Source organism: Dromaius novaehollandiae, chromosome 3 (assembly GCF_036370855.1).
Source record: "Dromaius novaehollandiae isolate bDroNov1 chromosome 3, bDroNov1.hap1, whole genome shotgun sequence".
In the NCBI taxonomy this organism is placed as follows: Eukaryota; Metazoa; Chordata; class Aves; order Casuariiformes; family Dromaiidae; genus Dromaius; species Dromaius novaehollandiae.
The window spans coordinates 116,990,538-117,567,253 of record NC_088100.1 but is presented as its reverse complement, the minus strand read 5'-3'; the positions used below and the strand labels follow the sequence as shown (position 1 = coordinate 117,567,253).

At 41.5% G+C, this 576,716-nt stretch overlaps 6 protein-coding genes across 12 annotated transcripts; 3 read left to right on the top strand and 3 right to left on the bottom strand.

Annotated features, from left to right (window-relative positions):
• Positions 1–17,718: 17,718 nt before the first annotated feature.
• On the bottom strand, positions 17,719–37,752 carry YPEL5 (yippee like 5). 2 transcript variants are annotated; one of them, XM_026094706.2, is made up of 3 exons: positions 37,626–37,752; positions 21,487–21,659; positions 17,719–19,831 (listed from the first exon to the last, which is right to left on the bottom strand). In XM_026094706.2, the coding sequence occupies exons 2-3, from the start codon at positions 21,625–21,627 to the stop codon at positions 19,607–19,609; spliced, it is 366 nt and encodes a 121-aa protein (XP_025950491.1). In that variant the 5' UTR covers positions 21,628–21,659; positions 37,626–37,752; the 3' UTR covers positions 17,719–19,606. The 2 variants fall into 2 exon arrangements, with proteins under 2 accessions (XP_025950491.1, XP_025950492.1); XM_026094707.2 differs by lacking the exon at positions 37,626–37,752 and adding an exon at positions 22,011–22,757.
• A 38,816-nt stretch (positions 37,753–76,568) lies between these two features.
• Positions 76,569–82,244, top strand: LOC112980000 (ankyrin repeat domain-containing protein 9-like). Its single transcript, XM_064509916.1, has one exon. It carries the CDS (start codon positions 76,816–76,818, stop codon positions 77,704–77,706), a length of 891 nt encoding a protein of 296 aa, XP_064365986.1. The 5' UTR covers positions 76,569–76,815; the 3' UTR covers positions 77,707–82,244.
• A 48,280-nt stretch (positions 82,245–130,524) lies between these two features.
• On the top strand, positions 130,525–450,141 carry ALK (ALK receptor tyrosine kinase). The gene is made up of 30 exons (XM_064510188.1): positions 130,525–131,143; positions 210,851–210,970; positions 224,522–224,686; positions 277,604–277,805; positions 342,160–342,287; positions 369,684–369,815; positions 377,737–377,868; positions 379,382–379,482; positions 388,027–388,196; positions 397,584–397,678; positions 399,053–399,196; positions 410,282–410,444; positions 414,988–415,138; positions 417,694–417,825; positions 418,649–418,793; positions 419,646–419,828; positions 421,280–421,378; positions 422,442–422,594; positions 423,867–423,965; positions 425,813–425,999; positions 428,282–428,372; positions 429,325–429,389; positions 430,350–430,479; positions 437,068–437,165; positions 438,794–438,886; positions 440,619–440,720; positions 442,191–442,325; positions 442,832–442,922; positions 444,262–446,364; positions 449,195–450,141. Exons 1-29 carry the CDS (start codon positions 130,525–130,527, stop codon positions 444,964–444,966), a joined length of 4,830 nt encoding a protein of 1,609 aa, XP_064366258.1. The 3' UTR covers positions 444,967–446,364; positions 449,195–450,141.
• Positions 450,142–452,761: 2,620 nt separating this feature from the next.
• CLIP4 (CAP-Gly domain containing linker protein family member 4) lies at positions 452,762–486,369 on the bottom strand. Of its 5 annotated transcripts, none has more exons than XM_064509911.1 (18): positions 486,241–486,369; positions 484,893–484,937; positions 482,573–482,631; positions 481,850–481,996; positions 478,710–478,849; positions 477,717–477,810; positions 476,643–476,804; positions 473,107–473,225; positions 470,674–470,910; positions 467,491–467,626; positions 466,582–466,722; positions 463,342–463,425; positions 459,838–459,978; positions 459,288–459,401; positions 456,950–457,073; positions 456,128–456,192; positions 455,332–455,404; positions 452,762–454,672 (listed from the first exon to the last, which is right to left on the bottom strand). In XM_064509911.1, the coding sequence occupies exons 4-18, from the start codon at positions 481,980–481,982 to the stop codon at positions 454,351–454,353; spliced, it is 2,085 nt and encodes a 694-aa protein (XP_064365981.1). In that variant the 5' UTR covers positions 481,983–481,996; positions 482,573–482,631; positions 484,893–484,937; positions 486,241–486,369; the 3' UTR covers positions 452,762–454,350. The 5 variants fall into 5 exon arrangements, with proteins under 5 accessions (XP_064365981.1, XP_064365984.1, XP_064365983.1 ...); XM_064509914.1 differs by having other exon boundaries at positions 484,897–484,937; XM_064509913.1 differs by lacking the exon at positions 486,241–486,369 and adding an exon at positions 485,678–485,696.
• A 9,463-nt stretch (positions 486,370–495,832) lies between these two features.
• Positions 495,833–504,622, top strand: PCARE (photoreceptor cilium actin regulator). Its single transcript, XM_026094752.2, has 2 exons — positions 495,833–499,587; positions 504,356–504,622. Exons 1-2 carry the CDS (start codon positions 495,833–495,835, stop codon positions 504,483–504,485), a joined length of 3,885 nt encoding a protein of 1,294 aa, XP_025950537.2. The 3' UTR covers positions 504,486–504,622.
• A 9,255-nt stretch (positions 504,623–513,877) lies between these two features.
• On the bottom strand, positions 513,878–563,872 carry TOGARAM2 (TOG array regulator of axonemal microtubules 2). Of its 2 annotated transcripts, XM_026094757.2 has the most exons (21): positions 563,702–563,872; positions 546,322–546,453; positions 545,207–545,341; positions 543,371–543,664; positions 542,714–542,850; positions 540,965–541,143; positions 539,709–539,755; positions 537,652–537,842; positions 536,575–536,734; positions 535,439–535,600; positions 533,891–534,032; positions 532,527–532,632; positions 530,540–530,775; positions 529,153–529,311; positions 527,944–528,061; positions 526,862–526,965; positions 525,285–525,483; positions 523,872–524,088; positions 522,608–522,666; positions 518,238–518,324; positions 515,806–515,963 (listed from the first exon to the last, which is right to left on the bottom strand). In XM_026094757.2, the coding sequence occupies exons 2-21, from the start codon at positions 546,347–546,349 to the stop codon at positions 515,877–515,879; spliced, it is 2,847 nt and encodes a 948-aa protein (XP_025950542.2). In that variant the 5' UTR covers positions 546,350–546,453; positions 563,702–563,872; the 3' UTR covers positions 515,806–515,876. The 2 variants fall into 2 exon arrangements, with proteins under 2 accessions (XP_025950541.2, XP_025950542.2); XM_026094756.2 differs by lacking the exon at positions 522,608–522,666 and having other exon boundaries at positions 513,878–515,963.
• Between the last annotated feature and the right edge of the window lie 12,844 nt (positions 563,873–576,716).

Here is a 576,716-nt window from a genome sequence, read left to right as displayed (position 1 = left end):
ATGCAATCACGTATCAGTCTGATGAAAAATTTCTTTTTGTTACAAAGGAGGTGATTAGGCGATTTTAGAAACACACAGCAGGAGTGTTTCTGCAACTACAGCCCTACAGCAGCAATGGCAGGCGGTGCAGCAAGGGGGAATGTCCCAGACCACCTCTTTGGAAGGATACCAGCAAGAGGGGAATCACTGGCATGTGTGAATTAAATATGAGCAGATACCAGTTTTCAATCTTCGGATCACTGTTTAGATCAAAATTTCAGCAGATGTGAATATGGAATTCATCCTTTGGTTTCTAATGAATCTGTAATCATTTATGTGGGATCCAGCTGTGTTTGTGTACATACCCAATATCCAGAAATGACTGAAATCACCTCAGTATGTATAAGCTGCCTGATAATATTTTTGTATGTAATGTAACTTTAATTGAAAGGTATGATTTGAATCATGCAATGCTTTTAGAAGTGACACCAAAGTTTCTAGAAACTTTTATTCTGTGTACTAAATGAAGCCTAGTAGCATTTCGTTTAGGTTTTAAGCAGTTGTTGCAGGTAACAGAGCATCTAATTGTAACATCTGAAGTCCAATAGGTTTTACTAAACAAGCCTCCAAAGCAAGGTTTGCAGTATGTGACAAGAATGAACAAGTTACTCTTATTACCACTGCAATAACAGATGCAGCAGATCATTGTTGGTGGAAATTCCTCCGTCAGCTAATGAAATTTTGAATTGGGCTCTACACCCTAAAAGTATAATCCTGGCTGTCATAACAGTTTAGTTAACTGTGTAAATTATCCTGGCTACAAAATCAAATGCTAAGTAAACTGAGTAGTGGCTAAACACCAAAGCCTACAATGCAGGCCACCCTCAGACCTACACGAGGCAAGACCAGGTAGGAAAGAGCAAATGCCTCCAAGAAGATCGATTGCTCGGTCCTGATCAGGAGCCTTGAGCCACAGGAGGGTTTGCAACATCCTTGCTGGACTCGTGAATGATAGTTCATGTTCATGGACTATCAGAAGTGGGACCATAGGCCTATAGCCCACAAAACATGCTCTTGCTATTGCCAGCAACAGGCCACAGGCTTTGTACTAACTCCTCAAGGCCTCAGCACAGAGGCTTGTCAGCCTTGCTTTGTCTGGACTTGGCTTGCCAGGAGCTTTGTGTGGGCTTGTGTGGCTGTAACAGCAATCATCCAACATCCCAGTGATCCTCACCTGACTACGCTCCAGTAGTTAGCCTACAAAGGGCTACTAAGATGATTAAGGGACTGGAGCATCTCTCATATGAGGAAAGGCTGAGAGAGCTGGGACTGTTTAGCCTGGAGAAGACTGAGGGGCGATCTTATCAATGCATTTAATTATCTGAAGGGAGGATGTAAAGAGGATGGGGCCAGACTCTTCTGAGTGTTGCCCAGTGACAGGACGAGAGGCAACGGGCACAAACTGAAATACAGGAAGTTCTATCTGACTCTTAAAAAAAGAAAAAAAAAAAAAAAAAAAAAAAAGTTTACCGTGAAGGTAGTTGAACACTGGAACAGGTTGCCCAGAGAGGCTGTGGAGTCTCCATCCTTGGAGATATTCAAAAGCTGTCTGGAGAGGGTCCTGGGCAGCCTGGTCTAGGTGACCTTATTTGAGCAGGGGGTTTGGACTAGATGATCTCCAAACGTCTTTTCCCACCTCAACCATTCGGTGATTCTGTGAATTTTTGCTTTGCTTTATCTATGGGGGTCTGAAAGGCCTCTCATGGGCACCTCAGAATGAGCTGTGCTCAAAAAGGGCTCGCAGCAGCTCACTCTTCCTCCAGGCACCACACATTATCCCTGACCCTCAAGCAAAAATGCAGCGTAGGGGAGTACTGGCCACGGATGATAGCAGAGGCCTTGAATCCACAGGCACAGGGTGATACCGGCGGCCCCAGGGCTATAAACAACTCACCAGCGGGCGATTGCTGGTGTTGCTGGAGGAATGCGACCTTGGGGGCTGGGAACCACCACGCTGAGGGGCCGCACAGTGAGCAAGGAACAAGTCTCCGGGGTGCATAAAGCTCTCCAAAGACAGCTAGTGTGGAGGCACGGGACACCGGGGAGCAGCGGCAGAGGAGCAAGGCGAGGAGAGCCTTAGAAAAGGCATGGGTGAAAGCCCCAGGTAGACCATAGGGGAGGAGGAGGAGGAGGAAGAAGAAGAAACCCCCACCATCATCCTGGCAAGACAGACGAAGGGGCCACACCACCAGCGAAGGTCTCGGGGCGCTGTGACGCCTGCATCCCTGCTCCCTTCTCCTCGAGGAAGCCAGCACCGCCGAACCTGGGCCCCCAGGGCAGCGGATGGGCGAGTGCAATGCAGGGGAAGTGGTAGCAGCTGGAGGGTGTTTGTGTGGCAATTTTAACACTGATATTGTTAAGGTTTTTTTTTCTTCTACTCCCTTTCTCTCTACTGCTGCAGATGATATAGGCTATAATTGTTAGTATCACAATAAGTGGATTAATGAGAAATCTTTGATAATGCTGTTAAAACCTTTAATTAGGCTAACAATAAATTATACTGTTCCTCATATGTGGTGTGTTTCTCTGGCCCACTTAAACAGCATAAGTTATGGTGCAACAATCCAGGCTTCAGTAAGGGCATTATTTGCTAAGCTTAAATAATGATGTAGAGAAGGACTAGCATCCAATGGCAACCTGAGAAAACTGAGCCCAGGTGAGCTCCACCATGGGAACCACACACTGGTGTGAAGTAATCCTCCTCACCAGTGAGTTTTCTCATCTGCCCAAGTTCCCACTGGTCTTTGTGATCTTAGCTGACTAGAAAATTCAGCTCAGGATTTCTTGTTTTCTCCCTGCAGTGCTGCTAGTCCTTTAACATGTGATTAAGGGAGTCTCCTTCTCACAGTAAACATAAATCCATGAATTACCTGACTTCCAAAGCACAGTGTCATCATTTGCAGATTCACAGGTCACTGTACTTTAAAACCAGTGGGCACAAGCCCTGTCTCCCATATCAGGTCCTAATGGAGGGCATCTGTCCTGTTGTATCTGAGGATTTTTAATGCGTAGACAATATTGTTCATACATGCTGCAAGCATTTTGACTCCTCCATCCTCCAAAGGTTGTCCATTATGCTGAGGGAGACTGTCCATCACACAGGAACGGAGAGCAGCTATTAGCTGCAGTGAAAGGGAACCGGGTTGGGGAGGAGAGAGCAGTCCTTCTGCATCGGCCTTCCTTAGTCAGGAAAATAGATAATGCAGCCATCAAACTGTAATGCAGCCACCAAACTGCTACATCCCATATCTAGTACGCACGTTAATAAATATCTTCTAACAAACTTCTTGACTTCTCATTGTGAGCAAACCCAGTAACTTCTGCTGGTGCCCCCCAACCCTTAAGAAAGTCACCCTGGGGGCCAGAGCATTAGGTGGTGAAACTAATACAGCACCTTGAGCCACCCTGCACCAGCTACCATTAGAGACTGACTGTTCCTATTTTGCCTATGAAGAATGGGTTTGAAATGATTTGTTTTACCTCAGTGACCAACTTTTACATGCCTTGTCCTTCAGTATCTCATGTATAGCTTTCATCAGCTCACCGTCAGTGGAGATTCATCAAGGGCCAATGTCCCTGGAGCAAACAGAGAGACAACCCTCCGGCTGAGACAAGAGACTCCAGTTTGGGGGCAAGGGCAGAAGGGAAGCCAGAAGAGGGAGGAAGGAGGGGAGGAAGCAGCTTTTAATATAAAACATTAAAAAAAGAAAAAGCAATTATCTTTTTCACAGGCAGATCTCCAAAAATTCATGTTCCAAGGCAAGGCCCCAAAGCTGAGAAGGTTAGTATTTACAAAAAGGGCTAGTCTGAGAACAGCCAAATTTAATTTTCAGAGCAAGTACCCACACATCTTACTTTTTCCCGTGAGAACGAAAGGTACACACTGCAGCTCTACAAACCTGGCCCTAGATTTCCCGTATCAAGCACTGAAAACAGAGGCATCTACTATGCCTGGCTGCGGGTCGTCAGCCTGGACTAGCCTAGTGAGTCAGGCAGAGCCAGGGCATTAGACCCAATATGGTTTACTATTCTCCTTCAAGGCTACGTATAAACCTGTGCCTCTTCACCAGCTTACTCTGTTTGCTCGTCCATCCCTCAGACAATGATCTCCCCACAGGACTGCTGTCTTGAACTTACTTACACAGGTTTTTTCTCGCCTTACAGGGGGCTTTAAACTCCCCTTAATGCACAGCTTAACCACACTCGTCTCAGTGAAGCATGTCAATTTATCATCCAAATTCTTGCTGAGTTGTCTTCCTGACTAAAAGTCAGACTCAAAGTCAAAGTACTTGTTTCTTGCATATCTTGAAAGCACCAAGCATTATCACACACCCCTGCACACCCTGATCCATAACTCATTAAAATTCTTCCTTTCTTCTTTCATATTATTTCAGATGGGCTTTGACTAAAAAATCTGAAGCTATATTTTCCAAACTTTAAAATCCTGGCTTTAGTTCAACCTATTATCAGGTACAAACCATGAAACTAGCAACTAGTTCTGAAATTCTCTGAAATATGCATGTATCTGGAATGAAGGGTTTGATTCAAAGTTTTCAGAAGTCTAAATATCTATTACAGGAACGCTAAAATAGTCTCTGTTAGGTCTGACATATAAATCAATTCAGTACCTTCTGCCCAATTACAATGAAAATATCTTTTGAAAGAAGCAAGGAAAAAAAAAGAAATATTATTTACATGCAGTGGTGTTTGTTTCCTCTCTTCTTTTCTTTGGCAAAGATGACAGGGAAAAACACTGTGTGTGCGCTCCAGTCTTTGCCTCTTCTTTTTGTTCTTCTTTTCCTTTTGATGCCTGGATAAAAGGAAGTAAGAAAAGATGACTTCCATAGAAACACATGCTGCAAACGTTACAGCACAGCTTCTGTGTTTATTGTTCCACAGCACCTTCCATGCCTATTAAAGGCACTCTGAGATAATCAAATGAAAAGCATTGTAGAAATGCCATTCTTTAATAAGAATCCTTTGTTCAGTTTACAGATCCAAGCAAGTGCAGTGTCTGACAGTACAAGGGCAAGCTGCTTTCATACAGGCAGGCCCCAGACTGGCCATTTTTCCTGGTCAGATCACAAAGCCACATACAAATTGTTCTCCACTACATCTCAACTCTTTTAGATTTCCCATATCTTCTGTCTCACTGGAAACCAGTTTTTCTCCCCCTGAGGTGCATACACTTGCATTTTTCCAGGTAGAATCTCATTTGGTGATACTTTCCCCATGTTTCTAACCTCTAGATGTATTCCCAGAACAGGTAGCAGTGAAGGGAAAATAGAAGTTAGCATAAGGTAGGATAAAGGCAAAACAGGAGCTAGTACAAACATCTGGATAAAGCCCTCAGGTAAGGCTCATGCAATTTTTCCAATCCCTGCAGGAGCAAGCAGTGGCATAAACCCCTGGCTGCAGGTAACTCCCTGAAGGAATACTGTAAGTATTAAGAATCTTAGTAACAAGAGTCTAATCAATGTTTCTGTTCATTGTATTGATGAGTTCAGTAAACTAATCAATCCGGCTGGAAAAAGAACAGCAAGAACAAAAGCATGGAACTTGTTAAGACATTTCAACAACTTCTGTTTCTCTCCATCCCCTTTTTCCCCCTTTCCCCTGATATTCCCCCCCTTTTCCTCCTGTTCAGAGATATTTTTTGCAACTCCTTCAATTTACTTCAAATCTGGTAGAAAAGTCTACTTTTAGTGCACACCACAGATGTTTCAAAGGCAGTAAACTGACTCAAGCTAGTCTTGGGATGGAAACTGTGTTGTAGCTTTGTGTTGCTATGGCTTCTTTAGCCTACGAAATAATACTTGGAATATATAACTTCTAGGTCTTCCATAGCCCTCTCTTATTGCACAGAGGATGGAGGAAATCTGAAGCCAGAAAGGTGAAATGACTTCTCGGAGGTTGTAGAAGGCTGGTGGCACAGCTGGGCACAGCGCTAAGGCCTCTTCATTGCCATTAGGCTAGCCACCCTCATTCTGACTCTGCTTGATGCAAGTAGGATTTTCAACAACAAAATTTAGCCCAGTGTTGGGAAATGCTGATTCACTGAAACAGTCTGTGAGGACCTGCTGGGTTCAGTAAAGCTTGGCCGGGATGTGTTCCCAAGGTCCCTCGCAGAATTTCCCATCAGGATGATGCCCATAACGGCTCCCTCTTTCCACAGTGCAACATTCACAGTCTGTAGGTGGGACCTGGCTTTATAATAGAACCTAACTAAACATTTTAGGGTAAAGACTTTAAAAAAGTGCTTCTAAACGTAAGGTGACTGTGCTGACTGCAAGCTATTCTGATCGTATGCTTGTTTCTCACCTCCTTTGAGGGAAGAGAGGGGATAAAGGTAATCAAACCGATGTTCAATATTGCAGTGCAACCCTCTGCAGAGAGGGAGGCAATTTTTAAATTGATCCTTGTCAGATGTAGGCATTAAGTCACACTCACCCTCTGCGCAGACTGTGCATCCCAATTTTTCAAGTTAGAAGCTGGCCCCTGATCTTTCTGTGTTCTCCCCGATATTATTTTAATAAGATGCCAGCAAAAAAGAATCAGTCAAAACACACCTGCTGCTGCCTCCCTCCTCATTTGTATCTCAGCCTCGTTATGTCATCTGAACAAGAGGAATTCTCTTGGTCTATTTTAAGAAGGCAGCTGCTTTGGAAAGCTCAGAGTTTGACATCCTCAGCATGGAACCTTGGAAAAAAAAAACAAAGCTGCATTATATTTACTATAAATACCTCTTTAACCAACCACTGAGACTAACAGCATCTGTTCTGAAGCATGACATTGCAATAACAGTGCCTAACCGCAACTTTAGGAAGAACCTGACCTCAGTTTTATTTCAGAAGGAAAAGGCAGATCAAATATGAACTTGGGATCTGGCCTGAGAACCTGAAGTGACACAAGCATAGTTATCCCAAAAATTATGGGCTGCAGTCCAAGTCCAACAGATTATACTTCAAGTCAGTCACAAATGCTCGTCCTCCTTGAATGCCACAAGCACCTACTTCAGTCTCGGGAAGGTTACCTGAAGTTGTTCTGTAAGGACAAATCAGATCATCTTCATTAGCAGCTTTTACCAACAGGGATAATAAAATGAAGGTTGTCATGTGAAAAGCAGAAGGGTTTCCATATAAATAATAAGAAATAAGATGATTTTTACCCCGAGAGGAGCAGTAGGGAACCAGACTGGAGTAAGAAGCCATAAACAGGAACTAGAAACTATAATTTGTTTTTATAATCTTTGATTTCTTCAGTATTATTTTCTTGGGGTTTTTTACACAGGAAATCTGTTTCTTGTCTACTCGGTTTCTTTCTAGTGGTCATGTGATCACCTGGAGAACAAGCAGACATGAGGGAATTAAAAAAAAAAAAAAGTAAAGATTGCTGCAGAAAAAAAAACCCTTTTTTCCTAAACTTTTGAGAACATCTGTTTATCTTGAGGCACTGGTGCACTTACCAGGGAAAGGTTCTCCACTGTAAGGGCAGGGTGTCCTCTCCTTTTGAGTAGAGGTTAGAAGGGGGGGACTTGGCAAAGGCAAGAGCAGCAGGCAGAACCACATCTCTAGGCTGCAGTGTGGGTTGCAGTGATTCAGTGAATGGCCCGTCTGCTCCTTTTTGGCTCCCAAGTAATAAATAATTTGCAGGCTGCCAAATTTTGCTTCAGGTTTTACTCCCCAACATTTCTGGAGCTCAAAATATCCACCGAATTCACTGTATCCCTTGTCCGGTCATGAGAGAACTCTTCATCAAAATACAGGGTTGATAACATATGGCATGTGGCATGTACCCAGCCATTAACATTTTTCCAGCACAAACACTGATTATTACAAGAGGCACATCTCACTGTAAAGCTAATGAAGGAGAAGGGGGCGGGGGGGGGGGACATTGCAGATGCTCCCAGGAGGCGAGTTGACACTGAGCAGGTGAGCAGGGTTTAGACCACCCATGAGGGTCAGCTCAAGGATAATGCTAGAAACAAGTGCAACAGCATTTCCTTGGCAACAGAAATCTTCAAAATAGAGCTGCTGTGTGGAACACTGGTGCTTTGCAACGGAGCTGGACTCATGCCACGTGGATGTGCAAATGAATCCACGTATGCAGTAGATACTAGATTGTGGCTGGCATTCCTCTCTGGGATCTGGCCACATCAGATATCAGAGAAGCACAAAATACCCCTTATAAAACAAGTATGGAAGAGAGTACGCAAGGCAATCCACCCTCTGTGAACACATACTGTGAACACAGGACCGCCGAGCTGCAGCATTCTCTCTATTATTTCCTAGGTTGAGAGAGGAAAATAATTGTATTTCTGTGCGCAAGAGTCCCTGTCACTGTTTGCTTCTCCTGTAAACTACTTCTGTCACCTCCATCACACCCCACCAGCTGCAGGCAGGTTAACCTGAGATTTTGTTAAGGGTAAGCTGGTGATGATAATCAGAGATACTCAAACCACATAGGCAAAAAGCCCAGTCAGAAGTACTACATTTATAGAAGGAGCAATGGAAATGATCCTATGTTAATCTGAAAGACCTTCAGACTCAGTTTCAAAAAAGGGACCTGCAAAGGACTCCTGTTGAGTACTCTGGCACATTCTGCACCAATCTGACCTGCAACCCAGAAAAAAAAGAGTGAGAAAGCTCTACTTGGTGCAGTAAGAAACCATGTAGATTTGTTGAAGCAGAAAAAGGATGCAGAAATTGGCCAAGGCCAAGCAGAGAAAGTATATGGTGGGATACAGAGAGAGGTAGAGCCTGGTGAAGGTCAGAGTAGATGGGAAGAACAGGGTTTTCAAGAAAGAGGATGGTGGTTTGCAGGATGTCATCATGAAAAGTGTACAGTGATAAGAAGATGGAGACAAAAGACAGGAAAAAGTGCAGGAAGAAAGGAAGATTGCAGAACACTGAATTTGTTAATCTAAGAGGATTTACAAGGAATTACTCTGAAAGATAATTGAAAAATTATGCCATTTCATTGCTTGCTGTCATTTTAATTCAGCACCTGTCTGAGCCTTGCCAAAAGGCACAATTCTATCAAAATTATAAACCTCATCACCTTTGGAATAATATAACCCTAGTGACTACTGCCTGGGCGCACTCTGGTGCAGTCAGCCCCCTGTGATGGTGGTTTGTGCTGGGTGCACTGATGCACTGACTAGTTGCATTTGTGTTCCTTCATCAACAGAAACAGCATTAGCTCATCCTCTCCTGCAGTTTGCAATGAAGGTTTCAGTCACTCATGCCCTTTACTTGCTCCAGGCTAGTCTGGCTTAGGAAGGCCACTTTCTTGACTTCCAGAGCTCTTCTGACAGTCTCCCATCCTGGATCTCAAACAAATAATGCAGCTCTAGAAAAAGTTCTCTCTGGTCCTGTGTCTGGTAGATAAAGAGAGTTGTCCTAGCCCACTTCCACAGGTCCTCCCCCCAGGAACTTCTGCATACTCACCATAAAACACCTTTGCAGAGGCTATATCACTTTGTTATTGCACAGTCTAAACAGATGATGAAGAAGGGGTAGGTTCAAATTGTTTTTCTTCTTGACCAAAATTTCCTTCCAGAACTAAAAGCTGCCTTTTTGATCAATAAAGTGAACGAGGCAGCAAAGTGTTGCTGGACAGTCAAATGAAAAGATCAATAGTTTCTACAAAAACATCTCCATGTGGCAATTTTGTAAAGGAAGCTGAAGGACCACTTGACACCTTCAGGTTACACATCCTCAGTGTGTGTTCACCAAACAGCACTTCCCTGCCACCACAGAACAGCAATTTAATTAAGATTTTTAAGATTTCAGGGTGGGGGGGGGGAGGGGGGAGAGGGTCAATGCAATGTCAGAGTCACAAACTATAGGACCTCAGAACCATAGTGGTGACTCCAGGGGAATCATGTGAAGACTCTGAGCATCCTTATACAAAACTGAAGTAGTCATACTCATCTTTTTTTGTAAAAGGCCTTGAAATCTTTGGGTGAAAGCCTTATAAAGAAGGCTAGCTAATATGATTCACACCTGTCAAACCCAAACATGCACAGCATATGACATGCCATAAGGAAAACTGTGATTATTTGCTACAGTCCTTTCAAAACTGATCACATCCATTACTAAGCTCAGTAGCAGAGCCAGACACTGCTTTCACTTTATGCTACAGTGCAAAACCAAAGCTGTGAGCGGTCAGAGCATGGGTTTCATCTGAGCTGCCAGCTCTTAGACCTCAAACCAGGATGATGTCTTGTACTGCCTACAAAAAGAAAAGAAAATGTTCAATGTTCTTATAACAAACATTTCAGTCCAATCCTCTAACTGGTAGAGACAGGAAAATCTACAGCTAACAGAGCAAACTTATACAAAGCTCTCTAAAGAAGACCTGAAGAGGCATTCTTCAGAGAAACAGGTGTGTGTATATTCTACTCTGACCAAGGCTGCTGGGAATGAAGATTAGGCTTCAGTGAAGTCAGCTGATAACAAGAGAAAAAACAGTGTAAAGAAAAGAAGAATCAGGTCCACAGTGTTTCAAGCACTGATTATTTGGCAGCTAGTTCAGTGCTGGTAAAGGTCACTGAACTAACCCATTTCCAGCACAGTACCGTAAACTCTTGGTTTGACAAAATTAACAGATGGACAAAAACATGGGCCTCTGCTAGATTTTATAAAACTACCCACTTAAGACAAGGAAAACCAGATTTATGCAAGTATCCTGAAAAGAGGTACATGCATGAACATATGGCACAATATATAAAATGCAAAAATGTGTTTCTCTACCTCTCTGTCCAAACCGATGCACAAACCGATGCAGCTGGATTCTCCTCCTTTTTTTTCTGGCTCTGAAATGTCTGTGCAAGAAGTGACTCCTAAATTAAGGTTGCTTGACACTTTCCAGTATACAACTCTATTTTCAGCTAGTTATAATTTTCACCAAGCATTAAACATTTGGGCTGAAGTTTTCCATGCTGGAGGTCTGCTTCAGGATGGGTTATTATGTCCTAAAATAGTTCATCTAGAAATGGTTAGGCATTTCTGAAAACAAGGCTCAGGGGCTGTATATAATTTTACCTGTTTAAAACAAAAAGTTCATTCACTTTGTTAAAAACTTTTCTTGCCACAATACTTTGGGGCTGGGACTTGAAATTTGGTAGGGTTGTCACGTCAGTGACATGCCCTTTGGCCCTCTTGTGAGGCGCAGTTGTTGTTTGGGCATCTTCCGAGGAACATGTTAGTGCTCCAGCTCAGTTCTTTGTCCACACTGGGTACTTGTCCACGCGTAAGACCTCCCAAATGCAGAACAGACGAGCAGGGCCTTATCCATCCCCGTCTCTCCTGAGTGCTTGGGAAGTCTTTGCAACACCAGAACAGAGAATAGTAAGATCATTTCACTTGTGTTCTTCATGCTTCCCCAGCTGCCCAAGCAGCACAGAAGGGACAGAGGTAACACCCAATTTTAGAGGTGACACCGGTGTAAGCAGGCCTTGGCTGCTCTTTCCAACACCCCCAGCAGCTGGCCAGCACAGCTGTTTGCATGACAGCCCTGTGAATCAGATGAGCAAAACCACCACTGTCTCCCTCCCCGGTTCACCATAAGACCATACTATCAGCATTGCTGTTCCAGCACAGGGGTGAGGAGGAGCCTCTAGCAAAGAGCAGAGCCCTGCACCAGCAAATTGCAGCCTCTGGTGCCTTGCTGGGAGCAACAACATCATCTGCTGAAAACTCAGCAGGGATGCAAGGAGAAGGGCAGGAAGAGGAGAGAGGAACGAACGGAGGTGTGGGGAGAAGAGGTAGAAGTACAGACTGCAGCAGAGAGGAGTAAAGCACAATAGGACTGCACAGAGCAGGGAGGAAAGCGGCAGAAAAGGAGAGAAGCAGAGGAGCCAGTGATGAGTATCGCTTTCCCCAAGACACCTGGAGCACAACTCAGAATTTCTGAGCTTCAATCCTGCCAGAAAATAACTGCAAAACCTCTAGCAGAGCATCCTTTTCTATGTGCCCCTCACCCCATGGCAGACTACCACCAGTTTCTCTTTCAGCCTTTTGGCATAAAAATACCAATGCTGCTGAAGTGAGTTTTATGGGGGAAATAGCTTTCAGCATTATTTTTGTTTCCATAAAAACATTGCAAATTTTGTCCCAAACCTGCACTGGACCGAGTGTTAAAAGCTACTCGTTTGCTATGCATCAGGTTCATTTTGGCAGCCTGACAAAGTTTCCTGAAGCCCTCAGCTTACCTGCAGCCTGATAGAGCAAATGAAGCAAGATGAGACAGGCAGCAAGCTACCTCCAGCTTCACCTCCCTTCCTCAGAAATGTGGCACATGAATCATAAGGCATTTCCCTCCTTGACAGGGAACGCGGATGGGGCAAGAACCCTTCCCAACTCAGGTTGGAAGCAAGAGTCAGTCAAGCTATCTGGGCAGGAAATACAGACTAAAAACTCCATATCCCCACCTTCTCCTCTGAAGCCCCACATAGGCCAGGAAAGTCACCAGCTCCGGGCATCCAGAGAGAGACAGGGTGGGGGAAAAAAAAAAAAAAAAAAAAAAAAAAATCAACAGAACCAGAACCAGCATATGAACTGAACAGAGATCCCTATCCCATTCTGAGACCTTCTGTCAAATGAAAACCTCTAAGGCCTGGGTCTGACAACATCTGCTCAGCCCTCCTTCTGGATAACAAGTTTCCTCCGGCTGCTGTAAGTAGTAGTCAGCCTTGAAGCTTAAGTAGTAGCAGTCGCTGCTATAAATGCTTGGGGATCCCTGTTCAAATCCCATTCACGGAAGAGCCAGCAGTTACAGATGCTTAATCTGTCTTTTATTTTTGCCAGTTAAATGTACAGCAGAAAGTTGATTTCCAAATTACCTTTAGAAAAGCACCATTAAAAAGTCAAATAGTCCAATGTAAGGAATGGTAGAACAGAGGTTGTCAGAGCAAGTTTATTGCATATCTACAACAGGGGTAACGATGGTGCCATCTTTACTCCTGTCATTCCATATCCTTCCTGCCACTTTCAGCAGGCTGGATGTACACAAGGGCAGGATAACTCTGTGCAGCATGACCCTTTGGAAAGATGACTTTTATTTTTCTTAAAAGTGTTTCACTTTTTAACCTAAATCGTATTACTCTAATGTACTTTTGGCTACAGTAGAAATCACGCTGCGAAACTTCTTCCCAAGAATGGAGGCTTACTGCATACGCCACTAAGCTAATCCCTCCTCTGTGGGGAGACACGCAATAGGCAATCCATCAATCCCTTCTGAGTTGAAGTGACTGATACATCATGCTCGTACAGTGACACCAGTAGTACCTCCTAATATTGCCAGAAGCAGTCACTTCCCCAAATCCTTAAACTGAGCTAATCTGTAGGTAACATGCAAATCTCACCAAAGATTCATGCAGTCACGGCATTTTTGGATGCATTTCACCATGTACATCAGTGGGTACTGAACGAGCTAATGTAGGTTTTACTTTCCCACTAATCTCTAGAGCAAATACATTGCCCTAGGGAAGCCTAAGCAACTTCTTCTGGCTGAGGGTATGGGCAGTTGCACTCTGTGCAGACTAAAGCACATCGCATACGTATTTCCAGACCAAACCTAAGAAGGACAGGTCGGCTGGGGGGAAAAGATCTACTGGCCAAATGCTAGAAGCAGCATAGCCACAGAGGCTGCTTCTGCACTCTGTCTGTAAGGTGCAGCCAAGTTCTCACCACCTCCCTGAAAACAACACACTTTTTTGGCTGTGCACAGGAGTAAAGATACAACTCTGAAAAGTAACAAACATCCTCTTCTTCCTTCTGTACTTACCACCTGGTTATGCTTAGAAAAATAGCCTTCAGACTCTTACAAGGATGGGAGACTGTCATACTCAGGCTACAAAGACAGATGAAAGTCACCAGTCAGTTATTTGGCTAAGCACCCTTGCATAGGCTAGTCATTCTGCTTTCTATTCCCCCAGTAGGAAAGGAGTCACCTTATTTCATCCAAAGCATCTATTGTAATGTCTACCATTAGACTGTAAGAACTATGGCATGCAGTCTGCTGTAATTCAGTAAACTTACTGTTTCAAAAACTTGGAAATATTTACCACAATCAAATCAAAGGCTTCCAGTAGGCCCAAAACAAAATCTGAGATTTAAACATCCTGTATCTCAGTGTTAGGCAAGCACACGCTTCCCTCATGGGCTGAGTCAAAGAAAAAGATCCCAACATCCTTCTTTTCTCCACCTACCCCTGTCAAACATTTGGGAAATGTAAATTTATGCCATAGTTTTTTGTTCCTTCTCTGATTTTTACTTCTGTAAGAATTGCAAGTTTCTGATAACAAACACTTGAGACGAGAACAAAACCAGAGCCTATTTTGAAGGACAAATACATTCTAGTTCCCTTCACCCAAACACGAAGAGGCCAGAAACTCAGCTCTATACTTCCTGTTATGAATGTCCTACCAGTGATGACATTCAATGAAAGCTCTTCAAATTCTGCTTCTTCCCCTACTTATCAGAGGACCTTACAGATCCTCTACAATTCCTAAGTTGTTTCCACTTTCCCTGAATCCACACAAGTTGTAGAGATGAGTTGCAAACTTACCTCTAGAATTTCTTCAACCTCTGCTGTTTCTCGTAAGTAAGTTTGTCTAGTTTAGAAAGACTTTAATTCCACCCCCCCCCCCCCCCCCCAGTCTCTTATGTTTTCCTTCCTCTTTTATTTGAGTTTCTCTTCCACAGCCTGCCTTCCCTTGTATATAGCCTGGCCATTTCTTAGACAGGTGCCACGGTTTATTTTTGCAGTTACAAGTACAATCTCTGGGCCCCACCAAACTTGAACACAGCCATCCCTCAGAGCTGAGCAGAATACAAAGCAGACTGAGCAAACTGCAGAACCTGGGGCAAGCTGTAGCTATTTCAGGCCCCCGAGAAAAAAATTCCAAATTTAAGAGGCACAGACTGCTGTCCCTCAATCACCTCTCTTTTTTGAAACAAGGAGCTGCAGTGCGAGTCTCAGCAGATCACCTCCACAATAACATCAGATGCAAAGAGCTGTAGTTTACCTATGGAATATAACAATGCCCTGTTAAAAGGGTGTATAAGTTCTTCCTTCACATCACCTCTACCCAAGCAAGGGTGTTCAGTCAGGTATCATTCCCAAAAAACCTCTGCTTAGAGTTGAGGATGAGAGATGGTTAGGTCACTAACAATCATCCAGAACAGCCTTTACCAGTGAAAGGCTGGAACTACACTGCCAGCAATTTCACTAGCATATCAGAAATCCACTCAAATAAAAACAACCCTATTAGCAAACAGCAGAAGGCTAGAAAGCAAAGGTCAGATTTCTCCTCTTTTAATTCCCTACACCTACCAGAAATCCTTATACCAGAGAGACGTAGTGAGGAAACTAACAATGAGAGCAGGAACACCCTCACACTGTGAAAATCAGGCACATCAGGAGCTGTAGAATGTCCTGCCAAGTAATAGTCGTACATCAGAGCTGCAAAAAAAATAAAAAACACACTCTCAGACAAATATGGCATTTGAGACAGGCAGCCCATAAATATGCTCCACTGTGAGATGACAAGACAGACAGGAACTTGTTTTCTTCAGCTAGTGTTTCAGATTTCCAGGAAAAAACAAGGCTTGACAATATTTCCTTGTAATCAGGTCATACTCCTCCTCACCACTGAAGGTGATCTTTTGAAGTTATTGGGCAGTTTTAAGCACAGCTGATGAAGAGATGGGCCTCAGAATGGCTTGGTTGTTTAAACTTCTACAATAACAGGCCCTGGATAGGAGAGAAATCCTAATCAGTGCCCCAAGCAAAAAAGTCTCAAGTGTTTCACCCTTTATTAAGTACCAGGGAATCCACAAAACCCTCTTAAGATCCGTAGGAAACCGAGCTTCATTGGCTCTGCTGATGGATTTTTTTTGTTTTGTTAAAGTGAAGGCAGGCCCAAGAAATGCAACACAGTATTTCTCACTTTTGCAAAATGCTACAGCAAAGTCACTGCTGAGGTTTCTTTTAAAGTAGGTTAATTAATCAGCTGGCCTTTCCCAGGTCAATGCTTTAATTTTCCCAGTCACCCTCTTCCTTATATCCAGCAACTGTGTCCTGAACTGCAGTGTCATCAGCTCCTCCCATTTATCCCTTGGTGATCTGCTGGCTTTATTTCCCTACAGCTCTAGTAGAAAGCTGTAGAGATAGGTTTGCCCCGTAAGAATAAGCCTGCAACAGCTGACTGTAACCATCCCCAAAATTCAGTGCGGTGCTACCCTTTTAAACAGCCACAAGACATGCCATTTCAAAAGTTCTTTTGAACATCCACAGAAAACATAACCAAAGTGCTTTGCTTTTTCAACACCCACAGTGTCCAATCTTCTCATCCTCCCAAAGCTGTATTTTGCTAAAATGGAAGTCAGCACGTTTAACGAAGTATTACACTTCATACACTGACACAGCAAGTTCAGTAGGAGATCACAGCAAGGGATAATGTAATCTGTAAAACAGACGATAGTAGCAAAAGCAACAGCACAACCATTAGCCCAAGCTGGAGTCTAACCTTCAGCCCAAGCTGAAGTCTAACAGCACAAACTCTGGGGTCTTCATCTAATACCACGTGCCGTCATTTCACTGCTCCCTACTTTGCCAAGACGGCATAGACAGACTATCACATACCGTGCCCAAGTTCATTTTGTTGACACATTTTGCTGTGCCAGCTATCCCTTGTTTGGGAATCCAAGGCTACTGCTCTACTAGACAATAACATTAAAAGCCAAATAGCAATTCCTGCCCTGTTCACTAGCTGTACTGTAACTAATCGTCTTGTTCCCTACAGATAAGTTATCTGTACTCACACACAAAGCGTCTCAAGGAGGAGCAGTCAAAATTTAAGAGGCTGAACCCTCCCACAGAGTCATCAAGGTGATAGGGAGGGGAACAGCACATAACCTAAAAGAGCAATCCAAAGTCTACTTAACTGCATTTTAAAGCTGCAGTGGACTTGCTCCAGTCTGACAGGTTTTTAATTAATTGACATCAGTAGCATTCTTTATATCATAGGCTTCAGAGAAATTCATCTCCAACATCTCACTGCCTAAAGTTCTACCAAAATGAAGAGGTCAATGTAAATTTGAATAAGCCCCTCAGGCTGCATTATAGCAATATACTGATCCTTTGACCTCTGTTCTTCAGCTGGTTCATGAAGTTGATAAGCTATTAGTGCAGAAGGCTTCTCCCTAACAGACTTCTCCCTGTGTGCATACATGCAAAGAGAGACTGTCACAGAGTTCCAGAAATACAAATTCTCAGCTCCCAAGCAATTTCAGAAGCTAAAATTTTTACATTTCTTGCAGAAGCTGGACTTTTGTTTAGCTTGCTGTTTTTGCAAAGATAGAGAAAAAAGTTTGGCACCCAGCATCCCATTAAATGAGCAATTTCTTGTTTCTGTTTTCCTCTTTAAGATCAGTAAACTAAAGGTTTTCAAGTGTCCTAGTGCTACGCATGAAGCTGTACTTAGCACCTTCCAAAATCAGCAGTACACTCTTTGACCCTTTAGCCACCTATTCAAAGAGAGAACATCTCCAGCTTATCACTATACTGTAGAAACTCAATTATTTACTCAATTGAGACAATGGGACAGGTTATGTCATTCAGCTGACAGACTGTGCAAATAAAATAACTGAAAAAAATTGCAGATACCAATTCAGGACAAAACGTACTTTATTGTATTGTAATGTCAGAAGTACAAGAAGAGTACTGCAGAGGACCATGCTAATGGGACTTCTGGGGTTTGTGAGAGACAGAAGTACAAGATAATGGGGTTCTACTGTACCCAGTGCAAGAACTGATTCATTTGAGGCACAAGTACACTATTGTTTAAGCAGCTTGATTCAAGCACAGCTCTGGTATGTGATCTACTTTGTTTCCTTTCTACATGACAGTTCTATAGTAAAGCTACTTTTACATAAAATAGGCAGTAGATTCAAGTCAGGGGTGTCCAAATTGCCACTAGGCAACCAAAAATAATCAAGAAAAAAAACTCTGCATAGTCACCCTCCACATTTTAGCTATGGAGCTGTGGCTAATGAAGAAAAGTTATTCTGAAAAGTCAGAGCCCAGATCATTTTTTCCTCTTATGTGTCTCTGGGTAACTTATTTCACATCGACCACAATTTGTCTAAAGAGAAAAAAAAATGCATCTCTTTCATGAAAAATCATACATATCTAACATTCAAATTAATTGCAGCCCTTGAGATCTTAACTTATGGCTTAAGACACAATGAAAGTGTTTGGGCACCCTTGAGTTAAGTTAATGAAGAACATTTTTGCTAAAAGGCAAGCAAGATCACTATTTTAAACAGAGCTGACCTCTACAAAAAGAAAGCAGGAATCCAAGTCACTAGTTACAACTAGGCTTACATGTGCTGCTGCCCAGAAAGATAAAAATGTAACATCACAATGAAAAGGTTCAACAAGGTTGAAAGAGATAAGGGTTTCAACACCAGAAGCAGCATTTGAAAACAAGCTGTTTAAGTTAATCTTTTCAAGAGATGCAGATTGCATACTCAATGCATGAACAAACATGCTGGCAATCTTCTCCTTTTACACAGCAGCTGTGTTTAACATAGGAAGTTCTGGGTTTAAAGAAAGCTCCTTGAAGAAGAATTAAGATTTGCAATTGCCTGTCTACTTAATGAGATTAGTAGAGATGAAAAAAGAAAAAAAAATTACTACTGAAACAGTAGTTTCTCAGTGGATCCCTATCATTACAAACACAGCTTCTGATTTGTAAGCAATGCAAGACTAAACAGACAACTATTATTTTATATTATTACTATGCTTATAAGTTACATCAGTTAAAAGAAAAAAAAAAAGCCAAGCAGTTTTGCCCTATTTCAAAAAAAGTTTTCAATCAACACCACTTTACATGGTGAAGGGGACTTCACAAATAAATGAGGAATGGTGACATCTTTGGGTCAAGAACAACAAGAAATGATGGGCTCTGTGCTACCAATCAACCTCAACAAGAATATGGCACAAGGGCCAGCCCAAGCTGTACCAACACTGAACCTTTAGCACTCGGCACAAATTCGGATCTCTTCACTTAAGCTAGCAAATCAGGTGAAAAGATTGGGTAAAAAAAACAAAGAAAAAATTTAAGCCAAAAATTGGAAGATACTTTTTAAAAAAATCTGTAGTTTTAAAATAACTTTATACTGACATCAGTTTGTGCAAACTAAAAAAACCTCATTGATTTCTCTCTAACAAAAGAAATCTCCCCGATATTTTCCTTTTAGCCCACTGTATCTGCAGATACAATCTCAAATCTAATAGATGTAAATGCAAGAGAGAAAGTTACAGCATCTGCACAACATTCTTTCTACAAACAGCTGCTGGAGGGAAAGTAAAATATAAAAGGAATAAAGAAAGGAAGATTCCATCTGAAATTCTCTCACAATCTTTCCCACTCTGTAGTCCATGAATCCGACTCTGATGCTAAGGTGACAGTGTATGTAAGTAGATTTTTTTGTTGATTTTTATTATTTTTGAGTTTCAAATGAAGAAAACCTGAAAAGAGACTTGAGCCCCTTCAGGAATTGTCGGACGGAACATGCTCCTCAAATCCTTCGCTCTCTCGGACCAAAGCTCTTTCCAGGATAACACGGCCTTCCTTGTAGCGCTGGCTGTCTTCAGTGGCAAATTCATAGATCCAACCCAGTTTGCTGTTGCAGTTCTTGCAGCTCACATCTCGAACCATGTGGCGGCCAGTGAGCATGACCCGATCCTGAACTTCACTGTATTGCAGATTTACCACCTGATAAAAATACACAGAGGATGGGCAAAGCTTGAAAACAGTGGGCATGACTATCAATATTTTAAAAGAAATGTCCAAGTAAAGAGCCTGAGGCACTGCACATGAACTGAGAACTGAAGTGTAATAGTCTGCAGCCCTTGAAAATCCCCTGCTTGAGAAGGTAACACCCTAAAGATGCCCTTTACAGGGATGTATAACCCTCACTGTTAAACTGATGGACATGAGCTACTACCACAGAAGTTATGAATACTGCGTTCAACTTTGGGTCAGAAATTACTACTGTAATAGCTTATAAACTTCCCAATATTGAATTACTTTTAGTATCTCACATCCATTACTAGCACCTGATGTGACCACTTAGTTCCAGGTATCAGAATTAAACTATTAAAAAAGGGCATTTCTGAAAATTCTTGTAGCACTTTTGAAATTATTGTCTAAGAAAAGGGAAAGCTGAGTGGCTGAGAATACAGACACTACACATACACATTTATCTTTTTGCTATCTTGGCAATTTCAAATATACTTCTAACCTGTTTAGCAGCAAAACCACAGAACTAGGATGCATAACTGGCTGAAAAGTTGGTCTTAGAACTATATTCAAACTGTCAGACACATTGGGATCCTGCAAGATGGAGTGATACTGCTTGAAATTTTCCGTCTGACTGTGCCTGCTCTCTCCACTTCAGATGTATGCTCCTGCCCCCAGAAACAGAAGTATCGAACTTCTGTGATTAAAACCCACTAACAAAAAAACTGAACCCCAGGGTCCAGTGCTTATTGGACAAGAAAGAAGTCTGATTTATGGCTCTGTTTTATAGCTATGCAGCCTATCACTTACATATACATACTACCAACAGGGTTCAGCAAATACCAGAAAGGCAAGACAAACCATGGTTAACCAAAGCCATTACTGACGCCTACATCGACTCTGCCAATGCAGGCTTTCAAGGAAAAAAACCCAGAACGAAACACACCAATGATTACATGGCTAGAAACTTTATCAGAAAGCAAAGAAAGATCACTGTTTTTCAGTGAGTCTAACCAACAAGTCTACACTGAAGGGTTAATAAACAATGCCACAATTCACTAAGAATCATGACTTTCATATTTTGATCAATCAGTTCAATTCAATCAAACCTGATCAATAAAAAATATGAAATTATGTGTTCATACGAAAATATGAATCCACATGTTATTGCATGTAAAAGAGATTGTTTAAGTGGCCAAAATGCCATTAATTTCAACATGTTTTAGAAACACAACAAAATATAATCTAGATCTTTTATTCACAAAATGAGCACAAAGCCCTCTGAAACTCTTAGATAAATGAAAGCTATTCTCACCTTGAATTTGAGGTTCTTATTTCAGAACTTGTCTCCAAAGTTAAAACTGCCTGCATTTTGGCATGATGTGACTATTTTTACAATCCCCTTTGTAGTCTTTTAGTATTACAGATAAACTTAGATTGTTCACCATTCATAGTCAATGTCAAATTTGACTATAAAGACAGTGTAATAGAAAAAAAAAAAACTTCAAAATAATCATAATTGCACATTTTAGCCAAGCAGCATTTGATGACAGACTCATATCCCAAAAACTCATTTTTCGAAACCAAACGGTAGCTAGCTCCCTTTCAGCTTCTGACTTCTTACCAACCTTGTTAAAAAGGAAGGCTCTTCCTGTGGCCCCTGTAAAACGAGTAGAGATGAGCTCAGAACGATTGGTCAGAATCGTGTCACAGTTTGCACAGGAGAACAGGCGAGTGCCACCAATATGATCCAGGAAAATTCTTCCCATTTTCAGAGCTTACTTAAGTTTATATTCAAGACCTAAAAGCAAAAAGAAGAATCATATATATGTTAAAAAAAAAAAGCAGCCAAAAAAAGTACTTTGCAGAACATCCTGCAAAGTAGTTCAGCTAATGATTGCAGAGATACCTTCATGTATGAATTACTGAACTTACAGACTGCATTTATGCTTTCTGTTTTTCATCAAGGTTAAGATACACAGACCTTAACCAAAGCAAGAAGTTTTTTTCCTAAAACTGACTATCTTACCAGCAAGATGACACACCTAGATACAAGCTAATTACATTAAATGAGGAAAACATGAATTCAAACCCGTAAAACATATTTCAGACATTCAGAGCCGGGTCTCCTATAGAACCCTATGGTTCTTACACTGAAAAGCTTCCATTTCTTCCCTATTTTCTTCTCCTCTAACACTGAAATTCCATTCCTGTATATTCCCCGAAGACTCTCCCATCTTGTTGTCCGAAAAGCGGATTCGTTGCCCGGTGTGCAATGAGCCAATAATTACACACTCAGGAGAGACATTTATTTATTTATTTCAGAGTTGCGCAAGCCTGGGTGCTCGGTGGTCTCCCACAAATCGAGCACACCCCCCCAACTTTTCAGGTAGCATTTATACAATCAAATTTGCCATATTTGTGACTTCCTTCCTCTTATTGCCATATTTGTGACTTCCTTCCTCTTCTACACTGATTGGTTAATGATTTCTTCACATTTCCCTGGGTCCCACCCCTGCTTCTCAAGGTTCTGATCAATTAATTAACACTGCCCCAGCTGGGTCAGTAGGTGTTATCTTCCAAGGCCCTGAGGAAGAAGACATAATCCAGACCCCTTAATCATCACTGTTTTAACAGTGAGAGGAAGCTTTTTACTTCCCAAGGTCTTGGCGCCCAAACAGGCCTTATTTCTCAGCCTTGGCATCCTCCCTTCTGGAGAGTGGGGCACAGGAATGCAGACTGCTTGTAACTCCCTTATCTCTCCAGCCTGCACCAGCTCTGAGGCCTTTTCTTAATGAACTAGGAGCACGGCCTAAGGCTTCAGCAAATTTAGCTACTTATGCTAAGCAAGTGTGCAGCTACTCATGCTAAATAAATTCTATCTAAGATAGAAGTTATCCAAATCTACCTACTTCAAACATTCTTTCTGAGCTTCTCAGGGTTGTCTTGTAACAATTCCCCCCTTTGAGACTTATATGATCATTTTCATATTAGTCTCACTCTTTTAAAATCTTTCCCATATTAGTTTCATATAACACTTAGAAATACATTGAATCACTACATAAACGCATACAAAAACTACTAACACCAATCCTAAAATTGTTAAACATTTTTTAACCCATGAGCTCACATCAGGGAACCAGGAAGTCAACCATTTCCATATTTCTTCAATCCGAAAGAAGTATCATCTTTCTGAACCTCATGTAAGATTTCAGTCTGCTTCCAGATTTCATTTAGATCGGTAGAAATTCTCCCGCTTTGATCCACATATACACAGCAACTAGTATTTATTACTGTACATACTCCTCCCTGAGATGCCAATAACATATCTAGAGCCATTCGGTTTTGGGTACTTATTTTAGCAATTTCTGAAACCTCCTCTTGTAAAGCTGCAATGGCATCAGAGGTTTTATTCCCTATTTTTTCAATAACTGCTGAAATATTTACTATTGCTTTTTCAAGTTCACTCACTCCCAATTGTGGAAACAGCCACCTTACGAATGACTGAAACCTAGTAGGTCGATCTATTAAAGGATTATTGACCCTCTTTTGTCTCCTCATGAATGTTCTTAGCCAGGATTTTTGATATTTATTACTCAATTCTTTTCTTATAGTAACATTAGGGATTATTGCCCCTAAAGTACACGTCCCTGACCAATTAGGAGGTAGCACTTTTCGTGCCTTGTTCCCACACAACCAATACCATCCACTACCTTTCGGAACATGCCACCCATTTAGTTCCTTACTTGGCCATTTATAACCTATTTCAGGTATATGAGAGCAATTTTTATAACCTCCCACCTTAATGGCTCCAGTACAGTTGATCGGTTGCTTTCCATAGGGTACAGTTTTTTTCCCACCATCTATTACTATTATTACATCTTCGGACACATTGATAATAATCTCCTGTCACACTCTGGACTTCCCATTCCTGTTTGGTTGTTTCATTATATTTCGTTTGATCGCTATCATTTCTTATCTGTTTCATAAATTCCATAAAGGAAAAATTAAGAGGCACTCCAATTAGGGGGAAGCCCTTGTTGGAATGTTCAGGGAAGTGGGTACACACCCAGCAATCCTTCTGGTTAATTATCTTCATAGATTTCATAATTACTTCCAAATGGAGATTATGGCTCCAAAATCCTTCCTGATTCCCTTTAATTGTTTGGCTCAGGTAACTTAGAAAAACTAACCACCACATTTCTCCCCTGGTTATTTGGGAGAACATCATTTTTACACAGATACCATAGATACCGTAACAACAATATTAACCCTATTCCTAACAAACAGATTAAAGCAATTCTTTCCTGAATACAATCTAAATTTAAAACCGATTCGCTTCCAATACAACTCATATATCTTTATGTATTTTTAACTTTAGAGGTTGAACTTGTTCAGCTTTCCACGTCTCTCGAGGTACTGCTTTCACTCGGGTGTAGTGGATCCAGGAATCAATTCCCTGCAGTTTCACAGCAGTATTTGTTGTTAGCAGTACAAGATACGGTCCCCTCCACTTTTCTACCAATGGCTCGTCCTTCCAGGTCCGAAGATACACTTGATCTCCTTGCTGGAATGAATGTACAGGTGAATCTAAAAGTACAGGAGATCTTAACTGGATGTACCTACGGAGAGAAGTAGGAACCTTTGCCATAGACAAGAGATAATCACTTAAAATTTGATCGCCCTTAACGTGCATTTGAATTTCATTTCCAGTTAAATTTACAGTGTAAGGTTTACCATACAGAATCTCAAATGGACTAACTTTCTCCCTAACCCTTGGGGTCATTCTGATTCTTAATAATGCCAGAGGTAAAACATCAGTCCATTTCATCTGAGTCTCCTGACACAATTTTCCTACCTGTCTCTTAATTGTTTGATTCATTCTTTCCACTTTTCCACTGGATTGTGGCCTCCAGGGGGTATGTAAGTCCCATTTAATCTGTAGTATTTTTGAGATTTGCTGTACTATTTCTGCTATAAAATGAGGTCCTCTATCTGAAGAAAACCCTTCTGGTACCCCAAATCTTGGTATAATTTCTTTTAATAACATTTTTACTACCTCCCTGGCCTTATTGGTACGGCACGGGAAAGCTTCAGGCCATCCTGAAAAGGTGTCAACAATCACCAACAAATATTTATATCCATTACAATTTGGTAATTCAGAAAAATCAATTTGCCAGCAATCCCCAGGCATGAAGCCCCTTTTTACTTCCCCTGGGGGGGGCTTCTTCTGAAACACATTGGTCCATTTTCCCTCTGATAATTCCAGAGCCCAGGCTAAAGCAATCAGTTCTGCTTTCTGGGCTGATGTATTTGCTGGTAGTGATCTTGCTTTGATTTCTCCTTCCAAAGTGATGACAGCGTATCCAGCCCTTCTTTCTCCCTTTATTATAAATCTGCTCCCATTGGTAAATAATTCGCAGTCTGGATTCTGCAATGGAACATCTCTCAAATCTGGACGGCTGGAATATACTCGCTCAATAGTTTGCAGACAGTCATGAGCCAACCTCCCCCTTCATGAAATGGTAATAAAGATGCCAGATTAAGTGTATTATACACCTTCATGGTTACATCTTCTTGCTCAAGTATCACTGCCTGGTACTGCACCATCCTACTTGGGGATAACCAGTGATGCCCTTTTTGTTCTAAAACTGCTGCAACAGCATGTGGCACATAAACAGTCACTTTTTGTCCCAATGTCAATTTTCGTGCCTCTTGTATTAACAGCACAGCAGCTGCAACTGCTCTGAGGCATCCTGGCCACCCTGCACTCACTTTATCCAGCTGTCTTGAAAAGTAAGCCACAGGTATTTTCCAATTTCCTAAAGTCTGTACAAGCACTCCCAAAGCCTGGTGCCCTCTCTCATGTACATAAAGTTGTGTGGTTTTTTTTTTTTTTTTTTTTTTTTTTTTACAGGCAGGATTGGAGTATTGTACTCGGATTGACATTCTCGCAGCAGTCCATACTTTAAGAAATTATTAATCATAGGCTCCAGTCCAACACGGGCCTCTAACTTCATGGGATACTGTTTTCGCCTTACCGGTTTAGCTCCTTGTTTTAATTCCACCTTTACCGGTTCTGCACATCTGGCTCTTCCAGGTTTCTCCGTTGCCCGCACAAAAGGGATTACTGCGTCCATTACTTCAGAGGGAATTTCACTTGGTCCATCCTCCACCTGTTCGGAATCCAGCGCTTTCTGCAACACATATGCTTGTGCCTTCCAGGCATTACTTTGTGGAATGTGCACCTTAACTTTGTTTTGATCAAAGGTTATCTGTGCCCCCAGTTTATTCAGTAAATCCCTCCCCATTAGGGGTAATGGGCATTCTGGCATGTACAAGAATTCATGTGTTAACACTTTATTTCCTATTTCACATTTAATTGGTTGACAGAAAGGTTTGACCTCTCGCTTTCCCGTGGCCCCAATTACTGGCATAGAGAATTTACTCATTGGTCCCTTACAGCTATTTAGTACTGAGTATGCTGCTCCAGTGTCTACTAAAAATTTAACTGTTTCGTTCCCCAGCTTTACTGAAACCAGGGGTTCGGCTGGGGAATCCAGTTCCTCAACCCCCGGTCCCCGTCAGTCTGAATCCTCTGTACCGAACACGAGCAAATCTGCCTCTGGAACAGATGCAGACTGAGGTTTCCAATGATCTGTTTGTCTCTTCGGGCACTCATTTTTCCAGTGCCCCTTCCCCCTGCAAATTGCACACTGATCTCTCCTTAGCGGAATTCCATCTCCCAAATTCCCTCTTACTCTATACCCTCTTCTACGTCCTTGTCCTTTCGGAAAACTCCTTCCCTGAGAGGGAGTTTGTGCTTGGGCAAATGCAGCTGCCAAGATTGCAGCATTTTGCCTCTTATCTTTCAGTTTCTCCTTTTGTTTTTCCTTTCTCTCCACTTCTTCCCTATTATTGTACACCTTATCTGCAATTTCTATTAATTGCGATATCGACATCCCCGACATACCATCTACTTTCTGAAGCTTTCTCCTTATATCTGGTGCTGATTGTCCTACAAATAATGTAGTAAAAGTTATTTTATTTGCTTCGTCCTCGGGATCCAAGTCTGTCCATTTTCGGGCAGTTTCACATAACTGCTTGTAAAATGCAGAGGGATCCTCAGTCTTACCCTGTGCGACTTGATATAGTTTTGCAATATTTTTGGGCCTAGGCACTCCATGCTTTACCCCATATAGTATTAACTGTTGGTACTGTTTAGTCATTAACCTGCCTGCCCCTGTGTTTTGATCCCAACCCGGTTCCCGGGTCGGCATAAAACGGTCTGGTCCGTCTCTGGCATTTTGCCTTTCATTTTCCTCTTGAGCTTTATCTAATACCATTCTTTTCTCCTCAGGTGAAAGCAAAGTATTTAAAAGCACCTGTAAATCCTGCCAATCTGGATTATGATTTTCAATTATCATTTTAAAGGATTGATACATCTTTTCTGGATTTTCTCAGTACGACCCGGCAGACTCCTTCCAATTCATTAAATCTGTAGTTAAAAAAGGGACCTTCACATACACAGGCATCCCGTCTGGTCCGACTGCTTGACGCAGCGGGGCCTGAATCACGGGATTTTGTTGAGCCCGAGTAGCCCGAGTTCTGCCTGCAATCGGGCTACATGCCTCACTTCCCTTATTTCTGCTATTAACACTATCTTGATCTCTTTCAGGAGAGACCAATAATTGTACATCCTCTTCCTCATCACCCGCTTTTAAACATCTTTTCCCAATGCTACAAGCAGAGCAACACCGAGACATTTTCTCTTTGTTTCCCATCATCATTAACACATTTGAATCAGAAATCAACAGCTTACATTTTTTTCTAGTTTCATGATCATTTCTCAGAGAGAAGAACAAATCTACATATGGGACCTCATCCCATTTGTTCTGTCTTCTACAAAACAACATAAGTTGCAAGATTGTATTACAGTTTAGCGTTCCCATTTCTGGCCGTTTTTCCTCATCCTCCAGTTTATACATTGGCCACCACTGAGTACAGTATTCCTTTAATTTTCTCCTTGTTAAAGGATTCCCACCAAACTTTCTCCAATGTTTCAGGATGCATCCTAAAGGAGAACAGGAGGATACCCCCACAGATTGTCCTGTTCCCGTATTACCACCCTTAAAAGAACGTTCTTACCAATTACGCTTTCGTACACTCCAGTCGTCACTGTCCAAACGTGTACAAAGCTTACCTTTGGTTACCACAACCAATTACCCTTGTATCATACCCTCTATGCAATGTCTCTTAATAATTACTGCGTTGCACCTTTGAGTCGCTTACCTGTTCCGACCAGGGAGGGTGCTCACGGAGTCCCCGAACAAAACGGTCGGTGCGCGCTGGAGTCCGATGAGCAGTGTCTCCCCGCCGGAACTGGCAAGACGATCCGGGCAAGGCTTTACAGCGAGGTCCCATCTGGGTCGCCAGAAAACTGTTGTCCGAAAAGCGGATTCGTTGCCCGGTGTGCAATGAGCCAATAATTACACACTCAGGAGAGACATTTATTTATTTATTTCAGAGTTGCGCAAGCCTGGGTGCTCGGTGGTCTCCCACAAATCGAGCACACCCCCCCAACTTTTCAGGTAGCATTTATACAATCAAATTTGCCATATTTGTGACTTCCTTCCTCTTATTGCCATATTTGTGACTTCCTTCCTCTTCTACACTGATTGGTTAATGATTTCTTCACATTTCCCTGGGTCCCACCCCTGCTTCTCAAGGTTCTGATCAATTAATTAACACTGCCCCAGCTGGGTCAGTAGGTGTTATCTTCCAAGGCCCTGAGGAAGAAGACATAATCCAGACCCCTTAATCATCACTGTTTTAACAGTGAGAGGAAGCTTTTTACTTCCCAAGGTCTTGGCGCCCAAACAGGCCTTATTTCTCAGCCTTGGCATCCTCCCTTCTGGAGAGTGGGGCACAGGAATGCAGACTGCTTGTAACTCCCTTATCTCTCCAGCCTGCACCAGCTCTGAGGCCTTTTCTTAATGAACTAGGAGCACGGCCTAAGGCTTCAGCAAATTTAGCTACTTATGCTAAGCAAGTGTGCAGCTACTCATGCTAAATAAATTCTATCTAAGATAGAAGTTATCCAAATCTACCTACTTCAAACATTCTTTCTGAGCTTCTCAGGGTTGTCTTGTAACAATCTTAGTCAGCACTGGGAAATGAAGGAACACTGGGAAATGAAGCACTGAGAAGTATATTGAGTCAGCCAAAGAGTTACAGTTTAACTTTCCCAAGTCGCACCCTCCCCCTTTTTCTAAATATATCCTTATTTTGTCACTTCCCCTCAGCATGGCTTGATCTATCGCATATAAGCACACAGCAACACCATCCAAGATGCTTTAGTCTTTTAGCATAGCACACTGGGCTGTAGTATTTAACTGCTTAACTTAACTGCTGATGGAAAAACTTGACCCCACTGGTTTCATAAACATACCAACACAGATAAGGTCTAGATGCTATTTCACATAACAAACAGCCCACCAGAATCTTTACAATCAGACAGCTCTACCTACAAACATCTAAAGGTGTCTAATCTACATGTAAAATACTGGTGCCATTTACCCAAGCAATTTCCAAAGCCCCATTATTAGCATATCTCAACAACCTTTCTGACCAGAAGACGAAAGCTTGGAAAGTTTATAGCACCAGAACTGAAGTATCTGACAAATAAGGCTCTTTGCTGGTCAGGAAAATTAGAGTATCTCAACAGCTTTAAACCAACTAACATAAATTACTAAAAGTTAGCTACTGAGTAGGCATAGAACATATTAGACAGATGAAAATTTAAATCACCAAAGATGAAGTAACATGACAAGGAAATTAAATGTTGATGTCATTTCCATTTTAACCTCAGAAAAGTTTTATGACTAAACACTTATAGTTAAACAAGTTAAATATATCTCCATTTATGTTTCAAGTGTGGAATCAGGACAGAATATTTTCTGGTTTTTTTCAAGCACAGCAACACAAAGTAAATTTGACACACTGCAATATGAAAGTTGTGTGGGTTTTATTTTTCAAAGGAGGAGACAGTGTGCTGTTCATACAGAAATTCATCACATTCTGTACTCATCAAGTTGAGTATTCTATGTCAAATGCCTTGAGAAAGGCAGATATTTAAGTTAAACCCATTTCAAGTCCTAACGGATCCACTTCTTAAAGTTTGCTCTGGCATGCACAAAGCAAAGGCTAGAACATGCACCCACAAGTATAAAATTTAAAATAGTATTCTTACATTTAAAAAAATCATATAAATCACTGACATAAATAATGATATCCCAATTGCTTTATTTCACCACTTTGTTTTCTTACCATTTATTTGGCAATGAAAACTGTTCATAACATTGAATAGCACAATTTTAACACAAGTTCCTTGCATTCAGATTTTTTCCAATCACTTTCTATTAAGTCTTCTGTTTGAAGGACACACAAACCCATTGCTCTTCTTGAAGTAGACACATGAAACAAGTCTTGAGTTTGATAAAATATTTTGAACATTTTGCTGTGTGGGGGTATAATATTTCTTTGTGTCTCCACGCAGAATAGAGGAAGTATTCTTCAATTTCTTTTTGCATAATAACTTTCTAATATGGCTTTATCTTTCCAAGGTAGCAGGTGTGGGCAAAAGAAAAAAAATTAAAACAATAATGGTGACAGCATGGAAGAAAAATCAACTGACAGTAAGTGTGAATAATTGAATATCAGTAAAAGTCTCCAGCCAGAAGAAACCACATATGCAAGCAATAAAAGCAATTGTGTGGACAGATATGCCCATAAGGCATTTGGCCTAATTCCATATGCCATTCTTACTAGTTTGGGATAATGTTATTTTTATGTTGATTGTACTGTGGATTAAAAAAAATGACTAATTATAAGTTATTGTAAATGTGGCATCAACATCCAAAGGGATGTCTCTTTTAGGGTCAACCCAATGCTGACCTTGTTAGTCTTTTTAGAAGCTAACTTAGAGCAAGTACTAAAACATCCCTATCTTTTTACAAAGAGTAACACAAACACTAAGCCTGGTAAATCGTGAAAACAGATCCAGTACATAGACTAATCTAGCAAAGTATGCAAATTTCAGATATACATCTTAACACTTAAAATGCAAAGACATCACATATCTAAAAATGTAAGTCATGTTACTGCACCCTGAAAAGCAGTAACCCCAAGACACCTGGAAACAAAAAAGTTAAATAAAAAGTTAAATACTTCAGAACAGAGAGTATAGTTCTTGCAAATACAAGCAAGTTAAAAGTCAAAGTGACATATAAAGATTGTATTACTCCTGCATATGGCATTATACATAGACTGCAACCAAACTGCTGAGTCCCAAAGGTGTTGAAAATTAAAATAAATGCATAAAAAAAAATCCAAAGATTTGAGGGCTGAAAAACTTGCTCAGTAATACAAGGCGTAAAATGCTCAATTATCTATACCATCCCAAAAAGCTACAAGTAACCTAATCAAGTATCTAAACAACAAAGAAATTCCAATAAGACTTGGGTTCTAACAGAAAAGCAAAATGAGATTCACTTGATGGTAGCATAAACCTGGGAGAGTTCACTCTAAGGTTATGGCAGAATCTAATGGTTAGACCAACTGGTACTGAAAGTTTTCTACAGAACACAGTGCATGAGAAAGAGAATGCCTTTTTCAAAAAAAAAAAAAAGAAAAAAAAGAGAGAAAAGTTACACATTTAAAAGTTTAGAAAATGAAGTTCTACAATTTGCATTATAGCAAAGAGTCAAAGTAATTTTTTGAAGTCTCTTAAAATACAGTCAAAATTTAATTTAATCCCACTAGAACTTCTACCATTTAAAATAACCTCTGTGCTTATCTTCCCTATCACAGATTTCATCTAAAATAGATAATGACCTAGAATTCCTATCATTAGCTCCAGGTTCTGATTGTTACAGTATTTCAATGAATCCATAAGAATCCAACTGAAGTGTTATAAAACTAGCCACCTTTACATTAGTCTTTAGACCACTGCTCACAGTTGTAGAAGGTGGAAAAATAGGAAGTTACAGAACAGCTGCTGATAAGGCAACTTCAAAACGATGCATTTGATTGTGACTTTCGTAGCAAGCTAACAAGGAACATACACTTTTTTCCTCCCATACAAGCAAGAAAAATGAACTTCAGTGTGGGCTTCCCACCCCACCCCCCTTTTTTTTTAAGCCAAAAACCAGACCAGTCATGTAAGATCAGTTCAGAAGGTAGTTTGCTGTGGACAAAAACTGCTGCCCTCGCAACAATCCTGAATCCCATAAGGTATACTTAACACACACTGAAACAACACAGCAGAAGCTCAGCAGAACAAGAGAAAGCAATTTTCCATTGCTCCCAAGCTCCTATCCCTTATATACTGAATTGGTGTATGATAACCGTGTATTTTCTTTCCTCCAGCTTCCGCCTCCCATGTAAAACATGTGGGTGTCTATTTATGTTCACACATATATAAATGATCTGAAAAAAGCCACTTATAGGCAGCTTTTATAGGCAGTGGAAAGGCACTCTCAAATGAAAAAACCCAGAGAATTGTGAAAAATTAAAGCATTTTTAACATTTAAGATCCTCCAATTAGGGGGAGGAAAATACAAGAAGTGCATGTACCAAATTCAGCTATTCTTTATACTTAAAAACAGTGCAATTGGCTGAGATATTCTGCACTGGCTGAGAGCACCAGTCAAATTTCCTATTGCTATTCACAACCCCAGAAAGTGGCACTACCATATCACACCAATTCCATCATGCTGCTAGGAGAATTTTCCAAAAGCAGGGGACAGAAACCTCACAAAACCAAAGGCTGAAGAAGGAATAGATTTTTTTGGCCCATGATATCTTCTTCAAAGTCAACTAAATATTCTTTGCCAAATACACGACAGTGATGAAGTCCTGGTGATCCTGCACTCATGCAGATTCCCAAACACAAGTCTGAAAATTAAATTAATGGGTCTGGTGTAAAAAAAGGTAGATTTATTTACCTTCACTAATGAGATATAAAGCATCTACCACTTTCCATATCCACACAGTTCAAGGAAACAGGCACTTGCATGAACTGAAAGCAGATGTCACTGTGTTATTAGTCAGCATCTTGAACAACACTATCAACTTGCATCCTTGACAGTATCTTTAGCAGATCAATGATAGCTCATATCACCTGATCATTAAGGCTCGCTGACAGTACATTATTTTCACACCACAAACCTTGATAATGCTCCTCAGTCACACCGTATACATTTCCTGCCTGCATGCTTCTCCCAGAAAGCACACAGAAAGCACAATGGCTGTGTACTCATAGTATCTATTTCCAGTGCAGTGCTCCCAAACTGCCACCCATCTTTCAGTGCTTATTTTTACAACACTGAGCAGCAGCTGTCAAACAGCTGACACTTGGGAACTTAAAATTTCACCACTGTCTGCACACAGAGCTCAAGGCACCTGAAGTACTACTAGGTTTGTATTTGTACTACCTAATCTGCCTACCTTCAAAAGCAACAAACAACAAACTAACACAAAAAAATTATTTATTAACATTTTTTAAACTAACAGTCCCAGAGTGCATCTCCTGAAGACACAGAACCATCAATGGCTGGGAAAGCTGGCACCCTCTATATACACACTGGACTGTGGATATCTCAGACGTCTCAGCGTTGCTTCAGCACCATCTACTGCATCTCAAATCTACAACAGAAAACAGCTGCTAGTTAGGAGATACAAAGCTATGACAGACTCTGTTTCTCCATCTCGCTAACTAAAAACATTTACCTTTCATGGTGAGCCAACAATCACTATCTCCTACTTGAAAAATGGTGCTGTACTCCCCTAGGTAAGGTAACACACTCTGAAGATGGACTTACTCTGGAACAAGCCTCAAACTTCACCTCAGGAACAAAGCTTGAGCTTCACCTTCTCATCTCAGAGACAAACAAAAGAAGGAAAAGAATAATTAGCCCAGCTACACAAGATTACACATTAAAGAATCACTGGATGGGCAAAATAATAAAAATTGCTCTTTACCTCCTCTGGTGTCTGCTGCTCACAAACGGGGGTGAATCTGAAAATACACACCCAGCCAGTCTGTTAGCAGGACTGAGATTCAGCAGTGCTCCACTATGACTTCTGCAACCATTGAAGCAAGCAAGGCCCAACCTTTGGCCTCTGCCTACATGCAGAGTTCTTTATCAGAAAGCACTGCATGTAGCCAAAAGTGAAGAAAGCAAGCAAACTGGTATAGTACACCACATTCATTAGAACCATCCAGCTACTGTAGGAAAGTGTACAAGGAATTTAATACAGTCTAATGACCAAAGAGTCTTTGTCAAAGTAATGAATGCCATGCCCAGATGCAGTGCACCATGCCCACCTAGAGCAGGATGCCCTACATGACAGAACTGCATCAGTAAAGTTACAACAATTTTCTAGTGCAAACTGGCTCTTTCTCACGTAAAGTGAAAGACTGGCATAGGGATATTGGCATTTAAATGCGATAATATTATACTATATTGGTCTACGTTAATACTATACAGATTAATTTGTTTCAAAAGTTTACAGATAGCAGAGCAATACAGACAGATGCTCCTTTCTAATTAATACAGCCCCCATATCTGAGCTTCTCACACACTGTAACTGACATCCTCACAATACTCTTGCTAGATAAGATAAACAAGTATTACTTTACAAATGGTATCAGACTCGGATTAAGTTCCTTTCTCAGTACTACACAAGGAGTCCAAAGCTAGCAATTATTTCTGTCTCCTCAATTCCAGATTGCCTTTTCCTCCCTTAATTCCCCCAACTATTTAAGAAACCTGTATTTCCTGGTTTAGTAATAAACTTATTCTAATACTAATTTAGCAGATAAGACAACTTTAGTCTATTAATCTACTTGGCAACTTTCACAAAGTTGAACTAATTCAGATTTTCTGTTTTCATTAATTTTAGTATCCAAAGTATACAACTCTTCATCTGAAGACACCAAGATTTTAATGAGTCATGGAAAAAAAAACCAATAAACTTTAAATAAAATGGCAAAAAGACAATGACCATCCATATTTCCACACAAACAAACTACACCCACTGACAGAAAGGTTGTGAATATACCTAGTGCATTTCAGCAAGAAATTCTTATACCAACTGGGAAATTCCCAAATGCTCCAAAATTAAAGGAGCCTTGCTACCGAGCATTCACAATGTACAGGTAATTCATGTGTATTTTAAACAAGATTTTAAGTTAAACCTTGCTTAAGGGAGTCAGGCATTTTGGCAGGAACTGAGCATCTCAAGATTTCGACATAGGTCCTGTGTAAGTAAACAACCATTAACTGATGACCTAACTTGGGTAACACTACTTTAAACTTGTGATTACTACCAGCAGCAGGAACACTTAAAACAAACAAACAAACAAAAAAAACGGCACACATGTACAGCTCTCAGCGAGTCTGTCAGACGGCAAGTAACAAATCTCACCAGTTTTTGTCATCTTCTTTACTGGGCTGTAAGGTGCAGTTTCTTTTATCCTCACACACTTGGCAGCCATTTCTGAAACCTACCCATCATTATTATTAAAATTATATATAAACAATTAAACTTGTATTCTATAAGTTAAATACTTTGAAAACTAAGGCAGGGAAAGTAACAGATGACAGAAGCCTCCAAATAGTATTTTAAAGCCTAGTATTAGAGAGAAAAAGAAGAAGAAAAAGCAATGCTTAAAAGTGACAAAACAACACTTGAATTCAACTATACAGAATGAGCTTATACACATCAGGTTTATAATGACTGTAGTTATGTAACTGAAGCAGCAACATGAGGCAGTTCCCTCTCTTTCTGCTGTCAGTCGAAAATGTTAGTTACATTAATGGTTTATTATTGACATTAGTTATCAACATCAAAAGTTGTTCTGTAACACCTACCACTCTGAGCCAAGTCATGCCCTGTGTTTCTCTCTCATGAGTTTGTATACTTCATTTCTTTAACCATAACATTGTTTATTGTTTAAAGAAGATAAAGAAATATTAAATAAGTTCTATCACTATATTATTCTGAAATAATTTTTCTTAAATAAGCATGCTGCATTAATGGAAATCGTAACTTCTTCCTTAATCCAGGTGAGGTCTGTATACAGAATAACACAAAAACAGATGAGTCTTTTACATTCCTTTTTGCTCTAAAATCTCAAAGGGAATTCAGAGTGAAAAGTGCTTGCCAAGTATTTCAGTTTCCTGGGAATTCACATTTTCACAGGGAAATTCCATCCCAAAATATGATAAATGAAGCTGGATAATTTCTGAAAGAGCAGGAAGCATCTTCATAAGCAAATAACTACCATTTGAGTTCTGAAAATGGGCTTCCTGCAAAAGAGTCGCCTATCAGACAAGGACACGGGGCTTACTCAGGGCTGCTTCACAGATGAATAAATCTTCAAGAAGGGGTAAACAAATAACATGTTTTAATTGGCACGAGAGAAGGGACAGACGTTTGAAGCAACACAGCCACTTGCCTTGCGCCAGTACGGCAGCTATCTCCCCGCAGACCTGCACTAACAGGGCTCCTGGCAAGGGTCGAGAGACGGGGCGAGGGGGGGAAATACACGCATATTCGGGTAGCTGCAGGACTTGCGCCTGCCTTGACTGCATGAAGAATGCCCTATCTCAACGGCAGTCAGAGTTTGAGAAAATTAAAGCGACGAAGCACAGCCCTGGGATCAAATCAAGACAAGCGCTCTGAGAAGTACCACCCGCCGCCTCGCGCGGACCCAAGCCACCTCAGGAGCAGGCGGCGACCCGAGACACCACCGCGAGGCAGCGGCGGGCTAGGGGAGGGCCGGGAAACGGCCGGGTATTGTTTAACGGCCCCAGAGGCGCTACCGCCCACGGCGGCGACTACACGGAGCAGCTCGCACCGAGCGGCAGCGCCGGGGCGGGGGGAGCAGCGCTCCCCCCGCCCCACCTCGCAGCAGCCGTTGCCCCGCGCGGCCGCCGCACACAAAGCCCGGGCGCGCGGGGGCGGCGCCCCAGCTGAGCGCCGTCACGGGGGCGCGCGCAGCCAACCGGCGGCGGCTCGGCCCCCGGCGCCGCAGCCCGGCGCTCCCGGCAGCGCAGGCAACTTGACAACAAACAGGAGGAAACAGCTGACGGGAGGCCCCGCCGCCGCCGCCGTGAGGGGCGCCCCGCTCGCCCCCCCCCGCGCCCCGTCGCCGCCGGGGCCGCCTCGGCCGGGCCGCCGACCCCCGCCCCCGCTGCGTGGGGGGGGGGGGGGGGGCGCCGCGGAGGGAGCCTCGGCCCCTGTGCGCTGCTCCCTCCTCGCCCAGGCCCCGCACAGGAACCGGCCCGAAAAGTTGCCGCCGCCCCGTTGGGGAGGGAGCCCGCGGCGGCAGTGCGGGGCCGCGGAAGAAGTTGCGGCCGCTGCGGGGAGGGGGTGCTCGCCGCCGGGCCCGGGCGGAGGGCCGGGCAGGAAGGTTGGGCGGCGCTGGGAGACGCTGGCGGAGGAGGGGGGAATCGCTGCTTTGTTGCGGCGCCGGGGGAAGCGAGCGGCGCCGGGTGCTGCCCCCTCCGCGCCGCCCGACCGGAGCGGCTTCCCCGGAGCCCCGCCGCGGCCCGAGGTACATAGTGCCGCGGCCCAGAGCAGCAGCAGCGACCACCGCCGCCCCCTCAGCCGCCGCCGGCGACCCGTCCCGACCTCCCCGCGCAGGCGGGCGCTGCCGCCCTCGCGGCGCGGCGCGACGCGGCCCCCCGCCGGTTACCTGGCGCAGGGGAACGGCGGCGGCGGCGGCGGCTCCGTGCCCGGTGTCTTCCCCCCGCCCTCCACAGCCTCGACGCTCGGGCTCCGCGGCGCGGCTCCGCCCACTCCCGGCCACGCCCCCGCCGCACGTCAATCACGGCGCGCGGCGGCGCCCAGGCCCCGCCCCCGCGGCCGGGGAGGCGGCGGCGGCAGCGCGCTGTGGTGGTGGTGGCGGGGGGCGGTTGGGCTCGCGGCAGGGGGCCGTTGCCGGGCCTCGCCCTCTGCCGCCCCTCAGCGCTCGGCTCCGGCCGGGCAGGCCTTGCCGGGCCCCCGCCGCGAGCTCGGGCCTGAAGGGCCGCGGCCTGGCGAGGGGCGGCGGTTAGCTCGGGTTAGCTTAGGTGGAGCTCGGCGGCAAGTGCCAGCCCCATCCTGCCGCCGGGGAGTCGGGGCAGGGGTCTGGGGCCACACGACCCGAAATCTTTGCGGGGCGCCGTAAATACTGCCCGTGGCAGGGATGAAAGATCGGGGAAGAAAGGGGCGAGGTGTCTGTGGTGCCTCATAGCCGTTGGCTGCAAGCGTTAGCAGGTCACTGCCAGCTTCACAGGCTCAGCAGTGTACAGGTTGGATATGGTGTCAACCTTGCGAATAAATAAGGGCCTTTGCCAAAATACAATGGAAAAAACCCTTTGGGGTTGTTGGTTATAAAAGGTGCACTAATACAGTGCCCCTCACACCTTCTGTGTGGACAAGCCAAGCAATTTTACGTATTTTCTGGTAATACATATTCATTAGAGGAGGTGTTTTTGTCATGTGTGCCTACTGCTGGGTTTATCCATGTAGTATCACCACAGAAGCTGCTGTAATTGGAAGAGGAATGACTCAGCAGGGCTCTTCCTTCATTTTGCATCAAAGGCAAAGGGACATCTCTGTGAATATACAGCAGACAGCTCATGATCACATGCCCAGCTGCTCTTCAGCTTGTCTCCTCTTGCATGGACTCTTTTACTGTTAGAAACTGCTAGATAGGGAAGTGCATGGCTGTCTGTGTGAGGGTAAACAGTCAGGGATGGGTCAACATGAATAGTTACAAGCTGGTGTTTGCTTTGGGCATATCTCCAAAAATTCAGTTCTCTTCAGTACAGCTGGTTCTGGCCTGATCCTGAATAAAAGCTGAGCATTTACATTTCTCATTGAACTGTCTTTGATCTCATTGGCCTCTCCTTAGATTATGCAAAGGAAGTGAGAAGTATTGGAGCAATCTGTCAAACAGCAATCACCTCTTAGTAGCATGGGGACAACAAAAGTACTGAGAATATTAGACAGAAGCCACAAAGATCCTGCCTGTTGTCCCCTTTACCACCAGTAACTGGAGGCAATAACTGCTGAGTTGCCCAATTCATTAACAGGTTGGTCTGATCTGCTCTTTCACCTCACTCAATACATGAGCTTTGTGCCTAGTGGCTTTGTTTAGTCTTGTCACAGGAGTTATATGAAGGTCAATGTCTTAATCATCTGTGGAAAGCTGCTGTGTAAACAAAGACAAAACAGGATGAAAAAGAGGCAAAGTGACAGTGCTTTAGTCAGAGTCAACAACTAGGTTTTATCTGGGGACCTGCAAGCTCTCTAGCTCTGCTACTGAGGCAAGTGTACCTCCCTTGGCAAGTCAGTTCGTTATGCCTCATTTTCTCCTCTGTAAAATGGGGACAGTAATGCTCCCTGCCTTGCCAGACAGTTGCACATTTACTTAAGTAATGTTCACATTCTCTGAAGTCTGGGCACATGGAAGGGATACGCATCTGAATGATGCAACAGTCATACGAATATTATCATGAAAACAAACCTATGAATAGTACTAAATTCTTAGCAATAGGAAGGATAGCTGTACCAATCAGAAAGAAACCAAATTGACCATGAGACAAGCAGAGAATGGATTAGCCTTTGCTTGACAGATGGTGCTAGGGACTGATGTTTTTATTTCCCTTGTAAAGGAGCTTAAAGGGGGGGACAAGGAGGGTGAGGTAGGGCACATTTAGCAGAATGAAGCAGCAGGCTGTCACAGCTCCACCGAAAAATCCTGACAGTATCAAAAGCAATTTCCAATTAGTTCGTAAGGGACATGCTAAATATCAGCTACATGGGGAAAAACAGGAACAGCGATATTGTACCACATGGCACTTGTAATTTTCAAAGCAGCTTGAAAACATCCATTAATCCTCCTCTGACATAGGGAAAGGCAGTATAGTGTGCATCTTGTTCCTTCACTTTGCATGCCAGGTTTTGGGAAAACCCTGGGCCCATTCCACAGCTGATTCATATCCTAATAGCTCGAATGACTCTGGAGGAGCCAATCTCCTATGCAGGGTGACTAGGCAGAAAAGGCTGTGCTAGGTCTGGAACTTAATGAACCAGACAGAGGATCTGTTTGTGCCCAACAGCCTTAGTAGGGCCTGCCTTTCATATCTGTTGTATCTAAATCCAGTCTCTACAGCACTGTGAGTGGCACTGAAAGAAGTGTTTGTTTCTGTGAAAGTTAGGTGACTGAGAAATTCATCACAAACTCAGAGAGCAGCACAATAAAACCCAGACATCAACATACTGATCTAATTAAAACCTTTGGCAAAGCCTCAGCAGAATTCAGTGGGACCTGGCTTTGTCCCCCTGAATTAGTATCAGGACTCGGGGGCTCTTTGCACAGATCTCTCTGGAGGATGAATGTTACTGCTTACTAGTTTCACTTCTACTCAGTTTCCAGAACCACAAATAGTTTTCCAGTGCATGCATGAATTCCTGCATGGCAAAGCTGAGCCTACCAAAACAGGGATGGCTGGGATAGGACAGTGATTTTCCATTGCTAGTTCTCCTGTGCCCAGAATTTCTAACAGCAGAGAGGAGATAGCTGAAGTGCAGAGGACTCTCAGGCTGTGATCTCTCTGAGAGCCACCTTGACTCCTAAGTGTCCCCTGAACAAGTTCTTGAGATTGCCTCATCAAAGGCTGGTTCATTCACTAGCTGCCCATTATTTGAAAATGTCTGCTGATACCCGGTATTTTTCAGCAGAGGTGTGTCAGCCTGCAGCTTCATTCTAATAAAAGGAAGCCTGGTGACATGAAACATTTTTAATTTTTGTTTTTCCCTCAGCTGGCTGTTGACTCTAAGCACCCTCCAGATCATAGGCTGAAACCCATTGCATTTGGCTTAGCTGAAAGCTGGCGTGGACGCAGGTGCCATTTACAGGCACTTTTTCACATGGCTATGTTTTTCTAGGGGGAATTACTTCTACAGTTAATCTCAAGGTCAGAAGACTAAGATTGGTGATCAGAAGGTCTCTCCATGCCTTCTACATGATGGCAGTTTGTCTTGTTACCTTGCCACCATGCCCCATAGCTGTTGGCTGGGTTTTAAGAGGTGTTTTAAAACATGAAATTCCAAAGCATGCAGTAGCCAGATCCAAGAAAGGACTTAATGTCCAAAAAGGGACTTGGAATTTTTGTGCCATTATTAAGGTGCCCAGAATGGAGACAATAAGCAGGCTTGATGCCAGGGAATGCATAAAGCTCTCCTGAAGAACTGAAGCGTCATCGCTGTGAACGCCGCCATTCAGGGAGGCCAGAGGCATAAAGATGGCCCTGAAGCCAGTCCCTATTGCAATGAGTGTGAATCACTGCCATTCCCTAGTAAGGACAGCATAGTTTCAAAATAGTGTTGATACAAATGCATCTAAGATGGAACAGTGATTTTGCTCCCCCCCCCCCCCCCCCCAATTGCTGGATCTTCTTTGACAGTCTTCCATGGTGGCAGAAGATTACTGACATAAGGCAGGCTTCCAGATTGTGGTCAGATTGGCTATTATTTCTCCGGTATACAGGTTTTCATAAGCACTTTACCTAGTCAAGAGACAGGACTGTTCCATTCCTCCTTCCTTGAAAAGCTTAGAGGCCTGACCCTGCTGGATGGATCAAAAGAGGCTGGGGGGTAGAAGAAGCAGCTATGAGCGCTGTGCATTTGCGCTTTCTCTTGCTCCTGGTTCTCAGAAGAAAAAAAAATTACTGCACAGCGGCAATGCTCTGCAAGATCATACTAGTTAGCAATTTTTCATTTGGGCTGCTTTCATCAGATACCCAATACCTGGATGAAAGTCACCTGACTGCCACTTCCTCCACATGTAAAATCTTGGTCCCAATGCACACATACCCAAGTGGAAAGAAGATACAATGAGCTGGTGCTCCATTGACCCAGCTGGACAGGAACAGGGTAGGGAATAATATAGCTGTGACCTCCCATGTATTTTACATTAGGCAATTTCAAGTGAGCTTCCACATTGGACTGAGGAGATAGACAGCTGGAACCATTCCTCTAGCACAAAAAAAACACACAAAACAAAACACAAAAATACCACCATCACAACAACCATCTACCAGCAATGGAGATAAACACTCTGGGGGAAAGTAGCTACTCTAACGCACGTGAACTTCATCAGTCTGGGCTGCCTCTATTGTTTGTGAGCACTGGATGAAAACAAAGACAGATTGGGCTAGAAAGAGCCCAACACAGGGAGAGTCAAAGCACATACAGAATAGGACACATTTTAATGGCCAGGCTGGATCACTGATTTCTAATATAGTCAGAGGAAACTACTAGCTTGAAAATACATATACATGAAGCCCAGATGAACTCTTCTGATAACTGTTTTCTGGCTGCACTCATCAAGAAATCAGACTGGTCTGTTACTGCTGTCACTTCGAAGACATGAGAACAAGGAAAGATCTTCTCAGTGTTGTCTATCTTTTTCCATTTGCTGTTCTTAGAGCTCTGGGTATCGTTTCCCAGCTACAGTCAACACAGCTTTTCCTTGAAGGTCTTGAAGCTGATACAATATTGCTATTAGTCTTCTAACAGCACCACCCCCTTCTCAAGAGGTACACTTCTAGGTGTCAGAAGTGAACATATTTAAAGAAAAAGAGCCATCCCCACTCTAGACTTAATATTCTCTTTTGGCCATCATAAATAACAATCCTAAGATATTTAAAAAGGACACTAAATTCAAAGGGAGCAGAAGACAAGCAGAGCCTGGAGAGGAAGCAACCAGCCTACTTGAAAATTTGGGGGCAAACAGGATATGCAAGCCTACCCAGTAAGTAGCTTCCCCCATACCACTGAAACGGAGGGGGAGAGCCTTATTTTGTGATCTTAATGACAACCTAAGAATGCTTGGTTGTAGGCAAACATTACTGTGAAGGCAGATAATGCTGGGAAGAGAGCTTAGTGCATGCATGTCCATGCTTGAAACTCCAGAGTGCTCCAGGATGGAGACTCCTCAGAGTACAAGTGTCAGCTGTCCATTTTCCACTCAGCTGTAATCACATGTAGGTGGCACCATCTCCTTTAAGACATTGTTATAGCAAGTGAAACTTGCTGAGAGGAATCAGGACCCGAAGAGCGGGAAAACGCTTAGCTTCCATTTTGCTACAGCTTTAGAGCTCTGTGAAGGAGGCTATCAGCTCAGAGGCCAACTGAGCAGCTGAATAAACTTTAACAATATTTTTGACTCTTTGGAATGAAGTGGGTGAGGTAACACATGGCTTGCTGCAGGGCATTACTGAGACTGCCACAGAAGTGAGGAAGGCACTTCTTTCCCTCTCAGGTAACAATAATAATGAAAAGCTGGAAACTGGCTGCATGTCTTACATCTGAAATTAGATACAGCTATAGTACTCTGTATCATCTATGCAAAGATTTTAAAGTACTCCACAAAGCTGAGTACACAACAGAGTTCTCATTGCAGAGAAAAAATTGGGAGCACAAAGGCAAAGTGAATGATCTGAAACCCCTGTTTTGCCAGAGTGGGAATGGCAGGACTCAGCTAGGGGCATGAAGTGAGGAGTTTTCCATTTGTGTACTCTCCAGGCTCTGGTTTGGCTGAGATCCCAAAGGAAGTGTGTACTTGGTGGCTTTCCTTTGGTCAGGTGCTTATATCACAAAGAATGTAATGTTGCAATGTTCAGTACATGTGATTGGCCTTACACAGGACCAGCTCAGAATTAGACTAGCACTGGAGTTGTAAAGCAAGTCTGAGTCACTCATAAGCCAGTGAAATAGGTCAGCACCAGAAGAGTAAGTAGTATTACAAGTTTGAACTCAGATATGCTCATGAAGCTGAAGGAGAACAGCATACATGTTACCAGCCCACACTGTTCCTGACTTGATTTTCTTACTTCACTAGCACTGTGTGTGCTGGCAGATCACATTTGGCAGAGGTGAGCATGTTCTCTCCTCCAAGTTTTGCTAAGACATGGCACAAGGGGGATACCAGACTTCATAAATGATTATGCAGGTTGGCATCAACAGTATCCCAACAAGTAGCTGAGCTGCAGCAGTGTCAACTGGATGTGGATCCTGTACTCTCAGAGCATGGGATGGAGGGCACAGCATGGCACATCCTGCAAGAGGGAGCTTTTAAACAAAGAGTTGTACACTCCACACTATTTCAAGGGGGCACAGAGGAGGAACAGAGCAAGCAATTTGTCAATAAAGCATAGAAGACTGTTCCATCATCACTGTTACTGCATCATTATTAGTCAAGCTTGTAGGCATCTGCTAGCATGACAACTTTTTTTTTTTTTTTTTTTTTTTTTTTTTTTTAAGACATCATGTAGGTGTCTCACTCCCATTAAATTCAGAGACTTTGGCAACAGGGATGTAGCTCATGCTCCAGCCTTGGGCTGGAATGTGGGAGGCTAGATGAAGTGATCATCCCTTCATAAATCTAGCTAGCAGAAAGCAAATGTACTGTCACAGATGCTTTGTTAACATCTAGACTGGTTTGAAGAGACTTATTAGCCTGAATTAAGTAAGCAGTGTAATGTTAGATCTTAACCTTTAAAAACTAGTGTTAAAAGTGGTCTCTGCCTCATGCTAAATTCTGAACAGGCACAAAGGTATACTGCAAAGGTATGTTGTGCCTCCTTTATTGCATTCAGATACACTAATCTTGTAGCCATGCAAGAAAAAGCTACCAGCAAAGCTAAATAGAGTTTGATTTAGAGGAAGACTACAGCTGTAAGAACTGCAGACATGGGAAACAGCCTATGAAACTTGCAGCAATGAGAAGTTTACTGGAAGTACAATCAAATCCAGGCATGATTTGGGTGAGTGCAAGTCATCAGCAGGGGAGCTAGGTGTCTCAGATGTCACCTTTGTAGGCACAATGCAATTTGAAAAGCTGATGTCCCATGGGCTATGCCAGTATGGGCTCTCGTGTGTTATAAAGATCAATTTTTCTATAGCCTAGTTAGTAAGCCTCATGCTGCAGGTCTTGAAGGAGCCCTGAAAGCATATGACTCTCTTCATGTCCACACATACACTGTGGTTTAGTCCAGCTTAAGATACAGTCAGGCTCAAAATACACACTGCAGAGAGATGAAAGGCATGCCTAGCCCATTCCACCAACCCTCAACTGACTCACCTAGCAGCATTTGAAAAAGCAAACTCCAGAGGGGTAAGCAAATAAATCTGAAGAAACACTTAGCAGACAACAAAAGAGACAGTAACATGATGGGAGCCCAACCCCAAGATAAAAGAAGGAGCTGTGAACTGTAAGGTAGATGTATTCTCCTGGGAGCCTTTTCCCCAAATCTGCATGGACAGATCTGCATGAGTAAAGATGAAGTGCATTAGGTACCCAGACCTCCTTGTAAAGGATGCTAGACTGGAGTGTTTCCTCCATTAATTTAAATCAGAGCAGGATTAATTCCCAAATATTTGTCAGGGAGCAGCAAGGGCCAGCTGTTCCTAAAGAGAAGGCCAGCCAAGAACAATCCAAGTACAAGCAGTGTCCTCACCAGCAGAGCACAGCCCCAGAGGGTCTAAACACAGTAGGCAGAGCCAGGTGCCAGCAGCAGGGTCCATCAACAGCCCCAGGCACAGCAAGCAATGAACCAGGTCCAGGGTCCATCTAGAGAGTCCCAGCAGGAAACAAAGAACCAGAGACAGACTACAGCATGTACCCAAGGGGTCCACCCAGGAGAAAAGTTACCTGCAGCAAAGGTCTAAAGCCCACCCCAGAGGCAGGGCTGCAAACAGATACCCCCACAGCAGCACTTAAACAGGAACTAAGCAAGTAAGTACCCTGTCCTAAGCTTAAATAGAGCTTCTGGCCCATGGGCCAGGGTGTGGGGGAGGCCCCAGGTGAGGCTGGTCAGGGTGAGTAAGGCCAATTAGTGCCCTCAGTGGCCCTGAAAGTATTTTGGAGTTAAAATAGCACCACTAGAATAGGAAGCAGATGGTGGGAACAGGTTAATTTGAACTCCTCACAGTCAAGCACTCAAGTTGGTATTCCCTGATACCCCCCTGCCTTTTTTTTTAATTCAGCTATTATAATTTAATATGATCTTACTCCAGGGAAATGTATTGACCTTGAGCTGGTGGAATCTTGGGTTCAAATCTGGTCAGTTAATAAGAGAAATGTGTCTGATCTCATTCCAATTCCTTGCAGTTTTTTGCCCCCCCAAAATCATGCATACTATGGGCAGTTTCTAATTCACTTTGGGGAGATTCAGTTTAAGATAGCTCAGAACAAAGGAAGCCGGGAGGAAAAACATCAGCAGAACAGTATGGAAAAGCCAGGGCTGGGACGTTTTTAAACTTGACCGGCGATTGACCTGTGTTTTATTATTTTCATTTCTTCCCTGTACCAATTCACTAGTAATTTCACTGAGCCCTTCTGTACTTTTCCTTCCCTGCCAGTTTAAATCTGCAAGTCACACCTACTGGGGCTTGGGGTCTAGCTGTTTTTTTTTTTTTCTTGTTGCCTCGAACTGAGATCCTTGTGGTGTATAGGCAGTGTAACCACTTGTGACCAAAAGGAGCTGGCTTCTCATAGGTTGTGTAAGTCCTGAGCAAATGTATTTCTGTTCGGAGGATTTCCTATGGGCAGTTCCCAAAGGAATACAGCAATGCAATACTTTTCTACTAAAACTAGTAAGCAAGCAAGATGAATCCAGTAATGCTTACACAAAAAAGATGGGAACTGACGAAACAAATGGAATAGCTCAAGACTAGGGGTAAAAAAGCAGAATGACAGAGCCAAGAGATGGATTAAAAATAAATGGGTCAAAACCTGTTTGAAACATTGTGAAAAGCCTTTCCTAGCAATTTATTTCAGCACCTGCTAAGTCACTGAAAGCAGTTGAACCATGTGTCAGGCAGGTGAGTTTTCTCTAGTCTTTAATTACCCCACAGTTCCTGAAAGCACCATTAATGGCTATTGATAGCATATGAAGCATCGCACTGCTGCCTACCTTGCAACTTGTGGGACAGTGATGCATGCATAAGCCATGCTAAATTGCCATACAGCCATCCACAGGCAGCCCACATACTTGCATCTGTGCTAACATCGCTGTTACTAATAGTTGCCACTTGACGCTGAAAAATGAACATGGTGGGTCTTGGCTGGGGGGAGGTTCGTGTGCAGTGATTCACCACCTGTGCCCATGAGCAACACGTCAGTGAACAACTGGCAGCGAACAAGATGTGGTTGCTAAATGATCAATTTAGGTTAATCAAGACTTCATTACTCCTGGGTTTTTATTCTGGGTAACCTAGGAGGTTTCCTTTTGTGTGGCATATCTCTGTCTATGTTGACTCATCACACTTGAGGGCACATCATCCCTAGCCCTCCCTTGTAGCTATTAAGGCACTGCTATACCACTTATTTGTTTATCTGTTCCTCAGCTCTTTGGCCTACAGCCACAATCCGATCTTTTATTTGCATGTAGGCAGTAGTAAATTCCAATTCTGAGTTAGCTGTTGAACGCAGAAGGTCTAAGTAATGCTGGGACAAGGCTTAGAAATATATATTGAGTTGAAACCTAGAGAAATTTGTCTGATGCCACTGCTTAAAGTGAGTAAGTAAATTGAGCAAGCAATAAGCTGAAATAGCCTTGTGTCTAATCCATTTGGAAATAGCTTGAGACACTCTTTAAGGAAGGAGACCACCTTATAAAAGGGGCTCTTATGCATATGGCACTGTAATGTCAGCCTTTGTTGCCTCAAGCAAACTTCTGTGGGAGAGTTTCTTAGAGACTTGTTCCTCACTGTGCACTTGATTCTCTACTGCTTTGCTATCTGTGAAGACATTTAAGCCTTGGCTAAACTACGCTATCCTCCACTCCAGCAGAGTGTTGTAGAATTATAAATACCCAACATCAGACAGGCCAGTTTAGAGACCAATTTTTGGCTCGTGACAGCAGTTCTCAAATTGAGACCCACAGCATCAAGGATCAGCCAAATTCTTCCCTACCAGCTGAGCAGGACTCAGCTTTCCAAATAATGCTGCTCTTTTCCCTTGTTCCTAGAAACTACCATACACAAAATGGAAATGGAAGTAATTTCCTGATATTACTCTCCCTTTCGTTTTACATATGGCTAATCATTGTAGCTATAGCAAGACTGATGTGGAAGGGGAGAGGAGGCTATCTGTGCTATGATGAACAGGAGGCAAATTTCTGCTTAAATGAGCCTACACAAAGAAATGGTCCACAGAATGCAAGGATTTTGCTGTTGGTCCTGCAAGCAAATCACCCATAGAGCAATGTGTGATGGCAGAAACCCATCGGATCTTTACTATTTTTCCTATACAAACTCATATATTAAAACAGAAGGGAGGTAAAGGAATGGGCTGTATCTAGGCAAATAAGTTAGGAATAAACATCCTTTCAAGGTACAAAAGAACTATCCACAGATATCAGGTACAGTTAATTTCTCCTGCCTCCTAAGCTTGCTGTGAGTGCTTGCTCTCAGGGCCTGTGCTGTGCTCAGACGTGCGTTTTGGTAAACATAAAGGAAATCAATTCCAAGCTTCATTCATGGAAGTTTTCCAAATCTGTCCTATTTGAACCTTGACTGTGCAGCCTGAAGTACTCAGTGGGATTTGGGAACCAAGGCTAAATGCTTCAGGTTACATTTGTGAAGATACTGGAATACAGACGATAGACCACTTATGAGGCTAGTAAGGAAGGGGTTAATCTATTCCCACTCCCTAATGCATAGTCTGCAGTGGCCTGCAACCTATACACAGGGATTTGCAAGGCACTAGGGGCTGCACCAGCTGTGGAGAACTGATTAACTCATTGCATGCCCTCTATGTGAGAAGAGAAGCTGTGTGTAATTGCTACTTGATTTTTGCAGGGAGCCTTTTTTAGAATGGGAGCTATAATTAAGAGCTTAGATTAAATCCACCCTGATTGGAGAGAGAGAAGAGGAGAAAACAGCTGGGACTGTCTGGTACTTCAGGGATCTGTGCTTTATCCTTTCCTGAAGCTGAGGGAAGAAAACCTTAAGAAAACCAGACATTTATGATGGAGTTACCCTGATTTTGTTAAAGGCAAACAGAAGCTTTTCCTGCCATGATACAACTTGAATTCTGATAAGTGCTGATTTTAAAAAGGAATGATTCATAGATACTTATTTTTATTTAAAGAAGAATTGTTTTCGAGGGGATTTAAATTTTCCTTGAGAGTGTTTATAACTTAATGCCACAAAGCTGGTCTGTCACGTACCAACTGGAGGATAATACTGCCTAGAACAGAAGGAGGAACTGGCTAGTCTGGTTGCGCTGTCTGGATGGGAAGGAGCTGCAGACAGCAAGCAAACAGCCACGTGAAGCACTGCTAGAAGCAGCCTCAAGAGGTCACCTCTGTTGCTAGGCAGGATCGGCTAAAGCAAGCAGGGAAATGAAAATTAGTCTTGGAAAATAATTTCAGCTTTAATAATTCAGCATAGTACTGACATAGAGGCACGGATCTTTGAACACTGATTTTTATTATACTGGTGTCTTTGTGGATGCATCTTTCTTTCTTTTCTCTTGTGGCCCAGTTCCCCCTGAATGGTGACTGACTCTCAGTGCGAGCTCGTCATTTGCAATTGGCGTTCCTGCCCGTGGCTCCCTTAGTGTTCCCAGCAGCGCAACGAAACCACCTGGAAAATTTGGGCCAAAAAGCCTTGTGTGGACAGTTCTCCAGGGTGACAGTGCTTTTTAATTAACTGGCAGAAAATATTCGTACGGAAGGGTTGCCTGTTCTGTCTGAGGGGAGTGATCCCACCTGCATGCTATGATTTCTGCTACCTGTATAGTGGAAAAACCTTGTGATATTAGCCTTTTTTTTTCTTTTCTGTCAGCAGAGCTAAAAATACGCTTTTTGAAAAACACAAAGTGGTATCAGTTTGGATCAGGAAAGGGAGGAAACAAAGAAATCTGGGACCTACTCAGAGGGCATGCTGACACATTTACAAAGCGTTTTCAGTCACAGTGGTTCACAGGGAATATCGGGTTATGAAAATCATCATCATTTGTCCCGTAAGTAATTATTTGAGTGGATTAGTCACTATCTGACTTTGGCAGGGTTTCTCATTTTATTTCCAATAGGAGACTGCAATCTCCAATCCTGTCTGAGCTGCTTGTGGCACGCTGGCCAAGAAAAGCTCCGCGAGGATAATGTGGTGCAGTCTCCCCGGCTTGCCTTGTAGGCAGGGGGGCCAGGAGACTATTGAGTGGCATTTGGGGGGGGGGGAATAGATGGAGCGCTGTCAGCTCACATTAGCCTTGTACTGTTTGTGGTTTTTCCCTACAGCGAGAAGCTCCTGGGATTATGTTAAAATGTGAAAATCTCAGCTTTTTTGAAAAAAAAGCAAAAGAAAACATTTGCAGCTTGTAGAGTTATAGGGTCCTGAAATGAAACAAAGGTTGCTCACGTTGGGCTAGTGAGGTGGATCCTACACTGCCAGCAAAAAGCATGCCCCTTTGGAGCAGGGTGGAGGGGGCGCCTGCCCTCCAGGGAACGCGAGGCTCCAGCTGAGACAACGTGCAATGGCCTGCTGAGCTGTCTGATCAGCAGGGCTGCCTCGGCAGCAAAGCTTGGTAACCTTGTCAGTCATGCCAGAGAAAATCATGCCAGCTCAGGATTCAAGAGTCCAGTAAGAAAATAAACATATAGGAAAAAAAAACCCAGAGAATGTCCAATGTAATTAGTGATTTAATTCTTTCTGGACATTTCAGGTGGCTGAAATACAGATGTCTTCCAAAGCCTTCCTTTGGGTTACACTGGGGATGTCGCTCTCCTAGCCAAATCCTCTTCCAGACTCCCATATCAGCCACCCTGCACTCCCATGGGGGTCTGGAGCTTCCCACAGCACTGATTTTCCAAATGAGTTGAAGAAACATGATCAGGAGTAATAGCTGACGGACACGACTTAGAGTTTGAGTATGTTTGATCGTAAATCTTCAGACACCCTGAAAAAGTTTTGCACTCAGGCAGGCAAATAGTGCGCTTCAGTGACTGAAAGCTGACAGAAGTTCGTCATTCTGGCAGTAGTAATGCCAGGTACAGCTTTACGCAATGAACAGTTTCAGGCTCCTGAAGGATGCCTCTTCCTCTTCCAGTCCAGAAGAATATCCTGCAGCTGCTTAGCCTCCTCTGGACACAATGAACGTACGGAGGGACATTTCCTTACATTTTCTCCTAGGGCGTGGATACTTACAGGCTCCTAGCAAATTTGTAGTTCGGTGGTTCTGACTGTGAAAAGGCAGGAGTAATTCAGTGATACCCTGGCTATCTTACCTTTCTCTTTCAATAGCCCATGGGATTGGGACAGTGAAAATTGCTGAGCTGTAGGACATTCTCCCCTATTTCTCCAGCCCCAGGGTGGTCTGTGGTGCTGGTGGTTGAACATGGAACTGAAGTAATGCCCTTTTGGCAGTCCATGTGATATGAGTCTGGTGCTTCTCCTTCACACTCTCAGCAGATTTTTAGCCATCACACAAACACCATCAACTGCTGTTCGTGAAGGGGTTAAAGGGTATAGGAATCCCTCTTACTTGGAGCTGTGTTTTAACCATTTCAAAGTGTAATCACAGCTTGCACCATACAGTAAAGTGCTCTTGGTTACTCAGTTACTTTTTCATGCTTCCACTTTTCTGAAGGATAATCTTCAGATCCTCCCAATGCAATGACATAGACTGGCATATTTAATCAGCTCTGATCCCCTGAAGAAGCACTGGGAAACAGATCTAAAGACAAGAGCTGAGTGTGCAGCATTTGCTGACCATATACTACTATATTTTCTTTCAGACGGGGCTCCAGCAGTAGCCTGTATTTGCAGGCACAGAAATGGAAAAAACACAGACTGGGAGTAAACAGCATTCAAGAAACACATTGAGGTCTAGCATTCTTTATTTCAGCAAGGGAAGCAAAAGGAAGCAAAAGGAAAGAATGAGATAAGGATAGATGGCATCACAGGCTGTGGGGCAGCATGTCAATAGGCTCATTTGTCGTTTGCATTCCTGCAAAGAAGAATTTGAAGGAGGATAATTTGCAGATGTTTATAGATAAAATGATGGTGGCTGTAAGAAGGAAACACTTCGAGGAACTGACTGGTTGCTGAATCCCTCAATCAAGTGACTTCTGATGAATAACATAGTCCAGGGCTATGCCAGAGTTTGCATTGCTTCCACAGGAGAGAAATAACGAATAATGTTGCCTTCTCCCTTCAGCTGCTCACAGGGCTGCTCGCTTTCCATTTTGATGAGGATGAGCCATTGCTGTGCACAGCTTCCTCCTCCCCAGTTAGCCCGCAGAAACTCACTCTGCCTAAGGCTGCCAGGCAGATGTGCTGGGGAAAGGTTGAGCTATAGCAACTCCGGGACAAGTAAATCTATTAGTTCCTCAAGGGGACCAAGCAGGAAAATGTGGGCAATCAGGATACTGCCTACAGGGAGCCAGGAAAGCAGCTGTTTCTAAAGACCTTGTTAAAACCTAGATACCTTGGTGCAACACAAGCTGTGCATAAATTCTTAAATCTTAAATCTGAGCCTAGTTCTTTGGCAAGAGAAGCCCATCAGCCTCCTTAGAAATGTGTTTCCTATTCATTTTGACTGCCTTTCTCTTCTAGCCTCTTTCCCCCACAGATAGGCTGCTGTCCCTCTCCCTCTTTCCCTACCTTGAGGCCCCTGTCTTACTGACCAGCCTACCCTGCTCTGCCCTAAAGGCCAGATGCTGTTGGTGAATCTGCATGGTCTAGATGCTGCTAGGAGACAAAAACCCAGAGGCAAGCACCTTGCTACTTTGGGCGAATGAGACATTCATTTAGATTCTCCTGACTTCATGATATTTTGCAGGGATATAGTGATTAATGTTCATTGCATAACTAATAATTACATTCATTACCAATGTTTATTATTGAAATAATTGTGGTGCTTGGCTACAACATAATTCACAGTTGTATTCCAGCTCCGGTTGAGTTACCTTCTCTCGGATGCCTTCCCTCCGTGTGACAGAGAAGCAGAGTGGCAGCAGCTCTTCCGGGCTGGAGTCAGACCTGGTGAGGATGGTGGGGAAAGAGGAAAGGAGGAGGAGAGGGAATGGCACAGCTTGCCTGCCACATGGCAAAGTGTGCCCTGTGGCAGAGCTTTGAAAAATACGACCTGAATACATGGAGGAGAGCGGCTCAGCTGTCATAGCCAGGAGTGGCCGAGCACAGTTATTGCAATGTGTCATTGGGCCTGTGTGGCTTTGAAGCCAAAAGAGACCTGAGGCTGTAGCAAGCAGTTGCTATTTACAGGCGAGGCCATATTTGCTGTTCCAAAGCAGTAAGGGCTGTTCAGCCCAGTTCTCTAAGGCAATAAAGCTCATGCAGTCACGCTGTTTGTCCGTCTGTTACCCCTTCAGTTGCTCCCTAGTAAATTTGGATCCCATTGGCCAAGGTCAGCCAAATTTGACAGAGGGACAGTGGTCACTTCCCTCTGCAGACAGGTGGGTGGGTAGAGGCAGGAGAGATGATGTAGGAAGGCAGGGTGAACTCAGCCCCTTGGTTGAGACAGGCAGCAGCCCACTGTGTGTGAATCCTGGCTGGGCTGTCAGCCCCAGCTTGGCTCCCAGTCCAGTGCAGCTTATGCCCAGCCATAGTGGCTGGGGGAGACCTCTGCTAGCAGCAGGTACTAACTGTGTCTGGTGGGGAGAGTTTCCTTCCTAACCATTGCACAAGCCAGCTTAAACCCTTCAAGATGACATCTGATTAGCTTGATCTCCCTAAGGAAATATCTCACAGCTATTTTGTGTCTGGGTGATTAAAAGCATCCTGATAGGGGATGACATGGTATTAAAACCCTTATTTTCTTAAGAACCTGCATTTTGGATTGAGATTATTTTAAAGAAACCCCTGAGGGATGTCTTTTTACAAAGCAATCACAATTGTTATTATAAACAAATACCCCTATCACTCCATGGGTCTGACCTCACATCATCAGATAAACAGGCTTAGCATTCAGATGTCAATAGAGATTACTTTATATCTATCCATAGTGGTGACTGGGATAAAGTGATCTTTTCTGCAAATACAGTTTAGCCTTTAGGAAGTTGCTGCTAACTCATATGCAACCTCAGAGATGAGCAGGCAGCCACAGATGGGCAGCATGCAGTTTGCCTGTGCTAGTGAGCTATAGATAAAGGAGGAGCCTGCAGCTGCACATGCCTGTGTTCTGCTGCAGGTCAATATTTGTCCATACAAGTTTACTGAGTTTGCAAACAGCTGACCAACAAATCACAACAACAGACTGCAATAAAAATGCTTCGATGGCATGAGCTGTCACAAACTATCAAGACTCCCAGAAAAAAAGTCCAGTCCATTGTCTCAGTGGCATGCTTTTGATGCAGAAAGTTACCATTTGATACCATAGACTCAGAGAATGAAGAGTCAGAAGACAGCTCAGGATGTCACCAAGGTCAACTTCCTAGGCTGAGGCAGGAATAACTACTTCTAGATCATCCTTAACATTTTTAAACCACCCCAGTGGCAAAGATCCCACAGTCTTCCTAGGTAAACCACGTGCTTGTGATATTTTTCTTTTTAAAGAGAAGTCTGTTCTCATCTTCTGATCTACATCCTCCCTGAAGTACATCCAACTTCTGGCTTTGATTAGAAGCGGCCATATTCTCCAGAACTGCTCTCGCATGTCCTCATGACTTTCCTGGGCTGTAAATCTGACAGCCTCGATGGTTCTGAATATATCACTCTCCTAATACATTCAGGATGGTGAGTCACCTCCGATTCCAGACTTTTACAGATTTCTGACACGCTAATGAAAAGCCTTGGAGCATAGAGGCTATGGTACAGGGCAGGTGCTTGAGAAAACACCAGTTCCAGACTCCTTGCAACACTCCTGGGTTTTTGCATAACTGTGGCAGGCTGCCTGAATTTCCCTCTTTGTCCCCACATATCTCTGGTTCTTTCTCTTCCTATAACTAGTAGTAACAACTACTGCAGGGAGGGTGTGCATACAATAGCAGTTGGATGTCCATTACCAGCTTATTCGCTTAAAACCTCCCCAAGCATTTGGCTTTTTGCCACCGTTAGGGAGAGGGTAATGGACTGTACAGTTTGACTGTAGAGCCATTGACTCAGTAGAGCCATTCAAATGTCCAGTAAGTTTATTTGTTTGACTTAGAATAAGACAAAGTCTTCACAATTTGAATAGGAACATTAAAGTCCATCTAAGAGGCTACTCAAAAGAACAGTATGTTGAGGCACATTAGAGAGGAAGAGTATGGATCAGCTGGGTGGGAAGCCATGCAAAAGCAGAGAGGGTTAGAGAGCAGAGCACTGAGAAGGTCGAAAGGGGTGACCAGCTTACTGCCTTACCATCACCATTCCCTGCCATGGCTTTGCAGACTCCTCTGTCAGCAGCACCAAAACCAAATTTCTCATCTTTGCTTTAAAGGCCTTTTATGGCCTCTTCTCATGCAATCCAGAGGTCTCTATTCTGCAAAGGACACCAATCTCATTGGCCAGTTGCTCTTCTTTCCAACACACACCACTCCACAAATTCCACTCTGCCCCTGCAGCAAAGGAGCACCTCCTTTTAAACAGCATGGCACCACAACACCATGACATCACTTCAAAGCCATCCTATAAATCCTTCCCTAAAATTCTTCTGCCATAAACTCTATGGAAAACTCACTGAGAATTAGACTGATGGTACGCTGAATCTGGCGCCTAGCATGTTGCTCAGCTCTGACTCATTACTTATGAGTGTGGCCGATCTGTGAGCTAGCACCTTTCTGTTGTCTTAGGTCTTATATTGGGCTCATTTGCTGGCACATGGACCACCTTTCTCTTCTGTTTTTGTACAACGGGTACCTAAGTACAAAACTGAGGCTCTGAGCAGCAGCTGAGATGCAGATAATAAGCGATGGCCAGCCAGGTCATTAGAGCAAAATGGAGAGGGAATGGGAATTATTTTCGTGTCTAAAAGCTCTTGAAGTTTTGCTGATACAATTTCAGTATTATTTTTCATGGAACAATCCTGCTTAACCAAGATGACCCACCAGATATTTCCCATCTCTAATTTTAATGTGATTTTATGAACTGGATACGTTTGGCATGTCTTCTGGAAACATTAACCAAGGAGGTTAAAGAGGTCAGTCTCTTGGTTTTAAAGCATCCATTTAGTGAATAGATAAATGAATTGACTAAGTGCTGGCACATTTGTCATAGGGCTATTATACCTGAATTTTCTTCTGAGCTGGTTATAAGCTGTTGGTTAATGGAGTAGAATTAGATTTTCACAGAACTCTGTGCAGATAATTTTCTTCGAAAACATTTTGAAGAGCCTGGCTGTCCAGAATATGAGATGTGGTGTTCCACTGCTGTCTGATTGATTGCTCCTCAAACAGCAGGACTGCGGCTTCAAGTGGTAGCCTGTGGCTCCGCCATTAAAGTTTCTGTGCTAGCACAAGACAGCTATAATAAAGAGAAATGAAACATTAATATAGAACCAGCCTCCAAGCCCTCAGATCTGAACGTGACTGGACATTAAGGAAATCTAACATTTGATTTAGACCAGGGCTACTTGGCCTGGGGATCCTCAGGTCCAGAAGCACCACATCTTCAAATTCTAGGCGCAGCCTGTTTAACTTGAGCTCATCCATTGTAATGTGATGAATGCAAATACAGAAGAACACCAAGGAAACTCCCTCTCAACAGGACCTCAGAGACATCTGCAGTCATCTCAAACTGTATAAATATTAAGTAATATATAACCTCGCTGGACAAAACACTTTCTATCAACTATGTCAAAAGCTATATTGTACTAGCAGGGGTAGAAATGGGGAGAGATCAGTAGATTTAAGAGTATTTTCCCCCATTGTCCCCATATTTTTCCATAAATGTTTTCTTCTGAAAGGTTCCCTTCCTTTCCTGTATTCTAACATTTCCTTCACCCAGGCCAAGGAAGATAAACAAGGAAAACTCTGGATATTTCCAGGGTTATAGAGTGTTTCATCTCCAGAACACCATTATCTGAAATTGGCTGAGACACTTCAGACAAAAATAGTTCCCATCCTAACAAACAGTAAAGAGAACACAGGATAATTTCTAGTTCCTAACTGACAGGAGTCCACAAAATCACTACCAGGAAATTCGCTTTTTTAGCCCTAGTATTGGGGGCTGGATAAGCAATAGAAATATTCTGCAAAAAGTGAGGGGTAATTTCCTATACTCTTAGCAGAGCTTATTTGCCCCAGCAAGAGGTATATGAGATGGAAGGTGTTATTTCTTCTGTACATATCTCATCTGATGCCCTCCTCACTATTTTATCAAACAAAAATGGTCTTCCTTTTCCACTGTATATCTCTGATCCTGCATATGTTCATTACTGAGGTCTTGAATCTCACTTCCTGTCATCCTGTTTTGCTCATTTTCCCTTACTTGTTAAATTTTCCTCAACAAGTACAGTCTCATGATGCTCTTTGTGGTTAGGAGGAGCTTCCCAAATGCTCCCACAGATCTCACTTGTTACTCTCGGCTGAAACCCTTCTCAGAAAGCCAAAACGCTTAAACAAAAGCTGGAAGTGCTTAAGCTGACATGTGCTGTTCTCGTGTTCACTTGTCTGGTAGCTCCTGCTTGTAGCTCCCAGCTAGCCTGTGCTCAGGTTTTTCTCTGCCCTGGAGACTCTTTGGGACACTGTTGGCCATTTTGGTCTGAGTCCTTGCCTCAGCTAGCATGACAGGGTTCGGTACTCTGATTGGTACTCCTCTATTTTATGGAAATAAAATTAGTAACTATACGGTGAATAGTGAGCTGCCCTAGAACCATGGCCTTAACAAGTCCATTCATGCTGAAGTGCATGTGGACAGAGGCCCAAAATAGTTTACTAGTGCTTGATCAAAGGAGGCTGAGGCAACAGGCACCCTGCTTCCTAGCAGGGGCTCACTTATTTCACAGGCAACTGTCGTTGGAGGTCGGGGCCTATTATTTGGAACATAATGTGACTCTATCACTTCTGTTAAAACACAAACGAAGAACAGTGTCATCCCTGTGACACTGAGAATGCTCCGTTTGATGTGGAGCATTAATAACAGACAGTCTCACTGCAAGCTCTTAACGGTGTCAGTACAAAACAGGGGCACCAAGGAGGGGCTGTCCCCAGGTATCATATTAGATAGGTTGGCTCTGTCTAGACTGTCTCAGAAAGCCCTCACCACCTTTTGGGATCCTGGAAAATAAAGGTGTTCAGTTTTGAAATTGATACTCACAGAATCATACAAATTGAGACTGGAAGGGACTCTGCAGCTCTCTTGCCCAACCTCCTGCTCAGAGCAGGACCATCACCAGCAGCAGACCAGGGCAGCTGCAGCTTGGTCCAGTCACATCTTGAAAACCTCCAGGGATGGAGATCCCACAACCTCTCTGGGTAACCTGTCCCAGCACCGCACCACCCTTCCGGTGGAAAAATCTTCCCCAACATCCAGCCTGAGCCTCCCAAACTGCAAACTGCGGCCACCCGCTCTTGTTATATCGCCTCCTTGTGTCGTCTGCTGCTACTGAGAAGGATTGGGCTCTGCCGTCTTTATACTTCTCCATCAGGAGGTTGTAGGCTGCTCCCCTCTCAGTCACCTCTTTCCCAGCCTCAGCAAGCCCAGCCCCTCAGCCTCCGCTCAGGGCTGATGTGCTCGAGGCCCTGGGCTTGCCTGGCAGCTCCCCCAGGCCCTGCCACTTTCTCCACATCCCTCCTGACCTGCAAAGGGGAGCTGAGGCTGGACACAGCCACCCAGGTGTGGCCTCACCCCCACCGAGTGGGCAGGAATAACGATTTCTCTCAGTGCTAGTAGCCATGTGCCTCCAAACACCACCCAGTGTGCTGCCTACCCTATTTGCGATGGTTTGGTGTCCTCTGTAACCCTCGGGCCCTCTCCAGCAGGACCACTCAACCCACTGCCTCCCAGCCTGTGCTGCTGCAGGAGGGGCCCATCCCAGGTGCAGAGCGTCTCACTCCTCCTTGGGGGGATTCAGGAGGCTCCTGTTAGCCCAGTCCTCAAATCTGCCACGGTCCCTCTGGAGCAAAGCTCCACTGTTTGGTGTGTCAGCCAAGCTCCCCGTCCTCTCAATTTGGTGTTATCCACCTATTTGCCCAGCGGCTCATCATCTCAGTCACAGATGAGGACGCTGAACACTAGCAGCCCCAGTACTGACCTCTGGGGCCAACTCTGCTCATTGCTGGCTGCCACGGGACTTGAAGCCATTCAGCATGAGCCTTTGAGACTGATGGTCCAGACAGTTTTCAACCTGCCCAACAGGCTGTTCATCCCACAGGCTTCCTCACCTCCCAAATGATGTTGCTGGGGGAGATGGCGACTTAAGCCTTACTACAATCAAGGTAAAGTACATCTGCTGCTCCCCCTTTGCCCACACAGTCAGTCATTTGACTGGAAGGCCATCAGGCTGATGAACTACGATTTGCCCTTGATAAATCCATGTTGATTGCTCCCAATTATTTGCTTGTCCTTTACCTGTTTAAGAATGGATTTCAAGAGGACGCGCTCCATGTTCCTTCCAAGAATTGACGTGAGGCAGACCAGCCTAAAGTTCCCTGCATCCTCCATCTTGCCTTTCTTGAAAATGAGTGTAAAGTTACCCTAGTCATCAGTACTATCCCCCAGCTCTCAAGATTTTTGTAGATAGATATTTTTGTAGACTGCTCCTTAGGCTGCTTTCTTAGCCTCATCAATTTGCAGCTTACAGGCTTTCTGAGTGAGAAGTTGTTGTCAAAGTCCTCCACAAATATTTTTCTTCTAAGAATTTGTCTAGTTGCTTTTTGAACCTGTGTAAAATTTTGCATCTACAACATCCTGAGGAAAGGAGTTTTACAGATTACCTGTATGTTGTGTGAAGAACCACTTCCTTCTGTTTGTTATAAACTTGCTAAGCACTAGTTTCATTTCTTGTTCTTGTAGCACAAAATACAATGAACGATCATTTACTATTGATCCTCCCGCTGTCCTTCATGATTTTATAGATCTCCATACAAGTGATAACAAAAGAGGTGACAAAAGTATGCAAGTAAGAAGACAAGTGCTAAATTCTGCCTTTCTGTCCCTTTGTTCCATGCAGCGTGTGGCTCCTCACACTTAGTTTGAATGTCATCTTTAGAGACTCTGTCCCTTCTCCTTCCTCTTTCTGGCACTCCACCAGTAAATAGTAATTAGGAATAACTGAGGCTGTAAGCAACCATTTTCCTGCTCATTTACCTGTGTTGCTCTAGCAATTGCTTAATGGTAAACATATGCTTTACTGACATATTTGAGACAGCAATGCTCACAATTTAACTTATTGCCTTTGAAGGATATGCTAACACAATTTTCCTCTGCATTCCTCCAGGCCACAGAGTCAAGAACTGCCACAGGCAGAGGTGCTATCAAGAGCCTCAGCTGGATTATTATCTGAATTTCATTAGAATTATGAATAGTGGCACAGATGAAGTTGCCTGGGGAAAAAAATAAAAAAGACAATCTGTTAAAGAGCTTTAATTTTCTCTGAAAGATTGCTTTGACTCCTTGCTCTGCTAATCTGGTGTTTGTGTTTATGAGGATAGTATGCATCCTCAAGCAACAATTTTAATGTCCACTTGACATATGCTGTTTTCATGATTTAGAAGTCATTGATCTTGTGACTTCTTGTGAGTTTGGCATTCAGAAAAGAGCAGACCTGAAGGGAATGAGATACCCTGCATAATAGTAACAGAACCATCTGAATCCAGATTTGTCCCAGCAAGCAGGAGATGATGAGGCAGAAAGGCCAAGCAGCCTTTCTAGTGAAAGTGGAACAGTTGCAGGGATGACAGTTACCCTTGCAGGCACTTTTCCTGTGCTGTGAGCAAGCTTATTCCAAAGCAAACAAAACTGCATGTTTTTGGGTCATGAAGTTAAAGGTGATCTCTAGTAAATGCAATACAGAAGCATCCTGCTAGGGAGGCAGTCTTCACTCTGAGATTTGTTACGCTGCAGAGTCATCTCATATGGAGGAAAGCCCAGGAGACACAAGACAGCAGCCCAGACTCCTTGATAAAATCCTTTGAACTGATTGAGCATAAGGTGCTGTTGGGGTGATGATTGGGCTAGGATTTAGAAGAATGAGTTGGTTATGCATCAGACAATTCAAAAAGTGAGCTGTATCTCAGTTCATCTTCCTCAATGCTCTGGCATAGTCGCTCATCTAAAATTATTGAATGGCACCATCTTGTGGGCGTTTGAAGGCAATGATACTTTGACACGCTTTTTCTGTGTGTTAGAGATTCTGCAGTATTACATTTGAATAGTGGTGTCACTTTCTAAAAGATGGATAAGGTTGATTCGTTCTTGCCCTGTTAGTCAAAGACTAGGCAGTCACCAAGACTGTTTTTTTTTCCTGCTTGTTTTCTGCCAGCTGGCAGAAACAGGTCTTAGAGCTCAGTGGCTTAGAGCTTAAGGTTTCATGCCTTAACTGATTTTGCCTTTGTTAGTAGTCTTACTGGAAAACTGTAAACATAGATGCAATAATCAAAACTTTGCAAATATAGAGGAAATACATAGGAAAAGCCCTGAAATAGGTATTGAAGAAAAGGTCAGCTATCACTTATGCAGTGTCTCCTCTTCTTCTAAGATGAAATTCATCATAGATGTGGCAGCCAGTCTATGCATCGCAAAACTCACTTACCTCATGGAACTAAGGTGCAGCTGGAAAATATACTACATGTAGTGTTGTGTTTGTCTTTAGGGATTACCCTGGCAACCACAGCACATGTCTGTTAGTGCAATGTTTCTATGAAGCATTAGACATTTGGTCATGAATAGCCCATGCATTGCCAGTCCAAGACTTCCCAAAAAGCAATTGCTGCCTGGTGTGTGTTTCATACACCAACAGGATGCATGTATCATGGGCACGCAGAATTCCAGGATGTAAAGTAGCCCCTGATGAGAGGGTCAATGTGACTGCACTTATATGGAGTATCAAGTTTTTTTGTCAAGAGTATGGTTACCATGCATTTGTAAATCCCAGACAAACATAGCAGCTCCTTGAAATCTGCCTAGATAAGATTTTGGATAAGAAATGTTTGAATATCTCTCTGGATAAGAGAAAAAGAGAGGATGTTCCCCAAAAATGCATATTTTAGCCTAGATTACATCAAGGAAACTGAACAATCTCTTAAGAGCATCACAGGCAGTTGAACAGACAAATTCATTCAGTTTTATTACCTGTGATGAGAAACACAATAAAAACATAAATAAATTTAAAAATGGTTAAACTTCCCATTAAATTTTGGACTTTGGACTTTTGCTTACCCAACTGTGTCCAGGAATTTTCTAAGCATAGTTATGAAGGCAGGTCATGCTGGATTCAATGTTGTGCTGAAGACATACTCAGAATCTGTGGGCAAAGCCAAAAGTCCAAAGTCAAGAGGACCAAGAAGTGAGGAGGGAGTCAGGGAAAGGGACTAGAAAAGCTTGGAGAGTGGTTAGACAGGTTTCTGAGAGCAGGGTAGACGTGAGAAGGCATAAGATCAGTCAAAGGAAGGCTCTGAGCTCTGGTCATCCTAGAGTCCCTTGGGTATCTTTGTGCCGACGTCAGCCTGGTGTCTGCTGGCTGGTTCTTCCCCTGGAGCCCGTGAGAAGATCTGCTTCCTGAGTTTGTGTCACACAGGTAGGGAGCAGCTTGTTGCATGCTACAAATAACCTTGGTGATGAGCCAGGATCACACCATCTTAGGTGTTGTATGAGCACAGAAGGAAAAGACATTTCATTTCCCAGAGAGCCTGCAGCAAAAGTATAGACCAAGATGTACAGGTAGGGAAGCATGAGGATAAGAAAACAGTTGGATGGTGTGACAGGCAGTGATCTCAGCACATCAGCAGCCTAACTACTCCATCAAGTACTTTTTATAGCCATGACAGCAAAAGAGAGTTTAAAGTAGGGACCTGAAGGAGGAAAATGAGTCAATTCTAAAGACAGTTACGGGGATTTCCTCTTGCGTGTCCTGGACACGGCTGTTTGGGCGAAACGATGAAGACACTCATTCGAAAATTCAGGAAGTTGATGACAGCAGTGATCTTCCTGAGTCCATCAATCAGAGATGGATATCAATATTCAAATGTGGCATGGCAGTGGAGGGAAGAATGGGGATTTAAAGGCTGAAGAGTGAAGCAACAAACATTTGAAACCTCAATGAAAGGGAATCAGGGACCCCTCTAGTGGGAGAATCTGAGTAAGGCAATCACAGACATCAGCTGGGAAAATGATCTCTGCAGCTGTGTTCAGGATGCTCACAAACAGGGCAAGGTGGAGTTTGTCACAGCTAAAAGGATGCTCGAGCCTGGTCCTGAGCCTGGACTGCTGCAGACCCATGCAATTAACGTTAAGTCCCAATGGACCTCAGAATTTATATTCACTCACCACAAAAGAACACCAACTCCTTGAGACAAATGTTCAACGTATAAGAAAGGAACAGAATAATTTATCACAGGAAGAAAGCAGGAGAGACTGAGAACATTGGTAGGATTTTACAATTTGTTAGGTGATGATCCCAGATTGCCCTGAGAAATGGACCATGAAGCATAACAGAAAGTAAGACAAAAAGGGAGAAAAATCCAACAGTTTTTGCCAAACTAATTGCAAGAAAAATCATTCTTGACTCATATCTGGCAATAGGGTGAATCCTAAGCATTTGAGCAGAACATACCAATCATGCACATGGGAGACGTTAATACTGGTAGGAACAGCAGTGTATTTCACACCCATATCATTTTTCCCTTTTAGCCTGCACTCCAGAACTCTGTGGTTTTCATCCATCACTCATTAGGTGCTAGGGAAAGTCACAGACACACTGATACAATCATATTAAAACATAGCGTAACAGGTGGTGACTGAACGTGGCAACTTTGCACTGGCTGATCTTTAAATTACACTGCTATAATCAGAAGAGAAATTCCATACAGCAAGCAAACAAAAACAAAACCCAGCAGGTACACTGACGCAATTGCTTTCTCTGGGTGAAACTTTCCCTCTGAGCAGGTGAGCAGAAGGGCTGATATGTCCCTGAAGTCCTGCCCAGACCTCTGGGCTGGCAGCTCCACTGGCCACTCTGCTCACCAGCTGCACTGACTGTATTTCAGGTCTGCTGTGACACCGGCAGAAAGGTCATCCTATGCTTCAGGCATTGCCTGTCACACTAAATACTGAGGATCTTCTGCCAGCTGTGTTACAGATGTGCCACATGCCCACTAACTAATTACAGACTCCCCTGCTTTCAAGAACCAATTTTTCTTCGAAGTACCTCCATTTTGGAGCACCCACGCTGAGCCTTGCAAGCATGCTTGGAAATGCTAGAATTGGGCCCACTTCTTGTGTGAACCTGAGACAGCCAGAAGGACTTGTAGTGTGCTAAAAAATACATTGTAGAAATGAGGGAAACATTGACTGCCTCTGTTATTGAAGAAATCACTAACTCTGTTTCTGGCTCAGTTTCCAGTCTGTAAAGTGAGGGCTGATAGTAATTCTTCACTCCTATAAAGTGCTGTAGAGAAAAATCCATGGAGGCCCTGAAGTGCCAACCTACCAAAGATGGGTAACTGTACCAGTTTCATGGTAGAATTTGCCCCCGATATATAGTTGCATCAAATTTTCACAGTTTGCATATTCTCTTTTAGCATTGAGCTGCTACATTGGACTGACTACCAGCAGGGCTGTGACAGGAGAGGATGACTCCAGCTGCAGAACAAGCTGGCACAAGACAGTCCACTTATCCTGGCAGGAGCCATGAATATCAGGAAGACAATGCCTCCCCCCCCAATGAAGAGAAGTCCTCACTTTCACAGATGATGAAGATAATGCATATCGGCCATCTGTAATAGTTTAACACTTTGAATTTTATGATGCAGCAGCACATTCAATATTTCCACCTATTTATGTAGTGTTTTTAGGGCTGTATTTGACAGGCTTTAATGTAAACATGGCTTTGCTGGCACACAGACAAGATTTTTTTGGCATTGCTTTTACGGCGCCTTTCCATAGAATGAGTTGATGTGTGACTCATGTAAATTCAGATTTTTACTTGTAGCAGATGCGGCCCCTCAGTGTAAACCTCAGAACAGTTGGAGGGTTGCTGGGATTTCAGTTAGAAATCTTAAAGCCAATGGTTTCAAATCTGGGTGTATAAGATTTGATGCCTGCATCCATGATGGATGGCCTCATTTTCAGAAGGAATGAGTGCAGCCATTCCAGCAGAGCTGGCCAGGAGTATGAGTTTCTGTTTCACAGAGATTATTCCTATTTTAAGGATACTTTCAGGCCCCAGATCAAGATCTAAATCCCCAAATATCAACACTGAGAAATAAATAACATTTCATCCTGCCAACATGAAGGCTCTTTGAGATCCCCAGCTGCTGCCAGCATTTGGGCTGGACAGAGGGTAAGCCAGGACTTGGGAAGAATCAGGAGTCCCAGCTCTGGTGTCACCCACCTGCCTGAGCTGTCAAGGAGCAGGGGGTCTAGGAGTGAAGGTGCATGGGGAATCCTACTCCAGAGGCTGCCTAGTTCCTAAGTGCTCAAGTGCTCAGGAAGCTAGCTAACCTGAGAGCCCGTGGACCTGTCTCTGGGTCTTTGCAAGGCAGGGTTGTCCTAGGGGACCTCTGGGCTCCACAGCAGCCTGAAGACCAGAGAAAGGCCACAGGAGAAACCCTAATGGCTCTTCGGCCCTGCTAGGGTCAGACCTCCTCAGAGACTTCTCAGGAACTCATGACAGCAGAACTGTTTCCATAAACACATTCCAGTTTTGGTGAACCCTACTGAAGATCCCAGTATCTTTGAACACGCAGTCACAGTCTTCAGCCTGCCCTCAGCTGAGCAGACCTTCAGACAGCGAGGTGTATGCAAGCTGGCACAGGGCCCCCTGGTCTGGGACAACAGCCCTGAGATGAGGGAGGAGTTCCCACTCATTTCACACAGAGTGGTTACTGAAGAAGTGGTTACCTGAGAAGCCATGCAGGGGTCTGAATATACAAGTCAAGTCAGAAGCTCTAGGGTTATTTTCCCTGTCTTACAGCTACAAAGGTGAGGGTCTGCTGTAGGTCCTTCTAGCAGCTCTGTGTAGATGTCTCATATCCATAGGGCATCTCAAATGGCACTAGGTGCTTGTGTTTAGGGACAGCAGCCCCCTGTGAACACCCGTTCATTGCCAACGTAGTGAGCGATGTCAGTCAGATGAAGCAAAGGGAGGGCTACCTCCGGCACCTGCCGTAGTTTCACACCATCCACGATGCCAGGGAGAGGAACAAGTGAATATAGGCCATGGCCCTTCATTAGCCTGCACTATTATTAGGGTGGTGCCCAGATGAATTTTGCTGGCAGAGCTGTATCTCTCCTACTGCAAATTATCTAATATCCCATTAAGAAAAGAAGTCCACATTGATGTTTTGGTTTAATTTCAGTAACTTGCTGTTGAGATCTTGAAGGTGTGTCTGTAAAGGCCGTTTGACAAGAGTGACACAGATGACTTTAAAAATGAGATTGGGCAGGCTGCATTTTGTGAGGGGGTCAGGGTTTCTATCTTCTAGGTTTTTACCTAAAAACAAAACAAAAAAGAAAAAGCAGTTTGAGCTTGCAACTGAATTATGCGTACTGAAAATTTAAGTCATCTCTCCAGCAAAGATCTGAAAGGAGCTGATTTTTTCTGCCTCACCTTGCTTACCTTGTGCTAACAGCACTTTCATTATCATCAGTTATCAAGTTTATCAAAAGGAGACAGTTTTGTTCATTATGTGCAGAAGGCTTTTTAAACAGTTTATAGGAGTCATTAACTTAGATCCTCCAGTATGTTGGAGCAATTCTATATCCTTTAGGGCATTACTGCGGAATATTTCAGTTTGTTTAATAAGGCACATACAGAGTTCATTTTTCTGTCTTGAATCAACTCGATGTATTAAGCAGAGGAAAAACAGGCTTCAGTCAGTGAAAGGGTGGTTCTGACTGCATACAGTGCCAAATCTGTAGATTCCCCCTCAGTTTTCAATTCAACAGATATTAGCTGAGATCTCACTAAAGGCTGCTAAACACTAATATCTGTTCCAAGGTCTCTGATATTTGTAGTGTTTGTACTATCAGACTGGCTAGAGGTGCCCAGAATTATCTTCTGGGTGCTGATGAATGAGCACCAAGGCAGCCCTTCCTACAGAAATTTCCCAATCCAAACACATTCAGATGCAACCTCCAGCGATCACAATGCCAGTGCAAGCAACAACTTGGGCAGAGGGACCCCAAAGTCTTCAGTCCTCCATCCAGCTCTCTCACAAACACACAAACACACTTTGGCACCATATGTCATTGGACAAAACCATCGTACCCAGAGCATTTTTGAAGCATCAAAACACTTCTTTCAGCAGCCTTACAGAATTACCTACTTTCACACAATTTAATTTTGCTACTAATCCATCAGCTGTTGAGTGAATTCTCACTGGCCAACTTTACATATACATTAAATCATAGAGAAGAAAGAAACAGAGATGACCAGCTGCAGGTTAGCAGGATCTGAACTCATTAAATCTGCCAGTAGAAACAATTCATCTTTGTCACTGGCTGAGTCACTACAAGTGTCCTGTTCAGGGAATCCGTTATTCTAATACAATTCTTTCAACCAAGCATTAGAGGAAATAAAGTCCAGAAGGATTTTACTTGGACAAATATAGTTTTCAGGTATTTCCGAAGTGCTTATTGCTTATTGGACTGTGTGCTTAGATAACAAGCCCATTGCAGAAACAACAGCTGGAAACTACAGAGAAGCCAGTGATGAGTGATTATCTTTGACTCTTTGCATGAAATATATTATCTATGAGACAAGGAGATGCAAGGCCTAGAAACTCGCACTCTTGATGATCAACTTAACTTTGACAGTAACCAGCCTCTGAGGCCTCAGAGGACACTGCAAAGACTTCCTTTACAAATAATTTTGCAGTTATAGTACAACTGAACATTGTTCTTAATAGCTTCCAGCAGTTAACCTTGGGATTATAACCTGCAGGTTGTAGAGTTTAATAGAGCTGCTTGCAACCTGGATTTCTCTTTTGTAATAAATTCAAGAATATTATAATAAAAATGTGTTCCTATGTAAGGATACACTGGGGCCCACAAATGGCAGAGGGTTTGCCAGCTTCTGCAGATCTTGCTCCAGCTGAGTTTGCTTTGGGCATTTGGGTTCCCAGTCCCAGAATGGGAAATCCAAGTGCAAGGATCTCAGCTCTGCAAAACCTCAGCAGCTGTCAGGGGAAGACTTTCATTCCTTTTTGGTTCATGTTTTCTGTCAAAAGATCAAATGAAATTGATATGTTCCATGAAGTGGTTCCGTTTCTTAGCACCGACATTCCTCACACACAAATACACAGACAAGTTTCTGACAAGCTTTTGTCTGTAATATCTATAAAGCAGTAGCACTAAGAACATTCAGAAAAACTGGTCAGCGTTGTATTAGGAATGGCACAGCCATAAGATTTTATTTATTTGCCTATTTGTATGCTGGTAGAAACTCAGACTCCCATCTTTGGTGTCACATCAGCTGCTGTACAAGCAAAGAACAAAGGGCTTAATATTTGGGGGAGAAGAATCTCACTTTGGAATCTGCCAAGCATTTAACCTCATTGATATCCTGTAGCATTGAATTCCCCAGGTTAATTATGGGTTGTGTAAAAAAGCATTAATTTTCATCAGTTTTGAAAACTAAATGCTTTCTCAGTAGTTGTCAGCTTTGACACTTATGTAGAGGTGTAGCAAGACAGGGAATTAACACCTGTAATCATCATGAGAAAGGAAGAGGTCCAACAATATAAGGCTGTATCACAGTCTCATCCATTCACTGGGAAAACAGCATCTGGTTCATTGTATCTGTAGGCACAGATTGTCTGCTAATGCTTTTTGTTCTTTAACCAGAGCTCAGCTGACAGTTTTTTTTTTTTTTTTAATTTTTGGAATGGGCATGGTAATCTGGCTATTTATGTACTGGTTTTGACAGATGTAGCCTCAAAGTAGGACAGGAGCTGGGAACCTAAACAAATAGGCTACTCGGAAATAGGAGACACCAGGATTTTTGGCATGCAGGCACTGTGCATTCAGGTCTCAAAAGCATTTTCAAAGATGGAATAAAATAAGCCTTGTTGTTCTCATAGCTGATTAAACTGAGCTGACATCTCATCCTCCAGACACAAGTATATTATCTGATCTAACCTGTATTTGAAGGGATATATGACATTCAGTGAGAGTTAGCAACATCTTTATCCTTCCTTTGGAGTTATTCCAGGTATTTATTGAGTGCCTGCCCTTAGAAATGGGCAATCTCTCCCTGGGAGTTGACAGAAAAAAAGCATCTGATTCATGACGGGAGGGATCCTACCCTGACCTGCCAGTGGCACCTGACATTCACTGGGCTCTGGTGATCCTGCCAGCTGCTTGCAAGCAGTTGAAAACAGTTGAAAACTGTTGAAAATGCCCTGAAAACAGAGAGTTCAATGAGCCAAATAGCTGAGGCTGAGCCCTGGATCCCAGCTCTGTGAGAGCCCCATTCAGGACAACAGCAAGAGGATGCTACTGGCTGCACCTCGTTGTTCTGCGTGTCTTCAGCAGCACTCGGAGAAAGTTTGCTCTTACCTCTGGCAGCTCATTTGGGCCCTGCTCCTGACCTTTTCTCCTGGTCCAGCTCACTGTTTGCCCTAACCCCCGGTCACCTTGAGACCTCAGCATCTGCACCTCTTGTTCAGGCTTGTTCAGCGCACAGTGCCTGACTCTGCGGCACTCCTGACGCTAACTGAGACAGCCGAGAGAAGTGGTATTGGGAAAGGCTCAGTAGTCTCACATCCTTCATCTGAAGGTAAGGAGGCTGTAGTTCAGGGTTGGGGGGCACAGCTTTTATTATGCCACAGGTCTCTGCCTCTCAGGTGGCCTAGTGACACCCAGACAGTCTTCCACACACCTGTATAATGGGCTAGCGTCATGCAGCTATGCACGCTGCAGTACGCGTGTCAGACGAGATCAGGGTGGCTAGGAAAATAAGTGTTCTGCTTTCACCTTGGGTACAGACAGAGACCTACCCTGTATTTTATAGCTTATTTTCCTTAAAGGAAGAAGATGAACTAAAGGAGCAAGCATTCAGCAGAATTCAAGAAATGCTGTTAAAAACTTCTGCTAACAGTTGTGAGAGGCCTTCTCCAAGCCTGCAACATTTCACACGGCCATCTGAATCTCACTCAACTACTCTTTCCCAAACATGGAGGATGTAAGAAAAAATGTTAGGTAGATCTAGCTAACCACACTGTTTCAATACCAGAGATTTCCCATAAGTATCATATAAGAAACCAGGAAAAAACTGTAGTTCTACTTATAAATCATGCTGTGAAATGAGAGAGACAGAAGATTCTGTGTCAAGATCCATCTGAAGTCTTACACCTTCCTTGTCTCACAGTTGCAGAGATGCTATTGCATTTGCAGCAGGCTCCACTTTGTCACACGTGCATTGCAGGGGAGGGTCATCATCCAGTATTGCTCTCATGACATACTTCGTGTATCACTCTAAGCTCTTGGTGGCCCTAACCCACTATGAGCCGCTTCTGAAAAGCTTGCCCTACATCCATACATGCTCAGAGAATTTCCCACCTCAAGGGCTCTGTCTTCACCGCAAGAGTAAGAGCAGACACAGGCTGAGACTCACCAAGCCCTCCCAATTTGTGCATTTTCTGTGCGTGTTGTTTGGGGCTTGCTGTGGTACAGCTCAAGCTCAATACACCTGCATCGCGACTGGGAATTGAAGAGCTAGGTGACACTTGGATATAGCAGGCTAAGCCCATATTCCCAGACCCAATCCATGCAGACTGCAGGAAAAATACTGCGTCTGCCCAGTCCCCCCTTCATCTTGCAAGAGCTCTGGATCTTGGTCCAACATGCAGGTGAGTGTCTGAACGTAGCAGTGTATGTCTGGATTAGAGCAGTGCTCAACTGGCAGGTTATGTGAACATAATCTGAACATCCTCCATTTGTGTATGGGTGACTCTCTTATACACATTGCATAAGACTGTTGCGTTTTCAATAGTTATCTTTCACTTCCAGGCTTCTACAGGTAAATAACCATCTGGGGATTGATTCATTCTGCATGCAGCACATCAGCCAGTTCCATTACATGTTATTCAAATGCTTTCCAAACTGGTAAAGCTCTTTTATTTTCATTTGTGTTTATTTTCATTTCAACCCTCTAGTCACATATTCAGAGATTGTTTCATGCGCTGTTTGAATTCTGTCTGCCCGAGTGAAATATTCTGCAATTCAGGACAGGTCAGTTTGTAGGTTTTTCCATCTCAGAACATTGTTTTGTCAGCTGGTTTTATGAGAGCCATGTAGCAAGGTAAGCGTGTAGCAGGGTAGAAAAGAAACCCTCAGTGCTCAGTAAAACCAGTCTTCTGTATTGGCTATGCTGTTCCTGGCTCCTGACACAGGTAAACTGTTCACGGTTTTTTGGTTTTTTTTTTTTTTTTTTTTTTTTGGTAATTGGGCAGTTTCTTTACTATCCAACGCCTGCACTCTTTGATCCTGGTTTTATCAGGCCTTTTCAGTCATGTTCTTTTTCACTGTATCACTGACTTCGGCTCCACCCTTGTTTCCAGCTGAGTCTATCACTCTTCTCACAACCATGGCATTAAGGACATAAAGAAACCAGAGAGGCACAGCTGGGTGCTGCGCAATGGCATTAACTCATTATACAGCCTACCTGCAATGTGCACAGCTCAGGCTGGGCGGGATGAGAAGTGCAGGACACAATCTGCATTGCAACAAGGCTCACGGTGACTGGAGGGGTGTCCTCCACCACCTGCAGGTCACCTTTTTCTTCCAAGGGAGGAAGAGAGGCAGACAACATACTGAAAAGGAATAGGGCACTGAATGGGGAGACCAGGCTTCTGCACCCCCTCTTGCTCTGTGCTCTGGTAACAGATACCTGGCTGTCCCTTCACTTCTTTGCACGTCCTGTCAAGACCACCTGGGAGCCCAAGGTTGTCCCATGCCAATTAAGCTCACTGAAGAGAAGTAGAAAGGGAGCAAGAAATATTTCACTGCAGTTTTTGACAGGTGTTGGATCCTGGAGAAGGTCCCAGTCTTCCCCAAAGCCTTTTGTTCTTCTGTTTCCCAAGCAGCCTCTTCCTTGAAGTTTTTCACATGTGTGTCCAGACAAAAAATGTGGCAGGAGGGAGCTGAGCTCAGATGTAATTAGCTTCCAGACTGCTTGGGCCCTGTGGCATGCCTGCTTCTCTCTGAAAGTAGGGAAATGCCTCATTTCCATCAGGCAGTGAAACAATATACATGAAAGCACCACTCCTGGCCAAATAAGCAATTTATGCTCAGTTCCAATGACCAAAAGCTTCTGTTACTTTTGTGGATTTCCAGAAGGTTTCTTCATCCACTCTTGACCTCACACTGCTCCTCAGTTCTCTCTGAGCCTTTATGCAGACTGCCAGCAGGAAGAAATCACACAGCCGTGATGATATCCCCAAACCACATTCGCAGCAGTACGCAGGACACAAGGCCTTTCTGCTAAGGTTTGTTCCAGAACCAGGAAACAAAGCAAGCACTACTGTAACCCTGTATCCCTGCAATATAGTATTGCCACTGCTAGTAACAGGCCACCGGCTTTGTACTGAATTTGCAAAGCCTCCGGACTGGGGCTTGTCAGGTTTGCTTTTTCTGAACTTTTATCGGCTTCTATTGACAGCTGCCTCCGGTTTTGTTTTAACTTGGTTTAGCTCTAACAGTAATTTTTCTTCTGACCAGGTGGCTATGGCTAATTTGTTTTACTTTGGCTGTCATTGTATGGTACAACTATAGTTTTATACAGATAGCAGTAACAAGGAGTTATTCTGTGCAGAATGAGATATTTGCAACTCTAACATATGATGTAGCGTGGGCCCGGTATGATTGCAGAGGCCTGGAGAAGGAGGCAATGTAGAGGAGTACAGGCATGGGATGATGAGAGATGGGGCACAGGCTTGTCACTGGAAACCCCCCAGCTACAAAACACGTCACCAATGGCCAGTTAAAGAAATACAGACCTGGAACTGGGCAAAACTGGTTTTAGGGGTAACAAAGTGAAAAAAGAAATAGTATCTAGTGTACATAAAAGGCACCACATATAGGAAATTTGTATATAATGTTGAGCTGCAGTCCAGTGAAGAAAGAGCAAGGTGTAAAAGCACGTTAGCAAACATAAAAATGACCCAAAGTGGATTCTAGAGCGAGGAAGGATATAACATCAACATCATATTCCTCCCAGCAAAGGACTCCAGATACTGACAATTTGCACTAACACTCACAACACTACTAGAATGAGGCCACTGACCTTACGACACAGGAGAGCAGTGGAAGGGTGCACATAACACCAGGAACAGGAGTAGAAACTAAAAAGTTAACCATTTTAAACTTGCTATTATTATTGAAACTTTTTGTGCATAGAAGGGTTCTTTCTTTTTCTGCAATAATTAGATCTGGACTGGTAGTGATTCTTGGATCAGACCATTAAGATTTCAGTTATACTAACAATAAATTCTTGTCTTTATCTATCAGGTGTGTTTCTTCTTTGCCTATAAACACGATTTTGAGCATAGCACTATAAGAAGGTTCCCAAATAACTTAGAAGCAGATCGTATTTCTCACAGGTTCACAATAACCAAATAATTTTATGACCTGAAGTCACCATCATAACGTGAAAATGGCATCTACCCATGAGTGCTCCAGGGAGCGTCCTGGTCTCAGCTGAAATGGTAAATTGTGTTTCAGGTAAAATCAACTTTATTTTCTTTTTCAGTTACCTTCAGCGCTGTTATTGCTCCAAGGGGACATTCACTCTCTGAATCAAAACCAGTTCTGCTCACCCTCTGGACTGCAGTTTGGCTGAGAGGGAAGCCAAAGCAAATACCTTATGAGTTAGGATGTGTTATTTTTAGCCACTGATGAAAATTCGAAGATCTAAACAGAAACTCCCAAACTTAATTTTCTTCCAGTTCATCAATAAAAGCTTTCCAGGTGGATGTGGTACATTTCTAATGGATCTATGTCATTTTACAAATGCACTATGTTTGTAATAAAGTTCAGGAGAGAAGCATTAAGATCAAATATCCCATCAGCTCCAGTTTTCCTAAACTACTGGAAAAGATAAGAACAGGCCAAAGACAGGAGTCACCCCAGCAGGCAGTCCTCTGGTACGGCAGAGATCTGTACCACTGAACCACACACAGAGATGAGCAAACTGTATGAAGGGCTCCCATAGTTTTGTGCTGGGCTTCCTGGGCAGAATTACAGGATAACCTGTAATTACGGGGTGACCTGTAATACAGATGTTTTCAAGTCCTGGACACACTGCACCCATGGCACAGAGTTGACCAGTGTCCTTGGGGCCGTTCACAGAACATTTTCTGTTGCCTTTTATGTGTCTCTGCACGCATGCTAGGTTTGACATTACAGCCACCGCTCTGTGACCGAGGGCTGTCCCTGAAGGGGCCTGGCCTGCTTTTTTCCCCTCTTCTGGCTGCAGACTCCTGCCCTGTTCCCAGTGCCAGCCCCAGCAGTCCTGCAAACCGGCGCCTCCTGAGCCACCGCGCAGCAGCAGCACTGCAAAAGCAACTGGGCTCCGTGATCACCCTGCCCTGGATGGGAAGGGCTGTATCAGTGGCAGAACAGCTTTTGCTCAGATGATTGTCAGTGGTGACATTTAACACCAAAGAAGCCTGTGAGCCTGCCTATGCTGGCGTTCAAAGTACCATGGATTAGGTGTCTGCACCTCCAGAGCACTGCAATTCCCCTCTCAATGTACCAAGCACTAGCTTCCCTATATGTATATACCCTGAACCTGAATTTATCTATACACCTGTAGCAGGTGTTTAAGGCAGTGAGGGTTGGTTAGTGGCTGTAACACCTGGGCAAAACCACAGCAATTCCTGGTTCTGTGCCCAGGTCCATCAGCAGGCTGCTTTGTAAACTTGGGCTCTTTAAAGTGTGTGTGGGTATATGTATGTGTGTTTCTGCAACATGGGAATAACAAAGCCTATCTAATTCCTAGGGTATTGTCATCATTTAGTAGCAGTAGGAAAAACCTTGTGAGAACATTAGACAAAAGAGTCTGTCCACTCAAATGCTAATTCTCCTCTCTTTTGAGTGTTTAAGTTTACGGCACAGTTCAAGTTTCAGATGTTCTCAGTTAGGAACTGGAAAAACAAAATGTGTATGTCCAAGTGCTCAAGTAATGCCTGATCCACAGCATGCTGAAATCAATGGAAACTTCTCTGTGCACTTCAGTAGGCTTTGGATCTGGCCCTGAACATGCACATGATTTATTATGACCATGGGCACAAGACAGGTAATAACATATGCAAATGACTATTTAGAAGTATTTCCATGCATAGCCACAGTAATAGTGGGCTAAAACTGGGCATACAATTGCTCATTCTAACAATATGAAAACTGGCCCTAACATGAAATGTTTAAGGCATAGACTTGAACACCCAGGACTTTGGAAGATGGGAAGGTGTGCTAGATCTAGACCCAGATTTGTAAGTGACCAGACATGACTTGGAGATGTTCAAATTTGATATTTGAGTACTATGTGTTAAATCTGAATATATTGAATATATTGTTGCCTGCTTGCTAAATGAAAAGAGAAGTCTTGATTTGCTGTGTTTTGCCTGTTTTGAAAACAAAGCAGTGAGATATGTTACTGTAATCTGTTAATGTATATGATGCATGGAAGTCCTCCTTCCTCAAGCATAAGTTACAGCAAAAGGTGCTTAGTTCAATTGCTTTCTAGGAATTGAATTCTGGTCAGGTCTTTGTGCTTCATCCTGTAGGCAACTGCCTTGGTCCTCTGCATCTTACCAGGGCTTTACACAAGTCTGATTGCTTAAACCCACTTCCCTCCCCCATCACAACTCGATCTGACCCTAGTCCTGGAGCATGACATCTGAGAAATGCTTAGTCCAAGGCTCTCCATCAGCCGCTGTGGTGTGGCCATTAACCTTTTGTTTATGTACGTGCTGTGCAACGCAGAGGCACTTCAGCTCCTTCCTTGCTAAACAAAGGCGTTTTAACCAAGCAAAAGGCTTTACGACTCTGGGCATGGTTACTCCACGTCCTGTTAGACTCTTTCCTCTGTGGAGATTCATGTTGGGATCTTAAACATCTCCGATGCCTTACAGGCAATCCATTAACATCAGTGTCCCCTAATTGGCTAGCCATACCATTATTTATAAAATAGGGTTCCCTTCCTAACTCTACAGCTACCGAACCCTCCATTTCATAAGTATATAATCATCTGTATTATCAGCTGTGGAACATTTTACACTGCTACATATTTTTGACTATATAAAGAGCTGTGTGTGTGTGTGAATGACATACAAAAAAAAAGATGAATATTGATGTTGCACTTACTGCAATGTATGAGCTGATCTGGTTAGACACGAAATGCAGACAGAAAACTGCCTCACCTCTCAAGCTAATTTTAGTCTCTCCCTGTCTTCTCTCTAGCTGTGTGTGTATAAAATCACTCGCAGCCTGACAGCGTTTCAGTAACCTGTGCCATGCACAGAGCAGGATGTACTTACTAACCATCTGCTTGCATGGCATGGGTTAACCGAGCCTGTGGGATTGTGCTTACCTAAACAAAACCACTGCAGTGAGGGGAAAAACAATGAATGGGTGGAGATGATCAGCCCATGCATTCCAGCGAGTGCAGTCCAGGCAGCAATGACAGCCTGAAGGTTGCAGCAGCAGCGGGATCTGCATTCCAAGTGCTCACATCTCACCGTCTGGAGCGATTTGACGTGGAGCTGCTCTTTATTTGCTGAGCCATGGCCAGTAACCAGGCCAGCCTGCAGGACGATCAGAGCAGGCACTGCAAGTTCTTGTCCTACATGTTCTACCAGGCTGTGAGAGATCACAAGCCCGTGTGGATGCTGGAAGACATGAGAACTATGGAGTATTTTTACTGGGAGGAAAATGCCAGCCTAAGAACATACTCACCTTCAGAAGCCCTTCTCTATGCAGTGGTGCATAATCACCTGCCTTATGCTCAGTATCTGCTGTCTCATTTTCCAGAGGAGGCTCTCAAGGTGCCTGGGGAACACTTCTGCTACTGCCCATCCTCTGCCCCTCACTTGGCCATGGCGGTCACATATGACAGGAGAGATATCTTGGGGCTGATCATCAAAATTGCACACAAGCTCCCCAGCTTGAACTCCTACATCAACAGGACCGGCTGCTTTCATCTGGAAGATGGGAAAACCCCCCTGCATCTTGCCTGTGAACTGCTGAGGTCAGAGACTGTCCTCATCCTCCTGGGGAACGGAGCTTCTCCCAGGATAGAGGACAGCAAAGGGCTTACCCCACTGGACGTCATCCTGGAGCAGATGTGGGACTCCAAAGTCAATGTGGCATCGAAGAAGCTCTGCCTTGACTACCTCTTGCTATTCATGCCCAACCCACAGTTTAAGATGCGGAAAGTTCTGCAGGATCATCCAGACCACTGGACAGCTTTGCTGGGAGAAGACAAATTCAACAGCCTGGTGGGGAACACACCTGCTTCTTTATATCTGCAAGCTATGCAAACTATTCTCCAGACTCTGCCCCCCTCCCATTTTCCTAAAAGCATCCAGGAACTACCTATACCTCAGGCACTAAAGCCCTTACCATCCTATGGCAAAAAGCTACCGACAAAAAATGTGGTAAATGTTTTTCCTTGACTTTATTCGCTGGGTCTTGGATTTTCAAAGGCAACCTAGGGGAGCTGGTCATCTACCACCCTCTGCATTTCAGTGTGATTTTAGTACTTATCCTGTTAGGTTATGCTGGAAAATCCAATATTTTGTGACAAGATTTTAAATGTTTTTCTAATTGATTGCAGGCACGGCACTTTTAAAGGAAAAACCTTTCTTGTTTTTTGTTTTGTTGTGCATGTGAAGGGTTAACAGTAGTTGAGACTGTGTTATGTTTGTTTTTTTAGCTGTCAACTGATATCAGTGTATCTGAATTCCCAATATGATAACTGTATCCTGTGTAAAGTACCTGGGTAAAAGGAACCACTTGCCCAGTGGGATTTTCGAAAGATGTAACTATGGGACTGTGTTCTGCTAGAGCTAGGATAAATACCATACTGTACCAACAGGGTTGAAATGTCAGGTTTCCTTTCTAACAATGATCCAGTATCATTAAGTAATAACCCAAAAGTCCATGGCTGCTGCTGCAGAGACGTAGAGCCAGTTCTGCAGAGTACGTGATTTTAATGAGTTACTTTACAGTGAGTCACGGTGTAGAGTGTGTAAGTGCAGAGAGGGACAGGGAGCGTACATTCGTGTAGGGGAGTAACGACAGGCAAAAGAGCTACCAAAAGCTCCCCACTGTCTCAGCTGGGAGTGAGGGGGTTAAAGGCGATCCTGGCCCTGATGCCTCCACAGAATTGTGCAGTGGGGAGGGAACCATCTTCCCTGCTGTCCAGTAAAAAGATGCAAATCGGAGCAGGGCCAATGGAAGCCCTGTCTTTCATAAGTGACATTATTTACCCTTGACTTGTGTTTTAGGGGTGAATATATCTCCAAAAGAGACATCGCTCACTAACTTGATTTACCAGTGGGTCTCAGAGCTGCCTGGACTTGCTGGTTATCCTAAGCTGGGGTATGACGTTCTGCTGTTAGAAGTTGTCGTTTGTTGTTGATTTGAGTATTTTTGCCTCCTGGGTCCAGACAGAGGGTCTGATCCCAGAAAATACAAATAATTCCCGTCGCCTGCCCCATGTGTGTTTGCAGCTTTCCAGGACTGAGCTCTCCTAACCGGGCTGGGGCTGCCCAGGCAGGGCCCTGCCTGAGCAAGGCACTGGTCCTGCTCTCCTGGCCGTGCTCTGCACTGGTGGAGCAGCAGCAGGATCATTCCCTCCTGACTCCCTTTGGGGGACATGCTTTATTTGGGACCCAGATGTAAGCATAACCCTCTGCTCCACTGAGGTAGGGTAACCCATTTCCGCATATCCAGACTGAACAGCAGTAAAAAGATCACTCATCTCTTTAAATAAATTTGGAGCAAAAGGCCAAGGGGCAGCAGTCCCTTTTTGCGAGGCTCTAGGTAAGAGAGGATGTGCACCAGAGCTGTGTGTGCACATCACGCTGAACGGGGGAGTCGCTCCACGGGAAAATGGCTTGTGTCTCATCTGGCTGATTCTCTGCTTGTGTCCAGGCAGCTGTACCAGAGCTGTATGCTTTTACATTGGCCCCGGCAGCACTTCTCTGCCTCTCTGCGCACCAGGTACCTGCGGTACAAAGCTGGCTGCGGCCAGGTGGAGCTTTCCTGCAGGGCTGTGCAACACGCGGGCATGGCCAGGTGCCTCGTCCTCACACAGACAGCGGTCAGCCAAGCGGGACGGTCCTCCCGGACACCCCTTCCCACAGGCCGTGGGAGCGCCTCAGTGCCAGCACTGCCAGTGCTACTCTGTGTGGAGATGCAGACTCACTCCCATCACCCTGGGAGATGGAGAAAATGACAGCCCAGCCCTGAGAGTGGCAAGCAGGCCATGAAAGGGTTAATCTTTAAATCACACCTCCCTGGTGCTGCATTGCCCTTCCACCCTGACCTCTGGGGACTTGCATTTCTTTCCCCATCCCTGTCTATGCCATCTCCTGTGCCAGGGGAGGGTGTGAGTGGTGGGGGAGAAACACAGGGTAGACCTCAGGTGAGGATTTTGTAGAGGGGCTGTCTGCACGGCAGCCTCTGCAGCACGCACCGGCAGTCGGAGGCTGTCACAGCTTTGGGAAGCAAGACAGAGCCCAAGGCAGATTTACATAATAAGCAGCAGCTGAGCTGCTTCTGTCGCACTGAGCCGTGCAGGCTCTGTTCAGGCTCCCCAGCCATCGCCGCTCCTCACCCCGCAGCAGTCTGGAGATGGAGGCAGGGGATGAAGCCAGCGCTTGCTGCCCACGGCTGAGGAGAGGCTGGACAGCAGAGCAGCTACGCTGCCCCCATGGCGCCTGGAGAAGAGGGTATTGGGCTTGTCCTCAACAGCAATGCGGTATCTCATGGGGATGGCGCTGGGTGAGAGGCGGAGGAGGCTGGCGAGGGATATTATTAGCATGGTAATTAGGCCCCAGAGCAGATATTCCAAGGAAGGAGGGCAGGGAATTCGTCAGCCATCACTGTGCTGGCTTGCTACCATGAAGGTTTCCATGCTATAATGAGCTGCAGAAATGACAGGAGGGAGGGGAAGGCTGCTCGGATTACAAAGCGGTGGAGGCAGGTAGGGACTCCCCGCTTACTGAGGTGGCACTTTACAGTAAGCCAGGGGGATGTTCCCAGAGGGCTGGAGCAACCCACTGGGAGCAAGTGTGTCTAATATGGTGCAAGGATCACTTTTTGACTATGAAAGCCAGCGATCATTGCAAGGGTCGGTGTTTAGACTCTTGGGCTATTCAGGTGGCTTTGTAGCTGGCAGCAGGATGCATCATGTGCTTGCATTCATCCATGCGTGAGGTTACTCTATCTACTGGCCAGCACAGAGGATAAGACATCCACTCTCAGCAAGTGCTCAAAAAGCTCATGCTCTGGGTTGTATCTGTGTCTGCAATTACTGCCCAGAAGAAAGCTGCTGGCTGGTTGTTGGCCAACATGCAAAACCGATGGTGTTCTCCACCCAGTTTGCAACAGGCAACAAGCCACACTAGAAAAAAGCAGTCCAGATGCCTATCATTTCTCCTTTTACTGTCCATTTTAACAGGTGACCGAGCACTGGATGGGCCTTGGCCACAGAGCTACCATCTGACCTCGACATTCAGTCCTGCTGGGCCAGAGTTTAGGGGCATTAGCATTGTGGTGCTTCTGTTACAGAACGTCTCTTCCCATCATCTGTGGTGACACCAGTGCGGGGTGAGGTTTCCTCCTGCCGGAGCAGAGGGAATCTGTCACCTGAACCGGGTTTACTCCCCTTGCAATGACCTGCTGTTAGTTGGGGATCCCATTTGTCTTCCTGCCCACTACAGTGAAGTTACATCAGATGCAGCCAAATCTACCTCAGCCCCATCTTGGTTGATTTTTTTCATTCTTTTCAAGCCAGGTCATTAGCAAAAATAAATTCTAAATGTTTTCCACAGTTCCTGCAATCTGACAGACCACAGTCTTGAAAAATCCCTACATTTGCATGACAAATATGTTTGTGACTTTGTTCATTAAAAAGGGTGCTAGGTGCCGTGTAGTGATGTTTACATTTGGCATATAAACATACTGGTTAAGTGTAGTTAAGATCTTTATTTCTGAACTTGGGAAAAAGAATAAAAGTCAGAGAGAAAAGGAAGGGAGTAGTTTGTGTTAATCTTTGGATTACGGGTTAGCTCTGCAGGTTACACTTTGTATTTCAGTTTTGAAGAGTAGCACTGTAAAGATCTGACTTGTGTGTGCAGGCGTGTGTGTGTGTGTGTGTGTGTGTGTTCAGTTTTGATGAGTAACATTTCCGTGAGCACTGTGAGCGACTTTGTGCGTGTGTGTGTACGTGTGGGTGCACGTGTGCACATATACGTCTGTGTCTGTCTGTCTGCCCGCCCTCTCCTGGCAAAACTCATAACTGATTTACAATACTCGTACGCTACAGTGATCAATGCCTTAAGAAAGCAGCCTTTCAGTGAAATAAGTCTGTGTCCCAAGCATCATGCTACTAACAGGTAAGGACGTATCTTCTGTTGTAAAAAGGCAGCAGCTTTGCTCTTGAAATGGGTGTTTTATCCCTGAACACCAAGCACAAGGGCTTCTGCATGCCAACAGCCACAATCAGCCAGCCAAGAATTTGTGATAGTGGCCACATTTTATTCTTGATTTTTTTTTAAATAAGATCTATTAAACATACATCCTCATCTTTCTTTTCTCCTAGTACTTAAATGTGAAAGCAGACTTCTGCTTCTGGGCTGCCAGCAAAATTCAGCCACCTGTGACTTCCTAACCCTATGCTTCTATTTCTGCAGCACCATTAGCAAGAAGGACAGACCAGATTCAGATCTCAGTTACATCTCTTTACACCTGAAGTAACGCTTTTTAAGTTAATTGCACCACTCCAGGTATTTGCTGTACAAGAGAAAAACAGAAACTGGCTCTATTTGTGCACTATTTTCTTCAAGACTCCATAACTCTGATTTCAGCATATAAATAAACGTGATGCTTAATCCCTGAACACTTTTTTACATTTTTGGTATTTTGAATGTATACAGATATATATTTTCCATCTCTCTAACACTGATGGGCATTTCCCTATTCCCAGTTTCCTTGGCTTTTTGGGGGTTCAGCGTGACAGTGACAGATGCTGTTGTTCACTGATTAAGACTGAATGTTGCCATGCCCAAGTACAACTGAATGTTCATTGTATGATATGACTTTCTTATAAAGCCATACTTTTGTAATTTAGGTTTCTCTTTTTTTAGGAAAAAAATCTTCCATATAATTGTGTTTGTACATTACTTGCTGCATGATTAAAGATAAAAAGATTGCAACATGTACTGGGAATAAAATATATATGCATACCCTGATATAAATATATTAGCTGTGAGAATTATTTAATCTGGTTGTATTCCTGTAATAAACTTGCAGTATAAACTTGATGTGTCTTTTATTAGCCAGTTGGTCAAAACCACCCACCAGTATCAATTGCTTTTGCTTTGGCTGATTTTGATGTTTGATGATTTCATTCTGACTGCTGAGCCATTACTTCCAAAAACGTGATTGGAGGAACATAAGGTATTTCTTCCCAAACTTGCAATAGCGGGCTATGCTCTCCGAGGATGACCCCAAGCGCTGAGGTGAGCCCACGTTTCACAGATCTGCTGCAAGATGAGGGTGAGTCACAGGAAGGGGCTCAGCAGGGAAGGGTGATAATTGGTTTTGGAGATTTTCATCTTTAGGTTTGAGTTCAGCCCAAGGCAGCTTATGACAAAATTGTTTCCAGTGAATATCACAGTGCTAGCAGGTTCCTTTCTTCATCTGCAGTCAACAAGCTTCTTTCCTTCCTAATCTTTCTTTTCTTTTTTTTTAAATAAAGACAGACACCCGCAGGAAAGCAACCAGCACTGGCTCCGACTTCTCCTTCAGGCTCAGGTGCTTCCGCAGGTCCTCGGCCAGGTGTGCACCTCAGCCAAGCGCACACCTCGCACCCGCTGGGCCCCCCAGAGTAGTGACCCACCCACTTCTGCACGTAGGCAGAGCCCACCTGGCGCCTCCGTTGCCCTGCCCGCACCACCAACTCAAAACACCACAGCATTTCACATGAAGGTATCAAGGGCTTGCGCTTTTCCTGCCAACAGCACCCACAGCTCTCCTTGGTTACCACACAGTTAGCATGGCAGGCTGTCCTTGCATACTAAGCTATTGGTTTCCTGGAAGAACACAGAGAGGGAAATTGTTTCACTAATCCCACTACAAAGGCCAAGACTATCTCCTAGCCTTTGTACCGGGAGATTTATCCCCTAACTATTCCACTGCAGGAATGGGATGTGAAACACATTATCATGTGGTCCCCAGAGATGCAAGTTTTCTGGCTTATTTGCTTCAACCATTCTTTGGGGAAACTGTATTTGAGGATGAGGAGCTGATTCATTTTCCCTCATGCCCTGGCACCTCCGCTGTGGCTGATGCCAGAGGGGCCCGTGAGCAGCCGTGGTGGCTGAGAGCACCCCGGGCTGACTCACCGCTCAGTGCCAGCCTGCAGGCACCCTGAGGAAACTGCTGCTGAGCATTCATGACCAGGGCTTGACTGCAACTAGTGACGCAGCAATGAAAATCTGTATTTCCCATCAAGCTCCTACTTGATCTTTTTGCCCACTCATGTGTCTAGCCTGGTACATCCAGCCTTGGAAATGATGACAGTAAGACCTCCCTGGCTGCACATCACAAATCCTTTGCAGCTCACAGGCTCTCTACCCCCTGGCTAACGTCAGCAGTGGGTGGCAGTGACATACATCCCTCCAAGGCCAGGCTCCCAACCCTACCTTAGTAGAGAGATCACCACACCGCAACTCCTTTTTAGCTACGGGGGTCTCTGCACAGCTCTTCCCAGGGGCCTGCCAGCCCTCACAGGCCGTCAGCCCCCATTGTGGGGTTTCTCTGCCATCAGTATTGCTCCCCTGGCAGCAGTGATGAATGAGAACCGCTGGCCACCTTTTCAGGCTCAACACCGGCAGGCCTCTTCGCCTGTGGAAACCGGACTGGAGCAGCACTTCCAACGTTGCCATGTTACCAGTGGCCCCTGCACCAGTCAGTCTAGCAGGGGTGCAAAGGACGTGTTCATCTGGCATGGTTACCCAAGCCCAACTGAGGGCCAAGGCATTTTCTCCTCCCTGTTCGTCATTTGCAGGTGGGATCCCCATCCACTGAGTGCTTCACCAGATGCACCAGCACATGGACTTGACACCCAGGACTGGGTCAGAGAGAGGTTGTGGCCCTCATTTTTACTTATTGTATTTCAGCAGAAATATAGTAGTACAGTAGGCAATTCTCCTTGTTTCTCAGCTCTTTGGAAGAATCCAACCCAAATGTGGCTTCCATTTACATACCCTGCCTTTCTGTAAATAATTTGCTTTTGGTACAAGCCCAAAGGTGACTTTTTCATCCAGAAACGAGGCAGGCAGAGGTGGAATAGGCTCCATTCCACGTAGTACTTAATGTGGACGTGAACAAAGTAGCGTGGTGGCATCTTGGATACATGCAGTGTGGATGTGGACATGGTGGCACTGCCTGGGGCATGTTCACAGGCATACTGCTTAGGAGCGATTTAATGGGACCTGATCTTGATCTGATCAGACAGTGCAATCACTAATTCTCTCATTCAGGTCGTTTCACAACTGTAGTTAGTTGTAGCTCCCACACAGCAGCAGACAGCAAGACAGTTATTTAAATTGAGAGTGAAAAGTTAAGGGTATATTCCTCCGTGCTGGGGGTACGCATTCTCAGATTCAGCCAATGCAATGACAGAAATCCTGTCCACGCATCATTTAACTTGGAGAGCATGCCACTTGAGTGAGTTACCCCAAACATAGCTGATATGCTTGCGGCATCCCATGCTGGTTTGCTACTCAGCCCGTGGCTACCTGGCCAGCATAGCAGCAACGCCTCCTGGGATCACGCACTGCGTTTTGCTGCACCGCCACACAGCCGAGGATGCGGGTGACTGCGCACAGCCTTCACAGGGATCTAGCTCCTAAGACTCCCACAGTTGTCTGTAGCTCTCAGAAAGCTGCTCCAAAGCCAATAAGCCAGATTTCTCTGAGGGCTACTCCAAAAGGCTGCTTGAATTGGAAAATCAATGGTAATTTTCCAGAACGAGTCTCAGTTCCTCCTTTAATAAAATCTGCTCATATTCTGCCATGGATGTCTTGTGAAGCAGAGGGTTTTTTATTAGTGGGAAGGCTTTTGGTGAACCTCATGATTGCATATAGAGAGAAGATAACTGAGTATGTTCCGTATACCAGCTATGCCCACCCACACAGTGAGATAGGCAGATTCCCCTGCAGAGCTGAGAGGAGGAAGAATGATATTACATAGTTGTTAGACTCTCAAAAGGAAATCTGGGAGAAAAATAGATGAGAAGGATTGGGAGGGGGAGTATGGCTTTGAGGAAGCAACTCCTCCAGTTAAGCAGAAATAGGGAAAATAGTATGGACAGGAGGCTCTGGCAACAGGAATGAGAAGCCAGACAGGTGGTACTACTGCTTTCTGAGGCTGTTTTTAATTTAGGCAGTGGAAAATCTTGTTCTTTGTTGCCAAATTAATAGGGGAGATTCCTAATAATACTGAGCCAACCCCCTGTCCCCATCATGCTGTACATTATGTGCACATAAGAAATACAGATTATAACACTGCAAGCTTCTGAGATGGGAGAAGAAGAGGTTGACAAGCACTAGAAAAGGAAATAATCACTAAAGTTGACTGGAAATTGATGTTTCTGTTCCATCAGAAATGACAATATTGCAAAACAGGCTTCAATTCTGAATCAGAATGAAATTCAAAATACCAAGTTTTATATGAATTGAGTTTTACAAAGAAAACTTATACAGGACTATCAAAATATCTCTTAAAGAATAGCATAATTTTGATAATGTTGTAATATTTTGCTTTTTATTTTTAACATTTTATCATATATTACAGTCTCGAAGCATTATAAATAATGAAAGTTACATGCATTTAAATACTTCAATAATAGCAAAATTTTAAAAAGACAAAATTGAAATTTTCTTCATAAAGCAAAATATTCTGATATTTGAAACTCTTTATTCCGACTTTCTTCTATCAGAAATTTTGTCAAAATAAGAACATAAAAAACACTATTGAGTCAGACTGCTGGGTCCATCCAGCCCAGTGCTCTGTCTCCAAAACTGGCAATAGGAAAGGCTGTGTAAGGGTAGCACGTGAGTCTGGTCTCTTTCTACAGCCCGTTCCCTGCTTACTCCCTCAGTATCCACAGCTGTTCGATTAGGGACATTAGAGGGTCCTAGTCCTTTAGTAGCTCTCTATGGAACTGGTCTCCACCAATTTTGTCTAATTCCTTTTTGAGCCTGCTGGTACAGTCACATTCGCAACATCCTGGGGCAGCAACATACATTTATTTAAGCTTATCTGACACTTTTTTTTGCCCTCTCAGTTTAGAGAGGTCCTTCTGGTGTCTTTTTCTACCTGTGTGCTGTTTGCTTATCTGAAAGAGCCCAGTACCACTGCACACTCATAGATCTCATTGTTCACTGCCTCCTTTGGTTATCGATGAAGATGTCAAACTAAACTGCTTCCAGCACTGAATCCTGGGTCACACACAGCTAGCTTTTCTCTATATTGACCACTAAACCCCATCCTTTGCTTGCTATGCTGTAACCAACTTTCAGTCTATGAAAGAAGCTTTCCTCCTACATCAACTTTATTTCTTTAATAACATTCGGTGTGGAACCTTGCCAAAACCTTTTTGAAAATCCAAATACAGTATGTCCACTGGATCTCCCCTCTATGCTCTATCCTTGTAAGTTAGACATGTCTCTGACAAAAAATACAATTTTGATGAAAATGTATTTCCCAATAAAACCTGTTCTGACAGGACAAGTTAGAATTAAAAAGCATTGTCCATATGAATGACCTACAGATTTTTAGAACTTGTGCAAAATTTCTTTACAGAAGTATCTCCTCCAGCATGGAAGTGCTGTCCCATGCGAGTTGGAAGCTAGGAGCTGCTTAACTGAGCAAAGCAATACCATGCTGTAGTACCTCCCCAGTCCAGTTTTCCTTTTCAGTAAAGACTTTAAAGTCTAGATTTTAGGCTTGTAAAATGTAGCAGTCCATATCCCAGACCTGAAACCCACACTCCGTACATCTCTGGTCCCGGGACAAATACAGGGACAAATGCCTTTTCTACTTCTGCCTCTCTTTACTGATCTCATCTCAAAGCTCTCTGGAGGAAGAACATTGTTGCATTACATGTACACAACACCCAACATCATTAGACCCAGTTCATGCAACAATTACTTACAGGCTCTCTAGCAATGAAGTAACGCCACTGGAGCAGAAAATGAGCAGTTATAGGACAAAAAACTCTGTTCTTGTGCCTGGAAGGTGTTAGGCAGTAACACTGTAAATAGTCTTTCAAACTCTTATATATGAGTTTACAGATCCTAGAGAGATGCTATTTTCTGCTGTGATGCATATCTCTCCAGATACTAAACATCCCACCAATAAAGTTGATTGCTTGATGAAATCTTTTCCCTTGGACTACTCTTGTGGGGAAAACTCAAGTGTCCTTGATAGCTACTGCCTTTGGCTTGTTTCTGTACCAGGAGGCAGAGCACTACATGGTGATGGACATATAAAATTACATTCCATGCATAAACTGGGATTTAATGAAAGGAAAGCAGAAATGACAGGAAGAAAGAGCTCTGCTTCAATTAAGTTTCTGTTTAAAGCTGTGTTCCTTAGGCATTCAGAAATGCTTGCTCAGGCTTGCTCAGGCTTTTTTGCTCAGATCTAATGAGCTCAGGAAGGTGAAAGATAGGGCAGGTAACACAAGTTTGGGATTAGGGAGGCCAAGGCAGATTTCCCACAAAATTACCCAGCTAGCCTTTTCTACCAAATTAACAGTATTTTTGCCAAATTCTAGCAGTAGATTTGTCTTCTTTGACAAACCCAAACCAGGTTTCAAAAGGTCTGAGTTTTACTCCAAAACATATCATCCCTTGGAGTATAAAACATTAATTAAAATTTAAGGTGCCAACCTAAAGTTGTCTTTGCCCCTTCCTAGCCTCCTTTCATGGATGTTTAGATTTACAAAGACACTTCCATCAAGTCCTGAGCCTTTGCCCTCATCACTGTCTTTGTGAGAGAGGATTTGGGGGATGAATACCCAAACTTAAAGCTCTGATACCTACCCTGATACACAGTACTACATTAAAGCATATGCCAGCATCATGGATGATGTGACATTATTTCTTTTTCTTCCTCTCTCTTTTGCCCTCTGAGTAAGAAGATGCTGCCTCGGCCAGGCAGGACTTAGCCACCAGCAGTGTTGGGTTTTGCCATGTTTTGGCGTGGCTGTCGGCAAAACTCATCTAAGTCAGGGAGGCAACTCCTTGCCTTTAGGAAGATTGGGTCAGACTCTGTAAATCAGCAACACTAGCAGCTTTAGTCTGTAGTAACTATTGCTTTTTTCCTCAGTGTGGGATTTCATACCATCCTCAGTAATATATCAAAAGACTGTTGAACCTGGGAGGGCTGCTAATCAATGTGCTCCCACCAGCTACAGCAAGAAAAAAAGCTGTATTTTAAAATGGAAGCCATGCATAAGTTTTACACCACAAATACTTTAACTCTTTTTCTTTTTTTTTTCCCCATGGCTTTCACTGGAACGCTGTTTTTTCCTATTGCCTGATACGTTACACGGCTTCCTCAATTTTTCTGAAAGCCATCAGGCCCGTTGTGATCAGTCTTGGCATCACGAGAGCTTTGAAGCAGATCCACACAAACCTTCCCTCACACACACTCTTCACTGCGAGCGCCCCAAGGGCCCTGCGGGGCTTTTGAACTCCGAAGCCACCTTTTATTAGAAGAGAAAATAAAGCATGTAACTCATAAAACAGAGGACACTCAGCTGGGCAAGCCAGGATAAAAATAAGAGGAGATTATGAAAAACCCTCCCTTCCCCTCGGCTTGCTCTGGCTTGTTGGCTGTCCGGGCTGCGGCCAGGCAGAAGGCCGCCCAACGGCCGCCGCCCGCCTGTGCACGGGCCTCTCCTCAGGGCCAGCTTCGCACGGCACAGAGACGCCGCGACACGGGACAGGTAACTCTTAAACCAGCTTAGCGATGAGCGCTTCCACAAGCCATGATTATTATTTGCCTTTTCTTCATGCGGCTTTTAGGGTCTGCACGCGCAGACTCGCGACTCCCTGGGTGTCGCTGAGACAAGAAACCAGCCCGGCCTCGCCTCAGCCGCGCCGCCGCCGGCCGCAAGATGGCGCCGCGGCCTCGCTGGCGGGAGCCCGCCACCATGGCGGCTGCTCCGCAGCCCTGCCGGTCCGTGGTGGCGTAGCTTGCGGTCGCAGTATGGACGCCGAGGCCAGATCAGCAGAAACAGCCATAGGGTGAGGGCGCAGGTCGCGCACTGTCAGCCACCAAGGACTTGGGATGAATTTGGGCGAGGGAAGGGCTGCGCCCGGCGGAGCAGGTGGTGGCAGAGGGGCGGCAGTCGCCATTTCGGGCCTTCCGGAGCGGTGGTGGGCACCGTGGGCCCTGGCGGGGCACAGGGAAGGTGCCCGCCCACGCGTGGGCTCGTCCCCACGAGGGCCAGGACCTCTGCAGGGCCGTACCCCTGCGGTGCCCGATACAGAAGGGACAGGTGCCACTGAAGACACACGTAGCCATGTTTTGGGCACATTTGATTGAATATCAAATAGCTCCTAAAGCTTTACTTTTAGGTACTTTCAGGTAGTGGTAGCAGGCACAGTAGCCAAAAGTTTCAGCTTAGCAAAAAATCACTAAAGCTTTCAGGAGTTAGAGACTTCCGCTCAAAGGGTCTGTGCCTTTACTTTTCACTTCTCTTTGCCTCAAGGCTAATCAGCAGGCCTTGCAAACCAGAAGTAAACTGGTTAAAACTCAACTTTGTATGCCAAGCATAAAATAAAACATCTGTATATATCCCAGAAGCCTTCACAACCTCCTGTTTTATTAGTATGTCTAAAATAACTTTTGTTTCCCGACTCTAATTCCAGCCAGAAGCACTCAGATGATCCTCATAGGACTGTTATGTGTATTTCCAATTAAGCAATTTATAAGCACTGGCTTCAGAGAGCTTTTTGTTCTTAAGGAAATTATTTCTTCATTAAGCATAAAACAAGTCTTTCTTTACCCCTGCTCCATCTGAAAGCCCTTGTGCCCCCTTCACATAGGCTTTAAGTACTGAACTATGTAGAAGGAGATTAATCATCTTGTATCCCAACAAGGAGGCGAGACACCACAGCCGGGTCAGCCTCACAGGGAATAGGCTTTTCAGTGTTTGTTTTCAGAGAGAAGTAAAAGTCAGACAGACAAACACTTACTTGCAGGCTACTGCCTGTGCCAGAGGCAACCCACACAATCATGGGCCCTTCTGCAGTCTGACTGAGTCACGAAGAACTGCTGCAGATAAAATGAAGACAGCCAAGAGGGGGAAAAAAATCCCTTTCACAGCCAGCTAATGAGTAGAAGTTCCAAATTGTCTCGTTTTCCAGGCTGTGTACCTTAATTAGATGAATCATAGAATACTGAGGGTGGAAAACACAGGCCAAAGAGCTCGTAAGAGTCCACTTCATTCTTTTACACTGGCAGCATTATCTGCCTCCCTGCAAGGGAAGGATGTCGCTCCATTTTCTTGGACAGGAAAGTCATCTGGCTTAGTCATGATACTTTCTTCTTTTAAACATGAGGCATGGACCAGTGCAGAAAAATGAAGGGCAAACATGATGCATGACTGACTGTACTCCTATTCCTCTTCCAAAATCCAACTATTAAGATCACTTTCTGTAAAGGCACATACCAGCCCACTTTCTGGTCAAGGTCAGGCCCGTGACAAGACAGCATTAGCTGTGCTGAGCAGCAACACAAGGGGCCAGCTTCAAAGTGATGCCCCACCTGATAGTATTGGGAACTGACTCATAGAAGTCTCTTTGCTGTGGTAACAGGAAGACCTTATTAGCCTTGCACATTCCTGGGCCTCTGGGAGGAAACCCCCTTTTAATGTAAAAAATGGGCTGCACTCCCCTTATCTTTCTCTAAAAGAAATCTGAATGAGACAGCCTAATGAAGGGAGAGCTCTTGGATGTTTGAGATTGATATCTGGTATCTGGCAGTTTATAATGTCTTGGATGCAGACATGGATGAACTGGTAACAGAAAATGTAATTAGTACAGTTAGTAAACAGCTAAACTATAGCAGCAGGTAAGAGGCTAACACATCATGGCATGTAAGTCTGTATCTGTGCTTAGCTTGCACAGGGTAAGTGGAAAATGTGTAATGCATTTCAGTGGCACGAACAGCCCCATGTGGTTCTCCCAGGAATGGGCATGTAAAATGGCTCTGAGGGTAATGCAGCTAGTGGTGGTGCATTCAGCTGTGTAGTTCATCAGAGACACTGTGTAGCTCAGTGAAAGGACAGTCAGTTCAGAATGAACTTAAAACTTTGATGTTTCCTTCTCAATCTCTATATATTATTACATGACATACTCAGTAACACCACTTCTCATCTTTCTTTCTGTTACTGAATGGGTTTTTTTTTTAGCAGTACAAGGGAGAAATACATGGCTGTAGTTCCCTCAGCAAGGTCAGTAGTATCATGTCTTTTGGTTATTCTGGTTTTATAATGTCTCTTTCTGCCTTATAAGGAAATAGATTTTGAAGGGGGATTTGCAAGAAGATGGGGCAATACGTGTCATTGCACATGTCCCCTGGGACAGGGACAGCTCCACTGGCAGATGGGGAATTACTGATCTACAAGGTCGAGAAAATGGAGACATACTCTTATTTCATGGCAGCAAGAGAGAAAGGAAGACGATAGAGTGGAAAGCAAGTTATACTTGGTGCTGAGAGTCAGCACTGTTGTCAGAATGGAGGAGAGAACAGCACAGTAAATGTCAGAGACAGGTAAGAAGGATAATAAAGGGACTGGAAAGCAGAGATGTGTAGAAAATAATGCTGTAGTTGGAGGATAACACGAGAAGAGTATCAATGATACGATCATTATGCAGGGTATGAGACTGATTTGAAAGCTGTGCTCTGGGTTGACTGCAGTGTTAGAGAGGCCAGAAAGGGGGGAAGTAATGTAAGGCAGGAGGTGAGGTAAAAGTGGGCAAGAGCGTGAGCTGCATTGAATCTTAGAAACACTGCAAAAGGAGAATCATCAGGATTTAGGTATAGTCAAGTGTGGAAAAGAGTATGGAGAGTAACCAGAGCTGTCTGTTCTGACCTGAAGGATAAGGAACATTGCAGCATTCTTAGTTACACAAAATAAAGAGAGCAAGAGGAGACAATCAGAGAGCGCATTCAGGATTTAATTTTGCTTGGTGTTTAGTCAGCAGAAGACATGGGGGTGGTGATACTGCCAAAGCTGAGTTGGGGGAAATAGATTAGGAGCTGTGAGTCAGAAGTATGAGCTCACGGTGGCGTAGCTGATATTTGAAGCTGCAGAAGGAGTGAGGAAAGCTCTAAGGGGACATTTCTTCCTGCGCTTTACAGCTCAGAATCCCAGCAGAACACAAACAGTTCAACAGCCCTGAGTCATGGGAGACATGCAAGAGCATGTCAGAGGCAGAAAGGAGAAAGGGGAAGCAGGGGCCATATAAACTGATATGTGATCTGGAGCTGCAGGAATATTCCTTGAGTAGAGATAGGAATTTGAGAGAAAATGCCTCTCAAATTTAGATTGCTCACTGGAGATAGCACCCCTCTGGAGAATCTTCTGTGAGTAAAGTTTTAGGATGTGTGCTTCAGCTGCCGTAAAGAAGTCTCTTCGGTAGCCAAGCTATTCAGTATCTAACTGGATGATGCATAATAACAGATGGACCGTGAAGGCACTAGTCATATTCCTGTCTATAATGGCAGTCATTAAAATCTTTTCATTTAAATAGCTTATCTTTGTTTGCTTTCCAGGAATACTGTTGAAATCTCATGTGGTATCTGAATGCATTTTTCTCCCCTTACTCAAGCCTTTGTAAAAAGGGAAGCGCTTTGTGACATCTCCTCATTCTTACATACCTGCCTTAGTGACTGTGATAACAACATGCTCCTCTATTGCTCGGGAAACTAGCTTTGCATGCACTGTTTCATCTACTCCTTAATTTTTCCACTGGGGCGCTAAATCTGGACTAAGCTGAAATACTAGGACAATAATTCTTAATCCACTGTGGAACATTAACTGAGTGTTAAGACAGCGATTTGCTGTATATTATGAATGTGGCTCCATTTCGTTTCCTCTCTGGAGATGCTGATTCACTGATGGAGTGATGTTCTTCCAGGCAGGAAAAGATTAACTAGAGACAACAGACTCAGAAGTAATAAATAAGGCTGTAAAACAAAACTGCCTGATACATTATTTTAGAAGCCGTATATAAGCATGTCATCAAAGATGTGTTGTAACGCACACATGCAAGGGAGCAGAGTTAAGATGGTGCCTCTAATCTTAAATGTGCTGGTTTGCGAGGTTTCAGAGTTTACAACTGTGTATTTTACACCACATCAGTCCAGCTCTGGGAAGGAAGTTTGCATCTATTTAGCTACAGCAGCAGTGTTCTCCTTTCGTTTTTCTCTTAACCCTGTCAGCGTCAGAGTGTTCTTCAACAGACCACAAGCACCACGACCACTGGTTCACAAATGCAAAACAGACACAGGAGAAGAGGCAGGTCCCTTAGTTCTTGAGATAACAGAAGATCCAGTAGGAAGCAACCATACTTCCTGCTCTTCTCTCTTGCTTTTGTGTTTCTCTGGTCCAGAAAGAGCTGGGCTCATATTGTCCGCCTAGCTGTTGTCCATATTGTTGCTGGGAGCTTACTAGACTGCTCTTCTACAGGCCTGGGACAGGCAGCATGTTGGGAATATTGAATATAGGCAGAAGAAAGGGACTCGCTGGGCTCTGTTTCTGTCTTTCATGGACGATGGCCACATGGCATAAATTGTAGCAGTCTTTTGAGTATGCTAATCTACTTCAGGGCCAAAACTGGCCCATGCAAATTGTGAAAAACAGGCGGTTGTAACAGTTGTAATTGTCCTCTGAGTGGATTAAGGTACAGAAGAGAATCTGAGCTTGCTTATTCATTATGAGAAGCCACGTGGCTGTAGGGCTCAGTGTTAGCAAAGCAGCATGCTTGCCTGTTTTATCCTGAGCAAATAAATGTAAGAAAACTGATCTGTGGCTGCTAGCAGGTTACAAGAGAGTTAGGGTCTCCCTGAGTTTTCTCTATGTGCAGAACTCCACAGAAGCCCCCTGCCTGTGTCTGGGAACTACAGTCCATTCCCCCAAATCTAGGCTGTTAACTTGCTAAAGAAGACAGAGGAAAGGGTTTGATCCTTATTCCTATGGCCAGTCAAGGAGGTAGAATGCCCCATTTCCTCTTGATAGTGTACTGTGTAGCTGTGAAAGATCAAATCTCCAAAACATGCTCTGAGAGTGACCCTGCTCTCTCACCCTTCAGGTGAGGGTATTCCTGGTGTCCTGGCACATGGGTCTCTACTGCCCGCCCAGCTCTTCCCTCCTGCTGCAGGAAGAGTTGGATGCATATGCTGGTGACTCGCAGTGCCAGCCGTCTAGCTACGCACTTCGGGGAGCTTCACTGCTTCACTGCAGGGTCGTCATTGACATTCTTAGCACATTCCTTTCATTTCTTCCCCCTGGCATGGCAATTGATATTCCCTACAGTACTGCCTCATTTCTGATCAGGCTGTTCTTTACAATTTGCTTTTAAAGTTTTCCCCCACCAAAACTTGCCTAGTAAGAGCTTTTGTATAATTGCTGCTCAATATTCACATTTCAAGGCAGTATCAGTTCCTGCAGCTGGCTGCAGGCTTTCTTCACCTCCTGCAGTGTTAATCCACACAGCTACCTTAATTGAATAGTCCAAACACAGGAATAGGCTTTCTTTTCTCTTCTCAAAACAGCATCTTTCTTCCGCACTTTTTTTTTTTTTTTTTGCTTTTACTAATTCTGTTACCTCTGCAATAGATCTTCAAAACTCCTCTCCTAATTGAAGTGGGCTGCAGTATCTGCCAGAAGAATTTTTCGGTGTATATTGTAAGTGGTTGTCATATTTCCCAACTTTTACAGCCTTGAGGTAGGCCTGGCTGATTTGTGACCGCTGCCAGAGAGGTGGTTCTCATTTTCCTTCCCACTTAGTCACCTGCTTTAAATAAAAAACAGTTTGTTTATCTTCATCCATATGGGTTTGGAAGTCTTCAGCACCATACATGTCATTGGGCTCCAAGAGAAAGAAAGACAATAGATCAAACCACGCTCACTTTCCAAACTCTAGCTCTAAAGTTTCCCCCTGGACTTGAATTTCCTGGTTTTAGTTCACTTCTGAATGGCACTGATTTAAGCATTTTCTTTACTCCTCTCCCCAGATAAACAGTTCTCTTTTTTTCTATGGGGATTATCTATTTGTAAAGGTTCCTTGATACTCTGCCTACACTTTCCCGTCAGATCATTTTAGAATTCACGTATTTCTAATTGTTTCTCCCATTATGATGTTTAGGTTCTTGCAAACAATTTTGAAACATCTTCTGTCATTCTTACCTTTGGCATTGTTACTCAGCCAGGTTAGTGAGTTCTTTTTAATTTCCTCGCTCCAAGTGTTCTTTTTTTTTTGATTCTGGCAGATGATGTTCCTCAAGTTCAACCTCTTATCCTATCTGCCTCTGCCTGCCAGCATTCATAACCTTTTTCTTACAAATAGTTCTCAGCACTTTGCCAAAATGTCTTAATAAGAACAAAATGGGAAAAAATGCAAATGCTAATGACATTTATTGAACACTCCAAGAAATGATCCTCAGGTTCTTCTCTTGCCAAAATGTGTGTGATATGCTATCTTTTTGGCCTCTTGCTATGAACATAAAAATGAACTTCCTCCTTATTCTTTTGCTGTAATTTTAAAAGCTTTTATTCCAGATAGGTGGTTTAACTGTCTTTCTTGGCATATTCAACAACCTAGGAACCACTGGCCTATTTCTTTGATGATAAGTGGAAGGGTAAGTGGGTGGGGAGCAAGCTGCACGACACAGCATCTCTCTGGGTGGTCACAGTCATTTTTGTAGTTATGAGCCTGTTTGACTGTCTCTCTACCAGTAAACAAACTGAAGTCAACTGGCAAGGCACAACTAAACTCACGCAGCCTCCAAAACAAGGTAGCTGCATCCAGGTTGCCTGTTGGGAATGGTCTGTAGCCTGTGCCAACTCCCAAACCATGTACAGGTGTTGTCTGGAAGGGTGCTTGCTGACTGGGCCAGAACCATGCTGGGGCTATGCTAACACTTTAACAGTGTGGAGACTATGTGCCTGCTCAAGCCTGTGCCCAGGCCTAGTCTTTATGTCCTCTGGGTGAAGTGCACGCTGTGTTTTGTTCCTAAAAATTTTTCTGACGTGACTATGGGAGTCAGGAAAGAGGTACAAGATGCCTCTCCTTTGCTTCAGGCTCTGGGATTGAAGGCAAGGGGAACCTTTCCATTCCTGCAGGGAGGTAGGATTAGTTTCTATGGTACTGTGATAGAAGGCGGACATCGTGGAGGTATCTAAAATGTTACCTAATACTTTCCCTCCTTCTCATGTCTTTGCCAGACTTTGGAAAATTTTATCTAAGATTGTTCAGCCACGTAAAAGAATGAAACTATGTCAGATATGTTGATTCCTAACCTGGTTAAAAATCATGCAATGCTTTCACTTGGAAATGTTACTTCTTCCAAGACTGATAGAAGGAAGCATCTCCAATACCAGGCAAGCCCCTTTTGCTGTCTCCAGGAAAACATGAATTATTCAAGTCATAAGCTCTGGCTAATTGCAATTTGGTCTCCCTCAGCAGAAGCTTATTAGAATCTGGCAGTTAAATTTCTGACTGGTGACATCTGCAGTGAGCATCCTCCAGCTCTCCAGCTTCTCCGTGCCAGCTCAGCTGCTGGTTTGCAGCTCCGTGTTGCACCCTGCAGCTGGTGGCTCCTCCCGTGGAGAGCTGGAGAGTGGGGGACTGCAGCATGTGGAGTGGGGAGCAGGGCTAGCAGGCAGCAAAAGCTGGAGACTGTGCTAGAGCTTGAGGTTATGGGTAGGAGGGAGCTGTGGGGAGGGAGAAAAAGTGGGGAGAACACAGAACCAGAGTTTATATAGCCCCTAGTTTGTTCTTGTCCAGCATGGAGCCAAGCCAGGGCTTTCCTGAGTCTCCATGTTTCTTTGTTTGTTGGCAGATGTCTGTATTATCTGATGATGAAGTATGTATCGTATATCCTTCAAGTCTGCTGATTGAGTTTTTCCGTCATGAGGCTGATCCCTATGGATGATAACACATCTACTGCTACCAGTTACTTATTAGCCAGCATGGTAGAGATCTGTACTGGGGACCTAATAGGTTTCAGTTCCATTTGGAGGTCACTAGGGTTTCATATAATATCATTTATTTTCAATTAACATGGGAAGTGATTTAATAATTTCCAATAAATTGCTAGGTACTTAAAGTAGACCTGGCTGGAAATACAGATTTCTGTCCAACTGAAAAATGTTAACAGTTGCCATTTCACTTGAGACAAAGTAGAAGAAAGCTACTGTGTTTTTGTGGAAGTACATAAAAGCAAACTGACATTCTTCTAGTTTTTCTCTATGAGCTATCAGTGTCTTGGAAGGGTTAAGTGGCATAAAGAAAATGAGGTGATCCAAGATTTTATGGAAGAATGACTTGGATCTTATAGATGGCATAAGGCAGGGCTTAATCCAAAATTAGCATCCTGTATGGGTTAGTTAAAAGTGAACGAATGTGAGGAAGCTAGTTCTACTCTTCAACACCTCATTTAGCTTATCTTTAATGCAGATTGTCAATGCAACTCCTGTCATGAAAGCAAATCTCATTTAAAATGCATCACCTCTTCACACACATGTAAACCAAACAAAGAATGTGCTCTGACCAGATGAATTTGATGTTACTCAGCTGCAGAGCAAAGATAATGTGGATTTCAAAATACAGTCGCTGTTGATTTCATCTAGGTTTGCATTTTCTGGAAAATCTTTGTAAAGAATAATGTCACTCAGTTGACTATCTGAGTCCCTAATGAATGTGCAAGAATGGAGCGCTGTGAATCTCCTTTTGAACTGTGATAGAGCAGTATGATTATCTCTCATTTTACAGGTAGGAAAAATGACTCACTGAGGAAGTTGCAAGTTACGTGACCCAAATCAATTGATAGTGATTAAAGGGCAGACCTGGAACAACAGAAGCTCTGAGCCCACACTCTCTCTTCTACCTACGGCCTTATGTTCCCAAAGGTCCATATGTCCTTAGGCTGACAAACTCCTTGAGATTTTCTATGACTTTCTACTGAGTAGAAGTTCAGATAAAAGGAAACTCTAAAAGCAAATACTCTTTGAAACTGTATAAAAATGTAAAAAAACTATATTGTTCTTATAAATCATGACATCACATTATTATTCTCTTGGAGCAGTTTATGGAGCAGTAAAGTCAGAATTCTATACAGAGATGAAAGTCAGTATCTATCTCCATCCCTGCGCCAACATTAGCAGAAAATATTGCTAGACACTGCAAGCTAGGAAAGAAAGAAGAAGAATATTAACTAGAAGCTTTTCTCCATATTATAGTCCCATGTTACAAAACAAACAAGTATACAGTCCTTCTTTGTATGCTTACAGGACTTCCTTTCCACGAAACAAAGAAGCGGAGATTCCTGAGCATCTGGGGGGACAAAATCTGACAACTATAACATCGGGGATGCCTCAAGAGGCTGTGATCTCCCTCTCCCGCAAGGTGAGAAACTATGATAAAACACATTTATGTAGGGAGCTGGCATAGAAAGAATTGTATTCATGTTTTGATTGTATTTTAAAATGTATGTGTAGACAGCATTGTAAGGCCAGCAAACCTTTTCTTTCATATTTATGGTCCAAAAGGCAGTGTCTGTGTGACCGTTCATCCTCTACATATTTTCAAGGGCTGGTTTGAAACTCAGTCATGTCAGTGGACTTGATATCAGGCCCATAACCTGAATGGGAATAAAATATGAAATGAGCTGTTCAGCATATTAAATTTTCCTTCGTGTGTGGTACAGCCAGGAGATGGCAGTGCAAGCCTAGTTTACAACATATGAATTGCAGGCTACTAGGTATTTTTCCAATCTCGACTCTGGAAAGATGGTGAGCTGCTGCTCTTCTCCCACTTGCACCATTTGGTGGCAACTGCCTCCAAACCACTCACAGCATTTGCAAGGCTATTAAGAGGGTCCCAGAGAGCTTGCAGAGCTCTCTAGGAAATGCTGCCTGGTCTTTCTTTTTATTATTATCATAATTCTCTACTGCTGACTCAACTCTGGTGTTCACCAGCTGTTAGACCAAGCCACCAACCAATCCCTTCAGAGGCGAGCATGAGTCTTCTGTGTATATACATTCTTGCAAGCAGATGACATTGGCATTTGCCCACAACAGTAAGCGAATCATTAGAGCAAGTACTTGACAAGTGTTTATGTAGTATATAAATTATACTTACGTGTAAGTGCAGATTCTATCTCCTTTCTCCCCTTCTCTCTGCTTACTCCTTAGCACTCATAGCTGGAGGTTTAGCAAAAAACTGTTTTGTTTCCGATTACCTGGTGAGGTGATCAAAGACAACCAGTGTTTGTTCATTCGCAGCAGGAGGAACTGAATGGAAATTCCCATTCAGTGTCTGCATAACAATCCAGTGTCACAGTGAATAATACTGCAGGTGACCCACATGGAAAGCAGAAAGTGTGGAAGAAGGAAAAACAGATGAACAAAAAGAGAGAAAAAACATCTAGAGAATGACAAACTGGCCCATATCAGCTGGGATACCTTTTTTGTCAGCTTGCACTGTGATCTGATTCTTTTAAACTAAACAGCACTGGGTAGGGTCAGCACATGATGGGGCACCACTGGGGGGAAACCAGATGTCATACGGAAGTGTTGCTGATAATTTTGTGGTCTAAACTGTATGCCCTTATGAAATGACTCTTGAATAGGCAAGAGGCTTCAGCAAAATCTTTATCTTTTTCTTAAGAGCTGCTAGCTGGTAACAAAAAAAGCAGAGCTTATTAACAGAAATAAGTCCCAAGATCTGTGTGTTAGGTTTAATGGGCTGCATCAACCCCAGGATAGATATCTCTGCCTCCACAAAAAAAGACATCCACTGTCCTTTGCCTCTCAAGCAGATTTTTTTACACCCCCTTTTCTTAAGCAGCTATAAATGAGAAAGGAGAAGGGGAGTAATGGGAGAATGTAATAAGCCTTGCCTTTGGATTTGATCACCTTTAAAGAGAGACAGGGATACTGTGGGTCTTGCTGTTTTGAAGGACTTGAAAAACTGATAGATGACAGTAGAAATAGAAGAAGCTCATTCAGTTAAACAAGACTGCAAAAAGAATAGGTGATGCAGTGGTTTTTGAACATAGGATCAGACACAAAGGCAAGAAAAGCATGCATGAGGGAGAGGCAGGCAGTGTGGAGAGGTGAATAGATGATTCTTTGCACAGAAAGTACTGAAGTTATTATACTCTAAATTCTGCATTTATTGTCTGCGCCAAATGTCTGCTGATTTCAAAGGAGCAATGCAAGATAGAATCGGAAACCTAAATGGATGTAGTTGTCAAAGTCAACAGTAGGAACCACAGATAGAGATTTGATATCTTCTCCACGGTCCCGCCTCCAGTGATAGTTACTGCTAGGACTGGTCAGAAGAGGGAGGCAAACTGCATTTCTTCCAGTCCTTCTGCTAACAGTTCTCTTGTGTTTTAGATTTAAGAAAGGACCAGCTGTATAGCTGGGGAGAAATCACCAAAAACATCACCAATTTTTTCCCCAAACTTGTAAATTTTTAGCCAGCTACAGATTAGATCAACACTCTGAACACTCATGCAGGCGGTGCACCCTGCGGCAGCCCAGCTCTAGAAGATACTGTTTGAGTGAGAGAAGAGGTCACCTACCATGGCCCATGTGACCCCGGTAGTTCTGCTACCGCTATTAGTAGAGATAACATCTGAACGATGGACTTAATGTCCTCAGGCAACTGAAGCGAGAGCAGTTAGCACAAGTGGCCATACAGACTTTAGAGATTCTTGTAATTTCCTTTGTTCTTGGACTGGGCTGGAGTTAAATCAGCACCTACTACTGAACGGCTACGTACCTTGTGGTCCCTTCTCTGAGCCTTGCAAACACTTCTGTGCGTGTTACTGCAAGTCCTTTCACATCATGCTGAGGGTGGCAGCTGCCAAGAGGTCATGCATTACTCTAAGCCCCCAGGTCCAAACCTCTTATCTAAAACAATGACGTTTAGATTGGAAATGCTATTTTGATTCTCCTCTTTTTTTAGTTGCCACAGCCTTGAGGATGATGGCTTAGAATAGCTGGAATATTTAAAACCTCCGCCAAGCACTGTGCTGACAAAACAGCAATTTGTATGTGCTCAGTACTTCTGGCTAATCTCAGTACAGAGTCCACATGATGAATGTATCTTTTTATTTTTTTCCTTTCATCGTTCAACATATTAACTTGAGGTCATGCTCCACTGACACTTGCAAACAGCACCCGTCTCTGTCAGTCACAGCCATGCACAGAAGGAGCTCGAAAGGAATTAATTCTGTCTAATAGACATACCCTGCTTGCACATAGCCCCTCAGGGTGCGAATGATAGCATGAGGGACCGATGTGAAACTGGGGGAGGAGGGAAGAGGGGTTAGTCTACAGAAATGGAAACACTCATGTTTGAAATGATATCAGAAATATATAATGTCACAAATATTTAAGCTGTGGCTTGTTCTGAGAGACCTACAAAACCAAGTATTCGTGGCAAAGTCAGCTTCGTTTGTTTTGTATGGTTACAGTTTTAAAGTCCAGATAACACTTTGCAGTCCTGTGAACCAATGCAGAGTGCTTTGTATCCCTTCAAGAGACAGAAGTGGTGACTGGATGCAGGTCAAAATGGAGAGAATAGACCAGTTGTATCAAGAGTAATACGACTTTATTTCTTAAAGAAAAATTAATTTGGCAGCAGTAAATAAAGGTACTATTAATGAGAAGCCAATTACACTGCCAATGTGCAAAGTCATATAAACATGAAGTAAGGAAATATCAGAATTAAGGTCATCTGTGCAACTGATATCCAAAGGCAGACCCATCCTTCCTTCTTCTTTCCCCTTTCATTCCAGAAGCATCATGAGACTTCTTCCACTGGTGCAAAGCTAATTATTTTGGGACTGGGGGCAATTCCACATCTGATTAGCAAGAATGTGTTTTGATAAATTACCAGCAGTAATATCTTGCGTCTGTCTTCTCCTCCCAGAATCACGAAGTACTATATTGATATTAGATAAGGCCTCGTTGCACATGCACTGTAGGGAAATGCTTGTTTTGTATTTTATGGTCCAACACATTGAGGCTGTGGGAGGAATTACTGAAGATCACCACAGGCAATGTTAGACCTAGGATAGGAAGTCAGGATTCTCAGCTTTCAGTCTTGTATGCTACCCACTGTATGACGCTTTCTCTGACTAATGAGAAAAACTGTCCAGGGCAGAAAGGCTAGGAATATTCCATTCAGAAGACTAAGAAGAAAATCTGGCTGCTCTGACTCTTGCTTTGCATCACTTCGTGCCTTGAATACTAGGCTGCTTGGAAGGAATTGACCAACTGTTCTGTCTTATTCATGTTATGTGCTTGTCCTCAGAATTACCAAGAACTGTCTTAGAAAAATATTAAAGCTGAGTCATATACCAATAAAAGCAAATAAATTCACTTTGGCAGCTGCAGTAGTGAATTTAACTTACTCTTGCTGTGCCTAGGCAGAGAGTGGCATATGGTAGTGTGGTGATTTCATTTCATTTCAGAGTTTCTGACATATCATGAAGTTTCATCACATGCCTCAAATGGAGTTACTGGGAGAACAAAAGGATGTCTTTCAATATACTACAAACAAGGGTTTCTGTGTATCTTACTACATGAAGAGCCACCTATATAAGTGCCTTAGAGAAGTGAACAGGTGTTCTAAACCTCTAAATTCAATCTGTGTTAAGACCACTGTGTCTCTGATGCGTACAGGCAAGAAAACAGTGTTCTCCTGAGGCTGGAGCAGAGGTTGTGTGTGGATCCTCCTTCTGACTCTCTCTTTTGATAAAATGTTTGAGTGTGGGCAAAACACAGGTGTTGCCTCTATTTCCCCATACATTGAACAAAGATAGAGCCTATTCACTGATGCTGACTTTGAGATGGTAAAATGAAAGGTGACTTGCAAAGCAGTTGACAGGATTATTTTACTGATTTAAATCACAAGTTAAAAGATTATCTTTTCTTTTGAGAAGGATCCTAATTTTTAAGGCAATAGGCAACAAAAAGAAAGATGATTTTCACAGACCAGCGTGAAATTGTTGCATGCCACAATATTATTAGATGTCTTGGAAAATGGAGATATTAACTGTTTCAGCATAAGAACTGTACTGACTGTCTGACCATCATTAAGCTGATATTGCTCAGATGGTGTATTGTTCATAGCAATTTGGGTCTTGCTCATGTCTGACTCATGTCTCCTGCATTCTCATCGGGGATCTGTATTTCTTATCATTACGGCCTCCCAAGATACTGAACCTCCTGTATCTCGGCATGTGTGGGAGGCCTGGGATCAAACATCAGGGAGCAGTAGCAGTCACTGCCAGAGTTTCCTGACATGAAGATGTCAGCCAGTGCCCAGCTCTTGGGAGTCAAGGTGGAGTCTTTCTTCCAGCAGTTAAAAAATGCACTTAAGGGAGAGAAAAACAAACAAAAAACCAGAACAGAATGTGAGTCAGAATGGTGTAAACCTGTAGTTACAGAAGTTTTCCGTTCATCACATTATGTGTAACAGCCCTGCATCCTGTTTTATATTTCATGGCATGTAATTTTTAAATCAGCCCAGGGAAACATCCAGATCCGATACATTTAGGATGATAGGAAGTGGACACCAGTGAAAATGAAGTGAGTAGCCTTTCATTAGACAATGAGCGAAGTTCAGATTCAGGTTTAACCAGGCATTTTTCAGACCAGAATTACATGATAGTTCACAAATGTCTGTTTGAATAGATACGGCCAGAAATCATGACAAAAAGGAGTTAGGCAGGAGGCAAGTGTCTCTGTGGTCCTCAAGGGAGGTGTCCTTCAAGAATCATCATTCTCCAAGGAGATGTAGAGTGAGCCTTGGACAGTCAAGGCTGCCTTGTGGTGTCAGCCCAGAATCTCAGAAACCTGCTGTCATGAATGAGGAAGGCCCCTCCCTCGCAGCTTTTGCTGATATTCAAGGCAGTCTTAACATTAGGATGAGGCTGCGGACATTCTCCGTCCCTCTTCTGGAGGTGATATTAAAGTACGGAGAGCGGAGTCAGAGAAAGAGAGGTCAGTTTTCAGGAAGTCACTGAGAAAACGTGACACCAGAGTACAGTGGATTAAACAAGTCCTTTAGCATGTAACACTGGCCACCATGAATATGTGGTGATGGTTTTCTCTGCTGCTCTGCTTGCCTGTTACAGCAACTGAACAATACTGGCCCTGAGTTACAAATTTTCACAAAACATGTAAAGCAGTGGCTCTCTAAGAGAACTCTTGCCTGAATCCTCATGGTTCCTTTGATCTTTTCTGTAAGGATCCCATCTGCACCTCATCCAAGTCCTCATAAATTTCTAGATAGGTTCAGAATGCGTGACTAGATTATTTCCCTAATGTAGCTACATATATTATCAACAGTTACCTACTTGTTCTTTTAATTAGGCTAAAATTCACCAAAGAATGTGAAAAATTGCTTATCCCACTGAAAACAGAATTATATACTGAAAGCTCACAGCCTTCTCTTCAACTTCTGCATAAATATTTATATTGTGTATTTTTATGTTCTGCATTAAAAATGTGTCCATGAGAACATGTGCTGATTGTGAACGCCATGCCTGCCGCCAGTACCTGCTCCTTGAGCAGGTTAAATGTGGAAGCATGTTGTAATTGTTGAGCTGTGCAAACAGTTTATTTTCTGTTCTGCAACAGAATGGGTAAAGCAGGAAAAAATTGTTTTAGGTTGAGTTGACCCAGAGTGAAACCTGCCCAAGGGGCTTTAATTTTGAGCTTCAGTTGTGTATTGCAGAGAAGGTTCGTTTGTTAGTATTAACTTTTGAAAAGTAAGTGCAGCTAAATTTGGCCTTGAAAGATCCCATTGGGATGAGAAATAAAAAGATTTATATTAGAAAATGTCCAAATAAAAAGCAGCAATTTTCCCCTCATTCCTTTCTTTTTCCTTTTTTCAGTCATAAATGATTATCCTGAGTTCATTCAGAATTCACTAACAGCTGAGGTTACCATGACTGTCTGTTTTTCTGCAAATAAGCTCTTCATCCCAGATCTGTGGCTCAATTGTAGTGTTAAGGTTTGTCATGAGGGTGAAGCTAGAGTAGTATATCACAGACTGGAGAGCAGGCGTCTCCGGGAAGGGGGACTTTGGCTTTCACATACCAGCAGCGGTGTTGCTCCCTGTGTGGCACTGCAGGCAAAGGAAGAGGAATGTCACGCGCTGATAGTAGTGGGATAAAATTGCTTGGAAACCCTGAGCTATGGGTTGCCTTGTTGCCCAGCTGTTTGTAAAGCAAGCAGGTTTCTTCAATTACTTAGGAGAAAGTTGGTGAATTAACTGGACTTAAATCCTTGGATGATGAATATTGACCTAAGATCCAAGACGTCCTTGCAGCAGCTCACATTTCTGCATATCAGTGAAGTTAAACCAGAATGATGGACAAAGAAATGCCACGCTTTCACGCTTCCAGAAGCCTTGCAGAGTTTCAGACTCAGGTTTATCCTGACAGAGCCCTTGTTGTGAGCATGGCTACTCTTTGCTGCAGTTAATTCTTCCTAATCCAACAAAAAGGCATTGCATGTTTGAAGCTCCCTTGCCCTTGAAAGCCTTGTTACCAGGCTGCGCTGGCTCTGAGGAACAGCTGCTTTCGTTGAAGGCTGCGTGTGTTTGCCAGCAGGGCCATGTGCTGATCAAGGAGCCACTGAGGCAGTGATTGATTGACACAGCATCTCTGTTCCTCAGGAGGATCTCAGTGAAGCGACTCTTTTCTGTGAGGGACAAGGTTTGAATAAGCCTTGCTGTAATGAGTGCAGAAGGAGGCTAAATTCCCTTTTTTTCACACACGTTGTCATTCCATCACTTCACTTTGGACTTTACTGCAGTCATTATATCACACACTGGCATAAGCCAGGATGTGCTGGAGGGAAGCGGCTTCACTGGTAACAAGATGGTTTCTTTCTGGGATCTTTCAGAAGTGTTCTCTTTTCCTCACCTTCATTGAACTAGTTAATTAAATGGGGATACTGGAGTGGCCAGTCAGGCCACAGATTTGTATTACCATTATGGATTTTAGAAGGGAATTCATTTTCATGCACAAAGCCAAAGCAAGACTTTTGTACATAGGAGGCCCCATTTACTAAATCAGTGTAATAACCAAATATAAAAAGAGTGATATTACCTACCTTTACACAGAATAATATCTGACAGCTATTTTGGTGATGGAGACATGAAATGATATTGGAGCCTGTGGTGAATCTTCTCCAGGCCAAATGTCAGTGAAAGTATGAGGCATTGTGTGCCTAGCAAGGCCCTTAAGAAACACCTTGGAGACTAACATCTCTATTTACGCAGAGATGGTACAGCACAGCCTCACACTGTTCCTTTTCCCTGATTCCCCTCTGTCAGAGAAGAATTTTTTCTGGAAGGGAAAACAATAGTTCACTCTTAGTGGTCTTGGGACTGTGAATAAATTTTATTCATAATGATCTGGACAAATGATAGATGGAACTGGTTGAAATCCAGCATTTCACACATCCTTCAATTTATCACAACTGGAAGACTCTAGAGAAAACGTCAGAGCGTGTCTCACATAGGCCTACAGTCAGTACCCACAGACCCATGGGGGAAATTCCTTTCAGATGTGGGATTTGCCATCCACTGCTATTGTTGGGAGAGAAGCCAGAGTTGCTTCAGGTGTGATGCCATTTGTTCACAGAAGGATATATGCTGAGTTTTGCAAAAAAAGACTCGTGTTCTTTAATGACCATATTTCAGCCCCAAAATAGCATCAAATAGCACCAAAACACAATATCCATAACTGCATATCAGGACAGTAGTTCATAGCCAAAGGCACAATAGATCAAATTAGTCACAAAGAACGTTTCTTTGAACAGTGTCATGTCCTCATACCAAACAGGAGCAACCTGACCAAACTCACTAGATGTCCCGCACTAACAACTGGGTTTAGCTTTGGCAATAACCTTCAGAAAGAATATAATGCATGGGTGCTTCAGAAGACAGCACCAGACAGAGGGCACTCTGTTGAAATGCAGACATTTGGAAAATGCTCCCATCACTACCCACAGTTTCAAGGCTCTGCAGAATCCTTCTTCTCTAGTACGTGAGCTGAAAACATACTTCAAACATACATCAGCATCTTTGCATTCATTAAGGTACTTATGTAGAGGTAGGATCTGCACTTGAGTCTACCTTGAGGGTGTAATTGTGTGTTGCTAATGTAATGGCTAGAGCTGGTGATCCAAACGGCAGCATATGAAAGGTCAATATGCAGAATGCAAGGTTGTGTGGAGCAATTGGGGGAAAAATGGAGTCTGATTTAATAGTCAGAAGGAAAAGGGAGGGCAAGGACAGTGAATGAGTCTCGCAGGTTGACTTTTAAAAATGGGATCTGCAGAGGTGAGCAAAAAACCTTAAAAAACTCTGTTATATCTAACTAATGTCTTAGAAAAGAGGATAACAGATAAAAGAAGAAGGTAACAAAACCCACAGTCAGAGCCAAGCATTTATCTGATGCAAATGGGTGCAGATTTCAGTGGAGCTGTTCCCAGGTATATCAGCCCTTAAATCATCTTAGATGATGGCATGCCTAAAAAGGTGATTCATGGTATAAAGTTCTGATCTCAGATACCCGAGTGGGCATCCAGAGGTGATGTCTACCAAGAGTCTGCTGGCAGTGCACTGCACAAATGAAAGCAGGGCTTAACTCTTATATTCATGTTGCTTTTACAACCATGATTTGTATTTTCTTATATGCCATCTGACAAATCCATATGACTCTGGATTTTACTGACAATCGGAAAAATGTCAGAGAACCCAGTGGAGCACAGTTGTTACAAACATTTAGTTGATTTCTGACATAAATTTAAAATAGTATCATATCTTAACAAAAAAAGAAATCAGGCTAATTTTCTTGCCTTGGAATTCTCTAGTGGTCACTCTTCTGGTTCTGTCTCTGCTTTGGGATGTTCTTATTCACTATAATATAAAATGCCTTGGGCACTAACATGAGGTTCATTTCAGTGTCTGGTTACTTATTTAAGTTGTACATAGCTCTCATCCTCATAGCGTTTGAGTACATCCCTTGTTTAGGCCTAACAGGCCTAAGGCCTGTAAGGTAAGAATTTAAATCCTACTAGAACTATGCAACAAAAGGAAAATATATTGATCTTCTGTTGTCATTGCTGATTCTTCTTTTGCTTCTCTGCACATGTGAAAAATAAGTGTATTGTTTTGGAAAAGGAAGACACTATCCTGTAGTATTAACCCAATTGCTTGTCATTTTGGATGGGGCCATTACGGCTGGTATCGTATACATAGTCACAAGTTAATGTATCATGTACTACAAATTGACTGAAGTTTTTATCCTTGTAATGAGATAGAAAAGAGTGATATGGGTCTTTGACAGTGATAATAACATAACAAAGGAAATAGGCAAGACAGAGATAAAACTTCAGCACTTTGTCCTTGTGCATGCTACTCTTACTGATGCAGCTTTTAAACTACAAATGGCTTGAAGCCCATGGCATCACACTGATTTATGTCCCCAAAGATCTGGTCCAGTATGTTGCCGTGCATTTAAATGTTGCCATACTCCACTGAGGCCACAGAATGGCTAGCAGGATATGCTTCTCATGTAGGCAGAGTTAGTGAAGAGCTCTGAGCTTCCTCAGGTCACAGTTTTAAATACTGCTACCTGAATTTGGACCTCAAGAGGGAAGCAATTTACAGCTATTTGGAGGGAATCAAAATAGAAGTATCAGGCTATATTCTTGGTATACCTGGTCACGTTGAAGTAGTTCTCAGAAAGCCCTTATGCCCTACACAGTTCCTGTCTTGAGGCTGGGTACTAGTGAATTTGGTCTTGGGAGAGACTTGCTACAGTGGTCTCACAGTGGCATTTCAGGAAATAGGGCTGCAGGTGTGTTCAGAGGTGCCCAGGGCCACCCAGGACAACCATCATCCTGTGAAGATCCTGACTTTTTTATGGAAGGGGCCTGTTCATTCAGAGTCAGAGGCCTGATGTTCAGGACAGTCCATTTATTGTATTTGTTGCATGGGCCTGATCTGATGGTAAACCGTAATGAATTCTCTGTTACTGGCCATTGCAAGCACTCAGCAAAAGCGTAGAGCTGTCACTTCTGTTACAAGGTGCACAATTTCGTTTTGACATGTAAGAACATGTAAGAACTGACAGAAAAATGTTCTTTCGCTAGGGTGTTTCACATCCACTAAGAGCTCTAGTTAACCCTCCCCACTTGAATAAATATCTGGCAGGTGAAGGTGCCAGAGCAGTGTGTTCAGCTGGGCTATACAGCTCCTCGTCTTTCCGGGGGGGCACGGGTGTTTCTTGAGTACCCTGAGGTTGTCTTTATGGGTCATAGGAAACATGAAAAGGATTTTTCAGAACAAACAAAGCAAAGCCTGATGGGTTTCTTTTTCCTTTAGCTAGAAGCCTTTTCTTCTAAAGGAATCTCATCCAACAGGAGAGTAATCATAGCCATGGCACTGAGAGCAAAACAGCAAGGAATTTCCTGTACTTTTGTCTTTCCCATTTTCCACAAGTACAAATAGTTTCAATTACTTCCTCAAACTTTGATGAGTTTCACAGTGTGGCCAGTGATTAACTGCAAGGGAGATTTTTTCTTCCCTCCTTGACTTGTGCTTTCTGGTAACTGTTAAGCCATGCAACAGAAGTGCTGAATATCAGTCCTAGCTAATCACCTGCACAATAACACAACAAGGAGAAAGGAAGAGGCGGTGACAGCAACATCCCAGCTGAAATGCTGCAGGTGAAAGACTTTCCGTGTGGCCGGCCTCTGAGAGTGCTGTGTGGTGTGGACGGGCTGAGTCATGCTCTGAACACCAGAGCATGAGTAAGAAAATTCAGCCTCCCCCGAAGCTTGGTTTTCCCAGCAAGCTGACAGCATCAGCTCCCATTCCTCAGCCTCGCTCCCCTGAGTTGCTCTCTGCGTGATTTCTTCTGCGCAGGTCCTCTGGGCCCAAATAGGTAGTCTCATCCGCTCACAGCCAGGGCCTACTGGAGTCACCTGTCATCGTGACTCAACAGTAACTGTCATGAATTCAGTGTGACTAAGCACCAGTGGTAATAACACCAGAAATGAGAGCAAGGGAAGAGGCCTGCAGGAGGATCTCCCTCAGCTCCTCATACAATGTCCCCAGAATGCATGAATAAACACTGACAAAATGAGTGTTAGGGGAAGAGGGGAACGTTTTATGTGTGCTGGCCACAGTTTGCATGCTGAACTCTCACTGTTGGTTGATGTCCTATATTTGAAAGGCCCAGTGCTGACTGCTTCAGAGAAGGAAGTTCAGATCACTTGGGAATGGCCATGATATATAATGCCTTTCTAGCTGGAGTTTTCAAAGGAGGTAGATTCCTGCTGAATTATGAAAAGAGCTGGGCACCGGGTACCCAGACATCTATTACATGTGCCAGGCTGGCTGGAGGGAGGAGGCAGACCCTTGCCCTGTGGGGTTTTGTACCATGCCCTGAGCAATGCTGCTCTGAACCCAGTGGATCTGCCCTTGTGAAGAGCACTTAGGGCACTCTATTTATGCAAATCACATCCTCTAAACACAGTGGAGGAAGCAAGCTTTAACTCATTTGCTAATATTACTGTGAAGAAGATGATATTTTTTAGTCAAAGAGTTAGCGTTTCTTCAGTCAGTGTAAGGAGAAGACCACCTGTCTAGTCCATGTGGATTTACACTGCTCCAGTACTCCCCATGACTTCTTTGCCAACAAACTCTACAGGGAAAGAATAACAAACGGAGAGTTTTCAGTGAGTAGTTTAAAATAACAGTCAGAGGAGACTGCAGGATTCATGATCCAAGAAGAGGGCAGCATTTCTTAAATAACTTACTCACTTGGGTTTATTTGCTTAGTTCGCTGAAAGTAAATGTAGAGCCAGTGAAAGGTGCTGAGACCATATAGACAGAGTGCCAGACAGATGGCAACAGGGACTACAGGTCGCTCTTCCAGCTCACTTGACAGCTCTGAGACTTGAAGAAGGGGACCCTGGAGTAAGATCACCATTGTCTGGAGACCATGAAACTTTCTCCATCCATACCATCAGTGGATCTTGTTCTAGAGGTGAATTCTTTCTCAACGGCTCACCTAGCCACTCATCTTTGTGCTGACGCTGTTAGCTGGGTAGCAATTGCTAGAGCAGATGATAGGCTTGTGATACAGGAGTTCCCTGTGCTACTCTGTCCCATGTGGCACCCCTGCAAGTTAGGAAATTATCCTAATTCCCTTTGCTACTCTGTCCCATGTGGCACCCCTGCAAGTTAGGAAATTATCCTAAGTAGGAACCTGAGGAAAACACTGTAACAGTGCTACCTCTAAACCACTCCACCCTTGTTCGTTATAGGCATATTGAGTGGGTGAGCAGAGTAATTTCAGTGCACTGGTAATTTTCCTTGGCCTGTTGAACTGTTGCAAGCTTCCCTAAGCTATGCTGAGTATGAGGACAACAGAAGAATGACACATGGTCTCTCATGTAGCTCTCCCTTCTTCGATGCTTTCATTGCTTCCTCTGCAGCTCCTATAGGCCAAGACCTGGATTACGGCTTTACACTTGTTACAGAGCACCGACTCGCTATGTGGGTCAGAACGTGACACAGATTTCTTCAGAAAGAGTTTTTGTTTCTGCCTTATCTGTCATCCACCATGGAATGAAAATTAGGTCAATTTTTACCTTCCCTGGAACATTGCTTGTTTAAATGCAGTCTCAACTGAATACAGAGTTCTTTGCTTCTTGACCAAGCTATTCTGCAGAGTCACTTGCTCTACAGCTGTTGCATCCTGCCCCTACCTGGCAGCATTTCAGCATTATCTGGAGGAGGAAGCATCTGCCTGTGACAGCATTACACTGAGCTTTGGGATTCTCCCAAGTGGGAGTCATTGTATCACTGTATGGTGATATTATTAGCATATTTTCATCCAGCAACAGTCAATGTCAGATCGTTTCACAACTTGTTCAACAGGCAACAACAAAAAGACCAGACAAATGTCTTTTTACTTGACCTCTTTAATGCGATGTCATAGATCATCTGTGTGTTTAACAGCTCTCAAAACATTGATGCGCATGTGCTTACAAAATAGATATCTTCACACTCCTTTTTTTCCTCCTTCAAGTGCCATGAGAAATTATTTAAGGAAGTTTTAATGAAATGCATCTGTCACTTATGAAGATAAATAACCAGAGTATGGCTTTCCATTACTGGAAATGGCAGAATTAAATTAGAAAATTACAATCCTCAGCATCTTCCCTGACTTGTTTTTGCATAATGTGTTAGAAAATATGCCCACATAGGCAGAATGCTGCAATATCAATGGAGCATGTCATAAAACAAGACCCCTTTTTATGGTTGTTTTGTTAGTTTGCATTGGGGAATTTTCTCCTATGGATGATTTTTGGTCGTGTTTCTGTCAAGGAGGCCCAGTTAGTAAAGGAAACTTAACTAGAGTGGCAAATAGATAAACTTCTCCTTCTCTTCCAAAATCAAAGTTCTGGGCTTCTCTCTGCAGTGTTACATGGCCCCCCAGGCCAGCTGGAAAGACTGTGGCAGAGCGTATGATCAGGATTGCTTAATCGCGTAATTGCCCAAACTAGTGGATCCCCTTTTCCATGACCTGGAATAAAAATAGTGTTTCCATTAGAATCCTTGGGGCTGCAGTTTGGACAGTAGAAAGAAATATCAGATTCTGAGTCTTTAACAAACAAAAAGATATGAAATTGTCTTTTCAGACGGAATGGACTCGTTATTCCATCATTAGCAAGCTAGTCTTTTTGTCTGTAGAAGCACATTGTTGTTAATTGGTTTTGTTTTTTTAAGGGAAGAGTTAGACTCCTCAGAGTCTGGTCCATTTAGAGTAAGCTAGAATGTGATTCGCAGTCTTTAGCCATATTCCTTATCAAAACAAAGAGATGGCAATTCGTGTTGCTGAAATAAACTCACAGTGGGAATTCTCTTGTGTTTCTCACCTGTGCTTCCAGCTAGGAGTAGAGGATGCATACAGAATATTTGTGTCCCTCTGCCCTTGCACTGACTCCACAACTGCAACACACAGTTCTGCTCCCCACCTCCATCGCCCTCTGACTCACCCAGCACCCAGAGCAGCATTCCTTCCAGTCATTTTCCTGGTGTTCCACAGGGTTGCATATACAATTTACATTGAATTTGCTTTGCTTTTTGTCTCTCTTCCCTTTTTTATGGCATGTGAATTTTGCATTCTTTGTTGCAGAGAGAGACAGTTTCAGCAGAGACACAGCAGAGACATCACCCCTGCTTGCTACCCAAACTCAGGCTTCTTTCTAGGCATGTTCCTAATGAATCCTCATCCCTTACTTCTGAAATAAATGCTTTAACTACTGGGCTTTTATACAAAGGTGGGCACTGATGATGTCATGCCCCTCACCAGTTGGTATGTAGCTGCTTTGCTGGGCCCAGTGCTATCTGTTCATGTCAGGAGTGTTCAGCCAAGAGTCCTGCAGAAGTGAGGAAGGACTGCCAGAAATGCTTGCATCAGATCTTGGTAGTCAAGTGCAGATGCAAAGTTTGGTGTGAGCAGAGGATGTTCATGTAGCTAATGGACATAGCTGGCTTAAAAGGGAGAGAGTGAAATTCCCAATCATCTTTTTAAAAATTATCCTTTTTTTCCCAAGTAAAATTCATGTAGCTTTTGTTGTTCTTGCTAACTGCAATCTGCTAAGTTCCTGAAACTTCTCTGAGATCCCTGTGAGGGAAGAGAGGGAGGTGGGGGGCAGTCATCAGAGGCCCCAGTCTCTTGGCTACATTTGGGGTAATCCTAGGGATCACTGAGAACAGGCAAGCAGATAAAAAGTATGGGGTTAGGAAGATGGGCTTGTTGAGAGACGAGAGCTTTAAAGCCCCAGCTGCATTCCTTTCAGCCTCATCTTAATTGAACTGCTCAGATAACAGCAACCCTGCATGAAGTAAATGCTGGTTATCCTAGCTTTGACCTTCAGTAATCCTCCAGAAGTATGGATAGGGATGCACATTACTTCACTTTTTCTCTGACTATACGAAGGAAGAAATGTTCAGATTTGAATAGCCAGATGAACAGGAACGGCATAATTGATGAACAGGAACAGCACCAAAGAAACAGCAGAGACAACATAAGCACTGGTCAGCGTGGCAACTGCCTGGCCTCCAGCAGGGATCAGTATTTGGTTCCTGAAGAGAAGGCGACAAACCCCCATAACACTCCCAGCTAATTGTGGAATTTCATTTGAGCATTTACATCCCGAGGTGAACATGCCTTGCTGACCCTGATAGATGATGGATCATCCTGTGAAGCTTTGAAATTTGATTACCGTCAACTTACCTGGCATTGCTCTGCATGTTATTAGTAGTTACACAATGATCAAACTGTTGTAAAAATCCTGCCTCAGTATTTAACTCCATGACCTTCTCTGCAGCACATGCTACAGGTTGACTGCGTGCTGTGCACAGAAGCGTTTCATTTTAATTTTTTTTCTACATCTGATGCCCTTTAATTTCATCGAGTGACTGCTTGTTCTCTGTCCCTCCATGCAATCTGGCCAGAGGTGGGATGAGAATCTTCTTCTCTATGCCTCCTGCCATCTGGAACAGCCTTGTCTGTATTTCTCTGCTTCATTGGCTTTCCATCTCATTTCAAGTCTCAGCTGAAAACTTCTCCCTTCCCCCTCACTTCTGTTTTTCTGCTCTTATTTATCTCTGCAGCTGCACTATTGGTTTCTATAAAGCAGTTCAGAGATGGAGTTTGCATGACAGATAGAATTCAAAGTAAAAACTTAAACCTTTAACCCTTACTGAAACGCATATCTGTACTGGAGCGATCAGTGGGCTGCCGGTGTAAGCAAGACCTGAAGGACCAAGTGGACTTTCTTCTGGGACACATTAAAGGAAAAAGCAAAAGATTTTTCTAGAGCCTCCGTAATTGTAAATGCTAATATCAGCCTCAAAACACATGGGCTTCATGGACTATGGGAGTGCTGTAACAGAGCATGCTGCCCCAGCATGGACCAGGGACCCAGGGGCAGCCAGCAGATCCAGAAGAGAAATGTACTAGTGAGTGATCTGTAGGAAGCCACAGACAGGTTGTAGGAGGGCGATGGCCTTTCACAGCAGACTGACACAGGTCAGATAAGCGGGAACGAGATGCTGGGAGTAGTACCGAGAATGGGCAGAAAGACTAGGGTATTTTCAGGGAGGGATAAGAAGGGATGGAGTTTTGCTTAAGCTTTGTTTAAAACTGTGCCTTCCAAGAAGTTTCAGCATGGTGGTACTGGGACGGAGAATGAGTCCGGCTGCCTTACGAACATGCAGGCAGCTCATGAATGGAAAACACTACAGAAAACAGACCCTAAAGTGTGGACATGGGCTTCCTTTGCACTATGTACTTGCAGATGAACATGGAGGGGAGCTGCAAGGTTGACCAGGGAAGATGCAGATTGATCACTGCCTTGACAGAATGGTGCCTCTTTCCCTGTCCCACAGTGCTAAAAGCCCCCAAGATTTTGATTCAGTCTTGGATGCAAGGAGTAGGAAACAGCATTGCACATGCTGTGCGTGTTGCTTTTTGGCCATAAGACAATGATGATAAAATGAATGCTGGGGAAGGGGCATTCTTGCAGCAACTGGAACAACATTTTATCACCCTTCGCATTTCAAAGGGTTGAGAGTTGCAGCTAATCTGAGACTGGAAGGCAAGTCCGGCATTGTGTGTGCTATTCTGTGCACTGTGGAATAGCTGCTTGGCCTTACTCCACCAGCCCTTATCCAACACAGAACACTTTCCGCACTCTATCACAAATTTCAGACCCGCAGTGAAAGACTTTGAGCCACAGCCATCATCTACAACAGGACAGAAGCAAGAAATTGACTTTATCAACATTTGCTAAGATGTCTTAGATGAAATTCTCAGTTCGTCTTAGGTGGTGGACAAGTCAGTGCTCTTCTATGAAGGGCCAGACTAGGAGAACATTACCTACTGACATCCCATCTGGCAATCAGTGCAAACTCACATATGTGGAAAATAACATAACCAGAGTCTCTTGGGAGACTTTAACGCTTTAAGAAGTGCCTGTGCACCTGTCTCTACTTCTCTCTTCCTCTGTGGCTAATCCCCGATACTTCAGCGGAAAGGAAAAGGGGGAAAATGTCCACAAGCAAAACTATGGATGAAGTACAAAAAATTTCTTCGTGTCCCTGGCTGGTGATCAGTAGAAGCTCCAGAGCATGGAATAATGTTATGTAAATACATACTGTAAGCAGCACCTTCAGCAAATAGTTGATGAAATCTTTTTTCAAACCCACTTGGATATTCAGGGACTCAAAGCACAAGTTTAAATTGAAGTTCTTTGCCCATCACTGCCCTGTTTGAAAGGCTATTCCAAAATGTCATTTTTCAGTTGATTGGAAACCTTCCCCTAATTTCCAGTCTAAATTTATTCATGACCAATTTATATCCATTTGATCTTGTTCCAGCATTATCCTTTAGGTTAAATAACTCTTCTCCCTCCTTGATATTTACTCCTCGATGTCTCTATAAAGAGTCATTATCTCCCCTCTCTAGTCTTGTTTTGCTAGGCTAAACAAGCCAAGCTCTTTTTATTTCTTTTTGTAAGATAGATCTTCTGTTCCTGAACTCATCCCAGAAACCCTTCTCTGCACCTCTTCCAATTTCAGTTTATCTTCCTTGGACAGAGGTGACCAGAACTGCAGTATTTGAAACGAGGCCTCGCAAGTGCTGTATGTGCTACTTCTCTGTCTCTACTGAAAATGCCTTGCCTGATGTACCCCAGAATCACACTCACTTTTCACCATTGTATCACATTGACAACTCCTACTCATTGGGCACTAGGATGGAAGCAGAGGCACAGGTTTTCCACAGGGAGAGCACATTAGCTCTGTGTGATTTGCTTGGATCTCAAAGGATACATGTATTAGGAAGATAGAAGTTATATTTTCTTCTTTGGCAAATCTGTTCTCTTATGCAGAGCTGTTCCCAACAGAAATATTCTAGGGAAAATTCTCAGAGTGGAAATTTCCATTCTCCCTTCACATGAAAACAGCATGGTTTTAAATTGAAGACCAGACTCCTAAGAGAACCTAGTAAGCAAACACAAAGAGACAAGGCTATTTTGGACCTTGCTTTGCTGAAATGTGGGATTTTCTGATTTGTTTTAATTAAAATAACTTTAGAGAAAGATGAAAAACAAAGACATCTGAAGTCAATGGAAATGAAACAGTCTCAGAAGTCCTAATCTCCAAGGGCTTTGTCTTAGCTCCAGTATGAGCTGAGCTTGCTCTGCATCTCTCTGGATTAGGGCCTGAAGAAAGCAAACAATCTTTTCTGCCAAGGGCAGTGTCTTTTTTTTTTTTTTTTTTTTTTTTTTTTGCCAAAGTGCAGAAGGCAACAGCCTTAAATCATTTTTTAACTGGCAAATATAGAGGAAAAGTATGTGATCCTTTATTGGGGATGCTAACAGACATAATTATGTAAGGAGGAAGGTTCCCACTTTTCTGTTTTGTTTATAAAGTAATCAGGAAAGACAATGCTGAAACAGTGCTGTTCAGTGCAGGATTAAAAATTAGTTTCTTCTTGCTTTAATAGGATTTTCTTGTTTTCTTGGTTGGATGTCAGTCCAAGCCTTCAGTAGAGTCAAGCTGAATACTGAATGTGGTAGTTAAGAAATATTCCCTCAGCACTCCTATTAAACCATGTGAGCATTCTGTGTAGCCGGAGTCTACATTGACTTCTGAAAATAGGCTTGTTCACACTGGTTGTACTGAAATTTAATGCAGATAATGACGACATCTTTCAATCCTTAGAATTTGATCCCCCCTTTATGCTGCACACTTGAGAAGGAAACAACAGATCTAATTCTTCGTTATGCTGCACACAGGAGAGAGGCTGCTCTAACTTAGAGGTTGTGTCAATACTGAGTTAGAGGCTTTTCTGTTTGAATATTTCACTTGTTTAAAAATGCAGATTCAGGTCAGTCAAAATCTGACCATGAACTGATGTTGATATTAAATCTGTTGGCAACAGACATTTCTGAGTGAAGGCAAAAGTTGTTTATTTGCCATTTCCCAGAGGGAAGTGTTTCATTTAAACATCTACACTTAAGTTTTGAAGTGGGAAGACAAATAAAAACTACCTAAAAACAACCTGACATTTTATTTGATTGAAAATGATTGATAGGAAGAAGGGGGGAGGGGAATAAGGGAATTTTTCATGCTGGAAAACTGTTCTCTTTTTGTGTGCCTGTTTGTATCAGGTCTGAACAAATCAAATCACTTTTTGATGTTTTCATTTGGCCGATGCCCTTGATTCCTCAGGGCTGCCAGGAAGTCTTAGAAGAACTGCAGAATGGTCTACTGTGACCATACTTGCCCCCATGCTGATGTCTAGGGCTTTGAGGGGAAACCACAATTTCTTTTTAATAGACCTTGATGCATTTTCCTGACAGGAATTTGTTTCATCGCTCTTTGAATGCAACTAAGCCTTTTGGCATCCACAAAGCAATCTGGACAAAATGTTACCTGCGTTCAAAAAGCTATTGGACAAATTCATGGAAGGAAAACCAAAGCCCTGTCCGTCCTTGCTGAGACCCCTTTATGCTGCCTGAGTGACCTGGTGTAACTGAGAACCAGACCTATTGTTACTCCCAATGTCACTGTCTCACGCGACATCTCACACCTTTGCGAAGTACAATACAAATTAGTGCTTGCAGCAGTCTCCCAAGCATATACCATGTGAGAGTGATCTCACCTCATTTTCAAGACAGAGAATTAAGATTCAGCAAGATTAAGTGACTGACCGTTGTTACTTAACAAGTCATTTGCAAAATGTAAATGATTAATTGAAGCTCTTGTCTCCCTTTTCCCTGGCCAGCATGTTTCTATCACAGCGTAGGGAACAGAGCATCAGCAAACCTCTCCATCAGAAATCTGTAATCCTTTGCTGATGGCTTGCTTGGCAGACTCTGTGGATACTGAGGGACATTGTCCAAGAAGGGTGCACGGAAATTAATTGTCTCTTAATCCATTTTGAAGTATAGGTCAGCCTTTCCATGGCTGTGCTAAACCAGAGACAACTTAATCACCTAGAACAGCCAGTAAAACCTGGACAGTGTGGAGGTATTTCAGGCTCTCTCGATGAGGATCTTTCAGGGAAAAATAACATTCTGGCTGCCCTACAGATAGCTTTAACTTAAAAAAAAAAAACCACTATTCTAAAGTCTCAGCTCATAAACTCATGGATTTGTCTGTGACCTCTTTCCTTATCTTCTCCTACTCTTTCAACCTCTTTCTTCCTAGCTGCCCTGAATTCACAGTCTTTAAGCTTCCCAGAGTATGAAGCCAATTTTTAAACAGAGGAAAGCAAAGTAGAAATGTTAAGTGACTTCATCACAGAAAATTTAACAATAAAGTTCAGAAAATCCAGGCTCCCCCTCCTACATTTGAATCACCATATGGAATGATTAAATCATCATACAGGGATGATGTGGGCAGCAATGTTGGGCTGCTATTGATATGGTCCTGATAAAACTTGCTTTTTAGACCATTAATGAGACTCTCAGGTCTTCTAGTGCCATTTGGCTGCCTTTGCAGGGGAGTCAAAGTCACCCTGGTGGGTTAGGGTTTTCCTCCGCTAAGTTCTTACAGAGCTGGTTGACAATAATCCAGAAATATTATATAGTAACAGCTTTTTTGCCTAGGCCAGTCACTCATGTGAACACAAATGTACATCTGCTTGGCTCATTTGCAGAGCATTTTGTAGTGGATTTGCCTCTTCTAATACATTCTTCATCATACTGGAGAAACAGCCAGTTAATTGTTAACATTCCCCCACTGAGAGATTTAGTAAGTCTTTGTCTCCTTGATGCGAATTCATCGTATCAGAGTGTCAGAAAAGATGATCATCAGCACTCATTTCCTGCATAGCTTCAGAAATATCAAGACAAACTGCATGTATTTAAGGGTACATTTCTCAACGCTCTCAGGCTTTCCCACTGTCAACATCAGTAGCCATTTAGCTGTGCTACAAGCTTTCAGTGTTTTTCCTAACTCAGTGGAAGCAAATATTGATCATGACTAAGATAGTAATTGCATTCATTCATGGTAATAGATGGCCCATTGGCTGCACCCATTAAACCCTCTTTAAAGACAAAAAACAACCTTTATTGCCTGGTGAGACACAGGCTGATGTCACAGCAGATTGGAACCTATTAATAACAGTAAATTCAAGGGTTACCCTAGCTTGTTTATGCTTGTTAGAATTAATGCTTTCCATGGAATACAAAGATATGACTAAAAGGGGTATTCCAGACAGAATACTGGCGGGATTATGCAGCTTTTATAAAATACCCTTTTTAATTGCTAAGTATAGCTCTACACAGAGCTGAAGAACATTGTTCAAAAGAGCTGGTTCTTGATTAAACATTTTTTCCTCCATTACTTGAAAGATCTGGAAATCTCACAATTCTTTTATGCCGTGTCATTTTTGTCTGCCATAGGATCAAAAGGGATCACCTAATTCCTGAGTTCATTCAGAGAAAGGATGCATACAGTTTGTAAACTTCCTATGTCTACTTGAAAACTGGAAGCATTTACAAATATATATGTATGCCTGCGTGAAACATTTGAGGGGCTTTTGTAAGCCAAGACCTTCAAGATATTAACAAAAAGCAGCTTCAGACTGATAATAGTGGCTGGCATACTTATTTCAGAACCTCTCAAATTTCTGCAAACTGTCACCTTGGTACCTAGGTAGCGTTTTCATTTTTATGAGCATCCAAGCAGAAGCTTGTCAAGAAAAGAAGATGGGTACTCTAAGGGCGAGGCTAAGGTGTCCAGAACCTCTTTGATATATTATTCCAGACAGCGTGGTCTTCCCTCAGTCCTTGGCATCCCCAGCACTGTCAGGAAGAGAGTTGCTGAGCTTTCTTAGATTTGTTTCAGAGCACTATGCCCCAGATACCACTGTTTCTCACTTCGTGTATCTCACAGTGTCTGTGCAACACTTCCCAATTGGGATGGTGGGATTTCATAGCCATGTTGTACTGAGAAAAATGATGAAGCTGGTCTCTGGTTTCTTCAGCCTATTATTTGTACTGGATGTTATCTGAAGTCAGCTGATTCACTGAAGTTGGCAGGCATGTGGAGGGTACTCTTGAGAACAGTTTCCATTGAACTCAGAAATATACAGAACTTTGCTTTTTTTCTGGATATACAATGAAATAAACTATTTATTATGAGATCATTCCATTTTTTGAAAAAAAAGTGATTGTCAGCATCCTCAGTAACAGGTGACATCAGCAACAACTGGAAGCACAGAGTCACACCTCCGAGATGCTCAGCAAAGATCTCACTGACATCAATAGGAAAGGCATTTGTTCATTATGTATGACAATTAGGCCCCCAGCCAACATTTTCACATTTAAAGTGAGGAACTGCAGTCACTACGAAGTATCATGTAAATATTCCAAATGTGCCTGCCATGCCATTGCATTTTTCATATATGAGAGAAAGTCTTCTGCAGTTAAGCATTATTGTCCTTGTTATCCAACCTGAAGAGTTAGAGCAGTGGCAAATACAAAATGTGCTTTCCTAGATATTTGACTGGCTTGTCACATAGAAAGGCAATATCCTCGCTGCTGCTCTCTGCTGGAATTCCTGACAGTCTTCCCCTTGCAGCAGTGGAGGGGGACTTTACAGCCATCCGTTCTGTGCAGTCCCTGAGCTGTGGGGGAAGTGTTACTTCAGGAAATTAATGAGAAAAAGCACCCCCTAAATGCAGTGGGTTCATCTTCATTAGGCAGTTTGCTGATTCTGCTGTCAGCCCTAAATGTCAGCTTACCAGTGGACTGAGAAGTCTGCTCCCTAAAGTCTTTTGCATATGCCCTTACTGTTCATTATTTCCCTTGCAATGCCTGACTCAGCATTAAATTAGCCTCACAGACAGGAGGTGAATAGCTGTGACTACTTTTTGCTTTGAAATTGGGAAAAATCATGGTTCTGTGATAACATAACAAACATTACACAAAATGATCAGATGTATACACGTGCCTGAATTTAAGGTCATGGTAAACCTCTCAGAATAGGTCATTTTCACTCAGTTTGCAATAAAAGATGTGACCTATGACACTAACATGATAATCCCCAAACTCTTAATGCACTTGTTCCATTTGCAGAGAATGAGTTTTAAAAGAGTGCTACTGCCTGTAAGGAATTCATAATTTTTCACAAACTCCAGATGTGCCAAGCCACAAGCCTAGAAAGCAGACCTGTATTATTTTATTCAGAGCGGTGGTTCAGGAAATATCTCTATGTACATGTGAGGTAGTCTGGCTGATGCTCTGAAACAGCAAAAAACCTGAGTGCCTGGATTTTATGTGAAATGCATTCCAGTGCAGCTTGGCTACAGCATCTGGTGTTCCAAGAGTAGAAGAGCCCCAGAGAGGTGCTTCAGGAAGACCAGGTATTAACAGGAGCCTTGAGAGCCACAGAGCATAATGACCTGGAGAGAATTCAAAAGAATTTCAGGCACGTGAAGTTTGGACAAGAAAGAGGAAGGCAGTATGTGCCCGTAATCTTGTTAATTGAGTGACTAGCTGAGGGAGAAGGGATATGGCTATGCAAGAGAGACAGGTTCTGTGTTTCAGACCATGATCTCAAGAAGGTTTCTGAACACCTCAAAGCCTGAGAGCCCGTGACAGCAGTAAGGAAGTGGATGCAGAGAAATGCACACAATATTTTATTACATCCTTGCCTGGATCAGCATCAAAAGAGTGAATGTGCTTATAAGTCTTTGCATAAGTATGTCTGTGTGGTTTAGCCATGTTTAACCAAAATCCTGAAGAGGTGAATTATAAGCCAAGAGCAGCCACAGGGAAAATCCTAAAGCCATTAGCACTAGACCTGGGGACTCAGATAAGCTGAGCAGCAGGTTGCTCTTCCTGTGCGAGGTTTAGAGACTTGTGTCCAAAACATGTCAGAAGGAACAAAGGGCGCTGTAGCTCCCCTTGTTCAGCTCTGCTCTCTATTGAGATAAGCCTAATTAGGAAAGTGCAAGACCCAACTGTCAGCTGCCTGAGGAGTATACAGGCAGCAAGACCTCTTGCCAGTGTTTATTCTTGGGTGAGCACCATACTGCCTTCGCATAGAAAAGGGAAATGAAGTCACACCGACAGCTTTTCAGTGAGGTTTTGCTTCTGGGAACCGTGATTCATATCAGTCAGGAGAGGCCCAGGCTTAGAGTTGGACACATTGCTCTGTGGTGAAATGTCCGATTTTGTGATATAGCTCTGTTGAATTAATGCAGTCCATTGAGTCCTCTTGAAGAAGCTGCTTCCCAGGGACAGAGAGAATCCCAGTGTAAGGTCCTTCCGTATTTGTGAAACAGGAATGTTCCTGGCTTAAAATTTCAACCATCGTTTCAAATGCCATAAAATTAGCCTCTTCCCTCTTGTGAGCACAATTTACTTGAGGGCACTGAAGCAAAGAAAGTTCGTATTTGTGCCTGCATATTGCTCATTCAGGTGATCAGGGGAGAAATCACGCTGATGGGTGTTTTGCTTCATTGGTGATGTGTTCGATCCTACGCAGTATGAAGACCATAACATAGACTGCACAAATATGGTGCTTACCACCTTCCCTGTCTGTTTGTACTCGTATGCTTTATATCCTCTCTTATGCACACCAGCATCCAAATGGACGCACACGCTGCTGTAGGTTTAAAAGCAAACACCTGCATCTTTGCAAGGGGAAGCAAGCAGAGATTACAGGAAAAATAATGCTGTCCAGTGTTCCTGGGCTATTTTACATTGCACTAAACGTAAGATGAGATCTCTTTTTAAAAATGAGAATGTCATTTTCCCCTATTATGGATACAGTAGTTGATCTTACTCCATTTTCGTCCCAGAACCTGCTTTGTACAGTGGCTTTTCCCATTTTATAGCCTGACACATTTTCAGCATTGATTTGTTTGTTTTCCTTAATGGGCAAAAGTGTTGTACTGATGCATCCTGGTGCTGGGTGATATTAACAATCAGGGGTTCATGGCTGACACTTGAAAGTGCAGGCACTAAGTGATGGATTAAACTTGTCACTCAAAAGCTCCATCCTGCTTATATCTGTGACTTGCTCTGTCCTTGATAAAGATTCTCACCAAAGGAGAAAATATGCTTGAAGTATTCAAGAAGAAAAGCGATGGGATGAATCTGTATGAAGGTGAGAAGATATTTCACGCAAGTGATGACTCATCTGGTTTTATTTTCCATGTACAGCGCCAGGGATGTGTAAAAAGCTGTGACGAGGGGGATACCCAATGAAAAAGCAGCAGCTTGGCTGGAACTGAGCACCCAGTTTGCAATCAGGCTCTTAATTAGAACACAAACACTGTCAAATACTAACATTATCACCTATAATTGGTCCAACAGAAAGAAACACTAATTGTGACATTAGCAGCCAGAATGCTTTCAGGCAGGATCTCTGTTAAAATGCAAACACACTAATTGACATGATGAGGATGATGAAAAAAAAGAATATAATAAAGAGGCTATTATGCTTTATCTCAGCAAATGGCAGGCTACTTTAGAAACCCTCAGTATCCAAAGAAAGGGTAGGTAGCTTAAGGAAAGCAGTGAATGAAATAAAGAGCATTGTTGATTCACTGCTTTTGTCTCTGGGAGCCAGAGTGGCTACAAAATGATGAGCAAAAGCCAGAATCTACTTTCTGCCTCATTAGTGTAAATTCAAAATAGCTGCACTGAAGTCAGTAGAGTTACTTGAGATTTACACACTTTCAGATCTGGTCCATCAATTACAAGCTCTGGACCAGTCTTGCTCTTCTTGGGACCCTGGGTAGCAAGGCAGAGAATAATGAAATCAAGCGTGCCTTTCATAAATCACATGTAAGTTGATAGCAAATGCTCTGCCAAAAGCTAGGGTGGAAAGATTACCTAAGTAAAGGAATACGGGCTGAGCCTTGAACTTGATCCCTTTGGTCTAACACATCTGCCAGGCAGTTTAGCTCAGCAGGTTTAAGAACCAAGACCAGTCTTCTCCCCACCACACACAGAGGGACTATGGTCTGCTTCTCCATGACATGTGCTGTCCCAAACAAAATGTACGTTGCCGTGTCCCATTGCCAGTTTCCTCTTTATTCTTCCTGCCAGCCTGACATGCCTAGATACGGAAATTTTTATATGGGACTGATCCCCATCCGCAGTGCTGTCTTTGAAATGTTTGTTGTGTACGGACACTTTGCTTTGAAGCCTTGCCGTTATACCTTGGGTCTAAAATATTCCTGTAGCACAAATAAGCAATGACCTGGATTGGGAGCTCCTCGGGATGGGGGGAACAAAAATGGTGTTCCCCATCTGTTCTGTACATCTCTAGAAGTGTTGGTAACACTCAGTAACACCAATTTCTCCCCCAAATATAGTAGGAAAACACTGATTTTAAATACCATTTCTTTGCTTGTAGCTTGGCTTAGTTCCTTAGCAGTATTTCATCTCCCTTTTCTTTGCTCTAACTGTCCTGCTCAAATTGTTAACTCCTTCAGTCCTGTCTCCCCTTTTTGCTGGTGTGTGAAGGCAGTGTTGCCTAAGGAGTTGACACTGTTTACATCCTCAGCTAAGTCTTAGCAGAAATGTTAAAACAAAGCAATTGCTGATGCTTGCTCAGTCTACCATATACCCATCTTCTGCTTCTGGTACTGCAGTTTGCAAATCTTCTGGTTAATTTTTAGGCACTGTGATATTGCTCAGCTCTAATTTTTCCTAGTAATGTTTTACATGACGTTCTCACAAAGGTTTACTGGCATGTAGATATACTAAATTCACTGGACCTTTCCCAAAATGTAAACAGTTGCAATTAGAGCCCTAACAAGTAGTAAAGCTTGCCTGGCACAAATTTCATAAGGTTGGAGGTTTGTGAGCCTTTTATTGGCAGAATGTGCTTTCCAGGGGTGTCATACCTTCTGCTCTGGGATGCTGCTCTGCTTCCACTGAAGTGCCCTTTCTCACATATTCTCTTTCATTCTCTTGCTGGGACTGAAATGTAGACGTACCTATGTGACTCTTTTTCTCCTTTGAAAAGTTAGTGCTGTATTTAATTTTCCCCCTATCCTTTGAGACCGCCTTGGTTTTCCTCCACTCTTCAAAATTAATTGCCAGTGACATAGTCAATTCATTAGCTAAATTAAAACCCTGGGAAGCATATTGTCCAGGTCTGCTGATCCCAACCTATCAAAGAGTTGTACAAAGTATTTCCTTACCTGTCCTTCATTAGCAGCTGTATTGACCAGGCTTCTATTACTTCCCAGTTGTCCATACCACTCTTCTTGTTAGAGACCACTTAAAAAGGGAGAAAAAAGAGGCAGCACAGCAACTCCACCACTGCAGATCCCTCATTGATTTCCTTGCCTCTCTCTTCATTCATTAATGGGTCCATCTTCACTTTTTCTCTTTAGATGTATTAACAGCTGTTCCTATTTCATTTAATGCCTATTAATAAAGACAACTCTTTGATTCAGTTTTCAGTTCTAAGCTTCTTGTGATTCATGGTAAAGAAACAGGGTAATGCAGTGGGAAAAGAACACATCTATGTATTTTGATCCAATACCTGATTTCCTTGGGACCGTTAAATAACCTTCTTTTAGCTGCCATGACAATCTCAGGATCCTGCATTTTGTGCCCTTTTTTTTTTTTTCAGGCACACTCAAATTATTGCATTGAGTGCTGTGTGTGCTTTAGGAATGCTGCATTGCAACCCAAACGCAGGCAGAAGCCACCACCTCTTTGTCTTGTCCCCAGGCATCTCAGCATTTTTCTCGCACAGTCCCGTAGGGAACAACCCCAGAACAACTGGCATAATCACGTGGGTCCATACAGCACCCACACCACTGACACTGATCCGGAGCTTGGGTTATGCTTCAGGTCATATGTCGAAAAAGATAGGTTCTTCAGAGAGCAGATGTAGTAGCGCCTTTGTTTGTGTGCAGCGCCCAGACAATATTGCTGCTGTCCTGCGCCTATCACAGTAGATCTTGCTCTTCTTGTGTCTTCTCCAGCATCCTCCCACGAGGCAAAAGGAGAGACTTGGCATAGCGAGTCCTGGCAGGCTGCTATTGACCTGAAGACTGACCGTTGCTCAGTGGGCTCCGGAGAAACGGATCCCTGTATTCCTCAGTCAGGCACATCACAAAACCCCCCCTGTCCTGCTCAGCAGCCTTTTTGGCAAACACAGTAGAGAAGACAGAGTCTGAAGAGATGTGGTGACTGACCTCAACTCTAAGAGAGATACCACTGGAAAATGTGAATGGGCAGTGTGAAAGAAGGCTCTAGTGTGCCATAGCATATTTTTTATTTCATTCGGAGGAGAAATCAGAGAGTGAAGTTTCTCGTTACGCCGGTCTGACTCATCGTTGGGGCCAACTTTGACTTCCTAGTTATGATGAAGGTCAGTGAGATGTCTGTATAATTTCCAGGATAAAGAACAAAGCTGAGGCGATACGGTCCGTCTTAGCAGGATGTTAGGGATGAATGAATCAGTCAAATTATTCTGCTCCTAGTAGCTGAGTTGAAATCTGAACTGTGTCCTGGGCCTACCCTGTTAAAGTCCATGGGAGACTGACCATTCACTGAAAGGAGCGGAGCATTAAGCCTTGTTTAACTGAATCCTAGAGGAAAATACTAAGAACTAAAAATTGTAGAAATCCCATAGCAGAGACTTCATTTGATGGAAATCTGGTCTGCACAAGCAGGAAAACAGCCTATAATAAACTGTGAAAGAGATTTTTAGAACATTTTCTTCCTGTGCCCAGCATACCATTTTCTGCAGTAATTGTCCTTCTTTTTGAGAGAGACTCACTAGCATTTAATACTCATCCAGAGTAAGATGATAGTTCAAAATAATTTGGTGGATAGGGAAGGTTTGAGGACCTAGTTCTTAATCCATGAATATGCACATTTATAGGACTGTCCACTAGAGTAAAGGATGCTGCTGAATGAAAAGGCAGGTGGCCCATGATTACTTCAGTTCATTTAACATTTTTTTTCCAATAAGGATTCTGAGGTTGAGAAAATACAGGTATACAGATCAATTTGAAATACTTGGATTTTGTGTTACAGGACACTTAGATGTATTCAGTTTACAAAAAAGTAAAAATATGGCAAATTTCCCCCCCCCCCCCCCCACTCCGTAACTAAGGGGCATGATGCTGACTCTGAACAGGTGCCGAGTGGAGTGTTTCCAGCGGTGTTCCTCTTTTAAGAAAAGGAAGGCTAAGCCCCAAAGTATTAATAAAACTTAACAGTGAAGGACTAGGGTTCACCTACTGGGTAAGTGAATCTAGTGGATTGTAAAATAGCAAGAGCTATGGGGAAAAGAGGGTACGTCCAAAGTCCGTTAGCACCAGTTGGGACAACATCCGTCATCTTCGATGGGCTTGGAAGTAGGACTTCTTAAAACTGGATTAGACTGAATACGGCCTCAAAGTGCTTTTTTTGCATTAAGCATATTATATAACTATTCCTGCGATGATTGCTGTGAAGTTCCTTCTCTAACTCTTCTGTACAGAAAAGATCTTGGTTCTTTTTTCTAACATTGTGCCTGCAATTACCCTGTTTGGCACTACGATTATGGAGGGATTACACTGTAGTTCCACTCCACAGTATCTGTATATTAACGCTAATTTGATACAAGCAGAAGAATAACCACATGACAGAATAATTGCACTCTAATGATTATATAGTTAAAGTACCTGGATTATAAAAATATACATGCATTAAGTATCAAACTAAAGAGATAATAATAAGTCATTAATTCATATAGGCAACTTCCAGAAATATGAATGAGTTATGATTAGCTGTCCTAAGGCATAGCACTAATGTAATTACAGTAATTATACTGTATGTATTAAAGGTAAAAAGGGGAAAATTGTTGCATGAACCTTTCTTAAGGCTGTTGTTTTCATTCTGAAATGGAACATTTTTGTTCATTCTTTTAATAAGATTTATGCGCCAAGATTTCTTTTTTTCTCTCACTTTTTTTTTCTGCAGAGGAAAGCTATGCAGGGTTGTTTTGGGGACCTCAGTCTTTAAGGAGGGAAGGAAGGAGGGAAAAAAGGAAGGAAGGAAAAAGGGAAGGAGGGAGGAGGAAAGGGAAAGAAAAGGAAGGAGGAGAAGGAGGGAGGGAGGAGGAAAGGGAAAGAGGAAGGGAGGAAAAATGAACGGCTCTGTCCCTCGTTGCCTGCACAGAGAGAAAGAGCAGAGCGGCCGGGGCGGGCCCCGGCACCCCAGGGGCCGGCAGCGCCCGGCGGGGCCCCTCTCCCGGGCGGCGCCGGGCCCCGGCGCTGCCTGCCCAGGGCGCGGGGCCGCCCCTGCCGCCCGCCGCGACCGCGCCGCGGTGCCCCCGGCGCCGCGCTTCCCCGGCGCGGCGGCGCGGCGCCCCCGCCCCTCCCGTCGGGGCGAGCGGGGGCGGCCGGGCCATTTTTTCTCAATGAACTCGCCCCCCGCCCCGCTCCCGGCCTCCGCCCGCCCCGCCCCCGGTATATTTGCATAATGACGGCTGCCGGGGACGGCATTGGCTGCTGCCGGGCGGGCTCGGGCGTGATGTCAGCGCTCGCCGGGTAATGCCCGCGTTGTGGCGGGTAGTTGGAGCCGGTAAAGCCCGCGCAGCGGCGGCGGCGGCAGCAGCAGCAGCACCAGCACCGGCCTCGGCCTCGGCAGCGGTGGTCCCGGTCCCGGGCGCACCGGCCCCGCGCTCTCGGCGCGCACCAGCCTCGGCAGCGGCCCCAGCACCGCGCTCCCCGGCGCACCGGCCCCGGCCCCGCTCCCTCGGGGCGGGACGGGACGGGACGGGACGGGGCGGCCGCGCAGCACGGGGCGCCCCGAGCCCCCGCACGCGGGCGGGCGGGCCATGGCGGGGGGCCGGCTGCCCGCCCGCCTGCTGGCCGCCGCCTGCCTCGCGCTGAGCCTGGCGCCGGGGGCGGCGGGCCCGCCGGCGCCGCGGGAGAGCGCCGGCTTCTCGCGGCTGCAGCGGAAGAGCCTGGCCGTGGACTTCGTGGTGCCCTCGCTGTTCCGGACCTACGTGCGGGAGCTGGTGCTGGGGCCGCCGGGGCGAGCCGCGGCGCGGTGCCGCCTGCGCCTGGACTGCGCGCCGCTGCTGCGCGCCGCCCGCGGGGGGCTGCCGCGGGCCGCGCCGCCCGCCCGCCCCGGCGGCCCCGCCACGGCGCTGCCCGGCGGCCCGGCGCGGAGGCTGCGCCGCGCCAAGCAGCTGGTGCTGGAGCTGGGCGAGGGCAGCCTGCGGGACGGCTGCGCCGCCGAGCCGCCGGCGGGCCCCGGCGGGCCGGGCGGCGCGGCGCAGCTGGAGTTCAACCTCACCGAGCTCTTCTCCGGGTGGCTGCGCGCCGGTGAGGGCCGGCTACGGGTACGCCTGATGCCCGAGCGGCGGGCCGCCCTGCTGGGCAGGGAGCGCGGGCTCTCGGCGGCCATCCGCGCCGCCCGGCCCCGGCTCCTCTTCCACGTCTCGGCGGCAGGTGAGCCGCGCGTTGCATGCCGCCGCGCCCGTCCCCGCGCCCGTCCCCGCGGGCCCCGGCCGCGCCCTCTGCGCCCGCGCGTCGTCCCGAGCCGGTCCGGGGGCGCCGCTCCGGAGGCGGCCGCGGGTCCCCCTCGGGGCTCGCCCGCCCCGCGCGCAGCCCAGCGGCGCGGTCGCGGGGCCGCGTCGCGCGGAGAGCGCCGAGCGCTCGCACGGAGCGCGGGGGCTCGTCTGCGCCGCGCGGCCGCGAGCCAGACCCTCCACGAAGCTGCCCGTGGTCTGCGGAGAGCAAAATGGGGCTCTCCGAAACTTAAAAATGTCACCTTAGAGGGGCGAGCCGGCTCAAGTGCGGCAGGGGACTCCCAGGTTAGTGCAGGCAGACCTCGGGGAACAGCAAAAACATGCCCAAAGCGGAGCTGACCAGCAGATCGGCACAGCAGTGCTCATAGTGATACGCGACAGTATTATTTCTCCTCTGAAAGGTATCAGGTAATGGCTGACACACCGACACGTGCATGAAACTGGTGCTGCTATGAGTTTCATGTGTCTGGAACGGAGTTAATTTCTATCGTTTTGAAACCACAGAGGATCCTCAGTGAATGATGCTGTAGCAGACACATGTAGCTGAACAGACAAAAAGTTGCTCGTCTGCGGAGCCTGACTTAGCACTGGCATTTTTCTGAAGAAAGATTGTGGCTTAAGATCTTGGCTCCAGACTGCAGTTGTTTGCAGTCAGGGTACAGGGCAGCTCCGTTACCTCTAATCAAGTCTCTACTTCGGGCCAATAATCAAGAAAGCTTGCTATTCAGTGCATGCAATTTACCTTTAACGCTAGCTCTCACTCAGGCTCGCTCACTAAAAGAACGTAATACCTGGAGGACTGCAGGGCCAAATAATTTGTCACAGTGAATTAAGTTAGGTAGCTTTTCTGAAGCTGTATAGAATTCAATGGTGTGTTCCTGAGTAGCCACCTACTTAATGGACCAGGGAATATACTTAAGTAAATTCACAGGAGGTGAGACAAGTCAGTGCTGGGCTTTGAATGCAAAGTTGAAGCCACTGATTGCTGCTGCTCAACTGAAAAGCTGGGCCAGCGATTTGAGTAAGTGCAAGCTGAACCCATATCCACTCCTTGCTGCCCGGCGCTGAAATCAGAGCAGGTTGTTAGAGCAGGGTCTGCATGAACCAGTCTTATGCTTGCGGCTGGCGTGAGATACACAGGTTATCTTCCTGCACAAATGCTGGCAGGCAGAAGGCAGAGGTACTTTCTACCACAAGGTGGCCAGGTGAGGTCAAAACAGCCTACCTTCCCCTTGCAGCTGGTCTCACCTTGATACACTACAGCAAAAAAAATCCAAAAAACCACCAAAAACCTAAAACACACAGAAAAACCTACCTGCTGTTTGGGGCCTTTATTGTGAGTAGCACTTGTCTTGCTTCACTGTTTGACAGTTAAGATGTAGCTTTGTCTTTCAATGCTGGCTTAGCCACAGTGCTTTTAGCAATAGGGGAGCTGGAGAGCGTGCACTTGCCCTCTGTGAGGACCAAGGTGCATCGGTAACCCCGGCAGAGGGTATCCGGTGCTCTGGACCAGGTGCTCTGGTCTTAGGAAGTCAAGGCAGACGGAGCTTTAACCAAAGTTAGTAAACCCCCTGGCTTTGGATGTTGTCTTTGCTGTTGAGAAGAAATACATGTTTTTGCAGATAGATATCTAGTAGTTAGGTGTTTCCCTGTAAAATCATGTTGGAGACAAGGCTCTGCAGTCTTTACTGCAGTACGGTCATACAAAGTCAACCATAGGGGATGCAGGAGCAGGAGGAAGAGAGAGGGGAGAGGGAATATTGACCTCATCTACCTGTATCACAGTAATAACTACTCCTAGCAGATGTTCCTAATCTCTAAAAATCCGAGTCTTCTCTTGAATTTTACACCAAGGTTGCTAACATGCATAGGCTGTGCCACTATAAAATTATATTCTGCTTTTTTAGCAATGAAAACTTAGTGTACTTAGGCTATTACATGAATTTGTATTAGAGTTTGAACATGGGTTTGTTAAACACGTTAAAAATCCATTCTTTCCGCTTTGTGAAGCTAGTGCCTGTTTGAACACCATGTGTCACTGCCATACTTCAATTTGTGCCATATAGCCCTGCTGATAGCAGGACGTGCTGACAGGGTGATAACATCCAGCAGCCCGTAAGTGTGAGAAATCCAGCAATTATTAATGCCAGTGCAGCTAATGTGTGCAGGGCTTAGCTAAAGCCCTTCCTAAGGCATCTGAGCCTTGCCTTCATTGCTTAAGTTAATTGGAAATGGATTGCAAACAACACAATACTACCATCAATAATGTAAAGCTGCTTCACTTATTTTGGCATATTTAGCTTTTCTTTCTTTTTTTTTTTTTTTTCCTTGTTAGAGAGGCCCAGCATTGCAGTACTTCCCAGGGAAAGATGTAATTACCTTGCTAAATTATTTTGGCAAAATTATCCTCCCTATGAATGGAGATTGAAATATATTTTAGGATGAGAAAAAACTGCAAGAGGCTGAATGCCCATTGACTTTAACGGTTACGGAAGAGTTCCTTAGGAAGTGCTTTATTCTCTTTAACTGTTACACTCCCTGATGCTGACTTAAAGATATTAAACCAGAGTGAACTCTTTTCCTTTCTAACAACATGTTTGCACAAAGTGTAGTGTAATTTGCCTCAGCGTGTTACTGAACAATTAGTAAAAGATGTACTAACTGGCCTGCTGCTGTTTAACAGACAAACTATGAAGCTCACAGGAATTTCCATAGGGCTTTCTGCAAATATTCTCCATGCCAGATTTCTCTCATGCACTCATCCTTGTGGGAATGGAGTACTCTGCAAAAAAGAGCTTCCTATTTCAGAAGCTCTGCTTCCAAGCCCATCTACAATTTCTGTGTCAGCTTGGCCTTTCCAGAATTGGCTAAGAGACAGATTTCCTCTCTTGGAAATGCTTCAAGAATTAATACTGGCTTCCTCTCCTTCCCCTAGTGCTTCTCTGGGACGAAATCAAATTCATTTCAATCTTTTTGTGGAAAAACAAACAATAAAAATTGCACAAGAAGGGAGGGGCAAGCCCAGAGAGGATCACAGTGCTACAAACCTCCCATGTTTTAAGCAAGCCTCCCAGCTACCAGGTTGCTGGTGACATTGCTGTCATTTTCTTTGGTTTTGACTGGAAATTCCATCCCCCCTCCAAGGAAACCTTCCCCGAATCAATGTAATCCAAACCAGTACATTCCCATGGGAAACTGATCTGCCAGCAAACCCTTTCGTCAGAAGATCGGTGGCTGGCTTTGCTTCTCACTTTGTGGTAGGGTTTGTGATCGAGTGTCAAAACACAGTGGGTCTTGATAGCTGTGTACTCCCTGGGCAGGTTATTGAGCCTTCTTTGAAACACTCCTAAACTGCCTCTGTATTGCCACCAAAGAACTGTCCAGACATCAGCATCACATCTTGCACGGCTGTTCCTCTGCTGCTGGGCCTACAGTTACCCCCAGGACTTTAAGATCAAGTAGGGTGTTGCACATTGCACAGAGGTCTTGTGCAGACCTTCGTGATGGATCTCAGCCCAGAGATGGGGCAAACTGGGCACATGGAGGCTGCGTGAAGCCAAGGCAAGTGCTTGGTGTTAGCGCTGACTCCGTAATGACGCAGAACACTTGCCTCCCAACCAGTGGCATATGCGCTTTGTCATGTTCACATCACAGGTAACCAGCTCACTTACTGCAGGGCACCTGGGCCACAAATGTTGCTAAATAGGTTTCTTGTGAGTTTAATAAGCTAAAACGGCCATAAAATAACTTCCCATGAGAACTAATTGCTACTTGCATATGCAAAGGTGGGAAGACTACATTAAAAAGGGGTGTACAGGGATGAGGATGAGTCATTCCTCCTGGTAAAGGTCAGGGTACTTTCATTCATGAAATAGATTGAACATTCCAATTACGTTTCTTAAATAGCAATGCATAACTTTTCATCCGCTGGCTAGGGGAAATATTTCTCCTGCACCGTGGCCTTTGTCTAAAATTTTACTAACTTACGCATGTATTCTCCCTGCAATTGCATTCACTACATACCAACGCTATTATAATGCTGAGGTAATTAGGCTTTGCATCTTTAGGGTAGTGCTGCCATGCCCCTGAACTTGTTTGCAGGAAGGACCCTTCACCTAAAGAGTAGGAAGAATTCCAACCAAATGAAAAAACGTTTTTAAAAACTGACATAGAGTAAGTGGAAATCACGGCTCTAAGCTAAAATCTGACTGTAATAAAATCCATAGGATTCTTGTCATGTATTTCAGAGGCACTAGAATTTGATTGTGGTCTCTGAGCTGTATTTTCCTTTTGTTATTTTTTGTTTTTGTTTTTCTGCTCTCAAAGTTTGGAGTTGGGCCATGCTGAGCCAGGCCTGCTCAGAAAGCTGGTAGAAGACTTCAGTCACTTTCCAGTTGCTCTGTTTTTCTCTCATCCTCGATTGTGTATCTGACATCTGAGGTCTGATCTTGCTCTTCATAAAAATCAGTGGCAAAACTCAGTGGATAGGACTGAAGCACTACAGAGGAGCTTCTGGAAGGCTTTCATTTCAGTGCAAGTGGTTTCACTCTTTTCTGCTGGTGCTGGTGCTTAGCCTAGGCTTGTGGGCCAGCAGGCAGGGCTGGATGCTGCACCAGTGCAAAGCTCTACAGCAGGCCTGATTTGCACTTGCTGAGTTTGCTCTAGACATAAACTAGTGCAAACTGAGTTTTTCCTTTTCTACCCTTGGGTTCTCATGGCTGCCAGTGTATTAAATGCTGATTACCAGTTGCTAAATCATGGCTCACCCTAAATGTGCTTAGCAGCATCTTTCTCAGTCCTTCCTGCCCTATGTATTAGGTCTATAGTGCCTCCCTCCAGACCAGCAGACGCTGGTGCTCTCCAGAAATGCAGATTTGCTCAATCCGCAGTGCCAGTTCTTGAATTGTAAATGCCCCTTGAAGAGGCAGCCGATTGCCTAGTGATGGGTTTGACTGGCTTCGCGGGAGGCACCATCCCTGGCTTCCCTTCCTAGTCTGCCTGCCCCATTGCTGGCCAAGACTCTCACCTACTCCAGGAGCACCGCAGAAACTCATAGCAGATAACTCTTTTGACAAATGGTGCCCTGCTCACTATATACATGGTGACCGCAAAGATTTAAGGCTTTGCAAATTTGTTGGCAAGTGTTTGGCAGCTAATGTTAGAAATGACACTCAGGCTTTCAGTGGTTCGTGGAAAGCGTGCTGTCATCACTCAATATTCCCCATGGCTTTGCCTGGACCACAGTCAAGTAGCGATGCTGCTCTCTGATGGCAGTCAGGATTACACCATAATGTGTTTATGATTTCCAGGTCTGTTTTCTGCAGATTTCCTTTACTTTTAGGCACAGCTCATTGTTCTTATGAATGGTCTTATTCATAAGCTTATTCACTAAAATATCCACAAACAGATACCGAAAGGGGCACAAATACCAGTTTATTATGTTAACTTTTTTATTTGAATGAACATTTATGACACATTTTAAAAAGATATTTTCTCTAATCTTGCTGTGCTTTTATTTCCCCATCCGTAAAAACAAGGGCTATGTACCTACAGCAGAGGAGTGCACTGGGAGACTTTATTATAAATGCAGAGACATACTTAAAAATCAAAGGCAGTTTTGTGTTGTCTGATTGAATTGTATCCTAAGGTAGTCTGGTCATTTGGTTCACTGCACATCTCATATGAACATTACACGAGAAGAAAATATAATCTGCAAATTCACTGTTTGTGAATTAGCCAAAATAGGTAGAGAAAGTGAGGAGAGGTTAGCAACACCTAGTGCTTACTCAAAAATTTCACAGATAGCGTGAGCCTTGTCATAGCAAAGAAGGTATCACCTTTTCAGTATAGCAGTGCTAACTAATTTAGGGTGACACTGCTTTTTGGAGCCCAACTGAAGTTTTTCTTACTTAAGGTTTTTCTTCCCAGGCAGCAGCAAATTCAGCGCTGTGTCGAATTATCAGACCAAAGCGTCAGCTTCAGCTACCCCAAAATTAGAGTGCCAAGATGAGGAGAGCTACTTTTTGGCACAAGTGATCTACCTAGGGGCAAACAGCAGTTCGGGCTGCCTGCTTTCCAGATCTCTTCCTATCCACCGAACCGCAGCAGCTGCTTCCTGGGAAGCCGCTCTGAGCTCCACGGGGCTGTTCAGACCGCAACGCGGAGCTGAGAAAGGTCCTTTATGAAATGTGCCACATTTGTCTTGCTTCTCTAATTCAGAAAAATTTGGTTGGAGAAAAATGTCATGGAAGCATAAATGCAGATTTGATAAGTCTGACCTTTCTTTTCTTCCGAACAATAAATGTCAGAAAGCTTAAAATGACAAGCTGGAATGGCTGGAGGTTATTTATGTGTTTAAATATTTAGGCAAGAAACACATTTTGAGGCTAAAGTCTAATTTACATGAGTATTTTGATTTATGACTGAGACTGCCTAGTAGCTTCATGGTTGTCACTATCCTGCTCAGCATGGCCACTCAGAAATTTACTGTGACAGCGCAGATAGGACTTCGATATCTCTGCTTTCAGAAGCTATAAACTATGTCAGTGGTGCTGAAGGAGAATCCTCACTTGTTAGCCGTGCACGATCTACGGCATGTAGCTGAACTGTTCCAGCTGTATCTAGTAGAAGGGGCTGGTGGCCTGCTGGAGACAGACTCCAGAGTGTTTTCTAACAATAGGTATTTTAAAGAAAATGGCAAGCTATTGTATAAAAACAGACTCAAGCATGGAAAATTGCTTACTGAGTATGAAGTGGTGCTTGTCGTGTGAAAACTGCATCAGTTACTACTTTGTATTTATTTTACCTTTTGGCAAAGAGCTTCAGTGCTTTAGGGAGGGAGGTTGCAAGAATCAAATTCTGCTTTGACTTCCAGCGTTCTTATCTTGCAGTGTTGGGTCTGTCATTGGTGGGCATGGCACAGAGTGAACAGGGAGAATGGGAAGCTCCTGTGAGGAATTTGGATCAGAAGAGGGGGTTATACATATATATATATATATATATATGTATATACACAGTTCTGCCACTGATGTGCCATGAATTACTTCCCTCTGTGGCAGGTATTTCCTTTGTAAAGCAAGGGTAGTTTTGACTGCTTTTGAGCTCCATTGGTAGAAGGTGCTATTTTATTGCAGATTGCTATTACTTTTACTTTCTGAGAACCACAATAAGGACAATAAGATGCTGTTCAAACTCTGAAATTTCTGAAGTAAAAGCCAAAACAAGCAGCCTACCATGTTGACTTATTCCCACATCTGCAGTGCTAATCATAGGACTATTATTTCCTTCACTTCAGTGATAGCAAACCTTTGAAATTTAAAAGTGGTATCAATTTGCTTGGTGTTACAATGCATTGAGTTTTTGGTTTTGGCAAAACTATGTACTGTCCCTTTGACAATTAAAACACCCTCCTGTCTTGAAGCCAAATGGTCAAATATAGATACACCATTTGAATAATTTGCAAGGCTTTGGACAGCATTACTCGTAGACCCACAAAGCACAAAGGAGAGCAGGGAGGGCTGTTGCTCCCCTGCCCACACCAGCTGCCAAGGGTGCATTTAGCAGCTGCAGCTGGGTGCCAACACTGTTTGCAGCAAAAAGCTGCAAGTGTTGGCTGTAGCCAGCTGGTGGGGGCTGCCCAGTCCTGGGAAGAGAAAACCTCACAGAGACCAGGGGAGAAAGCCTATGATTGCTCATTTCCTGCTTCAGGTGTCAGAAATTAATAGTGAAGGTGGGATCTGAGACTGCTTAAAGCTTCAGAGGCCTGGCTGTTTCTTCTTCAATCATGAATGGTGGAGTTGAGATGCTGGGCAGGGGCTTTTCTTCTAGAAATGGTGGGAAGCCCCTTTATAAGCTTGTCTCTAGCAACTCTTCAGTTTGGTTTGCCAGTCTTAAAAGCTTTTTGGTGGTAGTTCAGTGGTTACACCAAGGCAGAAGAACTACCTTTCCTATCAGAAAGAAGGCATATGCTGACTCCATTTCAGACTTGGATTTCCCCTGCAGGTGTGCACTGAATGTGAGTAAAAAGCTGTGGGCTCTTTTCACAGGCTTCTCCCCATCTTCTTACTGATAAGCAACTCTCTTCAGTCTTGCACCTTACAAAACCATGCAATGAAAGACAATTGGGACTCTATCTCTGAGTTACAAGCTGGGCAAGGGGTGAGCAGATGACACTGTGTAAGGTGATTAGGTCAAGAGTAGAGAGCACTTGGTGGTGAGTTTGGAAAAAAGCGGGGATACCATACTGGTGAGGTGGGAGTGTGATATAATATGGCTCTGTTTGTGTTCTTGTACTGTGTATTTCTTAATATTTGGGAAGAGGTAATGCCCATCTACATGTGTACTCAGTGATGTGCATCAGTAGACACATCAGAAATGGTGTTTTTCTGCATTTCATAATCTTTCTAGCACTTCTACATCATTGGAGATTTCTTCTTAGCTCAGTTTTGAAAGCTCATGTAGTTCTGCTGAATGCAATTGCTGCCTGCAACATGCAGCTGAATATCTGTGACTTCACCCATTAGGAGTCCTTGGTAATCCCTCAAAGCTCTGCAAGTTGCAGCAGACCTCCAATTAGAGCTTGTGCATTGGCATTCTCCTGCTGTTTCAGCTTGCCCATTAAATAACAGGCTATCTCAGATGCATCAGAATGTCTGGGCTTTTTATAGCCTCTTTCATCTTAGATTCTCAAAGTACTTTAAGCCTTATCACCCTAGTGACAATGCTAAGCATTATTATATCCATTTTACAGAGAGATCATAGAAGCCAGAGATGGAAAAAGCATTATTTGATTATGTTAGACTGCAAGTGCAGAATATGGTTTTCCTTGTATAGAATATACTAAATACTGATGTTTCTCCTTGCTTCAGCCAAAAGGCCGAGAAAGAACAAGAAATTAGAGGTGAGAAGCTTGGTAACTCACTGAAAATGCTGCAGCAGTTATTGGCAAAGCTGTCTTCTGGTCCTCTCCACTCCAGACTGTGTTTGCCACTCTTGCCTTTCAAACAAATCTGGTTTTGTCACATTCCACCCTTACTGCAGTATTATTTGTATTTAACTGTATTTATTTACGTTTTGTGATCTGCTGATCCTCTCTCTATCTTCAGAAATTGCCCCATGGCATTTCTTTCCATTTGTAGGATGGTGTATGTCAGCATTAGAGAGCATGATGCAGTGGTTATTTCCCAGGGACATTTTATTATTGATGCTAATTAAACTTGAAACTAATGAGAAAGGATTACTTTTCAGGGCTGGTGAGGAGGCCAGAATAGTTGTTACAGGTTAATTATTCTTTTAAAAGACTTGGTTTAAGTAAAAATTCATTTTATCAACCTTTTCCCTTGCGTTGTGCAAGAGGCTTGTTTGAAGAGGATTGAAATATAATTGCTGCACTGACCTCATCTAGCGCTCAATCAGTAATCTCCTTCCATCAGCAAAAGGTTAATAAAACTCTTCAGGAAAAGGAATTCTGTGCCTTATCAGTGTGTTGATAGTTCAGAATGGGTCTCCCTCCAAGTATTTCCTATTACCCTTCTCCATGATTTCCTTGGCATACTTGTTACTCTTGAAAAATGCAGTATTCCTTAAAACTTCCCAGTTCCATGGCTGCTTTGCAAAACAGGTCCATTACGGAGGTGGAGAGTGGCTCTGCAGTCAAGGCTGGTTTGAGATGTGCGCTTAAGTCTTCTGACTCCCTTCTCCCTTAAATATTATGGTCAACTGTTAAAATCTCACCTTGCTTGAGAGGATGGTGAGGTGCCCATGTAATGATTAGTATTTGCTGAGTAACCAGGGACACATGTCCCCAGGATTGGCCTGGCCCTTGTCAGAGAGCTGCTCATGTCTCCTTCCCCTGTCACCTCCTTTGAGTGGAAAAGGTGCTCTTTCCCCGTACACCTCTCCCTGTTTCTGCCGGGTTTTCCTTTCCTGGTGTTGCCCAGGGTGAGGCTGCTGCAGCAGGCTGCTGGTGGACTTGGGGTGGGGGGCTGGAGACCCTGGCTGGAGGCTGCATTGCCAGGCCACTGCTCTCATCTGCTTGGGGCAGTGCTGCAGGTGTGGGAGGGCAGAGGAAGACAAGGCTCACTTCACGCAGGAGTGAAAGGCTCTTGGCTGGCGGGGAAGCAGCATGACTTGTTTTCTCTGGAGCAACGGCTGGTGGCAGGCTGCAGCTTTCAGAAGCCTCTTGGTTTTGGGGTGATTCCCTTACTAATCATGCGTTGCAGTCTGAGGCACAACGCAGCTTCTCAAAAAGGCAGCATTCACCAGTCCTGAGGTCAAGAGACAAGCTGCGTTCCGTCTGGGTAGTGGTATCGTGTCCAAAAATAAAGCATCCTCTTGAGTATCCCATTCATGCCACTGGACTGTGCAGGCCAGCCAGTAGGATTTTGGAGTAGCACTTGAACTGCCTAGTCCCTTGAAGTGATTACAGCTTTAAATCATGTGAAGACTGATAAAAAGCCTGATGTTTCCTTCTCTGCCTTGCCAGCCTATTGTCCTTTATCTCCTGAAAGAAAGCAGCATTAAGTTTTAAGACCTGATTCAATAACATTTTATGGATAATTATGACTGATATTAAGTCTTCAGCATCCAGTCTGTACTGAGACTTAATGTATTGAAGTTTATTACCAGTGTAACCTATCTTTTTACATCATTTGTAAAGCAGTATCAACTATACTGATAAGAGGAGAAAGAAATATCAATGGACTAGTTGCTCCTGTTTGTCTGCAGAGTGTTCATATGCATGTCACTTAATATAGCTAGCACGGGAGGAGTTTGCTGGTGAAGAGGTTTTATTTACAGAGTCTGTAAAACTGTGAAGTTATGCTGAATGAATGAATTAATGAACTGCAGCACTCCTGTGCTGGGAAAGGGAATCTGTTAGTGGATAGTCCCTGGAGATCATTCGATCCTCTTGCTTTTTAGTAGCAAGTGTGTGAATTCAGAGTTTTCAGAGATGCTATTTAGAGGAGAATTCCACACCTCCCCCTGAAGCTTATTCCAGTAATGGAAGTTCTTGAGTCTATGAAACTTCCTTAAACACCCTGTATAGGTGAATTTTTTCCTGAAGATTTCCAGATTCCCTGATCCTTGTCAAGCTGAACATGGCAGTATGTATATATGTCATGACTGTTTATGGAAATGGTCTCTGAACCAAACTGAAGACCAAGTTGAGCAGAAGAAAGCTGTGGTGGTTTCTAACTTGTGAAATGCTGTGTATAGTGGTCTCATAATTTATATTAGACAAAGGAAACTCACCTTAGTTTCCACACAAGGTCAACATGGGAAGTTTTATTGCATTTGCACCGAAAAAGTCACCTGAAGGAGCCAGGACTGTGTCCTTGCTCAGCTAAACCTTGTGATGTTCATGCATCATTAACTGTATGTGTACCATACCTTACAGTTGCTTTTCATTGCCTTGCCCTTCCTTCATAACTTTCTGCATAAGGAAATCTACCTCCCTGGTAAATTCAAATAAGATGCTGTCTGCTCATGTCCTTTCTGCCTTTTTGATGGGAAAGCAGAAGGGAATTCTAAAGTGCTTTGGGAGCTACCTGGAGGCCTTGCTTTGACATCTCTAAATATGTGAGTAATGGGGTGCTTAGAACTGATTTTACGTGTGATGGATGCTCAACAATAAGGAATCACAAATTGTGGGCAGCAGAGCTTGGAGAGGAGAGCTGCTCAACAAGATTAATGGGAGGGGAGACCTTTCTTGTAATGAAGGACACAGTTCAGGCTTGAATACAGACAATGACACACTAGATGGAGTCCTGAGGATTTGGACAGCTGGGTTTCCTCTGCAGGCAGCAACACTGTGCATTCGCAGGGCCCCTGCCTAGGTAGCAGAACAGCTGCGAGACGAATGCATTGTAACTCCCACTTCACCCACAGATGTGTGTGCAGACACATCCAGAGGTGAAGGGATCTTCTAAGGGTTGCCTGTCAAACTGGTGGTAGGCATGCAGGAGGAAAGCCAGGAATTTCTTCTTTTAAGAAATGCAGACTGAGCAGAAAAACAGGATGAGACTGAAATTGAATATAACTGGATCTGAGCACTGGAGGGTTTACTTTACAATCAAAACAATTCTTGCTAGTATCTTGGTAAGCACTTGATGTGAGATAAAGGCTGAAGTTGGTGAGAACAAGATTTTTGGGGAACCTGTGATTCCTCCTGGGATCTTACTAGCCAGACTCTTCCCTTAGGGTCATGACCTTGACAAACCATGCAAGTAAAATAAATAAAAGCTGGGTCCCCTTTCAGTTAGATAGTTAGTAAAAGCTTAAAGGTATATTTTCTTACTATTTAGAAATATTGTCAAATTTAAAAAAAACCAAATACATCAATATTTTGGTTGTAAATAATAGAAAACAGATAAAAGTGTAACTCACTTTTCCTTTCTAGTTACCAGTAAGTTGCAAGCTTTTAACTCAATATTGTGACTAAGGGGGTATGAGTAGGGAGCAGAATGAGTAAAATGTTAGTGGAGATAGCTATGAGATCATAGTTATGACTGCAACTTTTATTCTCTATCTTTGATGAGGATAATAGTGTGTGGAAATGAAGCCAGCAAACATGTAAAATACCTCTAAATATAGAGGAGAAAACAGCAAACAATAACTGGACCAGTAATCAGATGCAGAAGGCCTTATCTGTAAATACAGTGGCTTGAAAGATGGCAATGCTGGTAGATAAACATAAAGATGACTGTGAAGCAGAGAATAAATAGAGTAATATCCTCTAAACAGTAAAGAGCTGGAGCATAAGACCCTGGAAAGACATGCAGGACTTATTGCTTGAGAAGGATCCCTAAAGCTGTCAAGCAGATGTGCAGCTGGTAAGTGGCTGACTCTCTGGGATGTTGACTGAAATGGTGGGAAAAATAAATCAAAGGGGATTGCATTAGACTTACTGAAGGCAGTATATTACTTCGCTTTAAAGCATAGAGTCCTGTGGAGAAAGCAATGACTGTCATCCCATAAGAATGATCCAACTGAGTGGAGACAAGTCCCAGATTTAGGCCGTAGTATAGGCAGGGGTTTCTGTTCCTTACAGTCATAGTTTCCAGGTTTCCTTGAAGACCTGGGACTGGAGTTTGATGGAAAGCATAAGGGGCTGATCCTAAGCCTAGTGAAGTCAACAGCATCTTCCCATTAGATACCTGCTCCGCTCTCCTGCTCCCCAACGTGGCCACACTGGCAGGAGCTACCTCTCCTGCTCTGCTCTGTGAGTGAGCAGTGAGACACAGCATGTCTAGTTTTTTGTGTAAGAAGATTAGGAATTGCAGTTTGAGGGTTTGTTTTTGTTTTGGTTTTTTTCTTCCCCTCCAGTCTGGCACCTTTCATCCACCCTTAGTTTAAGTAGTGAGCAAAGAAAGATATTGGTGCTAAGTTTAGTGACCAAAACAGTTTTGCCTATGCTGTACTTACACTGGCCAAACGAGCACATGGGAGGTGATGGCCCTTGTTCTTGAAATCTCATCATCCTGTGGAAAGGACTTCTGGACCTAAAGTGTTGCACTGTAGCATGGTTGTTAGCCATTGAATGTGTCCTGCTATTGCCTGGCTCTTAGGCCACTGCCATCCTTTGGGTTGAGTGAACACAAGCGAAGCATCAGCCCAATAAGGGGAATGAAGATGTAAGAGCATCCTTGCATCCTAGTGCATGCAAAGACAAAAATATCAGCTCTCCAGGGTCCAGTGACAGGAGGAAAGCACTTGTCTGGCCCGTCTGAATATGTCCAAAAGAAAAGATGTGAAAGGTTCCGATGGACATCTCTTGAAGACTTTACATCCACTGTTTATTAAGCCTCGTATCTCTGAAGACCTAGTTTCAAGTTTTTACCTTCACTTAGAATTATGTTCAATTTACCCCAAGGAACTTTGCAGCATAGACAACCCAGGTGGTTTTCGTAACTGAGGATAAGTGCGCTTCCCCATCCTGCCTATGCAACACTGGGCATGCCTTCATGATAGGGCATTTACCCTGCTTTTAGGGCATGTTATCCCTGGTTTTAAATTAAAAAGGACAACAAATATGCCCTTTCTGCTCCATGAAAAAGGTTCTCAATATCTGATATTAACATTATTTCAAAGTGACTCTTGTCACTTCTGAAAGTAGGAAAGTCATTTATTTTTTAAATAGACTAAAGGCTTGAAAAGGGGAAAAAGAGGCAATATCTTTTCTGAAAAGAAAAAGTCAACTAACTTGAGATCTCCATGTTATTGGAGAACACTTCCTTCTACTTGAGAAGGAACTGAAATTGCCTTGTTCGTGCTTCTCAAATTGTTCAAAGATAGCTGTGATTGTCAAACCCATTTGTAAAGATAGAGTTGAATAATGTTCTCATCTCTTATCATGTCTTTTGTCATCACTCCAATCTCTTTCCCTAGAAACATTTGGGGATGGTGGAGTGGGGTTCAGATTAAAATGCTTATAGGAAAGGAAATAATACTGGGATCAGACTAGATTATACTGAAGTCACATCAACAGAATTATCAGAAAGGAGGGCAGGTGAAGTACCTAAAACATAATGAAAACACTTGTCCAAACTAGTGTAAAAGGCACTTTCATTTTAGCTATAATCTTCTGAGTTCAGGCTTAGAATAATTCAGAAATATTTTTTTCCCATATGATGTAGAGTAAAGGAGACTGTCCTCTCCCTCCTTTTTTTCCCCCCCATAATTCCAGACTCGTGCTACTATTGTTCCACTGCTCCCTTAGGACAACATTCTGGGAAATTTCTGCTTTATTCTTAGTTTTGATTTCATGGCAAGACCAAGACTTGCATCTCATGTGTGCAGTGTGAGCGGTTTTAGATGGTATAAATTTGGATTCTGCCTCTGAATTTTGGTGCTACTGCTCTAAGAAGAAAAGCTTTATGTGGTGATTTTTGAGCTGCTCCAGGCATGTCCCTAGCCTAGCAACTAAAGCCTGGTGCTCAAAGTGATTTGAGAACACAGTTCCCTGTCTAGAGTCTTGTCACTGACCTCCCAGTCCTGGTCACTGCTTCACTAAAGCTGTCTCTGGCTTCTTACGGACACTTCCATTATCCTGGCGTTATTGTGTCTCCTGAGCACAGAAATCTTCAAGGTCTGGAAACTCCTTGTTCTCCATGGTGTCTCTTGCCTCCCTGTAGTATCCATGATTGTCACAGATTGCTGGTGTCACACACATGGGGAGCTTCAGCTGTCCTTTCAGTGCATGCTGTATAGGATGGGAGGACTAGCTTGTGGAGCTAGAGTTTCACCAAGATTGTCTTGCAAAATCTCTTCTCTAAAAATTCTTCTGAGGTGCAGATAAAACGCTTTCTTCTGAACTGGAGCCAGAGCTGGAGCTAGAGCTGCAAGGGGGCAAGTTCAGCTCTAGTGATCTGAATCTCGCCTCTCCTCCATGCAGAGACCAGTGGTGTTTTATATTCTGGGCAAACCCAAGTGTCTGTTTGTTTAGTTTTTACCAGAAGAACTTTTTTTCCCCCTGCTGAGCAAGCTAAATGTGAACAGGAATCCCTTCCCAAAATTGCATCCTCTAATGAGGCTGCTTGTGGTGTAAGTTGCACCTCCCTGTGGCTGCCAATGTCATGACCTGGTCAGATACAGATCTGCCTTGATGGGATTTCCTCCACAGGTTCCTTCCCGAGTGCTATTTTTTTTATATTCCATTTCTGAACGTATAACTCTTCTCTCAAAGGCACTGAGTAAAAGCACCATGCTGCAGTTCCTCCAAATAGCACTAAATCTGTGACAAACCTAAAAGAGGTTTCACAGCAAGGTGATAAACTACTGGCTTGTCAACTTTTTTGCAGGCTAAATGGAAAAATGAGTCAGGCAGCTTTACACTTTTAAGTGGAGAGAGATAAGGGCAGTTTCAGCATTTCAAAATCGGCCATAAACATCCATAAAATGAAGGGTTATTTGTTTCTTAAACTGATGCCTCAATAGTGAGGGACAGATTTTTTTTACCACTTTTCATATGTTTATTCCTGTAATATCCAATGAAAGAAGATATTTACTAATACTTTAAACAGCTAAGATTTCATCTGTTAACCATTTTCCTTGAAGTGTAATTTATAAGAGTAATTTATAAGAGTTTATCTAAGTTGTTTGAGGTTAAAACAAGAAAGACTGAAATCTGGGAAAATGGCAAATTGCTAGACTTGAGAGTGGTGGAAAGTTAAGTTTTGTAAGCAATTTCAAGGTCTTTCATGATCTTATTTTTTCAGTAAAATAATGGCATTAACTAAATCTTGCTGAAGTAACATGAAATAGAGGTGAATTTGGCGCTCTCCTAAGGTGTTACGCTGAATAGGCTGTTCTGTGATCAGTGTCATTGGGTGACATCTCTGATGCCACAGGGAAGATAAGAAACTCTGACCTACTGTATTCTTTAATCTTTCATCTTTGGACTCTGCACACAGTTCACTTTGTTCTCTTCCTCCCTCTTTTGTGTATGATGTGATGTACCTGATAGTGCTCCGCAACCCCAGTTAAAATGAGTGGTGAGCAGCAGCCCCGTGTGCCTGCCAGCTCCATGTGTGGCCATTGCTGGTGGCACAGCCCAGCTTCACAAGGTCACTCGGGCTCTTCTGCCATCACCTGAAGCACCCATCTGCAGCATCGTGACACCTGGGGGTGGCAGATGATTGTGGATTTCCCCAAGACCTCTCCAGCAGGAAGGGATTTTTTTGAATGTACATGTCTGTAGATCAGGTTCTTGCCACACTGAAGACTATAATAAGTTTTGCCTTTGCAATTCCTTTGCTTTAAAAAAAAAGGTTTTAGCCAGATTTTTTTTTTCTCCCCAGTAGCTTGAGTTGTGCTCTGTTAGGCTGCCTAGTGCACATGTTCTTAACGTTGCTGTCCTGTTTTTTGTGAACACCAGCTCTTAGAAAACCCCTGTTGCTTGGTGTATTGCACTCAGATTTATGGCATTCTCCATAGCTGATTGCTCACTGTGTGCATCAGCAGAATAAGGCAGTGTGCGGAGCAAGGGACTTGTTAAGAGTGACAGATTTTTTTTTTTTGACAGCATCATTGAATCCCAAGTCATGTCCAAGTTCTCAAACTGCTTAAGGGCACAGTTTGGGTATCTGGCAGTTACACAGGGCTAGTGTTTGGTTCCCTTACTGAGCCAGCAGGTCAGCCCATTGATATGTGCCTGCTCTGTTAACACATCAGTTTAATATTTGTATTGCAGTACAGCACAGTTGAGAATTGAGCTATAACATGCAGGTTGCTAGGTAGATCCAGCAGTTGGTGAGGGAGCACAAGGTGACAATGAAACAATTCAGATTAGCAAGCGGAGGCATTGCAGCTGTTTGGGCACTCATTGCATTTCCCCAGATGATCCCGCAATGTCTGGTAGAAGCCAAGCAGTCTCTAGCCATAACAACCATATTGCAGTTTTCAGCTTTCTGAGCACTCTTCTCTGGTCTGTAGAGAACAGAGCATTTAAGGACCTAAGCCATTTCATCTTCTACGCTATCACTGTCAAATAAACTGTCATTCTGAAGTTACATTTCCTGGGTATATTTTTTCAGGAACAACTTTTCACATTAAGATCAGCAAAAGCTCTTTCTGGGAAGCCTGATTAAAAATACAGTTCCTCCCAGGAAAGAAAAGAATATTTTCAGCATCAAAAGAGATCACAAAATTATCATGAAAAAACGGAATGAATTTTGATCACACATTGCAGGAAAATAGGTAAAAAGTGGCCTCAGGGCATTCTGCTGTTTGTAAAGTAGTTTAGAGGGGGTTTTGAACAGACATCTGCTAAGAATATAACTGACAAAGCATCTGGGAGACATGAAGTGTCCTTTATTGGCCTCAAAAAAACTGATGAGGATAGCTAATTTTTTGGTGAAATTTATCTTTGTTTGTATATTAAAAGGCAACCACAAGTGGTGTTTCTTTTCCGATACTTGCTACTAACATGGATAGCTTCCAGCTCTGTTGCAGACCTTTATCTGCTAGGATCAGGCTGAGGCATTGGGAACTCAGTCCATGGAAGTGCAAACACTATTTCATATTTGTTCTCTTGAGCTGGGTCATGTTCTTCTGTGGTGGTATAATTAATTATACTACCTAACTGCCTACATTATGTTTGGGCCTTTACTCTGTTAAGAAAATAGAAGAAACTTCAGGATTTATCCTGAATTACTTCCTGATTATTTCCTGTTTCCCGATTTATCTCTAAGCTCTGCAGTTGGCCTTTTTAACATTGCACCAAGGGTTTGGAGGAGACAGGATACCTGTGGTTTTGAGTGTTACCTTCTGTATTGCATATGGCCAAAATTAGCCTCCATTTTTAAAAGAAGTTTCTAGGCTAGGCCTTTAGAGAAAAATGAACCTGGAAAAATCTTCATCATTTTGTGTTGGTATTATGAAAAGTTTGTGACACCTTAGTACTGAAGGCTTTTTCTGACTCTCACTTTTGTCTGTAACTAACCCCTCCTTTGTTTTCATCCTCAAACGTCCTTCCAGCTGCACGTATATTCCACAGGAATAGGAAATGTTTGTTGTTATTAGGCAACAATAATGATGATGCTTCCCCAAAGCCTCTGTTTTATCCACAACTTTAATAAAATATGTTTAGCATCCTAAGGTCTCTCTAACAATTCAGCTTGGAGTGGTTTTGGGCTCTTGCAGCACATACCTGGAAAGCAACAGTGACTGTCTTTCCAGTGTCTTTCATCAGTCATTTAAGATGAGTTGTGTAAAATCCAGCTGACCCTTCTATCATAACCAGGGGCAGATAGCTTTGAATTGTCATTTTGATAAATTTGGGAGTATTGGCAGTGCTATGGGCTAAGGAGGCAGGCATCTGAGTCTTTCAGCTGTCAGTGTCATCATGAAATACCTTAAGAGAGTGCAGGGAATGTGTCTTGGCTATTTGATAAATCTTATCTCCATGAATGAGTGGGTTTTGCATGGTTTCATAATCTACTGAATGCTATTAGACCATATCCTTTGTTTCAAAAATAGCTGTTTGAACAGGTCTCATATGATGAGGCTGTGTATTGTTTTTCCATAACCCCTTAGGTTTTCATGTCAATGAATGACTTTCTGTGGCGAATACCACAGCAAGGACTGACCTGTATGGCACATGCATGAGTTCAGTAATTTATCACATGATAAAAGCTAGCTTATTCTGGATGGATGCATCATTGTCTCTTCCCCCCCACTCCCAATGTTTCTTTGTAAGATATAATACAGAAGGTAGGCATAACACTTTTCATGGCAGCATCCCACGCAAAAATTCAAGGCTAGGTGAAATTTTGTTTCTTATACATGTAACAAAACAGAACACCATTTTTAGGGTCCTGTGTAATGCCTGCCACATGGTTTATATGGAGAGTCTATACTGATATTTTAGTGCTATCTTAGCACCTGTTGTGTTTTATCATTTTTCAACAACAAATATGTGACAGTTTCAGCACAAATCAAGCACTGAGTCTGTAGTGTCACAACACCATAGTTTAATTGAAACACAAATAGCAACAATACTTGAAATTAAAATAAGCATAGATGATAAAGGTCAGTTAGTGGAAGCCCAGTGACCCTTTTCTACCCACTGTAATGGGAGTTGACGAGGCTTTGAAAGCTAGTACCGCAGAACGTAGGTGACCCCTGATGGGTGCCATTCCTCAGTCCCTACAAGATTGATACTCAGCGGTGGTGAGGTCTGACTCCCATTTTGCCACCTGTGTTATGATTTTTCTTTTTGGGGGTGGGGGGGGGGGAAGGCAGGTAAGGAGAGAAACAGTGGGAAGAAGGAGAGAAGACAGTAATGCTGTGTTGCTGCTAATGTGTTAGTGTCTTGCAAGCTCATTTCCCAGACAGGATATTTTTAGCAAAATGGGAATGGAGAGAACTGAAAATTTCATTAAAGCATCTATACATAGGAGTTCCATGCGAAAGGACCTTGGCTTTAGCGAAATGGTTTGTAGCAAAATGAACTGTATTAACTGTGTCTAACTCTTACAAGACTATTGACCATATTCCACAGTTTCATGTTGGTTCATCATGACCACAGTCACAACAGGGATATGTGATGATTTGTGTGGATTTGGACCACTTCTCGGTGTTGAGGTCAGGAGAGCAATGTTCTTATGAGGTGGTTTGTCCCACGGAAGTTGCAGAAGTTGGGCAGAGGGCAGTGAACAGCATGGGCATCTATTTTAAAGAGATTTATGAGCTGGTGTGGTAGTGTAGGGATGACCTGCCGGGCTGCTAGGTAGGAGTCAGAGTTTGTATCTTGGTTCTTGCTTCTTTTCTGTTCTATGGAGCTGGTAGAGGCTGTAAATCAAACTTCCACCACCCTCCCTGGCTGATACATGCACCATTTGCAGGCTTGTATGCAGTCCTCAAAAGACTTAACACTGAAGACCAACATGTCAGGTGAATTCTGGTTTGGGACTTTCTTACCCCATGTATAGCTTTTAAAATAGCACTGGCCATTTAAGAAAAATTCTGCACAGGACTACAGTAAGCTAACTGGTTTTCAGATCAGATCTCTTGCTCCCATGAGGGCTGAATCTGGAAACGCACATCAGAATTAGGTCACATTTTCAGAAGGAGCTGAACATACCACAACTGCAGAGGTGCTCATTTTCAGGATGAGACCCTGTACCTCAAGCCCACTTCTGATTATCCAGACTAGAGAGGAACTAGACCCACCAATTTCATCTGGATCCTTTTTTCCACTTTTGCTAAATGTTCATTGCCTTTTGAAAAGAACCAGAGGAAAACCCCTTATAAAGTGTACTGAGAAAACACCTGGAGGGAAAAGAGCAGAAGTAGCTGGAGGAAGGGAGACAAAGCAGCATGACCCAACTGGATAACAGGAACCAGTTTAAGCCATAATGAAAATATTCATATTTTTCTGTTTTGAAAGAGCTTGAATTGAAACTGGAACAAGGCAGAAAATTGACTGCTGTTAGTAACATATTCGTATGATTTTTTACTAAGTAAGAAACAAAATCCTGTAGAATCATATGTAATGCCAAATCAGACAAATTATGGAGGAAACAGTTTAGAGTAAAGGCAATGGCAGACTCCTGGAGGGCCCTGCTGGTGGCTCATCCACTTGGATAGGCTTTACACAGAGGAAGGTATATACTGAGGTGATTTGTTATATCCCAACAGCGTGGGATTTAGCAGTGTTGATATGCTGTGACTGCAGCCCAAATGCCCGATGCTTCAAGGCTCTTCAGAAAGGTTCAGGCTTACTATGCTTGTGTTTTACAGCCATGGTCTATGTCCTTGTGCCGTAGGTGCCTGAGACTTCCAGGTGCTGCCCTGCATCTGCAAGAAGGACTCTACTAAGCATCTCCAACGTAGCACTAGTGCAGCAGGATGAGTATCTTCTATCAAAGATACAGTTCCCACATGCTCAGAAAACCAGGACAAATGTAGCACTTCTTCAAAATGTACCCGCACAAAACCTCTGGGACAAAAAAGAGAGGATCTATCCCAGGAAAAAAAAATATATGTGTGTGTATATATATACACACACCCAGCAATGAGAGGCGATTAAAGCTGAGTTTAATGTAGCCTCGTCTTAAGTAGGTCTGAATTCATATAAACACAACTGTGTACATTTTTTGCACTAATTCAATTTGGTTTTAACTGACAGCATAAATTTGTGTGCCTCTGCATGTGTGTTTTTGAAAATGAGACTGCTTAGTTTGAATCTGGTGGTGAATGAGAAGCTTATGAAGTAACCTCAGTAGTAAGAGCTAATTGACCTGTTACTTTGAATATGAAATTGAATATGAAACTGCATATTGAATGCAGAAAGACTTGCTGTCATGGGAAAAGTATGAAGAGGCATCAGGCAGTAGTCTGGCACTGCTGACAAATGGCAGGTGGCAGCAAGCCTGACTGCTCCTTTTGGTTACTGCTAGTGACTCGCAGGCAGGTGGGGAAAGTTTTAAAGGCCTGACACATGGAGTGACAGATCCCCCGAGTGCTTGTGTGCGCAATGCAATGGCATGTCTTAAAATAGAGCCAGCTGCATGCATAATTGAGGAAGCATAATTGCAATGCACTTATGCAAATTATCTTGTGCATTTTTTTAATTTTTCCATCAGGAAGGTCCCTTAGTCAAAGCTTCACCTGATCAGTGAGAAACACTAGCATACTATGTTTGGAGAGGGGAAAAAAAAGTTGTCTTTAGGTGTATGTGAAGAATGTAATATGAGAAGTATAAATCTGCAAAGTATCTAGAGTCAGTGTTGTCAATCTGGCAATTCATTATGTGAACAAAGGATAATTTTAGAAAGCTGCATGTGTATCTAGTGGTTCTGTCATTCTTTTTGTCTTATGACTTTGGTAAATGCATATTTCCGTGAGATGTGATTCTGCTTACATAAGCTTTTTCATTCAGTCTGTTGGAATTGTTTGTGGCAATATGTCTCTGAATTTAACCTAGCTGCTGTCTGTACTAATACTAAGTTATATTGTATTTTTACTTTCTTTGAGAGAAACGCTACTCCATATATCATGGTTTTGTATGCCTCCCCAATGACTGTTCTGGATGCATCCGGAGCATTGTTTTCAGTAAAATATTCTTTTCCTATCCTTTGCTCATCTCCCCCTGCCTTTATCAATTGTATAAAACTGTATGTAGCTCTAACAAATTACTGTGTTTCCAGATCACTGAACGTATGAATCAGATTCACAAGCAGTAGTTGAGAAGTTGGTGGAGTAATTTTACCCTTTGGGATGTTTGTGAAATGTTTGCATTGACCATTCTCTGTTCTCCATATATTATTATGTATAGCACAGAATATAATTTTCAAGAGCTCTGAAGCACCTGAAGTTCCTACGTCCTAGACTCCTTTTGAGGAGCTGTAGCACAGACAGGGGCGGACACTGCTGAGATTGCTAAGGCGAGTGGAAGCTCTGGTGGTGATGGCTGAGGAGCAAACAATTGTGCACTATGCTTTTGAGCATACTACCAGTACCAAAACCACCACTATGCAGCTATGAAAAGCCAGTTGTTTCTAGGTACTCCTGACCTAGTCTGAATTCAGGCCCATACTCTGTAATGCATTTCCTGTCTGTAATTACTTTTTTGAAAAGAAAGAGGTGTGCTCACAGCGTTGCTATCCAGCGAAAGAGACACGCTGTGACTGCACTGTCCCCTGCAGAAACCTGTGAGCTCTGCCCCAGAACGCAGTGCCTTGGGGCTGGAAGGGGGAAGCAGCAAGGCACAACAAATACCACAAAGCAGAGGATGCTTATCCAGTGCTGCATTTTATAGTCAAAGCCCTGGAAAAAATGAAACATTAAGTAATATATGAAGCAGGACCATTGATTTCTGTTTAATCGTCTCCTACCCTTTTTGTCACTTAGGGACAACTGAATTTCACATTTATGGTTGACTAAAGCAAATGCAGGATTAAGCCTTTCCCTGCCGCTTTTGTGCTGCGGTGTCCCCAAACACAGAGCTCGTGAAACTTCAAGTATTTGAGGAAAGTATAAAATGTGATACAGTCATGTGAAACTCGGAGGTGGGAGAGGTTCTCTCACGTAGAGAGTAAATCTATTCAGTGGTTCATGGACCCTGGGTTAAAGTTGATTAGTGCTCCTCAGAGCAGTTATTGTTGGTCTGTAACTGCAACCTTTTTTGAGTAGTGGGTCCAGGGAAGAATGTTTTTCCTTCAAAACTGGCAATGAAGTGATATAACTGAGCATTGTATAAGTGCAATATATTGTGAATGCAGAGTAGTAGCTCTTAAATACAGAGCATGAAACAGCTAATATCATGTATTAGTACAGGGCATGGTGTAAAAGTTACTGAAAGGATTCATTTAAATGCAATATATGGAGCAGGTCTGTTATAGCACTCCAGTTATTAGAGGAGCCCAGATCAGAGTGCCTGTGGAAAAGGTTGCTCATACTTTCCATTTATAAGGTTCTTAAGTTCCTTATAACTTTCAGCCATTAAAGCTTAACAAAAAGGAATTCTCCATGCTGATCATCTGCCGAGGACTGTTTTCCCTTAATGATTCAGCCAGGACATCTTGTCCTCTCTCAAGAACAAGCATACTCAGGTATTTTATTGTGGGGAAAATTCAGCTCTAGAGAAGCTGGTAACCAGCTGCCTGTGCTCCTTTGGGTCAGGGAAGATGTAGCTAGCATTGTGATGGGCGGATCGATGAGCAGGGTCAGCAACTGCCAAGTCCCACTACTTATGAGAATATAAATAAAACACTAGGAAAAGTTTTGCCAAGGCATCCTTTGGACTTCTGAAAGGTTGCCACCAATTCTAAATCAAAGTATTGATTGAAAAACAATTGTTTCTTCAGTAAGTAAAATCTACACAGTTCTTAGAAACTATATGTCAAATTTCTCCATCACACAGTGATTGTTAAATCATTGAATATTGTTGATCTATATCTTTTGGAAAATGCAATGGAGATAGAGCCAATAAAGTTGACAGCATCAGTTTAATCAGCCCCTAATATTTGTTTGTGTGTTTAAAAAAAAAAAAAATTTGGTATTAAGTGCAAGTGTAAAAACATCTCTGAAGGACATCTGCAGCTATTATTAAGGTTCAAATATCCTGGTGTAGAAAAATCAGTTGGGCTTCCATCTGATGCAATATTCTGAATTTCCCACCCATAAATGGCAGAGCCAGAAACAGTTTCCTTGGAAGGGGAGTGATTTTTGTGGTGTCTATGCCCACATGGTAGTGCGCCCTGTATATAACTGAGACAGCATGCTTCCCCTCCCAGCCATTTTCTTGAGCCAAGTCTGACATTGCATTTGCCCCAGAGTAAGAGAATATGGACAGCCTGGGCTGTGTCTGAGAGCAGAGGACCTAAAAGGTCACCACGGCCACCCATATTGCTGCTGTTCATTTCTGATAATAATCCTCTGCTTTGGGTATTCAGAACTCCATGAAACACTTCTCAGGTGCTGTCTCTGGTTGCAGGATTGTTTTATTTTTGTTTTAAGTTTGCCATTTTGAAGTATGGTGTGTTTTGTTTTCCGTTTTATACAGGTGATAAGAATCTATTTGAACAGCTCTAGTATCTGAAATATCTGAAAGCTTATATCCTCACAACATGTCCAATTGCTGCCTCATCATGTACTGAATTTATCTTTAAGAAAATTTGAGCCTTAAGCTAGATACTAGTAAATTAGCCCAGTTTCTAATCTTCCTACGTGCTTTTAAATAATATATTAGTCCAGGAATTATTTGGGCCTCAATATTAGGTATTAATGTATAAATTCAGTGTATAATTCACTCATTAATCACATGAATAATTTCTAAAGTATCAACAGAAATAAAGGGAGTCTTAAGGGATGTGTGTTTATATGCATGTGGACATTGTAATGTATAAAATTATCATCCTAATACTCTATTGTGACTTGTTTGATACAAATATTGCCCAGAATGCAACTGAACATTTGCCTCTGCTCTGTCTGCCCCCCTCTTTTTGCCATTGAAGCACATAAACATGCCCTAAAATAGACTGAAGTCTCTAGAGGTTGGGAAAATCAACCATATAAGATAACTTGGACAGAGCTCCTTGAAGTTAAGGCTAAGTCGTTCTCCCGATAGAGGAATGATCAGACGTTTCCTTTAGGGCATCCTTTCTTTTTCTTTTTTTTCTTTTTAGTCTGGTTTGAATACCTGTGGTAGATGGTTTGGATGTGGCCATGTGGTCACGGTTTGGATTTCTTTCTGAACTTGTATAAAATGTTCTTAGTTTGTGAACAAGGGGTGTATATACAGGAATATATATTTGCTATATATTTGGACTTCCTGGCAGTGTTCTGTTGCCTTCTATATGATGATAGATCTTTATGTATAAACTCTTTCTCTTCCTCTTTCTTGGTGAAATAACCTATCCTAAATACTACCTTTACTTCTGGAAAAAGATGCAGAAGTGCAGCCCCCGATTGCATAGGCTGCCTTTATTATTTCAGGACTGGAAGCAGAGCTTCTGAAAAGGCCTCTCTTTCTGCATGTGAAAGACCTCGTGGGTCGGTGAATTCATTCCACTATGGACAGTTGTGTCCTTGAGACATATCTCAAGGTCCTTCTGATCTTGTGGCAAATTTTTTGAAGGTCATGGTTAAGAAAAATATATCTGGGTCAGGTCTTGAGTTGTTTGTCTTAAGGAGAGGCCTGGGAGTCTGCCCATGCCTTGTGGTATGCTCTTAAGCAAGTCAGCGAGAGTCTGTGTGCCATTGTCCCCAGTGGCTATAACGGCATAATTATTTTGCTAAGTGTTGTGAGATGTTATTTGTCAAGTTAAATTGAATTGAACACTCTGGCTCTATGCAGTACACAGTCAAAGGAATTAACTGTTATATGAGTCAGAAGATGGTTGAGAAAATTCCCAGAAATGGTGGAAAAATCCACCAAAATATTCTAGGTAAAATTTCAACCTGAATGAAAAATTGGAACTCTTAAGTAGCTGGACTGAAAAGTGGCTTTTCCTGTTCTCCTATGTAGCCATGTATCCTTCTGCATAGCTTATGAAATGGCAAGCCACATTTCTGTGAAAATGAAAAAACTGTAATGATTTCCTACTTCCTCATCTATACCGTTGACCCAATCTAAACTGGCATTACGTAAACATGAAGAATTTGTTCTGTATGCATTTAGAAAGGAACGTGAACTTGTGTCAGCAAAAGATGTAAGTGCAGCCCAAGCTACATGTGCCTGCAAAGATAAGCAACATATGCAGGTGCTCAAATGTGCATTCTTGTGTGAGTGTTTCAGATTCTGCTCTTTGCAAGCTACTTCTTAGAGTGTATTATTTCTTTCAAAAGTCTCCTGTTCTAGGAAGCTCAGCTACGCTGTGAGGAACTTACGCTTTTTCTGAACGTCTAAGATTCTTTTGATTTTTCACTATTTGCATATGACTCGAAACTAGATTAGGAGCTTACCAGAAGAAGGGATGTACTGAAGTTCTCTTTGATATATGATGGGACTTGAATACATAATTTGCTTAAATGCTTGTAAGGTGTTTTTTTTCTTTCCCCCTCATCAAAAGCTTGTCCTGAAAAGCAACACAGAAAACCTGGGATTTTAGTAAGATTGAGAATGAGTGTACAAATATTAGGAGGTCATTTTCCATGTGCAAAGAGCAGAGTGGCAAAGACTCTGGTGAAAGCAGATTAATAGGGCTCCCAGAAACCATGGAGGGAAAGAATTAACAGACAGATGTATGTCACAAAAGCATACTGGATATAAAACTGTGCAAAAGTTGTACTCAATTATTAGCTCAAACAGACTCACTATTCTCTATTGAACTAATGTCAGGCCATGGCTAACAAATGGGATTTGAACCTGTCACAGTCTGGTAGCCCAGTCACTTTATATGTTTCGAATCAGCAGTGAGATCCTGGTCTCTATCCTCCTCCCTATTCTGAGCATAAAATAAGTTTCTGAGGGATGGTTTCCTTAAATGCACCCAAGTGGTAACCCTTGAGGATGGTCTTGTCTTGCAAAAAAAAGGTCTTAAATGGATTCTTCAAGTCTGTACTATTTAACATCAACAGATGTTAAGAAATGTCGCTGAAAGCAGCCTAGAATGGGAATGGAGCTTCTTTACAGTGAATGTCATTTTCCTCTCCCATTTCAGATGGTATAAAATAAGGCAGGAATCCGGTTCTTCCCCCATGTTAAATTAAATCAGTCTCCTTCTGAGGTTTGGATGCTTATAAGGCTTTTTGTTTTATGTCCTGTAGCAGCCTTTCTGGAATTAGCAGGGTTGAAGCACTGCAAGGAAAAGTTCATGCTGTCATTCAAGGATCTCAAAACACTTGAAAATTAATCCTCATTACAGTTCCATAAAGTGGATAGATTATATAAATGTGTAGACTAAGGCTAAGTGATTTACCTAGGATTACTGGGTATGGCTTTGGTAAAGCAGACTTTCCTGTCAGTGCTCTTAATTGCACAACCATGTTGTCATCTGATCTCTTGGGATTTCTGGTTCAGTCAGAACTGGTGGGGGAGAAGGGGAATTCACTGGAGAGGTCCTACTGCATGTTCTGCCAGGAGCTTACTGCTGAGAAGTCTAGAGAAGAATCTCATGGAAATGGAGTGAACTGCTAAACCACGTGCAGTGCAGACAATATGAGGATTTTGGTTATTAAGCAAAAATCTAAAGGGCAAGAATACCCTGGTTGTTAAGAAGGAGATGTTGAGGAAATTATGACCAGTACTTTTACATCTGAACTGTTTTGCGTGGAATAAGGATCATATCTTATTAACTTGTCAGAAAAACATTTTTTCTCCTTCATGCGCTCTTGTCTTGTCTGATTCTGAAATGCACTAATTGCTAGAATATCTTGCGCTAATTCCCTTGAAAGTTCAAGGATGTTGTGCTTGGATGTCTGCTAATTAATTAAAGGTTATGAGTTGGCTCTTAATCAAGGATTTCTTCTGAAATCCAGGGCCCCAAATACTGTAAGTGTATCATGCTCATGGGAGAGAGAGCGGTAGCTAGTAAGAATATTAGCACGTTAAAATGGATCTCCATCAGTGACCCAGTAGATGAAGTCTTGTGTCACTTCGTACATAATTGGTTATCAATGTGTAAATGAAAGCTTTGTTACGTGGCCCAAATCTGGGTACTGTATTACTTTGCGTGTGCACTCACAGGGCCAGCTGGCGTGCTGACAGAGCACCAGGATAACTGGGGAGAGCTGGGGGTGGCACTGGACAGTGCTGCTTTGGCACACAGTTGACAGTCAAAACCTGGAGCGGAGGGTGAGGTGCCCATGTCAGATGTACAGTATTTGATGTGGAGCTTTCTTTCCTGAACTAGGATAAACCACCTTTACATGAGCTGCTTATGGCAGCAAGGTGGCAATAGTGGGAAGGAGTGTTGCTTCTTTAAGTAATACCAGTATATTTGGAGGATGAAAGACTCTTTATTGCAAATGTCTCAGGTGTCATGAATTAGACCTGAGACCAGTATCTGCTGAAGACTTAGACAGCCTTTATAAGGCTGTCATCAGGAGCAGGGCAGGTGCGTGGGGAGGGTCATCTCCCAAGAAGAGGCAGAAAATGGGGTTGTCAAAAATTAGGCCTGTCAGATATTCCCACGGGATCTCATGCAGCAAAGAACACTTTAGCGCTCAGACAGATCAAGGCCTGGACCTATACACACTTGGTAGTCTGTATGTTAGACCTGTATGTATTTTTATCCTCTTTTTCTCCTATTACTTTAGATCCTGGGTTTAAATCACACCTTAGCTGAATCTCATTTTCTCTCAATCCCAATTGTTTTTAATAGAAACCACTATGCTCAGATACTATTTATTGATGCCTCCTCTGAGGGCTAGATTTTCACACTCTACTTTTTTTTTTCCCCTCTCTCCTTTCTCTAATTTTACTTTTAACATAGGAAATGCATGAAATTTGCAAAGAAGCGAAGAATGGGAGTGAGGGGACAAATTGCCCCCCTCCCTTCCTATGAGCTACCCACTCATCTTGAATGTAAGGTATTATTCAGCATTTTCTCCTCTCTCTCCTGATCTTTCCCTCTCTAGTTTTAACTGTTAAGCCTGTTAGTGAAGTCTGAGTGATTGGAAACTGGCTCAGAGGATGCTTTTCCACTTGTGTCTATTTGTGTCTGGATGCAGAGTATTAATGGGCTTTTACCAGCAGTACTCCCAAGCCTGTATATTATTTAAATTTTAAAAAAATCAATAAGAAGGGGAATCTAATATCATCTTTAAACACAAGTTCAGCCCTAAGGATGGTCCCTACTAACCTAATCCTACTTTCTGCTGACCAGCAATGCCCAGCAGGTCGAATTTCAGGACGTAGAGCATAGGCTGCTACATTAATGTAGCAGGCTTTCCTCATGGAATCTATACCTAGGTTAGGCTGCACATCCATTTCCTTGGGATACTTCAAGATGCTATCTCTAATCCAAGTGTAATTGTAGCCAGGTTATAGGAACTCCCAAGTGTATAGAACGGGTTGCCTTATAGGACTGGAATAAGCACTTGTTTATGTGTATCAGACAACTACACTGATTTATTTGGCAATTAGGGACTAGTCAGTCACGATCACTATTTTCATCACTACTTCGTTATTCCTCAGAAACACAGAGTACTTGTTCTTCTCTTTCCCCTTGAGGAAGATGAAAAATGTTAGGCCAGCCTTTAAAATTGCTTGGTCGGTGGTTCTCTATTTCTCATATTTCATCCAGCTGCCGTGACTGTATAATTAGGATATTAAGACATGCTCTTGATTAGACAGATTCATCTAATTGTAATTCAGATTCTACTTTCTAGAAATCTGAATGTGGTCTAGTACTTGCTCTTTTTATGTGCTCCAAGAGAATCTAAGTTCTCGATAACTAAGCCATAAAACCACATGTGTCAGCCAACTGCATGTCTCTAAAAATATGGCCAAAGCATGGTGCATTCTCTTAAAAGTATATACTGGTTAAAATTGGTCTCAACTTTTAATCATAGCCTTCTCACTTTTATCATACAGAGAAACCCAGTTTATTCCCAGAATTATTGCCTCTATTTCCATGAGAACACATTCAATTCATGAAAAATTGGATAGATGGTATGCAAAAAAAGGATTCCGAGAGTCTTGCAGTATTAAAACGCTGCTGGGTGTGCCAGCTTGGCCAGCTCAGGTCTGATGACTTCTAGCTGGGGGATGCAGCCCGGATGTAAATATTCTGCAACTTCACGGGGAAAAATAACCCTTGATAATTACTGCTGCAGTGTTGCCAACTCCTGCGATCTTGCTGCAAGTCTTACGGTATTTGATATCTTTTCTTAAACCCGGCTGTGGGGTTCAACAGGGACCTGCAGGAGATTCTGTGTTTTTGTGAAAAGGCAGTTTCTTCTTCATGGGGAAAGTGAAGTAGGCCCAGGGACCAAAAACAGCCTCCAACGTTTGGGCTCAAGATCATGAGATTTCAGAAATGTATGGATTTGAATGTTTGAATGTGAATGTTTTGGAGAATTGAGCTCCCCTGGGGAGCTGATGCCAGCTCAGCAAGACGCTCCGGGGTGCAGCCCAGCTGGGGATGTCAGTGATGCATGAGTTTGTGACTGAGGTCAGGATGCTTCATGCACTGCAGGGGTTGCCTGTAGCAATCAGCAGTGGCTGCCATGGGGTGCTCTAGCAACATTTCCAAATCCAAATCGTACCTGTTTTAGCCAGATCTTTTTGAAGTGTTTTAATCCCCCCCTTTTTTTGGTATGGTGGTAGAGAACTTGTCCCATTTCTCCACTCTTACTTTTTTCCCCAACCAACTATAGTCAAAGGGCAGGGAAGAAATGGGAAGAGAAGCTGGCTCCTACTCACAAAGTTTTCTGAAGCACCTGAGGAAGTAAATCTGGTTTTGAAGATGACCCTGCCCTCACATGTACACACATGTGTATACTTGGAGATATTCCCTGGAAGTATTGCAGTGCATCCTCCCTAGCTGGCTGTATGTCATTAGTAAGTTTGGGCATCCTTCATGCAATGGACTGCTTATAGTGTTATATTGCAGTTGTTCTATTTTTGTGTGCTAGCAGCTTAGGGCTTAGCTAACGTACCATTGATAAATGGCCCTATTTGAAAGGAGGCTGTGTATATTACATAAATTCATTTACATTGTATATATTCATTTAGAGATGAAACACAGAAGAGAAAAATCAGTGCTTTTTCAAATCAAAGAGGAGAAATTCACCAGCGGAAGATATTTGATTTTCTAGCTTCTAAAAAGCAGACAAGCTATTTACCATTCTGATATATTTTGTTTTAAACCTTAAAAAAAAAAAAAAGGGGGGGGGGGAGGGAATATGTTCTAGAGCTGAATTTGTTCTGTTTGATTTGTCAAGCTCTGATTTTTCTTCTCTCTGGTTTTCAAGATGAACTGGAATTCACCGGGCTGCATTTTGAACACCTTAATTGACATGCAGCGACCTCCGTATCCTTTGGGCAGTTGTAATGAGGCAGGAAGGAAGGAAATGGCCGATTGCCTCCTACCCCACAACCACTGAGTCCCATCTATATTATTTGGTCTTGATACATGTTCAAACTGTCTGGGCTCAGATCCACCAAAGCCCCCACGTGCCACCTAAATCCCATGGAGACAGTTCAGTCCGGGGCTGAGAAGCATAGCACCGCGGTCTCATGCCTCAGTACACACAGGCTGTGTGCAGGGTGCTTCACTGCAGGCATGGGGACCTAAGGGCATTGGTGCACCTGTCCTTGCCACCAACATTTCCCACTGCCTTTGCATTAATTGGGAATTTTCTCCAATGACATTCTGAGCATAAACTGACCACAACCATATTGCTAGTTTGTTCCTTTAGGGTACTGCCTGAAGACCAAACAAGAGCCTGACTCCCCTGGTGTTAAGCATTGTGTAAAGAGAATAGTTCATAGATCCTCGCCATGAAAAATTCATAGTCTAAATTATTGCCCACTGTTCCTCCTCCTCACCTGCACCTCTCCAAAGTAATTTGTTTTCTGAAAAAGAAAGCTATGCTGTCTTGGAGCTATTTACAAACTTTAAATATATTCACTGGAAAAGATATTTGAGGTTAGAGTTTAAAAAAAAAAAAAAAAAAAAAAAGGCCAGAAGTTTTCTTTACCTATTTAACCAACTGGCTAGAGTGGTCACCCACGATGCAGAAATCTCAGGTTTAATTTCCTTCTCTGCCTGAAGAGGTTCAGACTTGCAACTCGCACATCACAGGAGAACTGTGTGAAACCCTGTAGCAGTGCTGCACTGAGTGGGAGAGGCAGGACTCTGAATCCCTGCTGCAGATGCTGCTCCATTTTGTGCAAAGCACTCAAATACTCATTTCAGCCAAGGGCTGGAGCTCCAGTGTCCTTCCTGCCAGGTGAGACGCATCTCCAGAAGGTCACAGCATCATCTGCTCTCTGTTGGGCTGACCATGAATATTTAGCATTTGTACGAAGAGGGGCAGCTCCAGCAGGAGAGACTGAGGGAGACCCAATTCATGATGCCTTGTAACTTATTCATTATAGGACACTTGCATGGAGAGCTGGTCTCAATGAACTGTGGACCTGGATAAGAGCTAGGGACATTGGATACACAGAGATTATCCCTTCTTTCCCCCAGTGACTTCCCCTTCCTGCCTTCGCCCTGCCACACACATGCTCTCCCAGTTCTGCAGTGGAACTGAAAATTCAATTATTCACACAACATTAATCTGAACAGAGAAGATGTGCAGGTTAGGACATGGAGAAGCAGAGAGAAGAATGAGAAGGCAGCAAACCTTTTTGGAAGTAAGTTAGGTTTTTATTTTTATTTTTTAGAGCAAGCAGCCGAAGTGATAATAGAACAAGTGTATTTAGACTGATTTTTTTTATCTGTCTATGTGATATTAAATGAGGCAATATTATGCCTAGAAACAAGGGAAAAAACACTGCTGGATATTTATAGGTGTTGGTTTTCTGTAGCTCTTTTGTTGGACTGAGTGAATGCTGCATAGAGTCTTGTCAAGCCTTTTATTCTTTCTCCTGTTTTGTGAAGACTAGTGCCTTCAAACGCTCTTAGGAAAGAATCACTTCTGAAAAATCTCTGAAAGCAAAAAAGTTTTTTTTAAAAAAGATCAATAATCTTGGCTGGTTGATACAGTGTTCACCGCTGTATGGAGCAATCAGTGCGATCGCGCATTAGACTCTGTATTGCTGGGAAGTGTCTGTTTGGGTTGAAACAGCAACTGGTGCCCATGCGTAGCTGTGGAGCGAGGACATCTCCGATCTGCTTGTGGTGTCATGACGCAGCTCAGCACAGGCTGTGTGAGGCTGACTGGGGCTACAGACATGCTACTGCCTGGGACTGAGACACCAATGTGTTTTAATGCCTGTTGTAACAAATGGCATGTTTGGGGATTCAGAAACCCACACTTTCCAAGCAGTTACTGAAAGGTGCAAACTCTGCCTTCATAAAGGAGAAAACCCTTTAAAGGCATTGGAAAGAAATAATTGAGGCCTCCCTGTAATCATCTCTGAAGGCTGCAGTGTGGGGTTAAGCAGCCTTCTGGTGCCTTATTAAAATGCTATTTTGAGCCTTGCTGCTCGGCCCAGGGGTGCCTGCAGGGCATTCATTTGTGTGTATGCAGCACATCACGCTCATCGCGGGGCCCCTAGTCAAGCATGTAAGCAGCTGTGTGGGTGGTGGTCAACCCAAATGCACAGCATGAATTTTTCAGCTCGGCTTTATCTGAGAGCTAAATCTTTAATGGACAAGGCACAGTAAGATGCTTAACTTAACAGTTAATGAGGAAACATCGTAAAAAGAGCTGATGGAAGTGAAGGTTTAAAAAAGAATTTCATGTAAATGCTGATGAGGTCCTGGACTTGGGCTGTTATCATCCAGACTGGTGTTTGGATCAAGCTTCCCCATGCAGATAGATTATGCTGCTAACTGGTGTGTAGTGGTGAGAAAATGGGATCATACAGGTCCCTCATGTACATAACCCCCAATCTGTGACTGCACTTGATTCCTTTACTCCAGTAAAACTCCAGCTGATGGAGGGAGTGAGACTGAATCAGGGGGCCCAGGCTCCTGCCTTGCACGCGGTGTAAATGGAGCAGAAGGGAAAGGGCATGGCACAAAGGTCTGCTGCTTCTGCTGAATTCTGGTCTGAGGTTTCAGATGGGAATGTGAGGAGCACAGACCTTCTGGCTGGAAACCTCTGGGGAGTACAAACGTACCACTTCTCCTTAGGGCTCTGTTTCTCCCATTTTCTCTTATTTCAGACTTGTGTGTCTCTGAAGCAGTCTCATTCTTGCTGCCTTTTATTTTTATTTATTTTACTCTGCTTCTGATGGCTTGTCTGTAAGTCCTTGAGCAATTCATGCTGCTAAGCCTGTGCACAATGAAGTGCAGTTCTTTTTCCAGATCCTCATCTGAAGCTTGCTGCTTATAGCACTCACATTTCATTAAGCATCAAGTGGTTGTGTAGAACTGGAAGTTTTCTGTCAAAGTGGCATATGTTCTCTTAGGTGTCTTAACCTTTGTTTCATGATATACAGCTGGAATGTTCTCCTTGTAGGGACAAAATGATTTTAAAGAGAGACTTTCTTGAAATAAAAGCATGTTCTTTAGCTTATCGATGCACCTGAACCCAGCAGCAGTTTCTAAACATGCACCAAGAGAGCAAGAGCGATGGAATGCAAGCAGCGCTAATCGACATAAAAATTACTGCTCCGATTAATCAGAGGATGGCTCGGAGACCTAGTTCAAGCAGAGTAGGGTTTCCTCCTGAGAACCTATTTTTTTCTTGTTCTCTGCACGCTCGGAACTTGTTGCTGCTTAAAGCACAGAAAGGGGTTGCATAAACATTTTAATATTGCATGAGGCTTCTGTAAGCCTGAATGATCTTATGAATGCTAAAACCATGACATACAAGCACAAAATGAAAGCAAGCAACAAAGACTGTACAGTCTTATCTGGATGAACTGGTAGATAAGCCAGCACACTTTGGTTTGTCATGTTTTGCTTTCCCTCCCGGGATGATTTAGCCACAAGCCTTGAAAATATTCTGCCTCCCATTAATGTTATTTTCAGTGTTCCCTTAATATAATAACTTCAACCAGCAGGCAAATTACACATCTTCAGATTCAGCTATATATTATGTCTTTAAAAAATGAATGGGGTCTCTTATTTGGATGACTCTTATGGCACTTCTTGTTTTTTATTAACTGTACAAATAGTGCTGAAGAGTCCTTCAGTTGTTCTCACAGATACAAGACAGAAGGTTGTAGTAAAAGAAACTGAAGAGCTGGAGCCACACAAATTCAGAAAAGAAGTAAGATAAGCATTTTGAACAGTAAGCAGCTAGAATAACAATCTGCAAAGGAGTAAGCAGCTAGAATAACAATCTGCAAAGGAGTTAGACTCTTGCATCATTTCCAGTCTTGCATCAGGGTACTCCATATAGCAGCCAACAGAAGTCTGAGACTGATGGAGAAATTCAGTGGTGCAGTTCTGTAATCTTCACTGTGTTGTGCAATAAATGATCATAATCATCTTTTCTGGCCCAAAAATAGCTGTTACCATTCAAACTTAAGAATGGTCATATTTGACCAGACCAGGAACCTGCCAGTGGCAAATAGCCTGTCTGCTAATGGTAGTAGCTTAAAAAAAAAATTTGTAAGAACAAGGTGTGTAAAGTGATGTTTTCTTTGGTATCATATTTCAATTTCCAGCAATTTGTAGCAGAGGAACTTTCCAAGATAGAATTTGCACCTGCATCATTTTGTTTAATAGGTTTTAATGGACTCCTCTCCCAAGAATTTGTCTCACTGCTTTTTGAACCCCTTGTACTTTTGTCTTCCATGACACTTTGTGGACATGAGTTTCACAGTGTAATAACTGTATCACATGAAAAGCAATTCTGTTTTTAAGTTGCATGATCACTTTACTGACTACCTCTAGATTTTTGGCTTATAACAATAATTACTGTCTCTTCCCCACAATTCATCTTTTTATATTCCCTTATTACAGCCCACTTCACTCATCTCTTTTTGAGGCTGAAAAATTATTGTTTATATAAGTTCTCTAGGTATAGAAGCCATGCCATCTATCTGATCATTTTTGTTGCCGTAGTCTGAAAATTTTCTAGTTCTGCTATATGCTTTTTGAGATTGAGGAGGAGAAGTTGAGATCTCAGAGGGAAATATGGGACCAGAAATATATCATAATTACATTTCCTGCTCTTTCTTTATTTCTTTTCTAATTTCTGAAGTTGCCTTTTTGACTCCTGTTGAATATTGAGGTCATGTTTTCAGAGTCATGAACAAGAAGTTCAAGAACTCTCTTCAGAGAAGTAAGGGCTAATTTAGTCATTATTGAATAAATATACCAAGGTTGTTGATCACAATCTAATTAAATTTTTCAAGGAGGAGTGCTAACTCTTATGCTATCCTACTCTTCCTAATAAAACCTAGTGTTCGATCTTCTTTGAAGAGGTTAATGGATACCCTCTGCTGCTTGTCAGTATTTCTCATCATTTATCTGCCTATTCTTCACTGCAGCTGCATGGGGATATGAGTAGGGACTGCGTAGTTGAAATCTTGTTTATTTCCTGCATTTAGAGCTTCCTGGGCAAGCAGGAGTCAGGAGTAGGAGGATGGGAGGTACTAAAGAGAAATAGGGATAATTAGGGGAGATTAGTCTGCTTCAATTATCTCAAACATTTGCTGCCTTCAACTTGTTTTTCAACAGAAATGAAGTGGGCCTGTGTAGATCCTTCAGTATCTACAAATTTTCAAGGCTGTGTTAAAAAGGATGACCAACTTCTGTCAATCTAAGTTATAAATATAGTATCTAGGTACCTTCCAGGCTTTTCAGATACTTACCTTTGCAATAATTATGTAGGGGAGACAGGGGAGTAGCAGTTGATATTCTTATCTTAAAAATCTTAATGTTTAGAAGCCTCCAGTTCATGCTTGGGGGGGCCTAGACTCATAGAGCTTGAAGGCCAGTTAGGTCAGCAGGTTGTTCACTGTAAGTTCCGTAGCAGGGAACTGACCCTTGTTCCCCAAGGGTAATATCCTAACTTCCCTTCCTCTCGCAGGTTTCCAGTGAATGGCACTTGCTTTCCCTGGCTGTTTTTAAGCCACAGCACAAAAAAGCATTTGTCTGATACTCCAGGGCTTCCTACCACTCACAAATCAGTGCACCCTTGTCAGAGCCTCATGTGTGCTTCTGGTGACAGCGGGGACTTAAGCAGTCCCAGAACCCCTTTCCATGGACTACCTGTCCTGCCTGTTGGACTGTGGCCAAGGTAGACATGAGTATCCTCTCTTCCCTTATGCCTTAATGCTTTAGAGGTAGCCGAGGGTGAACTTGGCTGCTTGGGGTTTTTTCGTGCATAAGTTGGAATTGCCTCTCTGCAGCAGCTTTTCTAGGATACCTTTCTTTCACTGAATGCCTGAATAGCTCTTGGGTGACAACAGTTTTCAGCTGCTGCTGCTGTGCTTTTGGATGCAAACTGGGCATCCGCTTACAGCAGCAGAAGCACTCTGTTTCTGTTTGCAGCTCTCCTACCAAGGAGCTACCAAGCTGCTGAAATTTTGCGCTGCCTACGTGCAACCCGCCTGTCGGATGCATCCCATGGGCGAAGTGCGGTGGGCTCTTCCCCTGTGCAGAGAATCCCTGTGGCCTTTGCTTCCTGTGGAGATGAACTCTGCTGTCTTAGAAGAGCAGTTTCTCCCAATTTACATGAGGGTAATTGAAAGAAAAATATGGCTGATGTTTTATGAGGATTTCAGTATATGGCCAGGGCTAACCTCATATAATGATGAGAATAACAAAGGTTTGGCTGCATTTTCCCCAGCTCTCCTGCCTTTGTCTTTCACACCCTGGCAGAAAACTTAGGAGACGCTGCTACCGTATCCACTATGCTAATACACAAACCGCAGCACTTGGACAGTAACATCTTCCTTTGTTTGGTTTGCTGTTTGGTGGCTTGTGTGTGCAGTTCTGTGCAAATCCAAGTACATTCACTGCAAAACTAGTTGCTTTATAAAAAGGAAGGAAAAACTGTGCAGAGACAGAGTGGCTGTTACAGTTGAACAGCCTTCAGTTGTTTGTCTTGTGTATGATGTTTTTTGGAAGATGTACTCAGGTTAAAGTCTCATAGTAGAAACCCCTTGTATCAAATAGTCCAAACACTTTTATGTGAATTGAAGGGCTTCAGAGACACCCAAGGTCAGATTCCATGAGATCGGGTTTGTTTTCAGCCTTGCGACTGCCAAATATGACATTGCTACCATGCACAGTCCTGTTGTGTCTTGACGAAGAAGAGAGATTCTCTACCAAGATTAGGAAGGCTCATCAGTTTGCAGAACTAGAACAAGCCTAATGCAGGAGGAATGGTATATTCTGGGCCGTCATGTTTTCTTTTCTCACAATTTCAGTTGCAATCCCATTTAAAAGGGAGCTACATGAATTTTAAAAGTAGTTGAGATTCCCTTCCTCCTTCCTATTGCTGTTGCAAGAAGGTTATTGCTGAACTTCCTTCCTTTGCTGTTCAGAAGCTGGGTTTTAACTTCTAAACGTACTTCCTTCACATCAGTTTGTATTGTTTGCTCTCATGCCAAAAGTGTTGTTCAATTTTAGTGACTCTGTTCTCTCCTGTTATTAATCTCCAGACATTTTAAAGCCAGCTATCCTGTACCTTCCCACCCTTGTTTTTCTATTTGTGGTATTTTGTCCCCTCTCCTCAGATAAGGTCTTCATTTTTCCATCCACGCTAATAACTGTGCGTGTGATCCACTCCAAACTCATCCTTCTGGAACGCACCTGAGCAGAAATCTGCTCAGACTGAAGGCCTGGTATGTCTTGTGTCTTGTTTTGGCTGATGATTACTGTTAATCTCTAAATGCATGACCATGGATGCACTTTCCCCATAGTACAGGGCTTCTATCCAGGCATCTGTTTCCTCACGTAAGGTTTTATGTTCCTCCTCCCCTTCTTCCCAGAAGGGTGAGCTACTGTGACTGTGGATATCACTGAAATAGTCTGTTTCTGTGGGTAGGTAACTTCCACAGCACTTCTTGTAGCTCTGTAAAATAGAGTTTTTCCTGTTCAAACTGGTAAACAGCTGCAGGGTTTGTATCCAGCAATATTTGTAGGAATGGTCGGAAGACCTCTCTTCATATCTTCCCCTTCCAGTACAGCCTTTTATTCTTACCTTGCTTTTAGCTACTCCCTTGTTGCTCTCTCAGCTCCTCCACTAACCTTCAGCTTTTCCAGTCTCATAGATTTCTTACAAGGCACTGTCTCAAACGTCTTGCCTGCACAGATGGGATATAAGGCACTACCCTTGTTTAGAAAATTGATTACCTTAGCAAATATAGATATTAGGGCTGCCTGCTTTCACTGAACCTGGGTCGCCTTTCAGCCCTTTTCCATTCACGTCCTCTCTCTCGCACTTCAGAACATGTTCAGCCTTGCATTTTGCTGGGATCAAACTAACAGGTCTGCATGTCTGTGTCACCCATCTCTTTACTAAATATAGATGCTATATCTCTGGTCATATGGTACCACCTCTGGCTTGATAGATTTATTAAAAAAAAAAAAAAAAAAAAGTCTTTGCTAGTGGCTTGCAATTACATGTGCCCTGTGGCACAGAACAAATAGAAACAGGCTGTAATGAATATAGAGGAGATTTGCAGTAGTGAAATTACTGGACACAAACACAATTCTGTGTTTCTTTTCCAGTCCAAAGCTGAAACAGCTTATAGTATCTGATGCCGTCACTGGGAAGTATTGGGAAATTATTTTCTGTTTTTTCACAGAAAATTTCAGTGAAGAAAAGCAATTCTCTTTCATTAGCAGAGCAGTACTGAAAATTTTGACTTCATGAAAACCAGATGCTTTTCCAGAGAAAACAGTGCTTTCGTCGTTCTGCCCAGAAGCTTTTTTGGTGTAGACTTAGGATGGGATCACAGAAAGGATGGAGGACAACTCTACACCTTAGCACTTAGCACTTCTGATTTTCATTGGAAAGGCTTTTTGGTTTCTCTTCACTTGTTTTGCCTAACTTCTGTGATATCCAAGGAGCAGGCAGTGGCAGTAAATGGTTTTGTGGGCAGGGCTGGACTACACTAGAGAAAGAAGGCAAGGAGGAGAGGGAAATGTCATTCAAGCAGACCCTGGAAGGGATGAGCTGGGACTTCGGCAGTCTGTCCCTGCATATGCAATATGTGAGCTGACACACGGGGACCAATTTGCCTAAACCTTCTGCCTCATTCACCTGTAAACTGGGACTGTTGATAAAGCCTACCTTGCTAAATAAAGCCCTTTGACATCCTTTAATGAAAAGCACCAGGTATTAAAAATTCCTAAACCTTTGGTTCAAGTTGAACGACTGTTCTCACTGTAGGGAATGTGTGTCCCTCTGCATTTCTAGTACCCAGCTATTGAAGGTGTAGTGAGAAGTGAAGACACGCGGGCTCAGGGGCAGAGGGGCCAGGAATGTGTCCCTGGTTGGTTCTGAGCTATTTATTGTCTCTTGGTGGCCTTTATCCTGCAGCACTGCCTCTGAGCTCCTCTACTTAATAGGTAATGGTGTCTTCAGGTCTGGAAAGGTCTCTAGGATTGAAGCAGATGTGGATGTTGCGCTGAAAACTTTTTTACACGTGCACATGCTGGGTCTATTATGCTGTTCTGTGTTTTAACTAACGCTGTTCAGTGTAAATTTGATGAGTCTTCGCTCTGAGATGGACATTTTGAATTCTTTGTTGCAGGAGTGAGGGGTATCCAGGCTTGGGGCACTAGCAGCAATGCTGAGTTGGGAATAGTGCTAGTGGTTGTGTTTTAACTGTTTCCCCAGCTATTGTGTTTCTAAGTTAGTGACTGTTTAGCTCACTCGACATCAGTTTGTTCCCTGTAGACAAAAGAAAAAGAATAACATGGCAAGTACTTAATCATTCCCATGAACCCTCTTTGAAGCAGTTTATCATTTGGGACAGCTTGACTGTTTAGGCAGTATTCCTTACTAAGAGCTGAAGCTGACAAACTCAGCTGATTTAGGACACGATATTGCACGTTTCTCTGCCTTTCTACGCATGACTTCACCTAACTGTACAGAGAAAAGTATTGTACTTGTCCCTCTCCTTAGGGATGTCTATAGCAAAACTGATCAAAGTTTGTAAAACGTTTTGATGTTTTTAGGAAGCATATGTGAATTTCAATGAACAAAAGCCACTTTAAGTGTTCAGATCTCCATGGATATAAATTGTGTCTCCAAAGACAAAAAATAGTTATTTTGCCATTGTTCTACTAATTCTACCAGGGGAGTTTTTTCACTTTGAGCAGATACTAATGTTTTCTTCTTTCACTTCTATCAGGAGGACATGGATTGCAAGGGGAGGGGAAGGAAAATGTTTCAGATCAGACTAAAATGATATTTTTATTCACATGTGTGCCTGTGCCTAAACATTAAGGCAGCTGGGCACATCAGGGTCTCGTCTCTTTAAGAACATTGCCAGAGAGCTACCTTCCAAATGATGACATTTATATATTTTAATAAAATGTGTTGTGTTCAGAGGAATGTTCAATACAGTAATTTGGTACTCTATATCAGTTCTCAGTGACTTATCCATCAAATTTGTTCGGTGCTACAAGTCAGAACAAGATTTTTTCTAACTGCCTATGTGGCTAGCTCCTGCTGCTCTTATAAAAATCAAGTTGTTTTTTTTTTCCACTCCATATATCATCATCATTACCTATGGTAAAGAATTCAGAGTCTGGGCTTGACTGACTGGCTATTTTTCTTTGAGTTGCATGAGGCGAAGCAGTGCACGGCTTGCTCATCCAAACCTATTCAGAGTTTGAAGGTACCCTGTGATACAAATTTACTGAGCCAGATAAGAAAAGCTGGAAGGCACGAATGGAGCGGATAAGGACATCGCAAAAATCCCATGGATTCTTTCAGAATTGGTTCAAGAGTTTTTGGTGTTTTGCTTTGTTTTCTTTTTCTGGCATTGGTGCAGTACATTTTGACAAGCCTCAGCAGTTTTAGAAAAGTATTCAGAAGTGTTTGATGCTCGTCTGAACCAATTCCATCTAATCAGAACAAGAGCTGAATGTTACTATTCACAGGAAGCAATTGTATTCATAGAATTTCATCTTTTCTCATGTCCTCAATTTGTCCTCTGACAGAAGCATCTTTTTACTAATCTGTCCTTCCACTGTTATTGATTGGCTGTTTATTATGCCAATGCATCTAGCTTATGTTTACACATAAGCTGCTAGGTGAATGCATTTGACAATCGTAATTTGAAATTCTCATAGTTTTGAGTGAAAGCACTGTCATACTCCTGTCACCTGTCATATACCAGCTTTCAGGGGTAATGGGTATAGACTTCCAGTGCAAATGCTTGTGATTTCAAATGTTAAACTTATTTCAGTTTTCTGAGTACTCCCCTCCCATTGCTGCTTCAGGATGCACGGCTGTTAGTAAACCTGGCGGCATATTCGGAAGAAGACACCACAGTAAGGATGTGGATCTACTACGCAATGAGTTCATGCAGAAGATTGCATTGTGGTGCAGTTCAAACCTACAGGCAGCAGCTTGCAGCTAGCTTGCTCCTGCCAGCGTGGAGCTCAGAGCCAGGTTACATCCCTTGCCCTGCAGATGGGTTTTGCAGCGCCTAGTGGTTGGATGCTCAATACTGCTTTAAAGCCAACTCGGGTATATACCTGCGTTAGCCTGCAGCTGTTGTCGTAACGGCAGATGCGCTGCACTGTGACTGGGGGTTCACTAATGAATGCCAAAGTGCTGAAATATTTACCCAAAGCTCATTAACATTGTTTGTTCGTGCCAAGTTGGGCTAAAATTGTCAAGAAAGTGGCTTTTTACTTTCTGCTTGTAGCTGAGTCAGATATATAAGACCAGTCTTCACACTTACTCATGTACCACCTATGTAAATGGCAAAAGGCACCAAATAACCAGACTCTTAAATCCACAAAACAGCGAAGTGTGAGGTCTGGCAGTGTTTCACCCAGGACAGACACTGTTTGCATGTCAGCCTATCCCAGCCATGCCAAAGGACCTCACTGCAGGTCCTCTTTTCTTCTCTTGAGAAATGAGATTTTTGTGCTCCTAGTGCAGCAGAATAGCAAGCGTGAATCTAATGCCCTCTGTGGCTGGCAGACCCTGAATCGACAGGCTTTAAGTAGATGCACTGCTGACATAAGGGCCACTAACACAATTTACATGGCTTGCCAAAAATGCCCAAGGATGCAGCTCTGCTGTCTAACTAGTGCTGTCGTTTCCTCCGGACATTGCGTCTCACTACTCTAGCTTCACTTTTCCCCTCCTTCCCAAGCTGTTGGCCATCTCTGCCTTTGCTCAGGACTGTGTAATAATTGGTCAGCTTTTCTGCTTGCTTATACCCCTTCCCCCCCCCCCCCCCCCGCTCCCTCCCCTAGTGGCAGTGTACTTTGGGTAATGCCAAGCACTTGTGCACTGATGTCATGCAGAGGTGGTAAGGTGAGGTGGGTGCAGAGTCCTGCTGCCAGCAAGCCCTGGTTGTCACCTGGGGTGCTCTCTGGTGACCATTTCCAGCTGGGCCCAGCTAATACAAGCTCTAGACTCCCTCTGTGACTGACACAACTGGAAAGGGCCTAGGGTTTGTCCATGGATTAACGGGAGGGGAAAACAGCAGTTGGAGAATCAAACAAACTGATTTGAAATTAGTGAAGAGCAGTGATTAGGTAACTCTGTGGCACCATTTCTACAGACATGCTTTTATTAGGTTCACAATCACAATTTATGTGACTTGAATGAATGTGTCTGAAGCTTTCAAAAGACTAGTTTTGTTGTTTTAGATAAGGCTTTCCTCTGGTTGTACACTCACTGAATTATTTCTGTCTGAAGGTAAAGCACTTTGATTTCACAGTGGGAGTATCATTTTCCTGTGGAAACTCATTTCTTGGAAGCCTCATCCTAATATGAAATCCAGTTTTGTTTCTGGGTGGTTCCCTGACATTTTAGGTTAAATTGTTTCTTAGTTGGTTTGGAGTGGGTCAGAAGAAGGACACAGTGGTATAAAGCGGGAGGTCATTCAGACAATAGGAGCCCTCACTGCAAAACTTAACTGCTGAAAGAGGGTAAAAGTACAGCTCATACCCCAACTGATCCCTTGTGCTTGGGTGATTGAGTATTTCCTCTTTTGGAGTTTGTGCCCGCGAGGTTGCTTGCTGAAAGGTTACCTGCAGGACCTGATGGTAGTTCTCATGAGGGTGATGAATTAGTGCAGTGCACGCTAATCTCAGAGCAGCTACTTGCAAAGTAAAGTGCTAATCAGCAAGGGAGAAGCTGGCTGAACTGTGCCTCTCAGTCAACGAAGAAAATTAGATATGCAAGACAGTCTCTCCTCTAGCCCTAGGAATAACTCTCCATGTTTTTGTGGACCAGCTTTATGACCTGGGTGTTGGTCCTGCAAGGAGCAATTACTAAATGAGTCCTGGAGGTGACTCAGTAAAGCCACTCTGGAGAGACTGTGTGTTTGAGGCAGGCAGGATGTAACGCTCTGCTCTGGAAAGTGCAGAGGTAAGGCAGGAGCTCTGGGAGGACCCGCAGCTGAGGCGACTGCTCGTGCCAAACTTGCTTCTACTCCTGTTTTGGTTTCCTTCTTCATGAAGCCAAATTTTAGGAAAGCTGAAGAGAGGAAGGATGCCAATGTAGAAGAAAGGAGGCAGGAGAAGGGACTGGAGTCAGTATGTCAGATCTGGAAAATGTTGAAAATTAGAAAATTTGGAAAGCTAATAGGCTGCATCTTATTTGGGTATTTCTAGGATGTGGTAGTGGTTGCTAATAGCCTTACTGTGGTATCGTCTGTTGGACATTCTTGTCCTTATTTGCTGATGACATTTCTGTTAGTCCTTGAAACATGCTGGGCATCTCTCCGTTTCCTTCCTTTTGGTTAGCTCTCCAGCCTGCTTTGTCTAAACCCTAACATAGTCAAAGCCAGAAGATATGCAGTTAATATTCTGCTTGGAAATATATTTTGAATAATGCTGCATGTATTTTACAGATTTTATATCCATTCTGTAATATTCTAACTGCCTCCTTCACTGATATACAGCCTCTAGTTTTGGTCCTATAGTAATGGGAAAAAAAAACCTATATTAGTTCCAGGCTCTTCTCTCCTTATTCTCCAATTCTCTTTCTTTGAAATATGGTCTACTTTGTTCTTTTTATTTCTGTTCCAAATATGTATTATACATTCCGATCCACACATGCACTTGCTATTTATGCTTACTACTTAACTCAGGATAATTCTGCTTTACAGGAGCTAGCTTGATTTCTTTCTGTCTTCCTGTCTGTCTGTCTTTGCCTGCCTGCCTGTTTTATTTGCATTGTCAATGGAATGCTCTCAGGTTAAAAATTATACATCTATGAAACAAGCATTCTTGCAGAATTACTAGAATAACATTGCAAATTATCGGAAGTGTAAGTGTTTTGAAAATCTAATTTCTATTTTTCAGGAAAAGAAAGTGCCTTAAAGCATGGCGCTATATAAGTCTAATTACTTTTAACCATCTATTTTGTTTATTACTTTGTCATTTATCTCCCCAGTGAAATAAGACAAGTGAGTTTTACTTTTGGGTTTTTTTTGGGGGGGGTCGGTCTTGGTTTGTGCACTGGTTAGATGTTTAGCTTCCCAGTAGTGCAGAGAATATTTAATTGCTTTGTTCCTTTCCCTTGATAGGTAAAACGCTAAAGGGGTGAAACCTCAGTGTCTTATTTTCTTCTGTGTAGCTCCACATCTGTTATTGCAAAGCAGGAATGTTTTTAGCAAATATTCAATGATGCTGTTTCCATTTCAAGGTGAGATTTGGAAGAATCAATGCTAGACTCTATTAGTGGAAAGAGACATTTGTATTTTTAAAATTTTTCCCTAGTTCATTCTTACTCTGTAGATTAGGGTATATATCAGGTGTATGCTTAATGTTCTAGTTAAGAAACACCACTTGTATTACAAATGTGCTGTAAGTTATTTATTTTTGACCCTGTACAGAAAATAACAGAATTGTTAGATTTAGCTAGATGAAGATTTTAAGCTGGTTCACTGAAACAGTGTTTTACAACTTTGAATAGTGAGGATCGTTCCTCTTCCCTGAGGATGGGGGTGGGCAGGGCATTTCCTACATGGATTTTACTTTGTTGAGAGGCAGCAAAGCCATGGTCCAGCTGCTTTGCCTGGCGAGAAAGCAGAGGTGGCCTTGTCAGCACAGTGCTGATCGTCCGCTGGGAGCTCGGCCTCGGGAAACGATTTACTCACCATGCAGCTGCCTCACTCTCTCTTTTTCATACCTGTGTTGCCACCCTCGAAGATGATACCCTTCAGATACTGGTTCTCTAAACTGACTTTTGTGTAGGTGTAAGTGAACGCTTTCCCAGAAGCAGCTCCTTTGAACCAGGAGGCCTTTGTAAAGTGCAGGCTCTCCTCTTCAGCTATGTTTCTAACAACCCAGAAAATCAGCAGTGAGGCTCCAAGATTTGGTTCTCCTGTAACTCCTCAGTCTACATCTCCCACCTCCCCTTTCCAGAAAGTTACTTCTGTCCTTCTTAAATCTTGAATTCTTCCCCTTGATGTGACTGTAAAACCTGAAGCACCTCTCACAGAGATCTGAGTGTCTGCAGATAAGGTAAGATGTCTCAGACAAATGCTGCCTGCCTGCGAGAGGTCTTTGATATGCTTTTTAAAAGCAATATCCATTTCCTTCCAGAAGACTGATCTGTTTCATTTGTGATGTATTCTCATTTCCCTAGAACTTGCCAAAGCAATAATCAACCTTTTTAAAATTCTTCTCTCTGCTCACTTAAACCATATGAATATTATCCTTCATCCAGGATTTGAGTAGCTTGTTCCATGCTTGCTCTCATTTGTTAAAGTAGCTGAGAGGTTTGCATGAACAATGAGTTCATGGAGGCAGTGAGCAAACACAACTATTTGGCCCGAGAGTCCATCTCTCTGTGAACTGACAATATTACAGATTATCTGCTGGGCTATCTGACTTAAATTCAGAGAAACACATGTTGTCTTTGGCTTTACTACTGCATCCTATATGGGTGAGCCAGTCTTATCTTTTGCATTCTACAGTCATTGCTGTTATCCTTGTTTCAACTAATGTCTAGTTCTGCCAATACAGGGCTCCAGCTGCCCTCCTTAGGTGCATTTCATGGCATGATAGTCTTAAGTAGTGGCTGGGATAAGAATCGAGACCTTCTGGCACAAACTTCTGAAATAACCTTGTCTGGACCATTTTGTTCCCATCTGAAAAGCACTCATATACATCTCTGACCGGTTGTTACAGACAACCAGAGAATATAGGCTCCTTCTGGTCACTGTCTTCCAGGACATTTTCTTTAATAGCTAGCCTGACGTGGTCAAGACTAACTCACACTGATGAGATGACATCCTACCAAGTCTAAGGATAAAGCATTAGTCCAGCAAGGGTTTTTCATTTTAGTCCTTTGCCTGCTACTGATCTGAGCCTTCTTTTCAACTGGACCTCAGTTTTCATTACATGTACAATGGTGACAATGGTATTGACTTGCTGCTTATATCTTGTTGAGATCTACTAATTTATAGAGCTGTAAAAGCCAAATAGGAAAATGAAGACAATCTGGGGAGGAGGAGAGACTTGTATTGCTGTTCCTTTTCACGTGCATTTCCTCTAGTTCCATAGATGATGATTTCCAGAGAGATCAATCTTGCTTTATTAATCTGAAGGAGAAATGAAGATGTAAATTGTCAAGAAAGCTACATAAAACCAGGGAGACATTATATTTACTCAGTGGCACACAGAGGGCCTGATTCTGTGTTCAGAGTGCACCTATGGCTCCTGCTAGCTAAGCCCTGTGCTGGAGCAACCTCAACCTTGAGCTGTGCCTGGCGCAGCTCCTCTGAGCCTGCCAAGCTGGTGCAGCCGCTCGAAAAGGTTGAGAACAGTGTTGTGGGTTATACACCTCCAAATCCAACTTGCTTCTTTAGGAAACATTTTATTAGTGTTTGGTATATGCTGCATTTGCTACATCTCTCATCAGTATTCTGCCTCTTCTTTCAAGCTGGTTTTACAGAGTTTTCTCTGAGCTGTAATGACTGATGGATTATGGAGGCTGTGATCCAATATCTTGCTTAAATTTGCAAATTGGTAACACGATAACTTCCTACCAGTAACTGCACAGGGAGGATGGAAACAAAATTCCTGAATAAGTACAAATGTTAGAATCCAAACTAGGAAAGGGCATTTGGGAAGCTTAGGAAGATTGGGTGGCTCAGGCTTTCGCTCTGAGTGGCTGCTATGGCAGGAATCTACCGCAGCCTGGTCGTGCATGGAGAATTTGCCACTGCTTTCAGCACTCCACAAGTACCAGATGCTGCCTTGTTTGTGATAGAAAAACCCTAATATGACCAAATTGCCCAGGACTATGAGTCCTTTAAAATGTAACTCAATCAAGTAGTTTCGTGGGCCTGAATAGCCCTAGCCGTGCAGGGTGGGGCATTAATTTCGTGAAAGTCACTTTTCTATAGAATCTCAGCTGAAATCACAGCCTGTTCCTTCTTTAACAGAGAATCATTTTTTTTTCTACAATGTCTTGCAATATTACTATTAACAATAGGTGGTCTTATTCCTTTCTTATGGTGCATCCTGACCAAACTGTAAAAAAAACATACTGAATGGTTACAGAGATGGAAAATAAAGGTTTACTCTGTAGTCCTTTACATACTGTTATATCAGTGCACGTGCAAAGTATGACTTCTGATACTTCATTTTTATGACAGAGAAAAGGGAGTCTATATAGTTAAAATCCAAATGGTATTGAATTAACACATTTTGCTGAAGGCCATGGTAAAATCCAGGGCTTGGAAAGAGAAGAAGTAGTCAGTTCATCCTTATTATAATTGCAAGGCTATGCTTTTGTTTGCTTAGGTGCTATGGTGATAGACTCAGAATTGGCTCTTGGTAAATACAACATACTTTCTGCATAATATTGGTTTAGCTATTCCAGGAATTTTTCATCTCCTGGTGAAATTGTCTGCTAAAGTGATGCTGAAATTGGCCTTGGCTGTATGGCTTTTTTTAAGCTTTGCCTGCTCACTTCATCATAGATTATGGTAAATTTGTTTTGTGATCCTATTAAGAACGAACCCTGGACACTGAGCATTCGTCACTATAAAATTGCTAGTTTGTCTAGAGGCTCGTTCACAAGTGAAAATCCGCATTGTTAATTTGTCCGTTTCCTTCACCCCCCACCAGTGCCATTGCTTGAATTTTGTGTGAAGTGCAGATGCATAATTTAGTGAGTGCAGAAAATGAAAGCCCTGAATCAATCGGGTACCAAAAAAAGTCACTTTTGATCTTTTGACAATCCCATTAGGGTTAAAGGTTTCACTCTGGTGTTTCTAGTGGCAAAGACAGTTTGGCTTTTCTCCGTAGCTTCTCATTCCTGCCTTTGTCCTTCCAGTCCTCGCTGTAGTTACATTGGCACACTTATTTGAGCAGCTTTGCTGGAAGACAAATCAGTGAAATGATCAGGGCTTTAAAAACAGAAACAAACTGAAACTGTCTTAAAAATTGGGCTGCTCGTCAAGTATGATGGAGCTCAGAGTGCAGCCCTGCACACATTTGCATCAGCCCAAGGTGGGGAAGGTGTTCACGAGCAGGATGGGGAAAACACAGGTGGAAGGAAGGACTGGTCCATGGGGAAAAAAGGAACAGAAAAAGGACAGAATTGTTGCTGGACAAAATACAGCGTGGAACTGCATGCTGACTTTACTGGTGGGGGGAGCAGATCCGGTAACCAGATCAGCAGGTACGTGAGGTGAGGTCAGCGCCAGCTTTGGTGGTTTTAGGGAAACAGAGATCACCTAGAGCTAGGATGTTTCTGCAGGAGTATGTGTGCTTCATCTTGATGGAAGGGAACAGCTGATTAGCCAAGAAATGCAATTTCAAGTACTAAAAAGGGTTGGCAAAAATGAGGGCAGTTTGACAAACAGTTTAATCAAAATGAGAAATGAAAGAAAACTTAAATGGGGACCCATTGCATCTTGCTGTTTAGATTCACAGGAGGCAGAAACCAAGGAGCCTCACTCCTCCCTAATCTCCGTTAAGACATTCATCTCGTGCACCCATATTCAGGTCTCTTCTCTGCTGCATTCAGGACAGAGATTTCACCTCTGAAGTACCCTAACTGCTAGGCTGCAGGGTGTTTTTTTAGCATTTCTTCCCTCCCACTGAAGCAGTTTAATTTAACCTCAAATAATTGTGTATTGATTGAGACAAAGAGCAAATGCAAAGTTGCCTCAATAGCCAGGTGGCATATGTCCCCGAATGCCTTCCCAGCTCTGCTTTGAGCAGGGCAGCGTGGGGACCGCGGTCCATCTTCACATCACCTGTGAGAGCTCTCACCAAGGGGCCATAAATTAGATAGGTCATATTTTGGGGGGGGCTCTTTTTTGTATTATCAAGAACCCCACTGTTTGACCTCCAACAGATTGTTATTCCCTTCCCCCATCTATCTTTTTCTCCTCTTTTTTTTTGCTTGACAAACTATGAAAATGCAGATTCAAATGATATTGCTCTTAAATTGACTCTATAATTTTTAATCATAGTCAATAATGCCAGAAAGTTACTGTACTGTCCCAGCACAGCTTAAGACAAGTTTAAAACTTATTATTTTATCCAATAGGATATATACAAAAAGCACTGCATAAATCAATATAGGCAATATTAAGTTAATTAAACACTTTGAGTTAACATGTTGCTGTATAAAGGAAATGTTTCTACAAAGGATTCCCCAGAAATTTCTTGTTACCTAGCACTGCTGTATCAGAGATCTGGAGAAACCGTAAAATAATTGTGAAATCTGCAGAAGAGACAGTGTGGTGTGGTAAACAGCAAGCTTCATGCTCCTGTTGCATGAACCAGAGCACACCAGTAGAAAGGTGAGCGCTGTTAAGTAATGTGTGTCGTAACACAGCTGAGCACAAAGTCTGCGAAGAAACTGGACCATGTCTCGTCAGCCCCTTGTACAGTACAGTATCCTGGAAAGTCCCAACCTTGAAAAGGAGAGTGGCAGATAAATAACACGCAGTGCTGTGGGGAGCAGGGGGCGGTTGACTGCCAAGCGGGAGCAAGGAGGCGGCGTTACCCCAGGGAACGCCTGCCATTGCTGAAATGGTTATGGGACACCACGTCCAGCTCTGGTTCTTCTAAAAAAATCTTTGGTCTCTCAGAGCTGTGCTCCACAGGCAGCTGGGCTGAAATTCCTTGGTTTGTTTGCTGTGGTAAAAGAGAAGAACATGTGACTTACCTTTGGGGGTCCTCCCCTTCGGAGCATTTCTACTTCTAATATTGGTGGGTGCTCAGCACAGCTGAGCCTCAGTGTTTGTAAAGACCTCCAGGTAGACTGCGGAGTCTGACTTTTCAGTCCTTGACTTTGAACACTGCCTTTGACTCTTTACTAAGGTGAGGTCGGTGTGCTGAGCCAAATGCAAGCAGGGCGTATTGCTGACACTGCTTCTGCATACAGCAGGAGCTGGGCAAAACGTAATGTGCATATTTATTTTGCTCATTTAAAATGCAACAAATAATTCAAATTAAAATGCTAGCACTTTAATGGCAAATCAATGAATCACTTAATGATAATAGCTTCTCCTGTACCTTTTGTGTCTGCATTAATGCTGCATTAGATCATATGACTTTTATTATGATGGATATGAACTGAACTGATTTAGCAACAGGACAACGTGCAATTTCTTACTGTGAGTATCTCTGTAGTTCTATCAGGGACCTTGATTCAGGAATATGTGACTGTTCAAGGTAGCATTTGAGTCTGCATACTTCAAGTTTGTGTGGAAGTACCCTTTAGAAGGAGAGCTGAGATTAAGTATGTGCCCAGTGTGTGCAGAGGGCTGTGCAAAATCAGTGAAAATGAATCCCTGAACCCCCCCACATGCTTGTTGGGTTTTGAGTATTTTTTACTATTGGACAAAAGGCTTGGATGAGTATTTTTTCTTCTGATGACAAAACTAACTCTTCAGTGATTTTTGTAATTGCCAACTTCAGAATCAAAAAAAATCCTTGGCCAGCTGATTTTACTTGCAAATTGGTCCACTTCACAGAAAATGAAAAGGCTAATGTGCAAAACTAGCCTGATCTTAGAGTTAAAGGAGATCTTTACTCCATATTTAAAGACTCTGGGTCAGTGCTATGAGATTAGTACTCTGCCCTAAAGAAACCACTCCTTCTGCTGTTTCCCATAAGCCTGGACAAAATTCCCAGGAAACTTTCCCATCAAAAAAGACAATTTAGGTGTTTAGGAGCCAGGTGTTTCCCAACCCATCTGAATTCTCTACTACAAAGATTATGCTATCCTCATATATTTTATGAGGAGCGATCTTTTTCTTTATAATGCACCATGTTCCCACTTGCATCAGCAGCAGTGTTCATCCAAGAGGCTTGAACCAGGAATAACAAGGCTGAAAATACAGGCCTTTAGGTTAGCTAAAAATCTCTTTCTGGCCTGGAGAAGTAGTAGTTTCTTACAGGTAAGCAGCTTCTAGAGGGAGACTAAACCCTGTATCTGGATCTGAAACTGATGTTAAGGGCTTGTCCATATGGGTCTACACGAATGTGTTGAGACATTCTGGAGCTTGCAGTGCCTGTATTTGGTGCTAGAGGTGGGCTGGGAGGTCTGCAGGGGTATTAGTGTAGCAGCATGACAAATCTGAGGCGCCCTGTGGCAAGGGCATCCTCTGAAAGAGCAGGCTGTTGGCTTATTTACTGCTGGGTAAGAGCCCAGATGTGTGCAGTTACCATCGAGTGGCTAATGTGTTGTAAAGCCCCATGCTAGCTTGTCTTACTGTAATATGTCTGCCAGACCCCATCCTACCCTTAAATTTATCAAGAGAATTTGGAGGAAGAACTACTGGTGTTTGTGTAAGGACATTTGGCTATGTGGAAAAATTCTGCATGAAATTCAGAGCAGTAGACTTTGATGCAACTTCACTTATACCTGAATCCAATCTGCTATGAGGGAGGTGGATATTTACTGAACTTGCTTTTCCTTTGTCTCTAGCACATTGCAAGGCATTTAAAAGGCATCCTTTTTGCATTTCTGAGCATAGGAGCGAGTGCTGCAGTTTCATGCATTATTGAAGAGTGGCCTCAGCCTGTAAAATATAGCAGGGATCCAAATCATCCGGAGACACAAGCCTTTTATACACACAGGTGGGACAAAAGTGAGGTCCCAGAGAGGTGGTAGGGGTAAAAGGACTGAAGCAAATGAACAACATAAATAAAAACTTATTTTTAGGCAAAAATGAACTAGAAAACACTGGGCTTTAGAAGTCTGGCTGACCTCCAAGCTTTCTGTTTGATAATCTCAGCAGGCCAAGCACTGTCTCTTTCTCTCAATTTCCTTGCAAAAAGCTATTTTGTTCTGTGTATAACTATTGCATATTCTCTGAAGCAGAACCTAAATATCCCATTACCTGGGTGAATGCTCTCACCTGAAGGTCATGTCTAGTCATCCATTCCCTTCACCTGACCTGTATCACAATAAAAAAAAGCCTAGAAAGTTATTTTATAGCTGGAGAAAACGCTTTAGCCTGAGGGAAGTGCTTGGTCCATTTAGGTGACCAAGAAGAGATCAAGGGGTCACTTTTGGTGTCTCCATGCTCTGTTTTTTCTCCTCTTGAGAGTACCTATGGTTGCTAATGCAACAGAGTGAGGTATAGAAAGGGCCTGTACATGCAAACTGGCAGTTTGACAAATCCAGACTTGGTGCACAGATTTCTAACATGGAAGAGAGTGATAATGAAGTGTTGAAAAAATGTACCAAGTGTAACAGCAAATCCTCCCTCTGCCAGCACCTTCACATCAAGTCTGGATGCCTTTTGTGGAAGATCTGTTTTAAATAGAAGTGATAGGGCTTAATGAAGGGGCAACAGGGTGAAATTTAAGGACTATTGCTATAAGAGAGCTCAGATTAGATGTAAAGCTATGTGAATGAACCTCTCACAAGCTTTGCTGTTGGGTGAAGACAGGAATTATTTCCATGTCTGAAAATGTGTGCGGTTGAGATTTTGGAAGTCTTCTGTTTTCTTGAGCAGGACAAACTGAAGACTTTCAAAGTTTTTTTTTTCTTTTTTATCCTTCCCATTAAAAAAGAAAAAACAGGAGAACTAACTCCAGTCTACCTCAGTGGCTTGGGCAAGTCCTTTCCCCCTCCAAAAGTCTCCAGCTCCAAGTTCCCTTGTGAGTCTGCCCTTTTTTGTGCATCAGCTTTAGCTTGCATATAGCTGCATCCTTTACTTTCCACTGATTTGTTGGCACATAATGTTCTCTGGGTTTGCCATAACATAGGGGGCATTTTAAATTGTCTTCACCCCTCAATCTGTTTGTCATCACATGTCATGAATGCTAATTGTGCCTGGAAATATGTCATTTACATGCATGCTACTGTATATCTATAAAATACTCATCCTAAGATTGGTAAATCAATATAGTTGGGACCCAAGATAAGCTGGTAATATCATTTTAAGACTCTGGTAAATATACCAGTGGCTTTTGTTGTCCTTTATTTCAAGTGTTAGTTCTACTACATATGAGATGAGTAAGCCAAGCTTTTGTTTAAGGGATGCTAAATTATTTCCATAAATCTTATATTGTTGGTTGTTTAAATCATTATGAGCCAAGGTCTCTCTCACTAAGGGCTGTGCACTACAATGGAATGTGTTCATATTTTCTGTGTTTAAGAATTAAATTATGGCAAGGTACTCTTCTTTTGTTTATCTCATGTTTTTCTCTTCACAGGACTCCTCTGAGTATCCACAGATGAGCCAATAATAGCAGCTAGGGTTGCCTATTTGTCACTCTGTCCTGGCTTGTCAGAGGTTCTTTATTTTTGCCATTAAAAACACAAACAAAAAACACCTTATATCTGTTTATTGGTCTTCCTTGAAGGCCTATTTAGTTTTCAGAGAGGTACTGAAAAATTAAGTTTTTTATCCTTACAGTCATAAAGAAACTTTCCTACTTGTAACTGATCCAGGTTTCTTCTGCCAACAGATACCACTTATGCAATGCATTTCCTTTTTTTATCTATAGGTAGATGTAAGGGAGGTTCAGATCCTAACCAAGCAACGAAGAATGAATAACAGGATGTGTAACCACTTTGACAATAACTTTATATCGCATCTGTGTTACAGAATCTTCTCATTTTGAGATTAATATTCAGTTTTTTCAAAGCACAACTTTTGCTTACTTTTTCAACCAGGTGGTTTTTTTCTTACATGTTTCCAGCAATTCTCCCACCATCACCACTGAAACATAACCACTTGCAGGTCATAATACAGCAGCTATTTTCTAGCATAAGGGAAGAATATACCTAACAGTTCCAATACAAGGTGTAATGATACTCTGTGTATCTGGGATCTCAAGGAGAAGCCAGGTATGTAGCCCCAGGCGATCCTCCCAGGTAGGACCTTTCTGGCAGCCTGTGCTTACCATCCCAGTTTTGTCAAAAACACCCTGAGAGTTTTTCAGTGATGGGAAGTTATCAGAACTTTGCTTCACACCTCTGGTGCTGGTGTCTGTAGCACCATATTCCTGCTCTTACGCTGAGCCAGGATATTAGCTTAGCAAGTGTTTTTAAAAATACCTGTGTTGATGCAGCGGTCACCTATCAGCCTGCTGCAGCACCAAGGACTGGGCAGCTTCTTTCTCTCCTAATGTCATGGCATCGCTTACAAGCAGCCCTATGTGGACATAGTACTGCCTGCATCTGCGCAATGGGTGGGTGGGGGCTGCTCTAGCTCACGGGTCCCTCAAATGCAAATAACTCGACCTTAATCTTGTAGCTACAATTGCAGCAGCTTGTACTGGCTAATACAGGGCTACTTGTAAGGCTTCCCTGTGTCTCGGGGTGGGCTAAGGAGTCACTGAAGAGTTGCTAATCACAGTCCAGGGTTTACACCAAGCTGAAGTCAATGTGCTTTACTACTCCTTGGCCTGTTGTTCCTCTTCTACAGCTTCCTTCTCCATGCTATGTTGTCTACTTTTCATGAAACCTGAATTTTCACTCTTCTTTGCTGATCTCCAGCTCCCATGATACTGTCTATCTCCCCTCTAAGTCACATGAGACCTTGACAGAGACTGCAATGGGTGTAATATTTCTACAGAGCCTTGTTTATGAAAGCCTATGCTATAAGGATGCATAGTCTCTGCTATTTCTCTAGAAATGTGCATGCCAGGGATATGATTTGTTTTTGTTGGTTGAGTGTGGTTTATCACAGCAGAGGTGTGCTGTATTATCAATAAATCGATATTTCTGTAGTTTTAAGTGTAGAGTCTGTGATATTAGAAATTATATCATCCTTTAAGTCTTAACACCAAAGGTTTAAGTGTGTTACTGAAAAGAAACTCCTCACTATTCTAGCTTTAATGGTAAATAAACTTTTAGCTTTGAATTGACACTAGAGAAGGGTGATGTATTAATGCCATCATAGTGTTAGAATGCTAAATGACCAGGGCAGCAAATGATGTGATAATCTCTGACAGCAGGAATATTGCAGTATCCACAATATTCATCCAGCCCTGCCAAAACTTCTGTGCTTCTCCCTAGGGTGAGAGCGGTGCTGTGGTGGCTGGGGGCTCTCCCTGCTTTCCCAGGCAGCACAGCAGAAGAGAGCTTCCATCCCTGTGGCAGGAACTTGCGGGTCTCAGCAGTGTAGGGGTAAGGGGTCCTGCTTTGGAAACCAAAGAGAGAAGAGGGACTCCAGTTTTGCACTCTCAGCTGTGTTGCAAGTCCTTGCCGGCAGCAGGTCCCAGGTCCCCAGCAAGATCAGATTGACTGGAAGCAATAGAGAGAGAGAAACAGAGAATTGCATCTTTTCACGGTACCCCCAAAATCCATGCCCTAAAGACTTAGCGGCATTGTGATACCTGGTGGAGGTGCAATCCCAGTACTGTGTATGAGTCAGATGGTATCACCAAGCATGAGATGATGCTGTATTCAACCTGTTCATTATTTTTCATTGTGTGTTCTGAGGTACCTGCCTAGGGAGAACAGGTCGTTGGTGTATTGTTGCCTTTTAGTTGCTCTGCAGTAGGACTGAGACAGAATTCCTTGACTTATTTTACAGCACTGTGTTTTTATAGCGTAAGTAATGAAAAAATGCCTATGAGACACTATTATACTTACCATCCAAATGCTAGATAGGTTATTCCAGCCACAAGACCCATTGAGGAGAGATCAGAAGATAATTGACTGTTAAGCTTTTCAGCAATATAAAGGTCAATTGCTACAGAGGTCAGTTTATTTGAACAATGGGCCTGTTTGCAAAGGGTTACAGAATGCTGCTAATAATTTTTGGTTTAATGGAATTACTCAACATTGTCAAGGGAGAATTAACTTTTAAATGTTAGGCTTAAGTATCTTTTTGAAATCTGAAGGTTTTGGGACAGAGAACCCAGTTTCTTTCTTTCTTTCTTTCTTTCTTTCTTTTTTTTTTTTTATTGCAATGAATGTGGAAGATTCTGGAATTGAATCTGGAAATTGCCAAAAGTCAATGCTTTGACTGAATGCCAAAAATAATTGAATTTTACCTCCAGTCATTAAGTTGAATTGCTAGTGCATGCATGTATTTAATGCACGCATATATGTATGTATATTAATATATATGTTTATGTATTGATATATAAAAGGTTCTTTCAGATTTCTTAAAGCTTCTTGAAAATCACTCCGAGGGGGCATATAGGAACATGCCTGGGGGAAGCAGGATGACTGGGAAATGCTTGGTGCATGTGCATGCGTCACCAGCTCCATGTGTTCTGCCCTTTTTGTGGTTCCCAGGTGGCACAGGGGATCACCATGTGTCACTGCTATCGGATAGGAGTGACCCATGTGGATGAAAGAGTTTGCAATGGGGCCCTGGAAGTCCTGAGCCTGAACTCCACTGACAGCTCTTCCAAGGGTTATTTATTAGGCCCTTCTGAGAGGGAGTAGCAGGAGGATAGTAAAAGAATCTTGTTTTTTGCAATCCTCTCTTTTCCGTCAGTAGTGGAATAAGAGGGAAAGGAGGAGACGGATTCATATGAGGAAAGAGAAAAGAAAACAAAACCCCCAAAACCCTGTTGTCTTACATTGCTAGTAAGCAGCAGGAGAGTTAAACTACCCCCATTCCTGAAGTTTGTCCTGAATAGCTATTGAACCTGGGGCTAGAGAAACTGTGCTGGCCAGGCTCTGGAATTGACTGGAGTGGCTGTACTCAAAAGCTTCCCCCCGCCCCCCCCCCCCCCCCAAATTAGGCTCACTGTTGTTTTAAAAACAACAAGAAACCTTAACTCCTCCCAGTTTGTGCCCACTTCATGCATGTGTAACTAACAGGAAAGCCATAAGACCACGAGGAACTGAACCATTGTCTGTTGCATATAATAGATTGTGTTACCTTTCTGTTGTCAAGATTAGCATCAGTGAGATTTCTCATGAAAATCACCAAGATTTCTAGGTCAACCTGTCATGTTGCACTTGTGGACAGTGTTCTTTCTACCAGCTGAAGTTGCCAGAAAAAGCTCATAGTCCTGCTGCTTAGGGAATCTGCTTTTGGTGAGAGCTGGAGAGCACTGATTTTTGGTATTCACAGTTTTGGAGCCTCCCCACCTCTCACATCAGTGGGAGCCTTTGAAAGGAGGAATATATATATATATGCAGGTATTGTTCTTGTGGTGGACAGACAGGGCTGGAAGCACGACCAAGGTTTGAATGGATTTCAGAGGAGTGGCTGCAGGACCAGATTTCACCTCAGGAGGTACAAGGTTCCTTCTCGCAGGTCCATGTGATCTTTTTCAGGTAGATTAGCACTCACCTGCCTGTGTTTTCAACCTGCTGGCAGTTCAAGCTGTACTCGCGCTGTGCTAGTGTGCCCTACTGAAAGGGGAAATGCATTCATGTGATTTGGCACTGGTAGCCAGAGCTTGCCGTTATTCCTCGCTCCCCTAACATAGAGCCTGCAAAGCAGGCAGAGCAAGTTCACACCTGCTTGCCAAACACAAGAACACCAGATCTTTGAATGCATCTTGCAAGCTCAAAGGAGGTGTGAAGACCTCCCAGGCTTCTAGCCCTCTTCTGCTACCTAAGTGTTTCAAAGAAGTGATGGAACACATGAAAATCCCTTTCTTCTAAAGAATCTACACTACACTACACTACAGCGTGGGGAATTAGGAGACTGAATTAGTTCCCTTTATCCCTGAGCAAAGGAAACAATCTGTAAGCCCTTCATCTCTACATTAGTCTTCATTCCTTTCCTATCATGCACACTTCAGGTGGAGCAATCTGTGGCAGCATTTCAGTTTCTTTGCTTTTCCCTCTTCATGCTATTTGTGCAAGCCAAGCAAAGCTTAGAAAGGTAAACAGTGTCTCCATCCCATTGTTTTGCTTTCTGATTCTCGCGTGCTAGCATATGTGCAATGCAGACATTTCAGCCATTCCTTAAAGGAAAGCTTATTGCTAGGCTACCAGTCTATACCAGTGAGATCCTGAGAAGCCTGGAGATTTCCAGAAGAGCCTAGCTGCATGACTGTAACTGCAAATTTGGGGCAAATGCTCTTATATGATCTTTATATGAGGAATCCAGTATAACTGGTTCTGGAAATCTGGTGAGGAGCTGGCTGCGATGCCTTCCTGTGAGTGCCAGCTGAATAACGGCAAGGGCGAGGGGAATGTGCTGATGAATGTAAAACACATGAAGACTAGTTCTATGTTGGTCACATGCTGAAACAAAAATATTATACTATTCAAGCTACTGGGCTACTCCAAATGAATGTCATTGGGACCTAACTCTTCACATTGCTCTGAAAATACAAACTTCAATTGGAAGGAGCAAGTACATTGCTTATGTGTTAGTCCAGATCTCTCTGCAAGATTCCTGGCCCAGCTGGAGCGTGTGCATGGGAGAGCAGGCGATGTCTGTGTTTCCAAGTGCAATGAGAGGTGCAAGACAGAAAAGGGGAGAACAAGGGGAGGAGGAAATAGTAAGATGACACTGGAATGCAGATAAGGGTGTAAGCATTAGTTAGAAGCATTATCAGTGATGTATATATTGCTGTATCTGCTCCAGTTCACCCATCTCTGCTTAATATCTTTTTGGCTTGTGTCTGTTAATGGAGTTATAAAATAACTCTTCTCTGATGATAGTAAAATGCCTTATTGCTCTCTGTATGCTCAGATGTTGTCAGGTTTTTTAGCTATATTCTAGGTTTCTAAATTAAGACATTTTGCACATACGCATGTTAAGAAGTGAAAGAAAAGCGTAAAATGTTACCATAGTCCCTTTAGTTTGTGCAAGCTTAAATGACGCCACAAAATACATGCCAACCAGAAGAGAAACAAGGCCTAGATGGTTATGTGATTTGTAGAAGGTCACCACAGGCAGAAATAGAAGTGATACATACAACTGGGAGTATGGTAAGCCTTGTCCCCAAATCCCTACCGAAGTCCATCTAAGAAGGGATGAGTTTATCTTGCCTACATTCTAGATACACACTGGAAGATACAGTAAGTTTTCATTGCATTTGTTTTGTTTTAAAATAAATGGTGGTGTTAACGGTTGTTTTACTATGTCTGTTAGCTTGGCAAACTTTTTATTTGCACCCTTAGGAGCAATGGACATCTTGCATACGGCCGTGAACGAATGACTGTAGCAATGGCTTCTTAGTTGTACAGCAGTAAAATATTATGATACTCATTTGCAATGTTGTACAGATATACAAGTCTGTTCATCACATCGCTCAACACTACAGCATTTATATGACTACAAATTTCATTACTTCAGGCAACCGAAGACACAGAGGATGTTGCCAGATAAGGGAGAAATCCTAGAACACACTCTCTTATTAAGAACCTGATCACAGCCCAAAAAGGGAGGTATATCTTGTTTTAAACATTTGACAACCCGAAGCTGAACAAAAGGAAAAATAAACCAAGAATGGCTCGAGTTCCACATCAGGGTCTGGGCAGATTGCCATAGAAAGGTAGAGGAATTATTGTATGCTAAGAAGACCCTATCTTTAAAACATGCACAGTTTAGAAAAGTAATGATCTGAGACTCAAACTACTTTCCTTCTACTTGCTGAAGAGGAAGAAGTCTCATATGCTGCAGGAGTTCTAGAAACAGTTTTACCAGAGTTTAACTTTCAAAATACTACAATAAATTATTTTTTAAGACAGCCAAGTGAAGCTTTTAATACTCATATTAAAACATTTCTAAAATCAGAGGGCACAGATTTGCCAGTCTCTTAGTGTTACAGTACCTAGCTGTGCTCTGTGCTTAGAGAAAGGCTTTCCCTGAAGCCTCCTGTTCTTGGGGCTGGTTAGGTCCCAGCCTTGGCATGACTGAGAGGGCCTCCTAGCACCAGGGGTCACGGAGAAGGAGCTCTTTCACCCACATGGAGGATCTCAGGTAGGATAACATTGGGTCTAAAGGAAGCTGAGGAACCGAGCAGAATTGGCAAGGGGGCCACACTGAGGCAAGTAGGGTTGGAGCAGAGGGAAGGAGCTCAGGCAAACCAGATTTAGGGATCCTTGAGCAGACAGTCTGCTGTAAGCACAACCTGCTGCCTCCCAACATGGTTGCAAAGCTGTGCACTATGACTGCTAAAGGTCTGTGTTCCCCAGCTTAACTTTTTCTAGGGTCTTTTGAGAGCAAGGTGGGACTGGAGACTATGCATCTAGGTGTCAAATTTTGAAGGTCCTCCAAGTGATTCATGAGCAAGGGATGAGGTGGGAGGAAAAGGAGAAAGAAGGGAAAAAGTTCCAAGGATAGTTTAGAATTGAGAGGGAGTCAAGCAAGCAAAAGTAGGAATCATGCTTTTCCTTTCTATTTCTTAACTAGAAGCAAGGTGGCTGCTGGCTGAGACCAGGGTCAAAATGAGAAGTCCTTGTGTAGGTGCAGAAGTTGTCAAAGCCCCTCAGACAATTCGAGGTCCCTATGTCATCTTTAAGCAGTTAGTGACACCCAGTGACACTCTGGCATCTCAGTCTTGCTGCAGATAAGACACAGGCACCTTTGAAAAAAATCTCTTCTTTCTGAATGAAGATAAAAACTAGGAGAGCATTTGAAATTTGTAAATTGCTTTTATTTTCGTGGTTGGTGAAGAGAAGCCCTGAAAGAGTCTCAAGAGTGAAGTAGAATAATCAAGCAGCTCATTGATCTAAAGTTTATCTGCTGCAACTGCCTCAGCAAATGCTAAAAATGGTCTCCTTTCCATGGAGGGAATAGCTCCTGCCAATATCCCTAAAACACCAGCAGTCCTTGGCGCTTTTGTCAAACATACTCTGTATTTGAACAGATCAAATGCAACTCATTTGTTGTTATTGTTTAAGATTAAGCTTTACTTATAGAATTACTGTGGCATTATTAGGCCAGTTTCCTAAAGCACAAATAGAATGAAAAACAGAAACCAAAAAAAAGAGGAAATTCTGTTTATTTTTGTTTTAAAGTTCAGCAGTGAGCTTTGAGACTTTGCTATTCTCAGTAGTGAATTATGCAGTATTGTATCCTGCAAAGAAGCACTAAAGAGCTGTCTTAAAAACATAACGTTAATGCTAGGGTTCTGTGTAACCTGCAAAGCATTCAAAATGTTCTCCATATGCAAGGAAGGTGTGTTTCTCATACAAAATAAAAGCAAATCATGCCTTCTAGCTTTGGACTCCAATATGGAATCTGTATGAACATGGACACACAAACTGACTGTCTGCAAAATGAAGCTATTCAGTGCCTCAGAGTAGCCAGGTAAGACAGAAAAGATCTTCACCTAAGTGAAGAGCCTGGCTCCACCTCTCAGTCATCTCCTTGTGGGTGCTGGGGGGCTGCTCTTAGGTCCCCCCAAAGCCATTCCCTCCCCAGGCCAAACCAACTCAGCTCCCTCAGTATCCTCAAAGGGCAAGTGCTCCAGCCCTCGGCTATCTTGGTAGCCTCCGCTGAACTTGTGCAAGTTCATTGATGTCTTTCTTGTAGTGGGGAGCCCCAAACTGAACCAAGTACTCTACACATGGTCTAACAAGGGTTAGTCCTTCTCAAGCGCAGGGCTCGCATTTGTCCCTGCTGAATTTCATGAGGTTCCTGTTGGCCCACTCTGGCCTATGTAGGTCCTGCTGGATGGCAGCCTTGCCCTCCAGCATATCAGTTTCAATCCTTGGTTTGTTCTCATCCGCAAACTTGATTTTAAAACCAAATTTAGTGTAAACTGAAAAATAAAGCCTAGAACCATTGGCCTCTGTTCATCCCCCATGTCATTTTGTTTTCATCAGTGGTAAGCTTACCCCTTTAGCTCCTTTAGATCTTGCACACCTATAGGATCACAATTTTCTTCAGTTAAAAAAAAAAAAAAAAAGCAAACATCCTACATTCTTCCCTACCACTGACATTTCAGGATAAAGTTAAGTTTTAAAGAATATTTATTTAAAAATTTGAGCCAAGTCTGGAAAAATCAATACTTTGACAGGGGAAACTTTGTTTCTCTGATTCTGCCAGAGGGTGCAAGTATTGGATTGGATCCCAGTTGGTGTTAGGTTTTGTACTAGCTCTGTATTGCCTGGAGCTCAGCTGTTGTGTGATACTGGTAGAGATATTGCCTAAATCACAGAGTTTGGGGTTTTTTTTTAAAATGTATTTAGTAAAGCGTATCCCTGATGTTTAGCCAGCACATGGAGGCCTTATATATTAAAAAAATCTTTGAGCTTTGGCACCTCAGTAGCTATAGATTATGCTGAATTTTGCTTCCACTTCAAACCAACCTTTCAGGCAGGGGATGTGGGATGTTTTGCTCTTACTGCAAAACTGGAGCATGCTAAAATTGTGAATCCACAGAATCCTGATGATTTCCCCAAATGGATGTAATTCACTAGCAATCTTAAAATACTATTCCACTCTAAAGACCGGCTATTCAAAAAAGGTCCTTATTTAATCAATAGAGCTACTCTGTATATACATTCAGACACATAAAATCTGTTAGTGACAACATGATGAGTTTTATTGCTTTTTGCTTCTCTTCGTGTTGCAGAACCAATTCAGATTTGAGCAAGCTGGAATCTTTATGTTACTACATTATATCCACCAAAAATAATACTTTGCACAGGACAGAGGCTCTTAGGCACCAGAGTGCTGTCAGTAATGGCACTGTTAACCCAGGGCCTGGTCAGTGACCTGTCCTGACCACTGAAAGCATTGAGACTGCACAGGTTTTACTGAGCCCATAATTTCAGTTTACAGGATTTTTGCTACTGTGTACACTATATAAGGAGAAAAAAATTTCAGCTTTACTCTGACCTTAGGCCATGTTTGCAGGTTAGGAAATTATTGCATTTTTCATCTTCTAGCTGAGTACTGTTGCCACGTTAATATAAAGTCCCTTTACAATGTTTTCATAAAACTGATTTCTGTGCAGTAGAATTATATTAAAAATCTGGGGGTGCCATTCACTTTGGTTAAGAAAGTGATCATCTGGATACTGACCTCTAACACCTGCAAAACTGGATGGAGAAAGTGAGGAGAACCTGTGTGCCTGCAGCATTCCCATCTGCTTCTGTGGCTGGTAAAGATACAGCTTGAATCTGTATTACCTGAAAATTACCAGCACTGCCTGGGAGAGAGAGAGGCACTCAATTAGGGGAAAAAAAAAAAAGAAAAATAAAAAAGAAAGAAAGGCCAAATGGATTATCTTAAAAGGTTTAGATGGCATTCTGCACAATCTTTCTTATTTCATTCCAAATAAATTCTGATTGTCCAGTGTCAAGGTTTCACAAAAGTAGACTTAAAAGTAGCAGTTTGGATTTTGATTACAGCACTGTGATTGACCTGTCAATGGCGATAGGTCTGTGATAAATCCTTTTTAAACTACAGTAGAACTGCCGTAATTGGATATGAGGTGATACAGATCCTGCCAAGCTAGGCTTCAAGTCTGGCTTTTGATTTTGCACACCTCAAAATTCAGCAAAGTTTTACTGAGGGGATTTGTCTTAGTTTCACTTTTAGTAGACACATTGCAGGAAGTTTCAGGCTATAGCTGTTCCTCCCAGAAATGCCAGGTTAGGTGTTGCCAGAGAAAACAGAGCCGGGTGCCTGGGGAAGCAAGGCAGCCCGCATTTCCGAATATTAAACGGAGTGGATGGAGGGAGGGAAAGCTCTCAACTCTCCCACATGCAGCCTCGGATGCAGTGGTCAGAAAGCAAAAGCACTACTGGCAGATTAAAGCTCAGCACAGGGGAACTGAGTCTAGCTTGGGCAGTCTGTACAAGGAGATAATGATGTTAATTCCTGTGAGTAGTGAGATGGTTTCTGATCAAACTCGTGTAAGCAGGTGTGCTCCAGAGGTAGCAATAAACAGAAAAACAGGTAAATTACTGTTTTTAGCAATGCAATACAAGTTGGCACTGCTTCCCTGATAAATGCTAGATTGTGGGTCTTCAGGGAGCACAAGCATGTGAGATAGCAACTATAAATATGAAACTGTAGGAGCCAGACTGAGGCAGGTTTCATTGTCCCGCAGAAGGAGGAACACATTCCATCCTTCACCATGAGAATCAGCTGCTCTTATCCCCTACTGTCCCTTTAGTATCCTTCAGACACTCCAAATCAAGCTTCACCCTGGTGAAAACCACCTGGCAAATAAATGCCCTTGGAGCCAGCGTTGCTTCTACCTCCATTGCCAGCTGCCACGGCCAAGAAAGGTGTTCCCTCTCCATGGCAGGCCACATCCTTCAGCTCCTTCGCTAAGCCAAACGACAGGAGCAGGGATATAAAAAGCAGGGGATGGAGGGGAAGAGGGGTGTCTGTCCCTAGTACTTCTCTGGAAGAAAGGAGGGGATGGGGAGAAATAAAGCAAACTAAAGCAAATATGCCCAAATCCTGAAGACTGCTCTAGCAGCCCTGAAGAACAACTATAGGACATCCATGAGCAGGCAGTGGCACCAGCACAGGGAGCCCAAGCAGAAGGCAGACGAGTACTGAGGAGATGAGTGGAAACAGAGGATGTTCTAGGTATTAAAATGTTTCTCTGTGGCCTTGATCATCATCAAGATGTGCGGTAAGTGTCCCAGAGAAAACTGGACCCTGGCCTTGAAGCCGTATTAGTGTTTTCTTGTTTGCCATGTAGTGAAGCTAGTGGTCTAGAGACAAAACCTGCTTAATATGCTCTGTTCTTTCCAGTCATCTGATCACCTCTGTGTAATTCAAAAGCTGTATCAAATCATTCACCTCTTTCCCTCTCTTTGCAAGTTATCATGCATCAATATGATGTTGGTCTTTTTCTCTATTCTGTGCTCCAGTTTTTTTCACAGACTTATATTTAAGACGCCCTGCTGAGCCCAGAGTCTTTCCTGAGATAAAGTTATCATGGGAGAAAAACACGTTCCCTATTTTTCTTCTTGCCTGGATTTCTTTTAATAAATTGAATGGAAAAATGACCATTTACATTCACAAAGCAATTTTTGCTTGAGGAGGAGTACAGAAATGTGTCTCTAAGACCTATGACACATGACCTGAGTGGGTTGAATCTGGGGTGAGGTCTATCATGGAACAAGCAAGGCAGTTTCAGTGGGTGTCTCAAAGCTGAGCCCATGCAGTTCTCTCCATGACACACAGATTAGAGGGGGGAAGATGCTCTAAGACTGCATCATGGCATGCAGCAAGTACTTTTTTGTGAGGTAACCCTCTACAACAGTTTTGACTAACAGGTTTCTTAATAAAAATACTTATTTTTCATATACTTATATAGAGTTTCCTGGAATGTGTCAAACTGTAGTCCTGGGTAATCCATAGTCTGTTTATTAATGGCTTTTGGAGGGCTGGTGATACTGGATCCTCTCTATTTCTAATTGTAAACTGTATGGAAAGAACCTTTAAAATACCCTGAATCCTCATCTGATAGTTTCTGTGAGTGCTAATCCTATCATTAGCAGAGGGATATTATGTAGGCCTTGGAAAAAGAAAAGTGGTTTGTAAAACTGATTGTTTGAAAAGACTTCTCCCAATCCAATTTCTTTCATCTGGATTTTTTATGCGTTTACTGTAACTGTTCTCACTCTGTTTTGCTCCTTACTAAATTTTCTAAAAGAACTAGTTGACTTACAGAGAGCTTTTTCACACTGGCCAAGCTGAGTGGCTTTTCCAGCTTCAGCTCCATGCCAGCGGGTTGCCAGGGAAGTGTCCTGGCAGTCGTGGGGCAGGGCGCAATCTTGTCAGATGCACAAGAATTAGGACAGCTGAAGTTGTTTTCTGATCTCAGAGTTTCCATCAGGAAATATCATTTTGAAAACTAGACTTCTTATGGGATTATATCAATTTAAACAAAATATTGGGGTCTCTTCCTGTCTGGGAAGAAATCAGAATGAAATGTTTTGACTTTACCATAAGGAAGCCTTTGGAGCTTTTACTTCAGTTGCAACTATAGTATTGTATAAAATTGACATGAAACCCTTTGGTTTTATTTCCTCCAAACAAAACATTTGGTCCTGAGCTGTTTTCCTAGATAAGGTTTCATTTCCAGGAAACTTCAGATTTGCTCTTGTTCATTCCAAAGAGTGGAATAGAAGGAAACAGAAATCATAGTTTCCTGCAAAACAGAAATTCTGGTATCTGTTCAGATCTAACACCCATTCTATTCCATAGGCATCTGAAAGACCAAATGGTGAATAGTATTCAAAACAAACAAACAAAAAAAACCCCGAAGGCTAAAATCTGTTCCCAGCAAATATTTGAGTAATTTCAAAGTATTCATCAACTGTGGTCTGTCCATGAACAATCTGCAAGCAGCCAGCAAGTGCCAAATTTCACAAACAGACATTGCAAACATTTGCCTCTTAACTGTGACCAGAATGTGTGTCATTAAGAAGCCAACTGTTCTTCTTAAAAAAGCTCCCCCCCATGTTAAAAACTGTACGTGAGGAGCAGAACAATAGAGTTTAAGGGAAATGAGGTTTTGAAAACTTTTCTTCTGACATATCTGGATAAAAATATTTACTGCTTTTTATCCAAGGATACCAAAGCACAGTGAGCATGATTGCTTCCATTTTACCAGTGAAAAAGACAAGGCAAAAAGAGAAACTACACAATTTATCTTAGATCCTATTGCAGATAAGGAGACTTAGGAATGGAATTAGCTCTCTGAAGTTCCAGTTCATGAAACATTACCTACAGCGCGATAAGTTGGCTTTTATTTATAACAGGCTTTACTGTGGTACTCATCACAGAAGGCTCCGTGCAACTTGCAAAATTCAGCTTATCGGTTTCCGCAGCAGACTTGTAATAGAAATTTGTACTCTCTTCCTTTTCTAGATGAGCAAAAATGAGGCATAGATTGCAAATTGTTTTACAGCATTTGGAGTGGACAATGAAAAAGTCGCATAAGACTAGCAGTGCTGTCTCAGCCTTTTCTGGCCTTCTCTCTCTTAATTTGTCTCGCTTTTCATCAGCTCTAAATTCACCTTTAAAGCAGCTCCTGGAAGTACTTTGATTTCAAGACATGCAGGCAGATAAAACATTCCAGTCAGAATAAAGGTAAAGCTAAAAACAAAAAACAACAAAAACCCAAACCCTGATGCACTGAAGCAGCTTGCTGAAGGCAGCTGGCGATGATTCCTCCCTCATTATTGTTTAAGGACCATTATTTGCAGGAACCTTATCCCAGGAGGACTTGTTTGGTGAAAAGCCATGGGAGGAAGTATTCTTGAAGAGGTGTCATCTGTCATGACAAGTTGCCTGTCCTGATGAGTCTTGCGCTGAGGCCGCATTATGATGACTGATGAGGCCGTCCGGAGCAGTTACCTCAGCCATTTGTAATCATTTCTCTTACAGGCCTTTCGGTAATCACTTTGGGAAATTCTTTTCGAACAGCACAGGGTCTGGGGGGGAAAAGAAGCTAAGTTATTTCACTTTTGCAGGAAAGGATTTAGACAGCCATAAACTCAGGGAAAAATAAAACCCCAAAATCTCCGTATAAAATATCTTATTGTCCTTCTAGATATTCCTGCAAGGCCATTTTGTTGGGGGGGTTTTGTGTAGATGAAAGCCCTTTCCACATGCTGGCTTTGTGCCAGATGTACCAAATTTCACTTTCACAAGACAGGGTAAAGTCATTTGACAAAGACGTGATTGGAGTAGCAAAAGGATGAACCTCTGGAGAGAGGGAAACAATAGTTTGTTTTCTTTTCTAAACTTTGCCACCTATTTACTATGTGAATTTGGGCAGGTCGCTTTATCCCATAGTTTGTTAGTTCTCTTACATGTAAAAGGTATATAACTCTGTAACAAATCCATCATCTCATTTTTTTTTTTGCCCTGTGGTTTGTGTCTGCTCTTAGCCAGTTTACAGCACTTTATGTTTTCATCAAGGCCGAGCTCCTCAGCCCAGCCCTCCTCACCAGTTTGGATCCAGCAGAGGAAGGCTGTAGCAGCACTTAGGAATAAGCAATAGAGAAAACTGAAAGTTCCTCTTTTCTGTATCACCTGCCTCTTTCTCCTTATTTTAGACTTGCAGTGACTGTGTCTCCTTGAGTATTTGGGTAGCCCTACGTATACCGGAAGCCAAATGTGAGGCCAGGTAGGACTTCACAGCTGCGCACTCCGCATCAGCAAAGATAACCTCAGCTGTCCTGCTCCACACACAAGGCCCTGTCACTTGAGCTGGAGAGGAATCTCTTATATCATATAAGTCAACTGCTCTGGTGCCATCCAGCAGAAGAGTTGTAGCTGGCTGCATCCGCTGCTTTACAACATCATTCACCTTTCTTATGTGAATGCTGAGGACTGCGTAACGTTTAAGATTTTTGGAAAGCAGCTATACAGAGCAAATTTGTGCCATAGTGGAAAAAAACAACCCTAAAAAAAATCAGGGCATCTCCAGAGATACTGCCTCTCATTTTTCTTTTGCAACTGAAAAACAAAATGACCAGTAATTTTCCCTTTTACAACTTCCACTCATAGTCAACTCAGAGGTGTCTATTTGGGTGGAGATAAGAGTTTTTCATTTCTTACTCAGGTGTTTTATAGCTTTCATTTTGGTAGCACTTGCAGAACTTTCTTGAGAAATCCTTTCACATCTAAATACCCCACAGTTGTAGCCAGAGATGATGTCCTTTACCTTAAGCAAAATTAAATGTTGCAGTGAAAATAGACAATATAAGCACATTGGCATCTTTCCCAGTAAAGGGAATATGAACTAGTTTTTATTGTTACTGCCAAGACAGCTGGGCTTTAGATTGAAATAGTCATCACACCCTTTTGCTATTTCTAGAGATAATGCAGCTTGCCTACCAATAACAAATGTCCAGTATTTTCTCTGGTGCAGAAACATCTTGCATATTTGTTGCTATTCTGCCAGAATATTTCTTAACAGAAATGCCTAATGCAGCAAATAAATGATTTTAGCCATACAGGTGACAGGAAATTCATAACTGTCACTCCTTCACGGTTTGTATTTGTTGTACATATGCAGTGCTTCATATAATTCTACAGGGTGTTAACTTTATGTTTTGATACAGCAGGCATATTTTAAAAGTTTCTTCTTTTAAAATGTCACCTTTAGATAACAAGGTTTTGGAATTATTCCACAGATTTAAATTGGGCAAAGCCTCTAAAGCTACATGACTTTTCTTAAGGTGTTCCCTCTGCCTCTACAGCATAGTTGAGTCACAGTTTCTGTGAGAGACTTCACTCCAGAATTCCTTTCTGAACATCTGAACTGAAGATGAACTTCCCCTCCACCCCCATTCAAGCTCAATGCTACAATACTGTGAAGGAGAGGATTTTAAATGTTCAGCTCATGTCTGAATGTAGATGGATTTGGGTTGGAAGGGGATCATTAAGAGAGTTACTCCTTTATTAGTTTTGGTATTTATGAAAGCAAACAATGTTCCCTAAACTTTGTTATGGGCATCTCCAGAACCAGAGGTATTGATGTGGTATGAAAGCATAGGAGGACAAGTGACTTACCACCATTTTCACCTTGAACCAAAAAAGATTTTCAAAAGGTCATGGAGGCTCTCTAATCTGAGTGTGAACAGACTCCTGCAGACCACAAAGATTCAGATCTGCACTAAACTTTCAAATAATCGTTGCCCCAACATTTAAATGTGCAAGGAATTTTTGCATGCCACTTTGCCCAATGAAACTTAAGAAATATGGAGACAAAAATAAGTAAGCATTGAAGTCTATACCTTGAAAACAAGAGACCCAGATCAAAAGACACAGAAGTTGATAGAACTGTGAACTTGTATTAAAATTTGCAGGGACTGCAGGCTGTTGAGAATCTAAATGTCCACAGCTGCGTTAAAGCAAAAACTGCTTGGACGTGTAAGTTTGCATACACATTCTGGTCTAGTACACATTCAGTGTAGTAGAAAAAATGGTTTTAAGTGGGTGTAGACCAGGGGATTGTTTCTGGGTTTGTTTCTCTCTTTTTACTTAATTACACTACTCAAAAAGATATAAGGAAAGTGAAAATCTGTTGAGAGACTCCAACTAGGTGTGTGTGTTAAATATGGAAATAGCCATGCATAAATCAGAGGTAAAGGCACTGTACAGTTTGAAATCCGAGTGCATAATGAAATATTAAAATTCTGTCAAAATGACTGTGTTTTTTCTTTGAAAGCCTGGCTACTATACTTTCTAGAGGTTATATTAAGTGGGTACTGAATGAGGAAATGTATGCTCACAGGAGTAATCTGGCTCATAGAAATAGATGAACACTGAGAATACATGGGATGGGGATCCCAGTTGTGACAGATGAGATGCTTTGTAGTCCTCTGGATGAAGAACCACGAAAAGGATAGTCTTTGTAAGGTCTGGTCGAACAGGCACTGAAGTCAGTGGAGGGATTCCCAAGGACTAAATGAAATCTCTGAAGTTAACACACGGACCAAAAATTAATACTGCCTTTCACATGTTGTTTTGTTGGAGGTTTTCTAAGCTGGACAAATACCCCAGTGGACAAATACCCCAGATAACCATGGAAGGAGCCCTTCATTTTAACATGTGCACAAAAAATCCCAGCCATTGGGACTCTGAAGTACGTAGCGCACTGCACTTGAGTAGGAAGGCTGCCTATTCCACAGACGTTATCTTGCACGTTCCTGTTGACTGCAGTGTCTGGTGGGGTGGCTCAGGTATCTCCAAGTTCTTTCCATATTGCGGGAAACAGCTGGACATAAATGGCTTGTTTTTCACTGGTAGATATGGTCAATCATTCAGATGCACAGGTTATCAGAATAAAGAGGAGGACAAGTATTGCCCTGTGTTGAAATACTGCAGCCCCATTAAGTCTCCTCCACCTTCTCCAGTTGTGATGCTGTAATATCAAAGAGCTGATAAAATGCACATGTGTGCAAAATTAAGAATGCACATGAAGCTTTGCTGCTAAAGGGCTTTGCCCCTTTCTTTAGCAGAACTGCAGGCTGGATAGGCAGAAGTGCTGTCTCTTGACAGTAGCCTCAGCTCCTGAAGGGACTAACCTTAGCTGAGAGCTGCTCAATTCCTAACACTTGGTTCTTTGTTTTCCTCATGCTGCAAACGATGATGTTTAATTCTGTTGTAAGAGATTATTAAGGCAAAGATCAATCTACTGTAGATTTTTAAAGGTTTCTTGTATGCATACACATGAGTACCAACTTTAAGCCATTCCTAGTATCTGGTCTATAATTGCGACCCTGAGCTCTTTATCAGTGATTCATTGCTGTTTTGTGGTGTCTTAGTGGGCAGGGCCTCAGCAGCTGTAGAGCAGTTCAGGTGCAGTAATATGCTCTAGATGGCAGTATATTTTTAAACTATATTAGTTCAACTGAGTAGAATGTAAGCTTGGTCATTGTAATTGCTTTTTGAAGCTCTTATCATGCCAGTTGCTCTCCAAATAGAAATTTAAAAACTTCTTAGATTTCACAGTATGCATGCCAATACTAAAAAGAATTCACAAAAAGCAGCAAAGAAAACAGCAATATTGTTTTCATTAGCATTTTTAACAGGAGTTTTGGGTTTTTTTGGTCTGTAATGACCAATATTTTGACAATACACACGATACTTTGTTAATATTTCCCTGTCACAGTGCCTATACGGAATCGTATTTTGGGTGCTTCATGCTCCTTCTCTTCTGCTAGAGGTAAGATCTTCTAACCAGCCCACATTTCCCAGACTTAGCACAGATTCTTCTTGCATCCATAAATGTCCATGGGATGGGACACAGTAAGTCAGAGGGACTGCCCAGTCTGTAGAAGGAATGGGGACACAGAGGTCCTTGGCATATTCTTTGATTGAATGAGTCAGTTTTGAGGCACTTGTGTTTTTAATGAAAAAATATTTTTTTTTTTTGTGGAGAGGACACTCTTTTCTGACAGAAAAGTGTTAACAAAAAATTTTAAATAAGCCCTACAAAGTCAAAAAAAGAGTAGTTTGGGCCAGAAGGATAACACAGTTGTTAAGTTAAATACATTTTTATTAGTGACACATGCTTCATGTACAAGAAGTATGCTATTCCCAAATTTACTCATCAAGCATCTGTCAGTCAGCATTGTTGATCACTTATATGCCTCATGCAGTATGTCTAACTTTCACCATCCACAGATCGGCTACAACCCGCTAAATGCAAATTTCTTCTTCTCCACAGCAATCCAGCACGGGTTCCGTGACACGCATACTATCATTTATTTGTACTCATCAGGCTTTCAATATGACATAAAATCATTGTAACATAATGCATTATTAAATATATTTTCCAACTGAAAAAGACAAACTTGACAAACTGTCAGTGCACATTTTTGTACTTTAGAAAAAGTTTGTAAAAATAAAGCCTGGAGTACATCTACCTGTTAGTGTAAGTAATGCTCACCAACTACTCAGAGCAAGTAACTGAGTGGAATACTTTTGCTCTTTGTCTTGTTCTCTGCCTGGACTGTAATCAGGTGTTGAATTTTATTTATGTCATTTAGACAATAATTTGTAAGAGCATAGTTTAGTCTATGGATTTTTCACAAACTATTTACTTGGTTAGTTTTGGGGGTGTCTAGTCACCTTGATGTTATAATGTGTTCTTTGCACTTTTATGGATGACTGCATATGTTTACAGATTCCCCCTCTTTTACAGAAGAGGGGAAAAAGATGAAAACTTCTAAGTGGATGCATAAACACTGTTAGTGCGATCATGAGGATCACCTGTGAATCTGAGCTTGCAGGGAATTCTCAGGCAATCTTTTTCCCCAAGTTGCCTCCCTTTCTCCCCGAAAAAACTGAAACCAAGAAGTTTTGTGGAGCCAGGAGCTCAGGAATCCTTTAGCAAGGACCTCTGGGTACATACACACTCAGCTATATATGAGCCAGCCTGAAAATCCCGCTAGTCACAGCTAGCCAGGACTTTATAAATGTCTGGGATCCTCTTTTGCAAGACAGAGATGCTGGGCTTCGGAGCCCTGTCATGTTGGATTCACCCCTTTCCAGGATTTTCTTGGGCTGCTTCTGGTTCAAAGGAGCAGTCTGCAGAGATCTCCATACTTGGGATGGTCAGCTGTCCCATAAGACTTTTTGTTTGTTTTAATGAAATGAAGATGACTTGATCCTGAGTAGATTTGGGACTCTTTTTTCAATAGGGGAAAAGATATTATGTAATATACTTTCTGTGAAAGATGTCTATCTTTTACTTAGATCAGGAGTAAGTTTTTTTGAAATGCTAGGCTTTCCCAGAGATTAGAAAAATCCAAATCTTAACAGAGGCTGTTTCTAAACACATAATTTTAAGTTTTTCTAAAAACTATTTTTTGATCATTGTTATAAACAGGAGCTAATGTAACAAATACTACAAGGTTGATTTCTAATTTCCATGCAAAGAAATAGGAATGTTTTTGAGATATTCTTCCAGATGTAGATATAACTGAAAGTACCATTGAATCTAAGTTATTAATTACAAATTTGTTGCAACCGTGAAATCTAGAAGACAGCTACATGCAGGTTTATCACCTCAGATCACCACTGACTTACAGAACAATAATAAGAACCTGTGTGTATATATGAAAAAAACAAAAAGGTAGCTATGCAAGCATAAAGATACCAGGTTGCCTGCATTGGTTCTCAGTATACTTTTCTTAGATTTTTCTTGGAAAAATTTTATTTCCTATTTCACTGCTAGGACATAACTTCTATGGGGAGCAGCTCTGAGAAACTGGGAATAATACAGCTCAGCAAAGTGAGAAAGCTAATCCATTGAGTAATGAAGCAATATCCAAAGGTAGTAAGAAGCAAAGGACTTGTGCTAAGATATCCTGTGACATGTAGATGCACTTTTTAGTTAAAAATGGCTTTTCGAATATATAAAAATTCAATTACAATTTTGCACCGCAGAGAACTTTAGAAAAATAAATATGGTAATTGCCGGGGATATTTCCTGCTTCTTCCAGAAAGGGTGAGAAAAGGAAAAAATCTTTTTTGTTTAAAAATGACCCAGGTAGAAAGCCTTTCTTGTTTTTCCGTTCTTTTTATGTGAACATGTAGGAGTATTCTATTAAAGAGATATTTTTCATTAAAATAGTATATAAATATTTTATTTAATAAACTTGTGGCCCTGAGGCTTGGCTTCAGCACATGTGAACCATTTTCTGTCTTTTTTTTTCCTTACCAAAAACCTTGGTGAGCTGAATGAATTTCACATCCCCTAAGGAGATTCCTTTGTACAAGTTCAAAAAGAGAAATGTCAAATGTTCTCTTCAGGTGTGTGTTTCTAGCTGTGATTGAATACCTTGGGTCAGACTTTGGCCCTGGGTGTTCCTTTAGGCAGAAATATCAAAGAAACCTCTGCTGTACCATGCCAAACTTCTGGCTACTAAAAATGGAGCTGTCAGCTTCCGGTTGCTACTCCATTAATTTTTTTTCAAAGGTTAGGGTTACTGTTGGCAAGTGATAGAGCACCATGGTACAAACAAACAGAAGGAGAAGTTTGCATATTTAAAAAGAATGAGAAGAAAATTTCTTAGTGCTTTTTGGCTTCGATCTTAATTGTTTTCAAAAGGGAAAAAAACACCTTTATTTTGTAAAATGGCTATGTTGTAGTCTAAGTTTGCATTACCCTTGCTGCACAAGAAGCATTTGTTTAGCTGATATGCAGTTCTTCTGTAATTACATTTCTGGACATAAAATGCCCCGGAGGTAGAAGAGGAAAGGTCTCTCTTTTGCCTAACGTATAGCTCTCTCTCAAATCAAATCATTCCTCACTGTGAAGAGTAGCCTCCTGGCTATACAAAAACCTTTTACCCAGCATCTTTCTCTGAAGATAACTTACTTGGGAAGGATTCATAACTTCTGATACAATCTTCCTGTCTTCAAGTTCAGATCAATAGCCCAAGCAAGTCATTTGAGATGAAGTTACAAAATTAATCCTGAAGAATATGAGAAAAAAAAAGGGTTATTAGGTTAAAATGAATCGAACTGGATCCATGGTATTGGTTTTTTTTAAAAAAAAAAGAGAGAGAAACTTTCAATTTTTGATGTTATCTCTTATGCACCCCTTGCTGCTGGCACAGGGGAGGTTCAGGTAACTGGACTGCCCTGTCTCCTCTGCTCAGATGTTCAACATTATCTTTTATATCGATTTGTTGCATATATTGGTGACAGAGGGAACATATCCACCTAGCTGATGCTGAAGGTAGGAGTGATTTCTGAGGAATGAGATGTGTATTGGATTATAGTCATTGGAAGCGTTTTTTGAATGTGAGAAGTGCCAGGCAATTTGGGGAACTACAGGTTATCATTATGTTACTGATTCCCAGGTAAGGTTGGTCAGGATACTAGTGGTGATTTAATCCTGAGTTCTGTGTCTGCAGTGTCAGGAGAGGAAAGGCATCTGAGTGACCTTCACTTGGGTAATTTTTCCATGGGAACAGAGATTGGGAACAGGTAGGGTTTTCAGGTTTGTGTGAAGCTTTTGCAGAATTCAGATCCCAAGGCTTAGTTCTCTGTCAATACTGCATGCGTGACATCTGCATTCACTTGGGTCTCTTAGGGGTAAAGAGGCCCTGAAGTTCTTGTCTGTGGGAGACAGATGAGCAGTGTTAGGATAATAAATCTTTCCCCGTTCTGCAGAGTCATTGGACACTAATGTTGCATAACAGGGATATTGATGCTGGTCAGACATCTCACATCAAGCAAAATACAAATAATACACTCATTGCTTTTGAAACCAGCCAATTTCAGGAGCTCAATTTTTATTAGCATTATTGCTTTGTTTAGTATTTTATATTAGCATCAAAGTGAAGCACATTTATAGGAAGAAGAATCTGTTTTTAGCAGCAATTGTATCTGTTATAATGAAACCTGACATTATTTGCCATAATCAGCTATATCAAAAAGACATGTCAACTATGTCTTGAAGTTAGGAAGGAAAATCCAATATAAATGTTATTCCGTAGTTATCTATTGCTTCATAATTCACAGTTGAAGGCAGGACACTAGGTTTGATACCTACCCACATAAATCACTGGCTTGTTCCATTGTGTTGCTAAATTGCAGACAATAATAGTTGATAGTCAGTTACTGTACCGTAACTTAGAATACAGACCAGATTTAACGTAGCCGTTAGGGAAATTAAATCTTTGCCACTCTAGGATGGCTTATGAAACAGGGTGATGTCCACTCTTATCCTGAAGATGAGTGCTCTAAGCAAAGTGCAAGAGTTACAGAATAGTTACAAAGATTGGTTATTTTTCTCATTTTTGCTATTGTTACTCAGTTACAGCGGTGTGCTGAAAATTACATTATACTGAGATGAGACAGGACTCAACTAAGACTTGTTACTTAAGCTTCTGACAAGTCCCATGAAATTATCATGTTTTTCTTCAGTGGAAGAGGAAAGCAGAGCTAAGCAGAGCTTTAGCAAAATCAAAGCAGCGGTTTTCCCCAAAGCTTCAGCCTTGCTCACCACTATCCTCTTAAATGCATCTTTTATTATCCACTATTTTTTATCCATTCAAGAGCATAGTTCTTTGAAACTCTGAATTAATTATCACTCAAATTAATTAATTCCTATTGTTAGAGAAAGTTTTACCAAACTTTTATCAGGACCTTGCACCTGGTTACTAACTAAAAGAATTCAAACAAGCGACTGTAGTAGTGTTCTTACTTAACAAAAATACTATTTAATAGAACAAAAATGTACATATTATTTCTTTTTCTTTCTGAACAACACATTCTTCATGGCTTCTCTGAGACATTGGAACATATCAGCAAACCAGAGTTTAATTCAGTTGCATCAAACAAATTTCCTGAGCCCAACTTTTGCCTCCCTGTATTTCTACAGAACATAATCTTACCTTTCCCCTGAGAACCTCAAAAATGAGATGAGAATACTCAATATTCTGCCACCTTCAGAAAATCCAACTTAAACATTCACAGGGAAAATCTGTGCTTTCAAAGCGTATGGAATTCTATTTTGCTCATTAACCTTGCAGGTTACTTCAGATACTGTTTTTCTTTGCATCTCTAATACCATCCTGGTCTTGCAGAGCTCCATGCAGATTTATATAGATCCTGGCCTGTTCTGGGTCACTGTAGCATTCTCATCCCCAAAGGCTTGTTTGAGGTACATTCGGTTGTTGAACAGAAGCTGGTTAGATGTTTGTCTGTGCCACGTACAAGATCTAACAGATGCTAACAAAACTTAAAAAAAATTTTTTTCAAGCGCTGAGACTCAGAGAACTTAGAATCAGTGTGGGATTAAAGTCGACAAGTTTTCTCAGTGACAATAATTTTGCTATGTAAAGCAATTTATCTCCTTTCTCCCTATGTGCACATGTATCAGGATATTATTTCAGATGCTGAAACTCTACTGACTCTGCTTCTATTGAAATAGAACTGCATATAACTGAGCTTGCAGTTTTTCAGCGGATATTGTATTCTTTACTGCCCATCAAAGAGCTGTGTAGCATTGCTATATGCTGTTTAAATTTCGTTTCCCATCCAAGAAGTAGTTGAGTATCAGTGCTTACTGCATATGGTCTGTAAGGCAGTTTAAGAACGTTGTGCTTGATATGTAGCATACAAACCATTGTAACATACATAACATTTATGTTTCTTTTTTCCTTTTACTGAAAGGTTTGAGCACTTCAGATCTCCCAACAAGCAGCCCTCCTCTTCTTCCTGATTTCTGTGCTTGGAACTTGACTTGGATCATGAAAGATACATCCCCTTTCTTCCCTCATCGAGGACGACACAGTAAGTAGAGTTTCTGTTATCCTCAAGAGGCTGTAACTAAATGCCTAATGACACTGGTATAGTTGAGGAGCAAAACAATAGAGGTCAAATGTTTCACACTAAAATATTCATGATGTTATAGCTTTGAGAACCCCAACTGCCCCTCAGATGCTCTGCTCCCTTCCTGGGGCTGGCGAAGCCCCTACCCAGCCCAGGTATCCCCTGTGGCTCCTGGCACGTCATTTCCAACTCCAAAAGCAGGAAATTGTCTTAAGGTACCCAGAACTGGTATTAGCAGGCCAAGCTGCTGAACTAAATTTACAATATAGTAAAGCTACAAAACAATTTCCCAGACTGTAACATTTGGGTGGTATGTTGAAGTCAGTGATATTATAAAGAGAGAAGCCATGTACAAAACTCAATTTTTCTTGACGTATGTTTTCTTAACTCCCATCCCTTCCAAAATCTGGGGTTCTGTTTTTCTCTGTTCTCTGATATGGCCTATTTACTGACAAAACCATAGCCATACTACTGTGAAATAGTATGGTCATAGTTAGAACCAGATTGCATAAGGCAATATCTAATATGCAGTCCAGAAAGTGACTGAAGTGGAATATATCTACTACCAGTCTCTATGAGAGGAGATAAGGTGCTGAGAGGCTAATAAGATTTACTCACCCCAAGCCTGTAATTATCTGCTCGAGGGAAAAGTTTGACCTACCTATATGAAGGAGTCCCATATTTCTTCAAATTTATGTAGCAGCCTTTTATGTGTGCAATATATATTATTTCCACTGGCATACAATATCTGCTTCTAGATGTTGTATCTGCTTGAACGATGAGAACACACCAATTTCATCCTGGAAGGGACAGTAGCACAATCTTTTTACCTAACTTGGCTTTCTCAGAAGTTGCAAGGATGATTTTTAATTTATCCTTTATTACTTCTTCCTAAACTCTTTAAATTTCTCAGAAATACCATTCTAAGGAAAGACGATGTTCTTAAAACCTTAAAAGCATTGATTCCATCTGACAACATCACATGGAGATAAATGTACTGCATCTAAGTAGAAATGATTTATGATGATTAGAGCTGGTTGCACAGGACCAAATTCTATCATATTCCAACCATCTCTTTTGCAAGGAAAGGCAGGAATTTGATTGTGTGTTACACAAAAGACAGTCTTCACTCAATGCTTCAAGATTGGATGAGCGTATTACTGTGCTTTATGTTCTCTCTTTAAAAGGTCCCACAACACTTAAATAGTTCTTACTTTAGAAAATGCCAGTTTCCAGTTCTAAGCTGTTTTCTCTCTCAAGAGGTGTAGTTCAGGACATGCACCTTAGGAGGAATAGGGAATCTTCAAGAGGGGCAGGATTGGTTTGTTTTTTGTCAGCTTTGCACTTTTAGGTTTCCAAGGTTGGCAGAATCTGTTCTAAATTACAGGGGTAGCAATGGCCCTTGTAATGCTTTTCAGACTGGAGCACCCCACATTGTTGCGCAGACACACTTCTTGCCACTTTAGACATGCACTGTGCAGAGGACTGCTGTGAGTTCATGGAGTAGAGCCACTTCTTCAGCTTCAAGATTACCCAGGTTATAGCTTTCCATAAAAAGGATTTTCCATAGGTGATGGTGGTAAAGGTGGCAAAACCTTTCTCATCATCACATCCTACCTGCCTGAGGTATCTGGGGACAGTTTTGCAGTGAAACGTAAGGAGTCTTTGGTATTCTGATCTAAGAGATCACCTCTCTCTCAAGGTCTATTCCACAGTGAGGGTCATTACCTTGCACTCAGCACTGTACCTCACAATTTCCAAATCAGCCCACAGACCAGTCAAAGCTCACTTTCAGTCAGCCTAACAGGCAATGCAAGCATACCCCAAGCCTAAGAGGGCAATTCTTAAAGGTTCTGTCTATCCTGCTGCATCCCTGAAGCTTTTAGGCACCTGAACGTTTATTATTAAACTTCCCCAGGAATCCAGCATTCTGTTTCCCCATCTGTCCAGAATTACTACAAGCGTGGCAGCTGATGTCTTTATTGGCTTTGGATCTCAGCAGCTGCCTTACAGTCACACAGGGTGTCCAGCAGAGCAAGGCAAGAGATCAAAGTTAGATCATCCTAGCTCTAGGCTAGTAACCTTGTCACAGGACCACCCCTGCCTTCTGATTAAGTGGTTAATCCAAAATCACACAGTAAATCATTAGCAGATAGAAAGTCCAAGTCCTTTACTATTAGAGTGTTTTCCTCTTCTGCCAGAAGCTTTCCTCACCACTCACAGCATGATTGAGATTACTAGTGAGGGCTCAGTAAAACTTCTATTAAAACTTTATTTGCCTAATCATCCAATGGGACCCATCTAATTAACTGACTGACATTGTCAAAGTGGGGAAATATTAGTTGTCTTAATTGCTTTTTTCCTATGTTCTGCTTATGGATAAATTTCCTTGATTGAAAGCCTGAGTAAATTGAAACGTAACGCCCCTCTTCTTCTGCCAAACTAACTTCCCTGCTCCACTCAGAATTAAAAATTCTGAGGGACTGGCTCTAGTAGTTCTGACAGGAACAGAGCTTGATGATATCTTTGAAACTATATGCAGCAATCCTAAAAGATAATTGCTGGCACAACAGGATACTTGAGTGAAGCTTTTACAAGATGATTTTCTATCTTGTCTAGAGGTTTCTAGATTTGTCTCCAACCAAGCACTTATTAATCGCTCACCATCTCAGAGATGCAAAATCCACCTACTTTGCAGAAAACGAAGACTTAAATGAAGTCAAACTCATAAAGTCAAAATTATTTGAGAATTTGGCCTGCAGGGCCAGTCTTTAAATTCCCATATTTTTATGTTTTCTTTTGTTCTCTTTGAGGTACACTCACACTATTTCATGTGGCTAAAACAAACTTTTAATGCATTTGGCATATGTGGACTTATTGCTGCATATTAATCTCCCATTTGCAGCACTGATGGAACTCTGTCCGGAGGCTTACATGATTAACTGCACTAAGCCACATATTTTATTTCTTGCTCTGGTTGGTTGGATATTAATTTTCTCTTCTGTATAGGTATTGTATAAGAAATCAATTGTCTACTGCATAAAAACCATTAATGCTTCTGTAAAAAAAAAGAGGTTCCAGATGACAGGCACCCCTTAAGGCCTGGAAGCCTTCACACAGTTAATAATCCCTCTAATAGGTCCCCCCAGGCCAGTCAGCAGCAATGAACCTTGAGCACAACTCTGGCACTGAAGAAACAGCTGCCAACTGGAAAAAAATCAGACGCAGTTCAGCCCATCTAAATTCTGTTTTGAAAGAGAGCACGTTTCATGAGAATAACAGACATCCAAATAAAGATAGTCATCTAGGACTATTTGGAAAACAGGAGATTACTTTTGCTTTTTAACACTATTCTTAGTGTTCATGGTGTCTGTGGACCTCTTTGCCAGATCCTTCCATAGCAGCTGAACGCACCGGCCGTTCTGAACCAGTTTTGACAAGAAAAATGCATTCCTATGAGCTTTGTGAAAAACTGCAGCTGAGCACACAGACCCAAACAAGTGCCCTATATTTGGAAAAAGCAGAGTGTTACTACAGATTGCGGTTGCTACTGCCAACGTATTGCTGTGTGTGGGTCTTTAGACATGCCAGAGTATGTCTGTGCCTCACCTGGTGAAAGAGGAGTGAGGCTACTGCAATGGAGAGCCAGGCTCACAAGGATGAAGGACGCACATCTGCAAAAAACCCCACACTTCTTCAGAATCACTTTTTATAAAATACTATAGGTTTTATTCCTATATTTTCCATATTCTTGCATATGAATGGAAGACTTTGCTCCCTATTGCAAGAGATTTGGTCAAATAAATGCACATTTGTCTTAATCACGATTCTCTTTTCCAATTCTACATTTACTGAGTCTGTTTTATGGACTTTTGTCGCATGCTGGTTCTCCTTTGAGCCTGTTAGACCCTCCCTGGCTTTGAAAGCTGTGAAGCCATTTTAACAACTGCAGAAACATCTTTAGCAGCCCCCAATGATACTGACCAAGTAAGAATGCCCCCTACATTAACACTACCATACATTAGAGGGAGAGTCATGCCATTTTCACAGTTGGCATTACAGTTGAGTACATGCTGGGAGTGCTGAATAGTATTCTCTGCCTCAGTCTGCCTGGCTGCCTGTTGTTGGACTAGACTGTGAGTCTGTTTAGACTATACAGTGAATAAAGTCAAGCCAAGCATCCAAAAAAATGAGAAATATGACCCCACTAAACCATACCATCTTTATATGATCCCAATTTCAGTCCTTTCGAAAAGATCATGCTTTCCATCCTTTTGATCTTCTTTAAATGCTTAATGTAATCCTGGAGCATGTCTTTAAGCTCTTCTCTGAAACCATGAGGGCATGATACTTTTATTAGCTAATGCTAATGTAAAGACTTAGTCATACCATCCCAGAACCCCGTAAGAAAATGCCAGCAAATATAAAGAAACGTTTTTGTTGCAGGAATCACGATGTAATTTCTTACTCAGTTCAGCAGGCCCAACAATACATGTAATTTTTAAGAATCTTTCTAAACAATTTACAAATGATTCAACCAGCGAAGCATCTGTTGCTTCTTTTGAGAAATGTCTTTCCTGATGCTCATCCTTATTTTTTTTTTTTATTTCTGTTTTAGTAATAATGGCTAGTATCTGCACTAGGCCACGTGTGCCCTGTAGTCCAGTCAGACCAGAAGACTTAGCGAAGTTCACACCACCACCTTCTCTGCCATGTCAAAGAAAAGCAGTGTGTGGAGAGGTGTCTGTAGACCAGGAACTGAAGGGGCAAATGCCCCCATGGTAGACACAGCCAACTGAACTCTCTTGTGTCAAACTAAACAGTTTTTCCTACTTCTGTCTTCTGTTCAGAAGCCATATATGTTTGTAAGCAACTTATCTCCTATTCAGTATTCACTCAAGTGAATAGGCCTAAGGAATGTAAGACGGACTTTTATTCCTTGTTGGTGTTTTAAAAACATTCTGAATGCTTTTCCAGACTCCTGTTCGAAGAATGGAGAGTGAAAAAATAAGAATCTTAAAACATGTGAACTACCACCCCCCAGAACTAATTACAGATTCATGCAAAATGCAGATAAATCTCTCTCCTGCTGCATCAAACTTCTGCTATCTAGTTTACAGATTTTTTTTTGTCCCCTGCAATTTTAAAACTTAAGGCAATAGTGATGTTTTTGGTTCCAAAGTTAACTGGAAGTCCAACTCAGAGGGAAGTAGCAGATTAAGTTATCAAATGACTGGTGTACTTAAAAATGTCTACAAGCGGTGAATTCTGCAGAGGAGGAGCACATACCTAATTTTACTGTGGAATAATTTGGGGTCATTCTCTCTGAGTATTTGATGCTCAGGAATCAGTGGTGTGGCAGCTGCTCAGTGAGGTGCCAGATTATTAGTTTGTTCTTCTGGTAGGCTGAGCGCAGCTCATATCAAGTACTCTTGTGTGTATGAATTCAAAACTCCATTTCACTCCTTTGAGGTGGGTACTGGTTAGATACTGCTGATTGTGAACTCAATGAGTCTGAACATCAAACAAAAGGCAAGCCAGCAGGAAGGAGGGCCCCAGCTAGATGAATTCATGTTACAGTTAGGTTCCCCTGACTACTTGCTCTGTGAATCATCAATCAGACTAATACTGTCATCTTCAGAATGATAAACCTACCATGACACTTGACTCAAATAGCAGGCATAGTGCATAGTACAGATAAGGATTTGGTTATGGATTATTACAACAAGATCCAGTTTGGAAGGTGAAATAAAGTCAGAAGAGGAATAAGGAGAATAGTATTTTGCCCCAGAGGAAAAAATGAATTGATTCTTTGTTGTTAAAGATAATACAAAAGTGATATACCACCTTAATTCAGACATCTCCTAACTTTCAAAGGAAGCTTTTTGTAATCTTGGAAGTATTCTAACATAATTGCGGGTAGAGTTTTATAATAGGGTAAGTCTTCAATTAACAGCAGTTACTGACACTAAATTAATGGAATTGCTCCATATAAAATAGCAGATGCTGTGACCCCATACATATGTGCAAGAATTCTTGTTTAACAATCGTTAGATGTTCCTTTTGCCACACGTAATGGGTCTGAACACCTCCAAGGGGAGGGGGGGAATCACAGGAGAAGCAGCATCTGCCGAAGTAAGCTGAAGGCTGTGCTAAGCAAAGAACAAAAAAATCTTATTAAGGAGAACATTTTACCTTCTTTGAAGTTATCCTTTTCCTTACATCCTCTTTCATCTGAATATAATATGCCAATGACAGCTCAACATTTCATCAATAATAAAATAGCATACAGTAAGACAACAAATGTCTTTTCTCCCTGTCTCTCAACTATTCATTTCCTCTAGAGATCTCTCAGACTTCATGCAAGACGTCCCTTGTATGAATTGTCAAAATATGACAGTTCATCCAACTACTGTTTTGAGCCAACTGGAGCATGTTTTCTAACAATCATTGTTAGTGAGTTCTTCAGACATTTGACCAGAACTGGCATTAGAAATGCACTTTCATTGATTACTTTTACTGCATGCACGGGAGACTTGGTGGACAAATATTTGTTGTGCAGAGGATGAGCTCTGTCACTTTTTCACAGGAGAAATGAAAAAGAGAGCTATTAATGGCTGTTCTTCCCACTGCACCTCACTCTGTAGCTGTTGTGAAAGACCATGCTTATAATTGATTGATAAAGGACTCCTGGCCCTCTTCTTTGTAGCTTGATTTCCACTGAACAAAGCAACTGTCAAAGATTTTGGTGATTCAGTCCCTAGTGCACACTGAGAAACAGAGTGGATATAAAGTATATGCTGTCATTTTAAAGATCCTCTTAACAAATAAATGAATGGTTACATTATTGTCATCTACTGGAGGATGTGAGCCATCCAGCTGTTATTTGCCCTCCAGTAGATTAATTTAAAAGCTTTTGGCATTAAGAGAACAGCTTCTCCAAATATGAAAGCACCGTGTCCTACACTTAGCACGGGGGCCCAAGTGCCAGGATTCCCCAGCTCTATTCCTAGCAGTTTATTTAGTGTTTCTATAAAGCCGGTGGAATTGTGTGTCCTGTGTGGTACAGCATCTCTAAAACTTTTTTGGGACACTATCTAACTGTAATAGCATCTCTTGGGGGAAACCTAGCGGGTTTCTTTTCCCTCTCTTAATGTGCACGATTAAGGGGGAGGCAGCGCTGTGGGTGCACACCTGGCCCTCGCAGATGAGCTGGGCCGGCTCCATCCCTGAGCCAAAGCCAGTTTGATCGTGCTGGGGGCAACATCTCCCGCAACCCCCGGCGATTCCCCGCGGAAGACAAGCTCGTTAGGTACTGCAGGGAGTCGATGGAGCTGCCCTTGTACCAGGCAGCAAGCGCTGCAGAGACCTCGGGAGCGCCCGCCTGCCCCGGCACGGACGGGGGCTGCTGCCCTGCCTAGCTATCGGCAGGGCTGCCCGTGCTGCTGAGCAGGTGGCGGACGGGCTGGGGAGCTCTCCAAGGAGAGAGACGGTAGGAAGGGACCCTGGGCAGCAGCATTTAAAAACAAAACAAAAAAAAAGTGCTGCCTTAAAGGAGGCTGTCGGGGGCTCTCCAGCAGAAGGGGCAGCACCCCAGGAGCCCACCCGTCGCAGTTCGGGGGTCGCGAAATGGCTGCCCGGGCGGCGGGGTCTGGGAGCGGGCGCCGCTCGGTGCCGTTGGCGGCCAGGGAGGAGGCGCGGCGGTAACGGCCCTAACGGCCGGGGGGAGGGAGGGGTAACGGCCGCGCCTTGCGCGCTGCGCCGGCTCTAACGGACGGGGGGTGGGTAACGGCTGCGCCTCGCGCGCTGCGCCGGCTCTAACGGTCGTCTCGTGAGGGTGGAGAGAAATTCCTGTCAGCAAACTCAAGGTCGGGGGAAAGCAGATGAAGATGTACTGGCGTGGAGGAAGGACACGGAGTGATAAGCTAACTTGCGCTAAGTAGTTTTAAGTTAAAACCAAGTCCCTGATGAGTATAGCCTGGAATCTCGTGGTGGGGAAAGGGATTGATTTGCTGTCCAGCTGCTCAGCCACTCTGCTCTTCACGCACAGATGAGTGAGGTGTGTCAGGCTACATGTAATCCTCAGGTTGCGCTGCGTGTTGCTGTACCCCGGAGTTCCTTGATTTCTTTCCAAATTCCTGACCTCGTCTCTTAAAAACACATTGCTTCTCGCAAGTTTGTCAGCTCCAGAAGGTCCAGCCCTAAAGGCCAGGCTGTTGCTGACAAACGCGCATCTGCTAGGGGTAGTAAGGCTGCTGGTGCGCAGTTGGGATGTGCATGTTTTGCTTTCTCTTGTAGTGTGCCATTTTGCTCTTTCTCAGTGCCCAGCAATGGAAAGAAGTAGGTGAAAATGTCTTTTTGCGTTTTCTGTCTCTGTAAGAAAAACAGTTAAACCCTGCAATTATTTTACCTCTGTAATTTGCCTGACTGCTGACGTCTTTTTCCCCTCCTCCCCTGCATTTTTGCATGGTTTTCTGATCTCTTCTGTCCTGCGATGGATTTGCTAATTTCAGTTTTTTGCTGTATCTCCTACCACGCAGCGGAGAGGTGGCATTAGGGCTTAATTTGCCTAGGAGTTTCACAGCTTCTTCATGCTAATGGGCCTGACCTATATTTAACTTGCCTTCTTCCAGGAGTTTCTCCTTGATGTTCTGCAAGTTACTGAATTGACAGCCAGAGAGCACAGAGTTTCCTGTTCATTCTCCGTTTTCTGGGAAAAATAGTTATCACTGCAGGCTTCCTTACGTTACCCCACGTGTCCCCCAGAGTATTTGACAGAACTTCAGAAGGGCCTAATAAGGAGATCCAGACCCTTAGGTTGAATGCCCTCTGCCCCTTTTTATCCAGAGGAAATGGGGAAAGCTTCAGGAACTGGCTCTTTCCCTAGGGTTAATAACTGGAAAATCAATTTGTCATTTCCCTGTCATAAATTAAAAGCTTATAGGCCTTATAACATGAGTATAATAGAGGTTAGTGGGTATTGATGGAGGTCTGAAAGCTCACTCAGCAGAGTACTTCTCTACTATGCAATTTAAATTATATCTTCTCCACAAGGAATAACTGTCAATATTTGTATATAAAGAGACATTCTGTGCAAGAACATTTTATCCGTTTCTACGCTGCTGCTGTGATCGTTGCCACTGGAGGAGGTGTGTTCTTAAGGAAGGTTGTGGTTCTACTTTGATCCATATAAGTGACCTCTAAGTTGTGTGCTTGTATCTGTACATGTAGTTCAGATTAGTCAAGTTTAAACTGATCAGGTGCCAGTTAAGAGGTGTATCACTTAAGCTGGTCCTTCTGAGAACAGAGAGCCTCTACACCCTGCCTCTCTATCCTAGTGAGGGAAGGAAAGACCTGCACCTTGCCACCTTTTCAAAAGGGTGATCTGCTGAGGGGGATGCAGCAAGAGGGATCTGTGAGAACCAAGAGGCCGGAGGCGAAAAGGACCCTTTGAAGACAAACAGAAGCATGTAGAGCTAGAAAGGAACAGTGTATGAGGAAACTACTGACTGATACGCTTTTTGTGGTTGAAAGGAGGCTTGATTTAAAACAAACAACCTGTTATTGGGCAACTGAAGAAAGGAAAATCAGTAGTTTCTTAAAAAGAACAGGCATTGTATTTCCATATGCCATAAGACGTTTTTCGGTGAGGTATAGTTAAACAAGTGATCTGAGCTGATTCAACAAGCAACTGATCAGTAATCTGACCTGTAGCAATGTAAAAGGTTATTTGCTGCAAATTACTGTGTTTTGGGGATCTAGTATTACTTATACTACTATTTTTGATCTCTTAACTGACTGGAAACTTGAATCAGTTTAATTGAAACATATATTTGCCAGATATTTTAGTTATTTATGCACAAATTATTGTTGACAAGTACTTTGATTAAAAATAAATAAATTGAAGCACTCACAAGACTCGTAATCATCAGATACACACAGATTCCACTGTCTTTTCAATCAGATGGTGGCTTAATTTACATTTCAGTTTATGGTCTGTATCCTGTGTCTTCTTACATACCGAAAAGTGGATTCATCGATGTCTACTGCCTTCCTTAAACAGGTGTTTACCTTTATTTGATTGTAAGCATCGTTTTGTTTCCTCTTTAAAAGTATAATGATTATGAAATACACTTCTAATAAATTATTCTGTTCTGCTTCTTCAGTGTCTAGTGGTTGCAAATGCAAAAGAATTTTGGACAATGGGTCCTGTGTTTCTGCAATATATTTAAAAAGAGACTTTGCAATTTGCTGGAACTTAAATTACTATAGAATCTTCAAGATCTATAATGTCAGTATAGCTGTTGCACAAATGTATACGCTGGATATAAATCTTTGTGTGACATCTCATTGGAAAAAAAAATAAACCTTACTGACTAGGCACACTATCCAAATCCTAAAGCTCTATATCTAGTCAATTTGTATTGGTGGTAGCTTAAAAAAATAATCACTAAAGGTCGTGTTACATTTAATTGCCTTTCCTGCAGTGTCTGCTGTTTTTTAAAAAGGATAGCTGTTATTCAGCTTCCAAAGGTAGACGGCTACTTCTTTGTGTCCTTAGCCAGGCAGAAAAAAAAAAAAGCTTGGTGTCAGACTTAAACATATTAAGACAAAAGTCAAAAAGTAAGGAAAAAGACCTGTTGCAAAGGCATTAAAATTTGACAGATGATTTGTGGCAGTAATTCAAACATTGTAAAGGTTCTGTTTTTGCAAATGTGGTTTATATGGTCTTGCAGCAGCTGCCTCACCGAGAACAGCTTATCAGTGAGGAAAAAAAATAAAAAAGCATTTATTTATATATAAAGGATATTACATTATCTATAGTGAAGAACACTGTAAAACAAGGAAGGCTTGGGGTTAGGAAGCTGACATTAGGTTTGGAAGAATGGACTCAGTTTGTGTAGGCTTTGCTGTGTTGCATTAGCTAGCATTTCTTTTTCATCATTTCTTTGTGCTGAATAGGTAGTTGCACTGTACCAAAATCTGGGCCTGGTATGAGATTAATTTGAATAGGGGCTTATGAAGAATGCATATATTCTGGTAATATAGGGAGAGGGTTGCCAGGACTGTCAAGTTTTCTAAATAGGTGCAAGTATGTTTTCATTGAATTGCAGACACTCTAGGGTATATGATCCAAGTAGTCTCTTCTTTTTTTCCAAGGAATGACCTGTTTTAAAGGCTGTTCAGCTTGATTGCTACAGGCGTGTTAGATCTTGTCCACTTCTCTGTAGCTGTTCAAGGGCCCCTTTCCTTTACTTTCCCACTTCAGGCAGAGGTGTTAGTTGCTTGCAAGGTTCATAACACTGCTACTTTTTTCGTCATGTACCCCAAACAGGTTGTCCCAGTTGTAAGTCAGAGGCCTACTGCATTGAGTGCTCCACAGTGAATTGACAGCTCTCTGGAAATTGAAACAAAATGAGGGAGCTGAGCTATCTATTGAGTTCTTGTAGGCACTGTAATGGGGAAGGAATAAGAATTGGAGGAGGAAAATGAGATAGCCTTCTAGATGTCTCTGAAGTGCTGCTCTTCTGCTTCCAGTAGTTGGATGGTAGAAGAGTGGAAGCAAGTGGTGACCACTCGACAGGTCATTGTAGGACTGCTTGAGGAGAAGCTGGCAAAGAATGAAGTCAGCTGATGTGAAATGGTTTCACTTGTCTGATACTTTCCTTGGCCTGGGCTTCCCCTTCTGTAGCTCTGTGGTCCTGTCAGAGTAGTCTTGCATGAGCTGTGGTGGTTTTTTTTTTCTTCCTTTTTTTTTTTTTTTTTTTGGCAGTACCTTGAAGCATATACTAATCAATGTGTTCCCCATAAGTGAACTAGTCAGTAGTGATGGTGTGTCTTCAGTACTGTGTAGTTCAGTGTTTGTGTGTTCTTGTGCATGTTTGTGCACTTATACAAAGTTTAGTAGGCTCTCATACTTTATGGATTTAAAAAAAACTGTTGGGTTTGTTTTTCTTTTTATAAGAACAGGTAAGGGAGTAGAGATAAGTGGTCTGAACTTTGGATACAATATTGCAATAAACTGGATAGCATGAATATGTGCACTGTTCCCTACTGTCTCCATTCAAGTCTGCTTCATGGTATCATGAAATTTACGTTGATAATACAGAGTCCTGAAAAGGGTAGTGGCCTGTGCATTCAGAGTGAAGGAAATATGTACAATCCTTGTTACTGCTGTTTGTGGTAGATATGAATTCCTTACATCATGTTTTTCATGGTGTTATGAAATAATTAAAATGCTGAGAGAATGATAAAACACCTCAGTAAGAAAATAAAATGTAAACTGAAAAGATAGACTCTGCTTCTTCCCGTTTGCTATTAAAAAGGTGAATTAGCTGAAAAAGTATAGACAGAGGGCAAAAGCATTAACCTTGAGATTAAAAGATGTTATATCACCTGGAGGATAGGCTGAACTGCATAAATCTGTGCATACTGAGAAGAAATTAGATGTTTAATAGAGAATATAATTGGAGTTTAAAAAAAGTCTTAGATAATCTCACTAATGGCAATTCAGACTATTTGTCCTACTTGCATACCTGTGGCAGGGCAGTAGACACTACCTAAGATCTCCAAAGAATAGTTGGAATTTTTTGTTGCCTTTTACAGAAGGACCTGGCCTTTCCATGTTGGGCTAGTTTGGAAGTAGTTTCTTTCCTTTAGTGAGTATTGTGTTGAGTGCTGAATGTGGTGGTAGAAGCAAACATATACGATCTATTCAAGGAAAACTTAGCAATGATGATTAAAATAAAATCTGTGCTGGTTGTCACTGGGTGTTGTATTAAGCAACTTGAATTATGATGTGATAGTAAACTGTACACAGAGAAAAAAGCATAGTTGCACCAGCAGGGTAATTGGTTTCTAAAAGGGAAACATCTCAGAAAGAAGTATCTGTATTGTAGACAGATGCTGGCTGTACAGCCAGGAGGCTAAGGTTTGCAGCAGCAGATAAAGCTTCAACTACTGCGTTGAAGTGTTTCAAACCCAGGGAGTCAAAAGGTTGCTTTGTAGGGTATAATCACTAAGACTGCCAGTATCTACATTCTGGCCATATTGTAATGAGATTCATTTTGTAGAGTCCTGGCTCACTGAGCTGGAACATGACTATGAAGTTAGTTAGTAGCCTTGTTACTGTAATGGTCCTGGTTGAATTTGAACCTGCATCCCAGAAGAGATTTCATTTTATCAACTGACTAGGCTATTTCCCATCAGTCTAGGTGATGGCTTTCCCTGCTTTAGCCTGGGCTGCCCTTATATCTAGCTGAAAGGGAAATGGCTGGCTGTTGGGCCCTGCTCTTGATCTGCCACTGCCTCCATATTGAACCTTTCAGCGTGGTCCATTCTGAACAAATTCTTTCCTATTTATGGGCTTCCCCCGTATCTCTTTACCTCATTGCAGAAGAAAACAAGTCCTGGCTTGTTAAAAAATATATATGTGTGTGTACACACCTTCTAGCACAGAGGAAGTTGAACTTAATTAACCTGGTATGTTCTATGTCTGTTTTTCTTTTCCAGTATTTGATTGCAATTTTGAATCTCCTTGTGAGCTGGAATATTCCCTTTCCTCAAAAGATCAGGAAAACCACAACAGGGCCTGGCTTAGAGTGAATGCAGAAGAGATTTCACAGCTAAACATCCCAGAAGGACCAGAAAGAGATCACTCTGAGGATACACCAAAAGGTAAAATGAATACAGCCACGCAATGCCTTCAATGTAGTGACTGTGAAAACCGTGTCCTCTAAAATACTTTAGACAGCTACAATCCTTTTGTTGTGGCAAATAATGAATGCAAGCAGTGTAACAAACAAGAGGAGTCACTCTGCATATGAAGTATCTGTTTTTTGTCTAAAGACAATCTGCATCAAATATGTAGGAAGCAAAATACGAAGTAGTCTTGTATAAAATCGAAATCAAGCTGACCTGTGCTGTGGGCAGTATTTGGATGAGAATAGTAATTTTAACATATACTGCCTTCCTCAAAAGCTCTTAGAATAACTGTTGATGAATTCAGCTTTACCTCACTCTGAGTAATTTAAAGCATGAGAATGTTAAAATCCATTTAAGGTCATTTCGTACATGGAAGAGATGCATAAAAGAATAAAAAACATTGAGTCTGGAGCTTTAAATTTGCTCAAAATGCTGCTTACTGCTTGCTTATTTGCAAACTAGTTTAGACAATTTCTTTGTGCCAAGGCTTACATTTTCCCTTTGGTGACAAAATGAATGATAGGTTTCACCCTTAATATAAGAAAAACAATGCTATCTTTAAAGAAGAACTGTGAAAAGATGGGAATGTAATGTTCTTTTCTTCTCCCATGGAAGAAAAGTTGGTTTGTTGGGGTTCTTTTTCCTGCTTGTGATTGTGTCTGTAAACAGCAGCATATTTCGTAAGTGATAAAAAAGGCTCTTAGATGTATTTGTGCTATCCTAATCCTGGGAAGGCAGAAAACTCCCAAACATCCTTCCTGCTGTTGGTAACATCTGCATGAAGACTCTTCTCATAAGAAATTAGGTGGTGTTGAGGAAAATGAAGCTACAAAAGAGAAAAAGGGAGTTAGGGCTAAAAGCCTTTTCCAGGCAAAGGGAATATAGAACTAAGAGGTATAGGGAAGGACAACAAAGATTATCAGAAATAAGGAATGGTTTCCATAGAAATAAACTAAGCAGTCAGAAATACTTTCATCTGCGTGTGATGGTAGGACTCAGAGGTCTGTAAAAACATGTAGCGAGGAAGAGCAGGAAAGAGCCATGAATTTACCAGGTAGTAGGTATAGAACAAGCAAGAGGAGGTATTTTTCATGTAATACCTGAATAAACTGTGGCAATAGGAGGCTCGACTTAATGTTATGGAGATCAGATGTATGCGTAAGTTTAAAGAAGGACTGGATGAATTCTTGCAGAATACATTCATCACTGGCTATTTAATGCAATGGTCTGTCTACAGTCCCTGGCTCAAGAAGCCTTTTACAGGATGTTGCAAGCAAAAGGACCCCTCTCTTACTGGCCAGCATCAGAGATGGCATTTGACTTTGCAGACCTGCAGTTTGACTGCTTATAACAGCTATTACATTCAGGCAAACACTGTGGAAAAGTTTCAGTGCAGCTTTCATTCATGTTCATGCATTCTGCTTTGTCATCCATATCAGAGTATATTATTTTTCTCCAGCTATCCATTATAAATAAACTTTTAGGGCTGATTGCTTCAGCACTTACACATGAGCAGATTCACTCATTTTGGTGAGATCTATGTTGTGCTTAAAGCGGATGGACCATGTTTGTGATGCATAGAAATATCTTCTAATTTTCCCATTGAAGAACATGTATGCACACAACAAGTTACTTGCTATAAAGAAAGATACAGTTAAGAGAAATTTTGGAATAAATCAGAAAGTGTTCTTGTTGAGAAAATATTAAAATATATGAAGGTTTCCTTTTACTTAAATTCTTGTGCAAGTTGGTTGCTAATGAAATTTAGGAATTAAAGCATGTTTGTTTTGAATTGATTTGAAAAGAGTAGCCATCACTTTCTGCAGTGGAAGAAATGGGGAAAACCAGTGAGGAAATAAATCTGTTTAGGAGATGTTTGGCAAGGTGGTCATAAAATAAAAGCAAATGAGAAGCTCCATGCAGGAATACGCTAGTTTCAGAGAAATTATTGTAAGGGTGGTGTGGAACGTGCAGGCTGCCACAATGAGTAGAAAACTTGCCTGTGGGAATGCGGATAGCTGAGGCTGAAGCCACTGGCTGGCTCAGACAGGGAGTGGATGAGGTTTTAGTGCTCCCCGTTCCAGGTGAAGAGCCCAACTGGGTTACTGCAGCGCTGCATATTGTCAATTTGTGTTTCTTTCAGGTTCTCTTTTGAAAAGTTCTACTTTTGTCTGTTATTCAGTCAGTTTTATATGTTCATTAAAGCAGAAGAAGGGGAGCACTGTTGGCTGGCCCTGTAGCCCAGAAGCAAGGTGGTATTGGTTGATGAGTTTCAGTTGCTGTTGGCTTAAAATTCCATTTCTAAGCTCAAAGTTTTTTTTCTTTCTCCTTCTGGAGTATAGGTGATCTAGGCTGAAGCTTGTATTCTGCTGTCTTCTGGCAAATCACAAGTGGTACATAGGTTTGGTGGATTTGGATTTGTATCGTGTGGGTATGTGGTGTTTCTCTTTTTTAAAATCATCAGGCACATTGGACGTAGTCAGTGGTAATTTTCTCTTACGCCTCTCAAAAGATCCACAGGTCTGCAGCTCACAGATGACTAACTCCTGTGCATGTAAAGATTCATTGGAAAAATCAACACTTGGAGCTAGCATCTTTCTATTTTAAATCACTTTAATTACAGCTGCTTGGCACAGATAGTTGCGTGGTCTGTTTCAATCTGAAATAATTAAGCACAGTAATTCCAACCCCCACTGTTCCCTGCAAATTGTACTTCCAATTATCTCAATCTCATTTCGTCTCCTTTGCAGACAGTAATGCACTGACATAAACAGATAGCATAACTAGATTTTGAGATAGTTTAGCTCATCCTTGTCACTTGGCTATCAAGTCATGTCAAGACATTGATGGAGACAAATGCCTTAGATATGATTCACTGTGTTTCCTTTATCTAAAAGGTTGAGTAGGAAATCATTGGTCGGTCTCTCAAAGAGAGACATTGGGAGAACTTCTGTTTGCTTTTGTCCTGTCCTTCCCTCCCCTCCCCACCCGTATGATGCAGGCTTAGTCTCTTGGAATCAGAGTAAATTAACATGGATTGAACTACCTTGAGGAAGAGCCAGTTTTAGATATTTCTGTGTTTGGTTACAGTCACATCTGAGTGCTCTGCTCACTTGCTGTGTTCAGACTGTGGTGTCATACAGGTCATTGATCTCCTAAATAGGGATAGATGGTGAGGTGGCAAAGTCAGATATTAAATTATTCAGGGTAGAGGAGAGGAAGTCTGGTTTGCAAAGAATTGAAAAAGGATGCTTAGCTGCAAAACAGTGGCAGATGAAATTTAGTGTAGATGATTTGGTTGTGGTGGTGGGAGAAACAATCTGAATTTGGCATATATAAGGATGGATTCTGCGCTGATTTTAATCAGTCAAGCTGATTTGGGTGTTAGAATACAGCTGTGAAAACATCAATTCAGTAGCAGTCACAGAATAAATGTAATGTTAGGAATTATTGGGAATGGAATAGAAAATAAAACAGCAATAATTATTCCACTGTAAAAACCTGTGGGGCAGCTGTATCTAGAATGCAGCATTCTGTTCTGGTTCCCATACTTCAAAAAGCATTCAATACAATTGGGAAAATTAAAAAAAAAAAAAAAAAAAGGAAAGGATGATCAAAGGTACTGAATGGCTCTCATTTTAGGAGCAGTTAAATTGAGTGGAGCTGTTCTGTCTGGAAGAGACAACTAAAGGAATGCATGGTAGATGTTTATAAAATAACAAGATGTTACAAAGCACAGAGAAAATGAGTGCAGAATGAATATTCTTCATCTCTTCTAATAAAGAATTGGAATGTATGCGATGAAATTAGTAGGTGTCAGTTTCAAAACAAAGATAAAAGGAGATCCTTCCATATGAAAAAAGAGTAAAACTGGAACCTTTCCACAGAGGGAATTGTTGGTGCTAAAACTTTTTGTGGGTGCACAAAGTGATGGACATGTGCAGGAAAGAAAAATAACATGAGGGATATTAAATTCTCAAAATACCTTTTCTGGCTTGGAAAGTCCGTGAGCTATAGATCCTTGAAGGCTAGGGGAATATGCCTGGGAAATACTACTGTTCGCTTTCCCTGTTCATGTATTATTCCCTGTGTATCTACACCTGCCCATTTTCAGAGCCAGAAGTTTGACGGATCTTTGGTCTGTGCTAGCAGGGTTGTTCATTTCCTTCCCCCCCCCCCCTTTTTTTTTTTTTTTGGAAAAGAGAGAAAAGGCACTAAGCTTTTCAGAACAATTTGAAGATTCAGAGAGTAAAGGTGCTATTTAAGCACTGAATAATACTTGCTATTTCATTAAAGCCTTGTGAATGGTATTGGATCATTTGTTATGCAAAAATATTGGGTATTTGTTGTCAAGAACTGCAGGATTGTCAGCTTACAGAAATCTGTATAAGGGAGTCTATCAAGATATTTCTTAGGGTTTTTCTTAGCAAATTTTGTGCTAAAATGCTTCACTCTCCTCCATTCCTGTATTCCCCCTTCCTCTAAGTGGATCAGTGTGTGATAAAATCAATAGTGTGTCTGCTGGCTAGGCCCTACACAATGCATGAAGATCTGTTGTAGCTACTGATGTTTTTGAAGTCATGCTTATGTAACTTTTTGCAGGATCAGAGCTTTTTTATGTTAAAATTCTACTGATGTGCTAAAGATTGACAGAAAAATCTCCACTGCTGGGATCTGAATCAGGCCTGTATGTGCTGTAATGAGTAGGCAATCCATTGTGGATTACTAGACTTTTTTTTCTTTTAATTCATGAATAAGCAAATAGATGCTATAAAAAATTCAGGCGCACTGCATCATTGAATGCATTTATTTATTTTGACAAGCGTGATTAATTTTTAATTATTTACGATACTTTGTAATATATTATACCAGAAAACGTACTGTGGTCTGTCCCAATGAAATATTAGGAACTGAAGATCTTGCAAGTGTGGTAGTATTTTCTAAGGAGGCAGCCTGGGCAGACAAGCTTGTGGTTAGAATGACAGAGTTTGTAGACCAAAGAAGTTCCACTTTGCAGCTGTGTGCCCGTATGTGTTTTTCATACCCAACTGAAAGAGTCATTTGCCTCTCCAGTAAACTCCAGATGGGTCAAACCAGCTATAAATTATGTGCATTTGAGCTCCCGATTCCAACCCAGGGCTTTTGGACTATGGAGGCCTTTAGGAGACAGTTCTGAGTAGCAGGTGGTTTAACATCAATGAGAAAGCGTGCGTTTCCAGAATTCATCCCTAGTGCTGCCTTGCCACAGTGCTTGTCTGGTCCTCCCCCAAGGGAGACGCTTGCTGTGCTTCCTATCAGCAATGTTGTGTTGCAGTGTTGCCCATGGGCTTGTGGAGGGCAGTAATTGTTGTCCCTGATCTCAGAGCACAACCATGGCTTGCTCCTGAGACAGACTTTACAAGTGGAGGATAGAGAACACTAGTATAAAGTTAATCTTGCATGTTTGAGGAGGAAGGGCCAGCAGCAGCTGGACCCAAAACAAGTACATGTAAAATAGATCCAGATCTGTGCTTGATTAAATGTCAGTGTGATCTTTTTCCAATTGCAAATTCAGTTTCAAACTTGAAGGATTAGAGGACTGACCACTCTTGTCTCTGGTGATTCAAGCTACTTGCCTGTTCTTCTTTTAAGCCTTGTGATACTAGATAAAGTAAGTGGATTGCAGCCCCTGTTATCTGAAAGTCTCAAAGCCACAAAAATATGCAGAAACTTGATAAAAATTTCAGATGAAGGAATAGGTTGAGGAGATGTGACCACCATTTCAAATAAGAATCCAAAAAGTAATAGGCCACCCTGCGAATGGGAACACCAATTGAGATAACTCCGCAACAGAAAATGTAGATTAAACTTTAATCAAGGATGGCAGGGGAAGTGCCAGATGAATGAGGACAGTGTCATAACCAGCCATTTGTTAGTTGCAAAGCTTTTTGTAAGTTCTAAAACAAGAAGTATCTGCACATTGTGTTAATGTGGTTTTGATTTTTGTAAATATTACTAAAGAAATACAGCAAGGCTAAGGCAATGAGGATATTAGGAAATGGGAGATAATGAACTGCAGGATTATAAAATGGCTGTTGACTTTAATTTATGATTCCTCAGAGAGAAGAATGAAGCAGATAATATAAGATAATAAATAATATTTTGTTTCAGACTATCACTTTATTAACAAAACAGTAGAGTATAAATCAATGTGAGCTTGCAAGTAGCTGAGAACTTTTTTTTCCTTGTAGGAGTCTTAAGCAGAAAATACACTTCTAACACCTGTAATTCTACTGAAAATTGAAATAGAAATTTTATCTGGAAAAGATAACTGTTTACCAGGGGAAGAGTAAAGAGTAAACAGAGTAGCTGGGCTCATACTAGGTGGGCATGTCTTCCCTTTACATTAATACTTAAGACTGCTTTCAGGGTATGCATTGATCTCAAAGAAGTGAGGTATCTTGTTTATCTTTTAAACAAAATATTAGTATTTCTTAAAATTTTTCTTTAGTAAATCAGTACATGGTGTTTGGGGTTTTGCAGGGGTGGGCCTGAAGATGGAACAGAACTGTCTTATCAGGAGAACTTTTATTGGGAGAAAAACATTTTTTTTGCATGTTGCAAATCTTGACAAAAGAAATTCCAGACCTGGATGTGTATTGCATCGCTTTTTCTACTGTTAGAAAGTAATGTAGATTGTCCTGACATACAGAGATTCAATCCAGATGGTCGAATAGTCCTTAAAGTGATACTGCTGTGATATGAAGCATGCTAGTTTTATTATTTATAAGTATTCAGATGAAATACAGGTATCCTATGAAGATTTGTGTACTTTCATGCTTCTGTTTAGTCCAAATGGGATTCATTTTTCTACTAGTTATTATTCTGCTTAAGATTTAGCCACTGAATCAGCAAAAATAATTACTGTGTGAGTTAAAAGATCAGCCACACACCAGAAGTGAAATAGTGGAAGAATGGAGTGAAACCTGGAAACAGCCCATAGGCTGAAAATTATTCATCAATCGTGTTGCAAATAAGAGATTTATAGGGGTCACAATCAAGTGTTTTGTAAACAGTTTTTTTTTTAATTGAAAATGTGACTACAGTGTCACTACAGGGACTAGTTCTGGCTGCTCTACTTGAGATTTAAATCTTGATACTCAACTTGGCAACATATGCATATCAAGTATTACAGTACAGACCCATACAAATTTATGCACCATTTATATGCTAAAAACAAAATACACTTGCTTCCAGAGCCAACTGGGCTGTGAAGAAAAAAAATGTAGCTTTTTATGATGGTCAGATTCCAGGTCACACACTGTCAGCACAAGAAGTGGACCAGATGTTCCAAGAATATTTCAGCTTGCTCTTCTTGTTAGTACTACACTTGTGCTTTGTTATTGCAACATTATTTCTCTTTAATGAGCCTTCTCTAAAGAGGCAAATTATTATCTCACTGTAGGACAGTGAATTTGTTTATAGAGTAGGTATGTTTTTATATGGACTGTGGATGGGCCTGTGGGTTGATTTTGGAAATCTGGTTTGTTCATTCCTTAGTACAGTGAAGACTTGCTTGTAACTCATCATGAAACATTCTGCTTCCCAGACTGAAAAAGAAAAATTAATTTCAATGTCCATCAGATTTTGGTATGCTCTAATGAATTGCTGCATACCTGTGACTAATGTACTTCAAGAAGTATATTCAGAAAAGGCATAGGAGGTGAAGAATAGATGGATTGTAAAATGGACTCTTTCTCACTGTTAGAGATGCTTTCTCCTTGGCAAGATGAGAGGCATGTGGAAAGGACAGCTGGAAGGAAGCTTATCTTGCTCTTGGCTGTGTTTGACCTTTTTATAGTGAAAGGCTACTAGATTAATACACATTCATAGATTCTTTTTTCTCCTGTGATGTATAGGCAGTGTCCTTTATCCCAAGTGCTTATATACATCCACACATGCTTTCTTTTATAATTATTTTAATTACACTTTTCAAATATAGAAAACTCACAGATTTATGCAGAGAACATTCAGTGAATGAATAAATTAATCTTTTTCTACTCTGCCAGCTACCTCTGCTTCTTGCATATTTTATTTTTTTGCCATGCCAATGACAGCTAAAACCCATACCTCTATACATAAAAATGGAAGGTATGATAAAGGAATGTCAGCAAGAGACTGTATAAGCCTTGCAGCCAATTGGCTGTCTGTTGCCACTCCTTACCAAGCATGGTCTTACTATATCCATTACCAATTATTACAATAACTTATCACCTTACCTGTGAGACTCTGAAAACACTCTTCCACATTAGACACTTCCTAATGTTTTGAAGAGCTCGGAGAATTGTTTCTCCTGTCATCAATGAGAAACTGAGGCACAGTGTAGTTAAAGTAATAGCCCAAGGTGAGTTGTGTTCCTAGCTCTGTCAGACTTGTCATATCTCCTGCACCTTAACAAGTACTAATAATTAGAATGCCTGCTCTGTAGTAATTTTGGCATGAAGTTGACCTGATCCACTTCAAATAAACAGACATCATCATGGAGGACTTTCTACAGACTTGTTTTGTGAAAGTATACTATTAGCACATTGACAAGAATTAGGATGTTTTCACTACTGTTCTTAGCAGCAACGATAATGTTTCTGTAGTTGTGTTACATCAGCTATCTTTCACACCTAAGCTTGAATGAATGCATTAAAAGAGTTGCAGAACTCTGAAAGATAACGTGTTTTACTGCTGTGACTCTTGCCAAGGACAAAGCCCAGCCAATTAACCAGAAGTAAAAGATGATTAATTTGGAACTGTGATAGAGAAAAGATCATGATTCACTTGGGATCTTGGGGCAAAGTTAACCCAAGTACAGTTTGACTGTTTTGCCTAATTTAGACAGATTTGGGTAAAGAAAGAAAAGATCCATTTTGTATGTTTCAGTGCTTGGTATCAGTCCTTAGTTTTTTGATGAAATTTGAGTTGTTTGGATGCAAATCTGTAAAGGATGTGTTGATACTGATGGTTGCATAATATCTTCTTGTTGGAAGGACATAATACAATGTACTGCTTCAGAGGTGTTGCAAGAAATATTCTTCTAGACATGACTTCAGAGGCTAAGTCTTACTCATGAGAATTTTTAATGTTAGAGCTGGCCAGTTTCATTTATCTTTACTTTAAAGGGGAGGGGGATCAGTAAGCATAACTATACAGTTCTAAGGTTTTATCTTATAGCAACCTAAACAGGTCATACTTATTTTATCCTACTGAAAGTAATCAATGAAAGTGTTAAAGGTAAGATATTGAGTGAGAATTCTTTTTTGTACCTTTTAAGATTCATTTTTCTTAATACCGTGCAGTGTGCGTGCTAGGTTGCCCCAAGCACCTTTCATAGATTATAATGAATAATCATCCATTCAGTTTTGAGTTAGAAGTCAGATGAAACGTCAGGGATAGCTTCTTTATTTGCTTGTTTTGAGAGCATGCTGATTTAGCAGATGGTGTTACGTAAAACCAGGAGACTGGCCATACTGCAAGAGCAGGAGAAGGAAGCAAACTTGCAGCCAACCTTCCCAGAATATTCTTCCAGTCTGCAGTCATGCTTGGCTCAGGGACTGTATGCTTAGGGGAGCAATACAATATAGCCCTCCCGTGTTACATTTTAAATCTGTAGGGATGCATGATATAATATCCTGTTTTTGATTTGGGATCTGCATTCATAGACCCCATTCCTATGTTCAGTCATGTTGCCTTTCTATGTGGTGAATTGTGTTATGCATCTCTCTCTCTTTGTAAAGAAATCGCTTTCTTTAGTCCCCTTCGTCCGTGTAGTCCCCATGCCCTAGTCTTTCTTGTCCATCAGATGCAACCAGACTAGAAATGCTTGACCTTTATCTTTTACCTTCCTTCCAAAAACAGAACTTAAAAGATAAATATAAGTGATTGTCATTTGTTAAAATGAGGAAAACATTGTTTTTTAAAACCCTTTTGATTCACTTGCAACCCTAGATGAAAGTCATTTTTGCTGAACTGAATGGCGTCATAACAGATCGCAGAAGCTAGCACCAATTAATTCAAAAAGGCATTTGCTTAAGAATTCAGGGAATTTAATAATGGGCTTCCAGCCATTGTTCTACTTTTTTTTTCCTTCTTCTTCCTGCTCTATGGCCAAGAGCAGATCTTCCAACTCTTGTGAGATTGTCCTTCTAAAGGGTCTGGCATACACATGAGTAAATAAGGTAATAAGTAGACTTCTCCAGATTCAAAGAAGTATTCAGACTGCAGAACCAGAAGGTTTATTGCTGGCCATTGCCTGTGTTGAGCAAATAAACCTGACGGTGGACACAGCAACAATAACTTGCTTTGTAGGCTGCTTTTAGCATGGGTTATCTTGCTGCTTTCATGTGCCTCCAGTGGGGAAGTGGAAAGGTCAGGCAATGAAGGGAAGCATTTTGCTGCCTACCACAGATAATCATCTCTAGCAGTCATTTGGAGCCTTGCAAGGCACATCAACAGCATAATAAAGGTTAGATCTCAACTGCTTTTCACCTGTTACAGTAATTTCATTTATCAGAGAAAAGCCTAAGCTGCAAAACTGTTTTTCTTTTTTTTTTTTTTTTGAACAGCCGAAAGTTCGAGGATGTTCCAGTTTCAAGGTGTTGATTCAGACCATTGTAGAAATAAAGAGGCTATGTTGAAACAGCATTATGATGCAGCTTTCATGCTACTCTCAGAGATTTTCCCTGAGGTGTAGAACTCTGTGGGGAGGAGGCAGAGGATGGTTTATGGCAGAGGATGGTTTATGGCAGAGGATGGTTTATGTCTGACTGCCTTAACAAATTACAGCTTTTCAGGCTGCCAGCTATGGATAGGGCGAGCTTTGCCTGCCTGAGTTGATCATGTGTGTCAGCAAGGTCACTTCATTACAACTGGAAGTTTGCTGTGACACACAGGACTCAAAACTTTCCATACTGAACTTTCTTAGGCTGGAAAAAAAGACTATTCTGGTATCCCGACTGTCTAATTTCAAAGTAGTGCAAAACCATTTTAACTCTGTAGATACTGCTCTATTTATTCTTTTCCAGCTGGTTAAGGACAATATATTAAATGTGTTATCTTGTCATTGTCAAGTCAAAGTTCCTGAGGAGTTAATAGTTTAGATAATTTAGTTCCTCTTTGTTTTATGATCAGTTATATATCTTAATTCAGAAGCTGTGGCTTACATCTAAATTAATTGACCTCTCCAATTACTAATCCAGCCAAACAAGGAGAGATTCTAAAAAATAATACTTAGTAAAGATGTGAAGCCATTTGCAAATCAGTGGCAATGTCTGGATGAACAGCAACAGCTAACATTCTTAATAGCAAGTTTTTTTTAAGGACTTTTTTTGAAGTGTCAAAACTGATGGAGGAGGATGTATTACCCACCTATGGAGCAAGAGTAAATGGAGTCTGGGATAGTAAGTTTTTTGAAGGAATTGATTACCAGACTAGAGAACAGAAAATCTGGTTCTCAGTTATCTGTAAACCTCATGGGTGTGTGTGTGTGTGATGAATCTAATGGCTTTGAAGCTAGGAATGATGAAAATGTAGTCCATGACTTTTCAGAGTCAGTGCTTGACCCACTGCAGGCAGTTCATTGTGTGGCCAAGGTGAAGAACAAATGGTTAATAGTAGGTGTTTTCTGTCCAAGGGGCTCAAGCAATGTTTCTTCATTGTAAAGCTGGATTGCATGTCAACTTCTACACAATTTGAGCTGCTTGGTTTCAGCAGTATTATTCCTAATTACCTTAAAATAAGGGAAAATCTCTAAGCTCAAGAATTAAAAATGAAAATATGGACCATTTGAAAACTGGATTTGGGCTTCTGGCAATATGCTAGTCGTGTTGTTAGTACTGAACCTCCTGCTTTGTTGCACAACAAAATTGTTGTACAGCAATTTATCTGGAGTCTGTGACAGGATTGAAGTGGTATTTCACTGCAGATTGGACTTTAGGGATCAGCATTCAGGTTTGCCTTGTACAGAGGAGAGATCATATTGCAGCCATACTAGAGCTATTTTGCTTTCAGCAGTAATGCTATGGTGTCTTTGCTTAAGTGTTTAGCTGGGGTGTTTGCAGCTTGTATGTCATGGCTGAGCGCTGTGTGAAGCTGAACAATGGGGGTTCTTTTCCACTGATTTGTGGAGAAAACATGTTTGTCTGTACAGGTAAGGGGAATGTAGAAAGGTACTGGAGTATGGGCTGCACTTGAGGGATTGCTGGCTTATATTTTCATTACAGTGTGAGTGACAAGGTTTAGTTGAAATAACTGGTCTCCGAACAGACATCACCTGGGTGTAAAGCACCAGTTAATTCAGGGGAAGAGGTTTTTTTGCATGGAATCTGTCTGGGATGTACCCGAAGTAAGAGGTAGGACTTAACTTTGTCTAAAAAGACCCACATTACAGACAATGCTTTTAAGCACTTTCTTCCAATAGTCTTTCTGTCTGGATAAAATGATGCATCTTGGAGTGTATTGTGGGTATGCGGGTGAAGTGTACTGTATCAGCGCTATGGATTGATTATTGTGTGCATTATTTAATATGACCTCTGTAAACTGAACGAAAGGGTGGGGTATCAAAGACTAACCCTACATGTGAAGTTGTTAATGCCTGTTACAGGAAGAATGACCAAAATGATTGACAAAAGTTAACTTGCTTGCTATTTTTATCAGCAAGTAAACTTTTTGGGTAGAGCTGAGTTATAGAACACTTCTTTGTAACTAAAGCAACTATTTACAGTACAAACTGCAGAGACTTCAGTGGATAAGAACTTGCTCGCTTTTTCACTCCAACAAAATAATCAAATAACTTTGATCTTTATTTTATGTTAATCCCTCGTCCTACTCACTTTCTGCTCTTTAGTGGACATTGTCCTTTTGTGCTCCTTCGAAAGCATCCTGGGCTTGCTGGATGAAGGGGGACAGATGGCAGGAACTGGCATTTTGCTTGCCCTGTCAGTGCAATGTAGTTCCCCCTTCATGATTGGCCTGTTTGTGAAAGCGCTCAAGTAGCTCTCAGTTTTTTGTGGGCTGGCTTTTTTTTTTCTTTTTCTTTTTTTTAACCATGGGTACAGTGCTTTTTTCGCCTTAGAAGCCAGTTTGGGTGGTAGTGTAAGGAAGCAATGCTATATCGCCTTTTAGTATGTATTTTGATGATATGCACTTCCTGCATGGTATGAGACACAGTGGAAAAAGGCTGGAGTGAGATTTGCCTCTGCACAGGAAGTTTCTGAGTGTGACCCAGGTAATTGTCTTTGATTCCCTACAGACTTGGTATTAGACGAGGCTGAGCGAGAGCCAAGGACTTTTTCTGTCTCTGGTCTCCTGTGTAGCTGTGATCAGTCTAATTCTAATGATGCTAAAGGTGTTGTAGAGAGCAGTCTGAGTGGGCCGAATTCATGGAAATTTGGAGACTGTCCTGCTGAATGAATACCAGCATCTCTGTGTTGTAGAGATACCCAGCACTGAGATTGACTGGAAAGGAGGGTGATTTTTATACACTACAAAATGTACCTGGGCACTTCAGGAGGCTGTTTTGTTACTCCATGAAAAATTTAGCCCTCATCTCTTTCGCTGGCTCAGTGCAGCAGAAGTTTGAGTGGCAGGAGAGCTCATATGTTTGACAACCTATATTCCAAGCCTGTGAAAAAAGGTCAGGAGGGAAGAAACATTTTATTTTTTGAACTCTTTGCAATCCAGAAATTTATATCGAGGGGGGGAGGGTTATAACTATATATATACTTTTTCCTCTTCTCAGAATGAAAACTGAAAACAATAGCATGTAGCTCTGGGATGGGAAAAACTAGGGGAACAACAGGGTGCATGAGGTAGAAATAGCAGCATATCTGATACTTGAAAAACTCTGCTATGAGGCTCAGTCCTGCTAAAGTCCCAGTAAAGTGCCATCATCTAATGTATCTAAAGAAGAAGAATGACTTATCACTAGCCCCAAGATGATGGAATTTCTATTAATTGTCAATAAGAGATAGGGACCATAAAGATTTTAGCCCCTACCACCACCATTGGTCTGGAAAGTACTATCATTGCGAAGAGGAGATAATTTATCACTTTTTCTTTATTATCTGATGTCTCTTTAATTGATTGGAGTCTTTTTACAATCACTTTAAAAAAAATTGCTTTTGAGGAATTTTTTTCCCAATTGACAGCAACTTAATGAGGGGTTGTGACTTTGTAATCAATTTTCATTATTGTGTCGCTAATAGTGCTAAAAAAAAACCCCAGCTTCAACTTTGATGTTGGATAACTGATTTGTGAAGCTGCTTGTAAATAATTGAACTTTTATTCCCTAAAGTTTTTTTTATGTTAATACTTTTTAAAGTAAATAAACTTTTCTGGCAAACGTTTCAGTAGCTAAAGCACAGATAATATAATCTATCGTAGTAATCACTGTTACCCTAACTAGACTCTACAAACTAAGAGGCTGTATGTTTTAATAGTTAAGCCAGGAGTCTGGAAGTCAGTGTTTCTAGGTGTTTTTTCCAATTCCATCACTGAGTCGGTATGAATATGGTCATATACAGAGGTCATTTTGTCCCTCAGTTTGCCAGTAAGCAAGACTCATAATAATAAGCAGACATCAGATGTTGTAATGCTAATAAGGTTGAGTTCTGGCAAAGCTATTTTACAAAGGGGGGATCATCCTATTATTTCAAGAACACATTTGCTCAGTTTACAAATGAGAAGATGACTTTTTTCTGCTCAGCTAACTTAATCCAAAAGTCCAACCTATTTCTCTGGACTTTTTTTTTCCTGTTGTCAACAATAATAGAAGTTCTTTGACTAGAACTTTGTGCGGTCTGCTCTTTTGTTGATCATAGTTGAAAATTTTAATAATTTACGTAGAGGAACACCTTCTCTCATTCCCAAAAGTTGTTGGCCTTGTGGTACGAAGGGATTAAATGACATGGTAGAACAGATCTGTTTGCATGTATATTAACTCAGGTGAGAAAGAACAAACTGTGTGTGTGTGTGTGTGTATATATATATTTTAAGAGTTAGACCATGCAGATGTTTGCAAGGTACTTCTGAGTTTCTTCAGGCAGAAGGTGCTGTAAGTTATTATTACTATTGTGTGTAAGTGATTGTGGGCCATTCTGTTCCTTGACAGTAATGGGACAGTGAAAATGGATTATCATTAATGTCAGCAAATACAGTTTTAACAATGTTAAATCCGTATCTTTGTGAAACTAAATGAGATTTCTCCTAACATAGCTACTTATTTGTATTCACTATGCATTGCGCAGACCACCTCACTATTCTTAAAGCAACTACCAATCACCACAAGGAGTCAAGCAGACGCTGCATTCTCCATAATTACAACCAATTTTCCAATTGAATTATCCCGTGATTTAATTCCTTAGCTTGCATCTGGAGAGCATCAGCAATGTGCAGCTGTTTTGGCTTTGAGAATTAATTGTTGCTAAATGCATTAAGAGTGGTCTTGATGCAATGATTAAAAAAAAAAAGAAGAGTTAGATCCCAGCTCACTTCTGGATTAAACTTTTACTTCTTGTTTCCTGATCTCTTGACTCTCATCATGATACAGGCCATGGTTTTAGTAGCAATTGTCTTGTCTCGTCGTGAATCTTAATTCAAAGTAAATATCTTTAGTCACTGAATTATAATCATATTACAATGAAATACAAAGATTAATAGAACCATGCCAGAGTCAGTTAAGGCTGGAGGGCTGGAGATTAATGATAAATGATGTTAGTTTATACTGCTATTATGATTGTTTGTGGCTTTCAACAGAAAAAGACTCACAGTAACTTTGTAAGTATCCAGTGAAGTAGGTATGATTTTTCACATCACAGAATTCTTTAGGCAGACCAAGTCCTTGAGATAAATGAACAGGGTCTTAGTAAGTGATTTGTTTCAGGGGGGAGAGTTGACAACTTTTAGGGCTGGGAGCAGCATGTTCCCCTCTTCCCCCATGCAAAATTAGGGGGAAAAGAAAGAAGGAATAAGGACAGTGTTATGATGCTGAGATTATTATTGGGGCTTTCGAGGATTTGGTAGATTCTAGTGAGAACAGAACTCTTATCTTAAGTCCCACATTCTCTCTGTCTTTTATTTCTTTATTTATTCTTCCCATTAAGGGTGAAGGCTGTAGCTAGGGGCCTTAAGAATCCTAAAGTATGCTGGTGTATTTTCATAGCTCTTGTGGGCAAATGAAAACATTCTTGAACTATACTTTGTTAACAATATGAAGAGAGTTTGTGTAATTCAGGATGCGTACACAGATTATAACGATCCCAGATCTGATTCATTTTCTCAAAGGCAATTAGTGTTTGCCCAGTGACAAATATGCTGTACATTTATTTATTAGCCTCTTGCACAGGAATTTCTGTTGTGCTGAACTGAATCCCTGAAGAAGTGAAGAGTCCAGTATTTTATCTTTTCTAGCCTTGCAACAGAAAAGGGGGGTGGGAAGCCTCCTGCTACAAACAACTGTGCTATTCAGACACATTACAGTGATGAGGACAAGTAGGTTCTGATTATATCTGAATAATACAAACATGATTGAATTTGCCTAATGATTATGTCTGGCTCAGGATTTCTCCTTCTAGGGAGAATCATATTGTGCAGGTTTAATGTAACCAGGACACTAAGGCAAGAAGCAATTGAATTAGCTGCTTCTTGCAAAAGTTCCTCTTGTTCTCACCCAGAAAGAAGCTTTCCGTAGGGTTTGTCTGCTGAAGAATTGCATTGGTTGTTTTTATTCCTTAAAGGCAGGCTTAATTTGGGAATGTGGACAAATAGCAAATAACCTTTTCTTTCTCCCCCTCCCCCTCCCTCTCTCCCCCTCCCCCTCCCTCTCTCCCTCTCCCTCTCTCTCTCTCCCCCTCCCTCTCTCTCTCTCCCCCTCTCTCTCTCTCTTTTTTTTTCTCTCCCCCTCTCTCTCTCTCTTTTTTTTTCTCTCCCCCTCTCTCTCTCTCTCTCTCTCTCTCTCTCTCTCTCTCTCTTTTTTTTTTTTTAAGATAAGAAAAAAAAGAGAGAATTCTGGGTTTCAATTCAGTTCTATGCCTGGGGATGTTTTATCTCCTTCCCATACAAATGAAGCATTGTAGTTCTATTCGGGAAGCCTGTATGGGTAATTGCAGATTCTTCATCAGCTGAAGAGAGGAACTCCTAAAGGAGTACTGAGACAGGAAGAAGATTGCTGGATCTACTGATACAAGAATTTACGCCTCATTGCCTCTAGATAGTGCAGACAACACAGAAGCAGTAGGATAAACGTGGCTGCATAGGATTGAGAGGCATTGCTAATGTAAAGGTATCAAATTCTTCCTTAGTTTATCCTACTGTTATGACTGGAGTCCTAGCGGCCAAAACTAGTAGAAAATGAAAAATCATGCACATAGAGCATAGGAAGAATTTCCCTTCTAAGCAGGGGGTTTTATCAGCTGGAAATAGAAGTGGTATGAGACACTCGAGTTTTCATTGATTGCCATACAGCAATCAGCTGAGAGACTGGTGAAGGCTTTTCCAGAAGAGGTAAGGATGTGTTACTGCCATTGTATAAAACAGTAACAGTGCCTAATGCCAGATAGGGTGTACCAGTCTGGCCAGTTGTATTTGAGGAAAGTAATCTAAAATGGGAATAGGCGTAAAAAAGGGCTACTAGGATAGTGTTTAAGGAAGAGAACTTGCTGCACGAGGTGAGATTACAAAATAGCCCTTTTTAGCCTACGGACATGAAGAGTAGATACTGATGTTTACAAATGTACTGGAGAAGAGAAAGACAAGTGCTGGATCACAGGAAGAGAGCTAGTTGAGGGAAAAGGAACCAAAGAATACTTGAACAAAGTGTCCACAAAGTCATGGAAGTTAGAAGAAGATTGCGAAGCATCAGAGTTGCGAATTAGTCTTCCAGAATCTTACCAATTTTAATGCAGTGCTTGATATACTGTCCATCAAGAGATGAAAGAATTGCCTTTTCTGGTATTATTATTATGTGTATTTGTTCTAAAGTATCTCCTGTGGTAGCATCTAAATTGTCCCTAAGGCAATTGCTAGAGCAGGATTGGCTTTCCCAGCTGTGTACAGCACTCTTCCATTTATATAGGTCTACAGTGTGCTAAAAATATCTCCTGTTGCCCAGACCATAGAGATCCTACAGTAAGTTCCCAGCTTGCGATTGTACCCTGCCCAACAGAGCTGGTAGCTTCAGCAATGATGCCTATTCATATATTAGGGTCTGACTTGCCATTGCTGGCAGAGTGCTGGGTTTTCTCAGCTTTTTAAAAATCCTGGTTTTAAGATTTTGTTTTCATATGGATTTGAATGTCCTCAAATACTGCAGTTTGCTAAATTTCTTCTTACCCAGCAGAAAGAAAGGACTGCCATGATCTCACAGAAGAATAGGGTGTCAGTAAGCCACCTGCACTGTTTGTTTAGCTCTGTTGTGAAGCGGGAAAAACAGGCACTTGGCAGCTGCATTAGTTCCCCCAACTCCTCCACCAGTCCTGCATTTTGCTCTGTGCCATTTACTTCTGGTAACTATGCAGTTACGGATGTTGTATTCTAATTACCTGGCCAATTATGTGCAGTGCAAAATTCCCTGCTAGTATTGCTGTGATAGTCTGAGCTGCAGACAGTCTTGCGATTAAACTGTCTCTTGATGATGAAGTTGATAATTAACAAGAAGGCATTTTGCTGAATAGTGAACAAAGTCAGAGAAAGAATAGAATTGAGTTTTCAGTGTAGTAATATAGTTTTAATAGTGCTCTTGTCAGGGAAAAGAATTGACTCTGACCTCCCCCAAAATTAAAAATGCATACTCATTTGCAGAATTGAACTGTGGACCTGATTTGTTTACACAGAACTCAGTTTGAACTGAGCAAAAAGCCTCAACAACTTTTTTTCCTTGTGATAGGTAATCGCTTCATTCCAATAAAAACCTCAGCAACCCATGCTAATCCTCTAGAAGAGCATATATAATTAAGAATCTTTGTTCTTTGTGTCAAGGTGTGGAGTTACATGCTTTTAACCCTGAAAATTTGAGTGTCTCTGTCCAGTGATGAAGGGTGTTGCTATTTGTTTGTCCTGCAGTCCCAATGTAGGAGTTGGACACTAAGTGTTGTATGGACATGCAGTAAGCTGGATGAAAAGCCACACAGCTCATCCAGTCATAAGCGAGGAGCTCACCAGACAGAAAAGCTATTCTGTAATACAACATTTTATTGAAACTGATTTTTTCTGTGTGTCTGCTTAAGATACACTCTCTGGAATCTATTCGTTTTTATGAAAATTTTAGAAACTTTAATCTTTGTGAAGTTGTCAGCTGAGAAAAATCAGAATGCTTTAGATTTTGTATTTTTTTCCCTTAGAAAACTCGAAGTAGGCAAATATTCAAATATTAACAGAAGTAATTTTCCTGAATGAGCAAATGTTACAATCACAGGTTATCTTCAACACTGTGACCATAATAAAATCATGGTAAATGGTTTAAGTGGACTAAACCTGGAATGTTTCTTCTTAATAAAAGTTGTAGGAAACCTAAAAATATGCACGGACTCATATGAACTTCCTCTGGCCTGCAAAAAAATAGCTTTTTATGTCGGACAGGCCATTTTCCTTAAAATAAGTTAATTTTTGGTATGAAAGAGAAACTTCTGGCAAAGATCTTCTAAAGACAAGAACAAGTTAAATCAAGGACTTTCTATTCCAGCTAATGTAGTTCATAAAAACAGCAGTCATTATTTGGTAAATTAGTGCCTGAGAACGGGTTGACAAACATACCATGCAGTATTTGCACGAGGTCTGTGGGTACCAGGTTATTATGGCATTAAAATGGTTGGCTAAATTAAATCTGACCAGTTTTATATATTTTAAAAATATGTACTTAGATTATGAAAATGTTCCTCGTGTTTGACCATGGTATCATCTGTAAAAGAAGAATGTGTCTTCCTCTGAATTTTTTAAGCTACATTTGTCCTTAGAGCAAATACTTCAAGTTTTTTTATTGGTAGCAGCTTCTACTTTGCTTTTATTATAGCCTTAAAGAATCTTGCACCTGATCTCTCTGAGGTAGACCTTAATATGTCATTTATTGCCTTAATAAAATCAGTCAAAATAACAAAACACAAAGAGCACTTCGACTGTTCCAGCAGATATACTTGCATGGTCAACTTTCCCTTAATCAAAAGCAAGTAGAAGTAACTTTTCTCAACATCTTCAATGTTTTTGCATGTTAATCATTCATACCATATGTGATATCAAAGCTAGGGTGAGCTTTTCAAAAGAAAAATACTTGTCATGAAATTTCTACTAGCAACTCTAGCAAAAAGTCCTGAAGCGTGGCAGTATGTTCTTACAAAATTTCAGTTTCCTTCCCTGTCTTTAACTTGGAGCAGAAACTTATGAATATAAATCTAACTTTATTTTTTTAATTTGGGCTTTATTTTGTTCCTTTAGTTGTCAGAAATTTCTGTTACAATCCTACAGTTCTTCATCAAAGCACAAAAAGCCTGTAGGTCCTTAGACTTTTGTGCTTTTGCTTTGCCTGTTGTAAGGGTGTATGTTCAAGCATCTGTGGACTGTGCTGTTAGAGAAGCTTTGTACAAGGACTGGTCCATGCTGTAAATTACTGAGTTGAAACCAGCATCTCCCATAGATGCTAATTTGGAAGAGACTGGAAGTTAGTGATGTTCCCCAGTGAACTAACTCTTGAGGAGGCCCTAATTTGGGAACAAGAGTGGTGATACTTCCAACTGTGTTCTGACTCTGTGAGAACTCTTATGCTATGCAACTGGCATCATGTGTAAGATATTGTTGCAGACACTACTACTATATCATGGTCTTTGAGGGACTGGTACAAGAAACACTCTAATATATAAGTATGGAATAAATTGCCTCAAAACAACTTCCAGCCATGACCAGCAGGAATGGTTTACACTGCCATTACTGAGCCTTGGTATCTCCCTAGAACTGAGGATATTTTTATTTCTATAAAAAGCTAGGTTTTTTTTCTTTTTTTTTCTAAATGCTTTTGACCTCAATACTTTATTGCTGTGAGTTCCGGAAGCTAATAGTATGTTGTATGAAAGGCTTTCCTTTTGTCAGTTTTGAAACGGATATATTTATATTTAATGGATATATAGATTAGATTTTTGCCCCCTTCCCTGCCTCCCCCCCCAAATGTTAGTAGAGTTCTATTTAACATACAGGAATTTAGGTTCTTATAGATTAAAAAAATCTGACTAGATTTATTTATTTAGTTATTTTTAAAACTGTTCAGTGTCTGACTTTTATTTCCATGGGATTAAGATACCTAAACACTTTTAGGTAATTAACAACCTGTAGGAAATCTGTCCCCTTGTCCATGGCAGATATGTGCTATTAACTTGTGCTTTTTAAGTCTTTCCATGCTGTAATTAGAATGTTTTATCAAAATGTTTCCTTATGACAGCTGAACAAAGAATTTCACTGATTTGATGGACTTTGATTTGTTCTTCTGTTTTGAGTTAGGCTTAACAGATCTGCTCTAATGCATTACTCTAGTGATTTAATGTATATGAGTACTTGAGAACTGCAGTAATTCAAAAGCTTGCTGTTGATGACATTCCTTGGTATGTAATGTGGGTTAATTCATTTTTCAGTTAAAATAGCGCATTACTTTCAGATCACTCTTTTTTAACACACTTTAAAAGAATACAGGTAAAGATTATTAGTTGCTTCTTTTCAAAAACATCTGATTTTTGCTGGTCACACTAATTATTTAACTGGTATGTCACGTTATAATCACACTGTGTTTAACAGCTACACAGAACTTGGTTGTGACTGATACAAATCTGAGGCAAATATTCAAGTTACAGAACTGACTTGGAAGGCTGGAGATCCTAGAAGGTTAAACAAGGTCTTCCAATTTTTCTCTATAAATAGCACTTGGAAGGAAGAGGTGAGAGGAACAAGGAACTATATTTCAAGGGCCACTATTAAACAGCTTTAGGTATATTGCCATTTGTGCAGTGATTCTGGCTTTACAACTTAAGGGTTGCTCCATGATTTTACAAAGCAAGGGGAATAGGAAGAGGAATGAGAGAAGATAAATAGTGATTTTGATCTACATTCCACATTTTAAATTTAATGATGGGAAGGACAGGGAAGGGACATGCAGAAATGTTGGCGGATGTTCCTAGAGCAGAAACATAGGACAGTGGTGACATCAAGATATGAGCCGGACCTGTGCCCAGCATTTAGGTAGGATCAAACTTTTTAGAATTTCAAAACTCTAGAAATTTGGCATTCAGTTTCTATGACTTTATCTAGTGGAGAGGAGCAGACTCATTACAGTGGGACCACAGAGAGGAATGAATCAACATATGAACCTTCTAAGAGACAAGTAACTAAGTTGCTGGGGAAACTAGGAATTGTTCCTAGTAATCTTGTTTACTAGTAAATACTATAGCCTATAAAAGCAGAAACATTTTGCCTTGCCAATACAAATTCATTAGTTTGCAGTTTACAGTATCAGCTGATACAAAACCAAATTCTGCAAGAACAAAGTTTATTTGCAAAGAGATTTTGTCATTGATAAGGTAGCTAAATGACTGGAAAGCTTGTTTTCTCTTTCTTTGAAATTTTATTTAAAAACATAAATGCATGTGGATTTGTACCTAAAGAATGAGTCCTATAAATGGTGAAGAAGGCAACAGATTTCCAAGTGCTAATGGGGGACCAAACTATTTCTTATGAGCTGTTCAAGAAAAGGATGAAGCGTACACAGAGGGGAGAGAGGTTGATTGGACCACAAAACACACACCACTGTATCTGCTTCCATGGTGCCTCCGCTGCACAGTGGAGTGATATGGTCAGGGAGCTGAGTGGATATTCTGGCAGTGAGATTTATTGAAGAGGAAGTGGCCTTTAGCATAAGAGCTGTGGATTTTCAGCAGTTGGGGCATCACAAATGTAAAAGGGGATAATCCTTCTCCCCTCAGTGGAATAAAATGAGGATAATGACTACAATTGTTAGGATAACTTCTTTCTAGAAACCTTCACTGGGATACTTTAGGTCTTCTACAAAAGTGCCGGAATTTTATCTATAGACAGCTTTGGACAAGGATATTATATACTTCTAAAATACCCCAGGAAATAGGTGTTTCTAATGAAACATGATGGTATGGATTGGTCTTAGGGCTAAAAGATCCAATATATCTTATATTGTAAAATCAAAACTAAGCTGGATTACTTCTGGATTCAATACCTTGTCAGGGAATCAGTGTAAAATACCTTTTCAGGGAATCAGTGTAAAACAGTTGTGGTGAACTGTGATGAAAGGGTTTAGAATCTATATCTACCTCTTCCTCTGGCAGACCACAAAGTCCTCCCAGCACAGCTCTCTTGGCACCAGACCTCTTCCTTGGCAGCCCCTTTCCACACCCACTGCAATGGCGCCTCTACGCTCTCCCTTGCTCTCAACCCTAACCCTAACCTGACCCCTAATTGGGAGAAGGATTCTCAGGTGCAGGCTGGCGCAAAGAGCCCCACTGGTGGCCCAGAGCACAAAGTCCTCCAAGCACAGTTCATAGCTTTCATATCCATGGTATCTTTTTAAAGAAACACAAAATATCCTCTCAAAAGTTCCATTTATGATACATAATCTTAATCTTACAGGCTGCAGCAGTTGAGGGTTTCTAAATGAGTTTATATAAATCAATATAGTATGTCAGAAATTTTAAGAAATTCTTTTGGGGGGATGCAAGAAGAGTACAGTCAGTCAAATTCATTTATTTTTCATCAAAGTGAAGTGTATTTAGATAGCCCAATCTGCATGATGCAGGCTTTTGTTAACAGAATTTTCTTGTATTTTCCTTTCAGAAATGTCCCCTAGTGTTTCACAGAGAGAAACCTTTCTCCACTGCATTCTGTTTCATAGCATCCTCTAGTAGAGGTATCATTCTCTGCTACCTTTCACAGGCTTTGGAATGACTTGTAATCCTTCTTGACTAGAGAAACGTGTGTGATTAGGCTGTCCCAAAAGCAGAGGAAAAAAAACATTTCTCTCCTTCTGTTCTTGAATAGCAGTCCCCTTGCTGATAGAAAGGCCTTCCCAGTGAAACACTTGTCAAATGTAAGTTCAGGAAGCGTTCTGGTTTCAAAGAAATGGCACAGTTTAGTTGGAGTGAATTGTTTTATGAAGGGTGTTCAGATCAGTTCTGCTGGGACATCCTGGATATTCCCAAGCTGACTCCTGTGACAGAAGAAGCTGCTGCCCGTGTCTCTCTGCAGCTGGTTCTCTTCTGTCCTTAATGCATCATTTTTGGTTTATATCGTTTAAATGGCAATCATCTGGTTTTAGTTGGCCAGTTTTTGCAGCTTAATGCAAAAGGATATTTTTCAGACTGAGCCACACGTTAGAGTATGAGTTGGAGAACTGATGCTCTGCCCTCTGCCATACCACCTCTTCCCCCTGTAATCTGACTCTTGCTATCAGTACACCCTCTGCCTTAAAATAATAAAGAATAAATTTTTATGATATTTTTAGGTATATTTAGATCTTGATTTCTTTTAATACACATCTAATAAAAATTTAAAATGGGCTTTGCTCAATAGTTTTCTGAGAGAGAAGACATTAAAATATTTTAAAAATATAGCCTTTTTACAGCAGTGAAGTGCTCTTTCTTGAAGGATACTGTATACTTTAATGTACATAGAAAGTGCTATTAAAGGGAATGGTTGGACATGTTTTTTATTAATAATTCGGGAAGGTAAAATTTGACTTCTAATAGCAGTTCTGCCTAGCAAGTCACAATGTGGACGTTAGCAATTCCATATTCCAGCTCACTGGCCTTAATATAAAGATGTAGGTACTGGCACTATGGGAATATTACAAGGCTACATAACTTGGAAGGCATGTAAAAATCCTCATGGACACTGCCACAAGTAGCAGAGAGTTCACTTAATCTTAATTATTTTCTTGGCTATAGCTGCATAATTTTCTCTCTTACTGTTTCTTTTCAGCTTGAAAGTTGCATAACAGCACTGTCTCTGCATTCTTAATAATTCTGGGCAGTACTGGTACAAAATTTTCTTACCCTGAATTTGGGGATTTACCCCCAAACTGTTGCCAGTGAGTTTCCAAGCATACTTTACAGGGTTAGTGGTACTATATAAAATATTTTAAAAGATTGGTTTTTTTGATGGAGAATCGGGATTATTCTTTTAATGCAGTCTTGCTGCACATGTGATCATATAAGAAGATGAGCGAACATCTGTGGTTTTAAAAAGTTTGGGCCTGTTGGTAGGATTTTCTTGATAAGTAGGGATGTCCTTCAAAGTTCCTTTTGGAGAGGTTTTCTCCCTTCCCCCCACCAATTTAGGTTTAGCAGTCACCTAGCTTTGTGATCTACCAGTTTCCTGTCATCGTAGAGCAGGAGGTTAATATAGACTGTACATTGTAGAGGAGTCTTACTCGTGGTTAGGAAGAGTACTTGCAGTATGCTCAAGCCATGCTCTAGAGGATGCTTGCCTGCAGGCTGTTGTTTTAAGCTTGGGAAAAGCTTTTGGGTGGCATGATTGTCTTGACATTTGATTTAATGAGGTTCTTAAAACTATTGTAAGTAGTTAAAAATGATAGATACAATAAAACTAAATGAATACCATCATGTACAGCAGCAGCAGGGTAGTTTATGTAGTAACAAAGCATTAAAATGGGTGAATGGGCTGAGATGAAAGGCTAGATGTTGCATATCTTAGTCAAAGTTCACATTCTCTTCAGTGAACCTTTTGCTGAAAATGTTCCTATTAGTAACAGAATAACAAAGCAGCCTTCAGCTCTTTCAGGAAGAGCTGGTAAGTGTGCTCAGACAGAGATTTTTACTAATGGCCAGTAATGTACTACTGAATTGCATGCAGGGTGTTTTGCTTTTTTTGGTCCATCACGGGTAGTATTCAAAAGGAGCTGGACCACTGATCACATTGTGTATCACAACTGTAAGTTCCCATATTCCTCAGGTTTGTTTTGGATTACTTCTCCACCTTTTTCAATGCCTCTTGGTTCTTTTTCTTTTGGATGGCCTCTGCTGTGGAAATACTGAGAGATTTCACATTTTTCTAATTGTTTTTGCCATAATTTTTCATGTTGCAAAAGACCAAATATTTAGGCTGCGTATCAGTACTGATAGTATACTTGTCTGGAAGTTCCCCCTAGACATCTAGAACACCGTTCATCATCTCAGCAATTCAGTCCTCTTAAATACTGCATTCATATCCCAGTTTATACCTAAACTGAACTTGATGATACCAGTTGAAAACTGACTTGTTCTAGTAAAATGCACTTCCCTGCCAAGGTGGCTCCCCTCTGCCTCTTCCTTGTCCAAGCTTGTAAAGTGTGAAGACCATTCTTGGAGTTGTGTTTGGTGGTCTGTGGAAAATAAATTAGTTAATGGATTTTAAGGCCAAAGGAGACCATTAGATCATCTGACCTCCTGTATACATCGTGCATAGAAATTGATCTAGTAATACCTCTATTGATTTCAGTATGTTATTTGTTAAAAATACACCTTACTGAAAGATAGCTAGCATTTGCTTTTTTTCCTGTTTTGAGTGGCAGCGTACAAAGCAATATCATGATCTTGAATGATTTCAGCTGTTTAAAAGGAGATAGGGTGAGAATACCAAGTTTCTGATTAATGTCAGTACATTAAAATTGTAGATTATGTGGACGTCTCAAAGAACAATACAAAAGACAGGAAAAGGGTTTTTTTTGTGGGGGGGAAGAGGCAATGTTCATATTATCCGTTATATATCCATATTATATTTCATTATATATATAATGAAATAAAAGTATTTCATTGCCAGGCTAAAACTGTTTATTTTTGCCTTATAAAAGAACAGTTTTACAAGACACTAATTTTGGGACCTCTATATGTAGGATCTTAGCTGGTTGTACGCAAACTTTGTTCAGGCTCTGCTTCCTGTTGCTGCCTGGCCAGAAAACAGGATGGTGATCCCGAGAGCTGCAGTCAGGTATCAGCTGCTTGGTCCTGTCCTACATGACTGAGCCTGGAGCCTGAGTCAGCATCAGGTCAGAGCAGCACAGAACAGACATCTCATCACAGCTGGTTGCAGTGTCTGACTGCAGCAGCAAGTTCAGCTGCTCATCTGATGTTACATCTGTATCTTTTCCAGTGCTGCTGCTTCCCAGAATAGGTATCTTTATGTAGTCACTATTGTTATGTTTTTGTTCTTCTATGTCATTTTGTACTGAACTTTATTAAAAGGGGTTGTTTACTCTGGCTTTCTTCTTGACAATGATTTGAGCTTTTATTTAGGATTATTCTGTCTTTGTTAGTTGCATACTTTATTGCCAATTACATTCTTCTTAAAATATGTTAAATAGCAAGACACCGTCCCCACTCTCCTGTGAAAATGTTTGCTTAGGAATGATCTCATGTCTATTGCATTATGAGACCCATCAGCCAGTTTTGAAGCTGCTTAAACTGTGCCATGTTGACTTTTTTCTGGCATTTTTTTAAATCAGAATTTCGTGTGTTACTAAGTTGAATGTTTTATAGAGGTCTAACTGCATTACACAAAGCTTGTTAGTTTTCTGCAACAGGCATGTAATGTTACCACAATATGTTTCAAGTTAGTCTGTAGTTTCTGTTAACCCCATGCAGATTAGAAGTAATTGTATTTCCTTCATTTAATTTTTTGTCAATAGAATCATTATTGCAGGGTTCTGTATCAATCTGACAGGCTGTATGACCTCTTTAAACCTTCTAAAAGTACTAGCATAATGCTATATTTCTCTTAGAAATTTCCCGTTGTTCCAGGAATTATTAGACATAGCTAAAGGAATTTTCTGAAATGTTAGGTTCTATTTTTAAGATACCTATATATAATAAGAAACCACTGTTGATATGTTAATATTTGCAAACAATTAGCAAGCAGTCTGTTAGTATACCTCAAAAAATAAGCTGTAATTGCTGTTACTAAAAATAGTACTATTGAATCACTACTGAGTATTTTGGTTTTACAGCAGCAAAATACTCAGAAGCATGAACTGTTTCCGAACATAATGTTTGGCTTACCACCATTCAAGTCAGTCAGCTAAAAACTGTCTTGGCAAGAGGTTTCCATTTTGAATTTACTCAAGATTATGATCAGGGAATCCAGCTGTGACAAAACTGAAATCTGATCTGGATCACTGTTTCTTCACACCAGACATAGCCCTGAACCATTGTTTTAAACCAGAAATTGTTCCACTGCCCGCTTGAGTGAGTTGAATATACTGTAACAATGTATTCTGTTTTTAAAATATGTTATGGCAGTTAGTCTGCCTAGCAAAAGCAGACTGTATTTACAAATACTCTGTGTTTACAGAGTCCTCAGCAGAACCTTACCTAAACATACCGTTCTGATAGTAGAAACTTACAGTTTTAGAAACTTACAGTTTTAGATGATTGCGTAATGCTTGATTAGGAACTGAGAAGGTGGATCTTCTGTGTCTTCAATTTTGGTTTTGAGGGCATTAGAGATTTGTGTAGAGTCAAGGAATAAATGGTGAGTATGAGGTTTAGATTTTTTTTTTAAATACTATGGTTATGTCTGTATGAAGTTCATGTACGTCCCTAAAATTAAATTATTTTCATTTACACATCACTGAAGCATAAGAGCAGAATTTTAATATCTTTTACAGCTATATTTATGCCATCTCTAGCTTTAAGAAAACATCTGCTTCATAAAATATTAGTGTTAAATTCTTGTAGTATTTGTCTAGGGATTTCACACACCGTATTTAATAGGTGTGTTGTTAAGTCAGTGGGTGTTCTTGTGTTTATTATGATATGCTTCTTTTCTTTTTCCCCTCCCTTCTCACTTTCTCCAGCTGCTTCCAGATCCATGGTTAAGGGTTGGATAGTTCACTATTTCATCTGATGGAGTGAAATGAACAGTTTCTGGAAGCTTTCAGCATTTTAATTAAACATGCAGGTAGCTGAGGAGCAGTATATATTAAATTTTTTATTAAAAACATGGATAAGGTACAACGTTAATCAGTGAAGATGATCTTGCCCTTGCTTTTCTTAATGGATTATATTAGTCATTAGATCATTAGAATGAGTTCAAAGTGCTCCCTCTTCGTCTCATGCTGTCACTTTGCTAATACCACTCTCTTATGAGTCGCTTTCCCTTTTTGGCAGTAATAAATTTTACCCCTCCTCTCTTTCCCCCCCCCCCCCCCCCTTATTTGATTGGTTGTGTAACTTTCAGGGAAAGGCCATGTTACCTGGTTGAGGAGATTGAGAAAAATGCAGCTGAAATGAAACAGCTAGACAGTGGATTAGCTTTGTTGGTTCATATTCTGCTTTGATTTATATTCTTTCAAATACTTTTGAAGCACAAAAGGTGTGCTGATCTCTAGAAATGAACACTTCATCTCATTCCCCCCCCCCCCAAGGTTGACATTAGCTACTTAAGTGAAATCTGATTTATGCAATTGGCAAAGTCTTCTATTTGACACCTCTATCGCTTCCCAAGTAGCAGCTGAAAAGAAAACAAAGTGCTTTGAGAAAGCACTTTGCTTCCTTGCCAGCACAGGTGTGTGCTTGGGAGCACAATGGCAAACTGATTGGAGAAGCATTCTGTCCTCACAGCAGTAAAAGTATCTTTGAGACAAGAGGTGGGTAATAGCTTTTGGAGCTATTTAACCCAGGGTCACTGGTTCAAATTCAGCCAGCCGGTCAGCAGATGCTGAAAATCACTGCCATCTGCAGGATGTTTGATAGTCGGTGGGAAGTATGTTGAAGAACTTGATCTTTTCTGTGAAAGAAAGAGCATTTGACCACACCAGTTGGCACTAATTGGCCAATCCTATTGCTACCCTCAACAGAGAAGCCAGAGCCTTGGCTGCATTGTGTGCTCTAAGCTACTTTGTCTGTCCTTAGAATGGATTTGTATCATGATAATGAAGTAGTATGTGAGAACACTTTGATAAACAACAATTTAAAGCTATATACTTGTTCTTTGGAAAAGCAATGATTTTCGTACTTCGAGGTGGGAGACTGGGCATGAAAACTGGCTTCACTTTGAAATGCCTGTCCAGAAAATACAGGACAGCAGTTTTCAAAAATGTTATATTTTCCTTTGAAACAACTGAAAAAAGCCTTGTTGGTGCATGACTGGCTAAGGAAGCTTGATCGGTGGTAGATTAGAGTGAATCATAGGATAGGGTCCTAGTAAAGATGACTTTTAAGGAAAGCCTGCGGTCCTGGTTCAGATGAATATTCTCTGCACAGACTCCAGCAAAAGGGAAGTCTCCAAAAATAAGATGTCCATCATGCAGTGAGCAACGTCTATTGAGTGGAGAATGTAGAACTGGATGTCTTTACAAACACCTGCCAGTTGCTCATCTACTGATTTCTATTTGAAGTAGCTTGTTCATATTGCTGCTTAATCTTATCTGTTTCCTGTCTCATTCCTCATAGGAGTGAGCTGCATCTCTTATATTTTGCTTGCTTACCATAGAAGTGTTGTGTTCTTTCAATCAGTCCTAGAAAGAAGCATTGCCTCCTAAGAGTTAATGCTCATCCAGTCCGAGAGTGGATTTGCATTACAGTGCAAATATAAAAGTTCAAACAGTGAATTAAGAATATTGAATTCTCTAAGCCACACACTTCCTAAGCATTCAAGATCAGTCTATATGTGCACAGAAAACACTCATCAAATAATTACCAGTAGTGAACGTTTGTAAAAATCTTCCATTTGCAGATAACTCATGGCTAGATTAATAGAATATTATTACATTATTCATTTGTTTATAGCAATGTGCACCTTAGAAATGCCTTGATAAGATGTGCTGCAAAGACCAGTTGTACTTAAAAACACACCAACTCGCTCACTCTCCCCGTGCCTCCCTCTGCCCCCTCTCCCCATCCAGTGAGACTCCAAAGGTACATTTAGGATTTTTATAATTTGTTTTACAGTGGTTTTCAGGATCTACATTCCTGGGGAAGCACAAAATTCATTAAAAACCACCCATAGAAGGATTACGTGGAAAAGGTTGTTTCAAAGGTCAAAAAAACTGATGAAAAGACTACAAAACCTACACGTTTCGGTGGAAGATTTTCAAACTACTTCAGTGTCCTTTGGATCAGCCCCAATATTTATTTTTTAATTTAAGTAGCAAAGCAGATTGTTTGACATGGTAGTTACATGTCTGTGTAGCTCCCTGTGTCCTCCATTCATTTTGTAGCTGAACACAGTTCTAAGGAACATCTGTATGAGGTTCATAGGCAGTAAGAATAATGGTCTTTGGATGACCAACTGCAGTAACACCAGTAACGCGTAGTTTCTTTTCCAGCTTTCTTTCCATTGCAAAATGTGTCTTGTCTGTAAGGTAGTGTACTATGCGCTTGCCATTGCGAGGATACAAGTCACTGAGGTGGACTCTTTTCAGCAGCAAAATGACAAAGTCTAAAGGTATTCTTCCTTCATGAGGGTTTGTGTTCTGATATTTATGAATTTGCAGGACAGTTTTATTTCTTTGGCCTAAGAAGCCGCCAACGGTATTTTGTTAAAAGAGCGTTGCTGATGATAGCTGAGGACTTTACGTGGGATGCATTCCTCTCTACTAATCTTTTTTGGTTGTATATGAGCTTCTTCATTTCTTACTCTGTTTCATAGTGTTACTTGGCACTGTTAAACACCTGCTGTCCTTTTCTCAAGAAATGATGCTTTCTAGTAGGCAAACTAAATCCCTATGTGTCATTTGCTTACATCAGGGAGGTACTGAAAATTAATATTTATGAACCATGCTTTAAGGTTCAGATGAAAAGTACTACAGAAGTGCAAAATATTTATTATGGTTTTTGTGTACATTTCTCTTGTAGTGTATGCATATTCACTACTAATTCATCTTGGCATTTATTATCCAAAAATATTCAGACCTTTTGCTGCTAGTCAATATTGTAGTATTAACTTCAGTACAATGTAGTTTTCGAAAAGCTTTTTTTTTTTTGAACCACTATATGCAAATCACAGCAGTAGCAGAATCTCTTGACTCTCTTCCCCCTCCCCCTTTAATTGAATTTAGCAATTACAAAGCCATGGCACCTGTGTGAACTACCATATGTTATTGATCTTTCTTCTGTTCTCAATTAGGGTGTTGTCTGGTATGGTTTTTTGTTTCTTCTGCAGTGATTAATATAATAGAGTTATAATCTCACTTATAATCAAACTTTCAGAAAAGCTTATTGGATTTGAGGTGACTTGTATGCAAGCAATTTCCCGACAGCCAAGCTAGATGCTTGCAATTTATGGGATGTCAATCCTTTATCATTTCGTGGCCAGATACTAGCACATCTAATAGCAAGGTTTCTGGATTGTTGGGTTTTGTTTTGGGGTTTGGGTTTTTTTTTCCATTTTAGGGAAGCATCTGTGCTTCATTAACTGCAGTGTAATTTTATAGGAGGCCATTTTTTTTTTCAAATACTTGGTAATTGGCTTGTTATTGAAGTAGCACAAACTATTCACCTTTTAACATGAGTGTTCCGGGCACAGTGAGGTAAGGGGAGCTGACTGGGAAGAATGACTTGCTTTAATGAAGAACAGAGATTTCTTTTTTTAAACCATATATCCTCTCAGATATATTCAAGTATTGACATACATACATATATATATAATATATATTTATAAGCTGTCTTTGCTTGGAACCAGAAAAGCGGTGCTGTTCTGTAGATTATCATTGACACAGTACACAAGTGATTTTATTTCAACCTTTTAAGCAAATATAGGAGATGCTTTTCTCAGAGAGGGACATCAAAATCCTGTATTTAAGTATTTTTCCCCATCAGCAAGTTTGTCTGCTGCTGGAAAATCATCCGGATACACGTATTTTCTGTATGTGAGCTTCTTCCATGTCCTCTCCTTGCAGAAATTGCTCTGTGCATGTGAGGGAAGGCCTGACAAAAGATGTGGTAGGTATGAGTGCTAGATTCTGTATGAAAGTACATGCTCAAATAGGGAGAGGGAGAGTGGAATGGCTCTTTTGCTTATAAAAGACTGATTTTTGGGGGAGGGGGACGACAAAAGTAGGGTAATTTCCTAGCTTTAGAAGAACAAGGTCTAGGCTGTAGTGTCTGTTCTCTCAGTATGTAAAGATTTTAGTTTTATGTGGAGCTTGATACTAAGAAACTGTGATAGGACATTAGTACTTTTTCCTGCCATATCTTTCACTTGATATGCTTAGTGTTAAAGACAGAGGTTTTTTTGTTTTCCTAATTTATTTGGAATAATAGCTGCAAAGTTGAGGCATGAGAATGTGTATCATTGGCAAAATGGAAAGACAGGTATGAGATATATATATATATATATATATATATATATATGTGTGTGTGTGTGTGTATGCATATGTGTATATATATATATATGTATATATATATAAAAACTTAAGCAATTGTTTGGGAAGAGAGATACTACATTAAAAGTATCTGAATTATAAGAACCAGAATTTACCGGCTATGAAGGTTTTGAAATAAATAGTGGCTGCAGCTCAATTGCTGACTGGATAAGTATCCACCCAACAGAAACCCTCTGGCATAAATTGGTAGCCCTGGTGGAAGTTTATAGAGGCCAAGGAATGAATTGTCACTTTTATTTCTACAAAGCCAGCATTGTTCTGTATGTTATAATGGTGGTACTAGGTTGACCAATTACTTAAGCTCCCTAGAAAATATGAAATACTTTGGTTCTTAAGAGTGATGTTTATTTTGGAATATTATATGTTCCAATTCTTTATAAACTAAGATCCTTGGTCAGCCTACATCTCCCCCACACAAGGTACCATAATCTGCTGTGTTAATGAGTTGGCTTCAGTACATCATGGGAATAGTCTGGCTCTGGCATACTAGTCAAAGGATGATAAAGACTTGAAGCTAGAACTTTCAAGGGACATTGTATGTGCCCTGAAGCCAAACTCCTGAATGCTGTTTAGTATTTCGACCCACAGTATCAAGTTGAATTTACTGTACATTACATTCTTTATGTGAGAACTGCAGTATGTTATTCTGAGATGCCATTGGAGGTCACAGAATGGTTTGGAAGGGGCTTCTGGGGATTCTGTAGTCCAACCCACTGCTCAGAGCAGGGTCACTTAAGGCAAGTTGTTCTGGACTGTGTTCGGTCGGATTTTGGATATCTCCAAGGATGAAGACTCCACAACCTCTCTGGGCAAGCTGCTTCAGTGTCTGACTACCCTCACAGTAAAAAAATTTTTTTCTTATGTGTAAATGGAATTTCCTGTACTTCAGTTGTGCCCACTTTCTCTTGTCCTTTTGCTGGGTACCACTGAGAAGAGTCTGTGAGTCTGGTTCTGTTGTCTTTATTCCTTCCTCCCATCAGGTATTTATGCATATTGATAAGATCCCCCCAAGCCTTCTCTTCGCCAGGCTGAACAGTCCCACACCAGGTGTGCAGCCATTCGTGACCCACAGGATCTCTCCACTCCTCCTCAAGCCCTTTCCCCTTATGGGCAGAATCCAGGAGACACCATCGTCTCAGGGTCGCTGCAAGGCTGCCCCTTACCTTCACATCACCAGCCTCTTCTTCCTGTTTGTAAGTATCAGCTCTAACAGTGTTTCCCCTCATAAACTGCTTGATCACCTGTGTCAGGATGTGATCATCAGTGGACTAGAGAAATCTCCTGGGTTGTTTGTATCCTGCTGTGCTGCTCCTCTACTGCATCAGGGTGGTTAAAGTCCCCGATGAGAACCAGGGCCTGTGAACATGAGGCTTCTTCCAGTTGTCTTAAGATCTCATCTACTTCTTCCTGATCAGGCAGTCTGTAGCAGACACCCACCAGAACATCACCCACGCTGGTCTGCCCTCTAATCCTGAGCCAGATGCCCTCAGCTGGCTCCTCATCCATCCCTAGGCAGAGCTCCATGCATTTCCACTGTTCTGTCACATAAAGGGCAACTCTCCCTGCTCGCCTTCCAAGCCTGTCCTTCCTAAAAAGTCTGCATCCATCTATCGCAGCACTACAGCTGTGTGAGCTATCTCACCATGTCTCAGTGATCCTGATGAGACTGTAGTGCTGCAGCTGGACACAGACCTCAAATTCTTCCTGTTTGTTCCCCATGCTGCGTGCATTAGTGTACAGGTACTTCAGATGGGCATCCAGTCATGCTAATTTCTCAGAAGAGGTATGAGAGTGTCCCCCATCATGCTGTCCTCTGGAAGCTTCCTTGCTTGAGAGCATGCACTTGGGGTGGGCCTGCCTTTGCCTTGTTTTGTTGTTTCAGGGTCTCCTGTCTACATCACCCTGCATCCTTTATTTCCCAACCTGCTCCACCAATTGCTCCCCCAATGTTGTTGGTTTAGAGCTCTCCTCACCAGGTTGGCCAGCCTGTTGGCAAAAGTGCTTTTGTCCCAGCTGGTCAGGTGCATCCTGCCTCTTTCTAGCAATCCCCAAAGAGTCCCGTGGTCATAAAAGCCAAACCTCTGTTGTCAGCACCAGGTGTGCAGCCACTCGTGACCCACAGGATCTCTCCACTCCTCCTCAAGCGCTTTCTGCTTATGGGCAGAATCCAGGAGAAAACCACTTAGGCCTCTATGTTCTTGGCGCTTGCACCCAGAGGCATGTGTTCCAGGTCTCCCCTGGCTGTATCGCTAGGGCCCACACGGAAGAGCAGCAGGGGGTAATAGTCTGAGGACTGGGCAAGCCTCAGCCATCTGTGGCGTCCTGAGTCTGAGTCCCCAGCAAGCCTGGGTTGGCAGATGGGGGCCTCTGTCCCCTGCAGCAGGCTGTCTTCAGCTGCTCACTTCCATCACTGCTCACTTCTGTGACTCACTGCTTCCTGCTTGTGCTGCTGCCTGGATCAGGCTCAGCCAGGTTGGGTGCTTCACTGGACAGAGCTCCTGGCCGCTCATCTGCTGCCGGGGCACTGAATCTGCTCTGTAATTGCAGTGAAGCAGGAGTCACCTTCCTGTTGCCAGACGTCACAGGCTTCCAGCCTTCTCCATCATGGGGCTCTCCATTTCCCACAGATTCTGTCTGCCCCTCCTTCAGTACATTTAGGGGTTCAGTTGTATCTGCAGGGTCTTGGAGAAAATCTGGTCAATCTTTCTCTTTTCATCTCTGATGCTGTGCAGTTTGCTGACCTTCTCCCATTACGCCTCCACTTGGGCAATGCAGACCCTCCTGCAGGCAGGGAGCCCATTTCCTTCAGCCTCTGCAGGAAGCCCCAGGCATCTCTGTAGCCCCAGACCTGGAAAGCTGCATCCTACCTCAGGACCTCAGTCCGATTTGAGGCCTGTGATGTCTTCAGTATCAGAAGTTGCAAGGAATGTTCCCTCAAACAGTGGTGAAATGTCTAAAAGCCACAAACTGCACATGCAGTTATTGTAAAATTCTCCTTCTATTTCTACTTCAGTTGATGGTCAATTTGGAATTGCTGCATCAATTGCCAGTTCTTCCTGCTTAATTTGCTCAAAGAGTCAAAGGAGCACACCCTGTGTTGAGCTTCTCTCGTTATGTGCAGATCTGTGGGAAACTGAAGGAAAAAAGAAATAGTCTAAAGAAGCCATAGTCAGCTGTAGACTTTACGTTGAGAACATAAGCTCTGTTTCCATTTAGCTAGGTCGTAGCTAGTAGATTTTAATTAGATTACTATGCTCTTTCAGAAAATGAAATTCAGTATTTTTGAGGGAAGAGGACTTTATCAGAAAAACTGTTCTGAATTTATTTACAATTGTCTTTTAGTTTTGTTTCTCATTTCAGCTTCTCCTTACCTCATTTTTACAAGCTTTGAGTGTTCTCTAAATCTCTGTTAAAATTGGTCTGCTTCATCAGTTACTTTAATATATTGGGCAGAAATAAATGATTGACTGGTTTGTTTTTAAATATTTCCAGCCAATTTTTAACAGTATAGTACCACTCATCTAATTTCCATCTAGCTGTACCTGGTTGGCTAGGTATATTTTCTCAGAGAAAGAGGAGTGGCATTTTCTTGGCTGTGTGCTGTATGATGACCTGAAGTGACTACCAGGTTGTAGTTGTCTGCCATTTCCAAGTGAAGGAAGACATTCCTTAACCTAAAGGCATTCTGCAATTTATATTTGAAACCTTCAGAAGTAATAAAACTAATACAGTATTTTAAAGAAGAAAAGAGTGCATACAGCACAATTTATAATTTGTTTTATTTTTTCACCCTGAAAATGTTTGTGGATTTTCATTAGCTTCTTTGCAAAATTAAGTATTAGTCAAATGCACCATGTTGACATTTTTGCAAATAATGCTTCTCACCAAGCAAGTATAGTACATGAAGCAATGGTGAAAATATAATTTATCATCATACTTCAAACTTGACCTGAGAATCCATCCTTAGAGCACTTACAGCACACAAAACCCTTTATCTTTGAAACATACTTTGCTAGGAAAGGAGCATAGGTAAGTGCTACTGCAAAGAGAACTGTTGGTATTAGCTCACTTCAAAGTTTCTACTTTCTAAGTGTGAGGTCCAGTGCTCATGCTGGCCGCAGTGCTGTTTTCTGTGCAAATTCTAAAAATGACCGACGACTCCTGGACGTGTTTGTCATTGTTCAGTTTGGTTGCAGTCTGGAAAGTGCTAGTGTCCTATGGGAGAGCAAGAGATGGTCAGTTTGTGTCAGGCCTGCCATTTCTGCCTGGCATGTGGGAGTGCTCAGCTTTCAGCAGAGGCTGTGAAGAGCATGTTTCTCAAAGCCCAGAGCTAAAATTTCCCATCTCATCTGTCTGTGCTTGAATTCTGACTGTAGCCCTGAAGAGAGGATGCTGGTGTCCTGCATCTCATCAGTGTTCCTGTTGCCTCCATCTACTTCTGTTCAGTGCTGCCCTTTCAGTTGTTCTTTCTACACAAATGCTAAGAGCTGAAAGTGACTGCTGCACCATTTGTCTTGATGCCAGAGTCATAGTAGCTCTGTATTGAATGCTGCCAAAAGAACAAAGGTGTTTTCCTTTAGGACAAATGTGTAAAAGAAAACTGCAAGAACTGTTCAAATGGGAAAAAGCTATCAACTGTATCCAGAACAAGGGCCAAAGCAGTACTGAGGCTTAACCAAATTAAATGTCTCAAGAGCTCATCCTCAGAGATGGAAACAGTTTGAAAGACTCTGCAGTCTGAAGGTTTCTGCAGTGTTCCCTCCAGGATCAGTTATGCATTTCTAATGGACAGAAAAAACGTGTTATTCCCTTTTTTCTTTTTAAAAAAATAGTTTAATAAAAACATTAAGACCTTGCCAGTAATGATGAAATATACTGCCTGTGAGAACTGTAAAAGTGCATGCTATCAAATATGACATATATGCACAAATACCTATGAGCTTATTAGTGCCTCCATTGTGATGTGCTGTCAGTGGCGTATTTCTATTGCATATAAGCTTGCAATATTTACCTTTATCTAAAAAGAAAAGAGAGAGGGGAAGCTGTTAAATGAAGTTTGGGTATCTCTTGTAACCTTTATGGAGTCTCTGCCAAAAAGTGCGTAACAGCCTGTAGCACATTCACTCTGTACAGGACTCAGGTTATTGAAAAGCAGTAGTGGTAAATCCTATGAGGCTGGATGTCACAAGAAATAGGAGAACTCTGTTTGTTCTTCATTGTTGTATTACAGCTTACATGTCTGCTTCCTCTACTAGTTTATTCCTAGGGGAGTTTATTTTCCATCCTGAAAAGAAGGCTGTCAGACTGATTTAAGGCTAGAAGTGATGCTTTAGAAAAAACATGGGTTTACTGAACATTGGATCATTTGACAGGTGGTCACAAGGCTTTATTTGAAGTCAAGGAAAGCAGAATTTTGTCTGAGTTTAAATAACTTATCCTTTGTAACAAGTTTTGGCAGCCTTGTGCTAATGCACCCAATTAGGAAAGGGAGGCAGTATAGTCATGCAAAGAAAACTGACCTGCAGGTGAAATGCAAAATGTAAGCAAATTACGTGAACAGTGTAGAAGTGAATTGACAGGTAAGGTCTCTCCCACCTTAATAATACAGTGATTTGCAGCATACAGTGTGTACCGGCTTTTAGAAGCACCGCAGTCTCATTAAAACTAAGTCTCTCCTCATCTCTGTCTAGAACACCAGTGACCTTTGTGAATTTAAAGACAGCATGGGTGATTTCCCAGAAGTACTTTGAATTTGCTCTGTTTATTTCTTACTTCCATATTAACTGGATTGCGTAAAACACTGTGCCAGGTTACCACAGTGCACTGGGTTGTGAACTGAAGTGTCCTTGCTAGTGCTTCACTAGCAGGTAAGCCATCCCTGCCCTAGAGTCAGGGTGAAGAGCTAAGGGCAAGAATTGTTGTCTCAAGGTAAGCTGTTCCCATGCATGGACCACAGCTCTTTGGGCTCCTAAATCACTTCTGTACTTCTTGCATAGTCTAGCTAATGTACCTGTTCACTTCAAAAGTAACATTCACTGGGTTTTTGCTATATAGGGTAAGCACTAAGAGGCATTCAGGGTTTAATGCAGGTGGAGTCTAACAGCAGTGAGGTCAAAAGTCACTGTGCATCTGCAGTACAGGAACCATGCAAGTGACATTTACATCACCAAAACATCTCGCTTTGGTGCTGATAATGGTAATGGCTTTGAGATATGGATTTGCTGAAACCATCAACTGGAATCATTCCATCAGATAGAGGCAGCTTCTGAACTTGAGTGCTGTCCTGGGCTGGGTGAAATTCAGGTTGTGAGCCATTTCAAATTCACTCTACCATCCAGTCCTTGTTCTGTTATCTCCTGGCTAAAACTGGAGTAGGGAGATACTCTTTTGATAAGACAGTAGCTCTCTGTCTTCAGCCAACAGAAAACAAATAGAATGGGATTTCTCATTTGTGCTGTACCTTAGGGAAGTGAAAAGACGATGGAGTAATTGTGACCAAGTAGGATAGATACACAAGTCATAACCTTAGCATAACTCTGTTTCTAGGAAATTAGAATGTCAGTGAGCTAAACGTAACTTGTTCAGAATGCCAGCAGAATGATAAGTCTGAATGTTTCAATTGCTCTTACTAGGTAGTTTCAGTAAGAATGAAAAGTGAATGTAGTTGATCAGAAAAGCCTGTACCACCTTCTGGGGCTTCCCTGCTTCCCCCCAACAATAATGTATATCACTTCCTTGTTTTGATTGTGAGACAGAAATTCTAGGTTGGGCTGAGATGACATTTCAAAGACATTTTATTATTCTTTTCTAGCTGCTCTATGAAGAAGAAAGCTTGTGTGGTGAACTATGGTTAATTTTGTTAGTTGAATTCCAAATAAAGTTTCTCCTTTATATCTAGGCTTTGTGCTATCCAAATTTGTTATTTTTTAAGATAAAAATTTATCTTTGTAAAAGTAGAATTGATTTACAGGCATTCTGAAGGTAGAATTATAACCTGAGAATGATTGGCATGCTTTGTTCAGTGGGCAGATATCCCTGTGGCTGTGTGTTTTTGTGTTTTAGAGCAAAAGAGCTATACAGTCTTTCATCCATGATGTTCATTGGGATGTGGAACTTCTACAGTTTGTGCTCATGCAAAACCCATACTGAAGCCTCCTGGGTATTTGCCTGCAAGAAGAATGCAGGGCTTGGTTGTTTGTGCTGGTAAGAGCAGTGTCCTTATTATTCCAGTCAGGTCATTTTATTTGGAGTCCAAGAGTGTGTTAGGCAGTTTGCAGAATTACTAAAGAAGAAATGGCTCCTTTCCACCATAAATGTGGTTTCTAAATTAATCACAGTGCAATCCAAGTAAGAATAGCAAACTGGAGAGAAGAGACGAGGTACAGGAATTATGGCTTGTTATTGTAGGGGAAATATTTTGTTTTGAGATACATGTGCTTTGGTCACTGTTGATACGACTGTAGCTCCTCATTGTCTTCTTGTGTACTGGAGTCACTGTCTGTGATTTCATAGCTACCATTTGTTCTCTTAGGCTCTTTGGCACAGGGTTCTGTCTTAGGCATTATCTGTAAAGAGGTCTGGCCTTCAATGAAACTCCTAGGTGCTAAAGAAATATGTGTTAAAAATGATACATTACTCTTCCTCAGTACATGTTAAAGCATTTTTAGAAAGAGGTGATGACATTCATGACAGATAGCCTAGTGACAGATGATACTGTAAAGGTGGAAGTACTCAAGGCCCTTTTCTGCCTTGGCAGGCAAAGACTGCTTCCAGACCTTTGTGTGTAACAGCATGGTTTCAGGAAAGGTGCAGCTAACACTGGGGGAGCATCAAATTAGGGACTACCTAGAGAAGCTGGATTTATTCAAATCCATGGGGGGGGGGGGGTACACATAAGTATGCTGAAAGAGTGGGTTGCGGTGAGTGTAAGGTCTAACATCTATTCGAAATCATTGCTGTTGAAGGAGGTCCTTGACAATCAGAAAAGGCCAGCATTGTATTCATCTCTAAGAAGGACAAAACAGAGGATGCAGGGAACTTTAGGCTGGTCTGCCTCACGTCAGTTCTTGGAAGGAACATGAAGCGCGTCCTCTTGAAATCCATTCTTAAACAGGTAAAGGACAAGCAAATAATTGGGAGCAATCAACATGGATTTATCAAGGGCAAATCGTAGTTCATCAGCCTGATGGCCTTCCAGTCAAATGACTGACTGTGTGGGCAAAGGGGGAGCAGCAGATGTACTTTACCTTGATTGTAGTAAGGCTTAAGTCGCCATCTCCCCCAGCAACATCATTTGGGAGGTGAGGAAGCCTGTGGGATGAACAGCCTGTTGGGCAGGTTGAAAACTGTCTGGACCATCAGTCTCAAAGGCTCATGCTGAATGGCTTCAAGTCCCGTGGCAGCCAGCAATGAGCAGAGTTGGCTCCAGAGGTCAGTACTGGGGCTGCTAGTGTTCAGCGTCCTCATCTGTGACTGAGATGATGAGCCGCTGGGCAAATAGGTGGATAACACCAAATTGAGAGGACGGGGAGCTTGGCTGACACACCAAACAGTGGAGCTTTGCTCCAGAGGGACCGTGGCAGATTTGAGGACTGGGCTAACAGGAGCCTCCTGAATCCCCCCAAGGAGGAGTGAGACGCTCTGCACCTGGGATGGGCCCCTCCTGCAGCAGCACAGGCTGGGAGGCAGTGGGTTGAGTGGTCCTGCTGGAGAGGGCCCGAGGGTTACAGAGGACACCAAACCATCGCAAATAGGGTGGACAGCACACTGGGTGGTGTTTGGAGGCACATGGCTACTAGCACTGAGAGAAATCGTTATTCCTGCCCACTCGGTGGGGGTGAGGCCACACCTGGGTGGCTGTGTCCAGCCTCAGCTCCCCTTTGCAGGTCAGGAGGGATGTGGAGAAAGTGGCAGGGCCTGGGGGAGCTGCCAGGCAAGCCCAGGGCCTCGAGCACATCAGCCCTGAGCGGAGGCTGAGGGGCTGGGCTTGCTGAGGCTGGGAAAGAGGTGACTGAGAGGGGAGCAGCCTACAACCTCCTGATGGAGAAGTATAAAGACGGCAGAGCCCAATCCTTCTCAGTAGCAGCAGACGACACAAGGAGGCGATATAACAAGAGCGGGTGGCCACAGTTTGCAGTTTGGGAGGCTCAGGCTGGATGTTGGGGAAGACTTTTCGACTTGTCCAGCGGTGCTGGGACAGGTTACCCAGAGAGGCTGTGGGATCTCCATCCCTGGAGGTTTTCAAGATGTGGCTGGACCAAGCCGCAGCTGCCCTGGTCTGCTGCTGGTGATGGTCCTGCTCTGAGCAGGAGGTTGGGCAAGAGACCTGCAGAAGTCCCTTCTTCCAGTTGATGTTAGTCAATGATTCTGTTATAAAACAATGGCAGTAGTGGGCAGGTCATTTCCTTCCTTGTAATGCAAGGCCCTTCAGAGGCCACAACTGAATCCAGATTTCTGGAGTCCAGCCTGAGCCCTGATCTCAACATTACACATCACCTTCATCTGAACCATCCTGCATCTGTGTCACTACCTCTATAATTACAAAGGAAATTATTTTATTTCACAGGTTAAACATATCAGGTAGAATTTTAATTAAAGAGCTAACTGCAAGAAGCAGATGAAACCAGCACTTTTAAATGACTTTTGCCGTCACAGATAATGTAGTCGACAGTCGAGTGGTTCAAAATACTAATTCTGTGGGGTTGCTGACTTACTGCATGAAGTAGGCAAGTCACCTCATTTCTGAGCTGTTTCCCCATATGCAAAATGGATTTTGAGAGTCCTGAGGTTTACTCAGTTAATGTTTGCGCGATGTTTTGAATTTATAAAATGCTATCTAAATGTGAAATTTAACTGTGTTATTGGATAACACTTTCTGAAAGTGCTCAAATGGCTTAAGATATGAAGGCCTAGGGAATGTTAATCATGTGTAAGCTCCTGGACTGCTGTTTCCACAGTCAAACCAAGAGACTGCAGTTCTTTCTTTGCCTGTAGGTTTGGCTAGCCTTCCAAAAAAGCTAGAGCATACAGAGGAAGGGTGCGTGCCCAACCTGTCTCACCTTTACATGCAGTCAGAATGCATAATGGACAGATGCCCAGGGTCTGGGAATGTAAAGGACTCTGCCAAGTACACCAGCTCTACAGTGTAGATAATGCATTGTGTTTATCTTTCTGTTATTTTAAGGAGCTGTTGTCAGAAATCCGTGATTGTGATCTAATCATTGTTTCAGGTTCTCTTGAGTAAGCTGGACTAAAGCAGTTATTATTTAATGAGGAAATGTCTCTGTGCCTTGCATAGGTGAGGCATAGAAGTTGTGGGCCCAGTAAATAAAAAGAAGGGAGCTAAGATGGAAGCTGTAAACAAGCCTGCCTATTTATCTGTCACTGTAAAGGAGATTAATGTGTTTCTTAAATAAGCTGTTCGTCGTTAACAAAGCCAGTGATTCTATCTATTCTGACACACACAAAACAGGAAAAAGTCAGAGGATTTCTTATGGGTTCAGGGAAGATTTGATGCTTATTTCGGGAAGCAGATTTGGGTTGTAGTTTATCTAAAAAAGTTTACGAAATCCAGGTTTATGAAATCCATTAAGATCCAGGTGAGTTTACGAATTGTCAGATTTCATTGACTATCAGGCAGCTTTTGGCTATGTCTGTCGACGTTCAGAGAAGCTCTAACCCATTGTCAGGCCTGGGGACTGATAACCATTGTCCCCTTTTTTGTCTGTTCCTTGATGAGGGGTGTGTGGGTGAAGCTTGCTTTCCTCCTCTACGTAAACATCAAGTGGGGTTTCGAATCAGTAGAAAGAAAAGCAGCAGTCAGTACAGTTTTTGTAAGAGGGAATGGGAAGAGTGGGCCCCAAAAAGCTTCTGCCATCTCCATTTCTTGCCATCCTATAATCGGTGTGCAAAGCCACTCTTTTCTCTTTGCATCCCCACAACAATGACTTAGGAAAGCATAAAAAATGGAAGGAACCCCGGAGCCTAAAAATGCATGGAAATGGGTCTGCCAGATAAAACTGGTGTGCAGAGTTGATAACTGAAAGGCAGATGTGGGTTGGAAGTGGCATGGAGACTAGAGATGGCGGAAGGATAGCTGAGCCCCAGGATGGGCAGGGTTTTGGAGACAAGCTTTATGCTGTCCGAGATTCAGTGAGCTCTGGACAGGATCGTCATCTATCCCAATATGTTTGGGGAGAGTCAGCCTGCTAGTTATCTCTATACATGTATGTGGAGAGGCTGACAAGGAGAGATTAAAATGCAAAAGACATTAAAATGCACTATCTTTTCAAGATTTATCTTATTTATCTTTGAACCAATTTCATGATTCTCTGAGGGTCTGAGTTATGACTCTTGTGCACTTAAGACTCACATGGCAGCCTTTATGTGATGAGCTTAATCCCAGCACAAGGCAAAAAAGGAGAATGACTATACCATATAGATTTAATTTTGACCTTCTCTTAGGTGTTTCTAGTTCTTCAGGGGGATAACTCACAATACTTGCTCCTTGTTTGGAGTGGGCGCTGACGTTACTGCGCAGTGAATGGTTGTAATACCCATTCTGTTCCAGACATGTTTCTTTTCAGATACTTGTGTGTCGGAGTATTGTCAGACTTCTTAATTTTTAAGCTTTTAGACTCCTGAGTGTAATCAAAGAAGCACACTGCAGAGCAAAGCGGTAACTAGAGGTACAGCATTAGGCTTGCTTTCTCATCCTCGCCTTAACTACTGTGCACGCTGTAAAGTATTGGAAACACATTCTGCCTGTTTTTATTGACAGAACCAGCTTCCTCATAGCTTTCCCTCTAGATCTTTGTTTCTTGCTCATGATGATGGGAAATTCTGCAGTCATCTAGTCTCAAAACAGATCTCAAAAGTAACTTGCTATTTGCCTTTGTCAGCACCAAAAGAGAAGATGCATATTGGTTAATCAGCTGTGCAAGGCTGAATTATTTAAACACTCTTTTGTCATTCTCTAGGAAAGATTTTAATTTCAGCATTGAATTTTAAGTTTTTAATTAACTAACTGCTTTTTTTCAGTTGAATGCTTTTCAGCTGGGAGCAAACACTGCTGAGTCATTTAGGAATTGGGCTGTAACAGCATCTGGCTCTAGCTCCCATTACTGAAGGCAATACCTGGAGCTTTAAATTGTTTTCTTCTTTTTCCTTCTGACTTCTTCCTACTGGAAAACTGACTAGACTGCTTTGGGAGGAAAACATCTTTTACTGTTGCATGCCTAAAGTATGTAGTGTGATGCGATTCAGCTTTCCATATGGGGGGGCTAGTGATTATTGCAATGTAAACTGATAAATAACGACAGCGTGTTTTGCTTCTAGTCTAATAGCACTCCTTTGGACTTCAGCTCACACACTAACCTGAGTTCTAGGGAAGCAAAAAGGAAATCCACAGAAGAGCTGGGTGAAGCTTCCTGTTCTGAGACTACTCCCTGTGTATGTAAGGCTTCAGAGTTGCTTTAAGAGACTAGGTAGATTAATACAGAAATTTTCTGGGATTGGAGTGTGAGAAAAGGGATGGCGCCTGTTTCCTAACTTCACATAGTGCTGCAGTTCTCAGTGATCGTAGTAAATACTGGTTGTTTAAGGGACATGGATTTACATGAGTGAACACTTTGAATTTAAGAGGAATCATACGGGGCAAATTAAATATGCCTGATGCCTCACTGAGGACAGACTTTGACTTTATTTTGCTTTGATTAATTCTTCAGCCCCCCCCCCCTTTTATATTTAGGAAATTAAAAATGCCTGAATGGGTAATCTTAAAGACTTGCAGGTCTCTGCTCTGATGCCTCTTTTGACCACAGGCTTGTCTGCAATTGTTTAATCTCTCTGCCTTAACTTGCCCATTTGTGAAATGTATTACACTCCCACAGGAGTTTCTATGAATTCATTAGTATCAATTCATTCATCTGAATTGCTCTTGCATCATCTAGAGAAACAGGCTTACATACCTGCTAAGCATTAGGAGTGGAATCCTGGTTCTATTTAAGTTAATAGCAAGAACTCTGATTGACTTCAAAAGAGGTAAGAAGTCATCCAATTACTATAATTAGATTGTTAAGAATTGTTCAGCTCCAAATTTTATAATTCATAGGCTGTTACTTCATGAATTTTAGGTCAGATGTAAGTAAAGCAAGTTGCAAATCTTCTGTGCTTATGCAGTTGCATTGCACTCAGCACTGGAGACTGTTCATATTCTTAGTGTTCAGGATGTTTCGGTGGCTTGATGAGACAATTAGAAAATCCTTAAAATTAAACCTAGAAAAAGTTTGTTGTTGTCTTTTCTCAGTGCTGTCACTCAGGTAGTGAGTGCCCAGCTCTTCCGTGGCTTTTACCAACTACTGAGCTCCTGCTGTGAGAGTTCTGTTTGAATAGTTAACTTGGAAGTTGAGTGTAAAATGAAGAAGTCAAAGCCCAGCTCTGTGGAATATTTTGTGATACTAGTGGACATGTCCTCTCCAGTCAGCATCACCAAAGACCATAAAACTTGATTTTTATTTTTTTCTTCTATACAGTCCCTAACAGACGTTGACTTTTAATAGTTTTTACAGCTCTAATTTAATCTGGTGGAGTATTGAACTTGTATGCGAAAGGTAATAAAATCCTTTTAGTAGGAAGATGAAGTTTATGTTCAGAATAACAATCTATCAGTTTTGCAAAGGACTGTTAAATTGCTGTTTTATAACTGTGATCGGATTAAGTCAGGCCAGCTTTGTTCTGAGCCCTGCTTTTCCAGACAATAAGTTGCACTAACAAAACTGTGGTCTTTGGTAATTAGAGAAAAAATCTGCTTGAATTGGCATGGGGATGCTTTAATTTGCATGAAGTGTCTGTGTGTGTGCACGCTATTAACTTGAGTTTGTTGTTAAATATTATTTTAAATAATGTGAACTTCTCACCTCTTCGTGAATTCTAAGGCATGCCACTTCTGTAACTGATTTTTAAGTCCCCTTGCCGTATTTGATGTCAGTTCTTTATGATCATGTTTGAATGTGTGATTTCTGATATGCAAGAACATCTAATACTGAAAACCTTAGACCTCAGGTAAAAGTTGAGGAGCTGGCTCCATTTTTATGTCCTGGAAGAGCAGACTGATGTTTCCTGCAGCAATGATACCCTGGAGAGCCTTATTTTCCATTGTAACTTCTCAAGCTGCTGTGTTTTGGGGATGCAACCATCTTTGCTACATGGCTGCCTCAGAAAGGTCAGAGGATGCAACAAGGGTGCACTGACCTCGCTTATCAACGTGACATTGTTTAACAGAAGTATGTGCCCTGGCTCTTTACTGCATTTGCCCTGAAGACTGGCTAGGAAGGGCTTAGGCTATGAACAGTTACCAAGGTGCATTCAAAGCTATTAGGTAGTTATCAGTTAACTAGCTTTTGCAAGGATTAACCACAGGGATGGTAAGTTTGCCCAGTTCCTAGTGCCAAGTGATAGCTTGAGTTGCGTCTTCTGAACATCTCAGGTTCATCTCAGCATTTGCTACCACGAGTTGCAGATGTTCTTCGCGTCTGTGTCAGACAAGGCTTTTGGGTCAAAGGTGGCAGGAAGAGTCTTTGTTGCTGGCGCAGTTTTGAATTGCTGTCTTATCAGTCTGTATCCCTTCACTTCCAAACTTCTTTGGACAAGCGCTTTATTTGTAATGTATCTGTATATGAACACTACATTAGCATCGGTTTTCTTCTTTACACATCCCCTTGCTACCTCCTCAGTCCTGAACAGCTCAATTAAGTTGCCTTCGTCATCTCAAAAACGTATTGCTACTAAACTGATCAGCCATCCTTCCCTTTTTGTGACACAAATGTTAAAATGCCATAAACAAGCTTCCAGAGGATTAACAGCAGGTTTTTTTAGGCAGGATATATTAATTTGTCTTACAATATTGCTTTCATGTTAACTGCAATAATTCCTTGTCCTTAAGCTTAAATATCTTCTCACGTATGTTTGTCTGAAGTTGACAGCAAGTTACTACAGATGTTATCAGACACAACACATGAGCACAAAGAAAACCATTGTATTATGGAGGTATTAAAAAAGTAGGGGAAAATATGGTTAGGAGCTGAGTGACACTGGTAAGTTTCTCCCACAGCTTGTGAGTGTTTAAGGGGAAATGTAGAAAGTAAAGTATTTGCAATTTAGACCAGCTATCTCTAGAACAACACAGCAATATCAGCTACTATGGTTTCTGTCATATAATGCGAATACAGATGTATTTGGTGCAAAAGACTGAATGCTGTTCGCACTGCTGCCACATGGTTCTGAGTGATCGTGATGAATGAGCTCATGGGCCAGGAAATGCTCAGTACCTGGGTCTGAGGCTGTATATCTAGTTATAATTTAATTATTTTAACTGTACCTCTTTAATGCCAGCACTACACTGTGCAGCTAGAGTCAATTCAAAATCTGTAACAGAAAACTCCTGAAACGTCTCATTGATGAATATCTTTCTGAAGAGTAAATGGACCATTCAGAGCAATTAGAAGACCTATGCTGTGCCATGCTGTTAGATACGGGTCCCTTCCATCTATTCATGTGGTTCAGTTGGGAAGAAATGGAGAGGGAAAAGAGCTTGATTTTATGTTTTTTTGGTGTCTTGTGTTTAACCACTTATTCATATGAGTAGTAGAATATGATATTGGCAGCATGTACCATGAAGGAGCCTTTCATCTCAGGTTATATCTCTTGGTATCTAAATACCAGCAGAAGCTTGTTTGAAGCTGCAGTGCTTTTTCTAGGTACTCACCCAGTGAGATCCCAAGAGCCTTATTAGAGCTAGGAGCTAGTAAAAGAAGGTAAGTGCAAGGAAATCATTGCTGGAATCTTACAGTCTTGAGAGTCTACACAGGGTCTTGGATACTGCTTGCCACGTGGATTCCCTCTTCTGAGAGGGAAATACAGCATTCATAAACAAGTGAAAGTCTAGCTTCTAATTTTGCCCCAAAAGTCCATTGGTGCAAAACAATCTTGTGTCCCTCACAGTGAATGAGGGATCAATTTCATTGTGTTCCTTTACTCTTTAATTAGCATTCTATGATCTGATCCTAGAAACCGTGCTTGTATTGATCCTGTACCAGTCTGTCGTCTGAACTCATGGCAGGAAATGACTAAAAGATCATTCTTCTGAGGGAAGGGAGGAGTATGAGGATCAGTGTTCAAAATGTATCATTTTTCACTTCAGACACCTTAGTTTTACCTTTGCGGGTTTGAAGCCATTGATTTCAGTAGCGTAAGTGCTGTCAACTTCAACGAAATAAGATTTCGACCTGTGTCAGCAATTTGTTGTCTGTATGTGTGCATATATATGTGTGCGTGCGTGTGTGTATGTGGTTTATTGACAGGTTGTGTGTGCTTTAGAGATGACCAGTTCATGAAATTGCATCTGTCTGAATTGATATTTTGAGTCTGCCTGTGTAGAAAAGAGTATATGTAATGCACACCATAGCCATCAGGTTTGGTCACTATGGGAAGTCACCTGTCTGCTCCGTAAGGAGCAGATCTAGCATGTAGTCTGTAAGCAGGAATCTTCAAATACTGCTGTGTAACAAAGCTTGTGCATTTTCTATATAATTTCACAGCAAGTCCCTCTCATTTTGACTTTGGAAAAAATTCCAGTAACAACAGAGCCAAATGCAGTTCTGATGGTTCTTAGCATTTATGAATTAGACTAGTACTAAGTGCAAAAAGAGAACACCACACCTGACAGTGATGTTACCCATGAGATAGCTGAGCTTTCAGAAGCAAGAGCAAGGTTGTGTATGTTCTCTCCTGTATTTAAAAAAAAATAAAATAAAATAAAGAAAAGAAAACAAACCCCACACATTCTGTCATAGCTCCAGTATTTTCCAGGTAGGTGGTCTCTACAAAAGTATACTCTAAGATAAGATTTCTGACAGGACTGTGTAGCATTGGTAAGGCTGATACTGCATACCATATCCCTCAGAGTGATTTCCTAGGCACCACTTCAGAACAGTGTAGTGTGGAGGTATTCCTCTTAACATCCTGTGAGTGTACAGCTGAGTAGCCTCAACCATGGCAAAATTACATTCCTCTGAGCAATTTATTTTAGTAAGTAATCAGCCACAATTGTAGAGAGCAAACCCTGTAAATAAGTAGTAGCCAAAATCCAGGAGAGTAGTGACTACTTAAACAAGACTGGCTGCTACAACAAATCTGTTACTACTAAACGTCACTGATGTTCCAAATCTGGCCCCATGTCAGGATGAGTACTTGGAAGCTCTCTTCATTCAGATCCACTGAAGAAAAGAAAGAACAAGAGCTGTCTGTCTGTTTGTTTGTTTGTTATTTTTAAAATCTTACTCCCTGTTGCAAGGCAGTAAGATGAGCAAATGGCTCTTGCACCCGCCAAGTTTCCATCAGCAATTATTGCAACACTTAGTATCTTTCTGCCACCAGCAGAAATCTCTTTGTTCCTTTTCATGTCACAGCTTTCAGTGTTCTTATGGGGATGGTACAATTAAAGCTACAAGATTTAGTGGTCTAATTCTCTTTTGTTTGCAGCAGAAGGCAGAGACTGGGAAGTATGATACATATGGCTGAGTTTTTTGTTTTTATTTTACTGACCAGCAAAAGTATTGTGTATATATAGCTAAGAATAATGGAGTTGTTTGTTTAAACTCATCACATAATTGCTTTAGTAACTATATGAAAGGCTATTATTTCACATAAGGACTCTTGTTATTAAAAAAAAATTTAGGACTATATTTCACTCCTCTGCACTTACAAACCTTGAATCCAAGAAGGCTGTACCTACTGAATTTGTGTTGCTCACAAGACATGTTTTCTAGTTGAGATATGTCATTAACCTGCTGCCAATGTCAAGAAACTGCTTTTGACAAATACGTCAGAAATGCTCCGTATGATAAATGTGTATATGGGAGGGAAAGATGGAGGTTGACAAGAATCTCGGTTTCATTTTTAGGCCTTCCACTATTACACTGTGTGACTAGAGACAAATTGCCAAGTCAGACTTTTGCAAAGGGGACATCTTGTGAGCATGAGTGCAATTAACCTGTTCTAAATTGGCATCTGACAGTGAGATGTCCAAATCTGAGCTCATCACCCTCAATTTGGTGGAGAGAAACAAAAATCTCAAAAGGACTATTCACCTGATCCATTTCAGGATGATGTAACTACTCCTTAGACTATCATGGGAGCTCAGAATGGCTAGTTTTCAGTTAATGGTCCACAGTTTAGACATCAAGGTGAAGATGAGCAGGTTCCAATCGTAGCTCCACAGGATTTCTTAGACCTTCCGAATGCTTAGGAGACTCTCAGGTTATATATGCTCAGCCATTTTGAAAATCATTCCTCTTAAGTCTCAATCTGGGTATTTACAAAAACAAGTTTCTGCTCCTGTGAAAATTGGTGTGTACTTAAACAGAGGTTTAGACTTCAGTCCCTTTGGGCTGTAATTTCTCCCTCTATGAAATTAAACTGTTTATCAGATCTGGATGTTCTAAGTATTAATGGACAGTCCAGGAAATGAAACCTCATTGTCTGATTATCTGACAGTTTTGCAAGAATCTGTGGAATATCACAAGTTACCTTGATTCAAGGGTTGTTCCCTTTCATTTACCTAACTACACACCCCAGTGTGCTTGCTCTGTGAAAAATCTGGTAAATTGGTCAACTGCCAAAAGGGAGTAATTTCACTTACCTGTAACGAGCTCCAGTGTGCTGGAAATACATTACCTCTGTCCCGCTGGGTAAGCCTCAGACTGCATTGAAATAGAATTTGGCCAAGAGATTCAATGTAGTGGATAATAATCAAATGTTTAATGTGGATTAGCTGCATATGAAATTAGCACATTAGAATGAATTGCTGAAGAAATAAAATGATGTCAGACTTTTAACCTGATTCTAATGGCTTAAAAATTCTGCACTCTTCTGTTTATAGAAGAACAAAACTAGGGTTATTGAATGTGCTCTTTATTTGGATGAGAAAATCTGACCAATTATAAAGTACAAATATTTGCCTGAGCTGGCAAATCAGGATCCCATTGAACCAAGGCCGTAGTGTTTGGCTGTAGACCACACCTGAGAAGTTGCAGAGGTGGAGATGAAGTCCAGGAAGTAATAGGTACATAAAAACAAAAATCCAAACCAGCTTGATCACCTTTCTGGCCTTAACTTTGGAAGAGTGTTGATTGGGCAGTGGTGTTGTCTGGTGTTTTTCCCGGGTAGCAGTATTTATGGCTTTGTCCACTTTGCATCTTTTCTTTTGGGAGTTAAATCACACATCCAAAGGTAAGCTGAAATGTTACTTGCCCAGGAGGATCTTCATAGGTTTAATACAAAATGAGCAAACTTTCCAGACTGGTTGGCAGAGATAATCTTAGGCTGCCTGGGAAGTAAGGAAAGGCTACAGAGTGAGCTATGGCATAAAAATTACAAATTTTCATCTGCACCCTGTTTGTTTGTTTGTTTTGAAAAGCTCTCTCCTTGCTCCTTAGGTTTGTTCCTGTTCCTCAATGCATCCGATGGCCCAAGCCCAGTCATCCTGAGCCCATGGCTGAGAAGCAGCAGTGACCAATGCACAGTTCAAGTGGCTGTTTATAAGTATTTCCAGCAAAGTGGAGAATATATTGCTCAGGTCCTTCCCATTGATGAAAGCACCAGTGAAATCCTATCAGCACCAAGTCCAGAGAAACGTGGGTAAGTCCCTTTCTCTCATTTGACTCACAGCTTGAGTTGAGAGAATTGGGTCTGTTAGAGTCTGGGAACAACTGCAGTTTTGTAGTAATATGGCCTCAAAATGCATGCTAGTCATCTGTTGCAGAGCAGAATGCTGCACTGAGTATATGTTGGTCTTGCACAGATCTAAGTTATTGTAGAAGCTGGAGATGGGTACTTATTTTATGATATAAAGCATCAGCAGACTACTGGATCCACATGATAGTGAGTCTATGAGTCAACATCATCTTCTCAGTGCTTTTAAATACAGACCCAGTATGGATGCTCATCCTAAGTTTAACGCTTTTTTGCATAATCCTCGCCATCTGATTTCTTCTCACTACTACTTTACCGAAGTATACTATTGGGCTTAAATAGCTACTGGGGCTTTTGCAGTTTCATGCATCTGCATGAATTTTAAGTTTTCTTTTGCATTTTGTGTTTTTTTTAAATGGCCTCTCTTGTCAGTAAAGCAGTTCAGAGCTACTGCCTGAATGAGGAAAGCTTCTGATCTTTCAAGGGTGCAACAGTTTGAAATGCTTTATCCTCTTTGTGCAATTAATCTTAATTGTTAATGTCTTAATTTGTCAGGCTTCCTGTGCATTCCTTTAGATTTTGCTTAGCAGCAAACAGCAGGAGCAATAGCTGAACAAACACAGTATATATTTCTAAATGCTTTGGTAGCAGAGTAATTTAGAACTGAATTTGGATATATGTGAAGCTAACATTCTCCCTGTTCTATATGCTGATATTTTTTATGTTTGTTTTACCTCTGTGCCATGGAATGTGTATTAAGAAGCATTATTTCTTTACTCAGCATCTCAAATGATCTTTGTTTTGATGTGATAGATCAGAGAGAGCAAGTCTAATAGCAAATCCTCCTGGCTTACGCTTGTAACAGGATGTGGTGATTATCTGATTACTGTCTATAGCAAATTCTGTATTTTCCAGTAGCAAAAGAAGAATATGCAATAAAAAGCCTGACAGGAGATAACCTGACTCATAGAAGCAGTTTGAATAGTTGTAATTCTTGTATAACACATGGCCTGTAAAAGTGAGGAGGAGAGCTTGTGCATGGATCTAGATCATACTTAGTTCCAGCAATATCATCCAAATTGTAAATTACTGTTGATGTCTGGGGAAAGGTAATTAGGGGAGCCGCAGCAGCTGTCTTCTTCCTTGGCTCTTTGAAAATGCAGTACTCTCTGTCACAGCTAATAAACACGCTTTGTGCAAAATGCTTCCTGCACTGGCAGTGCCACTGCTGCTTGGCATTTGCAGGGGATACTCCTGTGTGTAAAATGCTTTGCTGTGCTGCATGGAGGAGCTCTAGCCTGGGTCTGTGGGCAGGCAGAACTCACCACTAGCACAGGCAAGTGCCAAACATAAAGAACCTTGAAGGGAAGGGAAAGATCACTTTTAACTGTGATAACAAATGCATACTTGTGCTATCTGTCAGAGACAATTTGTATTACTCAGCTGTGCATTGCAGATGGCAGACAAATTGTCACCACAGCAAAGGGAGTCTCTGCTGTTAAAGAAGGTGGTTTTGGTTATAGCTTGCCTATCCCATACACCCACAGAATTACAGCTTGGTCTACAACAGCTTTTCCATGGCATGTACGTTAGTACGTGCATGCTTCTGGCTTTCACTAGTTGTGTACATCTGATGTCTCCTTGGTTTGTGTGCTATAAAACTTTGCAGTAGGAGCAACTGGTCTGTTCGTTTTTCCCCCTCTGCACTTGTCTCATTACCATGAGTGGCAGGAGCTTTTCCCACAACTCAGCAATGCTGAAAGTGCCACTTCATCCAGGCTCTGATTTTATACCCACATAAAGGTCACATAATGATTGTCAAATATCTACCTACCTGACTGCACCCACAGATGACAGCGTGGCAGATATTTATCATTTGTACCTGGCCTTAATTCCAGAGTTCACGAGCATTCCTGTGCACTTTATTTAGAGGGATATTTGGTTATCCCAACTGTGATAATAAAACATGAAAACCAGACTTTTTGTTAAAAAAACAAAACAAAACAAAAAAAAAAACAAAAAAACTTCTTTCCTTTAAATAGGAATCAAAAATAGCTAAAAGAGAAGCCAAACATAATTAGGTTCTTAAATCAACTCTAGCAATCCTATAACAGATGTCTATTCTGTTTAATATTTTAATTGGTCTTGGAAATTGCAGAGAATTGTGTTGTTTTGTAATGAATTTTTTAACCATGTTACAATCAAATGATTTCTAAAATTTTGTAAGGATCTTACCTGTGGGGAAAAGTAATTGATTTCCTTCATGATGAGCCTGTGCTAGAAATGCAAACACTTTGAAATGTTGTAGGTGACACTTCTTTGATTCAGTGCACTTTATATACCATATTGCAGACAAGAGGTGTAAAGCACGTGGAGTTCCCAGGGACTTTTATAGATGTCAGTCCATGCTATTGGTGAAAATCAGGCTCATCAACAGGAAAAGCATGTTTTATTGAAATAAATGCACTTTGAGGGTGGTAAAGCAATAAATTAATTCCAGGATGGGTTTTCTCGTATCTCAAACTATGCACAGTGTCAGTATCCTTTTTTTTTTCTTTTTTTTTTTTAATCTTTTTTAACCTCATAGCCTGAATTACATATATTAATATCTTACAAAGTCTTCACAGTTCATGTACATTTACAAGAGAAAAAAAGTAGGTGCTGTCAGGTATTACTCTTTCATTTGGAGTTAAACCAGCCAAGCAAAGGTTTTGGTTGGCATGAGGCATTATTAAGTAAAATACAAATTAATCCATGAAATTTCATTAAGGTGATAGCAGTAGCATACCACCTAGTATTTATTTGCTACCAGGGTTCAACCTTGCTGTCTTTGTATGCAAAACACTAGCTTTGATTTTGATGGATACTCAGCATGCAAAAAGACTGTAAGGCAGAGTAAAGTGGTGTTCTGCTTGCTCCTATGGTCTCTGTCTAGAAAAAAGTAGTACAAGTCTGCAGACTAGAGTGGTACTAATTCCATAATGATCCCTAGTCCTAACAAAAATTGTTATATAGGAGATGAGTATTTATTGCATTTTCTTACCTGACACATTTCACTGCAGCTTATCTATGGTGCATAGGAAGAAAACTAGATAATTTAAGATGCATACATAGCATTAGGATAGGGCAGATGGAGCAGACACTGAGAAGAATATTCCAAAAATGGTAACTGCGAATGGTTCATGAGTAGCGGAACACCACAGGCTGGCAAAGGGATTCTCTTTGTGCATTGTACAAAAACTTTGCCAAATATAGTAATAACTTCTGCATAGCTATTGGTAACAATCCTTACAGTTTAAAGGAGAGTTATGTTCCTGTTTATCAAATCAACAGAATTATACTCTTTTTTTCTTTAAGAGCAAAAAGATCTTATTCTGTATTTGATCTTACTGGTTTTGGAATAACTTTTCTTTGACCTTCACTAATTTAGTTCCTAATGCAATCTATAGGACTCTTTTATAGGTAAAACACATTACTGTATTCTGTTAGAATTAAATCTGTTGCATGATAGAGTTTCTAGTTGAGCTGACCTCATTTTTTTGTGGTTAGTCTCTTCTGTCATCTCTTATAGTTCTGTCTTAGAAACATCTACAAATGGTAACAGGGAGAATTGGTGCACTGCTGTCAATCCTTTGTAATGGCAAAAGAGCAGTTGTAATTCCTCCCATGGAGCACAAGTTTCTTATTTACCCCAAATGCCACTAGCTGTAGGTACAACTGCTATTTTTTTCTCCTCATGTGGTGCTTTATACAATCCTTTCTTCATTGCGATTCAGACTGTACTTGCTTTATTTGGGTGGGAAATGGTGTCTTCCTACACATCTTTGTAACACTTGGAGGCAAAGGGCTGTGGCAGTGCAAATTAGATTGGCACCATCTGTTATGTAACCACACACTTTAAAAATGTTATGGATAGAATCCATGCATAGAACTGTCAGTACTAACCTACAGCTGTTGTGACTTACGCAGATCCGCACAAGCCACATCAAATGGCTTTGCAAGAATACATGACTTCTGAGCTGTAAGACCTCTAGACTAGTCTAGAGCCTTAACCAAACCTGATACTCATCTGAAGACTTTTATGTAAATATGTGAAGAAAAAGATTTCTCTTAAATAAAATCTGAGATTTGAATATATTTATATGAGCAAGAAAACCACAAAATACTACATCTCTGTATGGCCACTATTTTAGCACGTACATACATATTTCTGCACAGAGCATGTTCAACAGAAAAACAGCACTGTTTTTGAAGGTTACTACAAATCATGATAGGCTATTCCCTTTATGGCATATACAGCTTCACTCAAGATTGATTGCGTTGATAGATGTCAAGAAAAATAAATGAAGAAATCACTATTATCTGTCACATTTGACCTTGAGCCTTGAAGTCTGAAGGTAGTTTCTTGTACTAGTGTTGTTCCTTTTGTTCATTTTCTTTTTCCTTTTTCTTTTCTTTTTCTTTTTTTCTTTCCAATAGCTTCACTAGTCTGTCTCATAGATCCACAGGCTTAATAGAAGGAGTTTACTTTCTCGGAACCCTTTAACCTTAAAAACACCATTTTCAGGTTCTTTATAGTTAGTGCTTCCTCCTCCTCCCCCTCCCCTCCCCCCCCCCCCCCCCCCCCCAAGAGCTCAAACCATTTCACTAAGTTCTGGAGGAAAACAAAAGTGTTGTCTCTATTTTGCAGGTGCCTGGACTAAAACATACAAAGCAGAAAGACCACAGTGTTTATATTTGGGATATTTAACAGTACTTAAACTAATTTTTAGGCATCAAAATATGTCTCAGAAAATTTACAACACATTTTACTCCCAGAAAATTCTAAATCTGGAGTTTAAATCATTCAGTCTAAATATATGCATTTGAGAAATTCAGATAAACTGGAAAGTAATGTGGCTTTATGGATTCATTAGAAAATAAGCTCTCCATCCTAGGTGGCCAGGTACCATTAATCCTTGTTTAAGAGAGGGACCTTCAGCTGTCGTGGACAGAAAATTGGCACTGCTGTAGCTTTCCCTGTGCTGTTAACCAACTGTTAGCCCCTTTCAGTCTGTCAAATTAAATGGAAAGAATGACGTAAAACGTTTGTGTCTCTTTCCCCCCATCCCTTCTCAAAAGATAGTCCTTTGTATCTTTGAAAAATCAGTGCTTTTCTTAGCAGATACTCATATTTGGAAACCAATTTTTCATCTGCACAAAACAAAAACTTGATATTTTCAAAACCTCAACTCTAGAGAGCTGAGGAATACTTTACCTATGTCTTTTGTGGCACGCTGAGGAATTCATTGCTAGTTTGTTTTGTGGCTGAGATTTAAATCAAAGTCCTTCAGAATATGTGAGGTAAGATGGAGTCCTTCAAAGCTTTATGTAACAGCATGAATCTGATATATAAAAGTCTTAAGATGCGAAAAGATTCTTTTCTTTTTCCACTTGATCACTAGATTATGTAGATTAAGTTGTCACTTCAGCATTGGAGGTAGGTCTTTAAATCTGCTGGAGGTAGTTGTTTAAATCTTGGACATATCTGTACATTTTCATTTAAAACTTCATAGTGGTTTTGATGCTGCTAAAGTGCTATATTGAGAGATTGAGATAAACTAGGATCCTTTTTGTAGATCCTGATTTGGTTTGGAGTGTGCCTTACTTTTGCATGTAGCCTCAAGTATAACAAAGCAGTACTGTCAAACTGCTCCAGAAGGATTTGCTGTATTGTCAGTTGAGATTGGACTGTGTAGCAGTTTGTTTCCTCTTACAGAGTTTGCTGTCGTGTACACAAGAGCAAACTATCTATTACAAAGAATAATACATCAATATTACCATTCACTCCTATGGCATATCATGTAGTGAAGCAACAGTGCTGCGTGACCTTTTGAACCAACCAGAACCAAGCAAAGCAAGTTTAATAATGAATAATTGTGGAGGTTTGGGGTTTTTTTTTTGTTTGTTTCATTTTTTTTAAGCATTTGATTATAGTTTCAATCAAACTGATCAGAAATCAGTTGGGAGCAATGCGGGGGGCAGGGGGAAAGCTCACTTTCTTGTCATCCAGCACATGTTATTAGACAGTTGGTGGCAATGTTGCCTTTTATTGATGTTTGCTAGATCCAAAATGCAAACAGGAAGGCCAAGGTTGTGAAACCTATTTCAAGTTACAATTGCCTTAAAAAGAAAAAAAAAAGGCCAATTTTAAAGTTAAAATAAAAACAGCAAATGAGGAAAATTTCAGTCCAATGTATCAAAATTCAGTCTACTGCAGGAGTAGATCACTTAATGTGAAGAGAATGGAAGAGTAGAAGAAAAATAAAATGATTCTTCAGCAGTCAGGATAACAGTTTAGTTTTAAAGATGGCTTGTGGAGCAGTTTTTTTCTACTGCTTTTAACATACTGCTGGACACACTGTAGCAGAGGAGGGTTAAGGTGGTGAGCTTGATGCCCAACATGCTTGGCACAAGGAGTCCTTGTGGCTTCCCAAATAATTCCAGCACCTCTTGGTGATTCCCTTGGGCTCTGGGAGCTGCTTCTGTGCTTGTGATCCCAGACAGTGGCACACCTGACCCCACAGAAATGATGTCACACTGACCATGGTTATAGAGCATGGGTGCACCCTTGAAAGCGGCTGTTTTGGAAGTGTGTTCCTTTGAACCCAAAGATTCCTTAATATGAACTCTTTCTTCTATGGCTGACACAATTTCTCCAGACCATACTGACCAACTTGATCCCACTTTATACTGTCTAAATTCTGGGCACAAAAATCTGTCATCTTATACTTTTGTACCTTGTGTCCCTCAGAATTATTTACAGACTTCTCTTTTCTGGTTGTTATGCTGGTCTCACTTTCCAAAGTCTTTCCAACTCACCTTATTCCTTTAATGTGTTCCTCTTGTTTTACAGATCTTCCCTTTCCTCTCTGAGGCTTCAATTTTACCTGAGGATTTCAATTTTAAAAAGTCATCCTGAGCTAATCATTATAGCCTCATATTACCACTAGCCCATGTTGCATTTCATATCTTTGTATATGAGCCAGGATAAATTTCAAGTTCCTAAAAGCAATACAAACAGGCCCCCCCCCCCCACCACCACACACGAAGGTTTCCTCCTTGCCCCCAACACACATGCATATACATACACACACTCACTCACTTTTTAGTTTGTCCTCTTTCTTTTCTTTTCCTGGTTTAAATGTCCCTAGTATCATACAGAATTGCAAGCAGACTCTTTAGGATCCTTTGCTCTGTACCTTGCAAGTATGCTTTCCCACTGTCAAAGTGCTTCCAACATTTATTCCTGTAGACTAGGCAACACACCTCATAAATATTGCCAGCATTGTTTCTAGTTATTTTTCTGCTCTCCTCTAGCTAAGCACTTTGTCATTCTGCTGTTGGCAAAGTTTTATAACTAGCCTACAGTATAATTGCTTTCTATATCTCCTGCTTATTTTTGAGCTTAAGAACATTCTGCTGTGTTCTGTGCAATGTGTTCTGCTGCTACCCCACCCTGGCCTGTGGTTTTATCATTGTGCACAATTTCCTTGGGGCTCTCCTTGCTAATGCTTAAGAATCTCTTACTTATCCAAGGTAAATCTACCCTACTGCAGCAAATATACCCTGCTATACTACTATAGAAGATTTGCCAAGTAGTATTTCTCCCTTCAAATTTAGAGAGAAATGATTAACCAAATGCTGGCAACCTTGCGAGATGTAAAACTAATGTCCTTGACCTGTCCAGCCACTAAAAGTATTACTGCAGTGCTAATGCCACTGTTGATCCTGTGTTCTGAGCCAGGTTCTCAAATATCACTCCTAAATTATCTCCGTTATGCTTCATGACTTGCACAGTAGGGTTTGAGTTCTGTAATGGCACTTTCAAAGAACAGTATCTATATCGCTGCCTAACCAACAGTGTTGCCTAGTATTCTTGTGCTAGTAAATCAGGTGTTTCGCCACTCAAGAAAGTAGAGTGAGACAAACTTGCACGCTAACTTGCAGTTTATTTCTGCCTATTGAAAAAAAAGATTTATATAAACAGACATTTGCAAATTAATTCCCAAAGAATTCCCAACTGGTAAACTGAAGCAAATTAAAGTTAATAAACTGTTTAGATCCTGATGGTTGCTGCTGCTGTAAAAGAGGAGACTTGGATTTCTTTTCAGTGATCTGGGAGAGTTTAAATGTGCCTTCTTTCTGCATATATACAGTGAGTAATGTGGTATTTGATGCTAGTGTTTTTTAGTGCTTTGCGTTTAAAACTGATAAACCATATTTGTTAACTAATATTGCTAATACTTGAAAGCATTTTCCTCTCATTTTTCTGTCAGATGCCTAGCTTTGTTTTTTCTACAGTTTTATCATTTTCTATGGTACAGATCTGGTATAGTAGAAATTATATTTCTGTAACAAAATCCTGGCTGTCTGAAAGGCCCTTTGTACTGACATTGGCAAACCATTAGTGTCAGCGACTAGTCTGGCAAAAACGTGGCTTTGGGTTGACACCAACAATTAAGGCACAGCTTCCAAAAAGGGTTGTCATTTCTGCTTTGTACAATGCTAACTACAGCTTAATTTCTTGACCTGTTCGCTGTGACAGAAGGTTTTTTCCACACAGTATACTGGTAATACTTGTTCTTAAGATGAATCGATATAGTGGAGACAACGAATATTTGTGGCTTGCACAGTAGCATTTGGTATCTCATGTAGATAAATGAACAGTCCTCCCCATAGCATTTGTAATTACTTGCCGTTTCACTACCTTTTTTGCAAGGGCGATGCTTTTTTTTTCTTTATGGACAATGAGCTCTCTGAGGCACTAGGTACAGTTGCCAGCTCTTTACAGTAGTCAGTGAGTAACCTTACAATATTGTTCTCTTCTATATCAGGTTGACTAAATATGATTTTCCTTGGAAATAGCAGCAGCAAACTTTGTTTACTGAATATAATTGGAGGTTTTCCTGATCATCTCTGTCTTGGTGTGTCATTCATGCTGACGGATCGAGACCACAGAGAGGCACAGTATGGTTTCCTTTGACGAGACACAGCTATTCTAATCTGGGACTTGAACCAGCAGCACCAGCTGCCATGCTCGATGAACTTTCCGTAAAGATAAGACTACAGAAGTTCAGCACAGGTCTAAACCTTTCATGAGGCCATCAGGTTTTTATAACTTTGCTTCTGCTATTGTGGAGTACAAGGCCCAAGCCATACAGTAAATGAGACAAACTTAGCTCCCATATTCAGATCAGTGGCCGGTTTTTATTTCACCTTTATAACAGAATAAAACTATACCAAGAGGAAGATTTTTGTTATAAATATTTATATTAAAATATCTTTTAATAAGGAAACCAAATAATCTGATTTTCTTCAGCAGAAAAAAAATACAAAATGTAAAAAACTGTTACCCTGTACAGCATGTGTGTTCAGAGATTTTAAGATAACTTTAGTCAGAAGATTGCTATCAGTGTGTAAAGTGAACTGGATGACCTGATTGTGTTTAAGATTTCAAATATCACCAGAGTGTCTAGCTAAATATACTACCATATCAGAAAATACAAATGTGAGATGATCCATCTGGATATCATCTTAATTTGAATGGAGACAGTTTTCTCAAATCCAGCAACTGCTTTTAGTATCTCTGCTCCTTTCCTTTCTAAATGCTTGGCTTTCAGGAGCCTGTGGTGCAGGGAGTGCGCTGTAACACTCAACAATCCAGATCTGTATCAAAACCATGATGATTGCAATTTATTATTATTTCATGCCAGATGAGCTATTCAGAGGCTCATTTCTTAGAGGTCTGCAGATAATGTCTGACACAAGGTGGGGGTTTTTTGTGTGTCAGTGGGCGTGTGGTGGGTTTTTTGTTTGTTTGTTTGCCAAGTCTCTGGTAACTTGGACTCTGTTTTCGTTTCTTTAGGCAATTTCTCCAGGTCAAGGCTAGGGCAGGTAGCTGGAGTGGTTGGAAGGAAATTGACACTGCTCTCACTGTTTCTGGTTCAGATAGGAGATTTTGATTGCCACTATCAAGGTAGCTGCATTTGACAGCGCCTAGTAAAATAGACTCTCTCAAACACAATGAGAGATACCATCCACTTCAATGTTTATTAGCAATCAGACCACTATCAGTTTTTTAATGCTTTTCTCAAGAACATCTTGCTTTCCTTTTTGTTTCTTGCTTCCCGCCAGTGTTTTATTACAAAGAAAAAAAAACCTGCATAATTTTACTGACTTTTTTCTTAGAAATTTGAAAACAGGCACAGTGGTATTGTCTTGGACAACACAATTACTGTCCTTCCCTGCTCATCAGCTGTTTTATCCCTTCTCACTTGTTCCCAGAGCCAACTTCCCTCCCTAAGCTACTTGCTCTATCTCAGTATATTCTTCCCATCTGGTTTTGTCTTCCAGGCTTTCTTCCTAACCAGCCTTTCTCTTTCCATGCTCCATCTCCTCAGCAGATCTCTCTCTCTCCTTTTGTCCTCACTCCCTGTCTCTTGCTCCTGCCCCACTTGCCTTGGGCTCAGGTACTTTTCTTCATGTGTTCTGGATCCAAAGGCTGGAGATACAGGCCAGTGGATGGCACAGAACAACTTGTTTTGTGTGCCCAAATCTGGTGGTGTGAGCTGCAGTCCAGGGTGAGTGCTGGTCAGCCTTTCCTGGGGGAATACAGGTGCTACTTTTGTATGAAAATCTCTGCAAAGAGTATACAAACCTTACCTCATTAGAGGCTTGCAAACTGGCATCACTTAGATGAATTTTCATAGGAAGAACCACACAAATGAAGCACGTGATGCTAGAGCCCTCCAGCAGCATTCATCAAATGATCTCAAGGACTCTTAAAAACATTCGGGCCCTGCTGAAGTAGGTGGTATTATACAGATGGACACAGTGAAGCACCAAAGAGATGTTCTAGTAGATCGTTAGTGAGGTTGATATTCAGTAGATGTATGGCTGACTGGGACTGTCTTTTTGGGATTATTTCTACTAGAAGAGTGTAGGTTTTAATGGAGAGGCATAATATTGAGGTCTGGGTTTTGAGAGACAAAAGAATTAATCGCAGCAGAGATTTTCATGTGTATTCTTTTCACCTCAGGTGGGTGGCCTAGCACTGTTTGGGGAGCAGGCATTCATCCCCCAAATTTCAGTGTGCACACAAAATCTAGATTCTGCATGTGTTGCAATGCAGAAAAGCTCAGAGGGGCTGAAAAAAATGTTTAAATTATTCGTAGATAAGGAAAGTTCTAACTCTTCATCAACTCCTGAATCCTTCATCTTATCATGAACACTGCATGGCAGATACAGTCAGCACTGTACCTGCTTTTTCCATGCCATCATCCTTGTGCTCCCCCCAGCTCTCCTTATTAATTCTCTGCACTCCTATGGCATTTATGTTTCTTTCTAACTGAATTGTGAGAACTTTTTCAAAGTAATCACCGCCCAATCCCAATTTCATGTGCCTTTGATGCCTGGTTTTAATTGCCTTAAATTAGAAAGCTTCAATGAGCAGAGAAATTAAAACTGCAAAGTCTGGATTTTTTTTTTTAGTTGAGTTATTTGCCTATGCTGTCAACTCAAGTAGTGGTTTTGTTTGTGTTTCTTTTTTCTTTAAGGTTATGAATGTCTTATTAGTTTTCCATCTTTGACAGGGCTGCAGACTTAACTGCAATTGATAGGCTACAGTTTAGCTCCAGAACATTGAGCATGTACAGTGTTGCCTAAATTCAGGGGAAGATGTTGCAAGTCAGTGAAACAAGTTTTTCCTTTCTTTTGGAACTGCACTTTTCATTAGGAAGCAAACTGCATTTTGGAAAGATTGAAACTGCTAACATATAATGGAATCTCAGGAATGGTAGGCAAGTGGCAAAAGCGGATATAAAGAACATTGTGTCCAATTGAAACACCAAAAGTAATTTAGGGCAAACGCACAGTTTCTTTTATCCAGAAATTGCATCTTCCATGAAATCAGAATTTTTCATGGAAGAAGTTCAGTTCTGAAGTGTTTTCCCTTAGGAGGAGCTAGATGGAAATACTGTTTTCTTGGACCCTAAATGCCTCCTTAGCTACCTGTTCAGCATTACACCAGATGTCATTTTGCTGCCAGGGTTCATGTGTGACTAAGTTTTTTGTGTTCTTTCTCCCCAACTGTTTTATCCCTGTGATCAAAAAGCACGTCTCCTGCAGCCAAGATGTGGCACGCTGCAGAAGTTGCATGAGTTGAGGAGTATCATCATGAGTGCTGATGGGCAAACTCATTATGTGAGGAATAACAATGACACCATTATTGAGTTATTTTGCCATACAGCAGTACAGCATCATAAGCAAATGAAATTTAATGTCAAACTGACACTGAGAGAAGTATTGCAGGTCAGCTCAATAAAGCAGTAAAAACATGCTAATAAGTGGATATCAACATTTTGCTTTTAAAATGCTGGAAAAAACATCCAAATCATTATTGAAATTTTTATGGATGTTTTGTGTGATAAGAACTTTGCTGAATGTTTTTCCTGTGGTTTTTGGATAGAAGACATTTGAGGGACCACTGTGCCTCTGCAATGGAAATACTGATTTGTTATTATTAGCTAAAGTATTGATTGAATCAATTGATTGAAAATTGGATGAGACATTGAGATTTGTCACTATCTTTACTATCCTAAGAATTGTGTTGGCATCTTTAATGTTCATAATTACAAGGATCTTTCTTTTCTCCAAGAAAAGCATACCACTAATGGTTGAGTCTAAATGCATTATTTTAAAACCCTACAGTGTCCGTGTGCAGTGACTGATGCTGCAATTTTCACTACCAGTAACGCAAGACTGAATAATTTCAGTATGTTTTCTTAGCTTCTAGCATATTTAAGCTCTCGTGATAAGAACCACGACAAGGTTCGTATCACATATGATCAGCCCCATACACATATATTAGTAAATAGTTTGTATGCAGTGATACAATATGGCAACCTATTTCAAACATAGTCTTTAAGTAGTTAACTGACAACTAGTTAAGTAGTTTTCTGACTCTGATGCTACTTTACAGATTGTTTGGGGTTTTTTGAACTTCATGGAGCATAATAGCAAAGCTAGAGTGTCCCATGTTTTCTCAGATTTAGAGTGCAGTTACTTTGTGGAAAAAAATACTTTAGTGTAGGGAGGACAACTTCATTAATTGTTGAGTCAAACAGAAGTTGTCTAACAGAGCAGTGGATTTCAAATCTTAGATTTGTGGCATTGTACAGCATTGTTTCTCTAGGACTGGTATAAATGATTTTTCACAGTATTGACTTTTTCTTAATGACTGCTGTTTGTAGTGTTCTGTAATAATTTGTGCCATGATTGTGCTTAGTTAGTATCTACTGACTGATAATAGTTTGTTTTACAAACAGTGTTCATTTTAAGGTAACTGTTCAGTACTGGCACAGCAAACCCTGGTAACAACTTCTGCAGGTTAATATCATTCTTTACTTTCCTGTTGCTCCATTATGCACCATAAAGTATCTTCTGTTTCTTGTTCCCTGCTTGTGACAACCTTCGGTTACCTCCTGGAAGTCATTTTTTTTTGTTTCCTTGTTTTTTGGTTTTTTTCAATCTTTAGGTGTAAAATGGATTTTGATGCCTTTTTATCACTCAAACTATTTCAAACATCATCTTAGAAATTTCTGAATATTTTTGAGGGGCATGGACTTTGACCCTTTTAACAGTCTTTGAATACAACGTTACCTGTTTTGATCAGAATAGTTATTCAAACTTCAAGAACTACAGGCTGCCTTTGTAAGGAAGAAAAATTGTCAGAAAAATTGTCAGTAAGGTAAATATTTTTGGTTATCTGGTTGATTTGAAAGCCTTGTGTTTCTGAAAACAGGAGACATCAAACAGAATAAGAACTTATTGTTCCCAGCTCACTTAACCCAGAAGCCTGCCTCTAGGTTTTTCTTTGGGCCACTGTCACTGCTTATTGAGGCTGTGTTTGATTCTTTGCTCTTCTCTATATATGATATTCCTGGTTGTCTTCCTCTGTGTCTATCTCTTTCACATGTGTATTATATTATATACATGAACTGGCCTTTTTTTCTGTCATTTTCCAAGCAAATCCTGTCTAATCAGTCTTTTTTTTTTTTTGGCTCGATTTTATTTGGAGTGAGGCATTTTTTTGATTATGGGTTTTCATTATTTTATGTACATATTGTGTGTGTGTGTAGGAGAGAGATACACACACACACACGTATATATACATGCACACACACCTTTTGCTTTCTGATTTGGTTTCAGCTGTCTGGTATGGCATCTTCTTACTTCCTTCATCTTGGAATGACAGCTGAAGGGTGGCTTTACTGATTATTCCCTTTTGGAAAAGCTATCAGTATTACACAGGTCCCATCCATCTGCTAGGGAATGCCGTTCTTAAATCATTTTTTAATGGTGTAGAAGAAGCATAAGCTCAATATAATTTCAACCACAGGAGGAGGAGGATTTGGGGGTGAGTGTTTCTCCATCTCATTAATCAAAATGAGAATGAGAAATGGAAACAGCTTCCTAGTCATTTATTATTTACTCCAAAGTAAATCTATCTAAATATTAGTGTACTGGTGATGATAAAAAAGGGGGAGGGGGGGAGGGAGGGGAAAGACAGGGAAAAAGCCCTGTCATGAGCTTGTCATGCTCAGCAGTAAGGTACATGGGAGACCAAAGATATATGTACTATGGCATTTCTGTAATGAAAACTTAAGTAATAAAAGTTGTTTCTACTATGTCCTGGAAGAAGAACTCTCAGAGGAAACACATTAACAGTATTTCACGTTACAAATTATTATTGCATATTCAGCTATTGTTTCAAATGAGAATTGTATGTATTAAAGGGTGAGGGAAGAAAGATGCAGTTAGTATTTCTTCTGTAAGCATGATCAAGACTTTATGCATCTAGCTATATCAATTCTTAATCTATAAATTTAAGTTCATACTTGAACAGAATGATGAGTCTGTTGTCCCCAGAATACTTGGACAGGTATTTCAGATTACACTAATATTGGCTGAATATGTAAAACTCTTCACTTTCATTGTGCTTAGATGGAAGAAGACACACCAGTGTCTGAAAATGTCACTCTCTGGATATATCTAGTCAGGGGTGGTCTCCCATGTAGTACAGATTAACAGGTTTCATGATGTAGAATTTGGACACTACCAAATAATAGTATTTCTGTTCCAAGTTGTATTTTTCTCCCTGTGGCTAATAGAATTTTGAATGTATTAAATGCTTTCCAAATATGTTACTTTTGTGTGTTTTGTTTCATCTTCACCCAAGAACTGTGTATTTGGGAAAAGTTGGTTATTTTCATTTAACTGTATAGTTAATTTTATGAGCTTGCACAGGAGGTGCCAGTTCTGATCCCAACAATTTGGGAGAAAGTTTAAATATCATTGAGAATTTTCATATTAATATGTTGATAGCAGGCAGGTATTTCTGTCTTGTTAGAATGCTGATTTTTCTCCTTACTCCTCTGTGCTCCTTCCTAGAGGAAGAAGCGGCCCTTCTTTCTCTTCACCTAGTTTCCTCCTCCCTTGACTGGAGAGCAAGGCATACCACCGCTTGCTTCCATTTATGCTCCCAAGAAACAGCCTTCAGCTCTTCTCTCTGAACTGTGTTTAGCAGGCTCTGACTGCATACCTGAATGTCTGTCTCCTGATTGGCAGAGGATCACTGAATGAAATCATTGGTATTTATTTGCACTTTTGAATTTGACTTTATATGAAAGCGAGAACAGAGAGAAATGATCTTCTCAGTGTGTTAGTTTCTGGATGTACAAATTGAGAAGTCTTAGAGGCAACTGGTGAGTATTCCAAAAGTGGTGTGCCCTCCGAAATTCATAGTTCTTTGTTTGTCCCAGTGTGCTGCCTTGTTGGAGCAGAAACTGAGTCTAGGGGGAACTGGGTCCTATTTCCAATTCCTCCATTGGCATGTTAAAAGGGAAGGAAGAAGAAATGGTATTTTATCTTAAGGTTCTTAAATTTGGCCACCTGAAACACTTGAAGGCTGTCAGACTGGCCTAAGACTAGATAGGGCCAAATTAACTTAGCATTTTGACAAATCACCCTGAACTTACTGAAAAAAGACATAGACTTGCGTTAGTAGAAGTTGAGAGATGAAGTTATCATTTGTTTAGTACTACTGTTACAATTACTGCTTTCTGGTAACACTCTCGCATGCTTCCCTGCTTTCCTTTGTTGTGGCCTGGCAGAATGGGATGCTGAGACGTGGTCAGCATTACCCTGGAGGAGGCTCCAAAGCAGCATTGTGTTAAGCATGCCTTTGTATCTTATGCGCTGCTTGCCTTTGTGCCTTAATGATGATTCATCAAGACATTAGGATGTCTAATGCACATCAGCTACACCGTTCATTCATATTTACATTAAACTTACGCTAACAGTATTGTTAACATCTTAGTGACAGTATAGCATAGCCTTATTAGTGTATTGTCAAAATGCTTCTTGTCGAAAGAGCTTTGCTAAGCACTTTATTACTAGCCAGAAACAATTCTAGCATACCATCAAAATGCTTTCTAATTAAATGAAAGTAGTTAAATTTTCTTTTTTCTTCCACTGAGGTTGCAAGCCACAGTAGTATCCCTGGAGATCATGCCTCTGTACTAAAGAACACAATTTTTGTTCCTCTTTACAATTCCCTGGCAGAAGATCTGAGCCACTTAATTTACTTGCATCTGCACAAACTATCAAGATAGGACCCCTGAAAGTTCTGGGAGAACAGGAATGTTACTGTTACAAAATCAGTAACTCAAAGGTTGATTTGCCCTGAGGTTACCCATTCAGGGTAGGTTAATCTGGGAGTTTGGGTATGAATGAGAATATCTTAGCACTGTACTGAAGACACACTTTGACCAAACTATGTAATGTTGTTTTTAGAGGTAATCCGACTACACAAACTATGATGCAAGTACAGAATTTTACACAGGTGCATATCAGTGTCCAGCTGGCTAGAAATGAAACAGCATGACTCAATACCCCAGGAAAGGTTTTGGCATTACTTTCTTCATATTTCCGTCAAAATTTGCAATATTTTTATGTTAGGTTTTTCCTGTGGAATTCGTCATTCCAGAAAATACAAAAATTAAAGTATACTTTTTATGAATACTCTGCACTTTGTTTTAAAATTGCTTTTCCATGACCGTTTGGAGTAGTGTATATGTTTATGATAACATTCACAGGAAGCACGCATGGAACAGGTGCAATCTGAATCAAATCTGAATCAAAGCAAACTGATCTTAAACGATCAAGTAGCTGCTGAAAACGTGCATATGTCTTTCTTCCATAGATGATAACCTGTCAAGCATGGTGCTGTAGAACAATGTGCGTAAAATACTTCAAGGGGATGGTGACCGGAAAAGTATTACGAAGTGTGCGTCAAGTTGGTGAAGAGGAGCATAAGGTTCTTAAGGCTTAGAAAAACAAGTATCTTCTGATGTTTGTCTCCAACAAGATAGCATCAAGTCTTTTCAGTGTCCCGTTCAAGCCTGCTTGATTATGAATCCATCCATAGAGTTCAGTAATTTTTGAATCATGCCTTAAAACATCAGCCAGGAGTGCAGCCGTGTTTTCTATGTATTTCACTTTCATAAAATGCTTGTACGTGCATTTTTGCATCTCTGTGACTTGATGGATAGCTCATATAACAGATGAAAGTTTGGTGAGAGAAACATGTGCAACATCTTACCTAAGCTGTTTTTTTTATTTAAAGTGAGATGGGAAACTATGCCTAGCCCTCTCCTGCAGTTTTTATCTTTTAAGTGAAATCCCAGAAAGTACATTTTAATATTCATCCATTTCCAGCAGCAACAGTCAGACAAGTAAATCGTGGTTATAGATGTTGATTTTTAGCTACTGTGCATGCTGGCAGCTTGCAAATTTTATCCTGTGGGTGGGTGGGAGCTAGTGTAAGAAGTTTGTTCAGAGAGAAGGACAAAAAGCTAGAGGAACAAAGACGTTATACTAATATATGACAGTGTTTAGCCCTGCGTAATTTAATGCTTTGCACTTCAGCAACACCTGTCAGGTAAAAATCTTCAGGACTTTGTCAAATGTTAGAGCTTTTTATGACAATTTTTTTTCCATCTTAAAGATAGCTTACCAGAAGACCAGCAGTGTTAAGGAACTGTTTACAACTCTGTATTCAGAAACCAGAAGTCTCATGTCCCAGTTCTGTGTGGTGGTGTTATACGTCTTCATTTTTGAGTCACTGCCCTTCTAAATACTTGTTCTGTTAAATGTTGCTGGACCTTGAGGAATTTTTGTCATCATGTTGTTTATATTGCTTTCTTTTTTCTCTCTTTTTTGAGTGCTTTATCTTAATCATATAGCTGTAATCAAGGTCCCAACCTCCAGCTTGCCAAGTGCTAAAAGCAGATTCTGTAATTATAGATTTTATGGCTTTATATTGATAGAATGGAGTAACAGATCGGATTATTCCACTCTTCAGGATAAACTGTTGCCCAAAGCAGGTATGATGATTTAGAATATTTTCTGGAGTTCATTGGGAAATAGGAACAGACATGTTTGCATGAAACGAAACCTACCCTAAATCTGAATAGTGGGCAAAGCATGCCTTTATGGCAATTCACAGATGTCATGTTCTCATACAGAGTAGCCCCCCTGCCCCACCACCACCATGACTGAGGCTGGAGGGTTTTTGTGCCTTCAGTCAAACTAGAGGAGGCTCGAAGGCATGCTTGTGACAATTCCATAATATGTCTGTAAATTTAAGACTTCTGTAATATTATCCAAACCTAAAATACCATTTGTCAAATGATGATTATATTGTTTGTGATCAGTCTATCTTCCCATCTTGAGTATAACCTCTTCCAAACATTATTGGTGTGGTACAATCTTGTCAAGCGTCAATACAGGTTGCCAGCAGTAGTTGGTATGATGAAATGGGTAGATTATCCTATTAGCTGAAAACACTAACTTGATCTGCTGGGATGTGCTCTTCCTAGCATTGTTTGTAATGTTTTCTGTTGCCTTACTTGAAAATACGGTAGTCTCCAAAAAGGTCAGTACCTGATAGTTTTATAGAACAGAAGGGGTAGGTCAGACTTTGGAATACTGGTTAGGCCTGTGTCCCTGTTGGTTGTTCTTTTTTGTACTCCTTTTTTTAGTACAGTGAAAGACTTTTTGCTCAGAATAACAAATAAAATTTAGTAACTGAAATCAAGAGACCTATCCTGGAAACTTTGTGAGTAGCCTTTGCTGGTGTAAAGACCGTAAGATTAATGCAAAACTTTACTCATAACAGCAACTGTTGACATTCATCTCTCTCAGGAGTTGATGGTATAAGTGCTAGAGCAATTCAGATGTTCTTGACTATGGCAAGTGGCAGCAAAGCCCTATTCTGGAAAGCTGGGTAGTGCCGCTGGTGCAGAGGTAGAATTCTAAAGAATGAAACTTTGAAGTCCGCTGAGCTTTCTCTTTGCTCTCCTTAGCTCTTTCTCAGTCACTTATCAGTTTTCCAGTTTAACATGATCCTTAAGCATGAGTTGAATCTTCATGGCTTGGAGTGCCCATGTTGAAAACTGCTGTGTCCATAGATTATATACAGTTTCTTCAAATTTTAGGTGGTCTTTGGGAATGCCTTCATTCATTTGTTGCTCTTGACTAAGTCAGTGGAGATGTGCCCACTTGTAGTCTGTTAAATTAGGTATTTTTCCTTTCTAGTATTTCCTTTCTAGTTTCTAGCATCTAGTATTTAGATCTCCCAAGTGGCACTCAATCAGAAAAGCATACAGCAATTTTGAAAGGTGTTTAGCCTTCTGTATTGCCTTGTGCATTGCCTTCTGCAGGCTGCCAACATCTTGTGACAGATGCAAGCGCACAGCTGATAGGATTGTGTTGATGTTACTTGCCCTGTTTTCCAATACACACTTGGGGAGTTGGCCAAATATGGGAATTGACCCAAATCTAGAAACTAAGACTTGGCATTAAGAGTTATCAGGAACACAGGCTAGATCAGATTTTTGTTGGTCTAGTTTTGTGTTCCAGGAGTGGAATAGGCTTTCCAGAGAACTCCGCACTAAATTGATGCTGGATTATCTGATTTTCTGCACCCTAGATTTTTTTTTATCCTAGTCTCTGATAGCTAGAAATTGCTTTAAGCTTTGAAAAATAAGGTTAATAAAAGAGCTGCTTAGGAAAGTGTTCTTTCCTCACTAATGTTTTGTGGACATATTAATTCATTTTTACGTTAAATTCTCTTCAAGTTTTAACAAAGCCAGCAGCTTTTCAAGTGGTTAGGTGTGTGTTTGCTTGTCAGTCCCATCTTTCTTTCCCGCAGAAGAGGTTGGGATATGCCCTGGTGCGCACAATAGACCTTCAGTCTAGATCACTTGCTTCCCAGTGAGTATCTGCTGTTCTACCTGGCTCATAGCAGTGATGTACCTATTCTACTGGTGTTTGGGGTGAGGTGAGCATTGATTGCCCTTTCTGCTAACAGAAGTTCCACCTCAGAATGAAGAACTTCTTTGAGAGAGAAGTATAATTGAGATTGGGATGTTACTATCAAAAACCTTTGTTTCGTTATGTTTTCGTTTTCAGATGAAAAAGTCTTTAGCCAGAAAATTCCTGACAATATCTTCTTAACAAGTTCAATTTAGTAATTTTTACATTAGATGCTATTACAAATAACTAGTTCTTTTCTGACTGGTTAGTTTAAGGTCCCATATTACAAATGACTGCTTGTCTATTTGCTTTGTTTGTCTTCTAACTTACAATGTTTGGATATATGAATAGTCATTGTTACTGTGGAAAGAGGCGTTGAGTTGTGACAACTGTTATAGCTGTGCGTTGGTTTTATGAAGAGTGAGTAAATGTGTGTGCAAGTGAGTTAACAACTTAATCTGCTCCCTTTCTCTCAGTATGACTCACTAGCACATTTCCATGTGTACCACTGTCACCTCTCCCTGGTTGCTGCTGATTGACTTTAGTCTGTCTGATTTCTCTGTATCTGCATTACCCGCTATGTAACATACTGTTCTTTTCATACTGCTGTAATTGTCAGCTTTTCAGATTCTCATGTGAGATACCCTGTGAGAAAGATCTGACTCATAGATCCCTCCTGAGATTCATTTAACACGCTAAATTAAATTCAAGTAGCTCTTGATGCTTGTTAGCATCTTATCTCTGAATGACTGAGATTTTACTCCTTAGTCTTGGGTTGTTTGTAAGATTAGATGTGTATAGTGTACGTCATAGACTTATGCCACTCCAGGGTTCCAGTTGCTTTTTTTTTCTTGTTTTGTTTTTTTGCTGGCTATATATGAAGCATGAAGAGCTACCGAATACGTGGTCTTTCTTTACAGTGTGTCTTTAGGCCTTGTATAATCTTCTTTCCTCTTGCTTTCTTAGCATTTCATCTTTCTGTAATAATATATTGTGCTGTCACTTCTGCAAGAAGCAGTGTATTCTGGTGTCATTAATGTGGGAAGAGAGCTGAGGTCTGTGTCCAGTTCAGCTATTGACCTGCTGAGTAATCCTGAATGAGGCTCTTCATCTTGATTTCTTTAGCCATGAGGAACATGAGGACCCTGTTAAAGATATCTGATGTTGGACCACCCAAAGTAAAAATGGTTGGCTGCAATGTCTTTTGGAAATCTTGGAGCACTCAACTATAGTTTTGATATGAGGCCCTAGCTAGGAGTAACTTTCTTTATTTCACAGAAATCATTAGTCTTGAGGAAGCTATAAACCACACCTTTGTATCTGCTAAGTCTTCCTGAATTTTTGATTGGCCAGCTAGCAATACCGTTAGGGGATTTTCACACTACTTCCGCAGGCTCTGAGCTCATGGCCCATTGACTATTTAGAGAGCTTAACTTCCAAGTTAAGCTATATCTTAAACTTTTGTCAGCTCTTGCCTTTGAGTCAAATTACAAATCAAAAATAGCGGATATTTGTGAAAACATTGACCTAAGTAACTCATACAAAATCACATAGTGAATTAGTGGCATATCAAAACCCTGCTGGAGATGATCTAGCAAGGAACATAAAGGGTAACAAGGAGGGAATATGCAAGTATGCTAATAGCAGAAGGAAGTTCAGCACATGTTTGTCATCTGATAAAAGGAAAAGGCAGAAGTTACAAATGCGTTTTTTTGCTTGAGTCTTCACAAGCAAAGCCTGTGCATGCTAGTACAGGTTCGTAAGGAGAGGCACAGCCAACATCAGGGGAGCAATAAGTCAGGGACTACTTGGAGGAGCTGGATATGTTCAAATTCATGAGGCTGAAAGAGTTCTGAAAGAGCAGGCTGATGTGATTGTGAGGCTGATGCCTAATGTCTGTGAAAAATTATGATAATCAAGAGAGGCTGGAAAGTCACTGGTGACTGAAAATAACAAGTGTTATGCCAGCTTTTCTGGAAAGCAGGAAGGTGGAGGACCTGGGGAAATCATCAGCCCTGTTGCAGTTGCTAGAAGGGACACAGAGCACATCCTCCTGGAATCTGTTGGACTCGGTTACTTCCAACCAACATTCTTATGATTCTGTTATCTAAAAAAAGGAGCCCAGATCTCCAAATTATAATCTTTTTTTCTTTTCAGCTACAGCTGTATTTGTTTTCCACAGTTGTGTTCTCTTAAATGTTTTATCCTCATGATGGGCCTCAAACTGTTGTTTACAGTCAAAATTCCTGTGAACTTTCAGAAAAAGTAGGTCAGGTCTGTCACTACATATTGCAGCTTAGGGCGGTTTGTATTTGGTCTTTATTATCCTTAGTAAATCAATATTCAAAAGTGACTTTTTGTTCTTTCTATGAGATCATTGAGTTTGTGTTCCTCCACTACCTGGGAAGAAAATAAATGAAAAGAGTTTACGCTAATGTCTTGCAGAGGTCAGAAATGATTGATCTTTTTTCAGTTTATCATGCTGTACCAATTATTTAATGTGTTATAGGTTTGCTACTTATTTCTCAAGTATTGTGTAGTGGCTGTATGCTAGAGGCAGACTGCAAAACTAATGAGATCAATAGTCTGGCACATCTAATGTCCAGGTGATATGCAAGTAGAAAAACACATACTGCATTTTCCAGAAGCTAATTTTCTACTACTTGAGGTATAAAGATATTAAATTTATTTTTGCCAGTACCATGTTATAGCTTCATATGGTTCAATACTTCAATGTATCCTTAAATGCTAGCAGTCCTGAAATGAGGAAAGGCTTCTCAGTTTAATGAGGAAGATATTTTTATTGTTGTTTATACACTTTGATTAAATAGAAGATACAGAAATTCTAGGTCTGATTATATTTTGAGAAGAAAATAATTGATGGTAATTTGCTGTTTTCCTAATCCAGTGCATAAGTTTGAGAGTTAGTATTTGTGAAATGTCAACCTTCTAAATGAAATGCAGCTTAGTGTAATCAGGCTAAAAAGCAAATTTCACATTCCAGAGCTGTTTACATAAACACTAAAATGCTATTCTGGCAATCTAAAGTCTTAATTCACTAGTACCCTTTTTTTTTTTTTTTTTTTTTACCTGCATCTTTTACTTTGACATGGGATGTCAAAGGATACTGTAAAGTCAAAGCTCCTCTCATTTATGTTAGAGTTAACTAATCTAGAGTAAATTAGATTGTATGTGAAATGAAAGTAATTAGCACTGTAATGTACAGATTCACTGGAAAAGGTGGTGCAAAGGCAGATTTCATGCGTATGCTTCTTTCAGCTTATGTCCTTGGAGTACCTTGCTAGTCTTCTGCTTTAGTGGAGACATCCTTCATAGGAGCTCTAAATTTCAGTAACTACCAGTGATTCTGGGAGTCAAATTGGGCAGACAGAAAGATCAGGCTTCTACACTAGTAAAACCTGCCATCGCATGTCAACTTTGCCTCTGCTGTGGGCCAGCACAATCCAGTTTTGGTCTGACTGCCACATAGTCGTGTAGCATGGGACTGAGTCTGCATTGCTAAGCCCAATGGCGAGGCAGGACTTTGCAGCAAGGGCACAACTGCCTGCAAGGGTGTGCAAATGGCACTGAGCAGGAGTTGACACATGCTCTGGCAACATCACAGAAAGGGTGAGACTATCACACTGTGGTCCATGTCTGAACGTGCTTGTTGTTTCAGAGTGGGCCTTGGAAGGGACCGTTGCAAGAGTTGTGCTATATCTGTGCCACCTGTGGCCTGAGAATCTGTCTGAGTCCAGGAACAAATCTGCAGGAGAGGAGAGGAACTGTTTTTTTGCCTTCTATGCAACTTCCGTGAGAGACTGGTTTTGTTTTTTGAAAAACAAGCAAAAATGTAGAAATCAGAGAAGCCCTGTGATGTCACTGATTAGCTTCAGCATGCTCTCTCTGCTGCTGGTCCTGTATCTATGTTCTCTTTCACCCCATATATTGCAATTCTATCCACGAGGGCAATATGTGAGGATGGAGCCATGGGAAAAATACCCATAGGGTCAGTGTGTCATTGTGGAGGAGAAAGAATCATTGTTGTGTTTTACCAAATCCTCAACAGCGTGGTCTCTTGGGGATAAATGTGTTTTGTTTTTTTTTTTTTTTTTCCCTTACTGCTCTCTGGGATCATAATATTCTTCATCCAGTGTGATTCCATGGAGTGCAACTGAATTGAGATCCATCTGGTGTGGATTGCCATCACAAAAGCACATGTGAGGAAAGCTGCCTGAAAAACCTGCCATCTGAGGGGAGACTTTCACAGGATAAATGCTTTCCCCAGCTTCAATTACTTTTCAAAACTAAGTCGAAAGTAGCCATACTGAATACAAGCAAACTTTTGCTGGGTAACTGCTAGCATGTTAGTGGTCTTGTTAGCCCAACAGCCATGCCTCAGGGAGAGTCTGACTTGATTTAGACATGCTTTTTGTCTCCCTCTTCTCACTAGGAAGCTTCAGGGAAATGCTTTAGGTTATGTGTGTTGGAGGGCTGTAGATCAGCAAATTCCCTTGGCACTGAGTTCTCCTAAAAGGATCTTTTCAGGGTGATGGTGGACTTCCATTATTGGGGGTTTCTTCCTTCTTGCACGATTAAAGAAACAATAAAAAATGGAACATTAAATGCAAACTAAGTTAATTCTCTCACTGTGTATTTTAGCAAAGTATATTATTCCTCATTCACTTCCTTACTAAATTTCAGTTTGCAGCTCTGGAAGAAAGAGAAGTGGGAGTCTGGATCTAATGCCTGTTTGTATTGGAGGTTAATTGTCAGGTTGTTTCTCTAGTCAGAAAATCCTTAAAATATCTGTAATTTAAAGTGATTATTAATGAAGAGTAAAGCTCTGGTTTGGGTTCTTATTTTATGTGATTATCTGCTCAAATTTATTTTTCTTATGTACCTACTACTCTTCATTAGGCTATAAGCTTTATGAAACATATACTACTTTATATTAGCCAAATTGCCAATCCCTAGTATTCATAAATCATGTTTTTTGGCTTGAAGATAACACATTTGGCAAGTTCTGTTAATTTTCCCCTAGCTTTTAAAACCTTGCTTCATATTTCAAAACATTTTTTTCTTTCTTTCTTTTAAAGCTATGAGGGCTGGAAACTTTTAGAGATAAGTAGTTATTTCATGTTGAGAAAGACATCAAATATTGCAAGTCTTGTAATGAATTCACAAGAGATGGCAAGACACAACATTTTGAAGACATAGGTGACTATGTACCTATTACATCTACTTTTCTAAATTATTAGTAAGTGCTGTGTACAGAAAGTGTCAGTCAGTAGTTGTTCATTTTCATATTCAAGCATCTGTTTTGCTTATAGCTCATGGGGTCCGCTTCGGGTGCAAATGAAACTTCTGCCTTCAAAAGTCTGGCTGAAATCTGTCATTTGATCATGAGGAATATTTTCTCTTTATCATAATAGGAACTGGCACAGTTGCTTATATCTTTCTCATGGAATGCCAAACCAATTAAATAATAAGCAAAGCAATGTTCTTACCCTGTAACTGTTTGCAGTTGACTGTTCCTCGTGGACATGTTGTTCTAAGCACTGTATTGGCTGTCATTGCTGCTGTACAGCCCAGCATTTTAGCTCTACTGTTGTCAATATGTGACTGCATCTGGAAAGATCTTATGTGCAGCTTTATTAAAGAGTATTTCATCTCTGTCTGTCATAATGCACAAATGGGAGTAAATGCATACAAACGTAATGGAAGTTTTTAGTCTTCTGGATCTCAGTCCCTGAGGTCTGGCATAAGTGGGCAGAGGACAAGTGCCTTGATATGGGGCTGTGGCTGGTTGGTGCTATGACAATACAAATATTAATAATTAAGTAATAATTCAAATGTTTTGGGTGTTAGCCTGAGGTTTACAAGTTTTATTTGCTATGTGATGACTTTTGAATGTAAGGACAACTTGGTTTTTGCTTTCCAGCTCTCCATCCATTTATGTGGTTCTAAGCTTAGGGAAAAGCTGGAAAGAAATTAATCTCCGAGAGGCAGCCATGTGTGATGCTGTGTTTTTTAGCAAAAACATGATAAATGCCATTATTTTTGATCAAACTGAGTTAACCTTGTCTTCTATTAATGACAAAGGGAAGCGACATTAGGCTCATTCTTATCATTTGGACTTTGCAGCACTTGCGTTTATTTCCAGCTATATACTGTTTTACACTTCTTATATTTAATTTTGGCTTCTTACAAAAAACACTGACTGTAGAAAAAAGAAAATATTCATTCTAAATATTTTTCTAGTTAGGGAAATGTGATATAAAAGGTACTTTTCCTCATGTATTTGCAGGTCTTTGTTTGTTGGTTTTAATATGCTACTTGGTCAGTGAAATGTTTGTATCTTCATTCTGTGCGGTATCTCTTGTCTCCCAGTACAGAGTATTTCAATCTGTAATGACTTAGCATGCCATCTAAAAATGTGCTGACTCCTGTTGCAACACAAAAGGTGCGTGATTTAAGAGTACCAAGAGGAGTTTGACTCTCTGTCCATCCAAATAACCATTGAAATGTTATTAATTAGTTCCTGTAATGCTTTCTGCCTAGGTACCAAAACAGTGCAAACCGTGCATGTATTTTAGCCATCTTTTGTGGACAGAGAAGCCAAGGCAGGAAAAGCAGAAGGAATTTCCTAAGGCTTCACACATGTGAATGACAACACTAGAGTTGAAAGGTTTTGGGGGGGTGTTTTTTGTGTTTTTTGTTTTTTTGGGGGGGTTCTTGGAATATTTTTACCTTCAAAACTAGTTCTCTTTTCATAGGTCTCTGCTTATCTCTGTGTTTTACTTAGTTTTCTCTTCAGTAGTAATTTCCTTCTCCTTCGTAAATTGTTGAAGTCAACAAATCTTGAATCCATCCACTTTTGAAAACACTGATACCAGGATACTGAATCCCTCTGATTTCCACTTTAATGGGCCGAGCCAGCACATTGAATGTATACATCCCAAACTCTTGGATTCTGTTTCAGTTTGTATTTGGATCAGATTTCCGGCTATTTGAATTCATCTGCAGCTAAAGTTGAACTGTAAGAAATGTGAAGTACACGTCCAGTTAAACTGAAGGTATCATTCAGCATATGAATTGCAATCCGTTGTTCATTTCTGCCTTCCCAAAATCTGCTGACTGTATGTAATTCAAAGCCTCTATCGTTGTGGCTTATGAATGGACTGCTGCAGAGCACAGGAGAAATGAGTGCAGTGCTCTCTTGTGCTTAGCTCTGGTTTCAGCATGATGTGTCATGACCTATTTGGGATCATCTTGACAGCAGAATGTGCAGGGTTTCACTTCTTTCCCCTCCTTTCCTTCTGTATTGTCTCCCCTGTCTCTGTAACTCTGTCCTGCCAGCCTGGGACCACCTTCTTGTACTCTGATGGACAGGTCTCTCCTATCCGCATTACATTGTGCTAGCATTGTAGACTGATTTTGTACACCCTCCAGGAGATAAAGCAAAGTTGGTACCTAATTAGGACTGTCATTTCAGCTTCTTTGTACTACTTTATTGTGGACATGAGTCCCAAGTGGCTTCTCAGTTAAGTATTCCGAAAACAGGCTTGTAAGCTTTTTTTTGGTAAATATTTTGCATGAAAAGAGGGCAAAGAGGAGAATGATGTTAAAATCATGTCAAATCACGTTAACGTGAACAAAGTAGCCAGCCTGGAGGTGAGAGCTGTAAACTGCTGCGATCCATGCTACTGGCAAAAGTGGTGGACAAAACTAATTCCATCAGAATTCCTTATTATTTGTTCATGTGCATATCCCGTATGTTTTTACCTTTCTATTTCATTTAAATAACTGTATCCTCTTAATAATTCAAATACTCACCAGATTTCCAAAAAAAACTCCTCTAATCCAAATTGTTGAAATAAGTGACCAGGATGTGTAGTCAAGATAGCAGTACACTTTGTCACCAAGTGGTTTAAAAGTTGAGAGAGGGAGCTTAGTCAGAACAGAAGGCTAAAAATTTTTATCCTAGTTAGTTTGTAGTCCTCCCACTGGCTTGCTGTGACTGTTTAAGTATTTGGTGTGCTGCAAGCTTTCTCTAAAATTTATAGATTACAGGGCTTGCCTTGAAGAGAACTGTAAGTAGAAACTACTCCACAATCTGTAAGTGGAAGGTTCTGGCTCCATTGTTGTCTGATTCATTGTAATATTTATAAACAGTAATTTCAACAAAGTCAAAAAAGGAAAGAGGAATTTTAGCTATCTACAAATTTTTTACCAAACTGTTTGAGAAAGCAAACTGAGGTAAAGAAATATGTAAACTGCCTTCTAATTAGAGTAACTTAATATACAATGGGTTCCTGGTGCTATAACTTTAAGGTACAGTATGTGTTTAATTATCCCTAAGGTAAAAATGACTTTCAGAGTAGTATAATTCTCAACATATGCAAAATAATGTGCTTTAGTGAACTGGACCAGACTTTAGCAAGGCCTGCAACAGCAGTAATTTTAGTGGCTCCTTGGAGATTACAGGGTAAACATTTAAAATCTCATCTATAGGAAATGCATTATTATGTTTTTGGTCAAGCCTAATTTATTGTTAACAGGATTATTAAAGTGATATAAACTGAGGACTGTTCCTGCTAGATGGCATGTACCCTCTGTAGCCTCTGTAAGGTTGATGAAAATTGGGGATAGTAGTGAAATGACTATTTTGCTGATGTGTAATACTCTCAAGAGAGTAAAACTTAATTCTTTAACTTTTCCATAAGTAGAATACTTTATCCAAAAAGTAGCCTAACTTGTTTGTTGTAATTTTTTCTGCCTTGAAATTAGAACTAAACAGAGTGTGAATCATGTAAAATTGTCTAGTAGCAGTCATTATTTGATTTACTATTATGACTGCTATAAAGTCTTGACCTATTAAAATCAATAGGATTTCTTGTGGTTAGTGTTTAACAATTACATATCTAAAAACTTTTCAGGAACAGGGTCTAAATCGATAAACTTAGGAGCAGACTTGGCTAATTTGTGACTAACTGTCAAAATCAAGCCATAATATTTGTACTGCAAATTCTATTTGTGCCATCAAAGCATGCAGTTTTATAGGCACAGAATCTGAATCTTGTTAAAAACTGAACTCCTGTTGTATATTTCTGGATTTTGTCCTCCTGAGAAATGACCTACAAAGCCTTGTTGACTGACTGAAGATGTACAGCACCTGGAGCAAGTGCATTATTTTAAAGTATCTTAGTACTGTCTTAAAATGAATAGTAGATTTATTGGGGGATATCCAAACATTCCATATACTGTATTTCTCATTTACTCTTTTCCATTTAATTAAAGGAGGGTGAAGAAGCAGATGGCAAGATTTCTGAAGTAGCAGTTCCCCAAAGCCTCAACAAGTTGGCATATATAGCTGCTTCTGAAGTCACTAACCAATTGAAGTGTTTTAATCCTGTCTCTTCATGGGTCCTTTCTGCCCAGTTGAACTCTGTCAGTGATGTATTTGTTCTTGCCCCTTGGTGGTGGGAGAAGTAATTTATCTAGTGGGTTTTTTTTTTTTTCCAGTAATAACCTTGCCATATATTAATAGTAAATGTACCTATCACTGGTGAAGAGAGCAAAACAGGATCAGGTCAAATTTGAAGGGGTAAGAAACTTCAAAGCAAGCTCAACCCGTATTTTGTAGAAGTTCAGAGTTTGTGATTAAACTTTTCAAAGAGAAAGTGAAGTTTTATTTTGGGCCATCTAGTTCCTTCTGGGATTTGAAATTGAAGAACTCTCAGCTAGTATTGACAGCTTCTCAACAAATGTCCATCTCCGTTGTGCAAACTCAAGTAGTCAATAAGGTTTATGTGCTTCTCAGGATTCTTTGTTTTAAACCTGAAGCCATATGTTTTTAAGCTACAGATGTTACAGTAAATGTTTCTGAGGTCAGGCCAACCCATACAAAGTTCTGAGCTGTGTGAAATTTGTTTTCAAGGTTATTTTCTCAAAATTCATGGAGTTTGAGGGCAAGTGCGTCTCTGACCATCCTTTGAAAATCCTTAGTAAACAATAGGCTACATTGGGTAGTTGTGGTTTCTTTTCTTTCTTGGCTTCCTTCTGAAACTTTGTGTATCTGTTTAGGGTACTATCTTTTTGTTTAAGAATAAAAATAGTCAAAGTGGAGGATACTGAAGTTTTGTGTTACTTCCATTTTCATTTTCAAAAATTTTTATTCTGTCATTTTTTCCATGGCGATGGAGCTATCTAAATGGAAGGAATTGGGGGTCTTAGGTATGTAAGTTTTTGTTTGTGATGTATTGGTGATTTGGAATATGGATGGCAGAAGCACTCATGGCTCAGAACTCCTTTCTCCAGTATTTGTTGTTTGCGGTGTGATTGAACATGCTCAGATAAACAACCTCTAGAGATCTTGCCTGAGAGCTAGATTCTCCCTCCATTTCTTCACTCTTATTAACAGGGAACAGGCATAGGACTTTTAGGAGTTGAACTTTGATGTCTTGACTTATAATCAACTGTGATAAGTATTTATTCCCTGATAGAAGGGAACTTTCCTTATTTCCTGATAGAAGGGGAGGAAAACAGCAACAAAATCCATGTGCATTTATCCTGACACTAAATACATGATAAAAACCTAATAAAAAATTGATGGTTAGTCACAAATCTGTAGGTTAGCTTAGTCAAGTACTTGCATGTGCTTATGTTCATATTTTAAATGTGAAGAGGATGAATTATCCAACTTGCTCTCCTTTAAATCAGTTAATCATCAAGTATGAAAAATTGTCCATAGCACTTTGATTGCGCCTTTGATATATATATTTTTTTAAATATATTTTGGGTGGAAAGCTCAGCACTCTTTCTTCTTGCAGCAGTGGACACACACACACACACACACACACACACACACACACACACACACACACACACACACAAGTAAGAACTGTAATCTTTTTGTGTGAATTGTTAAGAATTATTATGCGGAATGTTGAGCACATGACACCTTTTGCTTCCAAGTAATTTAGGTGCAAATCTATAAATCACATACACAATTAACAAAAATCTCCCTAGATTTGTACTGATGTAACCGAGTTCTGCATGTCTGCATGTCTTAGTTAATTTTGAGATTAATTCCCTTGCTTTACACAATGGTTATTAGAACCTCAGTGTGGTTGGTAATGTTACTAGCCTAATGAAAACAGATAAATGTTGAACTTGAGAATGCAGCTAATGAACTGGTCAGACTGAAAACAAGTCTCTAGTTTTTCATTAGTCTGCAGTGACATTTAATTTGAAGCATGTCTTACACATTTCATTCTCTGATTATCTGTACCAGGTAATAACCCCTCTCTAAATTTGCCTCTTCTTTGATTAATTGAAGATATATCTGAACACCTCTCTTTGGATGCTCCTTAACCTGTTGTGAAGGGATCCAAATGATGAATCCCAGGTGCATCTAGTATACTGATTTTAGGCTGTTCCTGCCTGTGGGCCTCTAGGTACAACTCCACGTGCAGATCCTTGTGTTTGACCCTCTTCTAAATAGAGGGGATTCTGGTAGCCAAATGCCTGCCCTTTGAAACAAAAGTGCTACCTCTTCAAAACTCTCAGAGAACGGGTGTAATAGAAAGAATACCACTGCATGTTTGCGTGCTTCTGGCTTAACCGCTTCTCTGGGAGAAAGTGACAGGGAGTATCTAATGCACATAGACCTAGCTTGTAAGGTTTCTAAACATAACTGTCTTTTAAGAAGAAAAGTAGGGCTCTGCTAGAGAATCAAAGACTGTGAACCTGAGGGTTCTTTCCCTAGTGCCCTTAGCAGTCGCAGAGGGCCGGTGTGTCACCAAGTGCAGGCTTCCGCCGAGTGCAGGCTTCTGTCCGCTGCCCCCTTGGCCCCTACCACAGCAAGCTTCTGCAGAGCTCCCTCCAGCTATAGCTTGTGGAAGTGACCACTGACACCTGACTGTTCTGTCTTTTCACTACTTGGTGCTCTTCTTATGGGAGACTGATCTGCCTTTGTGATGTCCTTTTTAAGAGGTATCCTATAGATGAATCAGTTCTGTTTGCCAGGAGTCAGGCTTCAGTTCACAAGATCTGAAAGCACCCAGTGCCTTGTACTGCTAAATACCTTAATGAACAGAAAAAATAAAATTTTCTAAAATTGTGTCCTCTATGAAAAGAAGGGATCACTGGGAAGATTTCCTTTTAGTGCATGTTCTTTTGTTTCTGCTTTTTTCCCCTTTTTTCTTTTTTTTTCTTTTTTTTTTTTTTTTGAGAAAAATTTTACAGAACTAATGATTTCAATATTTATTAGAGCTGCTCAAAAACTTTTGTACTCCACAATTTCAGTGAAATGCTGGATACGGGGGAAAAAGAATTTGGGAAAGTTTTCAAAAAACCTCTACACTATTTTTTGACTAGCTCTAGTTTTTATTTAGACTAGTACAGTGCATCTTTATTAACATGCCACCTTTTGTAGCCCTAAGCATTCTGGGACATTAAGTAATAAAATTATAAAATGTATACCTGACAGAGAAAGTATACTGTTTCAAATCTTGTTTGAGCAAATACACAAAATTATTGAAGTGTGCCTATGTAAAGACTTCCAAATTAGAATTCCAAAGATTTATAGTACAGGATGGCTTTTGTACCAGTAAGGATAGGAGGCATGGTGAATAACTGTTGAACCAATGTTGGAGCAGAGCAAGAGGAACAAAATACGGAACTGTGAGAAAACAAGCCTTGCAAGCTGGGCTAGGAGCATATATAAATGGGATTTAAAGAATTAGGATTTTGAATGAGTTCTGAAAACAAATGAGATCCAGAACAGTCATCTGAAGGTAAGGGTGCTGCAGTTACATTTATTTTATTTAGTCTAAGAACAAGTCCTGCTTTGGCTTTGACAGCTTCCTTCAGGACTCGGGCAAAAGACAAGCTTAATATAAGCAGCCTCTGACTAGTGCAGTTGCAGCAAAGGTTTCTGAGGTTTTACTTGCTGTGCATTTGAGCTAATTTTACAAAGCATGTCACGGCTATGCAGTGGTTTTGTTTCCAGTGGAAAAGTGTGTCATTTGATGTGACAGATGGTTAATGATGCTTGTGGCGGAAGCTACTCAGTGATGCAAGAGCACGGTAGAATTTCCTAGTTCTTCTGATGAAACTGAAATTCAGGCCATGATCGTTGTACCTGTAAGAGTACAAATGCCACCTTTCTCAAGCTGACACGTATTCCCTGCCATCCTACCCAATCCAGAGCAGCGTGGTTAAGTTCCAAACTCAAGAATTACATCATGATTAACTACGCTTCCCTCTGTGGTTTCAGTTAAATAAGTTCTCTGATTCAGAGGATCTAGAGAAGCAGAATGGTTGCTTACCCAAGAGCAGGTGAAGCAATCCATGTAGAGTCAGTCTTGAAGAACATAGGGATTTCTTGGGAGAAAGGTGCGATACCAGTTATCAACCTTCCTATTTATCCCTGTGGTCTAGTGCCTTATTTAGAATAGGATGCTCCTTCTGGAGAGAATTCTAGTTGGTTTGCTTTCAGAACGAGGAATAAATAGCTAGCTGTTACTGTTACTGTGCTTTATGTGGCCACATGCAAGACAGGGAATTTTGGGTCATCTTTCTGGTAAATTTATCCTGGCCATTGTTTTGTGGTGGTCTACACTAATGGAACAGAATCGTTACTTTTCTGCAAATTTGCGTCTCAAAATGGATTGATACTTTAAATGGAGTATGGTGATCCTTTCATATCACATAAGATCAATTTTGCTGGTGGGAGGCTTCCCTCACTGAAATGAGCATAGCTTTGGCAGTCTGTCAGAATGTGTTGGCGATAAGCTTGGGAATCAGGAAGTTCTGCATCTTTAAAATGGAGAAAAATTACTACTTTCAGAGGTTTGGTTTTAAAAAATCCTTAGGCATCCTTTTTCTCATTTATATTGTTGCATACTTTTTTTTATCTGTCAAGAGTTAAATTAAAAAATTAAACAATGAACTGGAAAGTGTGTGTGTATGTATGTGTGTGTATATATATATGTATATATATATTTTTTTAACCTGTCTCTTCCAAAACAGATGGCAAGTTTCATGTATTGATTCCACTATTTGCCTTTGTACTTCTTTCTTATTTTGTTGTGCCGTCTGAAAAGGGTTGCTTTCTTGGGTGGCTATTTTATTTGCTTTTGCTTTTTCCTTTCAAGTATTTAATTAGAAAGATAACAAAACTAGAGCCTCTAATCTTAGCCTGTTAAAATGCTAAGTTTTTCCGTATTCAAATCCTTAAATCTAAGTCAGCTTCCTACTTCTACTTGCAATACCAGAACAGAGGCATTTGTCTAGTTTTCAGGCACTGACATTGTGAAACAAAAACTACTTTCATTCAGTTTTAGTCCAAGATGGCAAATATATGAGGCTTCCAGAATTTTGACCCAAAATGCCATGAGATCTTGTCTCCCACAAAGTAATCAAATTCTCCAAACCTTGTAATTAAAAATCAGATTAAAATCCATTTTTTTCTTTGAATATTGGTCTCTGACATTATTACTTATGTTCTTGCCTACTTACTATACTTACATCTACACGTTCACGTTCAAAGAATGTTACCGAAGGATAAAATGAAACATTCAAAATTTATGAAATGCCAGAATGTTTTCCTGTCTAATCTTAATTCTGCCTCTTGCAATTATATTCATTATCATACAGTCTTTAATTATGTGAATCGTAGTATTTTTAGTACAAGTTACGTACTTTATTCAGCACAGAGGATAGATAATGCTCATATAATGAGTAGCTATGCAATATTTTTTCTCCTTATTGTTCAGTGAATGGCTCTGTGGCTTATTTACTGAAATTATTCAAGCCTCACTCAGAGGACAAAGTTGCTCATTTCCTTGGAGATTTTTTTTCTTGTCACACTCGTGACTGGAGTTTTTGAATACTTCAGATACTGATTTGATTCCACAGTAGCCTAGTCAGGCAGCGAGATTATCTTTATTATAAGGTCATTAGTAACATCTGGTCATAAAAATCTCTGAATTTTTCCCTTTTACATAATGTAGCTGAGAAAAAGAGGGTTCAAAAGTATTCACTGATTTTTAAGAGCCCAGTTTGAGACATGTATAACCTGATTTTTATTATATTACACTGAAAGTTCAAAAAGCATCATCCTTTTGTTTCACAAGGATAGTGAAAAACTGGCAGAAAGGTGATCTTTCTGCACAGTTTCAAGCTCCCTGCACTTGAAAAAAAGGTTAGTAGAAATACTTAACCTGGGAATCTTTCTGTGTACCTGCTCAGGAATACCTAAAATAGTTTGGCCAAAGAGTTCCAAGAATATTTAGCCTGGAGCAACTACTTATGGAAAAACTCAGGCTTGATGGTAGAAGTCAGCAGCAAAATTGAAATAGAAATTTATGAGAGATGTTGGGGAATATTAATAAATCATTTTAGCATCTCTACTTATTGTAAAAAATTAGTAATAGTTTCTGGGGAAGAAGGACATTACAAAAGTGCAGCATACCTTTGTTTTCCTCAGCTGTTATCCAATGGCTTTGTCATTCCAGGATTTCTTCTGTTTTCTGTTTCTTTTCTGTGTGGGGAGAAGGGAAATTTCTTGAAGAAAGAATTCTTCCTTAATCAGAAAAATTTCCCAGATGTGGTTCGTATGAAAAGCTCTGGCTTTAACATGTCCGCATTTTTTGAAAAACAGTTCTTTGAAAAATGTTGTTTGACTGTATTGTAGAGTTCATTTGAAGGAAAGCTAAGTGGATGGGGCTTGAGGACGAAGGGCAAGTAACACCTTTTATGTCTTTATCCATTTCTTTTTGTTTATTAATGTACTGACTGAGATCGCATCCATGAGCTGCCTCCACTATTGTTTTGCCATTATATCTCACCTTTTGCTCTCATGAAAACAGCTACTTACCTTTTGCTTACAGATAATACTGATTGCTGGTTTGGCGAGTAGTTAATTCTTTGTCTGCATTAGCAAGAAAAATGGGCTGGCCTGATGGTGATTAGTCTGTTTTAAACAAAAGCATGAAAAGTCAATAAATGTCTTGAAAGAAAGGACATTTAGAAATACTTGAGATTTTTCTATGAGCTAATATCAATATTTTGAAAATAAAAGTGTATAAATCCTTTGATTGCTATTTGTGATACAAACAGTTTTTGACCTTTATTCCTTAATCTCATAGGCAACAAGGGTTTCCCTAGAGCTGTGTGGAAGGCAGTTTCTGTTATGGGCCAAACTCTACAGTTTCCACATAGGCAAAACACCAACCTAAGCCATTTGTAATCCCTCCTGACATAAAATGGCATTTTGCTTAAAAATGCAAAATGAGGTTTGTCTTGTATGATCTTATCTCAGATTTCTTGCTTAAATAAATTTTATAAAATTGTAAATGACAGAACAATTTTAATCTTTCAGATTCTGTTTACATAATGTAATTTTTTTCAGTATAGACACTCTGTATTTTTTAAAAAATACAGCAGTTCTGTCATTGCACTGTACCTTGTTAAACAGGTCTAAACCAAGACTGGAGTAGATAAATTCATTGATCTGTTTTTTATGCATGAATGAAAGCAGAATTTGCCATATTTATTGCATGGAAAGGGCAAACTAGAAGCCTTATTTCAATTTCTAATTTGTCTTCTGTTTACATTGTTGAAATGTTAAACTTGAGTTTAGATTTAGATTAGATTAAATCTCTCCCTCTAAATTTAGCACTGCAAAAATCAGAGTGATTCTGGAGTGGTCTGTAATTTTTCTTCTCCAGTCAGGACATATCTGTTTTTAATTCTCTGCTGCAACCATTCACTTGTACTCTTCAAAAATCAGACTTGCCAATCTTTTAGGAATAAGCTCCCAAGCTACAGTTCGTCTAAGGACTGCCAGTGAAATTTGCACATCCTTACACCCCAGCTGCATAGCTGCTAACCTTATATTACTGTAAGGAGATTTCTACTATTGTAAGTCCTGCCTTAGCCGTATTCCCCTATTTAGAAATTTTCTAGGCCAGCTAACAAAACAGTTTTGAAAAGTTTGAAACATCTATATTAACAAATCCTGCCTCAGTTTTAAAAAATGAATAGTAATTCTGATCACCAAGACATTGATATAAATGTTATCCCACGGTCCTAGTGTTCTGGTCTTTTTCAGCCTCCTAGTGGGATGGATAACTCTCAGCGTTCTTCCAGAAGGCTGAGTCACTTCGCAGGATGAAACAGCAATCTCTATCAGTGAGAACAGACCAATATCAGAATCGGTGCATAAAAATAATTAGACCTCTAAGGCATCCCTCCATATACATAACTGTAAATGTGATGTACATGCAAAGGAGCAAAAATTCATAAAGGTGTAAGCTGAGGTCTGCCTCAGACTATCTTCTTGTATAATTATAGTAATCCCCTATCCTATTCTTCCTGCTATGATTTTCTGCTCTTTTTTATACTCCTATTACCAGTTGGTGATATTGGCTCAGTTGGTAAATTAATGATGATACAGAAGAATCACAGAGCATTTAGGTAGAACATTTCACATTTGAGAATGTGCCAATTTAGGTTTCACTATTATCTTCAAGGAGGAAATCAAGTGATGGTATAAACTGTACTGATTTAGACACCCTCTGGACTTGCTTAGTATTTGGATCAGTTTCTGAATTTGCCTGTGCTGCCATGGAGACCATTCTTCCTTAGTATTCAAGTTCCTCATGAAAAAGTAACTTAACTCTAATGATATTCTAAGAGGGACTGCTCCGTACCTTCTAAAAGCTTGTGTCTCCCAGACACCTTGGCACTCTGGTCAAAGCAGTCGGGCACTTTGTTTCTGTATGGTCTAGAGGCAGAATCATTTTCTCAGGAGTTGAAAAGTTCAGAAGAGAATAAAATAAGATCATTCTCCCTCTGTACTTAATAAAATCCTATAAAGTAGGATGGACCCTGTTGCTCTTGTATTATTATGTACAGAGAAAGGTTAGGTTTTCATTGCAGTCTTGCTCAAGGCATATTATGTTATGCCAGAACTCCTGAAGAATGAATGCTTTAAATTGCCCTGCACTATTTTCAGGAGAGAAGAGCAAGAGAAACAAGAAATCAATATAGACTTGAGCAAATGCTGAAATAATGAGTGTCGTTCAGTGTTTAAAAGCCCTGAAGTGGATTGAAGTCATCAGTCTCAGCTTTGCAGCCACCATCCAGAACGTCTCCTCATTCTCCCTCTGTCACCACAGTGATGTGTGCTACTTGAGGAAGGGACATCAGTAGGAAACAGAGAACTGTGTGGCAGAATAAAACGTGGGGTGTGTTCTTCAGCTGTTCCTCTTCAGAGTTACAGCACTGTGGCTGGAACCAAAATGACAGGAGAGTGAGCTTTTGGTAGTGTCTCTACACTACACGAATTCTGCGATGCTGCAGGGATACGCAGCGGTGAGACAAGCCAGAGCTGTTCCCAGGAGCAGCTTTTCCCTCCCACGGCCTCCCTTCGTTTGCCAGCAGGTTGTGTCACTCCCCTCCATGGGCCAGTTTGGCACTCAGCCTTCTCGTTGCTTCTTTGCTCTTGTGCTAGCAGGAATCCCCTCCCGGCCTGTCACGCCTCCCCTATGTTCCTTACGAGTCACCTCAGCAGCATGCAGAGATTACGGTGCGCGCTGAATTACCTCAGTATTTTAAAGGCAGTGAGTACAGAAAGCGTTGCTTATGTTCACTACTTTTAAAGGGAATTTCAATTTCCCACCCATCTCTCATGTGACTTTCTAAAGGGAGGGACAGGATTGCATTTCTGAGGTAAGAGAAAAGCAAAACTGAATCTTTACTTTCTTTTAATCTAGAGGAACCACCCTATGGTAGTTGCCACAACTGCAGCTTCTTCAGCTGTCAGATGAACGGTGAGAGCACTTTTGCAAAGAGCTTTTTTTGTTTTTTCCAAGACTTTTTTTTTCTCAGGAGTTGAAAATAAACCTTGTGTCTTCCTGGCTTAATATTCCCTCAGCACTACTTGTATAGCAAGGTTATAGCTTTTGTGAAATCATAACCTACCACCTAATAAGCCTTGCAGCAAAGGCCTGATTTGCTTATAATAAAAGACAGGCAGGAGGGAAGAAGGAAAAAAAAAGAAAAAACCTGAATAAAAGTCTTCTGTAGTTTTTTTGTGCCTCACAGAGAGATGAGTAAGTGAGCAAACGTTTTCTTTTTTTGCTCTCAGCCTTTCAAAACAAGAGCAAAAGAGCATTGACAAAGGCAATGACATAATTATCTTTTATTAAAAAATGAAAAAGTTGAAGTTAGTTTTATTGCCTGAGGACACTGTGTTGATTATTTAAAATAATATTGGTTGTGATCTACCGAACTGCTGATCCACATCTCTTCTACACCATCCACACTGGGGAAAAAGAAGAAGAGAAGGAAAATGCTGAGGAGGGGAAAGAAATAAAGTAGTTCTTCTTCAACATATTCCGGTTTATTGTGAAGGAAGAAGAGATGTAAAGATTCCATGAAGTAATCAAAACTTTTAGGAGCAGAGTATCATTGTCCATTGAGGGCTTTGAAAGCTGTGTTTGTGAGCACAGTCACTCATGCACATACTGACAGGATCAAATTTCTGGTTTTAGGACACAGTGCTGAGGATTTAAGCAAGACATAACTGGTGCAAAAAGGCGTGTTCTAGTGCTTTATAAAGAGACAAAATTTGCTTTCGTTCTATCAAATTATACTCGTGTTAGGATTAACCAACTGTTCTGGCAATGAGGAGTCCACCCACGCGGAGCAGAAAGCAGGATTATGATCATGCCCTTTACTGGAACTTCGTATGTCTCGGAGGTCTGGCTTGCAGGATGACATACAAATTACCAGCAAAGAGTTTGCTAATCAGTGCTGATTAACAACAGAAGGCTTTTATGAACACAGAATTGTAGAGAGGGAAACACTCCCAGCAGGTGCCCTCTCTAATATTTAATTATAAGGGAATTTGATGGAGAGAGGTGTTTACAGAACTAGCTCTGGAGTACCTATGAGGGGATTTCTCACAGGTTTAAAAGTTAAAGTGTACACTAGCTTCAGACAAAGGTTAGGATGTTATCTCCATTAGAGAAAATTTATCTCTTGTGTGTGATTTACTTTTTTAGCCATGAGAGTACATGAGATCAGCAATGGTACTTTGCTATATAAGAACTTTTTGCTGTGGACTGAAGGAGAATCAGACTGTTAAAGTGCCTTAAACTAAAGAGCTCTAACATACTGCTGCTGTAAGTAGTATTTTAAGAGTGAACTTTGAGGGACGTATAAAACTTCAAAGAAGGGTATGACTGTACTGTTGATTATCTGGTGTGTGGATGGACACTTAATTGCTCTATAGGTGTATGAGGTACTGCAGTTAACGGATTGGTTTGATAGATGACAGGCATTTTGGTGGAGTTCAGGATCAATCAGTGTGCTGTTCCCTGAGGAACTACGTTAGAGTGACTGGAAGCTAAACAGAAATTTGAAATACTGTATTCTTTATGTGAAAAATGGAAAGATTTTGAACACTTGATCATTCATTGCACAGACTGAAAATTAGTTCTGTCCAAAGGCTCTTCAGTTTGTTCTGAAATGGGCTGGTAAACTTGGTATAACTCTTAATGAATCCAGGTGGGATTTTCAAAAGTATAAACACTTGTCTGACTCTTGGCCCAGTGAAGCAAATGTGTTAATCCCTGACTTAATTTGATGTCAAGTTCAGCCAGATCTCAGTGCCTATTTTTGAGAAGCCTATGCTCAGTGCCGAGACCCGTGGAACCTCCTTTATATCTGATGTTACTTGGCACTCTTGTTTGCAGTGTGAGTAGATAGGTCAACGAATAAAGAGATCATGGATATTGACCTTGCTTTCTGCCTCTTAATAAAAAAGCTGCTTTCAAGGTTGTAGCTGGATCAGGTTGATGGTCAATGAGCAAGTACTTGTAGTTCTGCCATTAGTTCTGTGATTGCTCTGAAGATAATTACCATGCTGAGACTTACAGTGCACCCAGCTAAGATTAAAATAATAGAGGTAGGCTGAGGCTATTGTACCAGAACTTACACATGAAACTTCCTTGAACTTTGCAGATTGTTCTTGTCTTTCAAAAAAAACCCCAAAACCAAAAAACATCAGTTTGAATGGATTTTTCAAATGAAAACAGGATGGCTGAAGAAAATGTGACAGTGTATGCTTTTGGACATAACTTAATTGTGAGAGAAAGGAGAGCTACATTCTCTTCTCAGCTCTCCCACTTAGTTCAAATGCCTTGGAACAGCGGCATCCTCACAATGTCTCTACAATGTCTAGCATATAGAGGACCCTCAAAATTGATTAAAGCATCTAGGTATTACCATGCTATTAGTAGATATGAATTCTCCCCTGCTCCATCCTTCTATCTCCTTACTTTGAGGGTCATTTAAGATGTCTTTTGAGGTAGCTGTAAAATCAGTATCTTTGGCTAGTTACATGTATGTGACTGGAGCTTATCAGCTTATCAGTGCCCTTTCTTCATGGTCTAAATGATATTTTGATGAATGCACATGTAATACTTCCAGTAACTTTTTTCTGACTTCTTGCAAGCTTTAAGGATCTAAACCTCGTTGTTATTTTTCCATGACTGAATCAGTCAGCCAGAGGGAGAGGACACAAACACTTAGGCTTGAAATATTTAAATATTTTTGTGTATATATGCACTGTTCACAAGACTTGCACATTTTTATGTACAAGGCAAGAAATAAAACACACTAGAACAAAGTTTAAGAGCATTTCAAGATTTCAATCAATTAAATCATTGACCAAACATATGATTGATATTTCATTTTAACTAAAGAAATGTGGGAGGATCTCTAATCTAAAGTTATATTCTTTGAACCCAAACTGATGTGCAGTTTGCTTCACGCATCACCACCTTGCTTGCAGTTTACCAGCTACCTTTGCTGAATCTGTTCTATTAAAGGTATAAGTGTACTTCTTTTGGGATAGGTATAATTTGTTTTTTTCTAATAACCTTTTAAACAACAGAATGACCATTACCGTTGAGAAGTTACTTGAATAACAGTGGGGAAACTCCAAAACATCATGAACAAGAAGGAGCGTGTGAGGAGTTAACATGCATCTGTCATGTGAGATGGGCTGAACCAGGAGCAACCTAGGGGGTGATGCTCTTTGACCACTGCACTTATCTCAGAGCTGTTTGAGTAGGATGTGATGCCAGTAGCCTGATATCTCCTGCTGAGTCTGTGCTCAGCATAGGGTAGTTCACCACGCCAGATGCCTAACCCCGAATGAAGTCCAACAGCCTGCTGTTTGGACTGCATGTGGTCAGATACTCAAAAGCAAGAGGTAGCCCACTGGGGAGTGCAAAAGGTGGTATTTTGTCTGACCTCAAGGGTATTCTCGTACCCAACACGCACTTGGAGTGAGCCTTTGTAACTCTAGATGAAAAGTACCTAACCAACATCATAAACAGTTTTCTTGGCCAACTAGTAAATGATACTGAGGCCTTCCAGGTCGGTTCCTTATTAAAGGAGAAGTCAGTGATGTGAAGCCAGAATTTATGCTCAGGACAAATTGTTTTTCATTCTACAGCATGGGTTCTTGAGCAGATGTAGTCTCAAATGCTGTGTTGAATATTATCTTTTCACAGCGTCTTGATCAAAGTGCACATATCCTTGCCTCAGGAAGTAGTTTTCTCCTGAGAACGGATGCTGGAAAAAACAAAGAAATCAAAATCTGCTTGTTGCCCAAAATTCACCTATGAAAAAATTGCATCACAAAACTACCAAGAGCATAACATTTTCAAAGACTGCATCATGCAGTTGCTTTAAAAAAAATTATTTGCAAGACAATAACAGCATTATATGGTGACTGTTGCCATAACAGTACTATTAAGAACTATTATTGTTTATAATGCAGTAGAATGTAGATGTCTAATAATATTTGTTCTGATTTAGTGAAGTCCAGATCTGAACCAAATTTTGTTTGGAAGTTTCGTGTAATTATTTCTGTGGAATTACATTGAGGTCTTTTGTAGGAACATACATATATTTATTCATGTGTTATTTAGAGTAGCAAAAAAGTCATAAGTACTAGTGCACACTTGAATCCAGAAAGGTTCAAAGGAAATATCTAAATAATGCTAAATGCCCACTGTTGTATCATTTTACTTACTTTAATTTTGTTTATTTCTAACAAAACTGAGATTCACGGCCCCTATAGCCCCTGCTCCAAAAGTGCCATCTATATATATAATGAAAGACACCTAATTACCCACAAAACATATTTCCTTAAATAGGAAATTTGAGAAACAGTAACTGAGAAATCGCAGTATCTTCGCTGTCCTCTGTTTCATTATCCTCTCAAACCAAGCATTCTATTAGGGTCTTGTAGATGCATGCTTATGCATATGTGTGTGTATTACACACACATATATATCAGTCTCCTATGTAATGTATATATACTTCTCCCATAACAGATTTGGTATTGCCTCAATTAAAAATGAATTAAGATTTCTACTTAAAAAATAGTCCTACTATTAAAAAATATCAGTAGTTTGTCTTCTTTAGCAAATTTATGTTTATTAGCTTTAAGAAACCTCAACCTGTTATGTATTTCTATGTATCTTCTTGCATACATTTCTCTCTGAATTAATTGTGTTTATTGCATATTTTGCATTCAGTTTTTCTTGGCCCTTCCTGGCCTTTGGTATGCTTTGAGCATCTTAATGTATCATTTTAGCTTAATTTTTTTTTGCATTTCAGCTAACCTTTTCTGCCACTTCTTTCATCCATAGATTTTTTTTCCTTTGTAACCTCTCTAAAGAATATCTTTTATATTTGCTTGTGTCTTGCCTCTTCCTTCCTTCTTCAGGATGAACTGTTCCTCATTCTGTGGAATCAGTATTGATTTGAACCTACCTTGACCTTCTACACACGTGAAGCAGAACTGGCAAAATTCCACTCTGGTTCAAGTGCACCACTTCAGTGCACTCAAATAGCACCTGGAGGCCTGGACCGAGAATGAGTCTCTGTGTGACAGGACCTGCTTATGAATGCAGAGAGAAATGGCCTGTCACTGTGCTCCACAAATTCTCCGTGTATTCGCAGCTCCCTGTTCTGCTTGCAGATTGCTTACAATTGTTTGCAGAAGAGGATGGACAGATAATTTTCATCTAATTTGTCAGTGGCTCGCTGTGATTCTAATGGTTGTGTGTCTTGATTGCTCACTGAAATTTCCTAAGTGGTGTTTCTGTTTTTTGATATCAAGGGTGAGACAATTGAAATGTTAATCCTGTGAATAATCTTCAGACAAATTATTTGCACACAGATTTTTTGGAAATAAGTAAGTAACACGAACTAAAAGTGCAATGGTCACCTGAATGCTCAAAAAGTAAGTCGGCCGAGTACTCAAAAGTCTGAATGATTGATTTCAGTTCATACTGCCAAACAGAAGAGAATCTATTTAAAATAGACTAATGAATATGAATGGAAACAAAAATAATAAAAAATTCTTCAGAAATGACTTCACAACTTGTAATGGGTATGCCTCTATGCAATAACTGCGCTAAGATTCATCTTTAATTTTTTCATGGTCTTTTCTGTGCTTTCATATGTAGCTGCTAAGCTGATAAAGTCGCACACAACCCAGGGTGGGAAAAGAGCTTGTGGCAAGTTTTCCATAGGTATCTTCTTTAATCTTTTAGTTAAATCTTTTATTTAAATCCCGTTTGCCTTGTCTGATGTACTAGCAGTCAGTGTGAGGGATGGCCACCTTGGCTAGAAGGCTGGATCCTATGCAGCAGTCAAGCTCAGTCAATTCAGAGCTTCAGAAACAGAAGTTAGAAGCCTAAATATCAGGGTCAGAGTTTCTACAATATTTTTGCTCTTTAACACCGATTTTTGGTAGCCAGGAATCTTTACTAGTCAGGAGCCTCTGATTTAGCATAAGTAATTGTTGATTATTTTGTATTGTGTGTCTTTTTTTTTTCTTTTAGAATTTCATTTTTACTAAAAATACCTGCTTCTCATTCTGGTACGGAGTGACACAATTCTAAATACAGACATTCTGGTGGAAAACAATTCTGAGATTTTACTAGCTTTTTTTTGTGTAACTCAGAATTATTTTAGCATATTTTCACGGTGAGCTTTGGAATATGAGAATGTGTTTTCTCATCCAGACTCTGTGAGGGCCATTTGTACTGTGAGAGAAGTTCCACTCAATTTTCCTTTGCTTTTCCCTAGAAAGAAAGATGTATCTGCAACTGACAGATTTGATCTGTTTTCTTGAAAAATTAAATTCTGTTAGTAATGGTGACTTAGCTTTTCATTCCATACCAGACTGTAAAGGTGAATAATACTGTTGAAGACCTTGCCCCAGTAATGGGCCAGTGGAATCCCTAGTAGTTTGTTAGTGGGCTTTTAAAATGAAAACTTCTCAAATACGCATTGTGTTAAGTTCAGCTGCTGGCAGGTTTGGCTGAATGTTTTGACTTGTAGAGTTTAGTACGTGCTGGACACAGCTGCTGTGCATTGTCAGCTTGCACTTCTTTCCCTAGTAGGCTTAGCTGAAGGAACATCTGAAAGTACTGCTCTGGCCACCTGTTGTTTTCACACATTATTCCCGCAGAAACCCACCTCTGCTGAATGTAAGTGGTTCAGCCGTATTTCTTTGTTCTATGCAACTGGAGAGCGATGGAGAAAATATCCATAAGAAAACAACTTAGGAGAAACCTCTGTTACAAGCACTCCAAAGGCCCCATCAAGAAACTGTTTCTTTGGATCTGTGCTAAGTGTGGGTAAATTTATTCAGATGAGAAAGAAGCATTTAGGTCATGAATTTGAACCTTTATGGGAAACATATGCTAACACTTGCAGAGTTTGTCATTATCCCACTTGTGGTGGCTGATGCAATGCAGCGTAGCTGATAATCCTAGGTCTGGTCAGAAGCAGAGTCATGCCCATTTTCATTACTCTTCAGGCACGACTGTAAAGACTCCAGAGATTTAGTGTGTATCTGACGTTTTAACTTCTTTTAATGCATTAAGTGGAACTGGCCTCTTTGGAGACTAAGTGTCCTATTTATTCAGAGATGTCTTCCTGCAATGCCAGTATGTTTCAGCTGTGACCTACAGGAGTAATTTTTAGTGGCATGAAAGGGACTTAGTCTTTACAGACTGTATGGACTGCCAGCATGGTTTTTAAGAGAACCTTTTCCTGAAATGGAGAGAGAATAGTCAGGGTATGAATATGAATCTCCATCCTCTTTACTTCATCAGACATCATATAAATATAAATATAGGATCCTTGTCTATTGCAGATAGGTCTCTGCATTTCACTTGTACTATTTTGAGAAGTTTTCATTCTGTTTTCTTTCACCTGACTTCTTTTGACTGTCACTTCAGCTGCCCTGTTGTATACCATTTTGTTGACACCTTGACTTCAATGCTGTTGTATAAACCACATATTGTCATTATCTTCTCTTCAGGATAACTTTAGAAATGAGGAATTACTGAACTCCTCAGTGAATTTCCTAGTTCTTCTGAACTAAAATAGTAATTTTGCGCATTTAGCTGGTATTTTTCAGTAGAGTTGAGACACAGTGAAACCATAGTCCAACATCCAAGCCCAGTTTGTACTTAGAGGGCTAAAGCTTATCTCAGTATTAGAAATCTTAACACTTGACAGTGTAAAAAGAAAAAATAAAGGGGGGGGGGGGAGTTGAATGGCTTTGACCCAGCAGCACTCTTTGAATCTAAAAAGTAGTTAGAGGCAAACAACTTTTGATAACCATCAACTTTTGGCTGAGTTGAAACATATGACTTAAAGTTAGGAATAAAGGACTGGGACTTTGCACTTTGACTGCAAGAGCTGGAGCGTCATTTAGTCTGTGTCTTTCTGGTCCCTCAACAGTAAGGTGCTGCTTTTTTTTTTTCCCCCACCTTCAAAGGAACTGAAGTTCAACAGTCTTGCCTATTTCTACACAAATTATTTTTATTTCAAGAGACTATATTCTGTTTCCTTAACATGTTATCATCTCTTTGTTGCCGTCCTTTCTTGCTCTTCCTTTTACTAGCACCTTCCCCCCCGATATCCCAGAATAACTGATGATGTTGAAATTCATTATTAAAAGTCCTTCTAGTTTAGTATTTTTTTTTCCTTAGGCATTTTTAGACTGGATTTCTGGTTCACACCTTTAAGTTGCAGTTATATGCTCCTTCTGATACTAACAGGCATTTCTGTGAAGGTTGTAAGTACAGGAGTGTTCATAAAGATTGCCTAAGCAGAAGAACAACAACTGAGGTCTCCTTTGGATTGTATTTTGCACAGCTCAGTTTTTCACCCTAGAAAGATTGCTATACTTTTTAAAATGACTTTCTTCACAAAATGTTTCACGGATTGCCGAGTGCCCTTTAGAGAATACTAAATAGGATGCAGAGTGTTTCTTTGCTCTTGACTTAGGGCAGTATGTTGACATCCTAAGGGATGAAGGAAAGGAAAATAATGTAAGGGTGAGGCAGAGGAAGTTTGCATAGAGTCAGCCCATGTTGTCCTTGAACTGTTTAACTATACTGCTTTTGTCTTCTGTTAGCTTCTTTTTTTCCATCCAGAAGAATTTAAAGAACATCCATTTCCTGATCTTGTTTGAACCACAAACTGGAACAACAGAGAGAAAGCTGTCGTGTTTTTGGCTACTTCTACTGTGTGTTGTCTGACTCAGCTAGTGCTCTTGCATGCATTCTGGTCTTCTTGCTCTTAACACATGCTCTTGCATACTCTCTCCTGATTTATTTGCTCTGCTGTGCTGCCGTTCTCCAATTCCTCATCTGTTCCGCTTCTCCCTGGCCCCTGCCCTTTGACTCACTTGCCAGCAGATGAACTTTCTGGCTTGGATGTGTTCTGGCTGTGTTCTCCAGTGTCCTCTTTACAAAGACATGTATACATTTCTGAGTTTTGAATGTTGCCCTTTGCTAACACAAGAATAACAAGAAGAAGAAATAACCTTTTCTTCTTCCTTCCCTCTCCCATGTGTTCACACAGAATAGTAACCTGAGAAACAAAGTACAAGGTAAACCAAGCATATAGCAGATTTCTAATGGGGCCTGATGGATTTCCCTCCAGGGAGGTTCCGAAGGCTGCCTGATACTTACTGACTTTTGCAGATTTGACAGCAAAATGTTTCTTCCTCTCTGAGATGAATTTGAGAGGAGAGCAAGGTTTGAAATGTTAGACAGAAGCTTCAGTAATAACTCTTGATGCTTTTCTAGCTGTTTGAAATTTTAAGGTTTATATGAGCAGGAGCAAAGCACAGGTTACTTCAATAAGCTGTTGATAATACGAATTTTCTTATTACTGCATCCTCTGCTCAATACAAAGAAGGCTTATTGAGCTGAAACTCTGAGTATGGAGCTGAAGAAGACTCTGTCAGTCAGGTTTTGAATATCTCCATGGATGGAGACTCCATAACCTCTCTGGGCAACCTACTCCACCTGTGCTTCACCACCTTCCTTACAAGCAGACATCATGAGGCTTAATTTAGTGGTACATTAAGGATTTCAGAGTCTCTTTCCCTGGCACCTCAGTCTGTGCATGTTCAAGCTGAGATGATTACTCTGTGTTACAGTGCTCTGTTAAAATGCTGGTGGGTCTTGGTCCAGAGGTGATTACATTATGTTAGTGTATCAGTACGGTCCCATGACTAAAACTGACTTTTGTTTAATCAGGGTTTGATAAAATTGAGTTTTGTTTGTCCATTGTGTGTGTGGTTGAACAGAAGTTCCCTCAAAGGAAGAATTTAACTGTGTTTTTTAGCCAGCTCTGTTGTTTTCTGTATGGTCATTGCTGCCTGAGAACTTGAATGTCTGACCAACAAAACTTCTAAGGCAAATTCTTGAACTGCTGTCGTTCGTGTTAGTAGGCATGAAATGTACATACACAGATTCACTGTTTCTCTTGCTGCAGTGGTGTGACTATTTACATGGGACATTACCTGCTCAGACGTTAGCATTTTGCATTCATTAAGCCCCTAAGGATACAAACTTGTCCCTGTAAAATAAGCAGGGGAGGTAAGAAGATTTTTTGCAGAGTAGGAATTGAGAAACATAAACAGCAAAATAGGAATGCTGGAGTTGTTTTTACTTGGCATACTCTGGAAGAGGGTTTGTTCACATTTGCAGAGCAAAAATGAAAAGCTGGAAGGCTGAAACAGAAAATGACCAACTGCAACCAAAGCATTTGCTGCCTGTTTGTTTTGAATGTGCAATTGGCCTTGGTCTTTTAATTATAATCTATAAAGATGGCTCTGTTCCCTGCCCACCCTTGGGCTTCAAGGAGCACGGAGTGCTTAGGGCTTGGGCTGCTAATGCTATAATTGAAACAGCTGCTCTGCTCTCTAAGTACTTTATTCATTCACCTTCAAAAATGTTGATGGATCTGTTGCGTGTTCTGGGCTCTTCCTGTAGATGTGAATCTCAAACACAGACGCTTGCTAGATAGTACTAATGAAGAGAATTTGTTACAGCTTTTAGTGTGTTAGTACTAATGAAGAGAATTTGTTACAGCTTTTAATGTGTTGCTGTAATCTCAATTTTTAAAAGGAGGAGAAGAAAAATGAAGGGATTGAGGGAAAGGCTGCTCTTGGGCCCTAAAGCTCTTTGGACTAAACTCGTTTTACCTACACAACTAGACATCCTAATTCTCTGTTATTCCTGGTGACTTAAACTACACATCAGTGTAAAATACAGCTAGACCAAAAGGTCATTATTTTTACACTGTACACTGTTTTTTAAATCACTATATACAGAGAAGAGCTTTTGGAAATAGTGCTGTAAATGATTGGGTTATTAGGAGGTAATTCATGCAGTAATTAATGCAGATCATGGGTCAGTGGTTGCACTGCAGGCGCCCCATTTCTCTTTTGCTTTGTTACTGCAGCAATGGGCTAAACTGCTGTGGCAGATTTTCCAGTCCTTTGCACACCAGTATGAAGCAACTGCCTTCTCTTTTTGCACAGAGGTCCTTTCTGTAAAGTGTGCTGCAAAACATAGCCCAGCATCTGTAAGTACTCTTTGATATAGCCCATGGTTTGACAATGTCAGTCGTTAGGCTTGGATTTCCAACTCTCATGTCGTCTGGGGAAGAGAGATCATACTCTGTCCTGCTCTTCAGTCAGGTGAAATGCATCCTGGAGTCATGTGAAACATTCTTTCTGGAAGTCTCAGAAAATAAGAGATAGCTTGACTATTTGCAGAGGTATCACTTTGGCTGACCAGGCTAAGTAAGCAGGGCTGCAACCCATGGACACAATTGTTGCAGGCAGATGTGACTTTTATTTACATTAATAAACTTCTTTGAAGAGAAAAGTCCTTGCCCCTTCCTGTAGAGCCTGACTTAGTGTTTATCACCTAAAAATGCCCACTTGCTTTGGCCTTTACTGTGATCTTGAGCCCCTCAAGTCTCCAAGCAGCCAACAGAACCTCTCAAGTATAACCATAGCCTTTCCCAGTATGCCTGCCTTTAACCGTTCTTCCTCCATGTCCTTGTAGTCTGCCAGTTTCTGAATTGCTGTCCAGAAAAGAACAGTTTGTCGTCATGGCAGCTCAATGTACTTAATCAGTGGGAAGTGGGAATTATTAAGTGTAGCTAATGGCAAAGCCAGAATTCAACTAACAGTGGTAACTTGGATGTATTCGGTGGTGCTGTGGTGGAGATGAAGTTACTGACTAAAACATGATCATTTGAATGCTCTGACAGCATTCTAGCCTAATGGTGTCTTCCTTCCAGCCCACTGCTCAGCTCAGCACATTATACAGGTTCAGGCAGCATTAAATTCCTTGTGACTAGGGTTCAGTGTGTCCTGAGGCAGTTTACCCATGCAAAAAAAGTGTTAGGCAGGAGCTTCTGAACTCTTCATTATCCAGGAGTTGGTTCACCCAGAAACAAGCTGAAAATGCATAAAGCCTTTGAGCTAGGCAGAGGCAAGGGCTGCTGTGATCCATAGTCTAGTTTTTATTCAACAGTATTGATTGTTCTTGGCAGATAAGGAGCCTGAGAACTTTGTGGTTATGTTTGTTAAGGAAAATTGGAGGTCATTGTGAGACTTGGAGAGTCAATGAATCTAAATTTTGATGAAAAAGGCAAAACCCTACTCTGAAGCAAGAACTCAAGCAGTGCATGTGGGAAAGCAGCGAGGGAGGAGATAAAGGGCTGGAAATCTTACCATGCCTTCCAGGCTAGCCTGCAGCACTTGGGTTACGCTATCAGTCTGTTCAGGAGAGGAGGCATAGCAAAGGAACAATTTTAGTAAACAGTACCTAGAAAAATCCTGTTGATGCGATATGAAACATGATAAATGTCAGGAAATGCGGTATCATTGCTACTCAGGTTATGTTGCCTGCAGGTGAGCTTGATAGTATGTACCCCCGCATGGATGTTTTGCATTATCTACTGTCAGAAGTGCTCAAATGCTGTTGCAGCTTCATATAGTGAAACTCATCCTTGCTCAGAATTTTACTAATGTGCTCAAAATGGGGTTTAAGTCAAACCCTAGAAAGGGTGCCTAGGTTAATTTGTCCTTTTTCACTGAGCTGGGTATTGTTAACTTAATCCAGCCTTACAGTAACCCCAGGTATTGAGGATACCGCTTTGTACCTAAGTTCAGCAAAATGTCACAGTGTTTCCAATGTGACACAGGAATATCATATCAGGGTTCACCCTATTTCTGCCTTGTGAGGGAGTAGGGGAATAGTTTTATTTCTAGTCTTTGTTTAATATGGGTGAAACTTTCAAGAAAGTCTTGTTCTTTGAGGCTGGAGAAAGCTAGCACCCTTTACCCCACAGCGAGGAGAAGTGCAGGAGGAACTTTGACTCGGGCATGTCTCTGGGCTTTGTAGGATACTGTAGTGTATATTCTTTTTCCCAGAATTGTGTCTAAAGGCGAGAGCTATCCCAGTGAATGTTATTGAGTTGTAGTTACTGATGTCATAAAAAAAAAGACTTCTTGAATTTGAAAAACCACTTAATGTGGTACTGAGACAAAAGGCATTGGAAGGACTGCTGTGTTTTGGGAATGCATAAAAAAGACTGGTTTCTCTATCAGCAAACACTAAAAAAAGTCATCACCTTTTCATGTTGTTTTAAAATCAGTGTATTTCATTGCCAATACTAATCTGAGGAAATGAGATTTGTGGTTTAGGTACTTTCTCTTTGACTGTGAGAAGCCAGTAAATTACACGGGAACATCTTGTGGAGTCTGTTTTACAGACATGTTACTTGTCAAGGCTTTTATTATTTACACTAAAAGGAAGTGTGTATGCCAAATGTTGAGACTAATGGGCAAATGTATGCCAAACTAAATAAAACGTCCCTGCACTTGAAGTTCTGGAAAGATGAGATCCCAGATAGTGACTTAAACTTGTATTTCCAGGCAGTGGCAAATGTTGTCAGCTACTCTTGGCTTCCTTTGTGGATGTTCAGCGTGACCTGTCATGATTCTGGTTTTGAGATATGTCTGATGCTAAACGAGGGGAATTAGATCTGTGAGGGAAAAACAGACCCGATATGTCTGGCAAAAGTCAGTCTTGACCATAGGCAGCAGTTCTTCTATTTGGACCTACATAATTAGCACATACTATTCCTGCATATGTTCCAGATGTGATAACATTGTGAGAACATTGTTATCAACTGTGATAAGATTTTTGTGATTATTGCTGTGATGAAAGATCTGCACACGTCTCTTTCATGGCGTTTCTCTCACTTTAAAATGGAAATTTCAGTTATTAAGTAGCCTTGTCTGTCTAACCTCTGATATGCCATTTGCCGTGATAGGTAGATGTTGGCCTCCCGAGTTCCATTTCTTTGAATGTAGTGATTAGGTAGTTGTTCTAGACTCATTTTTTAAGGTCTTTCCCTGTTTAAGGTTGGATCATACTATTCAAAGAAAGCCCCTCAACCCCCCCATATAATAACAGGGTAACTGTTACAATACCTTCTATGTAACAGTGATAGACACAACCTTTTTTGCATTCCAGGCTTCATCTTTGCTCATTCCGATCCTTCCTAATGAGTCATTTCTTTCAAAAATATGTACAAAGGAAGCAAATTAAATTGAAAGAGGATTTTTTTTTTTTAATCAGGAAATACATCTTTCTCCTTCATCCCTGCAATCTCCTTTCATGCTATCCCTCATGTTACTTAAGGATAGTCATCTTCTGTATTGTACAGTCTTATGAGAGAAATTTTACCTTCTATTTATTTTGCATTGTGCTTTCTTCCTTTATTTTGCACCACAGGTGGCACACCTATACCTGATGCAGATCATAAGAATGAACAGCAGAATCATATTATCCACCTCTGTGTTACAACCAAACACTGGGAATAACTCAAGTTATGTGTTTGGGAAAGGTGGTGTTTGCTGAGGATTATCTGCTGGCCTCTCTGATTTCCAGGAATCTCTGAAATCCAGTTGGGCAATTTTTTCTAACCTGACAGCTTTTTGTGGGTTTTGACCTGATGCATGGGTTTTAGGAGCCTCTTAGGTTTGTTATAGGAGAGTGGGGACTGTCTTGTAGTGGGTGGGAATGCCAAGAGTAGATTTTCTATACACTCTCCTGAACCTTATGGTCCAAGCAGTCCATCATCTAGTCCTTCTTTGGATGTATTGATACCTTATTCTGAAGTCTAGGTTATTAAAGCTGCTGTGTAACTGCAACATATCCCAAAAGGATACAGAGTTAAGCACAGCTGTTTTCTCAAATAAAACCTTCCCTCTCATCCACTCTTTCAGCTTTTTAACCTAAAATCTTTCATGGTGTTTATTCAACCATATAGATGGTGAGCAGACACAACATTTATACTTTCCTTTAGCTGTGTTCTGAGAAGTCATTGCTGAGTGCAGAGGTAAAGAATCCTATTTAACTGGTCTCCCGGACACTGCTATTGAGAACTCAGGTATTTCAGAATACCCTCACACTACTCTTTTTCTTTGAAAAGCCCTCCTGTCTTTCTGAAGCCTTGACTGTACTTGAGTGTAATGAAGATGAGATTATTTTTTAATTTCAATATTTGAATAAAAAATGAAAACTGTTCCTTAGTACACCTAAAAAATGTGCAGTGCTCTACAACAGGTTGAAAGGATGGAGTTTCTTTCTGATCCTCAAAGACAATAAAGTTACTCCCTGAAGCATGAAATTTAATTACCCTCATCAGAAGCAGCATGATACAGTGGATTAGCACATAGGACTAAGAAATAGAAATTTGTATCTCTGATCCTAGCTCTGGAATGTATTTACTAAGTGACTGTGAGTGAGTCATATAGCATTCCTGTGCCTGCTTTTCACCCACCTGAAAAATAACGTTTGATTTCTTTGCTAAGGGGCTGTGAGGTCTGTATAAAGCTTCTAAAAATATAATGGGCAGTAAGAATGCTAAGTGTTGCTAGGGTTGTCTTGGCTTACATACTGCCAGCAGTTATTGCAGTTTGGTTTCATAGAGTGAAATCTCATTTTTGGCAATGTTAGTTTCATTAAAGGAAATGTAATCAAGATCATGTGCAAATAGGGAGAGGACTACAAGAGCAGATGACGCTAAAGAGCCGTTGTGCATTAGAAAAGTAAGCTGAGCTGTTCTTTTCACATCAGTTTTGATGCTATATCTCAGATGTGATTGCTAATTACAGCATCCCAGGAGCATCCCCAACCATGCACTACTGAAGAGGCAGAAGAAAGTATTCTCTGTCTTACAAAGTGTAACTGTGGAATGGAAAGAAATGCTCAGTACCAGAGGAACTTAGTCTGCAGTGAAATTGTGTAGTTCCACCGTATTTGTAATTGTTGTAGCCTCTTACTAGAGGAATTAGTGATGTCATGTCAGTGTGGAGCTCCCATTGAGAACTCAAAATTGTTTAGCAGGTATGTCAAGTGGGTAATACAACATTTTGTTCTATCATTTAAAGAAAAAAAAAAGCAATGCTTTCTCATCTCACAGCCCCACTTGATCAACAGAGCTTTTGAATAGATGCATTGTTAGTATGGCATAGCGTTAAGTTCACATTCTGGAATGGTCAGGAATGAAAGCCTTCCTACAAGTACCTGGGTTACTCCTCCCATGGACATTTAAAAAAGCAAAACTGAACTAATAATAACCATGCCGTTTACTGAGTTCCATTCCAGTGCAAAGGTGCCAGATCCTGTTTGAAAGAAGTTTGCTCTCCACCAAACAGTAGCTCTTTCTTCCTGGGCCTGTGTCCGTATTAAACTCCATTAAAAGATTCTCATTTGTAATCACAAGAATTAGATTGGATTATGAGGCTGCAGTTCTTCAAAGTTACTTACTTGATTAAATTCTTTACAGTACTCAACTGTAAGCCTTTAAATTTTGAGAGCAGGGAATTTATTTTAACCCAGGTTAGTAGAGAGAGATCTTTGTGACTATGATTTTTCTACAAGGCAGTCAGGAAAGAGAGAAGGAAAAATATTAATATTTTTATCTCCATGGAATTTAACAGGAAAAAATATTTTTCTGTAGGTTTTTTCTGTCATGTTAATAAATTTTCCTGTGCACAGTGGTTGTGTAGCGGTCTTGTAGCATGCTCTGAATACACAAGGAGATGCTCTTACCAATGAAACTCTAGTGGCTTAATTGCAGACTTTGTGTATTATCCAAGGATAAGTATGATGTAAAAATAGCCTGCAGGGGCTACCTGTGCATCATCAAAATCTAAAGCAGTTCCTGCCTTACTAAGATATCTTCCCGGTTATACAATTCTCAGTAGAGTGACTGTAAAAAAGGGCTTACCATTACTATCCTAAAAGGAGGGTAGAGTTAGCTGTTTTCCCAGCACAAGTGAGGCAGTTTGGAGCCAAAATCTGCTTGGTCTCCTGTTCTACGCAAGGTGATTACACACTCTATCTGACTCACAGTCCAAACCCAGAAGAATTACAGAGCATTTGGGGGGTGGTTAGTTTTATCTTAAAAGATAATTAAAAAAAAAAAAAAAAAAAAAAGCTAAGTGCTTTTTAAATGCCTTTTCCTTAGAGAGTAAAAAGAAAGAAAATCATTACAATTATTTCATCATTTTTAAAGCAAAACTTTCACTAAGACCTCTTCTAGAAGGCATTTTGAGAGAAGGGCTGGGAAGTATTCTTGGAACCAGTAGAATCTGATAGTCTCAGGGACATTAACGATCTGATCCAATGAAAGAAAAGGGTAGAAAGACACTGGCATTAAATCAATAGAGTGAAATGTGTACTATTTTTCTCTCTCTTATTAAGTAGAATGGTCTGCAAGCAGAATGGTACATACTTTCTGTTTTGCACATTAAATATTATATACTTTAAACTAAATAAATTATTGCATTTATATTTAGTAACTTTATTTGTTGCCATTTTAGAAAATAGATCCTTTTAAGAGTACATCATCATGATCAGGCCCTGACTTCTTTTAAGTAATTTTAAGATCAGTCAATTCTAAGATCAATAAACTGTAATGAATTTAAAGTTGATAATTAAAAGTAATTACTAAGCAGTGTTATTGTATAGTTTGAAGTAATGAGAAAAGAGTCTACAGAACCTCCTGTGGTTCATCTTATATTTCCCTTGTTTTTCTGTCTCTTGGAATTGTATTGGCATCTTCTGAAAATATTTTTTATTTTCTGTCTGCTGTAGCCTAAAAGATCTAGTTTAGTTCTCACTTTTTGCAGTACCCATTATTTGTTGAGGCTTGACATAAGTCTGGAGCAGTGTGGAAAAGGGTTAGACCCTGTTGTAAATTACTTTATAATTATGCAATGGCGTGTAGGATGGAGAAAGTTATGTTCTTTCACGAATTCATCTAGTAGAGGGAAAAGAATTCTCTATAGGAGTCCTAGTGATAATACTGTCTTTTTAATCTGTCCTTAACAAGATTTCATTCTCAACAATTGGCTTTTAATTTTTTCAGTACCTTTATCATGCTGCAGGTGGATTTGGATGAGAAATACTGTGACGCAGCTGCTATTATTACTATTTAATTTTGCAATCCCCAAAAGTGTGCTGAACCTTTTACCGAAGAGACAGACTTAAGTCTTTGGCTAGATATATTGCATTTTCCTCCTAGGCATACCATGATAAGTGTTGGTAACAATAGGGGTATTTTAGATCAGAGAGAGCATGGATTTGGAGAACTGAATTCAAACTGTAACTCAACTTACATATGAGGATGCTGTTAAATACAACAATTTTGTTCTGTGGCCAGTGCAGTGGAGATAAGGGAGCAAAAAGTAGCTTGAATTCAGAGAAGTGTTTTTTTTCTTAATGAGAGGGGGTATTCTAAGTGGGCTTGAAGTGCCCTTCTTCCCTCAACTTCATATTAATAGCTTCTGGTAGTGCATGTGCTTAATCATGGCTAGGGAGTAGCCATTACAACTCTCTAGTTCCCACATCCATATTTTGGGTGCATTCAGCCCTCGTTTATTATATATAAGGTAGAATTGAGGCATTGACTGGTTTGTTTTTTGGTAATTGTTTCCATGTGTTTTTATATGCCTAAGAATTTTGCTTTCCAGTGAGTGTCTAAATGTGAGAAAGCAATGGCTTTATCAGACCCAAGCTGGGATAGTGTTCTGGTTGAAACTTAGCCTAGGCTAGGGACCAGTGCCACTTTAGTGAAGACACAGATGGTAATACAGGTGTCAGGCTGGCTGGTGGCACAGAAATTAATTCTACCTTCCACATGTAGATGGATGTCTGGAGAAAAATCCCAAAGATGCTTGCAATACATGGAGAGTCAACACAAAAATCCCAAAGCTTACTTAAATCAAGCATTTTAATCCTCTTCAGCAGGATGGAAGAACACCCAATAAGTATGTGTATGTTAATTGAATTCAAAAACTATCATAATCATTAATCCATGAAGACAGACAAATGCAGGACACAAGTGTTCTGGTTTGAGATTTTACTTGTGAATTGTATTTTGTGAATTCACTGCTTCTAAGAGAGCATCCTGACTTGAACTCGCTATTAATCAGTGCTGGCATTTTCCAGAGAAGCATGCAAAATGGCATTTAATGCATTAGTGTATTGATTGGAATTAATCAGTAATATGTTCCACCTCTAATCACACAGTGCATGAATAACCAAAGAGTGTCTAAACTATAAATGTCTCTCGGAAGTTAAGTTTCCATGAAAATTTGATCCTGTTTCCTGAAACTGAGTAGCTACATGTGAAATAGAGTACGTGAGCAAAACTTGACAACTCGGTCAGAAATGGGAGATTTAAGGAAGGTTAGGTCAGAGAGACACTCTTCAGCTTTTTTAAGAATAACATTATCTAATTGAATACCTAACCCTTCCGGGGCTGTGGAAGGCCTGAGGTTCTGTTTCTAGGATATCATCGCCTTAAGGAGCCATAAATGAGTAGATAGAGGGTCATCTGAAAATTCAGCCCTCAAACTGCGATCAGGTTCTGTCAGCAGCATTTTCTGGTTTGAGGGAGAGTGATATAAGTGAACCCCAAAAGAGAAACTCTGGATATAGTCCAGGCTTTCTTTAAGCAGCGAATTCTCCCCAGATAATACATCCAGGTCTGAACTTGTCTCAAGTTTGAAGCTATTTTTATCTAGGAATTCGATCCATTCTGGAACTGAAGACCAAGATGTTATTAGTTTGTGACTTAAGCTATGTACATTGCAGATTCTAGATGTCTGAGACAACTCCGTTCTATACTGTAACTTTGGTGAAGATCCACTTGGGTGGATTTGGCCTGCTGTATTAAGACACTGAGCAGCTGCTATACAATACAATATCACTTGTTGCTTTGCTGCAGGAAAGCAAGGATATCCTACAAATTAAGGCATTAAATTGTGGTGTCTTCTATCCCTCCTGGTACATCTCTGGACAGACAATACAGATTGTTTGGGGCAGTATCCAGAGATTATCCTGGTTGTTCTGGCTGATGTCCTGGTAAAAACAGGTTTTGATGTTGAAGGCTGTATGGAGATCAGTACTGTGTGCAGAGTGACTAGTGCCTTTGTCCATGCAATTGTCAGCCTACCAGTCTGATTGACCAATCTGTAAAACGCTTGGAGGTTATGCAGGGGATGACAGGAGCATTCATCTATCTGCTATGATTTGTTGGTGAGAGCTGAGATATTCATGGAATCACAGTGTGGTTGAGGTTGGAAGGGGCTTCTGGGGATTGTGCTGTCCAGCCCCTCTGTTCAAAGCAGGATCACTTAGGGCAGGTTGCTCTGGACTCCGTCCAGTTGGGTTTTGAGTATCTCCATGGATAAGGACTCTACAACCTCTCTGGGCAAGCTACTTCAGTGTTTGACAGCCCTCACAGTAAATATCTTTTATTTCGGTTTGTACCCATTGCCTCTTGTCCTGTCCCTGGGCACCGTCATCTTTATTCCCTCTCATCAGATATTTATACACTTTGATAAGATCCCCCCAAGCCTTCTCTTCTCCAGGCTGAACAGTCCCAGCTCTCTCATTCTTTCCCCATGTCAGATGCTCCAAGCCCTTAGTCCTCTCCATGGTCATTTGCTGAACTCACTCCAGTATGCCCATGCCTCTTTTGTACTGGGGGGCCCAGACCTGCACCCAGCACTTCAGGTGTGGCCTCACCAGTACTGAGTAGAGGGGAAAGATCAACTCGCTCAACCTGATGGCAGCACTCTCCCTCATGCAGCCCAGGAGGCTGTTGGTCACCTTTGCCATGAAGGCATACTGCTGCCTCACATTCAACTTGGTGTCCACCAGGACCTCCAGGTCCTTCTCAGCACAGCTGCTTTCCAGACAGTTGGTCCCCAGCCTGTGCTGGTGCATGGCGTTATTCCTCCCCAGGTGCAGGACTTTGCACTTGCCTTTGTTGAACTTCCTGAGGTTCCTCTCTGCCCATTTCTCCAGCCTGTGGAGGACTCTCCCAATGGCAGCACAACTGTCTGGTGTTTCAACAACTCCTAATTTTTCTGCAAACTTGCTGAGGGTGCACTCTCTCCCATTGAGCAAGTCATTAAAGAAGACCTTAAACAGTGCTGGCCTCAGCATCAATCCCTGGGGGCACCACTGATGACTGGCCTCCAGCTGGACTTGTGCTGGTCACAACCCTTGGAGCCCAGCAGTTCAGCCAGTTATCAGTCCACCTCACTGTCCATTTATCTAGCCCATACTTCATCAGTTTGTCAGCAAGGATATGCTGGCAGACAGTGTCAAAGGCCTTAGTAAACCTGAGATAAACAACATCCGCTGCTGTCCCCTCATCCACCAAGTCAGTCATCTCACCATAGACGACATTCAGGTTAGTTATGCACCATTTCCACACATCATCTTTCCCCATCTATCTTGAAAGATCACTTAAGTGGCTTTTCTGTTGCCTTGCTGAAGTATTTTCTAAAATTAGATTCAAAAAATATAGGCCACTCTAAAAGACATTTAATGTTTATTATATTTGTAAAATTTAGTTTTGTGAATTTCTTTTTTTGAGGAATTTGGATCCTTTAGTCCCTATGATATACCTAGCTTGAGGTGCCGGTTGAACAATGCACACAGAAGCTAGGCTTTTAAAATGTAACTGTACAAACTTGTTAACATACTAAAGCATATCAGTTAAACTGCAGTATGTGTTGTTATAGTTCAACAGCCTGTATTCCAGGATCTTCAAATGAATATGATTTTGTTAAATAAAGGGTATTGTATGGAGTGATTTTGAGATCAGTCTCTGTTCTGCCATGAAATGGTGGCAGGAGGGACACTCATTCTCATTTGCCAGTGGGTCTCTGTACTGACCCAGTAGCTATATTTAGTGTCCCTGATAAATCCACAGTTAGTGTCATCTTTAGATCATTTATTTTGGGGTCTCTGAAGAAACAGACTGAGACCTGGCATTATTTTCACATGAATCTTTGAATCTGAAATAACCCCTTGCTAGGGATTTGTACCACAAAATATTAATGTATTTTGTAATAAATCTGGACTTGCCCGAGTCTGCCTTTTCCAGTCTCGCATTGTGGTGATATAAAATACCTGTTTGGCAACAGCTCTGAGAATTAATAAAGTTTCTGTGGTAAACTATGAGAGGCCTGAGAATTTCAAACTAAAGTTATTGCACCAGTAACTCAGAAAAGCAATTCCTAAAACTCCTGGCACGTTTATCCAGAGGGTTAGCAGTAGCACAGAAATGGAAATCATTGTTGAGGGCCACTGCGTACTTGGAATTAAAATCCATCAGTCTTCTGAAACCGAGAAGAACAATTTTCATGACATACAGATGCATCTGTTTTTCACAGTGAAAATTAAACCTAGAGCTGTTCTTTCTACCCCACTTGTAGAGAAATTTCTATCATTTAATCCCTAAAATATACCTAGCTTGAAGTGCCACTTAATGCACACAGAAGCTAGGCATTTAAAACACTTTCAGTGCTTTGTTTTTATTTTATTTCAGTGAAAACAGAATTATACATTTGGGGAGGGGGAAGGAAAAGGAGAGTAGATGCCAGCATCACCTTCTGAAGGTGGAAACTCAAGCACAGAACTCTGAAGATGAGGCATGAGAAATGTAAAATGAAGATAACAGTAAACAAAAATTGAAACTTGGTAGTCTAGTTTCACTTTGCATGCTGGAAAAGGAAGGAGAAATAAATGTAGTAAATCAGAAAGTTATATTTGCTTTTCTGAGTTGGGAGCTGAACAGTGTGAGTTGTCATTAAGGTCTTTATTTAGCCCCTGGTTAGGCTCTTTATTTAGGTCCTTAACACACCTGCTAGCAGATTCTTTGCCTGATGGGAATTCTGTGAAATTCAGCACAGCATAATGACACTATTGTATTCATGCTGAGATAAACAGTGTGTCTACTTCTGGAACAAAGAAAAGTCTCCTAGCTACTAACAATATAGGATCTGCAATTTGTGATTGATCGAGTCTGATTCTACTGTTGTATCAGTCACAAATTATTGTTTGTTGGTTGGTGCAAACATTGCAGTGAGGGAGGGGCAAATAGAAGCACACATGCACATATGCACATACATATGTTATTACATTCCCTTTTGGAAGAATGTCTGAAGTTGATAACATCCAAATTTTGACATACTTCTAGGAAAACAAGTTGTTTGTTGTGGATGCCAGCTAATCTATGTAGTTTCTTTTGTTCAGAACATCTGCTCCAGTGTTTTTTTTACCCTCAAGCAAAATGTGTTGTGTACAGCACACCTACAATAACAAACCAATACACAGTGGAGTGATGGGCGTACTTGATAAGGAAACATTTTTGTTTTGAGAGGATATTGTGAAAGACCAATGAAAAATGTGTTGCCCCTTACACATTATGTTAACTACAAATAGCTATACTCTCCCTCAAAAATGCCTAATATTGGTGTTTGAAAGCAACTTAGGGAAACACAATAAGTTTTTGTTCTCATTTTTAAAAGTTGCAGCTGGAGCTGTAAAGAAAATTTTCTAATAAGCTTTATTAGACACCGGTTGTCTTGTTTGTCCTCAGCTGTCCAATTACAATAAGTCTAGTGCTGCTTTTTTCCTGTAATATAAGGCAAATGTAAAAAAGTTGATGAATGGTGGCTGAATGGGCTTACAGATTCTCTCTTCTGTGGTCATGTTTATGGTTAGTGACCAGGGCACTAAACAAACTCAGGTAAAATGAGCTGATGGCTCTGTGTGGCTGCTGGAGTAATGTTAGATGCTTGTACCAGTACTGGACACCTTTCTGAAGGTGACCAATCTCAGTTGTTGAGGATATTAAAATATATTGTGAGCTACCGAAGGAACAAAGAGGCACGCTTCTTGTACAGTGTTCCTTCACAAGTGGTGTCAACAAGCATTTTTATTGGCAGCCTGTACCCAGTGAGGAGAAGTGAAATGGGCTGCAGAGGGCTATCATACAATTATTTTATTCCTAAAAGTGTTCCCTGTGGACCAGAATTCCAGTGCATTGGGGAAAAGACAAATACTCATATTTTTACTGTCTGCATTTAGATATGTCTTTTTGGACACAGAATAGTTAAAGCCAAATTCAGAGGTGATGCCTAAGAATAATAAATGAGTGTGTAGGAGTAGTTCTTGTGCTAGGTGGCAAGAAGTTTCAGGTGGAGCGGCAAAATCAGCTGATTGTAGGGTAGAAGATGGACATTAAAGAAGGCCAGCCCTCTGTATCTTTATCTTTTAGCTCCCTTGAGAATGAATTAAGTTCATACAGACTTTTCTGTTCCCATTCACTCTTAGCACCATGCAGAGTACAGTTGAAACACTCTTTGAGTGTGGACACTGGTCACCAGCACTGTCAATCTAGTTTTGGTGTACTTGATGGGTTTTGTTTTGTTTTGTTTTAAAGGCAAAATAATGTACCAGAAGGAGAAATAACATGCTTTAATTGTGATGCTGCATACATGTTTAGAAGTTCCATGAGCCAGGCTAGGCGCAAAGTGTGTTACCTCAACCAGAGGTGCAGTGAGGGGAATTACAGCTATTGCACAAGCCCTGGAGACTGGCTTGTTGCCCTAGTCTGAAAGATAGACTTTGCCAGTGAGAGGCGGGGGGGTGGTATTTAGAGGAGGTGGGCATGTGTGCTTCAGATTTCACAGCTTGCACTGCAAAGAAAGTTAGGCTTATTTTAAACAACAGGCAGCCATCTGTGAGAAATCTAGGAGCCCAGAAGTGTGATAGAAGAGAGCAATAGCATATCATTAGCTGGGTTATCCACTTGCTGTGACATCTTGGCTCTGTGGATATCCTGGTTTTTAGAAGCTTGTTTTTGCAAAATCTACGGGAGGGAAAGGCCCCTGACCATGGGGCACCATGAGGGGAGTGAAGATGAAGGTAGGGGGCATAGTATGACTAGCCATGTGTAGGGCTGGTACTTTGGGGGGATTTGGTCCTTGTAAAGTAGACTTTCTTACCACTTTTCTTCTGTACTCTTTCCTTTTGCTTTTTGATGAGAACAGATGGGTATTGCTTCAAAGGAGAGTTGGACATCAAGAGAAACCGTTTCGGATCTCACTGGAATATGTTGCTAATGGGAACAAGAGTGTAGCAGCTGTCGATTCCTTTGCAATGAAGAACTGCAGTACAGGTAATGTACTATGTTTTATTGCTTCTAGCTCTTTATGTTTTGATGCCTTTTTAGAAAGGAGCATGATTTCTGTCCATTACAGAACCTTTGCAGTCTGAAAGTTTCTAGTCAGATCAATCATTTAAATAAAGTAGAGTCCCCAGAGATGAGGTTTTTTTAAATGTTATCTTGGAACCTTTTAACCTCTTGAAAGAGGCTAAAACAAGAAAAAAAAGAGGGGGTTTCCTTGGGAAAGAATTTCTAAAAAAAAATTCTATTTTGGGAAAACTAAAACAGTACTAAACAGTACTAAAACAACCACTTTCCTTGTCTGGAAGCAAGTCATCTTTTTGAAGATCTTAATAATAAATTTCAGAGTTATTTTTTAAACAACTATGGAAAGCTAGATTCTATAAACCGTGCATTTCTTTGGAAATGTTCCAAAGCAGTTACACTGAGTAACCCTTAATAGCTCAATGTAGTGTGTGGAATTTTAATAATAGGCAACCTTAATGGGAGTTAGTTTTTTAAATACAAGCTTTGTTATCAATTCAGGTATGTAAATTTAATGCTTCATGCCAGAAACAGCTGCATTTTAGTTCTACCATCTTTATGTAGCTTGTGAATCTTACTGAAATCTTTAGGTTGCATGTCGGTGAAGAGTATTAGTGCTGATAGCGCTTAACACATTACCTTTTGTCGATTTTATTTATTTGGAATACCAATGAGTTGAGCTACATGTCTTCCTTTTCAAGCTCTCTAGGACAGGGAAATCCGCTGGAAAATGCACATTATTTTGGTTATTTATGTTGCTCTCCACAAAGGCCAGTTGTTACAAGAGGTTTATTGTGGCCAGTGTCCGTACATATCAAAAGTAGGCTCCAAGAAAGAACAGCTTGACACTTCTCTGAAAGTACAAGGTATATTCAGATAGAATGTACCTGCTATACTGCTGAAATACAGAATGCAGCTTCACATCTCTGTAAGCTTAAAAAGAATGCTTTTCAAATCCACAAAATAAAAAAGAATGGCAGAGGTCATTTAAATCCACAAGTGCTTTTTGTTTTGCGATTTGTTGTCACAAATTCTGTAATCACAAACTACGTGGAATGCTCAGCCTGTACAAAGGTACACACATCCTCTCCTCAAGAGCACTTGAAGGAGAGCATTAGGTGACAGACAGTCAGGCCAAGGAAAGGCACTATGAGCTGAGTGAAACATGACATTGGCTGAGTGAGATGTTAATGTTAGAAGCTTATACCAGTACTGGACAGCTTTCTGAAGGTGACAGATCTCAGTTATTGAGCGTATTAAAATATATTGTGAGCTAAAGAAGGAACAAATCTCCTATTGTGCCTACAGATTTTTAGCAGTTGGCTACTCCCCTGCTCTGTTCACGGTAGACACTGTATGAATAATACTGCAAGGAATAAAAATACTGGTTCTTTTTTCAGTTGGTTGAAACTACTGAGCCTTTTGCACACAGCTAAAGATGTGCTGCTGTGTCCTTTTATAGAAAGGAAGTAGAGATGAACAGCCAAAGGTAGCACCATCAGCTTGGAGGAAGCAGGGAAAGCAGTAAGAAAAGACAAATCTAAATTTTATTTTCTGTTCAAAGCTTTTGGGCAGCTTAGGTACTTGGATACCTCAATGTCAATAAAGTACCTAAAACATAGGTGAATTTGGGAAAGAAACATCTAAGAAACAGTAGTGAGCCTTCAGCCTGATTTTTTTTCACTCTTTAAAGAATATGTTAGCAATTTAAAAATAAACGAAGGGGCACAGGCAATCTTAAAATATTAGGCTATCAACTCCATAGTTGGATTCAGGTTTGGATTGAAATTAGATGCCAGGAGGGGCTTGAAGGAAGGTGGTGGCTTGGGTTTGGGATTTGCTTTTGAATATTGGAAAGTTCAGTTTATGAGTTCTTTAACCATGGACAAAATCTCCCACAAACTGGCATTTTAACTGCATCTGAACTGAAAAAAATCAGCCTATTTGAGATTAAATTGGGCGGGAAAAAAAGATTTACATCTGGATGCTGCTAAAATTCTAGCGTTTTCTAGAGTTCTGAATTTCAAAATTCTCATTTCAGATCCCATCTGACTAAAAAATGTTGCATGGAAACATAAGTCTACCATTGCAGTGTTTTCTTTGTGTCTGCATTTCCCTTGCTTCTCCATTCAACACTGCAGCATACTAGCAAGCCGAAGTGCTTTGTCATCCTAAGTGTCTTCACAGTCCCCAGTTCCCATCATATAGTCGGTCTTGATCAAGTTAGATTGATGGGGGAAAGAAAAGCCCTTGCAGACTGAGAGTTTTTTTGGTTTGGTTTGGTTTGATGTTTTTAAAGCGTATTTGGGATCAGCCGAACGTGTATTTAGTGCATGTGTTACTCTTCTTATGCATCCCATTAACGCCTCTGGCTCTATTTCAGACAGGACTTGTGAGCATCTGAGATGTGTTCATGATTTTAAGTGCTTTTCTTTTTTACAGAAAGTTTTCCTGAACCTTAGGATTAAATTGTGGTCAGAAAGCCTATATGAATCAATAAAAAGGCTGCTTGGACTGAAGTAGATTCTAGGTCAGGCCAGTTAACAGGTAGCATTACCCGTAGTCCTACATGCAATTGACTGTCAAATACTGTGTTAAATGTGAAGCAGATTGTGTTTGTCAGTGTGTAAAACCTGAAGTAGCGATTGTCTGATTTTCTTTCTTATAAGTTACAATTTAAAGCAGTGGAGTAATGCAAAGTTAAAAAAAAATTACAAATTATGGAGAAGTAATATAATAATTTAATAATGGCAGTTAGGAATTTGTTCCTCGTACAAGTAAAGTAATTAGTCCAGCGGCATTTTATAGCTGATGGTAATTTCTAGTAATAAAAATAGAGTTCATTTCCTAAGTAATGTATTGACTTATTAATGATATTTAATGGTTTTTTTACTAATTTTTTATTGAGGTTGTAAAGTAATTAATTTGCTAACTTATTTCCAAAAATCTTAATTGAAGTGGTTAATAGTAAGCACAAGTAAATGACAAGACATTGTTTTACTTAGCAATGTTCAATTTACTGATTTTAAGTAATTTTTTTAAGTAAAGGGGCGTGGAGATCAAATGCTTATAAAACACGTTAAAGGTTTAATGATGCTCCAAGGCTGTTAAAAGCAGTTATTTTAGACATTCAGCCTGTCTAAGAGGAAGCACTTAGCTTTCAGGTTTTCAAGCTTAGCAGGCAATGTTAAAAACATACTTATTTAGGAGAGGCAAGAGAAGAGATTGTGTTTTGTTGAATTCTTAAGTTAATGCTTCTGTCCACTTAGCAATAGCTTTCTCAGTGGCTACTAAAAGTACACAGAAATACACTCATTACCTTCAGAGCTGTTAAGTGGTTCTGTAATGATCTCGGGGTTGTAATACATATGCAAATTTCAGTTAAGTTAAGGTTATACTGAAAGCAAAATCCTTGATCCAAAGCAGAGGACCTTTCAAGAAAGGAAAAGTTTCGAAGACCTGAAGATGATCTTTCTCTGCAAAGGGATAGTGAGGGAACAATAAAAAATATAAACTTGAAAGATGTATGAAGAACTATGCGCAACTGCTGGGTAGGGCTTTTCATGTTTCCTTTTGAAAGATAGTCTAGCAACAGATTTATGAAGCAACTGTAAGAAATCTGTAAGGGCTTTCTCCAAACAGGATTACATATGTATCTGAATGATTACTACAATGATGATTTTGTGTATTCAGACAAAACCTGAATATGTATCATTTCAGTTTCCCCATATATGCTCATTTTCTGCAGTTCGTCTTATAAATTAATTTGCTGACAGGATGTTGTGGTTAAGCGAACTCAATGAAATACCAGTGAGCACCTTTTCAAAATGAGTTCTGGGTGGTTCCTACTGGAAAACTGCCTAGAAAAGTTAACCTCTTCTAGGGAGAAGATTGAAATAATAGCAATGTTTCTATTAAACAAAGATTTCTACTTGAAGCCTCATGTGACACACCTATAGCTAATCTAAATATTAACAGTTAATTCGTGGAGAGTGTTTTTGTGTAACTTTTGAATAACAGTTTCACTTGAAAAATCACAGGGTGTTTGCAGAATATTTATGAAGTGACTAAGTTAATTGTGTAAATAATTTTTTATGAATTACTTGCTCAGCTGTAAAGGACAGAGGAGAGAAGATCTGCACCTTCAGTGGAACCAAACATGTTTTTATTATCTGGTGTGGAGCTCCAGTACTTCTCAGTTCAGGGGGACCGGTGAACAGAACAATGAGCACAGTCTGTATTGTGCAGTTGTTACAAAACTGAAAAACAGGCATGAGAAAGAAAGGTAATCTTAAATTTCAGAAGTGGTTGTGTGTATTTGAGATCCAGGACCAACATTTACCATAATACTTATTTGGCGTGTCCAGAGCATTTCTGTTTAAAGGAAGCTGGAGAATTTCCTTTGGCATTAGTGTTGTGGTCAAGGAATTTACCAGCCAAAGGATAGATCCCGAGTTGATTGTAGTTGATGGGAATTATTCAGTAGGATTGGATTAAGTCCTGAATAAATATCCTTCATTTTAAAAAAAAATAAGTTAGGTAGATTGACTGTATTTTCCTTTGAGTAGCCTGTGCTATTTATGCAGTTTCTCTGAGCTGGTTTTCCTGTAGATCTAATTTCACTAAGTAGGCATTTGGAAAAGCTTTACTATTTTAAGTATGTGTGCCTCCAAAAGCTTTGGCAATCACCTTCCTCCCCATTCACCTTCACTCCCCCGTGAGGCATGACTGATTATTCTGACTTCAGATTGGGTGCCAAAAAACATCTCTAACATGCTAGTGTTTTAATCCTTTAGGGATCTCCTGCTGGAGAAAAAAATGCTTTACAGTTGAGAATGTAGTAGCTGTAGCGAAGTTAAATCATTCAAAGGTAATTCCAAAGTGCAAATTATTTCACCTGTGGTTTGTGCCCATTCAGGGAAAATAAATTTAATCTACTTGTTAGGTGGCGTATCTTTGTTTTCATTTTCCATTTTCATCTTTTAAAAATTAAGTTATAATAACCATAGGAATAAACCATTAAGGAAATTTAGTCTTAATATTGCTTCTAGAAAACGCACAGTAACTCAATTAGTGGTAGAGTAGCTTCTTACAGTAATGAATTAATAATTATGCATTACTGTTGCTGATTGTGAACGCCTACTTCTTGCAGAGCCACATTCAGACAGTAATGGTTATGTTAAAGGATTTAGTCTATTTAAAACATTAGTTTACTCACCAAAGGGGAGAAAGATGAACTTGCATATCTGAAGCATTTGGTCATATAAGTCTGTCATGACAGTATGCTGGTGAATGGGACCTAATGCTCCGTTGTTTTACATAGTAATCGTGATGATATATTTATTTTTTAAGATATGAGGACAGAGGTATAAAGAAATGTTTTTAAAGGGTGTGATAATACTTATAAAACTAGCCTTTTAAATTGATACATTCAGACAGAAGATGGAAAGGCTAGATTCTGCTATGGAAAGACTGAATGTGGATGTTTCTTTATACAAAGTTACTGTCTTACCAGAGTGGGGCAGATTCCTCTGCTCTAACTTAGAAAAGTTTAGGTGACTTGGGTTAAGAAAGAAAGTTGAAAAATCTCAGCCTTTAAAATTCCAAGCTTTAATAATCAAAAGAGAAGGCCTTGCTCATTAGAGGTACTGTAAAGTGGTTGAGAGAGACTGCAAATCCCTCAGTTCCTCCTGTAAATGTTGGCAGTTGTGGGTATTAAGTACTTTTTAACACCTTGAAGAATTGGCCAATACATTATCTTTTTAATACTGTATATGATTTTTATCCTGACCTTCTCCCTTAATTAAGGCTTATTTCAACAGGGGAGCCATTGATTCAGTGAAGAAAATGAACTCTGTAATCTGCTTTCCCCAAATTGAACTTATTTTTATTACTATTAATTGCTGCCACTTAAGTCTTGTGATGTTTTAACTGCTTGGATTTATTGAAACAATCACAGGATTCACTATCCTCACTTGGGAAATGGGGAGGACAGTGATGATTTACAGATGACCCAATGATTTTAAACCAGTGTTGCTCCAAATTCAAAGATTTATGCAGTCTGGCCCATTTTGTAAGTAGATATCAGTCTATTCCCTTTTTCTTTCTCCATAATAAACCACTACATTTTCAAAAAGGCTGCTGGCCTGTAACAAAGGGCATGTAGGACCCTGATTTTGCTAAAACAAAGTCAAGGATAGGTTTGTTCTGAGTTTTGTTTTATACTGATCCATGACATTCCCTATCAGCCTTAGGAAAGATTTTGATTTAAGCAAGACTGATGTTTGAAAATGTTAAGACCTGGCTATGCAACTTGATTCATGTTTGTGAGGAATTACAGTGGCCTTTCAGAAGACGAGATGAGATGCAGAGGGCAAGCTTAGCAAGTCCGAACAGAAGCTGGAGATGATCAAGCAGACAGCTGAAAGGATGATAGTCAGACTATGTGAGCAGATGAATAAATGAGAGAGGGAAAGATGAGGAAAGGAAAGATGGTGATAAACCAGTAACACTGAAAACAAATGACAGGCTATCAGGCAAGAATAATTGGTCTAGATGGGGGAAATGATTAAAGAGTTTGACCAGTTAGAAAGTGATTGGAAGGGGCTGTAATAAACATTTAAAATCCACTTAATTAACTAGAGCAATCAAACTTAATCAAAAAGTCACTCAGTCAACCAGACTGAACTGATTAGGCGGATACTCTGTAAAGAAACCAAGTGAGGCTGAGGGAGATTCAGTAAATTGTGAAAACAGGTGAAAGGCAAAAGGGGTAATCAGTTAACACTGGAAATGATCAAATGTAAAGATAAATACTTCGGATATTGAGGTGGAAGTTGGTTCCTTTTATGGGCATGACTCACCAGAGCCTGAGAGGAACTGGTGAGCAAAATCATGTTTAGTAGAACAAGTGTGAAAAGAAGATGAGACAAGGAGGAAAAAAGATTTTCTGTGTGCGGTTCCAGGCTGTAGAGAATGAAATGTTAATGGAATATCGTCAACAGCAAGAACCTTATTTTTTAAAGACCTGCATAGGTAACTCATACACCAACGTTGTGTTCTGAGGTACTGCTGCTCTGTAGTAGTGCAACACATACAAGATTGAAGAGAAGTGTATGATTCCTTCTCTTTCTTCACCACAGTGAAGAATTCTTTAAATTTGGGCTCAGTGTGTTTCTCCAATAGCTCTGGGCTTATCTTCTGAAACATTCCAGTTCAGCTTGTTTTCTCTGTCTGACACGTCTCATTGCAAATCTGCCCCATTCTTGCTATTAAGGTTTGTCCAGCTCCTCTCTTTTCTTGTTCCAAACTTTCTTTCTTCCTCAGAGAGTGCTAACACGTGCTTGCTTTGTCCTACTGTTCCGTTTCTTCACAGTCTACTTCAGCTGGCTTTCGTAGCAAGCCAGTTGCTGCGTCAAACTGCAGACATTGATAATTCTGCATGGTATCTAGCATGGGAGAGGTGTGGCACGTTTACGTCAGCAGTGGCGGATGCAGTGAAGGAGGCCTTCCACAGTAGCACAACCAAAAAGCCCCCAAGTTTGTAATTCCAAACAAAATTCATAATACATAAATAGAAGGGCCAACTGACTAAGCCAGATGCTTCGGGTTTTTTTCCCTGATAAATTTAAGAATCCGTAATGAGGATCCAGAGTTATCTGAAAAGGAGTGCATGCCCTTTCAACAAATCAGACTTCTTAAGGTTGTCTTTGGAAACTCATAATCAGTACTTGCACATCAGAATCTCGGTCAGGACTATTAAATCTCTGTGTTGTGATTCTTTTGCCTTAAAATCACAAAAAAGGTGGGGAAAGAAAGGGCCTTTCAAAAGCCACCAGGTCATTTAGGGGCACAAATTAATGGGAACTGTGCATCTCCATCCCCCAGGAATTTTCAAAAATACCATCATTACTGAATTGCATAGAGATATGCTTCCCGCATGTGCAGGCAAGAAAGGAAAAACTATAGACCGTTCTTCTGTGAAGGCAGTTTTACAGAGCACCTCCATAAATGAGGCATAGAGTGCTTTTATGAATTGAGCCTTTGAAAGCCCTACTGGTATGACATATTGATCCAGAAGACACATATGGATGGAAAGATCCTAAGTTGCCAGTCAGGTTTTATTACATGAAAGAAATTTTACAAATACTTTAATACTTTTTTTCCTCCCTCTTTAAATGAATTCCAGCTGAAGTGTTGAAATTTTGCACAAATGGGAGGTTGCAAGCACTTAAATGAGTTAGCTGGGTTCAGAGTCCAGTTCTAGATTGAGGTGTTTTGTTCATTGTGCAAGACTGTTGGAGTATCAGCAAATCTGTAAGCAAAATAAGAGGTTTGGAAATGTCTTCATTAGCTACAAGGAAATATAATCTATTCAGCTCTTACAGAGGGATTTATCATGTTCAGAAAATATCAGTGCTGGATTTTATATTTGATGTGAACAGAAATGAACAAAGCAACTATTTTGATACCTCAAAACTTTGAGGGTTGAGGGCCGGTCTGTCTGTTTTTGCAAGATGATGTGTTGTGGCATACTGTGGCATCTAAGCTGTTCTGGTTGATTTGCGTGAGCCACCATCCAGAGTAAATAATTTGCAGAGGCTACCGCAGTGAATATTCTGTGCACTTAAGCCTGAATTACGTACTGGATTTCTAAGATGTTGTTTAGGGTGGTAAGCAACAACTGCATAAATCCAGCATCATGGTATACAAGGCAAAAAAAGATGAAATATAAAATTTCAATATTTATGTAATATTATCAATGTTACTATTGATTTATAGAAAGTCAGTATTGACTGTTCAAGCACTTGGTTGAATAGCAGTGTATGTGCATGTATTTATGAACCTACGTTAACATTAATGAAACATAGGAAAACAATCAGGAAGACTAAGTGTGGAGTTTCAGCAACAGTACTATCTTATCAGATGCTTTTATTGTTCAGATGAGTAATAAACAGTGAAGTGACTCACCTGTCTACAGTAATCGCCAAATGGCTTAGGCAGCAAAGTAACTTAAGTATTTATTGCGCATGCAAGTGATTTCGTGAAATAATTTCAAGGGAGGAAAAGAAATGTTGAGCAAGTTGCCTCACGAGAAAGGAGGTCCAACAGAGAACTCTGATGTGAGCCAGTATTTGGAATCTCACTCTCTTGTTGGAGACTAGCTGGAATGTCTGATACTGAAGGCATGCTGTGAACTCACTTCGGTATATCTTCTGCTAGGGAAAGTTGTAGAGCACATGTGCATTATTCCATTGTTTTTTGGAGCTTGGACCACTTACATCAGCTGAAGATCTGTCCCTATTGTATTTAGCTAAGCCTTTGAGAAGGGAGAAGCCTAAGTAGAGGTTTGACAGGAACATTTGTTTTGTGCTTCAGTTTGTTTGTTGTTGCTGGCTTCTTCACATAGAAGAGTTGATTTAAATGTAGCTGTTCTTTCAAAGTCAGTAAAGTAGGCTAGAACTGATGCTTAGTATTTATAATAATATATATTACTATAAAGTTACGTACCCGTTAAAAAAAAAAAAAGATTAGAGTGTTTTGTTGTAGTTCTCCATGGTTACAGTGTTAGTATTTGTCTTATGTTTTCTTCTAATTTCGTCTTGTGCAGCACCTCCAGCTCCCTCTGCTCCCAAGTGAAACCAAGCAATTTCTCTCATTTGAACAAGCCTTTTCCTCCTTTTCCTTTTAGTTATAAAACACTTCTGCCTATCCTAATCTCACCATGCAACTTTCAGGGCAATTATTACTTGGTTGTAACTTTATATTGTAGCAAGTAGTCTCCATTTTATTTCTTGGTTTGTACAATGTGGGCTAATTTGCCACTTCATGTAGTTTCTCTTAAATTATAATGAATGAGTTGGATGTGTTTCTGTTTGCTTCTTCTGTTATTAGCAGTGCCAGACATCAGCAGCATCTGTAAAGCATTGCCATTCTTTCTCAAATACAATAGCAGTCAGAACATCCTAGTTCATATTATTAAATGGCTCTTCAGGTAAACGCTGTATTCTGTCTTGGACAATCAGGTAATTGCTGAAATGAAACCAGACTGTCATGACCAGGCAGGATGCCACCAAATGGAAGTCAGTCTTGGAAATTTACTACTCCTACTGTAGAAGCCCACAGTGATACTATTCTGCAGATACACAGATGAGTTTATTATTGTTTCCATTTATTCATATTGCTATACCCTCTAAAAGCACTACTCACAGATGAGCCTGTTCCATGCTGTGCACTGTGTCCAAGCAAAGGACAAAGAAACTAGATTCTGAATTCCTTAGCACAAATACTAAGGCAAGCAGCCACAGATGAATACAGATGAGCAAAGCCCTTTGCCTGGGCCACAGTGAGTGAGCGTTGGATGAGCTGACACCTGGGATGGAATCAGATAGGAGGAGATGGAAACAATTTTAAATAGCTCTTTCATCAATCTTAGAAATGAGAGAGAATTAATGAGTGAGCAGAACCAGGCCATATTGTGGCAGCAACAATGACAGAGAGTAAAGTAGGGAGTCTGTAGCAAGTATAACTTGAGGGATTTGACTGATGAAACAGGAAAGAGTCAGCCTGCTGTCAGCTTTGAGTCTTTAGTTAATGCTAGGCCTTGGCTAAGCTGAGACCATGTTGGTATGACTGAGCACTGTCTCTGGGGACTCATCATTAGAAAATTGCACACTTTTTGAAAGTTACTTAGGCAGAGAGGCTGGTCATGGCAGAGCTTCACTGTTTGTCTGAGGAATCTTACTGTATTTTTCTGGGTTTTACCAGTGTTTACCCAGAACATTCATAAAGATTGTGCAGGAAAAGAATAAGATGAAGACAGTTTCTTTCCAGCTTACAAAGCCAAGCAATGGAGTTGTCCCTTTCTTCTTAGTTCTTTGTCTTAACATTATACAGGAGACCTCTCTTTTTAACATATGTCTAGATTCTGCTGATGCTGGTTACTTTTTTAATATGTGAATACAGGCCAGATAATACTTCAGTGGAGAGAAGAGAGAGAAAAAATGCAATCCTAGACTCCAACTTGAAATACTGATTCCCAGGCAGTTCAGCACAGTACTCAGTCTAGATCTTGACTGAACTGTCAGGGAGTAAAATCTGTATAATAAACCAGTCATCTAGTTCATGATACCATGGGATTCAGTCTCCCTAGGCATGATTTAGTTCAGATATTCGGATGCCTTGTTGTATGAAGTTAGACGAGGTGGTATTCCTCTTTTGTGACTTCAGCTATCCGAAAGTTAGGCATCATGTCAGAGCTAGTCTCTAGGGCCCCTCTATAGACAACAGAGAGAAAAAGAGGCACTTTAGAGGGCAGTTCATTCCACCTTTAGCATCCTAGCATCATCAGAGTGTCAGAAAAGACAGTGCTTTGCTTGAAGAATTGCAGCCTGGAATTTCTAACAGAACTATCCTTTTGAAGTCAGTAGGTGCTTTAATACCTGTAATGTGTAAAGTCTGCCCACCAGTCCCTCACTTTCAAATGAGCAGTGTCAGGCAAGGAGTCTTTAACAAGCATTCCTGTGCCGGATACCCCCAACTCTCACTGATTAGTATGCTAGATAAATAATTTTTAATAATTATTTTGCAGGAGTTTATTCAGAGTCTCTGGATAAACCCTGAAAAAAAATGGCTGTTGAAGGCAAGACTAATAGTGCTATCCAGGAATACTTTATAATTCCAGCATTGCCTGTACAAGCTTCATCCATGCAGCTTTGACAGGATGCTTCTAGTCAGACCTAGAAGCCTCTCTGGATTAAAAAAAAAAAAAAAAAAAGAATAAAAGCATCAGCTGTGCTGGGAAACCTGTATAAGTTATAGATATAAAAGTAGAGATCAGGCCTGAGTTCCCTCATTATCATTCTGTGAATCAGTTTAGAAAAGAAGGTATATTGCTGGAAAAAAACCCTTTTAATGCAAAAGAACATTCAAACACAGAAGCGGTTTGTCAAAAGTAAAGTGATTGATAGTAGAAGCAGAGCTAGAGCCAAGAACCTCCTAATGGAGCTCTGTATATCATATTGCTCCTCTGCATCTTTACAAAATCGTTTACATGTTAAAGCTTTGATTTTTGTTGACCACATTCCTTTATGGGAGACCTCATTGAAGGCTCTTTGAAAAATCTACCTGAATTGAATTGCATTTGGACATTGGATCCCATGCTGTTTTCCAAAGAGTGGTAATAGAAGATCCACATTATTTTTTCAATTACTTCCTTACCGGGAGGTGCAGTTCCCTCTCTTGCATTATCTTGTTTATTTTTATTACCCCTGTGAATGACTCTGTCACTTCTGTTTAAGCAGAAGTTGTAACTCAGTCCCTTGGTAAAGCCTTAAACAATGTTGCTTCTAAATGAGGCTAAGATCTATATTAGAGGCAGCATTTGCCTTGAACCTTAATTCATTGTACTTCTGCATGGATATCTGGTTACATTCAACAATTAGTCATTTCATATTCAGTTGTTTGAGATATTTGAGTTCTAGCCTAAATTTCAACTGACAGGACATTTTAGGCATAGTATACCACTAAGAGTTAAGTCATGGAATTTATGTTCAGTTACATTAGTGTTACGTTAATGTGTCTTCTTTATCAGGAAAATTTAAAACAAAGTGTTTCTTCTGAATATAGAATTGGAACAAGCTTTTTTGGTTATAGGGTTGTTATGGTGAACACATCATGTTTTAATAATTTTAAATACTTTTCTGCAAAAAAGCTGTTATGATTTGCTGTACATAAATGCACCCCTCTTCTATTTCCAGCTTTGGTTTAAAGAAAGGCCCCTCTTGTGCAGTTCCAAATCGAGACAGAACTTCTTCTGAGCTTGAGCATATTTGCAGTAGGTTTTTTTTTCCTTGGTTTTTTTTTCCTTGTTTTTGAAACAGACATGAGCCAAATATCCTAGATCGAGATGAAGCTGCGTTTACAAGTGTTCCCAAAGCTGCAAAGGTAGTAGGAGTTAACTAGTCTGATGTTCCACAGTATGTCCCCTTAAAAAAAAAAGGGAGGGGGAAATACCTTCTCTTCCAGAAGTTACTTCGCACAGGATGCTACTATTAGATTATTATCATGTATGAGAATTGTCACATGTATTAGAATGACATTTTTAAAGGTGACAAAAGAACAGCCACTGAGTTGCTCCTCCACTTAGTAACCCCGCTGTTTTGTGGCCTTGCTCCACTAATCTTTAAGCAGGTTACAAGCATCTGTAAGCTGTTTTAAAGCAGCTTTACTTCAGTTGGAGTTTTGCCTTTGTAAGGATTACTGGATGGACCCTCACATGAAAAATATCTCAGTCCACAGATTCTTCTGTGCCTAGTACTGAATTCATGCAGTCTCACAGACTGTCTGCAGTCCTCAGATCTTCCAGGAGAGCAGCTTTTGTTTTAGACAGGTTAACTTAAATTACTTGAGTTGGTAAGAACTGTTGTTCTGGGCTCACCTGTCCGCCTTTGCCTGAAGTAAATTAGGGAGTACTTGCACATGCTGCTTTGCTGGGCATCAGAAGGGAAAGCAGTCCTGAACAGATGGAAGCAATAACCTCTGCTGCTTGTGCAGCTGGAGGAGGATGTCTGCCCACAGCCAAAGGGACTTACTTGTACCACAGCTAGGAATAACTCCAAGATCTAGTTGCAGTCCGGTTTAACTCATTAGGGCTGGCAACGGTGAGCCAAAGTATTGTTAGCAAGACCAGAGCCTGGTACTGCCTGGGATTTATGGGCGGGAATATCTTCATGTTGTGAATTTTTTACAGTGTGTTTGAAAGTACCAGGGTCTGCTGATTCCTTGAGGGTATACCCATCCATAAAATAGTGTAACATAGGGACTCTCCCTTGTTTCCAGTAATTGTTCCAAACACTCAAAATGTATCTCGGGGCACTTCTGTGGCATTTCTTCTTGCAGTTTCTTCGAGCAGTAGACCTGTATTATACTGAGTACCAAAGGAGAACTCAGAGGTGGGCTTTTTTTAAAACAGTTTTTCGGAATAGTAAATCACATTTTCCAAAGTGTATCTCTGCTTTCAAGTCTGTGTTCAAAGAGAAGCTTGGATGCAGACTTGGTGCTGGTATATTTCTATTACTATATTCCAGTACAATGAAAAGTAGTTTTCACTTGAATTTTCAAAATCTGCCTGAGCGATTGTAATAGTATCAAGTACTTCAGTGTCAAAGTCTGGGGTTAATTCTGCTCAGAAACTGAAAGTCTCTGTTCATAATCTTACGCTAAAACTGCAGTAGTTACTCACTATTTAAATTTAATGATACAGCATCACAAATTGTTTGACACCATATATACATTGCTGGGTGAAGTTAATGATTTTTATCATTGCATGTGAAATTTGTTAGCATCTAATTTACTGCATTAATCAGTGAATGCCAAATCAGTCTGCAGAATGCATGTGGATAAGTTTAATCTGTCACCTTAATTGTCAATGAGATTTTTAATGTAAAGTTTACATTAACAGGTTGTCATACTGTTACTCACTGAGAAAGCAGTAGCAACATAGTATTTCTGTGGTTCTCATGTAAAACTGTGAAGACATTCATGGTTGTTTTTCGGTGCTCTGCAAATCTGAGGTTCCCTCAGTTAAATCTGTGTTTTGCTAATATTTGCACATTTTAGTATATGCCAAATGGAGAGAATGTTGTCAGTCATGTCAGTGCTATCATTGTAAATAATTCTCTCTTAGGTGCAGTATTTGAGTGGGGAGATGTCAGGGGACAGGACCAAACTGAAATGACTTAGGGCTTCCTCAAACAGATGCTGCATTAGCATGTGGTAATGACTAAAGTGATTCTGTCATTCTCAGGGTTTATGATTAGCATTTACTGATATACTCAGTATAGCCTTTCACTTGAGAACCTCCATGTGTTACAGAGGGGGTAGGCAGCATCTCTCCATTTATGTTTTAGGTTCGATAAAAATGCAGCTTTAGTGGGACACAACAATTCAAAATTCTGGTCAAATTTAGTAAGTTAGTGTTTTGACAAAAAAGTGAGGGGACTAAATTTTAACATCTTTTACTTAGTCTTTAGGGTTTCTTTGTTAAAAGGGCTAAAGGAAAAATTAAATATCTGAAATGAAACAAATTTGAACAAAATACTTTTTCTTTAATGTTTTGTTACAGGTTAAATAAGATATTTTGCACTGTTGCTGAGTAAACATTTTTCTTTCGCAGGAGACATTTTCATTTTAGATGGTCTTTTAAAATCAGACTTTTTCTGTGCAAAAAAAAAAAAAAAAAAAGCAATTCACATAGCTCTAGTTCTAAACAATAGTGAGGCCACATACCCCCCACAAAGTGTTATTTCTTTCTGTCATGAGCAATGGAATGGAAGCTTGAAGAAGTGTTGTACGGGCTTGTACAAGGTCACAGCATAAGAGCCGATTTAGAAATCTTGACTGTCAGATTCTTTATTTGATAGGCAGCGTTTCTGAAGGTGTTTTGCTGGCAGTTCAAGGACCCTGCACACACAAATGGAGTGGTAGTTTGAAGTACTTCAAAAAATAATGATTTTGAGTTGCTGTATTTTGGCTGTTTTGTGCTCACTCCTTGGTTTTTTAGTTCTTTAGCTTCCCTTGTTGGGTATCAGGAAAATTCCAGGCTTTTTATTTCCCAGGACACACTGGATGTGCTAGCCACTTAAAGTCATGTTTTGCCTGAAAGTAGTCTAGTGACTGCTGTGAAATACCTTTTACTTTTACGTTTTGTGGGCAGGTCCAAAGACCTTCTCAGTAGCATTGTCACTGGACTAAACAGGCACAGGAGATGAAATGAAAGTAGGATGGATGAGTTTTTGCCGTGCACAAAAAACTTGCACTGCTACTGTCTATGCTGAAGCTTCCTTACGCATAGGGGGCTGATCAAGAGGGTGGCAAATCCAAATTTTGCGAGCTTTTAGTTTGCCTAGCTTTCCTACTGTTCTGCTGAAAACTTGATTCTCTTTCAGCATGCAATGGCTGTTACCCATATAGAGCTGCCTTGCGATGAACTCGGAGGCTTCTGAGCTTTCTGATGTGTTACTGCCTGTGGGACAGTGGTTCATTGATTTTATCCATGTTAGATGCTAAGGCAAGGCACTTTCATCATCTTTGTGATACCCCATTGACAGACTGTTTAAAATTATATTACACACTAAAAAGCAGCAGTAATTACATCTGGGATGGGAAGGAAGGGCATGGTCAAAATAGAGTTGATAGCCTTTACTGTAACTGCTGTGCAAGAGTCCTGCTGCTGTTTATCAAGAAATCCTTGCAAAGCAGAATGCTGAGGCAAGAGTCATTTCATGTGGTTTAAGTATGAATTCCAGGACAGTTAATTGTGCTGATAGTATTTCACTGAATTTTCTGAATGTAGATTCTCTGTGCACTGTAGGTTACCTTCCAGGCTTTGAGATACTGCAGTTATGTGAATACTTGCCTAGTGACATTAATTATCGTTGGTAAACTGCATCCACATCCCATTAAGCTAAAGTCACCGGAGGGGTGGAGGTCAGGTATTTTAACTGCATTTTTGTAGAATATATAACAGGTATCTAATGCCTTTGCATTTGGTTTAACTGAACTATACCGGGAAGGGGTCCATGGGCAATTTAAGATGGATGGAAGTACAAGTACAGAACACCCCATGGATCATAGTAAAAATCAGGAAGAGTCTATGTTGCCCATGATGACTGACCTCGCAAAGAGGTCCACTGCTCAGAGGTAAGATCTTGTGAAAATAGTTCATGAAATGCCTCTGAAAATTTATCTGAATCATTATTTAGTCTTTTAAATCTATACTTCAAGACTAAATTATGTTTAAGATTAGATGCATGTAAATCTAAAATACCTTTAGGTCTCATGTAGCCTATTTTATGGCCAAGACAGTTTGCTGGTTCTTTTTTATTATTTGGTGTGTTTGTCCAGCTTGTACTGTCTAGTACCGCTTGGTAACTGTTATGCTTCCCCCAAATGATGGTTTTTTTACCATCCCCTTTGCAATTGTGCCTCAACCTGATAGATCTTTGGTAGAGAGCATTTCCTGAAATACAGAATTTCATTATTTCCAGAAATTTAGCTTTTATTTCTCTTTTATTAGTTTCCTTATACACCTAATAGTTTTTGATTGCAAGTCAGTCAGAATCTTATGCACGTATGGCTGGATAGGATTTTGTATGCCATTTCCATGTGTTGTGGTGCTCCACCTTCATTGACGTTGGCATAATTGGTGGGTATCATACTAGTCCTGTTTGCCACAAAACCAGAATAGCCCCGTTTTTTTGTAGTGCGCCTAGCACCCATATTTAATAGTCTGTTTTTATTACTTTTTGTGTACCCAAATGTGTTTGTTTACTGGTTCTTGATGAAGAATGAGCAATAAGCTGAGTGTGCTCTTATTTCTCTATTTCGTATAATGAGTTGTTCTGCAGTTATAAAGGATTTGCCTGCAAGGAAACGGTACATTTACATTGTGTAAATAGATTTATCAAGAGTCAACGAGGTGTTAAGCTTAGCTGAAACCTACCCCGATGGGAGAAGCATTTTACATAATAAAAAAGTAGCAAATTTGTGAGAATTTAATAATATTGTTGCTAATAGTTGAGAGATTAATGAATGCTGCAACTGAGCATTAATGGGACAAGGGGGGTTGGAAGAAGCTTGAAAGGGAACTTAAGCTTTACAGAAATCCTGTTGCCAGAGCGGATATAAGGAGTACTTTGGGTTAGTATACATTTTATGATGGCAAATTTGAAGATGAGGACTGTAAAAGAAATGGATGTCAGCTCTGAGTAATTGTATAAAATCTTCAGAGTGTTAGCTTGGTTGCACGGTCTACTTATTGAAGGGTAAAGATGTTAAAGAAAAACTACACTCATAGAGTCATAAGGCATGTTCTGTTTTATCTCCTTGATCTGTCTTTACACATAGTAATTGATTAAGATTGTTATTTCAGTATTAAAAATCAAAACCCTTTTAATATTATTTAACATTTGTCTAGCAGTTTCACTGTGGCTAACAACGCACAGGCCTCTCATCCTCAGGGAATGATAATTCTGAGTAATGATATTTGTCAACCCTTACAATTCTGTCTGTCCCCCAGTATGTATTTGGGAAAGAGATCTTGCGTGGAAAGTATTAACCAAAGTCTCTTTTGGCATGCTGCAAGACAATAGGGGGAGTGCATGTGACCCAGGTGGTCATTTTGCAGTTTAAACGTCATCACTTGTTTATTTCCCCAAGATCTTCAGTATGTAGCTGTACTTACACAGAGCCAGTCCCTGCTTGCTTGTCTGAGATCTGTGAGGTTTTTTTGTAAGCATTCCCAATTCACAAGACCTCTGCAAGTTCAAGGATTAGCAGAGAGCGCCTGGCAGAGCCACAGACTCGGGAAAGGAGTCGTTCTTCAGGCTTTGTTTGATGTCCAGGGCCATTGACTTTCAGCAGCTTTGCTCTTGGGATAATTTCATTCAAGTGTAGCGAGGCCTTGAAGCACAGCCTGACACACGAGAGCAGAGAACTGCTGCTTCTCCATCCCCTTGGACTGGCTTCAGAGCACTGCAATGTAGGCAGTCTTCAGTGCATTCAGCTGGAGACTCACCAGCGAGTGATAGCTTGCAGCAGCATATTGATGTTCAAGGGTGTACGGCGGTAGGGTAACACTGCAGTGATTGCCTTTTGCTTCCATAGAACTGAAAGCTGGATGGCCTGCATCCATATAAATCCTTCCCAGCGGCAAACCCCTTAAGTGTCACCAATGGGATTGGTCTCCATCACAGTGAATGCTCATGTGCTAGTCTCTTTTGCTTGTGCTTCAAATTTTTGAGCTGTCATTGCTCTGTTTTAGAACAAAATGAAAAACAGCGCCCTGACAGCAAGTGTTGCATTTACGAAGAGCTTGGCGCAGTGGAGAGGGGCATGATGTACAACTCTTTTCCCCAGTATGTTCCTGCTCCTTCCTGAAATAACCATGGTTCTTCAGTGTAGGGCCAGTGCTTTGCACAGTAAAGCATACAACTATCATACGGGTGTGCATTACTGCACGCTACTGAATGGGCCCACTTATCCATGTTTGTGGTTGTGCTGTTTTGTGATATTCAACCCACCTCCCCCAGCTACTGATCTGCTCTAAGGCCATAAATGTTAATTTAATACTGCTGACAGCTAAAGAAGAAATGCTGCTTTAAACAGTTTAGAAGCAGGATTGCATTTTAGAAATGACAACATGACTTCTATCTAAAATGAATTTTGAATACAGTAAGTGTCATTCATTTTTCTGTTTGTATTTTTCATCACAAGGCATACAAATGTATCTCTGTTTACTGGTTTGGCAGCGCTAAAAGTGTAGGACAGAGAGAATACTTGGATGCTACTACTGCAAGGCTCAGGGAAAGGTTATGTCTGACCTTGCTGGAATCATTTCTTGATGAGCCAAGCAATCTTCTCCAGTCTTTCCTTTCTGTGACTTTTTCCTTGTAGCTGGGCAACTTCTGTCGAACAGGTAGAGTTTTGGACAGGAGTCAGTCTGGTTTTGGCACTTCACAGTCTCATTTCGTTATTTAAAATTGGCTGGGTTTTGGCTGGGTTTTGGCTGGCTCAGTTTTCTCATCTTTAAAATGTTATTAATGTTTTTCTTGATGTAGTGTTTTAAGAACCCAAAGTGGGGGGTGGGGGGAGGACACTACTTGGAGTGGCAGTGTTGGTTGTGCTTGCTGTCTGAATGGGTAAAGATAAAACTTACTTTAATAATTGGAAGTGGATTTGAATCCAGACTTCTAGGAAGCAAAATGTGAAAAATTACACATATTTCCTAAAAAATTTGGTTATATGATTTCCCATAAAAGGCATGCATGAAGTCTGGAAGCACTGTTTTCATGTCCTGTCTCTAGTAAACCTGTTTTATTTCATATTCAGTTCCATATCTGATATTGAAAGTGGACCAGTGTTAGCTCTGCTGCTGTTGGCTATACGTAAGCTTAGAGATATTAGCCACTTCGTAATTCTGTTAGGGTCCACCCCATGTTAGGGTCGGCCCCACGTGGCAAGCAGCATTCGTCTTCCAGTGAGTTAGCAAACAGTCCAGCCAGCATTACCTGCATGCAAGACTGTGGGCTAATCAGACCAGTTCTCCAGGCCCAGTCAGATCCAGAGAGGTCTGATAGGAGTGGCTGAGCTACTAATAGAAGCTGGACCTTTCTGTTCTCCCTCTCCAAGATTTTCATTTCAGAAAAATTCACAGAAACCACAGAAAAATGTGGGTTTTTTCCAGTTGTTTACTGTTAAAAATAGAATAGTCACTGTTTTTCGGATAATGAAAGCTTTTCTTCTTTTTTTTTTCTTAATTCATGAAAAGTACCTTAGAGAAGAGGGAATCAAATAGGAAATGTGGTCTGATTATTGAAACAAAACGTCAAAAAACAACCAAAATAAATGAGATTTGGGGATTTTTTAAAAATTATTCTATTATGTTGTTGTAAGTCAGAATCTTCATATTTCTTGATGAAACCTTTAAGATCTAGTGTGATAGGGTTTTGTTTGTTTGTTTGTTTTTAAAAAAAAGCCAATGACTATGTATACACAGTGTTTCATAGGCATTTGGGAATAAGTATTAATTTTCCTTCTCTTTTGGCCTCTCTCAATTTCGTAGGTGTCTCTGAGTAGGTAGGTACCATTGCATGCTGGAAAATCACAACACTTCTTTATAAAATTCTCCACTGCTGCTGTTTGCTTGCTTACTATTAATTCTTGGACATGCTGTTGGCATTGCTTACTGATTGCTAAGCAAAGCACGGGGAAAAAAAATACATATTTTACTGTGAACCCTAACAAAAACAAAAAAGCAGCTAGTTTTTGTGCAAGATTAATAGGGAAAAACATTCTTATGTCATTTATTGTGCTCAGCAATTATTTGCTGTCTCAGGAGCAATGAAGATAAATATTAGACCCTCAGTCAGCTTCCCTAATTGAAAAACAGGAAAGTGTGAAATATGGTTAATTTTCTATATTCCACATTCTTATTTAATTATAGTTTTAAGGAAGCTTGTTGTTGCTGTATATTCAGGAAAGCTACATCACTTGAACATTAAGGTTGGGAAGTCATTCAGTTAAAAGTTAGGAAATGTGCATGTCCCTCTGTAACTAGACGTTTTCAAAAACATTTCCAAGAGAGTACAGAGGATGTGGCTGATGTGAATACTTCAAGGCCATGTTAAAGTTCGTGCTGCTGAAGTGTGGCAGTGAGCAAATGCCTGTTCCTTAGGTGTGTTAATCAGTTTTATCCTTTATAAGCAATCATACTAGCATAAGGCAAGGCTAAAGGAGCAGGCATTTTAAAATTAGTGCATTAAGCGTAATACCCTATTTTGAAACAGCAGGGTCAGCAGTAGGGTCAGCACATCAGAGCTGAGCTTGGTGAGCTGTTGGCATGAGTGAGTTCCAAAGCAGTAAGTTTCCATTTGAGTTTCCTGCCAGAAAATTCATCTTTGTCTGAATTGAAATATTTTCAAATTTCTTGGTTTTATGACAATATATGGTTATATGTTATAACTTCTCCAGTCAGTATTTCCAAACCAGAATTGTTTTGAAACTTTTGGTCTGTGAGATATATAGGCATTTTTATTTTTTGCTGAAATACATTTTGAAATGTTGAAATTTGCCATAAAATAAAAATTCTGTTTTCTAACTGTATCTAAAAAGGAAGATTTCTAGTCTTAGAGTAGCTTACTGTGGGAGTGGAGCCCCTTTAGCATGCAGGACAGGTGATGCACACTCGCTCAGAAGTTATTTAGTATTCTGTGTACTGTCTTCATCCAACGTATGGCCCTATTCATTTTATACTGTAAATTATGCAAACCACGCTGAAGACAAGAGTAAATAATTTCCTTACAGGTTTTCTCATGGCTCTGTTATCCTAACATCATCGTTCCTTACAAATGTTAATGAAATGAACTTCACAGGGCTCCTGTGATGAGTTTATTTCTATTTTACACATAGGAAGTGAAATACAAAGATTAAAGCCAATTTATATAACTGGAAAAATGGACAAGCTTTCACGCATACAAACATGGGCTGTTTTTTCTGCCTGTATCAGTCAGTCTAATAAAAGAGATTGCCTCCTTTTACAAATATGGCTTCACTTGCCTCCTTAGGCAATGACAGCAACAGTAATGATGCTGTTACAAAGATTAAAGCCAGAAATTTTGAAATGTTGACAAATTTTGGCTGCCTGGTTTCAGGAACCTAGAGTCCCATCTTTATTCAAAGCATTTTTCTAAGGACATTGTATTTTCCAAGCATATCTCTTATTGGTCTCATTTGCAGCTGTGATTGCTTGGCTTTTCTGCAGATCTGAATTCGGGTGTCCTGGGGTGGGTGCCTGGAAAAAGAGGGCAGCCTCGTGGCTGTGAAGGCTGTGATTTATGGAATCTGCCTAGATCACATTAGAGTTTAACGGCCATTTGCCAAGGCTCGCTTCATTTCCCTTAACCGTGAACTTCCTTTCTTCTCTTCCACTTTCCTACCTTCTTTATTTCACACCTTCCAACTTCTGTAATGGTGGAGGCAGGGGTTATTACTGACCCATTATCAGTAGAAAATTGACTTTGTCCTGGGATCCTGCCATCCTCATCGCCAAGTGAGCCATCAGCCTTCGAATGTCTGCACTGCTATAAGGCTGGTGGGTGGGAGATGAAGAGTAAAGAAATGATATGCCCATCAGAAATAGTGAGTCATAGAAAAATCAATAATCAACCCCCTGCCCAAGATGTCGCCATCCTTTCATAAGTAGGGCAAAACTATACCCATAAGACAGCAGCCTTTCTTTGTCTCACAAAAGCTTTAAATCCCCAAGTACTCTCTTTTTAAGTATCTCTGAGTCAGGGCCTTGAACTCAGGCCAGAAGAGGAGCAAATGAAACTAAGCTAATGATGAATATTTATAGCAGACAAGCAACATCAGTGAGGTTCAAAAATCCAGGATTTTTGTGGCACTCCATGGCCAGTGGGAAGAACATTAGACTGCAACACTAGCCTGTTAGAAAACATTTTTAAAAATATGTCATTAAATAATAAGCAAGTCTCTCCTTTTTTTTGGGGGGGGGGTAGCATGTGCGGTGAGCTAAGCAGGGTGGAGTTCGTGTGTAAGCGTTTCTTGAGATGTGCATGCATACTTGATAAGGGCGGCCTTTCACCTCATGCAGATACAGAGTCTCACCCAAAGAAGCAGTGGAGTCGGGACTCCGCTGCATCAGACAGGGCTCCTCAGGAGCAGCCCACAGAACAGCTGCTTGTCTGTGAAAAGGGCTCTAGCATGTAAATTCACGCCAGGCCACTGTGATTTCTGTTCGTCTTTTTGCAGAGTGCAAATGACTTGTTTTTTCACAGCAACTAAGTACTACCCTATTAGCCCCTGTTGTTACTCTGCACACGGAGAGGAGATGCTTTACCTGAGTGTGTTCGTCCCAAACGCTTTTGGTAGCAGTGAAAATTATGGCCTGATAACTTCCATGTAACACTTGAAAGTATAATTATGTTTGTCTTGATTAATCCTGCATGATAATTAGCAGTGCAGCAAGTTTGCAAGATCAGGGATACCTTTGTGAATGACTGTAAGAATTTCAGTCTTCTCCTCTGCATGGCCACATGCGATGGCAGTAAGTTGAAGGTTCCCATTTTGCAATGACCAGAGTCAAGCAAATGTCACAGTCTCTTTGGCCACATTCCTCCAAAACAGATTCACCAGAACTTGCCAGTACACTTTGATTCCTCTGCTGGTCAAGGAGGGACGGAGGAGAGAAGAGGCAGCCCAGCTGTGAGGAAAAAACGTTGAGTGGTGAAATACTTCTCCCTTGGCCCCACAATCTGAGCAGTAAGTTGCTCATCCTGTGTTAGGCTAAGCCTTGTGTTTTTTGCCTTCCATGCTGATCCGGCTGCACAGAAAGTCCAAGAGCATGGCCAGTCGTGAGCACCAACAGTGTCATTTGTATCCAGGCACTGGTACTGGATTTGAACATTGCCAAGGCTGGACTGTGTTCAGAAGCAGGACTGGTGAGGTACTAAGTCAGCACTTGTTCCCCAAGGGATTGGGTTTTTTTCTCCTTTCAGTTTAGAGCCTGAAATGCCATTTGTTTAATGCTGCTGTTTAAATAATGATTTATAAGACTCCAAGCCAGCCATGCTACAGCTTAATGACTAGTATAATTTATGGATGCCACTGGCTACATAAACACTGCTGTAAATATAAAGGATGTCTCCCACAAATTTTACTTTGATACTTATTTGATACCATTCATTTTCCTTCCCATACACAGCTTTTGTGTGCAAGTCAAGACTGCTTGACTCAGCAGTCAAGGTCATTCTTGCTCACCTGGCCAAGAGTGATTGAGGCTGTGAAATGAAAAGTCAGATGTCTGTTTTCGTTATAAAATATTTTAATTAAAAATTAAACTTCCTTGAGCTTGGATACAAACACCTGCATCAAATGGCCCATTAAAAGGGTCATAGATATTTGGTCTTTTGGGGGGTTACCTATTTATCTTACTAGTTAATCTTCTCCTTTATCCAATTTGTTTTGCCTTTGTGCATATACTGAGCATGCAAACAGAAGACAGGAATAAATCATGCACAGTCACAGAACCCAGCCTCTCCCTCAGCTGCAGTTTTGCTATTTGTGTTCTCTAACCTATACAAGGAGCATTTATATGTGCGTCTAATGCAAATCTGAAGTAATTCAAGCCCTGTCTCCACGGAGATAAATGAGCAGGAAAATGTGCTGTGTTGTTTTGGAGGAAAAGCTTCTGGAATTGCTTGATGTCTGGTTGCAACTGATGGCTTTTAAATACCACAATCAATCGCATTCAGGAGATTTGTGGTTTTGGGCTACAGCAAAGACACCCAGGAAGACAGTGGGACTCTTGAATGCCTTGGTTACATTAAAAATAGTGTCTGAGCAGACGTGCTTGGAAAGCTGAGGGCCTTTACAGAGTTACAGTATTTGGAGTTACGATGACTGGAGTAAACAGAACAACTCCATACCCTACAACAACCCCTCCTCTGATTCTCTGCATATGTTCTTGAAATGCAGCAGCTGCTGGGATAAAACACAGACATTGCCAAAAAGATTGCAAATAAGCTGTGTGGGACATGAGAGTTAGAGATGAACATGGGAGTTTCTGCAAAACTATCTTTGGGGGAAATGCAGAAAGGCAAAACACTACTGAATTTAACTGGGACTTTAACATTTTAAAGAATGTCATAATGTTGTTAGCCTTATGGAAGTGCTCTGGGCCTTGTTTCTTATCTGTTCATTAGGTGGCACTTGCAGCAACACAGTGCTGCAGGGGTTCATTGCTTACACCTGGGAGGAGAGAGTATCACCTACTGAGTTACCAGAGTTGTTTCTGTTGGCATCCTGGCTTTGCCTCGAGGCACCTGCCTGCACCCTGCCAGGAGCTGTGGCTGGCTTGTGACATATGAAGAACTTTGAATCTGGCATGGGAGAGGCTCTAAGCAGCATCTCCAAGGGTGCATGTTCTGCCAGGAGCGCTGCAAGGGCAAGGAGGAAGTCTTCTCACTGCCTTACGCCCTTACTGAGGAGTGTGCAAAATTCGCCAGCAACCAGCTCAGAGTTACTTGGTCTATTTTTTTTCTTCACGGTTCTGTTCTGTTGTGAGGCCTTGACCCTGACTGAAATAGAAGGGCACTGTGCAGCCTGCATGCTGCAAGCCAGAATTGCTCTAAGGCAATCAAAAAATATGAGCTGACAATAACAAGAGCACCCTTTTCAGGAGCTGTGGTCCTTTATTAAGAAGGTTTGGCATGTATTTCCCCCACTCCTGAATTGATTTCTACCATAAAATAAGCTTGAAAAGAAATAGTGGTTGTTTTCCTACATGCTTCATTAATTTTTAGTTTTGGCAGGCAATATAAATGAAAGTATCAAGCGCACATCTAATTGAATCACCAGTGATTCCCAAATCCCTGTAGTACCAGAGAACACGATGTAGCTGTGCTGTTTAGCAAGCACAGATGAGTTAGGCAAACAATGGCTCATTCTGCCCAGAGGCTTTGGTTTAATCTTTAGTACTTACCCATTTATTATGAGACAAGGCAGGAGTTGTTGCGGTGGGGAATTCACATCACAGATCTCTTTGTACTTCTAGACCTACCTTCTAGGAGTAGTGAGCTGAAAGCACATCTGTGCAGAGAGTCAGGAAAGTTTTGGTGCATTGTATCTACGCTCATTTTTTGAAGGGATTCTTGCACAGATCATGCTTGGTTTCCTCCATGCGTATGGACTGCAGGACGTTCCTGAAGTAATTGTTGACTTCTTCACATGGCTGATCTAGAGCATATATCTTGGGGGGGGGGGGGAAGTCAGTTCTTGTCCTAAGTGTCTTGCTTAGCCAGAATCAAAGGACTCAGATTTAGAGAAGTCCTGTGGTAAGAAAAATTATACCCATCAGGTTGGATGATCTCTGACTTCTCAGCTGTCAAGGCAACCAAGTGCCTCTAGAAAAGGAGTCTACTAAGAGATAAGTACTCAGGGTCATTTCTCAGTGGATGATACTGGTTTCTAATCTTACGTTCAGTGATCCCATTTTACAAGAGCTAGCTCCTTTCCACGTTCCTAACTGTTTTTTGCTGCTTGGCCTGGGTAAAATGAATTAGTGATTTTAGTATCCTAGTAGATTCAGACTGCTGTGGGACCCCTGACTGGTTGCCTCATGGGGAGGGGATGCAGCATGCAGGAGTGAGAGTGGACGGAGAAGAAAAATAAAGCCGCAAACAGAAGTCAGACTATTTTCTCTGTTACAGAGGTGTGATGTTATGATACATTCAAGTCATAGGTAATGCACATTGACAGGAGAAAGCCTGTGTGCTTTCTTAGTCATGTAGCCATGTTATTTTGGAGCTAGAGAGAAAGGGTATCAGTCTTCAGGACTGGCAATCTAGCAGTAAATTCACACACAATCAAAAATCTGTCATGCGTATTGTGTTGTTCTTCAGAAGTAAAGCAGAGCAGGATGTAGAATTTCAGCCCTCTTTTCACAGGTCAGAGCTGCCCTCCAAGTTAAAACACCAGAAATGCCTGGGGAACTGAAGTTCTCTAATATGTGGACTACCAGGTATTTGGCAAGATTGAACAAGTCAAACAAAATTTTTAAAATTGCTTTATCAAGATTCCAAAGATTGAAAATGGCAGAACAGTTGATTTTATGTTACAATTATATACCTTGCTGCAATAATTACATACTTTCAGAGACCTGGATTGTGGGCCGGGATGCTTCAAAGGGTATTCTCCCCTTTGGTGTCTTCCAGGATATGACCTGTTCACTGGGAGGAGGGCAATTCACTGATCTGAAATGGTTTTTGCTTTGTTTTTCTCTAGGATCTGCTTCTGGCTCCAAAATGGCTCTGGAGGGTTCTTTCAGCTGCTGGAATGGAACAGTGATCCGGCTGGGGCAGGCGTGTGACTTCATCAGGGACTGTGCCAAGGGAGAAGATGAGGGAGATATGTGCAGTGAGTAAAACCAAACACCCAGCCTACATCCTTCCTTTTCCTTCTGGGAGACGGGAGCTGAGCTGCTGTTTCTGAAAGCATAGATTGCTTTGATTTTTAATGCCTGAAAGTTCAATGCTAATAAACTAATTCAATACTATCAAAAAGACAGTATCCTTCAGAACACACAGATTTTCTCTGGATGTCTGCCTAGAAATGACCACTCTGTATGTTCCTGTACTAGCCCGCATTAATACTGCAACAGATTCTCAGGTTGCTCTCACTGCTTCATCCGTCCCTAAGTCCCGATCAAAAATACAAAGGAAATATAGCTTAAATAGCTAGATGCCTTAAGAATTATGAAATGTGTGCTTTGTACACATTTCAAGTACACATGCTTTCCATCAAAATGTATCACAATATCTGGCAGAAGGAGCAGGAAGGAGAAAACTTCTAAGGTATGAAAAATAAGTAGTCAGGAACTTGTCTTTCCTCAGTACCAGCCCTGTACTTTAACCAACTCCAGCTCCTGCATCTTTGTAATTTCTCTTGTTCTCCATCCTTCCTTGGGCAGTCAGCAGTCACATAAGATACATCAGAAGATAGACAGTGACTTCAGTTTTCCAAAATCTTTCTATCCCTGAATATTTCTGTAATTGTGTTGTTTAACTTAAATAACTTAGGACTTTCCTCTAACAGTCCTGAAGATGATGTCTCTATGCCTTTACATGTTCTACCTATACCATGTTCACCCTTGTCAGTCTACTCATAGCGAGGGGTGCTGTATTGTCAGCCTTGTGGTTACCAATATGGCAAGTATATTGTGGAAAATAATCTTTGAGAGTTCATGATTTACCTCTTTAAAATTTGTGTCATGTCTGATCTAGACTATGGACTTCTGTATGGAGAGCTGCATTGATTTGGTATGCAAAAAATGTGCTCCCTGACCAAAATGCCTGTACTGGCAAAAGCCACTGGAATAGAGGAGGCAGTTAGTCTCAGGTTAGCTTTCAAATGGGGCAGCTAGAGCAGGGGAGAATCTGGGTTAGGTAATTCAAACAAGTTTTGCTGATCTGGGTGACATCTAAACTAAAAGAGTTTTACTGTTTCTAACATAAACTTAACACACAACTTCTAGGAAATTGCACCCTTGATTTCTTTGATGCTAACAGGGAAGTAATAGGTTTTGTTGCTGTGGAGAACAGTAGTTCAGCCTGGGACCATCTGGTAAACTAGTTAAACCCTAAAAATGATATGCCTGTCCATCATGTAAGGAGTTGTTACAATTTGAAATTATATGTGTTAATGACACCTGCTCAGTACACATTATATTCACTTTCACACCAAAAGCATCATCACTGCTGACTTGCAGCTGTTTAGAACCAGTAATGTTTCATATTACTAGTATCAAAACCTCCTTTTGCATAAGAACTTTCAAACACAGGATTAAAAACTTTTAATGGAATTTTTATTGTGTTCTACATTTTAATTAAAAAACTTAATGAATTACGATAAATGGTAGATTGAATGTATTTTCATTTCGTTGCTAGCACAGAGGCATATCATTTACCCAGTCTACGAAATGGATCAGCTGTCTGTCCAGATGTATTGCTGTGTCTATCTGGTATATATGGCTCTACCTTGTGAGGGTAATCCTGTCTATACCAGTGGGAACAGTAGCACACACAAGATGAAGTTGTACCAATCACGGTTGCAACCTAAACGCTACTGTAGGGTAGAGCAGGCCTAGAGGAACATGCTTACCTATTATTTTCAAATATTGGATGCACCTCTGTCTGGCGTTCTTCAGCATTCAGTATCAGGATATGGGGTCTCCTTGTGCCCCTAGCTGCCTGACTGTATCCCCCACAGCAAGCCAGTTGGTAAAGTGACCAGTCCCTCCCTCACATACCCTGTGCACGGGGTTTGGTTGGTTGGATTTTCCCCTGGCACACAGCATTAATCTGTAGCTATTTGTCTATAGCAACATAGCAACTATAGTCATATCATCAAAGAATTTACTGAAAATACAGAGAACATAAAAATCAGAACATAATTAATCAACTCTCTGTTTAGCAGAGTGTCTCTCCCCGGCCTAGAGAAGAAGATAATATGGCTTATTTTCAGCTACAGGTGCTTGGAATGAGAGTTCTTAATCCCATCCAAAAGACACCACCTTCCATTCCAAATAACAAACAGCACTGGCTTGCGTTAGCTTGTAAGAGCTTGGATTGTCGCTCTATCTGCTAGCAATGACTTAGGAACCTGTTCAGTTCTATGGCTGAATTCTCTGCTTTTGCTTTTCATAGTGTGCTGAATATTGTTGGCATAAGATTTCTTTCACAAAACAGAAATTGATCTAATGTTTCAGCTGTCAGTTACATCTGCATGTCAGCGCAACACAAAGCATATGTCATCCTTCAATATTTCAGTTGTCATTTTCGTCCTGAGCAACACAGATGTTTTCATCGTTTTTTTGCAAGCATCACAAAAAGTGGTTCAGATACATGAAGCAGGGTAAGGGCTTTCCCAAGTGCTTCTGCTGCTTACACAAAAGAGCTGTCAGAAAAGATGTAGCCATGCTTGAAACTGAGGGGAGATCTTTTAAAACTATCATTAACTAAAGGCTTCTATCTTTGAGCTTAAAGAAGATTCCTTTCAAATGTCTTTTAGCTGTGCAGGTACAGAACGTGTGTGTGTATGTGTATATCTTCCTTTCATTTGATTTTTGTTCCTTTCTTAGCTGAGAAAACCTCCACAAAGCCTGCTGTTTGTTAGCATCTCTTTACTTATTAATGGCCAATGAAATGTCACGGTGCTTGTTCTGCCTGCAACCAATTAGTCTTTGTAGAGAGTGCAAAACCAGAGAGGGGTGACCCCTGGAGAAAAGAGTGTTGCTGTTTGAGTCATAATCAAATACTCTTTGCAGGAGCAAAAGACAGCTTCAAAGAGGCAGATGTGGAATTAGATGCCAAACCACGTTGATTTGGGATCAGATGTGCAGATTTAACAGACTGGTAGAAGAGCAGCACTGGAAATTACTTTGCAGAAGTATACTTTGGAGACATACATTAAGACTTCAGATAGTGCTCTTCCTGTATCTTGACTAGTAGATTCATGCTTATGAATCATAACTTACTGCAAAAAAAAAAAAAAATCCTTCCTGCTGATGTAGTAGAGAGAATCATGTATGTCAGGTATCTGTTAGGCTACAAGACAGACATAAAAAGCCAAATTCTCTACTAAGACAGACTGACAGAGCTCTGCATTGCAAAAGAGGAGAATTTGTTTCAGTAGTTTTGTACATCTCTTTTGAGGGAGCAGGATCTTGGATTTTGGTTCAAGAATATTTTGTTTCAATGCAGCAAGTCCAGGCAAACAAAAAGTTTTCCTGAAAAAAAAAATGGATTAAGAGTGTGGAGTATGTAAGAAAGCCATGAATATATTCAAATTTTAAAAAGAATGGAGGTGCTGATAGTATATTTATTATCTAGAGACCAGAGCTTAGAGGATTTGCCCAGGACAGGGCAGACCCAGGACTAAATCCTTCTGCATAAGTGGATTCGAACTCATATCTGTTATTTCCACGGAGAGTTTCCAAGACACTGGTATGGAATATGCAGTGGGGAAGAAATAGTTACTCAGTCTCTCCTGGGGCTGCTGTTCCACCTTGTACCAATGTTACCTGGAATAGTAGGGATTGAAACTAATGTTCGCCACCTTTCAGATAAGTTCCTTAACCACTGGGTTACAGAGCAATTTTCACTCTTTGCTTCATTGAATATTTAAGGATGTTAAACAAAAGGGAATTGCATTAACAGGTGAGAGAAGGAAGACAAATATCTGATGCATCATGATATGAGTGATTCAAGCTGTTTTGTGTGGTTGGAGAAGTGCGTACACTCATCAGTCAAAAGACAGATGGCAGCCAGAATAGAAAGCTATAAAGTTTGAATTTGCGATAACATGAACAAGTGACAAAAAAAGCATGGATAATTAATTCTACAGGAGCCAGTTTACTTTCCAGGCAAAAATGCATTAGGAAACCAGTGGATTCATTTATGTCTTAATGATAGATACAGCCCAGCAGAATCTCTCTGCGAGCAAATGATGTAGTGACCTGTTGCCTTGCAGTGCTCTCTGAAGGTTCCTGTCTTGCATACACTAATCCTTTTGCTTCTTTCTTGATCAAAAGCTCTACCTCTAGCAACAAATTCTAACCTCTGGCAGTTTGGATCTCAGCAACACTATCTGACATTAAAGGATAATCCTTTCTTTGCTAAGTTGAAATGTATTTTTCTTCTTATACTCTTTCTGATAGAATCTGGCAGACCAAACTTGGTAGTATAGTGGTAACCACTCAAAACAAACTTGCATTTAAGGTTCATGAGCTTCTTTAAACTGCTTGAGTAGATGATCTTTTTGTCTTCTGAGATTTTCTCCTACATTTATTAAAAGTTCATAGATTTTAAAGAGCAAAATAGCCTTTTATGCATATGTCTTTTATATTATGAGCCTGGAACTTCACTGTAATATCTGGTTGATTTAAATCAAGTTTTGTTTCAGGAGCCAAATGATAGAGAACCTGCTCCATCTTCTTCATAAATGATTCCAATTGCTGATTTTTCATGCTATTAAAGGATTAAAAATTTGAGTTAAAGCTAGAGACCCCTGAACTTAATTAACTTTCAAGCAAAATCTAAATCATTCTGAAGGCTTGAAAATATTTGGTTAAGAACAAGTTTAACACCCCTACAGCTTCTGTCTACTTCAACACTCAAATAAAAGCAGAGACTTTTACTTCCTCACAGTACTCCAATCTCTTTGGATTATGTTCTCTGTCCTGTGTTCACAAGCTGCATCTTGATCTCACTAAGATCTAAACCTTTTGAGGTTTCTGTCACTAGTGATAGGCAACATGACAGGTTTCAATAGTCATAACTTCTGCCCTCTCATTTACATGATTTTCAGTAAAGTCGGGGCACTTTCCCTCATCAGTGCAGTGTCTAGCACCATGGCTAGTCTTTTCTATGCTAATGTGAGTTTGAAGTGTAGATATTGAGAAGTACACTTTGACAGAGAACTACTAGTCAAAGAGTTTTCTATGGAGTAGCAATAAATGGAATCGTGTTTTATGTATACGAGGTACAAAAAAGCAGAAGCGAAAAATATGTCCAGTGCACAGGACATCTGAAAATTCATAGAAGATTAATTTGTGGAGGAGGAATGAAATTTACTGAGAAAGTAATAGCTTCTTTTTTTATGCCCTTCCTGGTTCTTTTACAGTGAGCTTTTTCTGGCCTCCAGGCAGGGTTTGCTACTTAGATGACTCCTCCTGCTGTTCTAACTTGTTTACATCATCCTAGATAGTGTATGGCCATGAAATGAATTCAGTTGGACACCAAGCCGAGCCGTTTCAGTAGGAATTCAGGACACATTATAATTTGTCATATTCTTCAGCTTCCAGCCTCGGGCTGCACAATAAAGTATAATCGAGTGCTGTAGAGGGGTAAAACACAGGGAAGCATCTGTCTGCTTAACAGTTCCACATTTAAAGACTGGGCTGGATGAATCTGGAGATTTTTGGAAGGAAAAACTTGAAAAAGCTTTTAACTTGAGTACAGGTTTTGATCTTTTCGTAACAGATTTGGATGGAACGGCAGAACAATGAAACATGGTTCTCATCTCCATGTCAGGTTCCAGGTTCACATCTGGCCCTACTAAAAAGCCACAGATACAAGATTTGTTTCAGTAGCCTCTGGGAGATGAGTTGTGATTTAGGTTGCTAGAAAATCAGATATTCCTGATCTAGACACTGCAGTTGTGGTTCTCCCCTGTTGTTTTCTCAGGATAGACCAAGGAGTAAATGAATGAACTATTGACAATGAGTTGCCTTTTGAGGTGTATAAATCAGAGCTGAGGCACTGCGAGCAGGTATGTAATTGATCTGCAATTTCAGTCAGTGAGTTCTGATGGTATTTAAACATTTTGAATGATCCAGTGTTTGGATACTGGTGCCTCAGCATCTGTTGCCTACTTCACAGATAAAAAGCCTTTATATAGTCATGAGAAGATCTGAGTTCAGGAGCCTGCTCTTCTCATAGAGAATCTAATGAAATTGCCAGTATCATCTGAATAGAACATTTTCTTGCTTTAAGAGTTTATAATCTGTCCTACTTTTTGTAAGTCAAGAAATTTTTACTGACTTCAACAAGCAGTTGAAAGGAAAAACTAGTTTCCTGGATTTGTGGCTTTATAATGTGTTTGCAGTTTTGAAATTCACTTGAAATTTGCTTTTGTCTTGCAGTTTTAAACAGATTTCTTCTCTTGTTTCCTTTTCTTGAAAAATAATAATGAAGATGAAAATTTTTTTGTGCAGTTTGGGGGAACAGAGAGGGAGAAGAATATAGGCTAACTGGTTGTTAGCACAGATTTGAGTACATAGTGGTATAAAAACTGTGAGAATTCAGCCGTATCATCATCCATTTTACAGCTGCATCTGATCATCACAGCAGTTTTTTCATGTATCTAGAGAAAGACCCCCTTATTGTGCCAGCATGTTCAGGGGATTTTTACAGCTAGGCCTAAGGACTAGTTAGTCTGTATAGTGGAGTAAAATGATTGGTTACTCTTCTTTACTTCTTTTCTGGCATCTTTAATCCATAATGCATCTCTATATTAAAAGGGCAGCTTCTTGCAGACTAACTTCATGCTCTACCTTTCTTCTCATAAAACCCAGATTGTACCCATTTTAGTACTGGGAAAGCCCACTGGTACCTGACAGAATTGTCAACTGCAGCCTGGGTGCAGAATCTTTATTAAGAATCATTAGTGATAGTGGCAGTGAAAGTCACTTTATAGAGGTAGCAATTTTACATGGCATTTTACAAGGTCCATTTTCTTCTGAGGTTGCTTAAGAAGTACAGAATCTGGCTTCGTGTTGAAGAAGAAAAATGCAAAGGTAGAACCAGACAATGGTAGAAAGTAGGGAGGCAGCGAGTTTTTTTTTAAGGATGATGGGAGAAAGGATTTCAGGAGTTTTAAATGAGATGCGTGATTTGGGGCAGGATAGAGAGTGTTCACTTATGGGGCAGTGTAAGTATATGGGTCAGGGCAAGAGGAGCAGTGCTTTGCACTTTTTGTAAGAAGAACTTGCAATGTAGACAGAATGGGATGAAGAAGGCCTGAAATTACCTGCTATTTTGAATGGGATGGCTATCATTTTAAAGTTGGTTCATTTAAAGGCAAAAAGCTAATGTATCTTTATTACTGGAGCTGGAAGATTGCCTGAAATCCTAAGCCAGTGACAGAATGAGTGGGCTTCAAAACCTGAAGGCATGGCTTAAAATAAACTGTTCTCTTTTCATGCATTCATTTCACCAAACGTATATAGGGAGATGTGGGCTGTTCCACAGAAACTGAAGCACAAAAGAATTCAGTGCTTAACCTGAGATCCCAGCAGAGGCGATGTTCACGAGGGAAGAGATCACAGTGCTGAGTTTGATCGACTAGAGACGTAGACTGCAATGGAGGGGAAGCATGCTAGGAACTTACCGCTTTCCAAGATTTCCCTCCTTGGGGCTACAGAATCAGTGGTTAGGAAAGCCATCTCCAAATTGTAACCCTGAGTGGGTTTATATTTTTAGAGTTGTAGAGGCCAGGTATTTAGGAGACCCCGTAGTGTACACTGAGATGTGTCCTTCTATTCTGAGGGCAATCATGTAGTCACATTCTGGGGGTCGCTCCCCCACCACCACCCTCCCCACAGTCAGGTGTGTGCATGACTCTACATGAAAGGGCTGTGCAGGGTAGCTGTGGAAATGCTGGCATGTCCTGGGTAGCCCTCTTAGAATAACCATTGCAGCTTCTCAGTGTATCCAGGAGTCTCTTCCTCAGCTCATCTGTGGTGGTCTGTGTGTGTGTGTGACTCTCTCTCTTGCAGAAAAACTTCCTTCTGGCTTTTACTGTTCATTTGAAGAAGGGGACTGTGGCTGGATGCAAGTCTCCTCTGCGTCCCATGCTTCTCCATGGCGGATTGGAAGCTCAGAATACAACCATTTTCCTTCACTAGAAGGTATGTGAGAGTAACTAGCAGGTGCCGAGAATGAACAGCAGAGAGTAAAAAGGATATAGAAAGGGTGGGGAGAGGAGGTGAAACATACAGCACATTTTCCTGTATCCTTATATATTCAGCCTTCAGGGGAGCAAAAGCCATCTTTCTACTGCAAGTGTTTTGAGCAAAAGACTATCAGATTTGCTGCTCACCCTCTGTCTGGAGGGTAGGGATTGGTATCTCAGGTTTCCAAGACTGACTCTAGATATTAGTCTTGACCTTTTCTAAACAGTTTTCCATCAAATATTCATCCTTCTGCCCTTCCACCTTATTAATTTAATGTGCTTTTTTCTTTCTGATTTTCCCACTTACTTTCCCCATTTCTCTGTTCTGCTGCTTTTTTACCCTCTCACTTCCTCATTTTCCTTCACTTTTCTGCATTGTCCCTTGAGTTCCACTTCTATATATAATTACTCTGTATTTTCTTCCCCTACCCAAATCCCAGGAGTTCATTTGTAATCCTTCTCTTACAAACCTTTGAAGGCTTATACCTTGGGCATTGAACTACTGCTGGTTGAATTTTGGCAAATGGGCTACCTGCCAGCATAAGCTTTTTCCTAATGCAATAATATAAATCATAGGAGGCATTTATTGCTTAGGCACAGAGCAGTTAAAGGGATACAATACTAACAGGAGAGTTGGTGGTGTATAATTGCAACATTGCCTTACAAAGTTAGATCCAGAGTTAAACATGAAGGGTAAGGTCGTCTACTTTTGTGTGAACTGGTATAGGCTTCAGTGTAGCTATTCTGATTCATGCCAGCTGGTGGCTCAGCCCACAATATTGCAGAACACAAAGAAACAAGCATAGGTGAGCAAGAAGGAAAGAGATAGAAAGAGGGCACTATGGGGAGCTGGTAAAAAATTGCTGTTGATTTAGGATTTATCTGTCTTGTGGAGGTGATTTTAACATAAGCCCAAATATCTAGCCTCTAAGTAGTGACACCCACCTAAGGAGGAAGGCCGAGCTGAAATAGTGCAAATACATACCTTTCCTTCCAGCACTGCCAATGAAAAATACTAGTGTTACTAGTGCCCTTGTTCCTCTTGCTACAACAAACGAGTGAAGGAGCAAAGGGGCCTCCAGCTGCGTTAGTATTACTCTGACACTATTTTGCCATAGTTTTGTTTTGGTTTTGGGTTTTTTTGGGCCAAGAAAAAGATTCTCTTCCAAGTTACTTTTGTTTATAGAAGATTGATTTTGTTACATACCCTGCAAGGAAGATGAATCCTAAGTCATGGATGAACAGAAGGTAGTTGTAGGAGGAAGGTAGCCAGACCACTTAAATACATTTTCTGAGTATGTCCCTCTGGTTTGTGAAGCTCTATCCCTAATAAATTGAAAATGCCTTGTGCCATCTGTCATAATCCTGTAATAAGGGCCTAACACAGGTTCTGGGGAGGTTTCCACAAACCCTGAATCCAGAGGTGCATGCTGCAGTTTGACCGTCTCCTTGCTCTGTCTTTTATGCAGGTTGTGCACTCCTCCTGAACACTAGCAAAGCACCAACAGCAGAAAACAATGTAATGACCAGCCCTGCATTTCCAGCTCCATTGAGAAACTCCCCCTGTGAGGCAAGTCCTAGTGTTTTCTTTTCTTCTCTACTTTACAAAGCTTTTTTTTGAGTGTCTGACTGGTTTCAAATAAAGGCACTAGATCAGCAGCAGAGAATCCACATTCTCTGATGGTTTATGTATAAACTACACCTATTTAATGCCCCTGTGTACAGGGGTAATATATGGATGTCTGCTTGAAATGCCACAAAGTGAACTCTGAAAAGCGTGGTGTGTCTTCTCCTCACTGTATGGACTCACGTGATGTATTAATGATCTTCATAATTATATAATTATAATGTGCTAGTGGTAGGACAGCTGGCATTATGTAAATGCAAAGAGGAGGAAGCTTACTGCAAGGAACAGATATTGTATTTGCAAGATCCAAGAAAGAATAGGCTTAAGGGCTGCCTCTGAGCCACTCAGAAAATGCTGTGTGAGCTTTCTTCTGCATGACCAGGATTCAGGCTAGCAGGTCTTCATCATGCTACACCTCAAACCAACCAATCCTCGCGTAGGCCTTGCTTGTAAGAGTGCAGAAGTTAGCAGCAGCAGACATAAATTCATATAGAATGGAACCAGTTCCTCATTCAGGCAGAAGGGCAGGGCTATTGAGATTCATGGGACATCAACTTAAGCAAGTATAGCAAGGCTTGCCAGGCAGCCACGCAGAAGTGGTTGTTGTTTCTGAGTAAGTTGTGTTTTACGCTTAAATTGCAGCAACAGAAGGATGCATTGTTTGCGTCATGTTTACTCTAGTCTGTATCGTCACAGACTACATTATCACTGGTAGGATTTACAGACTATAAGAGTCAGGCTCTCTGCTCCACTGATCTTAAAATGCAGGAAGGGGAAAGGGTACGCCAGAAAGTCCTCAAGAATTAAAATACTTAGAAGAAGAGGGTGTTTCTTTGGCTTAAAGTTTGGTTTGGTTTACTTCTGGAGGGTATCTCACTTCATACAGTGAAATACACCTTTTTAGTTTTGATATATTCATGTCCTCCTTCCTTAGGAAATACATTCTACCTTGTTTTTCCTCCCTTCTGTGCATATGCACAAAGGCATATGCAGGATCTGAATATTTTAAGACCTTGTTCTGCCATGGACCAGCGAGAGCAAATGTTTTTCATAATCTGCCTGACTCAGGAAGCAGGGTGAATGATTTCCCAGTATGTGTATATTTTTTTCTTGTGTGTAATACAGTGCACATAATTAAACTTGCTGTCAGGGGAGAAGCTGCCATGTATTTCATCTGCTCACATGCTGTCCCACCTCTGTCACTCCCCTTGGCACTTAAAAGGCATCCGGACTCATCCAGCAATGCAGCTGTCCATAATAAAGAGTGAAGGAGTTTGGCAAAGGTTTTGTCTCTTTCCTTTTCATATGGTGTAAAAGCTTCTCTCCTCAATGAGCCCCTGGTGGCTCCAAATTCTGTTTTACTGGAACAATCTTTTTGTGAGCAGAATAATTTAATTCCACTTTTCAGAACAACACAAGAGGAGAAAGGAGATTTCCCCACACACACTTTTTCTTCCAGTAGGTACCAACAAACTTCCTCATAGTGGAATTATAGTCAGAAAAATGGTTGTGAAAATAACGCAGTGCTGTCCTGTACTTATTTACCCTCAATCACTTCCTGATCAAACTGGCTCAAGTTCAGGCACTGAAAGATGAATTTTCTTCTACCTATCACTGCTGACAGCTCCACCTGGTATGTCATAACCGGGATGGATTCTTTGGCACCTGAAATCCCACTGACAAAACTTGCTCATGATCCACAGTTGGAGCAAGCCATAAACGTGCCCTCTTGTATTTGATCCAGCTCACACATTCTTTTAGACGTCTGCTTGCTCTGTTTGCACGTTAACTTCTGTAGGGTTTAGTTCTGACAGCTTATTTCAGTACCCCAGGTAGATTTGTTTCAGATTCACATCTGCATCAATGTATTGATGATTAGGTTTAGCTTGGAGACTGTCCTGAGGCCTGTCGTTTAATATCCCTTCTCCCCCTTGTATCCCATATGTACCCCACTATCGGCAGGCCCGGAGAAAGGAAGCTCAGCAGAGCTCCTAAGGATGAGATTGAGTGTGCCACCCCTGGCTACATAGCTCACTTGCCTCTTTTGGGTGAGAGGAGCTTATGTGCGCTGCACATTTGACTGTGTCAAAATCTGGCCACGTGCTATAAATCCTGAGAGCAACAAGGAGGTGAGCAGCCATCCCCAGTCTGCTGATCTTGACTTCCTTCTATTCTCTCCCTGCTACACAGAAGCTCTGGGAGCCCTGCTGGGCCCAGCATTTATTGAAGCTACTATTTTTTCCCTAATCCCTTAGTTTGCTCCATTTTTATCTAGTCATGTTAGACCATTACACCCACCATAGCAGGTGCTGACATCCTACTTCTTGAAGTGTAGACAGGAAACAATTACTTCAACCACAGCATGAGAAGCATGCACTGCTGCTGTGCTGTTCCACAGAGGCATCCTTGTTTACCAGGTGGTGGTTTCTGTTTTCTGGCCAAAATGCACATGGAACCAGGACACAGTGCTGCAAAGGAAACAAGCAGTCCACAGTGGGTGCCAGCCACAAGGAGTTTGCTGATGCTCCAAGCTTGTTTTTCTCCCTCAGCCCTGCTCTTTATTCTCCCGCTGTAACAGTCAGACAGGTTACATAGGAAAAGAGTGGCTCTGAACAGTCAGAGAAGGTGACTGCTAACACCGTGGAGACTCTGGGATGGCCCAGTCTGAATGCCTTCTCTGCTGAGGTTCTGGATGGCAGTTTGCAGCAGTGCAGATGCAAGCACTTAGAGACTTCAGAGCCTGGATTATCTTTGGCGTGTGTATTGCTGTTGAGTGCTGAATAGGCATGATCCTTCATCCTTGTGCTCTACCGTGATGTGCCCTCCCCAGCTTGCACTCCATGATCAGTAAAGTGCTGGGCCACTTGCAGGCTGTGCTCCACTAGCATGTCCTGTGCACTGTGGGAAGCTCCTTATTTGCTCATAAAGAAAATAATTAGTCTGACCTACTCTGTACTGTACCACAAACATCAGAAGAAGGGAAGAGGGTAAAAGTGCATGCAGGAGGTATACTAATACACATGGCCTGTACTTTCCCACACATGTTTGGGTTTGTCCCTGATGTGCCCTGCACTTTGTGTATAGCTTTATATTGCACTTTGCTCCTGTTTGTTTTGAGCAGCTTTATATTTTCACTTTCTTTGTTCTACAATATTTTTGGAAGGTCAGAGTTGTTAGTTTGTGATGCTGCCCTTTGTTCTTGGTTCAGTTAGTTTTTCTCTTTCTTTTTGTTGTTTTATTAAAACTTGGCTTGAGTATCCTCACTTTAAAGACTCTCTCTTGTTTGCAGTCCAGACAGTCTCTGTTTCATGTTGCATGTTCAGTGGAGTCCTTTGCCTGTTGACCCATTAACCGTGTGCTTAATGCCCAATTTGTAAGGAAGAGAGAAGCTGCAGCACTTCTATTAAATATTGCTGGGGGGCTGGAATGCTGGAAGCAGTACACAACGTCCATGAAGAGATGCTCCATTAGGCTGAAGTAGCCAGCAAGGGGAGATGCAACAAAAGCCCAGGAAATGCTTCAGGAACTAAACTGAGTCATAGTAATCAAGCCTGAAAATCTTTTAATGCACATATAAAAGTTCATCGGAGATAAAAGCACATGAAATTGAACACAGGGAAGCGCAGAAAAGTGCAAAGAAGTAACCCAAACAGTGGCCTGATTTAAAGGCAGAATTTATAAAGCTTAATTGGTAAAGAACAGCATTATTGTCCCCTTCCCTTTACACTCTAATTATCCCCCTTCCATCTGAGCCAAGTCAGATGGCCTGCACAGGGCTGGTGGTGCAAAGATCATGGGGTTAGACATTTCCTCATTTTATAGAAGAAATCCATATGTATGCCATCAGTAACAGTACCGCAGTCTAGGAATCTGGGAAGCCACGCTGTGATTGAAGTCCGAGGGAAGTAGTGTCATCTCAGACACGACCTCTGGCAGAACTTAATTGCTTTGCTACACTTGATAGCCATCTGGTGTATGCAGTGTCCAGACTCTAATGGCCACCTATTTCTTGGTACTTCTGCTAAGATGCCAGAGAGCTGGCACAAGAGTTATGCAGATGTCTAGGAAGAGCTTTCCCTTCATATGGAATTTCTGGACTCAATTCTGACCTTTCCACGTCTGGACAATGAGGTAATCCCATCTCCCTTAGTCCCAGAATTGCTGGACAAGCACAGAGTCACATATCTTGACTTGCTTTCTGTTCCACCTTTCAGAAATGCTCACTGCCGTATGAAGCTTCAGACCTTGGAGAATGCCATGCTGCCTGTAAATCATAAAGAGTCAGGCTGAATGTCTTCCCAAAGTGTTTGGGCTTCTGTCATAAAAAGATGTAACACCAGGTCCAGGACTATTTCATTCTGTAAGGCCTTGATACAATGTATACTTGGCTGGGCATCAATAGTTATATCCATCCTGTGAGTTCTTGTTTTTTGGTGGATCATGACTGTTATTTCTGGTTTGAAAGTCGCTGCAGCAACATGGACAATCCAGAGACTGATTTTCAGGAAAGCTGTGCTTTGCTCAGCACAACAGAGTCTGTGACAGACCTTAATGTCATGTCTGAGAAATAAAAACCATGTGAACAGTTCTGGTGCGGGCTATAATACAGAGAATAACAAGAGAGATGGTGTGGTCTGGGTAGTGCTGAACTTAGTTAGCCCTAAATGTTATTGTATGCATCTCCACAGAAGCTGACTCTTTGCAAGTGGGACTACATTGTGATTTGGAACCAGTTTATTTCAGTTTTTCATTGGATCCCTAAAGTATATAGTTGTGCTGAAAAACAAGGAAAACAGATTCCTGTGATACTACAAGAGCTTTGTGCTATTGGCCATGTTTTAATATAATGAAAATCTCCTTCTGATGCTATTTTGATGTTTCAGCTAGCTATTCCTTGAAATCAGCCATTATAAAAATGTAAGTAAGTGCCAAACTGAGCCAGACTTTTTTATGCTTGAAATTACGTTTTGAATGTAAACATAGCTTCTGTTGAAAATAAATGTAAAATGTTGATATAAGACAGCATAGTTGAAGCTTGCCCTCTCGTTCGGGTTTATGGATATATAGATGGTTTCATCCCCTGTGGTGATTAATCCAATTCTCTTTTCTATTACTAAATTCTGAAAGTGTTGTTCTTTTTAAAGCATGTAAATCAATAATGTAAATCATTCCTTGAATTTATCAGTGCATTCTGAACCCCGTGCTGAAACCTGCAGAGCATTTCTCTTTTTCTCCTCTGTTCTCTGAGCTTTAAATAACTTAGGAGGGTACATAGTAATAACATTGACTCAGAACATTTATGAGCATGAAAAATGCAACATAGATATGCCTCTAGCATTGTCTTTCATGTACTTTATTGTGCAGAATGCTGTTAGCATCCTCTTTTTTCAAGTGTTGTTTTTAAATACCTGTACAGCTAATTGTTTCTGTTCTTGTTCTTTTGTTCGTTCCTTTGGCACTTGGATTCTGTGTCATTGGATAATGTACAATATTTGATATTTCTCAAAGGCCCGGTCATTCCATGGTACTCTGGCAGCAGGCTCATTCTCTCTTTCACTCTCTGTTGTTGTTGTTTTTTGGTTTATGTTTGTTTTTGTTTTTTTCCTGAAATGAGGTTCTTTTTATAAAAGTAAACATGGATAAGAAATAATATGGGAATAAATAGCATGAGAATGTGTTCATATAAAACAAGAGCTTCTCTTGCTTGCCTAAATATTTTAAAGCTACATGGTCAAATCTGTTGAATTATCATTTTAGCATTTACATAAAGTTTTGCTTGTACATCCAAGTCTTAACAACAAGTAGAAGTGCCAGCAGACTACAAGAGAGACTGATCTTGCACTGTTGTTGATCTGTCCAGAAAACAGGACAGGTTCTTTTGATCATCTTTCATATTTGTAAGAGTCCAAATCTAAATTGTTAGGTGATCCGAAGAGATGTCTGTGCTGCGATGTTTATGCCTGTCCTGTTGTGTACAACCATCTCTCATTTCTAGTAAGAAAAACAACGTTGCCAATGTGATAAACATTGTGACTTGAACGTACTTTGTATCTATGTACATAACTTACTGGGACTTGGCCAAGTCGTCTACAGCTGTTGCCTAATTCTGTGTAAAATGTATTGCCACTTGTAGCTTAAATTTCTATTTCATGAACCCTCAGCATGATGAGCTCTTTTCCAAACTGCTTTAATGCCTGACTTCCAGTTACTCAGTCAGTGCATTCACATCTAAAGGCAACTTTTATTGTTTCCTGTCCAGAGAAGAAGAGGCATGACAAGAGTTATTATTCAGAAAATAAATCTCTGCATTACAAGAATCCATTGTTCATAGTTAGGAAAACTTGAGCAATTCTTTCACTAAGTGTTATAGATGAGGGGCATTAATGGGGACGTGAGGACTAAGTAATGCTGCTGTCTCACAAGATGTTAGTCTGTAGTGCAGAATTAGGGTGTAGACTGCAAGGATAGCCATTACTGGGATCCAACTACTGCAATTCCAAGATGGTCAAGATGTCTGTGGGCTCTTCTCTATGTTCTTAAAAGTACTTTAAATACTTTACTGTGTTTGAAGCATGTTTATCTCTTCCCCTATTGTTTGGTTACTTGTGCTAAAGACAGACAACTTTTCCTGCCAGGTAGGACTGTAATGCTGGTAGTCAGAGGCATTGCCAGTCAGAAAGGAAGAAAAAAGAAACATCAGCTCTCTAGAGTGCCACTGAGGAATTTTGATTTAGAGACCTGCTGCTGTGAGTGTGTGTCCTTGGTCCTTAGTCAGACCTCTGAGCATTAGTTCACGCTGGAATATTTCTAGCCATTACAGTAGACTAACCCAAACTTCACCCCAAAGGTCCTTGATGTTTTATTTCTTCTGTGCGCAAGTAATGCACAAGTCTTGCTCAGTTCTCAGGTGGTCTTGAAATTATGCCGCTTGTGCTAGAAAATCTACCTTCAGTGTTTTTCTTCACCTCTCTGTTGAGTCTGCCAAGCCTTATTGATATTGATAAGGATCAGTTTTATGTTATTTCTTTGATGAATAGAATCTCCTGTTTGTCAGTTCAGATATTTCATAAACTCAGAGGTTAAGGGGATTCTCAGAAGGCATCTTTCCAGCTGGTGTTTGCAGTACAGTGCATGAGGCCATCTGACCCAAGTTTTGCCTTAATATGTTGTGTCTTAACAATGGACTATCTTTCTCTATAATTTCCCCCAATTGTTTTAGAGCTTTTCGTTTACTGTATCAGTGGGTTTGTATGTGAGCAGCTAATCAACGGCAGTGGTGGGTTCTAAAGCCACAAACCAAGCCAGCGTTGAGCCAATGTCTGCCTGCAATGGTTAATTAATTTCTCAATGATGCTCCTAGCTTCTGAGTATTCTGCTGCCAGTTTAACAGAGGGGGACGTTCAATATGTAATGTTAGGGGTATGCCACCAACAGCCCAGATTCAGATCTTTCAAAATGTGCCACTGCACTGCTTACAGGACTCATCGTGTGTGTAGCATCATCTGCCATCATTGATGCTGTATTCTGTAGAATGAATGCTAGCCCCATTTGGAAGTCTTTACTATGGCATCCAGCTCATCATCTGCTCTGGTTCACTTCAGCAGGTGTAAAAAGACCTGGACTGCCCTGCTGTGAAGCTTAGAAACTATGGAAATCATAGCCAAAAATGCCCATTTGGACACTGTGCCAGTCGATTTGCTCAGAGCCAGTTCATTAGAGCCTGCATATTGCACTTTGCCAATGAGCTGATCTCCCACATCTAATGCCAGCTACTTCTTTCTTTCAAACAGCTGACATGTGTGCAAAGGCATCCATTCCAATTCATCAATTGCTTCAGCTTTTGCTCTAGTGTTACATTAATAGCTATCAAAGGCTCACTCTTTTCTCGCTTTTGACCATGTAGATGTTGCCTCTTACTGTCTGGCACGTCTCTAGAGGAGACAGAAGTCTGAAAGCTCCTGCATAGTATGTTGAAACCTTTAAGGTCTTACCTGTCAAATTTTCAAAAAGGTTATCTGGGGGATGAGGATGTGATTGCTAGTGATACCTGCTTATTGCAGCTATTCTCCCCTTGTTTCTGCTGCTGCCTAAATATAAAAGAGTTAATTACTGAAAATGTTGCTAGTCTTCACTTGAATCTCTTGGACAGCATCTAAGGCAAGAGTGATCTTTGTACTGTGGATCATAGAAGCATTAGGTTATTCTTTCAAAATTATGGACATGAAAGCTAAAACTGAGACATTTTCAACTCAATTTTCACCAAAAAAAAAAGCCACAGTTCCATTATTAAATAGTGTGTACTGAGTATTACAGGCTTCCACTTCCATGATGAAATTGGAATTTTCTGAAATGATGACATGGGCACAAGAAAGGGAGAACTGAGTTTTTGGTGCCTGGAATACAAGGAAATGAAAGAAGAGTTGGGAATTTTGTTAACTTTTGAATAATATATGTGGTGGTTAATCTCATATGTTCTCTTTTTTCTAGCTACGCTTGTCATGGCTCATCCATGGTGTCTTGCTGGGAAATATATCCTTCGTGCTCGTCGAGAACAAGACAGAGAAGGAACAGAGCAGGACGTTCTGGCATTCAGCTAACAGGGAAGGTTTGGGAATATGGCAGTGGATGGTCTTCTCTCTCCCAGGTGTATTGGATAGGTATGAATCTCTCCTCATCGTTCTCTTTATCCTTTGTTTCCTTCCCTATGATCAGTCACTTATCACTAGCTACTTGGAAGTAGCTAGTAATCCTCCTCACATACTATTTCATGTAGCATGTTTAGATCCTTATGTGTGATTTGCTAGAGCTCGGTGTGAACTCCATAATTATTCTTTTGTTCTGGATATCAAAGTTCCCAGTGTTCAATGTGGCCAGATCTAACAATGAAAGAGATGGAGGAACACCCTGCTGCAGAATCAAACATGGGCACACCTAACACCTTCGTATTAGCTGTAGCAGGGAGTTCTGCTTAATAAAGAGCCATCTCACTTACGGGTGTAGTCTGACTAAAAGCATAAAAGGTTTATCTGGTAGTGTATGCTTAATCTAGTAGCATATGCTTATTTACAGAGTGTTGTTTTAGCTGTCTCTTATAAGTCAGCTTTAAAGGAATGCTCCGTTGTTGATTGTTTACTTTCTGTGTATATACTCTGGCTTGTGCTGTTTATAGAGAAGACACAAACGTTATTCACCTTTTGCTACCCTGGCCTTTAGGATATAAGATTCATCTACTGTCTCTGTCAAGAGTATGAGTGTCCTTCATCCTTCTGGAACTCTGTGCCCTAGAAATAATGGGTTTCATTAAGGGATAGTTTGCCTCATGAAAAGTTTGAGCAAACATTGTATGAATGTGTCTTTTATCTTGCTGGCTCTTGGGGATGCACGCAGGCTGCAAATACAACAAGGACATTGCCAACGCTTCGGTCCTGAATGTATAATTAATATGGGTGCGTCAAAGATTTAAAAAATACCAGCGTTAGCCTTATTGTGCAGACGCTGCTGAAATGCCATTTACAAAAGTACCTGGTTGCGTCATTCCCTTCAGCTGTGTTTTCCCACAAAGAATGCTGTATTTCTCCATTATTATTTATGTGATTTATTTTCTAATGTTGCTGTGGCGATGTTTGGTACCTGAATTATTTTGTACTCTTATACTATTCCTTTCCTTTAAATTCTCTCTGGTTGCAAAGTTGGACAGAGGATTTTAGGAACCAGGCTAGCAGTGGTTCATGTGGAATCTCAGATCCAATTGGCATAGCATGCTGAGTTTTACCTATAAGGGACTGACATCCTAACTTACCCTTTGCTTAGACAGAAAGACAGTTGTGTTCACTGAGAAAAGGGGATTTGCTGGTTGGAGATTAAGACTTAAGCAAAGAAGATCAAAAGCTTTTGAGGAACTTCAAAGTTTTGGTGACTCTTGAAAAAAGTTTTTGTCCTTATTTATTCACCGACATTGCACTGCTTTAATGAAAATTTGTTTAAAACTGATTTAGTTGAAACCACTCCCTCCTGGGAAGAAAGAAAATTGCTGTGAGATTTGGAAATACTGCAGGCATCTTTCTCAGCATTTGAGACCTACTTCTTAGAAAATCTGGACTGATGTAGAACTCTGCAGAACTGATGCACTCAAATGGTGCTGGGGAGACTGCAGAATATGAACTTTGGAGATAAATAACAGAGTTTTATTGAACTATAAGAAATATTTAATTAATGTGAACACAGTGCTGGTGCTGCTGAAAGCTTGCCGTGTCTGTCTTTTTCTAATTGGTTCCTGTGTCAGTAGCTGAGAAGGTCTGCATTAGATACCAGAAGCATGATATTGCAGAAATTCCTACAGGAGGAGATGAAACTTTAAATCACCCCACAGAAGTACAGCACTTGAATAAAGCACGCCTATGTAACCGTTCCACAAAATATTAAAGTGCATTTCATTGTAATCAGGAAGCTGAATGGAAAGTGTCATTAATAACTAGACAGTGTGCCCTAAAACTGCTTAGACACAATATTCTTTTTTGGCTTATAACACTACAAAGAATCATTAGGAAGATTCCCAAGAAATTAGATCACCTCTATCTTTAGAAACAGATATTTCTTAAATGCTTGATATCCCTCAAGCTCTTGCAGGGGTTGGGGATGGGGATTATATTTTGGCAGAAAATCACGGCTAGAACATTTTAGGTGAGGGGAGGAGTATGACAAAGAAGCTAAATTGGAACTCAGGGATGTTAGATTTCTAGCACAGCATTAGCCTGTGCGCCCCTGGACACATGCTTGATTTCTTTGAGTAAAATGGGGAGAGGGACTGTCTTCTTTCCTCCTATTTTTTCCTTAGGAAAACATCCAGTTGAAATTTCACCTCTGGTAAGATCTTACCTTTTCTATGTAGGCTTTAAGATGCTGAAGTCCTGACTTTTTACATCTTCACAAAGTTAGCTGTCCTTCCTTGTTCTGGAAGGGGTTGGCAAAGCAGTCTGACAATTGGCTCATGTGGTGTGTGGATTAACGGAGCTGTAATGCAATTCCAAATGCTCAGTATCTTCTGTGCATAGGGAAAGAGGGGCAAAGGGCCCAGTATAGAACATGTCATCAAATCATCTGTAATTAAAAGAAGCTGATCATGAACAAGAGCTCCTTGAGCTGTTGGTTGAACAGATTATGCCTACCTGAGGCAAAAGTCTCCAGAGGTTCTGTATGTAAACTTGCTGGTTAAATATACTCAACATGAACTAAGAATCCTTGCTGTACTTCATGTGGCCCCTGTGGAGCCAGCTCCCCCTCCCTGAAGGACAGTTTACCTGCAAATCAGATAATCTGCATACAGAGGTTAGAGACTTGGTCATATTTACTTACTGGAATTTACACATTAATGCAATGCTAAAATATTTGGGTTGTAATAGTGCAGAAAACTGCATTATTGTAAATTTGTTTTATCTAACAGAAAATGCTGTTTGTTTTCCAACGGTAAGTGATGAGTCTTAATAGCAGCCAGAACACAGATGGGGAATCTTGGACTTACTGCTAGTGAATCTAAGCCTGCAATGAAGGGTGAAAAAAAGTTGTCACAGTCATACTACTCTGCTTTGTTTCTAACAGTTGTAGCTAAGCACTCTTCCTATCTAATAATTTCTTCTTGCAGAGCATGCATTGCATTGTCTCTCCCTCTCACTCCTTTCAGACTATATTTCTGAAAAGTTTCTGGGCACTGGTTTTCACACTAAGGAAGAAGGGCAACATTTTTGGCAATGTTTTGTGCCCAGAGATATATTTGCCTGACGTTGTTCCTGAACTTTCTTCCCATTCTGCTATAAAGAATCAAGGATCCTCAAAACAAGCTGGAAATATTTCTCCCTACACATTGCCATGTAGATATTCATTGGTAAAGTCTGTCCTACACCCAACTCTCTTGATGCTTTCTTCTGATACCCATACAACAAGTCTAGCCTCTGTAGCTTAGAAGTGGTCCCACATTACTATTGTTAAAAACAGAGTGAGTCTTTAATGTCTGTATCACTGCTATTCTGTTTTGTAGCATTTAATATTTCTGCCACTGTCCTCCTTACGAAATGCAATTGTTCTGGTGATGGCTGTTCTGTTCCTCTGAAAAAGTGTTTTGGTAATAGGGTGTGCAGAGTGTCTGTGATGGATTTTATGGGTGTACCTGTTCTGCATGCTTTCTTTTAATAATACGTTTGAATCTCAACTTTTTATTACTGGCTAATAAGTAACTTCCTGCATGGCAATTCCGTCACTGCAGCTGAGTTTGGTTAACAAGCTTATGTTCCTCGAAATCATCTCACTCCAGCTAAGTACATCTTTTATCCCAAATAGCAAGTGTTCCTCTGTGAAGTGAGCTAACAATGCATCGTTTGTACCAGAGGAGTTAGTGGGAACCTGAATGTAGTAAGGGTTAGTGACCTGAAACTTTTCTGTTCCATAAGTACCTCAGCCTCAAGCAGGTTCAGCGATAATTATTTTAGCTAGGTAGAGAGCGAAATCAGTTCCGTCAGAGGCAAAACATCACGAGTTATGGAAAGGTAACAGTACATGCAGACACACTTTGCTCATGTCACTGCATGGGGGATTGAGTACAGAGGAGATTAATGTTCTGTCTTGGCTAGTCATCCTTATGATAAAAAGAAAAAAATTAATGATTATGAACCTTTTTAGAATAATAGCAAAAAACCTGGATCTGGGTGATGGATGCCTGAACTGTCTGCATGAGCCAGTGACAATATTTAAGTGGAGTTCAGAGTTGTTACTGAAGGAAGGGAGCTGCAGAGAATTCATACAAAATAAGCTTTTTGAGGTCTTCAATCCAAGGAAAGGTTTTTTGCTTCTCTCCAAATAGGAGAGAATATAATACATCCAAAACCTAACATTTATACGCAATTAAGAACTAGGGATAGATGACCTAAGCAAAACAGTTTGTCCTTATGGAAGCTATAGCAGCATGAGTATAGATGTGTTTTCATATTTCTTACACTGTATTCTGCTTTGTAGATAAGCCCCAGGTGTTTTTGAGAGAACCAATCTTCTGTTAGGATCAAAAAAAAAAAAAAAAAAAAAGTGGGGGGGGTGGAATCCAGCCGACAGAAAACCCAAGGTGATGGCATTAAGCTCAAATACTGATCACCCTGAAATAAAACCCAGGATTCAAAGATCCTGAGCAATGGGGAAGACTATAGTCCAGAAGCTTTGATGTTGACTGGTTTCTGTCGCAGATTTAACTGGATTGGAATATGGTTGGTCCTGCCTTTCAAGGAACTGTTCATCTGGATTCATGGGTTGGGCCAAAAAAACAAACCAAAGAAGGCTTATTTGTTATGGCATTTGGTGGCATTTCTTATCTCTGATTCCAAAGTATTTGAACTGTCACCAGTAGTCACCCTTGAGTAGTTTTTGAATTTACATTAAACTCTTATCATACAGACAGCTGAGCTGATGTTCCTAGGGAGAAAGGGGGTTGAATTCATTTCTTTGTCCACCCCATATAATGTTTCCCATATGCCTCAAACAGATGAAAAGAGACCTTTGTATCAGATGTGTCTGCAGCTCAACCAACACACAACTCTGCTGGATGTGGATGGTATTCCCTAATTGTCAAATATTTAAGAAACCTTTTTCTAGCTGTGCTCCTGGGGTCAAATAAAAGAAGAGAGAGCCAAGGAGCAGTTTCCACTAATCCTCAAATAACCATTTTTCTAATATCGAAGCCATTCAAACCTTTTATAGCAACCGTATTTTCATTCCTATAAAGAGACCCAGCTTACAAACACAAAGTTATCTGACCAGAATTTGGATTCCATGTGAAGATATTGCTGGGATTTAATAAGCAACAAAATCATGACAGAATTGCCAGAACTAAATAACTGGTGACATGAATAGTCTTTCATGGCCATCCACCAAAGCATCGCTCTTTGTGGTGGATATATACAGCACTCTGGACCAGTATCTGTGCTCTGTAGGTGGTAGTTCAAGTACTGGATGCTCGGTCAGCATACACTATTTTAAACTCTGTATAAATACCAGTGAGAACATTGTCACTTGCAGCATTGCACTAAACCATGTCAATAGCAGGTGCTTGTGATGTTTCAGTATCAGCTTTCACCAGCATCAAAGGAAGTCATTTTATTGATTTCAGTAAGCATAGGATTGGACAAAAAGAAGGAGGAGAGGGGCAAGGGAACAAGGTCATCTGTGGATTTTTTTTCCTCCTCACTGTGTGTGACATTTCCATCTTTAGTTTTGATTAAATTTCCCTTAATTAGCCCATTAAGCTAAAACCACCAAAGTTAATGATTGAAATGTTGGTTAACTGATGATCTTGTTTCAATGGAATTTGAAAGACATCATATTTCTAAATTAATAGTGACATTAAATTGGAGAAGAGAAAAAGATGAACCATTTCTTGCAGAAATGCTTATCTGAAGAGAAGGTTTGTACTGAATCTGCATTTGTGTTAGAAAAGAAATCTCTTTAACAGGCAACACAAGAAGCACTGGTGGACCTGGCAGTGTTTGACATTCACATAATTTTTCTGTCTTAAGGAAATCTCTCAAATGTTCTGGTCCCGGTGTTCCTGTCCCTGGCATGTGGGTAGGACTATCAAGCAATTGGTCACTGAGAAAGCCAGGTGAACACAACAGCGCATGTTCTGCTGCTTTTTACAATTGTGCAGTTGAAATCAGTAAGGCTCTCTCTTAACTTGAATGAACTGTAAACAAGAGTAAAAGGTAACCTATTGCATTCCCATATGGGTATGTCAGATGATGTTCCCTGACAGAAATACTGTTTTATATCGTACCTTCCTGTTCTTAGGGGCTGAACATTTGAGAATTCTTGTATGTATTAACCCTTCATTGTCTGGAGAGACAGGATATGAACAGTGCCTGAAGGATCAACATCCTGAGGCATGAAGCTTAGGTTCTGCCCAGGGAATTGCCCAAAACTATTTTCAGAGATATTTTGTTGCCTGAATATGGGAAGAAGGTCCTTGGAAGTCCTTGCAAAAGTACCTGTCTTTTCTTTTATGCAACCTGAGTTGAAGTCTGCAGAAGTGGAGGTGAAAGCTGGCACTGAAGAGCATTTTTAAGAGCTGCTTGTCTTTGTACTTAACTGCCCAGACTCAGTTTAGCACCATGTGGATGTAAGTACACATCAAAATATCCACCTTTCCAAATGGTATTTAGTGTGCACCCTCAGCAGACAGACCAAAGATCGGATGCATCACATAGTTTCCACTCCAGCGGTCCCTTCAGTTTGACATCAAGGCTTGCTGTTTACCAGGCATGGATTCTCGGACACAAACCAGTTGAAAGCTGAGTAGTTGAATCAGTTTTCACCCTATCTCTTCCTGGAGGTTTCAGCATCATACAACAGGGAGGGAGAAGGCTCTGCTGAGCTATGGCGTCCTAACATGTAGTTACAGACCAGTGTTGCTGCTGGTTTCTCTTAACATGCCAGCCTGGGACCTCTGGTGCTCCAGAACCTGTTTCAGTTATGGTTCAGTCATCTCTGCTACTGGAACAGTAACTTAAAGGAAAAAAGTGGGACAGAGCCCACTTTGTCAGTCCAATAGCCTATGTTTGAGACTTAAATGGTGTGTCTCAGGCTGAATGGCATATGTTTATGCTAGGGCCTATAATGTCATTTGAAACGTTGTGGAATGTCAGCTGTGGAGCAAACAGCAGTGGGCTGGGAGGACAGCAGATGTACTTGGAAGCAAGTTTCATAATGTTCCTTCTCGTTCTCCCAACCATACCCATAATGGATTTCAGGTAAACTAAGAATTGTGGGGCTTCCAGCAATGTCAGGCTGCAGCTGCACTTTGTGTGGACTGGAAAGGACAAAAATATGCTTTTGTGATCTTCAGAAATGTTTGGATTGAGCTGTTACCCTTTGGGCTGATTAAGGCAGATCACTCAGCAAACAAAACTGTATTTTGGTGTTTGGAGTTTCCTTTGATGCTAGGGGTAGTCTCCTTCAGCATATTTGCTGCTCCTTGTGTCAATCAGCTGCTCTTTCATAGCAGCTGTTCCTGTTTTTAGAACATAAAAAGTCCATTTTAAATTACTGCCTCTGTATGTTTGACACATTCTTTCCATATTCAGTAGGGACACATTTCAGTATCAAGGTGCAGTTGTTTTGCTTTACAGGAAGTAAAGAATGAGGAAGGAGGGACGTAGTAAATATATGAACTCTTTTCTGCTGTGAACAGACTTTGTGTCTGTTCAAAACGCTTTGCATGTTTTGAAGGCTGCTGGAAATTTCTTCTAAGTTTTCTCTTTGGCCGGCTCAGCTTTTATGACTGTACCTCCTTAAGTTCTAGCTCAGTGAGAATACCACTTGCAGGACAAGAAGACACTTCTTTGCAGACATCTTCCAAATGCCTGTATATTCTTGGAGTCTGTTGTAGTAAGTCAAACCTTGCTGTCATCATTGCTAGAGAAAGCTGCCCAGTATTTGAGATCAGCATGGAAGTTGGTTAAGCTTGTTGATGAAGCCAGTTTACTGAAACAGTGGCAAACCTCATCCAAAACACAGGAATATGCTGTCCCCAAAATAAAAATACATATGAGCATAGATACTTCACTTGAATATTGTTTTGTGGGGTTGGTTTGTTGGTGAAGAATTAGGTGGGTTTTAAAAACAGCAGGAGACATCAAGACTAATGTTAAGAGTATTGATAGCAGACAAAAAGCTGACAGAGGGCATTTTAGACCAAGTCCTAGGCACAAAGGACTAGAAAGACTTGTAAGAAAAAATTGTTTCTGTTGGCATTTAGAGTCTTGCTGAAGTAAAGAAGATAGGACTTTGTACATTCTTTTTAAGTAAATAGGACTGCACCTCAAAAATACCTTGTTCTGTGATCAGTTTGTCTCTAAACTGAAACACCTGCAAAATTTCACATTCTGGCTAAATGCTTATGTCTAAAAGATGTAGAAGGAACCATCACCTAGTGATCCAAATTAAAGCATACCATGAATGGGTTTAACTTGTGCTGGTGTAAAGCATCAAGATACAACAGAGAGTGAGGTTTAAGTAATATTTCATATTCTCCTGCAGCTCATTCTACATCGTATGGTAGTTTTATATTTTTATAGTCTTGATGAAATCTCTTAGAGTTGTATCTGACCTTGGAGACATAGTCAGCTGCTTTTAGAAATCATTCTCCTGTACAAAGCATGGGATTATGGCTTTATGTGGCAGATATGCATCAGGAGCAGATGAACTTTCTAAGCTAAGAGATAGTCTAAACCCGTGAGTGTCCTGAATTATTACATGACCTATATACTTAGAAGATTTGATTCATTGCAAATCATTTTTGCTGTATTTATGGACATATAATATCACTGCGGGCGAATTTACAGTGATCTTTCTTTTGGTGACCTGGGAGTGGCAGAATTCTGCTGTAAGAGCTGGCTGAGAATATGGAAGTGATTTAAGGCAAACCTGCCCAACTTCTGCAAGAAAATAGTGAGTTCTGCCATTCCTGTAGGCTACCCAGTGTCAGTTCTTCTCCTACTTGACTGCCAGGACTACTAGGTATCCCTTGTTTCCTCAAGAGTGCATAAGCACCAAATACGTACTGAACTGGTTTCAGCCTTTCATTGCTAGTTTCTTTTAAAAACTCCTAAATGACTTTAGGAGCCCCAGTCTACTTACTTATCTTAAGACTTCAGGGCATAAATCACTTGTGCAAATAAAATCACTTAAGCGTCTACCTTCTTTGTGCCAGCAGCCAGAGGACTTTGATTTTTCTCCTGACACCCCCACATACATACTCCCACCTGATTCAGCTCCTACACCTCTGGAGGGACCAGGTCCTGTACTCATTTTTCTATCTACCTGTATACATGTACAGCTCCTGTTATCAGATCACCCTTGCCCATCTGGGGTTAGGATACTTTTCCTGTCAATTTGATATTGTTATCTGTCAAAGGAACGCCCCCCCCCCCCTTTCTAAAACTTACTTAGTTATGAATAACTCTGAATTTCATCTCTTTGACAGAATTTAATCCCTGTTCTTCCAATTTGTGCAGGTTTTGGTTTCAGATCATCGCTTCATGGGAAGAAGGATCTGATGCCATTATTGCTTTTGACAATATTTCTCTTAGTCTGGACTGTTATTTAACAAGTAAGTTTGCCTTTAATTTGCAAGTGGTTTGTCTTTTATTTACTGTGCAATTGAAATTTGGACAAGGGCTGAGACTGTGGGGAAGGGATTGAGTGTTGCCTTAAGAAGATTCTTGAAATTTAAAGGTATGTTTCCAAAATAACTGTGCTTAGATGAAGGACACCTATTCAAATGTATATCTGATTAGTGGGGCTGACAAGCGAATGGGTTCTGAGTTTGGCAGTAAATGGATTGTAGAACATACGGTGTGGGAGAGCAAACTACCGGCTGAAATACTAGTATCACCTATCCATGCAACCTGATCCAGGATCAGTCTGTGATTATAGGGAGTTCCACATGACCTGGTTTGCTGTGTGTGATAGTTTTCAAAATGAATGACAGCTGGACTCTGGCTTGGAAAAGATTGGCATTCTGTGATTGACACTAACTTTGCAATAACATTGGGCACAATACTCCAGTTAAATTAAGACAAGGGTTTTTTGCTTGGACTAATATACATTTAAGTCTGAATCAGAAACTAGGATCTCCACTCTCTTCCAGCCTTGGGAAAAATTTGAGTTCAGATCCAGACTTTTTGATTGACCAAGCTCTAGAATGTGCCCAGTCTATACCTCAGCTGCCAGATTCACCCCATTTAGATTTTTGTTGAGTGTTTGTGTCCGGCTCATCTTTCGTCATCTCATGCATGATGAATTGCTTAATTCATAAAGGCGTTCAGTGATCTGTCATTCTATACCTCAGATCAACAACTTGCTTGAGGATTGCTACTTAGGATGCATGAAACTTTTACCTCGGGCTGAACAGTAAAACTTCCATTTCATAAGCTTGAAGCTATAACCACTGTCATCCTTAGTAGCTTTGTTCAGATTGAGCCAATTCCTCATCCAACAGCAGTCAGAAAGTTTCATGTGCTTTGTGGAGTTATATTCATTTGCATTGGCAGGGGCTGTGAGTCTTTCCATTTACGCAGTGATACCTCTTGGTTTCTGTGCATAAGTATGATGTATCTCGGGTTCCAGTATTATAAAGAGATCATATAATTAGGCTGTAATTAAAAAAGATTGCATATATTTTTACTGACTAAAAGAGAAATTTCCTGACAGTTGCTAAAGATTATGTTCTGTATTTCTGCTTTGTGTCTTCATTCATATGCTGTTCAATCCATCGTTCATTCCTCGCTTTATTTTTCATTTGTAACAGTTCCCATAACAGCAATGAAAATTCAGTCCACCCTTTCCTTTTAATATTGTCCTATCCTGTGGCTGAAGGTTCATGTTCTAGCAGAGAAGCCTTCAGCTGTTATTTACCTTGAGTTTTGGATTGCATGCTGACTCAGCACAGTGATAAACCAAACTGTGACTTTTTGTTTTCTAGTCAGTGGAGAGAAGTCATCTCAAGGTGTCACTCCAGACTCAAGCAATTTCCTCACCAGTAGAAGTGGCCAGAAGAAGTTTGGATGGGAACAAAAGCTTCTGGAAAATCTTCAGCTCAGCACCGCCCCCGTTTCTGGTCCAGCAGGTAGGAAATTGTCTGGGCTGCAAAGCGTTTTCAGACTGCTGGGATTTCCAAGTACGGATTTCAGTTAAATGTGCTGAATGCAATATGATACTTTTTTTTTTTTAACCAAAGCTTCAGAGCTTTTCCCAAAGCTTACAAACAAAACAAAGCTGTAAAAAAACAAGTGTCTTTTGCCCATGACTTGGATTTTGATTGCAAACCTGTGAAAGAAAAGAACCAGAAGGAGGCTCTTCTCAAAGTGAAGATGTCCAGATTAACTGAGTACAGGATGCAGTAATCTGAACACCCATCTCTAGCTAGTATAGTCTTGGTTTGAAATAATACAGTTTCCCGTACTTTTCAGTAATATTTTTATTCCCTATTTGAAAAAGTACAGCATTACGCTTTGTTTTAAAAAATGTAATTTCCAGTTAGTTAGAAATATAAGCCTTGTCTGGTCAGTCTTATTCCTCTTCCCAAACCCCAGCTTCTTGTGAGGTTTGTTCTCATTTTGCCCCTGTTCCCCTTTCCAACTTAGTTGCAGTTGCTTGGCCCAAATAGAAGGAAAATCTCCTTTCCCTCCCCCTTATAGCACTGTATTCCAGCCACTTGTCTCTTCTCTCTCCCAAGACTGATATTCTTGCCTACACATTCCCAATATCTGTTTCAGGTTCTACACCTGCATTTCTGTTTTAGTCTTCCCCCTTCCCTCCTCCTTGACAGCTTTTCTCCCTGATTTGATTCAGTTAGCCACTGCCTCAAGCGTGCCTGGGGGACTGTGAGGAGCAAGGGTGACCACTGAGATGCAGAGTGACTACCAGAGAAACTCATTTGCTACAGCTGCCACCCTCAGCATTGTGTTCAGCTATTTCTCCTGACAGAGGGCTAAAGTTATTTACCTGCTGGTTTGAAATATCACTCCTCTTAAGATAGAGAGCAGGACCATAGTTGATATATGCCTCCTTTGCCTTGTCGGTAAGCCCAGGAATTTGTTCATGTTGCCTCCGTCTCTCTCATGTCTCTGTCTTAGAAAGCTTCTTTATTCTAGATTATGTTTTACTCTGCTACCTGCCGTATACTGTTGAAATACATTACTAGTGTTAAGTTAGCTCTGATACCAACAGCATGGTCAGTATGGTCAAAAGCTCCACACAGTCTTTAAAGTCTGCCTGAAAAGCTGGGCGTATTAGCCCACAGTGCTGCCACAGTGGGGCAGCTGCTGGTACCTGAACTCTCTTGTAAAGCTAGCTCTGATGATGGAGGCTGATGATATAGTCTGCAGGTTAGGCTAAGGTGGAGTTTATTGATATTTTCTGTACTGAGCATTGTAAAGCAAGAAGTGAAGGTGCAAGGAATGAAACAGAGGGAATGAGCCATTTTGCAAAGGATGCTGAGCTGGGTAGACCTTTACCCTGGCTGTCAAGCTTGTGTCTGGCTCTGTTACAGAGGTCGTGTGTGAGCTTGGGCGGGTCACAAAGGTACAATTGCCAGAAAATCCTTTAAGTCCTCTTTGCAGAACTTTTGAGATGCTACCTTTGATGTCTGCACATCAGTTCCCTGTCTGTAAGTGGAGCCACCTTTTACTTTCCTAGTGCTTCCAGTATTACTTTTAGGTCAGTGATCCTGTGGTAGGATCCATACACAGGTGCGGACTGTGGACTTCTGACTGACTTTCCAAAACCATATCCATGTCGAGGTGATGATGTAGTTGTCTAATGCAGCTGTAGCGTTGGTTTGTTTGTTTGTTTGTTTTTTCCTGGTTACCTGCTGTTTTAGTAACACAAAGGCCATTCGATATCAGGTTCAGATTGGAGAATGGCCTGAATTTTGGATCCAAAGTTAATCTGTAAAGTGGGTGTGTAGATGTTAGGCTAGAAATCCTGTGGCAGTAGGCTTCTCTGAGAATTTTGGTACTTTCTACTTCTCACTAGACTGGAGATGACTGGCTCTTCTGCTCCCTGTCCCATCTGGAAAATGCAATTTAAAGAATTGCTCGGAAAGTAGAAATAATGTGAGTCAAATTGTAGGGGAGTAGAAGAGAACGACGCTGAGGTACACTGAAAAACTGAAATCATTTGTTATGAATTTGGGGCGAAGGTTCAAGGCATTCCTGTGATATTTAGGCGCACTTGCCTTCCTGAGCTTGTTCCTCTGTCCTGTTCATGACTCTGTCTAAAATCATCTCCAGTCCTTGGGGCTTGCAGTCACTCCCATAACAATTTCTCCGCTTTGTGCCATCTTGGAATAGGAAAGGCAGAAATCAGAGGAGCTAAGCTGCAACTTCTTGCAAGGCCAGAATGGTGAGTCATTGCATTTCTGAGGGTCTCCACAGCTCCAGATCTTTTGTTTTCTGTTGGATTGCTGAGTCCTTGCTCTCAGTAAACACTGCAGATGCTTTTTTGGTCCCTGGGCTATGCATTTTACCCAGATTTAATCTCGTTACTTTCTGCATCCTATAATGCATTTGAGAAACCTCAGGCTGAGTCTGTCAAGGCCGTTACTTTGATGGCCACATATTTACTGTTCCGCAAGTGAACCAACAGCATCAGCACCACCCTGAAGTCCCGAAGACTGTACTAACCAATATGAGCTCATCCAAAAGTAATTACAGGTAATGTGATCTTTTGCTTGTGTGACGGATCACAGGCTATAATATTTCTTTCCTAACAAATCTTATTAAAACAGTGAACTGTGTTTCTATAGCTGGGGAGATAACAGGATAATAAAACACCCTCCCCAAGTCCCTGAGCCACCTCAGCCTGAACAACAGGAAATACAGTAAATCTAAAGGCTCATTATTTTCAAGGCTAGAAGTCTGGATTTGTTCCTTTGTAAATGAGAACAACCTCTTACACACTTGCTGATTTTGCCCGTGCTTGGAAATCCGATTTCAGCAAGAGCGGTAAATATTCATCACTACTAATATCCCTGTCCTCTTTGTTCTCAGGCCCTGTATGCAGTGAACCATGTCTTCAGCTCAGCCATTGCTTATTATGGCTTGGCATGCCTCCAGCATCTGGAGGCCAACAAAAGGTTCAAAACAAATAACACAGCCATGCTATGAAAGATACTGAAGCTTCCAGAGATCTTTTGCCCATCGTCATGTGTAACACACGAGCTGATGAATGTGCTGTGTAGAGAATAAGACCCCAGGGCTGCTACAGCTAATGGTGCTGTTATTTTTTCTTGAGTTCCTTGATGATGACCAGGACTGACACAAAAGTCATGTAGGTTTCACCTCACCCAGTCACTTGTGGTGCGGGGTAACCATTGGATAGATGGTAACAAAGCAATGCAGGTCTTTTCTATTAGTTACATGTCATTTGCTGGGGTGCCAGCTTCTTGCTGAAAGGCTGCGGGTGAGGCTTGCTATTAGAAGAAACCTGTAAGAAGGCTGTAAGAAAACCTGCTTGTATCAAAGGATTGAAGCAGATTTAGTGGAAATAGGATTTTTGACTGAAATAGTTAAATCTGTGCAAAAGGCTCTGTGCTGTTTATTTTGATGTAAACCAAGCTTACGTTGGATTAGTTTTAAAATTGATCAGGTATTAGTTTAAGTAAAACTGAAAGCCACTCAAACCACAGCGTCTCTCTACAGGGAGTTTAACTACCAATTAAAAAGCCAATTTAAATTAAACCAATGCAATTTCCTTGTATAGACAAGGCCTGAATGTGGGAAATTCAGGCACAGAAAGATAAAGAGAGCAATAATGAGGAATTCTAGGTAAACAAATGACTGTCATGAAGTCTGGAGGACACAAAATGGGATTCTCAGTAGACAAAAGGAGATAACAAGACACAGAGCAATCAGGCTTTAATTAAAGATTTCTGGTGCTTCTGAATAGGCTGTAAATACCATGAGTATAGGCTCTCTTTTGATGTTTCAGCTTCTCTGCTGTCCCACTTGCAACTTAATAGAGTCAGGGCAAACAGGACAAAAACATATATGTTGGGAAATGAACAAAAAAGTTTATCTTTTTCCTCAAATGTTGCGTTGTTTTGTCCCATCCAATATACATGTCCACCAGGCATTGTGTGACCATGCTTTTTTGCATGGAAAGTGTCATCAATTCATTTTCTGATTCATACTGAATTATCCTTCAGCTATTGTCTTTTCCCCACAACAGTTAGTGGCTGGACAGATTTTGTCTTTTGCAGCAGGACGAGTTCTGTTAAGAGTACTTACATAGCTGTTTCTCGGAAGAACTCTGAGTCACATTAGTTAATCAGATAAAGGAGCTGAAAAGAACAGCAGAGTGAGTATTAAGTAAAAGAAAATTACATTTGCTAGCTGTATGTGTGCAATTATACTAACTGAACTGTTAGCATAATGCAATAAAGGTATCTGCAGAATAGTATTTTTGTATTAAGCATCAATTAACACAGTGAATGAACAGCTCACTGCCTCCCTCCCCGCCCCAACAAAAGTAGCATTCTGAACAGTGGTAGAAAAGGTTCAGAGATGAATGGTGGGATCTCAGATTATGTAGGCATGAATTTTTTTATTGCAGTGTTTACACTTGCTTTCTGTGAAGGATTAAAAATAGTAGAAGTGCAGTACTCGGAATCAACACACAAACAGATCCCAACATAGCAAAGTTCAATTGGAATTACTGCTCTCCAAAATCAACCACGCAATTGAAATAAAGAGGGCAGGCAAGCCACACATTTTAGACCTAACATTAAAATCTGCCCACTCTTTCAGAATAACAGTTTAAACTGTGTAGAAACTGCTATAAATTTCAGGAAAGATTTTGAAATAATTATGCCACCTCCTCCCAACTTGGTCTCTATTATCCATTGTTCATTTCCATTATCCTTTGTAATTGTGAAAAATTCCAAAAAATGAGTAGCCTCTTTCGTTTAAGAACCTTTACTCAAAACTCCAGCTATCTCTTTATGTGAAATATAAAAAAAAAGAAATTAATTTTCTTCATGCTGCTTTGTTAGTTTCTGATTCCAGAAAATAACAAGAAACAAACCATTCTCGTAGCTGTTCAAAGCCAACCCCTTGCCCTATTACACTGTCCACAAATGATTTCCTACAAGGATACCCTGATGGTGTTCCCTTTATCTATATGGACACTTCAGAAAAATCTAAAAGAAGAATCAAGCTTTGAGTACTTCTTTGAAATGAGCCTCAGAACCAATCTGACAGACATTCATTGCTGCTGCAGTTTCTCTTTTTGTTGAACTGAAAAATATGTCCAGGTCTTCTGTTGCCTTTTTCTTCTTCATTTAGAAAGTGGAAAGAGAGTAGAAATAGTAACTCCGGAGACAGCTGAAATGCCAGCCTCTTCTTAATCTAGCTATACCTGTATTACGGATACCAGTACTGCTAGCAAAACGCACTGATTTCTACCTAACATGCAGTGTGATATTCTCCTGGTCATCTTATGTCTCCTTAATATCACTGTGTAGAATACTTAATGGTTCGAGGACTGCAATTGTGAACACAGCCTAGTTTTGCCATTTACCATCCTCTTTCACATCTCCCCACCCCTGCCACCATCAAACACACACACACACACACACACACACACGCACGCACACATGCACGCCATTAGCCTCTGACAAACTTAACCCTGGAAAAGGTAGCGATCTCAAATTACTGCTCACAAGACACTATTAAACAACTGAACACAAAGCAACGCTGAAGTTTTTCCTTCTTTACAGCAGTAAGCATGTTGCTTATACATTCTTGCAGTAGAGTTTGTCTGCAGATTTTCAGCAAAGACCAATCCTAGAATTACTTTGAATGCATAGCTAAGTTGCTCATGCACTGAGTCAGGAGTATATCCCTCGATACAAATCATGATGCCCAGTGGCCAGATGATGTTATCGAAGGTAGAGATGGACAATTTCTGTCAAGTCTCTGATTTCTTATCTTGGTCAGATATTGTAAGGGAATTCGTGAGTGTTTCACAAATAGATAGTGCAAGAATTCTTTTGCTCGTACATGGTATCATGTTTGAAAACAGCTGCCTTAGAGGAAGAAGTAAAATGAAGTCCCTGATGGACAATTAACAGAATTAACTGCCTCTAGAAATTTAGCCATTGGAGTTTGTGCCCTTAAGGTGTGAAACCTTAGAGCCCTTATTAATGTTTATTTTATCTAATGGAAGTAGGGATGGCCTCATGGCCTCAATAGAGATTGTGCGAGCGAGTTCCACGAACTGCCTACAGATTCTGTTTTAAAGCCTTGATATTTTTCAGTAGTGCATTACTCTAGTTTTTAAAATAAGACAAGCAGCATGGTACTTGGTACATGATCTTCCAAAGTCACAATAAAGTTTTGATTTGGGATAGTTGTTTTGTTAACCTCGGTTCGAAGCAGCTTAATTTAACTAATGCTGTTTAATATGTTTAGGCCTTTGAAGTATAGCTAAAAAGCTGAAGGTTGTTTTATGGCATGTTTTTCATGTGCTGTATGTGACAGTGAAATTGCTTTCTACTTTGGCAGTACAAATGTGCTTCAGGCTTTGCTCCATTGTCTTCTGTTCATTGTTGCTTGTTCTTTGCAGCAGTGCCTGCAGCAGTGCTACCTTGGGCTGTGAGTTGTGTCAGAGCCTCAAACAATTTAGTTATTTAAGATCTTGTGGCTTTTTTCTTTTTCTTTTACAAGAGCAGGGCATCCTTCCTCTGTGCTGTGACTGAAATCCAGAGCCATTAATTATTGTGCATTTTACCTAGCTAGTCCAGCTGTGTGAAAACCACAGTTTCTGCTATGCAAAGGAAAGTAAGCGTGAATGAGTGAGTGAACATGTGTGTGTGTAAATATATAAATAAATCTAATCTGGAAAGAAAAATTGGGGAGAAGGAAGTTTTAAAATCTCTTCAACAGAGCCAAAGTTGCATTTCTTGCAAAATGCTGTGGGTGAGACCTCAGCATTTTGCTGGGGAGACTGCCAGGGAGGCCCGAGAGGTATGTGAGTGTAGGGATAAGAGATCAAATATTTGCTCTATCAGGTTTCCAGTGGAAGTGTGGATTCCGTCAAATGAACTGCTGTATGAATTATTCATTGAAATGTATTACCCCAATTCTGAATCTCAGTGCAGTCTTCATTTCTTTTCTTTTTTTCCCCCCTTAAATTGGAATTTTCAGTTTTTAAATGCAATTAGCATCTTATTCATAACTGTCAATGGTAGAACATATTAGAGACCCTGCATTTGTCTACCTGTTAGTTTTCATCATGGGAATGCTCAGCTGTTTCTGGAAACTGGGCATCTGTAACTTGTGTGAAGTTGGGCAAAATTCGAAAACCTGCTAGTCGTTTGAGACGATTTAGGCCAGAAGGTCCTGCTTTTTGGCAGCTATCCATAGGGCGATGTGGGGTGCCGGCAATATTACCCTGTCACACACTGCAGAACGAAGGAGGGGTATGCTGTGTGTTATGTGACAGATCACAGTTGTGCAGTGGTGGAAAAAATCTATGCTTTTGTCTTAGCTGCTTAAGGAGTTTCAGTTCAGTGCTGCTGCTTTAGTCTTTGGAGATCAAAGTTGTGCTTAAAATTGAATTACTGTAAACTGCTGTGACATGCAGCAACCTGTAGAAAAGTTCTCTGTGGGCTCATGAGACACTGCAGTCATTTCTAGAATCAGAAGAAAATCAATTCTTTACAGGGAATGAATGGTTATTTTTGTTTTTAGAAGTGAGGGGGACACAACTAAGGCAGACAATACTTTGAGAATGTTTTGATACTGGGTTAGTGGTTTACTGTTACGTTTTCAGCTTGAGGGTTGGCTTTGTGAAATTTTCAAGAGGGCAGAGGGAGGGAGGTGTGAGGTTTTTAGTCTGAATCCAAAATTGTAACTAAAACCTGTTTGTCCTTATTATGTTGAAATGAGGGGTGACTTTTTCCCGTGCCATATTCTGTCCCATTTAATTCAGCGACAAAGCTGTTACATGTTGGACTGGCTTTTGGTGTAAAATATGGAAGAGAATGTAAAACAGGAGGAAGACTGCTGTTTGCAAGTCAATACAGCAGTGACAAATGAGAGAACATCGAACACCTGGCTGTAGGTTTTACTGAAATCCTTGCCTTCTTCAGTAAGCTCTTATCTTCCCACAGACTTCACTTGGGCCAGAGTTCCTGCTGCTATGTTTTGTGTGAATATCACTGCCCAGCTCTGCTGCTTCTGAAACATGTCTTCTCCCATTCCTGTCTACCATGTCATTTTGCATGTACCTGAACCGAGCAACTAAATACATGTGTTAGCGCTGACTGCACCAGCTGCAGAACCTGGGACGCAGGGTTTATAGGTTTGCCTCTGTCACTGTGTTGACACATCAGGACTGCTTTTGAAATCTAAGGTGGTACCTCCTATGTTCAGGCTCATCTCCAGGTTCTTTACATCGTGCTCCCTGGCGCAGTACATCTGTGGCTTTTCAGTTCCCCAAACCTCTCAATTCTATTATAAAAGCCAAATTCTAAGAGCTTAGATGAACATTCACTCATCTTAAATTACCAGCACTGTTTGATCTTACCCTGATACTGTCTCTGCACTCGAAGTAAGCACCCTCTAGTCTGTCAAAGAAACAGAAAACACAAAAGCTTTTCTGGTTGCTTCAGTTCAAAGTCCAGAGGCATAATGTACAGCAGGAGGGCATCGTTTTCAGCTCCACAAGGGCACTGGGCTTTTTAAGGAGAGAGTGTGCCATTAAAAAGCATTTTTGAGTAATTATGTAGTTTTTTGACCCCCTGTCCATGGAACCCAGTGGGAGTCAGGAGCTGCCAGTGTCAGGTCCAGCCATGGTGCGTGTTACAGGTGTGATAGTCTAGAGATACTTTTGCCAAGGTCTGGTAAGCAGCTACTTAAAGAATGGAATTTACTTCAAGTCGATAAGCCATAAATGCAGAGCTTGACCACAGCATCAGTATCCGTATGCTGTGTTCACAGCTAGGTTTCATCACTTTCAGTTTTCTGTTTTGATTCTCTCATGTTCTCAGTTTATTGTCCCCTTCAAGGTCACCTGCTTCTACCTTTGGGAACACGTTTGATGTTTCACAAGAGACATCAGAATAGCTTCTTATTGTTCCAAACGAAGACACTTAACCTTCCTGCTTTACTAAACATATGTTTCAGTGCAGCTGGCAAAGCCCGCTGAGGGGATACTGCAGTGTTAAATCACTGTGATAGCTGACAGAATGAGTCTCTCATCTTCCTTTTTTTGTGGGGTTTGCTTTAGTTTGGGGGTTTTTCTGCAAGAAAAATAACAAACATAAGTAACTTCTGGTGCAAGACTGTCAGTATTTATAGGATCAGAGCTGCTGAAGCATTGCACAGAAACTCTAAGCAGCACTTTGCATAGGAACCTCTAGCCACTACGTGCTTTCTTAGGTGTTTTTAGCAGTGGTTGGGGGGTGGGGGGACTGTTTTGTTTTTCCATTGGAGGCAGAAGAGGGGAGGGGAACTGTTCCATTTGCTATCTAATAATTTTAAGACTTTATACTACTACCCAGGATTTGAAAGGATTGAAGGATTTGAAAAATAAATGAATAAGTATATAAGCTTAAATATAAAATAAGTAGCAGTAGCAAAATCCCTAGCAGTCCCTTGCAGGGGCGTTTTGAGGAGGGGTGGTATAGGTTTTGGAATAAGAAGGAAGAGCTTACTCTCTCAGCACTACTTAGATTGGGAAGCTTTCGTAAAGCAGAAGGTTTTGCATTATTCTTGGAAAAGTGGAGATTCTATTATGAAATTTATTTCAGGAATAGTAGCCACTTTATGAAATAAAGTCCTGCCAAATTGTTTGATCCATTTCATGCATTGAACTATTTTACAACAATGAATTTAGCCCCACTTCAGAATTAGTTTGTGAAAAGGCAATTGAGACCTTTGCCTGGCTAAACTATTATGTTTCCTTGTATTTCTGGTTGGCGATCCCCTCCAGTAGCATTAGTGATAGAATTGCTCGCCTCTCACATCACAGACACATTTTGACCATCATTTCTAGGCTGGATCTGCTTAGACAATCACTCAAAATGCCGAGAAGCAGTTCAAGCTAACACTGTCACTATCTGAGCTAATTAGTGCTATCGCTGCTGGAGTCTGCATACGCTGTATTGCATTAGTGGGAGTGAAGGAAAACACATTGCCTTTGACAAAGCCATAAGGAGGATGAGCTGATCCAACATCATTTGTAGAAATAATGCTCTTTAGATGTGTTTCAAATCTTCTGCATTTAATGGCCATGGCAACTAAGGGAGTTGAAATATTTTCTGTTTTCATATGAAAAATCTATTTTCTGTTTTCATATGAAATATTTTCTAATATACTAGCAAATATCTTTGGGTGGGTTTTACAAGAGTGTTGTGGTCTTGCTGGCCCTGAGAGTGAATCTTTATGGAAGAGGATCGCATTTCAGCTTCACGTATTCAGATTACCCCCTGTGTAGATTTGTGAGGCATAAATCAGCAAAATCTTGTTTTAGAAATCTACTTAGATCGGCCTAATATTTCCAGTTGGTGAAAATGACTGCAGTAGGGATGTACTGAGTTACACCAACAGATTTGGCCTAGAACATGTAGGGCTGAATGCTTTTTTACAGGCCCCGGTTATCTCAGGTGTCTTGCCTTCTCTTGTGAGCAAAATATGTGGAATGTTCACATAATTATTCAAAATGTAATCAGTTTATTGTCACAGTCTAATCACTGATGTATATACAGATTTTTATCTAATCGGGAGCTACTTTTGCATATGAAATAGATTCAATAATCAAATGTCTGCAGAAGCTGAAAGGGCTAAAATGCACCCATCTTGAGGTTATGAGACTGCACTTTAACAGCCCAAAGCCTGAGACTGGGTGGTCTGTATTGCATTTTACTTCTGCCCTACTTTGTGATCTTTGCCTTTTTTGAGCCTTAGAAAAAGTAGAGCCATGTTCATAGGTGTGATGTTTTTGAGGAGCTATAGATGAAAAACTGTCATATACCGAGATGTGCAGGGCAGTCTTTTGAAAGAATTCTGTGTTTATTCTCGTCAAAACCTCAGGTGTCAGGTTCTCCTTTTGGTTCCAGTAACAAGAGAGAGTGAATAAAGAGCAGAACAGTTATTTGATCTTTAGATATTCAGAGTATGCTTTGTATATATCCTCATTTCAGATCACTGGTTATTCACAACATGTGGTGCCAGTGGACCCTATGGGCCCACACAGAGCCAATGCAACGATGCCTACAGGAACTCCAACCTCAGTGTGATCGTAGGTGCTGAGGGGATTCTCCAAGGCATTCAGATCTGGAGAGTACCAGCAACTAACACTTACAGGTAAGGGAACTGTCTGTTGTTCTCATGATATATCTTTGGCTTTGAAAATTCTCCCAACTACATATATGTACTAGGCATATATGAAGTATTAGAAAGTAGTATTCAGAAACTTGGCAGATCTGCTTAGATTTTACTTCGCCCTGATACGGTGATTTCCAGCCTTTCCAGTCTCAGATTTGTTGTCTACCAGATGCAGCAGTAAGCCTGCTTCAGAAAGTGATTAGAAAAACGTTGTGCAAATTTTTGTAACTTTTAAACAGTAAATTTTTTGGACTTTTGTCTTAAACCGCCTAAATTTTTGGTGCAACAGGAAAGGAAAGAAAGAGAAACAACCAGTTTGAGGCAGAGAAATCTTCAGCCTAAATGGTTACAGTTTGAGAAAGCTTTATAAGCAACTGAAAACTGGCCCCCACGCCAAGGAATGTGCGTATCCTGTATTCCGTCAGTTGAACTCTAGGATCAGAATGGGTTTTCCCCACTGTCTACCTGGTATAGGAGGTACAATCATATGCCAGTATTTCTTAAGGGATAGCTTGCGTCAGGCTCTGCTCAGCATCCTGGTTGTTTTGAATCTGTGTATACTATGCAGAGCTTGCAAGCCTAGCTCACCACTGTAGAACTGATTTTGGAAGCCAGGCGTCTAAATGTTAGGCTTCGTGATACTGGGGGTTATAATGCTTAAATCCCTCTGTGCAGTTATCCTCAAAGGGAGATGATCAGATACAGTTCAAGGTTGTTTGATCAGATTTTTACCAATCATTTTTTCTTGTTGCTCTTGCTGGGGAAAGAATTACAATCAAAATTTAGTCCACTATATCTGAACAGTAACATCAAGCCATTACATGCATCAGCTTGTAAGCAGAACTGTCTGCTGGAATCAATGGCTCTCTACTGGTTTTCTGTGCAGCATTCCCTATTGAAACTGGTAATAGTATGATGGACTTTTAAGCAGAACTCTCCACCGAAGACTTTGGACAAATTTCAGTTAAAACTTACAGGCACCTTCTGATTGCTTTTTTTTTTTTCTTTCTGTTGAAAAAGAATAATAATATCAGGGGTCAGTGTCAGTCTCTAATGGAAGTCTGCTGCAAAGTAGTTTTGAGGAACTGACTAGGTTAGGCACAAACCCTGCCTGAGTGCCTCTTACCACAAGGATTGATGGTAATGAAAAAAGCGCTAATGATATTTTACTCAGCTATCAAAAAATGAGCTGCCTGAGGTAAATAGAATTTTTCAAGACTGGCATTCAGTAAATATGGATATAAAGTATAGCCCAAAAGAGAAGAGGCAATAAACTTAAAACGTTGTCATTTCTTTAATATCACAGCCCAAGGAAGAGTCAAAATTCCAGTACAACTTTGGGCTGATTTTTGCTGTACAATACAAACTACCGGTGAAATGAGACTCCTGCAGGGAGGACCTGCCTATTTAAGTTCTGTAAACCTCCTGACTGACTTTTAGGTTCTATATAGATAATAAATGGCTAATGTCATTGGTAACCTATATATAACTGGATGACATTCTCTCCTGCACCTCTTAAGGCTATAGTACAAATTCACAGCCTGGGGAAAGGAGAGGGTATTGTGAGCTTAAATTAACTTGACATCTCCCTGACTCTGGGCTGCTGAAGGGCCAGGAGAGTCCCCCAGTATAAGATAGCCCTAGGAAAACGTCAAGTTGCAGTGGCAGTTCCCAGAGTCTGGACCCACTGTGTGTTTAGCTCTTCCCTGCAGGCATGCTGAACTGAGGATCACAGAAGGCAGTCTGATAGCCATCTCCAGTATACCTGACCCAGAGATAAAACCCTCCAGCTGGTTGTTGGGGTCTTAAAAAGGCTGTTTTTATGCCACATCAGTGTGTTTCACACTGTGTAAAGTAGAGGAGGAGTTACATTCCTGATATTTACGGAAGAAGGATATGGATTGTTTGAAGAGAAAGTAGAATATGCTTTAATAAGACACAAAGAGAAGAAGCACAGCTCTTCGCAAAACTCTGCTAGCACAAGCCCACCACCCTTAGAAAAACCCACCATCTGCAAAGGTCTGGGTAAGCTGCCACTCTTTGCAGGCTGCTTCATTTTGACACTGGTGTCCTACATGTGCAAATGCTGATAGGTACAAAAGCAGCTGGTTTGCTACCATGGGGCTGTATATGGTATATAAAAAATAATGTTAGGCAATATAAAAGTATGGGGTTTTTTTCAGATTTCCTTCTAAGCATACAAAATGTCTTGTCATCCCTCCATATCTAGGACTCTGATCAAGTATGGGAGAAGTGAGCAAGTTATACTTGCTACCATCCATTACCCAAGTTCCTTCTGTTTCTGAAACAAGACCTGTTGGTTTCTTTTGCTACCTGCCCCATCTGATGTCACTTTCACTGTCCTCTCTTTTCTCTGGTCCCTCCTTGGTAAGGTAGAAAAAAAAGCACAAGAAAGTAGAATGCAAGGAGATGTTCTAGGATAGCCAGCCTTGGCACCACATTTTCTCATGGTTTCAAAACTACCTCTGATGTTTCCTATAACCTGTCCACAAAGAGGTGGATATTTTTTCCCGCCTTGCTTTGCATAGCCAGTGCCCTTTGCTCATCTCAGTCCTTCCTGAAGAGACAGTTTTCTTTTTCAGTTCCTACAAGTACCATAGTAAAAGAAAAGGAAGAAGATAATGTGAGGTAATCTGTGTTCTGGTTATCTCTGCTCAAGGTGGTCTGAATCTTCTCTTCTGTAAAAGAAAGGTATGCTTAAGGAGAACAATCCTTGTTATGACTTGAAGACAAGATAACCCGTCTGTTTAAACAGTGAATACCCACTTTGAACAGAGAATGATTGTCACTGAATCTGCCATTTTTTATTTGTCTGCAGCCTTTGAATGAGGCAGAAATGGGTTCTCTTGAACTTCCTGACATCATCGCTTGTATGCAAAATCTGTGCATACATAGAAAAATATGACCCCTACTTGCAGCCGAGTAGTCTTGCCAGCTTGCCATGCCTGATAGTGCACTTCATTAGCCATTACAAAATTCTACAGTGAATCAACTCAGTGTCTTCAGATTCACACAGCATCTGTTCAGGAGAGCCCAGTGCTGTGTCCATCACTTTCTGTGCTGGCTCCAGTGCAGCCTTACTGAGGACTGATTGCTTTGGTTATCAAGAACAGCGTGAACATAATCATGTCGTGTTGCAAGGACCTAATCTGCTTTATGAGGCACTTGATGCCCCATAGTTGCTTTGACATCAAAGTGCTCTGTGCTTACTGCCTTGAAGCGGTATCACAAGTTGAGTTCTTCATGCTGATTGTTAAAGCAAGAAGCTGGGCTGAAAGAAAGCTGCCTGTCCCGTGGGATGTTGCTATCCCAACCTGTTTAGGGTGTTCATGCACCATGGGCACTGCTGGTTTGTTCTGCTTGTAGCCTATTTGCATGCAGGGCTGTGCTGGGCAAAGCACCAACCATGTGCTAGAGGAAAGAAGGGGTTTAAAGAGGAGCACATTTAATGTAACTGGTAGGAAGCTGAGAGGAAATTTTGATTCTCAGCCCTGCAGTCACTGCTCAAACACTCCAGGTCAAATTTTGCTGTAATGGAAATAACTGTCGAACTACCAAATCAGTGGAGAATCAGCTGGTTATGTCAAGTACGAAATGAGTCTGCTGTACCCCTGTTCACCTGATAGTAAAGTCGGGTGACTGTGTATTTTTCTTGCCGCAGAGATGTGTTTTTTGCCATAATCTTTGTGAAGTGCTTTGAAATTCTTGGATGAAAGCTGCTTCAAATATGTAAATTGTTCATGTACCTAGAAAGAGAAAGGGAGAGTCTGAGCAACATAGTGGCACAGTCACATCTTTGGGTGCATCAGCAGTAGTAAGGACCTCTGTACCTTGACTGCTTGAAGTAAAAGTCCCAGGACCTTACATGAGACTGCAGCAGCCTCAGCAACCTCTGTATGCAACCTAGCTGGAGACAGTGTGACACTTTTGCTGACTATGAGTTAAGCCAGAAAGCCAGAGCTTTTGCTTTCTTTATTTACTGCAGATAGTGTTGTGTCCATCTGTATTCCATTCTGTATTCCTCTGTTCCTGGGAATAGGAGAGCTTTTCCCATTTGGTCCACACTACCAAGACCAATTATGTTGTCTGCTTTCTCAAATCTCTTCCTGTCAGTCTCGTGCATAAAGTTCTCTTTAGCCAGATGTGCTGTACTCATCAGTTCTTCTGCTTCTGTTCTATTTTTTGCTGCAAAGCTCTCAAGGGTATGCTTTCAGGGAAACAAGAGGTCTTTCGTATATTAAAGTTTGAAACTCCAGGGCCTTGCTCACTGGCTTAGCAAATGTTTGCCCAAGAGTCGATGAGTGGAATAAGCTGTTATGCAGCTGCCCCAGTTCAGTCTTCAAGCTTTGGGTTTGGATGTAGTGTGTAAGGTCTTTGGGGCAAAGCCCTGTGACACTGTGTTCAGGCGTTCAGAGCACAGCATGCTCAGAAGTGAGTTGTACTACATTCCACCTGCCTGGGGCAAATCTAGTGCAAGATTTTTGTTTTCTTTTTCCTGCAGCATCTCAGGCTATGGAGCTGCTGGTGGGAAAGGAGGAAAGAACACCATGGTGAGGTCCCATGGCGTGTCTGTATTGGGAATTTTTGACCTCCAGAAGGATGATACTCTGTATATCCTGGTGGGACAGCAAGGCGAAGATGCTTGTCCTAGTGTAAGTGATTGCCCTTTCTGTTTTGCCTTAATCTCTCCTACAAATCTGTAGAGTTTTGTTTGTTTGTTTGCAGAAAAAAGCATTGTCTTTGAGGATTATACAGTTTGGAGGATTGAAGTCTTTGAGGATTGTATGGTTTTGGATTATATGGTTCAAAGGATAGCTGTAGTTTTACTAGTGGGGCATGAATGTCAAAAGATGAAGTACCATGACACTATGCTTACTTCCTCTTTCAAGGTTCAGGCCCCATTAGTAATACACTAGAGGCCTCTGATTGATCTGCATGTCTCAAAGCATCTGTGTGGGTTTGGGGAGAAGAAAGACAACCCTGCCTTCCCCTCTTTTGGAAGCCAGCCTTCAAGGCTGACTTCACAGTGCTTCATCTTTTCTCTGCCGTTGAGCCCAGCCCTTCCATTATCATAACACCTTGCAGCTCTGGAGAGATCCACCTCAAAGGCCCTGTTTGGTTATGCTCTGTATGTCAATAGGAGAGATGAATTACTGCTGGGTCAGTCTGATTTTTGTGTTACTAACTACACATTGCAGCAAATGACTTGAGAGAGAGGTGCAATTTCTGCCCACTACAGACACAGTAATATAGTAATCTTTTAGTATTCATTTCTTTGGAAGATAAAGGAATAGGAGATTCTTATGGAAGAAACTAAGCATTATCTGATGAAATTTCACCTACAGGTTTGACCTGGGCATTTAGATGCTGTTCCATTTCTGGACTGTTACATGGCTGATATCCAAGATATGAAATCTAAGCTGTCTTTTACAGCAGAGAAAGGTTGAAAGATGTAGGAAAGAGTGGTTCTTAAGGCTGAGGCTGGAGTAAATAATGTTAAAACTAGAATAATACACATCTACATACAAACCATTAATATGAAGCCTCTTAGAAATGAGAAATGTGCTAGCTCAAACTTCCATCTAACGCCTATAACTAGGACGTTCAAGCTCAATATAATATATGGACTCATTAAATTGCAGGCCACTGTAATCTTAGTGAGAATTTATTGAGTGCTAATGTAATTCTTTCATTGAGGCAAAGAGATTGCATTGACTTGTAGAAGGGACTTTTACTAGATTGGATTGTAATCAGTTATGTCTTTGCCATGAAGGTTTTTTTTTTTTTTAATTCAGTTGTAATCTAGTGCCTCCTCTGGGTCATTGACTTTGTCATTTTATTAATCATCCCTACCCAACTTCAGAACAATTAAGGATTGGGAAGATTGGGGGAAAGGAGGATTGTTTAGTTCCATAGAGACATGCATGCACACAAAGTGGATGCCATTGGTTCTCTCGCACATCCTAGGACACATTTTATGGTCAGTAGAACGTTTTGTAACTTGAGGAAAATGTTTTTATCAGGTTCCTCTTCCAAAAGAGGACACGCATGTAAATGGAGAAAGGGAAGGCCAGTTCTACTATAGTAGATATTATTTGTACATTTTTTCCCTCTAAGTCTCATTAACATAGTGAGTACAGGTGCATAACAAGATAATGTTATTCAGGTGAAACTTATAAAGTAAAATGAAACAGAAGCAGAGCTTGCACCTTAAAAATACCCACAGCAGAGTCCTGCTTGTCATGCACTTTAATGCTCTGATTTAACATTGGAGCAGCAATTACCTTTCTTAGGTCATAGTCTGAAAGGACTTTGAAATGATGGTTTAATGTTGTGTTTGAAAGCAGTTGGTGAATTCAGTGGTTTGCATAATACAGAAGGTTCATTACATTTGTTGCTAATTGGTAGAGAGAAAAAGAATGACTAACTAGGAAATATGAAGGCTTTCTAGTCAGGTATTTTCTCTAACATCATGTCAACCCTGCAATCAAAGGTTGGACTGCTGCTATTACGGTAGGCTTTGAACTAGCTAGCTCTGGTAATTACAGTAAAATTGCTGCTTCAGCACAAGCTTCACATAAACAGCAAAAGTTGTTTGGAAATCTAGATAAATACTTAGGTGGCTAAGCTATGCTGAGCTCGTTGCTCCTGTAAATACTATGACTACCTAGGTTAAAGCTAGATCTGGTACATCTATATGAGCCACAGATCTTAGCTCTGGCCGGAAGTGTGTTGGCTGCCCGGCCCCAGCTGGTAGGACACTGGTATAGAAGCAAAGAAACCTGGGTTCTCTCTCTGACTCTGCCATTTGGCTGCTGAGAAATACGGGGCAAATCACATCATCTCTGAGTTCCTCCCTTCTCCCACTTAGGAAATGCAGATGGTTAATGCTAGCAAGCACTTGCTGTAATTTCTGCTGTCTCATGTGTAAAAAGCTTATGGAGTGCTTGTACATGGTAATAGGTAGCAGCACTGAACTCACTTGATAATCACTCCATTAAAATGACAACAAATTTTTCTGACCAGCATTGGAGCAAAATGGGAGATTCTTCTGGAAGAGTGTTTGCTTGCTTCTGCTCATGTAGTTTCACTGGAGGACAGTGTGTTGGACCAGTGGTTTGGGAGGGTGAAGGGACCATGAGGCCTATGTATATAAAAGGACATGGAGATTTCTTATCAGAATTCAGTTCTGCTCTTCTGTTTGCAGACTAATGACATTATACAGAAAGTCTGCATTGGAGAGAACAATGTGATTGAAGAAGAGATACGTGTGAACAGAAGTGTTAATGAATGGGCAGGAGGAGGTGGAGGTGGGGGAGGCGCAACTTACATATTTAAGGTATGGAAACATAGTCCCTGGGCACCTTCATCGTGAAGTATCACAGCCTGAAATGCTTGAGTGCCCTTTAGACGGATCTGGGGAAGGGGCAGCAAAGTGAGATCCGGGTGTGTTTCATTTCCAGCTGATAGCTGTGGTGAGCTAAGATGGCTCTTCACACCTTTTAGAACTGCTGCTACAAGGGATGACTGTATTTGTTTTAATGACTTTAAATGGCTTTAATTTCCAGCTACAGGATTTGGTTTATGCAACGTAACAACGTAAGAAAAGTTGAGGATAGTTATATGTTTTGTTCTCAGAGCAGCCCTGTACCCGAGGGCCGCTGATCTTCAGTGTAGGTCCCTGTCATGTACTAGCTGAGTCAGTACTCATTCTGAACACCAATTTCAGGTGTTAATAATATCTTTAGATCAGCCAGCTGCTACATAATTCTGCCTAACTCTGCATGCTCAGTTTCCAGTGTAGCAATTCCTTTACCAGTGGAGACACTATATTGCACTAGATAGAGCAGTGTCCCTTAGAGCTGTTTCATTTGATGAAATTCATCAGATGATAACATTATAAGCTTTAAAAGAGCCATTAGCACTGTAGGAACCATTCAGAAAACTGCTGATGCCACTGTTCTTTGTTACTGACTTGGTGGGACTAGTGCTATTCATTAATCTTTCTGATGTGGATACATAAATAATGCAATGGTAATTTGTACTGCTCAGCAGTCCTGGATGCCTGCTTAGTGCAACATGCAGTAACTAGTGTGCGGTTGAACTTCCATTTGTATGTCTGACTCAGCCTAAACACTGCCTTTATTTCTGAACTTGTTAAGATGGAGAATGGAGAACCAGTCCCCTTGATAATAGCAGCAGGAGGTGGTGGCAGGGCCTACAGGGCCAAAACAGACACATTTCATCCAGAAAGGCTGGAGAATGATTCCTCTATTCCAGGGCTGAATGGAAATTCAGGAGCTGCAGGTAAGGAAAGCTTATTCTTTTTAAGAAAAACTCTGTGAATATGTGGTATTCCCTCATACAGTAGAGGTGAAACCCATGAAGATACTGTTCCAGGGGAACATGGAATTATAACATAGATGCTAATTGCAGGATGTATCCACAGTGCAGGATAATTGGCCTAAATGAGGGTATCAGAGGTGGTGTAGCCACAGGAATGCAACATTCTCCCAAAATAATATGGTACCTCTGATAAACAAGGTGGCTTGGCATGGGAGTCTGCTATGCTGATGAGGCCATCCTGCTGCCTGCGCTGTTCTGTGCTGTGTAGACATACTCACAGTTTCCCTGGCTTGTGCAGAAAGAGCATAATTACACCCTGGCTAGCAGTCTCTGTGAAGAGAGCTTGGACTGAGCAACCCGCAAAGCTGAAAGTGAATCACTGGTGAGTACATTGTATTTAGAGCAGGGCTGGGATATGTTTTCACAGCCTTCCACTAAATTGCTTTTGTTCTACATTAGAACTGACGTACAAATTTTTCAAAAGTATTTTTTGCAAAAAAAGAAGAGGAGGGCTCTGTAAACCGGATGGTCTGGGAGTAGGGAGGTGTATCGTTTTACATTTTCCAAAGAAAATACTTGTCATACCACTTGAATGGTGGGAGGAAGGAGGTGCAGATGATTGTTGTAGTCAAACGCCGTACAGAAAGGTTATTGTAGCAGTGTGAGGCAAGCCTATATCCTCGTCTAACCAAGGAGTGAGATTCTTACTTTCAGCTGAGGTGCTTTGAATGAATGTTCATTCTGCAGATCCCTACATTGTTTTTTACATTAAAATAACCCGTGCCTGGGCCTTTTCTCTTCTCTTAACTGCAGGTGGTGGAGGTGGCTGGAATGATAACACTTCCTTCCTGTGGTCAGGAAAATCCTTGCTGGAAGGCGCTACTGGAGGAAGATCCTGCCCCCAGGCCATGAAGAAGTGGGGGTGGGAGACAAGAGGGGGTTTCGGAGGGGGTGGAGGGGGGTGCTCCTCAGGTGGAGGAGGCGGAGGATATATAGGTAAAGTGGCTTCATGTTCAAGGTGTCCCTTCCCCTCCTTTAGTGCTAATGGTCAGCAAAAGGCTGATAGATAATTCTCCTGTAGTTAGCATATTTGACTGTTATGTAATAGTATGTCTGTGTGTTGCCTTTTTAGCACTAGATGAATGTATGATACTTAGTCTTTGAGCAAATAGCCAGATGTCAGTCCTTCAGCTGTAATCCTGGCTTTGCACTCTGAAAAATACGCCATCAAGATCCTGCTGTGATTCTTGAGCCTTCCATTTCTGGTTTATAGTGCTGAAGAAATAGGCTATGTGCTCCTATTACCAGCACCTGTATTTTGAGTACTTTGGTCCTGTAGACTGGCAGCCAGGCTTTACATCAGGAGGAAGACATAGCTTCCTCAGTGCTGCCCTGCTCTGAGTAGGCCTCAGTCCTACACAGATGGTCTTTAGGGATAGAGTGGCTCCACTGTCCTTTGTTTCCTGTGATCAAGCTGCCAGCCAGGACCCTGCTTAATAATGACAGTGGTATAGCTGTCAGATGGCATTATGTTCATTATTCCTGGTGTAGGCCAGATTAAAGATCTTGAGGCTCTACTAACCCATAATCTCCTGAGCCCTATAAGTTCTTCAGCCATCTGCACTGTGGTGGACTTTTTAACCCCTGGTTCTCCACAGCTTAGTTCAAGTCCATGATTGACTTGAAATCCTGAGAGAAGTAATGAGTATAAATGATTTAAGTGCATGTTTTGTACCAGTGTTATTGTGTAATGCTTTTTTTTTCAACAGAATGCCTCATGTGACATAATTTTGATTTGCACTGAGTGTGTTTCCCCCTTGTTGAAGATGGTTAAAGTGGAAATGGCATTTTGGGGTGGGTGGGGGATCTTTGCATGCTTGTAATACAAAATATATGGCCCATGCTGTGCTTCTGGTATGTTCTATGTATTGCCCATACTGTGCTTTTGCTATGTTCTATATGCCCAAGCACAAACAGACAACTCACATATGAATTTCTTCAGTCCCCATTCCTGGTGGGGACCACCCTGCTTTCAGGGTGCAAAGGAGAGGAAGATCAGATTATTCACTCCCTCTGCTGACACAGTGCATACCTTGATCAACAAGTGTATGAACTGGCCCTCGAGTACTGGTGTCCAGTCTCTTGGCCCCATTAACGCTGAGAAGGGCTGATACATTTTCACAGCATCCAAATGGTTAAAGGTGATGTCTGTACCTTAGTTTGCAACAGTCTGCCTATAACTGAGCCAAAAATTGACTAAGTCACAAGCAAAATGCCAGTGGCTCATACCACAACAAGTGTTCTCAGTATGTAGATACTTTGATTTATTTTCTTTTCTCGTTTGGATGCTTCTCTAAATATATTGAAGTCATGCATGTTGCAATGCTTCTCTGTATTTTAGTGCTAATGAGCCTCAGTCTGTTAAGATAACTTCTGGTTTGATGTAGGTGGCAATGCTGCAGTGGAAAATGACCCAGAGATGGATGGGGAGGATGGTGTGTCCTTTATTAATCCGATTGGTACTTTATACACTCCAGCACTTAAAGGTATTCATGTTGGTCAGGAGTCTCTTCTGGTGAATTTCTTTCATGTTAGGAATAGTTTGCATCTGTAAGACACTTTGAGAGCCTTTGGATACAATTAGTGTCATTATGAACATGAGAAGGGAGAAAGATTGCTTGACAAAGTCCAGTGGAGATTAAATAGAAGTAATTGGAAGAAAGCAGGTAGAGAACAAACAGATCAAGGCTGTTAGGAAATGCTCCCCTTCAATAAGATCTACTAGCCTGTAGAATAATTTTCCCAAAGGAAGTGGTAATAGAACTTCATAGTTGAGGTAGTTTAAAAATGAAACAAAGTGGCTAACTATTCACTAACAGACATGTTCCTCAGAGCATCTGTCAGCAAAGCATTGATGTTGGACCAGAGAACTCCTGGAGAAAACTGTGCAGCACTGCCCAGCAGTGCGCTGAGATGATAAACTCTGCCACTGAAGTCTTCCTGAAGCCTGTGTTTGCTTGGAAGTCAGTGTTTCAGATATGGTTTCCTTGTATTCAAAAATACAAAAATACCTGTTAGCTCAAAAAAATGTTTGCCTTAGAACAGCCAGAAGTGTTTTCAGATACAGCCTGACTCCAGCCTGATAGATTCAGCCAAAACAAAGTTTTGAAAACATTGTGATGTTTGATCTCAGGAGGAGCATTTCACATAAAAGCCAGGAAACAGAAGGGTGAGCCCTACAGACCACTGTAAGGGCAGGTTTCCCTTTGGCTCAGCAGCAGTCCTGCTTGCTAATGTGGTGGAACTCGCTGCTGAAGGAGAGCCAGTGCAACTTAGCTGTAGTGGGGCTAGTTTAGCTGAGTGTTATTTTCTGCATGGAAACTGCCAGTTAAGACTTTCACCTAGCATTCCCTCACTAAGTGCTCAGGCACAGTCAGAAGAGGGCAAGAGTCATGGAAGGTGCAGAAAGAGCAGTTCCTCTCAGACTGGGCCCGTCCTGCCAGATCTGGCCACCATGACTGTCATGTTCCCTCTTTCTGTCAGTGCTTGGGGGAACGATATGAGTGATCTTCACAACAATTAACTCAGCTTCTTTCATCCACTCCCTAGTGACAGAGGGGCACGGAGAGGTGGATATTAGGCTGCACCTCAACTGCAGTCACTGTGAGATGGACGAGTGCCGTGTTGATCTTGAGACTCAAAAAGTCATTTGCTTTTGTGAGCCAGGCACAAACTTGGCTGAGGATGGCGTGTCTTGCATAGGTAAGAAGGTGTGGGGTAGGCTGGCAGCATATGCAGCAGAGAATGCACGTAGTAAAAATCTTTGTTGTTTGAACGGTAAGACATCATAAAAGTGTTATCTAGTCTGTCTTTTAAAATGGGCTTTTGTTGAATGTTGCCTTTGAAAGAAGAGTACTTTGCTAGAATATAGATACACCAGTGCTGAGGCATGGGGCGCAGAGCAGCATCACTGTTTTGTTTTACAGTATGCGTTTGAGATACTGGGCGGCACTGAAGGTGATGAGTCAGATTTTTATCCTCAAGAGTCAAAGCCCGAGAGCAGTTTGTCTGGTTGCACTGATGCTCACATTCTGCTCTTAAATTATGAAAGTTTGCTCACTGAAGGAATTTTACAACTAAACTTAACTTTTCAGGTTAGACTTCTTAAGAACCAGCAAAAAGTACGAGGTAGAGAGGAAGGAAAAAATAATTCCTGTGTCATTGTACACATAAAGTGCATGTGCAGAATCTGTAAGAAATTCTGCATGGGAGATCTCTGGGGAAAACCAAGGAGAATCCCTGTACTCGCCTCATTTGATAAACCAAACACTATGATCTCCATTACACAGTTTTCTTCATATTCTTGTCCAGCAATTGAAACAAGTGACTCCATGGTTCTGAGATCCTGTTTTAAGCTTTGTCACTGACATGCAAAAAATTTTTTTACATTTTTTGCTACTCCCATCTGTAAAATGGATAAAAAGCAAGGTTATTTTGAGGAGTGAAGTAAACCTTAATAGATGGTCATTGAATGCCTTGCAGTCCCACAAGGCAGTGTTCCAAAAGTGAAGAGTCAGCTATGGAGTATGTTTTTCTACTCTTAGTGTTACCAATTTTTTCTGCCCAAGATCAAATGCATTTAGAAGATGATATATTGCAGTCCTCCTCCTGCTTTTGTTCTGATTTGGCATTGATAGCAGCACTCTAGCCCTGGCAATTTAATGTTCTTCCCACCTCCCCAACCTCCTGCCCCCTGTTTTTATGGCCTTGTTTTCATAGTCAGGGAGTACACATGTTAATTCCCCCATGGCAAACCATCTGTTTTAATAGCTTGATCTTAATTGAAGAAGGTGAAACAATAAGACATTACAGGTCACAGATCCTGAGAGCTGATCATGTCAGAGGTTGCTCCTACACAATATAAGTGGCAGATGAGTAAATAGAAGGAAAAGCCAAAAAATCTGTCAGCAAAAAGTGGCTGCTGGAAGATCATTTCAAACATGTAACTCCCTCTTTTTCATGTCTCTGTTACAGCTGAGCCAGTGGTTCATCTCCCTCTCTCCTTGGTCTTGTCTGTAGTGACTTCAGCATTGGTTGCTGCCTTAATTTTGGCTTTTTCAGGAATCATGATAGGTAAGTGCCTTTCAGCAGAAGTTTTCGTATGAGATAGCTGCATCTCAGCCAGGAATGATTGGGCCCTGGTGGGGGACCCAAAGGATTCAGACTTTTAGCTACTGCTGTATTTAATAACCTCCCCCTTTAACTGCTGATTTTGATAATTGTTTCTAACCACAATGACCAATTTGAGGAAGTTTTCTTTGTGAGAGAAAAGCTGAAAAAGGAAAGATTTTTCAATTGCTGTTAGTTTAAGCAAATATTTTACACTTGGTGTTTTAGTACTTGCCAAGGGTAAGTGTAAAGAGAGACCCCAAAAACTAATTGCTTGTGTTTTGGCAATAGTTTTAATAGGAGCTGTTGGTACTTAATATGTAAAAGCTGGTCTCTTCTTATTTTAGTGTGTCTATATACAGCTTCAGCCTCTTAATGTATGGCATTTAAACTTGAAATTCTCACATAGGTTGTCTTTTTACAATCTGCTACTTAATAGGATGTCAATGTTCTTGGTATCTTTATTTGAAATTCTAAAGGTGTTTTTTACCTTTTCACTTTCTTATTTTAAACAATCCTTCGCCTGTATTTGATTGCAAACAAAATAGGTTGGAACCAGCAAAATGCAGCCAGGGATTCAACCTATAACTTGGCCACCTTTCTTTGTCCGCACTGCATGCAGTCTTGAGGGAGGGAAGGGGAGGGATGTACCCAGAGCAGCAAATGGTAGCTAGTAAATTAGATTTGCGCAGCTGTTTCAGTTTTAAGAACTTCAGGAGTTATCAGTTGCACACATATGGTCCTAGATGTATCATTTCTGGCCTAACAGTACCTCTTTAACTAATTACTTCTCAGGGAGCGGAAGAATAATCCGCTTTCCCTCCAACCAGCCTATCATTCCCATCTCAGGAAAGAGCAGAGATTTAAGAAATGAAAGCGAAAGCAATAAGGAGGAAAATGGAGGACAGGGAGGGTTTGCGGATAGGTCATTACATCCATCTGGCTTTGCCAGTGCACGCTTACTCCTTAAATTCTTCCCTTGAGCAACATCTGCTGGAGTAGACACATTACTGTCACAGTCTATGGGCTCAATCCAGCTTCCGCAGAAATCAATAGCAAGGGTAATATTGATTTAACCTGTTCGTGATTGGCATCTTGCTTTGAAAAAAATATATGCAATATCAATTACTATTTCAACATGATGTCTTCTTTCAAGGTATGATTTCTAATGACATTTCATAAGTATCAGTGAATTGATTTGAAGAATATAAAAGCTAACACAAGCTCATTTTAAATTGAGTCCGACTGTGTTGTTTAGAAACAGTTTGTGCTGAGTCAAGGCAGAGTTTCGCAAAATGAAGTATTTTTATATACACTGTGTTATTCTGAGGTAAGAGTTTAGTTTAACAGGCAATCCATTTTGAACAGTGTCATGCACTGATTTGTTTCAGACTCTTAATTACTTCTACACAATTTAGGAAAGTTGCTTATACTAAGCTCCCTCAAGTTTGGTTCTGGATTTATAGTTAGAAGCTCAGGTTAAACTAAACTGAACAGAGCAAAACAAAAAAAAACTCAAAACTTTAAAATCACAGATCTCTGCAAGTGAAATTCATATTACTCTTTTCGAGCAGTTTGTGAGCAAGTTCATTGTTCTTAATGTGATTTGTAAATCAGAAGTTCCTGGATAACTTCAGCGTCCATTTTCTGTGTTTAATTATTTGACGTACAGAAAAATGGCAGTGTCACTGTCTATTTTGATTCATTGGAATTTGATCATGCAGCTAATTCCAGCATGGATATGCTGCACGGTTGCCATCATGTTCCAAAGGCAATCTGTGTCTCCAGTTTACTGTGTTCTCTATATTTAGTGTATCGTCGGAAACACCAAGAGCTGCAAGCCATGCAGATGGAGTTACAGAGTCCAGAATATAAACTGAGCAAGCTGCGTACCTCCACTATTATGACAGACTACAATCCTAACTACTGCTTTGCAGGAAAAACCACATCCATTAGTGACCTCAAAGAGGTGCCTCGCAAAAACATCTCCCTCATCCGGTAATTCATCTTTGCCTTCCCCATGCTTCACTCTGTATACTGACATGTGCTGCCTCTCTTACACAGATGTGGACTCATGTCTTTTGTGCAGGCGTATACAAATACTCTTGCACTTTTAGACTTGCACCCCTTTTCACAAAAAGCTGTAGAGCTGCAGTAGTTAGGTTTGTGTGGAGTGGATTCAAATTTGGTAGAGTCTCCTTAGCCTTTTACAGGTGCAGTGTTAATCTCCTGGGATCATGGGAGGAACTGAAGAGTCATCACCAGCAATTCAGACACATCTCTTGCAGGCTGTGCAAAGAATGGCCCGTTTCCAGTATTAACTGATGAAATGCTGGGGAGCCTGAGGCTTGTAGGGAGTTCTTTTAAAGTCTTTGATGGGATCTTTGATAAAGAGAATGGCAACCATACATGCAGTGGCAGCAAAAAGCAATGGGTTTGAGGCTCCCAGACAGTCTTGAAAGGACAGGAATTTAAAGCCAGCAGGAAAAGCATGTTAGTGTCTAGATCAGAACTTTTGGAAAGCTGGAAGCAGTCTCTAAGACAGACTTGAAAAATCAAGAGTTCATTCCCACCTTGCCCTCCTGCAGGTTATAGTGCACTCCACTAGTGAATATGACTTTACCCTGGTATTATGCAGTCTTATACAAATAGTCAAGAAGTGGTAGCAGGAGAGCTTGGGAGACTAGGGAGCTATAAGAGACATGCTAAAAGAGATGATGTTCAGAGAAGTGCATGCAGTCTGCAATGCATTTTGGCTCTTACCTCATTCCCCCTCACCTACAGGTCTTGCCAGACTGCAACTGGAAGCTTCCAGTGTACTTTGTGCTGCTGCTGCCTTTGTCACTTGGGCTCTGAAAGGATTTTCTAATGCGTATTTCAAGCTGCAGAGAGCAAAAGATGCATCTGGGAATTGACAGGGGCAGGGGAGGTGGGCTCTCAGGGAGAAGGGTGAATTATGAGCCGTAGAGAACTGTTTCATATCCTCATTTTGTAATAGGTGGGTCAAGCATAGCCAAGAATGGTGTCTCGAGGTGATACCTACCACATATAATTAAAAGCAGCCATTGAGTCACAGGCAGCATGAGTCTTCACTGTGGTTTCACTGCCTAGACTGCTCTTTATACTGGGAAAACTACAGACAGCCTGTACAGCAATGGAGCAGGCTGCCCTTAGCAGCACCTGTTTGAACTGGAATGAGGGCAGCGACCCATGGTAAAATAGTTCACCACTAGACAGGAGAACAGACAGTCAGTGCAGCTATCAGGCCACGCCTGGGTCTACCAGGAAAGTGCATATTACTGTAGAAGAGAGCCTTAGTGAGCGCCTCATACCCAGACCAAGAGGCACACGTCTCTGGGAGACTGAAGCTACTGTTGCCCAATGTGCAGCCCATGGAACATAAAGAGGGAATCAAGAACTCGGATGCAGCCTCCTCGTCTGCCACATCTCACTAAATTGTTATCATGTGCCATCCATACGATTGTTGCACCAGCTGACTTAACTTTCATTAACTGATGACTGAATAGACAGATATGCAAAATCTGTATTACAAGGACATAGGACAGGAATTTTAATCTGTTACGTGATTACTTTAATTCCTTTTTTTATTTTCCTGTATCCTTATTCAAAATTAAACTGTAAGTTTCATGATATGATCCATTCCAGCAGCTGTTCTCAGTAGAAATTCCTGGAGTTCAGAGCTTTACAAAGCACTGTCATCACCCTTTACTTGTGAAGAAAACAAGGTGGCTAATATACTTACCCAGAATCACAAAAATAAATCAGGAAAAGATCCTTGCTTTGGAATTCAGGTCCATTGAGAGCCATTGTATCACTCCTAGTTTCTTGTTCAGTGTTTCCTTTAATAGTAATGCATAAACATCATGGGAATTGTTGATATGTTTAGGGTACAGGAACACCAAGACATAAGACCTGTCTTTATTGGCCTGTCTTGGAGCGCCCACCACTAGGCACTGGCACCAACACAATAGAAGAGTGCTATCTGTTACGCGCTACAATGACAGCAGGTTGATTTCACTGGGGACAGTTCACTTTTGAAGATTTCTTTCCTTACCAATTAAATACATTGTAGGTCCAGAAAAATTAGATCAAGGTCTAGTCCCCTGCGTAGTGTGCAGAATGGTACCATCAGTGCCAGCATCTGGTTCTCCATGTTTCACTGCCATGAAACACATGAGCCTATTCTGTGAGCTGTGACCACAGTGTTATAGTATGTGTTCTCTGTAGTAAAACCTTCTTGTCTTCTCTGGTCTGTCCAGGGGTTTGGGCCACGGAGCCTTTGGTGAGGTATATGAAGGTCAGGTGGCAGGGATCCCCAGCGACCCCACTCCCTTGCAGGTGGCTGTGAAAGTAAGTGACAGTGTATGAGTTATCATGATGGTTTTGTGCACCTTTCACCCAAGAGTCCCAATGTATTATGAAAATTGAGATGAATTAAGCTTTACTATACTACTGGAGGACACAGCTAGAAAGGATGTAGCTCTGTTGCAACACTTCTATCCATCATAGTGATGGTAAAACTTACAGCCGATGGGCTTGTGAGACTGTTTAAGAAGAAATCTGTAAGTAATAATACATAAAAGTTTCCTGTGCAGCTGCAGTAAACTGCAGAGATCAGAAATAAATCTGTCCTCTGTCCATCGCTCACATGCTACACCTGGTGTGGCAACCTGTCCAGAGCCTTTGAGTCACAGGCCAAAAATTTTCACATGGCCAGGAGCAGTTGGCAAATACATCAAAGAGCCTGCAGGTAGGAGATGGCTGGTTCTTCAGGGACCTCACCACTCCATTACAGGATGGATATGCACTGGGTGAATAGCTAAATTCTGAGAGACCCTAGGATGCTTCTTCAGGCCTTCAGCAGCCTAGCTAGCTTGCTTTCTCCTATAGATTACATAGCAGTACAGGCCTACTGCTAGTTCCATACTCTTGATGGGAGGCAGCAGTACTGAACTGTCTGAGAGGTCAAGTGCTATACTCTCACTCTTCCTCCTCTACACAGTGGAGTCCTGCGTATTTAGCACTGCTCCCTGTACATTTGAGGGTATTTGCTCTGATGGTGTGGGCATTGCTGGGAGGAAGGTGACAGAGGCATTGGTGGACCATATGTTCTGTGTGATAGGTATCTCTCAGCAGGCTTCACAGTCTAGTTTAGTTATGGCCTAGTCATTACCATAGTCTGAGGTTTGTTTTAGAGAGACAAGGACCACTGCAGACAATGTTAGTCCTTTTGATTGCATCAGGCGTTCACCTTTGTAAGTTTAAATACCTTCTCGTTGTCATTCTGTTCTTTCTTTTCCAGACATTGCCAGAAGTGTGTTCGGAGCAAGATGAACTGGACTTCCTGATGGAAGCTCTTATTATTAGGTGTGTTTGAATAAGATGGAAAAGCACTTGTGCTGACTTGCAAAGCACAGCAGTAGTAGGATAAAAGGTGTTTTGAGGGATGACGTCCATAAAAATGTTTATACTGTAATTTTAGCAACAGCTTTCAGTATTTTATGATGGATTGCTATTACTATTCTTTTAAAATCTTCTTACAAAAGGAGAAAATAAGTCACCAGTTGATTAAGGGCAAAATTTTCAGGAGAGTTCACACAGATTTACATTATCCAAATTGAAAATCTTTAGGCCCGATTTTCAGAACTGGTGATATGCTCTTCTGATTTTTTTTGGAGGTCAGTGCATGAGAAAAAACAAACCTTTGGAGTGTCACTTTGACTACTCAGAACTAACAGATGCCATTGACACAATGCTGCTGCCATGTCACATGACAGTGACTGAGTCCTAGAATCCAAGGAAATAGTTCTCCATTACACTGAGGTCTGGAGAAATAAGGAAGCATCAGAGAGGCCCAGAGGAGATATGCCTTGCATAAGCTGATTCCTGTGTCCATGTTATTGTTGGAGCAACCCTACCCAGCTCAGCTTGTACTCCCCAGGATAGGGAAATCAAAGGAGAAGCAATAGAATCATAAAAACATGACACAAACATAATCCAGACTCTTCTCTGTTATCAGATATGCTCTGCTTCCTGTGGCCCACAAGCCTTGCTCTAGGCCAAGGAGGATGTCCAAAGAAGAGAGTGGAAAAGGAGCCAAAAGATCCTCCTTCCCACCCTGTATTTCTGCACTGTGCAGAAGGACAGACACAAAGTACAAGGGCAGCACTTTGGCTTTGTCCAGTTAGCCTGCCTTTGAGTTGTGTTACTTATTCTGAAAAAAACACCCCTCCTCCTCCCAGCCCCAAGAGAATATTTTTGTTATTTTCTGTAGTTGTGTTTTTTGGGTCAAAGATGTTTCATGACCAAGTCTCCTTGTCTCCACAGCAAGTTCAACCACCAGAATATTGTACGCTGTATTGGGGTGAGCTTGCAGGCGTTGCCCCGTTTCATCCTGCTAGAGCTCATGGCTGGAGGTGATCTGAAATCATTTCTGAGAGAGACGCGGCCTAGACCGGTAAGTAGGAGAGGAGCCATTTCTTTTCGCAAGACTTGCAAAGACTTCTGCATCCCTCTGGCAGCTTGCTCTGTTCACTGTGATGAATACCATTCCTCACTGTTCTTTTTCTAGGATGAGCGAATCCTAACATATATCCGTAAGTGCAAAAAATTGCCATTGGGAGAACCTTGTTCATGGCCACCTTGTTCTTGTAATTGAGGGGATCCTGGTCTCACTTCATTTTGCTGTGTGGAAGCCGAGTGTGTCCACTGGATAGCTGAGCAACTGGATGTTTGGAATATCTACTCCCAGACTGCAGTCTTGGGGTCACTCGAATGCATCTGGTTGGGCAGAGAAAGGCTAGTGGTGAGGAAGTCCATTGCTATATAAGAGGAGGAGATTAAATAACACATAAATCTACAGCTATCAGGAGCTGCAGTAGCAGAATACGCAGGGGAAAGGCAGGAAAAATGTGGCCAGATAATATTTTCAGGAAATGTAGGGGAAGAACAGGAGAAGGACACTTACCACTCTATCCAAAGAAGAAGAAAGGGAGAGAGCCAAAACAGTGGGAAGATGAGTAGACTATGTGACTTGCTTTTATTTGTGTTTTTCAGGTATAACATTTATTAGCCTAATCTGCTTAAATAGTGTAAATTCTCTACAGACTGAATTTTGTCTAGTAAGCTGTTGCCACAGGGCAAATACGTAACTATGAATGGGCTGATCCATGCATTTCTATTGCTAGAAGACCAGTCTGGATCAGGACACAAACATGAAGGGAACATATATTGCTGGGGATATGCAAAAGAGCCTCATCCCTGGACTTTGCTAAATGACATGGTAGATACTATCTAAAGAAAGAACAAAATGACCTGTCATGTTCTGAAAAATTTGCAAGCAAAGTTGTAGTTAAAAAGCTGATGCAGAAGAGCTCCTGGCCTTACTCATTCCTTTTCAGTCCATTTAAAAATGAACATGAGAATGTATAACAAAGGAGAGCGGGTATAGAAAGGCATGGAAAAAGTCCCTAACTCACTGGATATTTCTCTTTATTTTTTTAATTCTCTCCTTTTTCCAGAGAGTTGAAAAAAGTCAAAAAAATAAAGCAGATGTTAAACTCTCCTTTTACCTTCCTCACATGAGCACAGAAATAAAATGTAGAGCTAGTAATGATAAAGCTGTTATTTAAACTGCTGACCAGGTGCATTTCTGTGGAAATCTGTCAGTAGAAGTAAGTTTGACATAGGCAAGAAGAGAGTCAGGCCTGGAGCTGTTGACTTAATAGTAAGTATCTTTAGTCCAGAATTTTAAAGATTTTCCCACTAAAATCAGCTTCAACAGGAAATGACAGTCAGTTAGAAATGTGTGAGAAATTAATTGCCTGTTTCGAGAGGAATAACTACTTCAAAAGAATAAAGTTCAGTCTGGGCTATTGGATCAGAAAGGCCCCCCAGATGCTGTTGGAGTTTAGTGCCAGATCCCACCTTCATACTTTGTTTCTGCCTTTCTTTGCAAAGACACAAAATGCTGGATTTTATCAATACAGAAAAGACAGGAATTAGTTCTACTGGATATAGAGAAGAGTCTTCACTGAGACATCTGGAAACAGATTGTCTCTGTATTTTTTTTTCCTTGCAGTCCAGTTTTCAGACCTGCTAAAAAGGGCTTGTGTTGCCCAGGTGCACCGCAGTCCTGGATGGGATACAAGAAAATGGCTGCTGCCTGTAGAAGAAGGCTAAGCATCCAGAAATATATGTTTAAAATCTGAGCTGGCAGTCTTTATAATAGAGGCTGGTTTTCTGTAGCACTTACAGATGTTCTTGTCAGCTCATACAAATGGGCTGAACCTGGTGGTAGGTGAGTGGGGAAATTCATGTTTTGCAGTGTGGGCTCTGCTCTCACCTGGTGCAGGGAAAAACAACAAGCCATTGTGTGTTGTCTGGTAGGTGCTTTGATCTAAACTGCCAAGACAGACTGTGGCAGCTGTATGAAATGGCAGGTGAAACAGATGGATGGTGTAGGGCAAGGGCATCCATCACTTTGCAGTGGAAGCCTCCTTTTGGCTCGTTAAATTAGAGGGAGAAGCCAGCTCAGTAATGACCAGGGCCTTGTGAGGAAGCACCACAAACGTTAGTCCTGAACAGCAGGAATTTTGACCTTGCAGTAAAACGAACTGGTTGTTTTTGTGGATTAAAAGTCCCTTATCTTCATAGGATGCAGTCACTGGAGCCTTCTGATCTTCTTTCTCTCTATCCTTACTCTACTCAGGAGTTCTTCCTTGCGTGTCAGGACTTTCATTTCAGTCTGTTAGTGGTAGCTCTGTGCAACCTCTCTGAAAGCTAATGTCAGGAGAGGCAGATGATTCACCCCAAGCACAGCAAACATTGCTTCCTTACTGTTTCCGTCTTTCACAGTCTCTCCTTCCTTTCCTCTTCTTGCCTTGTCCTCCCTGACCTGTGTGAAGTTACTTGAGACTGCCATACAACTACTACACATAGCGGCTGCTCCCAGCAGCTTGAAGATCCTCCTCTATTTCCGGCATTTAACTTGTTCCTGTGACTAGAGGAGACGTGGGACCGATGCTGCTGTTTTCTGCTCTGTCCCATGCCTGTCACACTTTGGGAAAGATTAAGTTCATATGTGATGTGCAGTCGGTAGCTTATTCAAATCCCTGGATCCAGTCCCTTTTTAACAGTTGCGTGAGCCCAAATAGCCTGACTGTGTGCAGATGCAGATCCACACGTTTCAGCTGCACTTCTAACACCCTCTCACTCCTGCCGTTCCCCCCTTCTGCTACCATCCTGTTTGATGGTTGCCTCGTGAGAGTGACAGGGTGATTCATTGTCTGCCTGCAAGGGCAGCTTCTGAACAGCTCATGGCAGCTGTGAGTGCTGAGAAGTCAGCCTCTGGTCAGGTGCTTCTCTGCTGGCTCAGAAACTGTGAAGCTAGAAGACAGCCTTACTGAGGAGAGATGAGATGCGCACAGGGCATTGTGCTCTATGAAAATGGGATCCAAGTACAGAAGTGTGTTTACCGTCTGCATGTACAGAGTCTCTGTACCTGGGTCTTTTGCTGTATCTTTCCTTGTTCTATGCTTAAAGATTTCTGAGCTGTTTTGTTCCTCCTATTGCTGTTTCAAGGAAGGCAGGCAGAGGGTCGGAATAGCTTGTCTTCTAATTTTCCAGGTCTGTTAAAGGAAAAGAAAGACAAGGAGCTGAGCATAGTAAATAGAAGGCTTCAATGAGCTTTGCTTCCAGCAGAAATCAACTGAATACAACACCTAGCTGACTGATTCAGTAATAATGGTTTACTGCTTACTGTACTTTACCCTTCCTCTTCCTTGCACTACTGCTTTTGTTTCCCCTTGTTTTTCTCAGTTTTGTATTCTCCAGCTGCTTTCCTCACTGCCTTTTCTTTCCCACCCTACTTCTGCTTTCAGCCTGGTTCCAACAGGGATAAGATTTACCCGTTCATTCTCTACGTTCATCCCCCAGTGTCTCTCCCTGTTCCCAGCTTTCAACTCATTTGCTGATTTCAGTCAGAACAGAGGTGTCAAAGGCATTAACATCTCACAAGGCTCATGAAAGGAGAAAGCACCACTCTAGAGCAACCACTGAGTGAAACAGTTGTATCATTTGGCCTGCAACTGGCTAGTGAGAGCATGTGTGACTTGGAGCAAGGCATACAGCATGCTGCCTCATGCTCAGCTGGTAAAAACCCTGGTAGAGAGCAGAGGGGATGGTGGAGGAGGAGACAGTTAAGTGATGGAAGGGGGAACTTAAGACAGTGTTGGGGACTGTGCAGTGGGAAGCTAGAGCTACCACAGCAGGTGGTATTAGGACATGAGATGCAACTTCATGAGAGATCAAGATGCTGCCAGCACGCCCTATTGCGAGTTCCTCACGTAAATAATGAAAGCAATGTTTGACCAACAAGTAATGATTATTCTGGATTCTAAGCAAGAATTATCACATATGTAGGCCAAACGTTCATCCGCTATCACTGACGTAATACCAAAGACTTTTGTGGGATATTGTCAGTTCATGCCAGCCAAGCATCTGTGTCATAAAATGGGCCCACTCCATAAGCTTCAGATTCAGACTTCTTTGCAGGTCCAGGGTTTACGACACTGAAGGGTTTCTCTGTTCCATTTCTAATAGGGTTTCACATCTCTTGCAGGATTACCTCCCCCTCCTTTTCTGCAGAGAGGCAGTCCAGATCGATAGATTCAGAGATGCCTGGAACTGGAGCCTTGCTTGTTATAAGCATGGCAGAATTCTCCATTCTGGGAAATTCAGCACAAATCCTTCTCACACATAGAAAAGCAATCAAGATTGGAAGATAAACTGTAGTTTCCCCTCCTTTATATTCTGCAGTGTGCTGCACAGAGCAGTGATCACACTGAACAATACACAGAATTTCATTCACCTTTAGCAAGATGCAGCCTCACCCAGAGAAGTGTCATACTAGTGTTTCCAGTGTGCCCACTGCTCCAAACGCTGATGCTTTCCAGCTGGCAGTGTCCATTCATCTGAGGAGCAAAAGCTGTAAACAGCTGTAAAGTGAATTCTTTGGTGTCTCAAGGCTGCTCCCCTTGCAAAATGAATCCAAACCTTCCATTATTCAAAGAAATTACTTGGCTAAATTGTCCTTGGCTGGGAAGTCACATCTGTTTTAGGGCTGTATTTAGCCAAATAAAAGGTGGAAGGAATTCATCCAAGGAGGGAAAGGGGAAAAACAAGTAGAAGGGAAAAAAAAGAAAAGAAAGAAAAAGGCTCTGCTGGTCAAATCAGCTTGTGGCTTCAGCCTACTGATTGTCTTGCAGTATAGCTCAGGTTTGGAGTCAATTGCTGAACAGTAAAGAATTGGGTTTGTTACTCAGTTTTCACTTCAGGTTTCTGAGCCTTGCTCAGAAATGGAGAGAATGGGTGGACTAAGGTATTAATTTCTCTTTAGTTGAAAAGGGAAAGAACAGCATCTGCAACCTCCCTTAGTGTAGCCATGTTGTAGCTGTTGAGCCACTCTAACTCACAGAGGTAAAAAAAAAAAAAAAAAAAAAAAAAAGATTTCTCCCCCAACCCCTCTGCCTCCCCCCAAAAGAGGGGGAGGAAGGTTTTAATTTTTTTAAGAAATTGTTACTCTACAAAAGGAAAGGCTTGGTGGGGGGGGGGGAACACTCAGTCCAGTCTTTTGTGTAAAGAATCAATTAAGTGTATAATATATATATGCAATTGAGTATACCATGTGCATAATAAAAAATAGGCAGGTGGTACATAGTCACTAGCCATTTTGTTTTATGGCACCACAGTGAAAAACCAGGCTTTGTTCCACAGAGATATATAGCATTTTTCAGTTCTTTTGTTAGTCAAATATTGAGGCTGGGTTTTTCCTAACTTCTTCAGAAGACATTAAGGCGTTGATTTTACTAGCCAATGCCCGACGTTCAGTTATTGGCTGCTGCCTGCTGCAGGGCCTGGACCTATTTCCAGTCCCAGTTAGCAGTGTTTTAGAGCAGGGGGGTAGCCAGCACAGCATCACATCAGTCTGGAGAGATGTTTCATCACAACAGACAGGCTGGCAGAGCCAGAAGTCCCTGTCACTGGAGGACCAGTGCTGGTATATGCATCAGTAGGAGAAAGCCATGCACAGGTGAGCCTGTCACTGGGCAGAATGGTGGGTATTGTGAGAGAGAGCTAGAGGGCAAGATGGGATTGTTTAGTCAAATAACTAAGGCCACAGAAAAATACTTTCTTAGGGAATAGCCGCAGTGGAAGAAGTGCCACCCAGTTGTTTGTCATCATCCCTCTGGCAGAAATGATCTGCTCTTCCCCCACAGGACTGGCAGCAGGGATCACTGTTTCACACCTCAGGGCAGAATCTGATGGTTTGGCTTCAAAGGCCCCCAAATGTGAGCTGTTTCTAAGCCTGGCCTTTTCACTAAAGCATCTGGCTACTGCTGGCAATGGCTGGAAACTCTGTCAGAGAGGCTGGAACAAGGAGTTCGCAGTTTTAATCTTCTGTAGCCATTGGCTAAGCAAACCTATATCAATGCTCTAAGGGGCAAGATAAAACCTACACAGATGTGGAGGAGGGAAAGAGCAAATGTGACTCATGCCATAATACAAAATGTCATTCTCATTGTTCAAGGTGACTTTAGAGAGAGAAGAGCTAGAAATAATAGAAGGAAACTGAGTGAGGACCAATTCAGGCTTACGTATCTCCACAAAAATTTTTGTGATGCTGAAACTGCAGAACTGTCTCCCAGGAGAGCTGGGAGAAATCCATTTACATCTTTCAGTAACAGTGGGAAACTTTTAAAGGGGAATCCTGACTGAGATGGGAAATGGCGTGCAGCAGTAGGATGTTTGATCCAGCTTTCTGAGCCTCTTACTGGGATTTGTATGACAAGGTGCCTGCACATCCTTTTAATAGTTCTTGGATATGAATGCTGTCTCTTGCGCATGTCTGGAATGAATGTACGCATCCCTTTGTGTATTAACATCTGAGCTACATCCCTTGTTGGAGAGTTCCCAGTGCTGTACCAGTGATGAAGCTTGCCATGTTCTTGCTTTTAATCCAAGTTTGTCCCTCATCTTTTGGTAGAACCAGCCCTCTTCCCTTTGCATGCTGGACTTGCTCCACGTGGCTCGTGACATTGCTTGTGGTTGTCAGTACTTGGAAGAGAACCATTTCATTCACAGGTAGGTGAACACACCTGTGTCAGCACGGGCATGTCTTGTATGTGGGCCAGCAGAGATGCATAATGCCCTGTGTGATATTTTTATGTCCTGCTGCACTCTAGTGGCTGGAAACCTTTAAACAAGGTAGATAAAACCTGAATAATAGAAGCAATTAACATAAAAGGCTCCTGTAGATCAGGTGGCAGAAGTTTGTAGTTTTTATCAAAGCTCCTGATCTCTATCTCAGTGCCTGCACTCATGCAGCCTATTTAGCTAATCTGCAAATGGAAGCATGATCTCCTGACAGAAGTCCTTAAAGGTCTTCCCCTAAAGAATTTTACTTGTTGCCCTTCTGCTTGTTCTGGATCCCTTCTCTTCTTGCTCTCAGAGAACAGCTACAGAAGCATAGCAAGACATACAAGACTTTGTGACTATTGTTTTCTGCTCCCATAGAACAGGGTGTTTGAGAAATGTCCAAAATTTTGTCTATAGCCTTGAGCAGAACCATGCAAACACCCCAGAGAAAGCAGCAGAAAAACAAAAAGTCTGCATAGGGCAGAGAAAGCCCAAAACACAGAAAGTTTTTTGAGTGATAAAAGCTCCTTGCATCAGTGTTTGGGTTTCTACCAGCTGGAACCTCTGCTAGCTCCTTCACATTCTTCCCAAAAAGCCAGATGGGAAGGGGGTGCACCCAACCATCTTCAGAGCAGAATAAATTTCCCTGTGCAGTTCTGGACTCACTGAGGTTGCTGAGATGAGGAGTAATCTGGCTGCCCTTGAGAATATACTAAAAGAAGCATTGCAACCAAAATAGACAGTAAAAATAATCCAGGTATTTTTCCCATGTGTCACAGCTTTCCAGCATCTTCTCTAGATCTTTGGCAACCCTACTTTAGAAAATCATGAAGGAATGTCCTAGCATTTAGCATGGTTAGGAGTAGCCACATTTGTATTCCTTCCAGCCGTAAAGTCAGCAATAACAAGAGAGGCAGCAGTAACAAAAACAAGAGATGACAGTGGTGGTTGTTTGGCTCCCTCTACTCCTGTGCTGCTCTTGTTCATGTTGAATATGCATGGCCGCCCTGCCTATATCAGAAGAGCGCAGTACTAGTGTGCGGCTTTGCAAGGGGCTGTGACGCTGTTGTAGCCAGACTGTAGTTAACACTTCTGTAAAAGTAATATACAAGAGGTGCCACCATGTTATTCAGATCTCAAGGTTTACTTCAGCACAGAAGAGATGGAAAGGGAGCCTTACCTGCATGCACAGATTCAGGCCCATACCTGTCTTCAGAGCAATATCTGCATTGATTAAGACAGCTTGATTTTGCTGAAATCAACCTCCCTGCTTGCAATTCCCTAGAGACTTAATAGCTCCTGTGGTGAAGGGAGGTTCACAGGAGACCCATCCATTCAGCTGAAAGGTGTTAAATGAAGTTTAAAGAGGAAATGTCTTAATAGCAGGACTGCTCCTAATACTGGGGTAGGTTGGAATTTGGGATGTTGCTAATTTTCCATAGACACTGACTTTTATGGGTGTTTTGTCTGCATCTCAGGAAATTAGATATTGTTCTTTGCTTTCCTTCTGGTTTGCAAAACTGTTGATTAAGTGGTTCTTCTCTTTCTATTGCTTCTCTTCCTTTCCCTTATAGGGATATTGCTGCCAGGAACTGTCTCCTTACCTGTCGAGGGCCTGGGAGAGTGGCTAAAATTGGAGACTTTGGAATGGCCCGAGATATATACAGGTAGCAGGGCTAAGTCCAGGGTATCAGCAAGTGGAAGCTCACCCAAATGAGGGAGGAGCAGTGTCTGCTTAGGAGAGCATGTTCATGTGCTGCTCTGTTTAACCTTAGCAAGGCATGAAACTGGAGCAGTCCTACCCTGATGAATCCTTGCTAATGCTGTGTTGGTGTTGGCTTTCACCTCTAGTTTAACTGTGCTCTGAAGACTGTTTCCACTTCCTGGGCACTTTCTTCTGAGTAATGAAGTCTGATAGCCACAGGCAGCATTTCTCCTCCCTCTTGTACTCTAACCAGTTTCTTGCCTTTACTTTCTGCACACTGAGTGGTACTGATGTGCCCTTCTGTTTTGTGGCCCCAAATCATTCTGAGTTTAATCTTCCTCCTTGATACTAGCCCCGCCCCTTTGGTTTGGTGTCATCAGTAAATCTCCTCAATTTACTGCAGATAAAGGAGGAAGGTGCAGAGGAAGGTCAGGAAAATGTAATCACCCAAACTGGAATTCAGCCAGGACACAGGGTTAACTGCTCTTGCAAGTGCCAGGAAATCTTTGATGACCACAAGCAGTCAGGGCTGCAGTTTGGTATCTCATCTTCCACATAGCACCTCCAGAAGTGCAGCACCCTGTCCTGCTGTGCTGAGGAATTGATTTGCCTCTGACTCAGAAGAAGAAATGCCTTGTACTCAGTTACCCAAACTGTTTATTCCAGTGTCCCAGCTTCCTTTTTCCCCGCTTGGGGATTTCCTGTGCAATTACTAAGCCGAGCCTAGCCCTGCTTAGTTTCAGATCTGATAGTATCACAGTCTGAGGTGATGCCAATAGAGTGCTGCCTTCGAAACAGAAGGGCATGTGAGCTGGGGTGTTTTGCTCTCCCTTTTCTTTCCCTCACAAAGAGCCCCCCCCCCATTCTGCCCCACTGTCAGATTGGACAAAGTAGCATCTGTCATACTTGCACAACCAGCAGAACTGGCTGCCAAGATGAATGCTTTGGTGCTGAGTTTTCAAAGGTGCCTTTGAAGTTTGCACATGTTTTTGTGTCCAGGAAAACCCTTTGGATACTCAAACAGTGTAGTCATGAACAGTGGTACCTGCTTGCATGAATAGCCTTCTACAGCTGTCAGCATAGAGTTTGGGGCTTACAGGTTTTATTTTAAATGAAAGTGACAAAGAAAGAGACTGATGTACTTGCTGCCTCAGGAGCATGGGAGATGGTAACTCCTGCCCCTGGCTATAACGGCCAAGTGTCCTCCCCATCCAATCCCTGGCTTTTGCTAAGGGTTTTGGATTTCACTTGCTGTGCTTTGGATTGGTATGTTTGGGGCAGGGTGTGTTTATTTTTGGTGGGGATGCTTAATGTGACTACTTGTGAGATGAGTTGGAGATCTTGCTGTGGCTGTAAAGCACTTTTGGGAGAGGAGAGCTTTGCCAGCAGCAACTTACTGTGTGAGAAATTCACTGGGGATATGCACAGAGGATAACCCAAGTTAACTGGATCAGGCCTGAAGTGGGGGAGATTACAAAGCATCCTTACATGGTCTGCCAGTTTCAGCTAGTGGTCCTTCAGTTTCCACTATTATCAGAAGAAATAGGTCTCTTCAGCGTTTTCTCTGCCATACTGTTTTGCCTAAATTAGCCCCTCCTCAGGCTGATAACTTTAGTGTTTTTAATTATAAAAACACTGATTAATGACATTTTCTGAATTCTTGGCTGATTCTTCATTTTGTTTGTTCTCTGCAGAGCCAGCTATTATCGGAAGGGTGGGTGTGCAATGTTGCCCGTCAAATGGATGCCTCCTGAGGCTTTCATGGAGGGGATATTTACATCAAAAACAGACACATGGTGCGCTGCTTTTCTCTGTCTCCCTCTCTCTCTCTCTCGCTTTCTGTGTATGTGTGTGTGTGTGTGTGTGTGTGTGTGTGTGTGTGTGTGTTAACATGTTCGTGTTCATTTCCCCCTTACTAGAAAGAGAAGCAAGGGCTTTCAAAGGCAGTAATCTTGGAGGAGACAAGGGAACAGAAAGATCAGACCTGTGGAAAGGCAGGTGCTACTGGGGAAGTGAGCAGGCAGGGAAAGGAGGCTGAGGCAGATTTAGGTGCTGCCTCATTTACTCCTGTGAGGAAAGTGCCAGTTCCACACTAGTGAAAGCAGCACAGCTTTAACAGGAGGCTGCAGGCAGGATCCATCCATGCCTGCAGTTGGGGGAGAGGGTATAATACATTGTTGCTTTCATCTTTCTCTTGGCCTGCAGCACCTCTGTAAGCTCTGAGTTTCCGGTGGCCAGAGGAGGGGAGAGGAAGATTGTGTGAGCTCATGGACTGAACGCAGTGAGGGCTCAACCCCAAGAAGCAGGTCTCTGTTGCCGTTGCTTCTACTGTTTGTATCACAGCCTGGCCCCACCTGGTTTTCTGTAGTGCTGAGAGGAAGCCACGGTGCAGGAGCCAAAGTGACTGCAATTTAGGAGGAATCGAACAGCAAAGCAGGGCCAAGACCTCAGGAGGTGTGCGGAGAGAAAAGTTGCTACGTGGTCAGGATGGAGCTCCTGAGTGAGTCCCAGCACAGGGGTTGAGTCAGGCTGTCTGATATAGTTGAGCTGCTGCCCCTCTGTCAGCACCAGAGGATGAGTTGCTTGATGCTCCTCATAGCTCTGCTGCAGTTTGAATCAACGAGATAGATTGTGATTTCCAAGCATCTGGCCAGATGAATGCTTTGGAAGGGGCCCTGTTTCAGCCATTACCCCAGGGCACTGCCCACCACACCACACAGGCCCAGGACTGTGGTGTAAGCTAGGGAACGTTTTTATTATACTCTCTGAGATACAGGAAGGAGGCTCAGAGTCAGCAGTGGGGATCCACTACATTATTATTTCAAGCACAGCTGCTTATTCAAGAGCAAAGGTTTGTCATAGGTGTTCAGGCCACTGCTCCCCTCAGTTCAGCCTCCAGCAGTGGCTGATGCCTCAGGAGAACGTAGTCTGCTTCACACTTCTTGTATCTAGTTGAACAGGGCTGAGTACAAGGGCAAAGCAATCAGGTTTACCTACCTGTATCATAGACTTAACTCATTTAGCGGTCAATTGTTAGCATTGACGAAATGATTCAGAGTCCACCTTTAAAATTATGCAGCTTGTTCACATCTCAGTCCTGCAACAGTGAATTCCACAAGTTGACTGAATACAGACCGCGAAGAGCAATACTGACAATACTACATCTAAGGGCATATCCCCTGAATAATGATGATGATGATGATGATGATGATGATGATGATGATTTCTCTGTCCTTAATTTTGTTTTCCTTCTGTTCTGTATACAGGTCCTTTGGTGTGTTGCTGTGGGAGATATTCTCTTTGGGATATATGCCCTACCCTAGCAAAAGTAACCAGGAGGTTCTGGAGTTCGTAACCAATGGAGGAAGAATGGATCCACCTAAAAACTGCCCTGGCCCTGTGTATGAAATTGTAACTTTGATGTATTAATGTAAATAAGTGTCTGTTTTGAATACTGTTCTCTAGTCAAGAGTTAATGGCTTTTGAGATTGATCTTATCTTGGCTGACCTATGTTTTTGAACTTGCCAATGACTTCTCTACTGGCAGTGACACCTGCTTTAGAGGGCCCTTTGAAAAGTACTGACCACTGCTTGTTTAGTTAAAGATTGTGCAATATTTCTCTGTCTCAGGTTAATCGTGAAACTGCAACCTACCTCTAGTGAGTTCTCCGAGGGAGCTCAGGTGGATGGGTTATTTCTCTGAGGTGTCATAGATTTCACCCCACTGGTGGTCACATTTTAAGGGTTACCTGTACATTAGTTATCTGACTGAGGGGAATGCTGAGCACCCTTATTTGTTGGAAGTTGGAGTAGTAATGTGTGCTCACAGTTTCCAGGCTGCAGTGACTAGCTGTTACGTACCAACAGGATCTGCTGTTTATGAGCTTCTCTCATTTTGCTCTTTCAGTTACCGCATTATGACCCAGTGTTGGCAGCACCAGCCTGAAGACAGGCCAAACTTTGCCATAATCCTGGAGAGGATTGAGTACTGCACTCAGGTATCAGTCTTCATTCATTTACCATGAGAGGGGTGGAGAGGAGCAGTCTAGGCGAGCCAGAATGTAAAACAAGGAGAAGGCAGCACTGTATTACTGCAGTCCAGAGAGACTAGCATTAGCCTGGGACCAGCTGATGGGACATTTACATCAGGTGGTTGACCCTACTGTCTTTCACTGCCTAAAAGCAAAAGGGCACACACTCACTCAGCTATAGAGAAGAGTGGCAAATCTGTGGCTCTGCTTCTGCTTATAAAGACACAGATTTCTAGCAAGCTGAAGTCCTAAGACAGACCAATATATCCATATGCACTTGTGCTTCATGTCAGCCATTCTGTCTCCTTGTAACCTTTGGGACATTGTGGGCACTGAGCAGAAATGGTCCTGACTCAGAACACCTTTTCCAGGTGGCCTCTGCAGCTGTGGGGAATTCTCTCTGTATGACTGCTCTGGAGAAGCAGGTGCAGAGAGAAGTGCCAGAGAGTGCAGATTACAAGGCCAGACAGCAGGAAGATGATGTGGCTGGCTTTCCGGGCTTAGATCTGATTTTTACCACCATTTTTAGCTTACAAAGAATGGGATAGTTTGGAGAATGTTCTGCTGCCTGTGTCAGCACAGGTTTCTTGTGCAGCCTCACACAATTATTTTCCTCAGTCAGCTTGCTTTCCCATCTGTAAGTAATGGGGGCATTACTGGTCTACCTCACTGGGAGGCTTGATCTTTTTCATGTATGTTTGGATGCTTGGATGGGAGACATTGTTTTCTGTTATCTGTGGCATCTAGCAATAGTTAAAGGTTGTCCAGATCACCACATTTCTGTCAGTTTAATTTTCAAAACTGCCTAAATAGCTCAAAACCCCAGTCTTTATGGGTTCAGGCTTCTTGGGGTCTACTCTTGACAGTACTGCCTTCTGTCTACATTCTCATTTCTCCCTTGTTCTGTGTAGGCAATACTTTCATGGCTATAACTACCTCAGTGTTTGAGAATGTTATGAAGTTCTACTTGATAACAATTCCAAAACAGCATTCCCATGGGAAATTCAGCTGGACATAAAAAAATCTTTTTCATTATTGTTGTACTCTCTGCTGTTCTGTGGTGGGTTTTGTGTTTGTGTTTGGTTGTGGATTTTTTTTTTTTTAGAGTTCAACTTTAAGGGTGTCCCATTGCATCTCAGCTAACTGCATTTTGTCAGCATCCCCTACACATGAAATGTGGGCCCCATGATGGGAAAGACACCCTGTGATCATACAATGACAGCTGTCAGTTGTCTTAGATTTATAACTGAGTCTGAGCATACAGGGTGGTAGCAGACTGAGAAATTCTCATTGTTTTCTCCTGCAGGATCCGGATGTCATCAACACTGCTTTGCCAGTGGAATATGGCCCATCAATTGAGGAGGAGGAGAAAGTAGCGATGCGCCCGGAAGATCCAGAAGGGATTCCTCCTCTCTTGGCTTCTGCACACCAAGACAAAAAGGATGACAAGCGAGCTCTGCCATCTCCACCCCCACTGCCATCAGCCATCACTACTGGAAAACCTCCAGGGAAAGTGGGAGCCTTGGAACCACCAGTCCCTGGGAAGGTGCAGTCAGCCTCAGCAGGCGGACATATCAACATGGCCTACAGCCAGTCCAATCCCCCTTCTGAGCTGCACAAAGGCCGAGGCTCCAGAAACAAGCCAACCAACCTCTGGAATCCGACATACGGTTCCTGGTTTGCAGAGAAGCAGGCCAGCAAAAACACTTCTCTGCAGGAGAAAGAGATGTCTGAGAGGGAGAATTTGGGGCACGAAGGAAACTGTACTGTAGGGCCCAACATTGTGACTGGTAGGCTACCAGGCTCCTCCCTGCTATTAGAGCCATCTTCCCTAACAGCAAGTGTTAAAGAAGTGCCTCTCTTTAGGCTTCGCCACTTCCCTTGTGGGAATGTCAACTATGGATACCAACAGCAGGGCTTACCCTTGGAAGCCTCCACACCACCTTGCGCTAGCAGTTATGAGGATCCCATCCTCAGAAACAAGAACCACGTAACCCACCAGGGGCCTTGAGAGCCCTCTGTCCTCTTGACTTTTACCCATGTGGCCCCTAAGCCTTGAAGAGATGTCCTGTTACCAATACACCATGAGCAAGGGATCTGACAGTGTTACCTTCCATTATGTGCCAACTTGCTCCAAAGTGCCACCCTTGAAGCTGTAATTTCAAATAACCCAAGAGGCTTCCAATCACCAGAGCCCCAATACAAAAAAAGGAAGAAAAAAAAAAAAGAAAAAGACAAATGAAAGAAAAAGAAACAACATGGGAGGGAGGATACAGGAAACACATTAACTGCAAGGCCCAGCTTCCTGTTGCATCAACTCATACGCATGATCGTTGTCATGCCCTTCCTGTGAACTTTTCTGAATTGTGCGTTCTCCGCTTAAGTGTAAAGCCACTCACTGCCTTGCCTGTTTCATGTCTGGGGTTTTCCATGCCAAACTTGTGGTTGCTGTGGAACACTTAGAAATCTCCTGCAAGTGGCAGAGCTTTGTAGTGGGTTTAGGGAAAGCATCATTCATCCAAACCAAAAAAGGATCCAACCTCAAATGGAGACACAATAGCACATTCCCAGCTTGCGTTCCAGCTAGTCTAGTCTTCAAAAGTCCTTGAATGCACAGTGGCTTTGGTGTCATTGGCAGGGCAGTAGAAAGATGCCGCTCATACTGCATCACTTGAAAGAGAGACTGGACAGGAAGCATAAAGGATTGGTATGGATGCTGAGGCATTTTGATTTGAGTTTTTGCTTTGGGGTTTTGTCATCCCCCCCCCCCGCCAGCCATGTCCAGCACTGAAACTGTGTAGATCCCTTTAAAATTCCTTCTGGCCTACAAAAGTAGGAATGTCTTTCAACAGGAACTTGTGACTGTTAAGTGGAACCAAAGTAGAATTGTAAAGGACCATGGTCATGAGAGAAGCGGTCACAGTGCCCTGAAAATGGACAGCCCACCTGCATAGCTCAGAGGTTTAAAATAGCCATTGATATGCCCTGTACCAGCAAGAACATAAAGGCAGAAAAATGACATTGTGCCACAATCAGGATGCCAGATACTGTGTGTATTTGAGGGGTTTATAGCCCTTGTTTCTTTAACAAAATACGTGTATGATAGTGGTTTAAAGAAAAAAAAACGCTGCATTGACTCATTTTGTACACATCATGCATGAAAAATATTCCAGTAAGTGTATTGTCAAAACATAGATGTAGGAAATAATTCCTGTGTAAAGATATGCATTAGTAACCTCACTGTAGGGTTACAAGGAGCTGTTTTAGCATTAATGCTGTCTGAAGAAAGGGGTGCCTATTTCCATAGAATGGGTCTGCTAGAGCATCAGCAAAGGAGTATGAAGATCAGTCCAAGACTCTTCATTTCAGTGAAGTGATTCTGAATGTGGCCCTGGATCCAGATATTGAGGTAAGCTTCCTGTCTCCAACCTCGTTTACATCCTGCTAACCTTTGAGATTAGGCAGATTGAAATCAGAAGGCTTGGTTTGGGCCACCACGCTAAAAAAAAAAAAAAAAGTTATTGCGGGCAGTGGGGGAGTAATTTTTGCTCATAGCCTGCCTTCCCCACATCTCTGCTATTCAGCACTAAAAACTTTCAGAGTAATGACAAAACTGTGTGTCTGCTTGGTCAATGGGTCTTATGCTCTTGCATTAACGAGCTTGATTCCAGAGCTGCCTCGAATTTCCTGATCATTTGCCAGTGATCCATTGCACAGCCGTGCTGCATGGGCTCAGTGGCTGTAACTAGGGTTACAATTCGGGTGTTGTGCTGCTGTATGCAGACATCTTTAGCCTGAACTAAAAGAATATTTGTGATCTGTGAGGTTATCAGGCTTGCAGTCATCTTCATGAAAGAGCCACTGGGGAGAGATTCTGTCTAGCTTAGGACTGTGTTAGTGTCACACTGTCCACTCTTCCTAGCTCAATAAACTCCATGAGGTAGTCTTCTAGTGGCTCAGGAAAGATGATTCATTTAGCAGGTAAGTACTGTAGGAGCATTTCCTTATGCCACAATATTATTTACATATAATTGCAATTTTCATTTAAATATTTTAGTTTGTTTTCAAAAGCATTTGTATCAGCAACTGCACTTTGTTTTCCTCAGCTCATCTTTGAGTAGGAGCCTGCCTCAGGGCTTTTGCTGCCCTGCCTCTTATGTGCTTTTTGAGGACAGAATCTGATCCAGATGGGTGTTTTTAAAGAATACACAAGAACAAAAAAGCTGCAATATTAATGAGCTTTGTCTAGTTAATGTTATTAATTAGATCTGGGGCAGCAGCTCTGATTCTGCACAAATGCAGATAATTTGCCCAGTTAAGATATTAGAAGTGGCATTTCTAAGGAGGATCTAAAAGCACACTCAACAGAAGATGATGGTATGTTTGTGGGGGATGAAGAGAAGAAAGGAGGGTTTCCTTTCTCCATCCATGGTGATAATATGATTACTCTGCTATTTGTGCTGTGCAGTTATTTTATCATAGAAGTTCTACTGAAGTATATTATTCTCATAAAATGTGAGCAGTAAATAATGAAGGAGCTAAACACATTACTGCTTCTTACATATATATGAAGATGATATTCCTGTCAGGGGAAATGATAAATTACTACTGATATTCTCCAGTTTGTGCTGGTTACTGTGCATAAAGTGATTATTGCAGTTCCTGCAACAGCAGTTGATTTTATGGAAGCTTTCCTTCCAGTGTCTACAATGTAAAATGCTTTTATCACAGTCCCCATTCTTAACATCTAGAATTCAAAAAGGAATTCAGAAATTTCATTTTGGCTTATTTTTAATTTTAGGAAAAAAAAAAAGAAAACACATAACATCTGTAAGCTCTTCCACAACAAGCATTTAGTTCAGTACCTTGTGGGTTGTCCAAGCCTAGCTCCCCAGTTTGTGAAATACATTTTGTAAATATCTGTGCTGATCAAATCTTGCAGTTCAGAAACAAGGTTTGGAGCATTTGAAAGTAAGTCCTTTGAAAGTTTTAGAAAAGGAACAATACCATCAATGACAAGTGATTTCCATGAACTGCCTGGACCAAATGGTGCTCTGCTACTTCTGTGCAGGCTTCATCAAAGGAAGTGTCATGTTCCTTCCGCTACTGCATTGCTTAACTTTAAGCAAGTGACTGTATGCCCTGTTGCCAAGATTTCAGTGTCAATACAGCATTTTGTTTATTTATTATTTTCCACAATGCTGTAGGAGCACATCACTGGGACAGTGTGAAGAAAGCTTTCCCTAGTGATGCCTGTTTCCTCTGTCAGTCACAAAAGTTGTTACTTCACAGTCCAGCAACTATCGATTACTGTCCCACCTCAAATTGTCTGAAGGGCTGAAAGGAGCTATGGAGCAGTCCCACTTCATTTGCCAATACCCATGTGAGGGCTGCAGTTACCACTGCTCTGGGCTGCAAAAGTATTAGCAGGGATCTGTTCAGAGAGGTAGGAAAAACAAGCCCGTGAAAGTCCTTCCCAAGGACAGACAAAGTGACATGCAGTGCAGAGGGAAACAATAGAAACTTGGTTTGTGGAAGGTCTCTTGTCTGTGTCAAAAATCATTTGTGAGCTGGGGTAAAGTTAACAGATTACATTTTAGAGGTGATTGATAGACTGTGTGTGTGTGTAAAGAGCTGAGTAATTCATGCTCCACAGTTGTTAGTAATGAGACTGTCTTACACTGAGTGTGACAAATACTATACAAAGAAGGTACTTAGAGAAGTTGTTTTAGGATTTTTGTGGTAATATCTGAATGCATTAAATGTTTATGTGTCTAACTGTGCTCCCATTTATACTGGGTTTGGTCCATCAAATTTCCTTTAGATACATACCAGTAGCAAGAACATTTTTGTCTAGTCATGAACTAGGAATTTTTCATTTCTGTGTCTGAAAAGATGCACCTTTTAAGTAAGTTCTGTGTGCTCCAGTGACCAGAAGGAGCTTAAGGCACCACGAGCTCACCAGACCAAAGGCCCCTGGTGTGTGTGTAAATCCTGAGCCCCCTTCTTAACCCCTTCCACACTGGGCTTACAGTGATATCTCCTGGAAGGCTGTACGAAGGAAAACTGAAGTTACTTTAGCCTTCTTACCAATATTTGTCTAAGCTTATTTTTAAAAATAATCTTAGTATAATTTAGTGATTGAATGTAAATGTCTGACGTAGGGAACTTGTTTTAAGACTGTTAATCTATTTCATTGGCAGTATTTACATTATGTTCTTATGTATCCTTCACACTAGAGTGGTAAAGCAGGAAGCAGTACAATCTACGGTATGAAAAGCACAAATGGGAAAATCTTGTGCTACCGCTCTCAGACTCTGAAAATGGCTTATTTCCATGTGGATGTTACCTGTTTCTTTAGATGTCAGGTATGTTTTTCTGATTCTACGCTGATTTGTAAGCTGCTGAAGGTAAAATAGGCTGGAATGCCTGTTTATCTACCTTTCCAGCTGTCCGTTCACCGTCTTCATTTTTGCTACTGAACCTTGTTTCTCCATCGCGTGCCCTGGAGGTATGAAGCGAGGCAAGAAGTTTGGGTGGTTCTGCTTCCTCCTGGAGTGCTGGAAGGAATGGGGGCTGGAAGGGGCTCTGCTGTGGGGGGGGGGGTGGAGGGGCAGGCACAGGTTAAAAGCGTGAGGGCAGCAGCCCCTGGGCCAAGTCTTTCCCTGTGGCATGGTATCACTGGCCCACTAGTGTCCCTCCCCCTGCATGGTGAAAGGCGGCAGGCTGAGTGTGAGAGCAGCTGCGGCAGTGGATACAGTTGGTTATACAGTGCATGATACAAGAGGTCTGAAATAGGCTATGGAGGATTTAACTTTATATGTCTGCTCCTGTTAGTAAGCCTAGCATCTTGGCAACAAGAACCTTGACATAGGCATAGCATAGAATATAGCCTTTCACAGCTGCAAAGCCATCACAAATTGCCCCAAACTTAAACCCATCAGAGGGAAATGTCTAAATTGTCTGCATCTGGCTTCTTTCAGTAACAAAGCTTCATTAGGAATGTCTGTCTCATGTACAGCAGCTTATGCAACATTGTCTGTAAAGGAAGGGCCTGTGCACTTCAGGGATACTATGAAGAAAAATACTAATATATGGTCATTGAGTATTTTGTATTGAATAGTGTATTTGTATTGTAAACAAGTGTAGTGAACCAAAAGGCATGAAGATAAATAAAATGACTGTTACTGCCTTTGCCTGTGTTGGGTTGTTCATTGAAATCTCTGCAATGATGTTGTATCAACATCACCACTTCTCTAGAATGTAATAAGAAAGGGAGGTCTGGGCATGATTTTTTTACTTGTTAAAGTTAAAAAGAAAAAATTACCAAGGTACACCTATATACAAAGGAGCAGCTGTGTTAATAAACTGAGACAGTCATATTCCTGCCTAGCAGTAGCTAGTTTAAGACTTGCTTACTTTGCAAATGTAGTACCTCCAAGTTTGTTTCTCACAGAGGAGACAGGTCACTTTGCTTTCTGTTAGCAGCCACCAAGGGTGGCTTTCACCTAAAGGAAACTGGCCCATATAAGAGGAGAACAAAATACATGGTTCAAGAGAGCATATGGGTGTTTTCATTCCTAAGCATGTATATTCTAGGACAGCATTTTAATTTGTGTCTGAACATTGACTTTGAGCAGCTCTAATTATAAGCTGTATTTAAAACAGTGGAGTGCCATGTCCTGTGACATGTCCTGTGACAAACATAGGAAGAGCTAGCTCCTGCCTTGAAATACTTCCCCCCTGCCCCCCAGCCTTGCATCAGTCTTGTGCCTTATGTTGCTGCTTTCTCAAGAAACGGTCCTTCAGATTAGGCGCTTTGTTTATAAACCTTGTTCTCCTTCACTTGCTTGTCCCATTGCAGGCTTATTAATGTGTTACGGTTAATGAGACTTTTTTTTTTTTTCTTCCTGATCAGTGTCCCTGGTGTGGGCAGCAAGCAGCCACCTCTCCCTGCAGTCTCCCACACTTCAGTTCCTCTGTCATCCTAACTGAAAAAGGAGCTCTCCTGTGGTCTGCTATGATTCCAGCTAGGCACTGGGCAACCACCATATATTAGTTTGGCTGGCATTTTTCTAATTTCTATTTTTTCCAGAGTTGCCTGCCTGCAGCAAGGCAGGAAAAGGGATGCGAGTTGGAACTTCGCTATGTGGCTTTCATGGACATTGGTCTCAGTTTTCACCTGGTGTTTGACATGGGTTCTTCAAAATCTGAATTCTCTATAAACCATGCCATAAATGCTGGACTTGCCACCTATATGCAACCATCAGGTAGCAGCGCTAGCTTGTCAGAGACACTATGTTCTGTTTTGCAAATCCGTAGTGCCAGTCTTGGCTCCTTGAGCCTTAGATCTTGCTGGATACCAGCATTTAAAAGCCCAGGCACCCTGCCCAGGAAAACATAACATCTGCAAAACTGTCATTGTATCCAACCAGACAGAACTCACTAGAAATAAATTCCCCATCCTGGGACTCTTCTGTCCCACCTGTGCCCTCACATTTCCAGCCAGTTTCCAACACAGCTTGAAATGCTTCAGTGCTGAGAGCACTGAAGTATCACCCTCTCCTGAAACCGGGTCCCAGAGCTGTGCTGCGGAAAAAGGTAAAGCCTCTGAGTCCTGCACAAGCAGCACAAAACTGCTGGGGACCATTTGTTTATTTATTAATTAAATAAATAATATTTTACGTCTATATTTCATGGGGACTTTAGAGACTATTTGTCTTACTTCTAACAGGTCAAAGGCTGTGATCCTACAGACCTCAGCACAGCTGGTTTTGCTACCCCATTCAGCACAGCACCTAATTCTAAACTTCAGTGCCAGTTATTTTTCAGAATTTTATGACACAAAGTGTCACTCTACTGTGAGAGTTTGGGAAAAGAATTATGGCAACTTACCTTGGATTTAAGGAAGCGCACATCCTCTCACATCACCAACTTGAAGATATCCATCAGTAATCCTCCTTGGAAGTGGCAGACTGATTTATTTCTGGTTCAGGCTGCATATAGTCACAGGGCTTCCCATTTCCCCACAGAAGATTCTCACTGCTACCAAAACAGCTCTGTACCGATAACACTCCCAACTCACTCTAAGCTACAGTGCTGCACCCTGATTATAGCCGGAGCTTTCAGGAGCTGTCACCGGCTAGCTGAAGCTGAAATTGAGGGGCAAAGCACACTACACCAAAGCTCAGGTAATATCTGTGCTCTTTTCTCTACCCTTCCATGAGGCAGAATTCAAAGTCCCGCAGCCTTGGCTAACCCAGGCCACTGAGACCCCACTTGCAGCTGAACTGGGCACAGCTACGCAGCCTCCTACTGTAGGAAGTACAGCTTGACACAGACTTGGAAAAAGAAGTGTTACCAGTGAATTGGAAAATTCCCAGTCCCCTACATGTTCTTCACCTGTGCAAGACATGCAGCACGTAAGTGGTGTGACTGTAACACTGTATCTCAGCTTGCTGCCTTGCTCACAACTTATTTCCCTGAGCACCTCCTGAAGAACTCCAGCTACTCCTCAGGAAAAGCAGTTATATTCATTCAGCTCATGAAAAAGAAAAAGGAGTGTTTCCAATAATTCTAGTTTTAGTAAACAGGAGGCTGAGGTTGGGATAAACTGGAGAAATATGTTTTACACTTTGTTTGACAGCTGGCAATTCTGCACCATACAGCTAAAGACGTTAAAAACTTCTGATTTATATATCACAGCTGCTGTGGCACACTCTACCCTATTTACATAATTTGTAAGTAAGTAAGAAAAAAAAAAATGAGAGTGATTATATAAAATATAAATTCTCTTTGACATACTGTTCACCAGGGTTTGATTTTTTACTAATAACAGCAAGAAACAGATTTTGGATAAAGTAAAGTTCATTACATCACTGAATATTCCTGTCTTCAAATATAAAGCATTATTTTCTTTACATTCAAAATTTACAGCTTTTATATTCAATTAAAAACTCCCATAAATTAGAATACAGTCCATCTTTTAAATACAGCTCAGGAAAAAATAGCTACAGCAATATTTAACATAACAGCAGAATTCTGTCTAAAAATAGGTATTATGATGTAATTTAAAGTGTCACTTCTTTCAAGTAGGTAAAAGCAAGCAGATCATTCAAGGATTAAATGACTGTTCTGGAACATAAAAACACCCTGATAACCTTCAATAAAATACTGTTTACATATGCTGAGCAATTAAAATACATTATATGCTTAAAATATGGGCAAAATACTAGCCGTTTTAAAAGGCTGAGATGCAAATAATGTCACATCACAATGTGTTATAATGCTGTATCTAAAACTATCCTGAATTTAACCTAAGACCTTTACAGGAAATTTACACTGGAAACTGTTCTAAAGGAAACAAAAAGAAACATATATCACAAACTAATCAAATGTTAATAGCTTGCTTGAAAACCCTGCCTATAATCCATACCACTGGCAGGAAGAACCATGCTGTACTTATATAGACTTAATATTTATGATTCAGCTATTATGTATAGTTCCACTCTGGGTTTATTTGCATTAAAAACTGTGATACTCATATCCTGCAGCACACCAAACAAACATACCTTTTAAAATGAGGGAAAACTCTCCAGGAGAGTGCAAAGTGCATTATTTTGAAGAGTGCTTCTAGTATATAGCTCTTTCTACAAATGCTTACAACAAAAAGTGCTTTTTACTATACAGCCTGACATGAAGTATATTTGTGCTTTTTAAAGGCTCTTTATTTAATTGCTGCTGTTCGCTAGGATAGCTGCAAATACTTTTATTTATCAGCCCTTTTGTCTTCTAGAGGGGAGAATGGGAGGGGGAAAAGAGAAGGGCTATGAATGATAAAATGTGGAAGTACTTCACAACTGCTTGAAAAAAAAGTCTTTTTTTTTGCTTGCTTATTGCTAGCAGCTGGTATTGAACTTGACAAAGGGTCTGGTAAACAGATGAATGTCACTTATTAACCACCTCCTCTGTCAAAAGCAGCCAGTGCACGAAGCATTATCAGTTCATTACTACATGGAAGAAAATCGTTTAAATACTGCATGAATCACAAGCAGCTTTAGAGAAAATGAGATATACTTGCATTCTCTTACTGGAACATTATTCAAATAATACAGCATCTCAAACCCAAGATGCTTTTGCAATAACCTTCCCAGGCAAGGGCTGTTTCAGTAAAAGCAATAGAATAGTGGTTTTACTGCTTAATGTGACTGAACATTTTTTTTTAATGTGTGTATGTCTGTATATATATATAAAATATATATATTATACACACACACGCGCATGCGTGCATAAAATGCAAATGCTGGTTCAGTAATTTAAAAATAAGCTGGCATTCTAAGATAGGGTTCTTGTGTGCTTTAAAAACTAATTTTCCATTGTATTGGCGCGTTTTGGCTCAGCAAATGTCATCCACAAGTTTTGCCCCATTAATCCCCCGATAGGTTACTCTACCAGGTCGAACTAAGACCCCATGGTTCAGCTTACAGGTGAAATAGCGCTTTTCCCCCACAGACCCATCATTCTTTCCCTTGGCACTTCTGAGTTCAAGTCCAAGCCATATCCCCGGTGCAAATTCTGTAGGACCAATGTACCTGATTGTACCCATTTCATTGGAGCTGGTCAGAAGAACCTGAGAGCCTTCGTGCAGCTTCACTGGTCCCTCGGTGTTAGCTGTAGCGGTATTACTCCAGCTGCGCCTTAACACAGAGCTCTTAGATCTAGTTTAAAAAAGCAAAAAAAGCCTTCTCTGTATAAAACATCCAAGGCAATGCAAATCTATAATTCAGTGAAGTGTGTGGAAAAAAACCCTCAAATCCCTTAAAAAAATGCTTTCAATCTCATGTCAATGGCAAAACATATAACAACATTAATATGCTAGTAAACATAGTACTCTCTGGAATACTTGGAAAATCAGTTTCCTTTCATTTGATGCTAGGATCCACAATATTTAGGATAATTCATAGTATTGGTAAATTAAGTGCTATAAAACATTTTATAGGGTGCTTGAGAGAGTTTAGCCAAACCAACTTATAATGCATAAGGCTCGGTCAGGATCAACAGGGCAAAGGGAAGTTCTGTAATGAGACTTTCCAAACTTCACACACACAAGCTGTGTGAAACCACAAGGATTTGGAGAATATGCATGCAGTGACTGAATGATTGGAAAATAATCTTAATGCTTCCTTGAATCCAGGGACTGTACTCCTAGACAGCACTGAAAAATAATCTATTCCTATTTAATTTTGGAAGAAAAACAGGAACATATAAAGGTATACATACTATACAAGCATAAAGATTTTCTTTTCTTCTGAACCGGAAACAGTAAAGTTAACAGCCAGCCTACCTATACATTTTATTCATAAGCACACACACTCACCTAACAAAGGAGTTTCTTCTGTTTATCTCTTTTTGTGAAGATGCAGAAGTCGTGCTTAAACTGCGTCTAAAACCTAAGTGGAAAGGTTAATAAGCTGTGTAGAACTTTCAAAAAAAAAGCTGAACCCCACACACCATAGAAAAACAGTATCTGAACTCATATTCTCTACATTTTCTTTCATGCTGCTTTGACTTCATTTGCAACACATTCTCCCCTCCTACTGGGAAACTAGGTGATGAAATTTCTCATAAAAATAAGTGTTAGTAGCATGTTCAGATTTTTCTAAGATGACAGAAATTAGATTAAACAAACAGAACGAGGTTAATTTGAAGCACCCCTTCCACAAAATGTTTAGGGAAGGAAAAATAAAAAATCTACTTCAAGTATCTCAGAAAAGTTTTAGTAGTTCAACATGGACCCCCTTCCCTGCACTGAGCCGCTCATCGATCTGGGCTTAATTTAAAGAACAGATTCAATTTATAATGAACTATGACTAGAATGCAATATTGTAATATGGGGAGAGTGTCATTTGCTTATGAAAACAGTATTAACTCTGATGTAATTATTTCCGCAAGGACAGAGTTAATTAATAACAACATGGTACTCCACAGTTCTTTCTGCAGAGAGCAACTGCAGGGTCCATTTTTAGGAGGGTAACAGCCAGACTACTTGCTGGCAGTTGGGTTCTCTCAAAACCTACTGCGCTTTCAGAGGAGAATTTTTTGTGCTGTGGTTTCTGGTTGTAGAATGGTCCGTAAGCTACATAAGCCAAATCACAAGTGTCTTACGCTCCTACCTGGAAAACTGTGATTTAGTTTATTCAGTGAAGTTTCTGTGAGAGAATCCAGAGAACCTGTTAATCTGAAGAACAATAATTCAACAGCAGTTTAGAAGAAGTCATTTCAACTTAACTTTTAATAAAGCTATTGCTGGAATCCTTTGTAGATGAGATTCTTTCTCTTTTCCTTTCACCCCCAAAAGACACTAACATTTAATTGTAATCAGGTTGATATATAACAGATGCCTGTATCAACCCATTTTATTTTAGTTACTACAGAAAGCAACAAAGTGTGTTTAATTTTGAGGCAAAGTTCTCTGACAGTTTATTGGGCTAGAAACTTCAGGGCAAGATAAGAAAGAATATGTCTGGCAGAGGAAATGGATACAAATATGGGACACTACTGCTTTTGATGTTCCTCCAGAAACCTAACAAAGGACTACAAACTTGGTGGATGCTTTTGGATCCTCTGTGCAGTATGCAGGAATGATATTAGTACTTCCAGTCATGTCCAAGGGCAACTTTCCTTTATAGCTGAATTTTGCTCACAGCCTCAGGATTGGGTCATGAATGTAAAGTTTAATGAACACAGACTCTATTAGAAACATAGGCCCTGGAATGAAAATACTTGAAGTGGCTGCAACAGAAACAGGAAGCTATATTTCCAATTTACACTCTTGTTTTCAAAAAGCAGGTCTAAAACCAACAGGATCTATAAACCTCCATCAGCAGCAGAGGAAAGGTATTACTCCCATATGTGCTGCAAAACTTTGTTTCCTGCTGGAAATATACTAAGAAAGTGTTTGGCAACACAAACAGTAAAACTGCTTCACTGCTCACCTCTGTACACGAGATGGTGGTGCAAATATACCATATCTAGGAAGACAACTGAAGTATTGAACGCCTCCCACTGAACCATCATTCTTACCATGAGGTTTGTCCAATTCAATGCCACACCAGAATCCTGCAAGATTTAAAGTAGTAAAATTGGGGGGGGGGGTTTTGAATAAAATACAGGCTTTCCTTCACCTAGACAGTCGGCATTCACCCACATAAAGGAAAAGAGTTTCTAACACATAATATTTATAATATTATAAAATAACTGTGCTAAATTTATGTATCAGAATAAAGCTAATTAGCAATTTTATATATGCATAAATCTTTAAGAAAAGTAATGACATTTTAATTAATACAGAAAAGTTAAAACCTTTGATGCTCATCTTGAAGCTGAACGGAATGTTACTGAATGTAACAGTGGCTATTTGACAAAAAAGGAAATATGAACGAACAGTAATGGTGGTTCAGGTTTCCCTCTTCAGTCCTCTGACCCTATGGTTTATGCCTCATCTGAGATCATCAACACTAAAATTAAGGTTTTGATATTAATTCATTCCTTTTCTCCATCCAGCAAATAATAATGAATACAATTTGCAAGGGTGATTATATGATATTGAGAGAAGGGTGTAAGAATCAGAACTGGGCAGCAGTTCATCTCGTACAGAACACTGAAGAGGCATCAAGATGTTAATAAGTTTGATCATTCATAATCTGTGATAAATGTGATCTAATTATGTAAAGGTGTTAAATTTCATACTCCATTAGTAGTCCTTATGCTATCCATCCCCGCAAGATTCAAAATTTAATTCAAGTCACTTGGTACTAAGGCAGTGGATATAATGGTAATGCTAATTATCAGCTCAAGAAACTCAAGAATGCCAACTTACGAATTAGAAGGGATCAGTATGTCAGAAGTTCTCCCTTTCCTGTTTTCAGAATTAAAGAAAGATCTGCATTGCAGCAGAATGCATAGGAAATAAAGTTTTGGCAATTTCCCAGAGCTTTGATGCATTTTAAAATAGCAATACTTAAAATGCTACTGTTACATTTTCCATAAATTACTGGTTTTGCAAATGGTGAAGAGTTGCAGTCTTTCCAGTCTCACTTCTTAAAATACCATGGTTTTCCTAAAAAAAAAATCCTTCTCTAATTTAAGGGTGGAGGCTTAAACCATCAAATAGCTTACTGATTTTACACTTGCTAAAATAGAAAGACAGTCCTTTTCTCACTGTTCATTTAGTGAGCAACAACAAACATGAAGGAAAGGCTAATCACACGAAAGTGTAGAATTAGATTATAGGAGTATCTTAAGCAAGGACTGCCTAAAATGAGATTGGGGAAATGGGAAGAACGAAAAATATATATATATATACACACACATATATAAATATATATATAGATATATATAGCTTGTACTGCAATCTTGCATTCTAACTTAACATTTTTTTTAAATATTGATGCCACCAAGTGTCAAGACAGAGTATTACCACTTACATACAAATCAAGCAGACTATTTAAATTAGATTCAGTGCAAAAATGCTAATCATCTTACTCAACACCAGTACTTACCAATTGTTTTTGCATTAATCTTGCAATTATAAGATTATAGGTAAGAACAGAAAACACACTGAAGTAATTTGGTTAGAAAGAATGAATATTCAGAAATTATAGTTTCTGTAATTTAGAACAACTCACTTCAGTTTGAAGACATCTGGATTCCTTGCAATGTGTTTTTTCAGCAATGGGGGGGGAAGGAGGAGAAGTATGAGAAAGAGGAGTTTGGGGGTGGTTTTGAGATACTTGTAATTTTTCATCTGTCCTGTGACCTAAACGTTTATCAGTCTGAAATCAGTTAAGATTGAAATGTTCACAATTACCCTCTTAAAGAAACTAACAAGATAAAAATGAGACCCACATGATTCGGTAGAGCAACAAAATTGCAAGAGAGAAGTTGAGTCTAAAAAGCTGCAGAGGAAGGTTAAGAAGTAAAGGCATGTGATCTCAATAAGCTACGCATCACTTTGGAGACTAAACTGAGGATTTTCAGAAAGCTTTGTAATAATATCTACAATTTTAACATCAAAATATTTCTCCTAATTGAATGACATAAATGGACAAGTAACAGTCACATTTTAAATCATTACTTTTTCTTTGCCATTTTGCATTAAATAAAAAACAAAAATCAATGAAACAAAGGAAAGAGAGAGAGAACTTCAGCACAAACCAGTAGAGCTTCTTTGGAGGGAGCAAGGAAAAAGATGGTGTTCTCATAGTGTTCATGTCCTCAGATGCAAGCTATTCAATACTGACTCTACAACATACGCAAAGAGCGTGCAACTACCTGGTGCAAATTTTGTCGTCCCATAGAATCTAACAGTGCCTGTTCTCTGTCCTACCACCAGTACTCTGTCTCCAAGCTGAATTTCTCTCTCATCAGAAGGATTTTTCCTCGTAGCTGGAGAAGAACAAGATCTCAAATTAGTGAAATTATATCTTTAAAATTCAAGAAGGTCTTAATAGCTAGAGAGCCAACTGACTGGTCAAATAGAGTATCCACCTTTGACACAGTGCACCTTTAACACACAGCAACATGCCACACATTAGGCTTAGACAAAGAATTGCTTTGCTTCAGCATTAAAGTTGTGGAGTATAGCCTTTTCTCTGCAGTTGAAAGATATGGTGACAGACTATAACAACATTTTTCTGCTTCAAGATGTTCTAAACAAAATTATTAAAAAGTTAGAAAACTTAAATTTATGGATTAACTACTTTGCAAGTGCCTTTTTTGAACTATCTCAAATTCGGAAACAACACAGGTAGTTCTACATAAGTATTCAATACCACAGTAAACTTCTACCTGTGAATATACACCTTAATAAAACAAACAATACCAGCACTAATTTTAGATGAGGCAGAAACTGCTCTAATCACTGCCCTTTTATTGCTGCTAGTTGAGTTCCGTTTTTTGGAATAGTTCTGTTTGCCTTCTAAGGAGGTAGTAGAAGAGGAAGAGCTGCTGGATCCAAGAAAAGCTGAAAGACATAAATGGAAATAGTCTTTCAGAGATCATATTGAGGAAAGAACAAATTAAGCAAGAAGGGAAAGCTTCTGGAGCTCAAAGGAGCTCATCTGTTCTTTCTAGTGGGTAGGATACAAAGTAAAGGGCCAAAAAAGTGTTTTTTTAAGGAGCAGTTTACACAAACATCTGTCAGGAATGACACAGGTACCCCTGACCCTGCCTCAGGAATAAGGTGATAGTTTGGGGCTTTTAGAGACTTCTTCTAGAATTATTTCTGTTATTCTATGAAAGTTTTTGTAAACAGTCCCAAGCGTATTTGTTAAAATATGGGAGTTTTAATAATAAGAGATCTTACCACCTCTCTTTCAGCAGCCACCTTATTAAAAAATTGATGAGAAATGGAAGGAAGGTGATAATATGTGAGTGAATTATTGTGTGAATGAAAGTCTACCGTATTCCATTACATACGCTATTAATATTAAAATCTGTACTATAAAATAAGAATGGGAAATACATCACTTTTATCTCCATTTGCAAACCCTGATGTCTAAGCTGTCCAGTAAGACTTATGTCCAGCTTTCCTCCTTCCTTTTCAAGTCTCTTCTCAATTCCTTCTCCTCCCTATGCTTTCACCCAAAATAAGGCAAGGTTCAGGAAGACAAGTTATGTATTATGCCTCAGTTTCTCAATGTGAAAAAATAAGATAATACTATTTATCAGACTTTCCAGAATGCTGAGAGGCTTAATTTATTAGTTTTTGCAAAGCACCTTGAGATCAACATTGGGTTAGTGATAAGAGGAATTCAATATTAATATAATTTAATCCTCCAATTTGGCAAAAAAGTAAATGGCAAAGAGGCTGTAGGCCATAGCAAAAACTTCGGTATCTGGAGGCAGAGAACAAAAATCTGAAGACTCTAAAATTAAGATACTGGCTGCAGCTATGTTGCAACAAAGAACATGCAAACTAATAAATGAATGGTGACTGAATAGGCAAAATTCAACCCCAAGTCCAAGGTATAAAAATACATGTGTGTGTGCAGGCAGGTACTAGAATTCTATATGTGGAAATCAGATTAGATAGATTCATTACATGAATCTATCATGAACTCAACATGAACTCAACAAAAATTTCTGGTACAGCAATACAGAAAACTAAGCCTGTCATGGACATGCTTCATTTATGGGAAATCATGGGTGGGAGGGGAAGGAAGAGCAGAAGGGACCTCAGCAGATCATATAATCCATTCTTCTGTCATCAGGCAAAAACAACAATTGTTTGATCATTCCTGACAGACGAGCGTTTGACCTGTTGTTAAAACCCCCCATCAGGAAGATCTTAGGACTTTCCCAGCAATGTATTTCATCACATAACTATCCATACTGTTACAGTTTTTTTCCCCCAATATAAAATCTGAATTACGGCAGTTTTAGATCAAGATTTCTTGTCTTACCCTCTTTACACATGCAGAATAGATTATACTTTTTCTTATATTTGAAAGCTTCCTGTTTTATCCCTCAGTCTTCTGTCCTTTTAACCACGCAATCACAAATTCCATTAGTCTTTTCTCATAAGTCATGTTTTTGATATTTCTAATTATTGTGGTGTCTTCTCTGAATTCTCTCCAGTTGGTTCACATCTTTTTTTGAAATGCAATGCCTAAAACTAGACACAGTGCTTTAGCTAAGGCATCAACTGTGCCCAGTAAAGCATCCAGGTTACTTTGTACATCTCATGGCTAATGCTCCTTTTTATACATTCCCATACGTTTCCCCTTTTTGCAACAGTATGACACTGATGACTCATTCTTACCTTGTAATACTCAATAACCCCAGGTCCGTGCCTACAAAACTACTACCCGGCATATCATTCCCTGTGTACATTTATAGAACTGATTGTTCCTGCCTTGCTACAGAACTGTGCAGTTGTCCTTATTCCTCTGCATCATTTTCCCTCCAGAAATTTTTTTTGAATTTGTCAAGGTTGCCTTTTTTTTTTTAATATTAATCCTCTCAATTATCTACCAGCATCACCTGCATATTTAGTGGCCAGACTCTCCATTCCCAGTGTCTTAACTGTTGATCAAAAAATTACCAGCCTCAGCACAAACTCCAGGAAAACCCGGAGCTGAAACAGCCTTCCGGTTTGACAAAGAACTACTCACAGCTACTTTCCAAGTTGGATTTCCCCACAGTTCTGCACTCACCTTACAGCACTATCATCTGAACCACTAATTCCCAAAACGAGGCTTATGTTCACATCATTTACAGCCTTCAAAGCCTTTGGAGGCCTTTTAATTGTGTCTATTATATCTACCAAACTAAGACACTGTACCACAAATTAATTTCGTTATGTGACCAGCAACCTGAAGACCAAGCCTTTAAGTGCCCTCCATGAACAATGCATTGGAAACCTCTGTCTGCACAAGAAGTATTTTAGTTCACTTCTGAAAAAGTGCCATATAGGACAGTACTTGAATATCTTACCCTACACCCTTCCCCAAGTCTCTTCCTCACAACTGTTCACTGACCGAGGATATAAGAAGATGCTTTTCTTCAAAAAGAGACTATTCAAAGTCATAATTGAAATTATTTCAAAGAAATACTGCTTTTACAAAAACTTAGTATGATTTTATAGAGCAAACCTCAAAATAAACCTGATTTTTACAGTATGTTAAAGACATCCCTGAAAGTCAGGTCCCTTTATGTTTTAAGTTCAGCACACAAAAACATGCAGCAGAAGTCACCATCCAATTCTGAAGCTAGATAATTACAGAGAATGATTCATATTTAAAAGCATGTTAAAAAAAAGCTAGAATTTCTTTTTTATATTTAGAGCTTGATACTATGAGTCTTACATGATACAATGCCAAGCCTGCCAAGGGCTGTTAGATCATAATACTTTATTATACAAAGCTCAAACATGCAAATAGCAGGAGAGAATAAAAATTCCAACAGAACACGTACATAGTTCTCCATCAAAATATGTGCAGCAATGATATAGGGCAAAAGTTCTCCCTCAGAAACACAGGAAGGTGAGACTCTCTGCATGATCATAAGAAGGCAGATCCTCTGTAAAAAAAATTACTACAAGATAGCTTTTCGCTTTAGGGGCTCGTCTTTATTATTGCCCACATATTTGTATAGAGGATATTACCAGGGCAATATTGCATGCCAAATGTCCGCACAAATTACTCTTGCTCCTAGTAGACTAATGTATGCTGTGAACTAATGTGCTTGGAACTTGAACACAGGCAAACAACTGTTCTTGTACCATAGATGCAGGGCTTTCAAGGAGGGAAGACAGCAATAGTACTCCCTCTGCCCTACCCAAAATTTTGCACAAGATGTTAAAAAATAAAATGAATGTAGTTACCTTCTTTTGCAGGTACAGTTTTTGCCCTGTCCGCAGTCATAAAGGTGGTTTCAGAACCACTGTCTTTTTTTAGTGCAGTTAGGCCTAGAATAAAAAATATAGAGAGAAAATTAAATATACATATCCTAACAACGAACAATAAAAGTCATGTATGAAAACAATTATTTGACAGATTTATAAATTATTGGATAAATCAAGTCATTTCCACCTCATCATTTCAATTTCACTGTGCTTCACACATGACAGATTGTAATCTTTAGAAAAGGCAGTAGTATATATTAGTTTATATAACAGTATAGTATAGCAGGGACTCCTACTTGTTTTTACTCATTTGAGTAAAACTACTTATCTCATGTGGACATCACTGGCAAACCACAGCCATTGTATTTGGATTCTCTCCCTCCTTCTCTTCACCCATTTCCTACGATGACACCTATGTGCACTGACACTCACAGAACCTAGGGCATTTGATGGTAACTGTAACGTTTCTTAGACTCTACATAAGCGGGTAAAACAATACGTCAGATTTGTTCTAATAGACCACCAGGGGTTAAAACCATTGACAACTTAAAATGGTCCAAAAGATCTTGCCAAACTATTAAAAGAGTTATTTGCCAAATATTAATGTTTATATTGAAGTAGTTTAAGTTAAATCTTTCAAACATTTACATTTATTATGTACACAATAGACAAAAATACTTTTACTACTTGAAGTAGAGTATTCACTAGCATTAATTCCATAATTTCTGCATTAAAGATTACATATAAAATCAAAGTCTGGAGACCAAATCTTTATTCAGACTACAAATAATGAAGTATGCCAATATCAATTTTAAGTAAAAAGCCTAACTCCTACAGCCACAACGTTGTGATATGCATATGAACTAATACTGCCACTTGTTACAATTCATGAACAGTCCTTTTGCATTTCTAACCATTTCCTACCCTAACTCAATAAAGAACAAACTTATCTATGATTTCCCCCTGCCCATTATGAAAAAAATACTTTTTATTTAACCATATCTCTCAGCTTAATTCAGCTACAGAAGGTAAACAAAAAGCTAGTTTGCAACTGTATTCTATTTTCAAAAGATTTTATATTTCATCCATTGAAGCATCAGATCAAAAAAGTAGTGTTCATGACTGATAACACATTTCTCACTTTGATCACAGTAATCCTTTTTCTAAAAACCTGAAAAAGAACTATCATCATCAATTGCATCTGATGGATTATTCAAATCCAGTAGAAACAAAGCAAATTTTAAAATCTCTATACAGTATCATAAGTAAATTTTACTTTGCAGCTTATAACCGTATCTACAAAAAGTGTATTAATTATTTTTCTTGGATCACTACAAACCAGTGTACTGCAGGAATGAAGTTTAAAGGAAAGAAGAAATTTAATCTGGTGACACATATAAACACCGCAAAACAAAATTTTGCTTTATCCTCCCACTCCAGCAAGTGAATCAGCCTGGCACATTAAGTCCACATTTAAGACCTTTCAGCACAAGAACATCTTACAAATGGCAGCTTGAAGATAACTGGGTTTGGACGTAAGCTCTGTTGGATAGATGATGCATAACTCACTCTGATTTTTACCTAAAACAAATATCAAATGCTTTAAATTTACAAAGACAGTTGTGCGCCTTTGTGACAGAAAAGGTGGTTTATCATTGAACTATCCTGAACATGCCGTCTGTGACAACGGAAACACTCACTTCCATTAGCTTAACAGTTTCTAAGCAGTTCACAATAAACTGGATCAAACACTGAAAAATATTTAACAGGAAAATCAATTTAGATCTGCTCCTGAGCAGTACTGCAAACAAGCTAATTATTCTGAGAAACATTTTTTGCAGGACATTGGTTTATAAATAGCTTAACTCTTGTGCTATTTGTAAATACTCATGATTAAGGCTTACTTCCCTCTCAATCTATAGAGCGAAGAGTTACATAAATCCTCCAAAATGCTGCCAAAATGTGTTATGCATCTCTTCTGCCAGCCTGTCACGTTATTTCCATATGCTGCATATTACTGGTAAAGAGTGGAACATTTTAGGGGACTTGAGCAAACTTGTTGAGAATGCATATACATCCTTCCATCTCTTAAGCTGTGCTGCCTTAGTATGAGTCATCAAAGCAGGATTCTAAAAGCAAAATAAATGCTAATGTAATATATTTAATGACATTATTATTATTTAGCCAGCCAGGCACAGGGCCAAATGATGCATGGGGGGCACTGTACACGCACACAACAGGAAAGAGTCAGCACTCCAAACACCTTACAATCTGAACAGATGAGAAAAGATGCATCATTCTTACTATGCAAGCAGGGAACTAATAAACAGAAGGATTTAGTAATCTGAATAAATTACTAAGAGACTGAAACAGAGCCAGGGACTGAGCCTACAACTCCGATCAGTAGACTGAGATCTTATTACAAGGACATCCGTTTTCTTCTAATTTGCCTCTGATTTCACTCACATAAATTAATGAGCAGAGAGAACACAATCAATCAAATTAGTTCCTTGATTATTTTGCCAGAAAATAAATTAAATTTAATCATTTTCTATAAATAAACTGTATATAGCTAAATGTCTGCATTTTCACTGATCTCAGTGAGATCTTTCAAGTTACTCAGGAAGATCTTAGCAAACGAAACCACACAGTTTTAGACATTTGACTGATATCACAGCCATTCAGAAATTACTTTAAAGGGCTGAGAATAAATGCTGCAGTGAACTTTTTTCATACAGTATATAAAGACCCTCACAGTATATCAGATCACCATAATTAACATCTCAGAACAAATTGACAGTTTCCCTGTCTCAGCTTCACTGTGGCTGAGACTCAGAAAAGAGCATCACAATTTTAGCAGAACTGGTCAAAGGTCTATGCCTGACCTGAGCAGAGTTACCTGTTTATGCAGAATTACTGAGGAAGATAGAAACTGGCACAGCATACCTGTCTTGTAAAGCAAGTAACGTAAAACAGAAAATTCAGAGCAAGGAGGCTGTTCCTCAACAACTATACACACCATCCTAGCAGTAACAATTTAAAGGTCAGTTAACTTCCATTAACGAGAATATTTAGTTACTACATATCTTATTACCTTCTCATACCAAGCAATGAACTAATTCCAAGCAAGTATTTTAATGCCAAGATTTACAGGATTGGTGCTAATTCCTGAAGATGAGTATCTCTCTATCCTGTCTCGACATTCAAGAAAATACTCACCAGAATTCACTTTGGAAGTTACGTGTGTCACATCGATTTTCTTGGATTTAACCAAAGGTGAAGACCGCATGGAAGAACTTCGTACTGAGCTTTTTTTGTGATCAGAAGCCTTGCTTATTTTAGAAAGAGGTGCAAAGATACCTGGAGAGAAAATTACATGTGCCAGAAAAGAACCAGGGACAATATTAACATGACAAAACTTTGGCTACTATCTCTTAGATCAATTAACCTAGGTATTTTTTCAGCCATGACCATAGCTGTTGTGCTCCCAAAGCACATGTAACATAAGAAGTTCTAGCTCAAATGGAACAGTGAAACTAAAAGGCATATGAAGCAACTGGACCAACGTAATTCAGAAAGTCAGTAAAACTATCTATTAAAATCTTTTTACCCCAGTGGTACCATTCAGCCTCCACTGTTACAAAACACAAGACTTTGTGTATCATGACTGTTAATGAGATATCAATGAAAATAATGTATACATCTGAATTTTATAAACCAAAGACAACCAGATGAAATTCTTTTAAGGCTCAAGCTGGAAGCTAAAAAGCAACTATATACATGAATCTCTCTTAAAAAAGAAGGCAAAGCAAGTAAAGAAACATTGCCAATACTATTACAACAAAAACACATAGCTTCAACGATACAGACAGAAAAACAGGAAAGGTCATTATCTCAGTTTCAAGGAATTACCAGAAATTTTGGCTGGTTGGTTGGGGTTTTTTTTGTAAACAGCCAAAAAATTAGGAATAGTTAAAAGAATCAATAAAGCCAAGCACTACGAAGAAAAGCATCAGAATTAGTAATCTGCACTGATTCTTCCAAAGGGGTCATATCTTCTCATACACTTTTTTCAAAATTCAGGTGATAAAAAAAATTTAAGACTTCTAAAGAATATAAAGGTTATACCGCGTTTTGGTGCGCACTTGAAGTACTGGACTTTTCCAACACTCCCATTGTTCTTGCCTTCCGGTTCATCCAGTTCTATGCCAGCCCACTGGCCACTGGCAAATTCAGTTGTGCCACAAAATCTTAATGTACCAACCTAAAGCAAAAAGCATCAATGTAGAGTGACTCTGTTAAACAACTACTGTTCACAAGAATGTAGCATAGCTTATGAAGAAGACAACAAGTCACCTCCAAGCTTTTGATCAGAACAGAAAGAAATGCAAATATAACAGTCTCCTGATTACCGACCTCCTTTTCTTTCAATGCCAGCTAATGCATTTTCCAACACATACTAGCCCTTTTGGGTAAATTTTATATTGAACAAAAGCAGTAGTTATTGACAGCTCTCATAACAGACAAGAATTAGACAGTAAGCACCATTGTACAATACAACTCCAAATCAGCAAGGTGCAGCAGTATATATATGCCTAACCTGAAGTTTTATTTTCACTGTCTTCCATGAGAATACTTAGGGAAACATGACTTAACATTTTGCTGAACTGGAGATTCCATAGAAATACTAGATTTAAAATTCTATAAATATATCTATACACACACACAGCGCAGAGGTTAAAGACTAAACACTGCCTAAGGGAAGACTTATGAAATTTTTTCAAAGAAAACCTTAAGTCTTTTATTCTCTCCTTCTGATTAAACAAAATTTAAAAATCCAACAAATGTTTTATACATTTTGTTGCTGTTTTAATATATATATTATGTAGACTCTGAACAGGTAACTAAGTCAAGAAAATCAGGACAGACCAGTCTTGCTGGTAGACCTCAGCCTCCACAAATGTACATTACAAGCTCACACACTTCAGCCAAATGTGGGAGAAATAACTAACAGAGATGCATTTAAAATTGATTTAAATTAATTTTTTATCTGATTTTTAAATTAGTTTTACTAACAAAAGCTTTTTGTCTTTCAGTTGCTCAATTTTCACTAGCTCATGTGACCTTAATACTATTAGTTCATTTTCACCATGATTTCACTGTCTAATCCAGCCTTCAGAAGAAGAATAAGCAGACAGAAAATGTTTTTTTGTTTAGTACAAAATCCTTCAGCTACGCTTTCTTCACGTTCTCTAAAGAAATAAACATGACCCAGAGCCTACTTTTCTTTTACTCTGAAGATCTCCTTTAAGCTTACTTGCTACAGGTAGGTATATTACACTGATCTATATCCAGGCTTTTTGGCTACCAAGCCACAGATGGAAATCAGCATGCAGAAGCTAGGCCAAGTGGCCCACCAGATTCCTCTGCACTCCAGGCACCATCCAAAGAGCAAAGGGAAGGGCCCACCAGACACCTTTAACTGGAGGAGACAGTAAAGCTGGGGCTCCAAACTCCTCTGCTCCTTTCTTTCAAAAGTTGCTACAATCCCCTATCACATCACCTCTAGGACATGGGAAGTATGGTAGAAACCAGAGAAAAGAGTTTTCTCCCAGCTATTGGTTTCTCTGCAATCCCATTTCACTGAGTCTCCATTCAGATAAGATATAATCTAGCATAGTAGGAGCAGATGAAGCTCAGCAACCCCAAATCATGTACATATACAACCCTGCTTATATACCCTATATATATTTATACCCTATAAAACAACTAGAATGACAGCTGAAGTAGGAATCAGGAGAGCAAAGTACTACCCAACTCCATTTACCCTCCAGCATCTACTGTGCTTGGCTCTCATTCCAGCTGTCTTAAACCTGTACGTTAGGAGACTGCAGAAGCAGGAAAGAGAAAAGGTATCGATAAACCCTGCTCAGTGCTGCTGTTCCAGTGCCCTCCTCCGAGTTTCTATATTCTCCAGAAGTGAGAAATGATCCAAGGCGAAGAACTGGGTACCATTTTGATCATCCTGTTCTCACATCTGCTCCACCCTGCACACATTTACGGTGGGAACAGGGAGGAGGAAACATTGTTACAGAGTATTCTCAAAAAAAAAAAGTCATCAAATGCAGAAAACTTCATTGATACACAGCAAACACGTCAAAAGTACAAGGATACCAAAGGCTCTTTCTTGGAGGAAAAATACACAAAAGTACTTTCTTCCCTTTCTTGCTAAAAAGTCTTTATTAACTTGTAGCTACATTATTATCAGCTCCCCTTGCTTTCATTGTGCAATGGCTTTCTGTAAAAGAAACTTCTATGGACATGTTACTGTCTTTAAAGAACAAGCAGTTTTCTGTACATATTCCAGTTAACATGCCTTCTGCATAGCTAGTGATTCCTTCTCTTTTCCTGTCCCTATTTAAAGAATACACCAAATGACAATACATAATGGAGGCTGCTTTGGACTCTCAGTGGAGTTCACTTTAATTGTGGTAAGTACAAACCTGAAGTTGTATTAGAGAAAATGCTTAAAGGCACACATTGCTACTCAAACATAAAATTTTGCTCGCAAATGCCTTCAATACTTGCCAGAAATATATCTACAATCTTCAAGAAAAAAAATACTAGCACTCTTAAATCATTTCGAAGTCATGCTTTCAAAGCAAATAAAAGGCGTGAATACTAACTGTAATAATCCTAATGTAACACTTTTCAAATACATTTTTTTAAATACGCCTTAGCAAGTTAGCTTCTTAAAAGCCATTGGAATTTGAGCTAGACCTGTATTAACACTTCTGCAGAACCATATAACAATCCCTTTGGCACAGCACTGCTTCAAAGATTTTAGCTGCATTGCACCAGTGAAACTGGGTTACTACAGGCTAAGCAGGATTAAGTTTTTTCTTTTACTGCCTTCTGGAAACTAACAAGGGTAATTCACGAACGCATACTTGTCATGTTGAAAGCTGGGCAACTCACAAGGTGGTCTAAATTTTACCATCATTTTGGAGTGACATCCAAAACGTTAATAAAAACTAAGCCATGCTTACGTATTGTAATGGGCTGTTAAAAAATTATTTGCAGAACAAAATGCAAACCTTACCTGCCAAAACAGCTTTTGATAGTAGTGAAAGACTTTAACACATAACCATCCTTACTATAAGGCTTTCTGCAACCAGATCTTTACTGCCCTCCAGAGTTCATACCCTCCAGAAAGTCTTTTAGATCTTCAAATTTTAAATATGTTTCCAAAGAGTCAAATAAATTTACTGTCCATAAATTATGAGGGTAGCATCAATTTACTCATCATACCTTCTGTCCTGCAATAATAACGCGATCTCCCAATTTGAGGCCAAGCGATAAAAGCATGGCCTTGCCTGTGATATGATCATAGTTTGGAATCATGGCTTTTGAGATGTCACATGAGAGAGGCACTGCATCCAGCAATATCTGCTTGATTTCTTTTGCACTGGCTGCTGCATCTGCCATTTCCAGTGGCATATCTACTGGATCAGGAACCACATCGGCTGGAATCTGCCCTTTGTCATTCTGTAGAAATGTAACACAGGACAGGATTTAATGCTGTGACAAGAGAAACCTGATTAGGCAAAAAAAATAGCAGTTTATGAAGTTTTAAATCATCTTCATTGGATATTTTCCATAGAATATAACCAAGTATAAAAACTTGTCTTCAAATATGGGTGTCAAATATTAGACATATAAACATTTACAGCATCTTAATTTCAAAAGTGCTAAGTCCCCAACATTTTTAATCTTAAGAACATCGTTAGTATGCAGGACATATTAGAAAAAAATGTTTATATCCAGGTACCTGAACCCAGATTCGGAAAAGTAAGCAAGAATTCTAGTCTATAATACTAATTTTAAAAGTAGTATTAACACCTCTCAAAGAATTTATCTTTCCCCAGTGCATAGTTTAAGCTTTGGTGAGGCTTATTCCAAATGTAAGATATACTTTTATTAACACATATAGCATGTATAGAATATACAAATAAAGATGGTATCTCAAATAAATACTTGAATAAAGTTGTTCATGTTTATTTAGATACAGGCTATTCCATGAGAATGAATTCCGTGAGGACAACAAGTCCTTAGTTTCCAAACCCTTCCCCTTCCCACAGAGCAGTAACTGTAGTGCCCCATACATCCCACGCGACACTTGCCCAAGGCCAGAGACAGTGAAGTTCTGGCTGATTGGGAGTTAAACCTAACTCAAGTGCACTTGCGCAGACAGCAAATACACTGTTTGGCTGTCCAGCGGCCACAATGGCAAGTTCTACTTACACCTTCGCTGGTGAAAGCCTCAGTAAAAATCTTTTGCCACCTGCCAATTTTTACAAAGTTTGTGGAAACATAACTATCTCAAACTCTTCCAAATTTGTGTGAACTGCCCCACTGTATTTGGAAATTGCTGGGAGCTCAAAAAGAAGAGTGAATGACAGACAACACAATAATATATGTTTTGTTTACTAGACCTTTTCTGGGGCCCCTATAAAATCTCCCTGTGTCAGTCCTGGAAAATTATAATCCTGATTCAGCACTTTTATCTGCTGTCCTCAAATAAGCAAACTATATACACTGCCTCTGGTCAGTTTTATTGCAGTGTTGAAGGTTTAAACATCTACCATTCTTTACAAATCTACAGCCATTCTGTAAGCAAAAGGACAGCCTCATTCAAGCCAGTGTACCTTAAAAACAGAATATGGCTGAGTTAAGGTTGGGTAGGGTGTTTGTTATTGAGTTTGCAGTCCTCACAGCAGCTATGGTTTGTGTCAGACCAGTCCTGCAATCCAGTCCACCAGGTGCCCTGCAAACCTCAGGGTCACCACAAGGTAGGGGGCAGAGCAGAGGCAAGCAGAAACAGGCAAGAGTGGGCAGTGGTACAGGATTGCTTTTTTCAATGGCAGAATCACTTTCGTGCCACATCAGAACGTCTGCGGAACCACAATGCAGTATTTCCCGTAACAACAGACTCTTAAAAATACAGGTGCCATATAGTTTGAAACATGCACATGAGCACGTCCTAACAATGCAAAGAGACAAACAGGATTTTCAAAGACGTCTTCACTGATTAGCATGCAGAAGTGGCTGAAACATGATGCTCCAGAAGATTTCACTTCATTGCTGGTACATAAAATAAGAACTTTTCAGTACCATGAAAACAGTTATAATTTCTAATTAAAGACTGAATTTCAAATGGAGAACTGAGATACTGCACTACACTGCACTACAAAAATCAAACAAGATTTGTGACTAGACACGTATAGCAGCATCTTACACTACAACTCAGGCCTACCATCTGGTTAGTAAGCAGAGCAGTTAATGTTTCTTCATTATCGGTTATTTACGCTAAGACTGAGATTACTAGTGCATTTCTGGAGGTCAAAGATTGCACTCCTTTATTTCTGAAAGGTCCACCTCTGTGCTGCAAGGTACAAAGTGGTATTAACAACTGAAAGTTCAGGCAACAAATGAAAAAGCATACTGACAGCTATTTAAATTAATTAGCTGGACCATGACATGAAAATACAAACTTTAACACAAAAATATGACATGGCAGACAAAATCATCCACTACAAATTACAAATAACTTTTCAGAAGCACTCTGTATAATATGTTTTTAGCAAACCAAAACCATGTTCCACTCTTCCAGCTGTTTCCTTCCCAGATAATCAAACCCATCACTTATTAGCCTTTTGCTGTATCTGCAATCTAACACCTTACCCTAAAGGCAGGATTTGCTCCATGTTCCAGTAAACATTTGACAGATCCCGTGCATAGGTTAAATGCAGCAATATGCAAAGCTGTTCCAAAATCAAAGTCACTGCAGGTGGCATCCACATCTGCAATTAAACATCATATGTGAGGGATGTAAGTCTGTTACTTGAAAGTTTCACCCTACATATTCCTTCACGGGACATTTAGGTTTATATTTTATGTTAATGTTTATACAGAGGCACCATTAATTGTAAACTGAATGCAGATGAGAAGTGATTCTACCTAGAACACCAACCCTAACTCTGTCTGTTCATTCATACTATAAACTAATCCAGAAGATGAGCAGCTGCTTTCATTCATTTTATAATACTGGTGACTTAACCGCAAAATTGTTGCTTAGCAGAATGCCCCATCTACTGTGCTAAAACTAAAAAGTTAGCAACTGTATGCTTGTGTGTAAATTAAAAACATTTCAGATTATATTTATATCATCTGTATAAAATAAGATGCATTTTCAATCAGTCCTTTCCCTTTGTGAGCAGGGAGTGGGGCAAGGGGAAATTGATTCTGCCTCTGCTTTACACTACCTTTATTACTAATGGCCAAGAACAAAGTAAGTGCTAGCAATCTTTAAAATTCTTGTTTTCAAAGAACTACACTGAGAAAGGTCTTGGACTGATGGTTTGGAAAATGTAGTACTGCCTCTGACTGAAACAACGTATTATACATTTCCATTGACTGATATGTTTCCCTAAAATATGCTTCAGCCTGCTATGAAGTTATTACTGTTCTAGAAGATTTCAGTTTTAATGTCTATTTAGTCTTGGGCTCCTCTCCTAAACTATACAAAAGAGATGTCAGGGTCAATTATGTATATGACCATTTATTAAAAATGCCAACTGATTTCATATACACACCAAAAGCCTACAAACATAAGCAATAATGTTCAAATTTGAAATACTGGCCAGGAACATAAAATTTACCACCTCTGGGCTGTACAGTCTCTTAGTATATTCCAGTTACAGTCTCTGTCCCAAAAAGACACTACCCCTTCTCACAAAGTGATAAACAAAGTATATTCCTACTTCATCAACAGTCTTACATAGTTATACTGATATAGAAGATATATTTCTATATATATCAACTTCAGACATATTGTGGATCAAAGAAAACAAACTTTGGATCAAGTTTTGACAGTCTTACAATTGCACCAATATAAACACCAACTTAGTAATCTAAAATTAACCGGCTCATACATGATAAAAGACTGCATTCGCATGATGTTATCACTACCTCAGCTATGAATGCAGAAGATCCTTTTATATATAAAACGTCAGAAGACCATTACCAGTTTAAAACTGTGTAGAAGCCATCTAATGGTATACAACCACGGAAATTTCCATATTCGATAAGGCCATCAACTGGCTATTTTCCACACATGTATGAACTGATTTGCAGAAATATTGATCAATAACTAACATCAGCAACTGAGTCAGCAACAGCTGCATGTACTCATTATCCTTTATTTTAAAAAGTCATTGATGTCTCTGTAGATTTTTTTTTTTTTAATTAGACTACCGTGACTTCCTCACACTTGCAAACTTCATGCTTGGAGTTTTTGAACGCTATTGTCTATTGCATTTTTCTAGGTCTAAGTTGCGTAATACAGGTGACAGAAAGAAACACATATAGATGAAACCCTAAATTTATTTAGCATCTTAGTCAGGTAATCCATTTAATTGTGTTAAGTGAATAACTACCTCCAAACTATCTGAGGGGAACTTAATATGCAGCAATAGTTTGCCATTAACAATCCAAATGGGTTACAGGCAATGTCTAACAGCATCATGCAACATTTCTCATTCTGCAAGGTTCAATTATTTTGATTTTTAAAAACACTAAAAATCTAAGCTCACACTAGCTCTCTATTCTAACAACTGAGAAGTAAACCTGTATAAAAAAATTTAACTGCAGAACTTCAGATAGGAAATAGCTAAGCAGTATATCAAAAGGAAAGAACTGTGGTACTAGCTGTCTGATGATGGGTGTCTATGAGTCAGTAAACCACTGGCTCGAAAGTTACATATTCATTAACAACTATTTCTTCTGCAGGTCAGTATGAATCCATCTAAGGTGTATTTGCCTTCTATACATATATCCTCCCTGCTCTGCAAACTGCCTGATGAAGAATGAAGTTAAAATTATTCTATTAATTCAAACAATCAGATGTTTTAATGCCACACTCAGAGCAAACCATTTTACATATATTTTGAGATAAAAATAATTATTTGTTCTAGTTACTTATCCAGGAGTTGCCAGCTGGCAAGGCATTTGACCAGATTAGTTTCCTTCAAATTCTGAGCAAATCCCTGCCCTTCCTGGAGGCACTGCAGAGGAGATGATGTGAACAACAAAGGCAGATGAGATCTGAAAGACCACCCATTCTGCTGGTGCAAGTCATGAAAACTGGACTGTAGAAATTTGATGTGGGTTTACTATTGTGCAATCATATTTTTTCTTCTGTTATCAACCAGCAGTTGTTACCTCTTAAGAAAGCGAAATCAATAGCAGCTATGTTTAACAATTACCTCTGCAATGATTCGAGACATGGTAAGCAAGCCATGTGTACCCCAAAAAACCTATTTTAATAAACAGCAGAATTTTAAGCTGTGAATAAAGAGTTGCTTTTCAGAGTTTTGAGATAGAGTCTTTAGTTATGGCTGGACAAAAAAGAGTATTAACCATTTTGCAAAATGGCACAATCAGAAGGATGTTCAGCAAAACAAATAAATAATTGTAGAGTTTTAGTATTAAAATTTGCTTACTGGTGTTGATATCCACACCAAATTAGGAACGAACGTTTTTCTCCTTTTCTGGTTCAGAATAATTTGCATTACTGTAAATACAACTTCAACAATCAACTCTTCATATCATCATTTTCAAAGACATATATGTATTCATTTATGCCAAACACTAAAATCAAACTGCTCCCTAGACATGACCTTCTAGACATTGTGTTTTTAAAAAGCAGATAGGTGAGGTGTGAGAAAAATGACCATGTCAAAATTACTTTGGCCACCAGTCAGTTATCTGTTGTTGCCAAATCTCCACCTTTCTTTTAACCTTCCCCCTGTATTTCAAGTGTACTTCTCAATGATTAGGATATCTTAAAAACCCTGAGAATTTACCAGAATAGTTACATCTTTGGTTTTCTGCATCCATTCTCTTATTCCTCAATCAACTACATAGAATTTACCTGTTTCCTTTCTGCTCTATCATATACTTCTCTCTTGTTTCGTACAGAGTCTCTGATCCCAGATTCTCAATTTTAAAAAAAAGCAATTGAGTCAGTACATTCACCACAAAAATTCAGACTAAGAGAAAATGTGCCAATGAAGTTGATGAAAAGAATAAGAAATTAGAAATTATTTCTGTACCATGGATAAACAAACCCTACCCTTAAAGACCAGTACACAACAGCCTGGGGTCAACAGAAGATCAAAATAGAGCCTACTGCACAAAACAAAGGTAACAATGCCTACCTTTTGGCTTTGCATTTTTCAAAATAACACTAATAAGTTCTGGAACATCAAAGTAAGCAGCATAATGCAAAGCATTCATATTTGTCCAGCGGCTGCGTAAACTACTATCAGCACCCAAATCAATAAGCTGGGTGGCAAATTTTACAGCAGTTTCAACATCACCTGCAAAGCAAATTTTGTAATATATGCATTAGAGATTTATTTAAATGATCACAGAAAATATGCACATGCTTATATGTCACATATAATGCACTTTAAACCTTAAAGCCTACAGCAAGCCAATTACTACAAGATGTTTCTGCTTTTAGGATTAGGGTAGAAAAATCTTTGCCTTTTATCATAAAGGGCTGAAATCTCTACTCTATTACATAACATTACCTATTTATCTCTAATGTACATAGCGTGTCACTCACCAAAACCCAGGGATATTAGTACTTGAAACAGGAGAAAAAAATTCCACAATACTAAAGTTTATTTTAACAGAAGATCTTCCACCACCAGAAAAGCTAACCTCTGCCAGACCTCACTCAGAAAATTAGTTCAAACCCACGATCCCTGTTTAGGATCAGCATAAAAATAGCACAACTGAGAAAAGCTAACAAGGGTCCTCAAGAAGACAGTTAAATGCGCTGTTATTTCTAGTAGTTACCATCATAATAACACAAACCTAGATTATTTTCTCCTCTGATTTCTTCTGATGTGATCAGCATGAATAAAAAGAATACGCAATCACCTAAAGGTTCTAGTTTCACTGACCTAAGAAAACTGTAGATTGCTCAGTTCACAATTTGTACCTCAGTCTGAAACAGCCTTTGCTACATTAAATATATTTTTAAGCTAGTAATATTGTTTGCAACATTAATACCAGTAACTCGTAATTTTTTCCAGTGGTAACTTCATGTACTGCTAACTTCCACAATCCTAACACTGCTACACTTCTCTATCTTCCTTTCTGATGGTTACTAAAAGAGCCAGAACCCTGTACTAAAAAATCTACTGCAAGAAAAGAATCTGTAATAGAGGGAGTTACCTCTGTGAATTAACTAGGGTCTATGAATTAACGTCTTTACTTACCAATACCATGAGCCCCTGATTTGCAAGTGTAATGCAAGAGAGTCATATCAGTCAGTCCATCTCTGTCATTCACATTGCAACCTCTTTTAATGATCTGTGGTGATGGAGAACAATCACATTTCAGCTCTGGCATATCTCTGACATAAGTATTATCCAGTAAGTTATTTCAGTTATATTGACACATGGATTTGTTTAAATGAATGCTAACAAAGAAGCCTGCCAGAATATACTGTAAGTGCAGAACTGAGCAACATGCACCAATACAATAAATAGCATTATCTGGATATCATTAACCTTCACTGTTTACAGATTATAATCTTCCTTATATTGTTACTTCTAACATACATTTCACATGCTGAAAAGTTAACTGTTTGACTGAACAACAGAAAAAAATAGATTACTTAAGAAGTCTCTCCCCCCTTCTTTGATCTCTCAACCACTTTTTCAAAAAGCCTCCAATTACAGATTGGTAGGAAAAATGCTTACCATATGTCTACCTACATAGAAAAGCCTGTAATCCAGAAGAAGAAAAATAAGAATGCAGGATGGAATTAATAAAAAACAAAGGGTCTTATGAAAGCAGGCTATTGCAATTCCCCAAAAGATTTCAGGTCCTAACACATTTTGTTACTTGAAACTAATATCCTTAAGGTTGGGCTTCACTGTAACTTTGTGTATCAGAGTTTTACTTAAGTAGGAAACTGAAATACCAAGATGGAGGGCATCTAAGCAAATAGCTGCTTTGAGAAGAAACATTCTGTCTTTACCATCTATCCAAATGTTCTCAATTTTTGTTAATCTTCTTCATCTTTCTAAAGGAAAACAAAGTATTTGGAATACAAAATTCTGATCAGTAACAACATGCTAAGAGACAAAAACAGTATCCGTATTTACGATCAGTTCTGCTTTTGAATAAATTGGTTTTTAGCATTGTCATTATTATAATATTTCTTTAACACTGAAAGCTTTCAAGGATCTTCATTTATTCCTCACCTCTTTCCCAATAATATCAATGTTCTGCTGGACCTGAGGAACCCACTGCCTTAAGATAGCAAACAGTTCAGAAACTGATGTTTTGGGGTCAAAAAGTATTTCTTGGCATGCTGCATCATTGGGATCAAAGAAGGAAAACTCTGTTAAAAAAAAAAAAAAGATTCCTTGTAAGTGCAAACACGCTCTAAGAATACATCTATTTTTCAGACTCAGAGGCAAAGAATAGGAGAGAGATTCACTTTACTACTGATCAGACTGGAAATTTGGGATCTCTGACTAATTTAGAAAACTCTTTCTTTAACATCTGGTCTTTTTTTTCCCTCTTACATTAAGGTCTTACTTACACTTTGGAAAAAGCTTTGCATCGGCAACTAGTATAACAGCACTGCAAGGCTGATTTAAAGCTTAGGCAAAGACCAATAGAGATGTGTAATGATTACACTAAAAAAGGTTTACTCTTGCTTCAAGCTAGCCAAAGACTGCTGATTCTAAGCTGTTCCCAAGCACAAACAAGCCTCTTGAAATCTCAGTCGAGTGATGAAATGTGCACGATATCTCCATAAGCTACAGAGCATGCATTTTCCCTCTTTTTTGATCCCAATTTTCATAAAACATACCAAAACATATACAGGAAAGCATTCCATACCCTGCATTATTTTCAGAAACATCGTGAACGTATAAAACCCCGTGAAACTGGTGGTAGCTCCAAGTAACAAACACCTTTGAAAATTAAGCCACCAACAACCAAGACCAGAAAGAATTTTATTTTTAAGACTTTAAGCTTCATTGAGCAACCCAAAGTCCAGGTATAGGAAACCCTTTATTATTAAAGTGTGACATTTCATGTTACTTACAGGTGTGTATGCATACACATACTGCATTTTAAATTTATTGAATTTCTTCCAACTCTGCAAAATTATATGAAGACATCTGGATAGCCATGACTATCAGGAGAAGGAATGGAAGTAGAACATACCCTCATCAGCAAGTGAGTGAATAATGGAAAACACTGAACTTTTACCTGCTGCAGCTACCACAGAGTTGCCCTTTAAAAAGGTTTCAAATTAATATATGATGTCAGTTTGCATCAATCAAAAATACAAGGCTCTCAGAACAGAGGAACAAGCTGAGTAAAAATAGGGCATCAGGTATTTGAAACAGGGCTGGATGTATGACATGGGATAAATCACCTCTAGGTGAATCATCATAACCTTTCCTCAAAAACAGCACACCACATTTTCAAATTGAATCAAGAAATAAAAGAACATATGGAGCTCACTTCTTGGCGATGTAGAGTTTCTCTAACTACATTTTCTTGATGCAACAAGAATGAAAAAGGAGGACCTCTTCACTGACATTTAGCATGAATTTTGATTTGCATCTAAATTGTAAAAAAAAAAAAATATAAAACAAAAATTCCTCTCCCTGCACTACACAATGTGGGCTTTTTAACCTAAGTCCCATGCATTGACACAGATCTACTAGTTTATCTACTAATGTTTAACCTTTGCCTGGACCTCAGCTGATTGCATGCTGAAAGCTATGAAGGAAATCCACTATCAGTCAACAAGATTAATGATCTTACATGACATGCATGATTATCATTCTGCCAGGAAGCTTTGTAGCTACGAACCTGAAATTCAATCTATATATCAGAAATCAACTCTATCAGACTGTTACAACCAGCATGTGAGGATAAAAAAAGAGAATATATTAATAACAACCATCAGTGCTTAATAGCTGATCAGCTGCAGTGTTTGTAAGAGCAAACCAAAGAAATGTCTTAGAAAATCTCTTAGAAGTTCCATAAAAAGTAAATTTTATTTTTATCTGGAAGAAGAATTTGGCAGAAGAAGGTTAAACCTCAATAGATGAAATATCCTTAGTTGTTCCACCACTAGCTGTCCTCTAGCCTCATGCGCATGTACATACATAACGCTTTCAAATACATTCTTATAAAGACGTCACCAGCACACTCCAACTAAGAAACTGTAAGAAATGCAGTCCTACACAAGTATAGCTATATAAACTAAGAAATAAAATTACTGTTTCATATGTGACAACATCCTCCTATAAAAGGAAGTCTTTTTATTCACTGGGTAGGCACAGATGAGACAGATATTAGCGGTACTGTAAATATATTTGCAGATATCACAACACAGGAAAGTTTAAAGAAGGACAAAAGGAAAATATTTCTAGGGGATAAGAAAGCAGAATGGAACAAATTATGGAAGTACTTAAGGCAGAATAGGACAGAAGGACAGAAAAAAAAGCTATGAGAACGAGGGTAAACTGTATAAAGATGCGCGTGTACTAAAAACATATCAGCTGGAAGTCTTAAGTTTCCAAACCCATGCTAACTCATCAGACGGGTCTCAGGAGCACTAAGTCTACCAAAGACAAAACACTATGTTAGGTGTATCTAGGTCTTCTTAAAATAGTTGACCGTTCTAATCATGCATGGGGAAAATGGAGTTGGAGAAAGAAATTTTTAAAGGTGTCTAGACACCATTGACATCTTCCACAATATTCAAAGGCCTTATAATTTTAGCGACTTATTGAAATCCTTACCCACAGAGACATTACATACTGTATTTTAAATATGACTGTAATTTATTCACACGAAGACCGTTCAAAATTATTTCAAAAGCCAATCACCAATCCTTGCAATAATTTTCTATTAAAACCTATGCCACAGTCCTCACCACCCCAAACACCTAGACTTTAACAGAAATTTTCCCCTATATTGTTTAAACGCTAAAAGCACAGAGAAACAGTAAAACTATTCTTATAACAGATTTTAAATGTAATGTAGATGCTTAACTATATTTGAATTTAATCACTGCAATTTTTCAGCATTTTCTTTTAATACAATATGTATTTCTACATTTAGATGTAAACAATCTATAAACATCTGACCACCCATACAGAAGAAGAAAAAGTATAAAGATGATAATTAAAAATGTACACGGTAAGTAAACTGAAAAAGATGTAGGGAGGGGGGTTCTTCATCTTGAATTTCATTTAAAGACTCATTAGAGAATTCATTCAACAAGCAATAAAATTTGGAATAAATCAAGAGTTTAATTTATTGTCTGTCAAAGTAGCTCCACAAATTCGTTTTCTGTTAAAGTACATACCACAGTCTGAAGGCATTGGTGCTGCAGCAACAGAAAAAGTAACAGATGATTCTGAGCTTGGGAATAAAAATGGATCTCTTTCAGCGAGGAAATCTCCTTCTAAGGAAGGTTCTGGGAGATCCTCTATGGTCATCTTCTAGAAGGCCACTTTAATAGGAGCAAAAAAAATGGATAAATAACCTTGTTGGAAATACTGTGGACCAGTTCTATTATGATAAGACGTAATGTGCAATGAAGTTAAAATTTTTCCTTTAATAAACATGCAAAACATTAATACTGTACAAGCTAGTAAGATGCATTTATTAGTAGAAGCTAGTAGACTGAGTATAGTGTCAAGGATAACCAACTGCCAGTTTTGACTTCATCACTCATTTTGCATGTTATTAATGGAAAACATGAAATTTCTCCCAGTTTTTCCACTTGGGCAATGAGGAAAACAATGCAACAGCTGGAAGGCACACTGTGATGTTTTACACCTATACGAAAACGTGAAGCATCAAGTACTGTTCTTCATACGCAGCACGTCTCTTTCTTTCCTTCACTGTGAACGAGAACACTCACGCTACCAACTACGGCTTTCTCCTCTTTCCAAATTCTCATCACTTTAATCTTCCCACACAAAGCTGCAAACGATGCATCACTGAGTGATTCATTCCTGAACTCATGATTCTGTATCAGCTCCTTTCCCAACCTTTCCTTTCTGTTTTAAAATAGCGTACTTACCACAGTGTTGTAACCTCCACTCTAGCGTTTCCAGTCAACTTTTCAAGCCTTACAGCAACCTTGGAGAGAAAACAAAAATTAAATGGTCATACAGACTTCTAGTCGCGTTTTCTAACAACCAGGCCAATTTACATTCTAGTTACAGCTCAATGCTAAGATCAGAGGAGAGCTGGCTACAACTTGAATGATAAGGTATCTATGCGAGCAAATTCAGTAAGAAACAGAGAGAAGTGCTATTCTTAATTAAAACTGACATTACTGAATTACCAGAGACTACACCTCAAAACTGAAAAACTAAACTCTGTATTTTGAACTTTCACGATTATACACATCATCCTCACAGTAAAAGCAGCACTTCTACTAAACATGCTAACATGCATGCATGCATGCAGATTGCTACACACTGCTGTTAACTCAGGAAATTGTTTAGCCAGTCAGCCTGACAGAGAAAAAATTTATGGAGCTTCAAGGTATGCTTATTTTTATTAAGTATATACAGTAAGTGAACAGCAAAACAAGAGTGAGTAGAGTCTTTTTTGAGACTTACTTTAATTTTTTTTATATATCATACATGCATCAAGCTATTTTAATAGACTTATTCTAATATTTCCAAAAATAAATTTGCACATTATTTTGGAACCTCATACAATCTACATACTAATAAAAAAGACATTCTAACAATGGATTAGGGATGCTAATCTTGAAATAAGTAAATAAAAATCTCCTCTCCTTCTACATCATGCACCGCTCACTGTTCTCAACTTAGAAAAGAGATCTAGATGAAAATGGGGTGTATTCTTCCAAGTAGCTTATTTCCTCAATCCACTGCAGCTGTACAAATGCATGTGCTGGTACAACAAGGAGGATGTCACTGTGGAAGGACAAGACTACTTCTTCCCACAGGATTACCCAATTACCTTGGTTTAGGAATCCTTGGATCCCATATGGGCAATAGGATCATGAATTATTTCAATTATTATTTTCATCCAGTAAGGACAAGTTACAGGTTTACATTTTGAATGGCTTTATAATCACCATAAACTTGACAGCAATGACTTTCTTTGATCATGGACAGTTTAACAGGCTATTAAGTCACTAATTTTCTCTTTTTATGGTAACAGTGAAATTAACTTGGTACCATCTGTTACTGGTTCAGAGACTGTAGGGAAAAACAAAAACCAAAAAACTTTGTAAGACACATGAATCAGGAACAGTTTTTCACGGGTAACACACTGGAAACTCAACAAATGCACAAAGAAAACTAGAACAAATAAGCACATGTACAGAAGAGATGATAGTTGAATCTGTTACATCAGAAAAAATACAAGCAAGGAATTCACAGTGCTTTTTTCATAGCCCTGCTGGTACAACAGTGAACAAACAAAAGAAATTCAATGAAAAGTAGTCAGACCTCGCTGAGCAGATGGAAAACAAGAAGATGGGCAATTTATAAGGTGTAATCAGGAAAAGTTTTGGGGACTAGAAATCAGCAGGGTATTTGAAAATTAATACATAAAAGACAGTTGTGGACAGAGCAGTGGACTAAACAGAATAGGATCTGTCCTTTTGCAAGGATCCAGGGCATCTTTTACTTTGTAGGGCCAGAGGGGAGAACGCAATCTCTCATGCAAAGGAAAAGAATTCAACGCACAAACTAGCAAAGCAGGCAGGGAAACAACCCCGGTTGTTGGGTAGGTAACATGAAGATCCAAGTGCTATGACAAATATGCCCGCTCACCACTGTAAAGAATGGCTACAAATGTTTACACAAGTGCCATTACCTCCTGACCCAAGCTAGTACATCCATACATTGTGAGATTTTAATTCGGATCTAGAAATATATTATCATATTGTGACACAGTACTGAGCTACGCAATGTCAATGCAACTGTGTGTTCTGCACCCACGACTACCTCTGCAGACGGTGAGCTCAAATATAAGACATCACAACCTGTGAATGTGATGCAAGCATACCTGGAAAGGCAAAGGGAAAACCAAAGGCTGAAAACAGTTTTAGAGAAAAGTAAAGACAGAAAGACAGAGCAAAAATGCAAGAGCCTCAGGTATTAATAATACCTGCAATATACAGACGCAGGGGATGAGACCTAGTGGAATGGAACATCTGTATCTTCTGGAATAACTTCCAGCAGAGTAATGATTTCCCTACAGAGCAGATGACATTAGTAGGATCGGATGATTAGGGAGACAGTAGAAAACAGTAAGAGAAATTCAATGAAAGAAATGACAGAATTTTCCTTTCCACAGTAATGCCTAACTATGGCACCACTAAGTGTAGTACTGTGTTGTAGCAAGTACCATACCTACTATTTGCCAGCCATACCGCTGCTGCAACTGAATTTTTCGGTCTGAAAATAAAAAAATATATATATCACTGAAAGAAAAACTAAGAAAACTTGAAGGAGTCATCAGATGCATAGGCACTCACATTGGCAAGACTGAAGAACAAGCACAGTTTTCCCAACTTCCACACCTTACAGAGAATGCGAATGGTACCTCTACACATTAAAAAAAAAAAAACTGGTCTTGCAATAATGGATCCAACTTTTTTATATACTTCAGGTTTTGTAATTTGAAATTTTATGTTAAAACCTAAGTATAAAATTTTCTTGCAACAGCTGTAATGATCGCTTGAAAAGGTTAACGTAGATTAAGTAATAAAACACAATTTCACTAGAGCTTTGATGGCAGAACTTGTCATAAATGTGATGTTATTTTTGACAAAATTCTGTATAACGGGCTATCTATGATCTTAAAAATTTATAATGAGAAGGAGAACCAAACGCTTCAGAGAACAAGACTCTTAGTATAAACTGTCTGCTTGTTCTGTAAAATTTACAGCACAAGAGATGCATCGTGTGAATAAAGACACACTCAAGACTGGTTTCTCAGCTAGAGCGTGAAGCCTTCCTGCAAACTTGGCAGTGTTTTGGGAAGTTCGAAGTTTAGGAGAGTTTTGCTTTCAGGACTGTCAACGTTGCCTGCGTTAATTTAAACTTCCATTCATTTCCTCCTCCAGCAAGAAGAAAACGCAGCTCGGGCACTGTGCAACCACCACCACACGCTGGCTCCTAGAACGAGCCCCTACCGAGAGCGCAGCAGGGCACACGGCAGCGGCGGTTCCCAGCAGCCTCAGCCAGCCTCTCCTCCCTCCCCGGGCTCGGACACACGATGACATTCCCGTAGGATGAAATTACATCTCGGCTCCAAAGGGCTGACGCGATCGCACCAGTCACGTTATGTTACGCTATATGACTATGCACAGAGTAAGATGTACAGCGAGATAAGCCAGATTTGGTGGGGGGGAACGAAACCACCGAACCACCGTTTGGGCTCTAAACCTCTCCTTTAATCTGAACTGCCTTAGAGAAACCCAAGCCCGGCGCAGGCGGGCCGCGGGGGCCCACGGCCGGTGCCAGGACCCGGCCGCGGCCCGCTGCCAGGCGGCTGCCGCCGCCGCGCGCCTCGCGGCCCTCCCAACGGCCCCAGCGGCCTCGCCCAACGGCCGCCCCCTCCCCGGGCACCGCCGCTGCCACCCCGCCCCCACCGCCACCCCGGGAGGCGCCTCGGCGCGGGGCAGGGGAGGGGGGAAGGAGGCCGCCGGTGCCGCGCCCTCCCCCAGGCGGGAGGCGCGGCTGCCGCCGCCGGTACCTGCTCGCCGCGGGGGGCGCGGGCCGGTCCGGGCCGCTGCCGGGGCCGGGGCCTCCCGCGCCCGCTCCGAGCTCAGGGGAGCCCAGCGCCGCGCCGCCCCGCCCCGCCCCCGCGCGGCGTACACCACGCCCCTCCGCCCACAGCCTATGGGCTGCCAGCGCGGCCCTGCCGCCCCGCCCCCCGCGCGTTCGGGCCCCGCCCCTCGGCGTGCTAACGGCTGCGCGGGGCGGGGGGAATCCCCCCAACTCGTTGGGGGTGGCGGGGGGGCGTCGAGGAGGCCGAAAGGGCTCTTTCCGCCTCAAAACATGTTGGAGCCCCTTTGCCTTTCTGCGGACAAGCAGCAGAGTGAAGGGTACTGAAATAGTCGTAGGGCTTTTGCCAAAGTCTAGTCAGGGTGAGTCAGGTAATGGCAGAGCAGTTACAAAAAGCCATAGCCGAGGTGAAAGAAGGTGCAAAGCAGGTGCCGTTTTCAGTTGTGCAATGTCCAAAGCAGATTGATGCTCTGCTTATTATTAAATGGAACAAAGCCCCGTGTTCGATGTTGCAATAGTGACCATATATTTTCTTTCCTTATAGGCGTATATTCAAACCTGGCTTACCTATTGCGTTCATTTGCTGTGACTCAACTCTCGCCTTGCTAAGCGAGTGTCCCCTTTCGCCCTTTTTTCCTTTAGTCTGTAAGTGCTAAAGGTGGTGCATGGCTGCAGGCAGACACACGCTGTAACTCAATACACGGGCAAGGGCGCCTGTGCCAGTGTAGGCTTTGCTAGGATTTCCAGCCAGCATTATTAAAAGGTACTGCTATTTAGACTGTGTGTTTCTTAAAACATAGACGATCCTTTGCAACCCTGTGTGATTACAGATGACATTTTAAAATATACCACCCTTCACAAAGCAGAAGATCCTGTTTCATCCAGAGCAACTGCAAGCCTGCACTGGAGCAGCATTAACTTGCTGGGTGTGCAGACAGATTATGGCTCTAGGTGGGGACAGGCCTGGGAGCCAGCCAGAAGGACTTATAGGACATATCTATCACCTTAATCCGCTGCACCTGCCCACGTTCACCCAACACAGGGGCTGGAGCATTTAACCAGTGCAGCAGTGAGTGGTGCTCAAAAGTTAAGCCAAGGGGGAATGAAAGGCCCCAAAGCGCAGATCAGACTGCTGTGATCTGTGGACAAGGACGTACAGCGAGGAGAACGATATGGGCTGGGAGTGGTAATATGTAACGCACCTCTTAACTGAGCAGTTCAGGTGCCACGTAATCATGAAGGCTTTAAATTAAAATGTGCATGCACTGGTAGCTGTATAAAGTGACTTGCTTAAGGTCACGCATCAGTCACTGGTAGATTTAAGCACAGAACTCAAAAATCCGGACTTTCCAGTTATTTTAGTAACCAGTCAGAGGAGTGAAAGTAGCAACGTACAAATAGGCTTTTGAGAGGGGTGTTCATCCAGCTCTTTAAACCTAGTAAGGATCTCAGTCCAAACACTGGTAATCTCTAAGCAACCCATGCAGTAGTAAAAACATTTTCACACAGCTTAAGCCTAGGCTGTTCAAGGGAAATTTGACTTGGTAAAAGTTCAAACAAGTCCTTCTACATTGTGCTCAATGAGGGTCACCACTAAGTAAATACAACTGATACTGTTTATCAGCTTGTTGTTGTTTTTCCTCTTATGAATTGTGGAGGGGAGGCAAGATAAAATAATGGGAATGCCAACTGAAAATTACCACAAATGGAATAATGGTAAAAGTCAAGAGGTGTAGTGCATTCAAATCCCAGAGACTGGAAAATTGAAAGATGTGGCACATGCAGTTGCAGTTTTGATAGTAAACATAATACCAAATGACTGAAGAAAAGGTAAGGTAGTTTTTCCATTTCTTAGAAGTGCTCCATATTTCAGAAAAGAGCAGAGAAAAGTTGTAATCCAGGAAGACACAGGCCTGCTACATTCATCTTAAAGGTACTTGTGAAAAAGGAGTGTGAAGAAAAGTGTAGCTGAAGACAAAGTGGGATGAAGTGCGAGCTTTGTGCTGACAGCTGATACCTGCCTTTTGTGAGATGTTTGATTTTCCGGGCTAAGGAAATATATTAGGACAGATACCAAATAATAGACTTTAGTGAAATGCCTGAAATGGAAATTACTGGCAATGTTGGAGCTACGCTACAATTTAAGAGAACTGCAACGTGGGCAAAGTGCAAGCACAAAGGAAAACAGCATTGAGTAGAGTTGAATGGAAAGTACTGGCCTGAGAGGGGTTACTGGTGAAGTCCTGGGGAATCATTCTTGGAACTAATCTTGTTTCATATTTCCCTTTAACGATTCTGGCACAAAAGCAAGTGTGCTAATGAGACAAACAACAGAAAGAATTGTCATTAAAAAGGAGTGAGCTAGTAAGATCAACACGGAAATGACTAGTGAGGAAGAGAAAGATGCAACTATATTTAACAGTCACACACGAAGCATCATTCTCAATATGATGCAATCACACAAGAAGCAAACAACTATCAAACAGGTATTCATGTCCATAGGTTCAGCCATCCCTGTGGCCACCCTTCTTCAGAGAGAAGTTGTTAAACCAGCATGTTCAGAAATGACTAACTAGCATGGTCAAGGAAATGGGCAACCTGTTTTACAGGGTTAAAAAAGCACAGCTTGTTTAGTGCAGCAAAATGAAGGCTGAGAGGGAGGATATGGTTGCCATCTGCCATAAACCACAGAGAGTGCTATGTAAACTCAAAGGTAACGTTGAATAGGAGGATAAAACCAAATATGAATACATTTATGTTAGAAAATAAAAGCAGGCACCTAATAAAGCATCTCAGGTTCTAGAATATCCTCCCGGTTGAAGCAGTAAAGGCAAAAACACAAACATTTCAGCTCAAAATGAATCCAATGACCTAGTGCTGTAGCCACAAGGGATACTAGATACCATTGCCCACCAAACTCCTGCCAGTCCAGGGTTCCATCCCCTTCCCCATGCAATGGAAATTAAATAAGATAAAGTCTTAAAACCTTATTCTGTACCTTTTCACAATATCCTTTTCAGTTTCTTCTACTTAATCAGGATATGAGTCTAAATAAAAGTCTGTTCAGCCTATCCTGTCTGACTCATTCGGTGGTGCCATAGGCAGCACAGTTGTTTAGCACCTGGAGAACTGGGATGTCTTGAACAATTGCAGCAGCTCTGAGCAAATCAGGAGGAAGATAGGTAAACAATGCTTGTGAACAACAAGTCTTTTTTAAGGATAATATTATTTCATTTCTTGTTTCTCCTTGGGGCAGAAATAGTATTTACTAACCCAGTTCCTTAATTTTCACAAACCATTTCAGAGGGAAAGAATCATTTAAATGGCTATGGAAGATGCTGCAACCTCAAGTACAACCACTCTAGAGCAAGAATTAGGATAGCAGAGAGGTTTGAAACTGAGCATGCTTACATACCAGTTTCAGTGCAGCTTTGGATTGCCTGGAAGACAGCCAGCGTGTTCAACAGATGATGTATACTCCAGGAGCTACCTGTAGAAGCTGGGTGTGAAATAGGGAAGTTGTGTGTCCACCTGCAGTCAGGAGATTTCTCTCCAACAGAAAAGGTTATCTGTCCTTGTAACTCACTCCAGCCCTTCCCATCACTTCCCTAGTTGGACTTTAGTGAAGTGCCCAAAATGGAAATTACTAGCAATGCTGGAGCCAGACTAGAATTTAGGAGAACTGCAATGTGGGCAAAGCGCAAGCACGAGGGGAAACATTGAGTAGAGTTGAATGGAAAGTACAGGGTTGAGAGGGGTTACTGGTGAAGTCCTGGGGAATCATTCTTGGAACTAATCTTGTTTCATATTTCCCTTTGATGATTTTACATGCCACCCTTCCCTCCCACCTCCAGCATCAGCCAGCACCCTGCAATGTAAATTGTGGTTTCTAGTTTCAGCTAGATGTAGGCAAATTCCAGCTCCTCCCCATCCGCCACTTTTAGATTCCTGATCCTCAGAGCTCCACAGCCTCAAGTCTAGCACTTGCTCAAGATCTGTCCAGCTCCTCTCACTAGCAGCACAGGTAGTGAAAGGGGAAAACGCCTGGCAGGACAGCAGCCCCAGCACACTGTGCTTGTGTGCAGCGGGAACAGCAGCTGCCGCTCTCCAGGCTGCACACTGGTTGGACATGGTTTACAGAAGCTAGCAGTGCGTACAGCACAGTGTGAGACACCCTGGGACAGGAAGCCAAGAGGAATGCTATATTTCTCCCAGGTTTCAGGGGTTCCCTGAGATGCGTTAGATAAGGGAACCCATTCCCCTTCTCTAATAGAAACTTGACTTCTCGAAAATGCTCCACAGCTGCAAAGCTTTTTTCACTTGTGAGAACTGGTGTAACCACTGCCTAGGAAAATAGGACTGCTCCCTTTTAATTTTCTAATAATAATTCTGGAAATCTGTAGCTGAAGTTTTCTGCTATTTCACACAATTTTTGATCCTAATTCTTATATTTTGGCCAGTCACTGTCATTTTCTGTTTTAACTATTGAAACCAGCAGTGAATGTATTAGCTATGACAGCAGGTTTTTAAGTACCCACAGATTTCTTAGCAAAGACAAATGGTGACCAAGTGACCAGAATAAATGTTTCAAAAGTAATAAAGGCACACATAAATACATCTCACAAAACTGCTCCTGACCTTGAGTGATGTTAGTACCCATCAAATTTTTCTTGACTACTGTGGGGCATCAGTATTCAACATCCCTGTACAGGCAGAGCTCTAAAATTCACTGTTTAATTTTTTACTAATTCTTATTCCTCTGTCAATTTGCTTATAAAGTATTATTGCTGCAGAAAGAGGCAGATTTCATACCTTTTTTCAGCAACTTTTCAATCTTGGTCATCTGCTGTTTAAAGAAATGCTCTGCTTTTGCAAAGCAGGTTTTTGAAAACATCAAGTTCTTGGAGTTCAGTTTCATTTTCTCATGCAGCTAATCTGGAGCAATTTAAAAGTTAAAAGATGTTTTTTTAAAAAGGCAAAAAAAAGCACATTAACTGTGTTTCAGATGGCCAGTTCTAAAAAGCTTATCAGACTCCCTGTTTTAATTCTTTTCAACTGAATTTACTTTAAAAAATGTCTGTGGTATTCCTACTACCCTACCATGATCAGTGTGTTTCCACAGGGAAAACAGAACAAAACTTTGCACATAATTCTGCTAGTGATTACAGAAAGGAGAGAATCTATGTCATCTCCCAGAACAGTGTCAGCTCTGCAGGAGAAGCTGAAATAAAAAGCAGCAGTTTTTTATTTATTTGTTGACATCAAGACCAACAGATATGACAGCTCCCTGGTTATGTTCAATTTGCTGATACTAAAAAAAAAGAAAAAAGAAAAGAAAAGAAAAAAAGGAAATACATGCGTTTCAGAGTAAAAAAGCTCTTTAAAGTTGTTTTTATCTCTCAGGCTCTCCATAATCTCTCAGTGAATCGAAACTTGATTTCCCTCAAAAGTTATCCGCAAATATGCAAACTTTAAGCTTTTAACAAACTGATACAAGCATTTATATGCATTCCCCATCAAATCCTCCAGCTTCTCAAAAGCAGCCCCTCATCTTTTTCCTTGATTCATAATTTTTCAGTTTATGCTAGTCAATGAGTTTCACACTGAAATTTCATATGGTTTTCACCAACTGACCTTTCCATTCAGTATGTCCTTAAAATCCACCCCATAGCACCACAGTGGCCGCACCTCTGGACTCTGAATACCATATCACCATCAAGGTTAAGCCCTCATTCTGCCCTTTCCTAGGGCACTTCCAGTGCTACTAGTCCCACCTTCAAACTAGTCTTTGGCTTCTATTACCCTGTGCATTAACTATGCCTGACAGAGTCTGAACATTGAAGTCCTTCCCTTCAAAAGCACTGTGTGATCATACAGCTTGTTCAAAATGAAAATGCTGCTCATCTTAACAGTAGGAAGAAAGCATATGAAAGGAAGAGCAAACAGATTTTAAACAAAGTCCACATGCACACCTGTTTTACCTAACCCCAGCTGTGCTGTGATCATGACCAAGCAAATCACATGTTAAACCAAGCCTCTTCTCTGCACCCAATACCTCCTCTCTCAAGAGAGGAAGCTGAAAGATAAGGGAAATTCCCTCTTAATCCTTAATTATCTCATCCTTGGTACTTTCCTAGGCTCAGTTCATCAAAAACAGGTTTATATTGGTTTGGGACACTTGTAAAACAGCTCAAGTTAGAAGGTTCACAACTGACAACACTTAGGCGTCCATGTGAACATGACCAGCTGTTTCCCTTTCAGTTTGTGTTCTGTAAACTGTAATGTTGTAAACCAAAATATTTCTATACTAACTGCATCAGTAATGAGATCAACATATAGCATTCAAAAATTACAGCCCAGGTTCATCTCATCCCCTTGCTCTCAAAAATATTTGTCATTCTCTTCAACAATTTCTTCTACCTCTGCTTTTTACCTTACAGGGATTTTGTCTTCTCTTTTGTTGTACAATCAGGAGGTAAAGGCAGTTTCCCTATATTTCATTTTTAAGTGCCTCAAACATTCAAATTAACATATCATGCTTAGTAATGAGAATATGGATGACAAAAATACAATTCCAGAAGTGTTTGAAAACAGGCACAGATTTCTGCTCTCTCACAGCAACTGAAGTTTGGCACGATGTTATGCAGTCATATTACATATACAAATAAACTGTCATTAAAGTTAGGACAAAATGTATGCTTTTTGAAAACATTTTTTATAAGCCAAGATCTCTGAAATAAACCATGCTTATATTTTCAGTATGATTTTAGTGCATGGCATACTAGAAATAGCAGGAAAAAAAAAAAAAACAAATGAAAGCCTCATGACAATAATTCAAAGGAAAAAAGAAGTAAAGAAAGAGGTTTTTCCAAATACAATAACCCCCATGATGCCAATTGTTAACATTTCTCATGCCGACAATGGATCTGTTGGAGCTGCTTTTCACAGAAAGGTTGCAAGAATATTTTATGCCTCAAAATATTATGCAAGCTGCATAAAGAGGTCTTTCAACTCCCACTGTAAATATAAGAGATATATTAAGGCTAGTTGCTTGATCTACTATGTTTTCCTTGTCTTATCGTAAAGGGCTAAAACATCCTGACTTCTAGGATCACTGGGATGAAACTACTGCATAAATCTACCCTATCTTCTCCAATCTATGAATACATTAGATGTGGTGCAAGAGAGCTGAGGCTGCTGTACAGGGAAATGCGAAGTCCTAAATCTGGGGAGGAATAACTCCATGCACCAGTACATGCTGGGGGCTGACTGTTTGGAAAGTAGCTCTGCAGAGAAGGACCTGGAAGTCCTGGTGGACACAAAGTTGAGCGTGAGCCAGGAATGTGCCCTCATGGCAGAGAAGGCCAACTGCATACTGGCTGCATGAGAAAGAGCGCTGCCGGCAGGTAAAGGGGGCAATCCCTTCCCTCTACTAAGCACTGGTGAGGCCCCATCTGGAGGTGGTGGGTCTAGGTATAGGCTTCCCGGTCTGAGAGAAATACTGTATGGATGGGGTGGAGCAATTCCAGCAAAGGGCCACTGAGATTATTAAGGAACTGGAGCATCTCTCATACAGGGAAAGGCTAGGAGAGCTGGGACTGTTTAGCTGGAGGAGACTCGGGGGGTATCTTATCAATGTTTATAAATACCTGATGGGTGGATGTAAAGAGGATGGAGCCCAGCTCTTCTCAGGGGTGCCCAGTGACAGGATGAGAGGCAATGGGCGCAAACTGAAACACAAGAAATTCCATCTGAACATAAGAAAACACTTTTTCACTGTGAGTGTGGTCAGACACTGGAGTGGGTTGCCCAGAGAGGCTGTGGATGCTCCATCCTTGGCGGTATGAAAAACATAGTCCTGAGCAACCTACTCTAGTTGATCTTGCTCTGAGCGCAGGGCATTGGAGTACACAATCTCCAGAGGCTCCTTCCAACCTCAGCCATTCTGTGATTCTGTTATCTTCTGCTTCATGGTTATCTTGTTATCTATGTTATCTTCACGGTATTCCAATGCCTATTCTGGCTTCTTTAATTTCTCTTTCAGAGTAGGATTGTTCTGGGGTTTGCTTTCTTGAGAGAAAGGGAAGCAGCAATTGAGCAAAGTGGTAAAAAGGTGCAACAAAAGAAACAATTCTGTCCTGGCTTTAGAAGTGATTTGAAGAATAGTTCCCAATTTTTTTTTCAGAACTGAGTCTGTATTTTTAACCTAGTGTGTCCCTTTAACTTTTTTTCTTAGAGTTTTAACCCTTGAATTCATGCAATTAAGAGAACTAAGCCCTATTTGATGAAAAAGAAATAAAGGTGAGTTTTTCACTTTTGTGGCTGCAAAGAACACGTTAAAATTTGATCCCTAAATAGTCAGAGGAAGGAAAAAGTGAATTTTCATTTTAGAGATCTATGATTTTATAGAAAACTATGATTTGGGGGGGAGAAGGATTGCCTAATAGATAATTTTGAAAGCCTGAAGTTGGCTACTAAGGCTGTGATTTAACTTTTCCCAAATTAAGTTAGATGTTGTCACTGAATATTGAGCACTGTGGAATGTTTAATTAACAGGATTTACAATGACAGCAAGTAAAAGGTTCCTTCAATTTTTTTCAGTCTGAAGTTCTCCAGTTTAGATCTGCTAGATTTAGACACCATCTTAACTGCACATGCGAAACATATTCCACACATAGTATATTATTGTGCAGTTCAGCTTTTCAGGTTGGGGAGCTGTCTGAAACAGGAAAAAAAAATATTTGCTATGAACGATCACCTGAGCGGAAGGGAAAACAAAACCTTGTTTGGAAGGCACAGAAAGAAAAAGTAAATAGCTTGTCACTCACAAACAGAGGAAAAACACTGAAGACCCTGAAGGCAGAAGTTTAACAGGCATCTCAAATCAGTTTGATTCCATATCTTGTACCCTCTAGTAGATAGGTATTCTGTCAAGGTCACCTTTCTCTTGGTTAAAGAGTATCAGTGGCATGTGTACCCTTGTTCAAATAGTTTCCCTCCAAAAAGGTTTCAAAATAACTTCTTCCTTTGGATCTCTGCATTCGATTGTATGGTATTTTTCTGTAACCAGGGAAAAAAGGAGGGGCGATGTATCCAGGCACCAAGTTCTTTTGCCTCCTAATACAGTGTGGAAAAAAATCTTCCTTTAAAAATACAGCATGGGTGCTGACTGGCTGGAGCCTGCTTAACCTAATGAGCTTAAAATCTTATTTGCAGTGGACATCTGTCAAGACAGAGGCAAGGTACGCAAGTCCTCTTAATCCATTAGCTCTAAATCCATCAGAGCTTTCACACTCCTTTTTTGAATCAAAGAAGAAAATCTGAGTGGAAACAATACAATGGGATAGTGCACATCATCAAGACCAGATCTTGGGCAGCAGGTAAATGAGACTCCAAGTAAGCAACAGCGCCAACTGGCAAAAAACCTGGGATTGTGATGAAAACTTGTGAGAAAAAGGCTGGTTTGGAGTTCAGGATGAAACAGTGAGTTTGATTCTTTGTTGTATTTTCCCTGGTCATTCGGATATTTAATCCCCAAAAAAGCCAAAGACAGAGAAAAGATGGGCTGCACACCATCTCGCAGCGAGATTGCTAATAGTATTGCAAGAAATGGTTTTAAGGCTTTGAATAAACCCAAAGGTATTTTTCGTGTTGATCCAGGCGATAAAGGAATTCCATTGCTAGTTAAAGGTTCATCTTGTTACACTGTTGATGAATTTGGTCAGTACGAGATTCAGAGGAAAGACTGCCTGAGAGAAAATGAGGAGCAAATATCAGAGCAAGACAAAAATGATGATTTCCAGTTATCTTTCAAGGCTCATTCAGATCCCCAGGTTGCTAGGGAACAAAAGAAAATTGAGAGGACAGCCACAGATGCTGAAGTAGCTATGTCTGAACTAATTGAGTCTCGAAAACATATCGCTGAGGACATACAGATCAGAAAGCAAAGCTCCTGTGAATCAGAAGCATCAGCTTTCATTTGGGATGACAAGAATGAAAGCAATGGAAAGAAAATCCCAAAGAAAGGAAAAAAGCAAAAAAGTCATAAACTGGAAAAGCAAGGTCGACCTTGCAAAATTAAAGAAAAGTCCATTTTGCCTCAATGTGAGACAGAGAAAAAGGTAGATTTCCCAGAATTGCTTGTAAAGGCTCATCAGAATGCTTATGCGTACTTAAATCCCAACCTCTCCAAATATGAAGCTATCCTTCATATGGCCAGCCAAGCTACGCAAACTCAGCTCTTCTTGCAGCAGATGGTAAGCTTCCTGGTGCTTCGCTTTGATGAAATCAACCAGCTCTTGGAAGAAATTGCCAATGATGGGGAAAATCTTCTCAAAAATGTAGGTGGGAATCTGGCATGGCCAGCAAAAAAAGATTTGAAGGAGCACCCTGATCTGTTGCAACAATTACTGCAGTACACAGTCAATAAAATGCAGTTACTAAATGGAACGGTGGCTTCCCTCACCTCCGATGCCCTGCAGGAGACATGCAGCTACCTGCAGTCTGCTGCAAGCAACTTGGAAGGAAAACTGAAAGCAAAGCAAAGTTTTGATGAGCGCCTGTTACGGACAATAAGCCTGCTCGAAGCCTCTACAGTGGGATCCTCTCCATCCCACGGTGATGACAGAACACTCTACTCTGAGGACAGTGGCATTGGAGCAGACAATGAATCTATCAAAGATTTCAGTGGTCTCAGTCAGTTTGGAAGACAAGCAAGCTGCGATTCCTGTGCACATGGCCACATATCCCAAAAGCACACCAGAGCTGTGGAGCACACTCGTGATGGGACAGCATCGCCAGGCACAGCCACATCCCATGACTGTGCACTTGAAAGGCATTTTAAAGATGTGTTTTACTCATCTGTTCAGAGTACAGAAGTGGCCTCTTGTCAGAATAGAGTACCAGAAAATATTTCTGCCATGCCCCAACATGCAAGCCTGAGCAAAAGCCATTCTTATAACTCCTTTCAGTCTGATTCTACTCAGGAAGGTGAACATTTCAAAATCTGTGAATCCACAGATTTTCCTTCTGATGATGATGAAGGGAGCACCCTGGGGGAGGATGATGACAACACAAGTTTATCAGAAATGGGGAAGGATATTATGCCAAGAAGGCCTCTGTCTTCACCTGCGGTAACTGATAATACGCAAAGGCAATCTGCGAAGAGGACGGAGAATGCAGAGACAGAGGAAATGATTCTGAAGATGAAATATGCCATCAGTGAAAAAATCAAGTTTGTCCCAGCTAAATCTGGGCATAAGGAATGGATAGAGGATGAGTGTGGAAGAACAATCCTAAGAGCAAGACCCAATACAGCAACAGGTAGCCAGAAAACCTTAGCGAAACAACGGCGGTCCAGGTCAGAGGAGTCTCTCAGAAGTCAGGCAGAGGACCCAACCCTGCTAGAGCTTCAAAGAACTCAAAAAGAGCTCAACAAAAGGCTGGAAATGTTTTATAGAAACAAGGACACAGACAGCAACCAAGAACCTTGGAAATCAAGAACAGCACCTTATTTACAGGGTGAGTACCTTACATCTAGATCCTCTAGCAAACTAAAGGCTTGCCTCTCAAAAAATTTCAGCATACTGCCTAACCAGGATAAAGTCCCTTTATATATGGTTGATCGAAATCCTGCCAATCATCTGGATGAAAGAAGAGGCAAGAAGCCCTTAAGATCTGCTGTGTCCCCACAGGAGTCATCAGGCAGCAAAGATGATGATCCTCCTGGAACACAAATCCTGAACAGCAGTAGCTGTGCCTCCCGCAAGTCTGTCAAAAAGCTTATTGAAACATTCAGTCCTACTGATGATCTTGTAAAAGCCACACCTCTAAGATCTTTAGGACCAATAAAGTGCATCAGAAAATTTGGACTTCCAGTTATTCCACCCACCCTTCCCTTTCAGAAAGGCCTGGCACCTTTAAATCTTAAGCATCGTATTTCACCAGTAGAAGACATAAACCTTCAAAACACCAGTGCAGCTTGTTCAAACTTTCCAAATGCCTTTCCTCCTGTACCAGCTGCAGAATTAAGTACAAAGGACACAAAGGAGGAGACTGATGAAGACATTGAAAATCTGCCACCACCACCTCCTGAAATGTTAATGGACACTTCCTTTGGCTTATCCGAGTCTGAGGAAACTGCCAGAATAGAAGGAAACTCTTCAGAAGATGCCAAAAAGCCTGCCAAAACAGAACTTCACACTACTAAGAGAGCACACATTTCCCCCAAAATCAAAGCTTCTCTCCAGTCCATTGACTTATTACCAAGTAAAAATATCAACAGCCCCAGTGTGATTGCTAATAAAGTTGCAAGGAATACTGGGGTGGATGAGAAACTTCGGAAATACTCTCTGGAGCTGAATCCTACCAATGTGCACGTCCCTAGCCAAGAAGAGATACTGGCAACCCAGAGAAAAGAGGCTGCAGATTTGTATAAGCAAACCCATAAAATTATTCCTCTTCAAAATCCCAGTGACATTTCAAAAACATGTGGTCATAGCTCAGAGAATAAAGAGCCCAGTTCACTTGCAACTTCAGTGCAATACCAGAAGCATGGTTCTCCTGATTCACTGAGAAGAAATGAAAAAGGCTTAGCTTTTGTCAGGAGAGTTTCCCCAACAAGAACTCCTCCTTCTCCACCAACTGAGAAACGGCTTTTCAGTCCACCTGCACATCACAGACACGCTCTGCAGGCATTTAACAACTCACAGCCAAGCTCGCCTACCATGCAGAGGAAACCTAGTCCCCCAGCTAGCCCCCGGGTGCCCAGCCCTCCAGTACAGAAGAAGCTGCCCTCTCCGCCAGCCCCGCGGAAACTGCTCAGCCCACCTGTGGGGCACCAGCAAAGCTCTCCAGCTCCACACAGGCTGCCAGGTTCCCCAGCTGGCCGCAGAGATGCAAGCCCACCTCCATTCCTAGCCACTCCCTCCCCACCAACCTCTCCATCTCGGTCATATAAGGGACTTAAAGCCAGTTTGGATACTGGGGACGAGCAGCAACCCTTCTCCTCAAAGAGAGGCAGCAATGTTCATTCAATATTCTGCCCAGTGACTTCCTCGTTATTTGAGGCCAGACCACCACCACCACTTGGCAAACCAGCAGCAGAGGTCACAAGTCAGCCAGAAGCTCCCTCGTTTCCGCAGAGAAGCAGCATGCTTCTCAGGCAGCCTGGAGACCGGCCCAGAAAGCTGTCTCAGAGCGCTGCCAATCCTCAGCCTTTTGTGAAGAGAAGTTTCTCCGACCGCCGGCCAGGGGTCCAGTTTCGTCTTCCTGCTCCTGTGTCAGCTGGCAGTGAACCTGCGCTTAACCAGGCAAGGTAAGAGGTACTTCCACCTTAGGCCAAGAAAGAAGAGATACAGCACTATGTTGGCTTTCTAAGTTTCTGGTGGGAATTTACAGTTAAGATATTCCCAGAAAAGGGGCCCTGTTTATGTGTAGAACAGATGTCCAGGCAAAGACACCTATACAGCATTACCTGCCCAAGATTTCAATAGACTGTTAGAACAAAGGAAAAATTTTGCTTTCCACAGCTTGTTCAAGCCTTACGCTGTTTGCTGTGACGGGAACCCCAGGGAGAATTCAGTGTTGCCTCTATGGCACACAGCTCCCCAGCTTGGTTGAGGGATAAAGGCATCCATGTTCAATTCTTACAAGCTATGAAATAACCTTCAGATTATCAACATCTTTAAACAACCATGGAAAGGTAAAGTTGGACTGAGAGAAAGGATATCATTCGTAACATCAGCCTCTAAGACAATAAAACGTTCAGCTGAACTCTGTGTTAAAATATTTCAAACAGCCAGCAAGAATGACTGACAGATAATGTGTAGGCAAGGATCTGTATGGACATAATTATAACCTGAAGCTTTGAGCTTGTCATGTAGGTTTTCAGATCTAGGCACTGATTTCAAATCTGATGGGTCTGCAGTCCAAGCCCAGTTTTCAAAGTGGAAAAATCTCCCACGGCCACCAGAGATCCATTGCTCTGAAAAAATCAGATTGAAGAAATTTAAGCATGAACATGCAGATTCCATGCCCCTAACAATTAGTGCCCATTTTTGAAAAATCCAGCTTATCTTTAAATTTGTTCCACCACTTAATTAAAAAAAAAAAAAAAATCACAGAAAAGCCATGAAATGGAAATGAGTATTTGGGAAGTACTCTGAGGTCAGTGTAATGGCCTGCAAGTACAAAGTGTTGTTATTCTAGTTTCTCACCATCTTAGTATGTTTAAGTTCATTAAGCTTTAAGCTGCACAAGAGGATTAAGACCCTGCTCATGTAACCTTTCCTCACATGAGGAGTATTTTTACTCTTGCCTGCAGATCAGCTGAAATCATATGAATAGTCCAGATGAGCAGTGATTGCAAGACCAACCCTAATAGGAAATAAAATTGAATTTACAAATGCACAATTGCATTTGTAAATGCACAAACACACAATGCATTGTGAGTAGAGAAATGAACTTGTCTACTGAAGTCATATGTCTAGGCATTCCTCTCCCAAAAACAAAAGAACCACCAAGTTTCTCACACTCACAATAGAGGGACATGCTGAACAAAGCATGAAAAAGCCACTGGGAAACACGAACAGTTTTACATTCTGAGTTCTAATATTGCATTATACCCTGACACTCAGAGATTTCCTAAAAGAACTACATTGTTGTAGGGGTTTTCTGTTCTTGTTATGTACCGTGTGAATTCAGCTTTGTCTTCTCCAGGGTCTGCTAGCAGAAATAAATGTTTTCAAAAGAGGCTTTATATCAAACCTTGCAAGACAAAAGCCCTGGCAGTTTTATGGATCAATTTTAAAAACAGTTTATTATAAATTGTTAGTTAATTCATGCTTCAATGGTGTGCATTATCTATGTATTGTAGTCTGTCACAGCATGAAGAGTAATATAAAAAAGCACTGTAAATCATCTTTTTCATGAAAAAAATTATATATTTATGTGTTATGAAATACAGCATTTCTAGTTGTTTTGGAAGAATGAAATATATACTGAGCCAAATTCATCTTACCATTTATGCAAATGGACGTCAAGAGTAGTCCTGCTGAATTAGTCCAAATTTATATTGGTATAAGCAAATGAGAAATTTATCCCATTAATTACTACATGTATTGCTTTAAGATGTAATACACTATTGTTTCTTTTCTTAAATTTAAAATAAGCTGCTTGGAGTAAACTTCTACAGATCTTGCTTTGAATGTCCTGATAAAAACATCATAGCAAACGTGCTGACAGGCAGAGATGTGCTGTTTTAGGAGTCTGCATGTCACAGAAACTCCGAGAGCCCCAGTCACCACTGCCGCTCATCTCCTCCTGCTGCTCATCTCCTCCTGCTGAGGACCAGCATGGCTGCCAGAGCTGTGAGCTCCCCATGCCGCTGCACCCATCCTCCTACACTGGATGTCACTGACAGAATAACAGACATACCAGCACTCTGATCCATTTTGCTCCTTCAAGTTCATTAACCATATGAGACTTCCTCTCCTTTTCAATTCATTCAGCTGGCAGGGGAAAAAGTCAGCATTTTTCTCCAAACCAGAGGCTGTATTCCTACAACTCCACATTCTGACAATGTTTACATCTGATCTCAACTTCCTAAGCTATTCACACCCAGCCTCCTTTCCTTCGTTCCTTCCCTTGCTCTTCCTCTCTATCAGTTTAGTAATGCCTCTTTATACTTTTAGATGTGTTTTCTCCCAGATGAGTGCTGTGGCCCTCTCCCTGTATCCTGTTCCTACCTTCCTTTAGGCCACCAGCCCCCATCCCTTCAGTGACCTGCTCAAAGCTCCTTTCCAGCTCCTCTGCACGCAGGAACTTCTCTTAAAACATGTACAATTTCCTCTGATGCTGACTGCCAGATGTGGAGAAAGGTTAGGAGCGAGAGACAAGAAACAGGCCAAGTGCAGAGAAAAAGGGACACTCCATCACCCAGAGGTGCCTCCTTAGCTAGCTTCTCCATGGCCAGAAACTTCCCCTTCCTCCATACATCTCTCCTTGCTCCTTCGATAGGTACCACACCAAAGACAGGAAACAAAACCTTGAGTGTTTAACAAACTCCTGAGAGATAATCATTCACATGTTATCCATTTTGATGGATAGACAATACTTTCACATTCCAGCATCTTAAAACAGTTACTGGTTGCTAATTTTTATCCTGAAACAAAACACCACAAAAGTCTGGTATTTTCTCCAAAGTATTATATTGGCCTGGCACACCAGACAGATATTATGTGCTGTATGAGTAAAAGATACCTTCAGATCTGGGAAAGGCAGAAAATTAGGAAAGTCTAAAATGAAAAAAAAAAGGGGGGGGTGTTGAATTATTAATGAGTTCAAGCACTGGGCACACTGCAGGAGGGAGGGGAACAGATGCAAACCTGCAATCGCATCTTCTGTGGGTGAAACAGTTGAGAATCACTGATTTAGCCAGTTTCTTAGGTGCTTCTGCATACTCTGGGATGTGTGCCTCCATTTATCCATGCACAATTAAAACATCCATTTGCTGGGAAGCGGATTGCTAAAGATTATCTGCCAGGAGCTGGTACAAGCAACACATTCCAGTGATCCATCAGGCAGCTGAGGCCACTCTCCCATCCACCCTATTTCAGCAGCAACACCAAAAGAGGAGGCAACTTCCCTCTCATTCTGCTAGCTAGCATTGCCAGCATTAAATGTCAGTGCTATATGTAGATTTGCGGGTCCTCCTGCACTCTCACTGTTCCCCTACGAGGCAGTAAGTGCTCCTTTCCCAAGATATACCTCCTTCCCATGCAATGCTCTAAGGAATATCAAGGCTTAAAATACCATTAGCACTAACTAGAGCTGGAGCTAGAGCTTTTGTATCCGTCTTAGAGTACTTGGAACAAGACTTTCAAGTTAAGGTTTCAGTGCTCGAGTCATTACAATTGATATATTGAGCAACTTTGCTGGTTTCTAAGCTTGGTCATTTGATAACAATCAACAGTTCTTGGCATATTACCAAGGCATAACATGTACAATTGCTCTGCTCACAGAAATCCTTTTAATCTGTCATAGGGTTTCTGTGTATGTAGTTAAACAAAATATTATTTCATTGGTGCTGTTAATCTCCCAAGAGGTAGAGCAGAGATAGAAGATTAAATGCTACCGAGTTATTACTCAAGGCGGGCGGGGGGGGCTGAGAAGGGATTTCGTTCAGTGAGTCAGGCCCAAAGCAAGCAGTGTAAGTGAGACCTTCTGCATTTGGGGATATTTGAATCTGGATTAGAGTTTTATGACTGGTCACAAATCTCTTCATCCAGCAATTCAAATCATTAAGGCCCCAACAGGTAGAATACAAATGTAACAGCTTGTTTATAGTCAAAAGCTAATTCAGTTTAAGGCAGCTTATGTACTAAAAATACAAAAATGATTCCCAAATAACTCTGAAATATTTCATCTTGTTTAGCTTAAACCACTCTTCTTGCTTCATATTGGTCATAGAGTGAGACATTCATGAATAGCTTTTCTGCTATAACCAGTCTTGATTCGTCAAAAGCGTAGGCAAACCCTAAAACTCTAGAGACGTTCATTCAAGTCCCCATGCCCTTAGAGATTGTCTGTGTGACCTCAGGAACATCATTTACCCTTTGTCTCATTTCTTCTGTCTGCAAAGTGGCAGATTTATACCACCAGAGTATGTACTCCATAGTCATGTTGACGTATTCAGAAATTACAGTAAGCAGGCTAAAAAAAATACGTAACAGAGGTAAGACCTTTCTTCCAGTGGAATTTGGATTTTAAACAAGACTTTTAGCTCAAGCCTGTCTTTATCCACAGGTGAACTCAAATTCATGCTGATCTCCTGTTAAACATTCAAAGTATTTACTTCCCAAGAGAGTTTTGGGAGGAGACAGTACAATGCATTTGGTATCACAGAGGAGGAAATGTGGAGAATAAAATCCAGATTGTGTGTAACCACATACACAGAAGGAGACAGGAAATTACACAGTACTTGTGCAGCATTTGTGCTTAATGGTTTAACATGGTCTAATCAGCATTGTTTTAAAAAGTCATGATTTATTAGCCTCTTAACTTAAGCACCTTTCTTTCTGCAGCTTGGAGGAGAGTTCCAGAAAAGGAGGTGACTCTTGGAACAGCCCTTGCGTCTCTGAAATCAAGGAGTCCAACAGGTCAGCTTCTCACCCTGAGCTCTATGTCGTGGGCCAGCGACTGCAGAGGGAGTGACACCAGAAGCACCTTGGAGGGCAGAAAGCACAAGCAAGATCGGGACCCTGGAGTGAAGAAACAACCTTACTCAAGCCTCCAAATCACTGCATCAGACTTTACCAAAAGGAAACAATACAATTGCATTACATCTAGAAACCCAAACTGACCCCAAACATCCTGTCAGCAGGGTGGTAGCCAACTGCTTCTCCTTTTGACTGTGTTTTATGATTTAATTCCAAGATTTGCATTTAGCAAAAGACATACTTAGCAACTTGGCGGGTCTGGGGCAGATTGATTCTACAAAGTCAGATCCTGTAGCCAAATCCTTTGCTTTACTATTTAGCTAAAGGAGTTGTAAACTTTCAGAAATAATCTTTATTTGACATGCTATTTATTCATAAGGCATCACAGTTTCTGGTAAGTAAAAAGTGGCTGTTGTGATATTTCCCAGGGTGGGAAAAATCCTGGACCCATTGGATTCTATTACTAAAATATCGATGGCTCCAGCAAGGCCACAATTTTACACAAGCTATTTATGAACATGCAGAAAGAGAATAAGATGAAATACAAGTTAAAAAGAAACCTTTTATATATATATATACATATATATATATACACACACACACACACAGAGGAATAAAATAACAATATTATTCTCACAAAAAGGCTTTAATCTTCTAGAGCACCTTTGACTATCACGTAATCTCCTCACCCCCTAATTCCCAGGGTACGAGGTTTAATCCTGATTAGAGTAGTTTTGTAATAGCCCAATCAAACTACGTTATAAATCCTAAGGCACCTAAGGACATGTTATGTTTTCATTTGTTTTTTTTTCCTTTTTTTTTGAAACAGAATGCTGGCATATAAGAGAATCGTATTCTCCTAGAAACAGGTTTATATTCTTTCTAATTTATGTAGTTTGAGGAGATTTATTGTAATTTCACTGAATAGTCTGGACAGACCATTGTTTAAAAAAAAAAAAAAAAAAAAAAAACCAAGTTATTTACAATTAGCTAATCATAGGCTGTCACAGCACCTGCTAAAATAGTTTCATATTTTATTGGATCTTGCTCAAAGAACTAGTATATGATCAGAATTAAGATGCATCTTTTTAATTAATACTAGACAGTTTTTCATATTCAACTTTGGTACTGAACAAGATCCAGAAAGAGCCATATATACTCCTGTTTGCTAGGACTTTTTTTCATTCTTTTCTATAGATTAGTGTAGTACCTGGACACTTCACCTGCACACAAAATTTTTAGTCTTCCTTCCCACTGTCATGATGGAGAAACTGAGGCTTGTCTTATGCTGTACAAGGGATCCCTTTGGGTACTGAACTCCAAGTCTTAATCTACCGCCTTAATCACAACCATCCTTCTTCAGTAAGCTCAGTGCCATTTTATGCCACAGAAACAGAGAAACCTTAATCATGATATTTAAGGGGGGTATTGAGTATAAAGAAGTAACTTGCAGAAAACAGGTGCTTCGGATCAGCAAGGGCTTGTGAACTTGAGGTGACAAGTGGCTATCCTCCTAGGGTACATCTAGGAGATCTCAACGCATCCACATTGTATTCACACAGACAGATGTGCCACCCCCCTGTTAAACCGAGAAATCATCAGGGAGATGCAGCAGAGATCATCAGCAGGGCAAATTCTGCAGGCCAGTTTTCCCCCCTCATCAGTAGTGTAGCTCTCTAATGTCATAAAAATACAAATAAATTTTGCATGCATTTGGGGTTTGGTTTGTCAGTTCTCTGGTTTTATGCTGAAATTTCCCAGCATCCAAGATGGGTGATAACAGAAAGTGTTTGCTTACATTCCCCAACACCAAATTTTTCTCTGGTGCAAGAGCAGTACACGGAGCAACTCTTCACTGCAACAACCAAGCTGGAAGCCTCATCGCACACGTACTAGCTGGACACGGAGACAGCCATACCATCTTTCTCTGAAAACCAGGCTCCCTTGAAGACGTGGTACGGCCTAGCACAGCGTCTTTCCCAGCTCTGACTAAGGCCACAATGTCAGGAAGCTCATTGGCAAACATGCTTCCACATAAGCCCAGCAGTTTCTGAAGGGTTCCGATATTGCCATAAGGAGGTTGAAGAGAACTAAGTATTATATTTGAGAAATGGATCTACTCCAGGAGTGATTCACAAACGTGCAGCATGGACCTACAACTACATATAGCTAACTCTTCAATGCAGTTACTGTACAGAGCTCCTGCAAACAAGGTGTTTGTCTTCAATTTTTATTGCAAGCAGGAGGTTAAAAGTAACCATAGTATGTAGCCCAAGGAAATAACAGTTTGGGTAGCCAGTATTTTTTTTTTTTACATTATGTTTTTTTGTGGACAACACTTCCATTTTTCATGAATTCAGCATTTCTGGAGTCTGTTTGTTTTATATGATGATACTCAACTTCAAGATTTACTTTTTACTAATGTAAATAAATCAGAGTTTTTATATGCAAGATTTGAATATAATCTTTCTTACATTCTGTACACAATTGGCTTAGACTTTTAGCCCAGTGTTCTATTGCTGATTCCTTACTTAGTGCACTAAGTAGTGTCCTGTGCTATTACAAGTTCATTTGCTTCCTTCCTCCCCCACCCCCAGCTAAAGCTAGTCTTGTTTTGTGTTCAGCTGGAAATGCCTTTCTATCAATTCCTTTATGCTGCACTTCCATTAAGCAAGTTGGTCCTTTTAGGCTACAAGATCCGACTGGACACCGACAGACCAGAACAGGTCAGCCATGCTACTGGTGCTCCCAACGTACTAATTTAAGCATGAGCTACCTGACAATTTTGTACTCTACTCAGTAGAGGTTCTAGGTACAACTATGGCTAACTCGAGCACAGGGTAGTGGTTTTGTCCTAAGGGTTAAAACAAGAGCACAGTCAGTGCAGCAGAGTTTCATTGCAGAGGGGGTGAGTTTGCAGCAAAGCAGTATCAGTTTTACAGCCAAGATTTCATAGCTGTGAAAACAGCAGCTACCAGCATCATGTGGCACTTCATCTGCAGACCTTCAACAAGCTGGCAGTGGCCTTTGCTTCCAGTGACACTGCTCAAATCTTAAACCTTTAAGGGACTTGTCATTTCACACACTCAGCATCTAAAGATGACCGGTATACGAAACCACTACACACTCTAGTTACTTCATTTGACTTCAAGAACTATCTCAGATATTAGCAATGTGATTGAGAATACAATGCAAGTTATCAATAAAATCAGTAAATGACAGTGTTTGCACTTCTATACCTCCTAGCATCCAAAGCATTTCAGAATCATTCAGGAAGTCTTATAATTAAGATGGATTTCCTGAGAAGTTATCCCCCGCTATAGGAGGAAAGAAACCACAGCACAGAGAGGTGAAATGGCTTGTTCCTAGTGTCACGTCTCATCAGTTAGGAACTGCTAACACCTCCTGAAGAGAAATCCTTTTAGATTAACAAGTTATTAATCCTTTCACATCAGATACACTCCATGCCACCATGACTGCAGCTAGCATAGATGTATTTTGCAAGTATGAACTTCAAACTGAGATTTTGATCTTGCTGTGCAATAAACTGAAGGTTTCATCATGCTTGCAGTAGGGGTTAGGGCTTCACTTCCATGTTATCCTCAGGTAATTGTGAAGGTTAGCTACACAGATCCAGAACTGTAAACCGGATCATCTGAAGATATGGGGCAAAGATCCCAAGTTTGCATTTCTTGTCCACTGGCATTTTGGATGAATAAGTAATACTGTCAAAAAAGATGTGCAACTTTAGCCAACAAATAGACAACAAGGCTGGGTGATCAAGATACAGGACCAGAGCTGTCCCTCCATTCCCATTTCCATTCATCTCACATACACCTGTCATGCATCTAGTCTGTTTCACCATTGCTAATACAAAAGTGTATGCAGCCTTCACCACCCATAATTTCTCTCCACTTTACCAATGTTCTGAATTTCAAAATCTTTCTTCTTACCTCTCCTCCTTTCCTATTCTTTTCTCTTCCTGTACTAATATACAACTCTGACTGCATTAAGTAACCTGTGAGGATTTGTGGAGATAGATTCTATGGAATACACCATTTATCAAGGTTATTTTAAAGGAGAAAGGGGTGATAAGCCTATCTTCCTCCATATGAATCCTTGCTGCTTTATTAAAGTTTTCCTTGAGGCATAGATGAATTGATTATGTAGCAATTAAAGAGAAACTAAAAACTTTCAGTATTATAGAGACTGCCCTTTATTTATTATTACTCCTATTGAACCACTGGGCCTTGAGAATATAAATGGACCAAAGCTGAAGCCTAAGAATGCTAACAAATACCTGCCCTTCCCCAAGCAGGAACTACAAAGCTGCAAAAAAAATTTTACAGACTTTTCACCAGATAGACAGAGATAGGTGTCAAGGCTGAGATCTACTGCAGAGGTAAAATCTAAACCAACAAATTCACTACCAGACAGCTTTTAAATGGAAGACTAAGAAGTTAATCTAACAGAACAACTTTCATCTTGCAGCCTTACTCCCTATGAAAGCCAGTATCAGTCTAATATCTAGTATGTCTAAAAGTAAAATCTGCTAGTTCAGTACCAAAAAAACCTTGAAGGTTTCTGTTTCTCCACTTGCAAAAATTTTTAACACAAAGATAATCACCACAGAGGGAAATGTGTCTTTTTGGACTTTTTTGAATATTGCGATTTTTATCAATTCCCTGATACCCTTGCAGATCCTTTCCTCTTTACATTTTGGAGAAAATACATCCATATACATACACGCATGAATCATCATAACAGTCCTGGCATGCAAGTAGGTTTCCATATCACAGTTTTGAATGTGGATAACATCAGCAACCAAAAACACCAGGGATGGGCGTGCTATCACGTAGTGATCCATAGATGAGCAGCTAGTAAGACCCAAGAATCCTGGCAGGTAGTTACCTACTCAGAGTGTCAGGCAAATTTCATTTCACAACAGGCCACATGCCAAATTAACAATTGCTGGTAACAGAGAATCTCTAAGATGCAACATAAAGAAGTGATCTAGAAAATACCACAGACAATTATGAAAAGAACAATAGTATATTTTTCACATTGAAGAACTCATTAGTAAGGAACTACTTATCCTGAAAACAGCTGAGAGCAAAAAAGCATGTACTGCTTCTGAGCTCTGCTGTCCCTCCTGACAAGTCAAAGATTTCCCATTTCCAGCCCCACAGCACTCCATCAAGAGTTCCCTTGATGGTCAAATAGCTAGACCGAGATTTTGCACAGAAAAAACACCAGAAACACCAGAGCACAAAGAATGCAATAGGCATCTAAATGCTACAGGTTCCCTTGGCTGAACAGCAGCCCTGCAGACTCTATACTTCCATCATGCAGTGAAAAGCTTGCCTTAACCTCTTCAAAGATTATTTGCAAACCACAAAAAAATAAAAAGGTAGTACTTTAACTAAACAGTGTACTAAAAATCTTTAGAGCCATTAGGCGGGTTGAGTTTAGAGTCCTTTCAGAAAGGAGGCGGCCAGGACTCACATGAACTTCTCTATGCACTGGGTGATCCTTCCAGGAGACCAGTATGCCCCAGAAGTACAACGCAACAGCGCTGGTGCTGACCATCTCCCACCCACCATTTATGGATGACAAGCCAGTCCTGTCAAAAGATAAGCAGCACTGAAAACTAGCAAGGGGTCAGGCACATCCAGCTTTCTTTTCAAGCTTTCTTTTCCTCTAAAATTTACATAAAACTGATCTAGGACCCAAACTACATCTAGATCTTGCAGTCTTGCAAACCAAGTGCTTACCAGTATTCAGAGGCATCATCAGGAGGACAATATATCATCCACTTCTGTTCATTAGCATGTTTAGAGAATAAGAAATGCTCCTGGTATGAAAGAGCAATGACTTTAAGGATAGAAAAATGCTTCAAACACTGGGTGTACAGTAAGGCTTAAAAGTTTCACTGTCTTTACTCTGATGTATTAAAAACATCTGAGAGAATATTTCTGGCAGGTGGGTTGTGGTTTTTTGGGATTTTTTTTGTTTGTTTGTTTGTTTTTAAATAGGCAGGTCATTTCCATTATTTTCTCCAAGGAAAGCCCTGAAAGGACACATTCATTGTGCTGGTAGAGACAACCATACAAGCTCACAGACTGAAACAGATTTCATGCTTCCCTGGAACATCCTGCCCTGCTAGGGCTTTATGCAGAGACCAGGATTAGATCCGTACCTGAGCAAGTATATACAGCCACATAAAAGAGATTTTTTTTCCTTCAGAAAGCCTACACTAATTAACACATCACACATGCGTTTTCTTCTGTAACGTCAGAAAACAGCAACCATGCAGACTTTGCTGTCAAAGTGTTATGGTTTGCACTGGGCTGTGAAGTGTTTTTCCCCAAGGCAGAAGAATAATGGCAGCTACAAATTAAAATATAAGTCAAGATTCAAAGTAAAGATTCATTTAAATGATTATGAAATGAAATTATTAATTTCTTTTTATAAAAAGGCAGGGTTGTCAATGATCACGCAATCCATCAACAGTCTGAGCCAAAACCAAAAGCAGTTGTTCCAGCCACACAGGATTTTGTTATACTGTGAAGCACTGGCCAACGTCAATAAATTCTCACATAGCTCTGGGCTGAAGGGTCACTCAGGCTCTGGGTATAAATAGATTTGAGAAACCCTTCTCACCTGTTGTTGGCCTCACAGTCAACTTTCTGTTGGCCAAACAAGTTACAAATGACAATATCTGAGTGTTGTTCCAGATTTTATTTACGTACATATGAATATATATATATATATATATATATGCCTTTTGAGAAACAGTGCATCTTTTCCTGTTACATAAGACAGCTATGAGCCAGAAATTATTCAGATCACAAATGTGCAAAGCCTTGGGATTCAGGCCAAGCTTTCTTTGTTCAGGTCTACTGCAAACACAGGATATCTAGTTAGAAAGCTTTATACTATACAGGACCTTTCAGGTACCCTATGTCCCAGGCATGTAAACAAATGACACCATCATGATGCTAAATAATGAAGAGCAGCAGATGACACAAAGAAGCCTTAGGCAAGAGACAGAGAGGAGGAGGAGAACGAGACGCTGTGAGGCAGGGATATGGTGGCACAGATTTATGAACCTTACTAGCACTGCACAAAGGAAGGTATTAGCCAAACAACTACTGGAACAAGAACAATCTGTAAGTCTGAAAAAAGAAAAAAAAAGTATCCTAATATAATAATAATAATACTACAGTGGTCAGAGCAATAGAGACCCTAATATCGGCACAGTTATATCCATGTGAAAGCCATTTTATTAGCATAGCCAATTTCCCTTCTTGCATTGAAATAACTTGTACTAGTATTAAAGCATTTGCACTGACAGTGCATCACCACTAAGCAATTTTACAGCCTAACATATTATACACACTGACGGTATAAACAGAGGAGAACAAGGGTGCAGATAAGTGTCTCCATGCACAGAAGCACGTGTATAGATGTGTGTGTACAGGGGACGCAGCAGCAGGGAGCAACAAACCCGAACAACCTGCAGCTTTCACTCCGTCTCTGATGTGGACAGAATTTTCATTTTCTGGTCTCAAAAGCAGCGGCAGTGAAATGTGCTAATCAGCTGTGAAAGTATAGCCTTCATTTATCCAGGATACAGCAATTAGCACAGAGAGGGCTCTACGAGCTCCTTCATCACTGCCAATCGTGCTCGAACACTATATGGAGCTTTTAAGGATAAGCAAGGGTAGTTTGTTTGCCAAATACTGTTACTAGTTTTTTCAGCTAAAGATACCAAGGCAGAGTTACAGGCTTAAAGGTTCAGGTCAACTCTAATTTTAGCCAGGGTGGTTTTCTCACCTCTGCTGATATCAAAGGCTCTATCACATATCAGGATTCAGTGCCAGCTGTCAGGGATTTGGTAGGAATGCCTCCACTTTTACTCCAATCACAGAATGGTTGAGGTTGGAAGGGACCTCTGGAGATCATTCAGTCCAAGCCCCCTGCATCACGACTTAACAACGGTAAAAATAGCCACCTCGGTGCAGCCCTTCTCCCTCCACTTGAGGGGGAAGGACTTTCACAGCTGCTTCCCAAGCCCATGTATAACCTTGGCACAGAGTAAGTTCTACCAAAATCACCTCTTTTACGCTCTGTGACCCAGTTCCATCTGTGCAAAAGCAGTTTCCTTCAGGTGGATTCATTACATCTTTGCTCCACCTCTCTCAGCAGTGTCAAGTGGCAGCATTGACATTATTTACAGCATGCGCCTTCAGCCTCAGCACCAGTATTTGGACTCAGAAAGTGACCCCATTTCTCAGGCCTTCATCACGTTCTGCTGGGCTCATTCCCCACCAAGACAACTATGGGTCGATTACAGCCGTGACATGCTGTCCTGAAGACCCTCAGCACCCACTCCACAGGTCCCCCCGCCAGTCCTCCACATCTCATGCAGATGCTTCACTTTCCCCATTTCTTTTCTATGCACCAGCCTGCTTTACCACCAATCAGTAACGTTCCTCTCCAAAACCTGCACCTACCATCTTTCCTAGATTTTCCCCATTTGCTTGCCCACCTTCCCCTGCCCTACCCTCTCCACTTGCCTTCCTCTTTTCCATACCCTCCCCATCCCAAAAGGCCATCTTCTTGGCAATGGCAAGTCACTCGGGTTGCAGGGTTGCATTTCCACAAGGAGCTCAAAGCATCAGGGTCCAGCTAACGCATTTGCACAGCACAAGCACTCTGGATCACAGACGAACTGCGTCACCACACATAAGCTTTGAGTTTTTGGGAGAAGAAAATACCTGTTTGAGGAAATTATGAATTTCCCCCTCCCCCCCTCACAACTTTTCTTACCTTCAGCAAGCAGGAGGAGACTGGCTGTCACACCCAGGGTCTTTCTTGAGGGTCTGGCAAGATGCAATGCAGAGGAAACCAATGTATGAGATTGTCTTACATTTGTTCCACTGTACTGACTTCTCCTGGGGATTAACAGCTATATTGCACTTTAAATGCAGTAATTAAATGAACTAAACTGGCCTTGCAAGTGTAGCTTGCAGTCTTTTTTTCTAGCAGGACTTCTGAAATAAAATTATAATAAAAATAATTTAGAAAAAGAAAATACTGAAATTTATACCAGAGCTGGAAAAAGGCCCAACAAGGCTCTGACTATTGTTTGTGTCTTCCAACAACCTTAATAGCGTCTTAATAGCTTGTCACATGCACCTGGGCAAGGATATGGCAGGAGAGCTCACCTGAGCTGAATTAACCCCTACTCCATTAAATCCCCCTGGTTCTCTCTCCTTACTGAAGGCAGAGTCACTGTGTCAGCTAAATTTGATCCTTCGGAAAGGAGAAAAAAAAAAAAAAAAAAGAAAGAAAAGAAAAAACACCCAGGCAGAAAATAGGTACTGGCAGGCAACACTTTATTCTCTCCGACTACGTGTAACAATATACATGAAAGCAGCACTCCAGGCAAATAGAGTTAAGAAATCAGTTACATGGGTTACATTTTAAACCTACTTTGCAAGTGCTACAACTAAATACAGAAAAACAGGCTCTGGGAGGCTTCTTTTGATGTGCACAAAAGCCTTTTCCTCCTCGGTGCAGAAACTTCCCGCCGCATTCCCAAGGGCTGGAGCTAGCTAAGGAGGAAGCAAAGCCAAAGCACATTCATTCAGCAGAGCAAAAGCAGCCTGCGCCCAGCAGCAGCTAAAGGGCTCCAGAGGGAGAGATCTGCAGAGGAGCACAACTGCAAGGACAACTTCTGAGGCAGAGGAGGCCAAACAAGGAGGCCCTCAAGAGATGCCACCCTTGATGAATGGACAGTACTCAAGGTCTGCTTTTAAATTCAGCCATCCTCTGACTTGCTCAGATGTTTCGCCTTCAGCATTTTTGTGTACAAGTACGCTCCTCCCAGCCCTGCCACTCCCGCAAAAATACTGTGCATTACCAGGCCTTTCCTGTTTTTAGTTAGCTTTTAGAAAAGCCTCTAGAGATGCCAAACTCGGAAATGTTCTGGCATTTCTCCAAGAACTGCGGCTTCCACTGGGCTCCAGATGATCCCTGGAGGCACCCGCCTTTCAGAGCGAGTCCCTGGCCTGGATCACGCACCCAAACTTGGCAGAAAATTCCAAGTTCCTGAATGCCCCCTGCTAACAAAAACCGGGAATTCAAAAAACAACAGCAAAAAGAAAAACCACACCCTTAAAACTCCCCAGAAGAGTCTATTACCTCTTCTGTACTCTACTAAAGAGACAAGGAGATTCCTTAAGAGATGACCCAAAATGCAATGATAATATCTGGCAAGTTAGAGGCCTGTATTAGCTTTAGACATATAAAATAAATAGAGCAAATAACCTACGACTCCAAAACCCTTGGGCTGGGCAGATCTCCCTGGGTATTCCTTGGCCTCCCAAATTTGTACAAGGCCCTCGCATCTGCCAACAGCCCGTTGTCCTTCTCCTAATTCTAATTCCGTGGGTCCAGCGTGCCTCCTGCCTCGGGTCTCTGTTCCTTCTCCCCCTGCTTCCACCGAACAGTGAAGGAGGGCACATCCCTTCCTCACTCCTCCTCCTGAATCTCACTTCCAGCAGTGCTTTTTTGGTCCACGTGTAAAGCAAACCATTCACTTTTCCCAGGACAGAAATAAAAACATTGAGAAAATATATATATTAAAAAATTACACCTTGGCCCGCGGTCTACTTCTCCCCAGTCCCCGTATGACGCCCTTGGCCCGCTCGCCGCCCCCTACGCAGGGCTGTAGCCCCCTGGCCCTGCCAGGAGACTTGTACAGGCACCCTGGCCCGTATGGGCAAATGAAGCGAGCTGTGCTCCCTCGCCTAACCCTAATTTATACCCCCAGTCAGCAGGAACTTGTCTCTCCCCTCTGCTCCCAGAGCCAAGCCAGCTAATCCTCCAGCCCCAGCATTTCCAAGGCCCCCCGCTCACTCCCTAAGTATGTACATAAGCCCATCTCTTATTCCGTAAGTGTATATATATATTATTTTCTTTTTTACAGTTACAAATGGCATTTACACACAATTTTTTTTTTGCGCCTACATAAGCTTCTTGGCGGACGTGAGCTCAAGAAATAAAACCTTTGAAAAATATGCATCTTTTCTTTTTTTTTTTAAAGCCAATTTCAAAATATACTATGTACATCCAGAGCTATGAACCCCCGCTGGTGCCACATCCACCCTCCCCATGCGGCGTCCCTCCGCAGCACTGAGCCCCCTTCACCGGAGATGCAGCTCCAAGACATCGCGGAGGTTTTTGGCCACGTGCGGGGGCTGGCCGGCGGCGCGCTCGGCCAGGCTGGCGCCCATCTCGGCATGCAGGCTGCCGGCCAGCCGGGCGACGGCACTCCGGACGTTCCCGCCGCGGCCGGGCAGGACGCCGTTCCCAATCATGCTGCCCAGCAGGTGCCAGAGGACGGGCAGGGCGTAGCGCTCGACCGCTGGCCGCCTCCGCCGGGACATGGATCCCACCAGCACTGCCAGCCAAAGACACAAGCCTCTTAGGAGCCTGGATACGGACAAGCACCTACCTTCATTTCGGGGGTCTGCAAAGCGATATCTGGCTCGTTGCCGCTTGCGATGCCAGCAGGCACAAACCACCCAACTATCTCGGCACCGGTGGCAACGCTCATCCTCCGCCGAATGGAAGAGCCGACCTCTGAGGACCTTAATTTTCCCAGATCAGAGGCTTCGCATCCACCAAGCAGACCCACCAAAGCGAATCATGCACGCTTCGTAAATTACTTCATTGACTACTTCTGTATGACAGATAACGTTGACAAATAACGTCAAATCTCTATTTATTTCCATCAGGGCGTCATCTCAACTAGCTGCAGAAAGTTTTGAAATGCAGCTTTAAAAGGTAATTGACAGATTTCTAATAAAAAGAGTGATTACGTTTTCGTGACCTTTGAGGAAAAATGCCACGAGTCTAATCTGGCAGTTCCCTTTGCTTAGCGGCACAAAGCAAATGGCAGTACTATACCACGTTTCAAAACTCCAGCCCACAAAAGATGTGTGATGCTTGACAGTATTATCAGAAACATCAGTGACTAACTGATATCTTTGGCAGAACGGTCTGATTTGAGATTTTTTCTCATACTTGTGGCTTCTAATAGACATCCTGGAGTTTGAAACAGCTGTTCATGATAATAATTACCCAGCCCCCATTGCCACGATATCTGAGCATCTCAACCTTAATGACATTTATGCTCACAATTTTCCATGACAGGGAAGCAGAGACAGAAAGTCTTATAAAGGGGGCTGAAACTTAACCAAGAACAAGTGTCCCTCACATTCTCTCCAAGATCTGCTCTCAGATCATGTCCTGAACTGAACAGGTAACTATATTAAATGCAAACAAAAATTTACTGCCAACAGGCTCCTAGCATGGTAGTTTTTGCTGAGAGATCAAGATCTGAAATGGTCTGGAGACAGAGTTCTTGTTTTCCATTTGGTGGAAGCATTGTGCAGTAAGAATATATTGAACGGTAATGCAAGGACCTTCTTTTTCTCTACCCTGTTAATCTAGCATCAGTCATCAACATTTTAAACAGCCACTGAAAGTACATAAAACAAGGCAGCAAAGGTTTATGGTCCCTATTTTAAAATGGGAGTTAATTTGAGTTTTAGCGCTATTAAACACAGTGGTCACTATGGAGTTTGGAAGAGAAAGAGCTGTCTGTTCCCACTAAATCCCAGAGAGAACATCTGCTCTCTCTAAAGTAGTCCCAATTTATGTTCAAATGCTTTATTGGAAAAAAAGAGATCAAAATAACTGTAGAACTAAATTCTACATTCATGCAGATTTACTTTATTCAAATTATCTTTAAAGGCCTTTTTACGTTCACCATGGCTAAACATGCCCTTTTGAGATGCATAATGAAGAAGCAAACTGTACTAAAGCTTGGATTAAAAGATGCTGGCATAATTAGCAGTGGATTTAGACCTAATTAAAGCAAGGCTATACATAGTCTTTAGTCTATATTGAGATAATCATTTTTTCCATTCCTAGGCTGTTGCTGTACATAAAAAGCTACTATTATAAATCAATTATCAGCTGCATTTTTAGTGTGTAGGACAGTACTGATATAGAAATAGACTGTATCTGTACATCCTGAAATAATCAGAGTGCAATGTCTTATCTGCAGTATGCGCAGAGTGCCTGAATGGCCAGGACTGAACTGTCCGTTTCTGCCCTTTTCCCCCCAAATCCTGCCTTGCACACTATCCCTGCCTATTCTGCTTGGGCACAGTTTTTGCTGATGCTATGACCCCAGGCTCTGCAGTATCCAGCCTCAAAAAGCTTCTAACAAGAAAACAAGATTTCTCCCCCAGGAACGACTGCACCCTGAAGGCAAAACAAACCGGCCCTCAGAAAGACCAGTTATCATAAATTTTTCTATAGGGTGGATATTTGCTTTAGAAAAGGGAACTCTCAGAGACATCCTTGACCTTCACTGTCTTACCAGGAGGGGAGGCAGCGAGGGTATTTTTAGAGTCTCTTTCCCGGGGGCAGTTCCCAAGCAGTCCCGCCAGCAGCTCAGCGCCCGCAGACGCTACAACAGCAACACTTCAGTGCATTTTGCAGGGATCACATCAGCCGCAGGGCACTAGGAGGGACGGGCCCAGGACCGCCTGCGGCTTGGGGAGCTCTGTACTGCCCCTTCAGACACACTTCCTCAAAACATTTGTCATTCCCTAAAAGTCTTTTTGATTTAAAAGCCCAGAGGAGCTGAAGCAGGCAGTACCTGACAGCCGGTCGGTGACGTCCTGCATGGCTCGGCCACTGAGGAAACGCACTCGGTTGGCAAACGCTTGCAGCAGCAATACGTTATCTGAAAGAGAAGATTTATTTCTGCTCACTCTCCCAAGGGTATAAGCAAACAAAAGGGTGGGGGTAATTAGATTTTGTAAAATAGAGTAAATTTCGGCCAACTTTGGAGTTCTTACGTTTCTTCTTTCCTTAAAGCTTACTTGGGAAGACTCTAAATTCAGAAGGAAAAGTTCGTATTTCATGGCAGTAAATACAAAATTAACTACAACACAAAGAGCTGAGTTACGTGTTTCACACTTAGAGCCTCAAAATTTAAATCACTTCTAAGTATTGCATAGGATTTGCATGCCAGAGCTTTGCAGAGGTGGATTTCCCCCACCTCTAAGAATAAAGGTGAGACGACTCAAAAGTCCACACATCCGTTCATATTTTACAAATGTAATGCCAGTTTATCCTTAAGTTACTTGCTGGGATCTATGGACCAGATTCGCAGTTCCTCTTATTAGTGAGACTTACCTGCTCAGCGCCAACGTGAGCTGCTGTCAGAGGTGCTCCTAACATCTCTGAAGTCAAATCTTGGCAGAGATGTGAAACTAACTGGCTTCCCAACACTCGATTGTCATACACGTTTTAAGTTTTTCCTACGCTGCCTGCTGTTGACTTGGGGTCTTGCTGTAGTTTATAAACTGTTGCCCAGATTGGTCAGCAGCACTCCAATCTCATCGTTTTGATAAGGCATGCGTAGTTTTTCAGAGAGGCTGGAGTGTGGGTGGGCTGTGCTGGGATACATCATGGTGTCACCAGAAGTGGTGCTGATAAAGTGGGCAACCTACTTCCTTATGAATCACTACAGAGCCAAATCCCAAAGTGGTCTGTAGTAGCTCTGTGCTGTTAAGTACTCCTTTTTGTGAGAGAGAGAAAAAGGAAGTCCCTAATGATTATTTGGCGAGCGTGCAGTAAAGAACTGATCCTGCTATCCTAATTAAGTTTCTGCTTTGGTAATTACAGTCTTCTCCCTCACCTTCTCAAGCAGACACTTCCCTTTCTGCCTCTCACTCTTGCGATATTGACAGATGCTATTACACATTTACTGTTCCTCCCTGGAGAGTTACCTTCCAGCTGCTGCTTTGAAAAAACTGCTCCAAGATCTGGAGCTGCTGTAGCAGCACGAAATGTTAATTAATTATTAATATCAGTATCTACATCGATTTTCATGGGACTTTTTTTTTTTTTTTTTTAAAGGAAGCTAACAGATTTACACAACCATTACTTCAGCTGCCTAGAGATACCTAAAGACAGAGCAGCTTTAAATGCTGTTAGAGAACAGGCAGCAGGCAGTACTGCTTTACTTCTCTGCGCAGCATGTTAGATGGACCTATTGGCTACAGGTCAAGCAGCCCAGCTTTTGCAGTACAGACAAAAGGAGGATCTGCCCCTCTGCGCTCTCATCCGGTTTTTATCACTTCAGTGCCAGCCACCATACGGGGGAGGTTTCCCTTTTCCTTCCACAGAGAACCGGTTCCTCTGGGAACGACGCGGGCTGCTGGCCTGGCTCCAGACAATAGTGTCAGGAAATTTCTTTCATGACAGAGGACAGGCTGTTTTATGGAAGGGCCAAGACGGATGTGAGAGGAGAGCAGGTGTCACATCCTGGTCCATTGCAATAAGGCTCAATTTGCTCCATCTGTGAGGTGGCTCCCTCCAGGGGGGAGAGGGTCCCCATTCACAGCTATGGAATTGTGTCACAGAGATGACAGTGCCATCTACGGCCTCCAGTGAGAACCTGGGGACTTCCAGCCCAATGTCAGGGTTAAGCTAAATAAATGATTCAGATACTGTTCAGAAGCAATTCAGTTTGTTTGTAGATGGGTCTCAGGGATGATAACTTTATATAGGGTGATCAAACAATTTCATAACCAGCCTGCATTGCTGAATGGATCATTAAAGGGGGGCAGATAAGGAAATTTCACCTAAAATTTCAGAATTTGAGACATGTTGATACTTAACATCTCAGAGCAACATCTGCTTTTATCTGTGAGACATGCACAGAGAAGCAATGGGGCGAGACACTGCATTCACTCAATTTCTCCGAGCTTGGAGCACTGTGCAATTTTTTTGAGGGTTCTGTTGCGAGTTTTCGTCACTTGCCACATGATCTTAAATTGTAAAGGTAGGCAATTTTAAAGCATGGGGAAAGTCTGAGGGCATGCATTTTGCCAGTACAGCCTTCCTCCCCCCACTAAAGCCCTAGATCTTGAATTTTGAAATATCTGTGATTCAGTTGCCTATTGTAACTTTTGCAAATGTCTATAAAAATTAGAAGAATGAAAAAAACCCCTCAAACTTATTAGCTTGAACCTGTCTCCCAGTGAAGTCCATGTGAACAAAGACAGATGTGCCTTGCTCCTGTTCTGACATCTGCCAACACTGAAGATTTATGGTGATCTCTCAGCTCAGCAGTGGGGAGGGAGAGGTGGCAGAAGCTCCAGGTGACAACATTTGAGTCTGACACAAAACCCTCCAGGAAGCTGGTTGCCGCATCCTCCGTTAGCCAGATGTGGCTGTTCTTCCCCAACCGCGAGTCACAGAAAAGAGATCAATGCCAAACATGGGACAGGTCTCACACAGTTCTCCGCGCTTCACAGGCAGGAACAATACCACACTTGGGACAGAGAAAGGCAAAGGTCAGCAAATTCATTGGGTTTGCAAAGAAACTGATGTGGAGAGAGTTAATAATTTCCCTTTAAGATCTGCCTCTTCAACACTAAATATTTCAGGCATATTCACCCAGTGCTGCATTTTCACAGCTGACATAAATCTGTGTGGCAAGGGAATTTACAGCAGACCTCGGCTATGTAGTTATTGGCTATAGCAATCTCGCCCCATGCAGAACAACATTTGGAACAAGCCATCATTTACAGCTGGATTTATACCTGTTTGTTCTAAAGAAATGAACTTGGCAAATCATAAATTCCCATTAAAAAAAAGGAGACAATGAAGAAAGGTGGAAAGCAGACAGGACCAGCTAACACTCATGAAATGCAGAGCCTTCTAGGAAGCTGTTCTGCAGAAGCTCTGGTGGGCCAGCTTCCCTTCACACCAGCATCAAAGCAACTCATTTGGGAAGTCAAATTAGGCCTAAACAACCTCCAAAAATCCCTTTGTCCCTGAATTCTAGCAAAGCTATACACCAGGATTTATTGTTCAGCTCTTTCCGCACCAAAGCAGATGAGCGGCACAGAGCCAAAGGCTCCTGGGACTTTGAGGTCCAGGATATATATATAGATATAAACAGAGGTACAGATGCAAGCTTGTCTAGAAAGTGGTACACAAGGACTGCACTATCACAGGTCCTGGTCACCCGGCTCACCAGTTACAGGCAGTAGGAATTCAGGGTCTTTGGTCTTCTGAGTATAAAGGACACGAGTAATCTGCAAACCTGGCACCAGTTGAAGAACTCAAGAACTTTATGTGGAACCTGCTCTTCTGCAGTACCTTTATTTTAACCAGTGCAAAAAACACATCCGCAGCACACTTTTATTGATGGCACCCCTTGTCCAAAACCTAACTCCTTGCACACAAAAATGCGCCCACATTGGCTCTCATCTCACATTTCAATAGAAAACCTCTGAGCTGCAGTAAATACCAGACAGAGAGCCCTGGAGATTGAAAACCTGGTCACAGCTACAGCGATGACAGCAGTAGCACAAGTATTGCAAGTCTGCATCTTGATCCACACCAGAACATCATGAGGGAAATTCGGGCATGGATTCATCTCATCTAACTTCAAATGCTTCACTGGGGTTATTCATTTAAGAGCCACTGTAGTCAGTGAGAAGACAAAGACATCCAGCAGGCAATTCACAGCAGGCTCCATCTCCCTCCCTAATAAAAATGCTTGCAAAAAGGAAAACCAGGCAATACCAACACCTCTCCATTAACCCCAATGGATCCAGCTCCCTAAAAATCAACTGAGTAAGATTAGCCTATGAGTCACAGAGAGCAAGGCTTACTACAGCCTTGGGGCTGGTTTTGAACTGCGTGTCCTGGCTGGAACAAACCCTACCAACCCCTTCCCAACTTTGAAAGCCACCCAGTCTTCTGTCCTTGTGCGCACTACTGTGAATGATTCATATCAACCATACAACTGAGTTGAGAAAAAAAAATCTGTTAGTGTAATCCTATTGTAATTTATTCTCATCCTTTTATTTCTTCTTTTGTGCCTCCCTCATGTTTCGATTACTGTCCCCCAAATGAGGCAAACTGAAACCTGTGGCAGGTGAGAGGAAGTGGGGACTGAGCGTCAGGACAGTGTATCCATATGTTTATAAAAAAAATACATACCACCAGCACGTGTACAATCACTTTCAAGAGCAGATCACAAGGGAACGGTTCCAAACACACTGACCAAAAAGAAATTGTTAAAAGTTGATTTGATGAACTGTAAAGACATCAGTTTACATTTTCGTAGTATTATTCATGAAGGAACACACCACTGTATTTGCTAATCCACAGCATGCAAGCAGATAGCGTGCAGACTGCAAGAGACAGACTGGCAGTACGCGCCGCAAAGCAGGCACTCCCAGGGGGAACAAGGCTGAGGATCACCAAGAGCTCCAGGCCACCCTTCCAGGCTGCAAAGGACATGTTGCACACCCTGCAGCAGGCCAGGTGATCCAAGACACAGGGCAGATCAGGACCTCACCTTCCCCCTACTGCAGTTACATTTTTGACATCACTGGGTGCACTTGCGACTCCACATTTGAGCATCCTGGTTAGGTCGGCTCCTTACCCTTGTGCAGGAGGGAAGCCAACAAGTGTAGAGAGCTCAAGGCTGACCATGCAGTGAGAGTTTCATCCTTCATCTCATCTTTGTTGTGATCTCTCACAGCACAATATCATGTTATATTCAAAGTCTCAATCTCCAAATCAGTCTTCAAAGGGACATTGTTACCTGGGTCCTGCAGAGCTGGACTGTTACCTATAGCTCCAGAACAAGTAACTGAGTTCAGAAGTTTTCATATCAGGGTCAGCAAGGGCCAGACCCATCTGCTTCGGTGGCAGCTGCCACTCCCAGAGCAGGCAACAAGGCCCAGCAGGAGCAAAGGCCCTCCACCGCCCCCTCCCACCTCTTGCTTCACAGAAAAAGTATGTTCCTTTCACCTTCTTTTAGTGAAAATGAACTTAAAAGAATGTGCACATAACAAACCCAATTAAAAAAAAAAAAAAGAAAAAAAAAAGGAAGCAAGGCAACACGTGCTGTTTGCTATGAGGAAGAAGAGAAAACAGCCGTGATAGACGCTAGTCACTTCCCTCACGCTCTTCTAGCAGGAGCTTAGTATAATCCTTATCATGTCCTCTCTACTGAATTAATAATCAGACATATGACCCCAACAACAAGCAGTATCCATTTAGCCGCACACCACAACATGATACAACAGATGGGGACAGAAAGAATTCAGACAGGGCTTAATAAACATCTTCCAGCAGCTGGATTTTTCCACAAAAACCAGACATCAACAGAACAAGTGTTAATTAGACTCCAACAGAGAAACTACAATTAGGGAGAGTCTATGCCATAGGGTACCCAGGCAGAGGTCAGCCTTACCCAGGTGCGCGATGGACGCATCCAGCACTTTCACAGCTGCTGCGTAAATCCCCATGTTCTTAGAGTTCAGGTTGTCAGTGACTGCTGCTACCATAGGGACCAGCACTGGGTGCAAGCCATCCCCAAGGAGGGGCATCATGGCAGCAAGGGACTCGAGCGCCTGCTGGTTCACTTTCTTGTTGGAATCATGAAGTCTCAGGACAAAAACATCAAAAATCTGTTAAGAAAACAAATGACATGAAAGCTGGGTTACAGTGGCTTTGTTTCAAGAAGGGATGTGGAAACAGAAGATCCCAGCAATGTAAAAGATGAATATAACCCTTTCTGACAGGCCAGTGATTATTAGTGCAATCATCCTGTTTTCCCGTGGGCTCCTCACAATAGCAGTTGCACCACCTCACATAGTTTAAAAGCTTTCCTTATTTTATTACAAGGTTAGAATAGGCACAATTCATATGGAGATTCTTTTTACCTACAAAATTAACCCCATCTTAATAATTCAGAAAAAATCTTCTGGTATAAAGGTAGGAAGACAGTTATTCGAGATTCCCATTTTTCCATAAAGTCGTCTCAAGGACTGAGGGTAGTTTTGGTTTTGCCAAGACTGGAGCTGGTTGAGATCCAAGTTTTGTTTCATGCATCTATCCAAGAACCTAGGGCTGGTGAAGTGCAGGGCTCTGATGAATTCTTCAGGATCCAGACAATCTTTCTAGCTAACAGCTAGACTTCAGGTTTAATGTGCTGTGACAGTTCTCATTAGAGCAGGTTCAGTCCCACAACAGCCACATTCTTGGGCAACATTTTCTGGAAAATGGATAAAAGGCAGCTGCTTGGAGGAGGAGGAGGAGGAGAAAGAGAAGGAGGAGGAGAAGATACTGCTCTAGCAGTTCTCCTCCTTCTTCCAAAGAGCAGAACTGGGCCCAAGAAGGGTGAGAGCGGTCTTTCCCAAGCAGGAAAGCGATAAACAGGGAAGTGAATAGGCTGAATTGTACCTTCACAATACAAGATAGAGTTCTCATGGGCATCCTGCGAAAAAAAAAATTATTAACCTAGCCTGATATTTCTCTCCCCCATTCCACCCTATTCTTCTTCTGGAAAGTAACTGTGAGCTTTGGGTGGCTGGATTTCCTTTCTTTTCACTTAACTAAGCATAGGAGAGAGTAGAAGCCTACAGCAACAGTAAACTGAAACATCATATTGTAAACAGCACCAGCAGACACCTGCCAGAGAAATACACTTAGACTGGAATTACTTGCACTAAAGCCTGGAGTTGAATTAAATTATTTTGTATAAGAAAGGACCAGCCAGTCCTGAATGATGGGTATGCAGTGCCAAGACAGATGCAGTTAAGTTTCCTGGGACAGGCTTGGGAAGAGAACAAAGGCAAAAGGAGAACAGAGATGCCCTAGATACCTGGACAATGTTTGCCGAGATGAGCTGGGGGTTGCTTTTGCACTGATCTAGGAGGACCACAACTCCCTCCATCCGTGTCTGAAACTCCTTGGCTGTCAAGAGTTTGTTAAGCTCCTTGAGTTGTTCAATCTCTTCCACAGTGCGAAGTGACATACGCCGGACTGTCTGACGGGGTAAGATGAGGACATCAGAGCTGGACCTCAAATTGGAAAGTAAAAACAAGGTAAGACCTTTTGGTGATAACATCTTCAGTTAACCGTGAGAAAAGCATCTCAAGGAGACTTCCTAATGATGTGATTTCAGCTACATCTTCATCTGAAAAGTCACATTGATCTCATGACAATCATTACAGGAGGCAACCTCCAAGTAGCATTACCGTTACTGCTTACTTAGGAAAACTGAGACACTGCAGATGGGATTTATCTCACTTATCTTCCGATGTCTTCCAGGTACTCATCTAGCATCCCTTTGTGGAGAAAATTAGAAATTACTTCAAAGTTTAAATGTCTCAAGACATCTTAAGGGAGATGTCTATATTATAAGGAAATAAACTGCCTTGGAGAAGTGCCTCTGTCACGGGCAATGGGAATCTGGATGAATAGCTCAGATGCACCTGAACACAGGAATCCCACCCAAAGAGATTAAAGGCATATCTGAAGAGATTCAGAGGATGAGTAACGGAGATACAAACAAGCCAGGCATCCCACTAATGCTCTCACATTATTGCTTCCCTAGGGACTGATCTGATGTTTAGAGAACTCAATGGAAACAATCCCCTTGGATCAATCCCCTCTGGCACATGCACAGGAAAATCCTAACCACACTAGAGGCATGTGGTCACCTTCCTGCCACTACTGAACACAGAGCTAAACAAAACCATCCTGTTATCAGAGGAAGGCACATACACATAGCTCTCTCATTGGCCTGGGGAAGACAGCAAGGACCAAGGTCCTATTTTAAATGCTGATCTGCAGCATGACATAAAAACATGCTATCCATCAGCCATCCAGTAATGGATCTGAACAACATGAATAGCTACACAAAAAAATCCACATTTGGACTGTTAGTCAACCAGAACTGCTCAGGAATTCTCTTGCTGATGCTTTTTGAGGGTCAGAAAGCAATGATTCATCAAGGACAAACCATATGCATGGAAATGTGTCATTTTTGAGAAAGTCTTCTCAGTTCTAGACTGAGACTTCTAATCAAAACCACCCATCTAGCAAAGACTCCCCTCAGATGAAAAGACTCTGACTGCAATGATCATCCCAAGTCAAACAGCAGAGAAACACGACCCCTCCACAGCCTCCATGACACTTGCCCTAGCCCTTGAACTGTTTCTTCCAAGCTGCAACTCTTGGTTGTCTCTTTCTGTCTCTTGATTTTTGTGGAAAACCCCCAGAGAACTTGTGTTCAGCCTAGTGCAGAATTAGGTATTTATTTTTCATCTTACAAGGTTTCGTGGGGCAAGAAAACAATCTCTGGCACAGCTCAGCTGCACCCAAAAGATTTTACTGAAGAAGAGACCTGAAAACCTTGTCACACGCTTTGTCAAATTTAACAGAAGTGTTCAGTACCCTTCGTCAGAAGGCAAGGTGTCCTGGGACGTCACCAAACTGCTGTTCCTAGACTCCCTGCAGCCTTTGGCAGATGGAGGTTCAGATATATGGTCTTCTATCCCCTAAATACATATATAAAAAAACATGAATCTATAAAAGATGAATAGGAAATAATTCATTTAAAAACACAGTTATAACTGGGATCATCGCTACCAAGACAGACTCAGGAAAACATTTAATAGCTTAGAGAGGGAGATGGACCAGAGATTCTGTGATATCTACTGAAGATTTCATTTTCACCAGTCTAATGTAAGGCTGTAGGTGCTACAACGATGGACAGCAATATGAAATCCTGAATGTGTTAGTCTTGAGCACAAATGGAAACAACGGGACCTGATAGGGAACAAGCTTTCCTGAAGGGAATAGCGGGAGATTTTTGGACTCTCTCAAGGTTGGACTGTTGACGTTTGGAGTTGATTTGGCTTTCACACTCTACCTATTTCTGCACAAAGCCACATTCCTTTCTAGAATACAGATGGAAATGAATAAAAAACAAAAACCAGAATGATTTTCCACTGGCTGCTGAATTCAGAGCTCCTTCCAACTCCATAGGGCATGATAGCATGGCAGTATTCCCAGAATATAGACAATACATGCACTAATAATAATATAATTTGTGCATCTTTTGTATTTTTGGAAATTTTCTAGACATTACTACTTCCTTCATCTGTTACAAAGAGGTCTGTTTAATACCTCTAGAAGCACTATTCCCAATTCCTTGTGCGGGGCGGGGGGGGGGGGGGGAGAGGAGGAAGGGGAGATTCTTTTTATGCATGAGGGTGAAACCATTTTCTCCTACTTCTCTTCCTGTTTGAGGCTGATATTAAAAATACATCCACTTTATTCCTAGCCATACATGTTTCCCTGACTGCCTGCTGATAAAAAGGCTAAGGATCAACAGTTCATCCCCATGAGCAAAACAACTTAGTGGAAGAAGAATGAGATACAGAAAGAGAAAAATTGAATATACTTAATCTTATTCTCCTATTAGCAATCTCAGTACTTGCACGAAGGAGACATTTTTCCTGCCAAGCACTTACTTTCTGCTTAATTGTTGCCATAACATCTCGCAAGTCATGTGATGGGAGAGACTGTTTCAAATACCCATCGAATTTTGGATGATTCATCAATATGTTCAACATCTTCCGTCCGTAAAACCTAACATAGAGAAGAGAAATGAATGACCGTTTTCCCTACCTAATCTTACTGTCTTCTTTGCCTATCCATGAGCCAAGGAAGAACAGGGTTAAAAGAATAAGCTGATATTTTATAACCATCATGTGCAATACTTCCATAAGAACTTTTTATCCATTCAGCAAAGAGATATTTACCTCCCGTTGGCACCACTGCACAATGCTGCCAGCTGAACACAGGAGGCACTGGGGGATACAGGGCAACAGAAAAATACAGTTTCACTCTGAAATTGTGCACGTGTTTCTGTGGGATGGGGGGATCCTGTGGGATGAGTGAAATGCATCTCCTGCTTTGCTGTCAGTGCTCATGTGCAGTGTCTCACTGGGGAGAAACTAGAGCAAATCAACTTATGCTTACTACTCTGTACAACAAGTATAGAGTGGACAGCTAGTTGTTCATGTGTTCTTGCAACCTGTTAATTAGGATTTAGAGTAATAATCAAAGTAAGTTATTACCTTAATGAGGCTTTTCTTTTGCTGAACATTGAAGTGCTCTGATGGCTGCACTAGAGGTTTTGTTTTTGTTTGTTTTGGGGTGTTTTTTTTTTTTTTTTTTTTTTTTACATGCTACCAAACTGCAGCTGTCTTTGGGAGGAAATGTGGAAGTCATTCAGCCACAGACAGCAGCATTATACAGTGGCTGGGAAAAGGAAACGTGACTATCATAGGCAACAAACTGCAGAAGTGGTTTAGGAATCTGAATGCATTGGTTGAAGATAACTGGAATTTTTCTAGGACAATCTTAATCATACCAGAAATCCTTGGGATCCTTTGATGATGAACAGTGACCAATGACAGCTTTGTGTTGCACAGATAGGACCGAAAGAAACTGTTCAGCTGACTGACCAGAATGAAGACTTGTTCATGTCACAGGAATTTGTCAATGGTCCTTCTTGCCAGACAGCCTCGCAGTATATCAGGCTTTTCCCCAGGCAGCATTATCCGCACTGGGGAGTAACTTCTTAAATATTTACTTTCTATTCTTTTGTGGTTTTAGCATTTGTAGCCAGCCACCAAACCACTTCCACTTTCAGGAGGCGGCAGGGAGGTCATTACCTCGTGTCCTGGTTGCAGTCCTGAGCAAGCTTCACCAGTGCCTGCACCAGCAGCTCGGTGCTCTCACGGGAGCCCGACAGCAGCCTCTCGGCTCCGATCTGCTCTGTTACGGTCAGCAAGTGCTCAGCAGCACACCTCCGGACAAGGGTGTTTCGGTGACTGCGAACGAGATTGCAAACACTCAGGCAGCAAGAAAGAGAGAGAGTGTGCAGAGGGACCATCCCGGTCCCGGCCGGGCGCAGATGGCCTGTCTCCTTGTTGCAGCTCGAGCCAGCAGCAGACACTACTATCCCCTGACAAGCACAGAGCTGGCGTCTTACAGAAGGGCCACCTGCAAGGGTGACAGAGGGATTCAAGCACCCTGGACTATTGGATACTCTATTTCTTTCCTGAAATTATTGACTCTGAGAAAGAGGGAAACAAAAGACAATTCATGCTGACTCACATCAGAGGGCTTCCACCACATACACATAGTACTGCAGTAGGATTGGGACTAATTCCACCAATTTATCCCCAAATCTGCAGGCCCTTGAGAAGCTAGATGGCGGGAGGAAGCATGGAGGATGAGGCTACAGAATATCCAGCAATACAGAGAGTTTGTTCTTTGTGGCTTGGCAGCAGGTACATGTTGAATTTTTCACCCTTTTCAAAAGCTGAGAAAAGGGTAGCAGTCATTTCAGCTAGATCGTCCTTTCTAAAAAAGAAGAGCACCTATTTGAAACTATCAGACACAGCACTATTATTTCAAGGCAGTATCTGCTTCAGGTAAACCCATGGGAGTCTGTCTGAGAAGGTGCCTGTAATGTGACTCACCGTCTCAAAGCTAACATTTGGTGTCAGTTTAAATAGAAAGCAAAGCCCTAATGACATGGTGTCAGACAGACTCCTCCCCACAGGAGCTGTGCCTGCTGGCACTCACCGCACCCAGCAGCTTCTCCCCTAGACACTCCATGTCCCAGAAATTAGCCTCCCTGTTCCTCAAATTAATGGCATAACGATGATGCATGGTTTTTCCTGGGGCCTCTGTGGTTGGTGTTGTGCAATATCAAATACGGGTGCTCTCTGCTGAAATTGCTATTGTCCCTGTTCCGGCAAAGCCACAAGGCTGTACCACCACGCTCTGCAGGGACTTTCATTTCCCCATTGCTCACCACATCCAGGCAGTGCTGACAGACCGTGAGAACAAGTAGGCTGTAGCAGGGTACAATTAGATGATATCAGGAAGGGAACAGGGACAATCAGAGATTTTCATTAATGAAGTCACAGTGTATCTAGGAGAAAGGACTCTTCCCTCCAGACATTCTCTTTCTTGTCCCTCTGCCCCCCTTCCCTTCCCCCTTCCCACACAATTTAAGGTGAAGGACATCCCTAAGAGAGATCCACGTACTTGACCCCACCAGCCATGAGAGCAGCCATTGCCCGTGCGGGAGTCACGCTCCCCACCATGATCCCGAGGGATCGATCAGCTGCTTTCTGAATGAATTCACTGGAGTCTCCTGCCTTCTGGAGCAAGGCCCGAGCAATCTCCTCCACCTCCTGGTCCATGTGCTTCTTCATGGTCCTGAAGAGCTCTCCAAGAGTGCCGATTGCAAATCGAGACACCTTCGAGCGGAGGTTGTTCACCTGCAGAAGTCATGAAGGAAAAACATAAGAATTAACTTGTAAAGAGCACCAGTTCACCTGGACAGAAGTCCCAGGAGACAACAGGACTTTTTGCTGGGTCCAGGTGGAACATAAGACCACAGTGAGAGCAGAAGACCACAAGCGCAGAAACACCCTTACTCTGATACCAACTTCTTCTCTGGCCTCAGGTCCATATACAATCCAGTTTTAATTAGACTGCAGGCCTGAGAAACATTGTTTCATGTAGAATAAAGTGTGCTACTTAGCCCACAAGACACATTGTTTTGATTTTAGGCCATTTTATTTTGGGGGAGGGGAAGGAGGGATCAAACAACGGCTAATTACAAACTGTGAAGGTACAGTTCATAAAGACAAGACAGATGAAGGGTAGCACTTTCCACCTGTCCAAAAATGCAACACCAGCCGTTCGAACACTCATTCAGGAAATGGGAAACATAGGTTCAAATCTGCTCGCAGACTAATTCACAGCAGGACTTGAATCCTGCTGTTCCATCCACCTAGGAGAACCCAAGCTGTTAGACTCGAGGATCTGCAAAAATACTGCCATCAGTGGGATTTTACAGAATTCAGCGCCACTCCGGAGTGATCCCTGCTTTCAGAGGGCCATCCTGAAGGTAGGAAGAAATGACCATCTGGGAGTCAAGCATTTCGTTTGAAAGATACAATGAGAGACAGTCTTGTGCTTCCTTCTCCCTTAGCTGTGCTTGTTAATAAAAAAAGAGAACAATATAAGGGCTAGAAGTGCTAGAGTGAAATGAAAGCTGAACCATGCTTCTGCACATGACAGCTTAGAACAAAGAGGAAATTTCTTCGAAACATAAAAATAATATCAGAATCAGATGAGCTGAGCTGGAACAGCCTTTTCTTTTATCTCTGATCTCTAAGCAGGAAAATCCAAGTCCTGAATATCTAAACAGAAAGGTTTGAAGAGACCAGCAACACCAGCGGCATTCAAGTATCTGACATCTTTAGCTATTAGATAGAAGATAGGGATCGACTTTCATGGAAATGAGTTAAGTCTTACTGTCTTCTGCAAGCAAAGGAAGATTTAATATATTTGGCAATCACACATAGTAAGAGTACACAGCAGCTGGTTCAAGCCACAAAAAGTGCCAGTTTGGAAATATAGCCACATATTAATCTGAGGATCTTAGGTTGAAACCTCTCTGTTAACTGAGTAATGAGAAAGTAAAGCTGTGTGCGACCGCCCTGCAATCCCAGAGCTGGGAGGCTCCAAGCATCCAGCTGCTGTACTGCAAAATCCAACCAGTGCAAGGAGACAGCGCATCAATGAAAAGGGCAAATCTACAGAAAGTGTAGAGAAGGAGGAGAAGAGAAATCAGGAAACCCTGGAAAATAGACACCAACAGTCAGTCCCCTGGGACACTAAGGAAGCACGAGAGAGCTGGAAGGCAAAAGCTTCAGGGTTTAATTGGAGCTTGGGCAGAGACTTGGACTATTGTAAATCACTCAACCGGTGCCTCAGTTTCCGCACTTGTATACTGCATTATACTGACAAGTAGCTCAAAGAGGAGACAGACAGATGCACTTGCAAATATAGTTACATATATAGACAGATCATATAGATAGGTGACCTAGCTACTAGAGAAATGAGATCTAAAAATAGCAATGGAGGCAGACGTGGAGCACACATGTAAATGCACAAGCACGTATCTACTCCACACCCTGTGTGCAGGTATGTGGGACACAGTTAAGTACAACATTCCTACCTCTTTGGTAACTGCCAAGGAAACATCATGAAGTCTGCAAAGAAGGATTTCTGAGTGGCAGATAGCCAGGCGTCTGATGCTGAAGAGCCCTTTCCCTTTCAGCTGCCTGAAAGGCAATTACCAAAAAGGTTGATTTTTCTCACCACCCAAGAACTAGGCAGCACCCTCTGAAATTACCAGGGTGTCGGTTCAAACAAACAAAGGGAGGCACTTGTCAGGCAGCACTTAATTAAACTGTGGAACTTGTTGCCGCAGGATGCTGTGGCCATCAAAAGCATACATAAGTCCAAAAGGCAATTAGATGGTTTCAGACTGGATGGGCTAATCTATGGCCATTAAACAAGACAGCCTTCCTAAAAGCCCTGGCACACAAAGTCCCTGTGCTACTGTTTCCCAGAAGCTCGGAGGCTGCATCACATTTCCTTGTTTCTTGCACCTTGCCTAGACACCATCCTCCGATACAGTTCGGTCTGGATGTTTGCACACTGCAACCCAGTCCAAAAAAAACCAAAAAACAAAAAACAAAAAAAACCCAGAACAAGACCAAAAAAAGCAGCATATCCTAAAAGATCCCACCATTTCAGCAGTTTCTTTGTGAAGAACCTGAGCTGGATGAAGGTACAGGATTGACCCACTGTTTCCCCAGTGGTAGCCTCTCCGCCAAGAGCCCCAGAGGGCTGCAGAGCCAGGCTGGGGCCATGTAGGTGTGGCTGGGTACCCCCATGCCTGCAGCAGGCACTGCGCCATGGGGGGCATGGGAAGGGGGAGAGGGGCAAAGTGAAGTGGGTGTGCAAGAAGCTGCATCGCAGATGGTTCTGCATGGTTCCTCCAGTGTGAACGGAGCCCCAGTGAGCACATGCTGACCCCGAAATCAGAAACAAGGCCAACATCACCTGAAATTCATCACCTCCTCCTGTCAGATGTCTAATTTCAGCACACTGTGTGGTTATGAACAAAAGTTCCTTTGTTTGGCCCATATTAAACAGCGAGGAGGAAAAATTTTAATTCTAAAGGTGCAAGAGTCCTAAATGATTTTTTTCTTTTGAATTTTCTTCTGCCATGAGCCCCTCAGAAGGAAGGACAGGCAGAGCAATTCTGCACCACGTCTCATTCTGTATCACAGAAATAGAAACTCCCCATACACACTGCTGAGACTTGCATGCGCAGGAGGTCCCTGTGGGATGGAGCAGGAAGGCCCCCTTCTGCTGCTGCTGCTGCCAGGAGCAAGACCCAGCATAACTTCTTAATCAATCCCACCTGGGCTGGTATCCTGAGGCCCCAGCATCTCTAAAACAAGACACTCCTTCATCGGACCTTTGCACCAAAGTGGAGGGAAAGGGAGCCAGCGAGGAGCTTTCCCTTACCAGTCGCTGCTGCCGAGCCAGCCCAGCGCGTCGCCCAGCCCCTGCTCCGGGTGAGAGAAGGGTCTTGCTGCCGAGGTGTCCCCACATTCGGGCTCCTCTCCCCACTCCGGGCAGCCCAGGGCGATGGCCGGCAGTGAGTTCGCTGCAGGGAGAGGGGTGATCACCAGCCAGCCATGCACTGGGGCTTTCCCAGCACCCCACAGCCTCCCAGGAACCCCAAGCCAGCCACATCTCAGTTTCAATTTATTTCAAGTATTCTAGATAGTAGATAGCTGAGTGTGCATTCATTTTAACATACTATTGGGAAAGTAGTAGTTTATGGATTTCGCTGTTTTCCAAGTGTTATGAATATTTACTATTTCAGAGCTACCCACCGGCTCTATTTTGAAGATGCTGAAGCAAAATTTATTTGTCATCAAATGTATTTGTTTACAAACTGTGCGGTGCCTAAGATTTCTCTTGTGGAAAAATGCAATTTCTAGTCTAGATAGTTGTGACAAAAAAGCCTTCCAAATGTGAATTGAGGATAAAAATATGTAAATGTAGATGCAAATTGCTGGCAAATGCACTCACTTGATGACAAATGTACAAGGTACAAGAAAACTCAGAAGACAAATGTGCTTGTTATGAAACCTATTTTTCATCAGATGCACTATAGGTCAAAAAATTTCATGTCTTGCACTCAAAAGCTCATTTTCTAAACTATAGATGAAAACTCCTGAGTTGTCTAAAAGTATTGAGTCTGAATATTGCACAGAATCTAGATGAACTGGTATGGACTCTATAGGATTTTTATGCTATCTAGAGATTTGGTGTGTTCTACAAGATACGGAGGATATATGTAAAATCAGCAGGGCATTTTTCAAAAATGCACAGATAGGGCCTAATTGTGATCACACTGATGTCACTGGTAATATATATACCTATAGGTAAGCATATAAATATGAATAGTTAAAAAGAGTGGAGAGCCACATCAGGCTAGTTCTGATCATTTTTGAAAAACAGCCCAGGACAGAGTAGTGTCACTAGAAGATACCACTCACAGCATCATTCCTAGCTCCATTTTTCTTAACTCATGATATCCAGGATCATAACACAAACACAGGCTGAACGACTGCTTCCTGCCCCCAAAGAGAGACTAGAGCCACTATATGCTCCCTATCTGCTGCATATTTATTGCAGATAACAAGCAGTTTGGGAGAAGCCAGCAGCCTCGCCTGCATGCCACCTGCTGTATATGCCACTGCTATATTTAGGCTAGGTGACAGCACAGGCAAGACTTGCACCTAGCCTGCATTGCATGAGGTATGACACGACAGGCTGGAAGCCTTTAAACACTTCTGGGTGCGTTATCACACCAAGTCACCAGCTGGTGGCCCGACCCAGCACCAGCGTTGCAGCTTAGACTCCCAGCACAGGAAAAGGCTCCAGCTTAAGGCTTTCGCCACGGCTTTATCCGGCTAAACTTCCCCCCAAACGGGGAATGAGGCAGCCTGCACTCCCAGTGGGAGAGGAGAGCCACCGTGGGGGAGGCGGCGCACGGCTCACCTGAGGCATGGCGCGGGAAGCTGCTGTCCTGGCTGATGGAGGGGATGTTGGGCAAGGATGGCCTGTTGACCCGCTTCTTCAGTGTGGTACTGCCAGTTCTACACACATTGCTCGTGCTGGGCAAAACGGATACCATCCCGTTGATGTGCAGGGGGCCAAAGCCTGCAGAGATTGAAAAGGGCTCCTGAGTCCAGAGTGCTGGACAGGACGGCTAAAGGCTTGGAAATGGCTAGGGGTATCTCGCTGGAGCAACATCCCTCACAGCACTGGCCCAAACAGCTCCAAGCACAGCAGTTGCACGCCACCCTGGGGCAGCAGTTGCAGAGCACAGTGGTGCTTTCCCTAAGGAATGAGGAAAACCCAGCACTGCACTTCCTTTGCTTTCCTGTTTCAGAGGCCAGAGAGGAAGGTGACTTTTCCGAGGCTCCCAGCTCAGCACTCCTCACCAGCACTTCGTAAAATAGCAGCAAGAAAAAGAACAGATAACCTTGTCCCGTATCCTTGGGCTGAGTGCTGACTTGTAACTTGTCTGCTGCTGCACTCTTGAAAGCATGTGCTGCAGTACAATCAGTGCCCGTCGGTTGCAATTAAGTCAGTAAGCCACGCACTTGTGTGGGTTAAATGTGAGCACTCGGTAAGGGCTCCAGTGCGGCTCTCCAACGCAAGCTCCTCAGCAGGACAGCGGATGTGGGCACGATAAATTGTTCCACCACATGAGGAAGATCATCTTTTGTGTTTTAATCAGAAATATTTTAACTTCAGTTCTTTCAGGTTGCAACTTTGTTAAAAAGCATTATTTCGGACTTATCCTTTAATCTATTCTGTAGGCTGCACTCAAATACGGAGTCTGAACCCAGATGTAGTTAGTAAGGCAGAATTACCCAGTCCAAAAGACTTGGTAGGAAAAGGGGGCAAAAGGGGATCGCTATTCTGCCACTGACTCACTGTGGGCCATGGTCAAGACACTTCATGCCTCTGTATTTTTATCTGAAAAGCAGAAATAAATCACATTCTAGCTTCTATTCAGATCTGTGCAATGCAAGTGTAACAGCCTTCGAGTTCAATTTCGTAGACATTTGCACACTATGCAAGAGGCAAGCAAGTGAACAAAAAGACCCGTAACTATAATTACTTACCTTCTTCATCAGCACACACAGGGTCAGCATTCTGCATGTGGAGCTGCAAGGACTTCTCCTTTTCTCTCTCTCTCTCCCTCTCTTTACGCAGAAGCTCCATCTCTCTCATCTGCTTCTGGCGCATTTTCTCCTGAGCTGACTTGGATATGGTAACATGGATCTAGTCACAACAGAAACACATCATGGAGTATAAAATGACTACACATGACACCTAAGCAGGAATACAGTGACATGGTCTTTAATGCAGTTCCACATGCATCCCAATATCTTCAGAAGTAATTCCTCCTTTTCCTCTCCTCAGCATACAGTTACACCCAATGGTGTATACATCATTTCCATACCCTTCCACTGCTCCCAGACACTCTCTCAAGCTACGTCACGAAGCCCTGCTTGCACCTATGGGCCCACAGGAGTGCTCCAAGAGGTATCAAGAGCTCACACTACCAGGGAACTGCCCATAGAGCAGGGCAGGAGAGTAAAAACCAGCTGCAAGTATACACAACCAGCAATGAAAGCTCATCTGCTGTTTCCTAGCTATGGTAAATCCTTATAGCCTGTAATTGCAACTGCTTCTCACTTCCCTGCTGCTGAAGGACTCAGCTGCTCTCAGAGAAGATGTACGAGTCCAGAAGAGGAGTCACATGAACAAAAAGTTTGAGAAACATTGGTCCAAATGAACAGAGAAAGAGAATTACAGGGTTGTGAGATACAGCAAGAAAGGTAAGCAAAGAAAAGCAAGTTCTCCCATGTTATTTGTCAGCCTTGCTTATGCTCTGTATCATAATCTTTGCTTCCACCTCCCAAGCATGCACTTTGCAAGTGTTCACTGATGCACAACTTGCTCTGCCATTCGTATCTGTTATAAATTCACCTCTACGTATAAAGAGTGCTTCTTGCTTAACCCTAGCGCCATCTCCCAGCCAACGGCTTCTGCACAGTGAAAACGCACAAGCAATTGCTTTATAGCTATAAAAGATTCCCCTGCGAAAGGAAAATAATAATTTTCACTGACGTTTTATGCTAAACCCTGAACAATCACCAAAGAAAAGTCCCCTCTCCCCAGTCCTTAACCCTTACCCTTCCGTTGCTCTCCTTCCAGTCGCCGGCCCTCATGAGGCCAGGGCTTGCAAGATGATCCGTCCCCGCAGCCCAGCTGAGGGGGAGGCCTGTGAATGGCAACAGAGATTCGGACAAGTGCCCAGCAGACTTTGCGCCCCCAGTGATGCAGTGGTGGGGAACAGGCAGGACAGGTTCCAGCGTCCTGAGCTCTGGAGAGACAAGAACATACATTGCCCATGAGAAGGGCAAGTAACATATAGCACCTCCAAACGGGTGGGATCGTACCACACAGCACTGGCCACAGAAATGGCATTGCTCTCTTGACCATCAAATCCAAGCCCACTGAGCGATAAAGGCCTTGGTCATCAGCTCCCTGTGAGCTGCTATGTTTGCTAAAGAATAGCGGTGGGATAACGAATCCCCTTGTCAAAAAATGTCTCCCATCTATTCTGATTTTAGTAAACATCCTCTTTTTCCCAGTTGCTAGGGTATCTCCTGTTTTTTGATAGCTGCATGCCTTTGTAGAGGTAGGAATCAGTGTGTCCTCCTCTTTGCTGGACTATTAAAAGGGCATTTGAAGAAAAGCTTGGGATTGCTAGAGTATTATTGAAAGGAGAATTTTGTTCTCAAAGCTGGAACTCATTCTCCTCGAGCAGATTCATTACAAATTGTAGCAGATCAGTCCATTTTCTGGGCAGTCTCACTAACGGCTGATTTTCTTAATGAGAATAGCACAGTGCAGCTCATTCTGAATTACTCTCCAACAGAGCTGTTAAAACTCAGAGAACTAATCACTCCATGCATGGTTTCACAGATGATAAAATCATGCAATAGCCAAGTAGTAAAAAAAAGGAATAACTTCTTTAAATCAGGATTTTTTCTTCTACTGAATGGTCAGGTTGGGGGCCGGGGGGGGGGGGGGGGGGGAAGAGAGAGAAAGAGATAAAAACTGCATAGCTCATTGCTAGTCCAGAAAGCATCCAGTAAAAATGCCATCTTACTTACTCAGCAATTCTTCTCCGTGGTTGTATTCAGCATCTTAGCTGCATATCAGCAATAAAGTAATCATTATGCTCATTATTTGGCAGAGCTAGCGCTGAGCTGAGAGACCAGTGGATCTTTTCCTTTTTTCTGCATCAGCAGAATTATTTGTTAAATTCTTATCTCTCCCAGAGATGGCAAAGGGACAGCAAAGGTGTCATCGAAGTTTTCAGCTTGACAGTATTAGGTGAGACAGGTGGGGCTGAGACTCTACTTTGTCTTGTACAACTTCTATTCCTAGTGACGATGCAAGAAAAAAGAAACAAAACCACCAGGCATCTCAGAGCCCTGCCTGAATTTGCAAGGCTGATATTTGCAGGTAGAGTAGGGGGAAGATATTTGTAGTAATAAATTTAGCATGTGTGATCTGAGGTAACTGAAATATAAAGAGGAAGCCTCAGTTTATTACTCAGCCTTTAATTTAGACCTGTGTTTTAAGAGGATGGAAAGGTCAGTTCAGATGCCTGCTCCAGAGGTGGGATCCTTATTTAAATTTCTTTATCTGTAAATGGAAAAATCATAAGGACTTCCTATCACATGAGGTTTCACCATTTCTCCCACTGTAAAAATAGGCAATGTTCATTAATGTACTTCAGGTGTCAAAAGGGTTTGGTTCAGGATCAGAGACTGCCCTGAGCGAAGGTTTCCTTGAAGTGTAGGAGGAGCAAGCAGCAGCATTTCCTATTTCACATGAAATGCCTCATTTATCTCCAATCTTTGTGACATTAGGAGGCAGTTGCAGAGAGAAGATATACAAGCATAGTGAAGAGCACAGGAAGAGAGCTGAAGGAAGAGTTTCTTCTCCTGTGGTGCATTTTGGGGCCCTGAGGCAAACCCCTCAGCTCCACACGCTGGACCCGTTTGCACTCGAAATGCCAGAGTGCACTTCTCCAGGGACTGGGTCTGGAGCAGCCATCCAAGTGCCTCAACTAATTGCAAAAGGCTGCAGAAAGGTTTTCAACTGGACATTCACAGTGCCAGCCACCGACTGAGATGTCTGTATTCATCTTAGGACAAACATGCCCTGTACCTACCCAGAGGTTTAAGGGTCTTCTCCTCAGCTCTGCTGCTTGATCTTGGCCTTAAGAAAATTGAAGAAAAAAGAACATATGAGCAGATATGAAGAGAAAGGGTGTAGCTTTAATGGAGGAGGGCTTCCTAAGCAAGGTCATCCTAATGAAGAAAGGAGTATAACTCATAAAACCAACAATATTCAAAGCCCACTATTAGCCATTAAATTTTTGGTTTGTAGAGTCACACAAGGAGCTAGCCTGGCTCCAACTGAAACATGTGTCAGATTATTCAATTTGGACTTTAAATATCCAGTTCTGCTGCCTGGTTGCTGAGCTGCGTGGCTCTCAATACAGCCTTTCAGAATCAACAAGGGATGTTAAGTTTTGCCTGCAGCCACTGCCCTCAACACACTTTTGCAGTGTTGTAGGAGTCTAACTTTGCCTGGTCATGACTTAAACTGATGACAGTATGTTATTGAAAATGGCAATACCACTGCTCTCTCGTGAGAATAAGATTACACCTTCCTGCTTTTTTATTTTTTTGGGATGGGGGGTTGGGGGGGAGGTCCAGCTCAACTGGTAGGTAAGTGTATTCAGATTGCACTTTAAAAACCATACTGATGCCTTTAAACTGGCACAATATTTCTATGGCTTATTTATTATTATAGCTGGCATAAGGTTGACAGCTAGATTTCCCCATGCAGGTACAAATGAATATCTTTCCATCCCCAAAGAGTGTCAGCCGTATAACTGCTCTCCAGCTCCTTGCCACTATGATCTTAAAACCTCAGGTAAGTATTAAGACTCTGAGTCTCTGAAAGATAGATATATATCTACGCTCTCATTCCTCAGCGAAGGCCCGGCCACAGAAGAGTTATGACCAGCACTTACAGAAATGGCATCTGAATTTGGTAGACGGATTTACAATTGCTGTATTAGCCCTAAGATTCTTGCAGGTGCAGATATTTGTAGTCAAAGTTCATACACAAAATCAAAGTCCATATTCAGGTAAATATAATACAATCTTTGTGTTGCCTGAGTAGCAAGGCAAAGATTACAGAGCGAACCAATATCAGAGTCCGGCTGAGGACCCATGAGCGCTGATCCCCTGCTCTTCAAGCATATCATATTAGTTTTGACAGCAGGTTGGACCACCTTAGACACGCAATCTGGCCAATATGCCTAAGTTTGCATAAATATATTTGAGAGCTGACTGGAAAATAACCTTGTGAGACAGGCAAGTTGAGCAGTGTACTGTGGAGGTCACCCTGGCTTACCTTGCCTCCAACGGCTCTTGTGAAAGCGGCTGTGGACAGCCCAGGGGAGGCCCCACAGCACTGCCAGCACCTCCATCCAGTGCGCTTGCTGACTTGGCGATGGGGGGAACCACAGCCACCCCTTGCAGCTTCCTTGCCTCCTCCTCCTCCTCACTGCAATGCTGGGGCTGCAGGTGAGCCTGGAAACAGGAGAGCCCAGCAGTCAGGCTGAACGCCGCTGTCTCCCCTCGCCGCTTGGGCAGACCAGTCCAGCCCAGATGGCACGCGGGCTGGGGGCTCGTCTGGCACCACCACAATCAGAGGGAAGCATCGTGTGGCAGCGGTGCATGCCAGAAGCAAAGGGGATGCTGTTGCCTCAATTAGCCTTTCTGCTGGTACCAGCAGGGATTTGGATCACTCTCCCCTTGCTGTCCCTAAAGCACCTACCAGCCATTGCGCAACTCCAGCCAAGTCCCCACAAAGTCATTTTGCACCTTGTCAAAACCTGCTTTGCTCAAGTCCATATTTTTTTTGCTGCTGTTGCCCTTCCTACAGTCCCTCACCAGCCTCTCAGCCCAGACACTCGCACCTTCTTTGGATCCCAGGTGCTTTCCAGCTCCCACACAATTTATCATTGCCAGCTCATTGTCATTTATTGAGCTCAGCAGAGCTCCCTCCTCTGCCGTGCTGTGTAGCACCTCTCTGCCTGCTGAAATCACTTTGTCCGGAGAGGTCACCCTGTGCCATGGCTACGGGGGAACAGGGACAGATGGAGCAGGGTTGGCAGGCACGCACCTTTCCTTAGTATCTTCTTGTTCTGCTCCTGGCCTAAGAGCCAAACCAGGACCTGTTTAAACTCTGATGAAATCAATAGAGCTAATATCGGGGACATGTTTGGCCCTGCATCCACAAGGCTGAAATAAAGTGCACTGACCTGTTACTGGTTTTCCTGTTTACAAAAGCTGTTATTTGTCACCCTCCTCCTGCCTACCATGGCAAAATCAAAACAGCTGCAACTCCTGTCACTCCTGCAGAGCCAGACAAGAGAGCAAGGTCTCGCTCTGTTCCCTACGGCCAGAATTGCCTGTTCCAGCCACTTACCCCTGTGCAGACCCGTGGAAGGAGACAAAGCTGCTCAGGGGCCACTGAACTCTAGAAACATCATTAGAGGTAATGGTGCACAAGGACTCAGCTGTACTTTGAATTCCCAGTGGAGTTTGCAAGACTGCCCATCCAGCAAACACCTTTTTACATCTAAACCAGACTTGACACAAAAAGCCACCAAGACACTGGTGTGCCTGTAACAATAATAACAACATGCACAGCACAGACGGTTGACAAATAGGCATATTTTACTAACTATAGTGGTACATGCTTGGCCAGGTTAGATATGTTTTAACTAGTTGCTGGTATTTTCTCAGTCATAAAACACACCAGGAGCCACTAGAGAGTGCAGAAACTGTTTAAAGTGTGTCCTATTCATCTATACTGGGGACATGAAGTCTGCAGTATGCACACCATAAACACCACCTGGAGCTCAGCATCTGGCTGAGCTCTTCCTTGGGTCAGCTGCTTCCCCAGACTTGCACATGGGGAAGGACCATCTGGGAGCTCTAGCTACGTGCAATAAGCAGAAGAGCCACCAAGCTCAGTTTGGACAGGTTGGCTTACTTTGCACCCTTTTACCCCTGACATCAACTCCTCATGACTCTCATCGCTGCATCCACTGTCTTTGCCATTCTCCCAGCCCTTCGGCTCCCCATTGCTCACCTCGCCAGTCTCGGGGGATGGGGGGCCATGCTGGATGGGCGGCATGGGCTTGGACGTTACCAGGAGCCTCTGGGAAGCTGACCTGGAAACAGCTGGCTTCAAGGCAGGCCCTGCAGAGTCACTGCTGTCCAAGAGGCCTGCAAAGTGGAGACATGAAGCCCAGGAGAGGCAACGTTTCCGATCCAAAACACCCAAAGCTGGATCCTACAAGGGCAAATTTCTTGGAAATTAGTAAATAGCTGCACTATTGCCAGCATTAGCCACTCTTCAGTGGGCATGCTAATGCTGGCAGCCACCTGAAGCAGCCCAGGGACTCACAGGACCCATTTCCACAGAGCCACCTGTGGCTCTCCAGGCTCCTGTCAAACAGCAGGGAGCCCCGCACATCTGCCCTTACTGGGATTAAGTCACCTGCACATATACCCGCACACTCCTCTCCCTGCCCCACAAACCAGCAGTAGGGGTGCACAGGGGGCTGAGAACAGGGAAGGTTATTACAGGGGGCACAGTCAGGGGAGAAACACAAACCAGCAAAAGTGGTGGCTCACGAAATGCAATCATACGGGTGGTTCACTATTCAGCAGGGAAGGTGCTCTAGCTCTCTAGGCTGGGGAAGACCCTGCTTCCCACAGGAGAGCGGACAGGCTCCAGCATTACCTCTCTGCGGCACTAACAGGCCCTCAGACATCCTCCTCTTCTTCAGCTTGTCCTTGATCTGAGTAGTTTCCGTGGCAGCGCTGCTCACCTCCCTTTCTCTGGGGTCCTGTTTCAAGGCTGGGCTAGGAACCTGCGAGAGGTCACCTCCGGCCCCAGTGTCAAGGTTTTCCAGGCTACTATTGCTGTCCCAGCCCTCCAGAGGAGAAATGGCCCTGGCGTATGGAGGCCTCCAATCTCCGTCCCATAGACAAGGCTGCTTCTTCACCTGGGTATTTAATACGGGCTGAAGAGAAGCTGCAGATCAGGTAAGAGGAATAAATTGAGTTAGTCAACCTCACTTCTTTATGATCAGTACATCCGGGGAGTTTTGAGGCATTCATTTTTTTTATCACTAAGATGATCAGTTTGTTTTTATTTTTCATAAAACTAGCATCAGTTTAATTCTTATGAACATTATTGAGCTAGCAAGCCAGGAGAGAGAGGTCAAGGGCCGCTCTGGTAAGAAGGAAAAAAGAACATCATCTCCAGCCTTGGCTTCTGTGAACACTGCCACTAAAGTCCAAATAGTGCTATTGGTATTTACGCAAAGCAGAATGGACTTCTGGCAACAAGAAATATTGATGGCAGAGAATTAGCCTTACAGATGCTTATGGCTGTGGATAGTTCTCTGAAAACATCAGCTCAGTCCTTAGCAGGAGTCAAGGGAGCAAGATAAAGGAAGGATTTGAGATAGTAACATATTGCTGTGTACCTGTACTATGAGCACTCTGAAAAGCTCTCGTTTCCCTCCTCCCTCAGAAAGGTAGAGTAAAATGGAAAAAGGCACCAAGAAGGGGGGCAAAGTACAGCACCATGTAATGAGAGAGTAACTGAATGGAGATTCTCTCCTTCAGAAAAAAAAAATTATTGCTGAGGAAAAGACAGAGGTTTATAAAATCATAAAGTTTAAGGGGAAAGTGGAGCTGGGAATGATTATCCAATATTTCGTATGAGACTAAGGGGCATCCAAAGGAGCAGGTGTCAGTCCAACTGAACCGCAGTCAGAAAGCCTTAAAAAGACAAAAGGAAGTTCTTTTTCATACAGCACAACTGAACTGCAAAACTCATTCCCACAGAATGCTGTGGGCACCAAAACGTGCACACTGTAGCCAAAGGCACAGAAGTGTTAAACGTGGTGGTCCTGATACAGCCCATAGTTCCTCAGAAGGTCTCTATGCCACTGAACACCAGCAGCTGCAAGGAGAAAGATTTGCCCTTGTTCTTCTACACCTTCTCAAGTATCTCTTCCTAAACTGACTCCAAGGTCTTGGGCTCGCAGGAGCCGTTTGGGCCTTTTAGTCTGATCCAGCGCTGTTGCTCTGGACAGCCAAGAGTGGAGAGAGGCATCTCAGCAAACAGGCAAATGCTGGCAGTGTTTCTCTAGCAACACCCCATCCAGTCGGATCTGACAGGTGAGCAGAGAAGGAATTGGGGAATTTACTTAGGGCAAGGCTGCACATCAATATCCAGAGTAGAAACAGAACCAGCATCTCATTATAATGCCTGATTTATGGCCAGTTGGGCCCCACTCTCCGTTTTGGCTGGCAGGAGTAGTCATTTGGCTACTGCTGTGCTCTCATAACCAAAGGATAAAGTGTAATGAACTTCAAGTAGATAAACGCAATGCCAAGCATGCTGCTCGAGGAGGGCAGGATCATCTGTGGCTCTCCCTCAGCAACCTACTCTGATACAGACCCAGTATGTGAGGACTGACCTCCTAGGACCACTTCTCCTTCCACACAGGCTTTCCTTTCAGCTAAGGACACCATCACACAGTCAACCCCTTTCTGCCCTCACCTTCTTCTGCTGTGGTCCACCTGCTACCACAAAGCTGCAAGTTGGAATCGATGCTTCCTCCTCGCAGCGCTCGGCATCTGGGTTTAACTTCGGGGATGCTGCCGCAGTAGACAGCAACTGGGGTACGGTACTTAGCTTTAAAATAAGGACAGTACAAATGACCTGAATTTGTAGCATTTGAGAAGGAGAGGAAAAAACAAAAATAAAAAAAACAACAAACATCCCTTTGCCACATCAGTCTCTGACATACCAGGATAAACCTACAGTCCTGGCCTCCACAAAGGCCTCAGTGACTTCATGCCACACTGTCTAGCAAGGGACTTATGCTTCAGTCTTTTGACATTTTTGACATTTTGCATATTCTGCAAAATTACATAAGTGTTGCTAGCTGCCAGGATTTCTTTCCTCTCCCTTCTAATGGTAGATAACCCACAATTGTCTCTAGAATTTGACAATGTCTAATAATTATCTGCTTCCCAAAACTAGCTCAAAGGTCCCACCTTTTCTGTAGTTCCCACCCAAGTTTGTTGGTTGTTTTTTTTATTTCTCTCCACAAGAAGCTATTAAGACACAACAACCACCAGGTGTTATAAATAAGAGACCTCTGCATTAGATGTCCCCAGTATTTAGATGAGGTAATTGAGTAAGCCCACTGTTGGATGTAAACTGTTCATCCAAACTTTCTGCTTTGCTCTGTATGACTGTTACTGGATTTTATTCCCTTTCTTCACTGCAGAGACCCCTAAAGCAGCATAAACTTGACCAGTCTCATAAAAAAAACTCTGATTTTGGATACTGCTGAAAGTTCAAAATTATGCATAGCACGTTTCCCCATCCCTTACCCTGGCCAATATCTTCCCCATTACGCAGGCTCACGCTCTCTCGGAGTGAAGCATAGCCGCTGCGCTTGCCAGCACAGCCGTCACCTCTGAGGCTGGGTGATCGGCCCTGCGAGCATGGCTCTCTGCGTCCCTGCGCTGGGCAGCCGTCCCGGCCCCAGGTATGGCCGCTCTGGGCTAATATACTCGGGGCAAAGGGTGTGGGAGCGGGACTGCAACAAGCCCTGACCACAGCACTAATGGTGAAGGGCTCTCCAGTCTAACGTGGACCTTTACCTGCTGCAAAATCATCGTGTGTCGCCATGTGCAGGGACAGACGAGCCTTTTCCAGCCAGGGGGCTACCTGATGCTGTGCTGGTCACTGGCCCTGACGCAGCCACTGCTGGGTTCCCCCGCCACATCGGATGCCTGCATGGAAAAACAAGACTGCTAGCATGGGTGACAGCTACCGCTCCCTGGCATCTCCCTCCCTGCCTGCAGGGACTTGTGTGGGGAACGTGGGATGAAACCGCTAAAGTCAGGTGGCGTTTAAAACCAATAGCATAAAAATAAATTCAAAAAATAAATTTTGCACATGCTGGCAAGCTCCCGGCCAGGAAGCCCAAATGCTGCTGGGAGACCATCATCAGCGTAACAGGCGATGAGCACGACTCTCGCAGCAACTGCTCCAGCACGGTGACAGGTTTCTCGCTGCACTCGCAGCTCTTGGCTCCGTTGCAGCGTGCTGGACCCGCTCCCATCGAACTCGCTGCTCCCGCTGCAGCTGAAGCGAAGGTTTTAGCCTTGATAGCAATGAGCCAGATGCGTTTATGTCGTAATTCCACAGTACGCTGAGAGCAACCAAAACATTGAGGGGCAAAATAGTTACCGGTTTCTAATAGGAACATACCTATGTTTTAAGGGAGTGAGGTGGAACATCTGGCTACCAACACTGGAGACCTCTGTGTAACCACTACTCAGTTTGATAAGCAAAAAGCTGCCCTGAGCACTTTCCACCAGTCTGCAGGATAACTTTTTTCCAATAGGAAAGTGTAGATAAGCTTTTATGACACACCTATGAGTAATTCTGAGCTACAGCTCGAATCACAACCTAAATACTTCCAAAACCTATCACGCATTAGAAAAGAAGGAAAAAAGCACTTGAAACTACTGCTGTTGTAGCTGCATTGCCTCCATTTATGGTGTGGCTGAGGTACCTATAACAATTACAACACCTCAGAAAGCCTAAGGCTACAGCACAACCCATATTTAGGGATCCTAGCTATCCAAAAGCTATATGCCATGCTCACACATGCAATTGCGCTTCCCAACGACTAGTGAACCTGTATGCCATGTTATAGTGTGCAGGGTTTACCAGGGTAAAGGAAGTTTATGCTTAGCCTTTAAGGTTAGTGCTATAGCAAAACGTTACACTTGACAGCTTCAGGTCCCTGCAGTCCATTTCCTTACTGATATGACTGCTTTCTCTCCAAAACGCCTTTCACCTTCTGACTGAGACTTCAGTCACCACACAAAGCTTTGGCTTCCTTAAACATTTTAGTCCATTTTTTATGATCTGATAGGAGAGGTAAAAGGAGATTTTCCAGAGCATACCATACTGCCCTCTTATCCTAAGGCTCATCAGCAGTAAAATTCCTATAAATATCAGTGGGAACACAGATATGTCAACATGAACCACTTTCGAAAATCCTACTCACAGAGACCTATAAAGCTCTGTGATAAGAGTTTCTATCACCTGGCAGCTGAGTGCAGCCAAAAGGGTCAATCATGGATAGTTAAGTTAAACTATTACAGAAGAAAAACATGCCTCTGAGCTTGGTGGAAGAAGCAAAAGCAGGTGCATATTCTTGTATTCTTTCAGCTTAAAACAAATAACAAAGAATGCCTGTACAAGAACTTTAAGTACTCTACTATCAATCAAACTTACAGTCAGAGAAAATGGTACCCTCAAGCCAATTACAATAGAAAATGTTCCTATTACACCATGACCCTGTACAGCTCCACCCCCTGCCAAAGACATTTTACTCTTCTCAGAAGCTTTCAAAGGGTTTATCTAGAATAAAGCAAGTGATTTCAGATGGCCTGGAGACATTTAGTTAACTCACTTCTGGCTTTAACCAGTCTAGAGACACTCAAAGAGATAGCTTAAGGTCAAGGAATGAAAGGCTAGATGCTTAAAGGGTTTTTAGAGCCTAATTCCCATTGCTTTCAATGAAAGATGGGCACTTGCCATCTTCAAAAATGTGAGGTTAGGTTTATTTGGCACTGCGTACATCAAAAACAAGGAATAAGAGGTATCGTTGTGAGTAGGAAAGAGAATAAAGCAGGGATTACAGTATTTTTTTTGTTTGTTTCATTGCACAGGATAAATAACCAAGATATGTGCCACTGGCAATTTTGGCTGGATAAGATCATCTGCTAAATGAGGCTGAGAGTGCCCCATTGCTTTAGATATTAAAAGTGCCTGAGAGAAATCACTAAGTACCTGAAATGAGCATTATGTTGTACTTAGGACAGAAGGCTACCTCTGCCATTGACTTACTCTGTAATACAAGGCCAGTCTCTCCATGCCTCAGTTTTATTCATCTGCAAGATTGTTCTAGTAAACACTAGCATGCTATAAAGCATAATTAGGAAAGGCATTACTTACAGCATTTCCATAGCCTCTGAAGGATTAATTGGCTAAATTTAGGGCATAGTTACTGATTCAGGCCAGTTTTACATGATATGGATAACCCCAGATGTACAGCTATTCAGGACCAACCCTTTCTCTTTGGAAAAAGAGAGACAGAAGATTGCACAGAAACCACTGTAACTGCAATGGTAGCTGCAGAGCAATTTCCCCACAGGCTGGAGGAAGTGCTGGGTGTGCAGGATTCGTCTTCTCCTGCCACTGCAGAAAATAAGTCAGTGCCATTCTCTGTACCTGAGAATAACAGTAGCACTGGTTCATCACTGTGCGAGAAAAGTTGTTAGGAAAATGGTTTTCTAAAGAGGAAGAAATGGAACAGAGTTGCATTTGAACAGCTCCAGGCCCAGGCAACGTTTCAGTAGACAGTAACTGTGCTCCTTTCCATTCTTCTACTGGGTCAATTGGAAGGAAATGCATCCTCAGGGATTTTCACCTTCTTTGGTCATTAGCACCCAGTAAATGTAAATAGAGATTATTTAATATCATCATTACCTTCTTTCCCAACTAATAAGTCATTATTCTGGTGGCTTCCCAGTGCCGCAAATATTCCGTAACACTGTGTTAAACTTGCTGACTCCAGCAATCCTGCAGAGGCTGTTCAGCTTGGTACTGCCTGAGGTTGAACCAACTGCCAGAACAGCCAGAGGCCGGTCTTAAGGATGCAGTGAAATAGCAGTGATGACACTAGATCATTTGCCAGTAGATTGCAGCTTACAGGGCCATAATGCAGCTGTAGCATAAAGTTTTTACGTGCAGGAAAAGAGAAATCACCCAAAGCCTGTGAGAGAATGACAGGGCAGATGTGTGTTACTGGTTGCATCTTCTTTTCCATTGGGTGCACTGGCAGCAATCCATGAGGTGCATGTGGGTTTCTCAAAGTCACTCATCCTTCGAGTCAGTGTGCAGAACTGCTTCCAGCTGCCAGGCGTGCCGCTTCGGTAAGATGCTCAGCCCACATGAAGTGCTCCTGTCTCTTTCAGCATGATGATCCAGGGGTGCACACCTGAGATCACATATTCAATATCCATTTTCTCTTAACACCGGACTCAGTTATGAAGAATTTTTGGATCAGCAAACTTGTTTCCTCAAATACTGATTGCGTATGGTAAGGCAGCATAGGCAGAGGAAATGGCAATAAAAAATTCCAAATGCCACCCATACGGGCTCTTCTTAAAAGTTCTGCCCTTGCCTGGGAAAGGAAGGTACATCTTTCATTTGGAAGATTTTAGAAGTTGAATACCCCCACCAAAAGCTCCTGCAACGGCTGCTTTTCAGCAGAGCAGGGGTGCTCAGCCATGAAACAAGAGTTACCGCAAAAAGAGGCTTGCCCAGGGCAGCACACCAACATTTCAGAATAAGCTGCTCTGAATGCCAGACCTCATTAGCTCCTTCAGTGGTAACCAAAAAGCACTCGAACAATCGCTCATTCCAGTGCTAATGAGGTGTTGCACTGGACACCACAGTTATTTGCGTACTGTACACAAGCATGCTCCCACTGAGCACCGTGACGGTCTCTGTTGGAGCAGTGGCCAAGCACTGTTGCTTGCCAAAGGCGGATGATGGATTGCCCCGCGGGCTCCGGTGGTTGCAGGATGCAATGGGACCACAGGGAGCCAGGAAGGCTGAAGCACGTTTGCCTAGAGCGTGACCCAGCCTCTACCGAAAGCGTTAGCCAGTTTCCCCTTGTCATTGAGGCGCTTTGAAGAAATCCCTTAAACTGCGAGTTCCTCATCCCACGAGGGGCCTCAGCATATTAATGCTGTCTAAGAAAACAGCAGTAAGGCTGTGCTGGAGAGCACTGGAAAAAACAATCAGCAGCTGCTTCTCAGAGAGCTCAGGGTCTCGGCAGGGCACATAGGACTTTTGCCCTAGAGGACTCCGGAGCAGGCCCTAGATGCTGGACACCCAAGGCTTGGGTAGAGAAGTCATGATGAGCATCTTGAACTAACGCGTGCCCAAAGCATGCCATGCCAGGGTCCCATGTCTCAGACTGTTGGGCCAGCTGTTCGTTTGCTCACGCACTCCCTGCGAGTACCGCGGGGTTTCTTGGGACAATTTTTCCATAGAAATATTGGGCTCATCTCCCTCACCGCCTTCTCCTCCATTGCCTCGAGAAGAGGGGTCTCTTTCTCTCATGCTCCTGTGTGAGTCTACAGCCCTCTAGGATGAATAAAACATCTTTACAGGCTGGTAGTTTGCTTGCAGTGGGGCCCCACGTGCTCGTCCACGCACCTTTCCTAGAGACATGGACAAGCTCTGAGCGCTCTGACACCAGCAGGGCTTCACAAATAGCTGCATAAATCCTAGCTGACTCCAGCTGAGTTTCCTGAGGGCTCCGTCCTGTTCTTGCACAATAATCAGGCAGGGGAATTGTCAATGATCTGAAGCAATTTCATTCAGCTGTATTGCGGGATCCAAGCTCCGTCTTGAAATTTTTCATTATGAGTAACAAGCGCTGGGAGCACAAAATTCAGGGCTGACATGCAAAAGCAGGAGCGTATCCTCTAATGAGACCAGCTTAACTGTCCGTTTTATTACCCTTATATCTATTCTGCTAAGTCCCAATACTGTTTTAGCACAGTAGGAACCTTGAAATACAACAGTTCCCACTGTTCAGAATTTATTTCCCAGTCCTTAAAGTATTTAAGCACCTCTCTGTCTTGCTTGGGGCCTAAGTCCCCCATGCAAGCATCACTGAAATTTTCCTAGCCTCCATTCAGCTATTGCCTAACGCCACAGGCATTAAAATCCCCAGCACACTCAGGTGCCCACAGGCTGGTGTCTGCTTGGCACGGATGCTGTCCTGCAGCTGACCAGCTGCTCCGGGCCAAGCGCCAGAGCCCCTGGACAACCTAAACCAGGACCTTCGCACATACGGGATAAATGTCTCATCTCCAGCACCTCCCAGCTGGCAGCCTCTCCCCAGGATGAGCTGGGGGCCCTGGAGCAGTGAAGAGCAACAGGCCACCTTTGTAACGAACCATACAGCTCACAGGGAGGGAGTGAAAGAGCAACAGTTTGGCTCACCGGCCTGACAGAAAACACTGCATATTCCCACCATCCTCGCTTCTGGCGCCTGAAAGCGAACAAAAGTGAAGAATGGCACGGAAAGGGGAAGTCAGCAGAAGCAACGCTAGCTCTGCTGCTGACTCACTGCCCGGCCCTCAGACAGCCATAAATCTTAAGGCCAGAAAAATGTTAGGAGCATCTAAATATGACCTCTGCAGGCCACAGACTTTGAATAAGTCAACTTCAGGTTTTTTATAGGTCAGATTCACCAGCTGAAAAGTAAAAGTGATACCTGGAAGATTTGCAAAGCTCTGAGATCCTGGGATGAAGGATATTACACAAACACCAACAGTTGCGGTTCTTATTACAGCAGTGGTCTCCACAGCAGAGCTCCAACTTGAGAAATTGTTAGCGGTAGGGGTAAGGGAGCATGGATGTTATCACGAAGAAAGGGAAGGACGGGGGAGAGAAAAAGAAAAAAACAAAGTAAAGCAAAGTGAAGACGAGAGAGAAACCAAACATCTCTGATAATGAGCAGAGAGAGTCCCTGTATCTTAATCCTTCAGAGTTTGATTTGTGCTCTTCCTGCTATCTGTGGCAGGTTGGCATCTTGGGATCCCAAAAGGACTTGAAGATGCTTTTGATTGTGGATCCTTCTTCATCTTCCTACAGCTTTCCCAGATCTAATTTTCAGAATGTGTACTTTTTGTAATAAAACCCTTTGAAAACAAAGGCTAACCTGGAGGCAAGTTTGTTCATCATAGCAATATTGCTTTGGGACTAGGCATTTATATATCAGAGAGGCTGTAAGATTACTAAAGTTCTCTTTTCCTCTCTTCATTTGGAAAAAAAACACTTCCACTTACCCCGCACAACCTTTGCAGTGAGGTGCCAAGGCTAGCCTTACCAAAACACAGCAGTTTAAACCACTGGCAAAAGCGGCTTTGATTACATCCTACTGGGATGAACCAGCACCAACCACAAGCCATGTAACACTGACCGAAACCTCAGCAGGGGTCCAATTCAGAAAGTCGATTTGATTTTGACCTTGCTTGATTATACTTGGAAAATAACAGTGCAAGTCTGGTAAGCATAATTAGTGTAACTTATGCTTTTTAGCCCCAGTTAGGTACAAACGGAGCTGGAGCAGAAGCTGAGGAAGAACCTGCCCATTTCCCCGGGCACAGCGGAAAGCAACCCCGGGGATGGCCCCCTGCCCAGGAGGCCTGAGCAGGGTCGAGAGCTCTCGCTCTGCCTCTTCTAGCCTGCTGGAAACCACACTGCCCCTCCTGACGGAGAGGGACATCTGTGCTGACAAAACACCCTGAGTGACCCACAGTCCCTGCCCTGTCCTTACCTCCCCACGTATATCTGCCACCCCAAGCAACACACTTCCTCCACACCTCTCGGGACTCCCTCCCTCGAGTGACGTGCAAACTCTCCGGCACCTGGCTGGACTCACCCCACAAAAGTTTCTCTTGTGCTGCTTTAAATACTTTTCAAAATGAGAAAAATTAAAGGAAAACAAAATTGCACATCCAAACCTTTCTCCCAGAGTTTATTGCCTTCTGGGAGGGAGACTCGTACTAAGCAACCTCTACCAGAGCATGGTGAAAACAAATCCTCCACACGGTTCATGCTAGCCCCCTGCCAGAGCACCCCTTGATGAGAAAGCAGCAGAGCGCGAGACAGGGCTGTTCACCAACCTCCTCCACAAACGCGCGTGTCCTTCACTTCAGGAACCTAGCTCCATGTTGTTAAGCTTGTAATCCCCCTGTGAGCTATAAATCCCAGCTGCGGGCTGCCTCCCGCAAGGAAACGAAGATTTCTTCCACTCCAGACCCTGGGTTTCCACAGCTGCAAGCATGGACGTCCACTTGGCAAGCCAGCCCCCTCCTCCAGGAGGGCAGCAGGATCACACTTAGAGGTTACAAGCACAGCACGCAAACAGTGTCACATACCAGGAATAAACAAGGCTGCATAGCAACCACTTCTCTGAAGAAATCTTGAGCATAAGATGCAAGGAATACGTCCTGCCTCCAGGGCTGGCAGGCATCTCCCTGGGTGCAGGAGCAGCAGGCACCCAAGTGCCCTCAACAGCACCCAAACTCTCCAGCTCTGAGCAGCAACATGCTCCAAGTCCCTTCCCGCCTGCCCGTGACTGCTGCGTGAGGATCGGCCATGAAGCTTTGCACAATGCCCAAGCAAAGTTCACACCTTCTGGAGCTTGCAGATGGGAGGGGAAGGTTTCCACCCCCTTTGCTGCAGCATGAAGTTTTTGGTGACCTATCTGCATGGTACATTGCTTAAACAGGCATCATGAGCTTGGAGCCCCCTCTCGTTTATGTCAGTGGAAATCCATAATAGTCCTATAGGAAGTATCACACTCAGGTAAAATTAGCACAAGAGGAGAATTAATTCCTTTGGACTGGCCCTCCCTGATGTGGCACAGCCACAGTCACTGCTGTCTGCACTAAATGCTGCCAAGCAAAAATTCTCCACCACCCCCATTACAAATATTTCATAATTCTCCTTTGTGCTGTAACTATGCAATAAAGAGCACAAGTTTAGTTTTGCTACTGCATGTGCTTTGTTGCCATTTGTTGCTCATACAAAAGCTATTTCTAAACATGAAAAAAAAAATTTCATCATTTCCATGTCTAGTCTTGAAATCTTCCATAACAAGGTCACTGCTGGCTGTTTATAAACACACATATGTACACAAAGGCAGAGGCAAATTTTATGCAGAGGTGCAAGGGTCCGCACTGCCATTCTCTATCAACCACAAGGAACAGTAGCTCAGTCTGTCTTTAACAGTGATTTGAATGGCAAGTGTCTACAAAAATGGCGAGAAAAGGAATTCAGACTCTAAGCATTAAGTCCTGAACCCTTCTGCCCAACCTGCAAGACAATAGATAAATGGGAAGGAGCTTTTTAGCTGGAAAATATGCAATAACTCAGCTTTGACAGGAAAAAAATAACAAAAAAAAACACAAAAAAATTGTCTGCAGGAGTTAGCAACCCTTCTCCAGGTAGCAAAGGCCACACATCCACCCTATTGGGATTTGGGGAGATGGCTGTTGTCTCACTTGATAAAAGCAGCAGCGCAGCCTTCAAAGGGAAGCACTGGTACTAGCAATGTAGGAGTAAAGGATGCAGTCTAAAAATGAGTCACCTTAAACCACTCAGTCCTCTCAGCTTCTTCAAGGCTGAGTAATCAGATACGTGAGAAAACAACAACCCTATATACTGCAGAATGGCAGAAAATGAGCTGACTGCAGCAAACAGGTCTCCAAATGCAACATCCCCTGCGTGCAACAGGAGCATCCGCCTGTTTGAGAGCGACAAGAGGTGGAGGGCTGCCCTCTGGTTCGGAGGCTGTGTTAAACCTTAGGAGACACAGGGGCAGTTGGGCCTTAGCCATGTTACGGGACTTTAGACAAGACCTAATCTGCTCCAGCTTGTGCCTCTAAAGCAAGCATAGCAGAAGCTTTGCTTGTTCACCCATCTCTGTTTTCTTTTTAGACAACAAGCCCTTCAGAGCTGGAAATTGTCTCTTCCGACATGTGCATGCATCATCTAACAGAGCAGACCCAGTTGTGAGTCAAGATGATATAAAATAGTCGTGGCAGAAGCTCTTCAAAGGACTTTCTTTGATATAGTGCTTCGTCTGTTCCTTTCAATTAGGGAGCCAACAACAAGCTACCAGCTCAGCTCTTGTGAAAGTTAAGCTCCTGGGCGTCTCAAAGTGAGTGCTCTTACAGCGAAACATTAGCATCCTTTAAAAGTGTGACCCTAGTCAAATCACCAAAAAATTGCAGAAGTAAGGCTGAGATTGTCATGAGATCACTAAGACCACCCAGGAGCATCCAACATCTAGTCTCCCACACCAAGTACCTGCTTACTGACCCAAATTCAAAGGAAGGGTAACACTGAACCTGATGGAGTAGATTCAAATTGATGAGAAACTTCAAAGCTTAAATGCTTTACCTTGAAAACAGTAAGTCAAAGTTTTATTTCATACTTCATAAAAGGAAAAAAGAAGTTGCAGAGAAAACAGGGGAAGAGAGCACCTTCCTTCCTGAGTCTGGCTTGCACAGGACCCACCTCGCCTCCAGCAGCACCACCCACCTGGCCACACTCTTACATCACCTGCACATCCTGCAGTGATGCATTTACATTACATGGGGACAGGGCAGTGTCCATGACATGCACAGGCATCCTGGAAATGAGCCCGGTGACAGCTCTCAGAACAGCACTCCTTGACACAGCCATAGAAAAAAAACATGCTACAAGGTGAAACCTGCTACCTAACCTATCGGTAGCGCTGCAGCCACCTCCGCTGGGCTTCTTCCAAAATGGAACAGCCCAGACACCTCTCAGGGGGTTAACAAAATAACCTGCCTTGAAATCCCCCTTGCTAGACATGAAGCATGGCCTCTCCCTTAACACAGACACGGCTTGGATGTATTTGGCTAAACTTCAGCACTCTCTCCTCTGAGAAACAGCCTGTTCCCAAGCTGCAGCTCCACAGGGAGCTCTGGGGGAGCCAGCGGCAGGCAGAAATGCTGGGCTGAGCCCGGCTTTTCCCCTGTCCTGGGGCAGAAACCCTGCCATTTTGCCTGCTCGCAACCAGAAACCTGCTCAGCTATTCCTCTCAGCATGCTTCCCCACACCTCTCCCACGCAGCCCCCGGCTTGGCGGTGGAGCCCTTTGCCAGGCCCTTCCCGGCGCTCAGACAGCCGCTTTCGAATTCGCAGGAACCTCTGCCGAGCCGGGAGCCCTTGGGCTTTTCCCATAGCAACCTCATTTGTGCGCTGGGCAAAGGCGACGGGCACAGTGCGGCAACCGAGTTCACCAGGGACATGGTCTAAGCGCACAGCGTAAATGTTAATGAGAGCCCAGCAGACCGCTCCAGAGTTGGGGAGTTTGTACAGACCTTCTGGCTATGTGACCGAGAGCAGCAGAAACAAGTTATTAATTTAGTGCTGGAGGTGCGAATGAAGCTTTGCAGAAGGGTAGGAAAGGGCTGAGAGTTTCAACAACAAGTACAGGCTGTGCTCCAAAACCTTCTCCAGTGATAAAAATTAATGTGAGATGAAATACCAACATACAGAAAAGGTGTATATGAAGGCCTTTTTTGAACATACACTTTTTTTAAAAAAAATCAACCCTGAATTCACATTGATAAGGAAATAGAGAAAAAAATGGATGGAAAACAGGACGAGTAAAGACACTGCAGTATCTGCCTTTCCCATCTGCCTCTTTTGCCCAGCCCTGGACCTCCCTGGCTTCTCCTTACCTCTGACGCTGTCCTTGGACCAGCAGGGCCCTGAGGGCTCTGAGCGAAACATCACCATCTACATCGCTTCCCCCCAAACGTGCTGTCCTGAAGAGTAAATCAAACCATGCACAGCGCTCCACAAGAGGTGCGCAGGGTCCGCGCATCTCCGAGGTGAAAGGCACATAGAGAGGAGCTGCTGGGAGACCAAAAAGTGCAAAGCAGAAAAACCTGCAGCTTCGGCATCTACATTTTCATAAATCCCTCTTGCAGTGAGAGGCTTCCATGCCACCTGGGATGCCAAGGCCGGTGCTTGAAACAGTCTCAGAAAAACTGTGCTTCTGTTCCCTTAAGGCAGACATCTTTGGGGAACAAAGCTCATGAAAGACAACGTGAATTGAAAAGACAACTTCTTTATCCTTTAAAGAGTAAACACACAGACTCCTCAGCGGCTCAGAAACGCTAAGATCAAGGAAAATTGTGATAGTAATACTTTGCACTTATAACTATATTGCAGTTTTCCTCTGATGAGCCCAGAGCACTCTGCATTGTCAGAAGTGGCACTTGACACCACTTTCCAAAATGTGTCGAGTATATATAAATATACTGGGAAACTGAGGCAGGCAAAAGCACTCCACACGTCACCCATGTCCCTAGAGCAAATAAATGGCAGTGAGACTAGCAAAACACTTTGCCTTGATCTAGTTACAATGCTGTGGCAGGGTAACAGTTGGGATTAAGTCAGCTGGATGAGAAAATGCTGAGGCATTTCAAAAATAAGCCTAAAATAATGTAGGGTTTAAGGCACTGTTCTCATTTACAGAGGTACTATATTAAAAGCTGCAGGCTAAGCATTATCAGAATTTTGTGCTGTGGAGATCAGAGGCTTTATGAGACTGACTGATGGAAAATTTTGAATACAGCTTGACAAATATTTCTGGTGGAAAAAACAGTGATTCCACAAAAATCAACATAATGTGTGAGAACGTGCTTTCAAGAATTTCTGTTAAAAAACACCTAAATAACTGAAAATTTGATATTTTTCTCAAATTCCTTCCTCAAATTAAAAAAAAAATGCTCTGCATTCTGAGTAACCCTCATCCTAAGCAGTGAAAACTATTACAAAATAAATAGCCACCTACCTCAGATACATTTCCAGATCAGACCCTGATGAGAGAAAAGCTCATTTCCAGAGCTGCTTCTGTATAGCAGAAAAGTAGAAAATGCTGTATAGCACTGTTTAACCAGCTTTGCCTGGGCAGTCATGGAGCATATTTTAATTTCTCTAAGGGCTGAAAAGGGACTTCAGGGTGCTTTTTGGACAATAATGATACAAAGGGACACTGGCAAACAAGGTCCACGATGCAAACACATCCCAGAGGACAAGGAATTTCAGGTTCTCAAGCACAATCCAACCGCAGCCCGCAAAGCGGACACAAAAACTGCAACAAAAACCTCAGCGAGGCCGCGTAAAGAGAGCCCAGTCCAGCCTAGAGCACCTCTAACGCTCCAGCAACCCAGGGCGCAGTATTTATGTGCACCATGCTTTGCTGCAGTATTCATTTAGGATCATATGGTCCTAAACTAACCCCACTTGGTTCCCTATATTGCTAATCTAGTTAACTGCATGTCGTTTAATTGCAGGCTTTAACTCTCTGCCAATCGCTGCGTCTCACAGCTGTTCGTTCTGGCTACCTACAGAGTCCGCAGCCCCAGGAAGCTGCACCTCATCTGGGGACGCAAAGAAAACAGCTGTTAGCACCTGCTGTTTCGTCTAAGTGGCAGCATTACCAGGCCACAACGAAGGCTGCGTTTCATTTGCTTTGTCATAACAAGACTACCATTACATAGCAGGAAAAGCAAAGAAAAATCAAAAAGCCCCAGGACACCCTTCACAAACACAAAGCGTGGGAGCAGAAGGAAACTGAAAAAATAAGACTTTCCCATGACCATAGTCTTACACAGGCATATCAAAAGCAGGATCGTAAGCCAGGTTGCTAACCCAGTGCATACATATAAAGCCCTAGCTAATATACTCCTCTCATATCGCTGAGGGTAAGGTATGACTCCGTACTCTCCAAGCTTTGCTCAGCTTCCCAGGATTTAGCCCAAATCATTCTGAAAACCAAACACAGTTCCTATGGTTTCCACCAAACGTCCTGTCTCCTGCATGCCAAGGGCAAGGTAATGGTACCTGTCTCTAGGAGGCAAATGTGGGCTGGTTCACCTCTACGGGGGCAGGTGGACTTCCCCCCAAGGAAACTCATGAGCTCTGCCAACGCTACGTCATGAAGCACAGAGCAACTCGTGGTGCTTGCTGTGGCCCTGCTGTACCCACTCTGCTGCCTTGAAGCACGACTGCAACACGTACAGGCTCTGATGACTTGTTTTCAATGCTTTGGAAAGCTATGGTGCCCACTGAGGTAGCTGCATAACATCACAGCTGCCCGAAAATGAAAGTTTTCCACAGCACCATGTTGAAGCCCAGGTGAGAACCACAAACTGATTCCCAGTTATATAGAGTTGTCCTCACAGTTTAAAAGCCTTACCAGGCCCAACCTCTGCTCCTACAGGAAGATTATGCAATTCCAAAGAGCCCCATTTTTCCCCCAGTAGCATTCATCTGCCAAGCAGGAAACCTTTCTGCACAGCTTCAGCTTCTCCTTGCTTCAGGACCACATTTCTGATTTGAAGGGCTCATGAAGATTACAAGCACATAACATGCAGTCTCAAAAACTGCATGTGACAGGTAGGTTCATGGTAGCAGAGTTAGACTACATTGGAATTGTAGGATGCTGAGCTGGTATGTTTACCTCCACACTTTCCACTGGGTAGCATCCACCAAACCAGGTCTCCGGATAACAGACCTTCTCACCTTGATACCTCTTAGCACAGCACAGGTCACAGCGCAGAGTCCTGAGTGCATTGGGGGAAAAATTGACACAGAGACACACAAGGGACTTAAAGCAAATCTTACAGACAGCTGGAAAATATTTTGGGGAAAAGTGGGATTGTTTGGATGAAAAAAAAAAAAAGTGCTGGCAGGAAAAAAAAATATTCGTACAGGCTATTGAATGTCTTTGTAATGAAAGTGATGGAGACTTGAACTGGAGATAGACAAGAGAAAGGAGACCTGCAACTCATTTTACCTGCCACCAGCTTTGGAGAGGTCCCAATAAACATCTCCAGCTTTGCTCAGCCTGATAAGAGCTTGGCAAAGCACCTCCTGTGAGCTGGGGAAGGCACAGGCGAGCAGACAGGCACCCGCCTGTCCCAAACAGACTGGGATGTAACAGCTTCTTCTTCATTCTCCAGATCAAACAATGTCGTGACGAAATAAGACAGAAACCAGACAAGGTGAGAAAGGACCCTATGTCCTTAGTAACTGCTTTCCATTCAGGTCCTGCAAGGCTCTGAAAATTAGCTGCCTGAGTGCTACAGAAGGGGAAAATGAGCACAGGATGGAGTATTTTTCTAAACAGCTACAAGAACTGAGTATTTATGTGATCTACACACACATGGTGGTATATGGACATATTCTGCTTTTCACCCGCACAGTTTTAAACAAAACTCTGGGCCTGTGATAGAGGAAAAAATAGCAATTTTGTACGGCTACCTTGAGCTTAACTTCTGTGACAGTGGTGGGTGGATTGGAGGGTCAGGGTGTGTGTGGGGTTCTTATATAGCTGCTCTCGAAATAAAACCATAAAGGATGCAATTCTGGCTCCTTTTCCCTTCATTGAACCTACTGAAAAAAAGGGCAGGAATTAGAAGACTGAGTCTGATGCCACCAAAATCTAACAGCAGCCATGTCCAGCCCTTGGACATTTTGAGAAACTGCTCCTCTTCCAAATTGCATTATCCCTGCCAGTTCTGGGTAGAAAATGATTTCCAGTCACTAGCCCACAGCAGATGATAATAATGGATGAAAAATAACCAAGCTATCATTTACACTAGATGCCAAAAATGAAGTACGCAGGAAGTCTGCAGGCACAGGATCGCAGTGGAAGGGCTGAAGAGGATCAGCATCAGCCCCCTCAGAGATGGGCTCAGTATTAAGGGAACAGCTCATTTAGCAGGCGGCTCCTTTATAAAGCTAGCAGCCATGTGCCAAGCCTTAGGTATTAAGCTGAGTTTGCTCAAGGAAGGAGGAAACAATAAGTGCACTGGAATGCTATAAATCTCCTATTGGCAGAGCTACAAGTAATTGGAGCCTCCGTGCAAAATTAGGCCACGTGACTGTATCTAAAGGCAGGCAGGTGACTCAAACATCAGCACATGTAAAAGAGACAGGACGAGTGCTGAAGAGGAGCATTTGGGGCAGGGAAAAAATTCACAGGAAGCTAGCGCCTTGGCACAGGTGACAGCTGACCAGTTGGTGGATGCCGAGCCCTGCAAAGCAGACTCTGTGCTGCCTCACTAAGCCCAAGTGTCAGCAGCTCAGTAGGGTGCTGGGTTGTGCAGTGTGCACGTACCATCCCCTATACCCCCTCTGCACTCCAGTTTCCCAGCTGCAATAGTATGTCCTTTCCCTAACCTTGTTCATGGCCTTGCCTTGCTAAACTGCAAACTTGATGAGGCAGAGACTGAAGATCCTTTCTATGGTGTTTTTCCTCAAGGAAAAAGAAAAAAACAGGGAGCATGCACTTTGCCTCCACTGCTCTTTTTTCTTAGCATGCATTAAATATCAGGAAGAAACTCTGGGCATTCAATCACAAATAATAAAGCACGTCAGTAAACTAGCCAAATAGGGTTATCCCCTCTTGGCAGATACAGAAACTGAGGCACCAAACTTGAAACACAAGTTGTCAGCCTTGACCGTCTCTGGCTTCCTATTGCTTGTTCGAGACGCTTGGGATTGCACTCTGACAGTTTCAGCTGATAAGGAAACAAATCTCTCTTCATATTCCTTAGTCTGTGTCATCCAATTCCCCACCTGAGCGAGAGTGATCATGTCAGAACATTTACCGCTATCTTAAAGCAAAGCCAGGCCTTCACCAACTTTCTCACGTGTAACACACTGTCATCTGGTTAACAAACTTCTCTGAAATTTTAGCAAGGTTTTTAGCAAACATACAGCCTCTGAAGCAAACGGGAGGAGCGAAAGCTGAGATGCCAGTAGGGAAGAGCCTTGGGGTCTCCTCTGCTCTGCAACAAGTGCTGCTCCGTATCAAGGAGGGCATTTCCTAGTACATTCTGGCACATCAGACATCAAATTTGGTGAATTTTGAACAGTTACTGAAGGACAGTGGAGGTGTGCATTGTTTGTACCTAGGAGCAAGATAGTCAAGAGGAAGACAGGATCTGGACAAAAATATATCCTTGAAATCTGGGTGTAACAGCAAGCTTAGTACTGTGACAGGCTCTACTGGAGACCTGGGCAGTCATTTTCCTCTCTACTGCTCCCCGAGAGCTTTGGGTCTATGGGACAAATATTTACATGAAATTATGATCATGCCTAGCACTGACTGATTCTGGCTGCTCAATTTGTATCACAAGAGCCACAGGAAGCCATGAGAAAAGATGACAGTTTAGGTTTTATCTCATCTCCGCAAATGCTAACAGCAAACTCTAATTGATTATAAATGTCAGGGAAAAACCTTCAGTACATGGACTAAAAGACAGAATAAAGCTTCTTCATGTAATCAACTCACTATGCACTTTAAAAACAGATACAGTAAAACCTTCCTTGAAAATATATTCTTCAGGAAAAATAAAAATTTTCTCCAAACGCTTATTTTGGTTGCAATCTTGTATTTTCCACAAAACAGGTTAAAAAAAAAAACAGCTATACACTAGTGGTGATATTTGAAGACATTTGACAAAGCAAGGCAACCATTTGGAACACAAGAGGCCTTATTTTTTGTGTCAAAGTTTGCCTTTTTAAATTCACACACAAAAGTTTCCCAGAGAAGCTACAGCTTCTGAGAGGAAGGACCCAGCCAACTCTCTTAAAGCAAAGGAACAGCCCATTGCAATAATATGCCATAGATTCATCCAGCAAGGGAATAAACACAGAGGCTAGCTGCAGAAACCTGAAGCCTTTTACATCGGTCATTTAAGGCAAGTCTAAGTGGGTGTGATGCAAGAAAACCACAGATCTGTTCCTGAGCCCTAGTGTGGTAGGTGCACCCAATGCCATATAGACTGAACTTCTGCTAAGGCCCACCCCAGCAGTGCTGGCGGACCCTTGCATGGATGGATCCATCCATCCATCCCACATTGGCCAAAAAGCAACTGCTCTCATTTCTGACCCCAGCTAAGCGGTCTTCTCTGTGTGTTAAGAGAACTGCAACACATAATTTCTTTGAAAATCAGAGCCACTAGCTAGAGATTGCTTTTTCAGATGTATCCAAATGTTATGCACCAGCCCTTACATATAAAATGTATCTGCTACAGAACCTCCAGTCCATCAAATTAAGACACAGTCACTGCAGGAGCCAGGGGAGGAGCTGGCAGGGATTGAATCCGTTTTTCTCATGCAGTTTCCTAGCAGTAATAAAGGCTACTACAACTCTAAGTGATCCTTTAAAAAAAACAAAAATTGAAAGTATGACTCAGACACTAGTAAGTAAAATCTACTCCCATGCAGCTAGCCAAGAAGTTCAGCAAAGGGCATTAACCACAAAGCAAATAACATGCTTGCTGCAAGAATGACAAGAAGGGAGACCTACCTTCATCTCTGTTTCTATTTACATGCTTCCATTAGTACCCAGGGAAGTTTTACTCTAGGCTGGGAGACATGGCACGGTAAAGTCTTCAGGTTTCAGAGTTCCTCAGGCCATCCATCACCACTCAACTTCTCCTCAGCAATTCAGTCCTGAGGCATTAAACTGTCACAGCCCACTAAGAAATTAGACTTGATGACACATAAGCAGATTCATTAATGCATTAGGCAAATGCGATCCGATTGGCTCCTTTTTTTAGGTGTTTGGCAAGCAGCCTGCAAACAAACCTGGGGGATGAGGCTCTGGGGGGGAGAGCTGGCAGCTTGCCGATGCTCTTGCTTAGGCAGAGGGAAGGAAAGTACTAGCTCCCCAGAGCTGCACCAGAAGAATTTACAACCTACTTCTTGCTTCAAGACAGCAAAAGACAGAAGGTGGCATCAGCTGCTTTTGCCAGCTGGAGAGATGATGTAACTTCCACATGTGCCACGTGCTTCATAGAGCGCAGAGCATTTCTGTTTTAGAGGTAGCGCAGCCCTAATCATCACCAAAACAAATCCCAAGGGACTATCACTTGCATGCAGACTGAATGACATAAAACATCTCTAGATTAATCTCCAGGACTGCACAAGGGATGTTCTAGCTATTCATAACCACATGGTCGCTGGCTATGTAGCTGCACTGACTTACGAACTTTATAGCTCACTTCTCTTCCATCCTAATAATACAGCCTGAACAACAAGGCCACCAAACCAAAGCCAGGCTAACAGAAGCTGATGTCATGCACATATCCTCACTATTAATTTTGTCATGTCATATAACACATACCAGCTGTCACAGATGGTGACACTCTGTCCTTCCTAGAGACTCACATTTCATTACTGATAAATATAGCTGCTGGCCCTGTAATTCTGTAGAGTTACAATTTTGTGGGACACTTGAATGCATTATGTTTGGCATAAATTTGACTTTGTGCAGGCAATTTGCCTGTAGTACTTTCACCTTGTGCTCTGATCTCATCAGACCTCATGAGTTAAGCCGAAGTAGTCTGGAAAGACATTTGGAGGAGAATCCTGTAGTGCAAAAAGGAGCAGAGCTTGCAACAGGGAGCAGAGCTAGCAACTGAGTGAGAAATACTCTTCTAGGAGGCACTACCAGCTCAGCAGTTCAGTAAGACATTTTGTGCCTAACTGCAAAATATGCCATCTTTTGGGGGAGAAAGCAGTAAATTCCACAGTGTTATGGTCTATACTTAAATATACTCAGGTACAGGAATATTATCCATGTGATCAAAGATGATGTAGCTATTTGTATTCTGCTCAACTAAATTCCCCTGAGGCAGCCACCACATGCGCCAACGTTCTTCACTGCAAGGTAATAGTAAACCACTTACACTGTAAAGGATAATGCAACAATTTCCTATACAGCACAAGAGCAGCTATAGGCTGGGTCACACCGAGGGTCTGCCTAACCCACACAGCTACCTTTAGCAGTGGTCAGTGCTGGATGCCTTCTGGAAAGTATAAACACGCAGGCAACATAGTGGTCCGTACCTTCCTCTCCAAGTTTCTTTAGTCTTCCAAATTCCCAGCCAACTTGCGCTTAAAAATTTCTTTGTGGCTCTTCAAAATGGGAAAGCCTCTCGTACAGAAAACTATTGTGCATGCCTGTGCATATTTCATGTACCTGCACACAAGCTAATTGCTCGCTTTCACAGGAGGGGTTTTGCTTTGTTTACTAGAACTAATGCTCTCTATTTTTCTACAGTAAACACAAATGCCAACTTCATGCTTCCTGGGACTGTAGCAAGACCAAACTAATGCATGTATAGTTTGCAATACTTATTCATTCCTTATTCACACAGGAACCATCTCACTGGAACACAGTAGCTGCCAGTTCTCACATAGGCTTTGTGGATGAAAAGCCCTCATGTGCCACTTCCTGAGGAAAGGGCTATGTGGATTGTGAGAATCCACACCAAAGAAAGGTGAGGCAATCAGACTCTGAAATCCCTGCTGATGATTTCCTCTTTGTTTTAAAAATCTTTTTTTTTCTACTGACATCCATTTAATTCTTCTCCTGAATATATATAGAGATAAGATGCTTTGCTAAAGTTTTAATTTAGCTGCTCCTTCAGGTAATGGGTGATAAAGCTCTCAATGAGTTTTAAAGCAAAACAGTATCAACTGACACATTTTCTTTGTTTAAAAATGCAAGCTTTGGTTGAAATGTTTGTGAATAAATTAGCTGACAAATATAGCTTATTTTCCTATCTACAAACCAATACTGACTTTTATGCAGGAACTGATTATTAGCAAATATTTTCCAAACTGCTCACAGAAGCAACATTCAGCTGAATAATTATTCTTGGAGCAATCCACCACATTGCTGCCTCGGCGTTCATGGTACGTGCGTTAAGTGGGTGCCCAGGCCATATGGCATTATTTCTGCTTCGCAAGTAATTGAAACAAGGGAAAAAACAGAAACAAAATGAACCCTAAATTACAGCTACTTTTGAGCCTGCATTTTGAGCAAGCAATTATACGTATTAAGATTCTTGATGTTTTGTGCTTTCTGAATATTTTCCTGAACGAACCAGTAGCTAGCCAAAAAATACTCCTGCAATGACTACCACAATGCTACTCTTCCCTGAAGATAGTATCACAGTGAGATCATGTGTTTTATTCATGAAAACATAAACTAACCTTTCTTTAATGCATTCAGCCTGCTCTATTGTTTTTTCATCACAGGACTTTTCCTAAGACTGAAGTCCTGGCCAAAGCAGTCATTTTCTGTAAAAAAAAAAAAAAAAAAAAAAAAAAAAAAAAAAAAAAAAAAAGCGTAATTGTGTCAAAGCACAGGTTTTTATGACTGTGCCCTACTAGACAAGTCCTCAGAGACTCTGCCACTACTTGGTACCACTGGACAAGGCATTTCTATTTCCTGCGCATTAAGGTCTCCAGAGGGACATAGGACCACACAGTCTTACAGCCTAAAAACCCCCGTGATCTTCCCTCTGCCACTCAGCCCATCCCACACCCACCTCCACCAACCACCACACAGGGAAAGTCACCTGCTCATTGCCAGGTCAGGGGACACGAGCCCCAAACAGCTGCACATCTCATTGATAGAGCTGAAGGAGTAAATCAATTGCCTGTCCGTTAGCAGCCTAATCCTTGTTTCACCCAACTGAAATATTGCAATTTCATTTCCTGAAGGAACAGTAATAGGGACATAAATTGTAACGAGCTGGAAAACAGTATATGAAGCAGCAATTAATTACTTTCAATTCATCATTGCATTATTTGGGTTCTGCTGTGGGTTACAGCAGGAGGGTTACATGAAGAAAGACTGGATTCTCAATGGGAGGCAATGCCACTGCATGACCCAATCATTATATTTTTAGAGAAGGTAGTGGGAGAAGAGGAGGAATAACCACCAGGCTGCAGTGGTAGTCTGCTCTTCACGGCCTCTCCAACATACCGAACATGTCTCCTGACAGAAGCTGACAAAACCTCCGGGCTCTTGCGTGGCACTTGAATGGTTAAATATATTTCAGTGCACAACGCCCTACTCTCTTCAAGTAGGATTCGATGTCTTACCTTGTTTCACATCTGGCCACCACTTCATTTTTAAAGCTGTGTAATTAAGAACTTCTATAAAGTTGATTTAAAGAGAGTCTGCACTTTGGATGACTCCACTGAGAGCAAGGTAAAAGGGCCCTAGCAAGTCAGGGCTGGGTTCATTTGGTTTTTTTCCCCTCAAACATCTAATGCTTGAAGCAGGAGTCCTAGGCAATGTAACAGATCTGATCAGAGGTGTCACTAGAAACCAGATCCCTTGGGGATGCTAAGTTCTTGTTCAATTCATAAATTTCCAAATAGCTCGTATCAAGCACTCGGAAGCAGATTTTACCTGCACTTATGCCCTCCATTAGAATGAAATAATGTATCTGCCCACCGTGGGGTTCTTGCACCTTTCTCTAAAATATTGAGTCTACGACTGTCAGAGGTGGGATTCTGGATAAGACAGATGACAAGTCTGATCCAGTCTGCCTATTCATATATTCATGATTAAGCACACGTAGTCTCTGGCCTTTGTGAAACAGGCCAACTAAATTAGCTGCAGTTTCATTCCTCTTACAAATCTCTGCCTAGTTTTCAACTAGCTGATTTCACATTCACTTGCAGTCACATAATCAATAGTTTTTTATAAATATCTTTTCAAGCTTCATAAACAATGCTGACAGGTAACAGTAACAATTCCAAGGTCAGGTATACGCTCCAAAGAAAGAGGTGGGTAGGTATACATCCATGTCTGTGCTATAATTGGTAATGCAAGTCATATCAAGACAAATTCAATAATACATGACCAGGGTGTTTCAGAGTACTCAACAAAGCTTTACAGGTTCAGAGTTTAAAATGCTAAGCATCATGCAGAGGCTGTTCAAGGACTAATTGGAAAGGGAGGAATGTGCAGGAAAACACAAAATATTCTAAGTGATGAGGACCAGCTGCCAAGGAACTACAGTTTCTTGCTTTTCAGTTGGATGTTGACCCTCAGAGTCCCTCACTTCCAGATCAATTCATTATGTTGCTAAGCCTTAACTTACTATATGACAGCAGTTTGGAGCCCAAGAAAAATGAGTTCTTCATCTCAGTCAGCTTGTTATCAAATCGAGCATCCACAGCCCAAACTCGCTCTCAGAATCAGTTCTCTCCCCTTGTGGGAGAGGTAAAGAGCAGGTAGGCCACAGAAGACATACCTCACCCTTTCCATGAGTTGGGATTGCCTGCTTTACACAATAAAAAGAGAAATGCCCAATAGTTTTACTGAATAAACAAGAAGGCTGCTAACATCAGCAGTCTAAACCACTAAGGCCACAGGGCTGGATTCTCCAAGGATCAGGATGAAGCAGTAACTGAGACAGTTCATGATTTTTCACAAGTAAATAGCACTTGCTTAGCATGCACTCTTTGATGCCATTGCTACATTGGCATGGTGGCAACCAGAATAGATGATAAATTTAGGACAAATTTGGATAAATTTAGGACAAATTTTAGGATAAATTTGTCACAAAACCTGACTCCACAAAACCCGTTCAAATTGCTACAAGATAGCTCAGATACAAAGGCAATAGGGGCCAGTATAAAGCACTACGATAACTCCTAGAGGCCCCCTTTGGCAAAATCTTGAAAGCAAGGAAGGCATCTGCATCTGTTTAAGGAATTCTCATTGCTTGCAGCTATATTCATATTTCTGAAGGGAAAGTACAGGACTAAACTTGAGCTCTTCCCTTGAGGCATGCATTAGAGTTGCAGTTGCACAGTTCCTCATTTTTGTTTCCCCCATGCCTCTAATAACGGAGGATTTCTTGCTCATGCATACACAAACACACATATATACACGCCTCCCTTCCACTCTGTCAGCCCTTCCTCTGTTCACATACCAAGCAGGAATTGTTCCCTACAAAACCAGAATGCTGCAGCTTTGACAGATAGAGCAGACGAGAACCCCAAACCTCCCCTCTCCAAGATTTTAGAGCACAATAGTACAAAACAGTGCTAAAAGCTGTTTTCTAACCAGTTCTAACTGTTTATTTGGCTCCAGCCAACACACAGGAAGGACTGACAAACACAGGGACGTCATTCTTCGGAGATGCTAATCTGGCAATTGAAGGAGTCAAGCTAACTGGGGAGGTTAATGGAAGGAAGATTTGTACAGGGGAATCTACTCTAATCTAATCCTTCAACAGCTATAATACGATGACACTAGGAGCCAAACTCAGCAAGCCCTATTTTTGATGTTCAGAGCATTTCTTAGCAGATGCAATTAAGACTCTAATCTTAAATCCTTCAGAGAAAATAAAATCTTTGGCTTCAAAGTTACACGAGATCACCTTGCCTAATCAGTCAAGTCCTCTTCCGAGCGACATAGGAGCATTATTTCCTGTATCTGGGCTCAATCTTTTCAATATGGTATGTTAGGCTCCCTTTGGCAATTCGCTAGCTCTTACAGGCCACAGCCAATTACACCTGCGACTCTCCCAGGCCTCTAGGCCCTTGGCCACTTTTGCCACCAGTTTCTCCTCTCCTCCCAACACATGCCAGTGCTGTCTCAATATCAGACTCTCCCCAAAGGGCAGCCTCAGTAATATATTTAACCACATACTTCAGCCTGGAGAACAAGTTTCAAATGCATAATGCCACGTCACTGCTTTCAGAAGAAGGTACATGGAGAGATCAAAGGGGAAATATGGCCTTTATGGAGGAACTAATAGAAGCGTTTGCTTAGAATATTATTTCCGGACTCACCCACTGAGGAATGCAGGAGCTTCCCAGAATTGTGGGTCCCCTGCCCCAGCTCTAGCCCCCTGGTGCCAGCTCCTCATTCTGATCCCCTCCCCAGATCACGCTGGAAACCACCAGCGGGGAAAAGGCTATGCGCTGACAGTAAAGCAGCACCACCGGCTTTTAGGACTGTTGGCGCTCCAGCCAGCAGGGAATGGGGACTCACTGTTTCAGGCAACCTGCTTATTCAGCATGATCACTGGATAAATTAGACTTGGTTCTCTTCGGAAGTGCTTTTTGAAACCAAGAGAACTAAAGGAAGCACACTTGAAATCAATGAAAGCTAAGATTTTGTGCATGCTGGGAAAACTCCATGGACCAGAGAAACACACTTCACAAATGAAGCTGGACATGTGGGCCATGCTTATTTAACTCCCTTTTCTACAGATATCTTCTCACAAGGATCAGATCGGCAACCTTTTGTGGTCCCTGAACACACTTAAATTCTGCCTGTCTCCAAAAATGCTATCACTGCTGTACATAAAAAATCATTACCAATTTCCTTCTTTTTCTGTCATTCCAAGATTTTAAGAGCATTGCAACAGGCTTCTCCATCAATGGGAAAGACTGCTGTTGTGTAAAACAGAGCCAGAAGGAGCACAACGCCAAGGCCTGCCTGTTTAAGGGACCACAAAGGCTTAGGGAGAGCTCCTGGCCTAAGCAGAGCAAGGCAGGGCACTACTGCAATTCTGTATTAGTTTCATTCCTCCCTACCATTTTGCAAAGTGTTCAGAAGTCTGGAGGCTGCAGACTGAATAAAAAAAAAAAAAAGAAAAAAAAAAAGAAAGCTTATCTTGATGGTTATTTTGTCTCTTCCAATCCCCAGGAGGTATATTCCATTTCTGAGGGTGTATTAGGTGTTTCTCTGCCTGGCCCAGCCACAGAGCCAATGTGACATCTGGTGTCCTTCCCAAACTCCAAAGCTCGGTATCAGGGTGGTCCTACCCCTCCTGCCAGTCCCCTTCCCTACCTGTCCCGGAGACCCAGCTGAGCCATGACATCTGCAGACTTACAGCCACAGTCTGACAGCACCAACATCTCATTTCCTTTTCCATGCCCGGCTGCCTCAAGCAGCGCTCTGGCTCTGTGAAGCTGCGCCAGGGTCTGTGATAGCAGGGCTGACGCGTCCTAGCCTTCCTCGCAAAGATCAGGCTGCTCCGTTGTGGTTCATGCTCCTATCCAGTACATATCCAGGAGGACAAATACTCCCAAGAAGGGTGCTAAGAGATGGGCATCGCTTCTTTGCTTAGATCTTAGACAAGGCATGACACTTCAACCGCAAGTTAAGAGTCAGGCAAAGTAGTTCAGATTACAGCACTGTTATCAATACATCCATTTTTAAATGCTGGAATATGACTGGCCCCAGGAGTATCTCCGGGTCCAAGACAAGCTCTGAACAACACGGAAAACTGCAAGCATCTGTCAGGTGAGCAGTTCTGGAGCAGGATTTCACTTGAATCATTGCCCGCTGCACTACTCCTCAAGCAGTGCTCCAGAACGGAGTTCAGAAAACAGACTTTCCAGTTCAGTGTCTGAATAAAATAAAGGACAAAATTTGACTCAAATAAAGAAGTGACACAACCAGGGGTTGCTTGAAGATTGCCTAAAGAAGATTAACTAAGAAGATTAAAGACAATTTAAAAACAGTAAATTCAAAAGTCGGAAATTCTGTTGGATGATTAAAATGAAATGTTTCAGCATCTCCCCAGTAAAAACAGCCAACAAATGTCAAATTTGAAATTTTTATTTCAATTCTTCCCTCCCTTGTCATTCGTTTGCCCGCCCTTTCTTTGTGCACCAAATTAGCAAATTATTATAGTCTACTCAAAAGTAAATTCTTCTCCTGCAAATGTACTACTTCCAAATTATACTGAAGACTCGCTTCAAACATGAGCTTCCAGAAAATTATTCAAGACACCATTTCTAAGCAGAGAGTAACCTTATATCCATAACAATATACACTTCTACTAAAAGACAGTCAGATATAAAGGACATCACCTGTGAGCAGTAACAATGACCACCGTTCTGGCCCATCCTTATCACACCTCAACCCTCGTACAGAACAACATTAATCAGCACAACGGCATGCAGGGTAATGTCCTGCTTCCAACATTTTGGAACCACTAAGAAGGGCCTGGATGCCACCTAGTGCTGTTAAAATCAAGGCAGCAGGCCTTAATCGCAAAAAGACCCAAACACAAATTTTTCCCCAGTCCTTTTCAACTTCAGTTCATCATGAATCAGGCCAGCTTCTTACTACAGAGGACTCTCTTAAGACCTGGGAATTTAAAGCAAAAGCCTCCTGTACACATATGAGCACATTGTGTGCTGAGCAGAAGCTAGCTGACAGGCTGGCTAAACTCTTGCACTTCTTCTACCTGCAGTTTCTAGCAGTGGCTGTCAGAGCACAAGTAAATGTTAGAAAAATCATATAGATTAAGCAAAAATTGGCAAACTAAGTCAGAATTTATGGAACTTTGTAAGGCCGGGGGGGGGGGGGGGGAAGACCCCCAGGAAGCACCAACCAAGCTCCAGAGTTGGTAGCAGACTCCCTCACAAAGCTGCAGCAAGTGCAGCTTTCAGCTCCTTATAAAGGATGTTTTCTGTGGAATGACCTTAGTTAAGCAGAAATTTATTTACAGACAGAGGGAAAAACCCTTCCTACAGACAAGAAAACATTTCATTAGGATTGAGAAGATTGTCAGAAAGGAACTGTCAGTTTAAGATTCTCTTTACAGAGAGGTAAAGCCTTCCCTTCATCCTACTAGTTTCCCTTACCAAATGTATATCCTTCTCAAATTCTTTCATCGCATCTACAAAACGTCTTTCAGCTATACACCTTGCCTTGAGGAGCTTGAATGAAAGATAAAGCTTCTGAGAACTGCTTCTGAGAACTGCAAGCTGAGTGAGGATCCGAGCTCCTTCCCCCCTAACGAATGCTGGAAGCCAGTCAGCTGAAACGGCGACTACAAATACCAGCGTTCATACATTCCAAGAGCTCACACCAAGAGATTTTATGCATTACAGACATCTCTCAAACACCACAGAGTAACTCTTGCTGTCAGTCCCCCTTCCCGCAGAACCCATATGCGACTGGGGTAGAAAACATTTCTTTGATCGAACAACAAGTACCTCCACTGGAGACAGCTGAAAGGGTCATTGGTCGTTATACTAGACACTGCGTGTGATATCATTTCAATCCGACTTACCTCTACACCAAATTTTTAGAAAGTGTCACAAACGGTCTTGCCTGATTCAGAGTGGGAAGATTTTTAATACATTCATTGATGCGGACATGAAAAAGATTCTTGTTGATGCCAGTTTCCCACAGCAACTGTTGCCATGGTTATAAATCATTTATTGCCCCTCGTCAGCCAACAGCTGAATATAAAGAATTAGTTTACTATGTGCAGAAGAGCATGACGAACATACAGACTCACTCCTTCTGAAATGTGCCATCAGGCACTGAAGCACTGATGACTTTTATTGGAGGGGCTTTGGGAACTCTGTAAAATAACCAACAGACAAGTGCTCTCTAATGCTAATGAAAGCAAACAGTCCTTGAATTCACAGATGCAGAGATTAAGGGAGGGTGATCTAAGCATGAGTGTGGAGTAACCGTAATGGAAGGAACTTACAGAGGATCTCCCTCCTCAAAGCTCCCATGGAGCCTGAGGGAATTATTTTTGCCTCAGGGACAAAATACTCTATTAATTCCTAAAAATATCCCTACATAACTTACAGTGCTCACCACTGAGCCAAGGTATCTGAAATAAACTAGTTACCTCCATATCTGTGATTAGAAGAGCTCTGGATAGACTTCAAGCCTGACCATGACTTCACTTCCTCTCCTAGACAACATGAGATCCACTTACACAGATCTGGTTTATCTATCATACCTTCTTGCTGAGCCATGCTGTATCTTGCTGCCAAAACAGAAGCACAGGTGAAGGTACTTGGACTCTTCCTCATGCAGAGGCCCAGGCTCTCTTCCAAACAGAAGGATTTTCTCTATGCTCTTCTTGACTTTGCAAGTGCTGGATATGAGGCAATTTTGAAGAAAAGACCCTCCAAAAAATACATTTGGAGCAGCAGTTGAGTTGAAAACAATCATGATGGCAACAACCAAATACATTTTGGCAAGTTATTTCCTCTGCTTGAGCACAGTAGTTTCCCACACTATTTCTGCAACCCTAACTAAACAGGAAGTTCATTTTTCTCTCCTGTTTAAACCAAGCCCATGTAAATCTTTAAATCAACTGAAAAACATCACAGTTATCACAACTTAAGAGCCAAGACATCCAGACACTGTAATGTAATTTCACATGCTATTTGCTTTACTACATTATCTCCAAACCATACCTTCAGCAACCCTTCATGTGACACGCAGTGCTGCACACACCTGGCCACAGAGAGCTTAAGGACCTGCACTCTGGGAGGGAGGTGGCAAGACCAATCCCAAATGCTGCATGCTGGAAGTGTACGGCTACATAGCAGCCAGGTGAAATAGCAGTCACTCACTTTTAGCAGACTGGGGAGGTAGGAATAATTTTTCCTTCCAGTGTTAATCACTCTGTTCTCTGAAGGAAAGCCACCCACCATAAGTTAACTCACGAAGTATCTGGCTCTCCTACAAATCAGAGCCACAGAGAATCTCCTGGCTGGTTCATCAAGGTCCCACACCTCCAAGTATGGACACACCTGCAAGGAAACAGAGTATTTGCCACAATCATCTCTCCAGCACCTTTCTTCAAAGGAGCAGGGAACCAAAATCCCGCAGGCTACAAATAAACCTGTGCATAAACCAGTATTAAATCTCCAGGGAACTAAAGAGTGAAACCGTGCAGAGAGCAAACAGTTTTCCTCTACCACAAAACAGTTCCCTCCCATGTAAAAAGGCCAAATATTGTGATTGTGCTGAGCTCCTGTTTAATCACAGGACGGCCTAAAGTAGAACTTGGCTATTAGGCTACATACTGTATCTCAGTAACTTTCACATGTGGTTTTCAAACGTCAAAGTGCTGGTGTTCCCAGTAATGAGGAATGTTCCAGGGACTAGTTGTGTATCCTGAATCTTTGCTTCTTTTTCTCCTTTTCCATATTCTCTTCCTCTAACCTTCCTCAAACAGTGTATGTTTTGCTTTTGTTTGCATCATCTTAGACCAAGGTCCTTGACATAGTTAATTTTGGACAGAGATGCCACCAGCAAAAAAAAAAAAAACATATATATATATATATATATATACACACACACACTAAAGGATGAACAAAAAGAAGCTTGAAGCTTTTCAGAGAAATCAGTAACATCCCTTACCACAGCTTGCAGGGAACCCAAGAGCAAAACATCCATATTCCAAGTCTGTAAAGAGCAGAAACTTGAAAACACACAGGTGCATATCCCACATGGACAGCTCTTATTCCCCTACCAGAACTTCAGAGAATCTCTTGAAAGACTGAAATATTTAGCAAGAGAGGCAACAAGCAGGCTCTTGCATCAAGTCCCTTCAGAAGAACCATAACAATAGATGAAAATCAGAGTAACACTGTCTTACAATAAGATGCCTTTAGCAACAACGAGATTACGCCAGCCTCAAAAGCACAATTCACTGGTTGCTCTTGTTGCCCAGTAACACAAGATATTTCTGTGAAGCAAGTGTGACATCCCCTGGTTATCAGTGGTATTGCTCCTTATAGCCTTCAAAGTCCATTTATTTCAAGAACAGAGTCTGGAATTAAGGCTGCCACATAAAAAGCAACAAACAAAAAACCCTCACGTTGTGCAGTGGTTTCCAGATAAACATTTTCCAGCTGCTTATAAACAGTTAGACTAATAAAAACAGAAGTACACCTCAAGAGTTTCCACCTCATAGATTCATTGACTGCTTAACCAATGAAGCTTGCTCCGGACATCTTGGATTCTCTCCACAACCAAACTCCACCATTCAGAAAGAGCAGTTATAGTCTGTCCTCTTCACTCTCTTGATTGCACTAAAAATAGCAAGATTAGGAATTCAAGAGATGAGCTGGTAGTAAGATGCTGCTACCCTGTTCCAGTTTGCCTTCTCCAGATTACACTGTTTTTGAAAGATAAGACATGAATGGTTTAATCATCAGCTGGCCGATACTTAGGCTTTGTAGACAGTTAAGGAGCTGTGAGGGATTAGAAAATGCACAAAACTGTCAGTTATCAACTTTTAGCTGAGGGTAATTTTTTGAAGAATTCAATTACTTGCAGTTGCCATTCCCAAATAGTTTCACACTAGATAGCTGCTTAAAGATGATGCAAGCAAAGGGCTCAGAGGACAGTGCAACCTGGTTGGTGTAACACTGGAGTAGGAGGCCTGAACTCATACTCCCCACCACCAGCTTGCTGTGTGATCTTCAGCTAGATTCACAGAATCTATATATCAAATTCACAAATGAAAAATCCTCAAAATCCCCCTCCTCCTCCTGCTGCCAGGTTCTCCCACAGCTCCCCTAGTGGAATGGATTTCTGCTATGTAGAAGTAACGGACACAGGTAACGCCTAACTTAAAGGTGCATCCAAGTTTCCAGCGCTGCTATTTCCCATACCCAAACAGTGCGAACAAGGTATTCAGCTCATTCTTCTGCCCACCAGCCTGGGACTCCCACCTTGCCTTCTACAAAGGCTGGGACACAGCTACATGTAGGAC

Bases quoted from the DNA above. Each gene is read 5' to 3' on its own strand.
- YPEL5 (XM_026094706.2), bottom strand. From the start codon at position 21,627: ATGGGAAGAATTTTCCTGGATCATATTGGTGGCACTCGCCTGTTCTCC. The intron at 19,832-21,486 runs GTTGGTAAGAAG...TATTTTTATCAG, and splicing joins GAGCCTTCCTTTTTAACAAG to GTGGTAAATCTGCAATACAG.
- LOC112980000 (XM_064509916.1), top strand. From the start codon at position 76,816: ATGGCCAGTAACCAGGCCAGCCTGCAGGACGATCAGAGCAGGCACTGC.
- ALK (XM_064510188.1), top strand. From the start codon at position 130,525: ATGGCGGGGGGCCGGCTGCCCGCCCGCCTGCTGGCCGCCGCCTGCCTC. The intron at 224,687-277,603 runs GTAAAATGAATA...CTTGCTCCTTAG, and splicing joins CTCTGAGGATACACCAAAAG to GTTTGTTCCTGTTCCTCAAT. The intron at 417,826-418,648 runs GTATGGAAACAT...GAACTTGTTAAG, and splicing joins GCGCAACTTACATATTTAAG to ATGGAGAATGGAGAACCAGT.
- CLIP4 (XM_064509911.1), bottom strand. From the start codon at position 481,982: ATGACCATAGAGGATCTCCCAGAACCTTCCTTAGAAGGAGATTTCCTC. The intron at 470,911-473,106 runs GTAAGGTGTTAG...ACATTTCTACAG, and splicing joins GAGCAAATCCTGCCTTTAGG to AATGACAAAGGGCAGATTCC. The intron at 466,723-467,490 runs GTATAACCTTTA...TTTTCTCTCCAG, and splicing joins CAAGTGCGCACCAAAACGCG to GTATCTTTGCACCTCTTTCT.
- PCARE (XM_026094752.2), top strand. From the start codon at position 495,833: ATGGGCTGCACACCATCTCGCAGCGAGATTGCTAATAGTATTGCAAGA. The intron at 499,588-504,355 runs GTAAGAGGTACT...TTCTTTCTGCAG, and splicing joins CCTGCGCTTAACCAGGCAAG to CTTGGAGGAGAGTTCCAGAA.
- TOGARAM2 (XM_026094756.2), bottom strand. From the start codon at position 546,349: ATGGCGACACACGATGATTTTGCAGCAG. The intron at 537,843-539,708 runs GTAGGTACAGGG...TTGTCTCTCCAG, and splicing joins GAAGACCCTTAAACCTCTGG to AGCTCAGGACGCTGGAACCT. The intron at 536,735-537,651 runs GTAAGGGTTAAG...TGTTGTGACTAG, and splicing joins GGAAGGAGAGCAACGGAAGG to ATCCATGTTACCATATCCAA.